This window comes from Opisthocomus hoazin, chromosome 7 (genome assembly GCF_030867145.1).
Source record: "Opisthocomus hoazin isolate bOpiHoa1 chromosome 7, bOpiHoa1.hap1, whole genome shotgun sequence".
In the NCBI taxonomy this organism is placed as follows: domain Eukaryota; kingdom Metazoa; phylum Chordata; class Aves; order Opisthocomiformes; family Opisthocomidae; genus Opisthocomus; species Opisthocomus hoazin.
The window spans coordinates 34,764,758-35,290,488 of record NC_134420.1 but is presented as its reverse complement, the minus strand read 5'-3'; the positions used below and the strand labels follow the sequence as shown (position 1 = coordinate 35,290,488).

General features: G+C 45.7%; 7 protein-coding genes across 24 annotated transcripts; 2 read left to right on the top strand and 5 right to left on the bottom strand.

Annotated features, from left to right (window-relative positions):
- Positions 1 to 13,814: 13,814 nt before the first annotated feature.
- Positions 13,815 to 18,462, top strand: SRSF5 (serine and arginine rich splicing factor 5). Of its 2 annotated transcripts, XM_075425529.1 has the most exons (8): positions 13,817 to 13,951; positions 14,452 to 14,597; positions 14,822 to 14,892; positions 15,092 to 15,187; positions 15,551 to 15,620; positions 16,897 to 16,970; positions 17,317 to 17,430; positions 17,576 to 18,462. In XM_075425529.1, the coding sequence occupies exons 2-8, from the start codon at positions 14,472 to 14,474 to the stop codon at positions 17,823 to 17,825; spliced, it is 801 nt and encodes a 266-aa protein (XP_075281644.1). In that variant the 5' UTR covers positions 13,817 to 13,951; positions 14,452 to 14,471; the 3' UTR covers positions 17,826 to 18,462. The 2 variants fall into 2 exon arrangements, with proteins under 2 accessions (XP_075281645.1, XP_075281644.1); XM_075425530.1 differs by lacking the exons at positions 16,897 to 16,970; positions 17,317 to 17,430; positions 17,576 to 18,462 and adding an exon at positions 15,889 to 16,163 and having other exon boundaries at positions 13,815 to 13,951.
- On the bottom strand, positions 18,451 to 28,213 carry SLC10A1 (solute carrier family 10 member 1). Of its 5 annotated transcripts, none has more exons than XM_075425526.1 (7): positions 27,932 to 28,213; positions 26,376 to 26,914; positions 25,440 to 25,650; positions 23,717 to 23,895; positions 22,553 to 22,749; positions 21,253 to 21,439; positions 18,451 to 20,679 (listed from the first exon to the last, which is right to left on the bottom strand). In XM_075425526.1, exons 2-7 carry the CDS (start codon positions 26,774 to 26,776, stop codon positions 20,670 to 20,672), a joined length of 1,185 nt encoding a protein of 394 aa, XP_075281641.1. In that variant the 5' UTR covers positions 26,777 to 26,914; positions 27,932 to 28,213; the 3' UTR covers positions 18,451 to 20,669. The 5 variants fall into 5 exon arrangements, with proteins under 5 accessions (XP_075281641.1, XP_075281640.1, XP_075281639.1 ...); XM_075425525.1 differs by having other exon boundaries at positions 26,376 to 26,859; XM_075425524.1 differs by having other exon boundaries at positions 26,376 to 26,815.
- Positions 28,214 to 66,001: 37,788 nt separating this feature from the next.
- Positions 66,002 to 202,159, top strand: SMOC1 (SPARC related modular calcium binding 1). Of its 5 annotated transcripts, none has more exons than XM_075426244.1 (13): positions 66,002 to 66,262; positions 109,710 to 109,881; positions 120,402 to 120,514; positions 131,288 to 131,387; positions 133,561 to 133,608; positions 153,249 to 153,305; positions 158,241 to 158,321; positions 175,912 to 176,104; positions 176,998 to 177,080; positions 180,711 to 180,816; positions 190,369 to 190,616; positions 196,715 to 196,765; positions 198,675 to 202,159. In XM_075426244.1, the coding sequence occupies exons 1-13, from the start codon at positions 66,158 to 66,160 to the stop codon at positions 198,689 to 198,691; spliced, it is 1,374 nt and encodes a 457-aa protein (XP_075282359.1). In that variant the 5' UTR covers positions 66,002 to 66,157; the 3' UTR covers positions 198,692 to 202,159. The 5 variants fall into 5 exon arrangements, with proteins under 5 accessions (XP_075282359.1, XP_075282358.1, XP_075282357.1 ...); XM_075426243.1 differs by having other exon boundaries at positions 153,216 to 153,305; positions 198,678 to 202,159; XM_075426242.1 differs by having other exon boundaries at positions 153,216 to 153,305.
- An 8,251-nt stretch (positions 202,160 to 210,410) lies between these two features.
- SLC8A3 (solute carrier family 8 member A3) lies at positions 210,411 to 333,222 on the bottom strand. 6 transcript variants are annotated; one of them, XM_075426120.1, is made up of 8 exons: positions 332,699 to 333,222; positions 310,850 to 312,661; positions 236,535 to 236,641; positions 225,594 to 225,611; positions 216,066 to 216,190; positions 215,441 to 215,540; positions 213,654 to 213,929; positions 210,411 to 213,324 (listed from the first exon to the last, which is right to left on the bottom strand). In XM_075426120.1, the coding sequence occupies exons 2-8, from the start codon at positions 312,613 to 312,615 to the stop codon at positions 212,948 to 212,950; spliced, it is 2,769 nt and encodes a 922-aa protein (XP_075282235.1). In that variant the 5' UTR covers positions 312,616 to 312,661; positions 332,699 to 333,222; the 3' UTR covers positions 210,411 to 212,947. The 6 variants fall into 6 exon arrangements, with proteins under 6 accessions (XP_075282235.1, XP_075282237.1, XP_075282236.1 ...); XM_075426122.1 differs by lacking the exon at positions 236,535 to 236,641 and adding an exon at positions 235,054 to 235,157; XM_075426121.1 differs by lacking the exon at positions 332,699 to 333,222 and adding an exon at positions 332,455 to 332,481.
- A 25,960-nt stretch (positions 333,223 to 359,182) lies between these two features.
- Positions 359,183 to 418,419, bottom strand: COX16 (cytochrome c oxidase assembly factor COX16). 2 transcript variants are annotated; one of them, XR_012764460.1, is made up of 5 exons: positions 418,303 to 418,419; positions 404,893 to 404,970; positions 383,325 to 383,387; positions 367,949 to 368,548; positions 359,191 to 361,137 (listed from the first exon to the last, which is right to left on the bottom strand). XR_012764460.1 is itself a non-coding variant. In XM_075425099.1 (4 exons), the coding sequence occupies exons 1-4, from the start codon at positions 418,360 to 418,362 to the stop codon at positions 368,432 to 368,434; spliced, it is 318 nt and encodes a 105-aa protein (XP_075281214.1). In that variant the 5' UTR covers positions 418,363 to 418,419; the 3' UTR covers positions 359,183 to 368,431. The 2 variants fall into 2 exon arrangements, 1 of the variants encoding a protein (XP_075281214.1); XM_075425099.1 differs by having other exon boundaries at positions 359,183 to 368,548.
- A 3,727-nt stretch (positions 418,420 to 422,146) lies between these two features.
- Positions 422,147 to 517,959, bottom strand: LOC104334254 (deubiquitinase DESI2). 3 transcript variants are annotated; one of them, XM_075425097.1, is made up of 6 exons: positions 517,728 to 517,959; positions 508,677 to 508,737; positions 445,902 to 445,974; positions 444,469 to 444,562; positions 443,274 to 443,415; positions 422,147 to 425,288 (listed from the first exon to the last, which is right to left on the bottom strand). In XM_075425097.1, exons 2-6 carry the CDS (start codon positions 508,686 to 508,688, stop codon positions 425,046 to 425,048), a joined length of 564 nt encoding a protein of 187 aa, XP_075281212.1. In that variant the 5' UTR covers positions 508,689 to 508,737; positions 517,728 to 517,959; the 3' UTR covers positions 422,147 to 425,045. The 3 variants fall into 3 exon arrangements, with proteins under 3 accessions (XP_075281212.1, XP_009938151.1, XP_075281211.1); XM_009939849.2 differs by lacking the exons at positions 508,677 to 508,737; positions 517,728 to 517,959 and adding an exon at positions 481,217 to 482,542; XM_075425096.1 differs by lacking the exons at positions 508,677 to 508,737; positions 517,728 to 517,959 and adding an exon at positions 466,150 to 466,317.
- An 88-nt stretch (positions 517,960 to 518,047) lies between these two features.
- On the bottom strand, positions 518,048 to 525,488 carry SYNJ2BP (synaptojanin 2 binding protein). Its single transcript, XM_075425095.1, has 4 exons — positions 525,196 to 525,488; positions 521,201 to 521,337; positions 519,587 to 519,682; positions 518,048 to 518,709 (listed from the first exon to the last, which is right to left on the bottom strand). Exons 1-4 carry the CDS (start codon positions 525,263 to 525,265, stop codon positions 518,569 to 518,571), a joined length of 444 nt encoding a protein of 147 aa, XP_075281210.1. The 5' UTR covers positions 525,266 to 525,488; the 3' UTR covers positions 518,048 to 518,568.
- Between the last annotated feature and the right edge of the window lie 243 nt (positions 525,489 to 525,731).

Below are 525,731 nucleotides of genomic sequence, written 5' to 3'. Positions count from 1 at the left end.
CGGATAAAACATGGTCTGTGTGGTCCGAGTTGGTTGGGAGCAAGCAGCAGTGATCCGCCCACGATGGAGAGGAAGGGTGTGAGCTGGGAGGAGGACGCGGCAGGTCCTCGGCCGTGCCACGGCAGCGGTAGGAACCGTGTGCCCACCGGGTCTGCGTGGGAGGAAGGGCGGTCGCCATGCAGCAGAGGGGCCAGAGGACGTGGGCTGGGTGGGAGCTTCGGGGAGGCCTCGAGGGAAGGAACGAGGTTGGGTCTGGGTTCGATGTGAGGAGAGAAGATGCATTTTGGGGAGTGTTTGGAGCCACGGCAGCGCAGTTTTCTTACAGTGCCCTGCTTGCTGGGCTTGGAACCTGCACTGATGGCTGCGGCACCAATGGCCGATCGCTGCTGCGGTGTCTCCATCGTTGGCAGGGAGGCTGGCCGGGACGTTAGCGATGGGGAGGGGGAGAAAGGATTAAAGAGGTGATGTGATGATGTATGCATGAGAGGACTTCAGAGAGGAAGAAGGGGTGAATATAGTAAATGGCTAATTGATCTTGGAGACTAGACAAAGAGAACAGTATATATAGGAAGAGGATGTTATTTGTAGAGGGAAGATGGCTCTGAGTGCAAAATACTAATCCAGAGAGCGTAGCCAGACAGCAGAGAAGACATCGGAAAGGTTCTTCAGGTACGTTGGTGTAGACAGTGCAGGTCCGAGTGCAGAGGTGAGGCTGGGTGCAGGCTCCACTCTTCCCTCTGCTGGGGAGTCGTGCTGCACCGGGAGGATGGCAGAGGCGGAAACTGCAGAGAAACGGACACCCGTTGTTCTGTTAGGGCTATATACAGTCCATTATTATTATTGCTATTGTAATTATCGTTATTGTTTGCTGTGTTCAGGGACCTCGTAGAGGAACAGGCAGGTTAAAGCAAGGGGGTGAGGTGACACTTGCCTTTGTCCCATTTCCGTTTATTCCTTAAATTATTCATACACAGCAAGATGATCTTACTGTAGTTTTGCCACTGTGAAACTGGAGCTTGGTGCCCCGTGCCTGCCCTCCTGTAGCAGATGGTTGGCACGTGGGAGTCAGTGGCCTCCAGGAACTGCTTTTAAATTATTACTGTTTTTCACTGGGCTGTGGCCTTCTGCCACGGCGATTCTGGCAGCCAGGAATGCGCCTTTCTTGTTCTGCAGCTCTTATCTATTAGACACACTGGAAATAATTTGTCACCTCTGGTTTGTGCCTGCAATGAGAAGTGACTGCGCGAGCGAAGCCGGAGGGAAGTCACCCTGAGGCGGGTGCTCTGGGAAATCCTCCCGAACAGTTGGCCCTGCGGCTGAAGGGCGGAAGGGCCGGGGCACGCAGGAACACCTCCGCTTCCAGAAAAGCAGCCTCGGCCACAGAGACGTCGACCCCGCCACAAAGGCGCTTTGAGAAACTCGCTGGGGAAAGGGGATGGACGGCTCCTGCCCTTGGCAGGCGCCCTGCCAGCCAGCACGCCATGCTGCCCGGCTCCCAGACAGGATGTTCTGTACACGCGGGTTTTCCAGGAACACAAAGCCACGGACACGCCAGCCCCATTACAGCCACGGGCTTTAGCTCTTCAACAGGACCGAGCACATCTGGAGCCTTTCCTGGCTGCCCCTGGCTGCTGCCTGCCGCAAGGCCACCGCTGGAAAGCTTCACGGTGGGGCTGTGCTTTCAAACCATCCCTTGATGTGCTGAAGCTTTGCCCCGGTGGAAACCTCCCCTGTGTCAGCAGCTCCCCAGCCTCTGGCCTGTTCTTAAGGGTGTCAGGAAATGCAGGGCTCCCCCTCCTGAAAGCAGAAGGGTGCCAACAAGGCCCACGCTTCGCAAAGCAAGTGTTTGCACGCTGCTCCTCACTCGCCAGGGCCGCAGAGAGGGACACTTACGAGTGCTGCCACTGGAGAGAGAGCGGGCTCTGGCTGGGACACACTGCCAGCCCCCAGCCCTCACTGGCTGCAGTCCTTAGCAGAACTGCAATGGTCCCCCTCGGCACAAAGCTGGCATCCCGGGGGGCAGGGGAAGCCATGGACAAACGCACACAACGGACTTTCCAGTTCTCTCTGTTCACTTTTGCAGGAGGATGATGTTTGCCAGCAAACTCCTCACTTCAGCCTTCTGTGAAACCCAGGCCAGGGCGCAGCAGAGTTAAAGAGCCCCGGGGGTGCCTCAGGGTACGGTGGTTGTCCTTTGGCAACTGTCTGTCACCTGGCCGGCACTGAGCTTGGGGTGGGTCTGTGGGATGCAGCTGAGGTTTTGATGTCACATCCATGGAAAAAAAAACAGATTTTGGGGGAAGAGAGCACAGACTGGTGCCAGCACACGGGCGTTCAGGGTACAGACACCCTGGTCTCCCTGCATGTGCCAAACCATGGTGCCCGGCAGCCCTGGGGCAGCTGGTAGCTCCTGGGTGCTGCTGGGCGCAGGGCTGAGACCTCGGCAGCAGGTTGGTGTGCCTCCCCTTGCCACCACTGCCTGACCAGCTGGGTGTCTGGTTAGGCTTGCTCCTGCTCCGCACCCCTGGGGCTGCCACCTCCCTGCGGTCCGGGGGCAGACGGGGGGGTAGGGGGACAGGCTGGGGAGCTGGCAGCGGTGGTGCATGTCCCTCCTCCCAGGTCAGTGGTGGCTGGGGATGCTGCTCGCGAGGCTGGGCTGGGCAGAGCTGCTGGCCACAGCTGGCATGCAGCTGGACTTGCTTCTGCGCTGGCTGTGCCCACCAGGCAGGCGTTCCCTTAAGACAGGCTAACGTGCTACCCACACTTGGCAAGTACGTCATGTTCGTCTTTAAACCCAAGTTTAAAGTCTCCTCGTGTTGAGGAGACCAGGGGTGTGAGTTTTGGGAGCAGCGGAGTTTTCCTGGGGAGGAAAACGCAGGCAGCGATGCCCCCTTTTCAAGCCCAGCAGCAGCCGGGCACCCAAGGGGCAGCAGCGCTGGGTTTCACCCCTCGTGGCCCCGTCCCTGGGTGCTGCAGGGCAGCGTGGGGCTCCCTGCGCGTGGGACAGGGCAGCAGTCTTGCAGGAAGGACTTCGCTCCATCTCCATGGGCCGCATGCGCAGGATGGCAGCGATGTCCCCGTAACGGCTGTTTCCAAGAGATTTGTGATCCTGGGTTCAGCGCTGCAGACAAAGCTGCGACCGTCCTGCAGTCTGTGTCTCCCCTCATAAATACAACCTGGCTCCAAGTAATTTCTTCCTCCAGGAAGCTTTCAAACAGTTGATTTGTTGCTGAAGCCATTTAGTGTTTCTCTCGTGCTTCTCTGGTGCATTTTCAACAGGCTTCCAAATTACAGTGAATTTATCTTCATGGCATCTCAGGGGGTGGGAAGGCCCACGCTGTCCCTGTTGATGGGGAGGGGGGAGAAAACAGGGCACAGAAAACTGGATTAGCCTTTTCCAGGTCGTGCCAGAGGATTGGTTGCAGACGGGGAAACACATGCTCTTAATGACGCCTTCTCCCAGACCTCTGCTTCGGCTGTGAGCTCCCGTTCCTCCTGCGTGTGGCGACCCAGCCGTCACCCCGAGGGATGGCCCTTTTGTTGCGGCACAGGCTGCACCCCAGGGGAATGACCTAAACGGTAACTTGGAGATATTGATGCTCCTCATCGTGGAAGCGTGATGCCAAGGGCAACACCTGCCACGTAATCACCTCTTTTCCTCTGCCTTGTGGCTAAGGAGCTGGAGACAAATCAGTCAGCACCGTGCCCAGGGGATCAAGCGGATGGGCCCTGCTGCTCCCAGCGCCCCACGGGTCAGCGGGGACTCCGGGAGAGTCCTGCAGGGAGGTGAGCTTTCTTCTTCGCTGCACTTTGGCAGCAACATTAGGAATTTCAGAAGTAGGTGGTAAAAATGCAACAGAATGGCAGGGGTCCCGATGCAGGGGCAGGTGGTGCTGGGGTACCTCCGAGGGGCTGCAGTCAGGTTTTCTTGCTTGCTGGCGCAACAGGGAGCAAAGTGCGTTGCTGTTTCGATTGGTTTATCAGCTGTTGGGCTGGTCCTGGTCCCTGTGAGCGGGAGACCGAGGATTAATGCCTTGTAGTTTCCCTTTGCAATTGGGAGAGGCAATTATGAGAGGTCTGGGGAAATTGAATATTCCTTCCTTTGTATCCTCCCTGCTCCACATTCATACAAAGCCATCCCAGTCACTTCATACCGGGGATTTTTTTTGGTCTGGTTCTGAGGACGGATCTTGCATCTCCACCTTTCCCGCAGGAGGAGGAACCCCCACGGGAACACCTCCTCGCTGCTGCCCCGGCCGCGGGGCCGAGGAAGGGGTGCAGCGGGGGGGACTCCCCCTCTCCCTCCGGCGCTGTCGGGGCTGACGCCCCCCAGCCTGGACGCGACCCTTCGGGGCGCGGGGGGCTGCTGTGCCGCCCGCCTCCCCTCAGCCTGGGGCCGCGGGCACCCCCCCCTTCCCAGCGCTGCGGGGCCCGGCCGGGACGGAGCGGCCCGGCCCGCCCGGCTCCCGGCCCGCCCGGCTCACGGACCCGGCCCCACACCCCCACCTAGCGCCCGCCGGCTCCGTGCGGCGGCCCGGGGGTCCCCGGGGCTGGCCCGGGGCTGCCCCCCGCCCGGCTCCAGGGGTCCCCGCCCGGGCGCGGAGCTGGCACCGGCGGGATGAACGGGGTTTTTCGGGAAGGGCTGCCCAGCCCCGCGCTCTCGCAGGCCTGGGGTGGGCGCTCTGGCGGGCGGGTGCTGAGCAGGAGCTAAACACGAAGATGTGCTCCTCTAAGCAAAGAAATTATTCTGAGAGGGGTTAAAGAAAAGGGTGTTTACATTTAAGAACAAAATAATGGAAGGGTTGGGGTTTTTTTTGGGGGGGGGCGGGATCACAACAAATCTGCTTTAGCAACCAGAGTGCTGGCACGGGGACCAAGGGGTCTCAACTAGCCACGATGGACATCAGGCAGAGGTTAGGATCAGTACCATGTGGTAGATACTAGGGAAGCCTTGGGGCAGGGGAGCCGGGACGCTGACGGGTTTTAAGATACAGTGTAATTGTTTTACAAAATGTCAAACACTCGCCCAAGAATGGGGCCTTGCAAGTGCTGCTTCTAAACTGGACTTTCTTATTGTTGAAACAAGCCTTCATTAGCACTCCAGGGTGGCTTTAATGGTGCCAGCAACAGTTGAAACGAATCATAGAATCATGGGTTGGAAAAGACCCCTAAGATCATCGAGTCCAACCACCCATCCAACACCACCATTCCTGCTAAACCATATCCTGAAGGGCCACGTCTGCACATTTTTTTAAACACCTCCAGGGATGGGGACTCCACCACCTCCCTGGGCAGCCTGTTCCTATGCCTGACCACTCCTGGTAAATGTGCCTACCAGGACACCTGAGCCAGTCCAGACTCTCATGATGACAAAATTCGAAATAGCAGTGGCTTTGGTCTCAAACAGCACGTGCGCTGCTGCGGTGGTGCTCAGCACGGCAGCAGGGCTGTAGCTGCCTGCGTACCCTGAGCAAGCCATCTCCGTGCCCTGGGCCGGGAGGCCGCTCCTCTCCGCAGGCTCCAACCCGGCACCTGCATCTGCAGAGGATCACAAGCCTGCCCTAAACACGCTCCCCTGGCTGGGGCCAGAAACCCCTTGGCAGAAGACTTGGTGGTGGAATTCATGAGGTTTTTTTGCTTTGTCAGGCTAAACCCTGCAGGTTTCTTCAGCGTGAGGGTGTCAAATTTTTTTGTGGGGCCTAATGGCCATGGGGAAAACAAAGCTCTGTAGCTGCTGGAGGTGATCCTCTGCTCCCTGCAGCCAGCAGAGCCAGCTGTTTTCCCTCTGCTCTTTGCCAGAGCAACGTAGAGTCGCCTTCTTACAAGAGAGGAAACAAATTCTCCAGACATGATGCCCTTCTGGGCAACTGTCGCAGCTTCCTCTACAATTTTAAAGAACACAGAATATAACTTTTTTTGTAAAATGTCCAAAGCCCAGAATATTTTTCTCCTTTTATTGGGTTCCATAAAAAAATGAAAAGTTATTTAAAATTTTTATGTGTCTCCTCTTCAGAGTGGTGAGGGAGAAGGGGGATATTAGTGCTTGAGGGGGATTCCCTCCCTCCCCTGCTTCTCAAAGAAAGCTTGCCTTGTTTTAAGTGTTTTCCTTCTGCCTGTCTCCACAGAAAATATTAGGGATATGGGGCCTGGTATTCATTATAAGCTCCCAAAAGAGTAAGATCAATGAAACTTTAAATAAAGCAGCTGTGAGCCAGTATGTCATTTAGCTGTTGGAGTTAAAAGCATGTATAACAAAAATGGGGCTTAACCACTTGGCGACGGCCTTTATTCCCTCTTTCAGAAGTCTGCATGATGTTGTCTTGTTGCTAATGCCTCATGGTCACACAAGGTGGATCTTGCCTGAATTTTCATCTGTGTACCTACCTATCTACCACACCTCAGCCCAGAGGATGAAGCACTCAGCTATTACACAGCTGTGGCTATGTTTACCTTTGCAGCTGGGGTGCCTGACAGTTTAACGACAAAGTCACCCTTTCTTCTTGAATGTAAAAAATAATTAGGTAAAACATAAAAGCTTATTGAAATTGTCTTTTTCTAAATACGGAGTGAAATGAACACCCCCCCTCCTTTTTTTTTTTTTTTTTTTCTTCTCCTCCTAGGCTTGGAAAAAACAAACCCCAAAGAGGACCAGATGAAACCCCAGCGCAGTTGTCAGGAACTCTCCCAGTTACCCTGCGTGCACCGTTTGGTCGTACCACATCACACACCAAGCGCAGAGCCGGGCAGGATTTCCCCTGGGTTGCTATTCTTCTCCACCACGAAGATACTTGACAGAGCCAGTGCCTTACGTCCATATTTCCACCCCGGTTGGACGTCTGAGCTAGGCACACGGGGAGCTTTTTTCCACCAGACAGGGAAGCCATTTTCCTTCCTCTCTTCTCAGCAGCGCAGCCCAGAGCAGCAGAGGTTGATCAAGGTGGCAGAGGTTGATCAGGTCAGCCTTGTGACATGAATTCATCCCTGCCCGATGAACAGCCCCCCGGGCTGCCAGGAGGTTCACTCTCACCAACAGATGGGAGGGAGGGGTGCGAGGCACCCGGGGGAACAGCCACATATTCAAGCAGCGTGGTATTTATCGTTTTAATCAGCAGTATTGCAGTTAAGGCTAAAATGCAGGAAAACAGAGGAAAGGTCACAAAGAGCAATGAAATGATCGGAGGCTGGAAGGACTTACAAGAAAAGATGAAAAGGGCTAAATACGTGTATCTCTGCTGAGCAGGGATGGCTGAGGGAGGCTGATATCACCATCCAAAGGGAACAGTCCTCAGGGAGGAAAAGTGAGTCTTTAGCCTAGTTCCACGGCTTGTGACTCAATGTGACAGGAGAAATGTTGAAAGACCAATACGGGTTAAACAGAAAAAAACGTTCCTTGTAATGTCATTTGTTAAACTGATTTCCTACAGGCAGCAGCAGAAGCCCGAGGTCTTGACTTGTCTGTACGCCGGGGAGGGGATGGGCTTCCCTGTGCTTTAGGAAAGGCAGGAGGTGGTGGTGAGGAGCTGGGGCAAGTGCTGAGCGACGGACTGGCCTGCCAGGCTCTTTGTCTCCGAGCTTTCTACCTGCCAGAAATAACAGCCTGTGCCTGCTGCTTATTCTACATGCCATTAGACACTCGAATTTGACAACAGTCATAAAAGAAAACTCTTCTTCCGGTGTATGTGCTGGGAATTAGCAGCTGGGGGTGTTGGAGGGCTGTGTAGCAGAATTAGACCCCTGGAAAATCTGGTGCAGCTTTGTTGAATGCACTGCGCAGCTCAGGTGGCTCCATGAGAGATGCCTTGGCTGTTTAAGCGCTGCAGAAACTACGCCAAATAGCAGAGAGATCTGCATAATCATGTCTTTTGTTGCTGGCAGCCACATGGTCAGGACATTGTGGTGGCTGAACGCTTAATTCTAGAGCAATAGGTGCAATATGTGCTTCTGAATGGTCTGGAGGGAAGAACAAATAGAAAATATGCCTATTCCTCAAAGCATTTAATCTTCCTGAAACAATTTAAAACGCAATTTAAACAGGAGGCTTTCAGGCCATTGTGCTTGTGAGCAAACCCAAAAAGTATCTGAATGAAGAATTTATTTTCACCAGAAGGGATGTCCTCAGTTCAATGCTGAAAAAGTAGCAGAGTCGCTGATGTGAGTGCAGAAATAAGGAAAGCAGCTGCACCGTCAACATTTCCTTATGGGAGGTGACACCAACTCTTGCGCCAAGCCAGCAGGCATTTTGGAGCAAGAACTGCAGAAAGGGCGAAGTTAATGCCAACAGATAATGACTCGCTGGCAGGAACCAGCACTCCTAGCCTTGTCCTCTGCAGATTCCCAACAACCCTGGGGTGCCTGACTGTGCATTTGTTTTCTAAGCTGGAGCAGGAAAGCCCTGCTCCTCTCTGGCTCTGCAAGGAGAAGGTGCACTCCGGCAGGCTCAGCACATGGTGCTAGCAGGCCCAGGCAGTGCAGTTGCTGCTGGTGAAAGGTCTGCGAGTCGAGCAACCTTCCCATCTGGAGTGGGCAAGTCAGGTCGAATAGCCTTGTGATGGTCCTTGAGCTCAATTTCTGAGCCAGAGGAACCCTCCATCTCTGAGGCTAAAAGTTTAATTAAATTCTGGCACAAGGTTAGCAGGATGGCAGGTAATTAACTGAAAGCAGCAGGCCCAGATAGATGGGGGTTTGGGAACCAGCTGAGATACCAATGCATTTAATGGGAACCTAGTGCATGGCTAGAATCTTGCTGTCAAATCTAACCACGTTAATAAACTGCTGAGGGAGGCTGAGCCTGACAGGTCTGTGTGCTGCCTGTGCTCCCCTGGCCCCAGCTAGGTGACAGCCAGGCCCTCAGAGGTCCACAACGGTGGGTGAGAATGGGATGCAATGCTGGAGGCTTCTGTGACCTTGGGTTACTGCTGCTTTGCAACTGGTGTGCACAGCAGCTCGCCGCGCACTGATGTCAGGGCTTTCAGGTTGGACTTGGTACGAGCTGACCCTCATACCCTGATATCAGCCTTTAAAGTCTACACAGAGTAGCACCATTAAGTCAAAGCCAGATGCTTAATGATCACAAGATGCTTCTGAAATCTCCTGAGCCTTCCAGCCTTTACACCCTGAGGGCTGTCCCACCTTGACCTCTACATTTGCTGGTGTAAATCACTTCTTAATGCCTGCAGATGAGAGTGCTTTGCAGCACCAAATGCCTGCGGTGCTGATGGAGTGCTTCTTGCAGAGAGAGCCCATGTCTGAGGATAATATGAGCCAAAATCTGCTGAATCTGATCTTTCATTTCGACAATCTTTCTAGCATTGATGGCTGAAAGTGAAATATTCAGAGAAAGAACTGTTGTCTTCTTGAGGGCTTGGGTGGCGACTGTTAACGGGCTAGGGGAAGGGTGAATTCCGGTGTCCTTCCTAATTATGCTAGCTCTGTGCTGTTACACCTGTCACATGGATCACAGGAAGGGCCTGATGCCACGTGGTGTCAAGGTGCCCAGCAGGGAAAGAGCACTTAGAAACCAATTCTTTAGTGTGGATAAGGTGAGATGTGGATCTAGTTACTGCTCCTCTGACAGCAGACCGCTGTCAAGGGGGAGGAGAGATTGATAGTTTGGATTAAAAAAAACAAAATAATTGGTACTGCAGTTGCCCTGAAAGTTGAGTTGGTAAGACTGAAGGAGAGAAAGCAGCAAGTGGGAGAAGCTGGGAGAAGAAACCTCCAGAACCAAGACTGCCATTGAACTGACTGTAGCATCAAATCATATATACAGAAAGACTGTGTATTCCTGTATCTTTAGGCAATATGAAGAGAAAGACCTTTGTATTGGTATGAGTACTTTCAAAGAGTTATAATGCTTAAATGTACCTTTTCAAAGTAACTATAAAGGCATAAAAATACTGTGCATACTAGGCGTAATTCCTAGATGGTTAAACAGTCGGTGAAATTGCAGTTTGTTTTCCAGCAAGATGAGAACGTTGGAGGAATCAGGCTGTCATACAGGGGCGGCTGAGGGAGCTGCGGCTGTTTAGTCTGGAGAAGAGGAGGCTGAGGGGAGAGCTTATGGCTCTCTATAACTACCTGAAAGGAGGCCGTAGTGAGGCAGATATTGGCCTCTTCTCCCAACTGACTAGCGACAGGAAGAGAGGCAATGGCCTCAAGTTGCATCAGGGGAGGTTTAGATTGGATATTAGGAAAAATGTCTTTACTGAAAGAGTGATCAGACACTGGAACAGGCTGCCCAGGGAGATGGTTGAGTCACCATCCCTGGAGGTGTTTAAAAAACGTGTAGATGTGGCACTTCAGGATATGGTTTAGTAGGCATGGTGGTATTGGGTGGATGATTGGACTTGATGATCTTAGAGGTCTTTTCCAACCTATGATTCTATAAGTGTACAGAAAAGGAGAAAGTATAGTAAGGTAGAGGAGATTAATGTGGAGAACCATAGTGACAGTAGTAACAAATATCTTCACCCGTAGCAGGAGAGGATGCTAGCTACAATTTCTGCTTCCATTCACACAACTTTTGCAGACCTGGGCAAGTGCTGAGTCTTTGGCTATGTGGCTTACACAAGCAGCTCCACCGTGGATCTGAGGGCCAGCAGTTTTTGTAAAGGGTCCTCAGCAATGGCTGGCAGAGTCTCGGACTTGTAGCCTTTCTTTTTTCCTCTCTCTCACTCCTCCTTTTTTTTTCCTGTTCCCTCCTCCTTGGTTTAAAGCTGTCTGTAGAGTGAAACCATATAAACTGCCTGTATCCAGAGCATCCTCCAGCAAGTTATGCCAGAGGTCTACTACCAGTTGGTGAAGGACCACCTCCTTTTGCATGTTTGGAACTTCATTTATTTCATTTGATGACTTCAAATTTTCCTATTTGGAAGAGACAGTGAAGAGTTAATCCCCATTGACTGTTTTCCACAAGCAGTACCAGATAGTAACCGTCGCTGGCTGGGACTTTTATTTCAGCTTTTGTTTAGTTTTCTGCTGTCTCATACCCTTTCCACTTCCAAATAGTGACTGTATTTACCTAGTTACCTTGATGAACTAACTAGTGGGATTTCAGCCTGCTTGTGTGGCTCTCAGCAGCCCAGAGCTGCAAGGAAAGTAGGGGTTCAGACGTTACTGGGCTAGCCAGCAGCAAGATTAATGAGTCCTAGGGGGTCTTCAGACAGGCTCAAGCCAAAGGGAGAAATACTCCTTTCTCTTAACATAAAACTCAGATAAACTGGGTAGGAAACAGATGTGCCTGCCTATGACCCTCATGTGGGAAGCCCATGAGAGTAAAAGGGCGCATGACTTCTATGTTGGTAGCACCTCTGGATAACACAGGAACATTCTAGAGTGATTGTTGTCTCCCGGACCCCCTCCTGCCTTTTGCTTCTCTTCTCCCAGCCGTCTGAAAATGAGATGCGGAGAGGGGATTACTGCCTTGCAGTAACAAGGACAGCGCTTTTTAGGCTGCAGTTTCGTGCTGCTGAAATGAACAGCTCTTTCTTAATGGGGTGGTCCTGCCCCTTCCCCTCCTCTCTGTCCAGCACTAACTCTTGTTTCTACACCACTGCAAACTGGTTTTCAGCAAACTGAAACAGCAGAAATCTGCTTGCTGCCTTTTCCAGAGCTAGTTTTTGCTGGTTTAGCTTTGTGAACCAGCTCGCTCTGCAGTCAGAAGAGTCCCAGCGTTGACAGCAACAGGACTGCCTGTTCCTACGGCACCTGTTAGAGCACTGTAATTCATTATGAAATTAGCAGTGTTAAATGTTAGGTGGCACATCTGAACGTATCTTCCTCAGCAGGTAAAGGTTATGATCCACAGGGATAATCACAAGTGCTGTCTTTCATTGCTTGAAGTCCTCCCATGTGTGCATCACCCTTGCTTTTCTCACAGACGCAGACACTGCGCAGAACGGAAGTAGGCCTCTTGGTAATGCAAGGGAAAAGGAGGCAATGCTGCCAGTTGCCCTTGCTAAGCCTTCAGCTACACTGTAGCCTTTCTCATTATTGCCTGCACACAGCAGAAATAACTCTGCAGGCTGTTCCAGCCTGAGGAGCGTGTGTGGGAGCAGTCATATAAAGCTATGAAGTCAGTGGCATCATGCGCGGTGTTGTTCCAGGGAAATTTATGTCAGTGACTAAGCATGAGACAAGCAACTTTGTCCCCAAAAGCTGATTAGTAACAGACACCGGCTGTAACAAAGACAGCATTTCACAGTCCACAAGGGGACTGAGGGGGTAGGACTCGAGGTACTGTGGGACTCCAAGTGACAAGTCAGGGCTGCACTGTCCTCGGGTCAAGCTGATGTAGCTGTAATTGCGGGCTAACTCTTTGCGTAGAGCCAACTGATCCAGCAGTGCGCAAATCTGGCAATGGCAGTCACAGAGCCCCAACCTTCATCTGTGTTAGAAAACTAGTGGGTGTTATCTTCCACTTCCAGATGTCTTCTGCATTTTGAATGCCCCTCGGGATAATCTGTTGCCTTTATTGCAATCCTCTAGAAGCCAAGCTGTGATAAATTCTGCAGAGTTACATAAAATAGAAACAAAGCTCTGCTCTCTACCTTGTCATCACACACTTGATTCCAGATGAGGATGTAAATAGACCAGGTGCTCCTTGTGTATTTTTCTGCTCTCATTCTTTGCTCATCAAGGCCAAGAAATGCCTGTTCTGCAAGACCTTGCCCACTCCTGTGTCAGCCTGGCACACAAGTGCAGCACACTTTTTAGTCTGTTCTGTACCATTTGAGTAGAAGACCCCAATGCTTGAGTTCAACCCATCACCTCAGCTTTAATGACAGCCCCATGCTATGCAACACCATGAAAATCCAAGGGTGTGCGTGCTTTCACTGCCTTCCTTTTACTTTATTCTGCCACTCTGCTCCGCTCTCGTGAGACCCCACCTGGAGTACTGCATCCAGCTCTGGTGCCCCCAACATAGCAAGGACATGGATGTGTTGGAGCGGGTCCAGAGGAGGGCCATGAAGATGATCAGAGGGCTGGAGTACCTCTGCTACGAGGACAGGCTGAGGGAGTTGGGGCTGTTCAGCCTGGAGAAGAGAAGGCTCCGGGATGACCTTATAGCAGCCTTCCAGTACCTGCAGGGGCCTACAGGAAGGATGGAGAGGGACTTTTCACAAGGGTGTGTAGTGATAGGACAAGGGGGAATGGCTGTAAACTAAAAGAGGGCAGATTTAGATTAGATACTAGGAAGAAATTCTTCACTATGAGGTGGTGAAACACTGGCACAGGCTGCCCAGAGAAGCTGTGGCTGCCCCCTTCCTGGCAGTGTTCAAGGCCAGGTTGGATGGAGCTCTGAGCAACCTGGTCTGGTGGAAGGTGTCCCTGCTCACGTCAGGGAGGCTGAAACTAGGTGATCTTCAGCCTCCCTTCCAACCCTTACCGCTCTATGATTCCCAAGATGGCTTCCAAACGGAGGAGCACCCTGTGCTTCCCACGCTCCAGCCCAGCATTAACGCCCCTGCCAGTTTCCCTCCCACCGCCACTGCAGCTCCAGCGCACCGCCACCGGTTACCGAAGCCAGGCAGGGCGGGCTGACAAGCCAAGGCGAGCGCGCCAGCGGCCAACCGCCCCCGCGGAGGGGCTCGGGAAGGCCCGGTTACAGAGGAGCGGGTAGCAAGGGGAGCGTGTGTCCCCCCGCGGGCCGGGCCGGGCCACGGGCGCTGCGAGCGAGACCACCCCCGGCGCGGTGCGGTGCTCCTGGGCCCCCGCGGTGCCCCTCGCCCTGACCCAGATTCTCTGGGGAAGGGGCGGGGCCGCCGCCGCCGCCAATCGCGGCGCAGCGCCGGCGTCACGCGGGGCGGCTGTGACGCACGAGGCCGCCTCCATTTTGCGCGCAGCGGCGGGGCGTCGCGGCAGTCCGGAGTCTGCCGTTGCTGAGGGAGGAGAGAGCTGCCCGCCAGCCGATCGCCCACTGCCCCGGCCCGCACCGAGACCCGCAGCCCAGGTTCGTGACGGGCCGGGGGCGCGGCGCGGCGGAGGGCCGCGGGCGGGCGGCGCAGGGATGGCGGCCGCGCAGCCTCCGACCGATGGCCGGTTTCCTCGTCGCTTTGTTCCACTCCAATGCCCTTCGCGCGCGGGGTGCTGCTGGGCGCGGCCTGGGCCGCCATTTTGTGGCCGAGCGATGGCGTTTGCTTTTCTTCGCTTGCTTGGCGGGGGCGGTGCGCATACGGTGGCTGGGAGGGGCGGGTCCGCGGCAGCCTATGGCATGTGGCGGGCGGGGCTGCAGGGGGAATGTCGGGTTCCCATTGGCGCAGGCTAAGGCGGACCCTACCTGGCTCATTCCTATTGGTCCAGAGCGGGGGTGAGGCCCGGCTGCGGACTGCGGCGGGGGGCCGGGGGCGAGCTGAGTCACCGGGCCGGGCCCGGGGACGGCTCTCAGGGGCCGGGGGCGGTTGTCCAGCCGGGGGCGCTGACAAGCTGAGCCGGGCGCCCTGTCTCCCGCAGCGAGCTCCGCGCCCACAGCCATGAGCGGCTGCCGCGTCTTCATCGGGAGGCTGAACCCGGCCGCCAGGGAGAAGGACGTGGAGAGGTTCTTCAAGGGCTACGGCCGCATCCGGGACATCGATCTGAAGAGGGGGTTTGGGTTCGTGGTGAGTTCGCCCCGCTGCAGGGCTCGGCGGCCCCTGTCCGGTGGTGGTCGCTCGGATCCCGCGCGTGTTCGATGTGTGTGACGCTGCTTTTAAAGATAATGCCGCTAACGTGCTCAGCTCAGTGTACTGTGTGGTAAATAGGCTTTTGGTAATTTCTTAGACGAGTGATTTTTCTTTTGTTTTTGTTTTTTTACTCTCACTTTTTTGCTGTGGTGGTTTTGCAGGAGTTTGAGGATCCGAGGGATGCAGATGACGCTGTCTATGAATTGGATGGAAAAGAACTTTGCAGCGAGAGGTGAGGTACCCTATTTCATGAAAGTATGAACACAAATACCTAAAATAAGAAGCGAGTCAATTTTAACTCGCATTGTGTTGTCAGTGCTGTTTATTTTGCAGGTTTTTTTTTTCCCTGTAACTATGAAGGTATATGTAAGAAGAAAAAGGTAAAATGTATGATTTTCCATTTCTTTTTTTTTTTTTTTTTCCCCCTCCAGGGTTACAATTGAGCATGCAAGAGCACGCTCTAGGGGTAGAGGCAGAGGGAGGTACTCTGACCGTTTTAGTAGCCGCCGTCCACGTAGTGACAGGAGGTATGTATAGCTTTGAACTGGTAGAGTTTAAAAAGAATACTGTGGACTCACCTGATGCAAGAACTTGAGCCAGAATCAGATTTTAAAAGATATTATTTGTAGTTTTAGTCAATCGTTTGATGTGGCAGTAGGATACCGAGGATGACAAAATATTTACAAAACAAGATATGTCTGTTGTTGCCTTTATGTCCCTGCTCCCCCAGTTCTTAATGCTTGTCCTAGATTACTCGGGGCATTCCACAGGTAAGCTGTAGTAGTAATGGTGATGTGCTGATGCTGGTTATTGGTATAGTCTTTATTAGTATTAGCATGTGGTTATATTTTAATTATTAATAATAGTCCTAATTGTTCATTTCCAAACAGAAGTGCCCCACCTTTAAGAACAGAAAATCGCCTCATAGTAGAAAATTTGTCTTCCCGAGTCAGCTGGCAGGTTTGTTGAAACACGATTAACTATTTTGACTTCATTTAATGGGTATGTAATGTAATTATTTTGTAAAATAATTAAAAGTAAATTATAATTTATTAAAAATGTTTATGTAATTAATGTAATTTTAAATAATGTAATTTAAATATTTTGAATGAAAACTAGTTAATTTTAATTAATAATAGCAATAAATGTTTATATTTGAGGATATATATTTATTTTTTTCATGTTTTTAAATCCATTTTAACCACATATTAAACCCTTTGTTTGCCAGCCTATCTGTGTCGTTGGCCTTATGACGAGGAGTGCCTGTGGGTTATCCTAATCGTTCTGTCTTGGTCACTCCTGGTTGGGCCTGGTTGACTTCCCAGTCAGCTCCTACAGTGTCACTTGGCCACGTCTAGATCTGTGTTTGCCGGTCTAGACGTAATCGATGCACTCCTTGAAGTGCCACAATGCAGCGATCCCAGAGCGTTAACGAGATCTGATTCCTAAGTTGAGAGCTGTTCTTCCTGTAACGCTTCCGAATAAAGAGGTCCTGGTCGAAAAGCGTTGAAAGATACGAAATTAGGTGGTCGTTGGAATCCTGATCGCAGTAAAGTGGTCCTTGGTAACATCAAGCATAGAGAATGTCTGGATCCGTCAGTAATCTCCTAATAAGGAGGGCGGTGCGATTAATGGCTTCCATCGACTGGGTAGTGTTCGTCAAGTGGGTGGTGAAGAGCCAGTCGGGCAAATGTCATGACGGTATCTCCGGTCGCTTAATGCAGCTTGCTGCTTGGCTAGCCTAGGGAAATGTTAAAAAAGGTAAAGTAAACTATATTTTTAATGACATATGGGGCACAAAATAATTGGTGTTATGTAAATGTAATTATGCAGATAAGACTCGTAATGTAAATGGAGACTGAAATAGTGCAAAAACAGATGGGCAGTATTTCACACTCAGTCCAGTATATATACAAATGTACTTTTTTGTTTCTCTCTCTCTCTCTCTCTCTTTCTCTCTTTCTTATTTAATCTATATAACCTTTGTAGACTAATGTTTTTCTTAATGTTAAGACACTTTATTAGCATTTTGCTTAAAGCAATATGCTTTTTTCATTTATTTCGTGCCCTGATAAAGATAATTCAATTTTGATAGAATACTAGTATGGCAGTTGCCATGTTTGGAATTTATCTAACATCTCTTTCAGTAGTTTTAAGTTTCTTTTGTTTTTAACTAGTTTATATAGAGTAAGTATTGATTTCACTTCTTTGCATAACATAACTGGTCTTGTGTTAGGATCTCAAAGACTTCATGAGACAAGCTGGGGAAGTAACCTTTGCAGATGCACACAGACCTAAGTTAAATGAAGGGTAAGCCTTTAAAACCATCTTTTGAAAGCTGTAGAGTAATATTTGTGTGTATAATATTTGGGAAGGGAGGTTGGCTACTTTCAGTGCTCAGCAGCTGTTCATGGTTTAATTTAGCTACCCTTTGAAAGCGCATTCTGTGGTATTTGGGGAGGGGAATTCTTCGATTCATGCTTGAGTTATGAGAAGGGGTGACTATACAGAGCAGTGCGAGGTTTTCTGAGTTGGTGTCATCCCCTGTCTGTGTGTTGTGTCCTGTCCCCGTCCTCTTCCCCGAGTATGTTTCGCTCTATGATCAAAAATACAACCTGTAATAGTGAGCTCTGCTCTGTTTTATTCTTTTCTGTAGGGTGGTTGAATTCGCCTCTTACAGTGATTTAAAGAATGCTATTGAAAAGCTTTCTGGTAAGGAAATTAATGGAAGGAAAATCAAACTAATTGAAGGCAGCAGCAAAAGGCACAGGTATGGATTTCTGTTCTCTCAAATAATGCTCAAATATCCACTAAGAAGTCAGTGACCAGGCAGCCGAACTGGAGACCAGTGGATTGCCTGGGTCTTGTGGCGCGTGACGCTTCACTGCTAACACCGATGCTCTTTGTTTCCTCAGTCGGTCCAGAAGCAGGTCCCGGTCTCGTAGCAGAAGCTCATCCGGGTCTCGTAGCCGTTCCGGTTCCCGCAGCCGCAGGTCTTACAGCAGGTCAAGGAGTAGGAGCCGTAGCAAGTCTCGATCAGTTAGTAGATCTCCAGTGCCAGAGAAGAGCCGTAAACGAGGTTCTTCCAGTAGATCTAAATCCCCATCATCTGTGGATCGGCAGAGGTCGAGATCGAGGTCCAGATCTGTTGACAGTGGCAACTGAACTATGAGTGACTTGCCCTGGGGGCCCTTTTTTAAACCATACTTGCTAAAATTTGTGGTAAGTATGTGACTTTCTGTGGGAGAAGGGTTTGGATGGGGAGGGGGGAGGGATGGGGGAGCTTTGTAGATGTGGACCATGGTGGGAAGGGTTATTGACTAATTGTATTAAATGTTTTTTGAAAACCCTTTTCTTGCTCACATTTTTTTGTGAATGTCTGAAGTGTGTAGTTTGTGTATATTGGCAGAGCTCTTTATAACTAAAGCAGACAAATTTTTTTGTACTCCAAAAAAAGTCACCTAACACTTAATTTCCCGGTATATTAAACTGTGAATAGCAACTCAGAACATTAGTTTAATATCTCAAATGAAACTAATAGCTTTAGGCATCGAAGAGCTCTACATGTGCTGTACATAAAGCTTTATTTCAGAGAGTATTTTTTTGTGCTTTTGAACCATTGTTTCAGTTACAGGTCAGCAGATTAAGTGCTGGTCAGTACTGGTAATAAAACCTTATTTTAAAAGCTTTTCATTTAATATGACTTGCACTACACTAAGAAAATGCCCATTTCACTGCCCTGTGGTAATATTCTATAAATCACCCTAAGAATTAAGTAGGTCAAATAAAGTGTGAAGAAACATATCTGCTTCTAGTGTGTTCTTACTGTTACTAAAGTGTCTGTGCCTCATGTTGTTGGGCAGTGTTAAAATGTTTCTTAAAGATGGGTCTACGGCAAAGCTACTGTTGCCCACTTTGGGTGCGGGGCAGAACTTCTTTCTAAGTGCATCACACTGCGTCCTTGGAATATCTTTATATTCTGAAATAAGAAGCTTGGTAGCAAGGGGAGTCATGCTGTCATAGCTGATAGCAAAAAGTGGAACGGACAAGTCATCCAAACAGTGATTCAAACCTAAATAATAAGCATGGAATATAAAATATGGATGTAGTCAGCATACTTGATTATGTGTGTGCACATGTGTGTGAGAGAACATTGAAGTGTGGATAAAGTGTTTTACAGGCATTAGTCCTAGAGGAAGAGGAGGGATGTTTAAATTGGCGGGTGGGAGTACTGCAGCCTGTGGGTTGGAGTTTGTGCCTTAGAAAGGCAGCAACCTGCTCCACTCCCTGTGTTTCTCAGACCCTCATCTGTGTTGCAAGAGAGCTTTAGAATTGAACTTAAAAAATGATGTGTTTTCTTAGAAAGTGCTATTTCAATAATACACTCAAGCCTTTAAAAAGATGGGTTGAGCTTAGGCTGGGCTGGGAAATGCAGGATGGTTCTGTTCAGAGCCTAGGGGGAGGTTGGTCACAGAATGGTAGGGGTTGGAAGGGACCTCTGGGGATCACCTAGTGCAACCCTCCTGCCAAAGCAGGGTCACCTACAGCAGGCTGCACAGGAGCTTGTCCAGGTGGGTCTTGAATATCTCCAGAGAAGGAGACTCCACAACCTCCCTGGGCAGCCTGTTCCAGTGCTCCGTCACCCTCAGAGGGAAGAAGTTCTTCCTCGTGTTCAGACGGAACTTCCTGTGCTTCAGTTTGTGCCCATTGCCCCTTGTCCTGTCACTGGGCAGCACTGAAAAGAGTCCGGCCTCATCTTCTTGACACCCGCCTTTAAGATACTTAGAAGCACTTGTAAGGTCCCCTCTCTTTTCCAGGCTAAACAAGTCCACCTTAGCCTCTCCTCGTAGGAGAGATGCTCCAGTCCCCTCACCATCCTCGTAGCCCTCTGCTGGACTCTCTCTAGTAGCTCCTCATCTTTCTTGAAGTGGGGAGCCCAGAACTGGACACAGTACTCCAGATGGGGTCTCACTAGGGCTGAGGGGGAGGAGAACCTCGATCTGCTGGCCACACTCTTCTTAATGCACCCCAGGATCCCACTGGCCTTTTTGGCAGCCAGGGCACACTGCTGGCTCATGGTCAACCTGTCGTCCACCAGGACACCCAGGTCCCTCTCTGCAGAGCTGCTCTCCAGCAGGTCCGCCCCTGGTGTGTCGTTCAGTGTCTGCAGGTCCTGCTGCCCTTGCTCTGTACTGTTGCACCGTTCTCGTGTTCCAAGCTGACGAACATGAACAAGCTTTTTGTGAATCTGCCAGTTTAGGTGGTGCTGCATGAAGAGCTCCAGGGAGCAGGCGGTGAGAGGTGGTTGGGTTGGTGTGCGGTTAATTGGATTACGAGTCAGCTTTGGGGAGTGGGAGGCTTCATTCTCAGAGGTTAGTAGTTTAGATGCTGGATCATCGCGAGAGGTGAGCTAGAAGAGGGCCTTAACCTCTAGGGGCAAAGCCAGCATTGACACTCTCCTGGGTGGAAGATGAGCTGCGTTATCTGAGGTCAGTTGATCCTTCCTGTTTACATGAATGATGACAGGCATCTGTGTTCAAGTGGGAGGTGGCTCCAGCAGGGCCCCAGGTGGCTGAAGGCACCTGAGGATTGGAAAGGGGTGGGCTTTGAGACACTTCCCTCCCTCATGCTCGGTGTGAAGTACTACCTGCCTTACAAGGAGTGGTTCCGAATGCTGCTCCTAAGCTGAGCCACTTGCCTTCCAGGCAGCGTGAGTAGGTTTCTGCATTTTACTTGGGGAGCTGGCTGTTGCGATGATGAACTTCCCGTTGAAGACAAACTCCCGGGCTTTGCGTTATGGAGGGTTACGTTGACTTACAGCCGGAAACGGTTCTGCACTTGTGAAGCGTGGGTCCTTGGTACGCTATGAGCCTGCTTATTCTTAGTTAAGATGGATTACTTCAGGTTACAATGCGTGCTTGGCACCTTGGAGGTGTTAGTGCCAATCTTCCCTTGTATTTGTAGCGTGCCGTTAGCTAGATGGTGTGGCGAAGACATGTTGTACTTTGCTCACTGACTCCTGCAAAACAAGGCATGTTCAAGGCTCGTGTATGTTCCTTGCTGGACCTACATGTGATAGACTGAGGCGGTTTGTGTAGCCACGTTTGCTTTTTTGCAGCCTCTTCTGTGTGGGGAGCAGTGGTACACCACACAGCACCCGGGTTTTGGGAAACAGGAGGGACCAGCAGTCCATGGGCTACTCTGCTGCACGCTGGGTCTCAATGGCTCCGGCTCCCAGAAACTTTCATGGCTCGTTTTGTGTCTCTGTTAGAGAAACTACACTAATCTTCAGCAACATCTTTGGGAGCTGCTTCCACCATGTGTCAGCAGGACGGTTACAGGTAAGGGAAATTAAAAAAGGGAATTTTCATAGGGGCAAAACTGGGGGCAGTCACTTGGGAACATGGCCCTAAGCTGTCCCAAAGGGTTGTCATGGTGACTTGGAAGTCACTGGAAGTCTCCCTCATGGGCAGGAGGGGAGAGGCTTAGTCTGGAACAAGGTCTTTGGGAAATAGCAGTGAGGGTAGGAGCAGGTAGCTCCATGGCCATACCTTTGCCTGGCATAAAATGAGCGTGTAGATAAAAGTCTTACACAGAACTGCTGGGGACCTGTAAACCGGCTGCAGAAGGTGGAGCTCGGGGGGGATGTGATAGCGGCTGCTGCAGAATCCATCCGTGTTGTTTTCCTGGTTTCCCACTGTTTCTGCAGGGTCTTGACACTGGTTTCATTTCTTGAGCAGGAGGAGTGTCCACAGCTGCACGGGTCATTTTTGCTGCATCTGATGAAAAAGAAAAATATAGTGAGAACAGGCACTTCTGAAGCCAGGTTATGGGAAGATTGTGATACAGCTACTGTTGGTGTTGCTGTGTGATTTAAAGCAAAAGGAAGGAACTTGGAAGTCTTGTCAAAATATTTAAGCTATTTTATTTCCAGTCATTTATGAATCAGAGCTTGGAAAGCCACCCTTTTTATAGTCGTCTTGCAAGCACCTGTAAGGCTGTTCCCAACGTCAACTGCTCTGCACTGAAGGCACACCTGAGGATCCAAACTGAGTGGGGTTTTTTGCCCCAATAACAGTCACCCTTCAGCTATAGCTATCGGATATGGTAAAGTGCTCCTGCAGCAGCTGCTCAGCTGCTTCTCTGTCCCAAGAGGCTGGAGAAAGCTGTTCTGGAAGCACCAGAGGGATGACCGGTGGAGGAGCTCATTCAGCAGTGCATTCTGAAGCCATCTTCGCAGACACTCAGCTGGGCTTTGGCGTTATGGACCTATTGAAGCTGGAGAAGAGTCTACCTCACGTCTATGCCAATACTGTACATAGATTTTAATTAAGCTTGAATCTATTTATGTACTTTCCTAGCAAAAGAGCCACGTTTCCTTCCTTCAGCTGCAGTACTTGACAGTTTTGTCCTTTTCCTCATCCCCCCACTCCAGAAGTGACATCCTTCAGCGAATGTCAACAGTTTACAGCGAAGCTGGAATTTGTTGCATTAAAGAATATCTGATGCAGCTTTGGGGGGGTGGGGTGTGGTGTGTATGTGACTTCTTTGCATGTGCTCAGTGCAAATCATGGCTTCTGCAGGATGCCCATCTTAGTTTAAGCACAGGACTCTGAAAACATCTGAGCACTGACACACATATTTATATATTATATTATATTATATAGCTATTCGAAACATTCTCCTGATGCAAGAAGTCATAATTTCTAATGTCTTCAGTTACCTTCTTAATTTTTGACTGTGATTTGTATTTATCGCGTTGGGTATTGTAACTGAGTTAACGGGCAACCTGGTTCTGCCCCTAGAAACCAGCAATTCATTGGTAATCATATGTAAGCACATGTGGTTTGGATTGGAAAGTGTAGGAAATATGGGAGCAGAGCTGTACTTGCCATTTTGTTTCTTTATTCTGTCATGGATCCTGAAGACCAGGATCAGCAGAAGTCCCTCTCCAAGCTGGAAGAGCAAGTAAAGCAGTGGGAAGAAGTACAGCGGGCCGATGATTTCTGGGGCAAAGGCGACCTTGAGGATAGTCGAGCAAAGCTGTACGTTCTGGCAGCCGGTTTCCATGCACACTGTCCGTCTGCATCTGAAGGAGGAAAAGTTAAACAAGTTGTAGATTTAATCCACTTTCAAGCAATGGAAGAGGAAGCCTGCCCACCTTGCCATTGCAATGCTTTGTGCATTTGCCTGTGCTAAAAGCTGCGTGATCAGGAGCAACACTGGCATCCCTAGAGGGTTCAACCTCGTGCTGCCTTTGCAATGTGAAGAGACAGATCACACTATAAATGTGGGCTTCGTGCTTCGTGGTGCTTGGAGGCCTTGTGTCCCGCTCTGGGCGCTGCCGCTTCCTGCAGGGAAGGAATCTGCTTGCGAGGTGCAAAGAGGAGTCCAAAGTGCAAAGGTGAGAAATAGGGCTAGTGGGCTTCCTACCTGAATGAGATAGGGGGAGAACAGGAAGGAGTCTGTTTCATATGCAAGGTTTCCATCCTGAATTCCTGGGGTTTCAGCTGACTGCACTGGCTGGTTTGGGATAATTACCAGCTGAGGAATAGTTATGTCACTTTGGGTTTGGTCTCTGTTGGTATTCCCTAGTTCTCTGTTGTTCTTTGGTGCTGTTCCTTCTCTTCTTCCCCCAACTTCGCTACCGAGAGCAGAGGCTGGTAATGTGTGCTTAGCAGGTCACTAGTGACCTCATGCCAAACCCATCCATCTGCTTGTTCAGTGAACCTGCACGATGCTTTTCCAGCCCTTCCGTGGTGATCAGGTACCTGTGTCAAAAACTGCTCCAGCTGCTCCTCCCCTCTCCACTGAGGTGAGCAGAGGTTCAACTCCTTTCTCTCCCCACTCCAGGTGTGTGAGTATTGACTTGGGACCAGCTTGCAGTGTGTCTGCTGTACTCCTAGGACCAACTTGGGGGGAACGCAGTCAGTGTTAATTTCACAAATGCACATCCATGTTGGAAACCCGTGTTTTCCCCATTGCTCCACACACCAGAGATGTCTTACCTCTCTGCTCCTCTGAGAGTGAGGGGAGGGAGGAGTGGAGGAACATACCGGTCATTAAGCTTGAAGACTGCAGAGAGAACATAGCCCAGCAGGAATCCAATAAAAGGCATCAAGGCAGAAGATCCCAGCAGGGGTGGTGAGAAGACGACCATGATATCGCTTCCCACACTGGCCACAGACAGGACGATTATTGCAGTGGATGACAGTAGAAGCACAACCATCCCTGTCTAAAATAAAAGTGGTCAAGACACGCACAAGAGAGAAATGCCCAGCAGAATTTGCCTCAGCTGTTGAAAGCAGTTGTGCCCTGTTCCCTGCCCATCACATATGTAAGTCTACAGTGAGAATGCACAAGCGCCTTTCACGGACGTGTTACAAGTAATCAACAAGAGACCATCCTGAGGTATTGCCTCGCGAGAACTTAAATAATCTATCAAGTAGCTTTTTGGTCTACATGCCAAATGACTGGCGCTTGCTCCACCAGCCACTCATTTCTCAGGCATTGCCGTGTGTGTCTCTGTCCAGGTCCCTTTGTGGCTCTTGTCCACCCAAAGCAGGTGGGGAGGAAACCACCTTACTCACAGGCAGAGCCTCCCCTACAGCCAGTGTGGAAGGTGGTGGCTGCATTTTCAGATCATCTCTTTGGTGTCTGGTGATTCAGCAGACGAAGCAGCTGGGGAATTTGGGGAGGCAGAATACACAGCGCTCCTGCCTGTCTCTCCACTTGGGAGTCCAGTTTGGATGGAGTTCCCCAGGTGTTTTTTAAGAGCAAGTCTCCACCCTGCTTCCTCTTTTGTAGAGAAGATGAATGTAAAGGTGGTGTTAGCAGAAAGGAACATGACCCAAGGGTCGGCTGGGCTGGTGTAGGTCCCCTGCCCACGCTAGGCTTTTAAAGCTTTTTTTGAAACTGTCCAGTCGTCACTGCCTTGTGCTGGATGGAGGAACCTTTGAAGAGCTCTGATCCTCCTGTGTCTGCTCTAGCCTGGCTCCTGAGTTCCCATGCTGCTCGGAGGTTAGTGATTCCTAAAGTCATTTTGTCAGGGTCTGTCACTGAGTCTCAGCACCCACTTCTGGCTATGTTTGGTCCCAGTTTCTCTGAGATGAAGCCTCAGTGAAAGGAAGTATGAAAAACAGATTTACAAAGTTGTTAGCAGCTCTCCGAGTACTGCACTGTTAGACAATGGTGTAGCTGGTTGTCCGGATTTCCCTTTTGCTGTTTAAATGCCTGATGTACAAAGGAGCCAGGGAGATGATTCCAGGCATAAGCAGGCGCTTGGTGATCTAGTGGCTTCTGCTGGATAGACATCTCATTGATGTAAGCAGCAACTTTGTGACATGACTTTTACCCTGTGCTAGACCTCTGAGAACAGTGGGGTGGGTTTTTTGTTTGTTTTTGTTTTGGGGTTGTGTTTGGTATTTTGTTTTTAAATCTGGGGTCTGCTTTGGTTACAGCAGTAGCTGGAGGCAGTACCTGTGAGGGTCCTTAGAGCTGCTTGTTGCAAAAGAAAATGATGTTAAAACTGAAGCCAAGAAACGCGAGCAAACTAGGAAGTTGCCTACAAAATGTTGTTTGTCTGGAAAAGGTGGAGGACTTCTCTTTGGGCAAATATTTTTATGATTAAAGTGACGAAGTGGATGTCTTGTGTTCTATCCTCAACCATTTCATTAATCTGTGGAATGCCTTAAAACCCATAATATTTCTGTGCCTCTGTTTTTGAAAACTTCCCTGAGGCCCTTGGTTGAAAGGCAGCTAGCGCAGGATACTTCTTACCTTGATGATAAAGCCAGTGTACTGTGGTTTCTTCTCATTCAAGATGATGCCGATGGCACAGGGGATCAGCATTAGGACGAGGGAGGTGATTATTCCTTTGTAAGGCACCTTGCCCTCCAAATCACCCTCGTATAGTCCTCCCGAGTAAAGGTACAGAAGCAGAGGCATTAGTCCAGTTGCCAGGACCGTTGAGCATGTGGTCATTACAATGCTGAGATGAAGAAAAGACCCTTCAGTACAAGAATGACACCTTTTTTTTTTATGGAATAGGCTCATTTTTCTTACTAACTTGGACACATGGTTTTAAGATCAGACTTTACCTTGCTCTTTCCCAACCTGTCATTGAGGTTTCCCCGTCACTGTCAGGTTTTATAAGGATGTGATATGAATAGAGATGGGGGAAGATTACTCAAGTTCTGTTTGAGCTCAGAAAGAACCCTCGCAATGGGTACAGTTCATGTTTCAAAAATTCACAAGCGACAGAGAAACTAATGCTTGATATTTTTCCTCTGGATCTTGTTTTATCACTAGGGTTTGTTGGATTGTGGGGTTCTGCTTGTTCAACATTTCTCACTCAGAAAGCAGCCACTCCAGACAGCGTGCTCAGTTTACACAGAACTATATGCCACTATATGGATAGCTATAGATATATATGCTATGTGTACTGCTATGGGGAGATGAAAAAGTGTTCCTGCACCCATCTCGTTAGGAGCAGCATGCCATATGCTTCAGAGAAAGGTATAAAATCTCATTTTATTGTAAAACTGGGACAAATTGACTCATTGAATAACATGGGTGCTTTAAAAATATTCTAGATTTGGTATTTCAGTCTTTCTCCAGCTTCTTGGGGGTTTCTAATGTTGATTAAGCTAGATTCTGAACCAGTCCTGTGACGAGGTTGGCCTGGGCAGTGAACACATACTCGGATTGCCTTACCTGAGGTTCATGTCCCCTCTCAGCGCCAGACTAAAGATGTTGGAGAGGTTTCCCCCTGGGCAGCAGCCGCAAATGAGGATGGCCAGGGATTCTGTAGGACCCAGCTGGAAGAGCTTGCCCAACACGAATGCTGTCAATGGCATGACACCATACTGAGCCATTACGGCAATTGCCACGCCTTTGGGTTTCCTGAGGTGTGTTGTGATCTTGGCTATCTCCATTGTACACCCCAGAGATACCATGATGACGAAGAGGACCACAATAAGGATCGCATTCAGGGCTTTGTCTGCAGCCTGCTGCCCGAATGCAAATGGCGGTGCCGCGCTGGTCAAGGAGGTGCTCTGTGTGCGAGCTGGGCTCCAAAGCTCTGGGCTCTCAGAGGCCTCCTTGGTCTTGTTCATCCTGCTGAAGAGTTTAGATGTCCCTTCTTCTGTAAGTGGCTGGGAAGTTAAGGAATGGATTGATTCAGAAATCCAAATAATGTCTGATTAAGGCAAGAAAAAACATGAGCTCTCTGTCAGGCACTTCTTGTTTAGAAGCTGTTGAAACAGAAATCCACGTTTTGAGCTATCAGCTGTGAACCCCGTTTCCTTCAGTGATGTGTTATATAATTTGAGAAGCTTCTCTTCCGGTCCCCCAACTCCTCCATTGCCACTCTCACCGTGAGAATGAGGGCACAGCTGGTGAGAGCAAAGGGGAGGCTTGTGCAAAACTGGTCAAGACAGACACTTTGTACAAGGGAAAATGAACCAGAAGAACTATTGTCCACAAGGTACTGCTGAGGCCAACACTTAAAAATGTGATGCATCCACAGTAATTAATTTTTAAGAAGGGTTATAAAATACTTCTGCTTCTGCCCATAAATGAGTCTCTTGACAGGAGATGTAGGAAGGAACTTCCTCCACGGACGAGTAATTTCTCTAGAAAACTCTTAGGGGCCTTCAAGCCTCTTTTCCTTCAAAATATTACTCCCTTCTTAGAGTTGAGAGGATGTTCTGCATGGCAGGAGCCTCAGCTGACCTCTGCAGTGCAAAGCCGTGCTTGCTGCAGCTCAGTAGTGTTGCTTTCAGGACCTGGGGTGCCCTGCACTGCGACCCAGCGAGTGGTGCAGGCATCACCCGAGCTCTCCAAGCAAAGGCCGATAGGTACCTCCTACCCACCCCAGACTGCGTACCTGCCTCGTGCTTTCAGTACAAGCACGCAGAGCTCCGGTGTGCAAGGAAACAAGAGCTAGGCGCTGATGCTTGGGCAGGAGGAGGGATCAGAGGGGAGGCTGATAAAGAGTGTTACTCTAGCTGCTGCAGAGGTGACCTCTGTCCATCCCCCTGCTGCTCCCTGTCCCCTGTCCGTACAAGGGACCCGCTCTCCTACATCTGCCGTGCTGGGGAACAGCGCATTGCCTGCCCCGTCCCCTGGTGCCATGCCCTGTGGCCCCTCTGCAGGTTTTGCCTTCATTTATGGAGCAAATTACCCTGAGCCAACCCTTAGGTCAGGCATGGGACTTCAGAAACATACAGAGCTGAACACATCAAACTAGAGCAAAGCGAAGCCGTTACCTTACATGCCTGTAGGAGACTTTGGGGAGATTACTTGCTGCTCCATCCCTTCCTTGCCAAGCTCGGTTGTTCAGTCCTTCTGCTTCATGAAAACCTTTCCCTCTTGGGAAAATCTTGTCGTCTGCTTGCAGAATATAAAGCCTGGATCTAAAAGAGCCTTGTAGAAAGGGAAGTTGTTATATGGTAGTTGTGTGACAGAACTTCAGTCGTCTTCTCTCTGGTGGGGGATTTTAACCAGGGAGGTTTGCTGCAGTATGGCCAAGCTCGAATCCCTTTGCTGAAGTGCATTGTAACACTGCAGTGATGTACCCATCGCTCCTATTCATCTGGGAGCTCAGCAGGCTCAGCCTCTCCCACCCCATTGCTCTGGAAACATCGCTAGCAGCAAGCAGGAATGTCAGAGCTGTTCTTCCCCACTTGCTCTCGCTTTGGTTGGGGGCTTTGTTTTCCAGGCTGGCAGCCAGGGTGGAAAAGCACCAGCTGCAGCTCTGGAGCCCAGCATGGGCATCTCCCACGGGGAGGGCAGGAGCGGTGCCTGCAGCAGTGCGGGACAGAGCCGTGCGCGGTGGCTCTGCCTGTACATGCCCGTGGCTTCTTCCGCACCCTTGTGAGCATGACACCACCATACCTGGGGACAAGGGCCCTTCCCCATAAATCGTAGGTGGTGCTTTGGGACCTCTCTGTTGCTGTGGTGGCCAAGATCACTGCCCAGCCTTGTTGCTTGGGCCCTGGCAAAGCAAGTGGGAGGAGGTGGCCTGCAGTACTGCCACGTTCTGTTTTTCCTCGGGTGTCTGCCAGATTTCCAGGCACAAGCAGGGGCTGCCCAAGTAGCACATGGGCAAGGCCCATAGGAATTAGGAGAAAATGCAGGAGCAAAGCCCACAGCAATTCCTTCTCTCTTTTTCCCTCCCTGCCTTCAGACTTTTCTCCTGGAGATCCCCGGTCATCCTAAGGAAATGCTTGTTTTCACTGTGTTTGCCTTTCAGCTGTGCGCTGAATTTTGTCAGAAGATGTAAGAAAGGTCAAGTCAAACAATTAAGTGGTTATGAAGCATCACTGCCTTGGCAGTGTCCAGACCCCTCTGGCAAGCTCAGAGCAGCTCAGGGTTTTGAAACAGCAATGTTGTAACGCTCTTACCCTTTGTCTTTGCAAGGGCTGTAGAAGAATGTTTCAACTACCCCAATAATTAAAAAAAATGCTTGCTAGTTGTTTGCTCTTCAAGCGTTCTTGCTGGTTCCCAGTAGTTAATGTGGGAGGCACCACAGGAAGCAAGGGAGGGACTGGTGGAGAGGAGCAAAATAGATTAGGATCATTATTTCTCCCTGGTTCGTGCTGGGGACGTCCACTTGTTTTATACGGGCACTGGAGCTGGGAGTTCACCTTCAGATGTGGCTGCGAGCTGCATCCCTGTTGTAAAGCTGCTCCTGGCTGCAGTGGTCCCTGGGTGGTGGGACCACTGGGGAGCTTGGTTGGAGGAAGGCAGCAGGGCCCGGTTGGTGCATGGCGTGCTGCTGGCAGCCCGCGATGGGTTGCTGCTGACCTGATGGCCGCGTTGTCTACCTCAGTTCAGAGGAGGCTTTGGTCTCGGAGGAGCTGCCTGCTCGGCAACAAGCCCCTAGTTTCATCCCCAGGCAAAGCGTGCCTTTGACCGCTTTCCAGGCTCACTCCTGAAAAGGTGAATTTCTAGATGTTCTTGAAATGGACTCCTTTATTTCCCCTCAGGGCCCAAGCATCCTCCAACAGCTTGCTCCCCGCGGAAGGGCCTTTGCCTGCGCCCTGGCTCCGCCTGAAGCCGAGGAGCACCCGGACAGGTCCCGCTCAGCTCACGCCACTTGAGGGCAGTGGTTGCATGCCCAGAGCCTGGCTGCTCTCCCGGGATAAAAGACCTGGGAGAACCGGGCTCACCGTACGTGTCAGATATGCCGAAATTCAGAGACATGGTCTGATACACCAGGCATCACAGGATGCTTAGCAAGCGTGCGGCATTAAAGGAGACATTTTTGAAAAAAAAAACCAACCCTGTACACAAGTTTGCAGACTTTCTGCTGGAGCTGGAAATGAGCTGTGTTGTGGACTTTTTTTTTTTTTTTAAAAGACGTCAAAGGAGTCAGTGCTTCCTGCTTTCATAATGCAGCTTCATAAATTCACTGTATAAAGATGAAATGGCTCATGTGCCCCTTTCACTGGTGGGGAGCTGAGGTCCAGTTTTCCAGTCTGCAACTGGGCTTCTCATTTCTTCTGTGTTTCTACAGAATTTAATGTGACTTGAGCTCAGCCCAGTGGTTACCCAAAGGCCATTACTTCAGCAGACGAGCCCACTAAGAACAGTGGTGGCTTAATTTGTGCCAGATTTCACACTGTTGGCCCGCAATCCGAGACATCACCTTGGCGTCTGGTGGCCGTATTTTGCTCAGGTAACGTTTTCTCTCTGTACGGTTACGTGCTTGGCTAAGCAATTTGCTCATTTCTCTGTGCTTTTGAGGTGATTTGCCCACCGCAGCCCTGCCCACACTGCCGGCGCTGTGCTGGAGTGGTTGTCAGGGGGTTGAAGAGGGAGGGCTTCTGCAGGGGCTGTCACGGCTTGTACCAGCCGTGGTTCCCCCACGCCGCAGTTCTGGTCCTGTCCATGTTTTTCCACTTCTGTCGTCATCTAAGGATGCAGCCCACTTAAATGGGATGCCCTCCAATTAAAATGCAGGTCCGGTCTGCCCTGTCATGGGAAAAGTTGTGTGTTTGGGGCGGTGGTTAGCTCTGCTTGTGTCTGAGCCCGCTGCGATAGGGTCAGACATGAGAACAAATGGAACGGGCTCGTCTTGAGATGCAAACCACTCATCACCCGGCGTGGAGTAGCCTGGGCACAAGCTGCTATGTACTATTGCCTAGGGCAGCTGTAGCCTGGTGCCATGGTGATGGCCACACTTCCCTCTCCTCACCCCAATGCCGGGTGCCATCTTGTTGCCATGCCAGCTCTGTGCTGGGGACAGCCACCCGGCGTGTCACGAGGAAGGGGCACATCTGCAGTGGGACATGGAGAGGGGGGCTGGAGAGGCTCCCCTGTCTTCCGCACAGTCCTGCTGGCTCCCTGCAGCCAGGCTGAAAGCCCTGCCATGATACCAGCACCATACCCTGGAGGCCTCCCCAGCCGCTGGAACATGCTGGAGGTGGTGGTCATGCGACTCACGGCTCACTGCCCAGCTCTGTCTGCTGCGGCATCCCGGCACGGTTGGAGCCCCATCCTGGCACTCCGTGGCAGGGTGGCTTGGACCGTGCACCCCTGCCGTCCCGGTGGCAGCCGTGCCCCGTCCCCCACCGCTGGGCATTCACTGGCTCCCTGCCCCAGCAGTGCTACTCTCTCAGCGGCCCCAAGAGCAGACAGCACCCAAAGTTGTTTATATTTATTCAAATCCCGTTTAGCATCCATCAGGCTTAAAAATCCCACGACTACTCTCTTATACAATTTTGCTTGATAGGAAAATAACTAATTTTGCAATTAAGCTGTGCCCAGAACAAATGATGTAAGAGCACTCCGTATGGGCTAAATTAGTGCCTGCTGAGACACAGCGCCAATGTCTGTCTGGTTTAGTGACGCTTATTTTTAAGGAGCCAGAGGAGGGGATAGTGCACCCTCCTGTGATTTTACTGACAGCTTTGTCTCAGCTGGAGACCCAGAGAGGGCTCGGCAGTGTCAGCTGGAGCACGCTTCGCTTGGTCGGCAGGGAATAACAAGCTTACTATGATGCCTCTTCTCCCTTTTAGGGAGGTTGTTTTAAACTTGAGCTTGCTGGCCAGGTGGGCATTGCTTATGTCTGGAGTGGTGTGGGAAGCTCTGGAGAAAGGAACGCTGCTCCCAAGAGCGTGAGTGAGGCACTTCAGCCATGGAGACCAACATTTCAGTAGGGGGCCTCTTCCTCCTAAACGCTAGAGCAAGGATTTCCACCAGCCCTGCGAAGTGCCAGAGGACTTTGGCAGGGAAGGGTCCTGCCCCATCCTTCCAGTGGTGTTACTGCCCTACGGGGTTTTAACTTACTCCAGACAGCGTGCTCGGCTTCTGGAGAAGGGTGATTTTTATGGTTAGCAAACACAAGTTACTGTGGATTTCTGACTGCTGTGACAGCTGCTTGGTTTTCTGTAAGGAGCCCGTAGCAGCCAGTGCAACGAGGTGATACATGGGAGAAGCTCTGTTTTCCCTCAGTGAGGAGCAGTCTGCAGGTCTGGGGTGGAAACCCCCCTGCTGATAGGAGGGGATCTGCATGGGTTGAGGGGAGCACCGGGGGTACCCCACGTTCCCAGCTGCAGAGGGTGGTTCTGGCTTTGCCACCCGTGCCCCCAGGAAGGCTGTCAGCACGGCACTGGAGCAGGTTCGCCTCGAGGGTGGGTGTTTTTTGGGGGGGAACTCCACAGAAGGAAGTGTGTTGATATCTGTGATGCTTATTTTTCCCTGTGGGAAAAGAGAGACTATGTATTGTCTATTGTAGTCACTTGTTAACTATGTAATTACTGGTTCTGGTTAATCTTGACTGTTGCATTTCCTCAGGGACCAGATGTCAAAGACAGCTTCATAAAAATCTGACAGCTAAAGTTTCCTTGAAACTTTGGTAAAATGCTGTCAGGAGGCCAGCAGGACCTTCCTTAAGCCTGTATCCGATCTGTATAGCCTTGGCTATTGCTCTTAGCTTTATGGGAGAAACAAGCCTTGTCTGCTGTTCTTCTGATCTTTGCAGGGTGACAAGTATACAGAAAATGCTATGTTTTCTCTGGGTCAGGCGAGAAGCCTCTGTGGCACGAGCTTGCGAGAGCTGATGTGGGCAGCAGAAAGTTCCCTAGTCCTTGCCTAGCTTCCAGCCATTGATGCTGCACACCTGTGAAGGGCAATTACACCTTGAGCTGAGGTGGGTGTGCTTCATTTGTATCAAAGTTTATGTTTTAAATAACTTCATTGGGTAGATGGTGCTCGAGTTCTACTGCTCCATCAGTGACATGGAGTAGCTCTTCTTCCTACACGATGAATACGAAGATTTAACAAAGGAGGTGGCTAGGAAGGTGGGAAGTAAGAAATAAGGTGACCAGCAATAGCCAAGGATTACTGAAAGAGTCCAAGACCCTTATGCAAACCCCAGGGGAGAACAAGGAGGTCTACGAAAAGGCAGACTCACCACCCAATCTTTCCTCTCCTGTTGCTCCCCGAGCTCCCACCTGAAGGGCAGCCAAATTGCCCTGGTAAGAGAGAGAAATTTCCATGTCAAAGAGAAGGCACGGAAACTGCTGCCAGGGTTTAATCTTAGGAATTAGCCCTCAGGTGGCTGTGTGGGAGACCTCTCTAGTGGGCGCAGAGCACCAGTGCCGCAGAGCCACTCAGCTCGGTGCCTGCATGCCACGGCTCAGTGCGAGAGCTGGGCTTTCCCTTGCAGCATGCACGCAGCACCAGAGGAGAGCATCCCATGCTCCTCAGTACCTTTGCAGGTGTTGGTGGGGCGCCAGCAAAGCCTAGGTCCGAACATGTCTCTGGAGACCATCCTTGAGGTGCTGAGAAAATGCTCCAGCCAGCAACAAAGCAGCCTCAGTCACCTGGAAATTTTAATCCTCACCTGCGAATCAATTTGGGTAAATTATCTGTTGACATGCTGACCTTCATATCCTCTTGTCCCTCAACTCTGCTGTGATGCCCTCAGCTGCCATCCTTTCCAGAATGAGGAGGAAAAAATCTATCTTTTGGAAAACAAAAAGAAAATATAGTTTAAGTAATACAGTCCAAAATGGAGCTATATTCAAGTGTGTACCTGACTTTGTAGGACCAAGCTGACACTTTGGAGTTACATGGCTAGTAAAGAGGAAAACAGTGCTGCCACTCCATGGTGGAGCCCATGGCTTTGCCTGGTTCTTGTCTGCTCTTTTGGCATCCTTGCATCACTGCCTGTGGTGCCTGGAAATGATGTTGTCTCTCTTCCTCTCGTGGTTACTCACAGACTTTGCAGGAAAGCTGTAGGCTGTGTGGAAGGTTAGACTTCTCTCTCCCATAGGTGTGTTAGGAGATTTGGGAAGAGGACATGTTAGCTTGCTTAGCGGTGAACATCTCCCTGAGGGGCAGAAACGTCTGCAGCAGCTGCACTGCACTTGTTCATGAGGCTCAGGACCAAGAAAGCCATTGAGCAGATGGCTGGGGTCTGTCTAGGTCTTGCTCCCTGCTTTATCGCTGTCTCCTGTGCGGGGAAAGCAGTGGGGAAAGCTCCTGAAGTGATCCAAGTTTAATAAGAGATGAGCGTGGTGCATTTTAGCTACAGAAGGCTTTTCTTTCAAGCCTGCTTTGATTCTCAGCAGCGGCAGAAAGGCCGGCGTGAAAACCCGGCTCCCGCAGCACACCGGGCGCCCCGAGTGTGCCGGCCCGCGGGAGCACCCCGGGCGGGCATGGGGGACAGCAGGGCTTCACCAGGCAGCATTGCAGCTGAGCTGGGGCACCTGAAAGCAGGTCCCAAGCGACGTTTCAAGCCTGGCTGTCCCTGGGTCAGTCCTGGACTACTGGCCCAGCTCTCGTATGACCCGCAACCGATCAGTGGAGTAATCCTAAAGAAGCATCTGGGTGTACAGCAGTAGCTGGGTACGGTGACCTGTTTGTTTACAGGGCAAGCTCTGCGAGCACTCGGTGACGTGGTTACGCCACTGCTTTTTAGCTTGGGTCTGGGGGGAGTTTTGCTCTTTTTCCCCCCACTTATTTTGTTGCCTTTTTCTTCACCTTGTACCTGTTGTGATGGGACCCTGATTCAGCCTGAGGAGACAGGACATGCAGAGGGTTATGGTGCTCGTTTGCAGGGGAGGAGAGGTGGACCTATTTCCTTGCTTACCGCTGCTGTAGGACACAGGTAAGCAGATTTCTGCCTCTCTTCCACCTCTGCAGGCAGGGACGTTTTCCTTCCTTGTGGTGTGGTCAGGATGAAGACCCTGGAGGATGGGAGATGTGGTACTGGGCTCCACCATGTCTTGATGCAATGCTGGAAAGGCTGGCAATTTGGTGTGATGGGCTCTAGGTGCACCCTTTGCTCTGAGGGGTCCCCAGCACCCTGGGAGACGGTGTGCACCATCCTGCAAAAGTCCTGTTGCTTCCTGCCTGCACTGAGCCATTGACCTTCCACGTGGTGCAGATGGGCCACGGAAAGTTCAAGAGGACTGTTGAAAAACCTTTGCTTATTCGTGTATTTCACCATCTGCCTTCACTTGTTGCAGCTCCTCAGGCCCACGTGTGCTGAGCTCTGCCTAGATCAGCACCTCCAGGTGCTGGATCCCAGTCTGGGTGCAAAATGTATTCATCATCCTCCTGGATGTTTTACTGAGTTTCTGGGCTGGTGAAAACCTCATGGCTTTGAGTTCCACCAATGCATTAGGCACCACGGTCTTTCGGTTACTGTTGTTACTGTGGTCAAGCCCTGTGCTTGGGCTTGCCCAAGCACCCAGGCAACAGCGAGCCAAACCCAGCAGTGCAATGCTTTTGTCTTGCTTTAATTGGAGTAGGACACAATTACTATCGACATGTTTTTATTTTCACTTATTCACTCTGACAGCAACCAAAGGAAGCCATTGTCTCTACAAGATGATGTTTCAGCAGGTAATAGGACCAGTGTGAAAGAGAGTATCACATTCTCTTACAGGTGGCAATCGATTATCAGGCTGTTACAAGCCAAGATCCTTTCAAGAGGCATGATAGCGAGTCCGTCCTCAGATCAGCCTTTATTCTTGGAAGATGACCGAGCTCTTTATAGGCTGATACATTTAGCACAGTCTAACTGCCCCATAACACAGGCATCCCTGTAAAGACATATGGCAGTTCTTTCAGTGCCTTTGGAGATGAAGAAAGTAAGTTGGATGGCACCCACCTACCCCTCTTAGGCAGTAAGCTTCTGTACAGATCAGGCTGAAGATGGAAGGTCAGGTCCAGGTTTGACCTTGGATAATGTTTCCCAACCTTGCTCGCTCCATGAACAGCAGCAACCCTGAGCACACAACATGCTCTTGGAAACTGTGTGCCCCTCTGGTCCCCTTAGCCTGGGACAGGAGCCTCAGTTTTCACTTTTCTGCAGCCCTTGGCTGCAAGCAACACTGTTCTAAGAGGCAAATTGTCACTGAAGACCTTCTCTTCAGGCTGGCAAATAAAGTACTTAAGAAATGTGATGTTTGTTAAAACAGCAAAATATCTTCTAAAAGTGTTCTTGTGCAACAGTGGAGAAAAATGATAAGAGACATGTATACTGCAGGGTATTCATTCTGGAGATCTCCAGCGTTTCCTATTCTCCTCATTTTAGTGTAAGTCTTTTGATCTTTGCTGTTTGCCCCAAAGCTTTGGGCATTAGGTGAGCTTCTCAACTTTATTTTATAATAAAAATGTAGAAGTTTCTAGCCCTCAGGGATTTGCAGAAAAGTTTGAAAATGTGATCATAAAGTTTAAGAAACCAGAGTGCAATTAGGAAAGGCTCAAACATTTATAAATTTCTTTAAAAACCAGAACAAAAACCCTTGTGATTTTTAAGCCATGATTCTCTGGAGCCTGATGCATAATTTTTGAGTATGTGGGGTTGGCAGTGCTGAAAAGGATGCTTTTCTCTGCCCAGATCATGTTTTTCTGATGGGAATTTTACTTACTGACTACTTTAACCACTTCTGCCCCTCTTTCCTGGCTGCGACTGAAGACCCGGCTCCGTCTCTGGGGGCCTGGAAGGGCAGTTGGAGGTAGTGGTGGCAGCCAGGATCACACCAGCAGCAGATGCCGGGCTGCCCTGCGTGGGTACGTCTGCCGCTGTGCTTCAGACCCACCAGGCAGCAAAATCTCTCCGAGGTCTTGAAGCCTGCTGTCGTGGCGGGGAAGGCTCTGGGGAGCTCACCAGGGGCAGCAGCATCCCTTGTCCCCCACTGAGCCACAGCCAGGGTGAGGGCCTTCTCCTCCGCTCACCGGCTGCTTTGCTTGGAGGATTGTCTCCAGCCTGCGAAACTTGCTGGAGGGATGGATGCAAACTCCCCCGAGAGCTCATGAAGGGAAGGGGATCTTTCCTTCAGAGGCTTGGTTTGCATGGCATGGTGGCTCCTGCGAGCGGGGCCTCCAGCGTGACCTTGCTTTCAGTGGGGCATGGAAAGGCATGGTGCCTACCCAAAAATCCCACAGGGATTTGGCGACAACGCTGGTCTCTTCCCTCTGCTTCTTCCACCCTGGGCAGCCCTCCCTTGGGTACTGCTCTTTTATATTTTTAGAAAGCGCAGTTCATGTTTTTCAGCGCGAGCTTTGCACGTCAGCAGCCCCAGCACAATGAACTCTCGGGGGCCTGTTTATTGTGCAAGCAAGGGTCGTACCCTGCGACAATGTTTTCTGCCACGTTGTCATGCGCACCCTGGGCTCTTGCTGCTTCAAAATGGCAGCCTATTGTTCGGTGTCCCGAGCCCTGCTTGAAACCAGGTCCCCCTGGCACCCATTTGAATGGCTCCTAGCTGTGCTCTGTTTACCCCCCAGTGCTTTCAGAGGGAGTGGGGAAGGGCTCGTTCCTTTTTTCAGGGACCTGTGCAGCAACATGCTGCAAGCAGCCCCTTTCTCTGCCTCCCTCCCAAATTTTTGGGGTAGTCCTAGTTTAATCCAGAGACAGTCCCTTGCAGAACTGGAGGGTTTCGGGGCTGGCCATGCTCTCTATGCCAGGCTTTGTGCTGCAGGGACACAGCCCAGCACAGCCTCTGCATAATGATGCCTGTGGTATGGAAATGATGTTTTGGCCTGCTCAATCAAAGATGTTTTGAATTATAAAAAATAAAATATCGGCCCTCTGGATAGAGGAGGGCAACGATGACCAGGGCTTTGCTGGGGACTCTGACAACGCTCTTTAGCAATGACTTTGCTCCGCCTCGCCCTGGCCCCACTGCGCACATGCATATTAATACCACGTACCCATCATTTCCCACAAAACCAGCTTATTACAAGAAGATTGTTTCTCCACCCTCCTTGTGTAAGTACCTGTGAGTTGTGTGGCCACTGTGGAACACCGTTGGCTAAACCGTGCCATCTCCAGCTACACTTTCAGGGCTTTCAGTGTTTTCACATTTTCCTAGCTGGGCTGAGCACCCTTCCAAACCGTCAGCCTGACGCCATCCATGCTGATTTATGTTCCCTGAGAAATGCAATTGTAACTATTTCCACTAAGAGAGTCCTCAAAACTATAAATGGCTCCAAAGTTGTGAAGAATCCCCGAGTCTTGAACTGCATTGCCCCGGGCTCCCTAAAAACTGCCACTACATTTTCCTGAATTTGGCTGTATCCGATGCTTCAGCTAGAACGGTATTTTTGCTTCCAGCACGTGCACGCATGCAGGGCCCACCATCTGCTTACCCTGGCGTGGTGCCCACGCTTTCAGACTCCACCAGGTCTCCTTTCTCCCGCTAAGGCTACTCCCCAGGTAAGTGCCTCTTCTGGCTGTCCTGCTCCTTCCTATGTTTGCTCACGGACTTTGAAAATAAGCTCTCCAGAGCCCAGGATACAATTGGTGTTTATTTTGGGCTTGTTCAGTGTTTTGCTAGCAAAGAGGGCACAATTCTTGCACGGTTCTTAGGACAATGCACTTTATTTCAGACACAGGCAAACCCTAGCTCGCACTTAGCCTGTGCAAGCTGCTGTGCAGCGCTGCATTCACCTACGGAGGTATATAAAGGGTAATGATAATGTTGCCCAGAAGGCTAACACATCAAAGGCCAAGGAGCAGTTAAAATGTATTATGAGCTGTTGGCAGTGATTGTGGGGGGTATTTGCGTATTGCTGGTTTGGGCGGCCCCAGTAAATGAAAACCCGCTGGATTAATTGGTACACCAAAGGCATTTGGAGGAAAATGGAGGCTGATGGAAAATGACAAACAAGGGAAAATACAGATAGCTGGGTGTGCTGACCAGTGGTGGGGCTCAGCTTATTAACTTGTGGGTTCCTCCTGTGCCCTGGGAAGCCGAGGAGACCTGGGGGTACCCCGCCAGCAGCTTGCCCAGTGCTTCAGTGGGAGCGGGCTGAGCCCCACAGGCAGCATCTGCTGCCCTGCTATTCCCGCACAGCCGAGCGGGTAGTTAGAGGTGAGACTTACCAGGTGTCTTCTGACACCTGGACACCACAGGACAAGAACTTAATTATTTTTAATGATGTGGGGGCTGGGGGAGGGAGAGGAGGCCGTATGGTGCCTGGTGTCACAGAGCAATTGAAGCTGGGAACTTCAAGATCAATTTGCACAGAGGCCACTGGCTAAATCAGATGACAACCAACGTAAGGAATATCGAATGATACAATCTCTTCTTTTACTAGGATAGCCATAGTCCAACTACCATTATGTGTTTTATTACCAATGCTTCGATTACACACAAATAGCATCAAACCTAAGCGTTACAGGGGCAGACACACAGATGCCAATCATACCGGCTCATTCACATGCTAACTGACCATCTGGAGTGGGACCACCACCTTTCAACATGGCATGGCCACACCGGGTAAGTCGTGCCCTTCCAGACCACCCAGTTGATGATTGGGGCAGGGTACCTGTGCTACAACAGTGGGAAACTGGTTCTGACCTGGACGTCTTTCACCCATCCTCATTGGGGCTGCAAGGGCAGGCAGAGGGTCCTTGTCTTCTCTCTGATCAGCAACTGGGCTCACCAATGGGTTTCCAAAAGAATTTCCCCGAAGCCAGCCTGCCATGACTTGTGCTTGTGTCAGTGATCTTTCATCTGCACATCACATGGGTCATCCTGTCAGGTACTTCCTCAGTCCTCTTGCCACGATCTTACCTGGTCGTCACTGGTGCTGGTAGATCGCACTTTTCTACTGTTAGTCTTCACTAGACACCTCGCAGTTTGGATGGTTTCCTATTCGGTTACACCAGTTCGCTTCATTCCTGCACCCAACGCCTTAACTCCACGCTTCACATATTTGTTTCTTGCAGACTTGAGAAATCCTTGCCATAGGAAGAAAAGCACAGAAGCTGGTGTGCTTCTGGTCACCTGGTGATTTACAAGTTCTCTTTCTCCTCGCGTTGTCCAGTCGGTGCATGGAAAAGGGGAGGGAAGAGGCTGCTCAAACTGGCAGGTTCTCCCAACCACGTGTCCTTCTCCTGGCAGCTGTGTGAGTGAGATGGGGATGGAAGGTCAAACAACACAGGGTGGGGGCAAAATCCAGAGGGTCCTTTCCCTGAATATACTGAGGAGAAAATAGTGTGAGTAAAAAGTCAGCAGAAATACAGAGAGAGAAAGCGTGATGCTGTATGCAGCGGTACCCATGCAGGTAGGATTGCTCATCACCCCAAAAGCTTGACTCCTGCTGACCCAAGTCTGACAGGCTCCCGTGTTGTCTCCCAGCTTGTTGTCACAGATGATTTAAAGCATGGCTCAGCTCTGCAGCCTACCTGTCCCACTGTCCTTCTGCTGGCAATCTCCTTGCTTGCATGGGCGTCATGGGAAAAGCCTTGTTTTCTGCTTGTGCCAGGGAGCATTGTAGCAGGGTGGGAGAAGCAGCAATCTTCTACACTTTTTTCATATAGTGAGGGCGTGAGAATGAGCATCACCTACGTATTTCTGACATGTTTTTGAAAAATTCCTTGCTACTCCCATAAATCTGAGACATATATAAGGAATCTGTTTTCAGTCTTTAAGCTAAAGACAAGGATCAATTATAAAATCTATTTTTAAAGTGAATTGCATTGTAATTTATAATCTTACACTGGAGTTTTTGAAGTGCTCTCATCCTTGAAGAAAAGAGACTATTTCATTTTTGGTGACTAATGATGAAGTGTTTTCTAAAGGTGACTGAACATAGCACAAAGAGTCCTAAATATATTTATTAGCTTATTAAACATAATTAATTAAATCTGGTTGCTAATATTAGCTATGCAAGTGAAAAGCACTTCTGGTTAGCTAGACAGTTTCTTATCAAAGAATAAAACCGCAACATTAAAATGTATGCAGCTTACTGAATAATCATGTTATTTGTCAGACAAGCAGAAGAATCATCACTGAAGTGCTCTCAAAGTGCCAAATTGGGTAATGTACATAATTAGGCCCCATTTGATTAGGTATGTGCCCATAGTAACAGCCACACTTATGATCTGCTTATTAGTACAGCCTTGAAGTGATCTTCAAGGGTGATGATGGCAACAGAGCACATCTGAAGCTTCACTGGGGAGACTTTTGGAACATAACCTACATGCTGATTTCCTCTGTTCCTGGGGTTATTCTTTATTTTATCATATTATGTTACATTTTATTTTATCTTATTATCATTTATTTTGAAAACAACAAATGCCTTGGTTCTCAAGGGTGATATACGGCTTCCACAAAATGTCACTACACTTTTATCCCTAAAAGGAAGATCTCTTAATTGCCTGCATCACATTTTAAAGCCTAAAACTTCCCTATATTTAGGGATGCATCTTGGCAATTGGCAAGGCTGATGCAAGCTGTTCCTAGGAGGTGGGAACAATCATCACCTGGAAGCCAGCCCATCTCAGATCCACTCTCCTCTCGCAGCCCAGGACAGCCCATTGATGGATAGGGCCTGCTGCATGTTCTTTTAGGTTTTTGCAGGAGCCTCGTGAAGAGACTGCAAGATCTCAGCAAGAAGACTGACTTTGCATCAGATCCAAGCCTCTGAGAGAGCCTGCAAGCGCTGAGCTACTGCCAACCCACAGGGAATGAGTCCGGAGGGTACTGTTTGGACAACGGTGGAACCCAAGAGAGTTTGTTTAGCTGTAGATGCAATATGAATTGTTCCTGCAGTTTATTTTTACGTGCTTAGAGGGTGAATGAGTTTGGAAGAGTCGGAGAGAATCAGAGAATTAGCAGAATGAATTATTATTAGGGGTTATTTATACAAAATGCTAGAAATACATCTCCTGGTGCAACAGTGTGCGTCCAGGGCTGAGAGCTGCTGCTTTTGCAGCAATGCCTACAGGGAAATGTTTAAAAGAACAATAGGGAAGAGACAAAGATACGGAAAAGCTCACCCAGATGAAGGCACCAGGGAAAGGCTAGTCCGTAGCAAGGAAACCTAGGCAATGGGTGGTGAGTCTGGCAGGAGAAGAAGGTGGAGCCCCGGTCCTGGCCAGTCTGGTCCGAAGGGCTAAGGTATATATGGCTAGTCTGGTCACACTGACTGTCCCACCAGTGCGAGACAGCCATAGCTTACACATGTGCAGACATCTCACCCTGTAGAAACAAGATAGGACCTGGCATCAAGGGACCCTGTTTGGAGATATAGGGTGGAGAGGAAATCAGCACTGAAAGACTGTGAAAAATAAATGCACAAAGATGATTTAGGATGTCTTTTAGCTTTTGTGAAGAAGAGGGCTATCACAAGCATATGGGAAACACAGAACAGCTAAAATGTTTTGGCAGGAGGAGCTCAGAGGAAGACTTTATGCCCTGGTTTGGCTGTTACCTGGCACAGAGGAGGGGAGCACTTTCTCCAAGCGGTCAGTGACACAGCCAGCCATGTTTGCAGCCTTCTGCTGGGGGGGCAAGAACACTGTAAGTCGTGTCCACAGAAAGTCATCAAACTGTTACTAGATGCAGTGTTAGGATTACACCTACTGAGGTGAAAACAGACCTGTGGATCCACCTTGGGCATGCAGCACATGATTAGGAGCCTGTCACCTTTCTCCATATTAGTGTGCCCTTAACTGTGCATGAGGGACAGGATCCATAATCCTCAGCAACATAAATAAAGATGACTGGTCAAATTATACTAAAGTTGTGAAATTCCCAGACCCTTCCCTCTTCTCTTTCAATAAGTGCTGTTTTTAGCATTGCCTCCCAAAGCAGGAGATTATTCAAACCAGCTCCTTGCTCTTCACATGGGCACCCAGCTATGAGGTCTGACATAGGTCAGACCAAACCCTGCATCTGCCCTGGCTGAGAGCGGGAGGCCTCTAAAGGGAACTGGGTTGTGTGTGAACCCTGTGGTGATGGTAGTCATGGCTGTGCCATGCCCACATGCGTCTATACGCAACATTGGTCCCTCTCGTGATAAATGGCTCTAAGTAGAACTATGTGAAATGTTGAATTTCTGCTTCTGTTTTCTAGAACAGAACAAACTGGGGCAAAAAAATAGGAAAAAAATGTTTCCTGGAATTGAAACAGTCATGTTCAGAAATGTCTCCATGTTCTGTTTTGACATTTTTTGGATCAAAGTGAAGCATTTTGACATTTCTGAGGTAGGAATGTTTTGTTTCAATTTGTTGAACTGACATGAAATGTTTTGTTTCAAGTCTGCTTAACATTAAAGTAGGCAGTGCCTTTCCTTGGGTTTGGGTCCCATTCTCTCCCTGGGAGCTCTGCCCAGCTCCCATAAAGCTTGGGCAAGGTCCACGCTGTTCTCAGTAAATGCGGCTCAGCCGCAAGCCCCACGCACAGGAAAGGAGAGAGGCCTTTTCGGGAAAGTTTGTTTCGACGCTGAACTCAACTAAAATGAAAAATTTGGGGGCAGTTGAAGCAAAGCGCTCCGTTCTGGTTCACCTTCAACAAAACATCATTTCTTGCCAGCAGCATCCCCCTCTTCCCACCAGCACTTTTTGTGTTGCAGAAGCTGTTTTCTGATCAAAAAAGAAGGAGATCTCCCAGTGAGTGCCTGTGTAGGTGTTGATGTGATCTACACCAATAAGCTCGCCAAGGGTTGCAGACTGGTGCTCCGGACTTAGCAGTGAAGCTGTCCCCTAGTGTCGGCTGGGCAGAGTCCCCTACAAGCTGAAGACCCCCCACTTGCCTGCTCAGCGGCTGGCTGAAGCCAGGGCAGTCTCTGGCTCGGCTGTCCCCAAGGAGGGGTGAAGGGGCTGCAATAGCAACAGGAGTTTCTCTTCGGCCATCAGCAGACCCTACTCTTTTTATAAAAGTGGCTGTAGGGTCTTCCTGGGATTTCTGAAGAATTTTACCTAAAAGTCAATCCAAAAGTTGCTTTGGTTTGTTCTCAACAGCTCCCAATAAGACCAGGCAGATCCTACTACTTGCTGTGGGGGATAATTGAACCCTTCTCCCTCCCTCCTTCCTGGGCAACAGCTTCAAAAGATCTCTGATTTTGCTCACCAATCAAGAAATCTCATTTGCAAAACAACTGCAAGGGCCTTTCCAAAGCAGAGGGCCCAGTCCTTTGTTAAATAGTCGCTTTTGGTGATACAAAGGAACCATAAAGGTGATGGAGCTGCAGCCTGGACAGCCCCATTTCCTGGACTGTGCAGGCTGGCCTCCCCCCGCCCCGCTGTAACTTCAGACCCCGAGCCTAAGGTTTATGCAGGGCTTGAGCCCAAGCAGAACAAGGTGCATTGCAACTATTCTTAGCTCCAAAAATTATTCCTGGCTTTGCTTTGAAATCTGAACCAGGGTTAATTTCTTTCCCCCTTCCCCCAGTCTGTTTCCTCTCCTCTTTCATGTACCTATTTGCATAGACTGTCATCGTAAGAATCTCCATTAAAATTGAAAGCCTCCTTCCTGCATGTCACCTCTCGCAGCCCCCTTCCGCTTGCCCTGCGTGACTTTTGGAGGGCTGGAGAGCAAAGGTCCCGCGCTAGCATCGCCTCCCCGAGCCCTGCATTCCCCCGGCCATCAGTCTTGCTCCTCCGTTGCTATAGGAACGCCTATCAGCTTGGGAGCGCCAGAGAAAAAGAACAGAGAATTATCTTAATTATTTAATGATTGATTAATATATGTTAATAGAGCACTTCAAAACTGTGCATCCTTCTGTAAATTATTTATTAACTGGGCAAGCAGTATAATTTGCTCCACTCTCATTGGTTTCAGTGGGAAGAAAGGGTGGCAGGCAGCTTGCAGGTTTTGTGATAATCATATTACTAAGAGTACTAGTAGTTCTGCTTCAGGAAAGTAATTTAAAAATGAGCCTTCGCTTTAAGTTTTTGTAGGCAGGGCTGCTCCCAACACCTGCCACTGAGGTTGCTCAAATGCTTCCATTATAAAGACCTATGCTCAGCTGTTCTTTGGCAGATTTTACTCACCTGGAAAGAAGGGTCAGGCTTGCTTCTCCTTGAGGTTAGATAAAGAGAGGAGGCCTTGGAGAGTGCTTGCAGCTGGTGCTGCAAGCATGACTGGCTGGTACAGGGAGGTTTCTGGCTCAGCTGCTCCTCTTCTGAGTGATAGCGTTTTTTTCAGGAGGCCATGGAGGCTGTTGGTAAACTCTGTGTGCTCTGTGCTTGTAGTACCGTGTTAGAATGACTGTATGAGCAGGCTGTGCTGGCTGGCTGAGGAAGCGTGGTAGCAGAAATATGGTGCTGGTGCTGTGCCTGATGTCTTGCTCCCACGTGCAGTTGAGGATGCCAGTGAGACCCACATCTGCTGCCCACACTGGCTGTGAATCCCAGTCTCTGCCCAGCCTGACCCAGGTGATCTGCTGAAGCTGGCCTGCCCCTGCTCTCTCTGGCCCCCAGGCCCTTCTCCAGACACTATAAAGTGTGAGTGCACAAAATCAGGCAGTGCTCGCTGTGCAGCAACCTTTCCCTGATGCCTGGCCACTCTCTGGCTTCCTCCCTCTCCTGATAACGAGCTGAAACTGTCCCTAAGTGGGATGCAAGGTAAGTGCAGACCGACTACCTGAAGAGCTCTGCTTCACCAAGCATAGGAGAGTCTGGGACACACAACAGGCTGCCCTGCATGCTTGAGAAATGAGACCTGCAGCCCGAGTAGCTTTGGCGTGAGCTGCCATGCGCCTTGCAGACCTGTACGGCTGGTATGACCTCGCTGCCAAGCCTCATGGTCCTTGCAGGTGGTGAGATGGGCTGATGCAGTAGGACACAGGCAGCTGCTCAAAGTTGGTGCTCTGTGTCTAACTCTGGCAGGCTCCTTCCCTGAGTAAGGACTGCAGAACCATGGCTGCTGCAATGGAGAATGATTGGGAGGGTAATAACTGTAGCTGGTGCTCTTGTAGGTCCTGCTTTCCCCAGGTACTGCTCTGTACGAAGCACTAAAGACCTGTGATGCAATGTAATAGGTGTTGATCGGGTGTGTGATGTGCACAGCTCCCTAGTTTTTAAGTGGAAGCACAGAATGAATAAGGAGACCTACAAAACAAAACAGATTTGCGCTGGATTCACATTGGTATTTTGGAGGTATTAAAACCTTACTCATTTACAGGACTCTCAGGCTTTGCAGTCCTTGTGAATCCATCTGCTGTAGAGCAGTCATCCTGTAAAGATGCTTTCACATGTGGTAGCCACCTTCCTGGTTCATTTATGGGGCTTAATCATGGAGTTCTACAGAAAAGTCTATGCTCCAGCTGAAGCAAGCAGTAGCAGGTTAGGTTGTTATTCTGTAGTAGTTCAGCACTAGAGGGGGATGTAGCATGTGCTTTCCAGCACATTTTGTATGTGCACGCAACAATATTTTACAGCAGTATTTACAAGGAGGCTGCTTTTTTAATTGCCAATGCGAAGATTTTTCTCTTGCAGGGGCAATTTTCTTGCATGGGAGAAAAATCAGAGAGGCTGCTACTTTGCAAGCTTTAAAAGACTGTGCTTGCAGCCAATGAATTTTGTGGTGTTTAATGTGCGTCTTGGATATTGGGGCCTCACAGAACTTAAGGCGATTCTCAGGTCTTTTTTTTTTTTGTCTGACATGAGCAAACAGAGGCTGCTCTTTAGCTTGGCGATAGCCCTAGTCCTGGCTGCTGGCTGGAAGGGGCTGCGCTCTGCCCTTCTTGCCGTGGGGATGCTGCACGTGCTGGGCGGGAGGGCTGCAGCCCGATGGCGGTAGCCAGTCCTGCGAGTGGCTGAAGGAAGGCGTAAAGACAAATCCACCCGGCTCCACTTGCTCGGAGAGCTGCAGGTTTCTGTTCTCGGCAAAAAAGGCTCTTTGACTTCGCAAACATCCCAGTAATAAAAAACAGTTGTCCACGCGCAAGCAAAACACTTTGCAAAAAATGCTGCTGCCTCGTGGAGGTTGTGCAAAAACTGGTCAAATTCCTGTTGTCTTCTCTTGTTTTCCTCCTAATCTCCAGTGAGCAGTTCTCATTCCATGTTTTACTCCCCAGCGCAGGAGCGTGTCAGTGTGGGCAGGTGACCTGCTAGCCTGTTCGCCCAGGGAGTTCCTCCCAGGGTGTTTGGCTATGGTACCTTGGGAGAAGGGCAGCCTGGCTGGTGTATGCCACGTACATGCACAAACACAGCTGCAGCAGAAGGTGGGAATGTCACTTGCTGAAGAAAACCTGTATTCAGGCCATCAGGTACAGACTCTTGCAGATCCAAATTTTGCCGGTTTGCTCTGCCTCTGCGCGACCTCCGTGCGCAGCCCCATGCCTTCCTCTCCTCTTCATACCCTGGACATCGCACAGGGCTGTGGTTCCCACCTCGCACTGAGGGCTACGTCGGCTAGCCAGAAAAGATGTCCCCATTCACACTTCCACATAGAAACTTTTCTTCCCCACTTTTAGTGCCCATAATTACCTCTTTACTCCAGTGCCAGCAATCTTCCGTCAGGCATCGTTATTAATGGAGAGAAAAGAGAAGAGGAGGGAGGGAGAGAGAGCACCACAAAACTTAATTTAATCGCAGCACCCCATGCTCAATTTAACAGACACAACAGCTCAGAATGGGGTCCCTGTGCAACGGGAGGGCAGGCAGTGGAGCGTCCCTGGAAAGAATTAATTGTGGATGACAATGTGTAAACAGTGCGGATGAATAGGGCATGCAGGTGTGAGGCACCGGGGCCATCCCGGGGACTTTTTCACACGAATTTCAGCTCCTTCACTGCTGACCTGCTCCCGAAAACGTGATTAGTGTCGGCGTTGGGAAACCATTCAGGGTGTCAGGATTTGGCACATATTAACTAGCCCTGGGGGAGAGGGGAGGGAGCGCATGGGGGCTATGAAAGGAGGAAGTCTGGCGGACAAGGGGATTGTTAAAAGGCCAGAAAATCCTCATTGCTCCGAGGTGCCCTCGCTGCTTGGAGGAAAATGGAAGGGAGCCGAACCAGAATAGAACTCCGAGGCATCCTAGCCCTAACCGAGCTATGTGGAAAACAAGGCATTGCATCGTGGAATATTTTTCTCTGGGTGTCCATCATGAATATTGATGATGTTTATACTACTGACTTCTTCTTGGCTGTGGCTTTCACAGTTCTAGACACTTCAGCTTGAGAGATAAACAGTCAAAACAAGCAGGAAAACTAATGACGCAGCAGCACTGAGAACAGGAAATATCTCCTGGGTAACATATGGATGTTATTCAGCATGCAAAAATCTCCCTTCATCAATATGTACTCTATATGTAAGGTGATACACACAGACAGGGAGTTTATAAAAGGCCCAATTTACCAGGTACGAGGCTAGACGCTCTTAAATTATGTTCCCTGTGCCAGCCTGGCCCTCTGCATCCAAACAGGGGATTTAAGTGCAGAGGACAGATGATGTTACTGATCTTTTTTCCTCACTCAGGGGAAAGACACGAGGAGAAGGACAGAACTTGATAAGGACTACCATGAACACCAGTGCCTCTGATGGATTCTGTTATGCTGTTTCTCCCTTGTTGGGAACCCTTTCCTTGCCTGTCTTGTGGCTTGGGCAGCATGGCAAGGGTGCTGTGCAGATGCCTGCTAAGATTCCCAGCTTTGCGCTCCCTAGATTGCTGCAGCCTAAAGGCTTGGGCCTTATGTGATATAACAGTAATAAAAGCTATTCTAACTGCAAACACACCTGTGGATGTGAAGGTGAGGCTGGATTCTTGCTGGCCTGGTGAAGAAAAATGGTATTGCCACCGGTACTGGTTTGGCAGCGCAGGCAGCTCTGCGAGAGGCAAGTCTAGCCTCTTGCTAGACTGCTGCGCTTGGAGAGATGAAGTAGGTGGTGAGGATGGGGCGTGACGTATCAGCACAGAAACCTTGAAGGCCAGTATATCCAGTAGAAATCTCACCTCGATTTCAGAGCTGAACTTATGTAATTGCTGTTGGAAAATTACCTACTTATTTTGCTCAGTAACCTACACATACATGACAGAGTAGTTCAGCATCCTTTTGAGAAAAGCCTGGCAGTGGCTGTAGCTGCCTTCAAGGGGTGTTGTGGGGCTGAGGGCACACGGGGAATTACTGTGCTTAGGCAGTACAAGTTTTGCCTTTGGTTCTGACTGTGGCAATTGCAGATAATTTCTCTGGTAAATCACAGCAATAGCTATGCGGGAAAGGTATTCCATAAGTACTAATGTGGCCTGGCAATGCTTGTATGCTCAGCTAAATTGTTGGCAGAGGAGCAAAATTCATTTGCTGTTAAGCCCAGTGATATCTAGATTCATAAGAAGCAAGAACTAATGACACAGGTTTTATCCAATGTACATCTGGGGGAGTCCAATCCTGCAGCTCTTGAGATGGGACGCTCCCTGCTAACAAGCTTCCCAAAAGCTGGATACCCAGTTGAAGCCATTCAACTTGATTCTCTCTGGGACTCCGGAAGGTGCAGCATCTCACTGATCTTACGTGCCCTCAGCAGGGATGCGTGGCAGTTGTTGCATTGCAACCTGCTTGGCTGACTGCTGTTTCCAAAAATTATGATTAGTGCTACTATTATTTCTCCCCCTGGTCTGCCCCCCATAAATTGTTCCTGCCTCTTCCCCCCCCTCCCCCCCACCCATGATATGTGCCCTCTCAAGAGTGCATCTACCCTTGGGAAAGCTGGTGCTGAAAGGACTTTCATCCTATGAACTGTGCATGGTAGTTCTTTCCAAAAAACATCAGAAATAAGTTAATTCTGTAAAGGTTGTTCTCGCCAAGGTGAATGTGATGTTTTTTAGAAGAGTAAGTTGGCCTTGTTGCCAGAGACAAATTCCAAGATACTGGCTTTCTGCAGTTTTCAAGAAAGGGTGTTGCATTTGCTGCAATATGGCTGTTTCTCAGCATCCTGAGTTCCATGCAGTACTGCCTGCGTTTGGACAACTGCTGCCATGCTTTTAAAGCCCCTTTTTAGTTTGTTTTTGTTTTTCCCATCATTTGCATTGAGTCGGTATTTTGAGAGGCATTTGCTCATCTTTTTTGCTTTTTTGCTTTTCACTGAGGAAGAGTAATGTGCTAGAAATCTCACCAGTTGGACACCTGGTAATTTACCTATTGGAAGGATGAGGGCTGCAGGAACCAAGGAGAAGATCAGCTCCCCAGACTTAGGGACTATTGCAGGCAATGAAGGCCTGTCTCCAGGCAGGCTCTGTGTATCCTGCAGTATGAGGTTTAGTTCAAGGGTGGAGGAGACGGGGCTAATGGAAGGTCAATGATTTGCTGGCAGTGAAAATGGGACAGCGGAAGAAAGTGAGGATGTGGCTCCCTAATCAGTTGTGTTAAACTTAAGACCATAGCTCTAGCTTGAATTTGTACAGAATCCTCACACTACTCTAAACTGATACTGTGTACGAAATATGTTCCTGCGGGGACAAATTGCCCTTTCTTGTAGGGTCTCCAGTAAATGCAGACGTTCTCAGGCTTGCAGAGAAATTAGTGCAAGGAGGGACTCTGGGAAGTTTAAAAGTCATACATGGATGTACCTCTTCTCCAGCCAGCTCCACCGCTGCCTGTGGTACCTGGCATGAGATAAGAGCCTGGCCAGGGTGGTGGTGAAGGGGCTGGGCTGCTGGGCACTGCGACCTTTGCAAAGGTGCTGATCAAGTTGTGGTGCAGGTGGGAAGATCTGTTGCCCTCCCAGGCTGCAGAAACCCTTGTATACAAGCTCATTGTGGCTGTGGATTGAGTGATGGATTTAGTTACAAAAAAATCTGAACAGAATTACATCAGAATTCCTCATGGTATTCCTAAATAACCATGCAGTTCATGTTGCTCTTCTCACTGCTTTTTCCTGACATCAGCTGTCTGTTTTCAAGCCTATCAGCTTGTTGACTACGCCTAGACCCACATGCCTCCTGAGCCATGTCTTCAGATCCGTCCCACTGGATAAACAGGGTAAAAGTTCTGCTCTGGAAGCAGACGTGACTGAAAATGAACTTGTCTGCCTAGCATTTCTCTTTTATGTGAGGAGGGAGTCTGAGATGACAAAAGGACAAACCTACCCTTCCCCCAAACCAAGGCAACAATATTGAAAAATCTCCATAACAGTGGGGAAAAAAACCCCTGGGGTGGCCAAAGGGGATGTTTCTTACAATTAAATACAATGGCAACTGGATAAGTAGTTCAAATTGTGGAGGATTCTTCATGGTGGTTCCCTCTGCCAGCTGTGCTAAAAGTCTCCAGCTTTCTCTCACAAACACTTCTGAAGTAGAGAGTGGTTATCGTATCTGATGAACTTGATGATGTACTGAGTCCGGCTTTGCACATGTTTCTGTTGTGCAAGAGAGCATTCAGAAAAATATTTGGCTTCTTTCAGCGCCCTGCTAGTGTCTTGCCAACACTTGAGTTTTTCAAAGTGCTCTTAGATACAGGTTCTGAGTAACTTCTTTTCCTTATAGCAAGGCTGGAGCAAAAGCTGCCTTCAGAAGAGGCTACGGCAGAGGGCAAGGAACCAGAAGGTCTGGAGCGAGAGTGAGCAATCTGCCCTAGGAAAGAAGAGCTGAAGCTCTGGGTGCTGAGGGCAACTGGCTTCTGTACACAAGATCCAAGCTAGAACAAAGTCTGGACCTGCCAGAGGAAAGAGACCTGGGAACATGGAGGAAAGGCCATGAGGAGAAATTTACTGCTCAATATTCAGGCCAGGGAGAGATGTCTCACAGCGTAGTCTCCAGGGGTCATTCATCACCACAGCTTAGCCAGCCTGCTCGCCAGTTGTGCTGGTCTGGCTGCAGCACAGAAATGTAGTGGTATGGCAAAAACCAGTACAGAGAAATTCTGAAAAACAAAGTCTCTGCTGGTTTATAGATGATCTGAGGGACGACGAATGAAATGTTGTGGAGCTCAAAGTCAAAATATATTTCTTTGAAGTTGGAGATGGGTTGACTAATTCTGGTAAAATAAGACTGTGTCAAACCTTCAGCCAAAACTCAGATTAAGTAAATTCTGAGTAACTCGCTTTTCCTGACACGTTTTTGAAGTCTGCATTTACAGCTTCTGCTGGGAGAACTTGCAGAACTGCTAAGTGTCGCTTCAGAGGCAGGTTCATTACGTGTTTCATGTTTCCTAATCAGTGCCTGCACTAAGGCACAAGAGAGGCAATACTGATTTCTCAGTGCAAATTGCTTTCCCAGAAGATGCTTTTCTTGGGTTTAAAACATGAGTTGAAGGCAGACAAGGCACCTTTTTCAGTCCCAATAGTTTATCTGTATTAACTGAACTGAAAAACAAAAAAACACAGAAAACCCCTAAATCCTATTCATTACACAGTGGTGGGCAGTTGTTAATAGCATTTGACCTTGAACAGGCACCAGCGCGGTGATGCTGGGATGCTCAGTCTGTCCGTCCAGGTGTTTACTTGTCACCAAGTGAAAGCACCTCCCCTGCACTGCCAACCCCTGTCCTCTGCCTGGGGTGGAAGCAGGTCTGACTGCTGGCACGGCCAAGAACAAAGGGTTTGGTTTATTGTCTGACTCCAGCTGCTGTGATCAAGCATAGGGCTGCTTGTCAAATACCCCCAGACACCCTCAGTCATACGAATCGTATCTCTTACTATCCATTTCTGTGTTTCTTATCCTAGAATCAGAGAACAGCCTGGGCTGGAAGGGACCCCCAAAGGTCATCTAGCCCAACACCCCTGCAATAAGCAGGGTCATCTTCAACTAGATCAATAGAGACCATTCCAGCTTGTTTTAAGGGAGTCACCTTGACCCCTCGTTTTGCCAGTCCTTCATCTCCCTTTTTTTTCCTCAATTGAGACAACCTGCACTTAACTACCTTTTCCTCATTAGTCCTAGTTTTGCCATATCTATATCTGAATTTGTTATTTCTGGTACTGCTAGCCAGGTTATCTCAGTCTTACATGCTGTTATGAGTATGGTTGCCAGGCACACTGGCCTGGCAAGGTTCTCTTTCTCAGAATGATCCCAGTGGTCCACTCCAGCTGTCTGTGTGTTTCGGCCATTTCTCGCACACATCCTCCTTAACCACCTGAGGGATCCAGCCAGCCCTCACAGCACCGTCTGTAGCTTTTGCCAGCTTCTCACAACATTCCCTCTCACATGCAGCTTTCCACGTCACATTCACTCTCACATCCATGAGCTTCAACATCCTTTCCAGCTAGCTCAACCTCAGGCCAGGGCCCAGCTGACAGCCTGGTGCCTGCAGTGCTATCCCCATCCCCATCCTGCAGCATTATTATTTGCTTGTAAAGGGTCTATATGAATACTATTCACATATTTATTTGACAATGCAAATCTAAGTCATTACTGAAAAGCCTTGCCTTTTTGAGGATATATGTTAAGAAAGTCAAGGCAGAGGTCACCTCTGAGCAGTTGTACGTTCAGCTTTCCAGCTAATGCCAAAACCCATGGCTGTTTAATAACAAAGCAGACTCAAAGAAGGTGGTCGTGAAATGTTTGTGGATGTCCTTGCATGTTCCTTGGCAAGTCTACGGTATCACCTCTAGTACCCTGAGGGTGGTGAAATGATTCAGCTTGGTTGTTTCTTTCACACCTTCAAGAATGTGTGAGGTGTCATTCTGGATCTGCTAAGCGATGCTGGATGCCTGCCCAAACCAAAACACTGGCCGTAAGAATAGCTGACGTCCTGATGAGAGAGACTTGGGGGAGACGAGGCGAAAGCAGCCGATGGCAAAAGGGGAAAGCACTGGTGAGATGCTCCAATCTGGTTCCTCCTGGCCAGCCGAGGGCAGGGGGATGTCTTGTCCACTCAGGGGTACCGGGTGAGATGAATCCGCCTGCAGCCGTGCTGCTTGTTCCCAAGAGGGCCATGCTGCTGGGGGGTGACAGAGCCCTGCCAGGGGCAAAGCCCTGCCCCGGGTGGCTGTGTGGTTCAGGATGGCAACCTCCTGCCATCCACCTGCTCAACGTCAGCCCAGCTCTGCCTGACTCCATGGGGCTTATTGCGTCCTGGAGGCTGGCACACCCAGGAAGAGGTCCCATATGAGACGGGCTCTCCTGGGTCTCAGGCATTAGCACTGCAAAAACTTGTAATAAGGTAAAGAACCTGTTGTGAAGCCACAGGTGTCACAAATGGGTGGGGAACCCACACCTGAGGGGAAGGGGTCTAGTTCAGGCTACTGTTTTCTAGCTTGAGAACCGAGTGAGATTATCCTAGCTGGGAGTGCCCATTGGATTTCTATCCATTCATATGCTACAAATCGATCGCGACAGAATCACTGGTTAATCTTCATGTTCCAGACTAAACTTCTGCTGGTTTAGGCCTACAGGATATAAGTTCTTTGGGCACAAATCATCTGCCCTTTGTCTTCATGGAAGGATCTTGGCCTATGATTATTTCCCCAATGTGTTGGACTACTGTGTATCTTAAGTAAGAATAATATAATTTACATTACTTAAAAAAAGCGATAGAAATGGGATTTTTTTTTTTGGAGAAGTAGAGTAAGTTTAGAGAGAGAGAGACGCTGAAATGTCTGAAAACACCTACTAACAGAAATACACAGAAATCTCTGTTTAACCACACCAGAGTGTTCCATTCTCCCTGTATTTAGGGCACCTTTGTCTGAAAGGTGAAGTATTTGGCTAGTTCCCAACTGAGATCGCACACCCAGGACCTCACCAGCTTCTCCGCTTCAGCTGGGCACACAGCTTTTCCTGCTTTGCCTACAAAGGCACTGGTGGGTTGTGCAGCCTTGGCTGCTGGTAATGCTTTGCCTCAAAAATTTGAGTGGTTAGCTGTTGGTGGCCACACTCTGGGATGGCTGCAGAAAGTTTGGCTGAAAATGTTGTCCGGAAAATGTATGAGGATCAGTCCTCTGAGAGTATATACATATGTGCTATTCTCTTCTGCTCCAGCAACTAGCTTATCTTACTGAAGAATCAGCTTTTTCTTTGATGCATGGTGCCTGATATTGTAGCTCCGTCTTTGGGTCATGTTCAGGAGACATTACTACTGCAGACAATTAAAGATGACATTTTACAGCTGGTCTGCTGGCTTACATAGGTACCCAGGAGCCAGATCAGTGTCAGCCTCTGACTCAGCTGTTAACTGCCAGACCTGAGACAGGCCCACAGGTACCCCTACCAGTGATGCCCTGTATGTATTTCGGAGGCCAGAAGGGACTTTTAGGCTGATTCAGCCATCAGAGGGTGACCCCACCTTTAGTAAAAACGGGTGTGTTGCACATGTAAGCAGGAAATGGCTGTCTCTTGCTGTTCACGGTGCCGGGCAGCAAGGAACTGCTATGCTGGAGTGTCGGCACATGAACAGGCTCCTTCTGTAGCTCAAAGGTGCAGAGGGGCCTGTGCTTCTAATATAATGCCTGACTAAAAGCTTATTTTAGGAAATGGAGAGCACTTGAAAAGCTTTGATCCAGGCCTGGAGCAAAAAAGCTCATGCTTTGGGGAGGACATGCGTGGCCCAGAGGCAATGGAGGCTCTTCACAGGAGTGCAGCAGGTCCTGTGCCACCAATCAGTCCCTGCACCCACATGGTTGGTGCCACCATCTCCTGCTTGCCCTTTCCCCAACAAGCAGCTAAGTGGAAGGAAGGCCTCTTTGACTTTGCTGGAGTGGCATGGGACTGTATTCCTCCTGCAAGCCAGGAGCATGTCGGCACACCTTCATGGCTGGCATGGGTCAGGAAGACGCTGTGTATGAGCACATTTCAGGAGACCTGCAAGCTCTGAGGAGACCAGAGATATGCCCCCAGGAGGACATATATGCCCCCAAGTTGCACAGGCTCTGAGGACTCTTGTTTTCTCAGCAGGGGTGGGAGCAGCCTTTGGCAGAGCTGTCATGGGGCTCTGGTATCCACCTGCAGTGCAGTGAAGTCAGGTCTGCGTATCTGGGAGGTGTTTCCACACACACAGAGGAGGGGTGCTTGTACACAAATATATGTATATCTGTCTTATGTGGCTGTGTTTCTTTGAGCTGATCCAGTATCCCACTGAAGTGAATGGGAGGTGGATAAAGCCTGCAAACCCATTCATGGGAGCACCAATTTGTGTGAGCATGCCCTTGTTTTTGAAGTAGACTACTGTTCTCAGCAGGCTGCTATCTTTTTCCTGTCTCCTTCTGTATTTTTCAGTATGAAGACACTGCATATGCTTTGCCTCCCTGAAGTCTTTGCTTGCGATGCAAGAAACGAATCTCTGTCAGTGCTCTACACAGCCTCAGCACCTGAGGAAGCAAATGGCAAGCAGTGGGGACTGATGGTGCTCAGCACTCTGCTGGGAAGTCTCCTGCATCAGCCCCATAAGCTGCGGTCTCTCTTCCTGCTCTCCGCTTCATCCCCAGTGTGTATTACACTTGCCCCAGCTTTGCAGAGATAATTTGCACTCTCCTAGTTCATTAGCTGCTACCCCCTCCTGTCCGTGGGCAAAAAAAAGCTCTTACTGTTCAAAAGAACACATGCAGCAATCATTAATGCTGACCCTAATTGTGCCAATTCAAACCACTCAATAGCTCTAATTAAAACCTCTCTTGTGCAGGGCACTGAACAGTAACAAAACTGTCACCCTGAACAATCAAATCATGGAGCTAAGAATTTTTTTCCCCTGTTGTGTTCAAATGTTGTTGCTGCTTTTGGAAGGGTCATCTGAAGGGATTAAGTACGGGGCTTTGTAGGCTGCAAAGCCAGGGCGGGGGGGGGGAATATCTAAACCCAACCAATATCTTTTGGTCACAGTTTGAAATCAGAAGACCCCAACTCTTTTCCAGGTCTCCTTTCATCCACTTTACCCACCCCCATGCAGCAAGCAACACCTGCAAAGTAGACAGGCTCTTGGTTATGAGACACATGGACACCACAAGTCAACTTAAACATCTGCAAAGGAGGGAATGAGGGGGAAACCCAGGCATTTCTATCCCTACAACCTTGTTTCTCAGGGATCCTGACTACGCTTTCCTGTGTGCCATAAATAACTCTGCAATTACATTAATTGGTTGCATATTTGTTGACATAGGGGTGGACAAGGGTAGGTTATGGTGGGAGGATTTTTGCTTTCAGTGCAATTTTATACTACTTTCTTCAGATGTCCCTTAATCCCCACTCTCCCCTCCCCCATTATTTAGGATTCGCATGTCTTCCAGAATAACTTTATAAGCCTGTGGGTGGGATGGGGGATAGGGGGGGAGAAAGAGCGTTAAAATTCATTTGATGGCACCCATGCACACACATCTGTTCTGCCGTGTTTTCCTAGCAAAGTCTATCAATCAAAAGAAAAAGGTTGATATGTATCACAGTGGGAGATTTCAATAATCTGGTTGCAGGCGACTGTGCTGGAAAGTTTCTTTATGCACTGAGCTTCTGACAAGGGTCAGAAGAAGAAAGCGGTATGCATGTACACCTATATCTTTTTGTACATTTACCATTTTATTAAGAAGGTAGCGAAATTAACAGAGCAATAGTATTAACTGCCGACATTCCAGTCTTGGTATCTTTTGCTCTGTTTATTGTGGAATGTGTTCTGAAGCCCAGATCTGGGATGAAATATAAGAACCTGAAAATGCTGCAAGCACTTCTGTATGTGTGTTCTAGTTTAGATCGTTACAGGCACGTATGTCCTACCATAGGCGGCTCTGGGTTCAAACCACCATCTCAGAGTATTTGGTATGAGGTACTTGATTGAGTCCTTCCTTCTAGTGTCTGCTTGTCTTGCTTTCTTTTGCTAGCAGTATCAGAATTGCAGTAAGAAAGTTCATGGCATGTCGTGTTTCATCTTTCCTCCTTTCATCTCTCCTGAGCTGCTGTCCCAGCTGAGGACTAGGGAGTAGGATGATACCCGTACAGCCCTGGCAGTCTGCCTCTTCAAACACGCTGAGAGCTTTCTGTTAGAAACCACCTTCGTTGTTGCTTGTTCCGACTGCTGGGTTGTGCCGTGTGCCGCTACAACATTGCCTTGTCTCAGCAGTGAAGCCCTTTCATTTAGCGATGGGTAAAATAGCCCACATTTAGTGTACAGCTTGACTCAGCCTTTAAGTATTCAGCCTTGGTTAGCGACTAAGCACAAAATCTTGATGTATAAACACATAAACACACAAACTTTATGTATAGAAGCAATGGGACAAAACTTAAGAATGTTTTTAAAATGCCTTGAGGTGAACAGACTCTTTTTGTGCAAAGTCACAGCAAACTCAGCCATCTGAGCAGGTATGTTCAGGACAAGGTCGATTTTCAGCAGTTTGCCTCGGGCCCTGTGAATCCTGGCCTCGGGGTCAGCAGAAGGGCCCCGCTCTTGCTCAAAGTGGGGGTGCTGCACCCTGATGTGTGACAGTGCTGACCTGCTCTGGTCTTTGCGTTGCCACGGAGTGGTATTGCAACAGCCTCTAGTTTTCGATGGCAACGAGCGCTCTTAAATGGGATGAAGAGGAATAGGTGATACTACTAGGTGGCATTCAGACGAGTGCTTTCCAGAGCAAGATCCCTTCAGCAGCAGCATTGGAGAGAAGAAACCAAGAGCTCTTTGACAGTTTTGCTGTCTGTCGGGGGCTGTGGGAGATAGCACTACGTTCACATGAGGCTCTTATACTCCTTGACACTTCCTCAAGACGGGGAAATAAGGCACAGAGACATTTTTTAACCAGCTCCAGGTCCTTTTAGCAAGCGAAGAGCCAAGCTGAGAACAAACCCTAAGAACCTGGTATCATCTCTAGGCTCTGGAAAGCACTACCTCCTTTGCTGAGCTGCTTCTTGCCTGTATTCACGTGGAAAGCTCTGCGTCTTTGTTGATCTGTGAGCTGAGGGTAGGGTATTTCTGTAAAATACGCTCCAGGGTAGATTCTCATCGCTCTCTGTACCAATCTCCCACGGTCTCCGTCTGCCCTTCCGTCTTCATTCCTTGCCCCCATTTTCTAGGCAGCAGTGCTGGAGCCTATCCTCTTGACTAAGCTGTTGCACTTTAATTTTCAACAGGCCCCTATTGCTCTTGCACCTTGTGTGTGGTCTTTGAACGTTATGTGGCTCCGCAGCTGGGAATAGTGAGTGGGTGGGCAATTTAAAACAGAAAAGACTCTGTATCAGCACAGGGCTGAGGTTTGAACTCTGCTCAGCTTTGGATACGTATAGCTGGTTCTCAGGGCTGTGATTTAAGTGCAGTTTTGCTGGTGTCAGTGTGAAGCCTAAAACAGTGCTAAGAAACTGGTAGGGAAGAAAAAACAAACTTTGACTGTCTGCTAACGAGTGTTACACCTGGCCCTGATGAAAAATTGCTGGATCAAGGCATCTTAGAATTTGTTTGTCATCATATTGCCTCCCCAACTCGGAAGACAAAGAGTGTCTAATGTGGTGCCAGGGCTTCTTTGCTGGAGTATGTTTCTGAGCTGCTTTCATGTCATTTAGGACACAATTCTGATTCTGAGTTTCCTGAGGATAAGGACTGCTGATGGAGGGAAGCAGATGAGGGGGTTGCCAGCATGTGACACAAAATGCATTATTCCAAGGTAAATGTGCCCAAGAGACAAAAAATAATCCCAATGTCACAACTTGTTCAGCTCACAAGGTCCTGATCCTCAGCTGCCTCCTCCTCTTTTTTGCTGTTGTCTGTGCTGGTGCAGGGTTGCATGGAGGGGAGGCCAGGCAATAGATCCTGCCTTCCATGTGCCTTGGCATGTTCCCTCCCCATGCACTTCTTTTGTGCTTTCGATGGTGAGCGCACCCTGCGCGTGCAGAGAGCGCTCGTGTACGGGAAATTCAGCAGCTGCTCTCCCTCACATTTGCAGTCCAGAGTACCCAGTCCTCAAAATTTCAGTGCAGAGGTATTTCTTTCCCCACCCACTTTCCATCTATCCCACCCAGGTAGACAGGGTGAGCAGAAAGAATCCTTGCCGTGATAAGATTGATAAATGAAGTTGGAACAGATCTGCTCTCTTCTGGAGTCCATATGGAGTCCAACCCAACTTCAGTCTCATAGTTGACTCAAAGAAAAAAAAAAATTGGCAAGTCCCGAAGTACTTTTAAAGATTCTAAAGGTTAAAGATATAGTCGATTGGCATTCTGTTTAAAGCCTGGAGTGATATTATATTTATTTCATAAAATTAAAAAAAGCACACAATGAACATTAGAGCTGCTGTTAGATAAATTATTAGAAGAGTCATTTAATTTTCCAGTGCCACACAAATACCCATCATTCACCACCACTGCACTGGGCCTCATATCAAGTCTCAACTTTATACCCTAGAATCTGCGAAACGTAAGTAAGACTAAAAAGGCAAAAAAGAAGATCCTTGTTTTCCAGGAGCTGGCAAATTACAGACTAACATCAGCCAGGTCATTGTAGAGGTTCCATCCTTAAAAACAGGTATGTGCTTCAGCACCGTGAAAAAACATACTGAAGCTCAAATAGGCTTTACTGCCTCTTTACTACATCTTGCACTTCACTGCATTCCTTTTTTTGGGGTTTTGTTTTGTTTTGTTTTCATAATAATGAATGGTCAACAGCCTCTTCCTGTGGTGGAATAATATAAGGGCATGAAGGTATGGCTGGGTAGCAGAATCAGATGGACTGGCATTAGTGAGAGGTGAGGGTTTGGCAGTGATGGGGAACTAACCAGAACTACTAGCAACTATTTGGGAAACCAAAGAAGTGCAGCCAGGACCCACACAATTTAATACACTTTCTAGAGAAAAGCTCTGTAGATAATTTCTGTATGAAGTATAATGAATGAAGTGGCAGACTCCAGACAGATTTCATGGAACAAGACTTGCCATCCTGTCATACTTTTAACAAAGCTTTTTGTTCAAGTGTAAGTGAGCATTCTGCAAAGAGCTTCCAAGATGAAAAGCCCAATAGGACACTTACTATTACTAACACGGTTTCTGTTTCATTCAGGCAAATACATAATTAGCTTTCGTAAGAAGCTGAGGCTCCTTTTTGTTTGTATAATACAGCAAGTACACCCCAAAACATGCTAATAGCAATGTGTCTCTACATCTTAACAAGTGTGAATACTTTGCCCACAGCAGCAACTGTGCTGACAGTGGCATGACACTGTAAAAATGCTGTATGCTGTGATGTGAATCCCTTCAAACCCAATGACTTTTGATTTCCAGACTCATCACGATGAGTCAAACTTGTTCCTCCTAACTACCCCCATACGTGTGTCTGGGAAGCTAGGGAAATTGTATTCTACCTCATTTTAGGGTGACTGCACAGACTCTGTCTTTCCTGTGGCTGCTATTCCAATCTGTATAGGGTCATGAGTGTGCTCAACTGTGGCTTTTCAGTCTTTATTCTGGGCTGTCCTGAACTTTGGATGGAGATTTGAGGGTGTCAGTGTAGTAGCAAAGGCTCTTCCACTGTTGCAGGCTCTCAGCAATTAAGGCCTGGCAGCAAAGAATAATTCTCTGATTGTAATTTTCCAGATGATTCAATAGGCACGATGTTCAAAAACATAGCTTTAAATTCTGCATTGTTACAACCTACAACAATCAATCTCACAGCAAATCCCCTATATTCTACTTTACTCCTTCTGTGACAAAAAGTGAACTAAATCTAGACCTGCTGCAGGAGTGATTGTAGCATCCACTGACTTAAAAAAGAATCACTAAAATTAATTTGGTCCCTAAAAGCAATTAGCTTGTATTTGGAGGGAGCAGATTATTCTTTATTGACAGCGTGAGTAATCATTTCTGCTAAACGTGTGCAAGAGGGGATACACTTCCTGAAGGAAGCTGTGGCAGAGAGATCCCATGACAGTTCTGTTGTGGGTGCCCACACTGTTCAGAAGAGGACAGCAATCTTCTGAAACTTGTCTGAGGACAAGACAAGTAGATGCAGAGGCAAGTAACCAAAGCAATCAAAGAGTTCTCCCTGAATAGCTGTCAAGACCACCAGTATATACGTCCTGTGCCATGGGTTTGCAGTGGTGTGCATGATATGCATGCACCATAGCAACAAGATATTAATCGTCAACACATACAGGCACATGTTGGGGTAAGCCTTCAGAGGTGCAAGTTGTAGGCTGTATCCGGTATACACAACAAGCCCCAACGGTACCAGTTTCAGCGCTACCTCCAGCATCATTGCATAGCTGAATTCATTATGGTTGGGCTTGCATCTTCCTCAGAAGGATCCAAATGTTGGGCCTGGCATACGAATGCCTGGACATGAAGAACAACTTCTAGTTTCGTGCCCCTCTCTCTTTGTAGTTTTCAGTTAAACACCCAGGGCAAGTTCTTTGCTGGTGAGACACCACTGACTGCGGTGGCCCTGTGCCAGCGCAGTGTTTGGCACTGTGTCCTCAGAGTGATGGTAGGGATTTTCACAAGAGCTCAAGTGAGAAGGTTAGGCACCCAGTTCCTGTTATGTTTGGACACTAGCATCCTCTCAGCTCATCAGCTTCTCTGCAATGCCACTGATGCCCAAGGCAGGCACTTCCCGCTTGCCAGAAACCTGGAGAGAATTAACAGACAATTTAGTGGCACAAAATTTTGTTTCAGCATTCTTTTGTTATTTATTTAGATTTTTCTTTGAAGATGATACACCAGTAAAGTGCATCTATACCAACCAGAGTAGCAGGCCTCGCATGCTGAAGAGTTACGCACGCATTTTCAAAGGTGATTCACCACTGGAACAAAGACGTATTCTTTTTCTTGCTGGTGTCTTCACACTGGGGCTGAACATCCTCCATCCATCTGGATGGTGCTTTGCTAAAGTTTTTGGGCTCAGAACAGCTCATTGAAATGTAATGACTGAGATACACAGATCAGGCTATGGAGTCTCTTCTGGCCTGGTTATCGTACTAATGCAGTTACTGTCTGCCAAGGAAATACACATCCCTACAGAGAAACACCTGGACGTGGGAATATTGGTCAAGGCTGGAAGTACACACTGCAAGGTTATGAACAGCTTTGACCATAAAGGGGTCAAAGGGTTCAGTTACCGGGAATTTCTGACCCTATCCGGAACTTTTACTTGGTGTTAAGATGCTGCTGATGTCAGGGTCTCATAGGCACCGGAGGGTGGGCTTCCAGTGTAGCTGGTATTCTCTGTTATGGAATAGGGAAACAATTGTTTCTTCATGGTGGTAATGAGCATTTATATAGCAGAGAGATTCTAGTATCCATAGGTGGAAAATACACCAAAGACATTTGTGTTTAAAGTTCAAGTGATAAAGAACACATGAAGGCATCACCTGAAATAGGTCAGATGCAAAAAAACTCCCTATGAAATTAAAGAGGGGAACGTAGGCAAGTGGGATATTGTTATCTGGACTGGAATTTAATCAAGGCTTAACTATGAGGTGCTGTGGTACTTCAGTGGTGGGATCACCGCTTCAACAAAACTGTACTAGATTCTGCCTGTCTTTTCACAGATGTCAGGTGTGTGCTGATATAACTTGTCTAACCTCAACAGAGCTGATCTTGATGTACACAAGGACACTCATATTCAGATTTCCCAGCTCTCCCTATCCTCTTGCCCTCAAGGTCTCTCTGCTTGTGTCATGTGGAATGGCAGAAGTTCAGGTGTGGATCAGAGAGACTTTGAAATGGAAAATCAGAGGATACCGCAGGCCATATTGAAGAAGAGCTGGCAAAGCTTAGGAGGAGGATAGCAGAGTGGTGAGGGTTAGGACTAAGGTATATCGCCAGGCTTGTATGGGGTGCAGGTTTGGAGCTCCAGAGAGATCTGCAAGCCAAGAATAATGAATACTGGCAGAACTCCGTGTGAGTAACAGACGGCTTATCCTGCCTAGGCTAATGACAAAATGTTACGTACTGGCTTTTTTTAAACAAATACTTTTTTTTTTTTTTTGAAGAAAAGAAAGATTAAAGCAACCGCTATAGCTAAATACCCTGCTTTGCTCTGATAAGATGCCAGAATTACATGACTTTTACTGTGTAACAAGGTTCCTCATGTGGGCGTAGCAGCCCCTCCCCATACCTAGCGGATACACTCTAGGGAATTTTTACAAGTGTGAGTATTGCCTCTGAGTAAGGTCACTGAGTAAAGAAAGTTAAATACGTTGCATGAAGAAATTGCATGTCTTGCGTATTTCCATGAAAAGGCCACAAAACAGTCCCATGAAAAGGTTATTATCACTATTACGTGAACAGCAATGACCTCCCATGCATGTTATTTTGCAAAATGTTTGGCCTCTGCCATGCCCTCCATCACACTCATATTTGTCATTTAAAAATGCAGGACGTGATGTAAATGCAAGTCAGTTCGGTTCACAAGACACCTCCGTCACTTGGTCAGCAGGTAGACAGAGGCTTGGCATTGCTTTCCGACTCCATTGATCAGGGTCCTCAGCTTACTGCCATTACACTGCCACGGTACTCCTCTCTCCTGAGCCCCTAATCAGACAGACATGCCTACAGGGACCTGCCGGTGGATCCATTTTTCTCCTGCTCCACAGCTGCACCCACATGCCAGTTGTATGATGCAACACTCGCTTTCTACCCAACCTTCCCATTACCAAGTGCCTGGTTACGCTTGGGACACACATGCAGCCTGGAAGGGCTCGTTGTCTCAAGGGATGTCAAACTTGATCTCGGGATGGTAGGGCTTGTTGTCTCGAGAGACATCAGGCTCGATCTTGGGATGGTTTTCCAGGCGCGAGGCATGTATTACCAAAGGCTCCAAGCACACCACCTCGATGAGAAGGTTGCTAGGCTTTGCTGGGCAATGCAGAGCTGTGGGCTGTGGGGCTACTTCTGCAGCTGGGAAAGCAGGGGGAGGTCTTCAGGGACGTGTAACCTGATGAAGTTCAACAAAGGCAAGTGCAGGGTCCTGAACCTGGGAAGGAACAATCCCATGCACCAGTACAGGCTCAGGGCGGACCTGCTGGAGAGCGGCTCTGCAGAGAGGGACCTGGGTGCCCTGGTGGACGATAGGTTGAGCATGAGCCAGCAGTGTGCCCTGGTTGCCAAAAAGGCCAATGGGATCCTGGGGTGCATTAGGAGTGTGGCCAGTAGGTTGAGGGAGGTTCTCCTTCCCCTCTACTCTGCCCTAGGGAGGCCCCATCTGGAGTATTTTGTCCAGTTCTGGGCTCCCCACTTCAAGAAAGATGAGGAGCTACTGGAGAGAGTCCAGCGGAGGGCTACGAGGATGGTGAGGGGACTGGAACATCTCTCCAATGAGGAAAGGCTGAGGGAGCTGGGCTTGTTTAGCCTGAAAAAGAGAAGGCTGAGAGGGGACCTTATAAATGCTTATAAATATCTCAAGGGTGGGTGTTAGGAGGACGGGGCCAGACCTTTTCAGTGGTGCCCAGCGACAGGACAAGGGGCAATGGGCACAAACTGAAGCACAGGAAGTTCCGTCTGAACATGAGGAAGAACTTCTTCCCTCTGAGGGTGACGGAGCACTGGAACAGGCTGCCCAGGGAGGTTGTGGAGTCTCCTTCTCTGGAGATGAATTCAAGACCCGCCCGGGCAAGGTCCTGAGCAGCCTGCTGTAGATGACCCTGCTTCGGCAGGGTGGTTGGACTGGATGACCCACAGAGGTCCCTTCCAACCCCGAACATTCTGTGACTGGGTAGTCTCTGTGACTGGGCACCAGCCACGCTCTCAGCCCTAGCACGGAGGTGGGAACAGGACCAACACTCTCTGAGACATGAACCCGTTCCTACCGTGGCCTTGGCCCAGAGCGCAGCACCAAAGGACTGCACATGAGGACCAGGAGGTGATTTCCTATGCCGAGTGTAGGTGCTCGTCGGCCCGACCCGACGGCGCGGTTCAGCTGTCACCGCCACCGGGGGGCCGGGGGTGCCCCGCAGGGCTCTGGGGCGGGCGGAGGGGCCGAGCGCCGGCCACCGTCTCCGTCGGCCCGGCCGGCGCTGCCCGGCACCCGCGCAGCCCTCCGCCGCCCCGGCACGGGGAAGCCGGCCGGCTCCCGCCCCTCTCCCCTCGCCGGCGGCTCCGCGCCGCCCGGGGCCAACCTGCGCCGCCCGCCTGACGCCCGGTAGCGGCGGCGGGGCGGGGCGGATGTCCCTGCCTCCCCGCCATTGGCTGCGGCCCGCGGCGGCCGCGCTGCGATAGGTGCGCGCCGCAGTCAGTGGCGCCCGGCCCCGCCCTGCGGCGGCTTTATAACGGGCATCCCCATGGCCGAGGCGCGTAACCTGCTGCGGCGGGAGGGGGCAGAGCCGGCGCGGGGCGCCGCAAGATCCGCTCGCCGACGGACGCTGCACTGCCGGGCTGAGGGGCGGCCGCCCGGGAGAGCCGCCTCCGGTGGCCGCAGAGCCCCGCCGTCCCGCCACCGCCGCCCCCCTCCCGGCCTCCCTGAGGGACGATGGTGCCGCGGGCCTGGCGCAGCGCGGGGGCTCGCCCGTTGCTGCTGGCGCTGCTGCTGGTGCATCTGCCTCAGGGTCGCGGCCACCGAGCCGCGGGGCCCCGGGTAAGTGAGCCGCCGCCCCGGCGGCGGGGCTGTCCGTTTCCCTCCCTCGCTCCCGCCCCGCCGCGGCAGGTTGCCCGGCCCGCCGCCCCCGCGCCCTGTCAGCGCCGCAGGTGAAGCCCCGGCGCTCGGCGCCGCCCGCAGCCCCTCTCGGGCCGGTCCCCGCGGGCGCGGACCCGCGCAGCGGCCTCCCCGCGCCTCCAGCCCCGGGCACCGGCTGCGCGGGCGAGGTGTGTCCGCCGGTGCGAACTCGTTGGCATTTACTACAGGAAAAAACGGGCGGGTGGGGGGCGGCAGGCTGTGGTTTCGTGCTGCTCGTCTTGCACTGAGTCGAGCCCCCGTTCCCAGCAAGCAGCTTTAGGGCTTTTCTTTTTTTACGTTCCGAAGTAGGGATTAAATGAATCCCTGCAGTAAAGCTAGATGCCTTCAGCCCAGGCTTCTCCCCGTAGGAGTCTAGCTCTGTCTCTTTAATCTGACAGCGTTTGACTCTTACTGGGGCTGCTAATTTCGCTTACCGAACTATTGCATTGCTCTGGGGGAGAACCCGACATCTTTTCTAAATATGGTCCTCCCAGGGAGCTAACGCTACTGCTGCAGCACCGCTATGGAGTAGCACGAGAGCTTTCAGTTATAAAGCTGCGGGACAGTAGCTGCCGTTCAGCCGATGCCGCAATAAAAGCGCAGCTCTGAGTGGAAAAACTCGATTGCTCTGCGGGCGGGTTGGATCCATTGGCTGTGTGCGTTCTTGACCCATCAGTCTGAAATGCTATGAAATGTGGTACCTAATTAACGTACACCACGGTTAGGCAAGAGCAGGAGTCTTTGGAATCCCTGCTTGGCCAAAGTATAACAATAAGGGACTTCAGTGCAATGTTCTAGTTTTTTAATAGAAGTGCTCTTTGACCACGGTGGCTATTAAATGCTTCTCAGAGCTGTGGAAGGCTTACTGGCTGCACTGGTGTCCTTGTGTTCAGCTGTGCTGTGTAGCCTCTTTTACGGCCAGATGTGCAACAGCAGCTGCTAGAATGTGGCAGATCAGAGCTAGTGTGTGCTATAAATTCTTGGAGACCTGTTTTGAAGGATGGGGAAACAGAGGGGTGCTTATGCATGTATCTGTATTGCCTGATATCAAGCATAAACATAAAAATTGGAGTGGTGTCAAATGGAGAGGAGCTTTGAGGTGATAAGTAAGAGTCTGGCTGGATGACTAGGGCCCTTCATCACCACTGGTATCTAAACGCTTTAATGAAGAGCAACTGAAACAAAACAAAATAAAAAAGCCTGATGGCAGTGCATAATTGCACAATAAGCCTGTCTATCAAACAGTTTCCATATATGCCAGTTTTATATACTGTACTTTACAAGACAGTTTAATTGCTCCCTGTGCTGTGTCATCTTTGGAATGGGAGCTACTTTAGGAGAGTGAAAACCAAACACAAAGGACTACCGATTTACTTTTTGCTTGAAGTAAGTGAACTGACTTTGTTATTTCTTCCCTCATGACTGGGGCAGAATATCAGCTGTGACCACCAATGTATACAGTTCTGTACAAAGATGTGCCTTAAATTTTTAACTTCCTGAAGTTTTAACTGACGAGCTCTTAAATAGAAGGCTGTGAACTTCAGGATGTTTAACTCATGAAGCCTGTCTTCTCACCCTTGTAAGTGTCATGCTTAAGTACACATGAAGCTGGGGAGTTCGGTTTACTCATTTGCAGCTGCGTTGATCGATATAATAAGCCCGTGGGCTTCATCTCTTCTAGTGATTAGACACTACCAGTAAAGTTGGCATTAGTATAAAGGTGCTATACTTTAGATTCAAATGTACACAAAAAAATTCTTTATTATTCATTTTTTAATGATGATTACCAAGTTACACAAGTGTGTCTTATGCTGACTTGTGATTAAGAGCGTATTCCTGTCGGGAACCCTCCCTGGATTGGAGGGGGGTGGTCAGTGTTGCAGTTCTAGGATCTGATTGTGTTCAATTGCTAGGTGCGATATTTACACTTTTACACTTTCTTTTATGTACAGTAGGCACTAGAATGACAATATTTGCAAGCTAAAATGCTTTTAAGGGTGAGCAGCAGTTTTTAATCCTACTCGATGAGTTTAAGTGAGCAGCAACAATGCTTGAAGCAAGTTCTTGATGTTTCTCCTTGCATTTACCTCTTACTACTGTAGTGTTGCTTCTACGCTAGGCAGCCAGCACTGTCACTGCATACATAGGCAGAGGAGTATGGCTTGCTGTTGTTCACAGGAAATGATTTAAAAAGTTAAGAATATTGGAGAGAAATAGGTAGATCTACATTTCTTGTGCCAATAAGGGATCAAACTTTCAGATGAAGTGAGTTAGTTCAAGATGTTTGCTTGAATACCAAGGTAGATTACAAGTGCAGCTGGTGTCTGCTGGCCTGCTGAGGTACTTCTGGCTCTCAAAAGATGTTGTGCAACCCTTGCTGTTTCCTGTTATACTGAAACTGTGGGTAGTGATATGAATCCCTTAGGCTTGGGAAGTGTCAATGACCTATAGGAAACATCTGGCTTTTGTACATATGCTGTGGCCCACTGGCAGTTAATAACTGCCCCAAGTCTAATATCTTGGATGTCCTAGAAATAACTTGGAAGGCCAAGGCTGGTGTGACTTGCTTCCTGACTTGGCAGACCCTAGAAAAGCTTCTGCTCTGTTACGCAATTGCTTGATCACGTCTACTCTTGAAGGTCCAAAGAGCACCATGGAAGCGATCGCCTGACTGTACTTGGAAAATGGCTGTCTGGAGGGTGTTGCCTTCTGGAAACAGATAATCAGGCTTTACTTTCTATTCATATTGTCCTCCTCTGTGCCTCTTTGTCCCTGCTGCCATGAGACCTGGAGTTGTGTGACAAGCCAGGTCTTGCTGTTTACCCTGCTTGATCCCAGAGTGATAGATGGGGAACTTGACTGGGCTGGCTCTTGTGTCTCCTGCTGCGTGGTTCAGGTGAGCAGTACTCTTTCACAGCAGATTAAGTAGCTTGTGCCACTAAGCTGTTTTGCCCCATCTGGACGATAAATGGTGACCTTTGTCTTTCTAGTTCAGAAATATATGTGGGCCCCCTGCTTTTTAAGCATAATGCCTGACCATTACAAACTTGCCCCATTTATGCTGAAGACCTGTTAGTGGTCATTACCACAAAAACTAGTGCAGGAAAGTGGTGGGTGCTTGCAGAAGGAGCAGAACATGACTGCAGCAGTCAAAAGCTGTCCTAGGAACGGGCTTGGATTTCTGGAAGACTGCGGATCTGGAGCCCCCAGTAACTGCAGAGGACTAAGAAATGGGAGGGGAGGGCAGGGCAGGGCAGGGCCGTCACTGTAACTTTCTTCCTAGTTTCATGCATGGAAACATGCCATAGCCCTCCTTGAAAGGCATGCTGGATGGAGGCATGGGCGGACCTTCTAGTTTGGTGCTGTTGTCAAGGGAAGGTAGTATACAATACAACTATGAAGATACTCCCAGGTTCCAATGTGTATACTGGAGTGCAACAGCGCAATGGGAATTCCCTGCTGCAGCTGGCTACTAGTTAGAACCCCAAACAAGAACTTTGATAAAAAGTACTGAAAAGGGTCCTGCAGTTCTGCCATTCCCTCTGGAAGAGCAAGCAGCATTGCAGCTTGTGCTGAGGAGCCTGTGATCTGATCTGCTGTGTGTTCTCACTGCAGCCCTACTGGGGGGTTCACAAAGCGGGTGTCCTTAGGCATGCTCTGCTAAAATTAGCGAGAGTGTTTTCTTCACAGTGGGAGGAAGTTAGAAAAGGACATAGGATGAAAAACATAAAGCAAAGGGTCTGTGTGAAGGAACCCTAGAACAGAAGAGTGAAACTTAGACTATGTTTTTAATGATTGAATTTTGTTTCTTGGTTTGAGCTTAATCATCACCCTGCATTGAGAAGGTCTGAACCGATAAGTAACAACTGAAGCACTTTAATGCTTTAGATTTCCTTAGTGTTGGAGGGACTCCCTTTTTAATGAAGGAATAAGTAATCAAAGGCAAGTCTTTAGAAAAGCATCCCTTAGCAGGATGGACTTGTTCTATGGCACATAGGTCTTGGTTACAGATTCTCTGTTTTGGTTGGGTGAGAGATGTTCTTGCCAAAGTGCAAGTTCTAACTGTATCTGGAGCTGTACTAACTATTTTCCCTCTCCTTGTTCTTACTTAGACCTTTAATGTTAAACAGCTGAGTTCCTTGCCATGTACCAAAGAAGCTGATCTAACTTGCTTTTTTATACATTATGCAACTGTGTTGAGGAACAGGATTAATTCTTGAGTGAAAAAGTATTAAAACATTGTGTTCCAGTACATTAGTATTGAAACAGTGGGTCCGGTTCTAAACAGGAAAGCACTGTAGGATCAGACTTGCTCTGTGTAGTCTTGGTGTTTTAACTGTCTAAGCTTCTGAGTTGGCTACGAGAATATTTCACTCATGTTAAAGCCCTCTGCTGCTAATGAAAGACTTCTGGCTACCAAAAGGCTTGACACAGGAAAAGAAACTGCTCGTGTATTTCTGCTGGTGGTGGCAGCAAGCTCTGTAGCTGGTAGAACACCTACAACGATAACCTCTTGGACTAGTTTTCACGTTTCTAGCACTAGTCATGTGCTAAGGCAATCTTCACTGCCATCAGTGCAGAGCAGATGCTGTCTTGGCTGCTTTCATTTCCAGATGGCCTGAAGCAATTGGTAAAATGACTGTAAACCTCATTTCAGTGGTATAGTAGCTCTGAAATATTAATACTGCTGTTTAAATATCTTAGATGTTCTTATCCTGCCATCTCAAACTAATTGCGACATTACTATGTCAAAACCCAAACAAACAAAAACCCATTTGTCTCTTACTTGGCTTCTGAATCCCCAGTTCTTCTGGGGCTGGCACATCTGACAGTGCAGTTAAGTGTTACACAACAAACTTTATGCTGATGCTAAAAGCTGAACACAGAGGCAATACAGGTGAAACTGAAGCTAATCCCTGCAGTCCGAAGGCTGCTGCACTGACTGTCGCACTTGGCCTCCTGTGCAATGGTGTGATGGCTTCCACTCAGAGGCCCCCAGCAGCAGCCATGAGGCCTCTGGTGTTGATGCAGAGTCTGGGGACCCGGTGGCATGGAGACCTTGAGCCCAGCTCGGTGGGTGGTGGTGGTATGTTACTGCTCTGTCCTCAAGTGAAGTTTGGGCAGAAAACGTAGTATTACAACTTGAACTATGACTTTCACTTTTTTGTGTTAGAAGCTTCACGACTGTTGTTGCTTTGGTAGGACTCTAAGCTTGCTCTAGGCTTGTTTGCAAGAAGCTCTTCCGTTTGAGGTGGTTGCCCCGACATTCAAGGCTGCCATTGCTGTGGGTGAGCTGCTTCCATGCTGGAGCTTTCTGGCTAAGGTGTGAGGTCAGTGCGAGAAGTTTTCTTACATGGAGAAACTACTGGGATGTGATGGATGTGGTTTGTAACTGTCTCCTTCTCACTGGTTCACAAAAGCAGCAGTTAAGGCCTTCATTCAGCAGCTTACCTGTGAGCCCTGTGAAGCTTTCTGTGTATGGTGGCTTTACTGCCTGTAAGTCTGAGGAGGAGGATTCTGGCACCAAAACCCTTCTGGTGATGACTGAGAATGCAGCTCTGCCCTGTTTTGGGGAGGCGTTGTAGCTACAGGAGAGTAACAGGACGAGAGCGTAGCTAGTCACACCAGAGCGTAAAGCTTGCACTTGGAGCAGTGAAAGCAACCACCCACCATACAAAGGAGCTCTTTGTATGTGACCTAATGGAGGCTATCGGCAGCTTGTCAGCCCTCAGGATGAGGCCTTACCTTGAAACTAGGCTCATGGCTTGTGTCCTGGAAGGTTTTTCTCCTTATCACAGTAGGCTCCTGATGCACCTTGGACTCCTGTGGGATGTTGCAGTAACACTGCAGGTAGTGATATTCACAAGCATTAGAGAAGAATTATCTAAGTGCTTGTTTGAGGAAAACATTGCCTTGTATAGCGGGCCTGCCCACTCACAGATGCTATTCCTTATGAAACTGAGGAGACAAATGATGGTTGTTATGTTCCCCTACAAGAACTGCTCTGAGGCAAGACTGTGCTGTCTGAGTAAAAGGCCTACATGCTGGCAGTGCTGTCCCTGCAGTGTGGGGAGGAGTGATGGAGCAAAAAGGGGCTTTGGCTTATGAAGGGATTCATTTTAGTCTGTGTGATCCTTCCAAGGTAGCCTTAAGACTGGCCTGGTCCTGACTGGATGATGCTAAGGTGCCAGCAGCAGCCTGGAGTAACAGCCTTGGTGGAAGGCTGTCCTGTCAGATATTTCTCATGCTGGCTTCTCTGGGGCAGTTGGGCTTCTGTCTTCAGAGCAGTGGCCTAGAAGCTCGCATAAGCCTCCCACTGCCTGCAGTGTCAAGCTCTTCCCTGATGTTCTCCCAGCTGTAACCTGCTTGGGAGGACATGCCTGCGTGTTGGGTTTGTGCGTTTTGCCTCCCACTGGCTTGTGTCTGAGCCAGCTGCTTTGGAGTGCCCACTGACAGGTGTGCTCGTTTGGAGTGGTGTGTGGCTGTGCAGTGGGGAACTGAGTGGTAGGTGTGAAACCAGAGCAAACTTCTGCCTGGAGGGGAAGCACCTGTGCCTAGAGATGGAAAGTAACACTAGTTACTGCAGGAACAGGGGCTGCATCATTAAAGGTTGGCTCAGGAGTGGCAGCAAAGCCTAGACAAGCAACCCACCACTGCTGCTGGCAGGCTCTTCCATGCAGGTGGAGGAAGCTGTACAGAAACTGGTGGGTGTAGGCAGATAACTTGCTCTGCCAGGGGAACCCAGACTCCTCTCCTGGGCTGGAGCTCTGGAGTTTCTATGGAGCAACTACTGCCTCTGGATGAGGAACATGAATGAATGTGAGCAGGACAGTAGTACATAGCTAAGTGCCACAGAGTGCCACACTGCTCAGTACTTGAGTACAGACCCAGACCATGTGCCATGGCTCTGTAAACTGGGCTGCCTTGCCCCAAACATCTTGGCTTGGAGTGGCTAAGAGGAAAAAAGCAGACTGTCTGCTTGCAGCGTTCTTCCTGTGCAGGGAACAAGCTGAATCTGTTGCCTGCTGAGCCAGTTTTAGCCCTTGTCAGTCTAAAAGTAAATTTGATCCACTGTTGGAAGAGTGTTGGCCTAACATGAGTTTTCCGTATTCTGAGTACTACGGCAAAGTGAAAGGATGTCACTTCACCCTTTTTGGAGTGGGAGAAGCCTGCTGTCCTGTGCCGCTTAAAGCTGGGGTTGAGAGGGTGGTAAAGGTGAAGGCTTTCTTGTGGGTCAACTTGTGATAGAAAGAATCCTAGGAAGTGCAAGGGAAGGTGCATAGGAATAAGGAAGATGGGAAGTAGGACAGATGAAATAGCTTGCTTTTCAGAGGTTTTTCTTGGCCACTGGTTCAGTTAATTGATAGTTGGAATCATATCCAGAGAGAAGTACTGATCCTCAAATAGGGAGGAGAGGTTCCAAACACTTAGTGGGCAGATTCTGTTTCAGAGTTTCTCTTGGCTACCAGTGGTCTGTTACCATTAGCTGGGTCACAGACTAGGAGGAATGTGGAAAATGTTGTCCATCCCTGTTCCATGACAGATCAATCACTTAAACTGCATGGAGAAGCCATACTCTGCCTTCTGATGAGAGAAGTCCATGAGCTTAGCTGCTATACTTAGGCTTGTTGCAATGCATGGAATAGTGCTTGTTCTGTACTCTTGTGGAGTTCCAGAATACTAGGTTAAGAACTTTTTCTTTGGTTACACAGAAAACCTGAAATATAAGATCATATTATCCTTCAGTTGTAATTCTAATGCTTTAGGATTTGACACTCCAGCAAGTTAAAATGATCCAATACCATCTTAATGTAAAGGTAACTCTCTTATATTGCAAACTGAGCAGGCTCATGGCTGCTCCTTTGGCTGCAGAAGCAGTGGTGTGGCTACCTCTGGTGTAGAGGGGGAGTGAACCAGCAATCAAATAGACAAGGAAGCATCCTCAGGTGAGAACACCTGGCAAAGGTAGTATCCTTTAATGTACAACAGGGACACAGGCCTAGGAAAGATGTCTAGGTGTACACTATCTCTAGATCTTGCTTCTGTGTGTACTAGATACACACTCGTCAGAAGCAGATAGGACTATAATCTTCTGTTGCAGTGTAGACTCCCTTGAGTAGCATGAAGATTAAAGAGCCTACTCTAGCTGGTACATCAAACCATTTCCTTTCCCATTTCTTTGAAGCAGATTTACATGCAGTCTACACTTCAGCTTAAACAAATACTTGATGGAATGAGGTGCAAGTTAAGAACTAAAAAGCCAGAAGCTCTTGGGTGTAATTTCTAAGTGGAGGATATTAAATGTTTTGGAGTTTGTGGATACTGGCCAGATAAAGGGGCTTCTGTCTGAGCCAAGTAGCTACTTCTGATTTGGTCTAGTTACCATACAGAATGGTGATAACTCTTGTTGGCTTCTGCCTCCAGTTTTGCATTTGGCTTATTCCTCTGCTCTTAAAAGTAAGCAGGCAAGTGTGGCAAAAGTAGACAAGCTGTATGTAAAAGTAGCTTTTAATAATGTGTATGTGTCTGGAACACTAGAGGAGAATCTGCTCCAAACTTCTAAGGAAAAGGTGAGTTTTAATGTGTACATTTCTCAGTCTTAGTGGATGTAAGATACTTCTAAGGCAGAAGTCCATTGAAGACTGGTATGTGTAAAACGGACAGGGTTGTTAATGCAATGAACGCTACTTTTTTACTACACAGTTCTACAGTTTGGCTTCACTTGATTTCCTTTCTGTATCTTAGTGTAAAAAATATGTAAGTCTAGCAGAACATTCTCCACCCTTTTAACTTCAACAATACCAATATGGTACCTCCAAGGCTCTGGAGTTCTGTCAGGTGAGGGATCTGGTGTTAAGCCAGTAATGCAGCACTGCTGCTGTATTTTCCTGCTGTCATAGTAAACTGTAGCCAGCTGGATTCTCAGTGCTCCTGCTATTGGTGTTATTTGCCCCAAGTTAGGTGCAATGCATTTGAAATGTTGCTGAGAATGATGCTAGATGCAGAAATCTGTCCTGTTGGAGCTTTAACTTAGCTTCTGAAATCAGTTGTCATGGGATAGGATGTCTTAAATGCACTGCACGTGTGTACAAGTCCACAGGTTTACTTCTTGACCGTAAGAGAATGGTGCTTCTGGCTGCTGTACCTAAAGGCCTTGGGTTATTCTAGAGATGCTGGCCTGCAGCTTTATAGGTAAGGTAAAATCTGAAGTGGTGATGAAGTCGGTACTGCCTAGATGAATAGGTAGTACCCAACAGTAGTAGAGGGTATCTCAGTGGTGGCTATTCTACCTAAGAAGTGGCTTCTGCTTTCCGTAATGGGGTCAACATTGAAGGAATTTGCTATGAATTTTTATCAGGGTTGCTACCAGCATTCGTCTTTGTCAGTGTCTATGGGCTGTCTTTCCTTCTTCACTATTACACAGGTACAGCCAATATTTTTAGGAGGAGGAATCATACCCTTAGGTGTAGGATTGAAAGTCACAGCTGTCCTCTGTAGGTTATGTGCTCTGTAAAGCCAGTGATGTTCTGCTGCATCGAGGCGGGATGTTCTCTCAGTGGCAGTAACTGGTCTTGCACTCACATTACTTTTCCTAGTTCAAGCTTGAACTGTAGAAGGAGTAGTAGCTGCATTTTCTCCAGACATTTACAAAGTGGACATAAATATAAGTTGCTGGTGATAGTGTATTAATGATGGCTAAACCTGTTGTCTGGAAGTATATCAGCTCAGACTTGTTTCTTTGGATGCTCATCTTCAGGAACTTTTGGGGAGCTGAGCATTCATTTCACAGTGAACTCTGGAAGTGCTTTATGCTCCAACTTTGTGGCACTTTTTTTAAGGACTCTTACATTGAAGCAGGCCAGTTGGCTCCAAAGAGACTGGGATGTTACTGGCTGTAGCTGTTGAAGACTTAAGTTTTCCAAGGCTGCCAGGTTTTGTCCCCTCCTCAGTTTCCCTGAAGTAACAAGTGTGGTGGCAGAAAAACTGTATTCTGCTGGACTTGAGCTGTCGTCTAAGCTACTACCCATTTTAAGCTTGCAGAGCTGCTAAAATTTAGTTGCAGGAACTCTCCTGAACTTCACAGCTCACCTATCAGTTGTGCACATCCTGAAAATCACGATTACGTTTAAGGTGGCTGATGGAGCTTTAAATAACTAGTCAAGTTAAACTTTTGCAATGTTGTCACTAGTATTAGGTGCCTATTGAGGTTGAATAGTACGGGAAATGAGAAGCAATCAGTGTGAAACTAGGGCTGCTGATGCATTTCTTGTCTTTGTCCTCAGTTGTCAATGAGACTATCTAAATTTCAGGATTTTTATTGTGAATGATAGATACTTAAAGGAGTTCCAAACTACCTGTATTGGGAGCAGAAAGAACTTGAACTTTTCTTTACCACAAAAGAAAAGCTGCTTTTTTACATGAAGCGCTTTGGCAGCAGTATTGGAACTGAAGCTAGCTGTTGCTTGTCAAAATACTGCAGTGTATGGTTTGCAGATTTCTACTCTGGATGTAAAACCATCCATAGGACAGAGCACCTTGACTCATCTGCTCTGTTTTGTAAAATCTGTTGGTGCATAAACAGGTATAGTGTGTTTCTTGCATGAAAGTAATTTTGGAAAAAAAAAAAAATCAGTCCCAACTTCCAAATTGAGTTTTGCCTGTAGAGTCAACTTCAGTGAAACTCAGAATGTTTTCTAGAACACTAGGGTTTTTTGGTGCTGAAATTGGAACTGAGTGGGAGGAAATGATCTGCCACACTTGAGTAAATTTGGGCGTTCTTAAAACCTGCCCTTCAACATCTTTGGAATTGACCCAGTTGTATGACAAGTGTATTTTGAGCTCAAAGATTTGAGACTCTGATCTAGCTTGAATAGCTGGTGAGTGTCAGAAATAAAATAAATTTTTAAGTTTCCTGTTGGAACTGTAAGAATTTACCTAAAAGTCTCCAAGATTTGCTTTTGGTTCTGCTGGCATGAAGACAAACTGAAACCAAAAAAGCTTCTGCAATTGGTTTGCGTAAACCAGGAACTTCAGCTCCGTGCCCCCCCACACCGAGTCCCAGAACAGATGGGAAGAGTTCAGTAGGAAAATCCTGTGCAATTTGCAAAGAGAAGGATTTGATTTTAGTTGAAACTTTAAAAACCACAAGTAACACTTGTTCTGTCAAGTGAATGACAGTCCCAAATAGAAAGTCTAACTTCAGCTGTTAGCAGGTGTTTCTCTGTAGCAAAGAATATTGAGTTCCAAAGGCAGATCTCTTTTTCCTTACGTAAAAAAAAAGTTAGGTATCTTATCGCAGTAACTGTTCTTACTGTTAAACTTGATACCTTCTCAGGTATCATGTCCCATGCAACTGTTAGCTTATTGCTTTTCTTAAGAAAACGTCCACATCTGACCTTAAGCAGGGAGACTCCACTGGAACTACTTCAAAGTTAACCTGCCCACTGATAGTGTCACCTTGAGAATAGCTACAGCTGAAAAGCTTTTGACTAGCTTTTTCCTTATGTTCAGACTCTTGTCAAACTCTGCTCCACACCCTCCAAGATCTGTACTCTGGGTGTGTGCCTCTGTGCAGGCAGGGCAAGGAGAGTGGAGAACAGTTCTGAACTTGGAGATTCTTGCTGAACCCTGCTTGAAGCCTTACTCCTGGCAAAGATGAGTCCAACTTCAGGAATTCGTGTGTGTTTTTGGAATTCACTGGGGCAAGTAAATCAAGTGAAACTGCACATACATTTTCCACCTGATGTGCTTTGCTTCAGTTTGTTCAGCTTGATAAACTCTCTTCAGGTGTAGAGATGTAACCAACATTTCAATGCAATGATTGAGTGTAGCATGACAGAAGAAGCTAAAGATGACTTTCGCTTCCCTTTCCTTGTCTTCACCTGGCATGAAACCATGGAGAATACAGGCATTTATATTCAGGAAGTGCCAGAAGGCTGATGATAGACATGAGGTCGCCTCAGATTAAGAGGACAAAATAGGTTGTTATCTTTGGCTTGACTCTGGTTAGTATTTGTTAGAAAGCAAGCCTAGGGATTACCACAAACAACCTAAGCCAAGCATGTCAACTCTTTACTGGATGGCAGGCTACTGTTCATGCATATCCATGTGTTTCCTAAGGCGACTAATTAGGATCAAGTGAGAAGAGATAATCTTGTTAAATCTCATGCCAGTGTTCAGATGGGTAGAACCATTCTTATCTAAAATTGCTTTAGTGGGATTTGCTAGTAGCTTTTGTTTCACTAGCAGATGCTTAAGTGAAAATACAAGACTCTTGGCATCCATTTTGCTGTGAAGTGATTGACACCAGTGCTAGGCATTGTTTACACAAAACGTCTGAATGAGGTCACTACTGTATTCAGCAAGATACTGAAGACAGCATTTATAAATGCTGACACTGATAAAGCTTGTGTAGTTAATGCCCTGTACTAAATTGCAATCAGGACACGATGGCTCTGAATAGACGAAACATCTTAAAATAGGCAAGGGACAGGGTTTGAGGAAGAATTTATTTCCCAAAGAGTAGGGAGTACTTTTTTCTTCCTTATTCCTCAGCTCTGTCCTTATTTTTGCTGGTAAAGCAGTTACTGGGTTGCAATATCAACTCTTTAACTGAAACTCTTGTCAAGCTGCTGTCTGGCTTGTTATTCATCTGGAGCAGTTAGCTTGGAGATCCAGATCCCCGAAGTGAAGGGAAAGTACTGGGAAGTTTCCCTTACTTAAGACAGAGGCATGTCTCTCCCTAAAGTATTTTCTGGGAGGAAGCTGGTGTTACCCAGTGTCATCTTGTTCTCAGTTGGTGGTCGTTAGAATGTACATCTGGCTCTTGGGAATCTTTCTAGATGTATTATAGGGCAATAACTGTGTTAAATCTAGTGCTGTATGCAGAGCCTGCTCAGCTTGAGTGGTTTTAGTTGGACCTACTTTCAGACAGTGAGCTTGTGGGAAGCTTCCCTTTAAGTGTGATTTCCCCTTTGGGAGAAGTCTTTGCGGAAATTGAGTAAGACGATAAAGTCATCCCACTTTAAAACTCAAATGGCAGTGATTCAACAAGCACTGCAAGCTACTAAAGATGCAGTTGTGGAGGGCTGAATAAATAACTGGCAAGTGTCTGTCTTAGTTGAAGCTTGGAATCCACTCTGGTAATTGCAATATAAGCTCTTAGGCCAGAAAAGAAAAACAAAAAGCAGATGTTTCTTTATCAGTCTGAAAGGTTAACAGTTCTCCTGGAAAGATGAGATCACTCAGAAGCTCTGACAGTGTCAGTGTGACAAGATTAAACTGAACTGTAATTAATCATTTGCATTCACTTCATTCCCTGTTCTTTCCCTTGGTTCATTTATTTGTTGGATTGTTCAGTTATGCCAGGGAAAGCTTCCTTTCTGGATTTCAAACTATTGCTCTATTTCTTAGCTCTCACTAATGCTACAGTCACCTCTAACAACAAGCAAGATGGCACTAAATTATCCACAGGACCAAATGGCATGGGTAATTCTTATCGGAAGTGTGAGGATGGTGCCTAGAATCTGCAAACTGGAAAGGTTTCTGCTCTTCTTTTTGCTTGTATGGTTAGTTGACCTTGCCCAGCTGTCAGATCCCTCCTTGCTTCTTCCCCTGCTCCAGCATGGGTATTTCCCATGGGCTTCGATCTTTCAGAAAAAATCTATTCCATCATGGGCCCTCTATGGGCTACAGCTTCCTTCAGTAAATGCCCAACTGCTCTAATGTGGCATCCTTTCCATGGGCTGCAGGGCAATACTTGCTCCACCATGGTCCCCTCTATGGGCTGCAGAGGAATCTCTGCTTTGGCATCTGAGCATCTCCTCCTCTGACCGTGTTTGTACTGCAGCTCTCTCACACTTCCCCCTCGACATATGATATTTTTCCTTTTATTGAGTATGTTTTCAGAGGCACCACCAACTTGGCTAATGGGCTCACCTTTGGTCTGCAGTGAGTATGTTCTGGACCCAGCTGTGTCCAGCCCCTGACTTCTCACGTTGGCCACCTCTGCACCATGCTGCTACCAAAACCTTACCATGTAAAACCAACACAGCTGGTTAGAGCAGGTTCTAAACCACTGTTAGTCTGCAGGCTGAAGAAGTGATGCTGCCTTGGACTGGAAAGCCTCTGGTAGAGTCGACAGTGGATGTGCCTGTGCTTCTGGAAGTGCCACCAACATGGAGTTCACATGTCAGTCAAACTGATTGTGCCCTGAAGTCAACTGCTTCAATCATTTTCAAGGCAGTGTGAATGTCTTATGGGGGTTGTGTATGGTTTTACTGTGATAGGTGCCAGTGCACCTAAAACTCAGAGAAGATGTAGTGTAACATATACTACTCTCAGTGGACTTTTAATAAATTTTTTTCAAGATGTAGCCTCAAATTTCCTGAGTACTTTCAGGTTCTGTTCCCACATGACTGTAGATTTCAGTATTGATTGTGCTGCTCTGTTTTTTTCATGAGTACTTCCAGAGTACCCCAGTTCTGTACTGATTGTGAGTAACTGCTTTGCAGGCATGTGTGCCTTTATGGCAAGTGAGTGACCTCCACAGTAAGGGAGGGGAAAGTCTGATCACCTTAGTTGAGAAGTTTTTTGGGATTCTAGCTTCTACACACTACTAATGTTTCAGATCATGGGGTACTGATGTGAGTTCTCTGGCAGTGAGTTGGGTGGGTGAGGGGTGCGAAATCCTGCAGGAATTCAAGCACCTATATGCTATTCATTTCTGTAAGTTCTGGCTCCTCAAGGAGCCTCTAAAAATCTTGGCATAGCACTGCAAGACTGTCACAGCCAAACCTAGGGACTGCCTTTTCTTCTGCTTTTGGAAGGGGAAGAGAGCACACAGTTAATAGTGGGAAGAAGTGGTATTACTGGTCCTGGTATAGAATAGTTCTGAAAGAGGAGTGGCAGATGTTGTAACTGCAGACAGACTGCAATGTGGGAAATGTATAAGAGCATCTATATAACATCTGGATCTGGTGCTCTGCATCTTTGGGTATGGACAAGCCCTCATGCTTTGATTCCTTGGTGAAAGTATGTTTGGCCCTTATCAGCAAAAAGCCTTGCTAGAGATATGTCAGTGCTATCCAGTGAGACACAGGATCATGATAAAGCCTTACACCAGTTTTAGTTTGTGAGTAGTTTTCCTCTCTCAAAGTTCAAGTTGCAGGTGCTGAAACTTGACATGCAACAGTGCTAGTGCTCTGCGCTTAATAGTGGAAAGGAATATGAAATACTTGAACAGAATGTAGCTTCAGAGAAAAGCTACTGCCCAAATACTTAGGTTGTCTACTTAAATATCCTGTATGTCAAAGACTAAAACTTCACTTCTCAAGTTTTTTTTACTGTTGCTTGTCTAAGATGGTTGTCTTTAAATTCTGTCTTTTGCTGGACAGCGAGAAGTTAGTAATTTTGGTCACAAACAGTCACCAAACAGGATAGAAATAAACCTTTTTAAGTTTCCAGAATCTGTCAACTTCTCTAGCATTCTAGTCTGAGGGTTTAGGCCTCTACCAAATTCTTTCAAAGGCTATGCCACTGCAGTAATTCACAAGCACTTACTGACCTTACATTTTACAGCAGTAATAAAACTGTGCTTCCTTTCTTGCATTGCTTGGTGCCTTTTGGCAGGATTTTATGGAAAGTACAAGCTTTAAGTAAAATAAAGCAATTTATGAAAAAAATAATGGCCTGTCCTAGCTGTGGAAGTACCAGTGTTTGAGCTGAGATTGTTGGCAACTAAGGGCAAATGACAACAAGCTTAGTTGAGTACTCCTGAGCTGTTAACAGCCTCCTGTTTCCAGTCTGTTTTTCAACCCATAAACAATCATTTAGGCTGCATCCATGCTGTTGGTTTGGGTCTCCAAACCCATATATGAGAGCATTTTCTGATTCCCTGCTATGTGTTGAACTTGTTTTGGCCTGGTGTGAGCTATAGCCAGACTCCAAGCAGAAAACTCACTCCTGTGGCAGGACTGATGCTTAAATTTTGCCTGCCAGTTGTATGGCTGGAGCTGGATTTGGTCACTTGGTGGTCAAGTCTGGATGAAGGACAGTTACTGAACGCATTCTAGACAGCTCTAGCCTCCTGATGTTACACTGACATATTTTGGAAGCTCAGCGGCTTTTAGATGACAGGAGATCTCATTGTTACGATGCTGCAGTTCCTGATAGCCAGCATGTGCTGGCTGTAGGGATGGACCATGCTGAAAATGGAGTCTTTCTGTTCCTGCTGACTTAGCACTTCTAGTTAGCAGGCAATTAAGACACTTGGAAATGCTTAATCTGTTTTTCATGCAACATACTAGTGAATTGAGTAAGGCTAACTTTTGAAATAGCTTCTAATAGCACAGCAATTTAAAAAAATCCATGGCTGCTTGTAATTGTTCTCTGTTCAAGACTGGGCACTCAGTTTACATCAACAGTAGGTGCATCTCTCCTGTTTCAGAAGCCCAGCTTCTTACCTGCTCTCAAAGACTGGTTAATTAACTTTTCCCATCACCCATAGATGGACTGATTGCACATCACTGGATTGGAGATATTGGTTCCCTAACAGTACCTGGTCTTTAGTCTTAAGCAAAAGGCAATAGTGTGACTTAAGAACACTGGTGTCATGGTTTTGGCTGGAATAGAGTTAATTTTCCTATCAGTAGCTGCTATATTTTGGATTTAATACACGAAGAACGTTGATAACACTGTTTTCAGTTGTTGCTATGTTATCAAGGACTTTTTTCCAGTTTCTTATATTCAGCTAATGAGCATGTGTGCCAGAGCTGGGAGGGAGCAGAGCCAGACAGCTAGCCAAGCTGGCCAATGGAAACATTCCATGCCATGGACATTGTGCTCGGTTTATGAATGGGGGTTGGCTGGGGGGCAGGAATCTTTACTCTTGTTTCTATGAGTTTGAATCCTCTCCTGTGCAGGAGTTCAAACTTTTTCAGGAATTTCATGAAATTTGTGAGTTCTGGGCTCTGCAATCGCTGCTTGGGGACTAAATACAAGTTGGTCATCAGGTGGTGAGAAAGCTATTGTACTTAGTTTGCTTTACATCTTCCTTATTATCATTATTACTATTGTTACTATTAGTATTTTTCCTTTGTCTTATTAAACTGTCTTTATCTCAACCCACGCCCACGAGTTTTATTCTTTGTCCACTTCTCTCCATCCAACTGGAGGGGAAGGTGAGTGAGTGGCTGTCTAGTACTGAGTTGCTGACTGCCAGGTTAAACTATGACAGCTGGGTAGGTACACAGTGTGCAGTAAATCCTAGAGTTGTACTTAAGAGCTCCAGACAAAGTCTGGAACTGCTAGTTATGAACTTTAATGCTGTCCCATTATATAACCCCTGTGAAAAAAGGAGTTATGGCTCTGAGTCTCTGCTACAAGTTAAACTCTGAAGATAAACACTGCTTTGCTTTCCTGTAGAATATACTTGGGAGCTGTGTAAACTTACAGTTGTGTTTCCTATCCTGTTCAGAGTAACAAGAGTCTTTTTTTGTTGTTGTTGTACTGTTTGTAATGCAAAGTTCTTCATGCTGTCTCCTTAGCAAAAGCAAAGCTTCTGTGTACTCGCCATGAGTTGTGATTGCTGAGCATAGGAGCAAATCTGAATGTCTACCAAAAAAAACCCAGACCTCTACTCCACCCAGATTTGTGCTAAGAGTTGCAATGTTCTGATATGATGTTACAGCCAAGCGTAAGAGCAGTCTACATTCGTGAGGAATAGCTTTACTTCCAAAGAAGTATAAGACAAACTCTTTCTTCAGCTTTTTGAAGATAGTCTGAGGCTCTGAATAGGGAGTGTTTGTGCCCCCCACCTTGAATAGAGTATATGTCTTAAAGCAATAGTAGATTATTTCTTTGCTAATGTGAAATAAGACCAACGTGAGAATGTTTAAGGGTGTCTGCACTAACTTCAGCTGAAGGCAAATCTCTCTGCTTTTAACACAGGAAAGCTTGGGTGTCCTGTGCTGGCAAAGCTCTCTACTGATGCCACACCTAGTGTAGGTATAACTGAACACCAGAATTGTCCAGGCTTGCTGTAAACATCTATATTGACTATCTACAAGAACTTATCTGCTGAAAGAAAACTATACATCTCTCCAGCAGAGTTCTAGGGTAACTTGTATGTCCCAACCTTGGCATTATAATTAGTTTTATCCCGTCACTTGTCTGAAAGCTTTCCCTGCATATCTGGTGTAGTGATGGTGGGTAGATCCAAACTGTTTACACGTACTTTTGAACTCTGCAAGGATGCCCACCTTTGCCAACAACTGTTGAAGACATGCCCATGATTTGATAAGAGCATTGCCTGGACTTCATGGAGCTGGGTGGACGACTTAAAGTATGAGTTTAGAGCATCTCTATCGTGTTGTACTCCCACTTATTCAACCGCATGAGGACAAGATGCAACCTTCGCAGTAGTGTTGTTGTATCACACTGGTTATGGCATTGTGTGATGCCCTGGGCAAGCTGGTTTCAAACTGGATGTGGAGCAGCATTTGAGGGGATAATGTGGCTCCTCAGAACGTGGAAGAGTTATCTGCAGTGCACTAGAAACTGAATTTTCAAGAGGTTTTGGTGGATGGGTTTGGCCCTCTGTATACCCTGAAAAGTCTTTGTCTGAATAGGGGAAGGAAACTCTGAGTGCTCAGGTATGGGTGTGATGAACTAGATTTAACCTAGTTAGGGCACTATTAATTTGGGCTTTCAACATCTACATTCTCTTTCTATTAAGTCCCATGGCCAACCTGCGCAAGTTTCTTGACAGCTGCTTTTTATTCTGCAGTGTCAAATATTTAAGTACTTGCTTGAAATAGAACAGAGAGATGATTCAGCTGAGCACAGGGCTTCTCTGCTCATCTGTTGCTTGTTAAATCTGAATGCAGGATTGTCAGTTGCCTTCAGTTCTCCTTGTTTAGGTTTGCAGCATGCAAAAGTGAAAATCTGTCATGGGTGTATGTAAACACAGTATGTTAAAGCATTCACTCTGCAACTGTGATCAAGGCACTTGATGGGAATGAGGAAAGCAGGTCTGGAACATGTAGCAGTGTTGAATTTAGCCTAGAAGGGAAGAAGGCAGTGTCTCTGTCTGCAGCTGGGACAGAGAATGCTCAGAAATCCTTTCTGCTGTCCAAATTACCAGAAAATTGAAACGAGATGGCAAAAAGCTTGACCAATGTGCACAGTGGTGTGCCAGGGTGGGAAGATGCAGGTTGACATAATTCGTGGCTTAACGAGGTGAATTTGCTGTTGTAAGCTAAAGGCTCAAATCTTGCATTAAGGTGGTTATGATAACTATGGGATGTCTTTCATGTGGTTCTAGGCGTGAGCGTCCAAGTGGTGATGTGATCCCTGTTGAGGGAGGGAGAAAGCATCAAAGTCTGACATCCCCAGGCAGCACAGGGCAAGGCGGGTCTCTCGCACGGAATCTTATTTTCAGAGCAAATTTCCATGCCCTCTAGTGGCTTCGGCTGCGCGGGGCATGGCTGGCTGCTACCTGCACCCCGGGCCCGGTGCCTGGCTCGGCGGGGAGAGGCACTCGGAGGTGTGCGTTCAGGGACACCGCTGGGCTGGAGCTGCCTGAGGAGCAGCAGTGGGAAACAGCCAGGAAATACTGCCCAGCTTCAATCATTGAAATGTTACGGGTTGCCAGGCGGTCCAGAAGTGAGGTCTGGGGCTACTTTTGCCTTCTGAGGCTGGGAACAAACCCTCTCTGAAGAGTTTGCTGCAGAAGAGTGTCAGCATTCCCTTCTGTAAGAGCCTGGGTTTTAAGAAAAGAATCAGATGCTCTGACACTAAAATGGGAAGGTAGCCAAGGCAGGCTTTTGGAATTGCACGGTGCAGAACTGCATCAGCAGTGTGAGGTAAAACCTGTTGTATCCACAGTGCAATAGCCATGGAAGACTGTACAGACACACGGGGAGCTCGGAGCAGTTGGAGGTCTCTATGGGCAAATTAGCTGCAGGTGTGAGCTCCTAACAGTTAGGTTATTCTCCTAAAGTAACTGCTTAGCTGTGAATGCTGTTGCCTGTGTGCTCTCTAACACTGTTTCTTTTTCTTTTGAGGAGAAAAACCTGGGATGCTCAGTGCTTCTGTGGCTATAGAAGGTACAAAAGTGGTGGCATAATTGACTGTCTGCACTTGCTTACTACCAAGAGGGAAAACTGGAATATGCCTTAAGGAATTTTCAAGATCAAAACTGCTGGCAAGACTGTTGCCTTTAAATCTAATCTTTAAATTTATGGTGGCTTCTAATAATGGTGTAGTAGTTCAACTTTCATTCAGTATGTTGTTGGTGAAAGTTAATTAGATGCTTTAATTCCACTTGAATAGTATGCCTGACCAAGGATATAATTAATTGGTCGTTTGTGCCATTTGGAGGTGTATGCATTGGTGTGCAGCACGCTGATAACTCGTGTCAAAGATGACTTTCTTGCATGCTTGTATAAAGTGCTTTGAACTGGAAATTGAGTAATTACCTCTAATAAAAGCAGTGGAAGCTGTAGTTAGTAGATGGTACTGAATGAAAAAAGATTGCATTATGCATCTGACTCTTGAAGACAGTCCATTCTGAGTGAGAGTGTGGACTGGAGAATCTCTGTTCTGGTAATGTGCTCAGGTTGTGTTTTAAGTTAGGGAACTCCTAAATAGCTTCAACATGGTGTAAAAAAAAAAAAAAAAGCTGAAGATGCAGTAAGACTTGTCTTTTCTCTTTAGATTGTGTTCTTTGAAGTGATGCTCCCCCAGTGTGTTAAGGCTTTGTCCCAAGGATTGAAGGATTTTGTTTCACTAGACTTAGGCTCTTGAGTAACTCTTCAGTGCAGTAAATCGTGTAACTTTGTTTTAAGGATACCATGCCCTATACTGATACAGTGGATGTATAGCTGCCAAAATACTTCCCTGGTCCTTTTTTTAAGTTCAGTGGTTTGTTTACTTCAGTAGGAAGAGAGTAAAGCTTCTGAACAAACTCAGTGTGGTGTCTCTTTTCCCCATCATGTCTCTTGCAACTTCCTGTTTCCTAGTTCTGAAGTATCTAATGTTACCTTGCCACGTAATACTTCTGCACAGACATGGCTGGATGTCTGTGGCATTAAGCAGATGCTGACTGCCGCTTCATTCTGTACAATGTGGACTTGTCTAAATAAGAAACAAGTAGATAGAAACTCGCCAGGTTTCTGATCAAGCCTGGAAACTGAATCATTATTTAGCAGGTGAGGAAATCCTTTAAGGCTCTCAGCCATTGTTTAGCAGATCTGTACTCCAGTGATGAAGCATTGAATTGGACTCTTCAGCGTCTAGTTTTATCATGGATACTACACTTCATTACAGTAGTGTTGCTGAGTTTATCCAGTCAGTCAATTCTGTTTGAAACTGAACTTGGGGGATGTTCCTGTGCTGGATAGGGGGGAGCAATACTGAGATGGCAAAACAGTTGCTAAAGCTGGCATGCAACTTCTGTAGCCTCTTCAAGCAGTTGGTTTGGGTGCATCTGCCAAAGCCTATACCTGTTGGTCTCCTGCAAGGGTACCTGGCTTAGATCTGATATTTTTAACTCTGAGCTTGTCAGAAGCTGAGTGGATTTCTGTGAAAGGGAATGATGTTAACAGCAGTCCTGCTTGATCTTCTCCCATATCGTGAGTATACTAAGCTGGATTGTCAGCAGTGTGTATATTCTGCCACAGATTTGCAGGGTGGAAGCAGTCCAAAGGAATCACCCTGAAAGTTTTCAGGAAGAATCTACACAAGCAGTGAATTGTCTTGAGAATTAAATGCCATGTCAGACTGGCTCCTTTCTTGTCTGCTTCTCATAAATTAGGAATTTGAAGGTGGTCTCTGCCTTTTCGGATGTGCTGCCTCATTGCTTGTTTTGGGGTACCTTATGCTTTTACCATTCCTACTTATGTGAACGAGTGATTGTTTTTCCTTCTACAAAGGAGCTGCCATATGTTTCTAGATGCGCAGTTGAAAGGAAGTGCCAGCACTGAAGTAGAAAACAAACTCATCCTTCACTGCCTCTCCCAATGCTTTCCATCCTGCAGGTCAGTTAGGTGATGGGAAGGGACAATGCCCGGACCTCCTGTGCTGTGCTAACCTCTGAGGGCACAGGGTACTCCTTTGAGATCCTAAATGGTACTTGGCTCTGCTGTAGTTGGGTTTGTGCCATGTTTACACTTAGCTTGCCCCAAAGGTGGGGAAAGGGAAGGGAGGAATGTCAAGTATCTTCAACTTGCCACGGGATGTGATTAGGTAACTTCAGAGGATTTTCAAGACTTTCAAACAATGAGTAAACATGTCAAATGTGATGGAAAGCTCCAGAGTCTTATATGGACAATCTAAGTCTTTCTGTCAAACTTGGGGCATCAGGTTAGTGTTGAATTTCTACTCTGTTTTGACCCCTTTCCTATGAGGGGGAATGCACCAGATGTTGTGGGAGGGGAGCAGGCCTTTGCAGGCTAAGAAAGGAATAACTTGCCCCTTTTCTACTGAGGGTTAGTATCTTATAGCTTTGGGTAAGCTACTAATGAAGTTATAGTCTAGTTTTATAAGATAAACTATGGCATTACTCTTACAATTGCATGGGTCTGGAGTCTACTTGATTTGTGGACTTAAACCAGTCACATATACGCTAATCTAAAAGCCCAGACACGTCAGTAGGTCCACAATAAGCACGCCATGTATTCACTTGACTGGACTGACTGTAGCTTTTGCACTACCTCTTGTGTATTTCTACCTAACCTTTACTTGACTGGTGAAAAATCTCAGACAATGAATGGTAGTGGTCTGTCTTGTTCCCAGTGCAATACTCATGCAGTGGTATAAAACAGCAGCAGTAGATTCTTGCCAAGCTCTTCCATGTTGAAGGGTGTTCACTGCACTGGTTAGGTTAAAGCTGTAGCACCACTTCATTCACTCCTGTCCAATGTTATTCATCCATCTCCTGTGTTAGGTAGCCAGGCTGCATCAGGAAGTGCTTCCTTGCAGTTCAAACACTTCATGTAAGTGAAGCCTGTGCTTTCTTCAGAGCTGTAATTGCTCAGAGGAAAGAGCTCTGAGGGATGAGGAGTTAACTACATGCTGCATCTCACCACAGTGATGCATTTTTGTATTCTTCTCTTGGACTTGCTTTTGGCAAGTAATTATGAACCTGACCCGAGGCTGGAGAAGAGCTTTCCAGGCATTTAATGCTTGGAGCATGGTGGCAGCTTGTGCTCTTTTATCTTTTCTACAGGCTTGTTTTGTGAACTTGACTGAGTTACCATCTCTAAAGCTTTTCACCTAGGGTGGGATAATGCCTGCCTTACAGGTATGTGGTGGAGCCTTTTTTGTAGTGAATGTGCTGTAGTCCACAGATTAAAGAAGTCTTAGAAGTGCAAAACCTCTGAAGCTATGCAGCATGCTTATAATATATCCCCATTAAACAGCTGTTTGGCAATGTCTAATGCAATTTCCAGTTAATGAGGGATGTTTTCAGGCCCTGCCAAGACAACAGGTGATGTTTTAAACTGATATTTTTAATAAGTCTTCTTTATTTCATAGGAGGTAGACAAGTATGCATCCTGTTGCATTTAATGGGACCCTGGCCATTCTTGTTCTTTAACAGGAACCCAAAATTATTCTTGTTCATGTGTTGCCCAGCACCTAAGAGAATCCCTGCCTTCAAGATCAAACAAGAGCAAAGAATGTTTGGCGTGCTTTTGTGTCTATATTGGCTTGGGAAGAGCAGACAAGAAACTCTTCCAGTATTATTCCTGCAATCTGGTAAAACTTGGAGTAAGATACACTAAAGAGTCTGGTATATTCTCACCTAAATTTAAGAGCAGGAATGTGCTCAATAGGAAAAACTGTTCCTCCAAACAGTTTTCCATGCCACTCATGTGGCAAGTGCTTATCTCATGCTATCTAATAAATCTGAAAAAGTGGGTGGTGGGGTGAGTAGGAGAGTGTCAGATCCATTTCATTTGGGATAAAAGGTGAGCTTGGTGTTTAAGGAACTTGAGAAAGATGCTGATGTCAGTAAGCATGGTCCTTTGCCTGTAATCAGGGAAAAAATAAAGATTTTGGACTAGACAGGCTGGAAACAAATGGCAGGTGGGTGAAGACCAGTGTCTGGGAGAACTGCGGGAGTAGTATATAGTGAAGTCACTGGCCTTTAGGAAATGCGGAAGGAAGGGCTTGAGGGTGGGGAGAATGAGGAGGGGAGCATATCTGGTGCGTAAGGCTTTGACTGCCTGCAGGCAGTCCCACCCTGGTGTCTTGAGGCTGGTTTGCAGCCTCTGAAATAGCAATGCCTTGGGATAGAAGTGTAGATGTGTCCCTCCGGTTTACTTCTGGGGTACTGGAGCTGTTACTGGAAATGCCATTTCTGTTGTATCAGTTTACAGCAATGCTCTTTCACTCAGAGGTGCTGATTACTCAAGGGACAGGCTAATATGGTAGAACTGACCCTTCCGCTCAACACTATGCTCCTGCACCCCAGAGCCCCAGCTCAGAGAGTAGGTCTGCTGAGGGGCAAGAGATTACCTGGCTGTTGTGGGGCCTGGAGGCTACCAGGTGAAGAGTCCTGACAAGTTATCTAAGAATGACTGAGATGGCAGTAGTGTCTCGCTGTTGTTAATAATCCCTAGTTATTTTGGGGTGCTTATTCATAGGCATTAAGTGTCAGAAACAGAATTCATACTAATTGCTGTATTGGTTTGCTGCGGAAGCACATGCTTGCCATGTAACAGTTCTTATGAAGGGGGAGAGAGGTAAGAGGTGGAAGAGTGATACTATCTATGAGCTGCCTTGGCACTAGATGTGCTGTCCTCACTGCTTATAAAACATCTCAGAAGGAAAAAGGCTTATTCTTGGCATTGTTTCCTCTTTATTGTAAAGTGCAAGGAGCTAAATCTTACAGAAGATTGTGGACAAGAGACTTGGACTGAAAGACACAAGCAGATAAAGATCATTTCTGATAAACCATATTTGGGCTGGCTTGAGATGAGAGTAATTAAAAAAATCCTTTGCGATGGGAATTGTTTTGAAAACATCATACAGTCTTAGGAAAGATCTTCACAGTTAAATATTCTGTGACTATTGTACTGGGCTTTCATTGACTCTTTCCTTTGCCATTCTGCCTGCTGTCCTTTAAAGCTCTGTCAGTATCTTTCCTGACTACTAGTGTGTGAAAGCTTTCTTTGCAGGTAGCATGCATTTTCCTTCAGTGCTGAGCTGAAGCTCCTTGCTGATGCTTAGCCTCTGAGGCTAGAATACCAAGCTGGTGCCACCTATTATCACCATGTAAAATGGTTCTTAAGACAGTCAAAAGCTACAGAATTTCTCTGGTGTTCCTGATGTGTTACTGGTATCACTTCTTTAAGGCTAAATACCTTTCAGGCAACATCGTTCTGCAATCCTAGACGTGGAGAACTTAAGCTTGGTGAGGTGAAGAGGTCAGTGGACTTTGGAATCCCAGTTCCCTGTGTTTAGGACACACATTCTTCCACCACTTGAACCCAGTGCAGACAGTTTAGGATGTGGGGAGGAAGTCTAGAGGTCAGTGAACGGTTCTGCTAATAATGACTGTAAGAGTAAGTCCTCCCACAAATAAGCTGTTGGAAGAACCTCGAACTGATTCCCTTGTTAAAGTCATGCAGCAACAAGAAAACTTATGGGAATTGCTTTCCATGCAACTACCTACTGTTTTCTGATGACTAGTTTGATACTTTCATTTTTTGTAGAGTCAGATATTAAAGAAACTTCTGTATTTGAATAAACATCCTTTGCATATATGGATCTTGTTTAAGGGTAAAACAAATACATGGCTCAGTAGTCAGAACATCTGTGAAGAAAGTTACTGTAGGAGCTTATGATCAGTTGCTTATTAGGTGTCTTGAAACAGATGTTTAGTGATACTTCTGCAGTGCAAGTGTGGTATATATTTGTGTTGGTACAGATAGCTTGTGGCAGCTGCATCCTGTGTTCCAGTTAGTGAAGCTAGACTGTGTGAATGGGAAAAGCACTGTTCAGGACTGTGTTACTGCTACTTTCATTGAGCTAGTCCTGATCAAAGGGGTGTGGGAATCTCTTATTCTTGGTGCTTATGGGGAGAAAGATGGTGAGTGTAAGCCCGAAAGTGGTAAACTTTATCAGAAAATACAGTTATGCTGGAGGAATGATTGTAAGTAGAAAATGGAGTGAGAAGCCCAGGGACAAGGTGACAAACAGAAGTTAACATGCTAGCTAGAGTGAACCTGGCAGGCAGGTCCCTAGCTGTGCATTGCCTGCATTAATCTATCCTGGTACAATTGCCTTTGGGTAGCTGTTGCTGTGGATGTTGACTCCCTTTTTTGGAGAGTCCTGGCCAGCAAGTACCGAGATGAAGATAAGCAGTTCCAGTGTCATCTAGTTGTGATTCTATTGTGTGCCACCAAAAGCAGGAGTAGAGCTACTGCAAACCAGTAATGGTCTCTTTCTGCATCAACTGCTTAGTACTACGTGGGAAGAATTTTAACTGAAAGTAATATTTGTCATGGGTTGCTTCTGCTGTTAAAGACTACTTCTGCTTAAGTAGAAAAAAATGAGGAAAAATAGAATTAGCTAGTAAGAGTGACTTGGTGATTTTTTTTTCTTCTGTGTACTTCCTATGTACCTAATGAATTTGACCAATGAGTTTGGGTTAATTGCTACCTGTAGAACAGTATGGTCTAGCCTGTAGAATGTTGCAAAGGCTAGCTAGTGATTTATGCATCCTCCCATGAAAGGATTCTCCTGGTCGAGCTAAAAAAGTCTTTTAGATCCTTTTCCCTGCAGGGTGCAGTTCTGGAGAAGGTACACTGTTTTATTACCTGAATAAAAATATTTCTTATATTACTGGAATAAAAATGTTTGGGGCAAGGGTAATTCATGCATGGCGACCTGTGATTTGGGGAGACTAGGTGCTTCAACTTTGTTTCCTGCTCTGAAGCAATTCATTCACTAATGGGTTTTTAAGGATTTATACTTACATTTTAGCACTTCTGCAGAAACTTCTTTTCTTACTCAAGGATATATGCAGGTCCTGCTTCAAGGCTTTCTCACCTAAGTTACAAAATATATTAGTCTATTTGTTGCTTGCAAACCTGGGGTTCATCTGATTTTGGGGACTAAGTGACACCATTTTAAGAACAGTGCTCAGCTGAAGATCTCTGCTCCAAGGCAGTCCTCGTACTCTATAACAGAATCCACTTCTAGGTATGAACATGGAGAATGACGAAATAAGCAAGGGATATAAATCTGCATATTGGAGCCAAATACTGCTGTCAACCTCTTTGCGTGCAAACTTTAGACCTTCCCTCCCTTAAACCTTGCTCACAGGTGTTCAAAATCTGGCTCTGGTTTTACCTACTGAAACTTTCCCTCCCTTTTACCTAGGGATTAACGATGACTAAATTACCCTGTAAACTTTTCTGAGAAGTTTGTGTTGGGCTTCACTTACAAATGAGGAAATTCCAGTGGTGGGGGGAGAGAGAAGAAGGAAGCTCCTTGGCAGAGACTTCACAGTGGGAATTGCAATGAGTCTTAGTCCTGTGTGAGCTCTAACATACCTATGCTCTTAGCAGACTCTGGGTACCCAGTGAGAAGGTAGCTGAATCCAGAGATGGATTCTCTTCAGGACAACTTAGTTTTGTCTTCAGATGGTTTGTATTTTCTTGAGGATAATTTGAGTTTTCATTTTTTTCTTGCTCTTTTCCACTCTGCTTTTGTTTCAGGTAACGCTAATGCTTTCTTGGCACTGTCTTGATACCCAAGTGTAACTGTAGTGTGGTGTTTCTAAAAGATCTTTGCAAGAAACTGAGCTTCACTGTCCCATGGCCAACAGCTACGTGATATCCAGAGGCTTGTTAGCAATAGGAAACGAGGCTATGCTTATCTTGCTCTGTTACTGAAAACTAATAGGAATAAAATCTGCTGTCAAGACTCAAAAATCTGTCATCTGGCTTGATGGATCAGAAATGGGGCTACATTGAACTGACTTATTTCTCTGTAGTCTGAAGTCAAACGTCCTGTGAAAACAAAGCAATATGCTGGTATCTGAGCTGTAACCAGTAACCGAGGGTTGGGGACTGAAATATTACCCAGTGATAGAGCTGAATTACTGACTATAGTTAGGGTTTTTGAGGGTCTGGTTAATAACTTCCTCTTTCTGCTTGAATTCTAAATGAGAAATTGGCTGATGAGGTTGTATGGGTTTGCAGCTGGTGCTGGGAAGAGAGAAAAGGTGTAGGAAGCTGGACAAGTTGAGAATGGGAGGAGAAGAGCTGGAACAGTGATGAGGGGTGGAAGTGAACCAGCAGTCTGGCATGTGAATCAGCCTGGGAGGAAGATGCCTGGTGTATGAGCTGGTAACAGTATTTGTGTATATAACATGTTAATATAATTGCTAAAGGAAAAAAGTATTTCAAAGTCAATTATAGGAGTGGTCTTTCTGTGTGCAAGAGCTGGCAAACTTCAGCTGGGAGGAGCAGAGATGACTTTTCTTGGCTTTAGTGTTTTCTCAAAGGTTTCAGTATTTTCCAAGTAGGTGCTGGAAGAGAGCTGATTAAATGTGTAGGGCGTCTCTGAATCTTAAAAGGATTAGAATTAAAAAGGAGCAAAGACTGAAGAGTGAGCTGAGCAAGTAAGTGAGAGACTGGAAGTGTCTGGTTACAAGAAGCTTGACTGGAGAAATGTGTGGAGCAGACAGTCATGGCAAGAGTCAGACAAAATCAGGGTTGACAAGGATAAGCAAGCTGATTCAGACAGAATTAGGCTGGAATCCTTACTGGTGGCCACATCTTTAACTTTCAAAGGCCCCTGAAATCTTACAGCTAGGCCAGGTGCACAGCTATTTCTCATGCACCTACGAAACCAGTTTTAATGTGACTGTCAGCCCAATTTCTTAAATCGAAACAGATATTTGCTCTTGAGTCACAGCTGACCTAAACTGACTGCGTATCTGCCTGCAGTCCTATCACAACATTAAATAGTTTTTTCTAACTCTTCCCTTCCTATTTGTAAGGTTGAATTTCCTTGGATTTCTTAAACTTGATTTCTGTCTCCCCCTCTTGCCTCCTGATATGGACCAAAAAGCTTGTAAGAAGCAGGATGCTACATGATTCAGCATGCTGAGATTTTTGTTTTAGGTGGAACTAGGACTTCTCAGTGTTTGCGAAGATAGCTAGTGCCTGGGATAACTTTTCAGCTTGAAAAGGTTGCTGACCTCAGGGGAGGAGAGAGGAGAAAGGGTCTCTTGCTTCAGCACAGGCTCCTCCTCAACCAGAAGCCCACTGCTAATATTTAGATAGCACTGAGCTGCTTTTTGGAGGGCAGATGCCAACCACCACAGTCTAGGCCTTCATTGTTGCTATCTACCTGTTTTTAAACAAACCTCAGCTGGGGTCTGCAGCACTTTATAGCTGTAATGCCTAGAGCTTTTCTGAGACTTACATTTGAGCAAGGTGAGGGAGTGTGATTTGCTGGTGTATTGTGGTTTGGATGAGGAGAAATATATGCTGTAATTCCTACATGGGTGGCTGCAGGTGATGGGGAGAAGTGATTACTGGTACTTTATCTCCCTTGTTCCTGGGCAATGCATTAGCTTGCCTGCTGTCCCCTCAAGCACTATAGTATCACATGAGCAGTAGGCAGCCTACCCTTCAGTTGTGCTGTGCAGTGATAAGCAAGTCTGGCTTCTGATCCTTCCTGCTGGTGCCACTTCTTCCTGTGTTGCCATAGTCCAGGCTACTAGAGAGGTGGGCGATATCCAACAATGAGAACAGGAACCTTGATCATGGTGGTTAGAGCAAATTCCTTCAGGTAAGGTCAGACCCAGCAGTCTCTTAGGCTATAGAACGTCTGGGGAAAAAAAACCCCAACCTGCTTAACCCTGTGCAGAAGCTCACTGTACGCTTCCAGATGTAGTGATGGTATGCATACTACTTACTCTTCATAGTCTGAAGCAGTTGCAAAAAACTGCGTGTGGAAGCTGGTATCGCAGCCTGCTTTAAGTCTGTCAACTAAAAATGTCAGTTTGGTCTTCGTCCACTGTGACAAGTCTGACCAATGAACATAAGTATGTTTGTACTAAGGCCAGGTCTTAGACCAAACGGAAAGAGATCCAGAAAATCTGAGGAATCCAGATAAAGCCACAGTTGTTTTGCCACAGCTTTCTCAATAACATGCCCTGAAAAGGAAGATGAGAGACTGCAATAATCTTGCCAATTATCTGTGTCAAAGATTTATTGTGCAAAGGTCTCTTATTTGCTTATATTAAGACTGATACCCTACTCCCTTCAGGGAGGCAGACACCAAAACCAGACCAATATGTATGTTAGATATTTTTTTAGCTTCCACTGGAGAGACACTTACAAATTGCAGCACAAAGTTAGCTGAGCATTTCCAGAACCCCAGTGAGTGCAATTGGAGGAAAGTTAACCTAGGGAGTGCTGCGTGAATTTGGACTAGAGCTGGCTACTTATATGGAAAGCTGTCAGTCCTGGACCAAATGGCTCATCTGTGAAGATACCCCACTGGCTTGGGTGGCTTTTAACTACAAGGGTCTTGATGACAATGAAAGTTAACATCACTAGGGTTTAAGGTGAAATATTGTAGAGCTAGAAATGCTCTAAAACTTATTTTCATGGAAAATAAGGAAAGCATGTGTGCCTCTAGCCGTGGGGAATCAGCGTGAGTGTTCTGCGGCTTCTCACTGAAAGTGTGAAAAATAGTTCAGTCACTAACATCTTTTTGCTTGGATGTGGAGATTAAGTGTATGTATAACATGGGGTGGGGAAGTGCTTTGATGGGAAAGGAATTTTATATCTTGCTGGGGAAACTCATACCAGCAGTCTGGGGCAGCATCAAGATACCTGTAAATGTTTCTTCTTTTGAAGACACCCCTGTTCTTGCTTCCCCTTCTAAGTATTAAAAACTGCAGACCTCATAGCAGTAACCTTGACAGCTTAGTGATGTTCCCTCTCACTACAAGAAAGACATCAAGGTGCTGGAGCGTGTTCGAAGAGGAATGAACTTGCTGAATGGTCTAGAGAACAAGTCCTGTGAAGAATGGCTGAGGGAACTGGGGTTGTTTGGCCTGGAGAAAAGGAGACTCAGGGGAGACCTTATAGCTTGCTACAACTACCTGAAAGGAGGTTGTAGCGAGGTGGGTGTTGGTCTCCCTCTTCCCCCCCCCCCCCCCCAAGTAACAAGTGACAGGATGAGAGGAAACTGCCTCAAGTTGCACCAGGGGAGATTTAGATTGGAAATTTCTTCACTGAAAGGGTTGTCAAGCATGGGAACAGGCTGCCCAGGGAAGTGGCTGAGTCACCATCCCTGGAGGTATTTAAAAGATGTGTAGACATGGCACTTAAGGACATGGTTTAGTGGTGGACTTGGCCGTGTTAAGTTAATGGTTGAACTCAATGACCTTAAGGGTCTTTTCCAAACTAAATGACTAAGATTCTGTTCTATGATTTCTTGTAGATCTCAGCAGGAGGGGTTTCTGCTGGGATCATCACACAAACCACATCTGTCACTTCAGAATGGAAAATACTCCTGACCTATGTAAACAGATGTTCACGCTAAAACAGATTTTCATGCTAGTGTAACAGTAATATTTCTGGGTAGTTCAGCAGTAGAGATAAAATGCAACATCTTATTTCCAAGCTACTGGAAGGCACATGAACTTAAATAGGCTAGAAAACCTTGCACAAGAACAACTTGCTAGTTTCAAGTGGTGTTGCTGAGTTTGACTCTGTAGTAAATGGCAGTGCTGTAGTGATGCTTGACCTGTTTTTTTCTTTCAAGTTCAGCAGTCAGCTAGGTTACTGCTGCTACTTTGAAGGAGGGCACAAGTAACTACTGTAAAGGAATCCTGTCTGCAGAGATCAGAAAATGTCTTTACTCTTCAGTGTACACAGTGTATGCTTTTCTGAATGTTGCCTGTCACTGACAGCAGATGATGGTATTAAAGCTAACTGTGGTGTAGGTAACAAGGGTTCTTCATTCTTGCCTCACACGAGCATTTTATCTTAGAACTGTTTTTCTGTAGGTTTTCTATCTCCTGAAGCAACCAGTACATGTATCTTGTCTTATATGGAAAGGTTCTTATATTTAGATAATCATATTCAATGACTTTTTAAGGTGGGAGCAAAGAACTGGTTTCAAACTAGAACAACGGAAGTTCATATCCTGAGTCTTCTGCACACAGCAGGTTTTTCCATTTGTGATCCAGAATTACTTTCAGTAGTGGGGAAAGCTTCTCTGGTACTGCCTGTGCTGTCCCAGAAAACTTTGACTGCCTGATAGTCTGAGGAAGCATTGTCCAGCACTGAATTCGTACAAAGGGCTAAACTCTGTGGGTGGTTACCCCTACAAAACTGAGGAAAGCATTTTGTTTAAATGTAAGTAGAAAGATGAGAACTATTGTAAACACTGTAAAATACAATGCAAACAGAACTGCAGAACAAAGTAATGAAACAATGACTCTTCCTCTTAGGGAGTTAAGGGGAAAAGTTTATTTTTCCTGACTTTTGACAAGAGTTTCAGTTCTGTTATATGTCCTTTCCTGATTCCTTCCCTCTTGCTGTAGATTCCTGGCTGGCATACTTCTTTTCTTGGTTAGCAGGACTTTTTTTTTTTTTTGATTCTGAAATGAAATCTTGCCTTAGACTTAATGTGTCTCTTTGGGTCACTGTAGAATCCACCAAGGTGGGTTTGGCGCTTGAGGCAGTGAGTGTTAAGAAGCCAAGCCTGGGACACTTATGATGACAAAAACGCCCCCCTGGAGGGCTATTCTGAAGAGTCTCTGCTGGCCTGCTAAAGCAAGATTTAAGATTTCTAAATAGTGTTTTTACAGAAGTCAAATGACAACATTTAAAGATGTCTCTGAAACTGCCTGTCTGCCAATCAGACATGTGCAATCTGAATGTCGAATACTTGCATGTATTGGTAGGTGGACATCACTACTGCAGTGTTTTGTAGGGGGAGCAAAGAGTACCTCATAGTTATTAACTGAACAGTTACACTCTCATTAGCAGAAGTATTACCTTTATTGTTGCCTCTTAATCCATAGGCTAACAGTCCGGGGATAATGCAATGTCTGTGATATTAGGAAAAAACCTTTCTTTTTTTAGGAATGCTGGAATAATGTTGGCTGTAAATGTGAGAAAGTTGCTGATTTCACAACACTGAAACATAGCAACATAAGCTACTGTGTATTTAATATGGCAACATGATATTATGTGTGAATAAGATGAAATTCCTGTCTTTTTTTCTTCACTTTCTGTCTCTGACACTTTAGTGGAGTAATAGAGTAAATAAAGAGCAACCTCCTTCATTGGTCTGTATAGCTGATGGGGCCAGAACCCAACTCTGAACATATCTCTGGAGATGGCAAGATAAGCCTATAGAAGGAGACGTGTCAAGGTAGTTATGTCCCCAGACAGAAGCCGTAATGGTGCTTTGGGAGCTTTGACACTGAAGTGTTGATGATAGTATATGTAAAGTCAAATGAAATGAGAAGCCGCTTATACAGCTATCTTCCCCTGAGAGTTATCTTTGGTTAATCGTTGTCTTTGGATCATGTAGGGGTAAGAATATAGTTAAGAAAAACAAACCTTTTAATGTTCACTACCTCCTTTTTTAATATTCCTCCTGTGCAATGTAATTCCAGTTTTGGCATTCAGTTAGTGTACCTCTGCTGATGGGCAGCCAGCCCTTGCTGGGTTTTGAGCTAATGAGCTCAGCTATTTCTAATATCTACTTCTCGGTTATGCTGTTGGCAGCAGTAACAACCAGCATAATGAAGGCTGGGTAATGAAGGCTGGGTGCCAGCTTCAATTTGAATGCCTCTTTCAGCATTTTAGAAGAATTGATTTAAGGACTGAAAGTTGTAGACCTATGGAGTTTTAATAGGTGGCATTTTCCATCCTGGAGATCTACAAGAACAGAACATTTGTAGTCTAAGGAGTGCCTTTGTACAGTTTTATTTCCATTGGTGCTCAGCTCTGAGGAAATGGCTGCCAAATTGTGTTTGTAAACTATGCTTAATCATCACATCTGCTCATGTGATGATCTCCTAGCAGAGCAGAGCAATTCCAGAGATGGTAGTCCTTTTCATACACCTACCTTATTTACAATAATAGTGTCTAATACAAATGGCTGTGACTGAAGTGAGACACTAGTGTAGACTAGATAGTGGGGAAAGAGTATCTGGCTTGATGTAAGCTCAGTTGTATCTGTTTTGCTGTGTGTGTTTAAATAATGTGCCTTGTGAGCAAGCTAGAGGACATTGATGGTGTGCACCTACAAGACAATGTTCAGTGGGTTTCAAAGCCATTTTTGGTAAGACTTGGTATCTACTTTTTGCAGTGGGTGGTCTCTGGCATATACAGAAGGTTTTGTCTTATCAGGGAGAATGGGTGATGGGAAGACAAAATGTGGTTTTTATCTTGCCAGTTTGGGATGTTTAGAAAACTTACCAACTGGCTTGGAGACTCCACTTTATAGTAGGTGCCTTGCTCTTCAGCAGTAGCACTGTGGAAGGAAAAGGCAAAGTACTTTGAGTTCTTGAAAGACAGCATGAGAAGGTGCTTAAGAAAAGGGGGGTCTGGATGAATTAATGTCAGGTGATGAAGTGAAATTAAGGGCTTTGGATTTAAAGGGAAGCCCTTTATAGCTATTGGGCTATTGATGGAAACTCAACAGGGAATTTGTACTTCATCAAATAGATTAATTTAAGAATGCTACAACCAAGTTTTGCTGAAATCAGAAATGCTTCTAGTTAACATGTAGCCACACATTACATAGCAAAGACTCATGTAAGAAGCTTATTTGATATCAAGACTCTTCTGCCCTTTGAAACATGGAAGAAGTGTTATGCTGTTCAGTACAGCATAGTGAAAGGTATTACTATAACGTTAGCAAACTCACATAAGTAGAAATTTTGAGACTAATCCAAGGGAACATCTTGCACCATTGTTCTTAAGCAGCAATAGGCCCCAGAAAGGTTCTAGTGGAATTATTAGGAAGGAACTAAATATAGATGGAGAGGAAGATTACTGTGGATTACACAGCTGAATCTAATTAGGTAAACTTCATCTTCTAACACTTAAAGAGCTCAGAACTGATGGCCCCACAGCTTACCCATTCTGTCTGCAGTACTCCAAGCTTTCCTAGGCTGACTGCATAGCCAGTCCTACTAGAGGTAGTACAAGGGGCAAAACAGACTTGAGAAAGTGTTCTTTCATAGCCACTTTCTGTATGTGGCTAAACTTCCCGTGTGAGTGCATAGAACTCTACAAATCCTGGAACTGACTTTTAGCGGTTTATACAGTGGAGGGTAAGAAAGCCTGTGCTTCAGTCTCCTCCATCTAGCAAGAGAATAAGAGCCAAGAGGGTTTGCTCCAGATCATGAAGAACGCATGCAATGGTTTAAAGCATTCAACATGACAGCATTTGTGTAAGGATAGGGATCACTCTTCCTGGAAATCTGGCTTGAGATACTGTCGTTTGTTAAAGTATACACCTGGCATTACTTCAACCCTTCTACTTTCCTGAGGGCTATTTTTTGGGGAAAACATATTCCATTACAATGGAATAGCTGACTTCTGACCTGCTAGTGACAGCACGAAGTTGTAATCCTGCTATATTTGCTAGGGGAGAACAACAGCCTCAACCGTCATTATTACTAACTGAAGTAGGGGATATGGTTGCTCAAAGGAGACTAACGGCGTAAGTTATACAGAAAGATGGTTTGGGTTTGTTTTCAAATTCTGCTGAATAAGCAGAGGATTCCCTAAACCAGGAAGACTGGATCAGGTTATTAAACAATACAGTTTACTAAAGACAAGGTTCCACGTTTTATGGCGATGGAAGTTTTTTCAATTGCTTTCTTTGGGACAAGAAGTTTGTAGCCTGACTATGGAAACATCTGGATTTTCTATGTGGTTCAACATGCATAGTAGCACAGCTAAAGAGAAGAAATAATCCAAGTTAAACATACCTTCTCTTGTCAATGTGTTTGACAAATTACATTTAATCTGAAGTTTATTCTAGGCTTGCGTGTTGTCTTGGCTGGGAGAATAATCTGAGTAGTAGAATGATCTTTGACAGAAGCTGAAGTAATGTTATTTCAAAGGAATTAAATCAGTCTCTACCTGAATATTGCTAAACTTACTAGAAAGCTTTAGAAGTTGTGTGTTAGAAATTGGAGACTTGAGCTGAAATTACTATTTTGTGTTTTAGTCTTGGTTTCCTCCTCTGCTCAATTGATCAGTATATCGATCTGTGGTACAACTTGAGATGCTTAAACAAACTTCATGTTTATAAAATTGAAGTAACTTTTATAAAGGTGATTATAGGCACGTGGATAAAAGTTCTGTGGAAAAAGGGATTAATTTAAAATATGAAATTAACTTCTTGTCCTTGGTGTCTGGCATTTTCCTTCCCACAAGTCAACTGTAGTTAAGCACTTGCATAAACTTGCACCTCAAAAGCAAAAAAGATACAATTTTAAAAGCTCATTCGCTGACTGCAATGGCTTTTCCTTGGATTTGGATTTAAAGGGAAGCCCTTTATAGCTATTGGGCTATTGATGGAAATTCAACAGGGAATTTGTACTTCATCAAATAGATTAACTTAAGAATGCTACAACCAAATTTTGCTGAAACTTGCACCTCAGTAGCAAAAAAGATACAATTTTAAAAGTTCATTCGCTGACTGCGATGGCTTTTCCTTTTTCTGTTAAAAACAAAACCACAACAACAAAACTAGTAGAGCCTCTCTGGGAAGAGGTCAAATTCTAAGGGTTTCTCCTGAGCCATTTGTCATAGGTGGGTTCTTCAAATGTGATATTAGGCAACTTCTTTGGATCTTCTAAAAGCAGAGCGCAGCTGCTGCCGCCTTATGTTTGGGGATCAGTGGGTGAAGAAAACCAAAGTATTATTTCCTAGCTAGATGTCACCTAGCAGATTAAGCACAATACTTAAGCGCTCTCCTTCATTGTAGTGGCTCACACAAAACAAAGATTGAGGGAGGATGGTGAGGCAAAGGGAGAATCACTGTAGAAAGATGAGGTTTCTAGCCTGTAAGGGCAGAAAACTGTCTTGAGTTCAAATCATACAAATACATCCAGAGTTTGCCTGCTTTGTGGTGTGATCCCATGTGTTTGCCTGGCCTTCACCATCCTCAAGCACAGGCTGTATGCTTTGAACCCGTTCTTGTTTGCACAGCTGGGGGCCTGGGGTCAAAACATAAGTGGTGCTTTAACGTAGACTAGACTCTTCACTTTGCAGGTGGGATGACTCAAGAAATGAAAGTATTACAGCATCTTCCTTGTAAGTCCCTCCTGTCTCGGGCAAGTGCTGTGCCCTTCTAAAATTTGTTGGGAAAGCCTTAAGTCTCAGTGTAAAACTTTCAGATGCCAGCAAATGCCCACACAAGGACTGGCACTTAAGATGCAGGACTTTGAGAAAGTTTGGCTTAAAAACATGTTCTTAAACCAAAATTGTCCAGATGCGAGTGAAATACAAACTTGTGAGCACTTCCAAAAAGGGAATATTAAATAAATCTCTTCCTTCCCCTGCCCCAAAACACATGACAGACATCCCAGGAAGCTTGCTTTGAAAGCCTTTTTTCATTAGATAGATTCTGAGGCTGCATGGGCACTTTCAGGATGGAGGCTGGGCACCCTGGTCAGCTGTTGGGAGCTCTGGTGATTCTCGCTAGTGGATGTCTTTCTGCACATGGAAGACTGTAAGCCCTGACAGTCCCATCTCTGCCAGAGCTTCTGAGGCTTTCAGATTTTCTCTTTGTATTTCTAGAAGACAAGCATTTTGGGTCTTTGGTTTAGGGCAGGGTCTTTGACACCTTTGAAGCCTGCTAGGCTTCTGGCTCCATGGCAGGAAACTTGGCTGAAGTCCCAAATCCATGGTTGAAGTTGAAGTCCTTGTGCCCTGTAGGCAACATGCCACGAGGCTGAGAGCCTAGCTATCATTCAAACTGGCACTTGGCTCCAGCTCTGCCTCCAGTATGGCTGGTTGCACCAGTTTGGAGCCTGAAACCAAGGCATAAATCTGTAAGGTTAAAACTAGGAAATGTGAAATGATGCTTTCCAACAGCCACAAAAATGTCCAGAAGTTTATAGTCTCCTCTAATGTATAAAATGGTATGGTTTTCCTGAGAAATTCTACCCAGGAAGGACTCGCTCATTTGTACCTAAGACAGGCCAGTCTGAGTGCGTAGACAAATGAGTGATCTGTGCCATATGAACATACCTAGATCGATCACCTTTTCCAAACATGTTTTCTAAGGGTCTTCGAAAGTGAAGTCTGCTTAAACAGGAGTAAGGCATTGCATGTGCTGTTTTCTCAATCTCTCGACTCCCCAGCTTTGTTAGGCAGCAGCCTGCAGTACTAATCAGAAGCAAAGCTGCAAAACAGCAGAGGCTCCTCTGTTTTGATCTGTAGTGGACTCTGTCTTGTAGATTTGTTTCTTAACAGACTGCCACTTTCTCACATTCATGCCACTTGTGGCCCTTGCTACCTCTTTCCCCGAAGCCTTGCTAAAGCGTGTTACTCTGGTACTCTAATGCCTTGGCCATTTCTCCTTACCCCCACCACAAAGGGCTGTGCTGTTCTGTTTGTGCTTATAACGTACCCAGATGGTGAATAGAATGAGTGACCACCAAGCTCATTTTCACTTGTGGGGTCAGACCTTTCTCTGCTAAATAACACAAGTGTTCCCAGCTGCTGTGCAGCTGCAGGGAGTCTGCTTTCCTTCACAGGCATTAAAAACCCTTTAATCAGTGTTTGTTGTTTGTCAGCAGTGGTGTTGAGGTGTGAAGAAAAAGAACAGATATGCTTTGTTGGCAAAGTTAACTTCATTCTGACCTCTTATCTTTCCTTTTTCTTTTCAAGTCTGAAGAAGCAGAAAGTAGTTTGGGAAGTGGTTTCTTCAAGCACCTGTGTAAATGTATTTGCCAAAGGAAGAGGTTTATGTCCTTATACAGATACAGCGTTTGACGTAAAAAGATGCTCTGAGAGCTGTGTTGAACTGGAAGCTCTTCAGAGCAGGGACTTTGGTGTAGGAGCTGTGCAAATGCTATGAAAACACAAACACTGTTGTCTAGTACTAGTGTTACTTACGCTTATTTTGGTATTGAGTCTACGTTCAAGGGATACTATTTGGAATCTGGTCAGTTTTAACATTTCACTGGAAAATAGATTATTCCTGCTATTTTTTGTGTGATTTTTTTTTTTTGTGGGGTTTGGTTTTTTTTTGGGTCCTGCTTTTGATAGTTCTTCTCTTGGGGAGGAAAAGGGGGGAGAGAAGGACTGATAAGCCAGTGACACCATCCCCAGTTGCTTTTATTTTGGATGCTGAAGCAAATGGGAACACAGGTATCAAAAAGAAGCTGTGAGAAATCTCAAAGCTAAAATCATTATTTCCCTCTTCTTTCTAGATGAACGTTGGAAACCTGCTGGTGCTGCACATGTTTTTGCAGGGTTACTTTTCCCCTGAGTCCAGATGTGTTCATGTTGTGTGTCTGTGTACAGCACCAAGCATTGCTCTGAATGTTGATGCTGTTGTTTACACAGCCTGTTTGTGAGGGCATCCTGAGGCTGTTAGGACCACAAACTTTGATTTGAGCTTTGAGAGTTGTGATAGGTCATTTGGTGTTAGAGGCAGAAGACTTTATCTTTCTATGCTTCCCCTGGTTTGAAGGGACCAGGGAACTGTGTTACTGCTTGGGCGGTATCTGGGGAGCATCGGTAGCTAGGCATTGGGGCACACTGTGCAGTCACCTGCAGTGACCAAGGTGCTCTTTTGGAGCAGGGCTGTGCTCCTTGGACAAGTAGCGCCTGCTTGCTCAAAGTGGGAATGAAGATCTGGGAATGAGTAACTTAGTCCTAGCTGCTAAAATGATAGATTCAGGTGCTCACCCCATGGACAGATGCATATTTCAGCATTCATCCAGTGTTTTTTCTTCAAGTGGCTGAGACTGCTTACAAAGGAGATCAGTTGTTGTGCTCTCAGACAGGGAAAATACTAGTAATGAACCCTGTGCTGGCCGGGAGGGGATGGACGCTCAAAACAATGAGTATGTTAAATGTCTCTGGATGGCCTGTGTTGATGATCACTTCTGTAGCATGAATGCTGTATAGCACAGAGAGCATCTGCTGCTTTCTTTATTGCCGCCCTGCTCTAAACAGTGACAGATTACCAACTAGAAATGGGACAAACCCAGCATTTTACTGTCTGAAAGCTGCTGGGGCTGCTGAGCAAAGGCAAGGGCTCTGAACTACAGTGGGGCAGGTGTCCTACTGTAAGAGGGAGTTTTTGAAGCCCGTTGGTAATATCTCCAGATCTGGCCTTTCTGGCAGTGCTGTCTGATCACGAGAAGAACCCTGATCAGACAGGCATGATCCTGGATCCTTCTGGAAATTAGCACAGACTTTTACAATTATAATCTAGCCAAACAAAACAAGCACCATCTTGTGCAACTATGTAAACCATAAACTTTTTTGGCAAGGCAGGTGTGGCATCTTCAGTGTCTGGAAAGCACCTAACATGCTGTGTGGGCTCCCTACTGTAATCCAAATTACAAATGATAGAAAGGCTTTGATTTTTTTTTTTTTAATATTGTAGTTCTTGGCTTAATTTGGGTAGGCAAGAACTTCACAGACTGCATTGGGGCACTCTGCATGTTTCCTCAGGCCCTTATAATTAATCAATGCTGAGCTGTTCCTCCCTATGCGAGGAGGCACCAGAGGAAAGCTGTGCCATAGCCTTAGGTTTCATGCTAGCCCTGAGAAGGTCTTTCTGTTCTTCAGAGATGTCCTTTCTGGAAGGAGAGGCCCGCAAGGGCCCTCTGTACTAAGTGTTTTTGTACAGGCTGCAGAAGTCTTAGGTGAGTTTTTGTGATACAAGCTGAGTTTTCGGTAAGTTTGTAATATGGTTTAATGTGGGGACTAGTGTTCTAGCTTGTTTGGTGCACCTTTGGGTAATTCTGATCTGTGGAACTCAGCTTCTGGCACAAGGAATTTACAGAAAGTTCCATGCCAGTAGCTCAAGCCCTCAGAGTTGTGATAAATGGTAGATGCATGCGTTCCTTCTAAACCAGAATGGCGTCTGTGTTTAACTGAATGTTTAATTGCTGTATGTGCACCATACTGTGCTATCAGGCAGCTCTGCTTTTAAAGTTTGTTTATACAGACAGCTGAAAAGCCTTGCGAGCCTTTCAGGGTCTCTGACATCACATGCCAGGAGGAAGCTTCAGCATCTTCAGTCTGCTGCTTTTTGCTATATGTTTGCAGTCACTGGTGATCTTTGCACCTCGGGGGCTACAAAAAGACATTATTGTAGCCAGAGCAATTCAGAGCTAACTTGTGATAGTTCAACCTCTGACAAGAACTGGGCAAAAATCTGATCCAGCTTTACAGTGTTTTTATAGTCTAGTCCAGGTCTCTATAAACCATTTAACATTGCCTTCAGGTTTAAATTTTCCAATTTCCCATTTGGAACAGGTGTTGCCAGGTTATAGAAAGTGTTGCAGAAAACGAACAAAAACATTTTAACAGCTCTGTGCTGTTACAAATTTTGGCAAGTCTGACAGATGAGATTTTTTTTAAAAGTTTGCCTCACCCAAATTAAAAAAAGTGCAGACCTTTCTTACTTTTCCCAGCTGTCATGTTTAAATAGGCTTTTTAGCAATGTGTGAGTCTTCAAAAGACCCAGCAGTACAGAGCTAATATATTTTTATAGGAAAATAAGCAACTTCTCAATTGTTTTTTATCTCAATTGGGGAGAAAGAGGGTGAAGAATTTTTTTTAAATGTCAAAAAACAAATTTCAGAGATGCATGTTCTTGGAATGGTTAAAAACCAACCCAAACTAGGCTTCAGGCAATGTTTTTTCAACAGCTTTAACCTCAAAGCATAAAGCAGACAGCTATGTAGGCAACTGTAACACCAAGGTGATTATGGCAATGACTCACACTTCCCTGTAAGGCATCCAGCTATCAACACTCTTGGAGAGCCATGGCTTTGTGCATACAGGCAGGGCGTCAGTCAGTGCCCGCTTGCCAGCCAGCTCTGAACTGCTGAGCTCATAACTGCTTTGACAGCAAGCTGGGATGTTGGTGTGTTAGAGAGCAACTCTGGTCCCCCCAGGCTTGAGAAGCTTAAGAGATGGGAGCTTGGGAAGGGGAAGTGCAAGGCAGGTTTAACTTCCCTTGTCTTTGCTAAATCCTTGTGGGACTTGTTTCAAGAGTCCTCTGAAATCTTCCTGTGGTCAAGTGGTTGGGTTTGGGTAATAGTTAAAGGTCTGACTAACCAAACACTAAGCGAGGTAGCAAGGGAAGTGAAAAGGGCTGCTACTATCACATCCTGGTGAAATGCTTCCAGTGGTTAAGGATCAAGGACTGGCAGTCGAGGTCCTCAGGAAGATAGTATGAATTTGGGAAAGAGACCTGGATATCCCTATAGACAGCTCAGAGTACAGCTGAGGGTACAACAGTAACACTACTGTCAGATGTTGGGATTTGCAGAGAACAAGCAGACAGAAAATGAGGACTCGTTCATGTATGTTGTAGGTTTACCCATCTCCAAAAGATAAGGCAGAAGCAAAGCTGCCTTCAGAGAAGGGAAACAGCGGTGATCATGGTACAGAGGAAGTCTTCTGGTTGAGGAATTGGGAGACTGGGGTTGTTTGCATTGAGAGACTGAAAGAAAGGAGTACTGTGTTTATTCAAAACAGGCTGCATCCAAAATGAATGCTCAGGAAGAAGAGGTAGTCAGAAAGATGACAAATTCAAACTTCTGGAAGGAAATAGCTTTTCACATAGCTTGCAATTAGATTGTGGGATGCATGGAATGCAATTGCCAGCTGTGCAGGATGTCATTGGAAAGAAACAAAATGTGGCTTTGGGAGCATGCAGATATGCTGTTGCAGGTGGTATCCACAGATGACATCAGTAATGATTTAAAAAACAAATAACTGGTGGTATAAAGCTCACCACATCCATGGTTCAACTACTAAGGCCAGTCTTGATTGGTTATTTTGGGTTCTTCCATCCTTGGTGATAAGTTTCTTGCACCTCTGACTAAAATTGTCTAGTACCAGATACTGTTTGCAGCAGTGCACTGGGCCAACTGGGCTGTTGTGACTCAGTGTTGCCCTTCCCTTGTGGTTGTGTTTGGCTTTACATGTCTTGTTTTCAGAGGTGAGGCAGAGTGAGTAATGTTTCCATTCTATTAAAGAAAATGGAATGGCAAAGACCCTTAGTTTTTTTAAAGATCTATGTGTTCTGTTTTGGGAAACCAAACAAAACCAATATCTTTCTCCCTCCTTTTTTTTACTTCCTTCAGTTTTTAATAAGCGACCGTGACAGAGACCCTCAATGTAACCTGCATTGCTCCAGGTCCCAGTCCAAACCCCTCTGTGCTTCTGATGGCAGAACATATGAGTCAATGTGCGACTACCAGAGAGCCAAATGCCGGGAGTCAAGTCTGAGCGTGACACATCGCGGCCGGTGCAAAGGTAGGTGGATTTCATATACCTTTGAGGGGCAGAATGCATCAGAAACTGGATTCTTAGACCCTTGAATTTAGTACCATACTCTGTGAGTAATCTGACTGAAATTGCGCATTCATGTGAGCATGGGTATCTGAGTCTGGGTTTAGGTGGCAGGAGGAAGATCCGATCAAAGAAGGCGAAGGAGCTAGATGTCCCTGAAAAAGGGCTGAAATATGTCTGCAGAGCAGGAGGAGCTGGCCCCATGGAAATGCAAGATCAAATTCTGAAAGAAGAGATCTTCCTTGCTGCCTGTGCCAATGAGGAACTGGGATACCTTTGAGTGATAGGAATGTGGAGTGGAGAAGAATGTTCTGTGCCCATTAGATGTCTAGTCCCTTCTAAGACATACACAGCCTTTCTGTGCTGAGCTAATAAAGAAGACAGAATGCATGCAAGGCTTCACATGGTCTCTTTTTCGCCTGTTTGCTGTTACACGTCTACTTAAAAGGAAGAATATAGTTTCTCTCTCAATTCAGCTCTTCAGCACAGTCTAAAGATGAAGTTGCAACTTTTTTAAGGAATATTGATGTCTTGTCACACAAATGGTTTGCTTCTGCAGCGAAGTGAAAAATAAAGTTGAGTGCATTTTTTGAGAGCACAATTGACTTAGAAGGCAGATGGCACAGATGCTTTTAGCAATTGGTTAGTGACAGGAGAAACTCATTAAAATCCTTGTGGAAGAATAAACAGGCATATGTTTAAGCCTGACTTTAGTTTATGAAGGCTTTTTTACTGTTATAAAAATGTGTATTTGTCAGAATTGTTTTAAAATGGAAATCCCTTTTCAATGTATTGACAGGCTTTATAGTTTAGGTGAATTATGAGCATGACCTCAAATATTGCTCTTTTAAACAGTTTCTCACTGGGAAAAAAAGCTTACTTGTATTTTTTTTTTTTCCATCGACACTGTTGTGTTGCTTTATGTCAGCTTGTCTCCTATATGATAGAAAAAGGCCTTTGAATAATGCTGCTTTGAGTACTAGAAACCCAGAAGCTTTCTTCCCAGGTTCCAAGAAGTGGTTGGACTGTTCTTGCAAATGATGTGTTTTCAAGTATCACAATAAGAAGTGGTAGGGTGGGAGTCCTGCTTTTGTTTTCATCCCTTGAGCAGAGGGGCTTAAGTAAGCAACTCCATGGCTGATACTGGCACATAAGCTGGCACTGTTCAGTCACTTAAAACATGGGATCTGAAATGTACATCCAGAAACAGATGCTTTTGCATATGGAAGTGGAGAAAATCTTGATTGCCACGCTACACAGCCTACTGTATATCATGATTGCAGAGAGTCCCAAAGAAGTAACTAAAGACTTTTTTGTCATAAGTACAGGTAAAGTATACTTTCTACTCTCTGACACAACTGAAATGTTTAGTTGAAACTGCTCATGCTCTTTTTTCCTTTTTTTCCCTTACTCTGTGGTACTATACAGTACCTAGTAACCTGGGAGTGTTTGACAACTGCAAGTCTTGCTTTTAACCCACTAACACTCCCATGAATCTCTGGGAAGTAGGAAAATTCTGTTAACTATCACATTCAAATTTAACTTTGGTAATTTCCATGTGTGCTGCAATTGAAAGGTATTCTGTTTTTCTACTTGCATTAGGAATATGACCGCTAGATAAAGACAGTGATAAAGATCACTGTTCTTGGCAAATACATGCAGTTGTGAGGCAGGTGTGCTTAACTACAGGCAGTTGGTCAGGTCTGTATCTTGTACTTGCACAAGCAAGGTATCACCAGCAGTGTTTGAACACCTACTGCTGTTGTAGGGCATCAGGTTTATCCTGAACAGCCTTCATCCCTTCCGCATGACAGAGATGCTCAGCAGTGGAACTTTCATAGAACTGGATGGGATTCCATGGGCCATTGGGCCCAGTCACACGCAGTTGTGATAGATACCATATCCAAGAACTAATTCTTATTTTATAAGCAATTTTAACTTGTGCTTCCTTCTCTGAGATGGCAAAAACCCCCAGGTAACTAAAATAAGGAAACCAGGAAGTATGTTGTGGCATAGTTCCACACACCGGATTACCATAGCTTTCCAATTTCATATGCTGATAACTTCAACTGTGCTGGTCCAAGGCTAGCAGAATAGCTCCATAGTGAGAACAGAACTTTTATGATTCAGCTTGGCGCTCTGCACGCTCTCAAGAACCTAGGGACATGTAAAGATGAAATCTTGCCAGCCCTTTGAGGACTATAACTCTGATTCAGGTCTTGTTCCTTGCTACTTTCCTCATGTGCTTTTCAATGAAATTCATTCAGTGCTGAATTATCTGAACTCGCTCCGAACCCTCACTCACACATCACAAAGGGTTCAAAGTCAGGAGTAGCTTAAAATGATCAAACTATGGCATCCATGAAAGATAGAGCCTTATTGATGAGATTCCAGAGAATACTTCCAGATGGTGTAGCTTGCTTAATATACATAGCCAAGCACTCCTACCTTGGTATTTTGTCAGCAGATGTCTTAAGATCTGATGTCAAATAAGTCCTGCCTCAAAACTTTGCAGGGATGAAGGAGAAATACTTGTTAAATGAGTCTCAGCAAACTGTCAAGATTATGCAGTGATTATTAGGTTATATTGGATATCTGTGGTTTAAAACGCCGTTAAGTTCTATGTTAACTGGTAGGTTTCTAGGGATTTGTTTGGCCTGATTAAGAAAAAAAGGGTTAGGAGTGTTCTAAAAACTTCTCTTTATATTTATAATGGTTTGTTTTGAAAGTGCTGGTATAGAGTTTGTTCTTAGATCCTAAGTGACTCTGTACAATGAATCCATCTGTAAGTTACTGATGGGAATTGTAACAGGGGTCTTCAGCCCATCTCCTGGGACACCTGGATGAACACAACTGTTGGCTAATGTGCTGGAAAGGAAGATCTCCTTCTGACTAGTGATGGGTTGTTTGAAGGTAATCTTTCTCTACCTACTGTTCTTGTTGGACAGGAGGTAATATTTTGAAATTGGTCTTTTTTTTTCAGTGCACTTCTAGACCCATGTGTTTTGTCTTTGAACTTTCTTATTCCTAGTCAAGGGAGAATAAAGTGGGTCCCTCCTTGGCAGCAGTTAGTCAATAAAATCTTAAATGACGCTTTCAATCCCTTTGCAAATTTAGGCATGATTTTAAGTATGCTCCAAGTTGGGGATCTCTGGAGTAGAAATGGTGTGGGTATCAAAGAAGGAGCAAAGTCTGTCAGCAGGAAAGGAAAGAAGTTGGAGATTCCAGGTGCAGGACTTGTCAGAAATGAAGTGAAACAACAATGGAGAGAGGGGAGAATGATTGACACCCTGTGGGACAGATGGGTATGTTTTTGTAGTTTGTTCAGGTTCCATTTTTGCCTCTTATGCAGACACAGATCATTGGCTGGAGTAAATGCGTGTGAATTTGCTGACTTCAGTGTAGCTGGACTGCTTCATGCCTGCTGGGGACCTGGCCTGCATGTGAGACAGTTACCTAATGGAACTAGAAATAGTTCAAAAGCTGTTTGGATCAGTTTTTGCCTTTTGAACTTTTGATAAAAACAAAGTAGAATTAAAATTAAATGGCTAAATTTTTGTGGTTGCATCATATAGAGTTGCTGCTAGTGTTGTGTGGATGACTGGAGATGTTTTACTTTGTATTATTAGGATAGCTTGGGTCTTTATACCATGATGCTGTGTGATGTCAAAACTGCCTCTGCCTGTTGAAGAGAGGATGTTGAAATTCTTGGGGCCTATTCAAGAGTGCACTGTGTATATTATGAGTGACATGGTGGTCTCATTTGAATAAACTGTTCATGGATAAGATCAACCATGGCAACTAGCCAACTTCATTGCAAAATCCAAAATTATGTGCACCTGCAGTCTGCAGATTAGGCCACAGATGTCAAAAACATCACTTGTTGTTCACAATCTCCTAGTTGCCAGCTATGAACTTGAGAAAGCAAGCTGTCTTTTAAAGAAATTTCAGAGCTGCAGTGAATCTGTCCGAAGTTTGGTGATATTTAAAGTAAAATTGTTAAACAGAATGACTTTTTTAAGTCATCCTGTTTTGGTTTTTCATCTTCTGTAAGGGAGGGGAGAAAGTCCTACTTAGTCTGTCTGGACCATGAAACTGGGATGCTTTAATGCCATTCTGTTTTATAAGCTTGCTGTTTGATACTCAAGAGAACATTAAGGGAGGGAAGTAAAAGTGCTACTACAACGCTCAGGTAGACAATCAAAATGCAGAATGGGGTATATGAATCTACATCATAACATCAGGCATTAGTAAAATTTGTAATGCATCTTATTTGGGGTGAGCTATTTGGCAGCTACTTTTTAACACTTGGCACTTACGTAATATTTTACATTTTCTAATTAACAAAGCAAAAATAGCAAGGTGAAGTCATCCCACTGAAATCACATGTTGATGAAAACATTATAAAAATACCAGCCTGTAGAGTGAGGAAGAGAAGGATTGACAGTCCTTTTAAAAACAAACTGGTAAATGTTGATATTAAAGGCACTGTTTTTACTGGAACTCAGCTGTGAAACAACAGGCAAAAAAGATAGCGGTATGCATACACCTCTCCAGCCAGCGTGGTATACAGGTCGTTGTTCCAAGTCAAGGCTGTAAAAGGACTGACATGACCTTTGGAAATCAGTGATGGAGGATGGGAGAAGCAATCAAGGCTGAGTGTTCCTGGACATGATGAAAATTGTCTGTCTCCTCTGCACTTCAGCAGTGATTTCTGAAGAGACATTGCTTGAGCCAAGGGTTGAATTTGCATAAGAGGATGCTGCAACAATGATGAGCTCTTAAACGCTGTGGTGTAGTGGTGGTGTGCTACACAGTGTGATCTGTGGGGTGTTTACCGGTGGAGAGTTCAACCTATAAAGGCCAGCTAAAATTGCCAGCAGGGACACAGTCACCTTAGCAGTAACATGTTTGTTATCTTCTCCTTATATTAAGAGCTTGAATGTGTCATGTTTGTCTGCTCATGAGACAAATTGGACAAAGATCTGTGTTAGTCTCCCTTCTGCCTGGGCTCCTAATGTATTTGTTCTACAGGGGATACCACAAAATACTTGTTCCTACCAGCTATGTGGTGAAGCGTTTCAGTAATGTAGCTGTGCTTGCGCCAGTGTGGAAATACTTTACCCTTCTGTTTTGTGTTCAGGAGAGGAAGCAGATATGCCTGTCTGCAGTCCTATATCTTCAGATGGAAAGACTAGAAAACAAACTTCCATTTATGAATCTGTACTTTGATTGTCACGTGAGAAATTCACAACTTTTTTTTTCCGTTATACATGCAGATCTGCATAATGTATGCTAATTGTTTTTGCTACTTAGTTGTCTCCTGTGAAGCAGAACTTGAAGGTGTTTTTAGTCGGACAGCTAGCTAAGAAAACAGAAGGAGCAGCCACAACATCTGGTTTTGTAATAATGTCCTGTGTCATGCCAAGCCAAGCCAGATTAGACTTTTAAGCTTGAACAGGAGATCTGCAGGTTGTAGTTAGGTGTTTGAGTTAACAGCATTGCAAGTGCTTCCTTTTCAGCTGAAAGAATGAGCAGATATTGGAAGGCTCCGTATTGCTGGCAGGACTGTCCTCCAGAGGAGGTGTGCAAACAAGATCTGATCATCTGGTCACGATGGCAAGCAGGGGGGAAAAAGGAAATTCCAGCTTAGAGGTTGTCACAGCTAATTAGAAAAAATACTGCTTTTTTAAATGCAGTGTATATTTTATTCAAGAAAATCTTTTCATTCTGAAAGTCTTGCTCTTTATACAAGCTCATAATAGGTCCACCTGAGATCAAAGCTCCATGTGCTAAGGGTATTGTGCAAACACCCCGCAAAAAAATTAATTGAAAGATGAGTGACATAGGATCAGAAGCGACACAAGGTCATAGGGAGGTGAGAGGTGAGGTTACTGACTTGTAGTCACTCAGTGGGTCAGTGGCAGAGTTGATTTAGGCACTCTTGCTTTGTAACCTGGTGACTAAGCTATAAACATCTGTGCTGAACACTATTGCTATGAATAATGACTTTTTCCAAAGAGAAGAGTTTAATTTCCATAATTTCAGATGACTTGCAAAATCTTTCTTGGAGTAAAGTGATACGTTTAAAATAAAGGGGGAGGGCCATAATATCAGGCTTGCCTATGACAAGCTCTGTGGGATGACATGCCAAGGTTAGAGGGACGGGGTGCTAGCAAGGGCCCTCAGCCTATTGCACTGAGATGTGCTGGCTGCACGGCAGCACACTTGAAGTCTGTCAGAGATGATCCGGGGGCTCCTGAGGTAGTAGGAGCCAACAAGGAAACACCAGTGGAATACTTCAAAGGAATTAAGGGGTATTCCTCTAAGAAGGTAACACAGCCAACAGCAAAGCTGAAGCGCCTCTGCACCAATTAACACAGCATGGGCAACAAACAGGAGGAGTTGGAAGCCACCATGCTGCTAGAAAGCTGTGACCTAGTTGCCATTACTGAAATTTGGTGGGATTAATCCCATGACTGGAGTGTAGCTATTGATGGCTACAGGTTGTTCAGAAGGGACAGGTGAGGAAGGAGGGGTGGAGGCATTGCACTCTATGTCAAGAAGTGGATAGAGTGTGAAGAGCTGTCTCTGAAGAATAGCCACGAGCAGGTTGAAAACTTATGGGTAAGAATCAGAGACCGAGGCAACAAAGGAAACCTTGTGGTTGGTGTCCCGATTGAGGGGAGCCTACTGACAAAGCCTTCTTCCTCCAGCTACAAGAGGCTTTGCTCTCGCAGGCTCTCATCTTACTGGGGGACTTCAACCACCCTGACATCTGCTGGCAAAGTAGTGTGGCGAGCTGTAGGCAGTCCAGGAAACTCCTGGAGCGTATTGAGTATAACTTCTTAAGCCAGGTAATAGACAGCCCTACCAGAGGGGATGTGATACTGGACCTGTTGGTCACCAGTGCAGGTGAGCTGACTGGTGACATCAAGACTGGAGGAAGCCTGGGCTGCAGTGATCATGCCCTGGTAGAGTTCACAGCCCTAAGGGATCAGAGTAAAGTTTGGACCCTGAATTTTAGGAAAGCAAAATTCCAGCTGTTGAAGGAGTTAGTTGGTAGGACCCCCTGGGAAACAGTCCTCAGGGACAGGGGAGCACAACAGAGTGGGCAGATCTGTAAGGATGCTTTCCTTAGAGTGCAAGAGCTCTCGATCCCCAGGTGTAAGAAATCAGGAAAGGAAGGCAGGAGACCAACATGGCTGAGTTAAGACCTGCTGGTCAAACTAAAGAGGGAGAAGGAAATGCACTGGCAGTGGAAGCAGGGACAGGTGTCCTGGGAAGAGTATAGGGATGCTGCCTGGTTGTGTAGGGATGGTGTCAGGAAGGCCAAGGCACAGCTGGAGCTGAACTTGGCAAGGGATGCAGAGAATAATGAGGAGGACTTCTACAGGTACATCAGCCAGGAGAGGAAGGTCAAAGAAAGCATATGCCCCTGATGAGCAAGACTGGAAAACTGGTAACAACAGATGAGGAGAAGGCTGAGTTACTCAACTCTTTTGCCTCAGTGTTCACAGGCAATCTCTCTTCCTACACTTCTCAAGCAGATGGACTACAAGACTGGGGTCCCCGTGGGATCCCTCCCACTATAAGAGAAGATCAGGTTTGTGATCACTTGAAGAACCTGATCATACATAGGCCTATGGGACCCAACAAGATGCATCCCAGAATCCTGATGGAATTGGATGATGTAGTTGCCAACCCACTCTCTATCACATTTGAAAAGTCAGGGCATTCAGATGAAGTCCCGGGTGACTGGAAAAAGGGAAACATTGTGCCCATTTTTGAAAAGGGCAGAAAGGAGGACCCCAGGAACTACTGACCTGTCAGCCTCACCTCTGTGCCTGGGAAGATCATGGAGCAAATTCTCCTAGAAGCTATGCTAAGGCATGTGGAAGACAGAGGTGAATCAAGACAACCAGCATGGCTTCACCCAGGGCAAGTCCTGCCTGACCAACCCAGTGCCCTTCTGTGATGGAGTGACTACATCAGTGGACAAGGGAAGAGCTATGGATGTCATCTGTCTGGACTTCTGTAAGGCCTTTGACACGGTCCCCCACAACATCCTTCTCTCTAAATTGAAGAGATACGGATTGGATGGGTGGACTGTTTGGTGGATGAGGAATTGGTTGGGTGGTCGCATCCAGAGGGTAGTGGTCAACAGCTCGATGTCCACATGGAGATCCGTGAAAAGTGGCAGCGCTCAGGGGTTGGTGTTGGCACCAGTGCTGTTTAATATCTTTCAGTGACATAGACAGCAGGATTTGAGTGCACCCTCAGCAAGTTTGCAGATGGTGCCGAGTGGAGCAGTTGGCATGCCTGGGGGACATGATGCCACCCAGAGGGACTTGAATGAGCTTGAGAAGTGGGCCCCTGTGAACCTTGTGAGGTTCAACAAGGCCAAGTGCAGGGTCCTGCACATGGGTTGGGGCAACCCCCGGTATCAATAGACTGGGGGATGAAGGGATTGAGAGTAGCCCTGCCGAGAAGGACTTGGGGGTGCTGGTGGATGAAAAGTTGGACATGAGCTGACAATGTGTGCTCACAGCTCAGTCAGATGTATCCTGGGCTGTGTCAAAAACTGCATGCCCAGCAGGTCAAGGGAGGTGATTCTGTTCTTCTGCCCCACTCTAGTGAGACCCCAGCTGGAGTCCTGCGTCCAGCTTTGGAGCCCTCAGCACAGGAGAGACATGGACCTTTTGGAGCACTTCCAGAGGAGGGCCATAAAAATGATCCAATGGATGGAACAGCTATGCTCTGAGGACAGACTGAGAGAATTAGGGTTGTTCAGCCTGGAGAAGAGAAGGCTCCAGGGAGACCTTATAGTAGCCTTTCAGTACTTAAACAGGACTTACAAGAAAGATGGACGCAAACTTTCTAGTAGGGACTGTTGTGCTAAGACAAGGGGTAATGGTTTTAAGCTAAGAGAGGGTAGATTTAGACTAGAGGGAAGGAATTTTTTATGATGAGGGTAGTGAAACACTGGAACAGGCTGCCCAGAGAGGTGGTGGGTGCCCCATCCCTGGAAACATTCAAGGTCAGGTTGGATGGGGTGGGGTATTGGGCTAGATGACCTTGAAATGTCCCTTCCAACCCAAACTATTAAACTGCACTGGCAAACTGGAAACTTAGTCTCTTGAGTCATCAGCTGTTGTCAATGAAGTACTCTGCTTGAAAGCTTTGGTCTATGTCTTTATCAAAACTGTTTAAAGCATTGTCATTGGTTTCTGCATATAAATGTGCTTAGTTGGAAATGGCTTCTATTGACATGTAACAGGAATTCAGTTGATTGGAGAACCAGACTGGCTTTCAAATTCAGTGCTAGTATTAATGATTCTGAAGTTCATGTGAACTGTGAAGCAGCATATGGGATCTTCAGGGATCCAGTGGAATTGTTTTGTTAACCAATGTGATTTCTGTGCCTGGTAGAATGGGGATTTAAACTTAAGCACTCTGTGGTGCTGCTGAAAGATTCTGGTCAGATTTGGCAGTTTCTGCACTGAAAATCTTTGTCAGTGCATTCATAGGAAAACGAAGAAGGTGCTAGTCCCTGTGTCAGTCCCATAGAAACAGATGTCTGCTGTTTTTCTTGTATTTCTAGACTGAACAGCAGTACTGTTAGACATCAAGTTTTTGAATGTGAACTCTGAGTCAATCTGTATCTCTTCAGGGCAGACCTCTCATCTTTGACCAGTCAGTCATCAGTGTTAGGCTTATCTGGGTCTATGCTCTGTAACAGTGAGCTGGACCTGGAAGGGATTAAGGTTGTACTACGTGCTGCCATCATCTGAAAGAAGTGCAGAGCTGAGATCTTGATCCCTTAGAACTCTGCTTGCAGAGCAATGCTATTTTTCTTGACAGCAAAGTGAGTAACTGATGTGAGAAAGTATAATGGACACCTGGCTGTAAGCACTGCGACTAGAGGTAGAAGCTGAGTTTCAGGAAAGCAATGGCCTATCTACCTTATCTGAACCACACAAAGGTGGACGTTCAGATGGGTGGCTGGTTATTTTAGCATCTTACTGGGAGAGCTGCTCAGAGAAGCTTTGCTGGGGCCATCCCTTCTTCCACATTGCTCATTCTGGGCCTGAATTACTTGGCTTATGCTCAGCTATCCAGTTTCAGGCTGTTAATATTAACACAAACACAACTGCCTCCAGGAAGGCCTTTCGCTGTGTGGACATTGTGCTCTAGCACTTGTTGGAAGAAGCTTCTAGAGCTCTTGGACCAGAAAATGATTGCCTAGGAAATTAGGCAGTTCTTCAGTAACTGGCTTGTAGTTTGATTGTCTAGGTTCATATTTTTCTTTGAGATCACAAGTGCTAACTCCATAGCTGCCTTGTTAATGTGTGGGTAATGGTCCTTGATGCCTTATATTTGTTTGGAGTTTTTCCCCCCTGCAGCTGTGTGACGCATTTAGTAGATTTTGAAGAGGCAAACAGTGCTTGCAGTCTAAGTGGGTTTTGCTTTTCCCTTTGTAGATGCTGGCCAAAGCAAGTGTCGATTAGAGAGAGCTCAAGCACTGGAACAGGCAAAGAAGCCCCAGGAAGCAGTCTTCATCCCAGAATGCAATGAGGATGGATCATTCACGCAGGTAATATTTTTGTTGGCATCCTTTAGCCAGGCTCCCAGTGGCTGCAGGAGATTCACTGTTAAGGTGTGAGGCAAGTGATGATAGCATCAGCTACTCAGGTGAAAGTGTTGAAAGCTGGGGACTTGTTTAACCAACTGGAAGCTTTGATTTGGTCACCATACCTTAAAAGACACATAAGTATGTAATGGCCTCCATCTCCAATGTAGCACAGAAACAAATGGCATCAATCTCCAGCATTGCACAGAAAGAAGAAAAAGTTGCAGGGGAGGTCAATTTTTCCATGAAGATGAGCTGCAGAGAGCTGTGGCTTACACAGAACAGGGTGGACCAGGCTTCTTTTGCTGTTACCTGTGCTTCATCTATCCCAGAAAGAGGTGTCTGAGCCTCTTACCTCTGCAGGGAGCTTGGTAGTGACAGACTCCTGTTTCCTGTTCTGTGCCCTGTTGTCGTTTGGGGGTCTGGCAGAGAGGTGATGAGACTGCTTTGCTTTGTTTGGGGTTTTGATTCTTCACTGTACGCTTGCTACTAAATGTGCTGGGATTGCATATTGTTTCATAACTGCTTCTCAACAGAAGCAGCATTTTTTCAGGCAGGGGTAGCGGAGGAGGCTTATGCTTGTTTGGCCTTTTAATATCTGAAAAATGAATAGTAAGTCCTGGACACTGAGCATCTTTCAGAAATAGTTGGGCTGGCAGAGGTCCTACAGAATTCCAGAGAAGTTGCAGTAGTTATGGCAAAAAGGAAAGCCCTCATGAAGAAAATTTTCAGAGGAAGAGTAGTTTGCCCAGGCAGGGTGGAAATAGTGATGCTTGGCTCTGTTACCACTAACATACTGTGCTAATTGAACTGGGTATTAAAAATGGCTCATGTGCAGTTCCCTAACAGGTAGGAGGGATATGCTATCTGCTCAGTTTGGCACGCATCGCAAAAGCCAAAATCATGCAATGCCGATGAACTCTACTTTGTGAACTTATGTAAATGACACAACTTTTTTTGCCTTAGCTTCCCTATATCTAGCACTGATCTAGAGATCTTGAATCCTAAAATTTTTTTGAGGCTCATGAGTTATTGTTTGCAATGTCTTCTGACAGTAAAAAAAAACAACCAAAAAACAACCAACCAACCAACGTGTGGTCAGTATTGGCTTCAAAAAGATGAGACGAAAAGTTTTGGGATTGGTTCAAACACTTTGTGATGCCTGGGGAAGAAGAGAGGAAAGATTCATTTTTTTGTGATAGCTCACCAAAAATTTTTGTTCCCCCTCTCAGCCTTACCCTCCCATTATCTGGTGTGTGGAAGTGTTTCTTTTTGTTTTTGTTTTTAATGGTGAAGTGGGAAAAGTTTTATCCATCCTGCCAACTTTGCGTTCTACTTTGGAGAAGCATCATATTTATGTACAGTGTGGACCATCTTGGGAAGGTGGCGGTACGAGAGAAGGTGGCTGCAGTTTCTTGCAATCTGACTGCACTCTGTTGTTGAAATTTGATTTTATGTAGAGCTGCTCAGGTTATGTTGGCACTGGAGGGGAATACTTAAAACCTAGCACAGTGGGCCAACGAAGTGTGTCATCTTAATAGTTCAAAAAAAAGGGGCAAGGAAAGCTGACTTTCTGATGTTTGTCAGCTGTCTGCTAACCTCTGGAGAGTAAACTGGAGAGTAAAGTAGGGGATGCAGGAGACATTTTTATCTTAATAAGCTGGACTTAGAGTGCACTTGATAAAGCTTTGTCTCAGGTTTATTTGGAAGGTTGGTACCAATGTCTGTATTGTGGAGCAGTTGCTGGGCCTGTGTTCTGCACGTTCCCTGGCCAGTGTGGGTTGCCAGTGGAGGGACAGCATGAAGCTGCTTACAAAAACTGTGTGTTTTCAGCTGACAGCCAAGTGATACTTCACATTCTTCCTCTGTTCAGTCCTATCTGTGAACACTAAAATGCTTTTGTTTTACCTGGCATGATGAAGGAAGCCTCTGATCCCTTTGTAGCTGGAATTAACTGAAATTCATATCATTCCTTGGACTGTAAAAGTAACCCCATGTTCCACATACCCCAGGAACCGGCTTCGTCATTTATATTGCAGCATTTAAGGTCGTTGTCCCTGCGTAAGATGTGGATGATAAACAATGTCTGAGGAAGCTAGCTGGTTTCAACCTGCATTTGAGACAAATACTTCCTTTATCATCTGGTCCAAATTAATTAAACTTTGATTGTAAAAGGGAGTGTAAAAATGTGAATTTTGGTGAACAGTCTAAACAGTTCTTGCTTCCAGCAACTCTTGAATAGATCTCATCTGGTGGAGGTGGTTTGGATACTGCATCTCTTGTGCAGAGAATTGGCACCCCAGGTTCTACTCTGCAGAGAAGCTGTGTGGGCCTCAGGGACTTCAAGAACTGGCCTTGCTGAAGTCAGCTCTGAACGGTTGCTAGTTTATTCTGGTTCAATACCCAAAGAGTTAGTTATTCCATCCAACAGTCCATAACAGAGCAGCATCTCTCAACGAAGTTTCTAGGAGAAATACCCACCATGGTCTTTAACCTTGAATCCCCATCCCAATGAGAATCTAAGCAGCTGCATATGCTTCAGGATGTACCCTGTATGTACAGTTGGCTAGGGAAATTTTTTCAACAACTTCACCCTTCTGTGTAACTGTTGTTGGAGGAGTATTTTGGGTAGAAGAAAAATTCTGATCAGAGGGGAAACAAAGATGCATGCATATACTTAGAATATCAAATGTCTTAATTGTTATAGCACTCACTCAAGATGTGGATGAATTGCTTTCAGGTCTTGAGCTGAGCCTCTTTTTTGCAGATGCATACACAGTAGGTGTTCAGGCCCACATTATTGTCCTTGCCATCAGACTTCAGAAGATCTGTGTTTTTGTCTGATTAATTGTTGGCAATTCTTGAAAGTTTTGCAGGAGTGAAAAACACGAACAGTGCAGGTTTGGGAGCTGCCTTTGGTAGTGATGACTGTATGTTCACTGAACTTGCTTGATTTTAACCAGATTGAACGGTTGCATTTGTGGCTTGTCATCCACCTCAATTAGAAACTAAATTGCAATCACTATGGACAAACACTGAAAGCAGCACTATGTGAGGCTGTTCATCTGAAAGCAGCCCAAGTCTGCCCTTTCCAGCTGCTGGCATTGCATGCAGTACAAAACCGTGTGAATTTGGGGCTGGATCCACCACAAATTGGATGGGGCTGTAGGGTGGTGAAGAGAACATAGCTGCTCTGCTGTTCTGTGACTGGCAGCATGTGCTGAATGGGGTAGCAGCTGCAGAGGGGAGACCATGCTCGTCTTATCTCCTTCTGCTTCCCTGCAGGACAACTCTCTCTGAGACCAAACAGATGTGGTAACGGGGGTGAGAGGGAGGAGGGCCTGAAGACAGACTCTGATTTGACTTGCATTTAAACCCTTTGTTAGAGAGACATCCTATGTGTCTTGAACACTTCCATAATCTGTCTTTTTTCATTGTCTGTAAAATCTAGATGGAAAAGAAATGTTGCCACTGATTCTATTGCTTGGATGGCCAGTTTTCCTAGGCATGGCTAGTGATAATGGGTTTTGCGTACTGCCTGAAGAGGAGCAGGTACCTGTCAGTTCACTGGGGGGATGTGTGTGTGTGTATGTGTTTCCATAACTGTTTCTGTGCACCACGTCTACTGCTTCCCTTTTTCTGGCAGTTGGTGTATTGCAAAGATCTTACCAAATCCCTTTTTAGCACTGCTTAAATATCTAAAAAAGTGGCATGGATTTGCAGCGTGGAAGAGGTGGTGGCATTGCAGGCGTGATAGGATGGCTGTAAATGGGAGCAGACCTGATGAATTGCTCTAGAATTTCTTTATTTCAGTCTGTGTGGGGAATATTACTTCCCGTAACAGAAGCTCTTCGCACTTAGCCCACACTAATATAAGCACACAGATAAAACTTGAGTTATTTACAACATAAAAATGTTTGTTTAATATAATTTGGTATAAAACTGAGGTCATGTACTGTTGTGCAAAATTGGACACAACTAAAACCAGTTTCTGTTCCCAAGACTTGCTCTCTCCTTTTTGCTGTTATGCTGTATTTTGCATAAATGCCATTCCCTTTCCATGCTGCACTTAACCTGCTGTGATCTGTTCTTCATAAACAACAGGCTCTAGTTGGTAATCTGCAGACTTTCTATTGCTGCCTAGTGCCATTGGGCTTGTTGCCATGGGCTGAGAGAGACTTGCATTCTTCACAGTTTTCTCCCAAGCAGTTTTTTTGAGAAAGGTTGCTGAGGTTTTAAACAAGATCCGTTTCAGACAGATTATTATGAACATGAATAATGTTAACCCTGCTTTTGGGCCGTAGTGTTGTGGGGCTTTTTGTGGTGTCTTGCTATTTGCTGCCACCTTCCACTGGCTGGCTGTGGCTTCTTTTCCTTGCAAGTCTGCGTACAAGTGGCTGAGACGAAGTCTCCTTGGAGAGTTGCTTTGACTTTAGAGTTCTCAACTGCAGCTGCTGGTGCAGTTATGGTGCAACACTGAGATTTCTCTTAAAGCAAGTGTATCAGTCAAACCTGTCATCTTATGATGGGATCAGTGACTGGGCTGACTTTATCAGAGCAGTTTTCCATTACCAGATAGCTTCCAGAGCACTCCCACATCTGATAATACAAGTCTGTTTGGAAAGAGTGATCTATATTATGGTTCATAGCAATAGCTTCATTCTGTGCTATGCTAATGCATGTACAAAGTACTGCTTTCTCCTAAGTCCTACAAACAGACCCCTTTCTAAAGAAGTGGGGAACCTTCTTTCATCCATCAGTGCGACCTCATGATCAAAGTCTGTTCCTCTGTACTGGCTAGCATAGCATGACACTGGGCAGAATTACAAACTCATTCCTTAATGCAGCATGGTGATGTGGGGCACTTTGTGAACATGTCCCACGTTCCTTGGGTGTTGTCTATTATTCAGTGCTCATACTCTAGCAATACTAAGCTCTCAAGGACTTAACCTCTTCTTTCAGAAGGCAAGAACACAGTCTGTCTTGCTAGATTAGAGAAACTCTTTCATAAAGAATCTGGGCTTTAATTAGTAGATGGTTCTGGCTTTTTTTATTCAAGACATCCCTTCGATAAAAGACTTTTGGCTGGACCTCTTCGTGAATACTGCCCTGCAGATTTGTCTGCTACTTACGTTCTTACTTTCTTCCTGCAGCTCTCATTGTGTTTCTCTTTTGTCTCTTGAGCTAAAGATAACCCATGGATGGGTAAGAAGGTAGCAGCTTTGGTTATATACAGCATTTCTTCAAGGAAGTACCAGTCAAGAGCAAAGGAATAGATTCTTAAAGCAGGAGCGGACGTTCTTCAGGAAAGCAACAATGTAAGATCATTCTAACTTTAAAGGGTCACATTCTATGTCAGAAGCAGAGAGCCTCTCTTGGGGACCCTTCTCTTGAGCTAAAAATGCTATTTGTGACAGAGTGTGTGTTGGGAATGCCCTTGACCATGGCTAAGATGCTTTTGCCACAAATCACTCTTTTCCCTGGTTAGATGAATAGTGGAATTCCTGTGGAGCAAGCATTTATTGAATGGTGCATAGACTTGAGAGAGGTGGCTGCTGCATAAAGCCCTGGTGGGAATATTTGTCTGCACAACATCATTTGGGAAGAATTACATGTGAGCAGGGAACAGAAAAAGTGACAAAAATTATTTAAGAGGTTTCTGTCCCAAAGAATCTCAAACTTAAGATGCAGACTGATTCATAGCTCCCTAAAATTGTCTGTAAAGGCAAGGCAGACTTCTGACAATAGTCAGCTGATTCTGAATCTAGCAGAAAGTATGACAAGATCCAGGGTCTAAGCAGTACAGTAAGACATTTAGAACAGAGGCGTCACCACTTAGGATAAATAGCCCTCAGGCCAGTGTGCCAATTGTTTGCCACTAACTTGGGTTCAGAGGACTTTCTAGATGAACCTCAATGGCTTGACCAAAGGAAAGGCTTGATTAAGGAATTGCTGTGTGACATTGTGGCTTCTGCTCTCTGTGTCAGACTAGATAACCTGGTTTGGAATAATTTATTTAGCTGGTTTTACAGTGTTTACAAGGAGCACCTGGGTGCAGCCAGGGTGTGGAGCTTTGCCTCGTGCTGAGTCAGGGCAGTAGCTCTTCTGCCTGTTCTCACCCTCAGTAGTCCCATTCAAAAATTCAATGTGTGTTGTGTTTTGTTTTTTTTTTTTTCCTCTCATAGAATTATTGATTTGAATCCAGAAGGAATGTTTTTCTTCCCTTATCCTCTGCCCTCCATTATGGAGAGAGCTGGGAAATGTTTGATCTGCCATGGGATAGGAATCAGTTACCAAACTCTTCAGGTGAACAGCAGTGAAAGGCTAGTCTGAGTGTTGCTGTTCTGTGCTCACTCAGTCCAGTGCTTGTCCAAGGTGCTCTCAAGCCTCTTACAGTGAACTACTTCTTACTGTAACTCTCTAGAGGCTGGTTTCAGCCATCACAGAATTACTGCTTTGCCCCTGTTCTCTCCCTCATACATGAGCATGCAATTTATCTCCCATTTCCACTTCGTCTTTTAGAAACACCACCATGATCCTCCTTTGTGAAACGGCTCTAAAGGGACGCTGCTGCTTGCTTGAGAAGCTTTGAACTGCCTGGGAATCTGATTCTGGCATTGGCAGCGAGATACTGAAGAAACTCAAACAGCAGCTTTTTTCCCCTCAGGAAATTAAGAGGGAGAGTCGTCTGCTATTGACTACGCTTTTCATATGTTCATACTGTAATGAACTTGATGAGAGCAGGTGTTTTTTCATGTGGCCAGTGGCTAGTATGTTAGCTGCTGTTTGATTTCACACATTGTAGTGGCAGGGGGGAACAGAGGATCTGCTTTTACACTCTTAATTTGGGCAATGGTGGCACACCAATTTTTTGGGGGGGGTTTGTCCCGCGTGCTTTTCATCGTACAGTTGAGATAACATATCTCTCACCCCTGAAAAATAGGAACAGTGGCCTCCTGTGCAGTCAGGGATTTGTGTGCTTGCAGGGCTTTAAGCTGCAGTTTGATTTTTTTTTTTTTTTTTTTTTTAAAATTGTAGATGTTAATGGGGAATCTGTTGGAAGGCTTCAAATGATTTACAGGTTTTATTTCTCTGGTTCCTTATTATCTAACTCAAAATGTTCAGCTGTTGGACAGGTGTATCATCATTTGAGATGTCCAGTTCTGTCATGTGTCTTTCCAGCAGTAATGACCAGTAATGTGGCTGCGGCTTGGTTAGCAGTCAAGGTTATTTTGTATATAAAATTGACAATATATTTTCTCTGATACAATGCTTAGCTTTAGAAGACTAAGATCCAAAAAAGTCAAACACTTTTTCTAGCATTCATTTTTATTAACGCAAATTAACTTAACAGCAGAATAGATCTGTGCAATAAACAGGTGTCACTTTTACATGGTTACTCTTCTGATTATAACAGTATTTAAAAATCTTGCGACTATGGGAGTAGGATTAGAACGAGGTTGAATTTCGGGTAGAGGATTTAAATGGGATTTAGAAACAAAAACTTAAACCGAAGATGTTTTGAAGCTAACTGGGAAAATTTAAAGTAAAACCCTGGATTTTCAAGATTCCTTACTATAACTGCTCTGAAATAGTTGACACTTTACGGAGTTTGTGCTTGTACACAGTGTTTAGAAATGATACTGGATCAGCTATTGTCTTTTTATTCAGTGTGTCAGATTTAACTGTAGCTGGCAACTAGGACCATGCAGCTGCTTGCTCAATTCTCCCCCCCAGAGGGATAGGGAGGAGAATGAAAAAAAAGTAGAACTCGTGGGTTGAAATAAAGACATTTTAATAGGAAAGTAAAGGAAGAAATTATAATATATACAAAACAAGTGATGCACAGTGCAGTTGCTCACTGCCTGATGACACCCAGCCCATCCCTGAGCAGCAATTGCTGCCCCTGGCAAACTCCCCCACGCTTGTATGCTGAGCATGGTGTCATATGGAATAGAATATCCCTCTAGCCAGGCTGGGTCAGCTGTCCTGGCTCTGTCCCCTCTCAGCTTCCTATGCGCCTGGCAGGCCAGCATGAGAAGCTGAAAACGCTTGATTACTTAGCAACAATAAAAAACATCAGTATGTTATCAATGTTCTTTTCATCACAAATCCAAAACAGTGCTACACCAACTACCAGGAAGAAACTTAACTCTGTCCCAGCTGAAACCCGGAAACATTGCCATACCAGTGCTATGCAACTGATGTACCATTTTTTTTTTCCCCAGTGTTTAAACTGCAAACTCGAGTCTGTAGGCCTCTGTTATGTTACCTAAATAAGCTGAGACCTGGTCAGGTATCATTGTGAAAGGTAGCATCTCTCAACATGAAGACATTCAAGAAAGTCAACTGCAGTGGTTTTTGAGGTTTCTGAAGTGTCCATTCTTCACAGGTAGTTGTCTGGCTGTTAGGCTAAGGGCTGAGATTTAATTGCTGCTATTACCCTTAGTAGTGGAGTCCTTTGGTGTTGCAGTAGAACATGTGGTTGTTGTGAAAATGCTGTCAATCTGAGATTTATGTCTTTTTTTTTTTAAAGGCAGCAGGGGGGAGAAAGGGTCATGGGATACCAGTCCAAGGAAGATAAGCATTCCTTAGCTTATTTACAAAACTACTTTGCTTTTATGGATGTAATCTGCTTGGTTTGTCTAAATGAGTGTATGTAACTGAGAGCTCTCCACTGAGGTGACATGACCATAACATGGTCTTAGTTCATGCATCTATCCTAAATTTATATCAGTATATTTTTGGGACAACTCTACCATGTACTTTGTTTTCTGAAGGCTTAACTGAAGGACTATCAAGTCACACTTAAATTTTTTAAATATTGGGTACACTGGACTTTTTTCTGTAATGTAACATGGAATAATCTTTCCCTACAAATTCAAGGCTCTATTTTGGAATTTGGCTTCATCTCTGGGTAAGATTTTTAGAATTAATGCTCTGATGTAAAGACAGCTTCTTGTGCTGTTGCAAATGCAATAATGTATCTGTGATCAGCAAAGATAAACACTAAACACAGAAATCTAAGCAGTTCTATCACACTCGTTTTGAATGTGCAATTGATTAGACTGAGCAATAAGAAATATTTTGCAACTTGATTATTGCAAATTATATTTGTAGTGCTCTTGAGTAATTTGTAATCAATTTTGTGATATATTGAGAGAATAAAAACGCAAGTGTGCAGATAACAGTGACAGTGACTTTAATAACATGGGTACATGAGATTATTGTTGATTTTGGCTGCTAAAAGTGAATTTGCTTGAGGCAAAATGATTGATTTGCACTTTAATAAAACCCAAGATAAACACGTGGTACTGTGTTATAATTGCTCTTAGATCATGTTTTATGTGATACTCAAAGCCTTTTAAAAAGACTGTCATTAAGTCTCTGAACAAACTCTGCTACCTTAGGGGATCGAAGCCAGCTGTCAGCAAGGGGGAATGGCTGGCTTAGCTCTGAAGGATCCCTAATGAAGGGGATGGCACAAGCATACCATCACTTTTCTGTATGGAGAGGGCTGGAACGAAAAACTGTATTCAATGAACTTTGGAAAAAGAGAATGGACAGAATTATATTTACAAGTGAAATAAAAAGGCAGTTTCTGAAGTGATCTCTTTTCATGGCTTTTCAGAAATCTATTGAAGGAGCCATCTTTAGCTTATAGTAACATAGGTGTTTGTATACCATTTCAAGATGCTGGAAGTATTGATGCGCACACTCAGCCACAACTGAAAGTGTTTGCTAGAAAGGATTTTGGAACCTGTGGCTACACAGATGCCTGTATGATGATTATTTACTTTTGTCTTAAGGGAAGTCAAAGGCATCCCGAATTTCATCCAAATGCTGACAACTCTGTGAAAGCTGAGGCAAAGGCTGTAATTAGGTTTATTAAGCTGGATGAAACTATAGTGCCACTGAACTAACATCTGCATAGATGTTACTAAGACCAGTCTGATAGATCGGGGTTTATCTACTCTTACTCTGGAGGTCCACATCTGAACTAGTTGTTCTAGTTTCTTTCTGTTGTAAAGGAAGGAACTGGGGAACTCTAGATGTTTAGTTCAGAAGTAAAGCTTTAAAGTTAAACAAGCTGAATCTTGTGCTGTGTACCATTTGGCTTATTAGAGCCTTCATCAAATGTTCTTAAGTCCTTGTCAATACATGAGGAGCAAGCATGTTGGGTCTTGCTCCTACTGTCTAGGTTGACATAGTAACAGGAGAGAGCTTGAATCTATCTGGGTAAGGTTTGTTAACAGAAGAAGTCAGTGTTGCATTTTTCCAGCCGTGTTTACTGGACAGAATGCTCTCAAAATGCGCACAGATGCTGTTCTCAAGCAGCGGCTGTGGAGTTGGGCCAGAGTGGTCTTTCCACATCTCAGCTGGAGTGCAATGGGACAACTGTTTAATGGTAGATAGTAAATGGGATTTAACAGAGGGTGGAATGAGCTGAGGCACAACTACAGCATCCCCAAACTGAAGTGTTCTTAGCTGACTACTTGTAACTTATTTTTCCTCCTGAATTGCAGCTAAAGTAGTTGGAGTAGGAGAATAACCTTTTCTTCGGGGAGGGAGGTGAAGGGAAGAAACAAAAGATAACAATACCAAAGTGACCTCCTCACTCTGAAGCATGTAATTGTGATGCGTCTGGGTTGGGAGTGTGACTAAGATGCTGGATTGTAATAAAAGTGGTGGGTGATAGAATGAGAAATGAAATGCCTGCTGTTTTTTATCAAACAGGTGCAGTGCCATACCTACACTGGATACTGCTGGTGTGTGACACCTGATGGCAAGCCTATTAGTGGCTCTTCTGTACAGAACAAAACTCCTGTATGTTCAGGTACTGTGGGAGTAGCTTCAACAAATACTAATTTGATAACTGAAGAGGGCTGGGGAGAATGCGTCCTGTTCGGAATGCTTAATCTTTTCAGGTGACTTGGCCAGTTTACCTGATTTAACACTGCAGTTGTGCTTGTATCCCCCTGTGTGCTTGCTGGCATTTGGAAGCTGCAAGGGAGCTTGGACTGTGGCATGTCCACCCTGCGATTAGGGTGCAGACACTCCTGAAGTGCTCTCTGAGGAAAAAAACACAAAAGTAACAGCCTGTGGTAGCCAAGGCAAGAGTCGCAGTGTTGCTGTGTACACCAAAACCAGAGATTCCCGCAACAGATAGGATAACTTTTTTCTCATAAGCTGTATTTTAAAGAAGTGGTTCTCAGCTGTAATGAGTGGGCCGTGGAGTTGTTTTGCCTGCAGAGTGACTTCAGTTAAGTTTGATAGGGTGGTTCTGTGAGAAACTGGTAGTTGTTGACTACTAGCCCCCAGATCTGGGATTGTGCTGTTATAATGAATTTGGGTCTTCTGATCATGTTGCTCAGTTCCAGGATCCCCGTGTTTGTGTCATGGGGTTGAACAGCACTGGGCTTGCACCACAGCTCACAAGAGGGAGGTTCAGAGCCAGGCTGTTACTCATGGGTTTGACTGACATGCGTCTGGGCTCTCGGCCTGACACTGCTCTGATACCCTATGGTTTACTGGGCACAAATCCATCATTTTCTGTACTTCAGAGTGGTGATGGTTTTTCTTCTCCCCACCATCCAATATGGCAGCACATGGCTCAAATGGGAGGAGGCTGGGCTCTAGATTTTCGTATGGCCCTGCAGTGTTTGCCCTTTAGATGCAAGCGTGACAGCAGTCAAACTTCGGGGTTTTTAACCTTTCTGACCTTATTTAGTGCTATCTTGACTGTAGGGTGTTTTGTGGTAATAAGCAAACACAGTGACTTGCATGAGGGTTTGAACTGAGTGGGAGAACTGTGTTGGAACCAGTGAGTCAGTGTAGCTTGACAGGATTTTTGGTGTTTCATAGGTACGTGGAAAGAAAATAAGATCAATGTCCTGTTTTTGTGTAAGGTGAAATGCTACAGTAATTTGGCTTAAATCTTAGAATATGACTTGCTTCTACCATTCCCAGTATATGGTTTTGGTAGGGTGTGTTACTAGGAAAGTAAAGTCATGGTGTATTGTAGGACACACAGATGTTAGTCCTATAATGACTAATGCTGGGTACGTGCTTCCTGCTTGTAATTCAGCAGAAGATCTGTGATGAACTGATCTGCAAGTGGAAGTGCCTGGGTGATAGTTTACCTTTAGAGTTTGTCTTGACCAGACTCATGTCAGAGCTGCCTCCTTTGGAGCTGACTTTTGATCCATGTTTCCTGAAGCACCAGTAATCACTGAAACTGTTTAGTAATGGTGCATGGAAGAATCAGTTTCCTGAGAGTAAAGCTATTGAAAAGAAAAAGGTTTGTCATAGACTTTTATACACTTTGGTAATGGATTAGTTCAAAAAGCTTTTACTATCAGTTCAAGTTTTAGTGGAAAACTGTGTGATGAAGCACTAAAGCAAAACTGCAGAAACAAGTGTAGAATCATATATATATTGTGTGAAGATCAAAGTTTTATATTAAAAAACCCAAGATGTGTTCTATTGAAGTACATGCTGGATCTTGTTCAGTGTCCCTTTTCAAACAGCTGGAGATATTCAGGGGTTGGTTGAAATCCATTTTCTGCAAGTTGTCCCACTTAATCCCTTTCCTTTAGAATACTGCTCTTTGCATTCCCTGCACAGTCTCCCCACCTGTTTTTGATTTGTTCTTCCTGACATTTGCAAATGAAAGAAGTGACTCTTATTGATCTTTCCTTCTTACTCTTGGATTTATTCCAGGTTTCTTACTAGCATACTGCTCTGAACTCTTTCAAATCACTGAATCCAGCTACTAAAGATTTCTTGTTTACCCTTAGCCCAATTTAACATCTTAATGCATATAACTTCCTTATGCTATCCCACTTGGTTGAAGCCACAGGCTCTGAGTCCTAAACTGAGCTGTTGGCAAGTAAAACAGCCACTTTGTGGGTTGAGATACTGACTGTATTAATATGACTTTACATGTTCTGTGTGATTGTGCAGCATCTAAATAGATGTCTTTTTTCTTTCTTTTTCCTCCCCTTTAGGTTCTGTAACTGATAAACCATCAAGCCAGGGTAATTCGGGAAGGAAAGGTGAGTGGAGTCCTGTGCTTCAGCTACTTGTTTTGTAATAGCAGCTGCCCAGCCAAGTCCCTTGAGAACTCAGAACCCAGGTTCCTAAGCAGCTCAGTGCGTGGGAGGTTTATGTGCCTTTAGGCCTCCCCCTTCAGTAGGAGGAATAAGATGACAGTTTGTTCATGTACCACCCTGTGGTGTAGAAAACAGTGCGCTCTGCTGTGTGCTCGTTGGCTGAGATGTAGTACATGAAAGCAGAGCTTCCCAAAGGGGCAGCTGGCACAGAATAACCTCTGCTTGTTCACCTTTAAGTTAACTACTGAGCATTTCTCAGTAAAATCCTTGGAGATTAGGAATGCTATCAATATTAGTACACTGGGAGCCAGGAGCGCCAATGTCACTGTTGTGGCTTTATATGCATTGAAAAGTGAGTGTTTTAACAGACCATAAAACCTTCTGGTCAGCTGGAGCAGTGCTGGATTAAACCCTAGCTGTGCTTGGAAACCTCACTCTTTTGTGCATAGGTATTGGTCCTCCTTTGCACTGCTTTCTTCAGTCCTTGCCTTTCCTGAGCAAGGCACTAGATGTGGTGGTGTTATCCTGCGTGTATTCGTAGCCCTTCTTTGTGTCCTTTAATTGGTATTCATTCAAGTAGTCTTGGGGGGGTGACCACTGAAGTATATGTTGATGAGCAGCCATGTTTGACTTTAGGCCTTCTCCACATGCGGATTTTTCAACCTTTCTCCCCTCTACCCCGCATTCAGAGTCAACTTTTGAGTTTGTCTCCTTACTACAGGAAAACAGCCCTGAATGCATCCTCACTCTTGCTAGTGAGGATGAAGGCGGTTTTCTGGGAGAAGTTCATGTTTTGATATCTTAAGCAGGACTTTTACTGCTAACTCTCCAAAGCAATGATTCCTGACACTTCAAAACATAGGCAAACGCCCGGCTTGATTCCAGTACTTTAATTTGAAGAACATCTGTACTGGGACTGTCAATCCAGTCATGAAAATACTTAACAGGAATTTTAGACCGCCATGTTCAAAGCAGTGCTGCCTTTTGAGCATATCTGCTCTCCAGTCTATAGGTTGTGTGTAGTAGCTTAGGAAAAGGTAGGGGGAAGAAAGGTGCAAAGAAAACTAGTTAGGTAAGACTGCTGAAGGCTGCTTCTTATTTTAGATATGTATGTCTCTAAGTGTGTAATTATGTGTTAATGTAAAATTGGCACCTGAATGCATTGTTATAATTCTGTTAATGCAATCATTGCTAGTCTAGCATGAAGTACAAACAAATCAAGTAGCTCTTGAAATCTGCATGATTTATGAGTGGGGGTTGTTTGTAGGCTTCCTACCTGAGTAGTGCTGGTCTGTTCTTCTAGAATTGGAAGCAGCTGACATTTGATTTCATAAGAAACAGGAGCAAGAAGAAAACATCTGAACTTGTTTTTACTACTTTACTCCCTTTATTAACTCAGAGGTTGGAATGTGCAGAAAAAGAACTGTAAATGGAGTGAATTAATCTAAAATTTGTAACATAAATTGATTCTCCTTGGTGCTGCCTGTGGCATTCTGTTTCAAGCATGGTACTCTTGGTCACCTGGCTGCAGAAACATCCTATGCAGTCAAGAGAAGGAAAATGTTTCCCTTTGGGCCCAGCATGCTTCAAGCAATCACGTGAACTTTCTGTCCCCTCCAGTTCTGAATCTGTTCATATCTGTTGGAAGCCCCTGCACAAGCCACTTGGCCTTTCTCAATCATGCTAGAAAAATACTTGTGAACAATTATTAAATAAGTCGTTTAAGATTAGAGGGCTTTTAGAAGCTGAATTATTTTGGTTTAAAATTTGATGGACTTGACATTACTTTTTCGGCCAGTGATGAACGCCAAATCTAAAAATGAATTTGGCTTTCTTATCAGTGTGTTTTCTTGACTGAAGTTACTTTGATTCAAAAGTATTGGGTCCTGTTGCAAGGAAGTTGGAACCAAGAACAGCCTAGCTTCCTTGAAGCAAGTTGAGCGCTGGAGGTCCAGATTCTCTGAAGACTGGTGGCTAGCCAGCGTGCATCTAACCATCCATTCTAGCTGAGTGTTCAGACACTTTCTGCAAAGATTCTTCTTTGCAAGAAGACAAAGGGCAGCATGAGCAGGAGTCCAGCAGGAATGGGGTCAGTGATGACCTTTCTGTTGTAGAGGCACATCTGGGAAACTTCTGACATCACTTTAGGCAACTGCCATCGACGTGGGAGCTTTTGGACTTTCCCACTGCACAGTAGATGCCTCTTTCCATGTCTGGACAAGGGTCTCTGAGTCCAAGAGCATCATCTGGCACAGAATAGGTGTTCTCAGGAGGAAAAGGAATAGTTAAGACTCTAAGTGATTTCTTTTGTCCCATTTGTACAGGAATGTAAAATATGGAGCTAATAAACTTTGTGATGCTGGGGCTTTTCAAGTCTTCAGGGCAAAATAGTTTTTTGGATGGAGCCTGCTCTGCCTTAGAAACAGTACAGATCGGTAGGCTTAAGCTGTTGGGTAATAAATTAAAAGGAACACTTTACTAGCATATTAGCTCTCCTTTAGAAGAGACAAATTAATGTTGGAAGGAGAAAAGGGCTGTTTATCAGTGATAACTCTTTCTGCAAATGTTTTGGCTGCTTTGCCATCCTGTTTAGCCCTAATTTCTGGGTGTCAGTAGGTATGATGGGGTCACCAGAAGATGTGAGGTAACATGTGATTCTAGTCACAGGCTCTCTCACTACTGGTGAAAAGAAAATGAAATGGCTTCATGGTCATGAGGCTTGGCATGTAGTTCCAGAAGTGGCTCTGTGAAGCTTTCTGCAGAGGACAAGCAAGAGTGCTGGCAAGAAATCCTTCTTATTTTTAAATCCCATGCTCTGGTTGCCCATGTTTACATTACTGCTATTGCTGTTGATGCAATGCCAGTTACTCATACAATTTGCCCTGTAAGGTAATATAAATCAAATTAAATTGGCACCAAACTTTAAACTTTAAAATAGAACGTATTGATTTGTTCTGTCTGAGAAGTGCTCTGTTGCTGGAAGGAAGAGCAGACCTGGACCCAGGGAGGAGGAGGCATGCTTGTGTGGGGTGGAATGGAAACCCAGGTTCTCCAGGGCACGCTTGGTGTGTGAACTCTGCAGCTCAGACATGTACCACTGTTCTTTCTATGCTGAACTTAGCCGGCAAGTGAAGAACAAGTTTCTAGGACCTTTGTCAGGGAATGCAGTTATTCTTGGGTGGGTTTAGGATACCCAGAACCTGCAGATTTCTGTTGCTGTCTGTTCCTAATTCCGCCTTGTTGCTTGTACAATCCTTTCTCATAAGGAGTTCTTGCACTAATTTACTCCAGTTGTTGCTTAGTTTGAAAGGCTGAGAGACTTGGAAGATGCACGCTGTCCCCTAGATGGCTGGATCTGCCCCCTTTCTCCCACTGGGAGGTGGTTAATGTTTTAAGAAGCAGTGAAAGGCATCCCTGGAGCCAACATAACTGGATTTCTTCCTGCCTAAAGAATGCAGAACATTCTTTTCCAGCCAAAGGGAAATTGTGCCACACGTTTGAAACAAAACAAGCAAACACGAAACAACCCAAAACTTTATTTTCTTTTTCTGAGAAATGCTGGGGCTTTAGAAACTCAAAGCTACAGATTTGGCATATGGCAGCCATGAATAGTGTATTTCACAGTCACCAAGCAGGTTTTAAAAAGGAGGGCGGTCAGGAGACAGAGGCATGTATAAAGCAGCCGTGTCATTGCTTATCTCCATAAAGTCACTTGGTCTTCCTTTTTAAAACTGGAAACTGAGCGAATTAGGAGTGGAGAGATTAGACATGAGTGAAGAAGAAAAAAACCTAAGTGGGGATACTGGTTCGTTAGTGGTTGTTAACTGTTCTGGACACTGTGTGAGAGGTGTTGAAACCATTTTTAAATGAACTGAATGAAGGAATGGAAAAGGAGGCTTGGTTCTATAATCTAGGGTTAAAAGATGATGCAAGTACAGGATAAAATACGGGTTGGATAAACTGTCAGTGTCAGTCATGAAGAGTGGTATGAACTCCCTTTTTCTTTCATAAAATCTCTTGCCGTGCATAAAGTTCCAGGCCTGTTTTGACTTGCTTTGTTTCAATGTTGCAAAAGCTGGCAATAGCACCTGCGGTTCCCTGAATCTGGGGCAGATAGTGATGTGGATGAAATGTAAGCTCTGATAGTCCCAAAGAAGGCAAAGCCTGGGCTGAGCTGACTTTACACTTACTGTCTTACATGTAGACATGACTCGTAGCGAGTTGCAAAAAGCTTTGCCCAATAAGTTTGCAGCCTACAAGAAAATACTGAAGCAATTTGAGGAGCCTAACATGAACAACTTAAAATTCCTGTCAATTAAACTTTTGAATTGGGTTCCTTTTTTGTGGGTTTAACCATGAGAAACGGTCTTAAAGGCAGACTTCGTTGCAGGGAAATCCTCCGCTGCAGTTGTGGGCAAGCTGGCCCATTCTGTGGTGCTCTTCCTGCTGGTTTCCAAGTCTTATGTCTAGAAAATGTTAATGGCCTAGCTGTGCAGCCAGTAGACTGAGCAATTTGAAGCAGTAATGAGCCATTAGTCTGAGTCAGTAATTAGACTGAGCAGTAAAGGGGAATGCTCTCCTCAGGCAAACCCAAGTGGAGGACTACTTGTGCTGATGTAAATAAATGGAACCGTTTGTACAGGGAGACCTGGAAGCTTTGTCTGCTGGTGGTACGAAGTCAGGTGCAGCTGGCACTAATTCACCTGCTGTCCCCTCCTAGGGAGGTGAGCACGCTGCTGCCACAGTGGTTAGTACGTCTCGGAAGACAGACAACATCTTGACAAAAATGTCAAGTTGAAATGTGACCAAAACCTGAGACTGGAACTTTGGTCTTTCCCTTTTCCAGTTCTTTCTGGATTCAACCAGGTACTGATCAAATCTGAAGCTGTGCTATTACACAAATCAAACTTGAAGGGCCTGGTTATTCCTGCCTCTCCAACCTCATAAATACTGAGGAAATGCTTTGTGCTGTCTTTAGCAGTTTGTGGCAGATACAGAGAAGATAGAGAAATACTGTACAGCCTTCATCAATAAGGTGAAAGAAATACAAGTTAACTGGGGCAGTATGAAGTCAAGTGATGGTTCTAGCTGGTGAACACCGTATGATGAATTTCTTGCAGAACAGTAGCAAGTACTAAGTCTGCAGAGCTACACAAACAATTCTGGGTCCCTTATGTTACATCTTTATTTTTAAGTAAATATTGTACTAGTTTATAAGTCTGGATGAAGGAGAATTTTCATGCAGAAATTGCTTTCTGAATTGTTTAACTGCAATGTTCTTAGACCAGGGCTGACATGTTTCTGTCACTTTTTTTCTGGGTAAAATATACATGTGTACACAAAGTGTGCGCATACAGTTTGATGCTTCTGGACAGAGCTGCGTGTGTAGTATAGCTGTGTGGAGAGTCAGACCGTGCTATGCATATATAATAAGTCCGCTTCCTGAAAGCAGCAGATTAGCTGTGCGTGTGCTACGTGAATGCTCCAGGTCTTCTGGATGTGCAAAAGCTTGATTTGTCCTACCATGCACTGATGGTGCCAGTTTCTTTGTCTACCCTGATAAAATTTAACAGGGGGCAGGAAGTCATCTCTGGGAGAAACATAAATGTGTGCTGCTTTTCATGAAACTGGGATTAAAAAGTTAGGTAACTGAGAAGTAACTGGGAGACATCAGTGCAACAAAACCACTGTCCTGCAAAGGCCTGAGTGGGCTGTGAATAAAAAAAATCTGTAGATGGAATTTGTAGCACACAAGACTTTGGTTAGCTTGTATTTATATTTCTGAGCAAACTTTAGCTGGGCAGTTGAAGTTTGTTTCTCTGTTACAAAAGTAGTTCTGTGAAAAAAATACCATTACTTTAGTCAGTAGACTTGCCAGTTTGTAGATATTCAGAATTCTGTCTGGTTCCTATCGCTATCCCTATACTGTATGTAATCTACAAAATTGTTTATTAAATTCTACTTACATGTAATTGTAGAAAGCAAGTGAATTTCATGGTTATGGCAGATTGTAGTTTGCTAATATTACATATTTTGTAAGATAGAGAACCCAGCTTTTAGCTGGGAGTTGTGATCAATTTTTGTGAGAACGGAGGAAAGTAATTTTACAATACTGTGTATACTGGGTCACTTTTCCAGAGTAGAGCAGTGTTTTAAGAAACACTTGGATCTCATAAATCAAACAGATTTTTGAATTACTAAAGTCTAGGAGAAAATTTCAACCTCAAATTTCCTAGATAAACAGTAGAATTAAAACCAATCCTGTTGGATCCCCACAGCACTGACTTGTCTGAAATTATTTGGTGTTCATCAAGACATTTTTTGTGGGCCTCAGAACATATGTATCAAATTTGAGGCTGAAGAAAGTTTCATTGGTGAGTTTAAGCAGAAGGCAAATTCTGTTTTAAAGTATATTGTGTTTGATATAATGTAAGAATTCTGCTTTCATCTATAAAGCAACAATTCTAATCGGTAGGTTAGTCTATATAATATGACTTAATAAAATTGTAGTTTACAAGTGTTGTTATAGCAATCCACAGACTACTCATGTCTGTAATGTCTTAAGGACAGCTGTAAAGGTTTTTAAATGCTGAAGTCTCAGTACTGAGTAGCCTGGTGAGTAGATCTAATAAGCAGACTAACAATTGATTAAGCAACATCTGCTAAGGCATTATTAACTGTTTATGTGCTATACACAGATTTCTGGTGTCTGACCAATTACAGCTTGCAGAGAAATGGAATAGTTTTGGGGTCTGTGGGTTGGTTTTGTTGTTTAAACACTTCATAGCTATGTGGCCTCAACACCTTTTCTTTCTTAAAGAGCTGTTAAAAAAAAGTTCTCCCCATGCTCTTTGAGTGTCTGGATCAGCATGCCAACATGTTGTACTATTATGCTATGTACTTCTCTAGATCCTTTAAAACAGCATCATTATAACTTTGAAATTAATAGTCTTAGACTTCCTGTCTTCTGTAGCTATTTCTTAAAAATAGTCCTGCGGATAAATTGGAGAAGATGCTGGGTTTGCAGATAAGTGAAGCTAGAAGCTGTTTTCTTGTACCAGCCTAGCATTACCCTGTTTTGTTCAATACCCCATTTTGTTTGAGTATTCGCATCCTGCAGAAGAATGTAGACATCTGAAGGTTAGTGTTTTCTTTCAAATCCATGTACTGCACAAGGAAATGTATTTTGTAGTGGGTGTAGAGGTTTGAGTACTGCAAGTACTTTCCTTTCAACTCCTTTGCCTCGTGAGCTCTGTCAATGTTTCTCTGAGAGATCAGTTATGAAATTGTGATGGGAAAGCTTGAATGCATGCAGAGCATGCATGCTTGTAAATAAGGTAAGGGGGAAGCTGGAGAGGCAACCACAGTGTTCAAGTTCCTGAGACAGCACCTAAGGGAATTAAAACTTCTTTAGAACAGATCTAGCTGGAATAATAGCTTCCCTCCATGTGCTCATCTGGGGTTTTTTTATGTTGACAGCAAGGGAGATACATGTATTGCAAAATGCTTTGACAAAAGCTTCCTGACAGACTAAATTTCTGTGGGCTATGTCCGTGTCTTTTATTACATGTCACTGTGCTCAGCTTGGTGCTCAGATTCTGACGGGACCTTTAGGTGCTGCAGCAAAGCAATTCTCAAGTGTAAAGACTTCACAGGTTTCAGCTTGACTGTTCAGCTGTTCACAAATATGCCTTTAAATAATGTTTCTTTAGATCAGTTGTCTTGGGCTCATTTTGAACAGTCAATCTGTAGATGTCTGGCAGTCTGTCAGTGAGGAATGACATTCCTTCTCTTAAAACAAAATTATTTTAATTTTGAGAATGTGGTGTCACTTGTACCCTGTGTACGTTTTTGAGATGTGCTTTGTTCTATATGTACAGATTTCCTTCCAAAGCATGTTAGATCCTTTGGAGGTCCTTCTAGCACTACTCAGTTACCCTGCCTATCTGCCTCCCTCCATTCTTCTCCATTCTTTCACTTGTACAAAAAAGCTATTCCTTCAGTTTCATAATCACATACAAAAACTCCTTTAGACTAAATTCAGATCCTGGGGAGAACTAGCTGGGGCAATATAGTTAGAGAGTAGAGTTGTGCTCACTCACTAAAGCTCTGAACCTCTACTCTTAATGATCCTTGGTGGGGGGGGACCGGCAGAAACAAATGGTGGAAAAAAAGTTAGGGTTTTTCCCCCTCTCCCTCATTTGCACACATGCAATACAGCCGTAGCAGCGAGGTATCCATTCTCTTTGCCTGTGAGGAAATGAAAAGGCATATTGTAAGCCCAAGACTAGTCTGGTTGTCAGCCAGGAATTAGTCCTCTAAAGGAGAAAGGGAGAGGGGCTGGCGAGAGAAGAGGCTGGGCAGGGGGAAGGGGGAGCTGGAAGGGGGAAAGTATACTTTGAGATGGGTTCAATGCACATGTCTAGAGATGGAAAGGGTCTTGTGCTTCCTCAGTATGCAGGTGTTGGGGGAAAGGAAAGGAGCTTGTGTTCTTATACACGGGTCTGTGTCTGGGGGAGCAGGGTCAAAAATTTAGACTATTTACTTAATCCCTTGGAACAGCTTTTTTTCTCTTCTGTTTTCTTTTTGTGTTTAACAGACTGCTTTACAGGGGACACGTGTGGTAATTAACACGTGCAGCTGTAGGGCTTCAGCCATATGTCTGAATTTCAAATTGCCATTGATCTGGGAAATTTGCTGCTGTCTCCACCCCCCACTTATAGGCCATATTCCTTGAAGATGTGGGGGAATTTATAGAGTCTTTACCTTGAAGAGACCAGAGCTGGAAAGAGGAGTGAAAGGGAATGTGTGTGATGTTGGGGAGAGAGAGAAGAGAGACTGTGAGATTCCAATCACACCCTGCATGCCCCTTGCCCCAGGCCATCATATATTTTGGATAGCTTCTAAAACATTCCCAAAGCTGGAGACCTGATCATTACTCATATGAAGCTTGCATAACAATCATTAATTTTTTTGCTTGTTCAACAAAACAGTCTGAGATCAGAATGACAATGTCCTTGTGGGCTTTTCAAATGTGCTTCCCTTTCCACAGCTGCAGGTATCTGGCCTCTTACACAGCCTGGAAGTGGCAAGATGGAGTTGATTGTAAGCAGCCTTTCAGGAGGGATAGTCAAGGAGGTAGTCAAGGAGGTTGTGTGTGTGGTGGTGGGGGAACAGAGAATACTTCACATCAAACCAGAGCCTCCTGAAAGAAGACATGATATATTGTAGGTGGAATCAAACCAGAGAGGCTAAAATAATCATATGGTAGTTGTTGCTTTTGCCAACTGATCAGGCAGCTGTTGACAGTGCTATAGAGCTTTCTGCAAACTTTTTGGGGCACTGTCAAGTACTAAAATCTTGGTATGAGGTATGGTGTCTTAAGTGAAATATTTGTGTGGAAACTTTTTTGCTCCTTGTTTTATTTCAAAAGTCACTGAAGGCAGTGAGCCAAATGGAAAATGGTTCAAAATTAAGATGCTGTGGTTTAAAATCCTGCAGTATCTGTCATACTTCTAGTGCTTACAGGATGAGATAAAAATGTATTCTTCTACCAAGTAGGAAGCTATAAAGGAAGTAAGCCTCTTTTCCTCTGCTTCCCCTCCTTCAATCTATTTTTAAACTTTCTCAGTGCTGGCTATTGCTGATTCCTTGCTCTTATCACTCAGTCCACAGTCTAACACCTGACACTTTGGAGATGTTTCTGCTCTGGAAGAAAAACCCCAACAAACATTCCTAATAGTGTGTACTCCAACCTTGATTTACTCAGCCCTTATAATATTGCTGCTCTGTTTTTCTGTATTCTGCCTGTCCTCTCTGCTTTCCCTGTGAGGCTTAGTGCCTAGCCAGAACTGTCTGGAGCAGCCATGTACTGTATTGCCTCTTCTGATTCACCTCCCTTTTCTCCTTCTATTACTATGGGCAGTGGACTTGCTTAGAACAAGATGGCCCAACATCCTTTCTAAGGGTTGGTACGACTTTTTCTGAATAATTTGGTTGTAGCCTATATTGATATGCACTTGAATACAACTTTTGTTATACAGAGGCAGGGCCTAATTCTTTATTCGCTGTTTATTATAGCTGGTTTATTTCCTTTCAGTTGTTTATCTCCCTGAAGAATAAGGTTATTCCTGTTCATCCTCTGCTCTTTATTACCTTGATCCTTTTCTCTAGAGGAAAAGGACAGTGATGGATTTACAGCCATATAATTACTGGGTTGCATTTACCACAGCAAGGCTTTTGTATGCCAGTTGACCCGTGAAGGTGTCTGCTGATCAAAATGAGCATTGGAGATTCAGTTTTGAAGCTGAATGCAATCCCCACAGCCAGCTGTCATTGTCCATTAGGAAATATGTAATGATTCTTCAGCAAGCATCAGGTAGTGATGATTTTTGGTAACAGGCAGTTTTTGATGGTATGTGTTATAACCAGTCCCAAAAGCCATCCAGTCCCTGTGGTTCTTATAGCTATCCATCCATTTCTCCTTGGGTATGTGTATCAGTAGGGGGATGACATTAGACTTGTGAAGGACAGTTAAGTGCGCAGCTGAAGGAAATATATTCTATACTTCCATAAGGAGCCTCTTTCTGCAGCCTATAAGAGTTCTTTAGTTTTGAAGGTATTCTGATAGCCTCCTCATGTATCATTGCAGCTGAGCTTTGTATGCCATTGAAATTGCTGCTGGTACATAAGGATAATAGCCATGCTTGGTGGTCACAGTTTCTCATCTTTAGCTGTGCGGAACATTACTAGAAGCTGTGAAACATCAGTCTGCTATGACAGGCAGGCTGTGATCCTGTCTGAAAACTTACCAGATGACTGAAGCAGAGCCTAGAAACTGAGCTGGGGCTCTGAGCTTTGCCACACTGCTCATTCCTCAACAAGTAGTTGCACTAGTTTGTTTTAACCATGCTTGCATGGCTGGTGAGGATGGGCTCGCAGCTTGTGTACTGCAAAATGCTATGTTCTGAAAATCTGCTGTGAAATAAACAGGTTTACATGTAAATTTATGGCATTTATGTGTAGCATTTCTAGGCAAGCTGTACAGTGGGGCCAATGGGCTCTAGGCCAAAAATGGATTTTAGGGTTGTCCCTGCTGCTGCCTAGCTGATTTCATGAGGTATATGAAAAATACAAAGGAGGATGAATTCTGACACCATGGGATTGGGAATATGCTCGTTTTTCAAGATAGAAGTATTGCATAGTTTATGCAGTCATTGAGAAATTACTTTTCTGATTATCATCTCAGCAGGGTGGCAAGAACAGCATGAGGATAGAAAACATGCAGCAATAAGCAGGAAATACTGCCTTCTTCCAAACAATTACAACATTTTGCCTATGAGGTAAGGGAGGGACTCGGCTCAAAGGGAGAAATGGTCAAATGTGATACAGTGGAAATGATAAAGCAACAAAAATATATTTGACTTGCGTCTTAGCAGCTCCCTGAAGAGCCTTTGAATGGATGATCAGCAGGTTCTTAAGTTTTTTTCATGGTTTTTTTCTTCTGACAATTTGAGCCACTCTGGTAGTGAATTGAAGGTTTTGACTTCAGACAGTTAAAACCATTGCCAAGCTAGTTGCCATTCTTTTTGGGGCAGGGACATAACTGAAGGAATTAAAGCTTGGTTCTGTAGGTCATGGCTGGTGACAACAGGGTGTATTTCCAAGTCATATGCTGCCATCTGATTTCTGTCTAGCTTCACAAATGAAACTGCTGTGGGGAGTTTTGGGCAACGGTGGGGACTAACAAGTCTCTGAAGATGGCAAGGGGCACAATGCCTTCACAGCTTGAGAGTGATTTCACCTTGATCAAAATTAAGTTTTTTGTGCAACTCTAAACTGGAGATGGTCTCAAACTACCCTGACCTTTATCACCTACTTTTCCTTTTTAGCAGGTAACGTTCAAATCTGGCCTTGGGCAGTTATTTTTGTGTTACTTCCAAATCTTTGAAGAGACCTGTTATCGCCTTTTGGGTCAGAATTTGGCTGTGGAGTCTGAAAATTGTAAAACTGCATAAGGTAAATCTATGTGCAATGGCAGGTCTTCTCCATTCAGGCTTCCTTGCGTTTCACCTTGGAAATGCTCTCTAATCAAACCAAAATCCGATCTTCTGCTTCCCTGCCCATCTCTTATTGTTTTGATAGAAAATCTCTGCATTGGACTTTGGCCCAAAATGAACTGAAAATTCTAGTTAAGTTCAAAACAGCAGGACTGCGTGCAGGTTCCTTGTTCTAAATTAGTTCTGTATTCAGCCTTCTTGACAGATACTGCTGCTCCTTCTCCAAGACTCCAAGCCTGCAAAATTGGTTAAGACTGCAGTTTACTGTTCACAATTTGGTGAGAAAATGGCTGAAAACCAAGAAATCTTATTTCACAGGTTTCAAGGTTTTGAACCCACACTTATTACTCGTCGAACAAAAGGGAGATCACAAACTTGTGGCTCCCTGCTGTCCTCCAGAATTAGACAGCACTATAGGTGTGATCTTAGCTTGAGAAAGGGGAGAGCAAAGGGTGGGTCTCAAGTTTGAATTAGGTGAGTGCTCTAAATGCTGGCTTTAATTATTTTGAGGTTATTGCTTTGTCTTCTGCTTGGAAGCATGCCTGTATACCCGAGGAAAATATTATTTGGAATGCTGCGTTTCTGAGTGGGTTAAAACAACAACTTTTCACAAGTACTGAAGCAAACTTACATCACTAGAAATTCCACAACCAGCTCAGCTTAATTCTCTGAGCCTTCATGGCTGCTGCTTGTTCTTAGAATAACATGTATGTCTGTCTCTGCATTGGCACCAATATCGTAAGAGTTTTGCCATTAAAGTATAATGGCTTAGTTTTCAGCTGCATTGTCCTCCATGCAGCAGTACTAGGAAGACTTTTTTCTTCCCAGAAAGGGTTGCATAACTTATAGAAGTGAGTCAGGTATTTAAGTGGTAATTACCATAGGGCTTGGTTCAACCTGCAAAGTTCAAATCTGAATCTGGATCTGAACTTTCCCAGAGGCAGGGGGTGTGTTTAGACATTGTGTTGGTTTGACCTATTATAGTGCAGGCTCTGAAATGCAGGTCCAGAGGTGGACTGGGATTCTGCATCTTCCCAAGTATGAGACATTCATGGCCATTTGTTTAAACTGACTCCTGTTAAATGATACATAATTGAAATAATATAAAACTGGATCTCATTTTGGGGAAGGTGCCTACAGCGTTGTGTCTGAAGGGTAAAATCTTGCTGTGCCTTTATTTTTTGAAAGGGATTGTTTGAAAGCTACAAAGAGTGAGAAGTTAGAGCACAGGTTTGTTTTGGCTACTTACTGTAGAAGTACCTTGAGAACTTAAGCAGTAAAGGAGGACTTTGGATTTGAGAGGGATCCTATCAGAATCTCAGGATTCAACAGTTTTAAAGCCACCGAATCCCAGAGACTAGAGCATTGCTATTAAGAGTGCTGCTCCAGACCCCTTTTGACACATTTGCTTTTGAAGGACCAGGCCCAGGAAGAGGGAGCGCTTTGTTTGGGGTCAGAATAAACTCATTGTACACCCAGACAATTAACTCTTCAATCGACTTGCCAGCCTCTGTAAAGCACTCCGGTCCCCTCTCTGTCTATCTCCAGTTCTATTCAGACGCTTAAGCACACCAATGTTTTTTGTTTATTATTCTGAAAAAATCCTTCACAAGAATAGTCAGAGCGGATCAACATTGTCCTCTCAGCAGCATTTATCTCCGCCTGGCAGTGAATGTGTCAATCAGGAATCAAAAAGCCAAACAGAGGAGGCTTTGAATTGTGTCATGGGGGTCAGAGTTACTTCCAGCTGTCTGTGCGTGGGATAGGCTTTCTCGCAGGGCGAAGAATTGTGCTGCCATACAAATACACTGACTACATTGGACCACAAAGTCCTTGGGGCTTGAGTGGCTTTTTTCATGTTGATGCACCTGCAAGGGAGATGTGAGGAGGAAGTGGGGGCAACTAATGCCTTCCAGAAGGCGCAGGGAAGGCTCCTTGTCTATCCCTATCTGGAGGATGCCTGGAATGCGACGTTGAAGTAGACACTGCCTACGTCTGTATGGCATACAGAATAGTTGATGTAGGAAGGGAAAAATCACTGCAGTGACAGTGCAAGTCAACCTTTGCAGTTAAGAGCTCCTTAAGCCATAGAGCCCTTTCATGTTCAGCACCTGGGCACATTTTCACCATTTTAAGCAAAACTTTTCTGTATTTTGGCCTGTGTCCAAGTGTTTGTGGGTTGTTATACCCAAAGGGAGCACATTGTTGCTGTTTGTTAAAATGAAGGCAATAAAGAATGAGAACTTGCTTTTGCTGATTTAGTTTCAAAAATTGGGTGTTTTCTTAACAGCTGTGGGACCTTCATGCATAGAAGTGGTTGCACTCAATGATCTTACAGGTCTTTTCCAACCTAAACGATTCTATGATTCTATGGAAAGGGGTGTGAAAAACTGGCAGGGAAGCCTATCTGCACTGGTGCATTTCCATTTCAGCTGCTTGGCAAGAAATTATCTTGATTTGGCAGATTTGTAAGAATTTCACATTTTTTGGCATGAGTGCTAACTTTCTGCATTTGTATTGGCAATATATGTCTCTGCATAAAAGTTGCATAGACTATTAAATTGATTATGACTTGCCAAAACAGTTTTACTTGATGTAGGGAAGGACTGGATTAAGGCAACAATTTGCTTCACCCCTACAGTACTAACAGGAACATGTATTTTTGTGTCAGATTCCATGTAGTGCAAACACAGGCTTTGTCTTTTTTTAATACTTGAAATAACACCCCTGGTGTATTTGCATATGTATATGTATTTGCCTGGGGCTAATACACAGAAATGGCAAAGTTATAAAATTGCATCTGCAAGATTCAGAAACTGCACAGATATATGGAGCTTCAGTTGACCTGGAAGGTCTTTCTTGCATCTGACCAGAGTTACTAAAGCCACAGAAGTGTATGATTTAAGTCCCTCAGGAGTGCTCCAGCCTAGGAAAGTTCTTCACCCTTCCTGTTGGTTTGACAGACTCACTAAAGGTGGGCTCTGCTGCATCAAACAGGACATGCTAAGAATTCACTCACTGTCCTCACTATTTGTGCTCTAAGCTGCCTGTTTACCTTCAGCTATGGTCTGTAATGGCTCACCCAAAACCAAATGATGGCAAGTGAAGGAACCATTCGACACTGGAAAAAGGCTGCCTCCTCCCAGGGCAGAGCTATGTACTTAAAATTGTTATCCTCTTATTCTGTCATGCTGACTCAAAGTCTGGGAATTGTTGATATTCAAGCTGTAAACTTACAAAAAAGAATAGATTTTGTGTGAGTTGTGATATGTGAGAATAATTCTATCACCTAACTTTTCCTCTTTCTCCATCTTCCATTAGGTGACTTGAGGCAAGAACAGTGATTCACACCAGCAGGCGGTTACTTTGCATTTTTCCGTAGTAATTATACTTTTTTGTGTCAGGGAGTTTCTTCTTCTCCTGATGTAACTCGAGACGTGGCCTCAGTGCCTGTCATTCAGAGTAAAAAGGTCACTTTAACAGGCGTCTTTTGCATGAACTGAATCTCCTTGTCCCTCAACTCCAGTGTACACTGCAGTCATTCCAGATGTGGATGCTTGCTAGATACTCTGCAAGGGTAAGGCTAAAGGAGGGGAGTCCTAGTGGGAGTATAAAGAGTTCTTGCCCACCACTAGCAGCAGATCTGGACACGCAAGTAATTGTCCCTCTTTTGAGTTGTCAGGCTAACGCAACGAAAACTATTCGTAAGCTTATGAGCCTCGGGCAGTGGAAGTTGCCTTGGGGGTTATAGCCGTGGTATCTTCATGTGAAAATGGCTTAGAAAGGGTTGTTTGGACCTGCCTGTTTCACTATTACTAGTGATAAGATAAAAATAACAATTTTAAGTTGACGCCAATTGAGCCAGAAAAATCAGTTCAACTTTTGCAAGTGTACCCTAGGAAGAGGAGGATTACTGGAAAGGAGTTTTATGGCTTTAAAACGATGTCCCACTGGGAGGTATTCTGTTGAGTGAGGCTGTCTGCATTCAGTAGTTGTCTTGGAAAAAGCAAGTGGGTATTCACGTTGGATTGTAAAACATGGAAGAGAAGTATGCCAATGAACTCTTCATCAAGGCTGAGAATATTGTGTAACCAAGGGAAATTATCTGTGATGGTTCTGCAGTATTTGAGTTTCTGATCTGGAAGCATTGCCATCTAGAGGGATTAGGAAGCATTTACTTGACCTCTTTGATCCCTCTGTGACATGCTTTGCATGAGGAACTGCTGCAGTTACATGCCTTTTTTTGAAAGTGTGGAATTTAATAGCTTTTTGAAGAAAGGAATAGGTTGTACCTGATCAACATACCTCATTACCTTTGGCTCCTGTACATCTTGTAACAATGTCCTGTACTGTATGATATTGTATAATACCACAGGAGACCCCAGCTCTCTGAAATAGCTTGGTTTTCCTGTTCTATGTTAAAATGCTTCATTAAGGAATACAAAATGTTTGTTCAAAATTTTCAAGTATATAAAACAGAACTTATTCCTTATTTACCAGGAGCAAACAAGCCAGTAGAACAAATGTCCATTGTGATGAACGGTGTATTGAGTGAGAAGTCAAAGGAGTGGACAAGTATTAGGGTGGTTGTTCTGCCCAAAGGGAACAGCAGTGAAACTTTTTGCCGTAACCGAATTTGAAACACTGAGACTTACTGAGAATTCTCCAGTTTCAGAAATAGATTTGGTACTTTCAGAGTAAGAAGCTGGTAGCTGGGAAATGAGCATGGTCTTTTTAATAAAGTGCAATTTGTCTTTTATGTGACTATTTCATGACCTTTAAAAAAATAATCAGAAATATCCCTAGCTTTTGATTTTTTTGAAATATCGTGAATGTAATTACAGGGTTCTTGTCTATTGCATTTTTTCTTGTATGTGTGATGAAAGAACTGTACTTGCTCAACAGGGGTGTAATTATACTTCTCTCTATTTGCAAAACCCTTAATACTGTACTGGGCACTTCTACAATGTGGACTTAGTGACAATTTGGCCTTGGTAATACAGTGAGGAAATGACTAGTTCACAGATTTTACTGAGATTATTTTAAACTTCTCAGTTCAAAGTTTAGTTTCATATTTTTGTCTATTTGCTGCGTTTATTCTGTCACTGTTTAATACTCTCCAGTAGCTTAATGGCTAACTCTGTACAAAAACTGCTACAAAATTCTCTTTAAGAAGAATGTATTTCCCAGATTGTAATTGCTACTGGCTTTGTTCTTCACACACACACAAGCCTAAAAGAAACCCCTGAACCTGAAGCATCCCAAGTTCTGCCAAAGTTCACATAATGATTTTTGATAAAGTGCTGTGGCTCAAATCTACTTCTCATTTTTCTCTATTGTTGGCTTCTGCGTTGCTGCTTTAAATCTGAAAAGCAATTCTGTAATTACTTGGTGCAGAAGCATCATGAGAACAATAGAAATAAACTTATTATCATACTGGTGATTTTTTTTTTTTTAAGCCAGGTCTCTTTCTGTCTTGTATAACTGAAGAATTATTCACCTTTCCAGATCTACAAGTATCTTTTGCAGTTTTGGGTTGGTTTCTCAATCTGTAAAGCCAGTCATGCTGATTACAAACTGCTCACTGCTTTGTTACAGTGTGAAGTGTCTTCCGAAGTAAGTAACAAGCCATGGCTGTGGTTCTGGGATCTTGCAGAAGCAGAGCAGCCTATTCTGAAACAAAAGTGAAGATCAACTACTTTTATCCAAAGATTTCTTTAAAGCACAAAATCTTCCTTCTTGTAAATGAAGCAAAATTTGGGGTTTTTTTCCAAGAAATCAGTTGCTCAAACTTTTAAAGAAAAATACTGCTTATCCATGTTAGTGGTAATACCCAGTAACACAAAAACTCAGAACAAGGGTTGACTGAGGAATGGTAAGTATTTTTTCTTCCAAATATTTTTTGCTATGCTGCAGTTAAGCATAAAACCAAATACAATGATGAAGAGGGAAAATGACAACAGGGTCTCGCTTGCTCGTTTCTGTCAACCTCCTTTACTTCAGTGGATCTCTGAGGTTGCAATGGAATTATGAGCAAGTTTTTGCTTTCTGTGAATTAGATTGCTTTCTGTGGAAATGCATAAAATTAATGATCTGTGGAAGAGGTGTTCAGGCTTTTGCTCACTTTATAAATCTGCAAATACAAATATGGGTGGAAAAATGGTCTACAAGTGTCTGTTTGCCATCTCTGTCGTTCCTGTCACCTTCCAAGGGTCTCTTACTTTTGTAATTGGAACTAATAGAAGGGAAGGCTGAGGGCAGTTATTGCTACCCTAGGAGGGGCTGTCCCATGCACCTTTCCTCCAAATGTTGTCTGCCCTGTGTGTCTGATAATCATGGAGACAGTGGCAAGCCTGGCTTTTCTGGCATGGAATCCTTGCTCCAACCGATTTTCGCTGTGTAACTTTATTTAGGTTACTGCCCACTTTGATGCCTAGTGTCATCTGTGCCCATAACATATGCAAAAAATAGTTGTTACAAGTTTTGTGTGTTAAAAGTCACTGTATTCACAAAAGGAAAAAAAGCAATTCTAGGCTAATCTCATCTTGGTTTACATCCCAACAATATGCTGTTTTTTAATCTTGCATTGTCACAAAAGACATTCCTCTACAGTTTGTTCCAGCTTAGCTTGCCCACAGTCAAAAGTTTTGCTTCACTTGATGCTATGCCACTCTTCTAGTGCTGTGTAAAGATGCTCGAAGTTGGGTCTTGAAGTTCAGATCCCTCTGAGCACTAAGGAAATTAGACTCAGCTTGCATCCAAGATGGGCCTGTAGATATGATGTATAGATGTACTAAGCCAAACAGTGTAAACTGAACACTTTTCCCTGTGGTCCATCTCAAAATATTGAGATTTATATTTCCTGTGGAATCTTTTTTGGTTGAAGCTTTTAATTATGAAAGACTTGTGGTCAGAAGACATGGAGCACTCTCGCACTTGAAAAACCTAATGTAAAAGAGAAGTTCTTTTTCCACAATTTTGCAATTAGAAGACATTGCCACAACTCTGCAATTAGAGAACACCTTGATGCAGATATTGTAAGAAATTGACCATCCCTTTAACAGCTCTGCAGTGAATGCTGGTGCCAGGTTCTGCACAGGTAAGTTTCGGGAGAGGAGTTTTTCTTTTGAACAAAAAAAAGAGGAAGACACAGTGGGACAGCAATCTCCAGAGCCCTGGTGTCTCAGGAAATGTCCTGGGTGGGATGCAGCCACCTGAAACTAAAAAGGCAATTGCCTGAGCAGTGCAACAAGGGGAGACTACCAGGTGATGCACACCAATGGTTTGTGGAGGGAGGGGAGGAAGGGGGAGAGCCTGAAGTCTAAGGATAGTGCTTGATGCATGCTTGCTATGTGAAATGTGGTTGCTGTTCATGTAAACTGTTTTCGTTCTGTCTGTCTTCTCTCTTTTCTGGACTTGGCCGGGCCATGTACAAATCCCAATCATTCAACAGTGCTGGAGAGTAGATAGTATTTACCTCAATAATGGTAGTTTCTTTTCGATTCTTTTTAACCCTCAATTCAGATGACGGTTCGAAGCCAACGCCTACCATGGAAACCCAGCCTGTTTTCGATGGAGAAGGTAAGAGCATCCCTTAAAATAACAACAACAAAAAAGCTGCTTCCTTCTCCCTTTTCCTTAAGATTTATGGCTCAAATGATTTCTTTATCCTGCAAAGCAGAAAAGCCAGTGAATCTCATAAGTTATCCAAATTTCACAGTGCCCTTGGGACCTCAAGCATTTTCCCTAATCCTTTTACATCCTCCCCTCTTCCCTGGAATCCAACAATAACACCAGTTGACCAGACTGCTGGGGTAACCTTGGAGCAGAAGGTGTCACAGCAAAAAGAAATGTACATCAGGTCAGAAATGGCAACTTCCTTTAGACTGTCCTTACCCCCTCACTCTCTCCACCCTGAGGATACCGATGCTTGGAGTTTCATAACCTCTGCAGCATGTTACAGCTTCACGAAAGGGAGGGTAGTGCTAAACCACAGCTTGTGAATGTTGACTTGGAAGAAAATTGCTGGGAGGTTTCTTTATTTAGTAATTACTTTCATTGATGCACACACTATTTAAACAAACGAAGTCAATGTCCTGGGCCCACTTAATTTCACAGCCCACCAAGGCAGTTTCCTTCTTAAATGGGCTAATCTTGCAATTGTATTATTTTGAAGAAGGAATATCAGACTCTAGTCCATTGGAAGCCTTGAAACAAGGATAAAATGGCTGTCATCACAGAGCATTCAAGCCTTTTACACATACAAACATAAATATCATTAGGGAGTAGTGGTCCTTGGGTAGTGAATGGGCCCATTAGCTGCTGCTTATATCTTGCATATTGCTTAGAAGTAGTGCATGTTTTTGACAGATTTAAACCCACAACCATTATAGTCAAGCTATGGACTGAAGTCCGAACCACTTTGTGACCCACCTAACTTCTGTCATCTTGTAAAAACAGGTGACAGGGTGGGGGTTTTCTTGTTGCTAAAATAAGTTTATTTAATGGCAAGATGCTGTAGTCCTGTCATTTCTATTTAGTAATTGTAAGTTTGTAAGAATCTTCTTGTGAGCTTTAAGAAACAAAACAAAGCCCTTGGAGCTAAAAGCATTCTCAAATAAACAAAGGAGACTGAAGCCCTGCTAGCTATCTCTTGTTTATATGAAAAGAAAGTTCCTTCTGGCAGCAAGATGATGATTTAATGCAAGCTGTTGTATTAAATTGCTGTTTGTAATCACAAGCCTTTAAGTTTTCCCCTTAGAGGCTGCCTATACATATTCAGAGGAAAGAATGCACTAGTAAAATGCAGGAGTGAGCTGATCTGGTTAAAGCAGCCTGTTCAGAATCTCCTTCTAGGAGAGACTCAACATTTTGCTCATTCAAATAGAACTGGACAAAGTTCTTGAGAAATGCTGTGGTGAACAGACCTTTTCTGGTCCTTTTGGTGACAGGCAGAGTCTGAAAAAGATCTTATCCTGTCTTCTATGAAAAACAGTTTCAATCAAAAACCTTCACATTGATATGTAGGTGAAATCAAGTCTGATAAATGGGCTTGGACTGTATGATGAAAGATTGCCTCTCAAATCTTGCAATGTATTATACAAGACCTTATCTCTTAGACTTCTAGAGAGAATGACTTCCTGTTGTGTTAGCAGTGTCCCGTATGACTTGGGAGAAGAGAATATGACAGGCAGGTTAATCAAGCTATGCATGGATGAATAACCTCTGCTAAATTTGCCACTCTGTATTTTTGTCATCCCTGTTAGTAAAATGGGACTAAGTAGATTTCAGTGGTAGTTATAGCAATAAACACAAGAAAATCCATTCTAGGTCTGACTGAAAGTTTGTGTAATCCACTACCTTTGAGCATGCTGTCTCCAACAGTGGCTTAAAGTGGGTATATCAGGAAGAATGCAAGAAGCATTTAGCCTGGAGAAGAGAAGAATTAAAGATGACCTAATAGCAGCCTTCCAATACTTACAGGAAGGTTTATCAAGAAGATGGAGCCAGGTTCTTCAGTGATACATGATGAGACACAACAGTCATGAATTGAAACAAAATGCATGGACTGGATATAAGAAAAAACTTGGTCACCATGAGGACAATGAGGCAGTGGAACAGATTGCTCAGAGGTGATATTCTGTCCTTCTTTTCCGAACCAGTTGGATAAAGCCCTGAGCAAACCTGGTCTGTTCTTACAGATGACCCTGTCTGGAGCAGAAGGTTGGACTAGACGCCTCAGGATGTCATCCTGAACAATCCCTTGATTCTATCTGAGCAAACATGTCATGATACTTCACTAGAATACTCTCTCAGTGTCTTGGGTGGGTCTTGCTGAGGAATGGCTCGTACTTGGTGTCTGACACAAATGTCAGATGACAGAAAAGGATGAAACGGTTATCCGTTCACCTGTCAGGTCTGGACTCCTCTTAGGTGTTCAAAGGAGTTAAAGTCCAAATCCCATGCAGTTTCAGTGGGTTTGAGATCTGCTGGGCTCCTGAAAACCTGGGTATTCAAAGTTGGGCAACCAAGATGGAGCTGATAGCAACATGAATGGACAATAAAAATGTGGAATTTCTTTTCATGCTTTGTTTTTGCTTGCCTACCTTAAGTCAACAAGGGGCTGACATTTTTTCAAAGGGCATTAAATACTCAGCTGCCCCTGAAATGTGTGATACCTCTTGGACCTCAACATCTGAGGTGAAGGTTCACCTTTCTTATGTTTTCACCTACATAAGAAGATAATGAAAATTCACACTTCAGGCATAATAAGTTCCCCTCCCACTCCCTACCATTTTCCCTGAGGCCATAACAGAACAATGCCAGAGATAATGTAGATCAGATAAATTAAACTCTTCTGTTCAAGGTTTGTATCATAAAGCAGCCCTCTTTAAAAACTATTTCACTTCATTACAATGAAGGCTCTGTTTTCTTTGTATCCACCCTCTATTTAGTTTCAATGTGCAAGTTGTATTCATTTCCTAAAGAATAACTTCTTTACACATGTTCTCTTTTTGGTAAACTTCACCTCTTAACTCCGTGGGATTCTAATCTTTCTACAGATCTGTTGTTCAGAGGAGTCTACGTTGCTTACCTGTATTCCAGAAAATGTCCAGGTTAACTGGATGGAAAATACATTTTTATGGTAGATCCCAGAGGATTCAATTCCTTTTCCTTTCTCCTCTTTTCCCACAATTCCTCTTTCTGCTCCTTTCAGCCTCAATTAGACATGCATCATTGTGTCTCTAAAGGCCCTGACCCTTTCTTTGGAATCTCTTGACTTTGGTTGTCCCTTGTTTTTCAGCTGTAGACATACCCAGTCCGTACAGTGCAGAGCCAGGGCTAAATTTCGTCACAGGTTTAGGAGTCTGGATCTAGCACTTTGGTGTACAGACTTTTTCTGCTTCTGTGCTTCTCTCCTTCGTACCTCTCGCTCAGTGTTCAATTTGATGTAGTTCTCTCAACAAACGGCCCAAAGTATATAGGTATATGTATTTAGAGTAGCTCATCATGACTGAGTGATGATAGTATAGTGAAACCAGCAGATAAGGCAATCTTTGTGAAGCAAACTTTTATGACTGCTGGAATATCAGTGTTCAACCTATATTTCCATATGAAAAAATGCCCTGAGTATAATTACAGTAACTCCTACAATCAGTGTAACTGAAAACACATAGGAAGGAAAAATTCCCTATCATTTTTCATTCGTGCTCTTATGTACAATCAATTTGTCTTGTAGTCAGCCAGCTTCTCCCTTGCTGAGCAGATCCATGTAAGTGTCAATAAGGGAGCGGGAAAACTCTTGTATAAACTTTTCAGAGGAACTTAAATACTAGCTCCTAGAGTTTGTCTTAAGGGATGCTCTTGTGGAAACTGAAAATTCTTCAGAAAATGTCAGTTCTGAAAATGGCACTTTAGGAGCTCTACACCATGGTTTCAAGTACTGCTTTGCTCAGTTCTAATCAAATGCTGATGTTGTGTAATTTCTGTGGCTTAGGGTAGGTTCTGCTGTATTTTGAAGTTGATTGTAACACCTCAGAGGAGGTGTTCTGAGCAATTTTTTCCACAAATTTGTTTGGATGTTTGTGGTGCATCAGATATGCTTTTCTAACCAGAACTTGTTTCTTTAACAGACTTCCTTTCAAGTCTTTCCAGAAATATCTTCGTTTCTCTGCCTATTTATTTCATAGAATCATAGATAGGAAAAGACCTCTAAGATCATCAAGTCCAACCATCCACCCAACACCACCATGCCTTCTAAATCATATCCCAAAGAGCCACATCTACATGATTTTTGAACACCTTCAGGGATGGTGACTCAACTGCTTCCCTGGGCTGCCTGTTCTAATGTCTGACCACTCTCTCAGTAAAGAAATTTTTCCTTATATCTAATCTAAACCTCCCCTGGTGCAACTTGAAGCCGTTGCTTCTCCTCCTATCACTAGTTAGCTGGGAGAAGAGACCAACACCTGCCTCACTCCAGCCTCCTTTCAGGTAGTTGCAGAGAGCAATAAGGTCCCCCCTCAGCCTCCTCCAGACTAAACAGCCCCAAATTTCGGATTTTGTTGTTGCTTGTTTTAGGGAACTGACTGTTGTCAGCTCTTGAGCTGTTAAAGCAATATTAAAAGCCTGGATTGACTTTTTTTAATCTGGATTTCATGTGTACTTTAGTGGAAATCCATATATACTATAGCACACAACACATGACCTTTGAGTCATTAGGAGAAAGGCTTTAGACTTGAAAACTTAGGAAGTGGAGGGTAGAGAGAGGAAAAAAAAGTTTTTGCCAGCAGAGAGGTACTCTCTGGAATGGGAAGATAATGAAATAACCTTGTAGAAGATTTACAAATAGTGGTTCATAAAAGGTGGAAGACCTCTCGGGATGAGCTAGTCTCTACCAAGATGATGGATCATTTAAGGCATGATTGTAGCAAACATCTTGTCCTCATGAGTAACAACCATGTGTATTCAATAGTTGCTGCAGTTTCTTTAAGGAGGTTATTTTTTCTCTTTCAGAAATCACAGCACCCACCCTTTGGATTAAGCACTTGGTCATCAAAGATTCCAAACTGAACAGCTCCAGTATAAGGAATTCAGGTAACATTCCATCTGGAATAAAAAAAGGCTTCTTTTAACTAGGCTGCAGTCCCTCACTATTTGTTCTTGTTTCACTCTTTCTTCGTTGTAGTTATCCTGCTGCTTTTCAGTGTTCCAGGACTTGAAATGCAAGCTATAAAATAATTTCAGATAGCATCCTTTTTTGTGTCCAGAAGGCCACAGTTGATGTGTGATGAGGGATGTTTCTACCTCCCCGAACCATAACTGGGGAACCTTGAATTTCTTCATCTTTGAATTCATCCCAGCTAGCTGTCATCTTTATTCTGTTTGCTGTTCAGCAGTCTTTCATGGCTGTACAAACTGATGCATTTGGCTCTGAGATCTGGGCTGAGGTTTTGGTCTAAGCAGTTGAGAAGAGAGAGGGGCTTCTTTTCTAGCAACTGCAAGATTCTTCTCTGCAGGAGATATTTTTTGATAGAGAAATTACTGGATCATTTCACAACTGAAAGTAGGTTACTATGTCTGAGCCTAAGTAAATGTTGAGAGTATTTTTGTGGGTAATAGAGCGGATGAGGGAAGCCCAAAGCATAAAAACCAGTAAAGATGAATGCGAGTGGGAAGAGGGGGAGCAGGAAGATGTGAAGTTAGGATGTTAAACTTAAGATTGGAGATGAGGGTGGAACTCTGGAGTCACTGAAATCACAAGAAACCGGAAGAATCTGAAGAGGAAAGTTAGGGATTCTTGGCAAGAATGATTTCTATCTGATATATTTTAACTGAAGTGGGAGAAAGGAAGACGATAAAAAGGGAATATTGAAAGAAGAAAATTGTCTGAAGAAGCCATGGGTTTACTCTAAGGTTTAAATGGGAGCTGCTACTATTGCATATATTTTATGAAACAATATATGCCTAGAACAGCTGTTGGGAATAACTCCAGTCCCCAGAACAAATAAATTGTGATAGCTTGAAATACCTTGTCCCCTGGTCTTTCTGGATTAGCCAAAGAGTGTTCATGGCACTCGGGAGTTCCCTTAACCTTTCACTGCCACTTCCCAAGTGCAGGGTGAAATCAGTGCCAGGTTAGGTGAGATTCTTTTGCTACAGAGTGGAGAAGACCTCTTGGCAGGAGGACATCCATCATTGTTGAGACTCCAGTTTTAGGAACAGTCTCCTGTGTCTTACCTCCTGACTGTTTTTGTAGCAAGGTGGTTTGTGTAGGAACTGCCAGGTGGGAATCATTCAGATGCTTCAGGTGGTGTAGGATTATCAACATTCTTCTTTGAGGATGTCGTTCATGGGAAAGCAAATGCAGCTTGTGTTTTGTGAGCTGCTGGGACAACGAGCACCTCACAGTGCAACTGAAGGTGACAGTTTAATATTTAAATCCTATGTAATGGGGTCCTAACTATCTTGGAAACCAACCTTCTCATGCAGCAAACCTGGTAGCTACAATGGAAATAAGAGTTCCTAGATCTGGGTTCTAGGAGGCTGCAAAGGGACTTGGGAATGGGAGGGTCTTTTGCTTGAGAGCCGCAAGTAGGCTGGCTTTCACATTGTAAAGGCAATCAATTTGTTCAAGTGTTTCCTCAGGAAGCTGCTTAATGTAAACTGGAGTTTGGTTCATAGAATGGTTCCTTTTGTGAGTTTACTTTTGTCCATTTTTTTTTTTCAGTTGGTTCTGATGTCATTTCTGGTATTCAAACAAGATTGTTGTGGGTGCATGCTACTCTGGAAAATTCAAGAGTTCTGTAAGAGGTGGTTTCTATAGCAAGCTAAAAGGAGATGTGTGGTTCATCTGACTCAGCCTTACTGATTGCCCTGACAGATGCTCATCTGCTGTAGGATCTCATTAAGAGACTGGGTTGCCAAATTTCAGCCCCAAATTTCCATATTGGGCCGTACAAGTACACAGCCATCTCCATTTCTTACACTGAGTTATTGATATCGACAAATTCTGCCTCGTAAAAATAGGGCTATGGTTTAGTTGATGCTAGGTCTGGGCTACTTTAGTCTGTTTCTTTAAAACACTGAAGCCTACTCCCCCTGTTTGGTACCTTTCATTCTTTTCATCCCTTGTCATACATGTTAGAAGGCAATGTAGGGTAGGTGGGATCAAACAACAAAGAGCTGGGGAGGATAATTATCATTAGAATCAGATTCTTCAAATGTCTTCCAAGTCTGTCTTGGCTGAAGATGATGAAACAGCTGTCACGAGATGGGCATGCAAAATTAGGGGATGTTTTTAATTGCTTTTGGCCTTTGTCAGCTTGACATACCAATGCTCAGCACATTTCTGATTTTTCATTTATTTTTAAAGGGTTAAGGTAGGTTTTACTAGTGCAAGATGGAATTTTTGGTATTTACTCAGCTATATTGACTCTCTGAGCTTGCAGGTACATCCTGGTATCCTCTTGCAGCAGTTTAATGGGATCACTGAAATTAGAGGTGAGAAAAGACATAGTAGGTCATCTAATCTACGACCTTAGGACTAGTGAATGTTTGTACTGTATCAAGAGCAACATTTTCTAGTGTAGCATAAATGCCTTATGCAGTAAAGATTTCACTCCTTCCCACAGGAAGCTGCTCTGCTGTCTGAATTCAGTCTCAGGGTTTTTCTTTTTGTAATACCCAGCCTAACTCTTATTTCTGTTCTTTTTCATTAGTCTTGAGTTCCTCAAAGCCTGCCCTATTCCTCAGAGTTTGTTTGGTGAAACACTTAACCCTGATCTGTCTCCTCCCTGTGGTGGTTATATAGTCCTGTCCTTTACAGTGAAGAGAAATCCAGTAGATATTAGTCAGAGGTCATGTGCTGCTCTCTAATCAGCACTGACTTTGGATATCTTGGAAAGCTAGCACCATCACTATTACCAACCATGAGGAGAATTTAAGAATTGCTTTATGGAGACAATTAGGCGCTGTAATTTGGTGTCACTCTCTGGTCAATGATAGGCTTCAGAGTGAACCAACCACCAGCTAGCTGAGCATTGAAGAGCTGGTGACACCCCGTGTTGCAAATGCAGCCTGTATCTCCTAAGAGCTGCGTTTGAAATCTGAGTGTTCCACTTTCCATTTAGTGTTGACAAACAGAAGAGGTTCTCTTGAAGCAGTTCTCTCTTTTGGAGCACTTATGTTTTACTTGGCATGTGTAAATACTAATTAAGCTAGGGATCAGGAAAAGCAGAATGACTCTAGCCTGGTGATTAGAGCACTTGAGTGAGAATCTGTATGTCTCCAGGTGTTTTACCAGTGAATTTTTCTGCACTAAGTAAAACAGCATTGCTAGAAGGGATCGCTAGTGTTGTTACCCCAGCACGAAATGATGACTAGATCTTTCTCAGTAGGGTGAGGTGCAGGTTCAAATCTTCTCGGCCAGAGACAGGAACCAAAATATGAACATGCTCTAACATCTGGATTGTTGAGTAGCAGAAAAGTTACTGATTTTCTACACTTACAAACTAAGTCTTCTGCCTTTATGAATCCTAAAAGCCCAAAAGTCAGTTTTTCTTTTCAGGGCAAGTGAAAGATCTAGATCAAAACAATGTTTTGTTTCCTGGGCAAGATGGCAAAAATTTTTTTTGATGTTTGTTTTGAATTGATTTTCACCTTCCCCAAACATGCACACCCACGTGTGCATAGAGATGCATACCCCAAACTTAGCCTGTTATTTAGCACTGCCCTCTGTGTCATGTATTTCTAACATTGCCAGAACAGAAGGCGATACAGATGGGACCTTGGCAATGGCCATTCTTGAATCAGCATGGATGGGAACTATCTCTTCATTCTACTTCTACTGTTTCAGCCTACTAGTTTCCTACCTCCTCCTCCCCCCACCCCCCCAACCTATTCCAGCCTGGAACAGTTCAAATAATTATTCTTTTACAGTTCTTAATCTAGGGAAACATTTGATAATATATCCTGCCTTCAAGACACTAAATCTAATGGCTGCCTGTTTTGGAGCACCCCATCTCCACTGACAAATCCATGGTTGTTCTTCATTTCCAGAGTGGGGTTATCTCCAGATCCGTTTGTGCTCCTTAGTGATTTGGTTTTAGTTAGCAAGAGATTCCAGCCTGTATCCAGCTTACTCTCACAACCTTTAAGAAAACCACAGAGTGATGTAATGAGCTCATGCATGGAAAAATAAGCAGCTCTAGAGAAATCAGCAGTAGCAGCCTCAAGTAAATATTCTGCAGTCACCGGGGTTTTGAACATGACGTTATTTGAAAGGAAGAATGAGTAATATATTAAGGTTAGCAGCTGAAGACAGGTTTGTGTGTGCCTCGTAAAAAGAAAAAAGAAAAAAAAAAAACACAAAACACAGAACACCCCCCCCAAAAAAAACAGACACCAAACCCATAGCTGTTTATTTCAAAATCTTGCTTGTTGAATAGGAGCCAACTCCATGTGGCCTGTTCTGTTCAGCTCAAGTGCAGAGCATCATGCCCAAGCATCATGCAGGCATCTCCTGTGACAGCTTTCCAGGGATAGAGCTTTCAGCTATCATGAGCTCTTAGTTAACAGAGTAGAACTGTGAATGAGCTTTGAAAACAAGAATGGTGGCATTCATGTTTCTTTTTGTTAATTGAATTCACTTGGAGCCCAAACTTTAGGGCTTCTCAAAGGGAGAAACAGCTTGAAAGCTGCATGTCTGTATACACTTTTGCAAGAAGCAGCACACCCTGCCATCCACCCCAAAGGGAGTCTGTGCACTCTTTGTTCCAGTTTATCTTCAGAGATCTGCACAGTGAGGTAGGATGTGATTATATAAAGTGTACTACCAGGACCTGGGTTCTCTGGTTTGTCTGTGTTCTTTAAGGTTTTTCCTACCTACAGAAAAAGGCGAAAAAACCACACATGGTACCCCAAAATAGCTCCCTCTTTCTAGTACTCACCTAGAAAGTGATAACATTTTGCTATATGCTCTTCTTAAGGATCAGGGATAGTAATTCCTTGTAGGGTGAATGTACTCATGGTATGTTGCCTTTGCCATAAGGAGTCTTTCTAGGATCCCCATACATTAACAAGGAATCTGCTTTTAAGCTGCCTATATTGAGAATCAGTGTAGTTTCTCCTGAGTCAGATTGTAAGGTGAGATCAACATGTAACAGGACAGGGCCTGCTGATTTGCCCTTAAAAAGGAATATGGCAGTTCTGATGGGATATACCAAAAATAGCCGAGGACTTTCCTTTTTAGCAGTGATGACTAACCCCAAGGAGCTTGAATGCCTGTATTACTTTCAAGAGTGGGGAGACAGTGCACTTATTTGCGTGGAATGTATAGTTATTTTGAGTTGGACCAAATTTCCTTGTGCCTTGGAAATGTGCAACACTGCAGTGACCAGGGAGCCACACGTAGATTCAGATGAGGCTCTTAAAAAGCAAAGCAGTGTTTAGAGTGGGGGCAGTTTCTCACCTGTCTTGATCCTGTCTTCTCAGCCTTGTTCCTTAGCTGTCTTGCCCTACTCTTGGGGTACAGCACGTCTCACCTCATTATTTAAAGACATGTGAGACCATGGGCTTCTGCTTCTCCTGCTACTTTTCTCCTACTTTTCTGCTACTACTAAACTAGTTGTGTTAGTTGCAAACCGGCTGTCTCCATGTCAGTTGTGTTAATGTTACTGTCCAAACATCTACTACAAGACTAGGATCTTCCCTAAAATCTGTAGCATGTTAGTGTTAGGACACCAAGTGGAGGAGATGGCTGGAAGCAAAAGTTGATCTCACTTTAGCAGGAAAGCAGGTTGAGAAGGGGAGGTAGCCATGCACAATTGTGCTTTAGTGACATCTGAATAACATATTACAGTGGCATTGCAAACGGGGAATTTTGGTGCCTGGGAATGACATCCCAGTGCTGACTGCAGTCCTCCTTGGTGAATGTTTTGGTGCTTCCATCTGCTGTGACCCTAACATCTGGGAGTAGTGGCTTTTGAACTTCTCCATAGCCGAAGAGGAAAAAAGAAGTGTCAGTCATAATGTCAAGAACAAGAGTTCATGGGATGGAACCAAGGAGTCAGAAAGCTTTTGCCTTTTCTGCTGTCTTCTATTAATGTGTCCTGCTTGGCTCTTGTCCTGCATCTGGAGTCAGTGCCTCCTAATACAATGCTGTCCTGACCTGTCAAAACTATTGGGCTAAAATCTGTCACTTTACTGTCCTACCCAGCAGAACAATTTATCTTCACACCTTTGTATTAGTCCTTCCACCCCTTCTTTTTGTGAGGGTTTGGTTTTGAATTCACTTTAATTTAGATTCTGGCTTAATACCAAATGAAGTAATCTCTGGAGAAGCTCCTGTTGAGCATGGTACGAAAACTTGCTAATTCCATTACTTTTTCACAGCAAATATCTGTGCTTTTTTCCTGCTGAGTTCCTGTTTCCTTGCAAGCCAAAATGTGATGTTTCTTCCGTATTTTCTATCTCTCCTTTCCCTCTGGTTCCACCTGTAGTTCAGCCACACATATATGTGATGCCCAAGTGAGATTGTCCCACGGTCTCAGTGTGACAGGTGTGGTGAGGAAGGGGGTATGTAGGGGAGAGCAGAAGCAGGGAGAATGGAAGAATCTAGGATCAGGACCCTTCCCAGACAGCCAGCAAACAAAGTCATAAATAACAGGCCACTGGGGACCAGTTAATCTGCTCTATGAAAAGGTGCAAAGTATACAAGTAGGGAAAAAAAACATTGTATAATAATCGGCATGCAACCATAGGTGTTAAACCATATGCAGCTAGGCAAATAAATGAAGCTCACCCTGAGTGCTGTGTGATAAATCATTCCCAAAGAATTCAGTCACTCCCCCCTCCTTATCCCCCAAAGAAAGAAAACAAATTACTCTAGACATGGAGTCATAACTGCTACTCTACAGCTGCCAGTTAAGGTGACTGGACAGGGAGCAGTAGAAGGAGGACAAAGGTGTAAGAAGCTGGGGTAAAAGAAGGAAAAACAAAAAACACCCCAAACCCCCTGAATTTAAAATCACTGAAGATTTGGAGGGGAAAATAAGGAAATAAGCTCCAGCACCAGACACTGCCTGGACATACAGGGATAAAAGAGTGGAGAGGTCAACTTTGTGGACTTTGTTTTGCTTTTTAGCAGAAGCTGGTTCATACTGATGGAGTTGCACTGACTTGCTGAAGTTACTAACTCTAGCAGCAAAATGTTCCTTGCTGTATATACTAGCAATATTCAGCACAGGCTTGTATGTGGATCTGCACTTCAGACGTTCATTTGGACATATGCTGATGCCTGCAGATAGACTACACATATTGACTCACCTTCCTGCCTCTCTGAAAATGTTCCTGTCAACTTCACAAGAAAAAATATAACATTCCTAAGGTGCCACAGGTAAGGAGGATCTGCTTAAAAGTAACGGCTTGATCTGCGCTCTTAGATTCCCTGTGGAAAATGCTTAGACCTCGATTTCTGAAACCAAAAGCCTGGTGGGGTTTGGAGATTGTAGAACTGAGGACCCAAGTGATTTGAAAGGAGACAACTGAAGGAAAAAAGGATTCAGTGATACACAGGTTGCTGTATACCTAAGAGCATATGTTTCCCACAGCACTGTCCGAGGAGGCCATGAATATCACCTAGTAGAGCACAAGGCTGTGAGGGAGCAGAGCTGCATTCCAGAACTACTGAAAAACCCTATGCTCCCATGAAAGCTTCCTTCTTCTGGTGCTGGGCTTAGGGTGAAGAAGAGGTTCTCCTCTTTAGTGGGCCTTGGAGGTGGAGTGAGCGGATAAAAAACTAAATGTGTGAGGTCCTGCAGGAATTATCAGTAGGGCTTGTGGAGTAGCAGCATGGGACATTACGAAAAATGTTCATTGTGGTCTCTTTACTTTTAAATAGTCTGATGTCAACAGACATGTGAGCTGTGTTGTAAGAGACCTGTGTATGTTTCTGTGTGAAGGGCATGATTAAAAGCTGCCATCCTCCCCTTCCCTTTCTCTTTGTGGTCCTCTCATTTTTGCATTTTGGCAGACCACCAAAATAAAGTGGTCAATGGGAACCAGTGAGTACATTTGCATTACAGTTCAGGGGTGGCTTAGCTGCATGCTTTTTTTTTCAGGCTGTGGAAATGGTATGTAAGTAGCTGGAAAGATCTCTTGGCAGAAGGTCCCGAGGGTTGTCTCTCGAGAGTCAGGCAAGAATGCTGGGGAGACAGCCCACCTTCAGAGCCCCACAAAGGCATGGCAGTGTGCTTAAAAAGCAAGGCAGCCTTCAGCCTGTCAGGACATGTGAGGGAGGACAATGTGTTAAACTGGCTACCCTCACTCTGGGTGAATGGAATGGCATTTCTCCAGTTTCATCAGTTATAATCCAGGGAGGTTTGTGATCCTGCTGGTGTCATAAGTCTCCCATCTCATCTTAGGCTCATTCAACAGGCTCCAACAGCACAAAATGGCAGCTTCTCTCTGGAGCTGGAACCCCCATAATGCATGAGCTCCCACAGCTGGAGGGACTGTTGTCTGTGTAAGGCCGTAATTCAGATAAATACCACTAACCTCAGCTATATTATCACTCTATAGTCCTTTCCTTGCCTTTCAACCCAATGTGGAAGAGGGCTAACTCCATCTCATGACACTGATGCAGTGGGTGCAGTTTCTCTGTGCTGTGGCTGATGTCTGAATCCCATATATTAGATCACTGAACTTTCAAAGCCTGAGTGTTTTGCCAAGAGTCAGCCTGGCTCAAGCGAAGTGTCCAAGGGTGAGTGGTAGCACTCCTGTCCGAGGCAATTCCCTCTGCTTCCTCGTAAAGTGCTAAATACTACAGGAAAAAGCTGAGCTGTCATTACATGAAAAGACTCGTCATGCTATAAAATTGTCTCTCTTCCCACCTTTTACTTACCAGCAGTAGCATAAAAAAAGGAATGTCACCGTTGTTATGTAGACCAGTCTGAAATATTTTTACCTGTTTGTGACAGTTTTGAAAAGCTTTCGATTTGGTGTCCTATAATTATACACTTACAATACTGTAAAAATAGCGTACTCTCGTATACTCCAGCCAGCAGAGGTAGGCAAGTTCTCCAACAATTGCTGTGGTAGTTGTTCCAAGGACTATTAAAAACAGGTGTGGAAGTGAAAATAGTTTACCAATAATGTTGAGGCTCCAGTGGAAACACCTATGGCTTCTCATTTTACTGAACAGCATTCCTCAGTGTGGAAAGAGTGTAGGGGAAAATGAATGAATGTGTTCAAAGGCAGGTGGCCTATCTCAAAGCTAGGTATGCCACAAGCTAACAGTGCTTAGAAACTATGTGAAATGTAAAAGAGGTGTTAGGGAAGAAAAAAATGCAGACTCTGGGTGGTTTCCCCTCAAAATCACAAGATCAGCGTCTAAGGTTGAAAGCTTTTCTACTGCTGGGGAACTGTCCTGATGTAAAGAACTTACTGTGCTCAGACTGCAAAAACTGTAGTTGTGAAGGTGCTGCACAGCTACAGCTGTCGTATGGAATATGGAAGCCAGGTGCATTAGGAAGATCAGACCCTAAAATCTGGAAACAGATCAGATTATCTTGAAGATTTTAGGCTGTGTTTACCTCAGTCATCTAGGATCTGCTGAAGCTTCTCGGTGTGAGGAGAGTGGAAAAGACCCGAAGAGGTTGCATTGTTTGTTTGTTTTTTTCCCCTTCCCATTTTAACTCAGGGTCATATCTACTCAACAGAAGCTCTGATGTGTGTAACCTGTTCCTAATGCAGCGATAGGGATCCCGCTGCCTCTTACAGTGAGTGAACAGTTATCACCAGGGCTTTGTTACATCAAACCTAAATCTCCTTTCTCCAAGTAAGCTGACTGCTACTTGAGCTACCCATGGGGAAAAAAAAAAATGATCTATGACCATCTTTTTTTATGTAACAGCTTTTACGTCTCAGAAGACCGAATGTCATCCCTAGACTAAACAAATAGAATTCTTTCAGCCTTTTCTCATAGATCAAGTGTCTTAGACCTCTGCCCGTTCCCTTGCTTCCTCCTGCGCTCTTGCCAAATGGTCCACCTCTCCCTCAGCAGTGCCCAGAGCTGGACACAGGGCTGATTTAAAGGCTCACCAGTCCCTAATGCCTGTTTCTTATGTGAGGCTCTTGTCACTACATCCCACTGCTAGGTTTACCTGTTTTGATTTTTTTGTCGTTGTTTGCAATGTCATTAAGTTGCCGACTTTTTTGTGGTCTGCCTAAGCTCCTGACCCTTTTTTCCCCAAGTCTTGCTGTCTCGCCAGTAGTTTCCTCTTCATGCACTGGATTTCTCCTTGCTGGTTGTTATGGTTTGTACTTGAGTTGTGATTGCACTGATTTAAAACCATTTATTAAGATGACTTTGAATTCTTTCCTGAATTTTGGTCTGTAAATCAAATGCTATGTTCCACTAGCCAAGATGGTCATTTAATTTGATACGAGACTAGTCTCGCGATCACTTTCAATACTGAAGAATTGTGTCACAGAGAACTTTTCAGACCTCCTCTTGGAGCATGTTTTTCTTAACCTGCAGTGTTAGGCAACTATCTCATATTATTTGTATGTAGTCTCCATTTTCCTCATTTGTGTATGAGAATGACACAACTTGTAATATAAGCTAATGAATCAAAATTTAATCAGAGCTCTGTCTAATGCATTGTGTATGAACATGCAAATGTTTGCGCTTTTTTTGCCAGGATGATGTACTGTAGCCATAAAGAAATTATGATTCTTTTTCTGCCATCCTTCAGCTCTATCCTTCTGCTCATCCTCCTCGCTCTAGGAGGGCTAGGACTGTGCAATGGCCTGGTGGAGAGATGTGGTGGGAGAAAGAGTCCAAGCCCTGCCTGAAAGACAGTGGAATTAGAATTGCAGGAACAAGTAGCTTTCAACTGGCAAGTTTCAAGCTGTGCAGGCGTGGAGCTTTATTCCTGTGTGGTTTGGAAACCCTGTGGAGCAGAATCCTTTCCTAGCTGGGCAGCACTCAATGCCCAGTTTCTGCAAAGTGAGCACAAGTTGTGCATCAAAATGTCCCTCATCAAGTTCACTCTAATCCTTGGGACAGTGCTTCTTTCAGCCATTCCTCCTTATTTCAAGCTAGAGAGTAGATATTGAATAGGCTTCTCATAATATAACACTGGCGGGAGTCCAGTGCAGCTTTGAGCAGAAAGAAAATGGCAGGGGAAGGATGTGTTCCTGGATATCTGAAGTTTAATGACCCACTTGGAACAATGCATTTTTTTTAAATTATAAGCCACCTGTTAAACCTGTGTATTGTACTTGTTCAGCACTGGAACACGTAGTAACCTCGGCTTCCTCTGTAGCCTATGCCTTGAGATACGAAATTGAGTGAGTACCAAGGTAAAGCAAGGACTGCTCAACTGGGTACAGTCTGGGAGCACCTGCAAGGTTCATTTTTTCTCTTTACTTTTACATTAGCCAGAATACCCTGGAAGGACCACGGTCCCAGACAGAACAGGGTGGAGTGGGTAGTAGTGCTGGTGACTAATAGAGGTGCAGAGAGATTTATGCTATCCCCATGAGCCGTATTTGCTCAGCTGTTATTGTGCTCCTAGTAAACACAGAAGGGGTTGTTTCTCTCTCTCCGCCCTCAGCCCTGCTCGGGGGACAGGCAGCTAGTGCCTATTCACCGCACTGCTTTGCTAGTCCTGCCAGCCCTTGTGCATGTGCATACCCAAGGCTTTTCGAGTTCTATTTCCCCTCTGAGGTCAAAGGGATGCAGATTTGGGTTGCTGATATAACCTGCATTGAACCTTCTCTGTGGAATGAGGCTGCGCTTTTGGCCCATGGCTTTTCTCAGTTCTGTCCTGGGATGAGGTACCTGTTCTCTTGGGGTGGACCTGCTGCTGTTCACTTAAAGCTCCCTTATGCAATGTAGAAGTACCTTTAAGCTGGTGTACATGCTATGATAAAATAACCAGTTCAAGGCTCCTCTTCTCTGCCAGAGCAGTGTAAAGGCAGGTTAAAAATGAAAAATCAACCCTGTTTGAATTAAGTTTCCCTGGGACACAGGCAAACACTTTCCCTCACTGAGAGGAAAGCCGAGGCACAAAGACACTCAGTTCTCACTTTCTGGTTGGCACAGGATGTCAGTAGGAACTTGGCACTAGATATCCGTACTGCTGTCTTTTGTTCTGTGCTGCACTCGTTCCTCATGGAGGTGAAAGCTGGGAGTTGAACAGAAAAAATTTGGGAGAGGCATGCCTTTGATTTTCTTTTTTTGTTTTAAATAGTAATTTGAAGTCAGGTCCCTGTTGCAGCACTAACAATGGGGATTGGTTAAGAATCCTTCACTGAAAGGCCTTTTCCTCCCCTTCTGATGAATGCTTGTTCATTAAAATTGAAGCTTTTTGTGGAAATTCCATGGGAGATGTTTCCCTGGTCCAGATGGAATTTCTGATCAAAAGCAAGGAGAGAGGGAAAGAGAAGGAAATCTGCCTGGCCTGGCATAGCATGTGGCTCTGGGGTTAGGCTATTCACGTAAGTTCTTTGGGGCTGGGCAGAAGCACAGAGGGAGGTTAAATCCTCTCTTTTGCCTGGTTTGGAAGAAGGACTCCTGTCTCTCAAGGGTGTAGGGATCTTTCCAAGGTGGTTGGTTTTGGTGTCATGGACTCCCTCCTCTTTTAATAAGAAAAAATCAAGTGCAGAAGAACAATATTAAAAAAATAATCTACTGTGATTGGATGATAGATCTTCCCTATGTCCCACTCTAATCATCTACAGCATTCTCGCAGCCCCAGTGATGGATGCTTTGTCCTTTGGCTCTAATAGCAATGAGAGTCGCTACATATCAGGAGAGCGTCTGGGGGGGGCTGCCTCATCCGCAGATGCATTGGCTGCGTCTAGCCCTGCAAGCTGAGCATGAGAACTGCTAAGCACAAGCCTTTGGTTAGATGCTGCTAGATACCCTCTCTTCTCAGCTTTGTAAGGTAAACAAACGCCCCATCTCTTTAATAACAATCTAGTTTATTAGACAGTCAGATGAGTCCCTTACTTCATCCATCATTTTTATTTTTCGATGTGCAGGCACTAGATGTATGTTTGAATTTGTGCACTTAAGGGACCAGGAATGAGAGACCTTTTTATGAATCTGACCATGTATTTCTCAGAAGGCCATTACTAGGGGAAAATCATTGCATAAATAATGTACAACTGTAGATGTCCAAGCCCTGTTTTCCTGCAATAGCTCATGGCTTCAGAGACACCATTTTTAAAAAATGTTTCAAGGAGTGTTAGAAGCAGTCAAGAGTAAGAAGGAACAAACAGCATTTCAGAGCTGAGCAGTTAAGGTAAAATGGATATTTCTGCTAGTGATTGTCTCCTTCATGTGTGCGTGCATTCCATATTTTTTTTTGCTGTCATTGGATTTGTTGTAATATAGATTTGCTGCCTCCTGAAGGTTTTGATCCCCAGCAACAGTGAGTTGGCAAGTGTTACTCAACTTCTTTGCTGATGGTTGTCTTAAAGCAGAGATGGCAGAAAACAGGGGAAAGTGACAGTGTCTTTAAAAAAAATAGGGGTGTGTGTAATATGATTGTTGGTCATGGGAAGGCTGTTTTTGTCCCACTGACTTGCTGTCTTGAATGTTCTTCTCTAAATGTTTAACATAGGGAGAGAAGGAAAACCTTTTTGCTCTATCTGTGCCTGCAACCCCCATTAACTCGAAAGGGGAATAGGCTTTTAAGTACCTTGCACATATAATAAATATATGCTTCTTTCTAAGATGACAGCTTAATTTCATAGCTGGCATTAAACCTTCTAGCTTGGCCATAGACTTTCACTATCCTCCATAAACCTGGCCTTGGTAACAACAGCAAATTTTCCAGTAAGCAGTCTGACTGGAACAGGCTGACTTCAGAGTCCTGGAGCTGGGATAGCACTTGATGATCCCTTCATTACCTGCGAGACTGTCTTTCAGGGTGACAGTGTATGCAGTTCATGCCAAGTTCCATACTAGGGAAGCTGATGGTATGGATTTCCCAGCTGATTTTGCTGGCTGTTGAAATACACCCCAACTGTTAATATTCATGTTTATTTTTTAAGGGAATTAAGTGCTGTTAGAGTGGTAGCTTGGAGGAAGGAGCCTCCCTGGGGGCTAGTGCTAGGTAATGCTTGCTGCTGCTTAGTAGACAGATGGCACTGAAGGAACTTTCCACAAGGCTGTTAGAGCCTCCATTTAGTGTCAGTGTGTTTGCTGTTCTGATCCCCCCTAGCTCGGGGAAGGTATGGTAGACCTGGAAAGGGTTCATGGAAGGAACAACTGGGTCAGCTGGGACTCTTTAGCATGCAAAAGAGGTGAAGTAGGACTCCGTAAAGCAGTGAGAGGCAGAGAGGGAATGACTGCAAGCTGTTCACTGTTTCATCCTCTAGAAGTAAGACCAGCAAACAAAACTAGTGGGAGCCGGGTTTAGGTCAAACCAAAGGATGTGCTGTGTTCCACACACACACCACAAGAACTGTCAAGCCACAGAACTAACTGCAGGATGTCATAGTCAATAAAAGTTTGAGGGGAGACATGGCAAACTGGTGGAAGGGGAAAAACTATTGCTACTCACTAAATGCAAACTCCATGTCTGTCTCTGCAAGTTTCAGATTCGCAGCTGGTTGAGACATGAAATACATGGGGAAAAGAAGTATGTGCTTGTCCTGTTCCTCTGTTCTCCTCTAAGCATCTGCTTTTCACCATGGCTGGAGGTGAAACAGAGACAGGTTAGGCCTTTGGTTTGCTCCAGTATGTCTGCTTTATGCTCTTCAGGATGTAGTGGAAAAGATGCTGCTTCTAGATGTGTGCTGGAAATGAGAGAAATCTTATCTCCTTGCTATTTCAGTTGTACTGCTATCATTGCTAATGACATGCCATTGAATACTGGTAACGATGGCATATTTTGCGTCATTACATCTAGCTGATGTCAGCTGAGCAAAACCTGTAAGATTTGTTTGAGCCTTTAGATACCCTTCAAACAGGAGTGACTACCAGTTAGTTCTGTATTCTGGTAGTAATTACCATGATTATTCAGTTTCCACAAATTTCTGTTAATACGTGCAGAGAATTTTTTTTTAATGGAATAGTACAAATCTGTGTGTAAGTTTGTACATTTTATTAGTCTAATTTGCATACCTAACTGCAAGTGTGTGTAAAATAAGATACTAACTCATTAAAAGACATTATTCTTTCTTTTTTCTTTCTTTCTTGATTTCAGTAGAAGTGGCTTTTTTTTTGTCCTGATACACAAAAACCGCACACTTTATTTTTATTTTTTTTTTCAGAGACATTTTTAGTGCTGGTTTTGCAAGACTCAAAGGACTTGAGAGATCTTAGTTTGACTTTGTGCACTCAGGAAGCTTTGGGGATTTAGACAGAAAAATTCCCGGAATGTAGTTCTCTTCAGCAGAAGCTTTTTTCCTTTTACTTGTTATATAAAGTGATGATAGGGACTTCTGTCCCTGTTTTTGCTTCCCCAAGCTGCATGAATGATCCTCCCCACCTGAGGGCCAAGGTGTGAATTGCTGTCGGCAGACCGCGGGCAAGCAGGGGCCCCTCGTGATGTAAGTGGTTTGTTAAGGAGCCTGCAGGCCTCTCGCTCAATGGCTTCTCTGTCCACGTACGGCTTGGGAACAGTCACAGGGCCTTTTTTTCAGATGTGAAATCTGTCAGCAAAGTGAAGTCAGCTTAAATATCAGCTGAGGCTTGAGCTCCCTTTCAGTTTTTGTTGACTTTATCCCCTCCTGCTCCTTCCCGATCAAGTTTCTCTCTGTTGGAGTCAGACTTGCTGATACTTAAAAGTTTTATTCTGTGTTTCGGTTGTGTGGATTTGTGTGTGGCAAAGTTCAGGTGCCCTTCACATTCCCAGGCTCGACAGTGGTCTGAAATACTGAGAAGGAGACTATTCTGGGTCTCTCAGGCTCTTCAGCTGCTACAGTTAAATTAGAAACCGGTGGGAGTGCTTCTGGTACCCAAAGCATGCCGTACTCGGGTGATGCTGTGCAGACCTACTGGAGTTTTTTTGTGTTGTACCTGCTGCTGCCAAGCTGAGGAATTCTACTTAAGAATCAGCACCCCTTCTGTTCCCCAAATACGCAACAAAAATTGCTCTCTGCCCCAGAATTTATCACCAAAATATAAGATGTAATATAATACGGAGTACAGACAAGCAGTCAAAATACATGGAAACAGTGAGTGCGTGTTGGCTGTGTGCTGAGCCTGTCCCGGGGGCAGGATGCTGAGGTCATGCCATGTCTGCTGGCTGACCATGCAAACGTCTGCAGTCTGGGACAAACCTGTGGCGTCATGGCCTGTCAGTGTTTTGAAGCATTTTATGTATTGAAAGCTTGAGGAGATTCTTAGCTGTGGCAAGGAATGTCAGATGTTGTGGCTTATTTATAAAGAGAAAATAAAAAAGCAGAGTAAACTGCGAGGGAGAGGAAAGCTAGGGAAGGAGAGAACAACTGTTCCTGCTTCTGGTTTTCATCACTTGCTTAAGGATAAAAGTTACGAGCTATATTGTTGTCTTTTTTTTTACCCTAGACTTAAACAGTTTTAAATCCTGTGATCAGCTGCCTTGACTGCTTTCTGTCCTACATGCACACTTTTTTTCTCTCTGTGATATCTTCAGTGGTTTCCATAGTTGAAAATTTTTCCTACTGCTCAAAAGGCCAGAATGTTTAAAGACTTGTAATTGAGAACTTCTGGCTGTTGAGACACAAGGGTCTTAATGTCCCGCAGGTACTCTGTGCATCTCTTCCCCCTCTAGTGCCTGGTCCCGACAAGAGGCAGCAGCCTGGCACCTCTCCATGCATCACTCCTCTGCAGGTGGTGGTTGAAGAGACAGCGTTAGGGCCAAAAGTGCCAGGCTGGCTGCAGAAGCCACTTCTGGGCTTCTTTCTGTTGTTTAGCGTGTGCTGTCTGTGTACTCTGTTCTCTGGTTGACAGTGTCTTTGGAAATAACCTTTCCTGTGTAATAAGCTGTTGAGGGACAAGGTCCTACTTACTTCAGGGTGGGTGGTTAAGGAAGCACTGTCGAATGTCCTCTTTTCCAGGTGGGAACAGCAGTGGAGTGTGCTGGAGAGGTGATGGCAGTGTGGTACAATGAGATATCCCATTCTGTTCCCTGACAAGGTGTGTGCAGGTCTTGTCTGCGCTGGATAAGGCGGTGTTAAAACATAACCTTCTCCTCTTGGGATCGTGTTGGAGAGGTGCTACTGAGAAGGAGGAAGAGGTGGTGGGGGCAGGGCAGTGTGTTTACCTCCTTTGTTTAACTGGAAAATACAAATCATGATTTAGGATCTCTCAGTATGTGAAAATATCATCTGGGAAATGCTTACCCTATAACTACAGTAATAGTGAATTATTGTTATCCAATAGCTCTGTTCCAAAACCCAGGTGAACAGTAACAGTTTTTTCGTGCTGTTCCTGGCTTGTTGGGCACCTGGCAATCAACATCTATAATCCATAATCTTGTTGTCACAGCTAAACATAAGAGGAAGCTGTTGAGACACAAGTCCCTGAGTCCCTAGGGATGTAGGCATGCTGGTGTTTGAGAAGGAAACAGACACAAAGGTCTTGTGATGTGAAGGATATCCGTGTTCTGCTGAGCTGAGGAAGGTGATCTTGATTTGCCTTTTCTTCTCCACCCCCTCCAACCTCCCTCCTGTCTTCCAGAGAAGGTTCACTCCTGCGACCAGGAGAGACAGAGTGCCCTGGAGGAGGCCAGGCAGAACCCCCGCGAGGGCATCGTCATCCCTGAGTGTGCTCCCGGAGGGCTCTACAAACCGGTGCAATGCCACCAGTCGACTGGGTACTGCTGGTGTGTCCTGGTGGACACGGGACGTCCCCTGCCTGGTACTTCCACTCGGTAAGAGCTGTAGGCCTGGCAAGATGCCTGCCTGGAGAAGATGAGATATTAAAAAATGCTGTTGCTATGTAAGATAAGTTCCTAATTCTAGAGCAGTCAGCTCTGTACTACCTTCCTTAGAGCTAGCGATGCTGTACGTGATGTTCCCTGTTGAATGTTACTATACAGCTCCCTCTCTGTAGGAGCTGGTGTGTAGTAACTACCACCCTTACTTTCCTCTGTTAAGTATTCATGCAAAGCAGCCTTTTTTTTTGCTAGCTTGCAGCTTTTGGGTGGTAGCAGGGACCGGGGCTTTGCTCAAGAGTAAAGGTCAGGGGCATGAGCAGTGAGAAGTGGCTTTGCATTATCCTCTGCTTTATACTTCCATGCTGCAGCCACTTGGATGTTGACCAGTACATATTTAGAAGACCGGTTGTGTGCTGATACTTTTTTTTTTTTTTTTTTTTTTTAAGCCAATGACAGAGTTTTCTTTAAGTTACTTTGCATCTTAAAACTGCCTGGGGAATCTTTTCTCACTTGGGGTTTGGAAACAAATTGTGGGTCTGGCAAGTTATAAAAACAGGCCTGTAGGAGTTGGGACTTAAGCTCTGCTAGATACAGGGATTTTGCAGAACGTGGAAAGTTTTGGAAGAAAGCTCAGCCTGTGCCCCCAAGAGTTGGAGGAGGGCCTTGTGCTGTTTGTGGGTTTGGGCTGGTACTGGACTTCAGAATATGTTCTCCCTCCTCTCTCAGCTTCTGCCACTGTTGCACACTGTCCATAAAACGACAGATGCTTGAGAACAGTATTTCTTCTGCAGGTTGTTGTGTGAGCAGATAAGATGACCCATTCAAAACCATCTGATGACACTAAAGCTATGTCACATAGTTTGGTATCTGCTGTTCTCCTTTTTCAGCTATGAGACTCCAGTGTGTGAAAGCGATGCCAGATCGAAGAGCACAGAGGTTGATGATCCGTTCAAGGACAGAGAACTTCCAGGTCAGAGAGGAACAAGATACTATCTCTGCCTTCTCACCACGGGACCCTTAAGAGGCAAAGAATATTATTCAGGAGATGGGAGATTTCTCTCACCGTGCATGTTTTACCATGGGTTTTATTCTGTGTTATTTTGGATCACTTCCAGCTTCAGCAGTGAACTGGAAAAGGCTGGGAGTGCTCTGGGGGCTGGTTTATTGCCTGTCTGCCCTTCCTTGAAAACATGTCTGGGATCAGAATTTTCAGGAAAGAAACCTGGATGCCTGGAGGTCCCCTGGGGGAAGAATGGGCTCAGTAGTGAAAGTTGTTCTTCAAAGCCTGGCCAGGACAGGATCCTTTGCATTTAGCAGGGCTTTTCAGCAGCTTGATGCCCTCTGAGCAACGAAAGACAAAAGAGGTCACAGCTGGCAATTGTCAGTGGACCAGCTGGCTCCCTGGCACTGCAGGGACCAGGCAGAGCAGCGTTCCTGGTACACTAAGGTCACTTAACTAATGCTGACTGCTCACTTAGCTGGACTTTATCCCTCATTTTCTGCCTGGGACCCCCTTTATCTCCTATTGCTGCTTGTTTTATATTCTGCTTTTCCCTCCTAATGGAGTGACAAACAATAATTTACTCTTTGCCTACCTTGTTTCTGCTAGGAAGATGTGCTGGGCATATTGTTTGTGTGGCTCTTAAAAATGCTATCCTACCTGCCTGTGCTCTGGTTTTCCCTTCCCGACGCCTAAGGAGTGGAGTGAGGGGCCCTCAGTGAGAGATCAGCCGTTGCTCTCCTGGGTGGGGGCTGACTGCTTGAAAACAAGCTACAGTGGGTCCCTCTCCACCATGAGGGAGCGGCAGAGACCAGGAACTCTGCAGAAAGAGCTGGTAGCTCTGGATCCCACTTTGTTTTCTCCTGGCCCTTTCGAGGGCTAGCATAAAGTGAGTTGTCCCTAAGCAGGTTAGCACAGGAAATGAGATTTGTTCCAGATTTGCCGTCTCTGTCTCTTAATTCTCCTCCTGCTGGCTCTTGACCTCGGGGCCCGTAGCTTTCTGCTTAGCAACTCTGCCCTCAGCAGGACTCTCTTCTGTGCAGCTCCTCATTTTCACAAGTTGTGTCGAAATTTCCTATCTGCCTCCCTCTCACAATCAAATGGAATTGGCGAATTGGTTCAACTGTTACTTTGGGGGGGTGGTGAAACCAGCTAAATGATTGCATTAAGGATCATATCCTTAGGAAATCATGCGAAAATAGAATAACCTTACTTCTTTTCTTCCCCATCCCCTTCTCCCCTGGCTTTATTGCCTCTCCCTGCACTTCCCCCCTGCCTCTCCAGAACTCCGCTGTGAAAATCCTTTGCTCTTGGGCTTTTTCTTTGAGACTCTTTCTAATCTCTCAGGAAGACAGAATGGTTTCGTTTCTCTTCTCCCACCCCTTCTGTGCTGCATCTGGACAAGGGGACAGGAACTGCTTGATGCAGAAGAGGACACATGATGGTCTGTGGCTTAGTGGCCTGGTCCCAGCATCAGACTTCAGGAGAGTTCCTCTCTCAGCTCAAGCTTTTCTGTACCTGAGTAAAATTTCAGCTCTGGGCTTGGCTGGATTGGCTGGCACGATGGTTCCTGACACTGAAAATACACTTGTATCAGACTAGGAGGTGGAGGATCTGATCCTGGTTTGTCTGCCTGAGAGGTGCTGTGCTCCATGATCTTTTGATTCAGACTTGAGGCTTGTTTGATTAGCTGCTCTTCTATGCAAAAATTCTCTGGTGAGCCAAAGCTGCAGGGGGTGAGAAGGGATGTTCCCTTCTACTTTTTCTGCTCTTCTTTCTTACCAGGACTAAATTTTAACAAAAAACACTGCTTCAATTTGAGACTGATCATTCCATTTCTACTCAGTTCTGTAAGGGGGACCCCATGCCTTATTCCTCCTCTGGAGGTTTGTCTGTACTTCAGTGGGCAACTGAAGCCACTACTACCCAGTGCTGCAGGCAGCATGTGCCTTGGCCTGTGTGAAGAGATCCTGCAGAGGCCAAGGTGAAGGAGATGTAAGTCCGAATCCTTGGACACCTACTCATACCCTCCTCACAAACTGTGTCCTGGCTGCGTCCACAAGTAAGCCAGAAGAAAGAAAGAAGGAAAGAAAGTGTTGCTTGCACATAGCAAATGGCAAGCTGCTAATTCCGGCAGACGGTGAGATGCTGAGGCCCCAGGGAGATGACTTCTAGCAAATGGTTTTTCAACCTTCTCATTACTGCAACAAAAAGCTCCTTTAAGTGAGTGGTCTACTCTGGCTGCCATAGCAGCTTACCCATTACAATGCTGACATTTTCTGGACCATGTGCCAAACGAGTGCTGAGGGGTGTGCGTGTGTGTAATGCACATAATATGGAGACAGCCAAGGGTCTGTTGGTTAGCTATTGCAGAGAACAGAGCCTGTAGTACTGCAAAGGAGGGAGTTTTGTCAGATCAGTTTGCAAGCTGCTTTCAGCTGTCAAGGGATCACAGTAAGTTTCTGGTGCTCTGATTGGGGTACACGTGCTTCTCCGCTTGTCCGGGAAAAGCAGGAAGGGTTGACCCTGTTATATGTTGCTAGGGGGAGGCTGTTTTCTGATGTCTGCTGCCATAATCACCTGACTAATTGGTAGTGCATGGTTCGGGGAAAGAGAAGAGGTGAGGGATGTGGTGATGGCTTCTTTGTCACATCAAGAGAAGATAATAGGATGAGAGGTGACGAGTTTTTGGACAATGGTTTTGGAGATGGCGGGTTGAAGTTAAGTATGCTCATTCCTTGGTGGCCTGGAGCAATTATTACAGTATTAACGTGGTAGTAAATGAATTATGCTTTTGCTCCTTTAAGAAGCAAGGAAATGGCATAGATTGCCTCATAAAGGTGAGGAGATGAAGAATTTCATCCCAGCTGTGTCAGAACAGGCTGGCACTGTTAAGGATAGGAGACTCTGTCAGTCTGTGGTTACGAAGGTGGGGAACTAGACGGCCTTGGGACAAGGTAATGGAAATGGTTACCAAGCTCATCTTCAGCCCGCTTTGTCCTATTTCAGCCAGCAGTGACTGGGGGTGACTACCACGTGTTGACTTAGACTGACATATTTCCCATGCAGTGTGAACATGTAAAGAACCGAATTATTGTGGTAGCTGCTGGCAGGCAACACTCTCTGTGCCTGAAGAGGAGAGCACAAGCAGCAGTCCTTGCTTTGGCCTGTGCTTTGGGAAGCTATAAACTGTCAGTTAGGAGCTCAGAAGAACCATATTTTCAGAGGAAGATGACCCAGGAGGTGATGAGTTGTTTTGTAAACTTCTCTGCAAGTGTCACCATGGGAACTCCCATCTGCCAGGCGCTTCCAGCACATCCGTGTGGTTATGCTGGTGGGGAACTGGGAGAGGCCATAAAGCTAACCACGCGGTCTTCCTGCCAGATATTGTTGATGACCCTGTGTGTGCCTGGACAAAAGCTGCAGGACAAATTGCCATGCAGAGAAACCCATTAAGGGATTCCTCTTGCCTCTCCTTAGGGACTGTGATGATGGCTGCCATGTTACAAACAAAGGAAGTTCTGGCTGATTCTTGCTGAGCTGGGGTAGGAGACCAATTTTGTGTGTTCTTGCATTAAACCTCCTCTTTTCTCTCTGCAGGCTGCCCAGAAGGGAAGAAAGTTGAATTTATTACCAGCTTACTTGATGCTCTGACTACGGACATGGTACAGGCTATTAACTCAGCAGCACCTACTGGAGGTGGGAGGTGAGTCCAGAAAGCGCTTGGGCTGAATGCCACCGAGGTGGCTGCAGAGCTCTGGCTGCCCCTGAGGTGAGGGTGTGGGGGAAAGGTGTTGCTCTGTGCTGATTTGGGTTCCTCTGGGTTGCTGGGAGAGGAGCTGCCGCTGCATCTTCAGATGCTGCTCTGTCGTGTCAGCCTAGCCCTGCCTGCCTCCTCCCACCCCTCCTCCCTGGCAGCTGCTCCACCATAAAGGTTAGTATAGCCCATTTGGAGTGTGAAATGAGAGCTCAGTGGGAGGAAGTGGCTTGTTCTTTTGTGCCCTGGTGCATGAAAAGACCTAATAAAATGCAAATGGATTGAAGGAGACCCTGTGGCCTGGTGGCTACCACGGGGAGTGAAGAATGGGAACCGAATTCTTGGCAGTACCAGTGCTGTGGTTTTGCTGTGGGGCTGGAGCCAGCCTGCGGATGAGGATAGGAGCTGTTTTTCGTGGCCCTCCCCTCTGACCAGCTGCCTGGTCATCCCTCTTGGAAGGAGCAGCAGGTCAAGCCTGTTGCAAGAGGTGGGCAGAAGTCTGCATTTCTGGGGAACTGGAGAAAAGCTGAGGTCTTGTCTCCCCCTTCTGCTCGACAACAGCAAATCCCCTTAGTGCAGCAGCCGCAATGCTGCGGCAGGACGGGCCATTGAGAATGGACTGTGATGGATTTAAGAGAGATGCTATATTGCCTTTGCTAGGGAAGACTTCTGTGGTTCTGGATTCCCCTGGCTATAAAAGGGGTCGGTACTAATTTAGCAAGCAGGGATGCTGCAATGAATAATGTGCTCGTGTTCACAGGGTCTAGAGATGGAGGTTCCTCTGCACATGTGTTACTTCTGTGGATATTGCTCCAATGTATAGAGAGTGATGTTGATCCCCTGCTTTCCCTTCTCAAAATGTAGAAGGAAGCAGTGCCATCTTTAACTACTCAAGACAAAAAACTTCCTGGGACGCATCTCTTGTGCCTCTTGGTTTCAGTGTGGATTTGTTGTGAACCCATATGGTTTTAACTGCACGTTTGGACCTTACAAATCAGACCAGTGGCTGAGTGCCTGCACACTGAATATTCTGTAACCCATTGAATTAGCAGTGTATGCCTAGCATGTCTGTATTCATATAAACAGGATGAAAAATGCCCCAAGGATGGGAAATACGTCGTTCTCTCCCAGCTGTAAGCATTCCAATGTCAATTCTGTCTAATTTGCATGGTTCAAATGTAGTGGGTAGGGGTGGTGGGAAGCCCTGGAGAGTATTTGATATTTATTTGGCATCTTTGGTACAGGGACTGAAAACCAGCCAATGTAATCATCACTCTTAAAATACAGCTTAATATAAACCAATATTGTAGAGACCAGAGATGTATGCCCCCACTGCACTTCTATAAACCAGCAGGCTTGCTTCCTAATGTTCCCCAAGTTTTGTGTATTTCTCAGCTTTCAATAGAGGCCTTTCTGGTAGATTTTTTCACTGCCCAGCTCTTCACACAGTCGTCATGTTGATTTATTTTCAGCCCCAGTGTCGGCAGCCCAGTTGCAAGGAGAAAAAGAAATCTTTTAGCAGGCTGTCCTTTGTAAGGCGAAAGACTGCTACCACCCAAATACTCTGCCTGCCCACAGCCATGGTTAGACTCGGGAAACTGCTCTGGCATAAACCTCCACGCGCATCAGCTAGGCTAAGCACATACCCCAAAGAACATGCATCAAACTTTTCCATCCCGCCATGCCATGATGGGGCCATTTATTTTGAGGGGAAAAAAAAAAAGCATTTCAAGGAATTTTGGGTACTTTAAATAAAGATTTAATCAGTACAGCTTTCATTTCACATGAGTTTGGAGAGTTCAAAAGCTGTCTCTGTGCAATGAGTCCTGCTTTCCAAGTTTCTCAAGGGGAGGAATATCCTGAGTCCTGTCTTCAGGAGTATCTCAAAATGTCTGGGTGACCTTACTTCACTTTGGCACTGGAAATGAAAGCCCTTTTCCAAGACGAAGGGGTGTTTTACCTATAGGGTTAATCATAGGGCTAATTCATTTCCAGCCTTAACAACTAACAAACTACTGGATTTATGACAGTGCTTATCCTGTATCTCCCTGGCCCAGGTTTGCTGAGAAGGTCACATTGAAAAGAAAACATAGAGGTCTGGCTATCTGATTTTTCTTAATGTCAGTCATGTCAGTTTTAATGTCTTAATGTCCATTTCCTTATTGTGAGGCAAGCTTCGCGTACCACAGGATCTTCTCTGTCTTTGCCATAATGATGGTAGAACAGGTTCTGTACTTAAACATGCACTGGTTTCCCCTGTAGCCTCTCTCCTTCTGTTCCTTTACAGTGTTCAGCATTTCATCCTCCTGGGCTTTTTTACAGTTTGAACAAATACATCCAATGATCCAAGGTAAATTTTTAACGTGTTGCCAGCAAAGCTTATGCCTGTTGCAGAGGGCAGACCAGGCAAACAGCAAGCTATACCCCCATGTCAACTAGCCCCATATGTTGTCCTATGTATTTTGATCAATCAGAGAAGCAGCAAGTAGGAGTTTTAGGGAAAGGAGGGAGTATTCTTGTCTCTTCATGGCAACAGAGATGATATTGTCATACAATATGCATCTTTAGTATCAACATTAAAATTGGGGACCAAATGCAGAGAAGAGCCTTTCCAAAGTGACAAGGGCTGAAAAAGCCTAACAGTGAGAGACTTCAGGAGCTCAACCTTCCTTAGGGAATTAAAAGAAAGAAAAAAAAGGTTGAAAGATGATTTCCTATAATCTGAGTATCTCCACAGGGACAAAAGCTCTGCAGGCTTTAATAAGAACATGATTAGCTGAATATAAACAAACTGGTGATCAAAATTTCTTTAAAGCGAGGGCAATTCTAAGGCAGAATGAAGTCATGAGGGAGGTGACAGGTTCCCTCTCTCTCAGGCTTTCATCTTAGGCCTGATGCCTTTCAGAAAGACTTGCTTTAGTCAAATCCAAGTTATGGTCCTAAGAGTAATTTGATTCACATTCTGTGAGTAGGATATACAGGAAATTGGATTATATGACCCTGCAGCCTTCAGTCTGAATCTGGATATGCAGAGTGAAAACTTCTTGCATTTGCTGAGTGTCTTCATCTTGAAGACTATTTATGCTGCAAAACTATCTGGCTTTGCAATTAACATCTATATTCACTTTGGGGGGGGTGGAGGAGCATGGGGAGAAACGATAGTGATCTGCATTTAAAATACTACATGGAGCTGTGCTAAACTGCACACTTTTTACTTTACTTGGCACACACAAAACCAATCTAGTAGCAGCGAAGTGAAGCTGTACAACTTGGATTGCTGCAGGCTATGTAAGTAAAACCTGATAAGAATTTTTTTTTATTGGGCATGCTTAAAACAACCTTGTAATCCCTTATAGGTCTTGTCTCATTTAAGCAAGTTCAAAGCTATTGACTTTAATTGAGTTACTCTTGCTTTACTATAATGTAAATGAGACGAGAACTTCCCTTCCTTGTGGCCCTGGTTTATATTACAGCAAAATAGCCAAGTAGACTTCATTTAGACTTTTGAAACAGAAAATATCTGGTAAAATTCATTCTTAATTTTAAGTTTATGTAATAACTCCAAGGCACATCTTGTTACTGTATGTTTTCAAAGTAATTAGGGAGCGCTTGTAGGAAATTGGTTTATTAAACAGTGTTTGGTATCCTTTTTGAAAAGATGCATAGTTGAAACTGTTCGCCTGTAAATCCTATGTAATAGAGGGAGCACTTCTTAAAATTTAGATTTTGCTTTAGTACATTTTAGTCTATTTTCTAATTCGGAGATATTCATATTACACAGGGCATAAACTAAAATAGACCAACGGGGATCTCAGCCTGGGTTTCCCTGATCTGAGAAACTCTCTTTGGTCCCTGCCAATTCAGAAGTGAATTGTAGTTGCCAAAATGTGTGCACAATGGCTTGCTACAGTACCAGCAAAAATATTAATGCCCTGTGGAACTTCGGGTTAAAAGGGCGGCTTGCAACAGCCACCCTTATAGTGTAACACAGCAGCTGTGTCCCTTCATTTTACGTTGCCAATTACTCCCCATGTAATAGCCCTAAAAAGTGCTTCAGAAAATTGCCCCCAAGGTTCCCTTTCATGCTCTGGTTGAGCAGTTTGAAGCAGGCAAGCACAGCTCAGCACATCTCCAGGGTGTTCTGAAGCTGAGCCATGTTTTAATAAAGATTGACACTTTCAAACAGTGCGGGGAAGTTAATGCCCAATTCCTATTGCATTTCAATTGAAGTTGGATACCAACTTCTCTTTATGCTCCTATGGAAATTCTAACCTAATTAATGATACAGGAGAGTTCATATAAGAGAAGGATCTTTGAACAGTCAATGAAGAGTGAAGGGAGGTGATTTTTAAACCTTTTGAATAATTTATCCCACAATCTTCAGGAAAGTTCTGTTCAGAATAATGTTTCATACACAGCTTAGCCAGAGGAGAGGAAGAAATTGGACCTGTAATAGGAAGATAAGTTTTAGCTGTAGAGGAATTATGCATTCCCTGTAATGAATTTGGACTGCATGGCACCCTTTTGTTTAGTCTGAGCACAGCTTAGTTTTTTGTTGGCTTCTTGATTTTTTTGGCTACAGGAAAGGGAGAATAATAAAACAAATACAGGATCCTTTTGCAATTCCATTAGAGCGATCCGCTTTGATTCAAGCCATGTTCCACCATTACAGCTTTCAACTTTAGAATAGACAACCACAAAGAACAACAGAAGGAGAGTAAGAAGTGGAAGCAGAGCAAGAATAATTCTGAATTTTACCTCAGTTTGTTAAACTTGTTACTTTCCACCGCTCCTCGCAGGCACCTTCATGGACATCATCAATGCTGTCATGGGCGTTGACTGGCAGGATCAGTCCTGTCATTTCTTTAGCTTCACTCTCATCCATTCTCCATTCAGCAACAGCACAAAGCAAGTATACATCCTTGCTAAATATTTTCAAGCTGTAGAAACATACAACTTTAACTCCTGTAGACATCCTGGCCACAAACATACTTTGTGTGCTAGGAGTGGATGCTGGACTAATTTTTTTTCTACTCTGTTGCTTCTGCTAGCAGCTTCCTGTCCATCAGTGTTCTTTCATCCTGAAATAGATCCCTCTGGTTTATAGTCTCTGTCTGCAGTCCAGTTAGGTGATGTTAGGCTGGTCCTACTCAGCTGCCTCAGCTGCTATTGTTCCTACATAATTTTTGTATTACAAAAGAATAGGTTTTCTGAAGGTCTTCAAACAGGTGATCATCTGCTGGGTACTTCAGAGATTGCAACCTTGCCTTCTGTCAAAGCAGTATTTTGTGTTAGGATTTTCTGTCATTGCAACAGTGCTGTGGGTCCGTGCAGCCTGTGCAGTGGGGCTGCAAGTCTTTAGGGAGCAAAGGACCACCTTTGGTAGGTATGGACTTCAGCTTACTTAGTAAAATTTAGTGGGACATTTTACACTTTGATAGCACAGTTCTGTGGAGGATAATGTGAGTGCGCACTGTACGCAGCTCTGAGTAATGTCTGACGTTTGCTGCTCTTCTATGCTTTATCCTATACACCTGCCCTTCTTCCCTGCTCCTTCCTGCTGACTTAACTCCTCCTTTCTTGCAAGGGGCCGCACGGGTTGGAAAGCATTACAGACTGCATGCAAAGTGCATATTCAAGCTGTCTATTTGATATTTTGATATATATTCTTCTCTCTCTGCTCCAGAATTCAGTGCAATTGCAAAAGTCTGTGTCCATGTTTTTCATAGCCTCTTTGCTTTCTGCTGGTACCGCAGTTATACCAGATGATATGAAGGTGTTCTTGACTGGAAAACAGTATTGTTAAAGCTAACAGTACCTTAACCCACAGATCTCCAAGCAGAAGCCACCTAAGAAATAACTATTGTCCTCCTGTGAGGGAGCTAATAGCACATTATACAGGAGGAGGAGAAAAAGCCTACTTAAAGAAGACTATCTATTTGATGCCAACAAACTTGCAAGAAAGCTGAGAGAGCAGGTTCCCTGTCCTAGGCTGTTGATGATACACCATGCTTCTCTTAATAGTTGGACTGTGGGTGGGCTTACGCTACATAATGGAGCTAAACTTCTTGCCTTGTGTACAGAAGTGGTCCAGCAATAGCAGGTTAGATTTGGAAAATCAGCTTGCACAAAGTTCTTTGCTTCACCAGCACTTATTCCTTAGGATTGATTGTTTTGCCATAGAGTGCTAAAGAGGAACAATTAGGAAAAAAGGTTAAGTACAGCTGTAATGCAGTCAACACGAGAAGACTGAGAAGGCTGTCTCCATTTTGGTAATGTCTGTCTTTGCTAGGTCTTAAAAAGCTTCTACAGCACTGGAGTGAGCCTGGAATTCAGTGCAGTTTTGTGTGACCGGTGTTAGAGCAAGAGATGTTGTTTCGCTGGGAGTTGAGAGTGTACAAAGCAGCTTTGTTCTCTGTTGGTTTTTCTGATTCCTTTATGGTCTGAATAAGTAGAGAGGCAGTCCAATAAATGAGTTTACATCTGAGGACTGATTTATTTCTCTTGCAACAGCAGTGGAGAGGTAATAGAGGGAAATTCCCCTGGAATACTCCTGCAAAGTCTGTGCTTGCAGGACAATTAGAGCCCCCAGATTTATTTCAGCTGACCCAGCAGGTATGGTTGCTATCATGGCACATCATCAAAACTAGGTGGCTTAGCAGTGCTGGGAAGTTGCATCAATTCACGTTTCATGGATTGTGCAGAAGTGTCTTGCATGGGCAGCCGTCCACGTCAAGATAGTTAGATACGGTGTTGTAACCTCAGCCTTCTTTAGTCTATCATGTAATTTCATGAGCCAGGGAGATACGGCTGCACTGAGATGATGCGGATCGTTCCTGTGCTGGGATGCTGGATGATCATCACAAAGGTTAGGCAACCAGCTCTGGAACTGCAGCCCTGCTAAGCCAGCCAACAGGAAGTGGTTAAAAAGTCAGAAATGGCTGTATCTTCCTTCCTCCTGCAACACAGCAGTTAAACTAACTCCCTTTAGCTCCATTAGCATGCTGCATTTTTCAGCATGAGCTCTCAGCATGTTTGTAATGGCAAAAATTGATGTATCATCACCTCATGAGTCAATGTATTTGTATTAGCCTGTGGATTTCCCTGATTTTCTTTATGGAAGTGCTGAAGAGAGGTATAGTGACTCTGTTGGTAACTCATAAGAGCTTCTCTTTGGTGTGCGTCTGAAAAAGAGGTCCTCCTTCTGAATGTGTCTTCAGCAGGTAGCAAAAAGCTTGTGTTCCTGTCTGTTGTCTTATTGCTGTTGGTTCTAAGAAGCTCTGCTATTTTGTCCATTTCCGCCTCTCCAGTTGTGGGTCTTCAGGAAACAAAGGGCAGGCCAAGGTGTGGACCAGGGGAATCTCGCATGCAAAAGCTCAGATTTTATTCCTCTGTCTCAGCAAAAGCAGAATATTATCCCTTGCAATATAGAAATTTCCCGTGACTGTTGGAAACATGCTAGTCTTCAAATGATAGCCAGCTCACTTTGGAAAGGGAGAGAGGCCAATGACTATGTTCATAAATGTCATAAAAACAAACCACAGGATGTGTTTTTATTCTCTCCTGTCATCCTGGTCTTCACATACAGTTTCAAGGCTCTGAAAAATCCGGGCACTCCCTCAGCTTCCTGGGGAGACTTTTGCAATTTCTGCTTGTCCATAGGTGGCTCCAGGCGGGTTGCCTTGTATTTAGGCTCCCAAAACTAAGCCAAACTTCTTCCTGCCCCACAGTGTTTATCCCACTGTACATTGACTAGATGCTGTGACTGAATGCCAGCCTGCTTCTCAACTAAGAATTACATGACGAAGGAGATAGTTTAAAACCTTGGGGAAAGTGTTGTGCAGTTTATTTGCCTTTCCCTACTGTGTGTGTTTGCTTGTTTTAAGGATCCAGATGTCTGTGGATGGGGACTACCTTCCTAAATTTTATGCTCATTTGTAAAAACTGTCAGAGAAGGTTAATGGGGATCTCTGTTCTCCACCTAAGCTCTCATGCTTGCTTTCTGCATGTTGCAGCTTCCCCTTCACTGGTGATTTAGATTACGGGGGGGGGGGGGCAGTGGTCTGTGTGCATATTTCAGGCCCTGTAGCTGCATTTTGGAGGCAAAACTGGTTATACCAGAAGGTCAAAAGAATTTTCTCCTTTCTAGTTCCCAACAAAGACATTGTCAGTGACCATTTAAATATATACGCTACCACTTTCTGATACAAGGTTGGTGGCAGTCTTAAAGTGAATTTTACAAGGTACCTGGATTCATATTTCCCCATCAGCTAGAATGCCCTAAACTCACACCAGAATCTAGCTGCAGCACATAACTGTCCCTCTCTCACTGGTGGAAAAAGAATTAGGCAGCAGCAGCTTGAGATGTCTCCTGGAATAAGTCAGGGGAACCAGTGCCAGCGTAGCGTGTCTGACTACACATCCACTAATTTCCATGCACTGAAATGCTTTATTCTTGGGAGGAAACAAGCTCAGTCTCAGCTTAATTTCCACATTATTTCAGCTTTCTCTGTTGGCACACTCATCGCATGGAGAAAAGACAAACTAGCTTAGTGCAATTTTTGAAGAATTCTTCTCTAGAAAGAGTTTCTTCCCTGGTTCTCTGTGTCACTGAGGAATAACCCCTTTCCCACTGCTGCTGCAGAGCACCAGACACTGCTTAAATGGTGTGACATAACAGTGCCTGTTCTGTGACGGCTTGATGTTGAATGGCAGCATTCTCTATTCAGCTGTTGCTTTTCCTCCTGCTCCTGTTCTCTCTGATATTGTTACTTATTGTCCACAGAAAGAAAATGTGAGCCAAATAACATCCAACTTGTAATATCACAATGAGTGAGAAGTGAAGCAAACTCAAGTTACCAGTTCTGTAGTATTGCTTGTAATGGATTTGTGGTGCTTGTCTGCTGTGGAATTCTTGTGTATAAATCAGCCACGTGAAAAGCATTAAATGTGCTGAAAATACAGTACAGGAGTTCAGATCGTATAAATAGATACAGCAAGAATCTTGCATCTTGCCAAGGACATTTCAAATAATGAATGTCTTGCATTCAATGAATTTGTTCCTTTTCTGAAGTCTAGATGTTGCTATCACAGAAACTGCCATGACAGCTGACACTTACAGCTCTCCTGCTGGTAACTTGAATGGGAGCTCAAGGGTCAAAAGGACCATGGAGATTGCCTCTTGCCCTCTAAAGAGGATCCTTCTTGGATTAGGCAGAGTTTCAGCAACTGGTGTGAGGAGAACCAGAGCTAATGAGGGTATCAGTCTCCAGGAATCTCTTGGCACCGCTTGTTAGTGGTAAATGACATTTTTAGAAAAAGTTAAATAAAAAGTTAATTGCTCTCAAAAGAGAACACTTAAAAGGAGGTTGTAAGACCTGTGTATTTTTCCTGCTTTCAATATAGCCTAGTGCGTGTCTGACAGCGCTGGCTCCTGAGCATGCACTTGACAGTGTTGGTGAGAGCACCCACTTGTGGGGGCCTGTGCTTCCTCTGTTCCAGGTTCTCTGAGCCAGACCCCAGCCACACGCTGGAGGAGCGAGTGGTACACTGGTACTTCAGCCAGCTGGACAACAACAGCAGCAGTGACATCAACAAACGGGAGCTGAAGCCTTTCAAGCGTTATGTGAAGAAGAAAGCCAAGCCCAAGAAATGTGCCCGACGTTTTACTGACTACTGTGACCTCAACAAGGACAAGTCGATCTCACTTCAGGAGCTGAAGGGGTGCTTGGGAGTCAGCAAGGAAGGAGGTGAGTGCCTTTCCTTCTCCACTGCATGAGAATAAAAGACTTAACATGGAGTTACAGCAAACTCTGGAATCAGTTTTCTCACACGTGATTCAAAAGTGCCAGTTTGTGTGAGAAAATGAGTGGGGTTAATACCCTGCCATGGCGATCTAGCTCGTTATTTGTGTAATGGCTCTGTCTTAGATCCCTTATCGTGGACCTTTGTGCTAAGGACTATACAAAAACAGGGCAAAAAGATGAGCCTTGCCTCATTGTGGTGCCTGCTTACCCTGCTTGCACTGTAGAAGACCTTGGAAACAGTAGTTCAGATCAGGTCCCTTCCGAGTAGTACGCTGCTTACAATATTCTGTTGTCTCAGCCGTGTAGGTTGGATGATGTATGAGCCAGCACAGACAAAGTCCTTCTCCAGAGACCCTGCTGACTAACAGAAATAATATTTATTTTCATTGCTAAATCCAGCATGCAGGAAAGTGGATGATGCAGAGAGAACAACTCAGAAGGAAAGTGCAGGGCTGTACTGTTGCCCTTTTTCAGAGTTAAATTGCACTTTAAGATTGGGGGAGAAATATGGCATATGAATAACACATTTTCCTTTCTGTTTAGCGCCTGAGCAATCAACCCACTCTCCTTCCTTTTCTTTCTCTTTCATCTTCACCTCATCTTCTGTTGGGATCGGGACCAAATTGATACTTTTAGAAATTTTATGGATTGAAACTGTTCAACCCAAATTCAACAATTATCAGTCATTCTTCACTGTGGGCAGAGTTGCTTGGCAGGAGAAGGCAAACGGAGATTCCAGGGGACTAATTTCTTGTGCAGGTGTTTTGGCTGTGCGGACAGCTCTTGTTATAACCATCATGCCAGCTGAGAAGGGTGGGAACTTGCTTTCTCCAGGCTTAACCTTTCCTTAGTTCTTTCCTCAGGTTTAGCACAGGTGGGAAGGGAGTCAGTGTGTTTGGGTGTTGGGAAGCTGCCTTTTCTAGGTGCTTTGCAAACATCTTAGTTATCATAATAAGTCTGTTGCATTACTCATCAGCTGTGAGAAGCATTCAGCTTCCCTAGCTCAGTGGAAGGTTTTTCTTAGTCATCGGTACCTTACTGAGGAATGACATGCCAAAATAGCAACACTGTTCCTTAATTTTATTACCTTCCCAATAAGATGAATATGCCAAATGAGTTTTATTGCTATTTGGCCTGGAATAAGACTCTTTGGAATCTGCTGCCTTGGCCAACCTACTGTTCAAAATTTAGTTTATGGAAGAGGGGAGAGAAAAAAGAGAGAAGGAAGAAAATGTTAATCTTTGAGTCTGTGAAGGGGAAAGAAAGCAGCGAGACATTGTTGTGATTGCCTGATTGTCCAACTATTTGCTAAGAACACAGCCTTGATCTTTCATGCTTTCTTCTGTTGTATGAGGACAGGATTGTGTGCAAAAAGGGGCTCTGACATTGTTTTATCATACAGCTCCACGTACCTACTAAAGGCGTGATAGGCCTTGCGGATCAAAGATCAATGGGTAAGCTATGTGGAAGGAGGACCGAGGCGGCAGCTAAGGATGGTGAGGGCTAAAAGCAGTAGAGGGGGAAGTGTAGGGAGCAGGTTCTGACATGTAGGAAAGAATGGAGGGACAGTATTCTAGAGGTGCAGTAAGCAGGTCTGTGACGGATCTTTTTTAAGAAGTCGTGAATTTGTGAGATGGTAGCTGACATGCTTGCTCTGCTTTCTGTTCACAAGAACTTCTAAATTAAGGAATAACTGGTAGCTTACCCCATCTCCAACTTTGCCTTATCCTGAGCATTGGTGCATGCAGTCGGTCAACTAGTTCATGCATTTGCTCTCTGTTTCTTTCTCCATACCGTGGCCTCCAAACATCTGCTGGGGCTGAAGTTACTGTATGTCCAAGCCAAGAGCTAGTTGGGAACCTTTTAATGACGTACTTTCAGTTGTAAACTGCCAATCAGATGAAACCACAGCTTTTCATGGAAATGTTTCTGTTTCAACAAAAGTTTTGCTAGAAGGGCTTTTCTGGTCTGGGTTGGATGAGGAAGGGGTTAGAGGGAGGCAAGGAAAGTCATAATTTCCCCTGGATATACTTCATTACAAATGAACTTGCCTCAGATGTTCCAAATCCTGGTTGAGTATCCAGCAGCATAAGGACTAAAATGAAGTGGGTCATCATTCCAGGTGAGTGTGCCTTGTGCTAGGCAACTGGAACATTTGTGATGATTTAGAAAATAAAACAAATTCTATAGAGTTTGGGATGCTGAGGAAAACAAATGTTAAGGCTTCTGCATCTTTGTCAGTGTGTTGCTTTTGTGTTTTTGTTTTTTTTTTTTGTGGCCAGTTCCATCCAAACATGGAAATAGTCTTGCTTGAAGAGGAAGCGCAGGGCGTAGATAAATCAGCATTTCTATAGTGCCTCTTGGGCACTAGATAGTCTAAATAAATAAGACTTATGTGGGATAATTCAGCTGGGATATTCATAAGGACGATCCTTAATCTGAGCTCTTTCCAGCTTAGGATCAGATGTGTCCAAGATGTGTAGTTCGATCTGTCTTCCCCTCCTCAGCAGCTTCTTGATGCCTGTGGTAACTTGATATGTGGATGCTGCCAGCTAGTGGTTCTTCAGTGAGGAAAATAGCTGTCCAGTCTGCCAGCAACTCTTCCTCTTCTCCATCCTTCTGACGACCCAGAAAGTTGCTGGGAAATCTGCTAGGTCTGGTGGCCGCTTTGCACAGCTGTTGCCCCTCAGCTTAAACCAGATGTGTTTCTATCAGGGGCAACTCAGATGGAAAAACACCATTCCTGGATCCCAGAATGGAGCAGTCACATAGAGCCAACCTTTGAGGGCTTGCAGAAGCCTGCAAATGGTTTTGTAAACTGGGACAGAATGGGCAGGGCGGGCTTGTAGCTTGTAGCACGCCAGAAACAGTCTTTGCCATCATTTGATCTAGGATTGTCTGTTTGAGAAGATCTGGAAGGAAAACAGACTGATTTACAGTCTGTTAAAAGTTAGCGGTTGTCAGTGCAGTCTGCACAGCCTGAGTTAAGGGAGGGAACCATCTGTGATCAAAGAACAAATTTAGTTCTGTGCATTAGTCAAAAGGCAGGGTCCTTGTGAGGAGATACACACACTGACTGTAAAGCTTTGCTGGAAAGTTACTGGACCCAAGATTAGTCGGAGTCCAGTGATGCTGGCGAGGAGGACTGTAGATCCGAGCAAGGCTTATACTAGTGGCTCTGGCTGCAAAATGCTGGAGTTGAGTTTTACTTCTATATTCTTCCAAATTCAGAAGACAGAGTCTGCATTTTGTGCCTGCCCAAAAAGGAGCTAAGGGATTAAGCAGTGAAGAAATGTCCCTCTGCCAGCTGACGGGAAGTTTCCTTCTGCCAGTTCAGATCCCGTGATTGCTTTGCCATCCAAGAGCTTGTCAGATGGTAGGTGTTGGGCGTGCTTCACAAGCCATGAGGACTTCTGAGGTGGAACCTCACCACTGTCTGTGCCAACAGTCAGCTATCAAGGGCACAGTCCAGAAACAGGATCAAAATGTCTTAATTAGAAAGGGTGTATGTGCATGTAATTAAACAGCATATCATTTTCTGTCGGTGCTGGGCAAATATAACAGGAAAGAAGGAAAAATAATGGACAATCTAAACAGCAGATTTAATTCAGTGATGTTTGGGACCCTGCTTATTGGTTTCCACAGAAGTAACTGATTTTCTGTGTGCTTGGGAGGCTTCTGGGAATGAGGGTGCTCTATAACACTGGTGTGCAAGCAGCTGTGCGGCAGCAGGTAGCAAGGAGCAGTCACCTGGGAAAGGCCTCTGGACTGATGATGGTGGAAGGCTGACAACAGTCTGAGAGGCTGAGAAACCTGTAGCCAGGTAATGACTGACTTAATAAAAAGGAAATTCAGAGTACATTGAATTACAGTTAGATTAGAATGTAAACAAGCTGCACTGCTTCAGGGCTTGGTTTTGTTTACCTTGTTCAGATACCTGGTTTGGAGCTCAGCAGGGATGCTGTAGTTTGTCGCCTTTAATCTTGAAGAAAGTTACTGATGATTAGTATGAATCAGGACATCAGTATTGTGTTGAGGACACAAGACAGGGCTCCTGGTAGCATGTTTGCCCCCCATCAAAGGTGAGAGCTTGGCTTGGTAAGTCTGATCAATCGTTTCTACCTGTGAAAAGCTGCAGGGTTTCCTTGGGGCTTTTCCTTGTGAAAGACACCTGGCCTAGTCCAGTGTGGCTAGAATTGTTACCCAAAATAGTGTACTTGTGAGGCTGAGCACATACTCTGCATTATGAAACTCCGAATGACGCGATGTTACCCTATAACACCCAAGGACTTCCCAGGTTTATGTTAGTAACCCACTGCTGCCGTCTGCCACATTTCTTCCTCTCTTTCCTGTCGACTTCATGCTCAGTGCAGTGTTCTGGCAGGGTTTCTCTGCTGTAAGTACCGGTGGCTGCCCTGTGCTTACACCGAAGGCAGCCGGCTGAAGGCGATACTCCCTGCCTTTGGAGTGACGGGTGGTGAGCTTCGGGGTAGGCTCCCAGCACAGATGCACGGTGCCGTTCCCTTGGAGAGCTCAGAGTGCGGCTGCGGGAGAAGCCCGGCCCGGATAGTCCCTCCCATTTCAGGGGTGCTCCCCACCTTTTGTATCAGCTTGCTTGGAGCTCCCAACCGCGTTCCAGAGATGTGCAAAAGGGGTCTTTGGGGGTGCCTTCTGCCTTACCCGGCCAGCAGCCCAGCCCCGGCTGGAGGGTGCGGCGGCTCGTAAAGGCCCTGGGGTTTTATCGCCAGCCCCCGGGAGAGTCCCAGCTGGCTGTGGAGGAATCGGCCCCTTGGCAGCAGAGCTCTGAGTGTTGCACACGGGTGCAGAAATCGGTGAACAGCAGCAGCTCCTCTGATCCCACCAGGGCAGACGGCTGATACAAGGATGGCGTTATTACTGTATCTTATTAACGGTCTCTAAGGCCAACAGGTTGTGCTTTCGGACCCACTGCAAACAGCCACTGCCACTTGCTTTCCTTCTCTCTTTTCCTTCCCAGCGGCTCTGCTTCTGTCCTGCTACCCAGCCTCACATCCCCCCGGGCTCCTCCAGTCCCACCCCTGCTCTCTGAGCTTCTGCGACCTCGCTCTTGCACCGAGCTAATTTTGCTTTAGCTGCGAGTGTGCAAAGTACTTAAACCCAGCAGCCAGGCTGTGCGCGCCGTGGGGCCGCATCCCGCAGCTGTGCGGAGCTCCCCGTGGAAACACCGGGTGCGTGGGTCTGTGTGTCAGGTCGGGGCATGCACAAATCGCACATCGAGGAGAAGGCTTCAGCTGGGCTGGAGTGGAGGGTGGCAACAGGCTTGCTGCTTCTGGCCGGGAGCAGGAGATCCCAGTTCCTGCTAATCCCTCACCTGAAATCAGACCAAGCAGCTGGCAGGAACTGTAACGAGCGCTCAGGAGCTCCTGTAATCCCTGAGCTGTCTGTACCCCGCGCGTGGTAGGAACAGGTCTGCTGTTGAGGGGAGAGCCCTTGTCACGACGTGAGCTCGGTGTGGTGCAGGGTGCGTGTGCCTGTACCTCGTGATGCAGCCACAGCTCTGCCAGCTGTCCCTGCTGTTCTGCCAGGCAGGAGTTCTGGTCTTTCATTTTAGGTACCTGTTTGATTGTTTGGTCCAAGCTAAAAATTTAGTAAACTTAGGCTATCTGTATTGCCTACAACTTCACTTTTCTGGCTGCTCCCTGTTTACATGACCTTGTTTTGCTTGCTCTTAGCAAAAACTGTTTCGGGAAACTTCATGGCACTACTTGCATCCTTCCTTTCTTCTTCCTCCTTCCACAGTTTAGTTTAACCTTGTAATTGTTGCTTCTTGCCCTCTGGATTTTGTGACGTTAAGATACTACGACACCAGGTATTTAACATCGCTCATCTCAAGCACATTAGTCTGACTCTTGCATGTGAATCTTAAGGAGTGCTGGCAGGACTTGCTGTGTGCACACTCAGAGGAGCTGCTTTGAACCTGTCCTCCGGCAGCAGGCAATGGGGAGGCTCCTTTGTCTTGCCGTGGCATTTATTGCCTTTAATATGGTTCTTGGATTTTACAGGTAGCCTGAGCAGTTTCCCCAATGGAAAAAGACAAGGCCTTAACCCTTTCAGTGAGTATCTTGTCAGAATATTTCCTTTTTTTCTGTGATAACTGTGTCCCAAAATTCATTCTCCCTTGCTCTCCTATGTTCACAAATACTAATATAGAAACAATTGGGAAACAAAGTTCATAAGAGATGTGAATATTATAACACACAGCTCAGCTGCCTCATCTCAAAGTCCAGCACTGCGTCTTCAGCTGAGGCGGACAGTACGTTGCTAAGGAATTAGAACAGGATACAGCATCTATGGGATGAACACTCTCCTACCCTATTCTCCCTGCTTCTAGCAAGCAATGGTTTAGGTGATTTGTTGTGTTTACATTACACTACTCAATGAACAAGTTCCCATGAAGACTCTTCTCTGTCCCAGTGAAGGTCTGCTCGCATCTGTATTTTGTGGCAGTGAATCGCACCCTTTCATCAGGCATGAAGAACAACTTTTATTTGTTTTGCTCTTAGGCCTCCTGCCTCGTGGTTTCATTGGGTGCTTCTCATTTTGGATTCTGAGAAACAGTGAGCAGTTCTCCCCTTCCTGTCTTCTCTCCTGCCACTTGTTCTATAGCCCTCCAACATATGTCTGGCTAGACTCCTTGCCATGTTGAAGAGACCTAGGCTGTGCATTTGCTTGATGACAGAAGTCTTCCTGTGCCTCTTGCTATCCTCCTTATCTTTCTGGGTACCTTATCTGGTCCTGATGAGATGGGCTGAACAGAGGACTGAAGATAAAGATCAGCTAAGCTTTGTACACTGATGTAGTGATGTTGCCTGGTGTATCCTCAGTTCTGAGCATGTATTTGATTTTTGTCTGCTGCTAAAAGCTGAGTGGAAGCATTAAAATTCTGTACTGTGGCTTCAACCTCTTTCTTAATCACTCAGTGTAGGACAGGTCATCCCCACTCCCCACTCACACACTGCATTGCATGTATAGACATTGAAATCAATCTGCTATTTTTACAAGCTGGTCATTGAGCACTGTGAGTGCCTTTTGCAGAGCTGTGCTATCAGTTTTGAATATGACTATCTGCAATAATTTTGTGTTTGAAAATATTCACCCTCCCATGGCAGGGCATGTCGATTAGCACCGATCCCAGTGAGGCCTGTCTGGTAACCTTTCTCCTTTTCAAAACACAAATCCATGCTTCTCCCTTCTCTTCGCTGTGTTTTCACTTGTAATCAATCCACAGAGCTCTTGCTCTGAATCCTGTAAGAGCTTTGGTTCTTTAAAAACCTTTGAGGGGCTTAACAAAGCTTTCTGAAGGAAGGAATGCGGGGGTGTGCGCATCCATCTGACTTGGTAAGCAGCACCCTTGCACCATCCACTGGGACACTAAGAGCTCAGCAGGATCCAGGGACCCCCAGCTCCAAATATGCTGTATCCCCACTGTGGATTCAGTAAGCTGGTAGGCTTCAGAGTGCATACCAGAGTGCCTGCAGTCGCTAAGAACTGTTGAGCAGGGAGACTGATGCATTTTTGCTGTTGCAGAGGTGGCTTGCTGTCACCCTGCATGCCTGCGGCTCATGGGGAAATGGTGGCAGGGCAGCCCAGCAGCAGGGAGAAGAGTGGAGGATGAGATGTCGGACCAGTTGTTTGCCCAGACTGCAAGCCCGTTTCTGAGGAGGCGGAGGGAGAGAAAAATGGTGGTTTATGTTTAAAAATGTGTCAGTCCCTAGGGCTCTGTGTGACTCATTCAATGCTTTTTTCAGCAAGGCTGTCTCATTAGCCCCTGGTTGTTTTCAGCCTCACAGCTTACTCTGGGATCTCAGCCTTCTGGGGCCACGGCTGCAGCAGAGGCTGTACTGTGTCTGTATCAGGCAGGTGCCCTTTTGGTTTTAATGTGCCTTTTTTCCTTACTTTCCCTGCTTCTGTTTTGTTTTGTGTTTGTTTTTTTTTTCTCCTTGCCTAACCCCACCCTTTCAGTAGGTCGACTGGTGTAGCAGCAGAAGACAGGAAGGGAAGGCAGAACGAAAAGGAAAGAAAGATCCAGCGACAGATGGACAGACACCTTGCTGCTTGTGAACAAGAATGCAGCATCAGCAACATCCAATGTAGCAGAAGTGGCACCCCAGAACGTTTGCACTTTTTAATAATTGGTTTGGGTTTGTTTTTAATTGCTTTTCAATGCCATTATCTAATACTTTGGAGAGTGGGGGGAAGCAGGATCATGACTTTTTAAAATTGGAACAGCTACTGATGATGTAAAATTGGATTCACTGGGACTCAGAGAAAGAGAATTTTATATACTGTATATAAATATATATGTAAATTGTACAGTTGTCTTGTACAGGGATTGGAGTCACTGTTCTGTTCCTCCCTTTGCTTTTGAAGGCTCTTAGGGTTAGAGGGACACTTTGCATTTAATGGGTTACAATAATGCATTGATTTCTGCCACTAAACCATCATTCAGTTGCAAACCTTAACACCCCTGTGCAAAAAGAGCAAGTGTATCAGAATGGTTTGTGCTTGTAGATATGCACACAGTCCCTCAGATACTAAATGCTTCTTGGGAGCAGCTGAACCCCTTCTTTTCTTACTGTAAAGTCCTGTGCCACTCACAGGCAACTGGGCTTTTGAGAGAGCACAAATTTCACCCAAGTACTGGTGCACTAAAAAGCTGCTTAAAGTAGGAATAGAAAAGGGTTGTATTAAGGACACACAAATGTAATTTCTGCACCGGTTGCGAGCTGGGCAGAAATGAATTGCAAATGCATTACTGTCCAGGCTCAGAAGGCATGCTTAGCAAAGATGTGCCATGCCTCGGAAATCGAACGCTATAGGAAGGACATGGGAGCCATAGGCCTGGTAGAGTCAGCAGAGTGAAGTCTTGTGTTTTCCTCTCTGGCAAAAGTGTTCATCTATATGTTGTACAACAATAAAAATATTGAGAAGCCTGTTAAAAGCAGCATCAGCCTGGCTGTTGCTTTGCTGAAGAGCAAGGAACCTATTTGTCAGTGCAGAAAGACACAGTCATGCTGCTGATCCCCAAGAGTATGTTTTAATATGTTTCAACACTACAGCCTAGGCCATGCTCACTGGTAAAGGTCGGCCTGCAGTGACTGTTCCTGTCTTTGCTGGTTAGGAATCTCAAGCTCCTCTCCTGCACAGTGGTGTGCCTGCCTAGCTTAGAGCGTCCACTTCACCCATTGCACTGTTATCAGTACCTCCTCTGTTACCACACTCTGGTGTCACAGTACAGTAAAAGTGAAGGCTTGGATTGAAGAGCCTGGTCTCTCAGAGGCCACAGGGGCTGTTTCAGCTACCAGCAGTTTTCCAGAGTTGTTTCTTACTTAATTTCAGATACAATTGTAAAGTCAGCAGTAGGGCAGGGACACCTGCATTGGCAATCCTAGGTTTGGGCAGAGTGTGGTGGGACATAGTATTTTGCTTTGTGCATTTCCAACCACTGACAGCACTTGCCTGTCTGTGGGAAATGTTCTGAGCAGCCTCCCACTTCAGACCCGGCAATCCTTGTGCCACTTGTCTCTGGACCAAGAACCTGTAGTCGGAGATGATGACGTGCCACGCTAATATGAGATCACACCAACCATTGCTTGTAACAGCATTGTGTTACTGTGGAGACTGGGCTTGTCCCTTGAGGCTTTGTTGCTTTGGTAAAAGATGTTGCAGCACAGCATCTTCACTCTGCGGCATGTCCTCATGACACATCACAGCAGGAGTGTCCTGATGCAGTAAGTTAATGCCTTGTTGACAAAATTGAAAGTTTAAAAAAAGAACAAACAAAAAATCTTTCTGTAAATAACTGTTTAAGAGTAGTAATAACTCTTCCTCCTGAAACTAGATTGGAGCTAATCACAGCATTTGGCATGGTTGAAAACACCCCTGGTAATCTCTGAAGTATACATCCCACTATCATAATATAAAGAAGTTGTCTCTTTAGCAAGAGCAGATCCTGCTGATGGATCTTCATGGCTTCTTGCATACAATGTGTGTGCTTTTCTGGTCTGCAAGCTCCCGTCTTCTTGATTGCATCTTCTTTTTTAAATGCCTGGGGCACATCTTTTGTGTGTTGAAATGATTTGGTTTAGTGTATAGTTAGAAATGTCCCTGTCACTCATTAATCCTATTGTAGAAGTAAAGAATAAATCCAACTGTATAAAAAAAAACCCCACACCTCCTTTTTTAATATGCTAGTTTTAGGAATTAAAAGCTCTGGCTGCTGGGTTGCTGTTTGGTTTGGGTTTTTTTAATGTATAGTTGCATCCAGCAAAAGCAGCCAATTGGATGCCTATAGGAGTTCTGTCAGCCAGCTGCTGGAGCCAGGCAGTGCCTCACAAGGTTGCGGTGAGAGTGCAGAGATGCTAAAAGTCACTGCATCTTTTCTTCTGGAAATGTCAGTAAACCAGCCAGCCAACATTCCGGCCTGTCACATAAATTCTTCTGCAGACCTCCTTTTTCTCATCCTTGTGTCCTTCCTCTGCAAAAGGCCTGCATTCACATGTAGTTTGCAATTAAAATTGGATCCGTTCTTCAAGGAAGCCAAACAAGGGGTGGCTGTTGATGTTAGCTTTGGGTATTGATGGGTATTCAAGTTGCTGTGCTAGAGCTAACTTTATGGATGGATTAGGGTCCAAGCATTACATTGCCTTCCTCTTTACTTTCACAAGGCAAGTCCACGTCCCTGCATCCTGACTTGCTGGGTTTGCACAGGCCTCTGAGCAGCTTCTGGCAACACTTCTATATTGGCGTGCAAGACCCAACCAGCAAGATTCTGTAGCATCTGGATGGGGCTTTGGTTAGTTGTTCTGGGTTTGTGTGTTGGAAGATCATGTGGACAGCACCAGTCCCAATTTGTGTACCCCATCCTATCAGTTGTCTGAACAGTCCGTACTCATCAGAAGAGAGCAGTGCCTCAGCTCCCCTCTTCCCTTACTGCTTTTGTGGCCAGATAACTGGCTGGTCCACTTGGCTGCCAGGCCAAACATGGCCTTATCTGGCAATGGTAAGCACATTATGCTCTGCGTTGCATCAGTAGCATCCTGCTGAAGCTGGGGCATGGGGAGTTGTCAGCGTTGTGCCTGGAAACAGGCCCTGGGCATGTCTCTCCTCATCCTTCATGTCCTCCCGGGCCCCTCCAGCTCTGCTTTGAATGGCTTCTGAAAACAGCTGGGACAGAGAAGAGAACCAGGGCCCTGCAGTGCAAGTCATCTGCTCTTCCTGCCAGAAGCAAAAATCTTTCCTTTTTTGCTGATCCTCCAAGGACGTAGTGTGTTGGAGAGAACTGCATTATGGTGGGATTAATCCGTGTGAAGGCACCGCCTTCCAGGGCCTGAGTTTATATTGAATTTACCCTGCCCCAGCTCATTTCTGCCTATGGCATTGTTTGTTAGACTGAAAGGCATCTGTTTGATTTTGGTTTTGTAATAAAATAGATAACTTTTGCTTCAGTGTCTTGTGGTGGTTTCTTGTTCAGTCTTGGTTTCCAGAACTTCTGTCTTTCACATAATGCTCTGTTACCTGTGCCGTGCCACAGGAGAGGGAAGGGGACTTTCCTGCTCCCAGAGTCACGTGTCAGTCTTTGGTAAGGATCTGAGGTCCTGGGATGTTTCCCTCCTGTGTGTAAGCCTCCAGGCTGAATTAAAATGTGCCCCTGAGTGCTGCCCTGTGGTTTGATGACAGCTGCCTGAATCTGCACAGGCTGCTTGGAAAGGCTGTGAAGCTTCAGCAGGTGAGTAGAGGTGACCCCTGAAGGTGGGACACCCAGCCCAGTGGGATCTCACAGCATGGTCTCCCTAAAGCAACATCAGAAGACAGGCACTGCACCTCCTGCCTCTTCATGCCCTTTCACCTGGAAGCCTTCATACTTCACTTTTGCAGGTCAGGCTTCACTATATGGGAGCCTGAAATACTTTCTCCTAGGTGTTGTCCAAAACCTTTTAATCCTCGGAGCTGACGAGTAACAAACTATGCTGGGAAGTTTCTGCTGTTCCAAAACATGCTTTTTCCTAGGCTACAGGGGTGTAGTGTTCATCAGAGGATGCAGGACCAGGTCCGTGATGGAGGAGGCCACGCATCACAGAATTGCAGCATGTTCGGGGTTGGAAGGGACCTCTGTGGGTCATCTAGTCCAACCCCCCTGCCAAAGCAGGGTCACCTACAGCAGGCTGCACAGGACCTTGCCTGGGCGGGTCTTGAATATCTCCAGAGAAGGAGACTCCACAACCTCCCTGGGCAGCCTGTTCCCATCAAGCAGATCTGACCAGTTTTCTCATGTCTATGTCCTTTCCCTTGGTCACATGTAATCTCTTGCAACTAATGAGGAGCCAAATCATTTACTGCGCATCAAAGGACAGGCAGCTGTAGTCCCAAAGGGAGGTTTTCTGCTTGTATAGTAGTCATAGGCTGTCTCGTTTGTAGGTCAGCGGGAGGGAGATGCTAAGACTCCGTCTTTAGCTACGAGTTAAATGATGAAAGTACTGCAAACTTTAAGGAGCAAATGCAGGGATGAGTGACAGCCAATGTGAATTTGACAAGAATCAACTAGAATAAACTGGCAAACTGAGCTAATCTACTTGTATTATCAAGGTAACGTGTTTTGGGGCTAAGGGGCAAGCAGTAGTTGTCATCTCTGGAGTTCTGCAAGTCTTAATTAAAAATAGGAAAAGAGTATTTCAAAAAAAGCAATTCTTTGGCCATGTTTCCTCTTGCTGGGGTCAACATAAGGTACTCAGAGGCCTTCACCGTTCCCTGGTGGTGCGGTCATTCTGCAAGTGAGTCGAAAAAACTACAAGCAGCTTGCTTCTGGCTCTGCTTCCAACAGTGATATTGCTAGAAGACTTATGATTCTCCCCTGCCTCATTACCCCTTATCTTTGACAGGACAAACAGAATCCCCACACAGAATGCTGACCGGACTCCTCAGAGCCAGCCCTTGCAAGCCATTTCAGGCAAAATGACTTGGCAGCCCTCCAAAAGCTGATACAAAATTGGACAGCAGGATCTGCAGAAGTGGTGCTCCTTAGTTTGGAGAACACCTTGAAAACAAAGTGGGTTAAAAAAACCACCCCCTTGGGAACTAGGAGTTTAGCAGCAAGTAATTTGAATGGAGTGTTTTCCAGAAAACCCGAGGCTGGCTCCTTTGGGAAGTAAAGATGCTTTCTGCCATTCTGTACCTGCTTAGTGATTCCAGTGGCTGGGTTTCTCTTTCAAAGGTGCCTTGCCTGTGCACACCAGGAGGTGTCTAGCTTTCAGTCAAAAGCCACCACCAGCTCTGTGCTACTTGTCCCCACCTCCCACCAAAGCACAAATAAATGTTTAGTCCACCTTATGTGCACATTGAGACTGACCTGAGGGTCTTCTGGCTCTCAGCCCAGGCAGAGGAGACGGTGGCCTCACTGCATACTGAGCCAGTTGGTATTGCCTCAAGGACAAGGCACTGATGGTGGGTGGCTTTCTGCTCCCTGCCTGAGCTAGACCTGCACTGTGCTGCAGGCAGAGGGGTCCATGTTGGGTGATGAGGGAGGCACAAGTTGGTGGCTCACAGAGGCTGAGGTTTCCACACCTTGCTTCCTCTCTGGTGCCAGCAGGAATAGCAGACCAGCTCTCCTGCATGCAATTCACAACTAGGTGGCCCTAGTTTGGAGCTCAGAGTGGCTCCTCGGTGCAAGATCTGGGAGTTTGGAGTGCAGATTAATTCATAGAATCATAGAATAGTTTGGGTTATAAGGGACCTTTAAAGGTCATCTAGTCCACCCCACCCTTGCAATGAGCAGGGACATCTTCAACTAGATCAGCTTGCTCAGAGCCCCATCCAACCTGACCTTGAGTCTTTACAGGGATGGGGCATCTACCACGTGTCTGGGCAACATGCTCCAGTGCCTCACCACCCCTATTGTAAAAAATGTCTTCCTTATATCTAGTCTGAATCTACCCTCTTTTAGTTTAAAACCATTACCCCTTGGCCTATCGCAATGGGCCCTGCTTGGAAGTTTGTGCCCATCTTTCTTATAAGCCCCCTTTAAGTACTGGAAGGCTGCTATAAGGTCTCCCTGGAGCCTTCTCTTCTCCAGGCTCAACAGCCCCAACTCTCTCCACCTTTCCTCAGAGAAGAGGTGCTCCAGCCCTCTGATCATTTTTGTGGCCTCCTCTGGACCCGCTCCAACAGGCCCATGTCTTTTCTGTGCTGGGGGCTCCAGAGCTGGACGCAGGACTCCAGATGGGGTCTCACCAGTGGAGTAGAGGGGCAGAATCCCCTCCCTCGACCTGCTGGCCACACTTCTCTTGATGCAGCCCAGGATACGGTTGGCCTTCTGGGCTGCGAGTGCACATTGGTGGCTCATGTCCAGCTTTTCCTCCACCAGCACCCCCAAGTCCTTCTCCTCAGGGCTGCTCTCAATTCCCTCATCCCCCAGCCTGTACGGATACCAGGGGTTGCCCCGAGCCAGATGCAGGACCTTGCACTTGGCCTTGTTGAACTTCATGATGTTCACACAAGGCCCACTTCTTGAGCTTGTCCAGGTCCCTCTGAACGGCATCTCGTCCCCTAGACGTGTCAACTGCTCCACTCAGCTTGGCGTCCTCTGGAAACTTGCTGAGGGTGCACTCAATCCCTCTGTTCATGTCACTGATGAAGATACTAAGCAGTACTGGTCCCAATACGGACCCCTGAGAGACACCACTTGCCACAGCTCTCCAGCTGGACATTGAGCCATTGACCACTACGCTTTGGCCATGAGCTCACCTGAGCTCACTCAATAAAACCTGCCAAATTTGAACGTCCATCATACAGGACAGCTCTGGCTTTGCATAGCACAAAGTACCATTGCTATCTCCCTCAGTCCTGATTTTGGCTGGGACCACTCAAGTAATCCCCACTGACTTCACCATGACAGAAAAGAGTTGGCACAGCATTTGGCTGAAGAGATTGAGCTATTTCTGAAGTGACTTGGATGTTCTCTCGCTATGCGCTGGCAGGCTGTAACAGGCAGAGCTATATGAAGGTGGCTGAAGTTGGATCTGTTCATCTGCAGCCCAACGGGAACGTGAATTTTTGCATCTCTTGAGCTGTTATGATTGTTTAAAGTGCTCAGATGTTTGCTGCAAGCGTTGTCTCCTCAAAATGCAGTTGAATACCAGACCTTTATAAAATGAGTTAATCTAAAATATTTAGACTCCAAAAAGTAAAATATCAAATGTCAAAGAATTCAGAAAACTGGTAGGCGGGCTCTGTGAAGAGATGTTCTAAAGCATAAAACAGATCTGAGAACTGATAAAAGAGCTGGGGGTCAAAGTCCCAACAACAACTATCCTGCTGCAAGGGGAATGAGTAGAGACCAATAAAGGGGCTCAGGAGCTCTTCAATGTCCTGAAGCATGAAAAGGAAAAATGGGATTGGTGTTGGAGCATTGTAGACTACGTATGAGATTCCAGAGGACTGAAGGGTGGCACGGAAAAATCACTTAACTACACATGAAGAAAAACCTTGGGAATTACAGACCTGATGTCCTGAAATCTCTGTGTGAAAAATTCTAAGAGTGACCTACTGACCAGTTGTTCTCTAATCCCCTAGATAGATTTATAAATTTGTAAAAAATATGGCTGGAATGGATTTGTTGATGTCTTGCTGAGGACAAATTGTATCAAACTAATCTGATTCCATTCTTTGACAGAATAACTGGCCTCATGGCTGCGGGGGGGCAGCACAAGATGTGATATGTCTTGACTTTGGTAAGGCTTCTGGCACTGGCCCAGAAGGCATTCTCGTAAGCAGGCTAAGGATATGCAAGCTATTTAGACTCATAATACATTGAGCTCACTGTCAAAGTCAAGAGAGCTTTCTGGGGAAATCTTTCCAGTGGCTGTCTAGGGTCCAGGTCTGTTGAGGATGTTCATCAGCAGCTTTAGGAAATTGCTTGACTATAAAATTTCCTGGTGACATCCAACTGGGAGGGGCTGTGAGTACCTATGAAGGGTAGGACCAGAATGCTTGATAAACTGCAGAAATAATCCAAGTCAACAGAATGGTTTCAGCAGAAGCACATGATGACCTGCTGTGATGCAGCCAGCGCGAGTGCGCAAGCACAAAGCGAGACCCAGCAGGCAGCAATACAGCAGAAACAACTGCTCAGAAGCTGGAAGAGGAGAAAGTAGAGAACCTGAAGGGCTTTACCATGTGAAAAATGCTCTTAGAACAAGGATAGTAATCAGCTGGTTTCTATGACTTTGTGAATAATGAAAGAAGGAAAAAATATAGCAGGGCCACAAAAACCCTATGTTTCAGTTTGCTGTTATTTTTCTACCCAAGATGTTACTGAAGGAAGCAATTGAGTCTTTTTTGATAGCTTTTTAAAGAGTTTATTGGACAACCATGGTGTTGATAGGGGTGTGGAGGTGCTCGGCACAGTATGCCTTAGTGCCAAGGAGGTACCCAGGGGACCTTCTGAGAGCACTGTTAAAGCTTTTGTGTTGAATTTTTTTTTTTTTCCCCCTATGTCTTTTCCATGCACCCAAGTTGTATGCAAATAATTCTCACAAAATGGGGCCAGTGTTTCTGTAATGCAAGCCTATTTTCTGAGACAACAGCGACATCTTCCTGGGAAGGTATTTATAACTTCACATCTTACACACCCCAGGAAAAGAAAAACCTTGCTTGGATGGTTTATTTCTTTAATTCACCTAGATTTCATACCAGTTTCAAAGTACTTCATGGACCTGTGTTATTTTTTATTGCATTCTTCAAACTGGACCCATTTCTGAGTGCATGGCCAGCAATGAATGGTAGGTAGGTCACGATTTTTCCTTTAGCCACAGCTCCCACTCAGCTTGCCACATGCGTGGCCGGGACATCGGTGAGTGCTCACATTTAGTTGCATTAGGAACATCTGACGAGCTCATCAACCTCATATCATGCCTGCAGGCTCCATGGCTCAGCTCAAACTACCACCTGAGGTGAAGTGTGGGGACGGGACGGGTTTCCCAGATTGATGTGGAGAGGGGCCAAGGGTTGCTGCTGCTGGCAGTGGGGGCAGGCGTGAATGGCCCCCCCCGGATGCCTGCTGGGGTGCCTGGTGGGCCTGGGGTGCTGGTCTCTCTGCACCACCACATGCTTCTGGGCAAAGCACAGACCCCCTGGGTGAAGGGAAGGCAGATGTATATGTGTCTGGGGCATGTAAATCTACTCATAGTGTTAATTATCTAAGTATTTTAAATGCTCATTTAAATACTGGGAGGTCCTTAATTCCTTCCCCCTGTGGAGGCAAGTTGGGAGCCCTCTCTTCTCTGCTGGGCGCTAAGTGGCACTGGCACACACAGCTCCCTTATCAACAAGCTGGCTGCTGCCAGCACACGCACACAGATGACAACGGTCGTTAAAAACATTTTTTTTTCCCATATAATACCCTAAAGGTTATCCTTGGTGACAAGTGCTTTTCAGCTTGTGGCCAGGGCTGGCCACAGCTCAGCAAATGATGCTCCCGTTTGTGCAGGCCTGCTCCCACACCAAGGTCAGGGCTGTGACCATTCCCTGCCAGAATTAACCCAAAGAAGCTTTTGCCTGTTTTTTTTCCCCAGAAAAAAAGCACCATTCCAGGTGAAAAGTAGGATGAACAACCTGCCACCAGCTAACACCAAAGTGTGACTGAGGATAGGTTGAAATTTGGCATGTTCAAGCATAACCAGATCTCCTGGATACCCTTTTGTTACTAACTTTATCTATCCTGTTGTGTTATCAAGAACTGGGTGATGATCATTCCTCAAGGTCTTGTTACCAACCCTTTACCTCAAAACTGTCCAGGTAAAACAGTACCAGTAGCCTCCAAACTGCTTTCCCACAGCAAAGTGCTGTGCTGGTGGAGACATGCAGGCAGGCATCATCCCACAGCAGCAGTGGGACAGGGTGGTTGAAGCCTGAAGTGGCACAAAGTAGCTGATGGGGCTTCTCCTTGCAGATGGTGCTGTGAGGTGACATTGTGGTGCTGCTTTGGGATGGAGTGTGGTGGTGGGGTCCTCCCACACCAGGGACAAGTGGCTTACAAACCAGTCCAGCAGCCCCAGCCCTGAAATCAGAGAAAATGTGCATCACAGAATATTTTTCTGTTTAATTTGTGCTTGTCCAGAAGAGCCTTGATCGCACCAACACCACAGTAATTGCCAAGAAGGTGACAAAGCCCATTCTGAGAGCTGCAGTTGCCTCCTCCCTGGCTTAAAGCCTTTGCTCGCTGGCTCTGACAAACACGTCATTCTCACCGCACCGTACTGCAGCCCACTCCTGATGCCTGCATGCTCCTGTCACTCAGCCCAGCTCGCTCCGGGACGGCACCCTTTGGTCCTGGACCCAAGCCTCAGCACTTGTGGGGACCGGGATGCTTCTGCGCAGCGGTGGCAGCAACCCAGCACCCCCCCCCCCACCCCCCCCCCCCCCCCACCCCCCCCCAAAGCCAAAGGCAATGGGTCCTTTCCCGGAGCCGGAGCTTTGTGCTTCCCCCTGGGTCGGGAGGGGGCATGCTCGCCGTGGGCGCTGCTGGTCCATGAAGGGGACAAGCTGGCTGCAGCGCGAGGGCTGGGGAGTGACCCCCACGCAGGGAGACGGGAGCGTGCAGGACCCGGCGGGGCAGTGGCCTTTTTTGTAGCCAGGCTTTGCTGAGCTCTGGCTGCCCTGAGGGAGCGATGTGCAGCATGGCCTCCCCACAGCCGCTCCACCACCGCCGTCTGCCCTGCAGCGCAGGCACCCAGCTCGGCATGCTCCCACCCCGCTCCCACCAGGGTCGTGGCCTGCACCAGCCGCCCATCTGCTGCAGAAAGGCATGTGGGGACGGTTCTGGCACGAGGCCCACTGTGAAGGGGGTTTCTGAGGTCAGGTGCCCAAATACAAGCGGAAAAAGGCAGCCGGTGGCAATGCTGGGTTGGAGGAGGCATGGTACCGGCCGAACCCGGCGCATGAGTCCCGGCCAGCTTGAGGGGGACGGGCGAGTGATGACTCTTTGCGAAACTGATTTTTACCCAAAGGCTGATTTTTGACTGGCCTCCATGCAGTGCAGCATCATTTGGATGGCAAAACCCAGGGGGGCTGGGGGTGCTCCCCGTGGCAGCGGAGCGGGCCAGCAGCCAGAGCTATCACAGGTTAGACTGGGTCCCCCTGCCACCGCAGTCCCCAGGGACAAAGCAGCTCCTTTGATCACCTCTGCTTTTCCCTCCTGATGTCAGGGCACATCATTCATCCTCAGCCGCAGCAGGACGGGGCCTTGGCGAGACGTGGGCAGGGAGGGGAGCGGGAGGCCGAAGGGTCAGCGCGTGCCGCCCAGGGCATGAGGGCTGCCGAGAGAGGCCGGCGGCTGCCACTGCAGGCTGCCACAGGGAAGCTGCCGGGAGAAGCAAAGGGGAAGCAACAGCGACAGCAGAAACACCAGCGAAATCTCCTCTCTGCCAGCCAGGGGTGAGGGCTGCGGGGTCCTCCCAGCAGCACCCAACCGGAGGAATGGGGTGCAGCGGGGAGCAAACCAGCCAGAGCCAGTGCGACCAAGTCCAGGCACCTGCCCAAAGGAAAAGAGGAGCAAGCAGATAGCTAGACCCAAAATAAAACATAAAAGCCTCTGCAAAAAAAAATTCCAAAAGGCACCAAACTAGCTTCCTTTTTTTTTTTTTTTTAAACTTGCATATTTTTTAATGAAGTAAAAAACAAAAATAAAAGAAAGAAACACTCGGTGGATGTTGTCGGCCTGGCGCAGATCGCCCTCGTGCACAGAGGGCACGGAGGTTCCCGTGCAGCTGGCACTGATGGCAGCCAGTCCTCCCCCCGCGCCCCTTCCCCGGGGCCAGCTGGCGAAGGGAGCGGATGGAAAGCGCACGGTGGGCACAGCACAAGCAACAGAAGAACAACATGGCAGCTCCCCAGGCCGGGCTTTACCCAGGGACGGGTGAGCTGGCACAGGTGAAACAAGAGCTCAGCAGACTTTGTATGTCCAAATTAAAAACAACGATGGTAACAGCCCACCACCCCCTTGAAAGCGGCACTTCAAACCCCCACGGGGAGCGTCTGGGGGCTTCTGTAATTTTTCTCTTGCTGTTAGGCGCGTGTGCTCTCGGGTCCCTGGCTGGTGGGCAGCGGTGGCAGCTGCTCTCGGTGGCTGTTGGCACGGCCGGAGGTCAGAAGGACCGGCGAGCTCGGCGGGAGCCTGACCTCAGGGTTTCTTGCCTGTCTTTTTCGGGCCCTTCCCCACAGCCATGGTGAAGAGGGGGGTAGGGAGGCAGGAGGTCGGATGCCTGTTGGCTCCCAACCCAATGGCTTTCACCCATGTGGAGCTCCCACCAGCAAAGCTCCTCTGAGAAGGATCCTTCTTCTCTGCCTTACGTGTATACACTTTTATATAGAGATATAGATATCTGATAAACATTTTGTATGAAAATAAATACTTCATCTGTGTGTTAAGGACCATCATTGCTCTCCTCTTGTCACCTGCTATAATGTTACACCTCTTTTTTGTCTGTGACAACCTTGTTCCCATTGCTTTTTTCCTCACCTGCAGACACCTCCTCCCTGCCTCCCGGGGTGGCAGAAAGCACTGCAGCAGGCAGGGACGCACCTTTGGCAGCCCCTCTCTTGCTCGCTGCCTCCCAAGGTTTGACTTATTATAGGGAACTTTATGAAGAAAATGCTTCCCTTTACAGCATCATTTCTTGATAGAATCAATTCTCTTCATCTTGAAAACACTTTACAAGGAGTAAGGTTTTAACATCCTCTTCCAGGGCTCTCAATTAAGAAATATGTTTCTAGATAGCGCTGTTTATATAGATATAGGTATAGCTTTTATTTATTTTTATTACCAACCCAACATTTCAATTTGCAGTCATTGATGTAACTCATGACATACTCTCACGGTGTCTTTTTTCTCCCCTTAAAAAGAAATGTACCTCAAATGAAAAGGATGCCTTTTTGTCTGTCTGGTATTCCTAAAAGATACTCAGGATGATACAGGAGTCCTGATGTAGGTGGCAGTTTTTAACCCGCACCTTTCACTGGCCTGAAGACCACCAGCGAGACGTGGGCACTGCGTGAACTGGGGTAGCAAGCGACAGAAAGGGCAGCCACGCCACAGCTCGGGGTGGAATGGCGCTGGGAACAAGCGAGCACGCTATCCAGGGTTTCCTGACTTCCTTTCCACCTCTGAACAGGAGGACCGCGCCGCAAATCCACCACCACCAGCCTTCCAAGGAGCCCACGCTGCTTTCCCTCGCCCCCTCGCTCCCCCAGGGCAGGCTATTCTTGGGTAGCCATTTATTTCTTTATCGGTTGTAAATTCATATAATTTTCTCTCCCTGCAGTACCACAAGGTCGAAGTTAATTATACAAAGAGAAATGCCATAGTCAAAATATACATGATACGTATTATATTAGAGGGTTGAGGTTTGGGGGGGGGGGGGGTGTTCCCTCCTTTTTTTCTTAGCCCAGGCAGGTGATTGAGATGCTACATGCTCCAGCCTTTGTCACTGAATGCGTGTGTGTGTGTCTGTCTGTCTGTGTTTGTATTAAAAATATATCAGTCTTGCGATGTTCTTAAAAAAGAAAGAAATGGCAGGCAGTGAGGGAGGAAACTGGTAATAGTGAAAAAGTTCTTTGACTGTGTCACAGTCTTTTGTGGCTTCAAAAAATACACATGTTCAATTCCAGCACTGACGGCAGCTTGAAGCTTTAGAGTAGATTTTTAACATATTTCTGTTTTAGTAGTAAAAAAGAAAAAATAACCAAGCAGCTTATCCCCCCAACCAAAAAGCAAGAAGCAAGCAAAAGAAAAAAAGGAAAAAAAATAATCAAATTTGTGATCAGACTTCTGCAATTCCCAACCAGTAAAAATAAGAAAACATCTCCTTACAGTGGCGGGGTGCTCAGGAGGAAAAGGGACAAGCCCCTGCGGGAGAGGTGGCCTTTGAGGATGGCTGAAACTTCTTGATCTCATTGAGTGGGGTCAGTGGCTGGGTTTATTGTGTGTTTTTTTTTTATTTCAACACTTGCCATTGTTGCTTTCATTTCTTTCGTATCATTTTGGGTGGGTTTTGTTTGTTTGTTTTCCCTCTGTGATGTTTTGCCTTTCTCAGTGCCCAGCCGTCCAACTGCCCGGGCAGCGGGGGCCGCCGACGGACAGCCGTCAGCCGTCCCCTCCGGTGAAACCGCGCTTCCAGGGCCGGTGTCCGGTGAGGTAATGGAGGAGGGGGTCCCTCCCCCCGGCGGCACCGTCCCTCCACCGCCTAAAACCCCTTGATGTAGCAATAGGCCTCCAGGGTGGCGAAGAGGATGTACAGCAGCCAGAGGCTGACGAAGAGAAACGTCGTGGCCAGTTTGCAGCCGTGGGGGCCGCCCAGCTCCCCCCCGAGGTGGGGCCGCCGGCGGTAGAGGAGGACGCTGATGCAGATGAAGGCGAAGATGGTGAAGAGGGTGACGGAGAAGGCCAGGGTGCCCGCCGACACCTGGAACTCCTGCCCCTGTGATGCCCAGTAGATCGCCGCCACTGACCACGCCAGCCCGATGCCCAGGAAGACATTGACGGCATTGCTGCCTGTGACGTTGCTGATGGAGGCGTCGGCGTACACGTCCTGGATGGCTGCGGCTTTGCTGGCGAACGTGTCTGGAGGTGGGGGAGGAAGGAATGAGAAATCACCGGGGGTCCGACAGAAGAAATGGGCAGCCCTTCATGTCTGGGGGACAAGGGAGGCTCAGGTGTGGTACTGGCCAGTTTGGGACACGGATCTCTCCTGGTGCACACCCTCCCTCCACAGGTCCCAGGGACCCTGTGCTGCCACCAAGTGGGGTGCAGACCTTGCCCAGGGACAGGGCACTGGGGACCCTCTTCCCAGCCTGATCCCCATCCCCATGACGGAGCTGCTACCCAGGGGAAGAAAAGCCACTGGAGGAGGACTTTCCGCCCACCCCATCTTCTCCCCACAGCCACCCCACCTGGTACAGAAGTGCCAAAGGCGACAAAGATGACGGCGGTCACCGAGTCCTTGAGGCCAATGGTGCAGCCAAAGTGGGAGGCAAGATCACCAATGACGGCTGTGAGCATGCCAATGATGAGGATGGAGACGACGAAGCAGGCCCAGCCGTTGCAGTACTCAGTGGGGGGCACGCAGGCAAACAGCACCTTCCAGAAGACGGTCAGGAAGTGCATCACGTAGTCAAAGCAGGATGGCAGCCGCTCTTCACCGGATTCGTCCTCATCTTCATCCCCCGCTGCAAACAATGTGGAAGGAGAGGTCCAGCGCTCATGAAGGGGCAGGTGAACATTACGGAGGTGCTCTGCAGCCCGTGGTGCTTGGCCCCCCCACCCCAGGGCTCCAAGGATGCTGCTCTCCTGGGACAAGGTGGTGTGGTGCCAGCCACGACAGTGGGCTCAGGGCACACCAGGTCCCTCAGTGATGGGTAAGGCTTGGCAAGAGGGGTGCCTCCTAGGACACCTAGAGCCTGCAGGGCTGGGGCAGTCCCATCCTCGTCCCTGTTCTCATCCACAGGCAGTCATACAGTGTGCAGTCAGACTGTGGAGATGACTGTTGAGGGGCACCATGAAGTCACACAGGCAAGTCATGTTTTGGGGGCTAAGATAGCATAAAGTGGTAGAATCGGGAAAAGTGGAGTGACCTCTTGGTCCTCCTGCATCAGAGCACAGGCTGGTCACCAGCAGTGCCCCAGCAAGAAACTTCTCACCTGCTTGAGGGTATCATCACCATCACCAGTGCTGCAGCCCCTCGGAGGGGCTCCCTCCTTAGCGTGGTGGGCCAGGCCAGCCTCAAGGCTGGAAGCACTGCTGGTCTTTGTGCAGATACAGGATGACGGAAATAAACTGGTGAAAGGGAAAGCAGGTAGGGAGCACAAAGAAGATGGCACAGGAAGGAGAGAGATGGAGGGAGAGAGAAGCAGGCCTGCTTGCTGCAATAATGGAAGTATTGTTTCCACAGAAGCAGTTTGTCTTAATTACTAGAAAGAAGGAAACTGAATACCCCGCACTTCTTCTTTCACAGCAGAAGACCTTGTGGCAACCGGTGGCAGCTCCCACTCAGCTGCCTGCCTGCCTGCTGCCTGCACTAAGGCTGGGTGGGAAACAGCCCTTTGGGAAAGATGCCAAACCATCAAGAAAAGGTTCAGAAAGGTGCCTGAGTGTTGTTAATGTCATGGACATGCCTAAAATGTCTGCTCCATGGCTCTGAAAGCAGTGAGTGCTCTCAGGCTCCCTGGGCAACAGCTGGCAGGTCTCTGGGGCTTTCCCTCCACCAGCTGCTGCCTCTGGGGCAACATCGCCCACCCATACATGGTAACCCTCTCTACTCCCAGAAACTCTACTGGCCATGGCATCTTTCAGCAGCAGGAGCTCCCTGTACAGGACAGCACTTGGCACAGCATAAGCCAGCAGCCCAGCCAGGGTGGGATTTTGCTGCCTGTACGCTGCTCATGAGACCACTGAAGCAGCAGGAGCACCGCCAGCAGAAGCCAAGTCTTTGAAAACTGGCATCCTGGATGGCTCCACACCAAAAGATGGATCTCCCGGGCTCCCAGCTAATGCACCTGCAAAAGCCCAGTGTATTTGGAGCAGAGGAACTCTTTGGACTGGCTTTGCTGATGATCACCACACATGCAACAGCTGAGCATCACTGACCAGGCAGATGCAGTCACCTGAGCCCAGAGAGATCTCATCCCAGGCTGCATGAACCCTGGGGATGCTGCTGTGGGTTTTCTGATGTCACCCTCACCTGCGCTGACGGTAATGGCCTCCATGAACTGGTCCCTCCAGGAATGTGTCCCTACAACCAAAGCCAGGTTTGTCTTCTTAATCAGCTTGTCCACGGTGCTCTGTTGTGGGAATAAAGATGCACAGCAATTAAACTGGCTGCTAGCAGGGAAGACTGATCTTGCAGTGCACTGTGGTCTCACTGACCCTTCCCAAACTGTTGAGGAGCCACAAGCACTCTCTTACCAGTCAGATGAGGCCATAACTGGAGCTGGACAGGCTGATCCAAACCTCAACAGAGCCTGCTTCTTTGCCACCCCTTACTCCAGAGGAGGCTCCTTCTTCTGTTGCCCCTGCCTCACCAGAGATGGCTTTGCTCCTGCCCTCTTTTGCACATTGGCTTTTCTGCTTCCAGAAGGGCTCCCTCGTCTTCCTCCCTTCACCTCCGCCTACCAGCAGCTACATCCCCTGGCACTTCTTGTAGGCTGCACCCATACTCTACTGCACTGCATACTCCTTTTCACCTTCCAGCAGCCCTTTACCTGCACGTGTGGCCACCCCTAGCCTCCTCAGTTCTACTTTCCATGGCTGCTCTTCAGTGCCATGCAGCTTTCCCCTCCTGGAGGACAGCTGGGACAACTACTGACCTTGAATTCATAGGACTCCTCAATGATGACTTCTAGTTTGGGATGCTCGCCAAGTATTGGTTTGCCCATCTCTGCAATCCTCTTGGCTTCTTCCTCTTCAACTGTCAGCTTCCTCTCAGCCACCTCTGTGAAAGCAAGGTCAACACCAAGCTGTAGACAGCGGCCCTGGAGCACTGGGGCACCATGGGGGCTTGTCTGCAGGGCCTGAGCACAGCCTTCTGCAGCCCCTTCTCAGCTTTCTAAGCTCACGCAGTGATCTGGGGGGGCAGTGGTGGGGTGTTGGACCACAGAAACAAAGAACCAAGATTTCTGAATACCAGTTAGTCACCAAGAACATATACAACAAGGTTTTAATTTATTTTAAAAAAACCCAAATATTTCTTCAGCTTGCATTGGTGCTCTTGGATGAGATGCACCCTCCCATCATCCCTGCAGCAGCTGGTGAGACTGAGGTACCGCTTCATTCTGCCACTTGGCACAGGTGTCCTTTAAGACAGCTTCAATGCCCTGGCGTGTTTCCTGGTTTGAATGAACAAGACGCAGGATCACTTTATTCCCCTTTGATTACAAAACACCTGTTGGCACTCTGCATCACTCAGTGCTTGATCTCACTCGCAGACGGACACATACAGCCACAACCACACACACACAACAGAGGTGTTCCTAGAATTTGCAAAAATGAACGAAAAGCAGTAAGTCAGGAGCCAAGTGGGGTTTTGCTTTCCTGGATGTTTAGTTTCTTCTGGAGGAAACTAAAGCAGGATCCCAGGTCAGCAGATGTCACCATGGGGCACAAGGTCTGCCCTGTGGGACTGCCTGGGAGGTGCAGCATGCCGAGATGACTTTGCATCAGGCTCACCTTGCTGAAGCCCCAGCAAACCCAGTGAGGCACCTGGGGAGGTTCTGGTTGCCTGGACGGGAAGGAGCACCCCAACCAGCATGAAAGATGCCCTAGCACTGTCCCCGGCCCTGACCCAGGTCTCCTCTCCTACCCACACACCCAAGTGCAAGTGGGTTCTCTGAAAAGCCTTGACAGCTCAAGAAAAAAGCTGGGGTTCCTGCGACTTTCCTGTGCCCGACCAGTCAGGGCATACAAGCTCCAACATGGGGCCCAGCTGAGCCTGCGAGAAGAAGCTGGAGCTCTGCAGAACCTGGGAGAGGGGTATCACAAACATAGAGCATTTTGTTCTGGCTGAACAGTGGGCCTGATCTCACCCAAGGTTTCTTGTAGAGTTTACTAACACCCCAGGTAATGCCTCAGATGTGATTAAACCCATGCAAGTTCCAGCAGATCTCATACTACGCACCAAAAATCACACAGAAATTATAAAGTCCCAGTGAAATCTAGATATAAACTCTGCCTTCTCTTCATCAAGCCAGACAGATTGAGTGCAAAGACTGTAAGCCTCACAAGTCCTGCAGAGTTCATAAAATATATAATAACTCCTGTGGCAGGTGACATTATTATAACCCATCACAGAAGCAGAAACAGCTACATCCATCATTGGAAATAAATGACATACATCAAAACCACCACTGCCTAGCTCAAAGCCAGTGTACTCTGGATCTCGGAATCCCTGAAAGGTTACAGATACTGAGACAGGGGAGCACAGCACCTGGAGAAGGTGGTGGACAACACAGCCGGGCAATGCAGGATGCCAGAAGTTTAAGAGGGCAACTGCAAGCAAAGGCCAAGCAAGCACAGAGCCGGAGGAGGCAGCTGAGCTGCAGAAGTGCAGAAACAGGGGTGAACGTGGACAAAACGTTCTGTCTTATGCTGCACTCAGAGACATGAACTGATGATCATCAAGAACAAGATTGACGTTACTTATGTTCACTTGAGAGGGGAGTTAGATGAAATCTACATCTCTTTTTCCAAGACGGAGATGGAGAAAGTCCAGTCTCTGCCTCTGCCTGGAAGTGTATGAAGATGACAAGCTGTACCCATCGTTAAAAATGCAGGTGCTTACACATCAGCTTCTCTCTGAGCTCTTCCATAACCTGAAGCTCAAAGAAGGAGGCACCCTCAGCTCTGCAAGGGCCATCTTGGCAGATGAGCTGAGCGTGTGCTGACGTGTGCTGACAGTACTGAGCTGAGCAAAAAGCACAGCAGCCACCACAGCAGGGCTGCAAAACCCGGGCTCGGGGACAGTCTGGCTCACTACAACCTTCGCTTCGCTGGGAAGTAACTGCACCAGAAAAGCTGCGGTCGCAGCTGGCGGCACGGTCTCTTGGGCTCTCACCCACTGGCTGCTGTTGCACAGCAGAGAAAGCAAATGTCTGGAATCAGAAGAGCTGCCCTGAAAATGGGGAATATCCGGCAGAATTTCCTCAGATTAACAACTCCAGGAGAAACGCAGCCTAGGTCCCCACTTTAATTGATTCAACAAAAGCCTTTGGCAGGGTAAAACAACATGGAGTGTCACACAGATATTAGCCATCTAGGCAAGGCTGAGCCACAGGCAGGTCTGTAAGCACACGCAGTGCTGAACGCCGCCTCCTCCCCGCAGGGAGCGGTACCCAACATGGCTTTATCTCAGAATCTGGCACCTTGCTCATGCTAGTTTATGTACCTGTGCCAGGCAGGACAGCATGAGACCTGATGCCCTCCTCTGAGGAGGGACACCTGCTCCGTCTCTTCCGACTGCGCACCAGGTCCAAGGCTGTAAAGCAGACTGCATGGGAATCCCCATGTCCATGGCCAGAGGCAGGACCTCTGACTGCTTGCAGGTGGCTTCACTATCTCTGCAAGCCACTTGCAGATCACCTACTGACTTGATGAACATGCCAATCACTCGCCAGGCAGCTCTTGGAGTAAATCAAGCAACACGTCCATGTCCACGAGTGCACAGATGACTCTAAACCTGGGGGCTGGATGCAGTGTGAGTGTGGGACCAGGCACTCCGCCAAAGCAAAGGCACTGGTGTTTACCACAGCACTGAAGAACTGTGGGACTTGCACTATTTCAGAGGGCACCTTGTCAGTGGAAGAAGTGCCCCCAGAGGCACCTTCAAGGCTGTACTGGGTTTCATGGCAAGGTTTTGAGGTTTTAATAGTGGGGTGGCTACAGGGGTGGCTTTTGTGAGAAGCTGCTCGAAGCTTCCCCTATGACAGAGCCAGTGCCAGCCAGCTCCAAGTCAGACCTGCTGCTGGCCAAGGCCGAACCCATCAGTGGCGGTGGTAGCACCTCAGGGATAACACATTTAACAAGGGTGGAAAAAAAATCTGGGCAATTTGCAGCGGGAGAGAGGATATGTGAGAATACATGAGAGAAACAGCCCTGCAGACACCAAGGTCAGCGCAGAAGGAGGGGGAGGAGGTGCTCCAGGCACCGGAGCAGAGATTTCCCTGCAGCCCATGGAGAAGACCGTAGGTGAGGCAGGCTGTCCCCTGCAGCCCATGGCGGTCCACGGTGCAGCAGAGATCCACCTGCAGCCTGGGGAGGACCCCACACGGGAGCAGGGGCATGCCCAAATGCAGCTGTGCCCCCATGGGGAGCCCGTGCTGGAGCAGGCTCCTGGCAGGACCTGTGGATCCGTGGGGAACTCACGCTGTAGCAATTCCTGAAGGACTGCAGTCCATGGGTGGGACTCCACGCTGGAGCAGGAGGAAGGAGCGGCAGAGACGATGTGTGATGAACTGACCTCAACCCCCATTCCCTGTCCTCCTTTGCCGCTGGAAGGGAGGAGATAGAGAATTCTGCAGTAAAATTGAGCCCAGGAAGAAGGGAGGAGTGGGGGGAAGGTGTTTTTAAGATTTGGTTTTATTTCTCATTATCCTGCTCTGATTTGATTGGTGACAAATTAAACTGATTTCCCCAACTCGAGTCTGTTTTGCCCATGACGGTAATTGGTGAGCAAAATAATTGGTGAGGGAAATAAATCCCTGCCCTTATCTCGCCCCACGAGCCTTTCATCGTACTTTTTCTCCCCTGTCCCATTGAGGAGGGGGAGCGATCAAGCAGCTTTGGTGGGCACCTGGCATCAGGCAGGCTAAACCATGACAAAACCCTAGGCAGGCCACTCGCAGTGAAGGAACAAGCTGGCCAGCGATGGAGACCCACAGCCTGCTGACAGCATGTCCACCGAGACATGAATAATGAAGGCCCTGCTGTCACCAGGCAGCTCCTTTGCAGTGAATATGGTGAACTGGGGCGCAGAGAGAAGAAACACGGTTGCCCAAGAAGGCACGTCAAGAATGTCCTATGGGGGCAGCTGATTGAACACCACTCCCAGGCTGTCTTTCAATGTCAGCTGCGAGCAAACCGCAGGAGAACAGGTACAGGCAGCATCTCCAAATGGGTACCTCGCAGAAATGTTAATAGAGGAAGCTTGCAGACAATGAAAAAAAGGAGGTAATTCCTTCACGCCTCATTAAGAAGCAGTCACATTTGTGAATGTGCAACAGGAAAGCAAAGCACAGAAACCTAACCAAATTCAAAGATGCATCTGAAAACACTGAACCTGCCATTGTATTTTCACCGAGCCTTTATGCTAATGCAGGAGACAGTTTGCACCACATGTCAATACTGTGCTGGATCTTGCTCAATGCACTCGTGCAAGCGATCCATAGGTGCCACATACCAGGCTGCCGATTGTCCTCTAAAGTTAGAGCAGTGCCATCTGTGGTAGGAAGGACAAGCTTAAGAGCCCAGTCGACATGTCTCTTGCCCCAGTCTATACTCACTGTACAATTAAGGGGAGAGTTAAGCACCTCCGAAGAGCAATACAAAGCACCTACACGAATCCACCACTGCTCCCCACCTGAACACTTTAGAACACTTCAGCACTCTGTAGCACAAATCAGTGCCAACCTCTGCAAAACACCAGACCCCAACCTGAGCCTGAACCAGGCCTGCTCTGTCTCTCTGTTCCCATGGGATGCTGTTGAGCCCCGTGTGTACAGGTCCAACAGCTGAGAGGGAATAAACTCGTGCAGCATCCTAATGGCAGAGCACATCCCGATGCTCCTGCCTTTCAGACAAGCACTTCAGCCAGCAGCAGGGTGCACCAGCCTGCCTCCAGAGCCGCAGAAGGCCACTGTCTCTGCAGCAAGCTGGGGCATGCTCCCACGTGGGCTATGGTAGCCACAGGCCCCCACCTCCTGAGGGACTGGGTGTAGGGATGGGGGTCTTGGAGGGCTCCTTCGGGAAGCAGGGACAGGGCATCAGTGAGGTGTGACACACATGGCCCCGGTGCGTTAGCCTGCAAAGACTATCAAGGGCTGTGCTAAATAAAACACAAGGGGCAGGGGGGAGAGACAGACTTTCAGTTTGGAAGGTCAGGTCTGTCAAGGTGAACGCTGCCAAGCTCCAGCTTAATTATTAACTAGCCCAGTTTCTGTTTGTATCAGCAGCAGTACCTACCTCTCAATGTGGACTGCACCCTAGACTCCCTGCTGTCAACCCCAATTAAGCCTGATAAGGTCTGGCTCTGCCCAGCAAGAACAGGAGCTTGCCAGGACCTCCTGGGCTGCCTCCACCTCCTCCATGGGAAGGGGAAGGTGGGGAGAGAAGGGTTCCCTAAACCCTGCCTGCTCTGGCATATAGGTGTGTGCTACTGTCGAGCGCTAGCAACCTCTGGGCTACAGGAGCGTGCACAGGCTGCTAAGGCTAGGCAACCGAGGTACTCTGCTCCGAGTGCCAGGGAGCCCACGGGTTAGAGAGGAGATGCCACAAGCAGGGGAGACGAACAGATCTGGTAAGCTCAAAGGCTGGGTGAGAGGGAGGAGAATGAAGTCTGCTTTTGCCCAGGCTGTAGCAATGGCCACAGCTGACACCAACGCCTGCCTGTAGGAAGCAAGGAGAGGCTTTTGGCTAAACTACCCCACGTTCTCACTTACTCTGCCTCATTCGCCGTCAGTTCAGATCCTTAAAGGCAGGACAGAGGGGGTGGGGGGGCAGCAGCTCCCAGTTGTGGTCCTGCCACTGCTGTGCTCTGCAGCCCTGCTGGGAATGCCCCCGTCACGCCGTCCTGGGACCTGAGCTGCAGCTGCTTGCAAAGCACTTTCTGACCTGCACATGATAGGCAGTTTCTTGGGCTCAAAAATACTGTAAGCAGATCCCCTCCTCCTCTTATTTTTTCCAGGGGAATGAGGAGCACCAAGCAGCGTTCCCACATCATGCATCGCTCCTGGAAGGTAGGTACTCCACAAACGCTTGCCAGCTCACCCTCCTTCAGACTGGGGGGAGGGGGGGCAAATGGGACCACTGCCTGTGGCCCTTTGGACACATCATAAATCAAAGTTATATAAAGTCCATTTCCATGGGATAATCTGGCCACTACACCTTCTGAGCTGAAACAGGCAATGGGAAGGCCCTGTAACACCATTAGAGAGGTAGCTACCCATCACCTAGGCAATGCTGCAAGACTACCAAACAGCCACGGACCAGTGTGTATTCCCTGTCACTTGCTGAATAAATTGGTTTGAAACCACCAATGTATTCATGAAAGATTGCTATGAAGGCCATTTCACACCCCTCAAGCAATCTCGTCTCCATCCATTTCTAGAGCGGGCACGTATTTGCATGAAGGTCACCCCTTCTGGGGACTGTGCTGCTAGGAAGAAATTAAAACGACAATTAAAATGGGATGTTTTTTTGTTGCGGCTCAATAAAATATAATCCTGGCTAAACAAAGTAAACACTGAACATGAATGAGTCCCTCTCTCCAGAGTGCTGTCAAGCCGTCAGTCACAACTGGGGAAGACTGCTGGCTAAAAGACACGCGGGCTTTTGAGGTCAGCATATGGATATGCCCTGTACTGAAACGCATGCACACACACAAGCACGGGCAGCCTGGGCTGCTTTCTAAAAAGAGAGAAATCTGCTTACTTAGCCCTGAAAGCTATTTCTGAGGCGTGATACATCCCATATACATGCCCCAGCATCTTTAACATTAACTGGGAAATGCTGCACATTCCTGAGAGGCAGGCTAAGGCACAGGGCTGGGAACTGCGCATTATTCCACCACTGGCTCTGCCTTCAGATTGCTGTTGACACGACTGTCCCCGACAGGCCAGTCAGCTGGCGTCTCTGCTCCCCAGTCTTTCCCACTGCAAAGTGGACCCAGGAGTTTTAATGCATAAAGAAATATATTTGAAATATTTTCTTTGATCTGGGTGAATATGTGGAAATGAGGGTAGAGAAGTATCTACCATTTAGGTAATTCCTCATCCCTGTAAAGATCTGCATCTCCTGAATCCCAAGAACTTGCAAGCAAAGGCCCTGCTCAGGCTTCCAGTGACTTTTGCAAAGGCTGGAAAGACCACCAGAGTAGCTCGTCCACTGCTGGCAACAGCAGGGACAAGTGGAGTAGCTATGCACTTTAGTATCGAGTATTTCCCAGTATAAAGTGTACAAGGAGAGATCATGGCCCATACCAAAACAAAAAGTTATGCACCAGAGCAGTTAAAAAAAAAACTGGTTTGACTCTCAGGTGACTCCCCAGCCACCCCATACTACTGTGGTCCTCTGCAGCCCCAACAGCTGGCACCGAACACTTGGCCAAGCAAAGCTTTCAGAAGCTTTGCACAGCCTTGCAAGTCTGGCTCGGAAAGCCTGTTTGGAGGAAACAAATGCTGAGCTGAACCTGAGCCAGAGGCTCTCCCCTGCCTGGTTACTTTGCCTTGTGTAAAATTCACAGCCCTGTTTTCCCAGGGAGGACTCTGCAAGGCAGGGGGGGTGGCAGCAGAGCCAGGGTCTCCCATTTACCCCCAGGAAAGGGCTGCTGGGACAAGAGAGGTGTGTTTCACTTGGACTCATCCATCGGGACATCCCAGGGCTTCTGTGGTCCCAGGGAGGCTGCGGAGGAGAGCCGGGGTGCCCAGCGGTCCCAGGGGCGCAGCCCCGGGGAAAGAGGTGCTGCCTGGGAAAAGCCGTGCGAGCTGCTCCGGGAGGGAGGAGGCAAGGAGCGGGACCGACAGATCCCACTGAAACGTTCAGTAATGCATTTTTTTCACAAAGATTCAGGTGCGTCCGTGTAATCTAAATCTAACATGACACGGACTAAACGAGGACGTCACTTCTCTCCCCGCTGATCAGCCGTGATTGCCGCTGAGTGACACGCCAGCACATGCCTCTGCGCCGAGCGGGGCTCTGCTCGTCGGCCAGCTGCTGGCTTGAAGCACGCGACCCTGAACCGCAGGACACGCATGCACCATACATGGAGGGCATCCCGGGGACCCCTCCCTCCCAGACAGGGAGGAGGCTTTTCTTTATTAACTGGAAAGCAACTTTCCGTAGCTGGTGACCAAGTTCTCCAATAACAGCTGCCAAGAGCAATCAGGCTGGATCACAACAGAGGGAGGAAAGTTATTTATTTTAATAGAAATTATTTGGTTCCCAGGGTTCTGATCAAATTAGCAAGCTACTGAATTAAAGCAATGAAATTACTGGGAAGAAGGCTGTGCTCAACTTATTTCCAGTCCTCGCGGACCTGAAGAAGTAACAAAGGAAAACATCCAAACCGCTCCAAGGAGTTTTCCATAAACACCCTAAGCTGGTATTTGGGGACCTGGGGACTTCTGCCTGCCACTAACAATTTCCTAATTAGCCCAATATCCGATGGGCTCAGGCCATCCCCTGCACAGCAGATCTGGCATCCTCCGAAAACGAGCGAAGACTGAGGCTTGCACGGCAGATGCTGCTCCTTTGATTTGCAGCCCAGCTCAAGCGTGATGAACACTTTGGTTTTCAGCTGTGCTTGCAAACCTGTCAGATTTGAGCTCCTCTCTGTACCCTGTGTGCCCCCCCTTATCTTTTGACAAATGTTTCTTTAGTGCAAATTTAACGGTAATCATATCTGGAATTGAAGGAATAAGAAGAATACAGGAGGCGTACATCGCACTGCAGTGGGATCAAAACAGACTGCCGTAACGGGGATTTCGGGCAAGGAAGGGGGGCTCAGTATTCAGGGGAGAGGAGATGAAGAGTGCAGAGACAGAGCCGAGGGTGAGGTGGGAAATGGTGCTGATGCTTACTGTGCCCTGGCAGCACTGACCCGGTGCTGGGTGCACCCCTGGGACCCCTGCCCAAGGGCGGGAGATGGAGAGCACCCGGGTGCACGCACCGAGGGGCGATGCATGGCCTGATGCTGCATGGGAAGGGGACGCCTGCGCAGCCCTGCACCCTCGCCCACCCCAGGCAACACCGCCCCGCACCCCAGGAGTGTCATCCTCCCGCAGAAAAGCCCCATGCTCCCAGGTGCATCAGCACAACCCAAGCCCCAGGGCTGCCCAAGGAGAGGGTTGAGTCACGGCCCTGGACCAGCCAGAGCTGCATGTTCTGCTGTGCAACCCTGGCTGTGTCATTTCCCAAAGCACCGGGGAAAGATCTGGAATGTAGGGAAGGCTCTTAGGCATCCATCAATCACTGTCATGTTCTTAATGCACTGCTCTTAACTAGTTCCTGCTGGATGTGAACACCATGAGCTGGGGTTGTTGACAACACAGCAAACACAAACACGAGGGGCTGACTGAAGAGGACGAAAAGAGCCAGAGCAGGCAGAGGAAAGGAGAAAAAGCACTTACCTTGGGTGAGCAGCAGGGCTGTGGGGAGAGAACATGAGAAAGACACGGAGAGAGAAGAAAAGAGGGAAAAAGTTAATATCCCAGGGAAAAGCTGCTTTACAGATGACGGCTGTCAGTGAGCAATGGACATGGAGCAAGGCAGTGTGCGAGCTCGCTGGGGCTGCATGCCGGGCGCAGGCTGGGGCGCAGAGCCTGTGGCAGCGAGATGGGGAGGAGGCTGGTGAGCACTGGCGGTCTGGGTCCCCAAAGTCACCCCCCCAGAAGAAAGCAGAGGGATGGGATGCAGGCAGGGAGTAGCGAGGAGGAAAAGGGAAAAGTCAGAGGGGGACGGTTACGCTTGCCATCGGGGCCTGATGTGACCCAAACTGACCCGAAGGTGGGGTGGGGGTGGGGGGGGGAGGTGCCCCCGCTTCATCTGGAAGTGTGTGGTTGTGGTGGGGCTTGGCACAACCAGGAGGGCCCTGGTAAACCCGTGGGTGGCTGAGAAGAAAGGGTGGCCAAAGGTGATGGGCAGCTCACTGAGAGGAGCATTGTCAGGGGAAGGTGTTGATAAAATGGGTGCTGGCCTCCAGTGGGAAACAGGGCAGTGGGTAACGTGGCCATGCATCATTCCCCGGGACACCCTGGCTCGCCTACGCCTATCCTGCACCCCACAGGTACCGCTCCAGAGGGTCAGGGTGCTGAGAGGAGCACAGGCACACATAAAGCATCACTGCTCTGAGTCCCCCTGGCTCTCTCTGCTCCCAATTTCAGGTTTGCCTGACAGTGCTGCATGGGCACATACCGTGCTCTGCCATTGCATTGGGAGGCAGCTGCCTCCCGGGAAATGTGACAGCGTGGTCCTGCGAGATTAGAGGTGGAAGGAATGGATGAGAAGGGGGCAAAGGTCCTTGCAAGGGATGACCTTACCCTGAATTTCCATACGGGCACAGCCCAGCCCTCTTGCTGCCTTAGGCAGTGACGTCCTGGCCCTCCCCTGCCTTGATTTATCCACTCCCCGGTGCTGTCAGAAAGAAACATCTGGCTGGATCCCTCCTAGGTGTTATGCCTAGAACACCACGGTCTGAATCCAAGTTTCAAACTAACTACAGGAGAGTCTGCATAGCAAAAAATACCGAACCCTTTTTGAGAGGGGCCGAGCACCAGCTCTGTGCCTTAGCTTTGACTTCAATCTGTCCTTCAAACAGCGAACTGGTCCCCATAGACTTGGTTGCATGTGATGACAGTCTTGTAATTACTAACACTTCTTATCATGCACTTTTAGTCTCAGAAGCTTAAAACTCTGTACAAAGACTGAGTCAGTATTAACAGCCCCATTTGACAGATGGTGAAGCAAGCAAAGAGAGGCTAAAGGGAGCATTCTGCAAACTCAGAAGCGGGCTGGAGTCCAACAGTGCTAATTTACCCAGGCTTGCTGGTTCAGGCCTCTGAAAAGCAGGCACTTTTATACAGAGGCACCTAATTGTATCTGCGCTGGTTTGAAAGTGATTTCCTAAGCGATTTGTCAAAGGTCGCGCAGCGCAGAGCCGGGGGCAGAGCTGGGGAAAGTAATCCCGAGTGCTGGCTCCCAGTCACGTCTCTGCTCTGTCGGGCAGCACCCACGGGCACAGCTTTCCCAACAGCCTGCAGAGAGGCATCGGCCCAGCCGAGACCTTCATTCACCTGTCCACCTCCCCAGCTGGAAACACCCTGGGCACTCAGGGAAGATCTCTCTTGTCCGTGCGGGCAGGTAGAGGTGCAGTGAAAGGGGAAGGGGAAATGAAGAGGCTCCTTGCTGATCATCCCTCGTGTTTCAGGGTCAATTCCTTCCGGGAGTCAAAAAACTTATGGGGAACCACTTGTGAATACGTTCTGCTGCACGTACAATGCCACAGGGCCATGAGAAGCACACAACCTGCTCTGCCCACACAACCTCCTGTCCTCCACGCAGCTCTGCCTAGAATTCTCCAGCAGGCCTGTCACTGCTCCTTGTAGCACCAATCTTAAGTCTCCTTGTAGCTCCATCCTGCTGCAGCTCCATGCTAACCTGTGGCCTCCTTACTATTCCATGGTCTTCCAGTTTCCCAGACAATGTGGGGAAATAAAATTTGCCTTTTGCAATTACAAGCATTAGTACAGTGGGTCGATTCGGTGTTCAAATTTAATATAATGAAATATTACTGGGGCCCTAAGCTACTCTGGTTATTAAAATAAAAATCATTGGTTCCTCAGGTTTTTAAATTTGTTATTCTAGTGCTCTGGGATTTGAGTTTACTTTTTTTCCCCCATTTGCTTTTAAGCCTGCAAAAGAACTACTTTTCTCCCTTTCATGTATGATATGATACAGAATATTTGAAGAACCCTATAAAGCTATGAATGAAACATCAAGAATACAGCATGCAGAAAGCCAAGGGATTATTTTATCTTTATGTTTCTGAGTGAACGGTATGCATGCAAGCAAGAAAACGATTTCATGGACTAAAGCTTCCTTCCTGCACATGCATCTGCTAATGTGCCCTTAGCCCTGACCTGTAATGTCTCCTGACAGTCCATCTGGGGATGCTGCCCCTGTACCAGCCCTGCTGATGGCCCCCGTGCTGCTCCCATCCAACAAGCCTCCCTCCGCTGCCCCCAGCCCGGGCTGCATCCCTCCCTCCCTCCCCAAGGCACCTCTGCTCCTGCTCCACGTGTCACCCTCCTCCTGGGGCCAGCCCAGGCCACCTCATTGCTGCTGGCATCTCAGGTAGTCTCAGAGGCTTGACATGTGTATTCTTACACGGAGCTGCTAAAATTAGCTCACCAGTCAAATCCAAAATAGCAGTCCCAGGTTCCCCTCATCTAACCCTTGCACAGCATGAGCGCAGACACACACCCATGCCCGCAGACAGGGTAGGTGATGCTCTCTCAGAAGACCCAAAGCCTTCAGCTCTGGATCTCAGCCCCTCCTTTGCTGGGATTTCTCTGCCCTGCAGGCCTGGTTTTTACTACACAAAGTCAAAATTGTGTGCATGAACTCTGCTTCCCCTGCCACCCCTGAAACTGGACAACGGAATCACAGAATGTTCGGGGTTGGAAGGGACCTCTGTGGGTCATCTAGTCCAACCCCCCTGCCGAAGCAGGGTCACCATCGTAGACCTGAATTTAGCTGCTAAGAAAGCTAATTACTAATAAACTATTCAATTTGCATGTTTTCAAAGTACATTGGGGTGGAATGCTGCTGTGACATCATTGTTGGTGTGGGGTACAGATCAGGAACTGAATTCCTTCCTGCTCTAACTCTACTGAGGCCAAAGAGGATTAAACTAAGAGGAACCGGGCTTGGGATGGGGGCAGACCAGAAATTGGGCAGTCCTGTAAACCCTGTGCTAAATGTGTGCCCCAGCCTTTTTCTGAACAGTGAAACACATGTTACTGCTGTTTACCTCAGAGAGAGATTTGACCACGCTGCATGCTTTATTCTGGACTCATTCTTCATTAACATAAATCTTTTCTAATCAATAAACCTAAAGACTCGAGGAAGCCACTGCGTAGATAAGAGGATCCTTGTTAAAGGCCTGGGATTTGCAGAGCAGGCTGAAGTGAGGGAGAGGAGGCTGTGCATCTAGAGGGGACCCTCAGTCACACAACTGGGCAGTCACAGGAAGCCAAAGGCGCGGAGAAGACATCGCCTGCACCCTGTGTGCACCCAAAGAAGCTCAGTGACCATGCAAACCACGGGCTCAGTTCCCCAAAGAGGTAAGGATTGCCCATCTTCCAGATGCAACTGTCCACAGGCTCTGCCTCCAGATTCGCTCACCGAGGTGAGCAAACCGTTTCCCTAATGGACTGTGAAGAGCTATAACATGGGGGTTTTTATAGGCTAAACAAGGCAGAGATTTTGCAGCATTAACCTGAATGCTGTTATTATTGAAGTCAATAGCTAAGCTCTTGCAGACTCCAAGAGTCTCCTCTCCATCAGGAGAATCAGCAGCACTCAGCTTAATCACAGAGCTGCAAGGAAATTATTAAACCTTTGGGGAAGGAGGTAACAGCAATCTAACATTTCTTTGCTGTTTCCATCAGCAGCTGATGGAAGGAGTTTCTCAGCATCTGCTTACGCCTCAGAAAACTGCAGCACATGTGCTCACGTATCGATGCAGCTGATCTTATCCAGACAGGGACCTTTGTACCAAGTTACATCATTTCATCAATATTTTGATACAGATAACTTGCTGGATCAATCCAAGCTAGGAATCCTTCTTCCTTTGCTGTTCAGTCCTCACTCTGTGACTCCCAGCCACATCCTCCCTCTGGGGCACGCAGCTTTCCTGTCAGGGGTGCTGAGACTTGATTAAAAGGAGATGTGTTATGAGATTTGTCCTCACCAGTTGACTCTGCGCTGGGAGGGCTGAGAAGACTTCAGACAAAATCTTCCCAAGCCAGGTCATGCCAGCAAGCGGTTTAATAGCGCTTGCCAGCCATCCGTGCTCCCGTTTCCAGCGAAGCCATATCTTGTGGGAGACATGCCTTCTGAAGCAAAATTTTGCATGAAGGACATCGGTCCCTTTCACAAAGCGTAACCCTCAGGACTCAGCCTTCATGCACCAGCCCTGAGGTTGATTCTTCCACTGCTGCGCCACGAGCTGAATTCTCACAAGCAGACTCCCAATTACCCTCATGAAACATAATTTTCCAAATGCTATTTTCACCACTATCTGCTATCAAGTGAAAGCTCCAAAAGTAGCCTCCCTTGCCATTTGGGCTCCATCAACACTAAGGTTAACCACAATTTAAGCAGCAGACTGAGTTTATCCAGGGAAAGCAAAGCAAGATTTTCTCCTGTAATCCGGTACTGCAGACAAAGTGTAAAAGCTGATGTATGAAGAGAGTGTTTCTCCAAAATCCTGTTGGGCTGACAGTAGCAAAATGCTCGGTCCGAGTTGGGAGATGACACAATACCAGAGCAGCCATGAGAGCAAGAGTCAAAGCAACAGACAGCATCTTGTCATAAAGGAAAAGACTCGTTTCACTGCAGGAACACTTTAAAAAGATGCTGGAAAAAGGATGCTCAGACAGGCGGCTCAGGGTGCTGGGAGGTTTCAAAGCTCTGCAGTGCTCAGTTGACAGGGATTCAGTTCATGTGACTGCACATACGGAGGAAAGGTGAGATATGAGGGATTCAGAGATTAATTTCTTAGAAATGGAGAAGACAAAAAAGTCAGGAAACCTGGGAAATGTCCAGCAGGACAGAGAAAAGCGACATCTACCACCTTTGCCAAGCAAAGAATGGGAGACTCTGATTTCTTTTCACTCACTCACTTCGACACAACCAGCTTGCGGCAAGGGCCATCTTTGCTAGTGCTCTTTACATCTGATGTGCCACTACTGAGTCAGTATCGGTCTTCATCACAGACCGGGCTGGCAAGATACCCGTCTCAGATCTATTCTCGTCTCTTTGAATTATTGGAGCACATCAACAAAAAGAGCTGCTAAAGTAAAACTACTTGATGTGATTTGTTTGGATCATCAGAAAGGCCTTCAGAAACTCCAGCTGCAGAAAGCAATTGGTGAAAAAGAATAAATGGGCTGCAAGACAAAGTTTGGTATTGCAGATGTAACATTTCTATAGAGGGAAAGTAAAGAACAGGAGTAAGAAGTCAGCTCTCCTTACGGCAAGGGTTAACAACTGAGTGCCCCAAGGCTCAAAGCAGCACGGGCACTGATATAATTGGGGGTGAACAGTGAGGAGCAGTATCTGCAGATGATGCAAAATGTTTTAGTCAAAAGGCTGTTTCAGTGTCTCTTAGGTGTTGTGCAAGCCCTGAGCAACCTGAAGACAGGAATTCATGTTTGGACTACCACAGGTACCTTCCTGAGTGGAGATATTTTTTTGCCTGGTAAGGTGCTTGCAGGTGCAAACAGCAAGAGCAATAAGATGGACTCTCCTGGAGATACACAGCCTCACCTAACTGTGCAGCTCGAGACAAGGTCACTCCCCTCCACCCCACAGCTCTGGTCAGGGGAAGCAGGCGTACCTTTGCCACCTATGGGACGGCACAGCCAGTAATGCAAATCACCCAGATGGTGGCAAACCCTGCTCCCACCTGCTAGCCTCTATCGGAAACGGCTGCCACAGCAGCCAGCAGCAGGGTGGGCACCCTCAGGGACAGCACACAGGACTTTGATAGTATGGGGCTGCAGATCAAGTTCTGCATCCAAAATAAACCATCCAAACTCTGCCCCAGGCTTGCTTGAGAAGCACACATCTATCCCCCTGATCGCTGGCGCTGCTGTCAGCTCTGCCTGCTCTTCAGGGCACCACATTTCACCACCTATTTCATCGCTGCTACCTAGCTTGTGTCCTTCAGGTGAGGTCCTGAGGCAAGTGCAGGCCCTTGGCACGAAGCTGTGATAGTGCAGGCATGACTGTGATAGACTGGCTGTCTCTGCACAACCCGGATCACAGATTACTTCCAAACATGACTTCCAGTCAGCTGAGGCGCCCAACGCTACCCTGGTCCCAACGGGGCCAGAAGAGATGTTTCGAAGAGACTGTGAAGAGCTGTTTGAGAACATCCAATACTCCTACAGCACCCTAGGCACTGGCTCAGTGTGACAGCCCTGAGCGGGGAGTAACAACAGAAGGAGGACGCACTGTTAAGAAAACCATGTCTTTTGCAGTGCTGGAAACAAATGTGTGGGTAGACAAAACCCAGAGAGACTCTTTGTCAAAGGCAACCCAGCCTGAACGTCCCAGGAGAGGCAGGAGCTGTGCCTAGCTCTTGCCGTGCGAGTCGCGGGGGGGGCCCATTCATCACCACCACAAAACCACGTGAAGTCTCAGCAAAGCGGCTGCAGTTTGGGATTTCCGCCCCCGTCTGTGGTGCGTGTACTACTCAGTAAAGAAACCATCCGACCTCCACCTCTGTAACGGCGGGACGGCGGTGGGAACACGTGTGCAGGGGTCAGCGTGTGTCCCACCCCAAGCGTGGGCGAGCCCATGTGTGTCCTGGCTGCCTCCTCTCCGCCGGGAGCCGGCTGCTCACGCCTGCGCCCTGTGGAGCTGCTGGCGACGGCATCTGCTGCCCATCAGTCCCGATGCTCTGCCTGGGAGAGCCTCGCGTAGCTCCTGGTTCTTCATCCCAGGCACAACGCACGCGCATCGGAGACGCCGCAGCGTGCAGCACTGTGGAGCTGGGGATCTTTCCAGATGCCCTGGAATTAGTGTAGCGACTGTGCCACCTTGTGCCAGCAACGTTTACAGATGGATTTTAATCTCCCGCCGCTTCGATTTTAAAACCGCAGTGCTCTCACTCTGACTTTTCTCTGAGGAGGCCAGCCAGGGCGCTGCACCTCCTTCTCCTCGGCATGGTCCTTCACTCCCTCTGGGTGAAGAGGCTGCGTCCTGACCCGCGGCAAGGCGAGCGGCTGGCCTGCGGGCTCTGTGCTGCAGATCGTTCAGTCCGGCTCTCACCTCCTCTCTGCCTGCTGCAAACCAGACAGGCCCACGGACTCCAGCTCATGCTGGTGTAAATGAGACACCTACAATATGGCAAACTAGCATCGTGGTTCTAATAATAACGAGGACGTTTGACAACTGAACCACCTTAAGGGCTATTTGGACATTTTTAAAATGTGCATTTTCATCCAGCCAGATGTAAAGCGGCCTATATAGGAAAAAGAAATGCAGGACTTCACAAAAAAAGGCCCGATCCTGACTCTGTATCCTGAAGCTCACTTGTTTAGAAAAGAATGCAGATCTCAGAGAAAGCAAAAAGCTGAGCAGAAATGTCAGCGTGATGCTCCAGGCTGCTGAGTGCATAAGCAGGAGCGAGCCAGAGGCAGGTGATTTTCCTCCTGTACCTGGTGAGATGGAGGTGGGAGCCCCTTGGGCTTGGAGGGGCAAGTCTGGAGAGGAGAGCCCAGGGTGATTCTAGGGCTGAAGACTTCGATCTAGGGCTGAATGCTTTGCTGACACGGATTCAAGGGGCTTAATCTGGTTAAATTTCCAAGAAGAAATCTGAGTGTAATATGGCTATAGAGGGCAGGTACCTACACAGAAGGTACAGCACGCTTTATAGTTCCTTCATCTGTTGGAGAAAAGTAGGAAAATCACTAGTGACTACAAGCTGAGGCCAGACAACTTCTACTTAGAAGCTGTGCCCACATCTTTACCCTGGAGGGCAATTAACGGCTGGGACAGACCCCATGGGATTTGGCAGGTTGGTCACTGCTTCCGCTCAAGGGCAGTCAGACTTTGGTGAAACCTGAGGGCCTGTGCTTGACACATGGTGAAACCTAACATCCCTCACTGCCTGCAGGCTGCAGGAGATGGTCTAACAGCATTAAACCATAAATCCTCTTTTGGTTTACATTTTAAAAATCTACGGATGCTATATGACACTGTCATGCTAATGCAAGCTGTGTCTGTCCCAAACGTTCTGCAGAGCTGTGCATGGGAGCTGGGACTGCCCAGAGGGCAGCTGCTGTGCTGGCCAGATAAGAGACAGCAAGGGAAAGCTGTGCAATGCACAGGCAACTGCCAGGTGTTCCCATCACCTGCGGCAGCACATGGAGCAGAAATAAACCGTGGGCACACACGTCTGTCCCTACTCCGTTATCAGACACACAGAAGGTGATTTGAATTCCCTTTTGTAAAGTGCTTGTGTTTAAAGCTTGGCCCTCCCAGGCCACCCCAAAGCTGGTGAAGTCAATGGCAAGACTCACTCAGTGAGAAAGGAGTCAAACACACATAGGACAAGGACAAAGATACATGTAGGCAAGGCACAACCGTAACTCAGGGTTTATTCTCGCTATAATCCTGCTCTGCTGGGAGATCCTGGGTCTCACTGCCAATGAAGTAGGGCCTCAGCAGAGCTGCACACCCTCTATACAACAGGCTGTGATTGTTTCTAACACATTAAGGGCATTTTCAGTTGAAATACATGGAAAACCATTTTTTAAAATTAAAGCAAAATGAGATAGCTCACACCTTCCCTCTTCTCCCATGGGCTTTTCGCCGTGTTTCACAGGTACCCAAGAGCACCATGGCAATGCCACTGGCAGGCAACAACAGAGGGAAGGACAGGGGGCATTCGGGAGGAGCCGAAAGGGCAGCCATGCATTACACCCTTCTCTTGCCTTTTGCATTCCCCAAGGTCCTGGCAAAGGAGCAGGAGAGGGGAGAACAGCAAACTGTGCTCAGAACAAAAACAGATCGAGACAAGGAAACTCAGTCAAAATAATACAACTTCCGAGGCTCAAGCATTGCACAAAAGAAGGATCAGAAGTAAGCTGGGCTCTACAGGGCAGAGATGACACCGAAACAGGGTGAGAGCGAGAATACAGGAGGGCAGAGAATAAAAGTCGATCCATCCACAGGAGGAGAAAAAAAGGAGGGATGTGAAGGAGGAGAAAGAGGGTTATATTTTCTGGATTTAGGGTTTGGAGGTTTTATTCTGATTTTTTTCTTTTTTCATTTTTTTCATAAAGGATCTCACACCTGATATTCCTCGTTCCATCCATTTCGGTTCACCAAGGGCAATGAAGAAATTCTCCTGCCTTTCGTATTCCTCCTCATCTACTATCTTAACCCTTACGGTCTTCCTGTAGGGACAACAAGAGAGACAACCATGTACAGTGGGTCAGCCGGGTGGAGGCGAGGCGGCAGCAGCGGCGGCGGCGATGGCAGCGGCGCGGGCTCCTGGCACGCAGCCCCTTCCCCAGCGGGGCGGATGGACATGGGGCGTCCGTCGTCCTTGGGGAGCGGGAGGGTGTTAGGGGGACAGGGGGCTAGCGAGGGGGTAAGGAGGCAGGGAGAGAGGGAGGAGGACCTTGCTGATGGTTAGCGGGAGGCGACTCCTGCAGCGCATTTTTTCAGTGTCACATGGTAATGGAAAGGGTATTGGCTGCCTGGAAATCACCAGGGACCACCCTGGGGTACCCACCGCGTTTTAGCTGGAAGATCAATTGCTTCTGCTACCCTCACAATTAGTAATAAATCTGCAGGGACTCTGGGCTGGGCGCCTGAGGAGAAGGCAGAGAGATGGGCACTCAGACACGTTCCCCAGCAGGGGTGAGGTGGGACGCTGCCAGCGGGCTACAGCTCTGTCAGCTGCACAGAGGCTGATGTTTCTAATTTCCGTTTTTAAAAGCACATCTTACTGCTTTTTCTCCTGAATAGCATCTGCCTCTTCCCCCTGACCTGTTCCCCGAGCGAGGAGGCAGCTCTCCCTGGGAGCAGACAGCTTTGCTGGGACCTCTCCGGGGATACAATGGGACTAAAACACCTCTGAGGCTCGAATGGAAATGCCCCAGGAGCTGGAGTGGGGCTTGCCCCCTTTCCCTGCGGCCAGCTCACCCAGCTCACCCCTGCACCCCCGCAACGCACACAGCTGCTGTGAGCCCGCAGGCGAGCCAAAGTGGGCTTCACAGCCCCTCCCTGTCCTCACCTCCTGCTCCCAGAGCCGCTCCACAGCAACCGGACCAGGGGCTGCGCAGCCTTCGCCGAGTCCTTCTCAGAAATTACAGGAGCTGCTTCTCTGCCAGGCCTCGATTCCTGTCTTTTTCTGACATAGGTCTGACCGGTAGACTCTGTAGGACCAGGGCTGGATGATGATCTCCTGAGATACTGGATGTGTTTCTACTTGGCATCTTCCCGCTGATGCTACAAAATTTGCTGGGACCCTCCAGCAGGGATGGCTGAAGGTCCCTCTCTGAGCTGCCAGGGAAACGCGGACAAGCGGGACTGCTCTCCACCCTTGTCCCTCTTCCCGCCTCGCCACTTTGCCTGTCCCCAGCCCCAGCCTCGCTCCCTGCCATGGGTACCATGGGACACGGTGTGTGCGCATAGCAGCGTTCAGGGCAGAGCGGTTGGAGACAGACAGACAGACATCAGAGGAAGAGGAGGACAAGCGGAGGAAGTAGACGGAGGAGAAGAGGAGAGAAGAACGTTAATGTTAGTCTGGAGGGCCAGTACTACACCTTTCTGTAAACTCATATCCACCATGCGGGGGATCATCAGCTCAATGAAGAAATTCTTGTTTTTTTCATACTCCTCATCATCAATTACCTTGATGTGAACTGTTTTGCTGTGGATGGAAAAATAGTAAGTGTCATAAAGGGGAGCAGGGAACAGAGAAGCAACAGTGGAGGAAAGTCAAGAGTTGAATGGGGACATTAGAGAGTCAAAGTTTTCTCACCCATTGAACAAGCTCAACATGGCCCTTCGGAAAGGCTAAAGCCCCACTACTGCAAGTGACACTGGCCGATCTGCTGTGTAACCCAAAGGCACGATGGCAGGCCACATTGCAAAATGAAGTTAGACAAAAATAGCTCTGATCCCCCGGCAAACTGGTGAGGGGCTCCGAGGCCGCCAGCACAGCATCTCACAGCTCAGCGTGCGGGCAGCGAGGGCTGATGGCTCTCAGAGAAGCAGGCGTCCCTCACCCTGCTACCCACCATGCCCACACACACACACACACACACACACACACACACACACACACACGTGCAAAAGCAGACGCACGAGCACACACACCCTGCAGGCACCGTGCTGCTGCCTCCCTGCCCGCAACATCGCCTGCCAGGCAGGCGACTGCCGGCTGTGTGGGCATGGGGGAACCCTGCAACCCGCAGCTCTGACATCTGCGCGTCAGAGGGAACCCCCCTTCCCACAGCCCCGTACCCACACGCGGCCCAGCAGCTACCACCTCCCCTCGCTCCCTGACCGTTCTCAACGTTCAGATCAGTCCCTGGTGCATTTTGTGTGCAACCGGTCTTGGCTGGGGATGGAAAGGAGGAGAAAAGCAGGACTGCCAATCACAGAGCCTGGAAAAACAGTCTCAGGCTTCAAATCCCTATGTGGCTCAGCCGGTAGCCCTTGGCATTAAACACACCCAGTGTCTTTGATTCCACAGCGCTTCAGAGAACAAGCAGTCCAGCCCTGCACCCTGGGGATGCTGTGATCCCCATCCTGGGGACGCTGCCACTGCCAGCAGCCCCCTTCAAACCACCATTGCACAACAGAGAACAGCAGGGTTGATTAATTGCCATCGCTGCAGCTTGCACTCCTACTGATATCATCGATGACCACAAAATTATCCAGTCCTCCTACAACTTAACTCTCAAGTCATAACTGCTTCTGCACTCTGACTGCAGAAATCCCATTCCCTGTGCTGGCCCTTGTCTTTGGCTTGGTCCCAAACCCCATCTTTCAAATGAGGGCATACGGGATAGAGGAAAGAGTTTGGACAACCTCTGCTATATCCATCAGTGCAGGAATATGCAAGAAAAATCACCTCTAATTCTCCTTCCTAAGCTAAATCTGCTTTATTTTTGCCAGTTCTTGTTCTACCCACAACCTGCGCTAATGCCGGCAAGCCTCCTTTCCTTTCTCTAGACCCCTTCAATCTCCACTAATCCAGCCTGAAGGATGTAGGATTTTAAATGATATGTCTCTCGTGTAAATGTTGGTGCTCACCTATGACTTCATAACGATGATTTTGTTGCATTTTCTTTGGAGAGGTTGACTGAATTTGGCTTTTGAACCAGATGTTGTCTGGGTCCCTGATACTTTGCAAAGCTTGTTCAATTTGCTGAGTTAAACCTACAGCTGATTCACAGCTCGGATCTCTTTCTTCCTCATCTACTACAAAACAGAAGGTGGGATTTTCAAAAGCAGACAGGGCTTCCTGAATGTGGGTTGCTTTTCAAAATCCTATTCATAATTATCATGCTTATGGTTTTTTTTTCCATTCTAGGAGACCCAAATTACTCAGTGTTGCTTGTCTACAAAGATTTGGAAAAAAGACACAGACCCTGTTTCCCAGGGCCAGCTTAGGTATCGTGACAAAGCTATTCTACGGCTTCATGCAAGGACTGTTATGCATGCACACCATCTGAGTTTGCTTTCATACAGCAACTTTCTTTTCCTATCTTCCTTTCTTCCTTTTTTTTTTAATGAGGTGGCTCTCCTGTCTCCATGAGTGGTGTGCATGCATTCCAGAGCAGAGGAGAAATGCTCATTTAATGAGGACGCGTGCACAGCAGATGATCTCCCTGGCTGTGTGCTGTGTGCGTGGAAAGCCTGATTTCACGCAAGCCCCTCATCTGTGTGATGAATACTCGGAGCTGTGGACTCACGGAATCATGACTCACTGTGTGCACATCTTGTTAAGCAGAGAGAGCTCTATGCAGCCTAGTAAGTAGCCCACAGCTGTCAGATTTCCTTATAGTGGCCTTTTTCAAATGTTTTTTTAAAAAAAAAAGTCAAGAACAAGAAAGAAAACTCAGTGGGGATCCATAGAGGGCCGCATGATAAAATGCTGGCTTTGCAAAGCAACTCCGCTTGGGTCACGGTACCGAGAGAGCAAACCCTCCAGACTCCTAGACCAGCTCAGCCCTGCAGCAAAGTGGACAGTTACCACACACTTGAGCCTCAGGTGGCTTTTCTGAATGAGGTGAGCAGCCCAGTAAATTGCTGGTTTCCTTCTTCGCCATGAGCCGTAGGGAGAAACGGACATTTATCTGGCCCTGAAACAGCAGGTGAGGAGCAGAACTTCCACAGACCAAAGCCACAGGTGCCCTGCACAGACACAGGCAGGACCTTGCACCCCCTTGCACACCCAACCTGACTGAATCCCAGAAGAGGAGGAGGTGTCTGACCTCCCCAGCTTTGCTGGGCAACAGTGCTCAGCAGGTCCACCACACCATGAAGGCTTTGGGGACCAAGGGCAGGAGCTCAGAGGCGCAGGCTGTGTGGTGTGGGGACCCTGGCACCAGCTATGGTCAGGTGGGGTGGGATGGAGGGCTCCGGCCAAACTGCAGCCACTGCCTGCTCTCGCTCCAGAGCCAGTACGTTACCAGGCCTCCCCATGCAAGGAGAAAAGGAGCACGGCAGAAGGCTGCAGGGACTGTGTAGTGACACCGGGAGGTGGGTGAGGGCTCACAGACCCCTCGCTGGGATTTTGCGGCAGAAGGAAGAGCAGCTTCCCCGCTTCTGGGTCGCCCCGCAGCCTGCAAGGATGGGGCGCAGGGCTGGGCTCGCTCCCTTGTGGGGAGCCACCTTCTCTCAGGTGGCTGGCTGCTCTGGTGACTGTCACCATGGAAAGGTCAGCGCTGACGGAGGACAGCTGGGGCAGCCTGTCAGGCCACCCCTCCCAGCCCACCACGGCTGGTGGGGGCTGCCCTTCCCCGGGCTCCGCAGCTTCCCTAGCCACTGTGAGCCGCTCGCTCCTCTCTAGGGCTATGGAAGCAAGTGTAACTACAGCTGCATCCTGAGCTGTCATAAATCGTCTGGAGGGCAAAGCACAGATTGCTCCCCCACAATCTCATCTCTCACCTGCAGCCACACTGAGAGCTACCTCCTTGGAAGGCATGGAGAGCAGAGGAGATGGATGGGGAGAAGGGCTGGAGCGTAACATCGCCCCGGGAAGACATCATGTTAATGCGAGGGATGTGACAGGAGGACACCGAGAGGCAGAGAGCGCGCGGGAGCAGGAGGCTCGGGAACATTTTGCTGCAAGAACATCCTGACAGCTTCTTGAAATTAATGGAGGCAGAGGCGGGCAGGCGAGGGGCTGGGGGTGCAGCAGCCCTGACAGGCACGTTCACCACAACAGCAAGCGAGGGACCTGAAGCCCACCTTGCTCAGCTGAGTAGCTTTCATTCCCCAGCCTCTGGTTGCTCCGCCTGGGGAAAGAAAGACACTTTCCAGCCTTCTCCTCCCTCTCTGACAGCTTCCTCATGGCCAAGACATACCTCAGACAGCTTGAAATCAGAGAACAGCAGAGGCCATCCAAAAGCCTCTCCTAGCAATCAACCACCTTTGTTAAATGCCACTGGCAGCAAGGAGCCACTCTGCAAACCCTGAAGCCCCACCACCAGCACCAAGCCATGGTATAGTCCAATCTCAGTCCCTGCATGAGTACATTGGTGGGAAGAGCTCTTGAATTCAGGCCTCAGTGGTGTTTTCAGCAGACTGAGCAATGCTTTCGGTTTGGGCTGTGACGCAGCAGGGCATGTCGAGAGCCGGCATTCCCAGGGATCACCTGGCCACACAGACGTCAGGATAGCTGCTCGCTCTCTCCATTTTCTCTATGGTCATTGCAAGCTGCCACCAACAGCCCTCAGATGATAGTGGTCTGGGTTCTCCTCTCAACACACACTTGGTAATAAGCACTGGTTTTAAATGTTAAGGATGGGAAAGCTCCTCCAGGGAGCAACATTAAGTATGGGATTTCTCTGAGTAAGCAACAGAAGATGAAATGAATAGACATCGATCTTCTCCTAAAATACTTTGTGCACATGATGTTGCTAAATTCCCTGTCTGGAAAGTACAGAGAATAATCTATAAAATCATTTTATATGACAACATGCCCACTTCCAACACATAAGGCAACCACTGGATGGTTATTTGATTAATGTGCTAGAAAATACTGAGTATCTCTCTAGTATGGAGACTCTCATTTTCAGGAATTATTGCCGAGGAGGTTAAGAGGATGTGTCTGCGTGACTTTGGAATGTGAAATAAGGCTCAGCTCTAAAAACAGCGTAAGTCAGGAGATGTCACATAGTGTATACCACTGAAACATGCAGGGCTGTGCAAGGGCAGGATTTACAGTCCCCGGCGGGAGGCTGTTAGCCTGGATGGAAAGCAGCCAGGACAGCAAGGTAAACATCCCTGGGACAGTGAGAAGCACCATGAGATCTTTAGTAACTCATTAATGTGAATCATTAGTGCATACACCTTGGGTGAAGCCACCGCATTCTTGGCACATCTTGATCTATCTGAATCCTCATCCGATTTGCTGTGGGTGCAAGTCCCTGCAGCATTACTTTCAAAGCGTGTGGTGCCAGTCTGACTCTTCCCCAAAGCTCTGCACTGTGCTGGGGATTCAACATGAAACTACAGATAGGACCTATTTGCTCTGCCAGAAGATCTCGTTGAGAAGTCCTACTGCAGAAATGCTGACTAGGTAACATGTCGGCATGTGAAGCAAACCAGAGGGGATTAAATAAGGCTATGCATAGGGATTAAGTAAGGCTATGCATATGCATCTCCTACTGCAGAAATGCTGGCTAGGTAAGATGTCAGCATGTGAGGAGAACCAGAGGGGATTAAATAAGGCTATGCACAGTGGGGAGCTGTCTTTGCCCGACTCACTGGGAGGCGTATATTTAACAGAGCAACATGACAGCGCTGGCAGACAGGTGGAGAAGACAGCAAGAGAAGTCCTGATATGATGCACACGGTCACATGAAGTTGCGCATCAAGTAACCAAGGATGGGACAAGCTGAGCCATTTTGAAGCAAAGGATTAGGCTGTCACGTAGCAAGACAAAGACAGGAGGTGTTTGAGGACAAGAATCATTCGATCCCAAAGCAGATTCACTAACCTCACCAAGGAGATGATGAGTGATCTTAATTTCAACAGGAAATCATGGTAATTTAGGAACCTATCCAGAGTATGATCAAGAAAGACAGATTGCACATTGGGCTTAAGCTCATGCTCATAAAAGAAGATTTTTGGTTCCCACAGCTATTATGGAGGGAGGAATTGGTTTTGAAGCGTCCAGCTGCAGCCACCAGTGATGGTGAGAGTTTGTTCTAGCAGCCAGGTCAGAACTGAAGGTGCCTCTAAGGTCAGAGCAGATGTTGGTACCAATTACCTAAGCAAATATCAACAGGACAGATGAACTGTCAGGATAGAGTTTCAAGCAGATCATTGATTTGCAAGTTGCTGATGTATGAGTTACAGAAGAATGGGTGCTAGTACAGGAGTTGGAGGCAAGCCATTGCGGGCCAGTTTCCAGGAGCTGGCTGTGTCATTCATGAAGACCTTGGAAGAGCAGCTGTGCAAGAGCCATCCCACTCTGTGCAGCAAGCACATGAGGAACAGCCCGGACCACCTCACTACCAGACCTGCGGGCTGTAAAGCATCACAGACAGAAGCACCCCCAGAAATGGGATTTTTTTTTCTCTTTTGTCTCCAAGTTGGCCTATGGGATAACCAGATCACAACTAGTTATCATCTTGTCATTAAAATAAGGTTCTCTGCAGTGCTAATCACTATGTACTATTCTACACATAGAATACCTACATATTTCTCCAGCCAGGCCTGAAGCCATCCAAGCAAGTCCCTTGATACCTCTGTGCTTCAGTTTCTATATCCATGCAGTGGCTGTGATCCTTATTTCTCACAGGGCTTTGATAGGGGACAGTCCCTACTTGCTTTGAACTCCTAATGTGGAAGATGTTACAGTGATGCAGCCATAAGGAGGACAAGGGAAGAGAGCAGAGAGAGCTTGAAATTGTGGTGGAAGCACCACTTATTCACCTGAGCATCAACTCATTCTGCTTCATCTGATTTGGTTCTCATATGAAGGGAGCTTTGCATTTCTCTAGGGCACCTGCTCTTCCTTGCTGAAGTTCCTTTACACCATTAGGGAACCAAAAGACCTCAGAAAACAGGGCTGGAAGCAACTGCTAGCACTCAGCTATCACCCTGTCCCTGGGCAGAACCAGTTCCACCAAGCCGTTCCTGGCAGGTAGCTGGTTGCCCAACTGGTTTTTGAAAGCTTCATGGTAGAGGTGATTTTCTGGACAGTGTTTCCCTGTATTTCAACTCTTTACCCCAGGAAGTCCTTCGTAACCTCCACCCAGACTGACAAGGTATAACTTGCTTGAGAGGGGAGGGGGAAGAAGCCTTTGGCACTGCCTCCTGGCACACCTAGCAAGGAGGGCTCCCTATGCCCCTGCTGTCCCTTCCCCACACAGGCAGGGGCTGGGACCTGCCCCAGTGACCTGGAGTCCTTCTGCCTGCCCTATCCCTGCCATGCGTGCAGCACACGGGCACCTCTGCTCCGTTCCTGCGAGTGCCAGAGCCAGAAACATCCACCTCCGCTGCAGCAGGTCACAGGGCAAAAGCTCCACTGAGGAAGACACTGTGCAAGAAAGGGGCTGGACCCTGAGGTGTGGACTGGGAGCCCAGTCTGAAAACCTGCGTGCCCCTCTGTGTCCATCTCCCTGGGACTGTGTGGGGCTCTACTCGGGATCGCCAGGAGCTCAGGGGCTCTGCCTGGCTGGCAGCTTGGTCACATCACACCAGGTCTTCGTAAGGGATAAAGGAGGAAATATTGACACAGAAAGGCAATTTCCCTTTGTGTATTCCCCATGTAATCTTGACTAATTAGTAAATTGGCTCATGTTTCAATTAGAACTATTGAAAATGGTTTAGTAGCTGACACATGATAATTAAAGGGACATAGCCAAGACTAAAGCCATATTTTTTAAAGTCTTTACTTGTATTAGAAAATTTCAAAGTGTTATCAGTAAAAGATTTATAGGGCTGGCTGGTAAAAAAAATAGATTTAAAAAAAAAAAATTGCCTAACTGTTATCCTTCCTCCATCCTGGATGGCAAAACTAAAGGGGTCACTTCGTGCTTGTGGTCATCTCCACTTTTCAATTTGCACTTGTTTCCTGCACAGCAGCACAGCCCTCACTTCCCACTGCCACCTGACCCTGCAAAGAGACATGAAAAGCTGCCAACTTCACACGACAGTGTTTCACATTTGCTTTGTACCAGTGCAAATATCCAGACCAGCAATGAGAAATCAGAGCTGCTAAGTGGCAGGCAGGTGAGCCCATTAAGCACTGTCATGCCTTGCAAAAATATCCGTAAGTACCTGGTGTGTTATTCAGGGCCACTCAAGAGATGCGGTGTTTCCACACACATAAGCCATGGGAATCGGCACCTGAGCTAGTAAATGGCAAATGTCTCACACTCAACTCAGAAGCCCTGAAGAGCTGGAAAAGACACGGTAGGGAAGCACAAAAAAATGCTCCAGGATCTTCCTTAATGCAGTCAGTCCTGCCAGACAAGCACACTTCCAAAGAACTCTGTATTTCACTCTGTTCAAACAGGATAAAATGCTCTAATACAGAGAGATCTTCAAGGAAAGACACCACAATTTGTTTTTAAGAACATCTGCAAAGAGGGGAAGAACACAGCTTGTTAAACCCCCTTTCCCTCAGCTGATTCCACCCTGCTGATCAGCTCAGTTGAGATATTTAAGTTGGGTTGTATGAGGATAATAGCCCACCTCCATGGGTCTTTTCTTTATTCAGCTTAATAAAGCTATTTTTTTTTTATTAAACATGTTCAGGTTTGGCTATAATCTTTGTTTAAGTTCCTCTTTAAAAAATAAATAATCTAGGCTGATTTGTGTACCACCTTCCAGACTGTTGGCTCCGAATGCTGAAGCTGTGTGTACAGACACAAGCGGCCCTTGCCTGGCCTGCTGCAGGTCAGCTTTTTCTAGCTGACCCTACGAGACTCAATGCTTCAGGGCCAGGGGAGAGCAGACCAAGTCTCGACAGCCTGTGGAGCTATTTGTTGCGGTCTGTACAATAAGCACTTGTCTTGTACAAGTAGTAATTCAACTTGGCAGCCCATGAAACCAGCCAGTTCTGGTAGGTATCAGCCTGGTGTAGGTGCAAAGCAGTGCCAGGGCCCTGGGCATGGACACTTCTCTCCTCCCTACCTTGGGCAGGTTCCCAGGGGAATAGCTTCACTGAGAAGATGCTGAGCCCTTTCTTCTGTCAGAAAGGAATTTCAAAGGAGCAAAACCTCAGCCACAACCCCACTGTGGTCACACAGCACAAAATACAAGAAAAAGTAGAGGTGGAGAAAGAAGGGAGGGAATTTATTCCTTACTAAAGGTCTTTGAATTTCTCTGCTTCCAGTCTTGTCTAAGGCACTACAACAAAAGCCTATAATGTCAAAACCCATCATGGATGTTGATGGCCAAATGAATACTGGAGATGCTTTTGTTTGGTCTAGAGAACGGCTCCAAAACCTGACAGGGTGCAGGAGTGGGAGTGCCCTAGACAGGAGAGGGTAGGCTGGACTGCCTCAAGCCCCTTGAGATGTCCTGAGCAAACATGAAACTGGCATTCAGCTGGAAGTGACCCCCTGTCCCACCACAGCGTGCCAAACCCTACCTTCAAGACACTCGGCACTGGCTGGCATTAGCAGCCCAATGCTTCAAGCTGTCACCCCTGGTTTTAGACTTTTTGCTGAAGGCATGGAGATTTGGAAGCTATATTTAGATGTCTTCTCTATTCTTCAGCAACAAGGTTGCCATGGAGATGCTGGCGAGGACAAGAAGGTGGGGACGGAGGGGGAGAGGAAGTTGAGGAATGAGAAGTGCCACATTCAAAACAACCCTCACCAGCCGGGAAAGACTTTAAAATCCTCATAGGGCAAAAACTGCTGAAGGTTGTCAGCTGAAATGAGCCCCCGGCACTGCCCGATGGCATGGCCCTGCCACGCATCGCTCAGTGCTTTGTCACAACAGGTTTGAAGGATTGCAAGCAGATGGCCTTTGGGCGCTGCTCCTTTGGGAGAAGGTGCCCCCATCGACCTGAGCTTGCTGCCCTGGGGCGTGCGCTGATCCCTGCCTCAGCTCATTACTCCTGTGAGTGGTGATCACCATCACCACCCACACCCTCAGGTCATCCACCCCTGGACATCCTGAAGACAACTACCCATGTCCTCCTCTCTGGGCACAGCTCACGTGCCACTCGCTGCTGGCTGTAGCTCAGCTCAGCTCTACACAACTTCTTTGATCTCTCTTCAAAATTGAGTTCTCTGAACTCCCAAGGGATTTGCAAAAATCTTCTGATGTGGGCTGCCCAAAACCAAACCTGCAGTGCTGCACGGCATCCCAGCAGAGACACGCCAGCCCCTGCTGCCCAAGTACTAAAAGCATCCCTCTGGGAGCTCCACTCAAGTCGTGCTGCTTCACAAGCTCTTATTGACTCTGTACTCGGCCGGCTCCTGGAATAGCTGGGGTGGCTTTGTCTCAGACAGGGAGCTGCAGCTGGGGACAGAGCTGTCCAAGGCTCCAGCAGCGTGGGCAGGACACACTGGCACACTGAAGACAAGCCACCCAGCACAGGAGGGGAGGCTGATGGCCACAGAGACCTCAGCTTGCCGATCCCACTGACACAGGAGCCAGGCTGTGGTGGGAGTGAAGGTGGCTGCTGCCGGCAGGGATCAGACACCCTCAGTCTCCCCCACGCCACATCCACATTCCCCAGGCTGGTGCTGGCCACAGGCACAGCCCAGATGTGCAGCTGCGAGCAGAGATTGGCACCTACTGCCCACCACACTGCTCTTTCCAGCACAGACAATGCAGGTGGAGACCAAAAGCTCCTCTTACCGTGGCTGTTCCCAAGACTTGCTGTCCTACACTTACTGCACTTGCAAAGAAATTTGGCTTTCCGAGAAGGGTCAGAATAGTCCCCCCAATTCCCAGCATGGGAGCTGGCATATCTCAACCCCACCATGCCTGCCCAGATCTCCTTCCCAGCTCCTGCACGTGACAGCACCCTCAGATTTCCATGCTCAAAGCACATCAAACACAGTGGGAAGCAAAGCAAACTCTGCCATCACAGAGCTCTCCAGCCATCAGCCTCCCGAGTCCGTCTTTCCCTTCCCTCACCCTGCTCTTCCCACTCGCAGACGGAGCATTCGGCTCAGCGGGGCCGTGTTCAGCCCAGCCATTGGAGCTGCGCTACATTCAACGGAGCAGCAAGGCAGCAATCCATAGGAAATTAATGAGCTGCAAACAACGCTGCGCAGCTGCCAGTCTGAAACAAGCCCGCTCTGCAGGCTGCAGATACAATTATCCTACATGAACAAAAGGAGCTGGAGCCAGCGCGTGGTGCTTTGGCTCCGGTCACAGCCTTCTTCTGACCAAGATAAGGGACAGCATGCCGAATTGCCACAGCAACATCAAAGTTGCTTATCCAACCATTTACACACAGCCAAGATATCGCATCTTTATTCAAGGCTCTGTGCGTTTGACCCCAGCTCACTTGTTTTCTTCTCTTCTGTAGCACCGAAAATAGGGTAGAGGATACTCAGTTACACCATTTCATTTCTTTGTGACTGTTTTCGTTCTATTTCTTACCTAATAAAACACACTGGAAAAAACAAAACAGGACCACAGGTTAGCTTCCAGTAGCTGATGCCTTGGGAGGAGCTGCAGGTTCCCAAGAGGAGGCCAGCCCTGCTGGGCTTGTGCTTCCAGAATCCAGAGCTTTGGACCATAAAAAGGCCACCTCCTTATTCCTAAATTGAACAAAAATAATGTCATCCGTCAACTTCGCAGCGAAGAAGAGTGTTTCAGAAGGGTTAAATCTAGAAGGGCAACCTTCGAGCCTTGCTTAATTTTGCAGACGACACCGCTTCAACCCGCGAAGAGCCGGTCTGCCAGCCACCCCCCTGCCTTGCCGCAGCCGGTCTCCTCGAAGATAGCCCGGCTCAGCCAGAGAAGGGGACAAGTGCTGCATGCTGGCATGACCACGTCAAACAGACCAAACATGCCATGGCCTGTGCAGCCCTCACCCGCCCAAGTGGGTCTCCTTTGATCAACATAGTTCTCTATCATTTTACTGCTATAATTTCCACCCTGACACTTAGTGCCATCTCAGCCTTCATATGTGGATCCAGCTTTGTGGGAAGTGACTTTGGCAAAGCCTGCTGAGCAATCCACATCAGAGATGGCTTGAACTCCTCCTGCGGTCCCTGGCTGACAGACAGGAGTCTCCTCCTGCCCTCTCTGCCTCATGGCAAGAGTTAGTGCCAAAGCCCTTCACCCATCCTAAGAGCCAGCCCTACCCTCATCCCAACATGCTCCTCCACTCTTGTTCATCTTCCTGCTATCTAAATCCTCCTGCTGCAACTCCCTCAACACCTTGAATGATCTGTCTCCTCCTTTTCAATTTTTGATGGCACTGCTGAACAACTGTTTGACTTGACCAGTCCTGATAAGCCCAGCTATGCGCCTGATGCACTTTCATGTAAATACTTTCAAACTGCCAGGCTGGGTTTGGAGGCTGGTCTCACATGCTTCTCACCATCTGCAGGTTCTAACCGTAACCTGGTAACAAAAAATAACAATTCTCCCAGCACTGGCCTTCCACCCAGCTTGGTGGTGGGTGCAGCACTCTCCACTTCAGCATTAGCAAACACATCCTCGGGGGTTTAGTAACATGGCACAACTGCTCTGGATGCTAAAACCTCATGCAGACCTTTACAATGGATCCCTTGTGGTTTCAGACAAGGAGGGGCTGTTGTCTAATGAGCCCACTCTTTGCCCTGCTAAGCCCTCTCACCTTAAAAATGTAAGTCCCTGACTCCATCAAGAGTCTCTCCCATTATGGGACCTTTTTAGGACTTGAAATCCCAAGACAAAGAGCTTCTAAAGATAAAGGAAAAGGTATGCTTGATTTTTTTTGAGCCCATTTTGATTTTTCGTGAAAGAAGGTCCCACCCCAGCTCCCTGCCCAGCCAAAACATAATTGGGTTGTGATGCCATTGGTGCCTGAGCATTGCTCCCTCCCTGCTCCAGCCTCTGCTTTCTTACAGCTCGCTTCACATGTGCCCTGCAGTGAGTGTCAGCGCTCTTACCAGGAAACTGCTATACGCCAGGGAGACTGTCAGGAGCAGGAGCCTTCTGCTCTGTCTGTCTGTTTACCAAGGTGTCTGTCTGTGTTTATCAGTGGCTTATTCTATATTTTCAGATGCTGTCCGTAGCTTTGTTCCCTGCCATCACACCCCCCCCACTTGCTTAGCCACCCTAGAAAGGCATTGGAGTAAAATGTACGCTGAGAAATAAACTCTCTCTAAATGCTAAAAGCACCCCCAAAATTGATGCTGATCACCCACAAACTGGATCCGAACACATGCCTCGTTGGTCTGAGGTTCTCTTTTGGCTTCGCACCTGTGGGTAGGCTGCACTTTTCTTTGCTCTCCAGAAGCAGAGCCGAAGCAGAGAGGATATCAAAGACTTGCTTGGCTTCGTAGCCAGAAATCAGCTGATGCAGCCAGGAATGAAACACCCGAGCGAGAGCCCCTTTGGTTGCTTCCCCAGCACCTGCCTGGCTTCCCCGCTGCCAGGGAACACCCCCCTCGCACCCGCTGCTGCTGCCGGAATGGCACGGCGTCGGCGCTGAGTCGCAGCACAGCAGCCTATTTCTGTTCCATGACCCACAGAGGCTGCAAGAGCACAGGAAGAGTCCTGGGCCTGCCAGGTCCCTGCCCCACGCGTGCCCTCCTGGGTGGGTGGGACCTCACCAGCTTGGGTCTTTAAATCCAGAGTCCAGGCCTGAGCAAGAGCCAGACGAAGACATTTAGGGCTTTCTGCAGTGGTCTAGCAGCCCACTTCAACTCAAGCTGTGCAAGACTCAAAATGATGACACTGGACTAGGAGAAATGAGGCTGCCTGGGCAAAATACCACCTGCCCTACTCTTATAGAAAGACTGAAAGCGAGTTGCACATCCTACAATGGTAGAGGAGAGCCTGTGAACCCCTGCAAACCACAGGCACCAACTTTTTCATGGTCCTAATGTTGAGAAGGGTCTGCAGAGTCAGCCTTGAAGCTGGAAACAACTCCTCATGGAGGACTTGGAGGCGGTCTACAGCACAGATAGCCTGCAGGTGCAAAAGCTGGCTTTGTCAGGCACACTCACCTACAGAGAACCAGGTCACATCCCATTTCCAGCAAAATAGAAATAATCCTGGGTTGTTGGGTTTTTTGTTTTATTTTTTTAAATGTTTATTTACCAGTTGGTGCCTCCTGCAGAGACAGACATTTGGAGAACTGTGACTGTGGAAAAAGGAGAAAAAAAGGCTTCTAATGATATTGCCATCTCTTTAAAAAGCAATGATAGTAACAGTCCCTGCTAGCCCTTAGAGCTTCACATATGACTCTGCTCTGATGGAGTGTGACTGTGCAGGATGGCAGTGCTGGGGTCTATTTTAATTTTAGCCCAACTGTTCCAGATCAAATTTTCACAGCCTCCAAAGAAAGAGATGGCTTTTATTAGAGACAAGAGTTATTAGTTTACAGGCAAGCTGGACTCTTTCCTTCTCATGCCTCAGCACAAATAATAACAGTTTTGCAGGCTAAACAAGGCTCTCCTGGCCATCTGTGAGACCCGCTGAAGACTGAAAGATTGCCCAGGTGTAATTCAGGATAAAATCTGGTTTTTGGAGCATTTAGCACTGCTGGGATTCAGTGCTGAGAGACAGAGAGAGGGGCCAGCCCCATGTTTTGAGCCAAGAAATCCTAATAGTGCTGAGACACTAAAACCTCCTCCTTTTTCGTCTTCCACTGCCAGCAAATCTGATTTGAATTGACCAGGAGTGAACATGTAGGGTATTTTGGGGCTTTTTGTTTGTTTTTTATAGAAAATGCAGATTTCACATCTTTCAGTGCATTGTGTTCCTCGAGCAGTGTGATGGGCTCAAATGCAGTCTTCCAAAAATGGAATTTTTGCAACCTTGCACCCAAGATTGGCTCTACCCTGAACATCTATGACACCATCTAGCTCCATTTCCTTCTTTCTGGGGACTATGTGGTGATATAAGGCAATGCTTTCCCCAGAAATATTCATGACTAGGAGTGCAGTGCTGCCCTTCAGCTGAGCTCAGATGGATTTCTTCCTACCCCTCGAGATGTTATGGTTTTGCTCAAGTCAAGAGAGATTTGTTATCTTTAGTCTAATCTAAAGAGACCCCCATTCTTTGGAGCCCCTGGTGCTCTGCAGAACTATGCCACCACCCAAAATGCTTGGCCATTAAGACCAACTCCATTTGCTGCATCTCCCCCCGTGCCCACCTCTAGCAACAATGGGGGGCTGCCAAGAGCTGCCTGGCCCAAAACAGCTTTCTCAAGCAGGACACATCTTTTGGCCGGTGGTGGTTCCTGGCAGGCCTCCATCAAGGCGAGATGTAAGGCACATCCCCGTCCCATCCCGCCTCCCTTACGCAACCACCGCCGGCTAAAAATACAGCCGCAGCCCCTGCAGCCCTGGCCCGGCGAGATGCAGATTTAATGAGGCTTCCATGGCAACGGGCTTCACTTCGGCAGGGACCGGGATGCAAGGGACAGGGACGCTTGAGGGGAGAGGTGCTCCTCAGCCAGGGGAGAGCTGCACAGTTAAAAGCTTGCAGCAGTGGGGTTTGAGGTTTTTTGCTCGTTGTTCTAATAAAATTGCCGAGCATTCAGTTCAGTTAGCTGCAGCCAAAGAGGCAAGCTGTGTAGTATTTTTAACAGACAAACCTGGACCTATTTCTGCCATGAGGATAAATATTTACTAGTCAGCCTTAATTAAACTCAATCACCCACAGGCAGAAATGTTTAAATAGAGATAAATCAAGGAGTCTGTTTCAGTCTACCGATACTATAAACATCCTTTTCAGTAAAAACAGGCTCCTGCCAGAGCTCACAAAATACAGTGGCAGAACTGGCCCAATATGAAGCCAGGAGAACTGAGGACAGCTAAGGTTATGGAGGAAGTGGCCTTCGTTGATGCTTCATGGATGATGTCCTCTGTGCCAGTGCAAGGGGGAAAGAAAAACCCCAAACAGAAAAAAACCCCACAGCTGATGAAAAATCTGGGATAAAAAAATGTTGTAAGCCTGGCTTTCAGAGAAGAATAAAACGGAGACTATTGCCTCCCATTCTCCACACTGATCCACCTACACTCTGTGCGAGAGTAAGGACACACGCTGGCCAGAATCCCACTTTGGTGTGCATAGCTCTAAGTATTAGATCAGCAGGGGCTGTCCTGTGGCTGATGGGTGTTTAGGGATCCATGGATTATTTCTGTGAAATGCGGATAAAGTACCTCAGAAAAACTAGCATCTCACTAGTTTGAATTTGCTATTCAAAGGGGGACAGCTATGCTGGAAAATGCTCATGAGGTCACAGATCAAAGCCACTGTTGCCATTATAAATGTACAGTATTTTTCCAAAATGCATATTTTTTTCAGTAATTTCTTCTTGTTTCATTTACATCACCTTGTACTGGGACACTACTTCCTATCAAAGGGCCGAAAAGAATAGAAGCACCCAAAAAAACCAAAGGTAAATATTAATGTTTTCATTTCACTGATGAGAAACTGAGGTATGGAAAAATTTCATGGGAAAAGGGAACTCCCAGCTTTCCTCCAAATCCAAGTATTTGGCACTGGGAACATAAAAGTCAAGGCTCTCAGAATTGCAGCTTGTTATTGAAAGTTCTAGCCAAAATCACGTACCTCTACAATAAAGCACCCCTAAAATCAAGTGCTCCAGCTAGATGCCCTAACCTGGTTTGAAACCCATATATCTGAATGCTAAAAACAAAGTCACTGCTTACTACTTTTTTTGACTCAGCTCCTCGTATTCAGGCATCCTTCAGTTCAGAGCAATCTGCTCAGTACCCTTCTCCAGAACGAGCCATTCCTGTTGATGTAAAAAGTCATCACTTCAAGGCACCTCACCCTTATATAAGGCGATTTTGTATACATTAGCTCCCATCAGTGATGCCTCTCCTGATAAACCAGGTTTGTTCCTGTTATAAGCCTGCTGAAACACATGAAGCATTTCACAAACTGTAACAGAAAATCATCTCTCCACCCTACAGAAAGTGCCTGCTGCTGGGATGAAATGTGGCGTGTGTTAAACTACACAAAGCACCAAAACCGATGCCCCAGTGTAAGATGCCAAAGCCACCAGGGAAATTTAGGGACATAAAATGTCATTACCCATGCAGAAAACTGACCAACGTCGCTTGCTAATGCAGAGATGTCTCCAGCACTGCAGCAGCCCTGGTCCTGACCACCTGTGGTTATCTAGCTGGAAAGAAAATGCTGCCTGTTCAGCCACCCCGCTTCCTTCCCTCCTTCCTTTGCACTCTTCGTGTCACAGGGCTGCTTGGCTGTAGCCTCACCATCAGTTTCCCCCTGAGCTGCACACAGAGGGGCTGACGGGACCTCCCAGCCTCTGTGGCACTAGGTTCATGCTAGTTCAGTAAACCCGGTCTCTGGCGCTTGCTCTGGTCTCCTCTTTGGAAAGGTGATGGACGGACAGGTTGGCTCATACAGACCTGCTTTCCCAGGAAACTGTGGTCTGAACCGCAGTGGTCACAATTCCTCAAGATTCTTCTCCTTTCCCTTTGTGAGCTCTGTTAACAGTAACTTTTGACATGAAATAGACCTGGGCACTCATTTCGCATTGCACAGTGATGCAATTCAAAACCCAAACTCATTACCCCACTGAGTTGTGAAATAAAAGAGCAGACATCAATGCTCTGTATGTCCTTCTCGGGGATGTCAGATGACGGTGCGAGGGAGGAGCTGGCGCTGCATCTCCTTGGTCAAAGGAGGTGCCTGGGCTGCTGGACTGCAGCACTGGTGGGGAATGGGGAAGCTCACCATGTCCACACCCTTCACTCAGACAAAGGCCAAGTTCGGTTTACAATTACAGCGCAATCCAATATCATTCCCCATAACGTGGAGTCAAATTATGAACAGCACATACTGAGAGCATAGGCCTCTTCCATTTCAAGCTCCTTAGCTTAATGTGTGTTTCCTAATCAGAGGAATCACAGCACTGGAGATGCCACCATGCAGTCCTTGCTCTGCCTCTGCCAGTGTCCTCCTTTGTGACTCCAGGAAAGTCACTTCTTTCCCCACTTGTAAAATGGGAACAAGCGCTCCTTCACCCCTGAAGCACGTCATAAGCATGAATGCATTAATATTTCAAGACACTTCAATATTATGGGGAAGAGAACACTTGAAATGCATAAATAAATAGAAGCAAGGTTTTTAAGGTGCGGTAATACGCTTTACTAGCTCAACTAATATTGCTGTATGAGCTTCTGAGCGTAAGGGATTTGTGCCCAAAATGTACTCAGTTTCAAATCTGGGATTTCTGTTTACGCCTGTAAAAAGGTTTGCATTGCCTCAAACTGCCTTTTCCTGGGAACTCACACCAATCAGCCAGGCTCGTACTTCCTCTCCCTAGAGACTTTGCCACTCTCATATCCTTAGGCCATCACAGTTTGCAACAACATAAATAGCTAATTAACTTTTTACTTAAAAGTAAGAAAGCAATCAAGCCTGCATCCTCATCAGCTTCTGTAAACACTTCAGCTCTCCGCCACGGCTCTGGCTCCAGACAACCTAAGATGCAACCTAAAATATTTCCTGTGACAATGTATTCCACCATTGTTGCACCATATTTGTAGCTCAAGTCACAGGAGAGGCAGCACACAAGAGAGATAATTTGCCCTGTGATCACCTGCCTTGCTGCACAAGATCATACATTCCGGTGAAACCAACACTACCCTACAGGGAACAGCAAGACATGGAACTTAACAATCAAAGGCCAAACCCTTAAGAAGGTTCCTGATCATCTGTTCAATCCTCACCAGGACTGAGGCAAGCCCACCTGAGAAAAGCTTCTGTGAAAACCAACCTCAGACTCACAGCAAGGGTATGTGTTCGCTTTTAGGAGATACAAAGGCGCTCCCAGTCTCTTTAAAAGAGCAAGAGCCCAGGCGAATCTACCAAGGACATAAGAAAAGCACAGTATGTTTGGAGATGACCGGTCATGCTGCAGGAACCAGAACCACGTAAGCCATCAGAGAGACTCCCATGCAGGGCCCTGCCCTGGAGAACAGGAGCAGACAAGATACCCCACACGGGGCATCCCAAAGCACCACCTCTCCTGCCTGCCCTCCTCCAGCCACGTTGCTGAGCACTGTCATTCCCAGACACACTGGAAATCTTGCTTTACTACATATGCAAAATAAGATAACACCTTTTTTGGCCCCAAAGCAACTCTCACAGGCTTGGCACGTGGGTTGTTTTCACACCTCACAGTAAGGCAGAGAACTGGCAGGCTTCCCCCTCACCAGGCGGCTCAGCCACCTGGCCTCAGACATCCTCCATGCTTTTTTATGTTCTATCCCTTCTCAGGGTTTTTGCTTAGCGATGCTCTTAGAAGGGCAGTCTTCCTGGTCCTGTTTTTCTTCTCTTCCCACCCTTCCCAGCTCAACTCCCAGCAGCTGCCACGCAAAGCTCTCTGGATCCCCAGAAGGACCAATATGGGACGAGCCAACAGCACAGAGGCAGGCAGGGAGCTGCCTGTAAGAGGAACAAAGCTGTGAAGAGGGCACAAGCTCGCCTGCCACAGACCTTCTCTCTCTGCTGGCAGGAGGGCATCCCGCAGCGTGACACCAAGGCAGGGACACGGGGCACACAACCTGAACGCAGGCTGGGGTCGGCTCGGCTCCTCAGTCCACTCAGGAGCCCTGCTGTGTACCCAGCTCTCACAAACCAAAACGTCGGCAGGTCTGTCAGGAACGATAAAGCCTAGCCACGCACCCTTAGACCTCTGCTTGTTCTCAATTATGAGGCTCGCTGGCAGAGCTTACAGGCTTGCTGTGAATAGGCAGGCCACAGCCATTTCAAGCAATCTGGTCTCTTACAGGACCCGTAACGTCCTAACGTCTCTCACGCTTTCATGCATTTACCCTTGCAGCATGCCAGTGAGACGGGAACCAAAGGAGGAGTCAAGGCAGAAGCTGTGGCTCCCACCCACGGTGCCCAGCAGGCACCGCAGAGCTCCTACGGCTGCCATGCGGGAAGAAGACCCTCCCCTCGATGAAGGTTCCTGTAGATGGCAGCCAGGGATGGAAAACGATGCCTGAACACTGCCAGGGTCTGATGCCTCCAACCAGATTGTCCAGAGAGATTCCAGTGGCTGAAACTCCACCCCATAAAGCAGAAGCATGCGTAGCTTCCCACGGCTGCACCAGCCCATCAGGAACAAACCCCCCTGAGCGGGGCCACGTTAGCTCCTGGGCAGAAGCTTGGTGTAGCCATGACCACCAGAGTCACAGCTGAGCTTCTGGAACAGGTATGTCTTTAAACCTACCAGCTAAAAACCAGACAGCCTGCTTCTTGTCTGAAGCCCAGAGAGAATGCTCAAAGCTGGGCCCGAGGCTTGGAGAACATGCTATGGTTTTGAACCACTTGCAAATGCATCTCTACTACTTTACTGCTCTTCAAACACCACTAATGTGTGGGCAAGGAGGAGTCAAGCTTTGCCTTATATTTGTCTTGATTTTCAAGAGCTCATAAGACAAGGCTACACTCAAAGATAGAGAAGTATTTTTTTTTGTTATTTTGTCTTATGAATAGGCACGCAATCTGGTGTGCTGGCTGCAGAGGGAAGTCTGTAGTCGATTACAGCGTCCTTGCAGGCTGTTGTTATATTTGGGTCAGGCAACACAGAAGAAAGAGGGATAATAAAATCACCACACTTTTTTTTTTTTTTTTTAAATACTCTAGATTTTAGAGAACAAGCTAGAAATGAAACTTCTGTTAGAGCATGCTTAACAAGTGACTCCAGTCTGCATCTCACACTTAAGCGATTCTCTCATATGAGTCCTGATCATCTCTGGAGGACAGCCTGCCAGAAGTACCACAGGTGACAGATTTGTAGTGTGTGTCTTGGATAAAAGCCTATCTTATGCATAAGTTAGCTAAGAGATAATGCCTAAACCGAGCCTCATCTTATTACTCGAAGACATTTATAGGCAGAAGAGCCCTGTTAGCTATTGTTTTGTGAAAGGAAAGGAAAAATAACCTCTGTGATGGAAGAGGAGGAAATATCAGACAAAAATTAGAACAGCAACAGCAGAAAATCTACAGGCTGAATGAGAAACAGGATTCAGTTTATGCAAATATCTGGTTCTCACCATGCCAGCTTGTCCCAGCCAGCTCAACCCTGGGGCTGGAGACCGAGGGGAAGCTTTGTTTTTGTCCTTCTGGGTTTTGCTTTTCAATCTAACTGCTCAGGTTAAAAGGGGCACCATATATCTTAACTGTCAAAAGGAAATTAATTAGCTTGAAGCCCTAAAGAATACTGAGGGCCTGTATCAGCTCCCACATTACTGCTAGTGTGCCATGCTCACTTCCCACCCTGTGTTAGAAGCCCACCCTCTGCTTTAATGTCATTTTATGAAGAAGCTGAGCAAGAACTCGTGAAAGACACTCTGTCTGTTAAGCTCAACAGGCAGAAAAAAAAACTGTGAAAAATAAACATAGTGAAGTTGTGTCCGCCCCTACATACACCCAAGGAGCCTGCCATGCTCCCTACAAGTAACTTCGGTTTGTCGCAAGGTGGATCTGCAGTCTCTTTTCTCCTAAGCCCTGACACAACAGGCTGCAAGGCTGAGTTTATTGCTCTGTCTGGTATCTTCTCATTTGGCTCTAATCCCCTCCAATATATATGCAATATTTCAAATGCTCTTGCAGAGATGGGTCTCCTCTGAAGACCTGACATTTTTATAGTCCTGGCAAGCCATCCATTTCTATTTAATTTAGTTCTTGACACAAATAAATATATGCACTAAGATTTACATATGGATAGAATGGCCAGTATTTTCAGGCTTGCATGCCGAGGGCTGCATCCATACTGCAATCACTGCTATAACTATAGGTGGTGTCAAGCTACTCATGTTGACTACCACCAGCCAGGTCAGGGGCTGCTAGCAACATAGCCACAGCAGTGCAGAGCTTCTCACAGGCTAAATGCTACCTGCAAATCTGAGTAAAAATGAATCAATTGTATTGCTCCCCAAGCTACTGCAACTGTTTTAAAACTCCCAGGTCTCCTTCTACAAGCTACAGTCACAGCACAGACATGCCCAGAATTAAAGACCTAAAACTGAGGTTTTATCCTTTCTGCACCCCAACCACCTGCCAAGATGCTGTGTAGACACAGCTCCCACTTCCCATTTATAGTCTGGTTACCTCTGCTTGAGGGTTTTGGCTGTAGCTCCTCCAGACTGCTCACTAGGGTACACATACCCCCTGCCAGCCTTAGATGGAGGGTCTCCCTGATGTCAGGACCTAGCTGGTGCCTACGCCACCACAGCTGTCTGTTATCACTGCAGCAGGGGAAGGGAGGGCTGAAGCCAGCAGAGCTTGATCTCTCCCAGCTGGCACCAGTTAGGGCAGCCCCCGCACGCTCTCACCTGGGCTAAGGGCTGAAAATCAGCCATCAGGGAAGTGGTGGGAAGGTTTGCTCAACCTTTCCTCACCCCACGGGGCTGTACTTGAACTCTTAGTGAGTGCACTCTGGGTTGGTATTTTCATTTCCTAGCTGGATATAAAGCTGTCATGGTCCCAGACACAGAGCTCCCTGGCTACAGGCTGGGGATGACTTTCCTTGCTAGCAGCACTGCAATAGAAAGGGACAAAAGCAAAGGGAGAGAGAAGATTCAGGAGGCTCGTGGCTACATGGAAGATGGGTACATAAGTTATTTCCTGGGAAAAGTGCCAGACAGGATTTGAGAAAAACAAGGAAATAAAGCTCAAAGCTGTGACAGCAGAGGCCTGATCAACACACTGCCTTCTTCACCTGTCTTGTGCCCCCATCAGCCAAGCCTAGGACTTCAGACATAATCCTGAAACCCTGCTGGTGTGATTCAGAGCTGCCCTGCTCCCGTGGCTCCTGGGGAGCACCCTCCAGGCAGCAGCCTCGTGTGGGATGCTGGGCACTGGCGTGCCTGGGTACCAGCAACCACTTCTCTTTGCTTTGTGACAACTGCGTAGTGGGGGGTGATCAACTGACAAATACTTATTTCTTAGTCACACACTGAATGTTATTACCCATATGTCAGCCCCTGATGTGGGTGAATGTACTGACTGAGACTGAAACTGCACTTGAGCAGGAACAACCACAGGCACCAGTATATTCTGGGGGCTGCCTGTCTGAAAAGCAGCTTGGCAGAAGAAGACCTAGGGGTCCTGGTGGCCACAAAGTTGACTGTGAGCCAGCAATGTGCCCTTGTGGCAAAGAATGGTGTCCTGGGCTGCGTTAGGAGGAGTATTGCCAGCAGCTTGAGGGAGGTGATCCTTCTGCTTTATTCAATGCTGATGAAGCCATACCTGGACTGCTGTGTCCAGCTCTGGGCCAAAACCCCATTACAAGAGAGACATGGACATACTGGACAGAATCCAACAAGGGTCCACGAAGATGATTATGGGACTGGAGCATCTCTCCTAAGAGAAGAGGCTGAGAGAGCTGGGACTGTTCAGCCTGGAGAAGAGAAGGCTTAGGGGGGTCTTGTCAATATAAATAAACACCTGAAGGGAGAGTGCAAACAGGCTTTTTTCAGTGGTGCCCAGTGGCAGGACCAGATGCAACAGGCACACACTGAAACACAGGAGGTTCTCTCTGAACATCAGGAAACACTTTACTCTGAGGGTGATCAAGCACTGGCACAGGTTACCCAGAGAGGTTGTAGAGTCTCCATCCTTGGAGACAGTCAAAAGCCATCTGGACAAGTTCCTGGGCAACTGGCTCTAGGTAGCCCTACTTGAGCAGGGGGATTGGACCAGATGACCTCCAGAGGTCCCTTCCAGCCTCAGTCACTCTGTCATTCTAGGAAATCTGTGAATAAGTAGGATGCTAAAACGTCAAGTGCTCTAGAAACGAGCAGTGTGAAATTCCTCCCTTCAAAGGCATAACCACTCCCCAAAGAACACAGCAAACCAGAAACAGCCCAGCAATGGTGGCATATGCTAGAAATACTGTGAGAAAACTAATATAAGCAGAGTCTGCGCAAGCTGATGCCGTGTCTGGGACTTGGGCAACAGCCTGGAAGACTCGAGCTGATGACAGCAACAACAACTCTGGCTGCGAGCTCAGTTGCACCGACCTGCGTGTGTTGAACGTACCTACCTCCTTCGGTCCTAAAAGTGCTTGCTATCCCACTGGATAAACACAGGGAACGGTCTCCCCCCCCCCCCCGCTCACCTGATTCAATGACATGTGTACAGGGGAAAGAGGATTGGTGACCCACGTTCTGAGACCGGTTAAACCACTGGCTGAACTTCCATGAGCCAATTAAGGGAAATGACTGCCTATCCCTCTGTTCTGAAAGAAAAATAGAACTGGCTCATTATGAAGGCTGAAAATTGTTGAGCGAAGAGTCAAACCTTGCACTCCTGGGATCTTGAACTAGAATGGCCAATGCACAGTGGCATAAGGATGCTAAATATTTCAGTGATTGAAAGAACACGAAGGCTAAGTTATTAAAAATCCATATGGCAGACAGTGGCTCTTAGACTGTAGTCTGTGGGGCACCAGTGGCCTGCAAAGCGTCCCTACATGGTCACCTGACTGGCTGCAGTCGCAATGGCAAGGCATCTGACACTTTTTAAACAGTGACCTGCCCTGCACTTTCTACTGCTGTCCAAGATTCACAGAGCTTCCCGAGACTATCTTCGACCAGCTGGCCTAAAAGACAGCCCAAGCCTGTCTATCTGCAGCAGGCTCTCCTGCAGCTCCTTTTGATGGCTGATTTAAAACGTGTAAAGGGAGCCACAAAAAATGCCAGGCAGAGGACTACAAGCCATGCAAGGAGCACTGCAACTAATCCATCAAAGGGTCCGTACAGAAAGTAAGCCAATAGCATAAGTGTCATGTTGAGCAGGGTGCTCTAACCAGGCAGCTGTGCCCACTGCTCTGAGAAGATTTTCACCTCATACTCTTCCTGTGATGTTCGCCAATATTTCCTTTTTGGATAATTAGCCCTGGCATTGTATTTACCTCAGGGAAGGAATGGGGTCAAGAACTGAGAGGCTGGAAGAGGAGAGGAAGATGATGGGCAAGCTAAAAACGCCAAGAGGATCTGGTCAAGGAAATCCCCAGCTGCCATCCTGATGGATGATTTTCAAACACAAAAGAAGAGGAATTCCCAAACCCCCTTCATTTTCAGCTCACTTTGAAGAGCTCCCTTACACGGTTATCTTGAATAGATGCATCTCTGGTAGAAAAACCTGACCTGAAATCTTGTAAGAACAAGGTCTCTCATGTTTCTTTAACTTCAGGGCCAGAAAATCCACATGAGCAGCCTTCATCTATTCAGGGTCTGCGAGTGCCTTCTAGCCCTTCATTAAGCAATGTGACTAACGCTTGTCACGTGTGCTTTGTTATCACTCCCATCCTCCCCATGGGCTCTGGCTGCAGTACAGACTTTTGTCTTGGTAGGGTTTAATGGTTTTCATTTTCCAAGGTAATTCCTGCTGTGTGGCTCCGTCAGCTGCAGTGAGCTGCAGAAAGGTACTCTACATTTAGAGAGGGAGGTGGCAATGTCTGGGGAGGTCCCTTGCTCCTCTGGGAAGTCACTCTGCTGCCTAGCACAGCCTGTGCCTGGCAGAGTAAATGTCACAGCACCTTGGTGTTTACAGTTCAAGCCTGGGGAGAATTCACCACGAGCACTGCAGTAACGCATTATTGATGGGATCAGAGTGGGAGATGCCTCTTGCTGGAAGAGAGGACACCTATGCCTAACAAACCAGAGGATGTTCCAGTACGCTGTGCTAAATGCCTCATGTGCCTAAGCACAACTGGCAGCGGGCTAATCTCACCTGGAACATCAAAACAGGCCAGCTCAACACTAATTGATTCTTGAATCTCCTTCCTGATACATGTAGTTTTAAGTCAGGCATCTGAATGAAGTCAGGGTTGATAATAAGGGGATCCACCCGTGGGTAGCATGTAAAGGGTTTTGCTTCTCCTTTCTCTGTGTGGGAAAACGACATCATGAAAATCCCAGCTACTTTGATTTGGTGACCGGAGGCACTAGGTGACCTTATCTCTCAACCAATCTTCGCAGTGGCTCCGTCTGTCTCCCTCCCCCTCCATGCTAGGGATGGCGAGCAGTGCCACTGGCATGCACAGTGAGTCAGCAGCCCTGCAACTCCCCTATCATGGAGATGCTCCCGCTCCCACGGCCCCACTGCTCGCAGCTTTGCAATGAAGACGGGGCACCCCAGCTTCGAAAGAAAGGCGCCTTACAAGGAGGCAGGTCCTCTAATGCGGCCAGCACGCCAGTCAAAATTGCTCTGTCTGGGCCAGGGGATGTGTAGGGAGCTGGTCCTGACTGCAGGCAGCCTGTAGGCTCCCCTCTCCAGTCACCAGAGAGATGAGCCACCTTTCCTCCTCCTCGCAGGGCCTGCAGGGCTCTCCAGGCTATGGTGCAATGGGCACGCAATATTTCTGAGAAACTGAAATCAGTCAGTGACTGAATGGTGTTTTGAGTTTCTCAGCCAATGCTCCCAGAAGTGAAGTGTTATTATAGCAAGAAAAAAAAATGCTCTCTGAACTTTTGTTGCTAGCATCTGAACTGAACCCCACTCCTGAGATTTCAAAGGAGTTTCTTTAGCTTTTTAACTTTTCACTGCTCTTTGCATTTCCACACCTGGACAGTGAAAAGGCTAAGCAGACTAACACTGTTTTCACAGTGTGGGGATTGTGTTCAGCATCATCCCGGCAATGCCAGGCCTCTTCAAGTGAAATTCCAGCCTCAGCCTCTCTGAAGAGGTCTGAACTCATTTAAACACTCCAATTCTGCTATGCTTTTAATCAAATCCTTTGAGATCACCTTTAGGGCTCGCTGCCTTTGTTCTGCAGCCAGGAGCACGTCCCACACCTTTATGCTGCTCTGACTCCAGCCATAGTCAGTGGCTCTTTTCAGACTGAGCAGCACTACCCAGTAAGGACCAAACCCAACGCCTCTGTATTTCCTTTGTGTGGTACCAGCTAGTCCTGCAATAACGAGGCCTTCACTGCATTTCCATCACAGCTCAGCCACTGTGCATCACTGGTCCTCTAATGAGGCTCTTTCTGAGACAAGGTAGGCTGAACTCTGCCCCATCACCGACGGTGGTGGTGTGGCTTTTTGCCTGCCTCCCTTGACATCACCTGCAAGGCCTAGCTGCCGCTAAAAGGAGTTAAACCCCCTGATGGACTTCAGTGGTGTCACCTCCTCTCCAGGCTGGCAAGTGTCCTACACTGGCCACTCACCTTCTCACCAACGGAGATGTCACCAGCAAAGCACATTCCTTCCTTGTGTAGGAGGTGTTGAGTGTCTCGTAACATTGATTCAAGGAAATACACACAAAATTACACCTACTATTGCCAAGTACTTTGTACTCGTTCTCATTGACTTTGTCCACACAAGAAATTGTAGTGGTGAAACTACACAGGGGTTAAAAACTGATAGGCTTAAACTGTTGCAAACCACAGTAGAGACACTAAGTAGATCCTTGGCTTACATACGTGTTTAAAGAAACAACATACTTCATTAAAATTTTGTTCCTCGATGCACAAACAAGCTACAAGGCTCATCTGCTATTAACATCCAGATATGCAAAAAGCAATAACCTGTTTAAGGGCTATCTGTGCTAGATCTGACTGTTGATCGCCCTTCTAAATTTAACCAACAGTACGTTATGTTCACTGTTAGTGGAAATGCCTGTATAAAACATAAAAACACAAATATATTCCCAGCAGTCTTTAAAGATCCGGCTTATACTTTTGAAATTCATAGTGGCCTCAGAACTAGACTCTACATATCTATCCCCTGCTGTAAATTCACTCCTGAAATCAAATCTGTCAGTGGCATGGAGTTTAATTTGATCTTGTGAGTCTCTCTGGTATTTGCTACTATGCTAACACACTACATTCTGGACAACATATTAAGCTGTGATATAATATCGGGGTCACACAGAGATGAGTAAGAAGCAATATGAGAGTCCGTGAGTACCCTGATCTTTCACTGCTGCCTGTGCTTTGAGTTATTCATATTCTGCAAGGGCAGAAAGATGATACGGATTTCTGCTTAGAAGCCTGAACTGTGGTGCGATAATCAGATGCCAAAGGTTAGTTCTAGTCCAGCACAGAGGTGACTGCTGAGAAATCACCTAGAAAACTCCGACCCAGAGGGCTGGGGTGGAAAAGAGAGAGAGAGAGAGATGCACCTGGTGTTCAAGTACAACCACCCCGGGCAGGCTGCACATACGAACCTTTGGCAGCTCATAAAAAGCAGTCATCTACACATACGCCTACTCATCCCTGTGGTGCAGACTTCCAGATAAGAGGTAGTGCTGCTCTACAGTACAAATGATAGGTGTGGAGATAAACGCGGCAATGCATGCTAACAGAGTGTACCAACACTGATACCTACATGCTTAAACATCATCCTCACCAGGTGACATGGGATCTCCTGCCCACCCACACTGCTTCCTCCAGGAGAGGATGTGCTGGTGTGCCAGCCCGCGGTGCCTTCAACAGCACATCACCCACTGATTGGGGAAGGATGGGGCTAGGCTGGGGGTGAACATTAGGCAGAATACCTTCTTTCCTCCTTGTTCCTGCCCAGAAGGCCAGGATGAAGAGGAAAGGAAGGGAGGAGGAGGCTGGATCCATCAAACCAGGTGGCCTCCACAGGCCTGGCCTTGGACAGGGTGGTGGGAAACTTGCATATTCAGAAAACTATCCATTTGGCCTAAGGTCGGAGGATTGAAACCAACAGCAGGAGAGGAAAATGAAGGAATCTGTGAGGTCTTTATGGTATAGACCCATCCATGCTGCAGTTACACTGAGATGGAACAGCTGAGAGACAGCAGCTTGGTACCACTGTACAGATGGGGCTCCACTCCTTCTCGGTGCGAAGGAGAGGGACAGGCCTGAGCCACAGGGAAGGAACAATGCCTCACAAGGGGAATAGCATTCCATTCCCACAAACAAACAAAAAACAAGGAAAGAGAAGAGGGAGCCTTGTCTCCAGCATCTGCATCAGACAAGAGTTTGGGCAAAGCTGGGTTATTAATAACTGCAAGAAAGGGTCCTCAGAGGGCTCTTTCCATGAACTTTCATCTGGGATACCTGCCCAGGAACGGACAGCACTCACACGGCTTCCTCCTCCCTCCTATCGTCATTTATTTAGGACTCCTCTTTGAACAACCTATCCTCAGTCACCCAGAGAGCAGAGCACTCCCAGAGATAACCATGGTGGATTTTCCACATGCAGAGCCCAACCTAACGGAAAATCAAAGAAACCGCAGATCTCCTGTGTTGACTCCTTATTTCAGAACAAGGATGCTCGGATCTGGATCTACAGTGGCCAGAAATGTAAGGCTGTTGTCTCTGGGTTGCTCATGTTGGACCTGCATGTGACAATGCTGGGTCACTGCAGAGCGAAGCAACCCTGGCACTGGACAAAGCAACTGCTGGAGGTATGGGCCAGAACTGAGAGCACTCTCTGGAGCGTTTGGCACCTAGAAGACTAAGAAAAAAAAAAATCACTTAATGAGCTTCTTGCTAGCTTCTCCCGCCCAGAAATCGTTGGCTCTTACGAATGTGACATAAGCCTTTCCTATAAAGATGCAGATGACACGGCTGGCAAAACCCTTCCTTGAACATGGTCAGGGAAAACTAAAGAAAGGGAAAGAAAAGCCATTTCTGGGAGCTGCTTTGGTCATCTTTGCATTGCCCACTGTGCAGGGCCCAGAGTGACCTGCCCCACCTCCCTGTACTCCGGCCTGGCTGGCTGATGAGACCTGCTGTGAAGGACCAAGCTAGAAGCAGCCTCAGCAGAGCCTCCCAAAACCAGATCTCCTCCAGAGCCTCAGCAGGGACCTTCATCCTCTCCTTCATCAGGGAGCTGCTTTTGAGCTGAGGCTCTTGTCCCTGGTCCCTGCCTGAGCTATGCTGCAGGAGTGTGTGCATCGCAGCTGTGCCTGGCTGCATGAACCCTGCCAACTCAGCCCAAACCCTCACCCACTCCCCATCCCTGTCTCATCACCATGGACCTCTCCTCCTGCAAATCACAGCTTTCCCACTGCTGGGCAATGCTCAACCTGAGCAGCTGGTGTTCACCAAGCCCTCCAGGTCTGGGCACACATAGGCAGCTTGTTCTGCCTTCTGGGCATCAGAAAGCAGGATGCTAAAATGCGTATGGACACACGTGCTTTTTGCTGCATTCTCCCACATGCCCTGCCAGATGACCAGCTGCAGCAGTAAGGCAGCCCTCGCAACTTAGGCTTGATATTACTCATCCCTGGTTTCCAAAGATACTGTCCAGTCTGGGAGCAGGTGAGTCTAACAGGTCAGTAAGGCATCCCAAGGTGCCTTCAGGAGAACAGGACATTCATAAAACATAACTGTGTGGAATATCAGCCGTATTGCACATCATCGCACTAGCTGCTTCTTGCTTACACCCAGGTAAACAAAGAAGCCAAGAGTGCGCAGCCATTTCATTTTATTAATTAAAGTGACTGGCATTTATACAGCACCAAAGCACTTTGCAAATCTTAATTAAGCTTCACGGCAGCCCTGTGAGGTGAAACGTGTTCCCATTTACAAACAGCAAAAAATGAGACACAGTGAAGTGAGCGACCTGCCAGTGCACTCAGCAGCTCAGTGGAAAAAAATGGGAAAGAATCTAAGATCCTACCACCTTCCCACCCCATGCTGCCTCGTGGCTTTAACCCTGACTGGACACCACAGGGACCTCTAGCCCAAGCAGCCACACGTGGGCAGGAATAACACCAGCACAAAAAGCTGAAATGTTCTCCCATGCTTAAGAGATGCCTCAGGGATCTATAAAAATTTTATTATTTTTCATATATTGAAACAGGCGAGGAATCTACAGCCAAGGCTTCAGTACACCTCCAAAGTTCATTTCACACTGCCCAGGGCCACTGATCTTTATTGCATTCATGCTGTAGAAGACTAATGCTGGGTGTCTGGGCACAGAGTTATCCCTGCTGAGGAACATTCCCTGAGCTGGGGTCTGCCTGCAGTGGTCCTGCCCAGGCACCACAGACACCTCCAGCCATCGGCTTCCAGCAGCACTGACAGACCGCAAGGCGGTGGCTGAGGGGCAGAGGGGGAAGCCCACCACTTGAAACAGCATCAGAGGCAGACTCTCGCGGGTTCGGGAGGAGGAGGAGGAGTGGAGAACGGGCAGCTTGACACTCTACATCCACGCAGCGATCTGTTCCCATCTCTCCTTGGACAGGACCTCACGCTGTGAGAACGGCACTCTGGAAGTGAACACGAGCCTGAGGGAAACAAGCCTGACAGATATTTTGCACAAATAATTGAATTATTTTTAGATGCTCAACACATCCACTCAGAAGACAGCTAGCCATACAGAGACAAACAGATCTCGCAGCCCCTTACTAATCCACTGAAACAGCTAATCTCCTTAACCCTTCTAGCTCATGAATTATGGCAGATATGATTTCCTTTGAAAAGGCATCACACCTTGTTACTTCTACCCCAGACGCTGTGCCTGGAGGAAGCAGCCCTGCCCCAGGTCGCTTTTTTTTTTTGGTCTGTTTATTATTTTATTGAAGGGAAAGGTGGGTCCAGATAGGATGCCAGCAGAAAGGAACAAGGACCGACCAAGTGGGGAAGTGCTGCTACTGCAGACAGACCTTTCCTTCCTTCCCCTCTTTGCTCTTTCTTGCAGCTTGACATATGAACAGGTGTGATTCACCCTGCCAAAGTGAAACAGGGTCATCAGCAGCCATCCCAAAAGCATGATAACTGAGTTGAGGGAGGAGAGGTTATTGTCCAAGTGTCTCTAAGAGCCCCAAACTTAAAAGCCAAAGGCTTGGTTTGGCCGAGCGAGGAAAAGAAACCCCTGCAGTCACCTTCTGTTTTTCTTTGACTCTTCATTACTTTCGCTAGAACAATCTGAAGCATCTTATCTTGAAAGACAGCTCTGTCTCAGTGCTCTGCTGTTTATACTCAGTTCTGCCCTCACCCTTCACAACAGCGAGCGTAGCATCCTTCACGAGAGCAAGTGCAGGGTCTGATTCCCAAAGGCTCTATCATCACCTTTTTGTTTATAATGCATGCTTTAAGCAGCAGGTCTTTAAAATCTTATCAGTTGGAGTAAACCTGTGAGATAAACAGCATATGGAAAAAAGATCCCTAAAAACATGCATACACACAACTCACACAAAGCTCAGGGGAGACGGGGGCTGTATCCTGGGCTTTCTCTTCTCCACATAGCCAGGACACAAAGATAATATACTGATATTTCAGTGCTGCTGAGGAAATATCCCAATAAATACGAGGTTGGTTGTATTTCAACCAGCTCTATCAGCAAATCTGCCAAATTCCTGGAATTGGGACAAAAAAGATCATACAATGTATTCATTGTGGCAAACAGATGTTGCTGTGTCGAGAAGAGATGCAGGAATTGCCCAGCCACAGATGCTGGTATGGCTGTACCAGTTCTGCTGCTAAATGCTTTGGAAAAACCTCTCAACCACTGCAAAGCAGAGTTGTGCTTTTCTAAAGGCCTTGTTGCATAATGCTTTCATATAATTGCATACCTGCGTGAATTTCTAGCACAGTTAGTGTGTAGCGGTATGGCGGGGGGGGGGGGGGGGGGGAATATTTCTACATGTCATGAAATTTGCATAATGGATCCACAAAGGGCTATGATTTATTTTAACAGCATGCCCCGACCTGTGCACAGCCCTGCTCTGCTGCTGGGAGAACCTATGCTGAGTCCAGCCAACCCAGCCCTGCAGTGGCCCAGCAATGAGCCCAGTACGGAGCCCTGCCAGTGCACACCAGTGCAGAAGAGAAGGCCTGGCCCTTCCCAATATCTGGCCGCAGCACCACGATCCTGCTTTATCAACCAACATCCACCAAAAAGTCTCAAAGTTACCTGAGTCCAAGCTCAGGCCAAGGTGCAGGAAAGTGAATGGCAAAGTTAGCCCTGACTTCTGCAGAGACAGCACAAGTCCCACAGCTGGCAGTGGGTCTGCAGCAACAAATCTAATTCATAGATTACTTTTCCAAATTCAGCAGTATTTTCAACATAATTACAGCAGTACAAGGCTCAGTGTCTGGGTCTTTGAAGACCTTTAGGCATCCTACTATGTGCGTATGGCTACTGTTACCCCTTGCTGCTGTAGCAAGCGCTCTTTATGGAGAGCCTGTTTGCCAACAAGTGGTTTTATCTACTCTGGAAACCTGGACCTGAAGAAAACCCTCTGAGATACTGTACCAACAAACTAAACTGTTCCCTCTGGAACGACTACAGCTTTCTTTCCCAGTCTGGAAAAAAAAATGCCACTACTACAAGACTGTGTCCGTTTTGTTTTTTTTTTTTATCAAAAGCCTTTCCATACTATTCAAATAATCACCAAAATGGGCAAACAGTCAAGCAAACCACAGATTTTCCACCAGAAAGAGCAGAAGACCACAGCAAAGCATCTCAGTTTCAATCTTAGTTTTGTAAGACTAAGGAGTTTAAGAAGAATTCAGCTCGTTAGGAGTGTCACAGTAGTACCTCCCACCAGCAGCAAAGTCAAAATTAATGTTAAATTAGCATTAATATTTAAAATAAGTTATTCTATTCCATGCTTCTCTGTTTGTGAGGGGATCAGGGTAATCTCTCTGAGGATTTCCAGTCAGCTTCCCTGCCAGGGCATCTGCTAGACGAGAACTGATATTCTCCAGCGCTTGACCTTGTTCAATATTACAGCATCTGGAACATGGTTGAGATGCATGGTTTCTTCAAAGAAGTCCTTGCCTGGGACTTCCGAGCAGGGAACATAAATTGGATTACAGTCAAAAATTACAGATTTTGGAGCAAGGGAAGGTCTTTATTCCTGCTCACCCTTTCCAGCAGCCTGCCCTGTCTGGGGGCATCTTGATGGGAGTCCTTCTCCCCATTGCCCCTCCTGCACACCCTGGCTCCCCACTCCTCTCCCTCCCACTCTGCCCAAGCTAGCATGACAAGAGCAAATCCTCCTTCCTGCTGCCCTGCTCCCTGCATGGGACTCCTTGACAGGAGCCTGGGCCTCTTCCCATGCCTTCCACCGACCGCGGCACCCCGACATCTTCTGACCTTGCCTGTAGCCAAAGGAAACTGAAATGTAGAAGCTGTAGATTCGGTGACTCATGAGTGGGGAGAGCAAAATGCAACGCTGCCTGCAGCTCACTGCTTCTCCAGCCTTGACGCATGGCTGGGATCACCAACGAGCTAGACATTTCCCTGTCAGACCCTGCCTCTCTTACGACCAGGTGTCTCCCGGGTGAGACTGCAACGTTTCCCCATTGGAAACACTCTGCCCCCGCAGCGAGGGGGAATAGTGCCGGAGCACACCAGCCACTCCAGACAACACTCAGGGTGGTCAGGCAAAGGGACAAACAGTCCTAGGCAAAATCCATGCTTGGTTGAAGACATGCAAAAACCCCTTTAGTATAACTGCTCAGCATCAGCCCTAAAAGCAAACCTCCCCTGCATGCTGGGTCCCCTCAGAGTATGCCCCAAAAACAACCTCACACCTCTCCCCTCCCGACCCTGGTAGCTCCCTACGGAGGCAGGCAATGCTTGGCCTCTTCCCAGGAAGGACCCCCAGCCAGTGCTGACTGAAGACTCCCTGCCCGGTGCAGCTGGACCCCCACATCCCCAGGGACCACAACGCGGGGAGAGCCCCAGTCTGTGCCCAGCCCAGCAGCCCGCTCGGGGATCCGGCACGCAGTGACTGCTCTGCAGTAATTAGGTTGTGGTCAGAAACGAAATGATGGCCTTTGGCTGGAGGCGTCAGGGCCAGCTGGTCAAGCTGTGCTAATGCACTACCGCACACTGACCCTCTTCCCTGCCCTGGCAGCCGTGTGGTCCGAGCGCCTGGTTCCACCTAGGTGAGACTCGCAGGGATGCCAGCCCAGGAGGGGAAGCAGATAGGCTTCCATTGGGGATGCAGCAGAGCAACACAGGGAACTGCACAGCCACAAGCAGCGGCAGAATGTCCCCTCCCGCTGGTCCAGACACCAGCATCTGATGGCCACTGCACAGGAGGCAGCCGAGGAGGAGCCATGCAGTTGCCAACAGACACCACGCCACACTGCAGCAACCACCATCCTGAATGGTGGGGAGAAACAGCCCTCCAGAGAGACCTCCTCCCACTCACACCCTTTCTCCCACACCCATGTACAAGCTCAGGTATCCAGAGAGGAAGGTGCAAGGCCCAGGGTGTCACCAAGCATTGCAGTGGTATTAATCAAACTCTTCTCACACAAAGCCTCCTTCCCTGGCACACAGCTCCGCCGGTGAGGTGCCTGCTGTCTTCCCATACCAGGTGTTCCCCTGGGAGAATCCTAACATGTCAAGTCATTGGGGTTAAACGGCACCAGGCCACCAAACGGTTAAAGCCAGAGATGGTATTACAAAGGAGACAGATACGAGATGAGACAGAGCTCAGCTTTAACAGATTGGAAGGTAAAAACCTCAGGGAGGCTTTCGCTGAAAAATCAGCCTACAGGACCCACTTTCACTTGGAGGTCACTGCCCATGTATCAACTAGCAAAGGAGCCAGGTGCCTCCCCTGCACCAGGCTGGCTACAAGGAGATATCCCCCCACAGCCCTGGGGAGCCCACAGCTTCACCTCTCCTGGACCTGCTATTCCTCAGCAGGACTCAGGTAGCTGCTCCCAGGCTCCCGGCTTTCCCAGCTCCGCAGGCTGGCTGGAGGCCCAGATCTCACCTTAACACTGCCCAGCGTACCAGCCAGCCTTTGTATGGAGCACAGGTGACATTTTATTCATTGCAATGGCTGCTAAACAAGACCCAACAAAGAAGCTCCACTTGCACTTCTTTGGCTCCCTCATATCTAGTGTTATTTTATTCCATGGAAACAAGCCCTCAGAATCACACAGCATCACAGAATGGTAGGGGTTGGAAGGGTCCTCTGTGGGTCATCTAGTCCAACCCTCCTGCCAAAGCAGGGTCACCTACAGCAGGCTGCACAGGACCGCATCTAGGCAGGTCTTGAATATCTCCAGAGAGGGAGAATCCACAACCTCCCTGGGCAGCCTGTTCCAGGGCTCCATCACCCTCAGAGGGAAGAAGTTCTTCCTCATGTTCAGCTGGAACTTCCGATGCTTCAGTTTGTGCCCATTGCCCCTTGTCCTGTTGCTGGGCACCACTGAAAAGAGTTTGGCCCCATCCTCCTGACACCCACCTTTCAGATATTTATAAGCATTTATAAGGTCCCCTCTCAGTCTTCTCTTCCACAGGCTGAACAATCCCAGCTCCCTCAGCCTCCCCTCATAGGAGAGATGCTCCAGTCCCCTCACCATGCTCGTAGCCCTCCACTGGACTCTCTCCAGTAGCTCCTCATGTTTCTTGAAGTGGGGAGCCCAGAACTGAACAGACTACTCCAGATGAGGCCTCACTAGGGCAGAGTAGAGGGGAAGGAGAACCTCCCTCGGCCTATTGGCCACACTCTTCTTGATGCATCCTAGGACACCATTGGCCTTCTTGGCAACTAGGGCACACTGCTGTCTCATGGTCAACTTGTCGTCCACCAGCACTCCCAGGTCGCTCTCTGCAGAGCTGCTCTCCAGCAGGTCAACCCCAAGCCTGTACTGGTACATGGGGTTGTTCCTCCCCAGATGCAGGGCCCTGCACTTGCCCTTGTTGAGCTTCATCAAGTTCCTCTCTGCCCAGCTTTCCAGCCTGTCCAGGTCTCGCTGAATGGCAGCACAGCCTCCTGGTGTATGCACCACTCCTCCCAGTTTTGTGTCATCAGCAAACTTGCTGAGAATACACTCTAACTCTTCATCAAGATCACTGATGGAGAAGTTGAACAAGACTGGGCCAAGTACGGACCCCTGGGGGACACCACTAGTTACCGGCTTCCAAGTAGACTCAGTGCAGGGATCATTTCATCTGTGCTGCTCGGCACTACCAACTCCAGTAATGTGATTCCTCATTTGCACCACCAAGGGATGTAAATCTGTCCCAAAGAGCCGATGATCCACCTACAAAACTCTCCCTTGACCCAGACAGAAGAGGAGCAGAGGGAAGAAGATAATGACTGGGATAATCTAGAATAACAGAAAAATATCCAGGAGGAGAAGAACCATGAAGAAAGGGAGCATGAATAATCCGCAATACTACGTTACTGATTCTTCAAGTAAAGTTCGACAATGTCATATTTCAAAAATCCCCACTGACCTGGGCACACCTCTAGCCACCGTGTTTTGCTCCCGGACCTCTGCTGCATTCACAATGAAACATGAACAAAACCATGGACAACTGTGGAGCTGGGATGCTGGAGTGTCACAGGCTCGTCACAGGGAGGAGAAAAAAAAATCCCAGAGCTCTGACAGCTCAGCTCTGCATGTCACATCAGTGTCCACTGAGGAAAGCGGGCACAGGAGATGTCTCGGTACAAAATACACTCTATGCAAAAAAAAAAAAAAAAGCAACGTCTGTGGGAGGGGGAGGGAGCTCAAAGGGGCAGTGAAGATATTTCAGAGAGGAATGAAAGGTTCAATTTCAAGCTACCTAGAAGATTAGAGGTAAAAAGACCCCATCTAGCTCTACAGCTTCCTACCAATGGCTGAAATTCCTTTTCCATCGCATTTTCCACAATGTTGGTGGCCAAAGTATCGTGTGTGATATTTGTATTGTGGTTAACAGCCTTCCAGGAGGTGGGGAGGAACTCAGGTTTGGAGCAGTAGGCCCAGGGCAATGTGTACATCTGAACAGTGGCACCAAATTTCTGTGGCCCAAGCCTGACCTACCGAGGGAGAAAAGGGCCGGCCGTGGGCTCAGGCTCACACTGGGCTTGCTCCTGGTTAGGAGCCACTGATACGGTGAGTGGCATCAGCATCCCTCTTTTGCACAAGACAGCTGAAAGCTGAATGCACCCAAAACCCAGCAACACACGGTCCATGCAGGACCTGACAAGGGAACGAAGGGAGAAAAGCTGGGACTATTCCTCATGGCTCGCAATTTGGGGACCAAATAATTACCGATCCGTTCCAGCACCTCTCCTCCTGCCTGCAGCTCTTGGTCGGACTCACAACTGCTGTACACCTTTGTCTCCTTTGAGTTTCAGGCATTCACTATATAAGAGCTCACTACAGGAACTGGGACAAGATGAACGCTTCCAGAACGGTTTCCAGGGCCTGGGTAATTCAGAGGGTTGTCAGCAGATCTGGGGACTTCCATCCTGAAGTTGCTGGCTCCTACACAGCCTCACTAGGATGGCAGACTAATAGCTGATGGCCAACTTTGGGTCCACCTCACACATGATAAACGACTGTGACATCCCATAAAAAAAAGCACGCTTCAAAGAGGCAAGAGACATGCTGAGTGTACCAAAGATAGGCAGTTAAAAATAACTAATGCTAGAAATGCTGTGTAAAGCAAACATTACACCAATCTCCAAGAATGATGTTTTAGAAGATACTCATGGAAGCAGTCCTGTATATAGCTACAGTGAAGTTTTGCACCCCTATGTCTCAGAGAAACAATTTCAAAATCTCTGCCTGAGATTTGCTGTCGAGGTAATGTCTCCTGGAAGTGCCTCCTCAGATCTTCAAGAAGTCAGAGAGAGAAGGCATTCCAGGCATTCACTCTACCTCTTCATCTGCAGTTGTCACCACCAGCAGTGCCTGTTTTTCCGAGAGGAAAAGTTAGCTGCAATTCCTTACTTCCAAGAATGTGTTTCCAAGTTAGCTGCAATTCCTTCCTTCCAAGAACAGATGTCTGCCACATCGAGCAGGTGACCCGTTTGATCCACCTTGACACCCTGGCAGTGCCCAACTCCAGCTGGTTTGGGCGCGGTGCCTGCAGCACACCCACCTGTGTTAGAGGTCTCCAAAACAGTCTTTGCTTTCTCCTGGCCCTGGCTGGCATTCAGCTCCTATCTTGAAGCTTGAGGACTTCCTTGATGCTAATCTGTAGAATTGCTGATGCTATTCTTACACAGAGAAATGTCTAATTCATAGAAACGTTGTTCACAAATGGGAGCAAAAGGCCTTGTGCACTGGAGGAGAAGCTCCTACCCAATACAGGAGTCGCGGCAGAGCTCACCCTCCCTTGCCACTGCAGCCCCATCTGTCACAGCTTTGTTGCCCTGATGCCATTATCTGCCAGACCATATCCACCTACTCCCTTCCTTCTCATCATTTTTCAACAGAATGTTTCCTCAGGCTGCCTCCAGGCCCCAGGCAGATGCACAGACCAATCTAACCCATTTGGTTTGAGAAAGAAAATCTCTTCTCCCTGACTTGTCTCCCAAAAGCCCCAATGCACTGTCCAGTCTCTTCCCAGCTGCCTCAGTGTCTCTTCAGCTGTCCGATTATTCATGGTGCACAATACTGAAGAAAGATTTGGCACCTAAAGGCTCCTGCAGGAAATACCCAGCCCCATCACCTCACTCAGGTGACACAGGAGAAAACAAGAAATTCTTGCTCCTTTCCTTGTAGCATCTCTGTGGAGTTGTTCACACATCCCTTGCTCACCCCAGCAGCAACTCTCAGCAGCTCAGAGGATATTAGGAACAGATTAGTCATACTCGGTGCCTCAGGTACTCTTCCTGCATGCAGCTTTCTGGGGATGGAGGACATGGTTAAAGGACTGCATCCCCACATGAGTTCTCAGAAGACTTACACAGCTAAGTCCGGGCTGTGTCTGCAGCACAGCTAAGCCAGAGGTGGCAACTGAGCCACCTCCTCCAAGCTACTTCCAAAACCTTCATGGACACAGATGAGCAAGATTGAGACTGAGAGTGGGAAGAAAAGTGGGAGGAGAGAATAAGGCGGAGTGATACCCAAGAGAATTTAGGGACTTGCCTCGTGCTGTTCCCTGAAGGCAGCATCATGCTTGTCCAGGGTTACGTTACACTGAGAGGCAAGACACGGAAAAAGAGAAGATAGGTGATGCTGGCCTGGCCTCGCAGGCACCCACCGCTATGGAGCACTGCTAGCATGGGGACAGACTCCTTTGATTCCATGAGCTGTTGACTCAGGCATGAGCCCACCGAGTACGGGCAGAGTAGACCCCACAGCTATGATGTACCAGCACCACACCTGCATGCGGACTCACCAACAGCTCTACCAACACACAGGGCACCACAGTGCCTCCCGTCATCCCTGCCATTTGCTGCTGGGGAGAAGCGTATTGTCAATGTGAAAATACCAGCCCTCAGGTCTCCCAGGGTCTGTACCGGGAATAGTGCCAACACAGGACATATGACAGCGGTGGAGGGCATGTGCTGTTTGATATTCTCCCTTTGTCGTTCATCCAGGGACGAGCATACCTCTGAACTTACTCCAAGCGAAGGCTCAGTAGGAATACAATGTCCCCTCAGACACAACAGGAGGTTTCCTAATTAGCCAAATGATCTTCCAAAAATAGGATTAAGATGTCTACCTCAGACCAGTAGTATATTTCAAAATATTATCTAGGCATGAAACAGGATATTTTTAGCATGTTACAGATTTCACAGTTCTTCAGTAATTTCAGAGAGCTTGACAGGCAACAGGGAAGTCCTTCCTCCCGCAGCCAGAGGGGTGACAAAGAAACTAGGATTAACAGGAGGAGGAGGGCTTAGGGGTCATTTGCAGCAGCCAGTTAAGGCTGAATTCAGGTATAACAGGACAGCTAGATCTCCAACAGCTTTGTAATAGAGTGTGTATTGTAAAGTACAATAAACAGTCACCTTCTCACAAGCAGGATGTGAAGTGAACAGTCCTTGGGCCTGAGGGTTTGTGCTCAGCACCCAGCACACCCTAGCAGATGCAGGAAAGCAGATGTCCTGAAGAGCGTCAAGAGAAGCTAGAAGAGAGGACAGAGGAGGACTCACAGCAGCACAAAGCTGAGAGGGAGGAGAGCAGGAAAAGCAGCCACAGCAGGTATACCTTCAGCCTCATCAAACAGGGAAAATTTTGCAGACAACAGTGCTAATTACAGAGACGGATGAGACCTACTTTTAGCTGGCTAGGACAGGAGGCAGAAATAAAGGCTGGAAAGAATGATCTACCAGCATGGACTGGCAGGAAGGTGGCAGAGACAGTCACGGACCAACAGTCCTGGCACCAGATCCATCTCTCCACACTACCTAGAACTGGAAAGGCGTCATCTGGAGTACAGGGTCCAGTTCAGGGTGCTGCACCTCAAGAGAAACACAGACCAAATAGAAGAAGTCCACAGAACAGCAAAGAGAACAACTGGAGGGTAAGCAGGGCTGGTTTATTTGAAGAAAGATTAAAAGGAACTGGGATTACCCTACAGAAGAGGGGAACACAGGAGGGGGAGCGCAACTTTCAGGCACAACATTCAAGGACGTAAAAAGCTTATTTAGGAAAAACAAGGGAAGAAAGGATCTGGGAAAAATGTATTTTCTATGTCCCTAATGGTCAGAATAAACAATACGAGGCTAGAGTTGGAGCAAGGTCAACTTAGCTTCAAAATTAGAAACATCTTTCTAATGGGTTAGGATAGTAAAGACCCACAAGAGATTTCCTAGGGTTACCGTAGATGCCTCTGCACTAGAGATATTCAAGAACAAGCTGGACAAACATGTCAGAAATTACATAGGTGCAAGTGGATCTGCCTTAGGCTGAGAAGACATTGCATGGTGCATCTTTTAGATGGCCATGTTATGTCCATGTTTCTCAGCTGAGTAAGCAACAGTAACTGTGCTTAGCCTGGGACAGTGAAAGAGGGATATTCGTCTCTTCATATGGATCATCTGTGGATAGTTAGGGCCTGGCGGTCGGAAGATGTCGTGCTGTACGGAAAGGTAGGCCCCCCCCTCCTCTCCTGATAACCAGTAGTGTTTAGCCCATAGGTGTAAGCAGACGGAAGTGACGCTGTAAACCTAAGCTATATAATACTGTGCTACCCGTCAATAAACGCCATTTGCCGTCCACCACATTGGTGTCTGCGAGCTGATGGCCCGAGCGGCCTGGGGTTGGTCGCCGTGCCGTTCCTGAACCAGGTCGCCACGCCAACAAAGGCAACAAGTGGTGCCGAAACCCGGGAAAGACTCGCCTGGAGTCGGGTGAACGGCGGCCGGAGCGGCGGGACCAGCCCGGCGGGGAGGACGCTCCCGGACCAACAAGGAGGATGGAAGCCCTTGTGAAGGTCGTATCGCAATTACATAAGCAGTGGGGAATTGATTGTAAGCCCAAAGATTTTACGCTCGCAGTTGCGAGGCTTTTGCAAATTGGGGTCATTGACCAGCCGGTGGATATTCTCCACCCTGAGGTGTGGGATAAGTGCACTAAAGCGTTAGCCGAGGAAACGATGTCCTCGGGTTGTGGGAAAAAGCTTAAGTCATGGGGGAAAGTCGTGCAGGCCCTGCAGAAAGCTATACAAGAGCAGGAGACCTGGAAGGCGGCAAAGAACTGATTGTTAGCTACCCCAAAATTGGGAATCGGGGCAGCTACACAGACTTCGCACCCCCCAGACGATAACGGTTCTGCTGAGCCTAAAAATCAGCAAGAGGGCGACACGTCCCCTCAACTCCCGGACCCCGATCCGCTTACGGAGGGAGAGAAACAAGCTAAATCCTTCTGGGGCGGGTTAGCTGAGGAGGCTAGGGGCGCCGCGAAAGAAACAGAGTCTGATAAAGTCTGGGCCACACCACCGCCCTATGCGCCCCAAGATGGCACTGAGCACAAAGGGGAAAGGCGGGATGAAAATTCCTTTGGTGATAACAGGGAGGAAGCGCTAAAGTTATCAAGCGCACACAAAGGGGAGGCGGAGGAGAACAGGGGGGAGAGAAGCGGTAGGAGCGACCTAGAAGGGGAAAGGGGGGCCAGCGGGGGGCAGAGAGCCAACCGGCGCGTGCATTTCAAAAGATGCGCCTGTGAGGTGGGCACCCCGCCGAGCGGAGGGCGGGGTGGGCCCGGGCGGGGGGAGGAGCGGCCCGCCCATAGGGGAGGGGGCCAGAGCTCGGCAAAAATGTACTGGAGACCGGAAGTAACCAGTCAGTCGAGTTCCGACTCCGAGTCAAACACTAGCGGGGATGAGTGGCTCGTAACTAATTTAAGTTTAGAAGAGAAGAAAACAAAGATAAATAAAGTCAAGAGCCAAAATATCCCCATCCAAATTAAAGAGAAACCGCGAGGGGGAGAAATCCCTCTCACGGACTGGAGGAAAATAAAGATTACGTGCGCCGACTGGACCCCATCGGCCGCACTAGCGTTCCCGGTCCGGGTGACGGACGGGGGACAGAGGGTCCACACACCGATAAACCCTAAGGATATACAAGCGATTGTTAAGGCAATCGCAGATAAAGGCCTTAATTCTGCCATTGTCTCCGCCCTCATAGATGGTGTCTTCGGGGGAGACGATATGCTCCCGTTCGATATAAAACAAACTTGTAGATTGATCTTTGACGGGGCAGGGATGATCATTTTTAAACAAGAATGGGAGGACAACTGTGCGAGGCAACTGGCCCAAGTAACTGGGGCAGACCATCCACTGCATGGCTCCAGCCTGCAGCGGTTAATGGGCACAGATCCCACAATGATTACTCCCCAGGCACAAGCCCAGGGCCTACGGGCCCATGAAGTCATTACAACTACTCGTGCGGCCAGAGAAGCTATTCACATAGCCTCTAAAGTCATTGCCAAACCATCGCCATGGTCCACAATTAAGCAAAGTGAGAGTGAGAGTTTCACAACATTTGTGGATCGTCTCCAAGCAGCGGTCGATTCATCAGCCTTGCCTGTGGAGGCAAAAGGCCCAGTCGTAGCAGAATGTTTACGTCAGCAGTGTAATTCGACAACCAAAGAAATCCTGCGATCATTATCAGCGGGGTCGAGTATCGCAGACATGATTAAGCATGTCGCGAAGGAAGAGCATCTAACCCCGATCCAGGTGGCTGTTCGCACCATACTAGCCAGAGTAAAACTAATGAAAACTGTGAGTTTTTGTTCACAGGACCGGATCATCGGACACCCCCGTAACCCGTATACCCCGGTGACCAAAGAAGATGACAAGTCAGCAAACGTTCTGTCCAAGCCTGGAAGTTCCTCACTATCAGAAGTTGTGTTACAAAATAGGAGGGGAATGGATATTCTTTTCTTGCGACAGGGAGGCCTCTGCGCTGCATTAGGGGAAGAGTGCTGTTTTTATGCTGATCACACCGGAGTAGTCAGAGATACCATGGCCAAACTTAGAGAAGGTCTAGAAAAAAGAAAAAGAGACAAAGAAGCCCAACAAGGATGGTTTGAGTCGTGGTTTAACCATTCGCCATGGTTAACCACCCTGATATCCACCTTGATAGGGCCGATTGCGATGATCGTAATGACACTAATTTTTGGACCCTGTATACTGAACAAGATCGTGTCATTCGTCAAGAGTCGGCTAGAGAAAGTTAACATCATGTTCGTAGAACACCAACAACTGCTTTAAAAATGTACCTACCCAGTGTTACCCTCAATCGTCCCTAAAAGTTAACTTCTACCTGTTTACTGTGCCTTATGTTTTCTATTCAAGTTTATAGCATATACTTTTTAACACTACTGTACAATATAGAATAAGAATAACAATAGAATTTTTAAGATTATATTTTAGCTAATTTACAAATGCATTTGTCTAAGGTACCTTATCTTTGTAATCGTAAGATTTTAATATTTACATTTTTTAAATTGTAGTTAAGGTTAAGTAAGGTTAAGTCTGGCCAGATATTAAGTTTAAGTCTTAAGGTTAAGTATTAACACTTTTATATTTTATATTAACCTATTTAGTTAAGCATAAGGAGGGGGGAAATGTGGATAGTTAGGGCCTGGCGGTCGGAAGATGTCGTGCTGTACAGAAAGGTAGGCCCCCCCCCTCCTCTCCTGATAACCAGTAGCGTTTAGCCCATAGGTGTAAGCAGACGGAAGTGACGCTGTAAACCTAAGCTATATAATACTGTGCTACCCGTCAATAAACGCCATTTGCCGTCCACCACATTGGTGTCTGCGAGCTGATGGCCCGAGCGGCCTGGGGTTGGTCGCCGTGCCGTTCCTGAACCAGGTCGCCACGCCAACAAAGGCAACAATCATCTCTTGAACTTTGTAGACCGCCAGCCTCCACAAATTGAGCTTTTTCTCTATGGGTAATTCACCAAGAGCCGTCTCCTTGCCTGCCTGCCCTCCCTGCCCTGTGAGGGCACTACATTGACTGCAGTTGTTGGGAGGCAGGCTGGCCCCAGAGAAGTGAGAAATGTCTTCCAAGTTAAAGTAGGTATTAATGGTGGCTTTTGATGGTAAACTACAACAGTAGAGTAGCAGCATTCTCCTCTATAAATACCAGAGCCAACAGAGGATGAGCAATGAGGCTAATGTGAGAGCTGGCTAGTTGGGAGAAGAAAAAGCCGTTTGCTTACCCTGCTTGACCTCAAAAAGCCAGAGCACTACACTGCATGCACTGTGGCAGAGATGCTGTCAATCACCTTCCCTGCCAATACGTTTGGCCCCACTGTTCAGGTAAGACAGACTACGAATTAAGAATGTGAGAATTGGTTTCACAAAGCTGAGATCCACATCCATTTTTGTAGCATCACCAGTTTTAGAACATCATTAAGAATCTGACATTTTTTACATTTCCCCCCTATTTCTTTTCTTTTTCTCTTGCCAACAAACTGCCAGATCCTGGCCAGGAATGCAGTCAGTGTGCTGAAATCTAATTTGAAAAGATATTCTTGCTTCTAGCTGAATTACTATAAGAAGTATCCAAATTTCACAAGAGAGACAGTAATGTCCCTTCTAGGTGTGGAGCCTGCATGCAGGCTTCACAGTCCAGCATTTACCTGTGGGGAAGAAGAAATGAGAGGAGGATAGGGAGCGGACACAGACCTCTCTGTGGGTCTCTCCTGGCCAAGGATGGGAGCGGTCAGACTGCAAGGATGCTCTGTTATGGGTACAAAGCCACGTTCTGAAGGGTTCCTTAAGGTGGTAATTAAGGGACATTAAAGCCAGAAGGATGAGATACAAGCCATCTCAATCCCTTTTGTGCCTCAAATTCTAAAAGCTGGGCTTTCGAGCTTACGTACTGGAGAGTCCCTTTGCTAGAGTAACATTTTGCCTCTACTGCTCATTTGAATGACACCAGAGGAAGAAGTGACTGTCATTGCTACAATTGCATAAGTGCAACCACTTCTATCATCACATGGAGCTGGGATTCATGCTCCCTTTAAAAGTAGAGATGGAAATGCTCATCTAACCTGCTGGACTTACGGGGGTGGGGTGGGTGGGAAATGACATTCATTGAGAAATCCAAGGAAAGCATCTCTTACAGGCAGACCTATTATTTGTCTGACCTGGATGGCAGACTAGAGGTTTTATGACTTGGCAGCAACTGAGGACAGAGCACTCTAGCCTTACCCTAACAGTAGAATGTTGCTAGCTGTAGGGATTGCTGGACTTCATCTGTTTGACACAGTTCTGATAGGCCATGGCAAAAACAAAAGAGATGAGACATTGTCATTCTTCCCAGCCTAGAGGAATCCAGGTGACATACATCCCCCATCATGTTCTTACCAAGGAGTCTGAGAAAGCATCTCTGAAAGAGAATCAAAAGGAGGATGTAGTTACGCAGGCATGTGCTGAAGTTGAGAAGTGCAAGTGTTACACTGCAGCCTCACATTTAAATGTGAGCAAGTGGGAAGATCTGCCCAGAGAACCCCAGCAGATTTACTCCCTAATAGCTTTTTTTTTGAAAAAAGCCATTCATAAGTATTTCAAATGCTATTCACAATGTTTTGGTGAGTATTAAATACTTATTTACTACAGAATCATACAGCATGCTCTCTCCGAAGCCTGCTGGGAAGGACATTTGACACTTACGCTCGGAGCTGGCATCCATGCAATGACCCTGAGGTTTGACTGCATTAATGCTTTCTAAAAAGCCATCCAGGGCCTGTGCTCCAGCCATGGTGCAGGGGAAGAGGCATGGCGCAGCGCTACACGTAACTCGGTGTCTCCTCTCTGCTTGCCTTCCAGCTGCCCAGGCTGGACCCCACAGCGCTCTCGAAGCTATAGCCCACGGCCTTCCAGAATGCACGACCACTGCTGCCGTTGCCTTTGCTCCAGCCATGACAGCCCCGTCTCAGTGCTGCAGGAACCACCGGTGTCAAAGGGCAGGAACTGCACAGAAGAAATTCGGGAGATCCCCTCGCCAGCACTGCTGGCCACCTCCTTCAGGTAACACAAATCTTACCTGTGCCAGTCCTTGAAATGCAGCCATCTAATATGTATATATATATATATACTTTTTTTTTTTTTAATCCTGCAACGACATAGACAGCACAAGCTGCACACGCTGTCTGCTCTGGAGTTCAAACATCCCAATGGAAGCAGGGGAAGAACAGGGATTTCATCGCTGCCACAGCACTGCTATCACCTCTAATCAGATGCTGCCGTGGCCGGCCCTGCTAGTCTGCAGGGAAATGCACCACGCACCAGCCCCGCTGGTTACATACACTGCTCTTGAGAAACAGAGAAGAATTTTTTAACAGTAAAAAATTAGTAAGCCTAAAAAGAAAGATAGTTTGGGCTCTAGGGCTGTACGTTTTAAAAAAAATATTGACTAAAATGAAGCAGCTAGCTGGTAACCCCCCAGAAGCCATATGGCCGAGTATCGCATCTGTCACAGCCAGGAAATTTCAGGGTAGGTTTTTCTTTTGTCAGACACTCCCAGATTGCTGAAGATCCACAAAGGCACACTGACCCAAGCCCTGGAGAAGCAGATGACCTGTCTCGCTCGGCTGTACCAAAGCTGTAAGCCCAGTCCCATCTCCAAGCTGAGCTCTGCCTGCTGATGGGTCTGCGGAACAGCAGTGATCCAGCTGAGATGGGGCTGGACCCCCACTGAGGGCTCGGTGCTCTGCTCACCAATGCCAGCCCACCTCCTGCTTACAGATTTACTGCTACTTCTGGCAGTCAATAAAAGCTTGCAATGCACTAGGCAGGAAATCTCCCCTCCCACCCTTCCAGCTAGAGAGATCCGGAAAGATTTATTACAGCAATAAAAACAAAAGAGACGGAAAGATCCAGGGGAGTCTCCAAGGCAGGCAGTGCTTCAATAAAGCCCAAGCAGACTCTTGGGGGGATGCTCATCTCTGGAAGAGACCACACCAAACAGCAGCAAGCAATTCATCCACTGGAAGGGGAAATGTCAGCCCATGCTCATGCAGTATCCCAGCAGGAGGGCAGAAGAGATAATTCAAACAGGAGGGAGTATTGGGCTCTGGGTTTTTAAAGCCCTTGAGTGGAAGAGCAACTAGACAGGAAGGAGATGCTCAAGCAGGGGAGCCAAGAGGCAGCCATGCAAGAGCACTTTCACCCTTCTGCTCTCGTCGCTACATCTCAGGCCCAAGCCACAGTGATAACCATTGCTCTGGCCCCAAAACTTCACCCACTCCTGCCAAGGCACGGCATCTGTGGCACAGCACTGCCCACTCTCCAGGGTGGCTTTGAGGGGCTGAACAGTCCCCACATCACCATGTGCCTTGCACTGCTGCAGGCAGAGATCATAGCGAAACTACTCTGTGGGAGCCTTTTACTCACTTCTGCTCCTACTTGGCAGGAGGGACAGTCAATAAAAACGAACTCCAGTCCCTCCTTCCTGGCCCCTGAGGTGCCTTATACTGAGGTAGATGGGACATGAGATCAGGTCTTCCTGGCTCAGGGCAGGCACCATGCAGGACTTGCAGCTTCTCTTGACTGTGTGAGGGATCGCTTAAGCGATCTAAATGCCCACAAATCCATGGGCCCTGATGGAATGCACCCATGAGTGCTGAGGGAGCTGGCGGATGTCATTGCTGAGCCACTCTCCATCGTCTTTGAGAGGTCCTGGAGGACAGGAGAGGTGCCCGAGGACTAGAGAAAGGCCAATGTCACTCCAGTCTTCAAAAAGGGCAAGAAGGAAGACCCAGGGAACTACAGGCCGGTCAGCCTCACCTCTGTCCAGGAAAGGTGATGGAGCAGCTTATCCTGGAGGTCATCATCAAGCAAGTGGAGGAAAAGAAGGCTATCAAGAGTAGTCAGCATGGATTCACCAAGGGGAAATCATGCCTGACCAATCTGATAGCTTTCTACGATGGCATGACTGGCTGGGTAAATGAGGGGAGAGCCGTGGATGTTGTCTACCTAGACTTCAGCAAGGCTTTCGACACGGTCTCCCATAACATCCTCCTAGGGAAGCTCAGGAAGTGTGGGCTGGATGAGTGGTCGGTGAGGTGGATAGAGAACTGGCTGAATGGCAGAACTCAGAGGGTTGTCATCAGCGGCGCTGAGTCTAGTTGGAGGCTGGTAACTAGTGGTGTCCCCCAGGGGTCTGTACTCAGCCCAGTCTTGTTCAACTTCTCCATCAACGACCTGGATGAAGAGTTAGAATGTACCCTCCGCAAGTTTGCTGATGACACCAAACTGGGAGGAGTGGTAGATACACCAGAAGGTTGTGCTGCCATTCAGCGTGACCTGGACAGGTTGGAGAGTTGCGCAGAGAGGAACTTGATGAGGTTCAACAAGGGCAAGTGCAAGGTCCTGCACCTGGGGAGGAACAACCCCATGCATCAGTACAGGCTTGGGGCTGACCTGCTGGAGAGCAGCTCTGCGGAGAGGGACCTGGGTGTCCTGGTGGATGACAGGTTAACCATGAGCCAGCAGTGTGCCCTGGCTGCCAAGAAAGCTAATCAGATCCTGGATGCATTAAGAGGAGTGTGGCCAGTAGGTCGAGGGAGGTTCTCCTTCCCCTCTACACTGCCCTGGTGAGGCCTCATCTGGAGTACTCTGTCCAGTTCTGGCCTCCCCAGTTCAAGAAAGATGAGGAGCTACTGGAGAGAGTCCAGTGGAGGGCTACAAGGATGATGAGGGGACGGGAGCATCTCTCCTACAAGGAGAGGCTGAGGGAGCTGGGCTTGTTCAGCCTGTGGAAGAGAAGGCTGCGAGGGGACCTAATATATACTTACAAATATCTGAAGGGTGGGTGTCAGGAGGATGGGGCCAAACTCTTTTCAGTGGTGCTCAGCAACAGGACAAGGGGCAATGGGCACAAACTAAAGCACAGGAAGTTCCGTCTGACCATGAGGAAGAACTTCTTCCCTCTGAGGGTGACGGAGCCCTGGAACAGGCTGCCCAGGGAGGTTGTGGAGTCTCCTTCTCTGGAGATATTCAAGACCCACCTGGACAAGGTCCTGTGCAGCCTGCTGTAGGTGACCCTGCTTTGGCAGGAGGGTTGGACTAGATGACCCACAGAGGTCCCTTCCAACCCCTACCATTCTGCGATTCTGTTATTCTCGCCTCCCTCACAAAGCCCCTGCATGTCCACACACTCCTGCACTGGGACCTACCCACAGGCAGCCCAAAATTCCCTGGGAAACGTATTCCCCACGCAGATCTCCATCACCCTCAGCACCCAGATTGACTCCTCATGGCCAAGCTGACATCCACCAACCTTCTCCCTGGACAGATACCACGTGTGGTGTAATGCCACGGCAAGGGCCGTGCTTTTATATCTAAGGAGAAGGCAGAGAATCTTTAAGCCTGACAATGGAAGGAGGACAGAGAAAACTTGTTCCTTCACCAGGAAGAAAGTGGGAGGGTTTGTAGCAACGAAAAGCCCCAAGAGCCTAGAGGCTTCAGTCCCATTCTCTCCCCCGCAAAGCGTCACGGTTTAACCTCACAAAACAGCCTGTTTGCCTTAGTTACATCTGCAAAACGGGGTGTTAGATCTGTAAGGGATGCTAGAAGGTGCTAATGAAGAGCAAAGTTGCTGCTCTTATGCATGCTGTAAGACAGGCTCCCTCCCTGCCTGCAGTAGGGTCCCTGCCCTGCTGCCTCCTGACCCAGACTGGGAAGCTCCACAGTGGAACATCGCACTGGGGCTGGGATACTTTCAGAGTTCTTCTACTGCTCAGGATTGAGGTTAGCCACCAGCTAGCCTGAAATTACTTTTAACTCAAGCCTGGATTTCCACACAGTAAGGCAACACACAAGTCTCAGTTAAAAGCTATTCTGTACCCCAAATCTTGCCCCTTCTGACAACACAGAAACACTTAACCAACTTGTACCTCCTGAATGACTCCAGATGAAGTGGGTCTACACTGGGGTTGTGTTGACCAGCCCCCCCCGTCCCATCTCAAAGATCTCAAAGTGCAACAGCAGCTTCGCTCCAGGACTGCTGCATTTCACGAGAACAGGAGGGAACAGGCAGTACCTTGGAAAGCACAGCACTAAAATACAGTAACCCTTTCCAACACTGATTTACTCGGTACTGTTGACTCGACAAAAGCAACTACCAAAAATCAGACAGAGAATAAAGGAGGAAGTGATTTTCAGTCCTCATTTTCAGTGAGTCTATCTGCACTCAAAGCTTACTGTGCTCTTTAATAACTGGTTAATTCCTTCCCCCATGCAAAGCTCTTCAGTTCACCTTTAAAAGAAAGAGATGGATGATTTAGAGCCCAGCATCCCAAAAGCAAATCTCCGCTCCCCACGCAAGAGGCAATAATTCAGCACAGCTATGCTGCCATCAGTCATGCTTCTCATCTCCCCGGTGCACCTTTCCTGTCACTCCCTGGCAGAGGGAAATGGATGGCAGATGCTCTCTGCTATGCCAGTTTTGGGGGTGGGAAACATAGGAAAGGGGTGACCTTCCAAACACTGCCAGCAAGTCGTATATGTCTAGCTCAGAGAAGGCTGGTGGTCTCCTTCATGACTCCCTGGCTTTGCTAATTAGACTCTATGAATGTTAAGTGGAAACATATTTAGCTCCCCAGGGTGTGGCTAGTGTTAGAGGGACTCTGTAATTTGTTTTTTGCTGTTGTTCCTGGGGTTTTGGTTTGGGGTTTTTTTTTTCTCCCAATGGTTCCCATATGAAATAGGCTCAGTCTTCAAGTCAAAGAAGTATTGTATGTATTTATTTATTTATTTATTTAACTGTCACTTCTGCAAGCCCAGCCCAGGATCAAAGAGTCACACAAGGCCTCATCTGCTTTCGGCAGCAATAAAAGCCTTGTAATTACACAGGAAACCCTGGTGCTGAGAGACAAGCCAGAAGGCATCCCAGTATTTTTCATATTTTCCATAGCTATCCTGTTTGTGCAAGACTGAGAATAGCTTACCCATACTGGCTACACGAACAGACGTGATTCACACAGAGAGACCAGACCTTGGACAGCATTAAAGCGGTAGAGACAGGACAACTTGTTTTGATTTGTTTTTTTTAAATACTGTATCCATCACGTCCCCCGTAGCTCTGTGTGCAACTAGGGAAGTGCACCATACTATCTAGTCAGCATCGTGCTGACAGCTCTCCCACAGTCACCGACCAACCTCTAGTGGGAAAAGCCCATCACCACAGTGGAAAGCCAGCCACCGAGCCTGAGGAGCCAGGGCTCCACTCTCCTCCGCTCTTCCAGCACCAAGGCACCATTCCCCAGCGCTCTTCCAGCATCAGCACCTGACAGTGAAGGGGCAGACCTTAGGGGCTCTGCCCTCTCTAGCAGGCTGGAGCAGGACCCCTCTCTGCCAGGGGAGAATTCATACCAAATTCTACAGGACTTTCACAAGGCTTCCAGTTGCCACATTAGTCTCTGCTTACTCTGTCCAGTTGTCTATTTTAAACCAGGCACAAATGCAGTCCTTCAGCAAAGAAATGCTTCTATTGATCAAGCCTCCATTTGAAGAAAATACTGTTCTTCTCCCCTTACCTCTCTAAACAAGCCCATTAACTTTTCTCCAGTTATCAAGAGACACCTCACGCCTGTGGACATGTCCAAGCTAGGCAGCATCTGTACCAGGAGAGTGGCGAAAGTACAGGTCCTCACAGTAGCACATGACCTCATGCAAACGATCAGAAGTAACTCAGATTTCAAGAATTACCTGTTTTAATTACAGACAATAAGATTTATAACACAGGTAGGAACATTTAGATAGCTGTTCAAAAGCTTCTTTAAGAAATACAGTATTGAAATCGCTAAGCTGGCAATATCCTGAAAGCAAAATTTAAAATATCTTTCCTTCCATCTGAAAAAAAATGTTCTTCTGTGCTTAATATATAAATACATACGTTAGACCCAGGGGTGTAATGCAGCAGGTGATTTCACTCCTTTCAGTCCAATGCCAAGGGATAGTTTTACACATTACTACTGAAAGATGCTAAACTGTGAGTTAATGTGTAGTTCTATCAATGTACTTGAAAAACCTATTTGGTTCCTAGAAGGAAAAGATGCTCAGTCCTGTGTGGACCATGACTCTGAAGATGCCCTGCCTTACTTGAGTTTTGGACTCTGCATTCTTAGCCCATGCTGCTGGATATGCGCAAGGACTTCATCCTACATGGAGCTCTGCTGAAGCCAGTGCCCTGCCTTATTGGCACCAGATGCAGGACAGATGCCTTCAGCTTCATCCCTGCCTGCAGACGGGCAGGCTGCTGAGGCAGCGGGCTCTTCTGACTCTGTTCCAGTCTTCTTCAAAATCACTCTGACTCTTCCTAGATGCCCCTTATCAGGGCAGAGATGCTCATTTCTGGGCCTCCCTGGAACAGAGCACTGCAACAAGCAGTGATCAGTGACAAGACCCAGGGCAAGAGACTTTCCATGATAAGGCAGCATTGGAAGAGGTAAATGGCTGCTATGTTACCCCCATTTTGCATGTGGGGAAGCTGAGGCACAGAGCAGCGATGTGGCTTCCCCACAGCAAACCCAAGACCGGGCCAGGAGAAGCAGCCAGCTTCCTCCACCTTCTGCGCTACAAAGCAATGGTTGAAAAAGCAAACAAGCCAGGCAGGTCTGCAGTAGCCACAGGCAACGTTAGCAACAGATTTAAACAGATTTTCCTGCTTGCAGCTGCCTCACCTGTCCTGTGAGGACTTCCAGCTCACCAAGTCTGGTCAGTCAAAGCACCACTGCACAGCCTTTATACCTTGGTCCTGGGTTGGACTAGGTGCCCCCTCACATACCCTTTCACCACTGTCTTGCCACAAGGACTGCTAGTAACTGAGCAAACCCACTTCCTAAACTACTCTCCTTAGAACTTCAAGAGTTCATCATATAATGCCATATAGCGTGGCCAAAATGGCAAAAAGATGCAGTAGATAGCCTCTGGCAAATGGAGACATAATAAAGCTCTGATTTCCTTCTTTTACCAGCAAGGGTGGATTTTTTCCCCAGGAAATGCTGGAAGCACAATACAACTGACCCATGTCATGCTGAAGTCCAAGTTGTGCCTGTACTGGGTTCTCAGTGGCTAGCTCTGCCATGGAGCTCCCCCATTGCCTGAGCTCGGGGGTTGTGCTGGGTGCCCTGGTACGATGGTGCAGTCCTGAATGGTCGTTCCAAGGGCCTTTGCCGGTTTCTTTGAGGACTGTAGACTTACTGGACTGTCTGTTCCCCCCATCTTTTAGGTTTAGCAGGAGGAAGGACACATGCTACAGACATCATGTAAGAAAACTGCAATCCAGCTACACAGGCAAGGGCTCATCTGCCTTGGGACACTCCAGAAAATTAAGCCAAATGAATTAGAAGTGGGAAGTTAAGGCAAGAGAAAGGCCTGTGTGGATGCTCATGCTCTGAAGTAACGTGACCTCAGTTCAGTTTAGCTTAATCTTCCTGCAAAGGCAATTAGGCTAGAGTAAGGCCCCAGGAATGAGATCATCCACCCAAGGACTTAACAGACTTTAACTAACGTCTGCAGACAATCCCTCAGTCAATAAAAATACAATTGGCCCAGCCTGGTTTTGCAAAACTCAAGTCTGACTGTGCTTAGTGCATGGTCACCAACCTAGACACCAGTGGCACCATGCTCCAGTTTTTTCCTTTTTTCAAGCTTCCCCCAGTTTCTGTGCATATCTTCATTTCTATCCTAAGAACCAAATACTGTAACAACTACCAGAAACTTCACGTCCATTGTCACAGCAGGGGCCAAAGCCACCACGAGTTCCCTGGAGAGCAGCATGGCCATAGCCTGTACTCAACCATTCCAAACGCACAGCTGCTACCGACACAGCTACAGGGTGTTTAAATAGCTCTTAACATGACACTGCGGCCATGCTCTGCCCCACCAGCTCTGGTCAGCAGAGAACATTTCTACATGCCAGCCTATCAGTATCATTTGGGTGTCATTTTATTATTTTGTTGTGCTAAGATAAGTGCTTGCTTCTTGATTGTAGTAGTAAATCAAGAGAAAGATGTTTGCACTCAGCCATCTGAAAAAAAGAGATCCCCACTAAAATACATGATCTGATTTTGCTACGGAAAGTGATGCTTGAGCCTGCAGTCTTAGCTCAGCAGCATTCTGGCACATGTACTACATCAAACAAATTGAGGGGCAGTATCAAAGAGAACACTATGACGGCAGAATTAATTTTGTCCCATGGCATGACAGAGATGCTTACCCAAACGTAATTCTTTCTCTTTACACATAGTGCAGACATCAACAACATAACCACATCTCATTATTTAAATACGACAAAGCCATTATATTGGTAAGCGCAATACCTCTCAGTACAGCAAATCTCTTTACGTATTACAGACAGAACTTCTCAGAGTCATTCATGAGAAAAGAGTTTAGTACACTGCTCTTACACAACATACTAGAAATTAAATGTAAGAGCACATAAGAGAGAACCGCTGCAGGCACATTTAGGCCGCCTAAGTTTGCAGCTAAAATAGCTGCGAAGTTAACTGTTTCACCCTCCAAAGCAGAGTGCTAATGGACAGTGAATGGCATAACACACAGCCATTGACTTGGAAGGGAATTTTTGCCTAAAAGGCTTAGAGGAGCAGCTTTCAGCCTGCCATTTTGATGGTAGAGTGCAGACTGCTCCTGGGGGATTCACAAAAGGTTACTGCAAAAAATGCCATCGCTATACACTATAAAACAAAGTCAGATGTTTCTAAAGAGGCTCATATATCCCCCCTAGAATATTTTGAAGGTGCCACAAATTGAGAAGTGCTGAAGACCTGTGTATGATGGACAAACTATTTTATTCTGCCTGCTTTGCACCAGCATAACTCTCTCTATGAGAAGGGAGCATCTTCTGATGTATACCATTTTTGTAGAAATTCAGAGAGAATTAAGCAAAGGTCAATTCAGCAGCACGTGGCAGCATCAGGATAATCAGATTTGTGAGAGTACAGTAGACTGCAAAAATCCTACAAGATGTTTCACATGTGAAGCTCTGCGTGTAGAAGACATTAGGAGTACATTTGATTATCAAATAAACAGTTTTTAATTGTGTAATTAAATATCATTTTATAACTACACACACCAGGGGCAGAATTAATGTTCTGCTTGGCATTATTGACTTCTAGGACTTAATCATGCAAACGGAACCTTCTCTTCACGAGATTTTTTTTAAAATAGCCTCTCTTGGGTTTAAATGGAGAATGCAAGGGAAGAAAGGTGGCGCTCTGTCCCAGGGAAGGATTTTACACAAGCCCACCCTCCGCTGGATGCGCCACACGCTCACCCCAGGCAGCTGCGCTCAGGAGACCACAGGACAGAGGTGTACCCATGCAGATCTCCTCAGCGAGCACCCTAGACCAGCTCCTGCTCCAGGCAGCCTGCACAGGCACACGGCATAGCCACGTTCAGCTCCATGCCTTTTACTACAGAGTCAACATAATCCTAACAGTGGAAAGGAAGGCTAAGGAGAAGCAAAGCAGGAAGGGCTGTAACACATGGTATTCATGAATATCTATATTGGAAAATTAGCCGTGTCCAACAGTCTCCATTTCGTGCAGTTCCTGTGGCTGAACACAGTTCAGCAACCACTAGTGCAGAACAAAGATATGCTCCCTGCCTGGTGCCAAAAGTGCCATCAAATGTCTGTCCTGCTTACACGTACCAAGCACTAAACACCATTTAGCTTGGCCCAGCGATGTCCCAATTTTCCACTCCTGGTCCTGCATCAGGGTGCAGCACTCTTTGCTCTGCACGGCTAACTAGCTATGGCAGGAGGTAGCTTGGCCCTCCCAGCATCTAGTCCAATTCAGGAAACAGCAGAAGGGAACGTGATGGTCTCCCCTCTGTATTACAGCTTTCAGTCTCCAGGAACTTAGGGGCCATCTGCACCCTAGTCTGTATCCACCATGGCATGCTGAGTACAAGGCACTGTAGGAGAGTCTGCCCTTTCTAATCTCCTAAAACTCACTTACTGGAGGTGACACCAACATTATATATGATGTTCCTCAGCTTTTCTTATATTTGCATTACTTGCCAGTCCTGGCTCCTTTCTCCAAGGACTTTTAAAGCACATGAAGCAGAGGTGCGCTTGGAGGCAAAAACACAAAATTGAGAAATGAAGGAGGACTAGAGAAAAAGGAGATAAAAGATGTATATACGAGTATATGGAGAGGAAAAGAAAGAGAAAAGAATATGAAATTCCATCTGGCTTCTTTCAAGAAAAAAATGGAGGCTCGGTCCTATTCCCAGCTGCGCAAGTCTCTATTGTTTAATGAAGAATCAGTATTCAAAAAGTGAGGGCAGACAGCCCCACTGTACAATACCCAGTTGTTCTCCATCCTCCCAGGGCATGTTTGATGAATTCAGTCACTGCTGCTAACCTTAGGCTGAAGAGTGGATTGCTCTGTCACAGGATGGCACAGCTTACACAGGGCCAGTGCCAAAAGCACTAATTTCAAGACTGATGTCTTCTAGCATTGGTCCGATAGCGCAACAAACTGCCATGCCAATACCCAGCACCCAGAGCATCCCCTCTGGGATCTGCAGGCTGCAATTAGCAGGTGAATGTGCCACCTTCCCTGGGGCTAATGAAGGCAGCTCAGTCCCTACTGATTGCCAATCAATAGCCACTTCCCGTCTCTCCCTCTCAGTTTCTGCAGTAGCGAGTGTTCGTAATCAGAGTGGCAGGCTGATAAGATACTGTTATCAGTGCACGAGCAAAATGGGATTCTACATCTAATCTCTGATGTCACATTTCCAACACTTATCACTGAGATTTAACCTCTCCAATGACTGAATTACGCAGCCACAGCTGCAAGACTTGCAAGAAAACCAATGGAAGAGCCAAATTCCTGCTCCCACTGAAGTCCAGGGAGAACAGGAACAACCGCAGGAAATGCCCCTGATGGCAGAAATTACCAGTTACTGCATCTTCTCATTGCTTCCTATGGTTCTTCCAACTTACTGCAAGAAACAAGAATGCAAGTGCAGCTGAAGGGGTCTAAACTGACATTTTATTCCATTTTTCACAAAGAATCACCCCCAAAAAATTGAGGTTCCCAAAGAATCTCTCTCACATTCATCTTCTGGGCCTGTGAAGTCTCCACACCCTCTCAGCTAGGAAAGGAAAGTCCTTCCACTCCATAGGGGACTTAAATATTTCAGTGCCTACTTGCCCTTCAGTCCTGGCAGACCTTGGTTACAATCTCATGTAAATAGCCCAATTTCACGGCTATTTACTCACACGTCCTCATGGCACATGGCCATCTAGAGACACCTGGACTGCCTGAGAAGGGAAGCTTTAAATAAGCTGCCATGACTGTATGGTTTCTGCTCTTCCAACCAATCGAGTCCAAACGATGTGGAAGTAACTTTGCCAACAAAACAGCAAATATCAGCAAAGAGATGGTTAACACAACTCCTTCCAGCCACTCTAACTGCAGGAGTGTTTCTATCATATGTAAGACGCTTGAGCTAAGGCCCTCAAAGGACTACTCTATTTAAAACTGAATGTTAACAGAAAAAAGAAGAAATTCAACCAGACACTAGGGTTGAAAGACAGTCAGGTTGGCTGTCGTGTTACTCCGCATGAAATACATGATATCCAAGATCAAGAAGATGGATCTTTTCCCCTCCTTATCATTATCACTTTTTTTGACTATTATTTCTGGAATGTTTGTCCCACGTTTTCTCCCTTTCTGCCAAATCTGCTACAACACCAGTATCTGGAAGAGAAACCTGCTCTGGGTTCACCACTGCTGGGCCTCAGCCAGGTTCACACAACAGCATAGCCCAGGAGCACTTGCTTCTGTGCCCACAACCTCAGTGTTGGACGGCCTCTTACAATTTAGAAATACCACCCGAAGGGCAAAGCAACAGATGACCAGTGGAGTATGCTGCTGCATGTCCTCAGCCATTTCCATTAGCCAACACCATCTGTATACAGCTGTGTAGATGGAAAATCAACAACAAGTGACACATATCACCCATAGCCACCATGCAAAGGGACATCCTCTAACGCTGCCCAGGGGGTTCAGCAAGGAGGACACTTGCTGGACTGGGATATAAGCTGCTACCATAGGGCTGTGCTCTCCCCAGAAGCTCTGCTATGTGTCTAGTAACCAAACGCTCAACTGGTCAGCATCTAACAGCACTTGCCTGTTTCAGATAGAAAAAATGCACAAAATGGACATTGAGTAGGAAATTCTAGCTCACCAGCTTTGCCTGGACATTCCCCAGAGCAGGGAAGAAGGTGGGCAGCCCAGAGACATCTTCCCTTGACATTCCAGTGCGGTCCAGAGCTGCTTCCATCTGTTACAGGGAATAAACCTCTGCTGCTGCCTGCAAGATCCAAAGTCAGTAGCAGTGACTTATCGGGCTAATATTTAAATGTGTTGTGCTGCTGACTCACATCCACAGGGACCATCAGGTCCATGGGGTCTCACAGGGCCCACCCTGGGCAGCAACAACCATTGAGACGGGAACACCATGGGGGCACATAACTTCTGGGGGTCAGTTACAGAAGTGCGCTTAGAAATTCGTAGTTGAACATCAGCATTGTGTAGGTGTCCAACACTGTGGTTTTTCCATTGTGTTGCTGATATTGAGCCTCCGTATACAGTTCACTGATTGCTGGCTAATTATACGTCACTGATAAATCAACGCACCGCTTCAATCCGGATTCGGTTTAAACTGCACAAACCAAGCAGTTTTTCCCCTGCAGCACAGCTCCTTCCTCGCAGAGCCCCTCCCAGCCAGCTGGCCCCCAGCCCGCATTGGGGCAATAGCTGACCCCATCCCAGGCACTGGACCTGCATTTCTCTTGCCCAGCTTCCCAAGGTCCCTGCTGGCCCATTTCTGCTGCATGCCGAGGACCCTCTGGCCAGCAACCCACACTCCAGCGCTCCAACCTCCCCCTCGGACCACGGCCCCCATGGGCCCACTAGGGCAGGGCTGCACGTCATCCCAACATCCCTGGCATGGAATAAGATGCTGAACTGCTCAGGCCTTATGTTGATTCCTCAAGGCTGTGACTAGAAACTGGCTACCTGTTAAACCTCAAAGCACTGACTGCTATATTTTCACTCTGACAGACCAGGCAGCTTTTTAATCCATCTTGTAGTCACCTATCAAGGTGGTATCTCCCCAGTCTGGCTATAGTGATGCTACAGGAGAACAGGTCAAAAACCAAGGTAAACAACACCCACTGCTCTCTCCATGGCCACCAACTCAGTCATCTCATCACAGGGAGCAATCGGGTCAGTCAGACATGATCTGCTACTGTATCTGCACCTAGAAATAGCACAATCTAACATATATCCACTCCAAGTTGGATGTCCTTTACTGTAAAACAGCTTTTCCTTGTAGGTTCTCAGGCTGGTCAAGGCTAAAAGCAATTTAAAGTTGCTAAGAGACACTAATGGTCTCTGGAGCAAGGCTTAGGCAAGTAATGTCTTATCGCACAAGTTGAGATGGGCACATACCCACGTCACAAGCCCTGCCATGAGCAGGCTGTGAACGAGACACTGCCACCTGTATGGATGGGTCTCCAGGCTCCACAATTCACAGAAGGACTCACCAGGGTCTGGGGGAAGGTCCTTACTGGGGACAGTACAGGCAGCATGAGCGGAGGACACAGTGGCACCACCTCCTGCCCACAACATATGTGGTGTGCACATGACAGAGAGAGGGGCAGTGTGCCCAGGTGTTGCAAAGAGGTAAAAACAGATTGATGCTTCCGCAGCTGCTCAGGGGTTAGCAAGAGGTTGATGCTTTAAATGGCAGGGCTCTGGTGAGACACCACATCCCTGCAGGAGCCTCGCAGCAATAGCTGACATTCAGATCCAAGCGGGCTCCTCAGAGAGGGCTGTGAGAATAGCAGTGTCACAGTATGACATAAAGCCCACCCACCTATATCTGCTCCCAAAGAGGGCTGACGTGCCCGACCCGGGCACAGCAACAGAAGCATCTCAGAGGTGGCCCTGGACAGGCCACCCGAGGGAGGCTTTGTCCCCAGCGCCTGGAGCTACTCAGTGGCCATGCAGGAAGGCAGGCTATGACTTTCACAGTAGTGGTGCTCTTGCTGAAGGAAAGTGTGCATTTTGGGTCCCTGCATCCCAGCTGTGCCAACCGCGCTGCTCTCCAGAGTCTGTGTTTTCAGCCGAGCACCACAAACGCTCCCTGATCACCCTCCCATCACTGAAGGATGCTCAGTGCCCAGGCACTCACACCTCAGTCACTGCAGGCTCCCCTCCTCCTGGGACAGGGACGCTGCTGCCAACAGTGCCAGCCCCAAACCTGCCTGACCCGGGCACCCCGCTGCCCCAATCACCCCCTGCCCTGTGGTACCACTGCTGCTGGCTGCCGAACACAGTGTGCCTACAGGCACTGGCTTTTGCTTGGTAGACAAAATGATCCTCCTGCCCAATTTGTTGAGCAATTTGGGACCCCCACTCCATATGAAAGGAGAAATATAAACACAAAACGCCTTTAACTGGTACAAGAAACTGCCCGATGTAACCGAATAATATTACCCTAACATTCCTCAGGCACTCTCCATGCTCTGTCTACTGGAGATCAGATAACCTTGGGCATGCTACTGTCCCACCACCTTCTTACAGAAAAAGCACGTAACTGTTTCTAAGACGGAGTGAAACACAAGTCAGCTGGTAAAAGAAGTTTCCCCAGGAACAGAAAACCAAGGTGTTACTCCACAGCAATTTCCTTGTGCAAATGCAGGTAAGAAGTGAGTCACTCCAGCGCTGTGGTGCGAACACAATCCTAATGCAGCCAGGGAAGAGCCTGCCACAACTGTTTGCCCAAGTCTCTCTCCTTTTCTAGACAAAGATTTGGTGCTTGAGAGGCACCAGGATTTACATGATGGTTCAACATTTTCTTTCCTGTCAAATCTCTTGCTTTGCCGCAATTTTTGGAGTTGGGGATCCTCATTACAGATACCTAGATGCCAAGAGCAGAGAAGACGTGCATGGGGGAAGAATATTGCTTCTCTCTTCACTCCAAGTCATACTCAGAGCTGCCTGAAAAAGATCAGATGGCTTCCCAGTGTGACCTGAAGCATTCACTGGAAATGGGTAGTGGGAGGAGGTAGACTCCAAAATTCGATGGTTTGGGGTTTTTGTTGGGGGGAGGGCAGGGGCAAAATAGATACAGCAGCGAAAGAGCAGGAAGCAGAAAATAGCTCCTCCTTCCCTTGGCTTGCCTCAGCAATGCTGAAAGTTTGTTCTCCTACTAGTTAGTGGAGAATGAACTAGGAGATACATTTCAATCCACCTTCAAGATACCCCCACTGACTGAAGTCCTGGTAGAAGTACTGGCCTTGCAACAAGAAACCAAGCCCCAGCCCCACATTAGGGGAGAAGACCAAGGCCCTGTGGTTCTCAGCAAGTAACTCTCATCCATTTCTTTTTCTCATTACAACCACCTTGTTCTCTATCTGCCTTTCTCCAGAGTCCTTAGCAATTCACAGCTAAGCTCCTTCAAGTCCTGGACATACCCACACCAGGGCTCTGCTGGCCAGCGATTCCCTGTGTAACTGTCCCCAAGGAAAGAACAATGCCATCTAAACACACCTCTGTTGCTCCTTTGGTGATTCAACCCCAAAATGCCAGTCAAGGACGTGCACCGGGATTCAGATCCATTGCCTTCAAGGTCAGCACAGTGTTCTCCTGCCGCCTAACGAGAGCAAACCTCACTCGCCTACTGCCTCCATTACCTCTCAAAGCTCCCTTCCCTGCCCTCTTCCCTGCTTCCATCTTGTATTCCAGAGGTGTCCAGCTCACCCGGAGCTCCGGGTGAGACACCTTGGCACTGACAGCCAGCAACACAACAGTACTCACAGCAAATACAATCTTGTGACAGATAGATAGGTTTAACTATTCATTTGGGGGGACAAACCTTCTGGGATAATTGTCTGAAGCTGCTGAACTACAGGAGGGTTGGGGGCACGGCATCGCCAGACCTGTATGGACTACGGGTATCCTTTGACCATGAGGCAGCCAACACCATTTCCCAGTGGACTTCTAGTGTGGGGAAAGAAATTCCTCCACGTGATTTCTTTAGGTCCTCAAAGCCACTTCAAGGCCCCACCCTGCCCTCCCTCTCTGGTTTTCTGCAGACTGATTTAAGCAGATACCTCTGGTGAGAGTTAATTGGAATTTCAGTATCCCGTGGAAGTCCCTTACATGGTGGTCACGTTCAGTTTTCCTCACTTCTAGCCTCAAAATGTTTCAGATGCTGTGATGCTGCGTTTCACGCCAGAGGTGGCTGCATTTCAACAGACCCTACGATTATTTCTCTCTCCAGAGCATATCAACTTGTATCAAAATTTTACAGGATACCAGCAGGAAGGTAGGACGCTGCCTATTGCAGAGCTCAATTCCTTCAGCACGCTCTGTACCACAGGCTATTACTACCTAACAAGGGGCAAAAAGACAATTTTAAAGGATTAAGGAAAACTTCCCATCCTTCAAAATTCCTAAGAAGCTTCAGAGACCAAACCAGTCAAAGAGAATGGTGAGGGTGGAAGTGAGCAGACTCGGGCAGAGTGGTCTAAGGGTTGGGAAGAGGGATGCGGGGGGGCAACGCTCACGTGCTGCTAACAGGTTTATTCCGCTGGCAGGGATTCCCTTCAGAAGCATTTGGGTAAGTGCTGTACACCGCCGAGTTCAATCTGCGCTAAGCAGATTAGTTCCTTACCGGTGAAAGGTTCTGGGCAGCAGCAGAGAGTTGCTCACCATGTGATACGAGGGGGCTGTCATTACGTTTCATAGACATGATATAATTATATGCTCCCTGGAGGGTACTTCTAATTGAATTATAGGGTGTCTCACAAGTATTCTGGGCAGTGGTTTGAGGAAGCTCTTGCAGCCCAGAACAAGATAGATATACCCTCTAATTCCATTAGATGTACCCTCCAGGGAGCGGGCTGTTACTCTATGCAGCAGTTCGCTTGAAAAAAAAATCATCTGCCCCCAAAACTGGAAGGGAGGTGCCCTTAGCAGAAGTTTGTTGTTGCCGCATACATGTCCCTTGGGCCTCTCCTCCACAGCTCGCAGCCCTGTGAAACTCCCTCGCCTGCCACCCGGGACAGACCTGCAGCGCAAGGGAGAAACCCCTCTGCAGGGGCTGTCACCGTCCCCTGCCCGGTGGGTGCTGCGCTCCCTCCCCAGCGCAGAGTCAGGAGATACGGCACCGCAAGAGGTGACACTTGCTAGGCTACATGTACAAGGGAGGTCTCAGCCTCCTTAGCAAAGGCCCTGAGAAGCGGTCCCTAAAGGCAAGGCATTAATAATCTCAGGCCAGGCCAAGCAGGGGCTCCAGCTGCTACAGCGCACGCTGGCAAGGTTCACCCCTCAGCCTGCCTACCCGTTCGTCCTGCCTTCAAACGCACCCAGGCTGCGAACAGCTACCCTGGTCCCCCAGAGACAGCCAGAGCGACCTCGGGACAAGGCAGCTCGCTCCCCCGAGGCTGGCCATGCTTCCACCACTCAGGCATCCAAAACAATGTTCCCAGGGGCCTATTTCAACCCTTCGATTTTGTTCTCTGTTCTAGTCCAGACTCAAACAGTTTTTCCTTGTGAACTAGATCTTCCCAGGGCAGCTGCATCACCAGGCTTGCAAAACCAGCTGCCCTGCTGTCAGTATACTGGGGACTGGTACCCTTAAATCTCTGGTAGCCACCTCTGTACCGTGGCACCTCATACCCTCGGGATCCTGGCCAGCCAGAAGCACTGCACAGGGACACATGTGGGACCTACTGCTCACCACAGAGCTCAAGGAGGAAAAATCCCCCACCTGTCCACATACTGATGCTCTCCCAGCACCAAAAGCAACGGCTCCTTTGCTCTTTACCCTCTCCTCAGGGGACTGTGTGCCAGGGAAACCACACAGCACCTCTCCTCTCCTGCTCCAACACTGCTGTCTATAACTTACTGTCAAACCAGGCGAGATGTCACATCTGTTATGCCTTTTTTTGCTGCTCTGTACCACACAAAGAATCGGATAATCAGGCACCAGAGCCTGTTTTTTTTCAGTCACCTCAAGGGAAAGCCAGCACCAGCTGCCCACCACAGAGTCTAATGACCTACTGAAGCTGTCATCAGCTCTGACTCCCACGTCTAGCACTGCTCCATTTGCCAGGCTGCAAAAAGAGCAAGACAGACAGTTATGCCAAAAACTTGCTAATTACAGAAAACTAAGACCTTCCTATAGGACAGGCACCACGGTCGCCACTGAGATAAAGCACACACAGCTCCTCACGCTTCCACGGTGCTATAGCCTCGCACACCAGCAGTAGCCAGGCATCTGCTATGCCCCACCCTGCTACAGCTTTCAGGTATTGCTCTGCAGGATACAGCTGATCAAACCCTGGGAGCCCGGCTGCTAGGCAGGCAGTTATTGCTCATAGATAGTCTGTTCCCTGTTGTTTTGCATTATTCACAGTTCTGCCCACCTCTGGTGGTGTCAGCTAATGGGACACATCTGGGGAAAAACGGCCAATTCACACATTCTCCCTCCCCAAGTCCACTACAGCTCACAGTAGTTTTCTCTTTCTATCTAAGCTAACCACAATCCACCCCAAAACAAAGAAGCATTTCTGATGTCTTAGAAAACAGAGTGCTCAGTGCTTCTTTAGCACTTACAATACGCTGGTCCTGGCACATCTTTGCTAAACAGCATCATGGTCCAGTTCTCTTTACTGAGGGAGGTGGTGACAACAGTATTAAGCCAAAACTCTCAAGTAGATGAGGTAAAGGAGAGACCAACCCAGGAGGGAAGACAGGTAAAGCAGAGGTAAGCAGAGCAGAATCTCTACATTAAATATTGGTAGATTTATCATGCTTTTTTCTCTAAAGGATACAAGCAGAGCAGCACGTCCGTCAGGTGGGGATTTTTATCAGGGGAGGACCCATTTGGCTTGCTTATGTAATTCTTACCCCACTTCACTTTAACAACATACTTTTACACAGAGTACCAAAGGGCCACATCAGCAGATAAATCATCTACGACACGCTCAGCACAACAGCCACAGCACAGGCAGAAGCAACTACTCCTGGAAACTCTGTTTGGAGAGGCAAACAGGGGAAGAGAGAAAAAGCCTCTTTCCTCCCCAGCACCTACAAACACTGAAGGAGGTCTTCCACTATCTAACAGATGGACCAGGAGATCAGAGCCACGGCTTTTCCTCACAGAGAGTAGAGCATTAAGCCCTTCATACCCAGCAGGACTCCACACCAGCACCTGCAAGGACAGCTGGAGGATGTAGTGGAGGCTGTCAGGGATCTGATACCCAGAAGAGGGTTTCCAGATACTGCAGTCCAGCTTGGGGTTGCACCACACTCCACGTGAGGCTGCTCAGGCTTCAAGGCAGCTCAGCAGACGTCTCCACTGGCCTCCTCAGGACAGGTCCTGCAAACCCTGGCAGAAAGAACTGGTCCTATCTGATGTTCAGACTTTCACCCCGCTGCCCTTCCAGCACAACCCACCCAAAGGGCCCGACACGCCGAGCAGCCAGGGCCTGCTCAACGCCAGGAGTGGCTTCAGCTGAAATGCCCGCAGCAGTACGTGCTGGCACCCAGGCAGAGACTTCAGGGCCCTCATCTGTCAACAGCCCATATGCTAAGAGAGCTGTAAATATGTACCAGTCTACACTCCTCCCAGCTTTAAATCTGCTGCTTTCATTGAAGCTAAACAGAGGATGAACTTGCTCCCTGGTGCTGCTATCAGCTAGCATAGCAAATTCTCTTATCACCTTTTATCTTGACACAAGGTAAACAAGAACCAAGCCACACTGCTAGCAACAGGTAAGTCATCTCTTATTTGAAACAATTGCCACCCTCCACCACCATCAGCTGCTTCTATTTAGCCATGACAAAAACATGCTGGAGAACCTCTGGCTGGGGAGATTTTAGACTCTGCTGTTCTCCTCATCTCATCTAGGAAAGGATAAACCCATATTTAACTGGGAAACTTTGCTGGCAGTGTGACCTGTTAGAAGCCACAGACACATTACAATGATGCTGTAAGTCATGTTCCCACTGTGGGTTAAAAAAAAACCCAGCATGTACTTGGAGTGATATAAGGTCTATCAATCCTTGCCACCAACATCTCTCATACCCTGAAGCTGCATCATTCAAACTGTGCCTTCTCCCCCTGCTTATAGGTGGGAAACAAATATGATCTGTGCCTCTGCAAACCTGTGTGTAAAGGGCATGATGTCTAAGCCACTCATCTGCAAAGGTGCTCCACGCAGTAATGCACGAGTCTGTACAAGTAAAGGAGGCAAAGTTCATCCAAGCCACAGTAAACTCATTTTATCTTGGTCAGTTCCGGTCTGTTGTTTGTTTTTAAACTCAAAATTTGGTTGTGCCATTTGGAAGGATGAACTTCCCTGTGTTTGCTCTAAACTAGCAATATCACTGCCCTCTCTGATACCTCCCAGAATGTTCCTTCCTAGGGCCTCCTGCTTCAGGAACCTGTGAGCTTCCCAGAGGCTTCTCTGCTAGATCAGAGCACACACCATCTCTGAAGAGTCTCTCTCTACCACACGCCTCTCTTTTGAGCTGGGGTCCCAGGCCTCCCCTGTTTAATGCTGTCACAGAAACTCATACAAATTCCTCCTTTGATGGGCAAGAAGTCACAGTATCCAAGACAGGATGTCATTTGTCCTTTTTTGTGGACACATGGCAAGTATGTCCCCCAACACCTGCCAACAGGACTATCTGGGAAGGTAAAGGTCAGCTCAGGGCTTCTCTTCTTCCCAGGATGGTGCCATGGTCTCACATTTCTGCAGACCGATTTTAAGGAACAGCCACCTGACACCTCACACTAATTCCCCACAGGTCACAGCACCTAGACCTCACTATGGCACTACAGCAGAAACCCAGAGCATGCCTGTGTGCATGTAAAGGACTTCAGTAAATTAGAAACCAGTATTGTTAAGAACACTGACATGAGGGTTTCACAGCAAGAAGCAAATACAACAGCCTTTCACCAGTGGCAACATAGTGGGGAAAAGTTTTTTTCAACTGGAGGACAGCTGCTTCTGTTTTCCCTTAACCTGAATTAAAACAGGAATCAAGAACTTCAAATTTACGTGAAGGTGCAGGAAGAGAAAGCCAGAAAGAGCTTACCCACTAACAGAAACAAACTGGAGAAGAGTATGGAGGATTAAATTTCAAGTTCAATCTCAAGAGGGCTCTAATGGGAAGGAAGCATGTCCTAAGAAACGGAAACCATCAGCCCCACACAACAAATTCTCATTACCTGGAGTCCCACTGATTAGTCTGAATTTTTTCAGGGCCCAGAGCCTTAGGATAAGTGCATGGTGTATGAAAGCTGTTCAACCAGAGTTCAGACTAGATTACCGAAATAATTGTGTTATGACCTCGGTCATTAATTGGAGTCATCACAGCTGATATAAATAAACCAAGGTCTGCAGATGCAGCACACCTCCATGTCATGTTGTTGTGGTTTGGCATCCGCTGGCAACAAAGAACCATGCAGTTGCTCTCTCACTCCTTCCCCCTCCCCAGTGGGATGGGGAGGAGAATCAGAAGGAAAAGGCAAAACTCGTGGGTTGGGATGAGAACAGTTTAACAGAATGCCAAAGGGAGAAGAAAATAACCATCAAAAATACTGATTAAAAAAATAGGCAGCATGCAATGTTCTTACCAGCCGATCCTCAGCTTGCTCCTGCACATCCCCCTCCTTCAGCCAGCTCCCCACTTAAATACTGAGCATGGCATCACATGGTCTGACTGGCTGTTTGGGTCAGCCTAACCAGCTGCTTGTGAAAATTAACCCTGTCCCAGCTGAACCCAGGGCACGTGTGACCAAAATTTAATTTAGGAAAATGAGCATCTGAAACCACAGTTACTGTTGACAGCTTGGGGGAATAGTGGGATATTGCAGCTACTGCCTGTACCTGTACCAGCCTGACTCATGGCGGCTGGAGAGAGGTCAGTGAGTGTGCATAAATTCGTTGTGGTCCTGATTAACAGGAAATTACAAGCCTGATATACACAGACCTTCTTCTGGACAGAGCACAGGCCAGCAGTTCAGGGAGATCAGTTTTATTCCTGTCTTTGCCTCTGATCTGCTGGGTAATCCAGCGGGAAGAGAACTCACTTTCTCTGTATTTTTTTTCCCCATCTGCAAAATGGGAATAAAGTCTCTCAATCTCCTTTGCAAAGCACGGAGATTGACTGATGAAACACCATGCAAAAGAGCTAAGTATCATTAATAGCACTCCCCTCAGAATGCCACAACCAAGACTGCGTAGGTGATCAAATTAAAAAGTTAAGCTGACAGTTTCCTCAAGCGCTGAATGGCAAAAAGAAATGACAATTAATTACACCATCCCTCAGCATGACATCCTTCAAACAGACAACCGCCATGCACTTTTCTCCACTATCACCTTCACCAGATCCGCTGGGGGAAGCCAACACAGCCACCACAGCAGCACCACGAGCAAGGGATTAGGGCCCAGGCACCTTTGTGTCCAAGCACGTGTGGACAGGCGAAGAGAAGGAGGACAAAGGGATCCTGACCTTCCCACCAAACCAGGGTGGCACAACACGCAGGAGAGAGTATGGTGGCTGCCTGGGACAGTTGTTAACCACCCGCCTTGGGGCACAGCACTGGCCTGGGCTTGACCTAGATAGGATCACCTCTGGCACAGCTCTGCCCTTCACATGCATACACAAGCGCACACACCATGGGCCTTCAGGCATTCTTCTGGCAGAGGGGCTCAACAGGAAGATATGCACGTGGCTTTCCAGTGCTCGGTGTCATGGCAGCATTTTGGAAGACCAGACCCACCAAGCTAAGCACACACTCAGGGACAGCCTGAGCCTCCCGGTGACTGGGTGGAGCAGCCACAGCCATGCACGCAGTGGCCTGGGGGCTTCTCCGGGGAGAAGCAGACAAGCAGAGGCAATGTGCAACTTGCACACAACATCCTGCCCAAATCCTAAGAGGAGGAAGAAAAAAAAAAATCTCACTTCCTACTGAAGCAGGCTTAGTATGTTTGTGTCCAACAGTCTCCATACAAATGGAGAAGACAGCCCTTCTATTACCGAGAACTCTGCCTAACACACCCAGACATAAGTGACTGTAGGCTTCCACGTTACCAAAGTTCAGCCCTGATGAATTTGCAAAGAAGCTTTGCAGGCCATTTAATACCAGTTTAATACCACAGCACCTCTCAAAACCCGGTTCCTTCCTGAGCCACAGGCAGCACTCTGAGAACTACGGACTCAGGGCAGACAGCAGGCAGCCTTCACCCTGCAAGTAATTGAGCAACAAAGGCAAGCAACAAAGTAGATCTCTTAGCCTAAACCTTAACTCCATATATAGCTGCTGCAAGTGACATGACCACAGCCAAACTTTTCACTTTATTTTCTAGCTGGCATATCAATTAGCTACTGGTAACTGGTGCATCTTCCTAAACTTACTAAAGGAAGACCTAGACAAATTTCCATATGAATTTTAACAGTTTTAAACAGAGGAAACAATTTAAACATAGAAAATGTAAATTAAATTTAATGATTTGCTGGGAGTTTCCTTTATTATGCAAAAAGAAAATACTTTAAAACCCAATTCACTTCTTGCTGCTGGCTCTTAATGGTTTCTTTATTGCTTAGACATGATAAAGCAGCTGGATCAATCATTCTACATTTTCATACCTCTAAGAACCTAACATTTCTATTAATTGATTTTGTATGGAAATAAAAGTGTTTGGTCACCTTGCGAAAAGAAAACAAAAAAAAAACTAAGTTTTGATTTTTTGAGATTTTCCTTTTAGTCAACGAGAGAGCTCGGATTCTGCTTCAGCTGCTTAGGTCATATCTGACCCTCATTGTAGCAGGAGTTCAGAAATAACAAATACATTGAAAGAGGCAGCATAATCAAATATTTGAGACCTGATCAATTCCCTTCTCAACCAATGACAGCATTCAAGATTACATGACTTGATTTATAGTTATCCAACACCCATACACATCCATACACACACACACGCCCCGCATGGGACCATACTGCAGTAATAACGGCATTGTTTCAAGCCTCCTCATCTCAGCCTGCTTTCTCTGGTGCTCCCATCCAAACATGAGTAAGGAAACTTTGACCGTGTTAGTCTAGAAAGAATGACAGAGGCAATAAACAAGACACGGTGGCAGGATCCATTTCCCTCTCATTCTGTAACGTTTGCATCAACTCAGGTTTTTTTAGTCCCACATATATTAGGGAAAGCCTCTTAAAAACAACCCTGAGATAAATTTAACAAGATAAAATACACTAAGTGAAGACCCTTGGCCCTGGGGATTTGGTTGATGGCAGTGCCTCTCCTACGGTTTAATCTCAAGGATGCTGTGTAACCCAGCGCCCCTCAGATTAATCTAGCCATTGCTACACTTAAGGAGGCTGACCTACAAACTATTTACAGATCACCTGCCGCTGCGGAATGCAAGCTGAAGTTTTTTAATTTTTAAACTGAAGCTTTTACTCCAATTTACACTGATCAGCGCTTCTTTGTGGCTGCAGTTCTGCGGATCCTTAGCATACATTCATAGCCACAGCAAAGCTTAGCACTGTCTGACACATTTGCAAGATGCTGTTAATTCACCTCCTTCCTCCACAAGACAAAAATCTTTTCACAGTGGCTCCATGAGGAGAATGACAAGGTTAAAGCAGTGAGGTAGGAAGGACTCCATCCATGAGCAGCTCCTACACCAGCATGGAAACTAGAGTCCAGCTTTCACCTTTCCTAAGTGAGGACCTAATCAGCAGGCTGAGGTGGGGAGCATGTAACTTCTCACTGCTTTCTGACCCCCTGTCCTTAGCATTATCTACCGACCATCTTAGCCTTCCTGCTTTTCTCTCTGTTCTGTACCAGGCTTTGTGGATTCTCAGTCCCTGCTTCACTGTGTGGAGGACGTCAATACCTTGTGGTGGATCCCCTTCGGTGGCAAGGCATTCGAGAGGCAGCGCCTCAAATATTCAGCCAGGCAACCCTCTGGCTATTTGGTGACCCAGTATCTTCATGCAGCCTTGTACCAAGTGATACCATGACCAGTCAGTCATATGCTGTCCTCTGGGTCAGCAAACCTGCCCCAAACACCCTATCCACCCATCTTCCTAAACTGGGCTCACCAAAACTAGATAGCATTTGTTGGAATAGTAGCATTATGGGTCTGAACTCCAAATTCAGACCTGAGTTGCCACAAATTTGTTTGCAGCCTAAATATTCACTCAAAATTATTTTTCTGCATTCAGATTTAAAAAGCAAAAAAGGAAGGAGATTAAACTCACCCATTACTACTTCCAGGTTTCTACAGCTGCTTCTATCTGCACCTCAGAGAAGAACTAGCAAAGTACAGCAACTGACTTGTGTTCACTGCATTTAAAGGCCAAGGGCTGATTACTGAAAACTACCTTCACATGTTTCCAGCCCAAAAATCCATTCCCAGAAGACCTGGAGATTTAATATGAAACCCTGTAGTGAATACAGGCAGCCTGCTGGCTGACATGATCTCCCTCCTTGTTAGGCTTATTAGTTTGACTAAGTTTTATGTTGAGCCAGCTACACTAATTCTAGCTTCAAAAGAAATTAATCTCTGCTAGCCACATGGTCTCCATGGCCACTGTGGCTAGCAGGCGTTGTTCCCAGCAGTCTTGTGATGCAGAAGTGAAAGTCTCTTTAATGCATTACGTGTGGGCATAGCTTTAAGTACACCACAAATGTCTCATCTGTGCTCTAGGGCATCTTCTCTGGGTCACAAACCACAGCACTAAGCAACCTATGCATATTTGTTTTCTGGACTGCCTTCATTTTCATTAGAGACTGTCCCACAAGGACACATATGGTCCATGCTCAACGTGATTTGTTTTAACCCAAGCGAAGCAACTATTTGGGTATGCTCTGACCTTCTGTCACACTTTTCAGAGGCAAAAAGAAGTCTTCCATCAGCCGGAAGATGAAAGCAAGGGAGTACAGTCTGGACTAAGATGACTCATGGGCTTATTCTCTGGTACCCTAAACCTGCTGGCCTTTCACCAGTGGGTCTTTTACTAGCAAGAAAAGTGTCTTTCCTTCAAGACCTGGCTAAAGCAAGGTAGTACCCATCAGATTGTAGGTAGTCTACTCACAAGAGACTGTAACTACACAACTGACATTCTTCTTCACTTTCTCTAGCAAAATCAGCTTGCAGCTCAATTAAGGAGACTAACTTGCACGGCCCATCTCCCTGAGAAGGCCCAGTGAGGACAGCTGATCCTCTTCCATCTCTGATAGTGGCTAAACCCAGCCAACCAGGAGCTGCTCTTCCTTTAACAGGAAGAACACGTACTTATAATCAAGCATCAGGACTGTGGATATTAGCTGGATTAAATGGTTTAGTGGGCTAAGGCAGAAGGTGCTATTGAATTAGGGCATCCCTACTCCATAGCATTTAATTTATTAACATCCTTTCGGGTACTGTATTGGGAGGCTTGGTACAAAGACTTCCCTTCTCTGATGCCAGTTACAAGTCTGCACAACTCTTCCTTTGATGGCTCAAGTGATTAGGTGTTAACAAGAGGAACCTAGGCACTTAACACTAGGGAGTTTTAGCACCAGGTTCACAACCCCCTCCCTCTTCCTACTCAGCTAAGGGATTTTTCTCATTCCCCACTAACGTTAACAGCAGGTACTTAAAGCAATTAGACATTATCGCCTCTCTGGTCTTTATTACTTCCTAGCTTCATATCAGCTACTTTGTACGCAATAAAAGAGCTGAATTAACAGGACTGGTGCAGACTATTCTGCTTCCCTTCTTTATTCTGTATGAAAACACTGGGTCATGGAGCCACATGGACAGGCTGTGAGCTGCAGTGCTTTAGACCGTTATTGCCAATTGCCATGGTATTTTACAAGGGGAAAAACCACAGGTAGTAAAAGAACAGACACAGGGAGATCATAGAGAAGGTGATGTGGGGAATATGGGTAGACCATAGGGACATACAGGCTGGAAAGATTTCACAAGTCCAGCAAAACAGCTTGCAGCTGTGCCTATGCTGTGAATTAGCTGCCACAGGGACCTGCAAGTTGCACGGGCGGCCTAGGGATGCAGGTATCATGCACTGCTCCTGTGAAATTAGAGCCCCATGTATACTGAGCAGCTCTTGCTTGCCTGGGAACAACTGTTGTAAATTTTTCATCTAGGGATTGCAGTAAACTCCTGTGCGCTCTACGTTTGGTGTTCAGAAAGAGGCTTTGCCGTGTTTGCCCAGCCAATTCAAAGCTTGCCCTTTTTCTTCTCCCTCTACCTTAACTCTCCATTAACTCTTAGGTTTAGTACAGAACCTCAGAGAATTATATATTTTCCTCCTATCCCCCCTCAAGTATTTCTAAGCCTCATTTTGTCATTCCCAAAAGGGAAGGGACAAGAGCTTTGAGCTCTTAAATCCTGCTGTCGGTTCTTGCCTGAAAGAGGTAAATAGAGAAACTGAAGGAAAGCTGAAGAAAGGAGCCTGTCCCTTGTCAGCAGTCACCTGTAATGGATGCAAAATATGGAGTTAAACACTGAAACTAGACTCGGGAACAAAAACTAATGGGGTACTTACACAGTTTCATCATTCTTGAACTCCAGCTCCCCGTAAGTGTCTTCAAAGTCTTCTCCACCTCCTTTTGCTGTCCCTTCCACTGTCCTAAATGGCACTATGACTGTACCCCGAGCACCTGATGTCCTTAGGACTTTGACTTCCATCACACCAATGCTCTCACTGACATGTATAACATCACACTCAAATGTGAAGATGCCAGCATGGTCATCATCCAGTATAGTCACTGTGGCCACACAAGGAGAAGCCAATATGGCCTTTGGGTACGGGGAGTTACTGAGCTCCGAAGGTTCCTCACTCTCCACCACACGGAGGTTACTGAGCCGCACAAAGAAATGCTCATCTTCCTCAAAAATGTCATCATCAATAATTCCCACTGAGAACTCCTTCTGCGTCTCCCCCGATTTCAAGACAACAGTCCCCTCTGTGAACTCATAGTCAGCACCAGCATTGGCAGAGCCATCCTCTGTTTTATAGTCCACATAGATGGTCTTGGACACGTCCCCTCCTTTCCGCACCACTGTCAGGAGAACAGCACCGCAGTTCTCAAGACACTGGTAGGAGCACGGGTCAAAATAAATCTTGGAGATGAATTCCTCAGGTTCATCTGGCCGCACCTCATGCAAGCTGGTGCTCTTCTTGGCTTGCTCAGCTGCATGCTTCTTCAGAATATTGCCAGCTCCCGTCATCATTCTGGTAGCTTGAATGCGATAAAAGGCTCTGCTCTTTTGCTGATGAGACAAGGCATAGTAGTTAGCCATCTCTACCAACTGGTCCAAGTCCTTTTCTGGGTGCTTTTGCTTCAGGTCCTTCAAGATCCGGATCATCTCTTTGCGAGATTCATCCACCTCCTTGCCCTCCACAGTCACTAAGTTTCCATCTAGAAAGTGAGAGTTCATCATCTTGCCATCCATCTCAATTCCCTTAGGGTGATCACCTTCTGATTCTATGATAATGCCCCTGTGCTTGTCCGTACGGTACTTTTTGTGCATATACTTATAGAAAAGCAGACGTCTATCTGCTATCCAAGCCAGAAGGACGCAAAGTGGAAAGAAGAAAAGTGTGAGCAGACCTTCCCAGACCTGAACCACACCTGGAGAGAAGACAGCAAGGATCATGTACAACCAGATGTAAGCAAAGATGCTCCATGCAGCTGTGACAAAGAAAACCCTCAGGTGTTTTATCTTTCTGGTCTCCCCATCAGGGATCACATAGACACAGATGGCAATGATGATAAACATATTGAAAGCAGCGCTGCCAACAATTGTAGATGGCCCCAGGTCTCCAGCTATGAATCCATGCCCACACACTTCTATCAGAGACAGAAGGATCTCAGGAGCAGAGGAGCCCAGAGCCATGAGGGTCAAGTTGGAAACAGTTTCATTCCAAATCCGAATGGTGGTCGTCGTGGTCTCTCCATTGGGTTTCTTAATTGTGATTTCTTTCTCTTGTGATGTAATGACCTCTATAGATGCCATGAAACGATCTGCAATGATGGAGACTCCAAGGAACATGTAGATCAGTGCTACAAAGTATACAATAACACGGGCAATTTTGTCCCCAAGGGATGGGTTTTCTGGGTACCATATTGGCAGGATAACACCTTCCTTGCAGTCAAAAGATCCTGAACACGAGCTGTTTTGTACTGAACTGGTTGAGTCTCCCGTCAGGCCAGCATCCACCTGCAAACCATGCAAAAACAGCACAAAAGTAACCAGCCCAAAATGGAGGAAGGCCGAGGTGACAGGCTGCAAGCTTAACCACGCCATACACAAGATGCAACTTCCACTGTGTAGATCCAAAAAGGCCGAGAACCTGAAACAAACAAAACAGAGAGGGGGGAGGGAAGCATGAGACAAAAGGAAGATGCAACATTTACCCAAATGCACTTCAGTATCTCACCACTGAAGAGTACTGGTAGAGATGCAGGGGTTGTCTCTCTGTCACTTTGAAGAAGATATTTAGCAGGGACTCTAACAAACTGCAGCATTTACATGCCCAGCAGATGAAGATCAATTGCTAGAAAAGTAACTCAGAGGAAAAGTGTGTACATACACAGTAGCCCCACGCTTGACCTACAACATGTGCAACAGGAGTACTGAGTGCTCAGCTGCCACTCACCTAATGGTGCTATGCTGTTCCCCAGCACATAGCACTTCAAGCACAAGAAACCAAATCTAAAGGCTTCCCTGTCTCACCACCCAGGGGATAAGACAAGCCAAGGAATCACTAGCAACACAAGAAGCACCATTAAAGGCCAGTGAGCAATGTCGAAATGATGTCAATTTGTTGGACATAATTTGGTTACGAATTGCGTAGTACCTCGGTGGCCAAACCATCCCCACATCCAGCCCCTAACAATAACTCTGCAGCCCCTTCCTAATAGGCTGCAGAGTCTGCAGAAGGGTCCTAGGGTTCCCCTGAGCTTCTGAGGTACAGGGCCTCCATGGCAGGAGGTAAAGATATCAGCCCAGAAATAGGGCAGAGGATTCATGTGCTCGGCAAATCGCCAAAGGCCATTTTTCACTAGCCTTTCCATTGTGATCTGGACAACCACATTTTACATCTATAATCCTGCTTTTAAAAGGTCACAGAAACCTAGAAAACCTCCACAGTCAGAAAAAGCTACGCTCATGAACCCAGAAGATAGACCAAAATGCACGTACCCACCAAAATGCATGTACCCACCAACATTCCCTCTGTATCCCTAAGAAATTGATATATTTTCCAATACTCTCTAAAATGAACGTAATCTCTTGCCTAAAATACCGCGCAAAAACAAAGGAGCTGATCGATGTATCACGTAGATTTGGAATATCACTGCCCAATAATGCCTTCTGTTACTTCTGGACTACATCACTCTAGGGCTTGCACCACTTAAAATCGTATTCTGAATCCTTCACATCGTCACAGATCACACTACTCTTCTTCCTTTCTAACAAGCTACTAGAAAAATTTGGTCTCAGGCTTAGCTGACAAATCACATTTGTGAGTCCAAACATAGCCAAGTACCTCATAGGAAACATCAAACTTAATAGCAGCATTATCTACAGCACTTGGATGGTTCAAGAGCCTTAACTCCCACTAACTTTCACTGAGGTTTGTACTGCCAAATCAGTAGGGCTGGGATTCATTTCCCCTACGGTAACTATCTAAATCTGGGGCAGTAAGTTAAATGAAGTCACTTAGGCTCCCCCTGTGTAGTCAGAGGAAAGAGACAGTCGCTTCCAGGGGACGATGCTTCCTGTCCCACCCTGTTCTCACCCAAAAGATGTATTTGACACACACATCCCCAGAAGGGAATTTGTCCCTTCCCACCTCTCTCCGTGGTCTATAGAGGGTGCTCAGTCCGCCAGTCTAGAGCAGGTGCCTAACCTTCAGATAGCGGCAGTCTGAAGTGATGAACTGGCCCCTGAACACTTGAGGAGGTCCCTCCCCTCTACCTTGCACTGTAAATATTCCAGGCAACATTTTAATGTTATCAGCACTAACAAATGCATCTCAAATGGCTATTTTATCATCATGTTGTGTCGCCTGCTTCTTTCCAAAAGCGTGTGCCATCTTCCCAACATGAACAAAAATGTTTTCAACTTTCAGATAAAAATCTATAAAGACAAGCGAAACAGGCAGGAAAGTGTGAACAAGGACTGCAGATGAACCAAACCGCTCCTGACAAAGCACGGCAGAGGGGGGAGAAATGATTATGCAGTATCAGAATCACAAATCCATATCGGACACCCTTGATACGAAAAAACAATACACTTCTTCACGCTACCCGGACTAATTCAGAAGAGACAGATTCTCCCACATTAGCCTACTTTTCTCTCTCCACTGCCTACTTATCTGCCTGCCTGCCCTAGCCCTGGTGCCTGACCGAGCCCCCGGCGACCAGAGGGACCTCAGCCCCAGGGAGAGCTGTGAGCCAGCCCCAGCCTTTGAAGTCTTGCTGCCTGCTTAGCTCAGGGTCACCAGGAAGACTGAGCTACCCAGCACGTACAACTTGGGTTTGGTTTGACACTGCGTCTTCCCTCCTGCTCCACATGGTATTTTACCAGATCTCTGACCACAGGAGAAACCCCTGTTGTTGGGAAACCCCTGACAAAGGGCCAGTGAACATGTGCAGAGGGACTATGAGCAGCAAGCCCAAGATCTCTGGGCTGCAAGGTAGATGTGTGCACATGCACAGTAAGGATGACGCGTTCCAGGCGCCTCTGACCCAAGGTGCACACAGAGACCAACTGCACAAGCACAGCAGCTCCAAAAACACCCTGGGCACATCAGATCATCCTTTTCTGTACTGCAATTGCTGGCAGGTATCCACCAACCTCTTAACACTTCCAGCTCCCAGCTCCTACTTAACTGTACAGCAGCCAGTAGGTGCTGTGTCTTCCAAGATCAGCCATGTAGAAACGGCTGACAGAAAGACAGGAGCAATTTCAAAAACATCTACGTGACTGAAGAATCTATATTTGGTTTCAAAAATTATTTAATAGTCTAAGTATCACTTCAATTCAGAGCCTTGTCTAGGAATAGTACAATGACTAAACTGCCCCCTGAAATAAATCACTGCTACCACCAACCTCCCTCTCTGTGGGACAACCACCTTCTGTAATTAACAGTATCTGCCTACCTTCTGTAATGCCGTGATGGTTTCTACTGCTAGCCATTCCTCAACACGCTCCAGGACCTTGCCAATCCTTCTTAAATTTTTAATTGGATTTTAAGCAGAGCGTAATTTTAATATTATTCCTCAAACTAATCGTATATTATTTTAAAAAAAACCTCTGCCAGGGTAGCCTCTGTTTATGTGTTCGGACCTCCAGACTCAGGCTATGGGTTGTAGACTAAAATCTCAGAATTCTGGGAATGCTTATCTTCACTGGTTTTCACTTGCTTTGACAAACATTTTAACGTTAAGTGGAGGTCACAATCATTTTCTAAAATGATACAACGACCTGATCCTGCAATTCTTTGACACAGACAAAATTCCCCAGTGGGATCAACAGCAACTTTGCCCACAGACACACTGTCTAATAAGATCTTAACATGTGTTCATTAACATGAAAGGCATTAACCTAACCAATCTGAAAAACACAGTGAAGCATTCTTGCTGTCACCCTCTCCTTGGGAACTGGTGCAAAAGTGCTTCACCATATAGAATAAAACTATTAAATTTCAAATCTGCTATTAATAAAGTATTGAGGTAACCGCATTAACATTCAGATGTCAGAGAGCAGAAAAGTTAAAAAGCACTCGGTAGCTCTAGGTCAGCAAGGTTGCTTATACAAGGCGCAAGTCTGCCCTCAGATATATCTACTAAACTCAGTCCAGAAGTCACTGCAGGGGATCTACGCAGCTCTGGCCTGCCCAGTGTGAAGCAGACATGTCCCCCATCCTTCCTCTGAGTAGCAGCACCGACCTCAGCAGGGCTAACTGTGACCAGAGCCACCCTTCAGCGCGAGTCCTGCTCTGAGGACTGAGCCCCCAGGCAGGCTGGCAGCGCAGTCCTGAGTCACCGCTAGTCACCCAGGAGGTGTCACGGTGTCACTCCTCTGACGCCAGTGTGACATAACGCTTCCACATCTGGCGCAGAGAGGTGTCATTCCAGCAACGTCACTGCCCTGGCCCTGCGGGATGCGAACAACAGGAGGCTGCCGCAACAGTGGGAAGTCAGTTGGTACTGGATGATCTTCAGCTTTATAGTATTAAGATCATGATTTCCACTACCTCTTTGCTATCAGACATCATTTTCTCCCACAGGTCTCTGCCACACTATTGCTATCACATTGAATACATGCAGACAAGGGCAGCGGCACTGTGTGAAGCGTCCCCTGTCAGGTAGGATAAGTTCAAAGCATATAATCAATGCAAAAGAGAGACAAAAAGCATAAAGCATCCATGCAACAGAATGAGCTAGCATGCAACTAGCAAGGCTCTGGGAAGATGCATAACAGTTCTTTTAGCAGGGGAACTCCTTCTTCTACAAGAGTTGACAACGGCCACATGATCCATAAATCCATAAATAGAACCCATAAATAAAAAGATCAGTTCTTGAAATACTGCTGGAGACAGTCCAGAAAGCAGCATGGACCACGCTTGTCACAATTAAGCTTGCAACAGAAAATGACTTTTAGACAACTATGAAGCTCCTTACATCTTTTATAATAGCTGAGTTTCAGAAGACTGATGGTTTGTCTGGTGAGGTAGAAAGCTGGGAAGGCCACACTTACCCCTTAAAATTTAGCTTTTTGTATACAGCTGCTCACATGACTCTAAATGCAAGGTTATTTTCAAAAGGAAGCATTCACAACAAGAAATCAAATCAAGAAGCAACATAACATGGCGATGGCTGCCAACACCTAACCTCCACATACTAAGTTCCCAAGAACACTGCTCATTAAATAGAAAATCAAAGGCAAACCTGTAAGTCCCTATTAATTTCTTATTTAGGCAAAATTCCCCTTAAACCATCATAAAAACCTTTGGATTCGACCTGCAAATAAGATTAGGTTGTCTGGCACCTCCTTCTCCTTCCCTTCTCCCACCCATCCCACAAATAAATCAGACACACAAAGTATATCCGTGGCCACATATCCTCTCTCCCCCGACTGTAGACTGGCCAGGAAAGGCTGCTGATTAGATCTGAGCACTGGGTGAGCCCCGTTCAGGCGTGGGTGCTGCATGAGGGCCAGACAGAGACATCTCAAGATCAAGGGTTTTGTCTACTTGACAAGCATCCGTCCCAGAACAGAGCGGATACAGCACTGCTATTAGTGTCACCTTACAGCCCCGCTCCAAAGCTGGAGAAGGCAGAAATAAGGTTCAGCATAATAACAGGGCCTCACATTCCTCAGCTCCAAAACACATAAAAGCTTTTCAACTGAGCATATTTTTTTCTTTTTTGATAAGCATCAGCAAAATTTGAAATTATAGCCTTTCTGCAAAAGAACACAAATAACTGAGTTTTAACATAGGTATTATACCTAATCCATGCTCCTCCCTCCACCAAAATAAAAGTCTGACAAAATATTTAATACAAAACAAAGTATATTTTTCAATCATCTCCATTCAAATGCTGTCAAGCCCTTTGCTCATCGCCACAAGAGTACCCAGAGCGTAAGTCAAGGTTTACCTGCAAGCCAAAAGCCAGAGCAGTCTAACTGGATCCCTTTTGTCTGACAAATGCAAATTTCCAAGCACGGACCTGGCCTTATACCATCACACTGACGGCACACACCTGCCTGATACAACCACAGCCAAGGACCCCAAGCTGACTTTACATAGGTTATCGCACAGCAATAGGTAGTTTAGCTCCCTACTAACACACCAGTTAGGTTTTAGGAGGAAAAGAGCACTATAACTCATGCTTAGGCCATGACAGATCCCCGCGGTTTGGCTCTGCGGAAAAGTTACGGCAGGGAGCCATAGGTGCTTGCTGCTTTGCGCTTCGCAGTAAACACGCTGAAACCCAGAACTAGCTGCCTACAGAATAACCCCCTCAGTATGTGTTAAAGGCAGCCTTTTTTTGTCTTCAGATCATGCAAAAGCTACCATAAAAAAACCCAGCTCTTGTAGCAAGTCTTGTAATATTTCCAAGCTGAAGTCTCTACTAATTTGAGCAGTCCTACCATTCTAGCATGGTAAATAGGTGCTAATTGACATAACAACTCAAGTCTGCTAATGCCTTATAGAAATTCTGCAGCGATGGGACGCAGTTACATTCAGTGATCCCAGGGGCTGACCCAAACAGAGCACAAGTCTCTGTGTGTATGGCTAGGAGCAACCTCCCAGCACTCAACCTGCCCTAGGGAACTGGTACACGATGGGTTTTTTTCCTGTATTTTAGTATCCATGATGCTCCTGGAGAAGCAGTGCCATAAATAGCTAACCCATGAACATGCCTGTGCTTAATTGTCCCCTTCCAACACTGCACTGGCTACACTTGACTGGCCAGGCATTTTATTTCCTCGCTCTCAGCCCAGCTGAAAAATACCTGTACAGGATAGATGGATAACTATGGATACAGGAGCTGCTGTTTACACTCTGTGCACAGGCTCGTAAAGAAGGAGGAGGCAGACACTGAAGGCAACCCTTCGGCAGGTAGCCACAGCCACACTCCTGAGAGCCGTCCTTACTGATGGTGTGGGCTAGTGCAGCCTCCTTGGGAGCTGTGGCACGCTTGCTCTTCCATTCACAGTGCATGTCCTTTTGTCTGAGATTCCTCAAGCTGAAGGACAGCAAGCATTACCCTTTTCATTTTTTTCCCCCAGAACTGTAGCCTTTTTACATTCAGAAAACAAAACCTGGCATTTAGGCTGACATATAGATTAGTAGTGGCCATCCTCCTGCTTAAAAAGCAGTATCATCGGCTCTGATGGTTTTTTTTTCCTTTTTGTGAGTATTACACAATCTCGCTGTTGTTTTCCAAGCGCTTTTGAGTGGCCGGTTCACACAGGAGATAGCAGGGGCCTCTGGAGGTCATCTAGTCCAACCCTGCTGCTCAAGCAGGGCCACCTAGAGCCAGCTGCCCACGTCCAGTTGGCTTTTGAATATCCAGAAGATATTCAAGGATGAAGGATGGAGTCTCCACAACCTCTCTGGGCAACCTGTGCCACTGCTCTGTCACTCTCACAGCAAAAATGTGAAAAAGTGCAGGTACGGAGTCCAAGCCTGCTTTTGCCAACATCCAGTGTTAGCACGTGGGAAGCCACAACAAACTCACCCTGTTTACAAACACCCTGGGAGCTCACCGCAGCACATCAGTGGCAACCATATGCGCATTCGGCAAAAAGTCACTGTCGTGACCTTTTGGAAGTCGCTGGGAAGCCTCCAGTGCACACTTAAGAGTCAGATCTTCAAACATCAGTCTCTTTATTGCATTTAGAGGTATTCCTAAACACAATTAAAGCCTTTAGGTGCTTGAAAACCAGTGCACATCTGAAAACACAATTCTTCGCAGTCTGAACGGCCCCAAATTGAGAGGGCAGGTACTTTCATGTGTGTTCTTCAAGCCCTTGATTTTGTGCCTATGATGTGACAGGCCTGGTGAAGAGGCTGAAAGTCCTTGCTTTGAGGGAAATAAAGCAGTGGAGTTACTGGGTCACCCGCTCAGTGGCCCCCCTGCCTCTTCCACAGACTGCAGCTGATGGAGACAACCTGGAGCAGCCACCCAACAGCACGTGGGGTTGCAACAGGCACTGACTCCTCTGCTGCAGCCTTGCAGGCACTAGTTTTCATTGCTCTCTGTCTTGCTGGTTTATAAAGAGCAGCAAAGACCATTTGGGGAGGTCTTTAGCGAAGGGGGGAAGGGAAAAAATTATTCAAGTGGTGTGAGAAAAACTTCTTGCCAGTAAAGGATATTTTACGTACTGCCCGTGGCAGCACACAGGGTGTGTTATTTACCGCTCCCGCTCCACAGACATACTATACTGCAGGTTCAGGTGCCACCATCAGAGTGCAACTTATCACCTAGTGACTCACAGCATCCTAGCGGAACGATGACAGCAGCAATTCGTGACATTTCTTTAGCACTCTGGTGACAGATCTGCAACAGCTACAATTAAAGACCCTAGGATTGGTTGTCAACAGTGCATCTGTGCTACAGAGCCAGTAGTGATTTGTACACAGAGGCAGGCTAAGTGGTAAATAACAGGGGAAAAGGTGCCGTAGTCATATTTCACCCTCTTTAGATCCAGAACTAGTTAAGAAAAATACAAGTTTTCTGACAGAAAACACTCATTTGAGGCAAACAAAACAAACCATGTGATGTGCTGGATCTGATGCAACAAGCAGCCGGGCAGGGAGCCTTCCCCAGCCGGCTCGTGGGCTCCTGGGGCAGCCACCAGCCAGCTACACTGGGTGCTAAGCAGCTGGGGTACGCACTGCTCCAACCCTCCGGAAACATTCCTGTTTCTGTCTTAACATCTCCTCCATGGAAAAGAATTGGTTTTGGTCTGAATACAGGAAAAAAAAAAAAAAATGTTTTTACCAAAAATGCCACATCACGCACAACAGAACTTATGAGCCCTCCACAAGTCTATTCAGAAGGGCTCCTCCCTGGCCCAGTGAGAAAGAAAACATTTGAAAAGTGAATGGAGGCAGAAGCACCACAAACGAGGCAGTGGGAGAATGAGCAGAAAACAGGCAGAGGAGGAGGAGAAGGCTACACTTCAGAAATCGTCTTCACCACTGCAGCAAACACCAAGCGGCTTGCTATTTGTCATGTTAGACTGAAGACTTCTATGCTCCTCTATGCAACGGGCACAGAAACGGGGTAAATAGCAAAGGCCCTCGCTCAGTCCAATTAGCACAGGTTTCACTACTTCAGAATTAGTTAGACCAGAGCCAGAAGAGCTGTCTTGTCCATACCTCAGGGGCTCCCTTTGCATTGTTCCCCGTGTGAACATTATTTCCTAACACTTTATCTAGCCCAGTTTTAAATTACCCAAGTGATGGCATTTCCACAACTTCCCATAGAGACTCTGCCATAATGTAATTCATCTCAGAGGTTTTAGCCATCTTCCTTATATTTAGGATGAAATTAAGAAAATTTATGCTGCTAGTTCTCATTATCCTGTCCTTGGAGCACTCTCAACCACTCTCCTCCCTTCCTGAGATTTACATGCTTCAGATACTTGTAAATAGCTGTTCTCCTCCACAGTTATTCTTTGGCCAAAGCACAGAAATTTATTTTAATCTTTGTAAATTAGCCAGGCTGCCCTTTAATCGTTTATCTCCTCTCGGTTCTCCATCTTTGAGGCGGTCAAAAGCACACAGGTATCTGGGAGCATCACACCTCAGTGCTTGTTCCCATCAAAACCAGCAGCAGATCTGCTCTTGTTGGAGCAGACAAGCCAAGCCTGGGCAGCGAAGTCTCGCCCCTTGGCTCTGCCGTACAGCAGGTTTTCATGAGGTACTGGACTGCTGCGAAGATTAATCTAGATTGCTATACACAAGCTCACTGTGTTGCTCATTTTCAAAGGTCTCTCCAGCTGTTTGCCGTGTCCCCAGCGTGGTGGGGCTGGCGTGAGGAGCACCGTCCTGACTGGCATGCGTGGAATGAAAACAGAGATTTCCAGAGTTTCGACCAAAAAGTCAGGGTCTCCAGCTGAGAGGAGGGAAATACACTGTAACGCGCTGACTGCTTCTGCAGATCTGAGCACAGCAGGAGGCATGAAAAATGCACTGAGCTACCCGTTATCCTCAAAACACCTCCCACTTCACTTGGAAGGTGCCAAAACCTGTAAATTCATCTGAATACAGTTATCAAGTAAGTTTTCAGACAGCACCCTCACCCTTTAGTGACACATAGCCCTACGTATCTCTTACCGACAATTTAGATATCATAATCCTTTGGTATTTTTTCAGCTGTTAATGCTGCAACTGCTTTTAAAAAAAATAAACTCTTGCATCTACCATGATTAATTCATTCTTCGTAAGTCCAGACTGTTTATTGCTCTTTGTTCATTTGTGCACTAGCTGTTTACAGATTCTCTCTTAATATTAGCTCCGTTATTTGCTTGAGACTCAAGTCATATTTACCATATGGTAATTGCAGAGATGACATGGACAAACAGTGGAAGCTGAGCTGCTATGGCAATTACAGTAAGTGGCAGCAGTCTCCAGGCTGTCTGCTGCCCCACCTTCATTTCTTCTCCCACCACCCTCTGATGGCTTTCCTTGTAGGCTATATAAAGCCATACACCACTCTGACCTCTATAGCAAAGACCAGCAGAGACTTGTTCTTCACTATGGCATTACCAGGCAGGATTATCCACTTTTCCCTTTCAGCCAGTGTTTCAGCTGCAGGTCTGCCCTCCCTGGCTGGCTGCCCTACTCTGTCCTGTCGAGGGTAGGTAGCCTGGGAGACCGTCTGCAGCTAGTCACCCTCAATACCCACATGTTCTCTCTTACTGTTACAACGGCACTAACTTCCTCCTTTGCCCTATCCATGGTCTCGATGTGTCTCAGATATTTGACCAAGGAAGTCGCAAAGGACCAGATTTTACAGGGTAGTTAGAAGCTTAATGGAGCAGCTCTTTAACCCACTTGGACACCTTGACCCCACTGAAATAATGGATTTTCCACTGGACACGTAAACATGACTTAAAATTCCTGCAGAAAACCAGATGACTACGAGGGGCCATTGCTGCCTTCTCCAAAGAAAGACATGAATTTCTTGGTTCCTGCCAAGAGCACTGGGCAGGTCCCACACCCACAAGGCACAGGGCTAAGCCAGGTAAATGCATCACTTGATCCTTCAAGAAGATTCAAAAAGTCAAGATTACCTGTACGTGTATGCCAACCTGGGACCAATGCATACAACAAAGTACCTTGTCTGAAAAGGACAAGGCTCCTCCCTTGCCATTTCTAACATGCCTGCAATGATACTCTCCTAATTCCCAGCAGTCAGCAAGTCTTAACTTAGATACTAGTGAGGAACATTTGAAAACTGGATGCATGGCATCGTGTATCAGAAAAATTTCCTAGCAAAGTACATAATAATCATGCTGGTGTCTATCTCCAAAGTGGAAGAAATAGCATTTTCGTTGCATTCAGAGCACTACTTACACCAGCTTCCCTCCCTTGACCCTCCCCTCCAAAAGCCTCTTTTTACACAAAGTCATCTTAAAAATGAGAACTGTCTTTCCAGCCCAGTCAACCTGCATACCATCAGCTGAAGGCTGGCAAGAGAGCAGAGAGAGAGGGTCCTTAAGACCAAATTTTCTTTGGCGTAAATCAGCATACGTCCAATAAGCCCAAGTCAGCAGAACCAGCTTATTCTACTGGAAGAGCTGCCTGAGAAGCTTTGGCAACATTTCATATAACATAAACCTCCAAAAGGAAAGCTCCATCTATTTCCTCTTTGCAACTCACGTCACACACATCAGCTGGGAGGCATCTTTCTGCTTCCTCCGTACATACTTCTGTCCATCCCACCCCAGTTCCTCCCTCCTCCTGACACTCCATGCTGGCCCTGGGTCTGCTACCAGTAGTCCTGCCAACAGGAGCAGCTGAGTCATGGGAGATGACCACATCAGCCAAACGCACTGAAATGAGACAAGGGAAGGAGAAAATCCTCCTTCCTCCCACAACACCAGACCCCAGCAGACAAGGCCTGGAGTCTCTCTTCTCCAGCATGTGCCCAGTGTCACCTTGGATCTGCACCCTGAAGTGCATGATCCTGGAGATGCAACGATAGGAGTCAGTATCTTAACGCAGGTGCTTGGATCACATGTTAATCCCATGGAGCCACCCGCTGCACAGTCTATTTAAGTCACTGAGGCAAAGAGAGAGGACAGCCTTTACCCTGCCACTGAGGGGCACAACCTCTGTTATTGATGCCCGTAGTCACACATCTCCACCAGTTTTACTGAGGAGCTCGAGTCCCCTTCAGGCACTGCAGAAATTATCTTTCCATCTGTTTCTGCAAAGAGAAGATTAAAAGTGAGATGTGCTCTACTTGCTTTGAAGTCCCAAAGTCTCCTAAGACAAGGATGAGGCAAGAAAATGGCAGGTCCCCTCTCTTACTGGGAGTTTCAGTGGAGGACTGACTTGAGCAACAGCTAAAGGCAGGAATGAACAGCCTGTTTTCACAGCCTTACTCCACACTCTGCACCTGTCCCCTGCTCCCTCAGCCCAGAAAGCCTCTCCTGGCCAGCCGTACTTCTGTGGCAGTGCCCCAAACCCAGCTCTTCCTGCCATCGCTGATGAGAGTAGCTCCTGCTGTCTGGGAAACCTGTCACAAGTGACAGAGAAACCTGCTTCGCCCAGGAAAGGAGCAACGGTCACCAAACACCAGCTGGTGAGGAGCAGTGGGACAGGGAGACCGTTCCCCCAGGCAGAGCCTCCATTGCTATTTAGTTCGGGTCAGTGACACCAACGGGTAAAAGACCAAGCACAAAAGGTCTTTCACAAAAGGACAGTCACTTTTAAAGACAAGCAAAGCCTTGGAATTAATCCATTTTGCTGTGGGAGCTCAAAGAGCAGACAAATGAATAAAAATGGGTTTCCAATGAATTTGAGCCCTGTAGCCCAACCCTCCCCTCTGCAGTAATGCTTCCTCTGCTCTCCCCACAGACACTCACACAAACACTTCCATGCCCCTTCCCCTCACCCTTCCTCCAGCAACCCCTTCCCCATACCCAGCTACCAGCCACGCAAGCGGGAGCACGTACTGCAGCCCTTCTTAAGCCCCCTGTGCTGGCCAGCCGGTCAGCAAGCCACCAGCACCACTGGTGCACCTTTCGTGAAGTGCATAAGAATGTGACACCTGAGGGACCAACACCCTTTCGTCAGAGGTGATTACATCCAGCCTGCCGTGCCTGATAGCTGTTACGTCCCATACAGATACTTGCAAATTATGACCAGCCCACTTCTTCCTGCTCCCTTTGCAACCATACATAGATGAGGTTTCTGGAATGCTGCATGACCAAGCACAACTCCCCCATACCCTCCATCAGCCTTCTCCCGGCAATCAGCTTTGGTCGGAAGGACAGAGCAGGTCAACCTGGCCAAAAGAAGCTCAAGGCTAACACCAACAGAAAGCTCCCAGACTCAGGGTTATTTTATCTAGTGAGCATTGGAAACTTTTTAAATTCCATACTGTGTATTTGTGCAATCTGTGGGACTCCATGCCATAAGAAATAAATTAAGATAAGGACTGGAAGGCTCAAAGATAAACTAGATGTACACAGAAATACACAAAATGTCCATAGGTTCACCAGCCAGGATGCATCCGTCTTGCTCCAGAGCATATTCCAACCACTTGGTTGCCAGTTTTTGTGCAACTCACTGATGTGCCTGTATGGTGAAAGCTGGAAAGGCCCTTCTTAACTGAGTATCTGCTTCCTGACTGGGCCAACCTCTTGCTTTGTCCCAGCAACCGAGCCCACATGGACCTGAGAGACAGGCAGAAAGCCACACAGAGAGGCTACACAGGGGTTTAACATACAAGGGATGCTGATAGAAGACTGAGAAGCTAGAAGGCATGGAGTTGTTGTGGGAAGTGGGGAGTTGGGGCAGTTACTGGAGAATCATGAAGAAATCTATTTAAGAAGGAAAAGCAGAGGAGGGAAAAGGCCAGAGCTGGTGGAAGGAGGGGTGGTTGTGACTCACTGGGATGCATGAAGCAGCAAGGAGATGGATCTAGGCAGGCAACAGGCAAGCCAGCAGTTTTTTGAGAGTGACGTAGGTGCACCAAGTGCATTTTTGTCACCTTCAGTCTCCCGGTGTGATTCCCCAGAGGGGAGGCAGCTCCGTCGTGCTCTGGAGGTTAAGCTGTGCCTTCTGCCTGGCACAAGAGCACAGTGTAGCCAATGGGTAAAACTGCCTACCTACTTAAAAGCAAACCTCAACGCTGCCAGGAGGGTCAGGCTTTATTTTTAGCTGGGACACCAGCAGGGTCAGTGCTGGTGCTGCATTTCCCCGTGGAAGCCAGGGTTTCATGAAGTGTGCTGTGCGCGCAGGGTCACTGCGGGGGAAACATCTGTCAGGTCAGCTTTGGGGAGATGGATTATTTAAGTTAGAGAAAAGGAAACATTTACTAGAAGAAGTGAACCTGAAACTACTCTGGAAGGTTAAAATGGAAGGAAAAAATGATGCTTAAAGAGTCAGAGCAGGTGGTAATTCGTGTGAGGGCAACGTCTAGTGCGCCCATCCCCAAGCTGCTCAGACAGGAGAACACCCCATCGCGTTTAACTCCAGTAGCATCCCCTCTGCTTGCCTCCTATAACCCAAGCTTTGAAAGACTCATTCCTGCCTGGGGGCTGCCAAAACAAAAGCAGCAGCATATCATTATCCCTCACTGTGTTGCTCCACAAAGGAAAAGCACACACAGAGGCACCCACCTTGCCTTGCACCTGGAAGACAACACCACCGAGACCTCCACCTCACTCTGCTCCTCGGGTCCTCACGCAGGGGCCCCCAGTTAGCCCCGAGGCAGGCAGCTTCCCCGGGACCCACATACTGGCTAAGCGCAGCACCCTCCGCGAGCGCGGGGCAGCAGCACAAACTTAGCCCACTGCAGCCTCGTGAGGACAACAAGTCAGGTCCCTCCCTGCCAGTGGGTTTCGTGGGGCAAACCTAATGAAACAGTTGGCACCGCTCCCACTTGCACTGCCAGGGAATGCAGTCTGGAGGCTTCAATATGGAGAGATTGTTGTTGATGAAGTGCTGAGTGTGAAGCTTTCAAGGGACTTGAAAGAATTGAGAGCAGAGGGGAAGTTCTCATTTTGTTCCCTTCTTGAAGAACCTGAGTCCATTTGGCATGTTGCATCTGAGAAATAGCTTGGCCTAGACTCTGATTTTTTTTTTTCATTGGGGCCAACCCCTGTGCATATTCTTGGGAAGATTTTGTATTAAAAATTATTTTGCCTTTTTTTCCTCTGACTCTTGTGCCTCTTAATAGCTTAAGAAGTGCTTTGCAGACCCCATCACTCTTAGGTTCTTTGCAACTAATTTGCATTCAGGACTATCCGTCTCATCAAGAGCAGACTTCAAGGCTGAATCAAGTCCAAGCCTGAACTGCTGCAGGCAATTCAGGCAGCAGCTTCACAGGTGGAAGCAGGGCTTCATAAGCCAACCTGAACATTTTCTGCCTCTGGCTGGTTGTTCCCACTCTGCACTAGCTCTCCCTTTTTTGTTGGTGTAACCGTTTGCATGGCTATGTCATGACTAAGAACCAGGAACCGATCTGGCTAAACAGCAAGCTGAACCCACCACCTGGCCACAGATGCCACTGTGCCAGTACCCTGCAGGAGGTGGGACAGGGGCAGGAACAAGCAGCCAGGGTGGGAAGGCTGTAGAAACCAAGGTACAGATGACAAGCATGGCAGGGGCAGTAGCTGCACGGGCAGGGGCAGGTTTGCCTCTTGCAGCGGTGAATCCTGCAACGCCTCCCAGACCATCTAACAGCCTCGCTCCGCTACGCAAAGGCAGAGACACATCTCCCCCTCCATCTTTCCCAGCCAACACACGTGTTCAAGGGTCACTGCGTAATCCCACCAAAACCATGGAAGACAATAAAGATGCTTATTAAAGTGAACTTTAAGCTCAACATCAAGATGGGTTTCGCAGGCTGCATGGACCATGGTGACAGACTCTCTCCTACTACCACTCACATTGAGAGGAGCCAGAACACATCCAGAGCAAGCTCCAGCCCGACCGCAGAGCAAGGCACAGACATGCTCTGGCTCTCCCTGCTTTTGCCCCCGCTTTGGCCCAGGGAAGCAAAGTAGCGTTCACCAGCACGCAGCACACGAGCACGCTGGCAGGGTGCCTTGCGTTGTCGGCACCGGAGACCCTGTTCCCTCCTGGACACATCACCTTCAACACAACCTCAGCAGTCAGATCTAAGTGCCCTCTCACAGGCACCTCCCTGCACCGCTACATTTCTTTGGATTAAAACCGCATTCTGCGTTGCTGCTGGAGAGTGCTGCTGTTCGCCTTGAGACGGCCTCCAAGTACCAGCCTAGGAGAGGGTGATGATGAAAGCAGTGCTATGCAGTCTCATATGTCTACAGTTTCTAAAACTCTTTGACACCTCCCCGGTTGCAAAACATGCCCAGCAGCATAGGATATTTAGTATTTCTGATTGCTCTTGACCTGGCTGTCTCTGCTGCTGCCCTGAGTTAGGAGGCTTAGGTAAAAAGACAGCAGAGTAGAGAAAGGCAGCAAACAGAGCAAGTCCAGTTTTGCAGCCTTGAAATAACGTGCTAGTGAATGGAAACGAATGGAAACAGAAGCTTCTCCCAAAATCTGAGTGCTCTGGAAAAGCTCCCTGTTTTATTATGATGGAAAATCGTCACTGGAGTGTTTCGTTAGAAAACAAGCTATCACAAAAGAAACGTTAAGAGCCCTAAGCTCCCCTCTCTCCCATGATGTCAACTGTCAGAGACATCAACGACAGCTCAGCTGTGTGATCAAAGGCTCCAGCAAGCGGATTTAAAGACAGAATTACCAGAAAATTGAAAGTTGAAGAGCATGGGGGCATGGTCAGCACCTGTTTATAAATGCTTCTTCTAGGGTGAACTAATTACTGAACAATGCTGTACCTCAGGAACAATGGCACCTGGGTCTTCTCATTGTGACACCGGCAAGATGGGGTTGTGGTGGTACCTTCAGAATGGCATGACACATTCCTGCCGCCTGATGCCTTGCTATTCCTGCAAAACACTGTGACAGAAACGCCTGGAGGGGAGACTGGGAGGCCATCGTGCTGAACTTCGTGCACACACGTCCATGATGGCCCTCAACCAGAGCTGGCAGTCTGAAGCATTAAGGCAGAAAGAGCAGAGGGGAAGGAGGGAAACTATCTACGGTCCACACCATGTTAGTCCCTAAGCGGCCCAGCAGCCCACGCAAGCTGCAGGAGACTCCAGGTGGTTCCTGGATTTCATTTTGGAGGTGAGCAGGGACAGCAAGCTTGCCTTCAGCCCCAAACCCCACAGCCCCACCGTCACTGAAATCAGCAAACGCAGGACCACGAGCTCAGCAGCACAGAAGGTGTTTTAAAGGTGCCCCAAGAACAGCTTGATCTCATGTATCTCTCAATGCATGAAACTCTTCAGGACAAAGACTATAATTTACCAGACATTTGTACGGCACTTAGAAACATGAGCCCCCAACCATGCCGGTGCCTTTAGGAATTACCCTTATCTAAACAGTGAATCAGCAATAGTAATAATCTATGCCATAATACCTAAACACAACAGGTGATGGTAGACAGAGCATCACAACTATCAATTTCCTGACTTCAGAGATTTTTTTTTTTGCCTGATAAGAAGAGGTTTTTGTTTGTACAATTTAATTCCCTTCACTTTTTTTTTTTAAATATAAAATTAGATATTACTGCCTGATTTAAAAAAAAAAAAAAAAAGAAATCTGGCCGGCAATCAAAGCCATCTTTTTAACTGTTCAAGCACATGAAAGGCATCTGAAACACGACAGCAACAAAGAACAAGGAACTATTTGTCAACGCCACTTGGTCATTGGGGAAGCTTAGGGGAGGAGACTGATGCTGTTTGTTTAAAACAAGCAAACAAAAACCTGACTGACAGACCATTTATCTGTGTAGTGCTTCACTTGAAAATACTGGCAGAGGGAATACATCTTAACTTGGTTTCTAATAAAAAGTGCTGACACACTCCGTTATGCCACTTCCCTGCCTTGGGGATGAAGGATGCCTACCGCAGGGAAGACACTCTGAAACGGAGGGATCCATGTGGGATCAGGCACAACACAGCGGCAGCTCAGCCCAGGCCCTTAGCAGCCTCTCTACCTGTCCAACCAGCAATGCCACAGCACCTGCCACGTTCATACCAGCCTCATCCGACTTCAGCCCCACCAGCTCCAGAGGAAGGTAGAGGTAGCAGCAAGGCTGGGTTTGTCCCTGGCTACCTCTTTCCTTCCAGCCGAGCCCTGCGACCGCCATGAACAACAACCGCCTGAGACTCCCAGCCGCGAAGTCCGCTCCGGTCGGACGGGGCAGCTCCTGCCCTTGCGCTGGCCCAGAGAGAACCTGCGGAGCGCAGCGTGGTGCGTGCTCCAGCCGTGCTCCCCACCCCGCTCCACGTGCGCTCACCGACTCCGGGTGCCCACATTCAAGGCAGCGCAGAGCGTGCTTCCTGCACTGCCCAGGGCGATGGAAAGGACTATTCCACCCGGCGACAGCAGCTGCCATCCCAGGTGCCACCCTGCCAGGAAGCAGCTTTGCAGAGGAAAGGAACGATCTCTCCGCAAGGGACAAGCGCTACGCAGCGTGGCGTTAGGATGGCTACGTGGCCGCCTTCCCTCTTGCACCCCGCCACCCACCAGCTACTGCAACCACGTCCTCACCCAGTGCCCACACAGGCAGAAACACATCGTTAACGATACAAATGAGACCCAGGGAGATGAAACGATGCGCCCAGCAGCACACTGGAGGTGTGCCAGAGACTGGCAGCCTACCTGCATTTCCACTGCCCGCACACAGGACCTCAGCAGCGGGATTACCACAATCTGTCGAACCTTGGGCATTTGGGAGACGCTTGAACCACCCACTTACTAGAACAGGACTCATATTTGGCTTGAGGAAAAAAAAAAACAAAACAGACCGCTGTATTAAACGTTTTACCTAGGGCTCTTGATCTGTTCCCATTCAGTCCTCTCCTTCCCCACCCTGGTTGGTCTTACACCCTTTTATTTACAACAGGGGGTAACCAATTTTACCAGCATCCCGTTGCATGCTCGTGACAGAACTGAGGGCTCCTCAGGGCTGCTCTCGCTCCTCCCCAGCCAGACCTCGGCAGTAGCTGGATGTGCTCTTTTCTAACACCGCTATTTCTGCTCAGGAAACAAGTCTTGTTCCAGTTGACCACAGAAGCCTGAACATGAGCACCAAACATGAACTTACTTTCTTACCTAAACCACGATCAGGGTAAAAAAAAAACGCCTGCAACAGCAGTGGATGGAGCAGGATTGGGGACTCCCTAGCAAGACTTGTGCGGCGGGAGAGTGATGCCTCTCCCTGCTGCACCAAACCTACAGAGCACCTTCAAGGCCTCCATGTCTCAGCAGTCCCCCGAAGCCAGCTCTGCTCTCCCGGGCCTCCTGCCAGGCTCCCAGAGGGCACGGGATGAGCACTTTGAATGGGAAGATGCTGCTGACTGTTACCTAAGTCTTCCAGCCCTGTCCTCTCCAGCTCAACAAAATCACCCTTCTGCTCTATGAAGAGATGTGAAGAATTACAGCCGTATCTACTCAAGCATGAGGAAGGGATGCGCACAGGGCACCCCTTCTCACCCCCCGCTCCTCCTCCAGCACCTCGCCTTAGGTCTGAAACAGATTTTTAGGGTGGAATCCCCAGAACAAGCCCAGGAACCCAACCGTTACACTACAGCTCCACATGGAGGGGGAGGGAATGGCCATGGCCTCACGTTTTAGAATAACAGTGAAAAAAAACCCAAAACACTTGCATGGGTTTCCTCTCCCACCCAGGGTGACAGATACTTCCCACATAGGTGAAAAAAATAAAGCTGGGAGAGAGGAAGAGCATGAAACCACCCAACATTTAGGTCAGCCCGTGTGCGTGCGTGCGTCCCCCTCCTCTCCCCCTGCCGCCGGGCCGGGGGGCCCCGCCAGCGGCCCCGTGCCCTATTTCGGGCAGCGCCTGGCGCAGCAGCTATATTTGACACCGGGGGTAAACAAGCCGGGCCCGGCGGACGGAGCGCGACAGCTGCCCGGGACGGCGGCCCCGGAGCCCCCGCCCGCCGCTGGGGCTGGCCCGGCCTCCCCCGGCCCGGGGTGAGGGGGGGAGGGAATTAAAAGAAAAATTATAAAAGGAATTTTTAAATTTTTTTTAAGGAAAGGAAATTTATAGCACTGCATGAGAGGCGCTCCCGTCCCCCCCCGGGCTCCCCGGCATCGCTGCGGGCCGCGCCGAGCCGGGCACCCCCGCCAGCCGGGGGGGGGGAGAGGGGGGGGGATCCCGGGGTCCCCGCCCGCCGCAGCCCGGCGGCCCCACCACTCCCCGCTCCCTCCCTTGGGCAGGCCCCGGCCCGCAGCGCCCGGCCCGGCCCGGCGCGCCCCCGCCCCGCAGCGCCCTCCCCCCGCAGCGCTCGCACACGCACCCGCACGCCCCGAGCCGCCGGGAAAGCGGCGCGAACGGAGCCGGCTCCCAGCAGCGCCCGGGCACCGCGACGGCCCCCTCCCCGGCCGCCGAGCCTGCAGAGAGCCCCCCCCCTCCCCGCACCCCGGCCATTCCCACGCCCGGCGCGGAGCCCCGCTTGGCGACAGCGGGAAACTTCCCCGCCAGCCTTGCGGCTCCTACCGGGGGGGGGGGGGGGGGGGGGGGGGTAGCACCCCCTTACTTACCCCTTCTGGCTGCTTTCCTGACTTGTTTGGGGGGGTCGGGCGGGCGGGGGTCCGCTGTCTCCCCTACAGAAATCCTTCCGTCTCCTAACGGGAGCTCATCGCATCTCTCGGCGGCTGACGGACGGTGCGTGCGGGTGCGGGGGGGGCTCGCCTTTGCATGTCAGTCCGAGCCGCCTCGCTGGCCGCGAACCCCGTGCTCCGTGCCGCGGCTGTCAGGGGGAGCGGGGAGGTGCATCTGGAAAAGGCGGTGGGGGTGGAGGGAAAAATGTTGATAAATCCACCAGCCTCGGTCTTCGGCTGCGTGCGGCGGAGTTTGGGGAGGGAAGGGAAGGGAGAGCTGGCGAAGGGGGAGGAGGACGGAGATGAGCGGGGGGTCGAGGGAGGGGAGAGGAGAACGCGGCTGGTGCCCCGGATTGGCACTGAATCTGCCGGGCTTCCCTCCGCTCCCGCAGCGTCGGGGCTCGGTGCGGGCTCCCCAGCCTTACGGCGAAGAGCTGAGCCCGGCTCCTGGGGGCCGCCGAGGTTTGCACAACTGCAGCAAGAAGCCAAACCAAAAAGCCAATCTGCGAGGCTCCAAACTCCACGTCACCCCATCAGCTGGGAGCGAGAGCTGCAACAGAATTACAAGCCGTGCATATTTATTCTCCTGAATCGGGGGGGGGGGGATTTTCAGATCGTTTAAAGCCAGGCACGGCGAAGCCAGAGCAAACCCTTTCCGAAATAAACGAACGCATGTAAGGTGCGCACACACACACACACACACACACACACCCCCACGAGACCTCCACGGGTGTATACAGATATACACATACACACTCACTGAGCTGCCACCGCTCTGGTACCCTCCGAGGATACAGACTTGACTTTGTGTCTTTCCAGCAAGGGAGGGGAAGAACGCAGTAGCTGAGCCTCAGAGCAGAAGATGCTGATTGCATATCTGAAATTTAAAGTGTCTGCCAAACGCTTCTGAGAGATTAAATATAGGCAATGTAATTACACAGGCAGGGTTGGTCCTGGTGTCCATTTGAAGCTGCATGCTTTGGTTTGTGCTTGCAGAAACCACCCAGTCATTTTTTTTAACCGAAGTCAAATAACAAGTTGTGAGACAGCAAGTCATTTTAAGGTAAAAAATACACGTTGCCTCCAAAGTTGCTATTTGACTTGGGCAGAAGATGGCTGGGGGCTGGGTTCCAGGGCGGTGGAACAGGATGGTAGCTTTACTCGTTGCACAAGACACATCGTGGTATCTGCACACAGGTTTGTCCCTGCTTGTGATCCCCCCTGTCTTCATCACAGCAGTTACGGGCGGACATGTGCCTCCAGGAGATTTACCTTCTGGCATGGTTTCTTGCTTACATAAAGAATCACCAAGCCCACGTACTGTAAGGCAGCAATCCCTGACGCAGGGACATTCTGTCAAAGCATGGGCTGTTCCATCATCCAGAGAGAACCTGTCCCCACTCCGTTGTCTCCAGTGACTCCCCTTACCCTGTGACGTGATGAAAGAGCAGGAGCTTTCTGGTGAGACTCGAGCACACGTGAAAGCGCAAACCATCCCTGTCAAAAGCTGCTGTGTAAGATGCTAGGAGAAACCCAAGCACAACTCCTACACTGGACAAGAGCTTTTACCTCAGCCCGGCATAGGCAGGAGATGTACAAAGAGGGAAGGGGAAAGGGCAGCTGTTCGTGGGAGAGGGACACGTGAAATAGTTGCATCTACTTCATGCTGCCAAAAACAGGTAAAGAAACCTGCAAATGGGCTGTGGTCCCCTGCAGGAAAGCACAGACCACCAAGTCTGTGAAAGGCAGCTGGTACGTCCTGGTTACAGCTCTGCAGGGGCAGCCCCTGGCCCCACACCTCAGCCCAGAAGGGATCTGGAGACCTAGAAGAGCAGTTACCCATTCTGGTCTGGCTACTTACAGTTGTTAGAGCAGAGACACAGTTGCTGCCAGATGGGGTAAAGGGGAAGACTGAAGAACATCCCATGGGTCCTGGACTCAGCCCCGTATCTCCCCAAATTCCACCTGCCACTCCTGCTGTCCCCAAATAGCCCAAGCGAGGCAGCATACCTGGTGGGAACATGGCATGGGATGCATGCAGGCCAGAGGATGAGACAAGCCCTAACATGTGCCAAGGTGCCTGAGCTTGGGGTACCAGCCAGCCCCGCACAGGGCTGCACTCCTCGACAATGCTTCTGTGTGACTACAAGGAGGGGAAGGGCTTCCCAATGCCTGGGGGCACACAGGCAGACGTGCACGTGTGGGCCAAGGCGCTAAAATGCCCAGCCATCTCCTCAGAGCTGTGAAAGAGCCCTTATTAACATCAACACATACAATCAACAGCACAACATCAATGGCTGAAACCCAGGACTGGTGGACGCAGGGACCCTGGTGCTGACCAGTGTCACCCAGTCTCCAAGCTTCATACCCCTGCCAGCAAGGACAGACCCCAAGGGTGACAGCTCTCCAGTCGCCTCCCAACACAGGGGGAAGGACACCGCCCCAGCTAACACAGGGGAATTCTCCCAGCCCACCGCTCATCATCAGGCGGTTGTCTGGTGTTTAAGGCTCAGTGAGAGCAGGTCTGGAGTCGAGGAATGGTGGAACAAACTGCTCGTCGGCGGGAACAAGCCCTGGGGGCGACACACAAATTTACAGTTGACAATAACTTAAGACAGACAGAGCTTTTTATTGTACACAGATGTTTCATTTCACCTCATCTCCTCAACTCAGTACATAAAATCATGCCTAATGCGTTTAAGAAATGCTCCCAGACATTTCCCTCTTTCCCCCCCCCCTTCCATATGGGCCTGGTCTTACGTTGCTCAGTTCAGGCAGAAATTGTTCATCACAAGAGGGAGTATACGAAATTTTTTATCTCTGTAGTCTTAAAGGTGTGCTTGCAAGGTACTAACCTGGGATGAAAGCATCCAAACCCTTTATACAACAATACTGTAAAAAGTAAAAAAAAATAAACACTCTTGTTTATCTTAGCTTTAGCAAATAAAATACAGGGATTTCAAACTCCTGGGCTGCTTAGCACAATCTCACTAAACAAAACTGGATGTCAGTTTCAAATGAATACCAAGATCACTTGATGTTTCAAGTGTTGCCACACCTAAACCAAAACCTCTGGAAGACTAGAGAAAAATAATATATTGAAGGAACGCCCACTGTTTCTTTCATAAAAGCTTTTCTCACTCTGTGAATGACAAGCATAATTAATAATTCCATTGTGCATCAACAAAAAAAAAATATAAAACTGGTAAAGCAAAATCCATTCCCCTCCAGACTCCCCCATGATCACCTGAAACAGAAACCACAGGTAGGCAACGTCTCTCATGAACCAGAAAGGCATCTGTTGGGTGCTTTTCCCATGAGCAATCCAGACCTTACTACTACTCTCAAACCTGTCTCCCAGCTCTTGAGATTTGGGGTGGAATGAGAAATGTAGGCTTTGCTTTTCCTTTCCTTGTCCACCTAAGACTAGAGAAGATTTTTCTAACGTAATCCATGGTTTCAACATCTCATGGCTTCAGTCTTCTGCTGGCAACCGTGCTGATAATAAAGATGCTGACAGCAGAACGCAGCCGATGGCAGTGCTGTCGATAAAGACAACGTGCATAACAGGCATCAATTTACTCTGCCAGGCCAACATCATCTATTGACATAAAATACCTGCCAGTGTCCTACAAGTTTCAGAAGAAGTTCTGGCAGTGTGTTAGCTGAGTCAGGAAGGACCTATTCCTTCCCCTTCATCCACCAACTGTGCGCTTAGCACGTACGGGCAAAAATTTCACACAGTTGCCATCCAAAATTTCCGATGGATAGGGCTGTATTACTGCTGTATTACGGGAGGCATCAGAAGCTGCAGGCTTCTCTCCCCCTTGGAAAAGTTCTAGCTGAGCAAGGCCATAGGAATTGCTTCCACCACCTTGCTGTCCTCCTCTGATCTTTCAGCCCTTGGGCCAATGACCCAAGAATGGCCACAAACACTATCTACAGCTGCCCTTGTTGCTTGAATACAAGCAGCCCGACTGCTCCTGCCCCAAAAGTTTGTATCTAAGGGCCTGGCACAGCCCCATTTTCTCATTCAAGATTTGGTCTCAGTGAACCTGGGTTATGTGTCAGGTTATTTTTTCATAGCTTTGCTTTTCCTCCCTCATCAGCTTTCATCAGGTGCCTTCTCATGTTTGTGTCAGAAGAGATGGGATAACGTGACATTTATTAGTATGATGCATCTGCAGAGCCTTGAAATGAAGTTCCAAATCTGAGAAAAAAATCACTTTCCAGGGTAAAGAGGAAAGGAGCCACCATGTAGAAGGCAGCTTCAAGGCTATCTGTGATTACAGAGCAAGTGAACCCAGTTTAAATGTAAAATTCTGTGCTTTATTTTTTCCCCTCATGAAAGCCGGCTTTGCAAAAATGACTGAGGCTCTGAGAGTCAAGCTACGCTTTACACACACGTCTTCAACAGTGCACAAGATCCTACCAGACAAGCCATGGGACAAGCTGGGACAGTCCATGCTCTCTTCACGTCACTTCCTTTGACCAGTGGGGCAATTCCTCAGGTCCTGGCAAATGGGTTTCTGCCACAGGTGCACAAGGGAGGATGAGGCATTGCTCGGGGTGGAGTGAAACACGGGTTTAGCCTCTCTGGTCCACAGATGTGGTTATGACAGGCATAGGTTGTGATGAGATCCTCTAGTCCCATTGCAGAACTTTCCAGAAGGTTTAGTCTGGGGTCAGAGCCCATGTTCTTCAGGTCTGGCCCAGAACGAAGGGCAGCTTTTTGTGCAATCATCTTCACCATCACAACTAAGTGCAAAGCAATGTAGCAACAAGCCCACATGTAGGTGACTGATACCACAAACATGTCCTGATTTGGGCTTGCCAAAGATATTCTGTGGAAGTGAACAAGGACCTAAAGGAACTTAACATAGAACTTGGACACCACGCACAACCCACCTCCCCCAAAAAAACCCCACCAAACTTAACTAAAGATAGCAGCTAGTCATGGGGAGTCCAGAGCAACTCACACCCTTGAAAACTTTTGATGAGAATTGACATCATCCAAAGAATCCACCTGACAACGCAGAGCAAGGGCACACCTCACAACCAGATTTTGATCATGGTAGAATCTAGAACACATGTTAATTCCAAAGTTTTCCATTTTAGCATAGGCTTTGGAAACTGTGTTGATCCATAGGTTGACTACTGCAAGGTGAAGAGAAAGTGGACATCTGTGGTGAAGCACAGCCACTCAGGACAAACACCCTGGGGTAAGGCCTGGCAAGCCAGTGCATGCTGGGGCAGGAAGCAGGCACTCATTCAAAGGGGATTTTTCCAGCATTTTAAATGGCAGCCACGTGTGGTGTTCAGGGGGATCTTCTGAAGTTGTGGATCTCTGAGAATTTCCTTCTTTGTTGATATGGTAGAGCAACAGCTCAATAGCAACTGTTACAAACAGGGGTATAGGAAGGACCAGTGGGACTCTGCTGCTTACATCATCAGGGTATGTGCCAGGACAGAGGTCACAAGCAGATCCAGAAGGTCCTTTTCAACTGCAGGGACTAGTAATCAGCAACCAGCACCAACACTGCTGGAAATACACCCATTTTCTCAGCTGCAGAACAAGGACAGGAGGCTCAGATTACAGCCGTCGACTGGATCTGCTCCTCTCCCCGCTCTCACTGGGGACCAAGAAGCCTGGCCTCGGAGGAGGAGGTCTGGTATGACAGACAACAGCAACATATATTAGCATGTCGAGAAGCCTGCAAGCACACCAGCACGTTCTGATGGGTTCTCACATGTATCTTACAAAGCCGTAAAAGAGGATTTGACTCCCAAAGTTGTCAATTTATTTAACAGCTTCCCAAAATAATTTTGAATTGCAAAAATCAATGGGAAAACCTCATATTTCATTGATTTTGAAACCAAACAAAGACAAAAATCGATTGTACCTTGACTACTCTGGTTTGCCTCTTAAACACTAGCACCAAGAATTTTTTTTTCTCCTTCCTGCACCACATGCTGGCTAATAACATGAAGAAAATCCACGTTTCTAAAACTAAGCCATCTCTTCATGGAGAGGAGAATTCTCAGCAATTCTAGAGCAGCAGCTGGCGCTTCGGCCAAGCGCCATGCGCAGGCTGGCTTTCTCATGGCTCTCAAACTCTTCCCCCTCCATCTTGTGCCTGTACCTGCAAATTCTGGGTAAGCTACTTCATGGCTAGCAGGCTTGCTAACAGGCAAAATTGTGCTGTTATTAGCAATGAGAAATGGTTAGGGTTATGTTGTATAGCAGATAGTGTATAGCTATCAGGAGCATGTTGTCCCCTGTATTGGCTTCCAGTTCCTAAGTGTCTTCCAGACCATCAGCAATTCACACTTTCCCACCCATTTTGCAGCCTGGGTGGCCAGTGGACCCAGACAATGCTTCACACTACGATTTGTCTCCACTTTGAGAACGCAGCATGCCAGAGCTGAAGACCCCTGACCTCAGGGGATGTTATCAGACAGCACAGCTACAGACCTTGACAGCACAGTCTGATGGGGATAACAATAAATGCTGGATAAAGATAGAATAAGATTTTACTACTCCCCTAAGGTCAATATAATAATTTTCTTAGCAAAACAGCTGAGACCTACTAAAAAAATAGTGTCTCTCCCTTTAAAAATCTGGGACGAAGTAGAAGAGTGCCAGATTGTTTCTTCCCCCTGAGCAGTTAGAAGAAAGCTGTGCTCCCCTCCGGGAGACTCTGATCCTGGTTTATAAAAATCAGGGGAAAAAAGGAGCTATAAAGTAAATTAACATCAGCTGTTAATGAAAGTTAACAGTTTAATTAAAGGAGTGAGCGGCTTGTGCATGGAGAGATTGGAGAGATGCATCTGTCTCTCGGATACACATGGCCTCTGTCCAGGTCTGGCAGGACCCAGGAAACCCAAATGGGGCGGGCGCTCCTGGTGCAGGACCTGAGCCCAGACAGCTCTGATGGTGGTAGGGCAGAGACAGTCTCCCCGGTAAAAGGCCTGCCACCACCACTCCATGCACTCCATGCCACCACCCTCAGCACTGAAGCCTTGACTTTAAATCTCTAGTTACGTCACTGAACTGTCCTTCTGATACGTGTCATGTTTTTGGATTAAGTGGGTGATAAAACATCGGTTATCCCCTAAAGTGTTAATTCATTCAGGTTCTCCTAAAAATGAGTTTACGAGAGTATTATCCCTTGTTTCAATGTTTAAAAAAAATGCACAACCACAAAAGGACATAGGCACTTGCAACATATACCTATATATGCTTATATCCTGCTGAACGCGACCTGCTTGTCCTAGGCACACCGTTACAGCCCAAAGCGGCCCCACAGTATTGCTCTGACAACTGGATCCCACCCTCAGAGTAGTGAAAAGGATTCAGATGGAAGGAATTTAATTTGTGGAGGAGAAGGGCACACTGAGACGCATGAAAGACAGGGTGGTCTTTCATAGCCCAGCTTTTCTTTCTCAAGAGAGTTCTTTTCCACACATGTATTTTGTCCTGTACTTTGTACATAGTCTTACCTTCAGCCTCTGCTGCTTTCTGTACACCATCTCCCATCCGCTCGTGCCTCTTGCCACACATGCTCTCTAAACCACCCTTTATTGTCATTGCTGTGAGGACGTGGGTTTAAGCTGTTGCTCTTTGTCAACACATCACAAAAACTGTGAGCTTGGAGTAGCTCTGTCTTTCATAGAATCATAGCGTGGTTTGGGTTGGAAGAGACATTAAAGATCATCTAGTTCCAACCGCCCTGCCATGAGCAGGGACACCTTGCACCACACCAGGTTGCTCAAAGCCCCATCCAACCTGGCCTTGAACGCTGCCAGGGAGGGGGCAGCCACAGCTTCTCTGGGCAACCTGTACCAGTGCCTGACACCACCCTCATAGTAAAGAATTTCTTTCTTTAATCTAATCTAAATCTGCCCTCTTTCAGTTTAAAGCCGTTACCCCTTGTCCTATCACTCCATGCCCTTGTAAAAAGCCCCTCTCCAGCTCTCTTGCAGGCCCACTTCAGATACTGGAAGGCTGCTGTAACGTCTCCCCAGAGCCTTCTCTTCTCCAGGCTGAACAACCCCAACTCTCTCAACCTTTCCTCACAGGCTCCTCCCCGTCCTGCCACGAGCCCCCCTTCTCCTGGGGACAGGGAGTATCTGTGAACCCATATGAGCTCCTCTGTGTGCTATTCCCTGCCCCAGCCTGCACTCAGCTCACATCTGCTGCATCCAAGGTCCTCAGAAAGCTCTGGATTTACTCCTAAACTGGAAGTCAAAGGTACTGACAACGCCAGAAGCAATTCTCAGGTACAAGCAATTCGCAGGTACATCTCCCAGTCATCACCCATGCAGCAGAACAGGCTCCCGAGTACCAGCAGCATGCAGATCAAGTCACTTGACCTGGAGCCAGGAGCCCTACTGCTCCCAGCCCTGCCCTAGCTTACTCCAGGAGCTTCAGCAGCACCATGCAGCTCCTCGAATGCAGTGGGGCACTGCTCACTCCCAGGGCTGCTGCAAGGGCTGATTGCTTGACACTTGGTTGCGATGCCCTCCAGAGGATGAAGGTGTGGTTCAGCACACTCCTTATGCAGCTCATTACAGAAATTAGTATTTACTAGGCAAGGGAAATGGCATCCCAGGAGCGGGAACATCACGAAGCAGCCTCCTTCCTAGAATCATGTATTTTTGTTCTCACTGCAAGAGCAGCAGGGCCTGCGGTGCTTGGGTTCCCTTTCAGCTGGTTCTGCTATGAACCGCTGCGCTCCCCCTTCAGCAACTGTCCCTGCTGCCATTGTCACATCGGCTTCAGCTGCATCTAGAAATGGAATGAGCCCTTACTTAGCATGGTTATATTCCTATGGTATTCCACTTAACATCTTTCTAGTGCTTCTTCAAGTACCTTCTTGTTACTGAGGAGAGCGGAGGGATGGCTCTGTGTCCTACAGGGCACAGGCAGAGTGCTGTGACTGCTGCTGGGGCACTAGGGACAGCCAAGCCCTCGACTGCCACAGCTACCACTGGGGAAAAGACCCCTCTTCTCCACTGGCTGGTGGAGCATCATCCCCTCTGCATCTCCCCTCTGCCCAACGCTGTCCTGCGGATCAGCATGCCTTCAGGCTCCCAGGCTGCTGCCTGTCAGCTACTGCACGCAGAAGCCTAGCGGCAAGTCCCTGGCTCCCCAGGGCTGGGTCGCTGCCAGAACCACCGTGGGCTCCCAGGAAAGGCAAAGGGCATAGCTCCCCCTCCACATGCTGTAAGGGTTTTAATCCTGTGCGTGGAAGGGTGCGCAGGGACCAGAGCATGCAATAGAGCCCTGAGGCGAGGCCCATTTTGTCATGCCTTCAGAAAGACAGAAGCCAGGAAACACCCTTTACCTAGCCTCTGCAGAGACACATTTTCATCCTTATTTCTTTATTGGTGGTTTCATGGTTTGCTCTCTTCATGAGACGGAGAGCTGCTGCCATGTGGTCAGGCTGTAAGAGCAGTTCCCTTGTGGGACTTGTTTCGTGGGTATATTGAGATTTTAAGTCCTTTGCCAGCTTCGGCAAACAATGAATGTATGTTTAATGAAAGGGAAAAAAAAAAGAGAAAAAATGTATTATTAGAAGGAGCAAAGACTCAATGAGTCCCATCACTTCCCCCAGGTGCTGCTATGTCTAATCATTTTCATAGCATATCAGGAAGTGTGAAATCAGAGATTAATTTTATGACTGATTTTCATCACAGAAGGTAGGGACATGAAACTTTTCTCTCCTGAAGGCAATTGCAGCTGCGGGTTCATTCTCAGCTACTGAGTCTCCCCCCTTACCCCAGGTACCACTGGGGAGAGTGATGAGACAAAACACTCCAAACCAGGTCACTGCTTTTCTTTGACGGAAGCACGCAGACGAGTGCCAGTCCTTGCTGCAGAAACCTCCCAGGATGTTGAGGTGCCGAGCAGAGGAATTTCCCTTCTCAGATTTCTCACCAGCACAGAATAAATAAGATACGTGCACACTTCCTCCAGGGCTCTGCTGCCTGGAGAAGGCTCTTGCACCTCTCAGCAGCAGCAAGGTGTGAGCCCAGGCACCCTGGCTGTGAAGCATCAAGCACCCAGACTCAGCCTTCAGGCACTGTTTTAACCATCTGAGCACTGCACTGCTCTCAGCTGGGTCAAGGGTAAACTCATGAGCTTTGGACGGCCTTCTGGGCTGTTGCAGAACCTGAGGACAATCCATCCTCACCTCCATCCACAGCCGCCAATGCTGGACCTCTCCCTCACCCAATACGTTTAGAGACAAGTGCAGCGAGGTCCCGACCAGCCCAATGCTACTGCCGTGCACAGGGGGAGATGCAAAGAGCCACCAGTCACTTTAGCAGCGTGCAGGTTATGACGCCATCAAGCCAAATCCCGACCCTATAGAAATTCGCTGGAACTTTGTCACTGAGCAGCATAGTCAGCACCACACTACAGGAGCTGCTGAAGAGCCTGGAGAAGCCACGCAGAGCAGTAGAGGGCAGGAAGCGAAGCGTGCTGTGCCCAACACCTTCCAAGCGGAATTTGCAGAAGCAGAATTAAATTTGGCCTCTGTCCAAAACCTCACAGCCACCAGCCCCCTTGCAGAGTCTCACTGATCTTTAATGACAACTGCTGATTTGATGTCTGCTAGTAAAAGGCGAGATCACAGACAAACAGATCATTGGTTTGCTCCTGACCTTGAACTGGACTTGCAGCTATTGCAGTCCCACTGGCACTATCTGAGCCTCTCAAAGAGAAGAGTGCAACATGCACGGAGACCTCCTGACACAGCCTGCCGTCCTCCTGCACACTGCAGGACCTCCTCCTTCACACACCAGCCCAGCACAAGGTCACTGGCCACCTTGGCATTACACTCTGACTGCTTACTGTTTCACAAAGCAGGTGGGGAAGGGTGTTAACCTGGGGCAACCACAATTCCCCTGCTTTACTGGCATGGGACAGTGTTAGCCAGCATGAGTGAAGTGACAGCCCCACCAGGCACCTGCCTTGACCCTGTCCAGAAGGGAAGGCGAGTGTGGGCCAGGTTAGCACATGTGGATGCTTGTACTGCTTGGCTTCCACCAGTGTCCAGACTGGACTGAGCAGATCAAAGCACTGGGACAAAGAAACACTTGAGCCAGGACAGAAAATGAAATCAAAGTTTTATGGGCTAGATGAAAGGGGAAGTACTTCAAAGACTGCAAAGCATTCATTTTCCTTTTTGCTGTGGTTTTTCCTTCCCCCTTGTTTTAATATGATGGATCACCTGATAATGACAGGCAGTCACTCTGACTGACACGTACACCCAGGATAAAGGAGAGCAGGAAATTGGATCTGAGGCTCTATATCGTATTTCAGCGCTTTCTGGAGCCTCCAGAAAGAGACACTTGGTCAGATTGCTAATGCCACCGCATTCCCCGCAACCACAGCCATGCGGTCCCGTGTTCAATTTCCTGCCATCACTTGCTGTGTCTAGTGTGCAGCCAAAGAACAGAGTATGAAGTATATCTGATTTAGATATGTACATGAACAAGGCACAAGCTCTGGCTACAGCAGGAAATTGAACTATGGATGAATATGGTTTTCACCAGGGAGCCTCCTTCTCCTCTCCCAGCCTCCCCCATTCTGCATTGTCCAGGGCTTAAGGTCACAACTATTGCCTCTTTCACCAAGATATCGATGAATTGTTTTAGTACTTCCTTTTCTAGTCCCACTTCTTTGGTTCACTGTGAGGAAATCTCTCTCAAAGTGCATGGAGTCCCTTCCCCTCTCCCAGCTACTCTGTGCCATGGCAGAGGTAGTACACTGAGCACACCACCTCAGTTACTTTCACTCTGCCGCCTTCTGCATCCTACAGGAAAAGAAGGTTTGCCTGCTAAAGGGGATGAAGAAGGGAGGGGACTACAACAAAGCAGGGGTAGATTTTCTAATACAGTGTGAAATCTCCTTTGGGTTCAGAACTGGCCTTGCAGGAGCTGTCAGGACACTGGGAACCTGTTCCTGTTGTGGGCTTTGCTGGGTCCTCAAAGCCAAATCCCAACACACGCTTCCTCAGCAGTCAGGCAGGAGGGCACTCCGTCAAAAGGACCACAAGCATTGCGGGTGCAAAGCCAGCCCTGATGTGGCACTGGGGCACTAAGTCCTGGATCTTCCCCTCCTGATATTTTGAAGGAGATGAAGCCTGTGAATCCCAACCTGGAGAAAAGCATTGCTGCTGGTGCCTCTCTCTGAACTGGACTCGAACAGCATCAGATCCTCGAGGTTTTGGAGTCCAGACTCTGGTTCACAGCCCTCCCTTATCTCTTGCTACAGACAGCTATTCGCGCTTCTAGATTGCAGCCTGGATCAAAGACAGATGCAGTGAAATACTCAGGCAAGGTTTTTGCTCAAGTATAGGCAGCCAGTCCTAAGCAAAATACCCTTGATATTTTATCAAAACAGTGTATTTTTAATTATAGGTCTGTGCGCTGGACAAGCATCTGAACATGCATGAGTTTAAATTGCTTCCAAGCTTCAGGGGATCTGTACTATACCCCCCTGGAAAGATATTTTAATTGCCACACCGCCTGGAAAACCACCATAATATTTCTTGCCTTGCTGGCTCATCAGGCTGGACTGTAACAGACAAGATATCGATGCAGCAACCTGATATAATCAAGAGCTATAAAAGGCAAAGCAGTAAATTATTTGGATGCAAGAGTCTGTCTATGCACTTAGCTATTCTTTGTGTTTTCTAAAACACAGTAAACAAAATTGCATTTAACTGTTAACAGCCACACAGAAATTTTCCTTGCAAAACTTGTGCTCTTGCAGACCACGGGTGGTGGTGGGGAAGGAACATGACTGGGAAGTAGGTCAAGAAGTGTCCAGAAAGAAGAATTATTTTTCTGTTTTTTCTTTCCTGCAGGTGGGTCATCTGAAACTTCTGACTGTTGAGCACAGCTGTTGGGAAGGTAGCTCTCACTACTCCTAGGGTTAAAGAGTCAACCATATTCTTTACTAAGCTGAGCTTTCCCTCAGTGCTCTTAGGGCTGACCAGCAAGTACACTTATAAGACCTAAAATGAGAGCTGCAGCTCTGAGGGAAGCTTGTGCAACACTAACTGGAAATAAAGAGTTAGGTCTGTCTCTTATGCTCAGTTAGGACCATCAAGACCTGCCCTGGAGGGCAGGAGCTGCCTGGGCAGAGGCAGAAATGCTGGCTGCAGCTTTCCTCCTTAGCAGAAACTGCATTCCCCAGAGCTGGGAGTTCAGGTAAGCTGGAGAAATGCACACATGGGAGGTAGCAAGAGAGGTTCTCACTAGAGGACCAGGAAGTCAGAGTCCTCCCCACAGCACAGAATTGGGTCACGGTCCCTCTCCCTGCCAGGGACTCGGTATTTCAGCACAACCCATGGACACACAAAACCACCTTCTAGATTTCAGGTACACTAAACCACATTTTTGTTCCAGCCCATGAGACAAGCTTTGCTTTTCCTCTGCTTCTCAAGACTCTGGTTTCCAAATAAAGAATCAGTCAAGATATACAGAGGGTAAATGAGATCAATAACTCCTATCAGCTTTTAAAGTGACTAAAGAGACAGCTGAGGAGCTGGAAAGAACCATAGATTCGGCAGAAATTGAGGCATTTTCTCAGCTGCTGCTTTACCAGAATTCCTGAGAAGCAAGGGAAGACGGAGCCTCTTTCTTTACTTACCTGGCCTCAGCAATAAGACAAACCCTGAGGCCTCAGGAGAGAGAATACAGTACTAGCGGTTCAGGCTTTGCTTAAAAACTGCGGTCCATCTCACCAGCCTCACCCCAGCAAATTCATTGCAGGTCAGTGCTAGCAAACCAGCCAGGTCTGGATGTGGGTGGTTGGTGGCCAAGTGTCCCTGACAGCTGTGGAGCTACTTTAACTTACCCTAGCTGAAGATTTTCCCCACTGGCTGACATTTAACTGCCCTGTTTTTTCCAGGATTTATCAAGAAGTCAGGCACTCAAGGTGACTCATCACCAGCTACACGGGAGCCAGCCAGAGCTGTCACACTGTGTGGCAACGGGGCTGCCCAGGGGGCTGTCAATAACACGGAGTGACCGGATCCTCCCTCGCCTTATTAACTTGGGCATCAGCGGCATGTTGCGGGGTGTCAGTCAGGTTGGGTAAACCCCTCCTGTGCACTAGAGACCTGGATGATGAGGAGCCTCTCCCTCTGTATTGCAATGGGGCAACGTTTCATACTAACACCACTGCGTCACGCAGTTACACCAGGGCACGTACACAGCAGTGCAACTTGTGTGCAGCTATGCCAGGATAAATAGGAAGAAAATCCCTCATTGTAATCACCTATCAAATAACTTGCATCTTCCCCCACTCTCCTCCACTGCCTTTATAGCCTGTCTGTCTCCCTGTCAGCCTGCTCTTGATTTTCAATGGGTTTGCGGTATATTTAGACTACGGATAAAGCTTATATGTGAGCAGGTGAACTGGAGGCAACAGACCAGTATGCCACCAGTATGCCTGGAGGAGGAGGTGGAATGTGCTCCCAAAGCAGCTGGGTGCTCTAGTCAGCAGCAAGTTCTCCATCGCCGGACTCCGATAACGCATCCATGTCTGCATACAACAGATGTTTTGCTCCATGGGCCCCCTTCCTTCTCCTTCTGGTCACAAATGCCAGGCCTGGACCATGGCATTCCTCACTAGAGGGCAGCAGGATGCATTCAGAGGTGGACACAGCAGAGCCAGAAGTCACCCAGTGCCCTGCATCCCCAAGAACAATAAACAGGACAATGCACAGCCATGGTCCAGCTGGTGCCACTGCCATGGCTTGCACACGGGGCCAGGAAGGAACTGGCCCAGCAAAGCTCTGGCCACATGGGAGGGTTTTGCGTTCAGATTTATGCCAAGGGGTCCAGGGCAGTGCTGCCTTACATTAATAAGCTTGGCACGGCATTAAAAAGAGGAGCAAACGGGATAGCAGGCCAAAGCAGCCACCTTGATGTAGGACATTTGCTATCAGAAGATCAGAGACAAGGAGGTGCCTCTGGAAAAAAACCACACACCCAAACCCCCAAAAAAACCACCACAAACCAAAAACGAGTGGCTACAGTAGTGGGTTTAGCTGGCAAACAACCACATGTTGGGTAGGGATTTGGAAAGAGCTGTTTCTCTACAGCACACACACAAACCTGCCTTCCCTGGCTTGTTCCAGAGAGGGGAGTTATGCAGAAAGGAGTTGTGGGATGAAGCTATGTTCAAAGGAGCTGTGTAAAACTGAATTGAATGCACAGGATGAATTGAACAGTAACACTGAAGTGACACAGTTTGTCATTGAGATCTCTGGAGTGAAAAAAAGAAGTGGAATTACTGTGTGTGGGCAGGCGACCCTCTGTTTGAATAGTGGAAACAGCATTTTTAGGCCTACTCTGAGAGCCAGATTAGCCCAAAGGCACTGAACATAGCACTCATTTTGTGGGCCAGGGATCTTGTGTTCCAGTGCAGGCTGGAGCAAGCACCTGTTCCAAAGGTGTCTTTTCAGATAAGTGGTTTGGTTCTCCTTAAGACTAGATATTCTGTAGGTAACACCATTAAATGCTTGTCCAAACTGGTTCATGCTTTACTACAGAGAAAATAAACTGGAAACAGACCAAGCCCTGCTCCACGCCACAGAAAGCAAGGGTATGCACCAGCCACAGCACAGTTCATCTTCTCCCAAGGATGAAAGAAAATTGTTGCAAAATTACACAAACCAGAGTCACCCCATCCACCACTGAAATGAAACGGTCAGAAGGAGCATAACAAAGACTTCATCAGCCATAACCATGCCACCTTCTTTAGGATGGGAACAGAAAAAGACAACGTCCAAATAGCACTGGGGGGATATGTTTCTGCAGACAAAGGGAAGTCACCATTGCTGCACTTGGCTAAGAGAAGGCTCTTAGGGCACTGGGGGATTTTAGACCTGGATGTACCTGCACAGACAAGCGAAGCTTGGAAGGAACCAAGAACTGGACAGAGTCAGGCCCCAAACATTGAGTTGCGGGAGCAACCAGCCACTAGTACAATGTATTCTGGAACATGGCTAGCTTTCAGCAACTTCAGATTTTACAATTAATATATAATATTTTTAACTGATTTGCTCTACCTCAAGCAGAAGTTTTGGGCCTGAAACAGGGATTACTTGATGAGTTTAGCTGGCATAGCTTATGCAAGAACAGAGCCTGGAGAAGGTCTAGCTTTTCTCCAAGATTTTATGACTATGCCCATATCAGAAGAGAGGACTCCTGCATGACTCCTGCGGTTTGTTTGCACCAGATGCCATCTCATACAGCTCTGCTTGAGCAGTTGCACATCCTTTTGTCCCTGCAACATGGGCAGAGGAAGAACTACTTACTGAAGTGGGTTCATGCAGCGGCTCTGGCCTACCGCCACATTCCACCTGCAATAGCACCTCACTGAGCCCAAAGCAGGAGATGGTGGTACAGGAGGCACCACAAAGGGTCAGGTCCCCTCAGGGACAGGGAGAAAGAAACATAGAGCAAATATACCCATGAAAAAAGTGCAGGCACATGAAAAACTGCCAAAGCTCAGAGAAGACAATTTCAAAGTGGCCCCAAAAAGGCAGCATGAATCATTAGAAAAGGATAAACTGCCCCCAAACTTGCTGCTTGTATTTAAAAAAAACACCCAAACCACCCACACAAACACCAAATGGATTTCAGCTCCTTAACCTGCATTCCCCATCTTTACAAATACAGGTCATGCAGACACAATGAGAAGGATGAGAGGGGTGACAAGAAAGGACAGCAGCAGGCATCCCCAGCGTGCTAGTTACACGGCACTCCTTTCCTTAGGAGGCAATACATCTTTCCTCTGGCTGCTCGCATGTCATAGCCAAAGCTTGCCAAAAACCATGTGTGGACAATGTGATCTCTCCCTCTGTAAAGTGCTGCTTGGGAGACACCAGCATCTAGGTGCTGCTGATGGACACAGGGCATCACCTGCTGCCATTACCAGTGCTCAGGAGCTCCCTGCCTGCCGCAGTCTGGATATCTGAGCAACATAATCTTCCTGGCCTCATTCTGCAGATGGCTGTCTCCAGTGGAAGGCTGTGGTCACAGTGGCCAGTCAGCCCTCTTTGCTCGTAGCCTTCAATACTGGTGTAACCATAAGGGAGGGGCAGCTTGCCTTGCCCCAGTGCTGTCCCCCTGGGACACCAATAGCAATTTGGAGAAACCACTGGCAGTGGAGGTACGCAGGGGCTTTGGTCTGCAAAGCCGAGTTTGCTAAACATCCAGTAGTCCTTGGCTAGGTGGTGATTCTGAGACCCAGTCCAGCTGTCAAAGAGAGCCATAGCTAGGTCCTTCCCAACCCACACATGGAGGGAAAGATCCCTTGAAGAAAGGCTTGGAGTTAGGTTGCCCTGTGCAACATTTAAGTCAGCTTCTCCAGCTATACTTCTGAAATGCTCCCATGTTTTGGGATGGCTTCCCAGAGCAATGAGATGTTCTTACAGGTTTGTAGGCTCTGTCTCTCCTCCTGTCACTGTTCTCCTCTGATCCAAGCGGCTGGAAACACTACCCCAGCAGAACAAGACAAAAGCACAAGTAATTTTCCTGTGTTGTTAGGGAAATGGAAGCAGGACAGCAAGCCCCAGCCCTACAAATGGTTATCTTTCAGTAGATAATTCTTAATTACATACTTCAGCAAAGCCTAGAGTAATTTAGCAACTTAAGCATGTAATTCCACTTTAAGTGATGGGTAAGTCCCTAAAGCAAAAGCTCATGTGTACACAGCGCTGTTCCCTAACTCGGCCAAGACTTACTGGGGAGCTGGAGAGGCCTCGCTCAGGCAGCACTGGGGAGGTTTCAGCAAGGTGCCATACCAGTGTGCACACAAGTGGACGACAAAGCCGTGCCCCAAATTTTGTATGACAATCCCAAGTCACCGAGAGTGCAACTCTGGATAAGGATAACCCTCTTCCACTAGAGAAGAGGTAGGTGGGGGACAGATGCAGGCTGAGGAGGGCTCCCAGCCCCATGCACGCACTGCAGTGGGCAGCCCTAAAGCCTCCCCAGCAACTCTGCACCTCTCCGTCTGCCAGCCCGGCTCCAGCAACCAGCCGGCTCACCTCTTCTCACCCTGGCACAGCACAGCTGTGCTGCAAGGAGTTTGTTGCACAAACCTGTCTCCTTCTTAGTTTCACAGTCTATAAAATTAGGTTAAAAATAGACATCCACCTTTAGAAAAATATCTGGAGATACTTAGGTGAGCACTGTGCAAACAGAAATTGTCGTCATTAACAACTAGGTAAGATGAAGAAAGCAGCAATGGGGGAGATCTGCACTGAGCCTTTTGATGGGTCTGTTGCCTGGGGAAAAGAAAAAAAACATCTAATAAAAAAACAACCACCAAAAAACAGCAGCAAGTGATGCTGGGCAGGCAGCCAGCCTGTGGCTGCCTCTGACCCTGCCCCTCTTGGCAGCTGCCAAAGGAGGAGTGTCACCTAGCCCTGGATGACAGGGGCAGAGGACACGTCTTGTCTCAGGAGCTCCAGGGCAGCACAGTGGCTGTGGGACCAGGCTGCCATCCAGCCCAGGTCAGCTTCCTCCACTGATGTTTGCTTGCTGCCCCATACTCTTATCATGAAGTTTTCCATTTCTGCCTTCAGTCAAGTCATGAAGCTGTGCATCAAGTGAAGATACACAAGACAGAGGAGAAAGCCAGCACTGTGGCTCAATTAATCTTACTGGTGGCTGTCATGCAACAGAAGGTAGCATAAACATGAGACCAAAGTCTTGGCACGCTGAAGAAACATCACACTTCTGCTAATGCCAGTACAATGGAGAACAGACTTCATACAATGCTCAAGGGAAGAAGTGGAAGGAGGAAGGGGAAAGAGCCGAGGGCTGTCCCCCACTCACAGGCACATAAAGGAGGCTCCTGGGCAACAGGACCTGTTTAAAAGGTTACAGCACTAGTTGCAGATCTGCCTTGTTCAGTAAGGAAAGACACCTGAGCCACAGGTGGCACCTTCACCAAGGCACAGAGAGCTGCCGTCAACTGCCTGATACGTGACAGTCAACCCTCCTCAAGCAATTGTATTCCTCCTGCTGCTTCACCTTGCAGGGGTGAAAACATCCCACTTGGCACAGATTAACATGCTGAAAAAACAGTGCAAACTACTTCTCCAATTCTCACAACTGGTGCCTCCGACAGGGCCGGCAAGCCCCTGTCGGAGCTGAGCCAGTGGGCACAGGGTGGACAGCTGTAAGTGACCTCTAATGGTTTGAGGTGCATGCTAACAGCACCAAGAAATGTACCCAGTGCAGAGGATCACGATTTTGGGCATTGTGCAAGTCCAAGGAAACCAGTTTTTTCCCCTCTTACCAGCCTGGGAAGCCTAAGCAAAAAGTGGGACTAACGGGGAATTGTTCCATTTTCCTGGATGTAGCAAAGCAATGACATGATCTATCCCTGATTAGAGAGGGAGACCTTTTCTACCTCCTTACAAAGTAAGGGACAATTTTATTTTAAGAGCAGCATCAGTAATTTCTCCAAGGCCAATAGTCAGTTCAAACTAGACAGCACAAATGCTCATTGGCATTTCAGAGGTGAACAGCAAATAAACATTCATTGCTGAACAGATGCCCTCCTCTCTTCCTTGGGTTAGATCTGCTTTCTTCTTAGGCAAAAGGAAAAAGGCATTGCTAAGTATCTTCATTAAGACATGCGATGTCACCTTGCCAGGGCTGCCTACCCTCTGGGCAGGACTCCAGGTGAACGTCCCAGAGCATGTTACACATGCTGGGTTTTGTTCTGGCTGGATATAGTTTGGAGAGTAGAATCACCTCGGAATAAATGTGTGAGGAGACAGCCAGCAGAGATGCATGAAGGAGGAAGCCAAATGAAACTGAGGAGCTGGGAGGGGGAGGAAGTGTGCAGCAGGGAAGAGATGGGTCTGCCCCAGCCAGCGCCAATATCCCTCAGTCAACGTGTGACTCAGTCAATCCACTCTGAGCATGACATTTCTCTCAGTAGAGCACGTCTTCTCCCCAGTTCCTCCGCTCTAATGCACTGATGCCTTCATTTCAAAAGGTGACATGATTACAAGGGATGCTAAAAATATACATGGGCTTTCATTCCACTCCCCCATCTCTGGTGGAACGGTTTCCAGCTTTCCTGTTAGCCAACAAACAGTGATTTAATCTGAAAGGTGTTTGGGGGAACAAGACTCTTTCTTTTCATTATCGCCTTCCTTTGCACAACACTAACAACCAAGGCTCAAACTTTCAGGCCAGTCTAGTTGCTTGAATGGCCATCAGTTAGCCGCCCACCAAGCTCAGCCAAAGGGAAGAGGGCCTTTCTCCTGCCCATCCTTCAGTCTGCCAGCCCTTCAGCATGGCTAAAGGTCTGGCCCAGTAGTGCCTGAATTTCCCGTGTTGTTGGCCATCTTAACTACTCTGCAAGGTTCTTACAGCCCCTTCCTTGCCGTAGGACTCAGTATATAGCAGACACACAGAGCTGGGGATCATCACACGTGCAGCAGCCAGATGGTCTCCCAAAACACAAGCCTCCCGGTAGATAGGCACCATGAAAGCCTGCCACGCCTGGGAGGGCCCTGGGGACCAGTGCACAGGCTGAGCAAGTTGTCCTTCCAGTGGATACAGCTCATGGAGGCATAGATCGGGTTCCCCAATACTCACTCTAGACCAGAGACGAGTGCACCATCAGTCGCTATTTCACTAAGCCAGCTTAGCATTTAAATACAGGAGGTTTTAGATAACATTTTACAATTAATTTTGTTAAGCTTTCCTTGCTCCAAATGCTCAATGTACTTGCTATTCTGCTAAAAAACAACCTAAACAAAAAATACAAACCAGCCTATGGATGGTATCAGACAGATTTTGCGCAGGACAGCTCTTCAAACTGATGGGAAAGTATTTAATAAAATTACAGTTTATTTATATAACATTAGGTCACTATAAACTTTCTCTAGCTTTAAATGCTCTTACCTCACCTCTGAAACATTTTTTTTCTGCTATGGTTTGAAAATCATATCCAAACACAAAATTATGGTAATTCTTGCTTATGTGTTAGGTATTCAAAATAGAAGCCATAATTGCAAGTTGCAAATGCTATAAATGGCAGGCAATAAATCTCAACAACAGAGGATCAAAAGGGAAGAAAAACCAGCAACATGGTTATTTCTATCTAAAACCAGGACACGTTAGTCTGGTACAAGACCTCAGTTGTTAGAGGGAGAATTTTACCTCAAGCGACAGATTCTATGAAATGCTTCTGTATTAGGAAGATGGAGAAAAGACAAACATTCTACTCAGGATAATTGTCAGTGTCCCAAAATTAAGGGACTGACATTGACTTTTCATAGTTCTTTCAGAAGAAAAAGCCCTTATGCCTCTGATTTGTACACACAAAAGTGTGAGACTATTGAAAGACACTTCTTTAAATAAGCACTCCAAAATTTTCATTTCAGAATTTCACAGAAGCAAGCAATGACTGAAAGCATTTTACCCACATCTTTTGTGGTCCCCAAATTTTTGGTTTGCTTAAAATCAGATGTTTACTCTTCCACATCAAAAAACCTTTTGAGGTAGATGTTTTGTAGCAGCATGCAAGACCCACGTAACAACTTCATAGCGAGGTTAGATGAAAAGGACATCTTTATGTACAGAAACATCACACTCGTTTTATGTTCTAGTTACTGATCAGAGATTGTTTAAGTATAAAATTTGTATTAAGGGCCAATGAATTACTCCTTTGGGAACATGGAAGTGAGTTCCTTCGTAAACTCAGAAACATGAGTTACCTCTCCAGAAAAACTAAGAGGGAAGATGACCTTCTGTTTCAATTACAGGATATAAGAATTCATTAGTTTAAGAGATGCCTTTAACTTAAAGACACTTTCACTTGTGCTTGGACCAACTGAAAGTGTTTTTCAGCTCCTATGAAACAAAGTCAAAAGTGACCTGAATACATATGTGTGTGGATATATATAAATGCTAAGAGAGATTAAACGAGCTCCAAAGACACTCTGCGGAGCTGGTGCCACAAGGCCAGAGAGGCAGAGGCTGCTCCCTCTCCGACCCTGAACAGACTGCCTGTTCGTGGTGAAGGAGTCTCACCAGGACCAAGGCACTGGGCTGCGGCACCCAGGGCAGACCGACAGCAATGCTGCCAGGCCCTCACTGGACAGTATATTCTATTTCTACAAAAGCCTGAAGAAAACATATTTTCCTTCCACAGTGTAACCAGTGGTGCTCTGCCCTCCCAGCATGGAGGCTCACCGCTCCATGCAGCGTGCCTACTCTCACCGCCGTGGCTTGCCCCAGCCCTTCCACAGCTCTGCAACAAGCCAGCAGCCCAAAGCAGCAGCTTCCCAGGCCAGCACTATTTCCTGACACCAAGACATGCCCGGACTGCGACATCAGGAGGAGCAAGAGGCTGGCAAACTGAGCCAGCAGCTAGCGTGACACTTCTCTACTTCAGCTTCTGATGGGATAATGAAGTGCGATTTCAGGTAGTAACATCTTCTGTTAGATATCGCAGGCCTGAGGCCATGTACTCACAGGGAGAAAGCAGCTATCCTCAGTAAACAGATTTCACTTGGACTGAAAAATTTCAGTGTTTATTCACCGATTTGTTTCGGGAAAGCTGTTTCAGTGGCTTCCCTGCTATTATTGATTCAAATACTTTTGCTAATTATTTGGAACACAGTAGAGATTTTCCCAGCTGTTGTAGTTATCTGGGATTTACCAAACAAGAGTCACCAACTGGTAAATGTGGTTCTTCTGTCAGGGAACTCATCAGATCGCTTACACTGGAGCAAGGCTCACTGCCACGTATGGAAATGAGGGCTTTGCTGTCCCCTAAGGATAGCCCAAATGCTCCTAGGTCTGTCCAAAGCTCTTCGAAGAGAGAGACAGAGATTGCCTTCAAAGTAACTGTGGTTTATTATTTATTTCTATCTTTGCCTTTTTTAGTAACAAAACAGTCATAATTATTAATCATGATTGTTTTGAGTGAATCTAATTGCAGCATTCCCTGAAGCATAGCAACACTCCCTCCACACCCAGCCAACTGAAATAGAAAAATCACATCTCAAAAATAGCAACAAGAGACAGTGAACAAAACCTGGCCTCCCACAGCTTGTGTCATTAGACCAGACAGATCTTTGAGATAAAATCAGCTGGGAGACTAAGACTCTGGAAGACATTGCTACCTTCTCACAGAAACCAGACACAGGTTTCCTGCAGCAGAAGTCTCCTACATCCCTCCCTACACCAAGGGATGTAGAGCTGGCTTGTGCTGCCCCAAAAGTGGTTTTGGAGGGTACTTGGCCAGCCCTCCCTAGATGGAGGGCAAATTCACAATATCCTCCATGTACCTCCTCTACAAAGGGTAGCTGCAGAGACAATGGTTCAGTTTTCAAACCAGCTCCCCCAGCACAAAGACTGGAAGATACCCTGTAGTTACAGAGCTTGCTGTAGGAATGCTGGAGTGAAATTCCTTTATTTACACATGAGGTTCCATTTTACGGTCTCTTCTAGAGACAATATATATTATTTCCTGTTCCACAAGTGATTTAGGCAAAAAAACCCCAACCCCATGCTTCCTGTAACTACACAGATGTAACTGTTCCATCTAATCCCTGAGGAAGGTCCACTACAGAAAGCAAACTATGGACTGCTCTGAAAAGAATTTGCCAGAAAACATGCACAGATCTCTGGCCAGAATCTGCTACTGGAGAGCTCCTCACTTGGAGGTTAGGCTGCTGCAGTTGCATCAGGATGAAAAACCAACTGTGAAGCAAGAGGCATGCCACCTGAATTATACCACACAGGCACTAGCAGGAGCACCCATCTCCTGTCACAGTAGTTAGAATGGGTCATAGCTCAGGAAAGTAAGGAACAGCATGAAAAAACCCAGTGTCCCAACAAAATTCCAGATAAAAACCTTTGGATGCTATTTGATCTAGAACATCAGCATTTGCCCCTATTGTAACTGCCCAGCAAACTCTTTTTCATCACAAATGAATAGATCTGTGTATAAAAGTCAGGATTAGGTAAGGTCTTCACACACTAAATCTAGCTGGCAATTAGTACCCCTTGCAGATACTTAGCTTTAGTTTCAGGAAGTTTACAGCTCTCAAAACAAAAAAATACAGACATATTATCACTATACTATCATCACAGCATTTTAAGGTCTTCCACATAAGAGACGGTTTTTGCCTGGTCCCAGAACCTGACTGATGCAGAGGTACAAAGCTCTCACAAGACTTACCAGTGTTGTCTTCTTCCAGAAAATTTTGGTTTGGTATTTCCTCTAAATTAACTAAAAAAAAAAAATTCTCCTGTTATAGATAAATGTGGGGTGGTTTTTTTTGTTTTGTTTTGTTTTCTGGCATTCTGTATAACAGAACCAAGCCCACTAACCACACTGCAAACACTCCCATTTCAAAAAGTGAGGGCCCACCTGCCTTTTGAAACAGAAGCAATTCAGGCCAACGCATCTCAGCTGTAACAAGGCAAGTTAAAGGGGACCTGGCTCCTCAAAGCTGCCAGCTCTCTTCAAGAGCAGGAATGATAGTAGTTACAGATGGAAAAGAGCTAGGAGGTCGCTGAGCCCAGCCTGCTGCCAGGGCAGGATAGAGTCCCCAAAGAGAGGACGCGTCAAGACTTCAGCTAATACTACACTTGATCTTTGCCAGAAGGCCACAAAGCGATAATGGGAAGGGAACTGAGGATAAAAGTGACTGGCAGCTGCCTCTATGTGCTCCGCAGAGGAGATTCAGGGAAACCTCTTTGGAATAATACTTAGAATTTATCATGTTAGGCAGATGGTATTTGACTTGCTGCTCTCAATACTTAATTCTGAAAGGTTTGTGCCAGTTCTCTACTGTAATAATAATGCTGTTTTGCATGTTACAAGAAACCTGAAGCAGCATCAATAAACTAGTCTCACAGGGCCAATTTGCTGACACACTGTTCATGCTCTTTCTGTACACAAGGTTATCTTTAATGGCAGAAAATATCTTCTTATTGCTCTCTGTTGACTTGGAGGAGACTATGGATCCTCTGACCTCATTGCCCATACCACACGAGCTTTGGCTGAAGGATGGTCTAAGCAAAACTTTGCCTTTGCAGTAGGAAAGATGCATTCCCTTAGCTTATTTCATCTAGCAGGTAGGACTGCATTCAGTGCTGCCCAAGGAAGCCTATAGTATGACTTCTGCTTGTCCGTGCCATGATTCCCCTCCTCAGAAAGGTAGCTTAGATACATTACTTCTGTAGTAGGCAATGCTGGGATTATGTGAAAGAGTAAGATATTTGCTCATCTTTGTAGTAATAATTTACTGAGACAATCTTTATTTAAGCTGTCAAGAAGCTCAGCAGCTTTTCAAGAGAAAGAAGAAATAATAAAAAATTATAGCAAAATCAGAGCTGTCCTAATTTTTAAACTCATTCAGAGGGAGACCTATGTGTGCTATGATACATGCAGAGGATACTATCAAGTTAGTGAGGTTAATCTAAGGTAGTAATGTGCAAATCTCGCTTTGCCAGGAAATTATATCTACGCTTTTAAGATCATGTGCAGTACATGTTAGAAAAATGGACTCGTCAGATAACACTGCACATCCCTGTGTAGCTTCAAGGGACAAAGACCGCTCAATTTTTAATTTCTGTTGTGACTAATTCATTAAAGGGGAAAGAAATCTTCTTGAACAGATGAAAGACAAGATATAAAGGTCTTCTCCTATTCATATTCACTGAATTCACAATCACTGACCAGCCAACTGGACGTGTTCTACGCTGGTCATGGAAGACACACTAAAACAGATGTTCAAACAAGTATTTAAGACATTTAAATTTCTGATTATTTAAAATACAGGGTTTTTTAAGCTAAACTGAAACACACTGTGAATATTCCCAGCTGTTCCTCTGTAATGACTTTCCTAAGTCAAGATGCAAAACACTGTCTGTCATAATTCAGCTTTAAGCTTTCAATAAGAACCCCATAACAGGGCCAGGGTGAACTTTAAAAAATTTGATCAAACAGCTTTCATCTTGATTTAAAAGATAACAAAAATAAACCATACAATTCTGCTTTTATTCCAGCACAACCAATAAGGATGTTCGCACTTCACGAGGAGCACGTAGCCCAAAAGGCCTGTTATAAGAAATGTGCAATCTCAGACTTTTTCACTGAAAATATATATTTAACTTTAATCTCATCCACAGCCCAGTTGGGATATTTGCAAGACAAAAACGCATCTGCAGTGGGGTGGATAGCCAAGTAATGGTAAGCCATGACTCCAAAATTGGATGGACTTGTCACACCCCAATAATGACAGTGATTAAATGCCCCACTCCATTAACGAGAGTGACTCAGATTCATGGATCCCCTCGGCTGGATTAAGGTGAAACAACACCAGAGATCCTGTATCACTTTACAAGATTTATTCACGATTATGATAAATCAACTTTATGTGGCACAATTATGACAAGCAAACTACTGAGGCACGATTATGACAAGCAAATTATGGTGGTACAATTATGACAACCAAACTACGGTAGTACGATTACAACAAGAAAACTACAGTATGATTATGATAGACAAGCTACTGTGGTACGATTATCACAAGCCTCGTTTTTATAGTTTCAAAGGCAAAGGAAAATAACATAAGGGGGACAGAAAAGAGAGGAAAAGAGGAAGACGAAACTGGGTCCAGTGTTGATCCAGCCAATAGAGGTGCGGGGGGTCCAGGTCCTGGGGGGCACCGCCTTTACAGTGATTTTTCTCAGTTTTTATAGGTAGCTAGCCCCCTTCCCTTAGCTGAGTTTCTCGCTTCTCATGCTAATTTAGTTGGTGATAACCACCTTTTCTGTTTCAGGCTAAGTTAGCCTCGCTTCCCATGTAAATTAGCATGCATGCTCCTTACAGGTGTGGGGGGGCAAGTCTTCAGTCTTGAATTGAGTTGGTGGTCACGATCTCTCCCTGCCACAGTTCCCTCTGCTTGACCTCATCCCGGTGCAGGACTATTGGCTTGTTAGGCGTAGAAAGGGAGTTGGCTAGGGAGGCAACACAAAGTGGTCTGCTGAGCTTCACCAGAGTCGCATCGGGCTGTGAGTGTCTCTGCCTCGGCCCAGGCGTTGCCCGGTTGATTGAGCACCAGATGGCCAGGCGCCAGGATGAGCAGGCCCTTCGCTTATCGGCCTTCACGTGAGCACCTTGGATGAGCGCTTGAGACATTTAACCTCATATTGTCCGGACCCTTACAGGACTATATTCACTTCAAATCTATATGAAGGTGAGTAGGACTGGAGTCTTTCCATCTTTGATTGCCAGTTTGTTGCTGGACAGGTAACTTCAAATGATGGAAACCCTTGACCTGGCACTTCAACAGGGCAATAACTTTTTCTAGATTGGGAAAAATGTTGCGTTTCTTCTTATTATATTATGACATACAACCATGCTGTTTGAACATCTAATAAAAAATGACATTATTTAAGACGAACTAAAAAGAAATAAATTCAGGTTGTAGTATCAGCAAAAGCAGGGAGAAAAGGGAACTAGCTTTTGGAGGCAACTTCATCAGTTTATGTAAAAGCTACAACATCATTACCTGGAACAGCAGAATACTGGATGCAAGTAAGGGGTAGAGGTCTTTTCTCAAGAGATACTGAGTAGCAAAATCCTCTGTTAAATTGCAAGCGTGCAATTTTCCAACTGCAGGTGTGAACATCTGGTGGGGAGAATGCAGGTGTATGCAGCCACAGAGGCATGCAGTCACACGCTCATCAGTGAGCAGGATCAGCATTCACCAGTTAACGAAGGAACTGACTGGTACAGCTGATAAAAGATCTTTTACAATATTTTTGTTTTTAATCTGTGTGCTGGGTTTGCATGGCAAGGTTTTCATAGCGGGGGGGCTACAGGGGTGGCCTCTGTGAGAAGCTGCTGGAAGCTTTCCCTGTGTCCAACAGAGCCAGTGCCAGCCAGCTCCAAGTTGGACCTGCTGCTGGCCAAGGCCGAACCCATCAGCGACAGTGGTAGCACATCAGGGGTAACACATTTAAGAAGGAAAAAAGAAAAAAAAAAGACCTGTGTAACAGCAATTGAAGCTGGAGAGGAGTAAGACAATGTCAGAGAAACAGCTCTGCAGACACCAAGGTCAGCACAGAAGGAGGGGGAGGAGGTGCTCCAGGCACCAGACCAGAGATTTCTCTGCAGCCCATGGAGAAGACCATGGTGAGGCAGGCTGTGCCCCACAGCCCATGGAGGTCCACAGTGGAGCAGATACCCACCTGCAGCCCAGCGAAGCCCCCACGCCAGAGCAGGGGGATGCCCCAAGGAGGCTGTGACCCCGTAGGGAGCTCATGCTGGAACAGGCTCCTGGCAGGACCTGTGGAGAGAAGAATCCACGCTGGAGCAGGTTTGTGACCCTGTGGTCACTGCTGGAGCAGTTTCTGAAGGGCTACAGCCCATGGGAAGGACTGACTCTGGAGCAGTTCATGGGAGGACCGTCTCCCATGGGTGGGACCCCACACTGGAGCAGGAGGAAGGAGCGGCAGAAACAACACGTGATGAATGGACCGCAACCCCCATTCCTCATCCCCCTGTGCCGCTTGGGGGGAGGAGGTAGAGAAAATTGGGAGTGAAGTCAAGCCCAGGAAGAAGGGAGGGGTGAGGGAAGGTGGTTTAAGATTCGATTTTGTTTCTCATTACCCTACTCTGAGTTGATTGCTGATAAATTAATTTTCCCCAAGTCAAGTCTGTTTTGCCCATGACAGTAATTGGTGAGTGATGTCTCCCTGCCCTTATCTTGAGCCACGAGCCTTTCATCATATTTTCTCTCCCCTGTCCAGCTGAGGAGAGGAGCGACAGAGCAGCTTCTGTGAGTACCTGGTGTCCAGCCAGGGTCAACCCACCACAATCTGGTTGATGTTTTGCAACCTGCTCATTAAGAGGGATCTATTTTGATAGACCTTTACTCTTCTTGAGAACACTTTTTGTGAAAAGTTTTGGAAACTGTCGAAACATTTTTGTGCTGACAGTCTTGTAAGTGAAAAATGCACTTTTAAGATCAGTGGTGGTTTTTCATTTCCGGAGTTACGCTACCTGAGGAAAAATAATCAAGAATGGAAAAACATGAAAAGCAAAATACAACATCACAGTTCACCCAAATAAAAGTATTTCTAAAATGACTAGCTTGCAAAATATTATACTTGAGTTTTCATTCTGACTGGAGACGAGTATTTTTCGAGCTGAAAAGTTTTTCCTGAGACAGAAGCAATTTTCCTTCCTGCTCTATCCAGAGAGACCAGTCAGAAAGAACACTCTGTTTTCTATTACTATTTTTGTCCCTAAGCTTTTTTCTTTCCACGTTTCTTTTTTTCTCTTATTTCCTTTTTTTTCACTTTCATTTTCCTTCCTTTTCTTTCTTAAAATGCCCTGTCTATTGCAAAACAGAAGAAACTTCAGCCTGAAACCCAAGATTCTTTGCTTTTGCTCTCCTCTTTTCCTCTGTTTATTCATAAGGAGTATGAAAAGAGCGATATTAAGCTGAAATTTTATTCTGCTCTCCTCTGTTCAACAAAAGATAGTCCACTAAAGCCACTAAATCACAGATAACACTTCTCTGGGCAACATTATTAGGAACTGACAGCTGGTGATGGATGAAGATCTCATCTTTTAAAGAAAAAAGTACATTTAATTTCCTTTGTACATAAAATAGAGAGCACAGCATTGTGTATCTAAAGATAAAAAGAGACCCATTGTACGCTGGATGCAATACTTCCAGGGAGAGAATACTGGTTTTGTGATTCTGAGCTTACATTTTACAGGACATCTTCACATTAATTTAGAAACCACTATTCTTCAATTCTTGGTAGAAAATGAACTTTAAAAACAAAAGAGGGTGACATTTTACAGCCAGGTCCATTAGAAAAGAGCAGCTCAGTGACTGAGCTGTTACTTTTTAGGAAGAACACTGGAAGACAGGACAGAAAGAGCAGAATGGATTCTTTGGGCAGAGAGATGGGTTTACCCCCGATCCCGCCTGGGATTAAGCCATACTCCTGGGAGCCCCTGGGCTTCCTTGAGGCTGATACCGTAATGGATTAGGTACTGAACACGCAGAGTGGTGTTGGTATTGCACACCATGGACCTCATCAACTACTTTGAAAAATACATGCCAAGTAAGTATGGTCATTTTTCCATGAACTGAGGCACATCAAGCCAGACTCCAAGCATGGTGTATAAATTTCTTCTACAGAGGCACTGGCAATATACAGTACTCCTTTATTACCGGCTTTTGTGGGGTTTTTTTTCTTTCACAAATGATCTATGACTATGACACATACTCTACTTTTCACATTTGCAATGTATAACCACATTTGACATGCCCTTTCTGCAGCACTACCAGCTGCTGCTTTGGTTGAATTCAATTTTAATGCACTTCTGAAGCAGCATGGAGATGGTGAGAGTGAAACTTCAGTTGCCTGTCTGTGTCAAGCAAGACAGCTAAACATGCACTTAAAGCACATGTTCAACAAGAAAATATGGTCAGTTTGATTCCAGTGGTATGAAAGACTGCTTTAGTCTCCCAGGCTGAGGAAAAGTTCAAGAAAAACCTCTGCATGGAGTTTTTGTTTCTAAGTCTAGAGACTATTTGTGCCTTGTCTGAGTCTGGCTGCAAGTCCTCATAGGAAAAGAAGGCCTAGCCATGAGCAATTACCTTCCTTTGATTAAAACCTTCTAGTTAGCTAGTCTAAAATAGAGTGGAAATTTTTTTGTGAGCCTTAGTCCACTGAAGGGCGGAAAAGAGGCTGTCCACTGAAAACGCAGAATAAAAAGCAGCCTTTTTAAATGTGAAAGTTTATGGAAAATTCTGTGACCATCTTCATGTAAAAATAGCTATTCTGCTTTCCCTAAGACTTTAGATCATTCCCTTCTTTTCTCTGCTTCTTTATTCTTCTTTTTTTTTTTTCCAGTGGACATAAAGTAGTTAGTAGCAAAGGACTGTATTTGGTTTTCCCATTAGTTTCAGAAAGAAAAGCCTCTGGAAAATAGAAGATACAAAAATGAAACTTGCCCTGGACTTCAGCTAGAAATTCAAACAGACCAACTCAGAGCAAATGAAGATCATCAAGAAGTACAAGGGTCTATGTAGTTATTTCAGAAGGTGAAGCCTACGGTTTTAAGTTTCACCCATACGCATGCACATACACTTAAACAAAAAGCATCCGTGTAAAACATCCAACAAACAACCGACCTTTAAATCACTCCAAGTTGCTGCTTCTCTGTGAAGAAATGGATTCCTCCCTCTGCTTTTTGGAACCGGTCCCCAGCTCATGATGGGGTATGTAAAAGTTGTTTTTCGAAGTTCCTGCATTGTATATTCTGGTCTAAAACTCCCATCACTCATCTCTTTTTATGCCATAACCTACATTTTGGGTAGCTGGAGCCATTTTCAAGACCTTGGAGGATCACTATTGGCAAGATTATTCTCTACATCTTGATTCTAAAAGTTTTCAACACCCAGTTGCTCATCCAGATGTATTTAGGAGCTTTGAAATTCAACTGCTATGCTACTGAGCAGGTTTTGAAACCCTTTTTGGATCACAGTAGCTACAGCTTTTGCTAAGCCTCTCCTTCATCTGTGTTACAGCTGAATGAAGATATTGAGTATTTTCTCTTTTGCGTCATCCATGAGTCTGCAAATTGGAAGTGCTATAGGGGAAATACACTCTATAAGCAGGATCCACAGGGCTGATCTCATACAAAGATCTGGTTAGCTGTTGGGGTCGATGTAGCCTGAGAATTAGCACGACTAGGCCGTTTAAGTAAAACAGCATAACTGAACAGGCCGCTGGGAAGGACAGCTAAGAATAGCCATTGAGAAAGTTCTGAGAGTGTACATGATGTGGGTTAGGAAAAACAAGATGTGTTCAAGGACGTGGAGGCGGTCTGTTGCTATTAGCATTAGTGCATAGTTACCAATCATAAGGGAATATGGGGTGCGTGAACAGCGTGTGATTTATGTCTGTAGCCTATCCGAATAAGCGTGATCGCGTGTGCAGATATGAAAAATGTATATAACCATGCAAGCAGAGCAAAAAATCAAATCAACTGTGCATTGCATCAATGTGTGAGAGTCATTCCTGTCCCTGCATGGATGCTGAAACTCGGCAGTTAGCATTCTAGGCTGCAGATAGATGCCGTTGGGAACCATCCAGCTGGAAGCCCACCGGTGTTACACTGAGCTCTCCCTATGCCTGGAGACAGGTGGCCCAGATTCCCTCCACTTCTATATCTTACTGCTTTTCTTGTTATGGAAGATCCCAGAGACCAACCTTGCCACGGTTTCTTTGAGAGACAAACACTTCCTCCTTCATTGTTAAACAGTGATTTTGAAACCCACATACACACACACGACACCTAGCCAGACTTCCTTCTTTCTACTTTCAGCAACACTGACTAGAAGATCTGGCTTCTTCAGTCCTCTTTTTTACCCCTTTAATACTTCACACCTCTCACTAAAGCCTTGTTTTCATTCCTCTTACACTGATATATGCCAGTTACCAAAGAGGATGCAAAAATGTCAATCGGTGTCTCAGACTGACAATTGCACTTAATTACCTCTGGCCAACACCCCCCCCCCAGATGTTTAGAATAACAATTCAGGAATTCAACAAAGTTGTCCCCAGGTGCCTTAGAGATAACAAGAAGTGCTGTGACATGGATAGTTCAGAATAAGGATAGTTCAAATAAGCAGCCAAACCAAGCATGAGTCCTGAATCAGTTGAAGTTTGCCTCGCTTGATAGTGTTGTGAACTATACTTCTCCACATTTCTGCAGTGCCTCCTACTTTAGGCTGCATGACAACTTAAGAGACTTTAATTGACTCTCAACATGCCTTTCATAAGTATTATTTCCAATCCACTGGCTAAGAAAAGCACAGCATAAAACATGTAGCCATTGTCCAAGTGCACAGCAATAAAGAGAAATCACCAAAACAGCTCTCCCATTTTATGAAAAGTACAGCTTCTGCACCTGCCAAAAGTTCTTGTCAGGTTGGGTTTTTTTTAACTCATAAGTGAGTCAACAGCATTAAAAAAGAGGTGGGAATTTTTTTTAGTGCACTATCAATACGGGCTGTCTCTTAAAAGGGAAGTCAAAGAGAAGAGCAAGTTGAAAAGTCTTCCAACTGCATGTCAGTATTTCTCAGAAATGCTACGATAACTCCACCACTTTTCAGAGATGGCACTTCAAAGGTAGTTACAAATACGCCCTCAGAAAGTACAGGAAATTTAGTGCCTATAAAAAAGGGAGGGGTGGGGGGACCACACAACCAGCAAGCAACCAAATAAAACTGGGTTCTAAGTCATTGCATAAAAAGTGCTCTCCATGGAAGTAATTATTTACAACCACATTCCAGACCTGCTGAAATAAGATGACCGATCCTGAAATAGTCTTTGCGGGTATCAAATTACTAAAAATACACAGGATGTTTCAGTGAGTGTTTTGTTCATCAAGAAAACTGATAAGCCTAAGGGCTTCATGAAAGAGAAATATCTTTAGCTCTTCCCCTGGGAGAAGGGGTAGCTTTTCCTACACATGTTGTTCCTAGAAAGCCATGTGTTTCTTTCAGAGGTAGTGCTGGTCCACATTGTGAGCCAGTGTTTCAAGACTGGGAGCTGATCAAGCCTCTCCACATGCAAAGCAATGGCAACTTCCCCTCTCTTTCAATCAAGGCTGGGAAAAGGAAGATGTGTATCCTCTGGAAAAAACATGGTGAGTTTGCAGAGTCCACACAAGACAGGTCTATGCCAGGCAACATAAAGAAACATTTCCAGTAGTCCAGCTAGTACAATAACAGCAGCAGTGATGCTGCAGGAGCCCTGACTCAGAGAATACTCTGTTAGCGTAGTCAATGCATTGATGTCCTTTGAACAATTAATCTTGCTGCTGTCAGTGGAACTGCACCAGAATTTGAATTTAAGAGTTGAAAAAATACTTAACAAGGTAGGCAGTTTTAATTATTCCTTATCTGTCCTATTTCATATCTTATTTGCCTAATGTTGTTCTATCTTTAGGTGCAAACAATGACAAAACAATTAAACCAATTTCCTTCTTGTCTAGGTCTAGTGCAGCTTATTCTAGTTTTTCAGTTGTTTCCCTTTAGCATTTATGATTACCTCACTCTTGTATTGCTCCTCTTGTTCCTCTCTTGGTTGGTTTGATTTGTTAGTACATTTACTTAGAACCAAAGACATATAGACACATATGGTATCGAACAGGGAAACCCACAAACACATGACTCCAACCTTGTTCCAGATAACACGCAACACTTTCTGATGGTCTTCACAACTCTATCAGCAGAAAACACGCACAAAACATGACCATAATGTTTTATGAATTGCTTTACAACTCTTAAAAATCAGTGTTGATTTTTCGTCCTGAGAGAAAGACTGGACCTCATCACTGAGAGACTGAAGAAACTTCAGTGCTGATGGAAGATTTACATGTGGACAAGGAAGCTACTCTAACTAACATGTCCAAAAGGTGGTTAGATTGCATTTGACACCTCTTGCAAAGACAGTTCCAAAAATGATTTACAGATAGATGTCGCTGAATGCTATGAAACTACAATTTACTGTTAATCTGTGCTCTACTACTCCATTCCCCTGAAGAGGAGTTTTACAAGGCTGTTGTAACACCTTATCAAAAGCTTCATTTAATCCGAAAAACTGACTAGATGCTACTTCATTGAACTATCTCAGCAGAAGGGTCCTGAATGTTGGCGTGTTTTTCCTCTAACAGCAACAATCTAGCACACCAAGATAAATACAAAAATGCCAGCATTTCAGAAGGATTCATCAAAAGATAAAAATTTCTGTGCACGTGCACAAATTTACATGCGATAACACAAGACGAGCTTTGCCACTATATAGTGGTTCAAGAAGATTCTTCTTCAATACTTGCTCACAGAGAAAGAGCACAGCTCTGAAGCGAGGAAGAATTCTTCCAACTTCAATTGAGAAGTTCCAGTGCAAAGGTCCTGCCTGCATGATAGTATCAATAAACTAATCACATAAATCTAACCACAGCTAAACAAATGTTATTTGACCAATTACCAGCTGACAATCTGTACATGCCTCTGTTCCTGGAAATGAAACATAAGAATATTATTTAGCCAAAAATGGACTCACTGTTCCAAACAGCACATATGCCTGTGGAGTCCCTTCCAAGCTGCAGTCATGCAGGGGCTCCCTGAAGCAGCATTTGTCTGGTCACACACATCTAGATGACAGCACTGTTGTTGTTAGGACAACAACTTCTGGTACTGACAAGTGACTCCTGAAATGTCATTCCTTGCTGAAGCATCTCAGTGTTGAACGATAGGGACTGAAAAACAATGGGATATTCTGAGTAGAATAATCAGCTATTTTTTTTAATTGATAATTCATATATACAGCCTGTGGAACTCTGTCCAAATGGATGCAAACAAAGATCTTCATATAATACAGTGCCTTTGGACCGATCTCACAGTTACTCATATGTACACCAGCATGAATTACTCCGTGCAATCCCCCCCCTCCCATGTCTTCTCCTGACACTGGATTAAAAAATAAGACAGTCCAGCCTGAGACTTTTTTTTTTTTTTGCAGAGGCACCAAAGTAGGCTTGCTCAGTCACTCTGTCTTGAGACGGAGAGCCTCTCGCCGTTGCTTCTGAACAGCCCTGGAATCTTCCCACAGACGAGGTCCTCTGATGTTTTCCCAGTTATCCAAGTCAGACATCTCCAGCTTCTGCAGATAAACAGCAAAAATAAGTGTCACCTTGACAGCCTCATGATTTAAAGTACGTATTATTCTAAGCTGTTTTCTTTCTGCCCAAGAAACTCAGTTTCACTATTGGCCTGATTAACTTTCATCCACTCTGCAAGAGAAGTTCAACAACAACGGAAAAAAATTCAAGAGTCATCCATATAGCTACATCAATGACTAGGGTGGGCATTGCCACATCTGCTTATCAAAAAACAAATAAAATGTAGGACAAGAAGCGCTATAGCATCTGAACATGACTGAAGATATTTTGTATTCACTTTTTGTTTCTTCTCTCACCTTGTTTTCCAGATCTGTTCTTCAACTGCACGTCTGCCAAGTACTGAAGTAGGACGAGTGATAAGCATTTGTATAGCTCAAACAGAAGATTAGTGATTAGTGACCTGAAGTATCCTGTCAGCACAGATACAAAGCACACTGGAAAAGATGAATTATCTAGCACAAAGAGAGAAACAGTGCAATCCCCTTCAACACGTATGGTTTTAACTTGAGAGAGGTATGCGATGCCTTCTGCTGCCTAGTTTCTCATGGCACCCAACCATCACAGATAGGTCTCTCACCAAGTCATACACAAGATGTGCTAACTGGCCAAACCGTCAGATACTTAAAAACTATCTAGATTTTAATCACCTCCTTGCCTATTCCTATCATCCCCACTTAGAAGTACGAACGACTGCAGAATTTATCTAGCCTTAGAGGCGCACAAAAATGAAGAGCAGGCACCCTCTCGACCTCACCTACCAAGTGCGGAAGAAGACAAACACACACTGCATCTTCACAGTCCTACTGGCAGAGGCACAGAAGTCCCTTCCCAGCAGACACAGACCTCAAGTCTCACATCCCAGCCCGCAGTCTGGAACGGGGCATCAGACACAACAGGGCTCTGCTGACAGGAGACTGAGGAGCGGGGCTGCACCACTGCCAGAAACAGGGCTATTCCACATGCTACTGGAGAGTGCCATACTGCACACCATTAATGATACGTACTGCAGTGGGATTTAAACCTCTGATTTGTGATCAGGGCCTCATCTCAGCAAATGCTGTAACACTACACCAGAAAACACTTAACCCTGCCCTGAGCCTGTGGTCTAATTTGCCTGCCATCAATCATCCAAATAAATGGCAAATACCGCGGGACTTGAATAATACTTGCAGAATAAATCAACAGATAGAACAGACCTGCTGCTATTAGTTCATGTTATGTAAAAGTTTTCTGCCACTTCTACAATTGAGAAAATTGCAATGAGGTTAGTCAGATATCAAAAGACATTAGGCAACACTCAACAGAAAATATATGAGAACGCATGCACAAACACAGCAGACTTTCACAAGGCAGGAGCAACTGAATTTTTTATATAGTGGAGTTGGCATAGGTCCTCCTGAAGAATTGTCTTCTCTACTTTACACGTCTTTTGATTAGCTGGTACTTCATTTCAACTGGAAGCAATCTGAGCTGACATGGAAGGAGGGAGAAGGAAGGAAGGTACCCATCATCCCACGCAGAAGCGACTATCCACTCTGTTTGCAAATTCAGACTTTAACATCTGATTCTAATGGAACTTTCAAGGAAACTACACTCTAAATAATTGTGCGCTTTAACAGAAGGTAAGCACACTGATTTTATTAAACACAAAGGTACCACACAGCTCTGAGGATCTGAACTATTCCCAAGGGTGCTCAGCCCAGAAAGTCTGAACAAGAATCAGTATTTAAAATATATACAACAGAACTTGTAGTATCTACAGATAGGCTACACGAAGAAGTCTATCAACAGAGACTTGCATACTGGAGATCTGATGCCTTGCTGCAATTCAAGAAGAAATTACCTTCCTTACGTGACAGTATCACTAGTTTAGGGGACAGGTATCTGCCTCAGAAGGCAGCATGATTAGGCAATCCAATTTTCTAAACTGATTCTATCAAGTTTTAGAAGAATAGAGGACTCCTGTTGCATTGGGATATGCATAAGAATCACTGGTGAAAGGGGACCCAAAAATTTGTTCTGCAATGCTTCCCTACCGAATAGCTATTTTTACATCTATCTACCTGTGCTGGTTCTGACTGGGATAGAGTTAATTTTCTTCATAGTAGCTGGCATGGGGCTAAGTTTTGGATTTGTGCTGAAATCAGCGTTGATAACACTGGGATGTTTTCGTTACTGCTGAGCAGTGCCTGGACAGAGTCAAGGCCTTCTCTGCTCCTCACCCACCTCAGCAGCGAGGAGGCCGGGGGGCACACGCAGCGGGGAGGGGACACAGCCGGGACAGCTGACCCCAGCTGACCCAAGGGATATCCCGTACCGCGTGACGTCATGCTCAGCACATAAAGCGGGGGAAGAAGGGGGAAGGGGGGGACATTCAGAGTGATGGCGCTTGTCTTCCCAAGTGACCGTTACGTGTGATGGAGCCCTGCTCTCCTGGGGGTGGCCGCACACCTGCCTGCCCGCAGGAAGTGGTGAATGGATTCCTTGTTTTGCTTTGCTTGCATGTGCGGCTTTTGCTTTACCTATTAAACTGTCTTTATCTCAACCCACCAGTCTTCTCACTTTTACCCTTCTGATTCTTTTTCGCACCACATCATGGGGGGAGTGAGTGAGCAGCTGTGTGGTGCTTCGCTGCTAGCTGGGGTTAAACCACAACATACTTCACATACGACTAAATAAAAACTAAACTTTTTGCTTGGTCACTGCCATGAAAATTCTTACAACAGTATCACCCCAGAATAAATGGCTACATTAGATGTAGGCCAAAGACACGTACAGAGATACATTTTAAATCAATCTTAGTGCTCAGAATAAGACCAAAATGACAGTCCTTCCATTGCTCAGGCACAGAACAACCTGCACAGTCACACAGCTCCTTCAGCTTGCCTGAGCTGTACAGTGAGAATTCAGGCAGGCAACTAGTTCTGCTCCCAGACGAAGTGAACCTCTCTCATTCAAACTGGATGGGCCTTTTTATTTTTTTATTTTGTTTCCTTTTTTTTTTTTTAGCCACCTGCACTCTGCCCACCCAACTTCACAGAGGCATCACATATAGATGGTAAACTACTTCCAGCTTTTACTAAATTGAAATCCATATGTACTGGCAGTCTAAAAACCAAAAAGCTTTTTCTCCCAATTCAAATGTACTAAATAATCATTGGAGACTACAACGAAATGTAATCAGATCAGACCAGCACCACTCTTCCTATATGTCTCAAATAGCCCAAAGGGTATTGAAAATTAGCTGTTTAAAGTAAGATCAGTGTAGTCCATTAAATCTACTGATTCACTTTCTAAATCAGCTAAACTGCCTCTTAAAAGTATGGGACTGACAGAAGCTGTAAATTCAGGAAAAAAACGCAGCGATGCTGACAGGCACAGTGAACAAAAAAATGTTAAACTGTTTGCCACACATTTGACTTTTAAGACTTTTTTTAAACAGCTTGCCTGGTACAAAGGTACCAATAAGGATATAAAGAGACCTTCACTTCTTAACTGCTGGTTCAAGTGCCTGGCTTGATATTAAGTAAAAGCCATAATCCTCTGTCAGTCTTAAAGTAAAATTTTAAAAACAGCTTGAATTCTACTCTTACAGGATAGTCTTCATACAACAATAAACAAACTGAAATTTGCAGAAATTCATTTAACACTATTGGTGCTCAGGCTCAGTTAATTCAGGGTGGTGACTTGCATAAAATGTTTGGCTTTGGTCTGTTTCCCAGATGTGAAAGGAGGGATAAGAAAATCCTGTTTACTTCACAGTTTCATGCAATAGATTCCGTGATAAGTGCCACAGAAAAAAAAATACTCTACTTCAGAGAGGCAATTATTTCGTATCATTATAGTAAGCAAACCCATTTGCAGATAGAGGATGAGCCAGGGAAGAATATCCTCATGGCTGAAAGATGCAGCGAAGGAAATGCATTAATCCAGTCTGGTTTTGGAAGGGTGTCAAAACAGCTTGAAGACCATAAAAGATATATTGAGGAACTCTGTGATGACACATAGATGCAGAGGTACAGAATTAAGGCTAACACTGAATCTGCTGTCTTGTGTGTGACTGAAAATTTTAATTTTACCATCACACTGATACAGCCTTACTGGGTTTTTTTACAACTCTTTCCCAAAGCCACCTTTCTGACATCTCACTTTCTTAGTATAAACCTGGTGTTACTTTGTTTAGGAGGTGGCATAATTTAATATCTGCAATTAGTGATTTAATAACCTGTGATTTAATAGCCCATGATTAGTGATTTAATTCTCAGACTAAAAAGAAGTATTTTTCCAACTAGAGAATGTTTAGTTTTTATGTTATTAGTACACAAGCAAGTCAGCAAGAATATGGCCAGAATAAGGGGGGGGGGGGGGGGGTGTTCATTAAAGGAAATTCTTTTTTTTTTTTGCACATAAGCAACCAGAGAGCTGCTGCTCTTTTTGGCTTTGCTGAAGACTAATAAAAACCACAACGCTGAAACTAACAGAGATTTCGTTGCTCACTTCAGTGGGATCCAGTAACATTCATCTATGGCACAATTAATTAACCTATGGTGAACTGGTTTAAGAGACTCTTTCCCCATAGGTTACTTTCCCCTTAATTATGTCAATTCAGTTCTATGTGGGGCTGTGCCCCAATCAGAAAAAGGAAAAACATCAAAAAAACAAATACATACTGTTTATGAATAAATCCTGCTTAAGTATAAGACTACACAAACACTTGAACTGCCGCAGATGAGGGAATCATTGGGCAGAGAGAGAACAGAAACATCTTTAGGTGGCTATGTTGTAAAAGATGTGTATCAAGGAACTGCGTCATCACTTTGTTTGTGCATTATTTTTCCAATTTGAAGAATGAGAACAGGACTTGCCTCCACCTCAGAGGTGTCACACAGTTTAATTAATGTCTGCAGAGTGCTCTCACTGTTTTGTGTGAAGATGCTATAGTGATACAAATTACTCAGTAAATCAAACAGTTACAGCACTTGGTTAAAACTACATGATTACACAGCCTAGAATTTTTATAATAACAGAAAATAACATTAGGCAGATAGACTTCCATCTAGGAGTTAAGGTTTGCCATGATTTCCTCCCAACTGGCAAGCAGTTTCCTTTCTTAAAATGAAGTCTGTCTTAAAAAGCACATTAAATCTCAGAGGATAACCGAGTGCCATTTATGCATTACACCTGCAGATCACCCAAGGTGGACTTCTCGGTCCAAAGGATTCACCAGCTCCATGGGTAAAGTCAAGAGAACTCATGAATGGGTCATTTACTTCAGCTTATCTTCTTTTCTTCAGCAAAAATGAAACTCTGAAAGATCCAACATAGGCCAGCATGAGCGCAATAGTACACCTTCAAGACCAAACATCCAAAATTCAGCAAATTCCACTTGTAATTAAGCAATGAAGTACATTTAGGACAGTCTTCCTTTCCCTTGCATATGGAAGTTTTATCAAGCTACGGTTAACATGCCCCAGAAAGAGAAGTGCTGTTTATCAGTTTATCTCTGAATTTACAGCTTGGGAAATCTACCCAAGTTAATAGGACCAAGGAATTTCCCGACTTTGCTTGATCTTGCCAACTTTGTATCATACTAAACTTTGTAAAGGTGTGTCCTAGTTACTGCAGCAGAACCCTCTAAAAGAGGAGCAGCCAGGGACAGACTTTTGGGATGTCTGCAGGCTGTTTTTCAGCTACATCAAGGTGAGCTTGACCGAAGAGGATATGTGATCTTCTACAGTGCAGGAGTGCAGTAAGAGCAAAAAATGATAGTCCTGCGGCTGGTGGGAAGAACATATGGATTTCCACAGCAGGCCCCTGTCTGGAGCACATAAAAGCCTCCAGACACCACCGACAAGGTCTATTTCAAACGTCTTGCTAGGATTATTAAAGCTTGGAAGTGTGGACAATATGCCTCTATCCTGGCCTGTTAGTTCAGGTAACATTCACACAGAGTTAGAATAGTTTTGGACTTTTGTTTCCTATCTACACTCTCCTGCTGAATTTCCACTCCTCTCTCTTCCGGAACTTGCTTGTCAATTTATACACGGAAACAGAATGGTTTTCTCTGTGTAGAAACTATGGTTTTGGCTAAACGTTAACAGAGCAACTTTAATCCTTTCAGCCATAGATTTTCAGTGACATCAATGGCTAGTGTTTGATTTGTGTTGTTGGGCAAATTTCTCATAGGAAAAAAAATCCTCCTATTTCTTCTCTGTGGCTAACATCCCCTGTCTATTTGATGAGGATAGTAATACAAGTGCTATATATATTTGATGAGGATAGTAATACAAGTGTCCCCTGCTATATAGCCAGTGACAGAAAAGCTACTTCTCAGCAATACTGCTGAATGCATAGTACAAAAATCACTTGTAGATAAATCTACCTTTCATTCTATCAGAACCAATAAGTCTTCAATGTCAAATCAGACAGACTTCTATCTGAGAAGGATCAAGGCACCTATCTAAATTTTCAGAAGAACATAGAGGAAGTTTCAGAAGGAAAGGTCTGGGGTCTTTCTATGGTTGGAAGGTATTTGGGTTTTGAACTGTATTGTGCTTGAAGACTCTTTATTTTCTTGTTAGAGCTGTAAGTTGGCACAGCGGGACGCTGGCTCTCCAATGACTTTCTGGGAAGATGCAATGAACAAGATGGGAGTATTACATACTGAGTTGCGAACAGCATTTCCCTCAGCCTCTCAACTTATCAGTGATGTCTCCCAGCTGTACTTGAGCAAAACTCAAGTCTTATCAGATGTATGATGAAGTCAGGGGTGGAAATAGGGAACTTTTCCATTCAATTTTTTAAAGTTTTACTATTTAGTTAAAAAGTATGCACACTCTATGGTCAGTTTCTGCCATCGCCTCTCACCTCATTTTTCCATTTGACCGGTAAGCCTCTTAGGACAGACACTGACCCACTCTCTGACAGTAACTTTCTACTGCAGAGTACATTTGTACAGTATAGTTTGAGCATTAAATAAAGATGGGCCACAATAATTTGAGAGGCAAAGAACATGTGAGAACTGTGTAACAGCCTTTTAAAATATTTCAAATCTAGCCTGAGTGTCCATGTGGGCATCGTCTGGAAGTACACTGGCAGTCACAGAATATTCCAGATAGCGCTTATGAAATTGGCCCCCCCCCAAAAAAAAAAAAAGTTAAGCAAACCAATCAGGAGGATATTCTTGCAAAAAGCCTCTTTGCCTGGTTGCTGAGACAAAATCTTCCTTCAAAACTATCTGTTTTGCTGTATCCTCTTCAGAAGCAGTCAATGGAGGAATGTATACAGCCTCGGCTGGGTAAATAAATTCCAGTACACCATACTGAAGTTACTTCAGAGACATTTCATACCAAAGATCTAGCAATTCCCCACTGGGGGTCCATTAGTACGACAGAAGTGCTTAACATTTCCATCTAGTCAGCTGCATAAGAAAATGCTCCCAATACTGCCTGGTAGAAGCTAGCAGCATCCCTTAGGACAATAAATGAAAGAATTCAGCCATGCTGTGTGGATGCCACTTTCCCTGCTCAAACTTTTTTTTTTGTGACTGAGACAACACACAATGTTGCCCCTAACATAAGAGTTGGTCATTCCTCTGGAACTGAAAAAAAAATGTACAGGATGCACAAGCAAGTACAAAGGACTCTGTTGGAGAGAACAGAAAGGGTGAGGAGAAGAGATTATTTATAACAGGTGTTTGTTCATCCTGACCATGTTTGCTGTCCAACTGCACTGTTAACTGCCTCACTTCATTCTCCATCTATGAGAAATCGGTGTCTCTCTCTGGGATAAGAAAAGTGCAAGTGTAACACACATGAAAGCAACAGCTCACAGTTAAGGAAAATACTGTGCAAAGAGATATGTTATAAACACGATCAGGAAAGAATTTACAGGACTATTTAACAGAGATTAATTCCAGAAATAAGACTAGTAAAAAGCAATACCCTGTGAACCTTCCTCTGGCTGCTAAATATCTGTCTTCCTGCAAGAAGACTTTTTCACCAAAACTCTTCCTGGTCCTTACTCATCCCCAAATTCCACCTTCTTCTGTTTATTTAATCACATTTTGAACTATGGCACACAAGACTTTTGAGATGTCAACAAGAAAAGGAGCAAACCATAACTTGGCTATGGACTGTACATCCACTCAGAATAAAATGCATAGCACAAACTGTTTTGACTGAAATCCTTTCCCTGTCTTACCCACGACAGTCTCCATTAATGATAAACTAACACCACTTTGTCCTTCTCTACAAAACACTAAGTGATGAAGACTCACAGTGAAATAAAAACTCTCAAGACCATTTTACATGTGAATAAACTGAAATGTAAGAAACTCGACTTGTCCCAGACACAACCTTGAGAACAGTCAGAATTTAATGGCTAGGCTGGACAATGCACCGATAAAGAAGAGGGCATGGAAGGGACAGCGATTAAAGAAGGAAAGAAGACTGCCTCAACCTTACTTAATGTCACAACAGTCATGAAGGAGGGTTTTTTTTCCCCTCAACACCTTTGTCACATCTCAAACAGCTCAAGGTATTTAGCCACTAGTATCTTCATAGACTCTGAAGTAAATCAATTGAATATGCTAATATGTTAATTCTTAAACAACTAAATCAGTAATCAACTGGTACTGACAATGGCAGCAACAAGATACTTGCTTGACCAACCTGATCTCCTTCTATGACCAGGTGACCCACTTAGTGGATGAGGGAAAGGCTGTGGATATCGTCTACCTGGACTTTAGTAAGGCCTTTGACACTGTTCCCCACAGCATCCTCCTGGAGAAACTGGCTGCACATGGTTTGGATGGGTGTACTCTTCGCTGGATAAAGAACTGACTGAACGGTCAAGCGCAGAGAGTGGTGGTGAATGGAGTTAAATCCAGCTGGTGGCCAGTCACAAGTGGTGTTCCCCAGAGCTCAGTTTTGGATCCAGTCTTGTTTAACATCTTTATCAATCATTTGGACGAGTAGATTGAGTGCTCCCTCAGTGTCGATCTGCTTGAGGGTAGGAAGGCTCTGCAGAGGGATCTGGATAGACTGGATCAATGGGCCAAGGCCAACTGTATGAGTTTCAACAAGGCCAAATGCCAGGTCCTGCACTTCGGTTACAACAGCCCCATGCAACGCTACAGGCTTGGGGAAGAGTGGCTGGAAAGCTGCCCAGTGGAAAAGGACCTGGGGGTGCTGACAGACAGCCGGCTGAACACGAGCCAGCAGTGTGCCCATGTGGCCAAGAAGGCCAACAGCACCATGTCTTGCATCAGGAACAGCGCGGCCAGCAGGAGTAGGGAAGTGATCGTGCCCCTGTACTTGGCACTGGTGAGGCTGCACCTCAAATAGTGTGTTCAGTTTTGGGCCCCTCACTACAAGAAGGACACCGAGTTGCCGGAGCGTGTCCAGAGAAGGGCAACATGGCTGGTAAAGGGTCTAGCGAACAAGTCTTACAAGGGGTGGCTGAAGGAGCTGGGGCTGTTCAGTCTGGAGAAGAGGAGGCTGATGGGCGACCTTATTGCTCTCTACAGCTACCTGAAAGGAGGCTGTAGTGAGGCAGATGTTGGTCTCTTCTCCCAGAGGCGATAGGATGAGAGGCAATGGCCTCAAGTTGCATCAGGGGAGACTGCGATTGGATATTAGGAAAACTTTCTTTACTGAAAGAGTAGTCAGGCATTGGAACAGGCTGCCCAGGGAAGTGGTGAAGTCACCATCCCTGGAGGTGTTCAAAAAATGTGTAGATGTGACAGTTCAGGATATGGTTTAATAGGCATAGGGGTGTTGGATTGACAGTTGGACTTCATGATCTCAGAGGTCTTTTCCAATCTATGATTTCAACTATACTGGCATTCAGAAATTACCTTCCTTCTAGAGTAGTCCTCTTGTCCACACATTTCAACACATTAATTTACTACTATAAATTACTACATCACTACACTGCCCCTTCCTGAAGAAAATGTTTCATTGATTCTGCTGGTTACTACAGTCCCCAAAATTAAGTCAAATGAGCATTACGTGCCTTGAATCTTTTTCAGAAGAGCTTATTCAAATTCTTCTTTTACTCTTAAGAAAATAAATATACAGATTATATTCCCAAGCCACCTCTCCTGCTTTTAGTTTTTGAACTGTTTTGAATAAACATTTTAATACTGTAATTACAAAACTTTTGCTGTAATTCTCAGGGCAAAGAGTTACACAACTTTTGTCCAGAGCTAATTTTGCCCCCTTTCATGATTTATCAAACTACGAGGAACAAAAACTGCTCAATATTCATATACTTTAAGCCAAGAAAGCAGCATTCTCTAGACTGACTATTCACAGGCCAGCATATTCCCTCACTTGTCCCGTGCTGAGTCCAATAGCTTGCAACCAGTTGAAGGAAAACTTTTTAAAAAAAGTTTTACAGTCTTGATATTCTGAAAGACAGAAAATCTCTTTTTTTTTGCTGTTGTGTTTAAATGATGTTCCCATCTATTAATCACAGATAATAAGGGACCTTACTTCTAATTTTAGTATCTTTGCCACAATAAAAAAAAAATCTTCAATAGCTAGCACTTCCTTCTTATGAAAGTATTTATGTATAACTAACATTCTTTTCGGTAGCTTGAAAAAGATTTAAATCTTTAAGTTTCTTTAAGGCATTTTCTTGAGCCCTAAGTTAATATATTCAGCCTGTTCTGCAACCTATCCCGTTTTTAAAGCCCTTTTCAAAATGTGGACACCAGAAGTAGATCCAGTATTTCATTACCAGCCTCATCAATGCCACACTCAGTGAGTAAAATCATCTCTTCCTACCATCTACCATTCCTGTTTATATTCATAAAGACTGAATTAGTTCTTTGTGCCACAGCATCACAGTAGAAGATCAATCGGAATTACTTCTTCACTGACCCCTAGACCTTTTTCCAGAGTTGTTTCTTTCCATAATGCAGTCCACTCTGGCCTGCATTTCCAGTTTTTTTAAATAAGTAACTTCGGCTACTTTAAAAGGTTTCTTATTTAATGTGCCCACCTTACCAAGGAATACGAACAGCTCTCCGTCCTTGTCTTGACATACTTCTACTATTTCAGCATTTTCGTGTCACTTGCACATCAGTAATGATTTTACAATTTCTTCCATATCACTGAAAAAATTGTTCAGTATTGCCCAGATATGTCCCAAATCTCACAGAACACTTACAAATATCACCTTCCTGCCCAGTGATGGTTCCCAGATTGAGATTTTCAGCAGCCACTGCAGTATTCCAAGCATTTTCTTGGAACTCAACTATAAACCACCAAAGCCTAATAGATATTAATAACATATTGTTTGGTTATTAAGAGGTTTGGAAGTACATTCCTTGTCTCTTCTGACTTGAATACAAAGGACTTCTTTCTCTAAAAGAAATACAAATATATTTTTTGAATGTTGCTACTTTGCCAACAGGTTTACTCATCATTTTATTCTTTGTTTCCTGCAACACCATACTCTTACCCATACCCTTGTCAGCTTAAGTACTGGACAACTCTGATGTCCTTAGCATGTTTTATCAATCTTCTCTGCTTTATGACTTCTCATTTACTGTTTCCATAGCAATCCTTCACATTTTTTATTTACTGTGGTATTTTTTCCTCTGCCTTCAACTGCCATTGGTTTCCATTGGATATTACATATTTGATTCAATGTAAAATGTTAATAAAATCTTCTTATAGATATATTTATTTGCTTGAAAAACCCTGAACAACAATTCCTTATTTGGGGGTCTGATGTAACTGACTGAAGTCAGATTTTTTAGTGTGTACAAGACCACTAATTTCATAGAAGTACAGAAAGCAAGTGTTAGAATAAGGATTGTTATTTGGGGATTGTAGTTAAACTCATGAAAAAGAATGTACCGTGACTGTCAAACATCCACAAGAATGTTTTTCACTTATCACATTAGTCAGCTTATCCCCCCCTTCCAAACAGTATTTTTGTGCTTCCAAATAAAATACTCTAGGCTTTTGTCACAGGTCAAACACTTTACATTTTTTACAGTGTTCTGCAAGGCCCAGCTCAGCAGCAGAACTACATTCACATTACTACCAGTGTCACTAGCGGACAGAGCCATGATTTATTAGGCAAAGGGGAGTAGCAAGGACTAATTGGCCATATGAGGACACATAAGTGTGTGAAAGGAATGCATAAATGGGGAACACATACAAAGGTAGCTTGTTCCTCTGGCATGTCCCAAGGCACAAGATAAATGGCATTATTAACAGATCTGAGATATAAGAACCACAGGACAAATTACAGAAATTCTTTCTTCCTCAAAATAGTATCCTGGCCAGAAATACTCCTACATGAAGTTAAGTAAATTTTGTATAGTTTGAGAAGAAATAATTTAGTAAATTAGAAGGTGAGAAAATATCTTTATGTTAATTTTCTCACAGTAAATTGATTACAACTTTTTTCATTACCACCACTACACTGGAGACAAAATGCAGACTTCAAAATGTTTGAAATATCGGGAATGTCTTTATCTTTTGCAATATGCCCACAAAGGTGTATGCTTACAGCAGAAATTATGACATTCTATAAGACTTCAGTATGTATTCAACATGCTCATTTTTGTAAGGACAATAAGATACTTCTAAAAGTCTTAAGGAGGGCCCATAGACATTTGCATGCATCAGGCAACCATGCTTCAAAAGAGCTGGCTTGGTATCCTCAGTAACAGCTACAGATACAATGCTAATAATATTGTAAAAGAAGGCTTTACATATCAAAACAGCAACTTTTTTTTTAACTGCCCTTGATCTCTTATCATACCATATTTAGTAACAGCCACCAGTGTAATCCTCCAGTGTGACCTATATATGGAATTAGATGTTCTTAAGAGCTGTATTTTGGACAAGCAAAAAAATAAAGTAGAAAAAAACCACCAAAAAACCCCTAGCCTGGAACACATAGGGTCCACAGAAAACTATTCTCCTAAATGTCAGCTGTAACTCAGTGACTGATTAGATTTTGCCCACCAGAATATAGAGGTAACACTGACTAAAATTGTCACACACTCAGGGCAGAGCCTGCAAAGTATGCGCATGACTGTTGGTAGTTCCACAAGTTTCACTGAAGCAAGAAATAAATATGCCTAGTGCTTGTAAGATGGTGCCCATAGTGAAGTATACATGAGGTCAGAGTTCAAAATGATATCTGAATCCACTTCCATTCTGTGGAAATGCAAATCCACTTGTTTTGTTGAACTAGCCTGCCCTCTCTAACACCCATACACTACTTTGGAAGAATTTCAGCCTGAGAACTTTCTGTAGTTTAGATTAAGAGAAAAATAAGATTACTTCTGTCATTTCTGTCCATCAGGAAGGAGCCTCATTACCCAAGCAGGCTTGTAATATGTTGTTATGACAGTTGTATTTTATTTCCATTGATTTATCCATAAAGCTAAAGCAATTATAGCCATTTAAATATTATCCTTCAACTATTTACTTATCTTCTGGAAAGAAAGCAAGGCGTATCTGAATACAGATCAGTTGACTCTGAGGTTAGGTAGAGAGTTAAACGGAGAGATGTGGTGATTCTTTTACTGCTTGTGGTTCTTCCACAGACATAAATCAGAGCAGCCTTACAGTATGTTCTATGGAAAGCGAGAGACACAGTAATCCCAGAGACCATCAGAATTGAATGGACCTGTATGTTTTGAGTTTCCATTTGAGCTTTGCATATGTACTGATGGATCAAATCCTTTCAATCCCTACACCATAAAACACAGTTCTTTGTAGAAGGGGATGGCCCAAAACTGTTTGCAATAACGGTAAAACTCTATCACAAACCCGGCAGGTATGCAGACGTTCTGTGAAACTAGGCATGTAAAAATACAAAAGGGAAGTTTTATTTTTATTTCAGACAAATCACAAAACAGTAATATGATAGAAAGGTTTTATTAGCAACACCATGTTCTGCCATTTGCACACCTAATTATTAGAGCTATGGGAGCAATCAAGCTCTCCAAAGGTTTTTGACAAGAATGTGGTACGGGAAGAAAAACAAAACCTGTGTTCAGCATAAAGACCATAAAGACAGATAAAGTCTTAGCTGGACATTTGCTCCAGCTAATTTTAAAACATTAAAAATTATCTTAAATAGTTTTATTCTTTGTTTCTGGATACAGGGATGTTTTTTCCAGTTTTCCTAATATGGCTTTTTGCGGGCCTGAAGATTTATAAAACTCTGGATATTAAACTGGCCAAAACTGCTATTTTGGAGCTCCGTAATGTCTCAAGAACATGCATTGTTGTGGAAAGACTGAAATATTTGTCTTAAAATTTCCTGAAATAATGAAAAAGGAATGACAGTTGTTTGAAAGATACACATAAGTTTCAGAAGCAAGAAATAAGAGAGCGCACGTCAAGCACATTGGACCAAATTATAGAACAAAGATTATCAAAACTCATGCAGTAGAAGCCTTGACATATACATATACACATTCCTTCTAAGGACAGTATCAGCTCTACATTTATAGACTAGTTTAACCACAGAAATAGTGGCATTTATTTGCACCACAGTACCTGGCACCTGGACATCTAAGTAAAGCTGTGTTCAGAAAGAAGCACTGCATGTTCAAAAACCTTTCTTTACATAAAACCTGTTTTCTATTGTACATCAGAGAGTCAAAGGCAGATGGCTGATCTAATTTTAGTTAGGGACAGATACAACCCACTAGCGGCCAGGGTAATCAAGGGTAGCCAAGGTTATGAGCCCCAAGCAACAAATTTATTTTACCTCATATTCAGATTCCAGTGTCACAGTGTTCTGTTTTAATTTTTCTTTCAAAGCTGGATCAACCTGCAAGACAAATAAGAATGCAGCAAAAATGTTTGCTTTTAAGAATTTTGTTTTTTAAGAAATGTTAGCTTCAAATAAACTAAGTATCGGTACATGCAAACCCTTCTCTCCTCTGAATGAGTTGATGTGCTGTTTGTTCCGATACCAGGATGATGAGCACAGTACAAGAACTGGGCTGAAAAGAGACAGGTCAACAGCCTAACTTTTCAAATCAAGCAGGAAGCACATTTGTAACTAGCCTTGCACTTGCATTACCTTAGATACTTAAATCTGTAACAGTTTAGTTTGAAAATGTCAAACTACACAAAGCCTTAAACAAATGAAACAAGAAACATGAAGAAAGAGAAAACTGTGATCACTTTATACATGTAACTCCTGAATGTTACGTTCAGTGAGCAGGTATGCAATATATTCTGGTTTTCAAAATCTGAGTCAAATTTCCAATTTTCTGGTGAACACACAGCTCTTCCCTAGATTTGATTCTGTACTGACAATGCTGCTGACTCCTGTCACCTTTCAGAGAAGTTTGTTCAAAAACAATCTAAAAAGAGAAATGTCAGTGAAGCAGAGCAGATGTCTTCCACGTTTCTACTTCTTCTGAGCCCAGAAGAAGTTATGTTCATTCCTCCCTTTGCTAAGTAACATCTCTCTCCCACAGGCCTAACAGTGGAAGCAAAGGAGAAAAAGGTAATTAGCATGCTTCATGCTTAGAGAAAGTGTTTTATGTTCTCCTCAAACAGACATTAGCCACATATGCAGTATTCAGACACTGTCTCTAGCCTAATCAATTAAAATATCAAATAAATCTACCATGAGAAAACATCCTTATTTTTAGACCTTAAATACAACCACTGTCAAACAAACCATATGTGTAAGGAGACTGCTAATGTGTTTAGTTCTACATCCATGGTACAGTAGGAAGAAAACTTATTATTCTTAATTTGCTGCTTCTTGATCTGAATGAAAAGAGCTCAGTTACCCTCATCACAACTAACCTCAAATGTCTATCAGCAGTCTAGAGAAGAAAAAGGACAGAACACAAGTCATAGAATTTGCCTGGTTGATAAGAAGATCCACCTTCAGATTTTACCCCAATACAGGCTCCTGATCCTCAGAGGTACTTAAAATACATACCCACTATCTACATTGGTTGCAACTGCTCTGAGGAATTTCCCTAGACCATAATGTTCCCCTTGATTACAGACACTGCCTGCTGGTTGGTATGCAGCCTGTGAGACCTCAGTTCCTAAAGATGCACCGACAGGCAAGTCTAACACTATGTATGCATGGCCAGAGGTTTGATTTCCCTATCTGATCAGAGATCTGGCCATAGAAATACACGCATTTTCAACTTCCAGACTCATTGCACTTGGGAACTAAACCAAAACATCTAAAATGGTTAAAGTTTGCACACGATACAACTCCTACCGTGTTTGAATTAAAAAAACACACAAAAAAACCACAACTTGTAAAACAAGGTACTGTCTCTGCACTGTCCCTCTACATCAAATAAACAATGAAATGCTACATCTCCACCCTGGCATTCAAGGCCTCCACAGAACAGCCCCTCATGAAAGATGAAAGATGGATCGCCTCTCTCCTTCCATGACCACGACCTCCAACAACAGCCATGCTTCATTAGAACAACGAACTTATCCATCACACATTCAGAAATGCAAACTCTTTGGGCAGCCAGCCAAGCTTTGGAGCTTGCTTTCATGGAGGTAAGAGTGACTGTGGACCTCACTGTATTCAGAACTAAATGCAAACACCATTTGTTATGCTTGGTGCTCTCGCAATACACATATGGATAAGGGGAAATAAATGCTCCAGCAAGTAAAGAACCAAGAGAGTTTTATTTCCTCCAATGTTTCCCCTTCATTTAATAATAAGGCACCCAGCATAACATGGTTGGACCAGCATTTTTACTTAATTAAATTTAACTTACAAAGACAGCTCAATATCCCCATTATCAAGTTTTTAAGTTAGTAATTTTTCGTGTGTGTGTTTAAGGTGTGGTGTTTTGCACGGCCACACTTGTGTAAGGTAAAGGGAAACAAGCAGTGAAGTTACTGCTGCTTCTCCTCCCTTCCAGGCCCTTCTGTCCTCAGACTTCCTCGTGCATTCATTCTCCTCTGCCTGCACAAAGGGAGAAGATGAGCTAAAACTGAGACACAGCATCCCAATACTCATAACTGTTTGATGCTGTAGCTTTAATATTGACAACAATGCAGAAATTAAGGAGGCTAACTGAAATTTCTCAGGAAAAAGTTATGCTGTAAATGAGTAATGAAGAGAAACTGCTTCTTCTTTACAAGCAGGAATTTTATGCAGCAAATTAACTTCTCAAAAAAGAGTTAAACCCTGTTTTGAAGGTAAACTATACACACATCTTGGCAAATTCTTAATATTTAACATACAGGCACATGAAAGACTAAAGTCCACTCTGCAGATCATGTTATTTTCCTCAAAGTTCCACAAAAAAAAGGGGGGGGGAAGTATGTATTTCCTCTTATACTTCTCTTGTATTTACCTTTTTTGTTCCCTAATACTTACCTACATAGAATAGTTTAAACATGCTTGACTCCGCACAGAAATTAAGTCATCTGCACATTCCAAAGCTTTGGTTGCAACCCCCCGATTTTCAGTTGCCAAATGGAGACAGACAGGTTACAAATTGTTTTCAGAACAAATATGGCAGCTGAGAAAAAGTACATCATAAAGTTCTGTTTCCACAGCATTTGTACCATGCTGCGCTATCCTTGCAACATCTCAAGAACAAAAAAAGGAAGACAGACAGTGCTATTTTCATTCTGAAAAGGCAGATTAACATCAGTATGAGCCACAATCACAGATTATAACCAGGGAACACTTAAAACATAGGCAGAGCTAGGGAAGTGCCCATGCCAAAGTGGTAGCTCCTTTATATTACACATCTGCCACAAGACCCAAACACAAACACGTACATTTTGCTTCCACGACGACTGCTATGCCAACACACATACTGCCAAACGAGCTAGAAGTACACAGCTATGTACTGGCAAATGAATCATCAGCTAAATTGTGAATACAAATCTCTTTTAGTAAATATGCTGGGGGCAACAAAGCCCAAATGCCAGAACAGCCTGGCAGTGTCCTCTACACCAGTACTTAGGAAGGAAGAGAACACAATCCCCTTACACCAGAGGACTCCTTGTCAGACAAAATCTCAGACACTCCTTTAACATCCATTTAAATTCAAGCTTTGTCTCTAAATATGGAATTCATAGATGTGTGGGCTTATAATCACACCATAACTTCACATTAAATTCTTACTGAAAAACAACTGAAAAACTTGATGCAAGTATTCAGACAGCTTTCATGAGATGCTGTCTGCAAGGCTTCGCAACCAATACTGTGAATAGAACTTTTTAAGGCTTTACTATGTTTTTTACTCAGGTGTGGGGTGTTTTGGTTTTTTTTTTGTCTTATGTAGCACTTGTGGCATAAATGAATGAAACATTCTCAGATTATTTTGCACTATAAAGGCTTATTTCTTATTACACCAATTGGAAGTGCAAGGGGAGGTATATAGACAAATCTCAAAAAAGGTTTAAGAACAAAGTTTTCAAATCAGAATTTCGCCCCATTTCACACTCCACTGTTCCTTCAGATTTACCCTTACTTAACTTCAAAAGGTGCCCAAAGATACAGACTTAAAAAAAAAAAATCTTACGTGGCTGAAAGTAACAGAGATTAAGCTCAAAAATATTCTTAGAAATCTTAGTAGGCAGCTATTTAAGGCCGTAAGTACCTAAAAATCTTTTAAACTGTGGCTGCCATGTCTCGTTTTAAGGCTGACATTTGAGTTTTTCAATTAGAACCTGGACAGAATTTCTAGGTGGAAAAAAAGGTGCACCTCGGGGTACAGATAAGAGGCATCACTTCAGAGCAAAGCAGGAATACCTAGTGCTTGCAGCCTCTACCAGACCAGGGACTCCTGCAGTGCATTGCGATAAACTGCTGGCCTCTCTACACTCATTGCAGCAAAGGGAAATTTTTGTTTGTGACACAAATAGTTTTGGTACAGTTATAAACCTAAATGTGCTGCTACTAAAATATTCTCTAGCTAACAATTTTGCACTGATCCTCAGTGACCACAGTTCATTTCAGTTCAGAAGCAAATAATCCAGACAGAGAGCGACTGTGAAATTTATGAATGTCACTAACTTTACCTCTAGGATATGGAAAGGACAGCTCTTCCACAAAGGAACCCGCAGAACACCATCACTATCCCCTTTTGATGCTCAGAGGGATGGAACACCTCTCCTCTGAGGACAGGCAGAGAGAGTTGGGGCTGTTCAGCCTGCAGAAGAGAAGGCTCCAGGGAGACCTGATTGCAGCCTTTCAGTTTTTAAAGGAGGTTATAAGAAAGATGGGGACAGACTTTTTAGCAGGGCGTGTTGAGGTAAGACAAGGGGTAATGGTTTTAGACTAAAAGAGGATAGATTTACACCAGATATAAGGAAGAAATTTTTCACAGTGAGGGCGGTGAAACACTGGAGCAGATTGCCCAGAGAGGTGCTAGATGCCCCATCCCTGGAAACATTCAAGGTCAGGTTGGACAGCGCTCTGAGCAACCCAGTCTAGTTGAAGATGTCCCTGCTCACCGCAGAGGGGTTGGACTAGATGACCTTTAAAGGTCCCTTCCAACCCAAACTATTCTATGATTCTATGAAACTCAGAAATATAAAGCAGATTAGCACTGTCACTCCTGTTCAGCATTCAGAGAGGAGGAGCAATTGATTCACGTTCTAATTTTCAGGGTAGCATCCCAGTCATCCACAATACATGTATGCCTGGATCTGTAATTTAAATAGCCCATTTTCACAAGCAGTCTCTCTCTCTCAGCTACAACCATTATTATTTATTTGTCCATTTACTATTTGTGGCCACGGGTTTTAGCACAAACCAAGTCTCGAATTTATTACATCTTCTAAAAGTAAGGGTTCAATTACTATACAAGGCAACTGTCAGGAGACAGCCATGTCATGAGAAAAGGACTGTGCTTTTAACAGTCTCCTCTCACATAAGTCAGTGCAGTAAGTTGCATACTTGAGTCCAGAGACTGGCATGTACTGATCAAATCTTGGTATGCCAAAGTCTTACAAAACTTTCCCTCTAGCAAGCATTTCCAGGAGGCAGATGTTCCTACCCTAAAACTAGTTAGTTATTTTTACTAAAATACGGGTATCCTTTCCTACCCTAGCCTCCACAAAATAATATCCCACTGAGAAAGATTTCAGCTTTTACTTTGGAAAAGGGAAAGGACAATGGCTTGAACGTAATGAACAGGATTTTTTTTTTTTTTAATTCATTTGCTCACAGCAGCATAAATAGATGGGACGCAATTTTCCTGTAGTGTCCAGAACACAGAGTCCGAAAAATGACTGTTTATATGACATTCTTCATTTTGTTCTCCCCATCCATTTTTTAAACTTAGAGTAAACCAGAACCACCAGTTCTGGCTCTCCCAATAGAGTATCTTTGAAAACATTTATCACACACCTAACTCCTCAAAGTGGAAAATCAGCAATCTTGCATTGATCAGTCAACTTCAATATTCCTTGAGAGGAAAAGACTCCCATAAATTGTTACAAAAGTCTGTGTCATAAATATTCCAAATTGTGGTTTACGAAGGAGTGAGAAGCTGTAGACAAGAGGATAAATCCCAGGACTCAGGAAGTGCAGGGTAAGCTACAGCCAAGCTGAGCACCGCTCTACTTAAGGAATTAAAGGAATAAAGGTTGTAAAGTACAACAAAGGTTGTAATTATGAAACTCTTTGGCAACAGGGAAGGGCAAGGCAACTTCATTCACTATGTCCTTTATCTACATTATTTACAATATTTAATACATGAAAACACTTGGGTAAGACTACTGCATACGCTTGGATAGGAATACTTCTGAACACTGGGGAGACAGCCGAGACTAGATGCAAAACCTAGTTTTGTGTCCGTTGACCCTTTCCCAAGATCTGCACAGAATACAGGCAGTTAAACAAAAAAATGTATCATCCAGCCTCTGACAGAAATCAATGCAGACATTTCCAAAGGAGCAATATAAAATCTTATTACAGCAGCAGTTCCCAGAGTTTCCACACATGGTGCACCAGTGATCTCTTAAAACCCAGATCTTCTACTTGCTTCCAGATGGATCAAAAAAAGATCTACAACCCCAGACTCCAGACCATACATTTTCACATGCTAATGCCATTGGAAGTGCAATTAAGTTAAAGGCTAATACGATGACCAAACCATCCCATACTTCAGCAAGCACTTTAGCACATCTAGATTTCTCATATATAAGGTCATCAAAACTAATAAGGGTTCTATAGCTTTCAGTTCCAAGAAGACAGTACTCAAGCATTTAATCAATGATTTGTATACTTTTGCATCCAGCTTGATTTGCAGCTGCATTTATTTATTTGATTTATAAAACATAAATTAGTGCCTTAAACCTTGGCTCCAATTATGCTAGTATAAATATTATTTCACAGTAAAATTCAGTGCAAAAACTGTTCCTTCCAGTATAAAATAAAATATTCCAATAGAGTAAAATACCCAACAAGTCCGGAACTAACAGCAAGACCCTTGGTGTTTTTGAAAGGTCCCTGCAAAGAAAAGCAAATTTTGCTGCATGCATAAAGATGAACCAGTTCTAAGCACAGACCCAACCACACCTCTCACCTTAAAGTCAGAATTGCAGAACTCTCTAACACAGTATCTCAAAGCCAGCATTCCTGGGCTTTGCTACATCTCTGCAACCCAATCGTGCAAAGGGAGGAACTTGCTAAGTATTCTGTGCAGTTTTTCCCAGATTTCCTTTTTATTTTCTTTGAAACAAGGAACAAAAGTGTAAGACCTCCCAGGTGAAATGCATAGAACGTGCTGAAGATCCATGGTGCAAACTATGCAAGAAAGGCAAGAGTAGTTCAGCCTGATTTACTGTCAGAGGATTTAATGCATTTATTTATCATCACAGAAAGGGGTGAGAAGTAAGGCAATAGCACATTCTGTCCTGCAAGCCAAAATGTGGACCACTGGTCACAAAAATAGATTCTTAGCCTAGAACAAGAGTTGCAGAAATTGCTGAGTCAGCCATCACAAAACATGGACAGAGAAAACAGTAAGAGGAGTAAGTCACCTAACTTTAAAAATACTAAAAGACAATTTCTCAGGGTGCCTTTGTAAAGTCTCTTTAGTATGCTACACCTGTCCTGCTACAGCCACTTAAGCATAGTAAAATACAGGACACAAACTAAACATCCTTAAGTTCTCAGTTCAGAAAAAGGAAATGTTACATAAAGCAGTACTTAAAAAATTCCTTTTCTTCTCCTCATTCTGTGGGTATAATTTATGAAAAATTAATGGAATTTACTGAAAGATTTTAAGTTCTTAAATATCAGTTTCATGATACCTTAGCTCACATGTTAGCTCTTTGCAATGTTTTAACAAACCTCTCAAAATTCCTTATAATGCATCTGTTGTTAATATATATACATATTTGAAATTTACATTTTCAAATGCATTTTCTGCATATTTTAGTTAACCCATCACCATGTTGTTCAGTTATTCTTAGTACAGCATTAACCGATGTACGCAAAAGGAAAGTCCAGTTCTAATATGAAAAATGTTGAACTCCTGCATTCAGAATCACGTGATCTTTATTGGTAAAATGAAAAGCTTTTACTTTGAATAAAAGTTGCATAAATACAAAAGAAACTTTAATAAGAGTTCTTGAATATGTACGAAAGACTGATTTGCTGAATTTAAATTACCGGGTTCCATCTGCATCAACTTTGAGAGTAATGGACATGCTACTGAAAGCACACCTAAGGTATATCTGTAAGAACTCACAGAGTGTGCATTTGTGCTGCCAGTATTTAGGTGAAAAAAACCTTTTTGCCTCTAAATGGAAGATACTTAATAGCTAGAAATAATAAAGACAAAATACAGCTTTTGGATGCAACCCCTGCAGAGCCAACGTTTTTTAGCATATTTTTCAAAGGTCACTTTTTAATGGCTAGGTACCTACCATGCAAGTTAAAGCTGGAAAAACAGTGCAAATATAGTTATAACTTATCCTTATCACTTTCCTTATCACTACCTAAGTCATACTCCAACTCTGGACAGAATCAGCCTGTTTGTGGTAACTCCGAAAAACAGAAAGGTCACTTAAGTTTCTGATAAAAGCAAGTAACTTCAAGAGAGAAACTGTGAACTGGCAGTTTGAGCAAGCATGCAAGCAGTCTGTGGTCCTCTCATCTTAATCTTTTCATTGCTGTGCTAGCACACAGAATAGGATTGGAGAGCGTGTCCTCTTTAGTTCTGTACTTCAGCAGAAATACCTCTGTTCAGGTGTTTGTTGACTGTTCAGTTAGGCTCATCCTGGAAAACTAGTCCTAGTAGCAGCTTAGGGCACCACACAATACCTAAACCAGCACCTTTTGCTTGGTGTATCAGCTCAGAAACACACAGGAATTAGTTTAAAGGGAAAAGTCTACCTATCTCATAGGAGACCAAACCCTTTAAAGCTTCAGTAAAAGCACTGAAGCTTCAATACAACAACAACAAACGCCCAGAAAGCCCCAAACCCAAAAAACTCCAACCAACCAACTCTCATGTAGGAAAGAGATAATCTGATTCTTCAAATGTCACATAAGCACATAATAAAGTTAAAAGAATGCACAATCACACTTACAGATTACAAATGCCTTCCTTAATCAAACATGTATAAATATATACGCTTTTTTTCTTTTCTAAATGTGTAAGGTAATGCCTAAGGCCCATCTTGAGCCATGTGAAAATATAGTTGCCATCCTCATATAAACAAGTCCAGTTTTCACAAACCAACAGCAAGAAAATACACATTAAAATTTTTGTGGACTCAAAATAATCAACAATGTAAAACAAAACCAAAAAGTCTGCTATTTTTCAACCCTAGAAATTGGTTTTAATTATGTTTTAAAATATCATTTTGATTTATAATACAAATCTCAAAACTTTCTGTTAAGTTCTGAAACAAATTTGGACTTTTTTATGTCTATTTGAACAGAAAAAAATTCAAAATTCGGTGTGAACTTATCAAAATTGCTTTTGTTGTTCTGAAACTAAATTACATTGCTACAAATAAATTACATATTGAGGAAATCCTCCAACTACTAAATTCTAATAACTGCCATCTTAAATCTGCATGTGTTAAAGGAATTAACACTTCCCATTCTACAGTTCACATAGCATCTAAGTAAAAATACTTTCCACACTGACATCTAGTGAAGTTTTACAGTAAGAAGAAAAAGCCTATTTAATACTTTGCACTTACAGAAAGCTTCTCATCTTCCAAAATTAACAGTATTTTAGATTACTAGAATTTGCAACATGTTTGTACATCATGCACTATTTTCTTTTGAAAGATACTTTGGCACTATTTTTAATAAATAACTTGTTTACCTGCCAAAAGCTCAGACATTCTGATGTGTACATTAGAGAAAGTTATAATGGTAAGATCTGGTGTAATTAAATTTAAAACACGAGTAGCAAATTTACTGTTTTCCTGTTATGCCGGATGCACTTAAAATGGCTAAGCATTCAACATTAACAAAACAATTCTATTAAATTCAGTGGGAATTATGAATGCAAAAGACTAATTCATACATTTTAGATATTAATAAGACAAGTCACCTCTCTTCTCTATGCAGTATCCAGAAAGCTTGTATTCCTACTTTCTCTCTGTAATCAACAAACAAAGAGTTGTTCCTCTGGGAATACCCAGACTAGTCTTCTGCTGCGACTCGCTCAGTAGGCTTTACGAACAGCACGTGTAGTCTTTGAGGGTGCAGAAGTGGAAGGACTGTCAGGGAGAGCTTGTGAGTTTCTTGACCCCATAGCTGCCCATCTAACATACAATCTCAGATGCCTTCTACCCTCCTTGAGCTGCACTCCAGGGAGGCAAGACACAATGTTGTACCAGCTACAACATTAATTTCAGCACTCATTAAGGTTCTAAAGGCAAAGTCTCATTTCTATGCCTCACCAAAAAAACAGCAGTTAAACACCGCCTGACACCACACACAGGAGGTTCAGTGCTGACTCTGGGGAAAACGTTTCACCTATTGAATCACCAGCAAACCTATAAATGCTTTCTGTAGTGACAGATACTCGAAGAGAGACAGATTACGCATTTTCCCCTCTCATTTAGTGGTTGTACTCCAGATCCGAGTTTGGGCCCTGCTTTTTCAGACTGCCGCACAGCTGTAGTTTGCAACTGAACCAATTGACTTTGACTCTTTCCAGCCTCAAAAACAAAGGAGAAGAAATGGAAGGTCCACTTAGACAGAGATCACACTTAAAATGGAAATATTCCTGAGCAAAGGGTTTTCAGCACTTTCTTGGTAAAAACTGTAGTGATCTACAAGTCCAGAAGTGCAGAAAATCCTGATGTAGGGACTGGCACCCCAGTACTTCTGTTTGAGCTTCCATCTGCTGACACCATGGCTACTGGCTGCACAAGATGAGTCTGAAAAGCTAGATGTTTTCTGGTGTTTGAGGGAGGTGAGGGGGAAAAACACCTGGATATTAAATTACTTTTTGGCCAAAAGCTGCCTGAAGCTAAATTACACACTTGCAATCACTTCAATTGCAAGGCAAAAATACTAGTAATTAATTGTGGCAATGTGACAGGATTTCAAGCAACCAAGCAGAATTCTTGGTAGTATATAAAATGTAAAAATCTGAAAACTATCAACATTTTATGTACTGAAATTAGTTCCACTTGCAAAGGCATCAGAACGAGTTTCTCCAGTTAATAACCTTTTCATCTGAATCTAATCTTGACAACAGAAACACCATCAAGAATTATGAAACGGAAAAATGGTTTCTGTTTGAAACAAGGAACTCTTAATACTTCCACTCCATTTTTTATTTCATCACAGAGAAGCTCAATAATCTGAGGCAAAGCTGCCAGATGTCCAGGTTTCTCCAGCCGCAGCCCTTTTTATCCACACAGAAATTCTGTCCTGGCAAAAAAAAAGATAAATTTGGTCATCTGCCCAGAATTCCAGATGCTGGGCACCATAGTCAGGTGGTAGCTCTAATGTGGCTGCTCGATGTTTGGAGACCCTGGACAATGTATATCCACTAGGACTTTTGAGCATCCAAACAAAGAGTTACCTTGTGTGCAGAACATACCTAGCGCACTCCGTTTACTCAGTACAATCAATTAAGACATACCAGATAGGATGTAAATTCTGTCCTGAATTTCATGGACATAAATATGAGAGCGCTCACACAAAGCGCCCACTCTAAGGCAATCCTCTAAGAGCATCCACAACTTGCATATGCATATGAGAAGGCTGGAACAATGTGCATGGTCACCAAGGTATTTACTAGTTCAAAATATGTAAATAGCAATGGGCATATACATGTTAGTACACACATCTGAAGATTCAGAACTAGATTTACAGGGCCCTAGCTGTTTTGAAGAAGAACAAATCCCTCATTTCAGAGAAAGAATAATGCTCTGACATGCTGGGTCCAGCTTCAAGATGTTTAATATCGAATACTCGTTTGATAAAAACACAGAAATCCTAAATGGCACAGGAATTATAAACGAAGTTTCCCCTACTTCACATATAATCTCACCACTAGGTCACTATCACATTTTCTCCCTCTTTCTCCCGATTTCTTAACTATTGCATAGAGAGATGAGTCTTAAAAAGGAAAGCTGATAATGCTTGCAGTTGCAGGCAGTCTACAAATTCACTGTTACTGGATGTTTCCCAGAGAAAGGAGATGTGCCTTGAAATTCCCACCCACACCCTTCGTACCTGTCCTCTGGCTGAACCAGCAGCTCACCAGAAGCAGCATTCCTACTTCTACAGCCTTTTCGTGTGAAGCCTCACAAGCTGTACTCAACAGCTCACTTAGTGATATTTGCATCTCAGCTAACACAGACCGAGGATCATCTATTTAATAGACCCTAAAAGACTCTATACACGTTTAACAGACTCCAAGCTATGCCGCACCATGAAAACTACAATACTAGAGAGCTTGCCCAAAAGCAGAATTTTAGGCATGTAAAGGATCTTCAGTGCAAAAGTGATACACATCCAGGTAGTCGCATTTAAGAATCAAAACTTTAGATCTAGACAGATATTAAGCCCCTGAAACTTTAAGTCAATTTTTCCAATCTTTATAAAAGGCACAAGACCTCTCAGAGACATACCATTTTTGATTCAATTATGTTTATTAATGTATCCTTACACACAGGACAAAGCACAACACCCCAGCATGGATGGCAAAAAAACCCTGCAATTACTATAGTAACAGTAACCACCGCATACCTGGAAACTGATGGGTAAAGGCTTTTCTTCATTAAAAGAAAAAAAAAAATTAAAAAGCTTGATATGGATTCAGTGGAACCCTTTACCATTGAAACCCTGAATATTATTATTTAGGATATCTGGCCAAACTCAGTATCATTGACAATTCATTTTCATATTCATTGCCAAAAAAATATCCTCACACCACATTACAACATTGAAACTTAAAATTAATTTAAAACCCAGATATTTCAAAGTTAAAAAAATACCACAGCTTTAATTCTTCATCAGTGAACACACCTATTACCAAAATAATCCCTAGATTACTATTATTAACATCATCACATCCATTTTTAATGAGACTGTCCCAACTTTTAGCAGCCTTATTGTGATTTTGAGAGCCCATATCCGTTTCAGGTTGTTAATAGAAGTCTTCTGGTATTGACTGGTCTCCTGGTTTCATCAGAACCGGCTATATGGCCTTGATCTCATTTTTTTCAACTTCATACAAGATGGTATGAAAGGGCAGGTACGGGCAATACCTTACCTCCAGGTTGTGCTACAGTGCTTTAAGCTGCTTGTGGTGACAATAAGCAGCGAGTCTAGGTGGATCCAATCACTGGAAACCATTCAAGAGCATACACACAGTGTCAGCCTTAGAACGGGGCAACAAAAATCTGACTGAATCCCGGACTGACTCCGTATTTGCCTTTTACAGAAAAATGGTGGCTTATATGCTAAACTGAAAGGATGTCTGAAAAATGAAAACATACACCTCTGTCTGGTATCACAGCAAACTCGGTAAGCACCTGTTTAGGGACGAAGTGGGAAAGTCATCTGAGCTCAAGCAAAACAGATTAGTTTTTGCTGAAATCAATGCAAAAACATGAGCTCAACACTAGCAGTTGAACTTCAAAATCTTAAAGAATAGCATGGATAAAGAGTTCATTTCCACACAATTCCTCTGGACTGAACAGAAACATGAGAGAAAACGGACATCTGAACATCTGGTACCACCACAACAGAGAGTATGGAAAGCTCTGCTCACCTTTCATTTCTGTGCCATACTACAGGACTGAAATTACTACCTTGGATGATTCTGAACCAGTGTCAAAAGATGTAACAAGTTTCAAATTCCCCTGCCAACAGAAACAAAGACACTATAAGGGCACCTGCTTAGCCATCAATCAGAACCCAGGCTGCCACATGTAACATCCAATTCTAAAACTCTCCACTAAGCACACCATGCTTGAAAGCAAGCTCCGCTTTCATTTAGTAAAACGTGTCATTACATAAAAATAAATGACTGATACAGATTTTCTTTCCCCTCCTACAAGCAATGATAAATATATGTCCCTCATGTTTTCTAAAGCACCAAACAACATTTCAGTGTATTATTGTCTTAATTTCTGGAGGACCAAGGGCCAAACTCATTAATTAATTTAGTCTTTGAAAATCAACTAAATCTACTTACACAAGGAAATTAGCCAAAGTTTGTCTTCATTAGACTTGAGACTCAGGCCAACCTGACCAGCGTAATGAAAAAAAAAGAATAAAACAATAATCACCAGCATCAATCCCTTGCCACACTGTGCTTGTGTAATTAGCTTACTGAAACCAATTAAACACATGAAGATGCATTGATAAATAAATGCTAAAATGCTAGATGAGAAGACTTAATTATTCTTCCAAGTTCATCGAGAGACACTAAAATGATTTCACATTCCCTTGCTGACAAGTTTAGAAAGGATACCTTTCCCATCCAAAAAATTCCACCAGACACCAATTAAAGATACTCTGATTTTGTTCTCAGTGAAATCTAACAGGATGTGTTTAATACAACCTCCTATGAAATCATGGAGGAAACTCTCCAGAATAACAGAATACCTCAGACACAAACAACGCATTAAATAAGAGCTCCTCTATCTTCAAGCCATCTGCTAGTTTGCCAATGAAGCTCCTGGGAAAGGATATTTAGGGCGGGCTTCATCTCACCTAATTTTATCTACCTAAACTTTTTATTTGAAGCATAAAGTCTCTATTTAGGCTCCTCCTACAGTCAGCTGAATAGAGATGGGCATTTCTAGAGAAAATAAATCCCACTTTAAGGTATGTGTCTGAAACCTAACTCATCTGCACCTGAAGTTAGGCAGTTCTCTCACGTACCATTCACTGGTCAAGTTACATATAAATATATTCATACACCAAGGATGGTACTCATGTCACTGAAATATGGTAATAATAAAGTGTTGAGCTCAATCTTTCTAGTTTTCTATATTTCTCAAGCATCTATTTTAAAATTGTATGAAGCATATTATGGGGGCATTTCTCTCTCAAACCACCTACATGGGCTGTCTGGATAGCTATCTCAAACCAGGCATTTCATTTAAGACAATGGAAATGCGAGCAAGATGAATCCCTGACGTAGTGCACAGCACCACAAACATACATTTAGATTTAGCTGAGCAGATACTGAGTTTAAATTTCACTTCCTTAACTCTAGTAATACAAATAACTGTTTTAGAGTATTTTGAGTACTAACAGTGTTAATTTAAATTGACCTTAGCATTGGTAGGGGTTGTTGGCACAACAGGAAGTCTAGACGATGAGTCTAAATCCATCTGGAACAAAATCAAGCAGAAAGCCTGCAGAACACAGAAAATAACCGAGTGCATGGAATGACCTCGACTCACAGCAATAGCATTAAGCCCATTAACAAACTAGAACAAAATATACCACCACGGGCTTTGCCAGTCCAGTCCCATCACAATGACTTGGCCTATCCAGGTGACTCCTTGAAATGGTGAAGTCAGTCAAGTTTTAGACAGACTTCTGATCTTTGGGAACACCAAGATGTAACATGATTTCAAGCGTGGATGCTTACCCATTAAGAACTGCAACAAAAACTCCTCACAGTTTTCAGTCAGTTGAGCAATTTGGGGGAAGAAAGTGAAAAACACAACTCTACAACCAGCCAAAATACTGTTTGCTATCTCAGTTAAACTCTTGGCATCTTTGACAGCTTTGCAAATAGAGAAAATACTGTTTTCTATCACAGATGAAAGTCCTCAAACAAGATAAACAAGACAGCCTGCAGTAAAGCAGCTCTATCTAGCACTAGTAGCTCACAATGTGTTTAATGATGGGGACAATTTGCTGACATTCCACAACTATAAGTAAAAAATAGCATTTGTGTAATTTTAAATGCTACAGACATATTCGGAGGTTTAGGTGATTTTGTTTTAAAATCTTCACCTCATATGAAATACATTATTTAAAGGTAGAAAATGATGTGACATATAGAAACACAACAGATCGTTCAGAACCATGCTAACTTTACACTAACCTTTCAAAATACATTTGATTCTGCAATGCTTCTTCTTCAGAAAAAAAACCAGAAACAATAAAAAAGCCACAACAAACCAAAAAAACCAAACCAAACTTCTGCTGGGGCACGGAAATACTATCCAGGTAGACTTCATAGGCAGGCAAAACAGAAGCAATAACCAACAGACAATTTTAGTTGTAATACTTCAGGGCATGCCTATGTGTGCAACTCCTGTCGACATAGCTGAGCTAGTTCACTTATTGACAGCAACATGAACGTGCCAGCCAGCAACACAGTATAGTCTTGTCCAGCCACTCACAAACTTATTCCCCTTTTTGGGTGTATGTTGCAACTTCATTCAAACACTGTGCTGCTGCAGCTGTCACCGACTGCTCAACAGTCTGAAACAAACTGCAGTCTGTCTGCAAACCAGAGCAATGTTTCAACTGCAACACAAAAGCATTCTAATAGGCAGGTACCACTTACTTCTCAACTACCCACTTAGAGCAATGAGAAAATGCTGGACTGATTTCCTGGACCTTCCTGGGGCAAATATCAGTTGTGTTCTCCCCTGATACAAAGGCCTTAAGGCAACTGGTCAGTTTTCTGCTCCTGTTTCCTCCTAAACTATTTCACCCTGAGCCAAAACACTTGAATTAATGGATATCACCTGAGAAAGTATTTTTTTAAATACTCATTTGAATTTAAATAATTCCTTCTATTTGAATTAATTAACTTTCCTGATCCCTATGTAAAGTAGAGCAGTATTAATTATCTCCCTTTTACAGACTGAGAAAGTGAGACTCACTAAAATCCAGTGAATTACTCACAGAGAGTAGCTCTGTGGTAAAGGAGGGAACTGAAGCAAGAACCTGAACAAGATGGAAATAAAAATAAAAATTTCCAAAGAGATCAGTGGAACTTGTTCAAACTGCATGCTGCTGTTGGTCCCCTGACACCCATCCATGAGCTCCATGTTGAAGGACAACACCAAGGACCCACCAACAATACTCTCAAACCATAATACCGAGTATAACCAACCAGACAGTCAACACACTTAAATCACTATCAAGCCCAATTATGAGAACAGCTGTAAACCAGTAAAATATCAGTGTCATAAGTGACTGTATTAGCCTTCTTTTCTCTTCCACTCCTCATTCTTTTCTTTTTCAAAGGACACTCAGGCTTCCAGGATAATCCTCTATGCACCATATATGCTATTCTTCCCAACTTGTGGTCCAGGAATATAAAATAAAAACTGAGATCCTCACAGTTACATCATTTCATGAGTTAGGACCTCAAGGCACCAAGTAAATGCAATAAATGAGAACTGACAATAGCAACACTAACACCTTGCAGGTGTCTATAAGCAATGTCTCACGGGTAATTACGTGTCCGTCAAAAAGATTAGCTAAGGAGCTCAAAACACTGCCATTCCCTCTACAGAAATTTTAAAGGCCATCTACTCAGTCTGCATAAAGGAAGCTTTACGCTCCTAGCACTCTTACTAATGAGTATGCTTCACACCATCACCATCACTCCTTTTACACTCTTTCTGGGTTTACAGTTTTATTGCTCACAGAGAATGGTGTTCTGAAAGAACAGGTCAGGTACTTCCACTTGCACCTGGATTTTAACTCCTGGGGTGCCATGCAATGGTCATACATGTTTTAATGCACAACAGCTGATTCAAGGGTGAAACTCACACAGGAGAAAAGATTGAACTTCTGTCATTTTGATTTTTCACTGCTTCTACTTTCTGCGTCAGTAAGACAGAAAACATTATTCTTCTCATTTCTTAGCATTCAACTTCTGGGGCGCACTTTACATAGACAAAGGAAAGGTGAACAGGATCTGCACAGTTTGTAAACACTAAAAAGGTTAGTGTAGCAACATTGTCATAGGGGTCAGCATAGTAACACTGTCATACATAATCCACAGCAGGAACTATGTGCAGACTTCAAAGGCTAATTGATGTTTTGTTTCCTGAGATTCTAGCTTTCCTAGGAGTGCTTCTGCTGCAAGTTACCCTTGAGGAACTTGCTCGGTCCTATCCAATTCCACTCTGAGAACCTGCCTTGCAATAATACTTGTTCACCAAAGAAGTTCTGGAACTTCCAACTCTATTTCATTAGTCTACATGGTTTGCTGATGGGCTGAAAGCCTAGTTTTTCCCAGGTAGTTAATATGTTGCTTCTGTTCAATCCTCTACAGCAACTACCAGCCAGTAGTACAGACCATTCCACATGTCCAAGATTCTTACATCCAAAATTAGATGTCTCTACCATGCCTTGGCAACAATGGGCACACAGTAAATAAAAATAAATTCTTATCATATAGTTGAAAGAACACATTTTCTGTACATTTAATAGAAGTCACATTTTCTGTAAAAAACTCCTTAAATAAGAATCTCAATTCAATCACATACACAACAAGAAGCAAGGCAAAGAAAGGGCCTAGTTTTCCATTTGAGAACAAAGGCGTTTGGAACGATGCCTATACAAACTTACTCATTTCTTCTCCATTAAATCCACATGATTTTCCCATAAGTACACCTGGTTTTCTATAACCAATTTTGATATGCATAAATTCTTCCCAGAAAACAAACAATTACCTAACCTAATGATTTCTCCATTAATGGACATTTTGGCAACAACAGATAATCGAGAAATCCTTTATTAGCTTCAGGAGAAATCTGACCAGCATAAACAGGCATTTACAAGAATAAGAGTCTCAGCATCAGTTCGCTTTAAATGCAGAACATTCAGCGTGCTGAGGGAATACGACTGATCTAGGTATCCTGAGTAAATTAAGGTGTACCCAAAATGGTTCTTTGCTTTTGCAAGAGATGGGCATATACAAAGCCCTAATATCCAAAGATGCCATACTAAAATGTATAAATTACCTGTTCTTGAGACACTAATGGCCCCTCCTCAACTGCAGCTCTAGGCTCTGGGTCTCTATCCTACACATTGGTTTAGCCTCAGCTCAAGATCCCAAGCCATGGCCTAAGTGAACAAGAGGACAGAATTCCTTTTGCAGCCCCTTCCCAACCCCACTCTAGCTACAGCTCCAGGTCCTGTCTCTCTTCTAACCCTAATACTAGACCCAGCCCAATGCCTCACCACCAAACCACACTCCCTCAAAAGTCCAAACCATCATCTCTCGAATTTTAATTCTTTTATATACGAACATTCTTCAAAAGCCAGTTTGACATTAGTAACATAGGCATTATCACTAATGCAGCTTTTGCTCGTTAAGCCACAAGAATACAAAAAGAAAGTAGCAGTTAAGCCCTCAGTCACTGAAACACAAACACTAGTTGTACTATGATGCTTCCTTCAAAATACCACCGTCAACTGAGAACTTGCCTACTATATGTGGTTGCCCTCTCATCACAATGAGAATGGTTAGACTGAAAAAGGAAAGAGCAAATACTTTTGAAAGGAAGGGATCATAGTTTAGCATTTGAAAAGTAGTAGAGATATACCACAAATACACTAAATTCTGTCTATCTAGCAGTTGAATTAGCAAGAAAACAAGTGTAGGAGTCATGCTTACAAACGAGGGCATACTATAGTTCGTGCATCCTTAAAACATGATCAAAAATGGCAGGCACTCGGGTATTACAAATCCTAGCCTACTTCTGGATGGGTTGTTTAGCTTTTTGCAACCTCATTTTTTCAGCAGTAAAATGGAAATAACAATCCTGCCTTTTCTGACAATAAGGCTATGAAGCTTAATTAATTTAAATTCTGTGAAAGTCATTTGAGTTACTTGTAAAAAAAGTATTATTTAAACATTATTATTATTATTCCAAAGGAGTAACTGTAAGAAAAAAATCCTATTTATTTTATTGCCCATTGTAATTTGCATATAACTGCCCAAACCTCCAAAAGGAGCGCTTGTCCCTGTTCTGAAGTGTGTTACATGAGAAAAGCATATTATACTCCAATGCAAAAACATTTTAACCAGTCACAAATTAAACAGATGTTATGACCATGAGGATTTTTAATAGTGTTTTTATATTACTCGGACTAATGTTCTTATGCTGAGTTTCATGTACATTTTAGACTAGGTTTGTTTCTCTTTATCAGTTGAAATACATTCTAGTCTATTTGCTGTCTTATTTAATGAATTAGAATGGTTCTTAACTCTATTTTCATGGACACAGAAATAGAAATAGATGGAACATTGCTTTGATTTATCTGTTCACAAACGAGCCCAAAGTCGGTGTTGCTAGCTCTCTGCCAATACTGCATTGTTCTTTATTTAAATTTCATCTATTTCTAAATAAAGTTGTAATGAATAGAAAACGTAAAAGAGGTACTGCAGCCTTAAGTAATACCAGTTAGAGCAGAATCCAGACATCCTCTTTTGGCTTTCCAGAGCTTAAGAAGTCCAGAGTGTAGCAGCTTCCCCTCAGAGCTTTCATGTACTACTGTCTAATTCAGTGATGCTTCCCTTGATTATAAACACTGGGACAAGGAGTCTCATAGATCTGAATGAGCACAACTATTACTAGGTTTTTTCCCTGGGCTGCAGTCACAGTGCAGATCATGGAGGTCAAATGTAATTCACTGAGTATGAATCTGACCAAAAAACTGACAGAAGCACAACAGGTAAATTCTTGCCCTTATTGTGATCCCCAACTGGTTGGAGAAAAACTTAAAAGACTTTAACTGGTCCTAAAAGCACAGGAGTGATAGAAAATAACTACCTAGAAGACAGCACTGGAGAAAAGATTTGTAAGATTACTCTCTCCTGTCTATGAGCTATGTCAAAGATGGGACTGAGCAGGAGTGGGCCACATGGTGCTTCAAAGGCTGCAGCTAGGTATGCAACACAAGGAGCAATGAGGAATGATTAAAGTAATTTAGATGGCCCACAACAACAGTTCAAGACAAAACAAAGGGGTCTCCAAACTCTCAACAGCTCAGGATTTCAAAGATTTGACCACAGTAGAAAGCCACAGTGTCCACAGTCTTACACAAAAATTTTTTATATAAAGTGCCGTCTTGTCTTTAAAAAAGCTTCATGCCGCCTGCAAGTCAGCAGCACTGAGACCAGAAAGTCTCTTCTGCATTGCAATGGCAAACTTGCATATTACAAAGTTAGGGAAAGCAAGCCAATATTACTTTCTGCTGAACTGACATGTTCCTTTCAGACCATTTCATACACAATTTGGAACTAGTGTTACACTTGGAGGTGTAAGTAGCACTAGTAAGCAAGCTATTTTGCTCATTCAGGTTTCCAGTTCACTTAAATAAAGGCTTCTTCGACACAGTACATTCTGACATACCAAGTAAAGACTAGGTCCTATTTCTTTCACAGAGCTTAAACAACAGGTTATACCACAATGTTGAAGGTATCTTCTTATCTCAGGCAATGCAAAGCCAAGCCCCGAAAACCATCTAACATTATATACTCAATGCCAAGTATTGTTTGAAAACAGAACCTTTTAAAATACCAATTTTCTAAGCCTAAATCAGATACAATCTCTTTGTAATAAGCTCCTTCTAGACGTGCTGCACTTCTTTCTCAGGATCCAGAATTGCCACGTATAATAAACCAAAGGAACAAAATTATTCAATTATTTATGTTGATCCATTTCACAGACTGTAAAGGGATTCATCATCTTGTCAGCCCCTTTACTGTTACCTACACTACTCACCGCCTAAGAGCCTCAGCTGTAGCCCAGTGCCCAGTGACAGAAGGCAAATCTGCAATACCAATAGCTTCTCTGTCCTAGCAATCGTTTAGAAGACAGTATATACACAAAATAAAATGAAAAGTAGAGAAAACCATTTCAGCTACCTTGCCATGCAGCTTGTGGACATCGTATCTTATTTGAGCAAATTCACGTAGCCCAAAAGATCCTCCAACAAGATACAGCTGAAAAACAACAAAATTAAAAAAGACATATTAGGACTATTATGAAAAAGAACACTTTGCATACGTACAAAGAATACTTTGCAGACCGACCCAATTCATTTACCAAGGGACCCCAATATTCTTCCAATGGAAACAACAGGAACTGAAGAAAATAATCAACTGGAAGACACGTACAGGAGAAGGGGGAGCATAGGTAAAGTCAGAGCCTTCTGCTCTGGGCCTGGATTTCACAAATTTCCTCCTTCATACAAAGACAGCTGCTTCATGACTCAAATTTTCTAGGGAATTCCTCTCCTTTTACTCATTCTTTCCCCTTCCCATATGGCTTGCTGACATAACTGCAGCAAAGGAACCTTTACTTCACCACCACAGGATTTATTCTCATCATTTTCAAACTCTACAGGGAAGTAACAATGCCACATTGACTTACTTTGATGTCTGTGGGTAAGAGATTTAATTAAGCTTCTGAACAGACCAGCTGATTGGAGCTGTGGTTCAATGATACAGTATCACGTAGGCTAAGAAATCATATCCAGCACACCTGCACTTTTATTATTGCCTCCTTAATTGTCTTGCAATTCCCTCCACACCTGTGAAGCTTATGAAGAAGAATAATAAAGGTAGAAATTAGGGGAAAAAAAACACCTTCATATCCACATAAAAGAAATCGTTGAATTATTCTTTCTTATGACAGAGGAGTATCACAAAACTGTTCTGTGTATTTCTACCATTAAAAATGGACAGGCTAACCAAAAGATCAAGTATTGTTAACAAACACTATTAAGGACTTTAAAATTAGCATAGAAACCTAGCTACTTTGTGGAAGAATCAGGCCTCTTGCTCCTGCTCTGAAAGACTGTCTGCTGTTCTTTCTTCAGGTAGATGCACAGGAGGCCAAAAGGCTTCACATCTAGAGATGCACATCTAAGGAAGGTGGAAGTATGAGGAAGCTCTAAGGACCCAAGTGAAAAAAAAAAACAAAAAAAAACCAAACCCCAACACAATCCTATTTTATCACACCCCATTGCTGTTACAGTCCTTCACTACAGGGTCTTGCTGCACTGGTAACCATTTTCTACACAATGCTGGCTGATTTCTTGCTACATACTACATTTGCAGCAATGGCCCATCTCCAAGAATTCTTATAATCATGCTGCACAGGTAGTCAAAATGTAAGTTCTTTCCCAAAAGTATGCTATCCGAAGTTCAGGTCACTAAGGCCACAAAGCCATATTCATTCAATTTAAATAAAAGAAAAAAAAAATATTTTTAATGATATTAATAATAATAAAGTGACAGAATGGTACCCAAGAACTCATGTGCTCTGTTCACAGAACAGTGAACCCTTAACCAATAGCCACGAGTTACAGGCTCCACAGTCTCTTTCTGGCCTGGCCTTTTCAATAAGCATAAGAATCTAGCTGATCATTAGAAACAAACAGACCGACATTCTGTCATACAAACATCCAGCTGCTAGGCCAGAGCACTCCGATTTCAGAAAGCCAATCAGAAAATCATCATGTCGTAGCAAGTTAACTTCCAGTGACTAAAACCCAGACCTACCAAAAACTAGATGGCACCATACTTGTACTCTTCAAGCAATTAATGATGCTCTTGCAAATACTGAATCATCAAAATACACAGCAGTAAAAAAGATATTCGTATAAAGGGGGAAAAAAAAGTCTTCCTCCTGTCAGTATTTTGGTAAGAGAGAATAACCGGAAACAGAAAACAAAGCATTCAAAATTATTAAAAAGAACATGAACATTATTCAAGATTTATTTAATCAAAGCAGATTTGCCAGCTGAAGATACGGTAACACATAATGCTGAAAGTCTCAAAGATCAGACTATAATTGAATTTTAATATGGCTGATACCTCAGCATAAATTTTCATTAGCTGATCTTCTTTAACTCCTAACAAGTATTATGTTAATTAACAGACAATGAGTTAACTTAACAAACCTCAAGTCCTAATAAATCGAAATCAGAAGTGCTGTAGACAAGTTTATGGCTGTTACAAACCACACCTTATTGCCTTTGTGTATATTAGTATATTGTCAAGGAGTGGTTCTGGCAGAGCAGAAGTAACTGCACTAGAAACGGTTCAGCACACAGTTGTTAAACCAGGCAGAAAGTAGCAATTACTTGTGACATCAATTAAAAATTAGTTTGCCCAAAACAAACTTGCATGAAGTATATACCATTATGAGATGCAGTATGAACAAGTGGAACACTTAACTGGCCTGTTCCTCATAACCCAACTATTCTTTAACATAAAGAAATGGTACACTGTGGCTTACAAAGCCATGCTCCAGGCTAAAAAAGAAATATTACATTCTTTAGCTTTGATGATTTAAAAGCATGTAATGTACACTGTAACTAAGGGAAATCAAGGAGAAGGTTGTTGCATGAAACAAGTCATGTGCTACTCATTTTGTCTCATCACATCCTATAACTTGTTTTACAGCAAATCAAGAGCATTTTACATTTGCAGCTATACACAAGATAAAGAAGCTGATACACCACATTCTCCTCCCCCCCCCAGTTCCTTTAGACAGGTTTTGGCTTGAGACTGTAGTTTTACTCACATCACCTCTATACTACTAAAGGGAAAAAAACCACTTGGTTTCTGATGTACTGTTGTTCTTCATAGAGCGTAAGTGGCATAACTAACCTGGCAAGTTGGCATATTTCACTTATCAGGCACTAACAGCATAGTTGCCTTTACACTTCCAATACTACAACAGTTGATCTATCTTACAATGAAACATCAGTTAGGCTGTGTCAGAGATGCTGAAATAAATTGCAAATGCCGCTGAAATATTACAGTGTTACACTGCAAGATTAGGAATAAGATTAAATAATTTTCAAAAGCACAGAATACCCACAAAAATACAAATGTTTACAAGCTTACTTCACCCATGTTCTAAAAAAACAGACATGACACCTAAGACTCCACTGCAAAACCAGACCAGAATCAGTCGTATTCCACACTTACTTAATCAACCAACAGCACGTCAATAGCTGACAGCCCTAAGCAAGCATTGCCTTGATCTACACAAGTCAAAGCAGCAACAGACAGCTATTCAGCCAATCAGATTTTTGAAAATTGTGTTCAAAAGCCAATGAAAGAAGGTATAAATGAATTTATGCCACCGTAATAGCATTAAAGACAGTAAAGGTCTCAGTGAGTGATAATGCACAGAGTGAAAATATTAGTCTTGGTTTAAGGGTTTACTTTCTCTTTTTTGCATTAATAGGGAAGATGTCCTCGCTACCTTTAAGTTAACTGTATTTAAAGGGGAGAATGCATACATAGAACCAACAATGAAGCATCAAGAGTCACCAGTCAAAATAATTAGAAGGGGGATAAGACCCAAGTTAAAAATTCCAGCAATACCATCAGCTTATTGGCTTTGCGTATTCTGTGTGTCTCGCATACATTTCTAGTATCCCATTTTGTAAAACAGAGATAATATCTACATTCCTTGCAAAACATTCTTCAGCTAAAAAAGCACTAGAATGGACAAATTTGCTCAATGCGAGCCAAGCGCAACAGCAAAGTCCAGTATGTTCCATCCACTAGTCCAGACATAAAAGAGACAGTAGAAGCTATTCAGGATGCCATATAAATAAAACAGTTAGGTTGGCAACATTCTAATGAAGTCAGGCTAAAGTTCACCCTCCAGTTAACTGGAAGGGGGAAAGTAAGGCCACATATAAAGAAAATTAAGATATATTTTTTCTTCATGCCAATTTTAGAATCACACAGACACTTAACTTGTATCACAAAAAGTTAAGGTGTTGGCATCTGAACAGTACTCAAGCTGGAAACTTCAAACATACCTGCATTTTTTGATTGTGAGGGAACTACTTATTTTCTGTGCTTCAGAATGTGGACCAAAAAAATGTTATTATGTAGTGACCATCATCTGTCTAGTTACCTAAATGCATTCAGGTCACCATATCCTGGGCTGCATCAAAAGCAGCATGGCCAGCAGGTCGAGGGAGGGGATTCCGCCCCTCCACTCTGCTCTGGGGTGACCCCATCTGGAGTCCTGGGTCCAGCTCTGGAGCCCTCAGCACAGAAAAGACATGGACCTGTTGGAGAGGGTCCAGAGGAGGCCACAAAACTGATCAGCGGGGTGGAACACCTCTCCTATGAGGAAAGGCTGAGAGAGTTGGGGCTGTCCAGCCTGGAGAAGAGAAGGCTCTGGGGAGACCTTACAGTATCTGAAGTGGGCCTGCAAGAGAGCTGGAGAGGGGCTTTTTACAAGGGCTTGGAGTGATAGGACAAGGGGTAATAGCTTTAAACTGAAAGAGGGCAGATTTAGATTAGATTTAAGAAAGAAATTCTTTACTATGAGGATGGTGTGAGGCACTGGCACAGGTTGCCCAGAGAAGCTGTGGCTGCCCCCTCCCTGGCAGTGTTCAAGGCCAGGTTGGATGGGGCTTTGAGCACCCTGGTCTGGTGGAAGGTGTCCCTGCTCATGGCAGGGGGGTTGGTACTAGATGATCTTTAAGGTCCCTTCCAACCCAAACCATTCTATGATTCTGTGATTCAGCAGATCTATGAAATGATTCTTCCTTTTTCCTTTACACCTGAAGTTTACCTTAAGAAGCCAAAAATCATAAAACACGCTAGTTGGCCAGCATTAACACCAAAGTGAACAGCTTAACAGCACTGCTAGCACAACCCCCAATTAGAGATCTCACATTGGATTATTCCTTTATGTTTCAGTGAGTACACAAAAAAACCCTACAATGTTGTAATGCAATTATGCATGCATGGAAGACTTGCATGTTCCAAAACAAAATGAAAGATAGGATGTGACATAAGAACACCATCTGTCACATACACTCAGCAACCTCAATGAATCTTTTATGTAAAAAAAATGACATAAAATTCTTTTTAATAACATTCTTTTAAAAATTCTATTTGTTCACTTCTCCATTGGGAAGTATGTTACACAATCATTTATGCATGGCATCAGACTGATCCCTCGAGCCGCATCTTAGGATGGGAAATACTTGCATTTGTCACCAAGTACAGCGAGAGGGTCAGTGAGGACTCACAACAGCAGAACTTGGGACTTACTGCAGATCCCTACTTTTTGAGTTTCCTGCATAATCTAAAGCAGCCACCCTCACTTCCTTCGGCTAACAAGATAAGAAGAAACTATTTCTCTGGCAGCACCATAAATTTGCCATATTGCAGGCATCCCTGTTGTTAGAGAAAGCCATTCTTGCTATAGTACCAATTGTGAAAGCCAGATTACAAAATTTCTTTTGTCATAAATCCCTAAATAAACCAAATCACAATATTTAGTGCTGGCAACACAGATTATGCAGTGGTGGAAAATGTTATGATACCACTGGAGAAGAAACGCAATAATTTTCTAACCTCTTCTTCAAGAATGCTGCTACAAAAGTCTCCAGCTATTCATTAGGAGCTTCAAAACTAGAAGAGTCATGTGAATGACTTTATTTTAGTTCACAGTGATTACGGTAAAAAAGGTTTTGGGGGTTCCTTTTTAAAGAACTGTCGTATGTGCTGTGCAAGACTGGTGAAAGATGGCAATGTGACAGCCCAGAAGACTGAAGTCTCTTTTTTGTTCCCTAAATAAAGCAGCAGGGCAAACCGCCAGTCCCAGCAAAGACTCCGGCAAGTCATCTTAACCTGAAGCGCCCCCCTCTGCCAGCTAGAACTCTCGAGTTTATTTCCCACAGCTGTTCCAGCACTTGGCTCTAACGCTGAAACTACCGAGAAGAGAGAAAAACAGTGCAAAGTCTTCTCAGAAACTTACTAAACCCTCTCCCCGCCCTGGATTGGAGCAACAATTCTTCTTGTCTGCAACAAACGGAAAGCATTTTTAGTTCAGATCAGAGGCTTCCTTTGGCGGAAAACAAAACGCAAAACTATATATCCCTTAGTAGTTATTTCATTCAAAAGCATGACAAAGTAAGAGAATGCACTGACTTAACGCATATACTAGATTTCACAGATTGCAGAAAAACTGAACTGCATTGCATTAAAAAATGGACAAAATATGCCAGTAGATGACCACATGGATACCAACTATGCTGGCAACCCAGGACAGCAGCTGGTATAAACTTCAGCCAACCGTAACTGACTGATCAAGCAGAAGAGCGTAGTTTTCACAGCATGTAGAACTCTGGACAGAATATTAAACTTGACCCAAGGTATCAGGTTATTTGGCTCAGTATAGAGTATGTTCAAAGTAATTTTAAAGATTGCAAATATGAATAGCTACAGGCCAAAGTACAACAAAAACTGTCCATATCCTTTCAATGCTACTATTCTACATCTTAGGAAGAAATCAAAACCTTTATTAAAACATCCATTCCACAACAGGTTGGAAAGCACAGAAAATGCATTTAATAGAAAACAATCTAAGAACAATGCAGAAGAGACAGAAACCCATATGTTCTTCAGCATGTGCATTTTCAGCCACACCACTGTCATTCTGCAATGCCCGCTGCTTGGGCTTGTCAGATGAAAAGCAAATTTCGCTCAACAGTTGTACCTGTTTGAAAACCAAGTCTGCTGTGGTTGTCAAGCTGCAGTTTCTGAACACTTTCTCTTTGTTCATAAGCTTCTAAATGCCAAAATTTCCATTCCTTATTAAAAAGGTCATTCCCATTACTCACAAGTTCAAATCTAGCCAAGGTACACTGCCGGGTCTCAACATCCGCGAAGGGACGGGAACGATCCTCACACGCATTGGTAAGATGCACAGTCAGACACTTTATTCTCCTGCTTGCGCGGTTATATACATTTACCATATCTGTACATACGATTACGCTTACATCGGATAGGCTACAGACATAAATCACACACTGTTCACATGCCCCACATTCCCTTATAATTGGTAACTATGCACTAACGCCAATAGCAACAGACCGTCTCCACGTCCTTGAACAGATCTTGTTTTTGCTAACCCACACCATGTGCGCTATCAGAACTTTCTCAATGGCTATTCTTAGCTGTCTTTTACCAGCAGCCTGTTGAATCATGCTGTTTTGCTTAAGCGGCCTAGTCATGCTAATTCTCAAGATACATTGACCCCAACAGTACACTAAAACGTGAAACTGTTTACATCTCATGGTAACCGCGTGTTCTTGTGGTGCGTTAGGCCCGGCTCCTAACAGCAACAAGCCGAAACCTGCAGTCAAGAACTTAGTAAGAAACCACAACTAGTAAAGTAATCCTTCCCTATTGACAATGCTGGACAGGGCATGAAGATGAAATGTACTACAGAGTAAATATTAATCTTACATCTTTACCTTCATCAAGCCTCGAATGAGGAGGCTTAAAACAGGACTAAACACACAAAGTGAAAACAGGCAAGTCTGCACTTATGTTCCTGTCCTGAGGCTCAACACAGAACCTCAGGTCTCCTGAGTGCCAGATTAGTCCATTCCAACAGCACCAAACAGTGCAAATACATTCTTTATGCTTTCAACTGGAACAGAGGGGAAATCTGGAGTACTAAAGACTGCCTACTAGTTTGTCTAATACTTATCTGCAAAATAGTACTCAAAGATTAAGAATCAAACAAAAAGATTAAGGCGTTCATTCAAAAGATGAGCCCAGAAATTTTAAGGCCTGACAGTCAACTGAAAGATGGAAGTCAGCTAATTCAGACTGCACAAACCGGAGTCCATAGAAGGCCATTCTGCTTGAATATGCCGGCCTCCACTCCAGCACAAACAGTTCCAGCAGGTGGTTTTGTCTGGAACAGCTCCACACTCTGCTGTGGATTCAAACACATGCAGATGAACAGGAGGTGCAAAGCAGAAGCACAGCAGAAGTCAAAGACATACCTCATCATAAGCTTAGAGACCCAGTATTTATAACACAAGTCACTGAAGCATAAAAGCAACACACTGGGATTTGCTGATTGGGAGCAATCATTTTAAAATTCTACAAACAGTCTTGTATTTATTGCTTTTCTAGGCTACAAATGTAATACTTGTGGACTTTTACAGGCAATCACAATTTATCTACAAATATTAGAAGTCAGAATTGTCTTCTCATGGGTAAATGTTAATTTCCGTTCACCTCTCAAAAGCATACTAACATTTAAATCAACTTTCGCATATGTCAAATTTTATTGTAAAGTTACATGAAGTAATAGACATTAATAAAAGTCCTACAATTCAATATTATGAATTGTTCAAGGGGATAATGTGAATGATGTTATCAATAAAATTGCAATATCTCAAAGTGAAAAATGTTGATTGTAGTAATCCTTTTTCATATTATATCAGAAGATAATGTAATAACAGTTTCCTACACATAGACATTGATGGCAACAATAGATCTCAGAGACATGATTACTCCTGAGAAGTATTTTCCATATTTCTCAGCATTCATATCACCTTTTATGGCCAGATCCTCCAGAATCTGTGGCAAAAAGTGTACCCTGTATTCAGCGCACCCCAGGACTCAGCATTCAGCAGCTTTTTATGAAATCAAATAGGAATGCGGTATTTAAAGAAATCTTTGGAAACTCAGTTATTCAAATACATTTAAGTGATAAAAACATAGTTTCCCTAACCATCAACCCTGTAATACTTTCAGTGACTCACAGCACAACAAAATACCATTTCACAGTATCTGCAAAACACTTCTGTCCATCAGTCACGGCTTCCAGATGACCCTGACTTCACCAGTGAACAATACTAATACACAGACATACAACTGTATGTCCTGATGTCTGCGAAAGGTGTTTTGTTTTGTTTGTCAAAAATGTTGAGAGACAACTGGTTCATTAACAAGGGCCTGAAATGCCACTGACATTCTCTAGTGATGCCTGAAAGCACCGACTACGTTGCTGCAGCATTGTTAAGGACTCTCTCTGATGTGACCTTTTTCCTTGTCCTGCACATGACATGCATCTTTTGGCATCTCTTAACAAAGCGTTTATAAAAGTAAACTTGCACTGTTCAAGGCAGCAGTGTAGATGGCATTGTAGTACGGTCTGTGTGCATAAACACTGATGAAAATAGATTTTAGAGACATGTTTATTCACAGAAAAATCTTTCACTGTTCCAAGCTACACCCATCTTATCTTTTGGCAACACTTGGCACAGCACATAAAACACCAAAAACAAGATCCAGAAGGAGGAGGAGATGCACAAGCAAAGTACTTGTTAAAGCACGGTCATTACAGGATGAAGAAAAAAAACCCAGAAAAACAAAGTAAAAATCTACAGCTATGGAGAATGTTGTAACAGACTGCAAATTTGAAACTTGCAGCACTACATATGACTTCCAGCAACCTTCAAACATTGTAACTGCATTAGAGAAGCAACCCTACACATTCAGTGTCTCCTAAGAAAGGTATGACAGTGGATCCACTAGCTGTAATACCAAAGGGCCTTGTACTCTCAAGATCTTAGAGGCATCACAGCAGCAATAGGACATTGATAGACACATCCCTTTTGGTCAGGTTGAGCTGGCTGTGGAATACAAAGCAGCAGTGACTGAAGATCTTCTGCAACAGAACCAAGTATCCTGAAGACTTGTAAGTTAAGCTTCACAAGGTAAGAGTTCCCATTATCATGACAGGAAACAAGAGATGTCAATACAGTTGACAAAGATGTTACATTACCACAGAGGTGGCACAGCCCTCCATCACAATAGCAAATTTTACAGATGTATCTGTAAGCTCACTGGAGTTCATCCCAACATCTACACAGATGCTACCATCTTTACCAGTGCTTTAGGACTACTCACCCTGTAGCACTCAAGCTGTTAAGATATTCCACGCCAGGTTACATCGCTCCCTCCTGCATGCTTACTGTTTTATGCCATGCAGAGATATCTTATCTGTGAAGTTTACACAGTTAAAGAAAACATTCACAAATCAAGGTTTCCCGCAGGTTTAATTCCTACCCCCTGCAGTCTTGTTGGTGCTCACAAAGAAACACTCAAACCCTCTGAGAAAGTACGACTGAAAACTGTGATTTACACCTCTTACTCTGAATGCTGTTGTCAGTTTGAGGTTTAAAGATCAATCAAGAAAATTCCTTCTGCAGTGAAATATTGTAACAGTCCCAAGCTCAAAAAAAAGAAAAAAAAGAAAAAAGGATCAAGATAATTTACACTAAAAAGTAACAAATATTTTTCATATATATTTGTGCATATGCGTGCATATAATGAGATACTCCTATGTCTTTTGAGTTATGATTTCTTTAACCTTGGAGCCTTTAGCAAAAGTGGCACACGGATTTTCTATTCAAATATGCAGTGTAAGAAGGAAAGATATGAAAGCCATTTGATTTGCCCCCACCCCCTGTAAAAGAACCAAATACAGTACTGACGAAAAGTCCAGCAGCACTGAAGATTAAACTCCTGTACCTGTGAAAAGAATAATGTACAAGATGCAAGAATCTAACAGAAACCTTTGGTTTCAGCATTGTCAACAAATTCAGCAGAACTTAAAAGAGTTACAAAGGCATGCTCCTTCTGATTCCGTGCATAGATTCAGCCTCTTTTTTGCTGTAATTGATCTTTTAGCACAATTCTGTTCAACTTCAGAGATGCTTTCAGAGTTCAATAGACAGCTGGTGAACTGACAAGAATTGCATGAATCTTCCTTTTTCTTGCTCCTTGGGAAGCCTTTGGGCAGCAACACAGAAACATTCTGAAGTATTCACAGGGGAGAATAATTATAAGGCAGGGAGACATGAAACCCCGGAAAGAAATATAATAGAATATTTCTCTATATAATATTGTCTCTGGAGGAGAGCTCTGCAGTAACAGAAATGGAATGAAATCAGACAGTACAAAGTCAAAGAAACCAGTCTCAAAAATTTCTTCTATGATCTATGGCAAATCACGCAAAAACACTACGAGGGCCAAAAGGACAAACACAGGCCTCCTTTGGCCCAGGAAGCTGAAGTCCTACCTCCAGCACTGAAGCAGAACTGAGAAAATCTACACCACTGCTGCCAGGTGGTTGTTTAACTGCTCCTTGAAAACCCTAAGTATGTAGCATGAGTGCTTCATCCTAACAAAGAGTAATTATTTTCCTAACATCTGATCTGCAGCTCATTTATTTTGGTGCTTCTTTCCCAATCTATGTAAAGCAATCACCACTCTTGATATATGATGTACAGAACTTCTCAGACTTTTCTAAAATAAACTAAGCCAATTGTTTTGAGCGTTCCTTAAAGGTGGAATGTCTGCTCTATCTTCTATGTTGGTGTCCTCTAGACTTCGCAGTTTGTCTTCATCACCTCTATAATGGCACCACAAAGCTGGAAAACTACTGCAGCTGAGGACTTTGAGTAGACTGAAGAGTCTTGTTCCATGTTTTACTTTACTTGTGACAAGTTTCTGTGCTTATAACTACATTTCTGTTTGTTCACAATATTACAGCCCCCATTATTTCTGCAGGACCCACCCCACCTAAGATACCTTTCAATTGGAAGGCACCTGATAACTAAATTTTGTAATATTTTTTCAGTCCTTTAAGAACACAGAAGATAAGCGTATCTTTGCCATACTTCCTCTGAAGTGCAGTTTTCACAGGGAAGGTAATGTAGAAAGCTTTACCAAAATCAAGATCTTGTTTATCAGTTGCATCTCCTCATCTACTATACCTGTTAACTTATCAAATCTGATATATTTATTATTGAAAAGCAATGGTGACTTTATTCTCCACCAGGTCACCTCCTCTAAGTATCTACAAGTTAATCACGTAATATATTCCCCAAACCTTTTTTGGAGTTGAAATTGAACTGGAGAGTACTAAACTGCCTGTGTTCCCCTCATTTTGAAAGGAAAGTAGCAAACCTCAAAACAGGACTGTGACCTAAAGCTATATCCAAGCTAAGAAAGGTGTTATTTAATTACAGAATAATGTCAGAGCACCCAAAAAGCTACACGGAAAATTAGAAAGCAAAATAAATTCAGTCTCAGCATGAAAGCAGCAAAGTTCCGGACAGCCTTTCAGGGACAGATGCACGCAGCAGGACATCTAAACAGCTGTAACAATATGCTTGATCACTTTATGAAAGGTGTTATATGAAGAGGTCATCTGCAATATCAGGGAGTGGAGTTGCTGATGCAAGGATTCATACATACAGTTGTGGTATTATCATACTACTTTGTTGCTTTGTTTGTTGTTTTTCAATCTGTTTTCATTTCTTACAAATGTCTCCATCAGTATTTTGCAAAAAGGTACTTCAGTGTATTCAATTGCATGAATACTTCCATTTAAAGTCCTTACTCTAGAACCTCTGTAATATCACTTTAAAATAAATGGCCTTAAACCTTTGTAACTCTAACAAGTGTCAGTGTCCTTCTTTGGACCACTCCATTTTTCTGAGGCATGCTGCTAAAGATTTGAGGAGGACGACACCAACTTCCCCAGTAGTATAATAAAAATGTTGGTATTATCCTTTGCCAGACTCTATCCACCTTGAAATTCACTTACTTTTTCTAAACCAATTGTATAGACGGAAAACGAGGCACAAACTGCATAAACAGAAACCACACTGTCCTGGCTGCTGCTTTTGTCTTCCTTCCTGAGATTTTATCCGTAGGTGCACCTCAGTTGTTTCATTTTTTCCTCTAATACACACAGGTAATTAGGACAGGCAAGTGCAACCTATTACACTGTATGTCCTATAATTTTGTCTTATTCCTTTGACTTTATTAATCTTTTCTAATCTCGACTATTCTAAATAGTTACGCCTCATCTATTATTTTGAGCAGAATGGTAACTGTAACCTATCAACTCATTTAACTCAAACTCCTTCCACTTCTCTAGACGTACAAACAACACTGCCGCCGCGCTTTAAAACCCGCTGAAAACCTAAGGAAGCCAGGCAAACGCCTAAGCAGTGTTTTAAAGCAAAAACGCAGAGGCGCGCTCTCCTCACCTCTCCGCGAGCAGCACCTTCAGGAGCACGCTTCCCACTCCCCTCCTCCCGACCCTCGCAGGCCCGCACCGACCCGGGGGGCAGCGCAAGGCAAACCTCCTCCTCCTCCTCCTCCTCCCCTCCCCCGCCCCCCACCGCTCCTGGCAAGGACGGGAGACGGGGGGCGCCGGCCCCCAGCTAGGCCGAACCCCCTCCCTGCTCCCCGCCCGCGGAGCCCGCCCGCCTCGGCCGCAGGGCTCCGCAGGCGCAGGGCGGCCCGGGCCGTGCCCTCGCGGCCCAGGCACCCCCCGCCCCGTAAATCAGGCGGCGGCGGCGGGACCCCAGCGGCTGCCGCCGGGGCGGGGCCTGGCGTCGTAGCGTCGCGCCGCTTCCTCCTCCCCCGTACCGGTGTCCCCTCCCCGGTGCTCACCAACAGGGGGACCCCGAAGGTCATGGTGCGTCCCCTCCACACCTTCCGCAGCCTCTCCATCCCCCAGCCTCCCCGTAGGCCCCGGGAGGAGCCCTCCCGCCTCCGGCCCAGCCTCAGCGCTTCCGGCGGGCCGCGGGTCCGCCCGCCACAACGGCCCCCCCACCCCGCCGCGGCAACGCGCCCGGAGAAACTGAGTTCCGCTGCAGCGTGCCTGCGTTCCGCGCTCCCCCTGCGCTGCCGCGGGGAAGATGTCCCTGCTCCCTGCAGGGGGTTGGGCTAGGTGGCCCCTCAAGGTCCCTTCCAGCCCAGAGCATTCGATGATTCACAGAATGGTCGGGGTTGGAAGGGACCTCTGTGGGTCATCTAGTCCAACCCTCCTGCCGAAGCAGGGTTGCCTACAGCAGGCTGCACAGGACCTTGTCCAGAGGGGTCTTGAATATCTCCAGAGAAGGAGGCTCCCCAACCCCTCTGGGCAGCCTGTTCCAGTGCTCCGTCACCCTCAGAGGGAAGAAGTTCTTCCTCATGTTCAGACGGAACTTCCTGTGCTTCAGTTTGTGCCCATTGCCCCTTGTCCTGTCACTGGGCACCACTGAAAAGAGTTTGGCCCCATCCTCTTGGCACCCACCCTTCAGATATTTATAGGCATTTATAAGGATTCTATGGTTATTCCTCCTGGAAACTTTTCTGTGCAAAAGTGCTTTTTTTGTTAGGTGGTTGCACAGCCCCTGGCACAGCGGCATTCTCATTTTTGGATTGGGGCTGCTACACCTTGTGCTGTTACTTTGCAGTGTTGATTACTTTTGGTGTCTGTGAATGCTCATTAACTAAACCACAAAACATTGTAGGAGCAGACTGTGCCGTTACTGTCCTGTTACCGCTAAGGTAATTACAGCCACGAGTGGCAGTTCAGTCTGTCTGTATGCCAGGACTGAAAAACTCAGTTAGTCACTACAGTGTAGTCCCCGATGGCGAGATGAAAGCACCGTCCACAAAACTGCAGTAACCCAGGCCTGACTCTGAATTATCCTACTAAAAAAAATTCCTTTTGCATGCATATGGACAAGAGGAGTTCACCTTCCATAAGGTCACCTCTGAAGTCACAGGAATGAGGAAACACCAAAAGACTACAGAGAAGACAACTCTCAAGACAATCCTGAGGCTGATGAGGAGCTCAGCGCTACCATGTGGCCGGGTGGTTTGCCAGAGGTAGCCCCTCCGGAGAAACTTCCTTCAAGAACCTCAAAGGCAAAAGAACAAACATGTTTCCCCAGACAAGTCCATTCCAGCAGGCAGAGGAAAAGCTTGCAGCAAATAATTTGGGAAGAAATGAAAGCTCGTGCTGTGCATAATGAAGAAAAATCCATGCAAGCATCGATAACTGCCACAGTGTTCCCAGCAGTGAAGAGAGTGGTATTCCACCTGTCAGCAAGGCAAGGATTGCCTTTTCTTGCTTGAGGAGCTCTAGGTACTGCAGTCTGGAGCCTAGAGAAGATTTAGAACTGCATAAACCTACTTTTTAAGGACTTCCAGTGACAGAGATGTAGCTCACATACGTAGGGTTACTAGCCTCACTAAGCATACCTATCTGTTTTGTGTTGAACATGCAAAAAGACTTTCAAGTGAGTGGACTTGGCTGAGATTCGTGACATTTTTCTGTATTCCAAACTTTCTTTTGTGCTTCTGTGGAATAATTGGTAAAAGTTCTTGGCTTGGGTAAAGTGGACCTCAAAGACAAAAATCTACCACCTTGCAAAATCCTGATCATATGACGACTTCTTCGCTGAATCTCAACAGGCCTAGGGATTTCACCTCCCCACACACATCAGAAAGCCCAGCCTGCAGAACTAGGGGACATTTCAGGAAAGCAAGTTGCATGGAGAAACTAAGAGTTTCTGCAGCTTACCGCTGGGATACCTTGGCAGGATCGGAGAGAGAGCAGGGCTAGAACAGCCGGAAACATTGGTGTTCAGGGTTGGTAAGCATGGAGGGCACTGCATGAGAGAAACATACGCAGTTTCTGCCATCTCCAGTGAGAGCTGGAGGCTGCGTTAGTATTCACCCAGTGGATAACCAGAACTTAGCCAGACGAATCTTTACTTGTAACAAGAGACAAGCCAGCTCAACACTGTTAAGCCACACATGCAGTCCCCACTGGTGTTTGTAGGTGAACACAAATCTTTACCAAGGGCTGCTTTCTGTAATTTTGAACTTTCCGTCAACGCTCACTAATAAAAGCAGTTGTGAAGGCCGAGCCACTAGCCATGTCTTTCATTCAGTAGCCTGGTTTTCTAAGGAAAGAAGATTGCCGTGATCATACTGTCTGTTTTCCTGACTTGGTATCCCTTATCCCAACCGCATGGGGCCCCCAGAAACTTTTATAGCCTTTTCATAACATGGGTGGCTACAACAGCGCTGATGAACAGTCTTACTCTGAGATTTAGAGCCATTAGTAATTTGTTGCTAGTAGTAATTAAACATGCCCTGCCATCCACTCAAACACCTCTCAGCTACAGCCACATGCACAACAGCAGAGTGCTGACGTGTTGGAGATATCCCAGGCACAGGCTGTGATGTTCTCACCTGTTACTGCAGCCAGAGGCTCTGCCATGTTCTGGCAGCTTGTGGCAATGGTAGAGTGGAGCTAGCAGAATGAAAGTTCCTCTTTTAAATACTTCCTGAGTCACTACACAGTGACTTTCCACAACCCATGTTGTTGCCTGATGGCGAGCACAGCAGGGACAAAGTGAAAGAGGGCACCTGCTGCCTCAAATGAAAGAGTAATTTTAAAACATTTTGGAAAATGAAACACTGATGATTACTTCCTTTGGTCTTCTCCATTAATCGTATCAAGGAACTGGTGGAGGTACTTAAGTTTTCTGAGCATGTCAATAAGCCACCATATATGTACAAACTAAAATGAGAAGAAAGTCAAGCACGTATAATAACGAGATAAGCAAACATTACTGCAATTCAGCGGCCACTAACCTGTTCTGGGAGCCTCTCCAGCCTAGAGACAAATAAACAGAACTGAAGAATAAAAAAATAACATAACAGGAGATGACTGCTTCTTGAGTACCTCAGTAACACAAAGCCAACATGGATCTGAATTCCAAAAATACAAACTCTTAGCTGGGAGCCATGAGAGCAAGGTAACAGTACTGTGTTCGTCCCTGCACTGTGCTGAGACTGGGATGAACTCATCACAGAGCACAGGCTCAGTGGTGGTGGACCAATTCACCTAGGGCCTCTGAAAGCACAACTGTTCCCTGTTAAACTTTGTAAACATTTTAGGGATATAAACCTCAAACCACATACTCAGACTCACAACTGACAAAAAAAAAAAATACGAAGCACATTCTCCTGAAATATTCTCCTGAAATTAAGAGGTTAATTAACAGTTTACAGTTACAAAAATACTGAGAAGAGAGGTTGCTACTTACCTCTTTCCTCTCACTCTACCTTTCTCTAAAAACAGTTTGTCTTGTAACTAATATTCCAGCATCAGGTGAACCTCATATTCAGTCTGTCTGTCTCACCTGAGGACTGTTAGCTCTTTGTTAGAGAAATAACCCACAGCTGCTGATGCCCATGTGCAGAGTCGGTGCCCTCTCATTCCACCTTTTAAAAGGGAACAAAAAGTCCTGGCAATAAAATGAAAGGTTAAGAGGTTGTGCTAGTGGGTGCTCATAAGCTGCTCTTTTGTTTTTGTGGATAAAAGTTGGTAGCTAAAATTATCCCATGGTGCTATGATCTAAAACAGCAAGAGAAAGCAAATGTAAAACTAAATACAAGGAATATATGACAATAGCAATAATTTAGTATTTGAATAAGAAAAGCACCTAAACCAAACATGCTATGCCCGAGATGAACAGTAAATTAGACTTTCTAAATGTCTTCATGTTTAATAATCTAAAATGCTGTTCAATTACAGAGATAAAGCTATCATCAATATATATTTATTTCCACAGTGTCCCTTTGTTGTTGTCCTTGTTGGTTGGTCACCTTGAACAGAGAGGGGTGGGGAGAAATGCTTTTGAAGTTTGGAATATATTCTGGGTGTGATTTACAACAGAGGTTTCAAGCCTCCTTGATGTGACCCCTACTGCCATAAACAGATGGACAAATATAAAAGTAGATAAACAAACATCCATTTTTTTTTATGACACTGACAGCTCACCCCAAGTGTTGTTCCCAGTACTTATAGCACATATTCATGTCCCCAAGGAGGCTGAATGTAGCTTTCTTGTCCAGGTTACTATACAGCCAGTTAAGCATTTTACTTGGCAAAATACTGTGAGAGGGTTTTCCATGTGAAACGTGCCCTCTGGAGCCCTGGTTCTCTCCTAGATGTATACTTGGTGCTTCATCTGGAGCTCAGGTGCAGAGCGGAAGCACGAGGGTGGTGGCTGGCTGGCTTTTGTCACATCAGGAGCTAGGTGTTTCTGACTGCAGTTTCCCTGGCCTAGACAAAAGCTCTGGGAAAGCCTCTTCTCAGTTTCCTCCAGAGAAGGACCTGAAAACAGATTTTAAAATTCACTGCACATAACGTGCTGCTGGCTATTGGCAGGCACCCTGGGAACTCCAGACAAATGGAGCTTGCACTGCTGGTTTAGGCTGCAATGACCATGACTGCAGGGGAATAGAGAGTGCAACAGTACATTGTGTAACATTGTTTCTGGGCAGCAGGATGGAGAACAGGATGGAAATCTTATTAAACATCCCTGGGCAAGCCAGGGTAATCAAGATCGGTGCTGGATTGGATACCAGGAGCTGCAGAATTGCTCAAAATGCAGTATTGGCTGTGAGTAGCCAAGGCTAATAAGGAACATGACTTTCATTCAGCACAGAACTTGCAGCAATCTGCTCAGAGGATGAAAACGAGAGGCGTGTTGTAAAGGTTTTGTTGCCCAAACATGCATCGCTTCAGGAGGCAGTGGAGTGAGGCCATCCTGCGAGTTATATTTCCATCCAACACACCTCTCCAAAGCCTCCTGCCTCACTAACAGTGTGCACATGTAACAAACCATTAAGCGCTGTCTGTGCAGGCATGATGTACATAATAGCCAAGACCTTCAGCCCTGAAAGCCCACACTTCTGTATACCTGAGCTAAAGAAACAGCTGGTTGGACTTAGCATGCTATTGCAACCAATGAAAGGAAACAACCACCCATCTTAAGGGCTTACAGTTCTTCCTGGGTGGAGGGTGGAAGTCATGCCTTGGTAGTAGCTGTTGAGAACAGCATTTATAAAATGGCAAACTCCTTTCAACACTGTGCCTCATCCATTTTCATCCTCGTTTGTGTAGCCAAGATGAGTTGCAAGGGAGAGAGGGGGCCTGGATTTCCCCTTTAATTCTCTCTTACATGTTCTGCCTGGAAATCCTAGTGAGGTAATTGAGTGGAAGAGTTGGTGTACCTGTCCTTTTCTCCTCCTCTGCTTTCTTGTTAGCTGTCAGAATGAGCATAAATACATCCAAGGACCAGATTCTTGTCAAGAGCCAGCCTGGAGAGGCCAGTGAGCCATCTGTGCCCATTTTTAATGCCACTGAAATAGTGCACACAAAGGAAGGCACCATGGTGGCCCATGTGTGGGAAGGGTCATCCATGCTTTCCTGATGTGGCCCTAGGTTTCCCCCTCCACCTCCAAAAAGGGAGGAGAAGGAAACATGTTGACATTCTTTGGGTTCACCACTTATTTTTTACCTTCTTGGCTTGGCTCAAAAATAGGCTGAGGAAGGGTAGCTTAGGAGCCATGTTTTAGGTCTGTGAGTGCAGGAGGAAAAGCTGAAGGAAATCCTGATCTTCCCAACAGATTCTCTCTCCTCCTCATGCTCAGGAGGGCCATTCCGCCAAAGACAGCCAGAAAATGTCAGCTAGGAGAGAGATTCCCCAGGGAATCTGGGGAAAAAAGGGAAACCAGGAACACTGCCTAGAAGTAGGGGAACTGGGAGGGGTCTGTGCCAAAAAGCACCAATATGGTCAACAGTCATCTCTGCATCTACTCAGTAGCTGCCTCTAAGCACTAGCCCCATCCTCTTTTTGACCCCAAAGAAAAGCCATGGTAACACATTCCTTTTCTAGGTTCTTTGTTATTATTTTCAAGAGCAGGACAGTCATTCAAGCTCTGAAATTTGAGTACTGAAAACTGGTGGTTGTAGAACGGCAGCACCTTTCATTTGTCCTTCACACGAGTTAGAAACCTGATAATTACAAAAGGGATGGGGCTAAGTGGAACTTGTTGCTGGTCTAAGAGATGAGAAGGTTGAGTTCTGGCTCTGCTTCCTTCACTGGGTGTGGGCACGAGATTTGTCATAGGGGAACGGCAAACCCAGCCAAAATAGAGAGGAGGCTGCTGGGCTCACATGGGTGGGGGAAGAGATAAAAAGATAAAACAGTTCCAGAGAAGGAAAATCACAGTATGGTGCCCCCCTGCCCGTACGCATGCTTTCATGCCCGAGAGAGCCAGCAGTTCTCTGTGGATGAAGGAGCATGGGGGACCTGGGAGGAGAATCCAGTTTAGTCGCCACATTCCTCAGTTCAGCGTTGGGGTTCACAGTCATCTTGCCGAGCAACTGTAGCAGCAGCCCTCGGAAAAGGGACTGAAGCTTCACCCCCTCAGCTGAAAGGGTCTTCTCTCCCCTGTGTTGTCCGTTGAAGAAGAGAAGATAGAAATCAAGGTGTGTGAAAAGGTGTGAGAACAAACGAGAGAAGGGGGCTGTTATTCGAGGGTGTCCTGGGCAGAGTTTAGACCCGGGTATGTCTACAGGTTCGAGATGTGCCTGAGGCTGAGGGGGCTGCAGAGGTGGAGGGGGACTCATCATCCGTTGTGTCCCCCTGCTCCTCCTTGTGGAGGCCGAGGCTGATGTGGCTCTGCAGGGCTGCTGGGGTCAGCCACTCCTTAGGGAGGCAGCTCTGGAGGAAGGGGATGCACGAGCTGAAGTAGGCCAGGCGGTTCACCCAGCGGGGGATCTCTTTCCCACATAGGATCTGTGAAGCAAACCAAAAAGCAGCGTGGTTAATAGCATCAAGACACGTGTGTGGCGGCACCACCACCTCAGCAGGGTGAATTCCCTAATGTTCAGAAGAAAGATGTTTGAAATGTAGGGAGCATCTTCTGCAGTCAGAAACAGCTATAAATGAGACTGCACGACTGCTCAACGCGCACAGAGAGCCCTGCCAGCCATAGGCCTTGTTGTCATCATAGCAGAGACCGGGGAAAACAGTCTGTGGCCCTCAATGGCTTTGGCCACTGTTTTCCAGGCAATCCACGGATCAAAGGATAGGCCTGCTGGTGCTTCTCAACCAGGCAACGACACACTCATTTTCCAAGTAGCTCAAAAATTTTTTTAAAAGGCTGACCCTGACTAGGTGGATGGAGATGCCTGAGAAGCTGTTCTTGCTGCTCACTTTTCTTCCTTGGACTCACACATCGGGTCAGTCAGGTTACAGTGTCTGGGGGTCCTTTTCCTATCCCAGCACATCACCCATTAATTTCTCCTCATATGGTATTTCCTAAATGTGGGAAAGAAAGCAACAAACAGAAAAATGCTAGCTTCTCACTAAGCCTATCTGTCATCATAGATGCTTCTGGCACTGATTTGGGTTATGCTCTGCTAGCACAGAGACTGTTTTCCAAGGTCATCTAATATTCAGCACAATGAAACAGCTTGCTGCATATGGCAGACCCTTTCTTCTGTAGCATTTGACCACGTGCCAGATTTGGGTAGCTGTATCTGGCTTCAGCCATGTAAGGAAAATTTCCCTTTACATTTTACCATTTCCCCGACCAGACACAAGAGTCTTGTGCAACTGATCAGCCAGGGTGCCTCGAGAGCCTGTCTTTAGTAAGTATGATGCTTGTGTGCACCCACACCAGTATATTAGAGCCTGAAGTCTGTAGCAGTTGCAGTAGTCCTAATACCTGAATTTCCCTTCCCTGCCGGTGTTGTCTCCCATGGAACAAGACAGGCAGGGAGGAAACTGCACCCTGGAGACCTTGTCCCACAGTTTTAGCGGATTAGTGGCTCCAGGGTTGTCCATACCACACCTTCAGCCAATACTAAATTCCTTTGCTTTTCCTCCCACCCTCTTCCCATCTAAAACTACACTTAATTTAATGCTAATTACTGCAAAAACTAAGAGGGTGTTTGTCTGTAATCCACTAAGGAGATTATCTGGTGAGATGTCTGTTATTGACAATGGAAATGCAGCGCTTAGAGGCTTCAAGAGATTTTCAGGGAGCACAACTGGAACAGTTGCTAGAAGATGGGCTGTGCCACATTATAATTGTTAGGGTTGACAACCAGCTGGTTATTCAAGTGTATGGCCTGGGCAGAACAATCTAAGCCCCACTCCAACAGTCACCTTGAGGATAAGGGAATTAACTTGCTCCAACAGCAAGTTTCCAATGAGGTGTGGAGAAGGCGGCAAACCTGCTAATTTGACTACAGAACTCATTTTATCTTGCCATGCATTGTTTAAAAATCAATGTGTGAAACTGAAGACATTATCATTAGGTATCAGAGAATGAGCACACCCATTTAGTCACTAAAATTTCTTGTAAGCATAGACTGTTCTTTACTTAATACACCCCAAGGACTTTTATTTCAGTTCTTACCAGTGTGATGTTCTACTTAACCTCAGATACAGCTATATGAATTGGTACTTTTGAAATTTTTAATCTGGGGACAATTATTTTATTAGCAATTCTTTATATCCATCCAAATCCCTGGTTTCCATTTCTAGAGTTATTGCCTGAGCCGATAAGCAGATGACCTCTCCATCTGCATTTAGGACTCATTCTTAGAAAATTTGGTGATCCATTTGATTTTCTCATCAGGCATATCTGATCATTGTCACAAGAATACTGCTGAATTTTTAAAATTGTATTCAATATGTTGTACTCGGACATTGAACCGGAGTTGAAGCCAAAAAATGCAGCACAATTGCCTCTAGATTTTGTAGCATTTCCCTCTCTTCCTCTCCAGGAACTCAGGCAGTGTAGAAAGTGACTCAGTTTAGGCTTCTTGTGATCTATGTATGCATGTGAGTTTAGTTTTCAAGCAGTCATAAGTCTTAATAAAGAATTCTCCCCAGATATTAATAGGAAAACAAAACCAGGATCTGATTCTTTGGAAAATTAGCAGAAACAACAGAACAGCACAAGGTAAGACTGCCTGGAATGGATCTAATCAGATCCCCTAGAAACTGAAATATCACTTCCTGATGTGGAAGCAATGCTGAGATGTTTGCCTTTTGTTTAAGGGATCCTCTTCACCCAGAATGAATCACTGAGGCAAGGAAGAGCCAGAAAAAGAACAGACATGTGTAGGCATCAGGCCGTTTATCAGCAAAGGGCAGTTTGTGGAGCTTAAGGATAGTGATGAAGTCAAAGTGGTTTCCCTTTCCTCAGTCATGCTTGTCGTCGTCTCTTGTCAGTGAAGCCTCATTACTATTCCACAGCAAAACGTAATGCTCAACAAGAGCAAAATGGCAATCTCAGGGAATGCCACTTACACTACAGCATGCTCCAGTGTGTTTTTTCCACTCCTTGCCATAAAGCATATTGTGCTGGAGCATCCAGCAGTACTTAGCTAATGGAGAAACATCGAATAAACCTGACTGCAATGGGGACTAGGCCAACTGAGTTTAAATAGAACAACATAAGCAAGATGAAGCGTGTGTTTTCCAGCTGCATATGCAGACAAAGAAACATCTACCTACTGCAGCTCTTCAGGGCAATTCTCAACTGAAAACCACACGCTGGAACAATAAACTCACAGAAGCCTGTTACCATCCATTGTTTCCACAAGCAGAACTCTTTTTAAGAAGCTTTTAGAGTTTAGGATTTTAGGGATTCTTTTCTTGTTTGCCAGACAAGTGGGGTTTTCTTTTTTGAAGGGGGTAAACTTCTCTGTGATGGGTTCTGTACTTGTCCCGTCAGACTCAGCCGATAAACTATTGTGGGTCAGAAATTGCTGGTCCTGACCATCATATCAAGTTGTCCTGCTACCATCCCTTTAGGAAACTTAACATACCTGTATTGGAACCTGAGCTTGACATTTCACAAGAAAGCAGCTGAGCCTCTTCAAGTGACTGGAGAAGGAACTTTAAAGAAATTAACAGAGTTACAGGAGGGCTAAGCCCATGTGAGATGAAAGTCAGAGAGGTAGCTCAGGGTTTAGTTACAGCTTCTCTGAGGCACAAAATTGTTTGGGATGGGAAACCCTGCGGAGTACGTGAGAGGCTGGACTACTAGCAGCAAAGCCTGGAACACCTCAGCCCCATGCAGGACTTCCCTAATCTTTGCAAACCTCCTGTGAGCAGTGTCAGCTGTCATTGCTGAGCATAGCTCTTCCTCATCTTTCCATCACTGTCTGGTCCCTGAAGGTGTGAGGTACTCTCAGAGGCAGCCGGTCCCTGCCACAGACTGAAATCCAGCATTTTGGTTAGCGAGCACAGCTTGTGATTACCCACCAAGAGACCTGTCCCCATTGCAGGCAGAAACTTTGGTGGGGGCTGCATATACTTGCAGCTTCCACTGAGAGGCACCTCGTGATAGAGAGCCAAGTCTCCCACAGCTGCAGCTTCTTCTGGGGACTCTGCCTAAGACCTGTGAATGACCCAGCTGGCATCTGCAGAGTCAAGTGGAAACAGCAGTTCAGACATCCATGGCTGAAGCCAAACGTGAGGGAGAAATGAGACATGACAGTTTGGGTGCTATTTCTGGGCAGCTGTCAAATCCACACCAGGATTTCAACTCATCAAGAAACAACTAATTTGGGATACAAAAAGATCCTCTGAGCATCTGAAGCTATGTTGTTTTGCACTAAATGGTCACTGGTTAAAATGTGGAAACTGCCCTGGGATAAGGACTCCACTCCATCATGCTTCCCTCCCCTAAAAGTGCCCCAAGATCTAGGTTTCGTTGCTCAGCAAGGCCTAAACCTTCCCTGTAAAGTTTTACCGTGGACAGGGGAGCAGCCGGGAAACATGGGTTTAAAGGGAAGGCCACAGCAGAAGCAGCTGAGCCTTCTGCCTTCTAGAGGACAATGCTATCAATGTGCTGCTATTTTGTGAGTGCTTTGGGTCCATGGGCATATGCTAGACATTGTCTGAGATATTTTGAAAGGCACTCAGCCTGTTAGACTGAGGTGAAAGGCTGATTAGTTGTAGATCCTAAGAGAAACCTCTTGAATGCAATGGGTACAACACTGTGCTGGATGATGCAATCGGGGCAATTCAGCCATGCACAGATGTAAAACTTGAGGCACTTAGGAATTTTTTTGAAGTGAGCCTTCCCAAAGGCACCAGGTAGTGCTCCAATCCATGAAAATCAAGATAAGCAGAGGCAACATTACATTCCACAAACAATACATGCTAATTACTTCAATTCTTGTCTTCAAACTGAGTCTCAGAGAGTTCAGCACTGAACATCTGCTGAACTACCACTTAGCAGCCTTGCTAAAAATGAGGTGGTGTCCACACGGGGCACGTACCCATCTGAGAAGTATTCCCCTTGGTGCGTCTTAGAGAATGCAAAGGGCTTTTATTGGTGCCTGAGGAGCTGAACACCCCAGAGCACTTTAAGAGCAAAGCCTTTAGAGTCCAACGGGAGTCCTTCCCGTGTTTGCATGAGTTGGCTCCTACAAGGCCTAGACAATATAGTGTAGGTGATGCTTATCAGAACTTCAGAATGAGGCCATTAGACACAAACCACCACATCTGCCCAGGCAAAGCTTGCTGGCTTTGCTAGGGCAGCTGGAAAATATACATAGAAAGAGAAGCATAGCAACATGATGATATTAGTATTTGGAGACTTCTGGAATAAACCGTTAACCCAATGCACAGGGACATCTTTTTTACCACCTCGAAAAAACTAAACTGGTAGTGTAACTGCCCAGCGCTGGCAGAGATAAAGGAGTCTGAGTACATCAGTGAGGAACATACCTCTAGCTCTACACTCCTGATCGGCTGATGCACATGGTGTATATGCTGAAAATAACATTCCTGAAAGAGAAGTGACATACAGGCTTCACAACACACCTGAAAGCACAGTCTCACCATGGTGGAGTTGGTATGCCAGGATCAATTGCTTGAAGCAGATTTATTTTACAGTTACTGTGCAAAATCTACTCTAGGGAATATAACGAGCCTGTGGGGATCAACAGAATCAATAAGGTGGCTCCGGGCCGTGAAGCTGCATGCAGCACACATTGAGCAAAGCCAGGAATGGCCTGTGTCTTGCAGGGGAAAGGGGATAGCTGAGAAACTGTAGATGAGGATTAATGAGCTCAGTAATGAGACTGCACTCTAGGAGGTAGCATCCCAAGTCAAAGGCAGGAAGGAAAAAACCTTTCTAATGAATTTAAGCAACTGTCTAAAATGCCCCCATTCTCCTATGCAATCCCTGTTTGTTGCACAGCAGGACTGCCACTCCTATGGGTCCTCTCTGGGACAGCAAGCGTTTCTCCCATGTAAAGCAGAAGCAGCATCTGCACTGTCTCCTTCAGACTAGCCACGAGTGAGGAAAAAGGAAAGCATTGAAAGGAGGGACAGATACACACATTCTTGCTCCCCTTGTGGTGCTAGTGGGAATGACCACCTCTGTGGTCCTGTGGCGGAAGGACAGAGCTGCCTCTATGCAGGAGTCTATGTGCACAGAGATGCCAAGAGCAGAGACAATGGAGCAGATAGCTCTGGGTCAAACGAGACAGCTGGCTTATAGCACCTCAGCACTCACAGCACTGTTTCAGCTTCATTGGCCAGGCCACCAGTGGAGAGGCATGGTGGCTGCAAATGTGACATCTGGATGAACCACATTCAGAGTTGAATTCTGAGTGGCATCACTGATTAGTTATGTAGCAACACTGGAGCATGGCAATACCCTCTTTGAGCATGAAGTTCCTTGTAACCAGCACTTATACATACAGCCAGCAGCTGCAGCATTATAAGGTAGGCAGCAAGTGGCCTCATAACAGCCTCCCGCCTGGACAACCTCCTGTGCAGCCTGCTCCAGGTGACCCTGCTTCGGCAGGGGGGTTGGACTAGATGACCCACAGAGGTCCCTTCCAACCCCTAACATTCTGTGATTCTGTGATAACAGATGACCATTTTGGGAATACTAAGTATAATTAAGTCTGGGCTTGTTAGTGACATTTAAAATAATGACTCTCCCACCAAATGAATGAACAACTGCAATTCATTCATATTATCATGACAGCATGAAGAGGAACTGCCTTCTCCTAGCAGATGTTGTTTTGAGACCAGTGGCTGAGAACAGCTGTTGCCCGATAGGGTTGTCCTTTTAAGTGTTATGGACGTGCTGAACGTGACCAGGCTAACGCATACACATACAGGGACGGACATCAAAAGCATCTAATTTTGCCTGAACAGCTAACCAAGAAAATCCCGTGTTTCAGTCTCAAGCCTTGTTTCCTAACACCAGTGAGCAGCAGGTTACTGCGGATGGAGACACAATGAGAAGAGAGACTACAGGAACTCATAGGAACAAGGAGAGACCTTCTGTCTGGCAGTGTTGGCAGGACTCCTGAGCAAATGGTTCCAGTTTCGAAAGCCTATCAACACACTTAGACAGTTCATTTACAATTCTGACACTTTTCATTTATCAACACGCAGCTGGTGAAAAGGACGGGGATTTTCCTTACCATCTACATTCGTGGAAAGGAGGCATCTGTTCACAGGCATTTGCACACAAAGGCTCAAAAGGTCCACAATGGTGCGACTACAAATGAATTCCCCAGATAGTACAAACTAAGTTAGCTCCAAGGTACCAAGGTATTATGCTTATTTATAACACATAAGGGCATGGGGCTTTTGGTTTGGGAAGACAGATGCAATGGGTTTTTTCTTTCAAATTCACTCTTAAAATGTCTTCACATTTCATCTTTTTGGCTATATGGATTACTTTAAAGGGAAAACCTAAGTAACTGCAGAGGCACATGTGGCAAAATGAGAACATTTTTTAAAAAATGAAATTACGTGCTAAAAGCTTGCCAAGAGTGGGGGGTGTGGGGGGTGTGATTTCTATTTCAAATTACTTGCCACCTCGTACTATTCCCCTGCACATGTAGATAGATAGGTAAAATCATAGGTTTCTTCATCAACGACCTGGATGAAGAATTAGAATGTACCCTCAGCAAGTTTGCTGACGACACCAAACTGGGAGGTGTGGTAGATACACCAGAAGGCTGTGCTGCCATTCAGCGTGACCTGGATAGGCTGGAAAGCTGGGCAGAGAGGAACCTGATGAGGTTCAACAAGGGCAAGTGCAGGGTCCTGCACCTGGGGAGGAACAACCTCATGCACCAGTACAGGCTTGGGGTGGACCTGCTGGAGAGCAGCTCTGCGGAGAGGGACCTGGGTGTCCTGGTGGACGACAGGTTAACCATGAGCCAGCAGTGTGCCCTGGCTGCCAAGAAAGCCAATGGGATCCTGGGGTGCATCAAGAAGAGTGTGGCCAGCAGGACGAGGGAGGTTCTCCTTCCCCTCTACACTGCCCTGGTGAGGCCTCATCTGGAGTACTCTGTCCAGTTCTGGGCTCCCCACTTCAAGAAGGATGAGGAGCTACTGGAGAGAGTCCAGCGGAGGGCTACGAGGATGGTGAGGGGACTGGAGCACCTCCCCTACGAGGAGAGGTTGAGGGAACTGGGCTTGTTCAGCCTGAAGAAGAGAAGGCTGCGAGGGGACCTAATAAATGCCTACAAATATCTGAAGGGTGGGTGTCAGGAGGATGGGGCCAAGCTCTTTTCAGTGGTGCCCAGTGACAGGACAAGGGGCAATGGGCACAAACTGAGGCACAGGAAGTTCCGTCTGAACATGAGGAAGAACTTCTTCCCTCTGAGGGTGACGGAGCACTGGAACAGGCTGCCCAGGGAGGTTGTGGAGTCTCCTTCTCTGGAGATATTCAAGACCCGCCTGGACAAGGTCCTGTGTAGCCTGCTGTAGGTGACCCTGCTTCGGCAGGAGGGTTGGACTAGATGACCCACAGAGGTCCCTTCCAACCCCTACTATTCTGTGATTCTGTGATTCTGTGAAAATAAGATGGACTGAGAGAGCTGAAAGCTCAATTTAAGACTTATACCACTAATCGTTTTTGTTTGGCTATAAGACTCATTCAGGACAGCAAGACTAGAAAGGTTAATGATGGAAAAAGACATTTATATTTTTATAGCAGCCTGTATTCCAAGGACTTCCCACATAATTGATAAATTTTAACTAATACACAAACTACACCTAGAAATCTCATTTTGCCACAGCAGAGAGGCCACATCTGGAATGCAATATGGCAGTTTATTAACTGCATGCAGTCAACATTGTGCATACTTACAGGCAGAAACAAGAGAAAAAATGACATCCACCTGAAACCATGAGGATAATTTATGGGTGCAGGATGTCTTTATTAATAAGCCGTGTCTAAATGTTAAACGTTTAACGTGGCAGTTAAAAAACAGAAAACAAATACAGCCTGCTCCCCGTAGAGCTAACAACATTCCAAGGTTGTTGCAACGAAGGAAGTCTTTCTATCAGCTTCAGTGAGGACTGGCTCAGGCGCCAGGAAATAAAACTTTCCTAATGTTCTTCCATGCCCTGTGGTGGTTTTTCTGTTTGTTCATTTGCTTCTCTTCTTTCTGTCTGTTGGGAGCATTGTGTCCCTTGCCATTAACAGAATCCCACGTAGGCTTTTATGCAACAAAACACCTGTCTCCTCCTCTACAACAGAGGCAACTGAAAAAGCAATTGTTGACTAAGGAAAACACAAGTATTTCTTGTCTACTTAGGATGTGCTGAAGATTGGTTTATAAAAGCTTTTGCTGCTTTTGACTGCGACTCAAATGTCACCTGAAGCTCCCTTCTCTGGTGCTTAATCCTTTCTCTCTGATAGCTTTCAGGCTAAGGAGAGCTTACTAGTTTTTAATAACATTATGATAAGAACTCACGTGTGCCTGAGGTGGACCTGAAATGCTTTAGGGTTGAATTATTCACTGATAATTAAAAAACTGCCCTTGTTTGGGCCTTGATTCAGCAAACCTGCCTTTTTCAGAGAATTTACTGAAAGTCAGGGTCCTCTAAGGAAAACAGGATTACAATGTAAGTTTGTTATATGCTGTCAGCTTTGCCTTGGCTGAAAAAAGGACAGGCGAATAGCCAGAGAGAAAAGAATATGCACTGGCTACTATCTCCTGTCACTTCAGCACAGCTCCACACCCTCTACCACTAAAGTAAGATCAGGTTGCCCAGAGAGGTTGTGGATTCTCCTTCTCTGGAGATATTCAAGACCCGCCTGGACAAGGTCCTGTGCAGCCTGCTGTAGGTGACCCTGCTTCGGCAGGGGTGTTGGACTAGATGACCCACAGAGGTCCCTTCCAACCCCTAACATTCTATGATTCTGTGATCATCACCTGCTTCCCAAGGAAATTCAGATAGTGTGGCTTCACCAAGCATTTCCATCCAACCTGGCATGCAGGTTTAATAACATCACTGTGGTGTCAGCATCAACAGTGGGTATGCCAGATGCCTATTTCAGTCCTCTGTAATCATCAGGTTGCAGGATTCACTGTGCAAACTCCATCTGTTAATCTTCAAGTTATTTCCTATTGGAGAACATCCTTTTAGGCTGATTTGAGAGAATCCTACTGACTTCGGGACATGGGGAGCTATTTACCTCTCAGGTTGAGCATTGCAGTGCTACAGCTCCAAGACTCTGGCTGCAAAGCATTTGATTGTGACAGGGTCCATAATCCCTGCCTTGTAGGAGCCAGCCTCATCTAGGATGCTAAATAATTTTCCAAGGCTGACCTAAGCCACCTGAGATGCTTAGGAGACTCTCTTCCCCTCTTGTGTCAACAACAAATGGGCCAAGCTCACTTCATTAACCTCCAAGTCTATTTTCGAAGGCCCCTTCAGCCCAAGAACAAGACCCCCAGTTCCCCAAAATACTTTGTCTCTCTCTGGAAACTTCCGCAAGTTCTACAATTTCAAAATGAGCCTCTAAAACCACAAGCAGACAAATTCTGATTTAGGCCTCTCTCTTCTCCTGCTGAAATATGTTATCTCTCTTTTTATGTAAATAATTAAAGTAGGACAGTTCCCACAGGAGAGGCTGAGGGACTCCCTGCTCCAGAACATTTTGTGGCTGATATTCAGGAGAATTTTTGCTGAAATATAGGAGAAAAGGTAAATAAATCGTTTGTCCAACTTGCTCTCCCACACCTCAGCAAGTTTCTCTCTATCCAGGAAGCTCTCAGTTACTTGCAGAGGAGTATGTCTCACCAGCTAGAAGTTTTGTTTGAACTCACAGAAGGTCCTAGCAGAAGTTTTATTAAACTGACAGATGCCTCCAAAAGGTTCTGCTTTTAATGACTTGGTTTATTCTGAAAATCCTAGTTCAGCTTTAATAATTAGTTCATATTTTAGCCATTTACTCAGATGGCATCTCCAAGCACTGTCCCCTGGATCCAATCCTTTGGATGAAGAAATGCTAAGCAATAAGGAAACAGATCCTTTAATATTTAAAGGAAGCTGGATAATGAGATACCAATCTGTTTTTCTCAAGGGTTTTTAATCCCTCAAATCCAAATGACCTTAAAGAGCCTTCTGAAGAATGATCACATGTGGATTGATGTGAACCGTGCGCACTAACTTCAGAGTTGGTTCTAGCCTTTTTTAATAACTTTCTTGGGGTGTAAGAGAAAGTTGTAATAATTTAGGAAGCAAATAAGGAGGTTTAACTGTGCTTCATCGTCCCTCAGTCATGCAGCCACATTCTGCTTTCAGTGACTCTAGGGAAGTCACTGAAAATCACTCAGATGTTTCTGAGACAAGCTTGTCCAGGGGGCTACTGCAAATTCTCCGATGATACTTTAAAACACACAAATGGGTCCTACTAACACAGACTCAGCTTTCTCCTGTCTGCCTTCTCCTTAAAAAAAACAAAAGAAAAAAAAAGAAAAAAGGGAGGGTAGTTTTAGAGCAGCTGCAAGACAGATAAATAACTCCAAGCTGGGAAACTGCTACAAAATACAGAAAGTTTTGGCCTTTTCTGATACTTCAGACAAATTATGCATACAAATCAGAAAGAAATCATTCCGTTTTCAGAAAGAGGGAGAAAAGACATGATAAAATAATAAAACCTTCCATCACCGCTGTCCTCAGGTAAAGTTCCAACATCAACAATTTTTAAGGTGAATCAAATCAATGCCTCTCAATTCATTTCAGGGGGGTTAGAACAAGGTGATCTATAAGGTCCCTTCCACCCCAAACCATTCTATGATTCCATGATTTCCTAATTATGATGACCATCAACTTCATATCTTATCAAGAGGGCCCATAAGATCCATTGACTTTATTGCTATTCCACCACTATTAAAGCTATCGGAGAATAAAAGGGGCTATCTTCCCTGGTGCTCAGAAGCCACACTTATGTGTCATGTGTCCTATAGCAAGGTGCTGAAGAGTTACCTTAAATAGGGATCATTCCAGTTGCTTGGCAGTAATCACACGGATGAAGGCAGAAGGACTGGTTTCCTTGAGTCATTCCACTTACCTTCCAGTTCTGGTGCTGATTCAGAGGTGTTTTTCTCCCTTCCCATGGTGGTTTGCCCTTTTCTGAGACATGCTGTAGCAACTGTAATCACTCTGGTAAGAACACAGCTCCACAGCTTATCTTAGACAGGAAACTTCAGAAGCATGGAAAATTGCTGGTGGGAACTCAAATGAGTCATCTTCTGTTTGTGAATGGGCTAAGTAGCAAAAGCTTTTTCAGAGTCTTTAAGCTGCAGTGACGTGGTGTGATCCTTACATTCAATACCCAGGAATACCGCCAGACTGGAGAAGAACCTGGAAGCAGAGAACCTTCATCCTCCCTCTGATCCTCCAGTTACTGGTATCTTCTCTAAAGAAGTCGTCCTCAGGCACTGTACACTCACCATACACCTACACATCAGCAGGTCTTATATTCTTATATGCCCATGTTTGAACCCTGGCAGTCAACCTTTCACCATTACACACGTTTTGGGGTACAAGCTGGGCCAAGTATGCTTTTGCCTTGCCTAGCATCTGCCTTCCACGAGTCTGAATTGTGTTGTAGACTTGCAGGACAATCTTCAGCCATGCTCTTGCACTGAGAAGAGCCCTCTGATAGCAATTTCACAATTCCTTGTATCTGCACGCAACTACCCTTATCTATGCCCAAAGAACAGTCTTGGTGACAAATTGTGTAACTGCATGTCTGTCTTGGCACCTCATGGCATTCATCCTTGAGGCCCACTGCTGCAGTGACAAGTGCTTCTGCAAAGCAGTGGCATGGTCAGGACCTCAAACCTCCTAGTCCTTGCAGGGGAACTTACAGTCTAGGAATTACTTAGTTTGGCTTTTTCCTGAAAGCACAAACGTATTCCTCTTCCTTTATGTCTGCTTTATAGCAATTTCTAACTTCTGTCCTTTGGTATCTCACATCTCCCTGTTCTGAAAAATCAAGAAATCCAGCAAACCCCATTATGGAAAGAACAAATTATTTTAGGCTTTCTTTTTGTTTTAAAAGGTTTTTCTAATGTTCAAAAGCCAATATTTTTTCCATCTGGCAGAGTTTATATAGCCTCTTTCATCAGCCAGGACAACTCCTAAAGACCATAAATATTTTGTGATTCCTTGAAAGGCCATGTGAACACATTGCTGTAAGTATATATGGGGGATTGTTAGGAACATAGTGACTTAACAACTGATAATCAAACAGAAGGACTTCACGCAACATAGATGTGGTCCTAACTGAATTCCCCACCCATGCATATCCTTATCAGAATGCTCAAATCCCTGCTGTGTGCCAGCAGTTTTACCCGCCTGGAGTACCGACACGCAGAAAGGCACAGAAGCTCAGAACAGGGTGGGAAGTTTAGGCTGTGCTGCTGATGGTGTGACTGATTTTTCTTTGCAGAAATTGCAGGTGTAAGTCCTTCAAAAGGATTGCCCATCCTCCTTGACACTTTCTTCAGAGAGCATGGTACTGATACTACTCGATTTTGGGGACAGTCAGCATAAGCAACATGAAAGGAATAAGCTTCTTGTAGGCAAATTGCTAATCCCAGTTTGATGAACCTCTTCATTTTAACCCACAATTTGCTTAAGTGGTTTATAAATATAGGTACCATGGGACCATGTTGCAGTAGTCAGAGTGGCTGAGGCAACCCTAACTAGATTTTCACTGCTAGATCAAGCTCCCTTCACCTTCCCACACTGATATAGATTGTGAGGGTGAGGGGAGACCGCAAAGACGTATTGAGTGGTGCGTGTACCAGCTACCTTAAATTGAAGCTGGGCACGTGCACAGGGAGTGCACCTGATTTCTCTGTCATGACTATCTAGGAAATTCTGCCCTGATTGACACTGAATGTCCTTCAACGCTGTAATGAATATAGTGTGCAGCACTTACTAGGCAGAGACTTGTGGTCTCTGGTAGTTCTTCACTTCTTAAATAGCCCATAGTTCCCTGAGGAAGAAGAATTTCTCAGGAAATCCACAGGAAGAGAATCCTGATCATGCAGCAAGTTCACAAAATTGGTCACTGAGAAAGCTGACCTGAAAAGGCATTGGAGAAGATGAAGACTGAACTGCTGCTGAAGCCGGGGCATTCTCTGTTTTCTTTTCACAGGAGCTGCTTTGTCAGCCATGCCTCTTTGATCCAGTAGCTGCTCATTAGCAGTCCATAGGGAACTGGCAAAGCAGGGAGAGATCTAAGTCCTGAGCAAGTATGAATATGCTTGGCCGCAGGGAGTAAGGAAAATTCTGAGCTAAGTGCTAGTGAGGGAGTAACAAAGCCCCTTGAGCTTACAAGTGAGTGTGGGCAGGAAGATCAGAAAACTCAGGAGAGATGAGTGGCATTGTGGGGAGAGGCTCATTGCCACAGCAGCACACAATTAGGCTGCAACGGCACTGCAAAGTCAGTTTTTTCAGAGGTAGATAGCAGGTCAGAGGCATGCCCGGTGGCTGAACAGAGCTTATCTGTCTGTGCTGCAGCACAGGGATTTTTCAAGATGCATGGCCAAATGGCACAGTCATGAACATAGGTCTGGACATGCCTCTAACCATTAGCAGTCAGTCTGCATCACCTACATAGACCACAAATTTTATAACTGTTAAATATAACAGCTACGAGTTATCATGGTGGGACCTGAGGCATCATTGTATTAAACATGAATTCGACAGAAAAATCATTCATAAACAGATGTAGGTGGAATATTTCTGGATGGATGTTCTATTTGCTGAGAAAACACAGGTGAAGGACAAGAAAACAAAAACTTTGAAAGAAAAGGCCAACTCATGTGGCTTCAGCAGTTGTTCTGAGGATAGGGAACCTGGCTTACAGGTCCTGGCAACTGGACACGCGGACACTCTCACGGTGTGATCCTGAGAAAGCTGATCTGGGAGGGACAGCCAGCCTAATACCTCCTTCCCATTCCCTCTGCAGAATCGTGACCTCAGCCAGCAGGACGTGTAGCTGCCTCTGCCCTCAGTCTGTGTGACCAGATGGTATTCTCCCAATCCATGGCTCAGCCACCGGGGCAACATCAGTATGGGTACTAATTAGCAAGCCCACAGCCAGAAGAGGAAATCAAGGTGGCCAAACACAGCTACCTAGCACATGGCCGTCCAGCCAAATTTCAAGGCCTGCCAGACAGATTTGTGTGAGCACACATTAACTCATACATCGCCACACAGCTATAAAACTCTAGCTCTGGTTCTGTGTGCTGATACAGAACAATACAAGCCATAAATCAGCTAATTAACCTTGGCAGATATGAGAGCTGTCACCAAAAGATTTCAGAGCCCTTTTCGAAGGAAAGAAATAACCCAGCATACAAGGGGGGATGCTTAGGCACAGACCAGGGATGTGACTTGCCTGGCATTACCCAGGAGGCTCAGAACAACCATCTCCTGAACTCACCACAGCTACTTATGCCCATGAGCAGAAAGGCCTAAAGGGCCGTAGGGAGCAGAGCTGGTCACTCCCTCTTTCACGCTAAAAATTGGCCTCCACCCCGAACCATCTCTGTGGTGAAAGGGCTTTGCAGTACTGATAGCGTCACCTTTCAGCTGGGCTACAGCAACAGAGAGACCAAGAATTTATATGCTTTTCACATCCTTGGCTGCTTTTTGTGCGGCTGGAATTAAATCCCAGTTTCAGTTAGTAATTTTATTCTGTTGAACAAAATTTCTACATCTTTTCTTTTAATTCTTTGACTACTTTTTCCAGTTCCCTGTCTTTAACTGCCACATAACACAGCTATGCATAAATAGATGCTAATTATTATTATTATTGCTGCTTCACAGATGAAGAGTCTGAAGGAAAGGACAATACAAACACTAAACAGACTCATATCACAATTGGCTTTAGGACACAAATATCGGTTCTGTTTTCTGCCCTCCATGGTGACACATATCTACACAGTCTTGAGAGCCACTCATCATGTAGTCAGCACATTTTGCACACTGTAAGGCTGCACCTTATAGCTCTACATGGTAGGGCCTGGAACTTCCTAATGCGGTGGTTTTTGTTTTGTTTAGTTTTAATGGGAACTACAGCAAGCAAGAAAAAAAAGCACTAAGACTGTAAAGTTAAGCAAGCATTCAGATGTTGGGAAATGAGAACAGAAACTTTCATTGCTTTCAGTTCAAGCAGGTTCTGTCTCAACAGACTTAAAGCAGTATTTCTTCCAGGAGGTCAGAAGTATCCCAAGATAAGCTGTGCTACTTGCCATCCAGCTCTGAAACACAGTGATTGCCAAATTACTGTGTTTACCAGAAAGGATGGAGACATCTGTCATAAGGCGGCCACATGTATTTGTCATGTTGCTGACTGAGGCATGTTGAGAGGCCGGGACTTTTTCCTAGTGTCCTAACACCAGCTATTTATTTAAGAATTTCAGCTCCTATTTTGTGAATCTTGATGCTAGAGACCATTCAGGGCCTTCTGCTCCTGGGTCTGTAGTGGATCTCCTCTGGTTTTGCCTTTGTAATACTTTAGAGAGGGGTGATAAACACAGACATATGTGAAGAGCAATGGCAACAAGAAATCCTGCTTGCCTATGAAGGGTTTATTTAAACTGACCTAAATCCTGAGTAAATTCTGCTCCTGGGAGCAGAAGTGTCAGGACTAGCCATTTAGGCTTTTGTTTTATTATCTGGACAGGTTGTGGGGCAGTGAATGAGCACACAGAATCCACCAAGAAAGCTCTTGCAGGAAAACTTAACCCTAAATACCAGTCCTGTAAAGATGTTCACTGAAGGTGTATTGAAAGCAAAATTTAAAACAAACTAGTAGGTTTTTATTGAGATATATCTTATCTGTGTTTGGAAGGTTGGACAAGGAAGGCGCAGTGAGGGGTTAAAAGATGTGTAGCAGCAGAATCAAGGAAGAGTGGCTTTGAGTTTGTGGCTTGGACATGAGACAGAAATTTTACATATCAAAGCATGTAATAAGCAATGACCTTATTTCACTGCTGCAAGTAAAGGGTTTTTTTTTGAGCTTTTGCTAATAATCACACAGCTTTATACTAGGTTTCCTTTGTAATTTTTACAGTTCCCATTTTCTGCTGTAGTAATTTGATTATTTGACTCCGAAACAGTAGTGCGGCTAACACTGAGTTGATCACTGTACTGCATGAAACTTCATTCTCTGTTTGTACCAATACAATTCCTTACTGTTTATTTTCATTTGATAACATTTACAGAAAGTACTCAGTCATTTTCTCTTTCTACAGTTAGCAACGATGAAACCAATAGAGAACTGGTTATCCTAAGAGCCTAAGCAGGTCCTTTGTAAATTAATTGCTGATTCATAGATTCACGAGAGATTTTCTTTCAAAATCATACAGTATTTTTTCTACAGAATCTCACCTTACTCAAAATCCCTGATAGGCCTGTTTGGGGAATGAATGGACTTGTGGCAAAAAAGGTTCTTGGCATAGGACTCTTGCCCCATATGATGAAGAAAGGTGAGAGATGTGTAATGAATGAGGATGGGGACACCAGAAAGACAAAGGAAAGTTTCAGTGTTAGAGTAGTTGAACTCTACTGTGAAGAATAAGATTCTCTCCTCACATTGACCATAAGACACCTATGGAAAACACAGAAACAGTTTTTATGAAAGGTCACTGCCATTTGGTGCTTTTCATGTTGTTTTCTGGCACTGAGTCAAGATCCTGAATTCAGATTTACAGAAGCGCTGAATACTCAGACCTTAATTGAAACACACTTTAAACATCTCATCTAGGGGGTGAGGAGGAAGGCTGCTTCCCCCCAACACATTCAAATCTTCTGGAACTGAAAATCAAATATCCCAAATTAGCAGATGCTCAAGATAAACTTGTGCTTCTCTGTGCTTCAGTTCTCTCTGAAGAGAAATAACAGCTCTGTTACAATTCACAGTGTTTTTACGAACATGAAAATGAGAAAGCAAAGAAAGATGTCTATGAGAAAATCAATACTTTTTTTAAATGGGTTTTGGATGATGCACATTAAATAAGGAAAAGGGACGCTCACTTCCTGAATACTGCAAATTTTGGTTTGCAGAACACTGATAAGCCATTTTTATTCCTTTGCAGACCATGTAAGGTTATCTGTGCTTGCTATTAAAATTATGCACATTTGCATGCTAGCCAGGTCTGTCCTTCCAATTCCTGCTCAGTGTCTATTCAGTGAACCAAAATACAGGCACTCCTAATTTCCCACACAGTTTAGACCAAATATGATAAACCTGCTGCATCTTCACCTCCTGATCCCATCTGTTTCAACAGCAAAGGGCTTCTACAAAGGATTAAGGGCAGAAACAGGAGATTTGGCTATGCGCTCTGGCCTGGCAGGCTGTGCTGACCTCAGTTCCCTTTCTGCAAGCACTGCTACAGATCTGAATAAGCACAAAAAAAAAAAAAAAAAAAAAAAAGAGATAGCTGTGCCCACCTCAGCCAGAGCAGCAGAGAAGTGATTACAGTTCTTGTGCATCAGGTGGTACGCGTTGCCTTTGTACTCCTTGCCCAGCTCTTCCATAATCTTATCCACATCCTCTTCTGTGAAGTCTGTAGTGCCCAAGGCAATGGATTCTCTAGTTAAAAACAAAACACACAACAGGAAACATGGAAAGATATAGTGAAAAAGAGTGAAAGAGTGATACATACCCAGGGAAAAGGAAATGATCAGGCACTTGCAAGGAGGAGAAGTTTAAAACATGGACATGCATGTCCAGGGCTATCAGAGACTCTCACTAAAAAAATGGCACAGTAATATCCCCAGCTTATCCACAAAGCAGGTTACAGCACAGGCGACAGCCCCCAGAGCTTCCTGCTCACTACTAGGGAAGTCTCAGCTCTGAGGGTCTGCTCCCACTCTGCCCCTTGCCCCTCAATAGAAACTTCCAGTAGGACAGAGGAGATGATTTTCTCATGATGGAGAGGGTTTCCAGGGGGTGGACCAGGAAGGAGCAAACTGAGAACTTTATTCAGAAACCTATTGCTTGCCCCCAATATTCACTTAATAGCACTCATGCTTCTGAAAATCTCCAACAACCTTCAACATAAACTGGCAGTCTGGGAAGGCAAAGCCCCACTTGCCATGGGCCCTTGGTTCCTTGACCCACAGCCCCAGTGTCTGAGCACCCTAAACACCTTAATGTAGCATCCTCTCACACTCCTCTAGCAACTGGCCTGTCCCTCGTGACAGGGTAGCAATAAACACAGGAGATGACTTCCGGTACTCTGTGCATATCTGTAAATAGGTGATACTCATAAAAAGACTAGGTTTTGGTTTTTTCCCCTGTGCACTGGCTCTGTGTAACACACAGTTACTCCCATTCTTGCTGACAGGTGAAACTGGGAGCACAAGAAACAAAGAAAATGGGAAGAGGGAACTGCATTCATTTGTAGGTATGCTTAAACCCTGCCAAACACAGTTCAGCACTGTTTCCTGTTTGCTGTACACGCTCTTTCGTCCACCTCCAAAATCCCTGCAGGGCTGCCTTTGAGCCAGCATCATGTAAAGGATGCAGTGAGGGCATTTATGAGGAGCGGGAAAGGGGGACTCAGAGGAGAGGAATTCCCTGCTCCCTCTATACTGATGGCTACCAGGGGGAAGAGGGGAAGAGGTAGAAAAGGGCCCTTACTTGAATTTAAAGGTCTCCCCAAGTTCTACCGCACTTCCAGGTGTGATCTCGAAAATCCCACTGAAAGGGTAGGGATGCCCTCCATAGGCAAACTCTGACAAGGAAAGAAACAGACTGTGAGTAATTGAATGAACACAATGTCAGGAAAAAGTCTATGGCAGCTGTCTGCATGGCTCAGCATCAGCACCAGGGGCTGGGCTATTGCCAACTTCAGACGGACTCTGACAGCCATTTTCTCTGTCCAGTTACCTATTAGCCTGAGGGTACCCTCACAGCCTCCCTCCATGCTAACACTGCTGCCTTCCCACAGCACTGGGAAAACTCTCTGTCTCCGTGCCCATCCAAGTGGCTTCCTCTCAGCGGAAAGTTCTGCGGTGGAGACATCTAGAAACACTACAAGAGACTGTCAGTGGTGGTACCCAGCTGGAAGAAGTCTTTTCTAGAGTAGGGAGAAATCAAGTCATCTTATTCCAGAAGGATTTACAAGCAGTGACTGGGAATTCTTTGCAGAAAGCCAAGCAGATTGTGTTCTGCTGCCTCAGCATGCAGGTCAAGCCAGGAGGTCCCACCATGTCATACAGATCATCTTGCATGGCCTGTGAAACACAACCTGTGGTCCCACCATGTCATGCACGCTGTCTCGCACGGCCTGTGAAACCATCTGTGCTCGAGATGGGATGTGGCACCCCAGGGGGTTTATCTACTGCATGGCACTGGCTAAAAATACCATGAGTGAGATAGCCCGAGTCATTCTCATTTAATGATGAAGAAGGAAACGGAAAGTCTGTGATGCTAGTCTGTCCTTCACTGCACTACAGCTGTTTTCCCAGATCCCTTGACTGCTCCTTTTGCAATGGGTGCTCTAATCAGCTTCAATCTCATCCAGACCATTTCAAAAGTCTTGCAAGATATTTTCTTTTCCTTGTAACTCTGCTGTTTCAAAAGAACAGTTTCCAAGATCTGGAAATCCAGATGCTATCATTTCTAGGCCATAGACAAGTGTAAAGCATTACTACAAAACTGATTTACCCTGATACGGAATTAGCACAAACCTTTTTACATGCAGGTCTCAAGACAACTTCCGATTCATCTCTCTCCTCCCCCTCTCCTGTTTCTCCCTCTCTCTCTCTCTTCCCTTCACTGGCTTTTCATCATTACTTGGTCCCTCCTATCTGCCATCCTGCTACATACCTGCACAAGCTATAGAGGCTGCAGTTACATGCTGAAAATAAGAATGGCTACAGGGTCCGTGACAGAACTGCAGGAGTTCCCACTGGACTCCACAATGAACTCTAAAAAGAGAACTGGCTGAGTTTTTCACTCCTCAAAACATTCTTTGCCAAAATCTATAAGTTTGGGGTGGTTTTCCATATCAGACTAGCCATACAGTTGTCCCCATGATCTGCAGGTAGTGAAAAGGAAATACTTCATACCTCTGCCGTAGATCTCGATGCCAGAGTGGAAGACGCCAATCCCCAAAGTGGAGGTGTATTCATTTATCCAGTACTACAGTAAAAGAAAAGCCACATTTGGAAGCATTAGTGGAAAAGAAACACACTATCTTGGTCTAGGATATATCCCCCATCTCCCGTCCTCAGGGCAACTTCTCTTAAGGACAAGAGCGATTTTGAAATTGTCTTGAGACAAACAAATTGAGACTCCTTACAGACCAACAGAAGTGGGCACTGTGTTTATACAGCTGACTGGGATTAGGTCTCAAAAAAATGCTCATCTAGTCTTTTCCATGTAATGCCTTTCCCTGTATTCTCTGATATAACTGGACCTGAACCTGCATAAATCCAGCTGCTACCGCATATGTGATTATTTATCTATCTTCTCACTTAAATAGCTGACACTGAGCCAGTTTTAGCAATTGACTTATCTTGAGTTAAAGAATCCTCAGATATTTTCTGTACACCATTTTACATCACCTCCCAACATCTACTTTTTATTAAGTTGTTTTTAGGCAATGAGATCTTTGAGACAGAGTTCCATTCCTTCCTTAGGTCAGAGAAGCACCATTTGGTAGTTATCTGTATGGCAACTGGTATCTATACAGTATACCGGCAACTGCTTTATAACAAAAAAAAAAAGCAGCTGCGAGCATATTAGTCAACATTTTGCTTGGAGGCACCACATACTATCAGCTATTGTTTCCAGAAGGGCCAAGGGCTTGCTGATCCAAGATTAAGAGCTCCAAGGTGACCACAACTTCACCCAAGTCAAAGAAAAGTTTTCAACAGGAGCTGTAAAGTTACTTCATTGCTCTGGATCCCAGCACTTCCCCGGTACATTTAGAGCAGAGGAATACTGCAGTCAGGTGCATGCAAGCGACAGCCCTCCATCAAGCACTGCTCACTGTTTCCACCGTACCATGAAGGACAGTGCAGACACCCAAACAAGTCCAGGCTAAGCTCATTCTGGAGCGGGAAGCTGCACAGCCACGCCAGGGCAGTGCTGCATTGGAGATAATTAGCCCTGCTCAGCACCAGTATTTATTAGGTTAGCTGCAGAGCTGTGCTGCTACAGAAAAGATGTTTTCAGGCAATGAATGGAAACTGCCCATGCCTGGTATATTTACAGTTCACTCACTGCTACTGTGCAGTGAAGATGCATCTCTAGTAACTCAGAGCAACTGAATTCTTATTTTAATCAAGTGCTGCAAGAAAAGTGACTGTTGTTCACTTGTCCCTGTACAATGGCATGACAGGTTTATTCAGCTAGAATTCTCTTTTGGGTCTGGTAGCTGCTTCTGGTGGAGCCAAAATAAGCTGCACCTTCCCTGGTGTCTGGTGTCACTGAGCTGCCACAGTATGAGTGAGAACCCCTCTGTAACCAGAGGTCTGGCATACTCCATCTACTTTCCTTACACTGCTTGCTTGTGTATTTTTGATGACTGCAGTAGCTCTGTAAATCACCTAGAAATGCTTTCTGTGAGACTAATGCTACTGTAGAAAAACACAGTAGCTTTGATATGAAAAGTGCAGTCCCAAGTCTGACTTAATGTATGGCCAATCTTGGTACCTTAAACCATGTCCCCCAAAAGGCTTGCCTCTGGCAGTACAGCAGTTCCCTTTTGCTCCAGAATATGCTGTAATGCTTCTTGTTCTTTGTGAGTTTTGGTATCACAAATTATATATTACTGCAGGAAGGCAGCAAACCACCTGACCCTAGCTGGACCCCTGCCCACTGCTCTCTTCAGACCTTGCATAATCTCCACTTACTTGAATTATGCAAACTCTTGTTTTTAGGATACATCAGAGCATTGGACTGGAGTTAGGTCAGGTAGCTCTCAACCTCTGGCAGCACATGAGCAGTGAATCCAGGGTTGAACACCATGCCTCGTATTTAGGGACATCATGTGCGCTTGCCTTCTGTTGCCCTTCTCCACAGATCTCAGTTGTCCTGTCCTCTGCAGCAGGAATATCCCTGCTCTGACTGGGGAAGAAGATACAGAGGCAGAGGCTGCATATGGAAGCCCATATGACACCAGCCACATCTGCTGAGGAGACCAAAGCCTGTCTCCTATGGACACATAGACCTCAGTTCAGTTCTTTAATCTCTCAGATCTCACGGGTTAACTCCTCCGACTCTGAGATAGTCTCAGTAAGCTTCAGAGAAACACTGGTTTCAACATAGCCCCACTGTAACTACTCCCAGAGGATACGGTGGTAAGTAGGTTGTCCTCTTCCCTCAGGCTAAGCTATTGTCTCACAGCAACAATACAAGCACAACATGCCCAGGTCATGCCAGCTGCTTTGCTTAGAGGAGTAACTAATAGGAAGAGAGGGAGGCTTTTTAAACTAGAAATGCTCTTGCCAGTTATCAAAGTCAGGGCTATCTGCAGAGACTGGTCTGCATCAGGCTTTGTACCGCAAACAAGAGAGTTAAACTGAAAGCCACTTTCAGTTATAGCTTTTTCTTCTTCCATGTTAAAGTTGATGTTGGATCCAAACAATAAATAAGCAAATAAGCAGCAAAACCCCAAAAACCTCTCCTTGATTAACAAGTTAGAATAATGCATTGAGACCTGATCACCTCATACATACAGCATACTGTCAGATTACAAGCCTGCCCTGTCCCCCAACCACTCTTGTTCCCAGCACAGTGCCACAGCCCCCAAAACCCACCCTGCCCAACTCTGAGACCCACGAGCGAGGCTGCAGGACAGCTCTGGAAACACAAGTGATGAGAAGGCTCCACCAGAGAGAAAGGAGAGAGGAGCATAAGTGTTTCTCTGGCTGATGCCAGGTGTTGCAGGATTACGAACATCACATGGACACTTCTGTATTTAAATGCTGTATTTTTCAGTAAGAATTCCTTCCTTGAACTACAGTGGACTGAACTGCAACAACCTCAGCCGTACCTGAATTTGAACTGAACAGAAGCTGTACTGGTTTAGTACTTTCTTTCAAATAGCTTCAATAATACTAAAGTGTTATTGAAATAGGATCTGATCTGCATCTTAGTTCACTGCAAATAAAAATTTCAGTATTATCTGTTAGCAAGACCAAAATGCAAAGCAGCTCTGAATCATGGCTGCTACTGTCCTCATCTCACCCCTGTCTCCAGGGTGCTGCAGAATCTGCCTCCAGCGTGCGACTGAACGCGCAGTGAACTCCTCACGGCACTTTGGCATAGCCCACGGCTTGTCTCGGGAGGAAGATATGCTAAAGCGAACATGTCAGTCATTTGCTGAGCTGGAAGAGAGAATCCAAGACAGATTTGAAACCAGGTTTGTACACACATGCACAAGCTGGCCTCGTTTTCCAAGGGGTTTTCAATTCTGAGCATAAGAACAGTAGCAACAGTCAGCAAATACTCATCTATGGAGTAAATTGGCTATTGCTTAGATTAAAAACAAAAATCTGCAGCCTGTTCTGAGTCAGATGAAAGAGCCAGGGAATCGAATACAGCAGGATCTTAAAGGGAGCTGTGATTCATGCCTGCATCGCATACTGTCTGCAAAATCGTGCCATAAACCCTACACAAAGGGACTTGGAGCATTCTATCTGATTTTCATCTTCAACACAGACAGAGAACAGCTCAGAAGCAAAGAGAGGCAGGGAGGAAAGCTAACCAGACTGCAACTGCTTCACAGAAGCAGCAGATAGCCCAGGACTCAAAATTCTAACTCAGAGGAACCTCTGTGCATTTACAGTTTGTAGTGTATCAGTTAAGAGCTGTTAATGCAGGTCCGTGACAAAGTAGAATTTAAAATTTTCCAGTTTTTAGTCAAGCCTTCCCTGATTTCCTGACTGGTTTGGTTCAGAGATCAAAGTGTCTGGTGAGGTAGTTCAGTTTCTGGGAGATCCTCCGAGTCAGTTGTGGTATTATTCACTTCATTTATCCATCTTTCACACAGAGGTAGAAGTGAAAGTCCCACCGGGTTTCCAGAAAGGAAAGAAGATAAAATGCTTCATTATACTGACAGGCTTCTGGTAGGTCTAGGATGGAGAAGCAGATGGCACGATACTAGCAGATTATGTCATCCTAGGACTTTTTAGAGCAGGAGTTCCTGTGAACTCCTACCAGAAACATGGGTTTCCGGACCGGAGAGGCCCATCCATGAAACCACCAACTTCTACCATCTATTAATATCCTACTACAACATTGAAGTTTCTACCCCTAACTTTCTCTTTATGTCCCTACTTCAGACCATTGTTTTCCATGGTGTATTGCCAAAATCTTTCCTGCATAGCTGTAACTAACCAGCTCCTTAGAGGCTGGAGACAAGACCACCTCTGTGGCTATCGCAAGTATTACTTTCTCTGAGGAGCAAACACACCAAGCAATATTCTATTTATCACCTTAGTACAAACAGGGTATTCCACTCCACCACATCCATCCACTGCTGAACAGACACTAACCCATCGTTCTTTATGATCTGTATGAACACACAGAAAAGAAAACCACTGGGCGTTGCTAAACAAATCTGGTTTCAGCAAATAGTTGCAAACTCTTGAGTATTCCCAGTAAGTGTTGTAGATCCTTGCAATGCTCTTCTGCTCTTCACTAGGTATCACACACAATCACAGTGTGAGCCAGAATACCAGGCTAGATGGGGTTTTGTTCTGACCTAGCCTGATTGCTCTGTGTCTGTGCATGACCACACACATTACTTTGAAAAACACATCTTTACCAAGGATGGGTGCAGATGATGAACCAGTAACTAACTTAACCATACCTCTTCTCAAAGCACCATCTGCACAGAATTCAGCAGGATTACTTCCTTTTCTCTGGTAAAGCGTTGTTTCTAGGAGCAAGAGAAAAACAGTAATCGGAGACAAGAGCTACAGATGATATTCTGACCTTGCTAGTGAGCAAGGACCATGTTAAGGGACTGAAGAAAATGGCCAAATCACCTCACCCTCTGCTAGTCTTCAGATCATGGAGCACTCCTGTCAACACAGGTCCAATATCAGACTGTCTGCCCTACCACCTGGACTTGATTTTAATCCTTTCCTCTTTGAGAACCAAGTCACAAACCGTAACACTAAGCTCTCCTTTGTAGAGATGATATCGCCAGTCTCTAGGACGGGGGAGCTTGCCCACTGCAGAAGAGACCCTTGGCTCAACAAGTCCAAGTGGAGGACAACCAGGCCTCCAGCTGCTAACTAGTGTGCTCCATGAAAGGAGTCAGACTGGCAAGCAACATCTCTTCACACCTCTGCCTTTATTCGGTACACTGTGGGAAGGCTTTGTCCTCGGCTTAATGCTGCTAGGCCCCTGTGGTCAATTTTCCTAGGCAGCCTCATGAAAACATGCAGAGGAGTGTGTGTACTAATAAATGCACTGATCTATCATATCTCAAACACTGGGAAAATCCTCGGCTATGTTAAAGCTCAACACAAAAGCCAATATTAAAGGCAGCATCAGACTGATGCGGGAGACCAGCCAGGGAGCATCAAAGTAAGATCTCAGCATTATTTACTGAGATGTGTTGATCCAAATGGGAAACATGAGAGCACAAAAGATGAAACTAGAGAACATCACTTCAGGAAACCAGTCAGTGAAATCCTAGCCCTACATAGTCAAGTGCAAAACACTCAGCAACTTCAGAAGAGTTTCAGTTTCTCCTGATACGTTTTTCTAAACCAGGATCCAGAATCTCAGGCCCACAGAGAAGAGTGCCCAAAACACAACACAGACTTTAATCCTTGAGTAATGCTTGCAGCGTGAAGGAAGTGTTACCTCAGCTACACACATGCAGGACAGGGGGCTTCTCACAGACCTTTGCCAAGGTGCTGCAGTCGTATTGCAGCAGTGCTCACTTATGTCCTACAGCCCTAGGCATGCACACAGTTCTGCCAGTATGTCTCAGTCCATCTGCTGTTCACCCCTTCTGGCCTGGAGCTCCAGTAATAAAAACTCACTATCATGTGGAATGACATCAAATTATACAGCATGGCTGCTATTTGTAAGTTTTCTTTAGCCATTGGAATGAGACCCAAGCTCATTTCAGTGTGACCTGTGTCTCTCTTACACTCAGTTTTCCAGAGATCCAAGGCTTGTATCTTAACCAAGCCTAAAATGCTGTTTTCCTAATATACTGTGAATACAGATTAAGCAGGAAAGGATTTAAATGCATGTGGGCAGAACAGCAATAAAAAAAGAAGCTTAACAGGATATTGAGGAGTGATGACACAGACCTGTCTTTGGTACTTCATATCTGGGAAAAGCCATCTGGGTGGGTCCTCACTCTGGCACACGCAGAACACTACTCTTCCTGGCTGAAGGATCTCCTCCCTTGCCAGGTCCTCTTTGCTGTTGGCAAAAGCTGTCAATCTGCAAGTCATGGGCCAGGGTGTGACAGCCTGTCAGGTCACTTCAAATCCAATTAGCCAAAAGTGCCTGCTTTAGTCAGCTATGCTACTTTCACTTCAGATGCCAGATAGTGTTAAAGAAACAAAATACTGCAGTAAGCAGGTCTCTGTTTATAAACAGGCTCAGCCTCCCATTGCAATAGGCAATAGATTGCAAGTCTCAAGAAAAAGAGTTCTCAGAGCGTGGTCGCTGGCATATTTGCAAACAACCCAACTGGCAGAACTGGTAAAAACTTGAACTACAGGGTTTCTTCCAGGGAGCATCCAAGTGCTGAGAAATCTGCAGCTGCAATGCAGCCAGAGAACTTGAGGTAGCTCTGATGAAGCAGGGATACATAGTTATACAAGGACCCCACTTCAGACTTGGACACTTCAGACTTGGACCAGAACAGGAGAAATGGCTGGAGAACAGACATCTGAGGAGCACAGCCACATTACAGAAAGAAGAAAAAGACAAGGCATCTCTCAGCATGCAACTGACTCCACTCTGCTGCATTTTAAGTGAAAGGAGCTTCTGCCAAGGACAGTTCTCCAACCTTCATGTTAATATGCTGTAATAGACTAGGAATTTCTTGGGAAATGACAGCCCAAAATTTACAGCTTATACTGCTAAACATATTCCCTCATGCAAACCCACAAGAGCTAAGAGGAGAGACACAAGGCAAGACGCTCAACTGCACCCTTGAGAGGAACAACAGGCGAAGACTCTGTAGGACTGCGACAGCCAACTCCATCTCAGGAGCTCTTCTGTTTCAGCCAGGTTCTGCTCTGCAAAGGATCTTTTCCTCCCAGGTTGGGCTAAATACATTCCTTAGCTGTCTCTTCAGGAGGAATTTCTCGGGAGGTTGTTGTGGCTTTTCAGACTTTATAATATGCTTCTGCATGGCCTGATGCATGAGCCAATGCTAAAATCTTTGCAATAATAAAGCATAAAGAGCTCATTCCAGTGGCTTTTAAAATGCTTTTTGTGGATTAAAAACTGATGCTGCTGCTGAGGGAGAGTTGGAAATCTACTTATGCTTCAATGTTGTAACACAATGCGATTTTACTGGAAGAACAGCAGGACAGAAGAAAATATTAATCATGCTGCAGAAAGGAAACAGTATGCATTTTAGCAGTTAACTTTTGAGTATATTCTCAATATTTATTTAAAAATCATTATACAAGATTTAGCTGTGAGAAGGGGATATGTTCAGTGTTTCCACTTTTACCCTTATCCTACAAAAGGGCAGGCATAGTTCTGGCTCAATATACTGGTATTACTTGAAGTCTCCTATAATTTTCTGCCTTCTCCATCACTGTTCCACTTTCTACCCTGTTGCACTGATAGCAGGTGTAGTCCTGAGCAAAGCTTCCTTCCTGCAGCCACATCTGAGAGGAATTTTACCACTGTGTATTCTTGCCCCAAGCCATGCACATTTGTAGCCTGCTGTTCAGAAGGTAGCTGATCCAGCACGCTCTGCATTAAATGCAGTTGACTCTTGTTGGGGACGGTGAACATCTGTCCAACCCACGTTTCAGAGCTTGAGTGGGAACCTGCCTTACCAATGGACAAAGAGGGCAACTAGCTGGCTAAATTAAGCAACTATTTCCTGTCCCTGCAGAAAGAGCATCCCTGTCTCTTCTGTTTGCAAATTCACACAGAAGCCAGCAGAATTTAATCCACCAGCCCAAGGGTTTGTCACACCAGTCATGACACTAGTGGCCCAGCTTGGGTGTCTGTGTACACAACATGGTATTTGTAGTAGATTGTTTGTGCCATATGAGAAGCAATATGCCATTTTTCCACCCTCCAACTGCTTCCCTTAACCTCAGTCCTGGCTGTGCCTGAAGGAGTCAGCTGAAGGGCGGACTGGGGCCATCAAACAGAAATCACTGAGGGGGAGTTGCTGGAGATGGGTGCAGCATGTGCCAGTGCCGAGAGCCTGTCCCAGACAGTGGTCTCATAAGCAGCCCTGCAGAAGAACTATCCATGCTATTGCACACCACTTCACATGCTGTGCCTCCTTAGTTTTGACAGCTTTCATGTACAATCTTAATCTCAAGTATGTGAAGCCAGGAATAAAAGTGTCCATTTGCAGGATTACGCTGAAGTGTATTTACGCATGGAACATATCTGAGAAACTTGGATGTGTTATAAACTTAGAAAAGTGATAAGGCCGTTGCCTTAGATGCATTCACAATGACAAATTGAGAGGTTTTCAAAAAGAACAGCAGCAAAATGATCAGGGAAGTGGCGAGACTGACTTATAAGAGAATTAATTCAGAAGAGTTAATAGCTTGGCAAAGCAATGACTATAGATGACAAATTTGCAAATATTTGATAGGCTGACATGAATTATGGGAGAAGACTTCTTAAGAACGATACAAAAGAATTCAAGTAGGAGTACCATACTCAGCTTAAAAAGAAGAGAGACTTTGGCTAAGTGTTTAGAAGTTTCCTGACAGTAAGAAAGCACAAGCAGATATTTGTATGACTGAAAGCCAGATATCAAGAAAGCCTTAGTGTGCCTGTGCAGGACAGAGTATCAAATGGTCCATAATGTTTTCCTCTGTTCATGTCTAGGAGGCTGTCAACATCCTCAGGTGAGCATATTTCAGACCCTGCACACCTACATACATTGTGAGCCCTCAGCCCACTATTCAGAGTGTATCAGCAAGTAGGCTCCCTGCCAAAGACAATTCGGGTGACTTGGAAAAAAAAAACTTAGGGAGACAAATACCCTACACCCCGGTTCACCAGGAGATATCTGAAGCACAGTGCAGATGCTTTGACTCTGGAACTACCTTGGCCCTGACATGCCTGGTAGGGTCAGCAATATGGCCTCAGGGCTCTCTGTCCTTCATCTTGCAGGAAAGACATAACTCAGAACCGTAACAATAAATAGGGCTGTTGAATGATTTCTCAGACGTGGAGTAATGCTGTGGCTAGGCCCTGCTCAGACCAAGAAACATTAACAACTCCTTCTCCTTGTTGGTAAGGATCCTTGCTGTCTTCTGTGGACCTCTACTGGTCCTGTCCCGATTGATTGCTGGAATGTCAGACATTTAGTGCATCCTTTGAAAATGCACTCCAGTCTACATACCAGTCTTGCCTAGGCCAAAGCATCTGCCTTTGTTCAGAGAATCGTGTTGCAGGTAACGTGCACTCCAAGCCCTCCACGGCACAGCTGATTGCCTAACAGCTGTAGTGTGCCCCTGAAGCATTGAAAAGCATAGTTCATCTCTCTACTGTGGCAGATTGGTAGCAGGGATTTGAACTTCAGCCTTTCATATCCAAGATGAACACCCTAATCACCAGCTATAACTTCTCCATTAAAGTGATGCATGCACATGTAAACAGCACCAGCAAAAGAGATTGAAGAGATCCATGCCACCAAATAAACTGACAGTTAAGCCTTTTCTACCAAGGGCTCATCTAGATCCCTGCTCAGGTTCCTATATTTCTCTCCCATAGTAGCAAAATGCTAATATGACACTGATTCTTCCATGTTGGCTTGCTCTCTCTTGGAGAGTTCCTGCCTGGCAAAACACAAATACCTACTTTATGGCTAGCTCAGGCACACTAACAGTCCATGCCTGACCACCCAAGGCAGACTTCTTGAGATCTCTTCTCAGATTTCTAATGAGAACATCCAAAACACTAATGTCTTTTAAGCTACAGCATAGTTTGAAACACAGTAGTTTGAAACACCCTCCACTATGCTGCCTCCATTCGTAAGTAATTCAGGAACAAAGTATTGCTCATCAGGATTCAATTCATAGGTACAGCCATCAGAGCCTTTGGGGGAGAAAATTCATACCTATGACAGAAAAAAATCTGTCCGCTCATCCTGTTAACAAGGGGCAGAGCTCCATGGCTCGGTGGACTGGAGCGTCTGCTCTTCTTCCTGAATGGTGTTTCTTTCTGTTATCGTCTGACAGTTAGTCAGACCTGCCAGGTGATCCAAACAAACATACTCCATCCTCATTTCATATCCTAAGGCTTGTTCACATGCCAAGATCAGCCTGCCTTTTCTCCAAACTGTATCTAGTCAGTCGTAGGGGAAGGGAGAATCATTTGCAAAGTGCCAGGCTGTGACAATTATGAAGGGATGGGATGCAACAGACTAACAATAAAGCCTCTATTGTCAGAGATATGGCCTTGAAAATTTTGATCGGCTGCATGCAGGCCACTTTCAACTTTATTTTGGTAGGAACATTCTCTTAAGTGCTGCCATCTGAAGGCATACTGTGCCGAGGTACAACTGGAGCGGGGAGAAAAACTCTCAGCAATGAGTACCAAGTGGAAGGAATTAGGAATCAAGCTTGACTTAGAGCTACAAATTTCTGTAAAAATAAAAGGATTAAAAAACAAAAAGAAGAGAGAGAGACAGAGAGAGAGACAGAGAGAGAGACAGAGAGAGAGACAGAGAGAGAGACAGAGAGAGGCGCGCTATGACCATGAAGACACAGCAAATAGGGAGCAGAGATGAGCTCAACATCCTGGCTCAAAGGTTAACAATAATCCATTAACACTTCCATAACGCCCACCAAAAAGAACTGATCTACAGGACTGTCATGAGGTTTGTTGAAGTGGAAAGGAGTGAGGCTGATCAATCACAGCTCCTCTTCTGAAAAGGGGTATCACAGTGGCTTCCTTTGCCAAAGACACTATAACCTACTGAAAAACTAGCATCCTATTTGACAACACAATTAGAGAAGGAGAATATGGAGGAGGCTTTTTAAAGTTTCAGCTGTGATTTTTCAGCTTGCACTGTCTCCTGAGGAGTTCTAGCCCTAAAAGTCATACCTCTTATTGACAACACTGTATCCATATTTGCATTGCAACCCAATTCATCAATGCGTTCAACAAGGACCACAGCCTCCTAGAGGCTGGGACAAAGCAGGGAACGTCTACACTCTTTATACCTAGAAAGTATAAGCAACTAGTTAAAACAACTTCTGACTTCTGCCAAGTTCCTACATGGATAACTACTTGCAGAAGACTCAGCTAACAACAAAGTCATTGTAATTACAGCCATCACAAAGGGATAAGAAGTCCCTTTATGATGTCACAGAAGGACGGAGAACACCACAGGCAATGGAATAAATAGTTCCTTTTGTTCCATCCCATTAATGCAGAGCACAGTAACATAATTGTTTTCAACCTGTTGTGGAGAGACCCAAGAGAGACAGCAGACTACTTCAAAGGAATTCGCAGGCTGGCAGGCTTACATTTGTTAGACAAAAGCTGACATCTTCAATAGAAAAAAAAAATTTAAAAATGAGAGGCACACAGACGTTAAAGAAAAGAAAAATATTGCTCAAAAGAAAGCAGAGAAAAAATTTTGCGTTCAAACAGGACGTGGAGGCATGTTCAGACATCCATAGACACACTGATGAAGGATAGTCCCATAGCTAGGATGTCAAACAAGGACTTGAAAGGTTCGTATTCGCTGATCTGCTACAGACGTATGCACTACAGATTCACTTCATAGTGGGTCAAAACTAAAACTTCATCATCATGATACTACATTCAAATTCAAAACTATGATCCTCCAAATTCTTCTTCAAACTCCCATTTACCCTGAAGTGTTTAACACCATCAGTACCAGCAACCTGACTGGAAGACCTTCCCACTCTACTACAGCTAAAACAAGTGGGCTCCATACTCAGAAAATGAGAATCCCCAACAGAGATGGAGATCCCAGCTCTCCTAACACTGATCATTTGCTGCTGGAAATCCACAGGTATAGGCCTCACCCTGGAGTTCTCAACGGCAGCAACAGGACCTCATAGCCAGGCGTTAAACCTGCCCACAAGTGAATCTGGATCCCTACAGAAAATAAAAAAGGAAGTAGCACTGCTCTCCATGTAAGCGCTATGTAAAGGACAAAATCCCGTCCAGCAGTTACATGTCATGCAGGCACATAACTTCTCACTCCCTGTCTCATTCCCACTCACTTGCCAAAAACAGTTGTGCCTGTCCTATGAGCCAACAGCAGCAGTGTCAAAGAGTGGGGTGGGGGCTGTTTGCAGCTAAGGAATCTATGCTCTATGTTGGCTTTGGTGGCATGTGTTCAAAATACCTCATAGTGCCCATGACAGAAATTGACTGCATGCCATTAGCATTAGTTTGCTATTGCAAAAAAATCAATATTTATCTCTAAGTTCCTGAGAAGGGAACCTCTGCTCTAGCACGGATGGGGGAATCCCTTTCACAATGTGAGCTGAGATTTTTTTCCTGGAGAGGTTCCAGGGGCCATGCCTGGCTGGCAGTGAGCCTAACCAGCTTCGCTTAGAAAAATACTGGGAAATACAGATTCCTGCAGCTAGTGACGTGTCCTTTTTCCCTACAGTGCTTTGTCCTGTCTTGGATAAAATTCTTCAAATACCGTGCCAATTTCATACAGTGTCTCATCACTCAGCATTAGCTTTTCCTACAAGAAAAAGGATACGGGTGCATTTTTGCTATAATCATGTACTCTGTCTGTGCTGTTCCAGCACAATTATTGAAGAATCGCATTGCAGTGTTGTCTCCAGATTAGAATTTAAGGGATAAACCAGAAAGCAAGGAACCTGAATATAGCAATAATAAAATGCTGTTGTGCCATGGAGATTCAAATACACTTTCCCCCAAAAACACAGTTTCTGCTGGTCTGAAGAAAAAAAAAAAAAAAAAGGTAGAACAAGGAATATAAGGAACATTTCCATGAGAAGGGAACTGTCTCAAGAAGGGGTAGCCATACAACGTAACCCAGTACCAGACTGGGTTTTTGGAATAATTATTTTCTACAAAGGACAAAACTGATGTAAAAACACCAATCAGGGACATTCAAATAGAAACTCCTATATAACCCATGACCCAAGGGCTTCTATGCCGAGCGATATTAGCACTGTTTAAAATGACCAAAGATACTAACCACTAATAGTTTTGGAAATGAGCAATCATTTCTGATTGTTGGCGTTTAGGCATTGGATGCTGACAAACTGCTTTAAGGATACTTCCCCCCCCCCCAATATGAAGATGCAACAGAATGATTAATATGTGCAGCATGCCATGACGGCTGGGAAAAAAAATAAAAAGCTGTGGGAGTATCTTAACGACTGTGACGTAATGCACTCTGCTCTGGTCTGTCTTGGGGCTACAGGGGTTTTTTTGGTGGTTTTTTTTTTTTTTTCCCCAAGGATTCCCACTGTCTCTATTTAATGAGCAGCACTGGACATGCAGCTCTGCAATACCATGTAATAGCTGCCCCGTGCTGAAAGACAGAGATGACAGTTAGCAGGAGTGCCTGGCAACAAATCATCAGCATTTAGTACTATGAATATACTGTCTTGGGTGAAAAACATTTCAGATTAAAATGTGGGTGTTTGTCCCTTCAAAGGGACAACCTCTGTGCTTGCTTCTCGCAAGAGTCACATACATCCTTGTGCAGGGAGAGGCACAAACGTGCCAGTGCAGCTTCTTTGGAAAACACTGTTACTCTTTGTTTCTTTTCCTTGCCCCCATGCGTTAAACAGCACAGCACAGGTAAGACCAGTGTTGGACTAGCATTCAGGCCGCCCTACATATTTCCCTTCTGCTGGGCACAGGAATATTTCTACATTTGTGCTAAAACAAAACTTCTGTGCTAATCCACTGTGTGCTGCGTACCTCTAGAACCAGACCCGAAATGACCCTAGTGATTCAGCCAACTAGGTTTCTTCATGGACATGCATCTTACAGTGTCTCTACATCTGAAATGTACCCAGGGAGATCAGGGATTGAAGGGGAAGGGAAATATAAGGAAATACTTCAGTAAAATCAAGGAGGAGAATTTGCCTTATATAGCAGATTTCACAGGAATATTCCTTCCCCTTCCTCCTCCCCATCTCTATTTATTTCTATAAAAATCCATTAGATACTGCAACTTCATTTTTGGTCCTATTTATTTTAGTGCAAAGAGAAACAGTTTTGTATTTGCACCATGGCATGCAAATGGTATTGTCTGCCAGATCCCTCAGAGACCTGCCAAAAAACTCTCCTCCATGCAGAGCAGACATCTAATCTGATCTGTGGCCAAACTAATGTAGGAGAAAGAGATAAGCACTGTAAATGCCTCATCTAGCTCACAACATCCTCTAATATCAAACATACCTGCTGTCAGATTAAACTGTCTCCCTGGTTTGGCCCTTTTAAGAACCTTCTAGATGCCCAGGTGTCTATTGTAGGAAAACAAGGACTTATTCATTCCTAGCTGACAATGGCCCACCACCTTTCTAAAAAGCAGGTTGTAACTCATTTGTAGAAGTGAAGAAGCACACTCCAAGTACACCCCCATCTTGATCAATACCAAAATAAGAGCCCGTGCTCTTAATAATAGGACATTACACACATAAGTCATATTCCATACTCACCCAAAAATGCTTCCTACAGAACCAGAGACCTAAAAAACCACCACACTCTTTTCAAAGTGATCCATAGCACAGGAGAACAAGAGCAGAACTCCATATAATCGGGCCCAACTTAGATATGGACATGACTCCCACAAGAGATGAAGGGTATTGTACAACAGATGTGGATCTCAGCTCTCCCAAGTTGCTTTTCTTTAAGCTCACTCTTGCAAGCTAGGGAATACAAATGGTCATAAACTTACAAATTAAGCTAATTATCCTGCAGACCAAGAGAAAGGAATGATTTCTATTCCTGTATAACAGGGAAGTATCTCAACACTCCAGCAATGAAAGTCATGCAAGTGATGCACCCTGCAAGTGATGAATGGATAGGTCTGAGACCATTCAGTTCCCACTCCATATATCTGCCTTCTCCTGAGTTAGATGGATGGACGCAAGAGGTAAACAGATTCATCAAACAAATACAATCAGCAGCCCAGCCTGATATATTTCATCTTATGTGAAACTTTCATTTGCTCTATGAAATACAAGTTTGGTAGCATTTATATAACTCATTTTCTTGTGCTTCCCTTTAGCACCTCAAAAATCTTTCTCTGCCTCTCTTACTAGAAGAGACCAAAAAGGGATTAAAAAAAATTAGTAAGTATAAAACTTCATAGAGGGACCAAAGTTGTATTTTACTGGACATTACGACCAAAGGAATGTTTGCATCAGTGGGAGATCTCATCTTGGATGGGGTTAGGGTCACCAGACGGAGTTAAAAAACCAATTGCTGTTTGCTTCCACCATATCAGATCTAGACAAAAAGTAGCTCATAATCTCTTTGGATCCAGAAGTCCCCCTCTTGCTCCCATTTATAAAGTGTCTTCATGAAATATGGTGGAATCCCAGTTCATGGCTGGGGCTCATAGCTGGTATCACAAATAATTAATTAACAGCAGGACAAGGCAGACACCAGTATGCTGTAAGCAGGAGACCTTTACCTCATTCCACAGGAGAACATAGATAAAACTTGCACACGCAAATAGGATAACTTTGCTCATGCATCACATGTAAAAACATAAATACAGTCTGTATGTGTACAATGATGTCTTAGAGAACAGCAGCATTTTAGTCCTCTGGTTTACATGAGGTGTCCTGCTGCAACAAGGAAACATGTCCAAGAGTGTGTACAAAGCCAACCACGGACAGACTGACAATCAGCTTTCTTTCACATCCACCATTTTAGTAATCAGCCTAGAAACAGGCCCAGTATTGCACCAAAGGTGCAGCACCACAGATTTTTCCTTGGGAAGTCTCCTTATGGGAACAACTTTCTCCTAACCATCCTCCTCCAGAATGTGGTCACTTGCACAGGAGTGCTGTTGAATCCCTAGAAATGCCTATGTTTTCTGCAGCAGTAGTTAGCCTGCTCAGAGGACAGCCTCCTTCAGCAAATAAATCACAAAACCAGGAAAATTTCTTAACACTCTCCCAGCTTACTTCATCCTCCAAGGTGTATTTGTACATTGTGAACCATGAGAGTAAATACACAGCTTGATTTGCTACCCTTCAGTTGCAGCAAATTCCAGGTAACCAAGCTGAAAACAATGCTGGAAAGATAAACACTAGCCACCAATGCATCTTTTTCCTTTCTTTGTAAAAACACATTTCATGTTGTGACATGAGCTTCATTTCTGTTTTGTGTAATCTTGTAGCCATGGTTGCTGCCTCACTTGAACGCTAATATCATTGAGGTGTGTGCACCCATGCTTGCAAATACCTTCTTTTTTTCCCTTCCAACTCAGTCCTAGTAAGGCACGGGCTCTTCTTTATCTGTTTGATCAGCTGGTAATACACAACGGTTGTGAGTAAGACCAGCCTGATAATAAATTGCTGTGTTGGTGCCAGTTCTAAAGAAAAGAACTGCCTCCGAGAGAAAAAAATACCAGCTAGGTTCAGCAGAGGGATGGGATGAAGAATAGCATGCTTCACATCACAAGCGAGCCCTTGGAAGATGGTTCAAGTAAATAGGAATCAGTCTTGAGTTTTAAAGCCTTAAGAATACCCAAGCTTATGGAAGCACCCAGATGCTCCATTTCTTTGGAGTGTGGAACTGTTTGGTATTGTAGCACTCAAGCCTTAGTTAAGTGCAGTCACACAAAAGATTTAGACAACATGAACTCCCAAATTAGGGGTGGGAAAACCCCAAGGTATACAGAGTTCACTGCGGACAGAGAGGTCTCTTACTGATCATTCCTCACCCAAATTGTCTCAGGACCTTGAGTTTTCAAAAGCAGATGACAACACTGTCACATTTAGCTTCTAGACAGGCCTGGAAAAGAGAAGGACAGCTGCTCCAGTAACACCTAGTTATGTCTTCAGTCCTCCCTCCAACATGTCAGAAAAGAAAAGTCTGCAGGGCCAAGTGTTAGGAAACCTGTAAAAGGAGAACTCAGACCTGACACAGCTGTTGCAGAGAAAATCTATTAAATCTTTGCATCAGAGCCTTCTTGTTTCCACCAACAGAAAACTGGTGAGATTCCCATGCCTGAACCTCCCACTTTTATTTTTGTAGAAGGAGTAGGAAGAGTGAGGAAATCAGAAGAGGCTTTATTTAAAGTTGACATGGATGAATATGACACAGACAGACGGAACTGGCCCTGGAGGATCCCAGGGGCAGAACAACACTTACCCAAGATTTCCAGAGGAACTTCAGGGACAGAATAGCTGAATTACTAATGATCGTGGGCAGCCTCTCATGTAAAATGTCTTTGGGAGCTGAGCACCAGAAGGCAGCAACTGTAATGCTAATCTTCAAACAGAGGTCCACATGAGACCCAGGGAATTACAAGTCTGTGAGCCTGGTGTCTAGACTGGATTAATTAGTAGAAGCAATAACAAAAGATAGCATTAACAGACAATAAATATGATCTTTTGGGTAACAGTCAACATGCCTTTTGTGAGGGGAAGTCCTGTGACACCCGCCTCTTGGTATTCTTTGGAGAAATCAGTGATCTCATTGACATAGTTAACTTATTTCCAAAACATTTTTTGATTACATTCTTCAGAAAATGTCTTAAGGATGTAACCTGTCATGAGACAAAGAGATGTGGTAGGGTTCTGCAGGTGGCACAAAAAAAAAAGACTTGGCTTTTCACCACTAGGTAGTAGATGTGCAGACTCCCTCACAAGGGATGTTGACACAAAAGGTTACGTTTGTTCCAGAGAACTGAATGGAAGAAAGAGCCATTGAGGATTAGTAAAGAGACAGAAGTCAAGCTCAAAGAAGCCCCAGAGCTCTAAGTGTTTGGAAGCTGTGAAAGCGTTAGAAGGAAATGTCATATATGCTCATGCTGCTCCATCTCCTGTAGCGGCAACAAGCAGGCACCGAGGGAAGAATAATAATGTTGGACTAGAAGGACCCTTGGTCTGAACCAGTTCAGCCATTCTTATGTTTGTGTGTTCTTCTGTGTGAAGAAGAATGAAAACATCAAAAGGAAGCCTTGGAAATTAGTTCTCCCATCATAGCACAGTCATTTAAAACAAAAAAAAAAAAAAAAAAGGTAACAGAGAGGTTTTATTTCCCAGAAGAGAGGGAAAGATAAAGAGTGGACCTATATCAAACACCCATCTGAAAGACTCTGTCTTCCAGTGGTTCATAAGGCTTGCCCAATCTGCTTCACACTATGATAGTCAGGATACAGTTTAAGCAAAGGTTTTGAGGTTGCATTGTAATTGCCCAATTAGCTTTTGCGTGCAAAAGGGATTCTCTTGCATTTATCCACATCCAGCAGGGCAGAAATCCAAAGCTTTCTGCCCGCTGTGGATTTGCTCTTCCAATTTATTAGGATTAATTTCTTCACCACCCACACAATTGTCTGAATCTCTTCCTCCCCTCCCTGCCCCATTGCCACCTGTCAAAGTTATAAAGATGATTGCTGCTTCTTAAAAGCAGCACAGAGTATCTTTATCCATCTATTTACTGACAGATGCTTCCCCCCCGCCCTCCCCTTTGCTAGACTGGCTCTTTCCAAAAGCCTGCAGTCTGTCAAGCTGTCCCCAGAACACATATGTGCATGCAGTGTTTAACCACATCACCTCCTGTAACCCTAGCGTGTAATGTAACTGTGTTCCTATCCCCCCAGAATCCTAGGTAGCATTTTATTTTGACAAGTCCCAAGTAAAACACAAGAAAATCTACTGCCACCAAATTAAGTTATAACCTGTGTAAACCAGCCAGCATAAAGACTCCAGGCTAGCCCAGAGCAATCATTTTTGTTTCTAAAGCAAAGGATAAATTGTGGTAGATTAACATGCATGCAATCCTGTTGTCGAGTCGTTGGGCAGAACTCGGACTGACTGTTTCTTCCTACCTCTTCCTACTTCACATGGCTTGTACAGAGCCATGGGAAACAAGGGGTGTGTGTGTGTGTGTGTGTGTGTGCATTAATCCTTCATGCTTAGGCTCATCTACCCATGTTTGCTAAGCGGGATCTTTTTACAGACTCTTCAATTATGTTACCAGAGCTGTAAATTAATTGGTTTGGGAAGAACTATCCCTGATCCAGTTGGTGTCACAGTACAACATGAAATCCTAAGAGTGTTCTTCCATATTGGAAATCATGATAGCAACAGAAAGCCTGCACTTTGATTTCAAGAAGACTGAGCGCTGAAAGAGTGCTTCTAACCCACAGTTCCCTCCAGTGCTGGAAGCTATCTGAACTCCATCAAAGGGGAGCACAGGTAAACTGTGAAGCCTCAATAAAACGATCTACTTTGAAACACCTGACACAGTCCTTAGAAATCAGAGCATTTTCAGCAGACAAAGCTACAGAAAGGAAGAACAGTCTCACAAACATAACTCCACATCAAAACCCAAGAGATGGCACAGCAACGAGGCACCTTATCATAGAATGCCCTAAGTTGGAAGGGACCCATAAGGATCATTGAGTCCAACTCCCTGCTCCTTGCAGGACTAACCTAAAACTAAACCCTAGGTCTTAAAGCATCGTCCAGACACTCCTTGAACTCTGACAGGCTTGGTGCTATGACCACTTCCCTGGGGACCCTGTTCCAGTGACCAACTGCCCTCTCAGCAAAGAACTTTTTCCTAAAGTCCAACCTGAACTTCCCCTGATGCAGCTTCATTCCATTTCCCCGTGTCCTAGAATCAGACAAGTCAGCCTCTTTTCATGCCAGCGCCTCAGAGCGGGGTGGGAATAACAGCCTTTTCATTCTCCGGAGAAACACTGGGAAGTACACCAGAGAAGACTGAGAAAGGATCATGCACTGGGATGGGGAAGGCCAAGCAGATCTCCTGGGTACCCTGCTGTTCCAGTGCCTGCAATGGCAGCACAATACGGAGATACTCAAATTTGCTTAAAACTGGCAAGTACCATCAGCAGGCTCCAGAGCACAGAGCTGCTCAGTGGGAGCTAATGTATCCTGGCAAGAAGCACAGCACACAGCCCCTACATCTGCGTTGTTTTCTTACCCGCTGTTTCTGCATCCTCAGTCCCTTGAACAATATCCACCGTGCTGCAACACGCGTGTCTGCAATTTGCACACCGTCATCTTGAGTTACTTGGGCTTTCCTGACAGGATTAAATGAATAGCAAATTCAGTGCTGTCTTTCCCTCCCCCATACTTCACTCTCCCCTTGCTTTCGTACATGCTGAAGTAAAAAGCTTCCTCTGAATCAGATTTCAGCTGTCACAAAGCCAGCAGTTTTCTCCTAGGAAGTCTGGGTGCTAATGCCAGAAATAGCAGCTGCCTCTAAATACCTCATCTGCTATACACGGTCAAAGGGCAATGAAAGCCAAGGTTGGGAGCAGGTGTGGGCGCTGACTGCTTGCAGAACCTCCCCACCCTCCCCAGGCAGGCTCTGGTGGGGAAGGGAGCGGGCCCACCGCCTCCTGATTGACAGGAGGGCCAGGGACAGCCTCGGAGGCAGCAGGAGCCAAGCTGCAACAGGGCATGGGATCACTTCACAGAATCACAGAATCACAGAATGTTCAGGGTTGGAAGGGACCTCTGTGGGTCATCTAGTCCAACCCTCCTGCCGAAGCAGGGTCACCTACAGTACACTTGGCACAGGTCAGGCGGGTGCTGCCAGCGGGATGCAGGCTGCTGGCCCTCGGCCCACCGCCCAGGAACCCTGCAGCTGCTTCCTGTTCTTGGGGGAGTCACAGCAACCCCGGCCGTTGCATCTCAGGTACCAGAGAGTGGTTAGGGCTTTAGGGTTTTAACCTCCCAAGCATCTCCTCACACCCCAACAAGAGCACTTCCCTTCTTACACATGAGACAACCCAAGGCAAAGAGATTGAAGTGACTTGCTAGAAGCGTGATTGAGGTGGGATCTAGGACTAAAGTTCTGGTGTTTCTCAACATCCAGTGCTTTACTTGAAATGAAGGTTTGGCTGTTCTCGGCTAGGGTCCAAGGACATGTTTTGTTGGCAGCATGACACAATCTATTTAGAGCTTTTTGATTCCCACATGTTCAAAGCACTTGTACTTTTCACAAAACATTGTGGTGTCATTGAACACGATGTTATGTTTGAACTGAAAGGAGGAAAAAAACCATCTCCATCTATTATTACATGTAAATAAGAGTTGATCTCCTACAATCATGTTATCTTGGTAGAGAATGAAATATGAGTGAGCTTGACCCTAGATGTGCTAATTAGTGATGATCTAACATTAATTCACCGAGACAAAAAAGCATCCTGTCAGATCCACCACCATTTCTTTCACCCTGCATGAAGGCATCCTAGAATAGAAGGAAGGGTGGAGGAGAACACAGAGGTACCTGAGGACCTAATCATGTCACAGGGACACTAAAGAGCACAGTTTAACTCATATGTATGGTCCTGTTTTAATGGGCTGACTTACCTGCATCACTCAAGATTTCCCACAGTAGGATTTTAAATGGTGCCAGGAAAGTATACTATTGCCTCCACTTGTCAGCTTCAGCAACTTAGCAGAAACATGCTCTTACTGGAGAGAGCCTTTGGAGTACCCCAGGAAACTGCAAAGGGCACGGAGGCTGGCAGCATCTAGTGAGAGCTACCACTGTGACAACCGCCAGCTGCAGGCTTCGTGAGATAGTTTAGTAAAGGTATCTTGTGCCACACTGCTAAGAGAGACTTCAGGACCTTTCTTTTTAGTTGGGTGATGCTGAGAGTATGACATTATTTAAAATGCTTCTTCTGCAGACAGGCAGAAGGAAACAAATTTATTCCTTGTAAAAACTGCCCTACACATGAGTGGAAAATAGCTAGCATTTTGGTCTGCTGCTTCAATGTATGTTATCAAAACTAAACCAGAAATAAAAGCGCTGGTACCATTCCATTTCCACTAGAATAGCCCCAGCTAGCAGGAGCTGGGGGTCAGGTTCTCACGTCTCAATACTCCCAACAGTAAGGTGCGTCTTGTATCTTGATACAAGCTGAGTGATTTTCTTCTTTCATGCCTAAGCTCTTGTCTGTTTCTGCTCAATCTCTCTCTTTTAGACTAGCCTACAGCCTGCATAGAGAGAACAGGCAAGTCCTAGAGGCCCAAACAAGTTCACGTGTCTCACTGTTTCCAGAGCAATGGTAAGCAGCAGCATTCCAAGGAGAGGCACAACAGCCAGCCAGCCAACAGTCACAGGAAATCAGTTGTGCCCCCCAGGACTTAAGAGCCCCCCAGCTGCCTTTCAAGGGAGCTAAATACTTGGGTGTTTTTCCTAGTAGGCGCTTGTAATGGACAACACACCTGTACTGCAGTAGTATTATTTTTCTAAACATATCCAATGGTACAGCACCAATACTGTTGCAGGATCCATGATACAAGCTTAACTTTCTCTTCTGGTTTCCCAATTCATACGTTTGTTGCCCCTGCTAGCACCAGGTCACCAGGTGTGGGGCTCAGATAGGATAACTCTCTCTTCTGGGTGCTTAAGTTCTTTGACAGAACGACTTTACAAATAATGAGTGGCAGGGCACTAAAAGCTTTGTGACTCAACTGATAAAACAGGTCTCCATGCTTCGTGGGCAGTTCAGATGCTTGACATAAGGGATATTGTAACAATTAATAACTAACTGGCTGGACACATGGAGAGCCCAAGGACAGACGTCTCCCATCTGGAAGCTCTGGGAGCTGAGGCTGCACTTTGCAGGATGGAGGAACAGGAGATGGTAGGGTGAGAAGGTGACAAAGTGGGTGTGCCCCTGGAAGACAGCAACCTTTTTGAGACGCTTTGCCTTTTGTCTCTCAACACAGAAGAAGGTATTATTCTGCACTTCTCCAGGTGGCTTTCACCACCCTAGCTACCAAAGGATCAGAGCAGCAATGATCCCTGCAAATTCCTGGTGACAACTCAGCTAAATGAGATGCATCACTAGAAGCTACATTCATGTATTTAATAGGCTTTAACATCAGCTTTAATGAGACACCTCTGAGACCTCGGAGAGGTAGCAGACAGCGGGAAACATGCTTCAAAGTCCTGTGGGTATGAAAAGTAGAATTAAAGTTCAGAGGTATCGAGTACAGGATTTCTAAGCACCTGATGTGTTAGAGACTATTAAATTGTTCTTTAGGCTAACTTTAAAATCTCCATCTGAATAAATTTGTTTGATCCAGCAACAGCTTTATCAAGATTATCCAAAACAGCAGCTGCAATAGCCGCTGGACTGCATATCTCAGAGTAATTACACATTACAAAGGAAATCCTTGAAGCATTTCAATAACGTGCCATATTACAAACAGCACTTAAAAAGCCACAGATGGACGTGTGAGCCTCCTAGCATAACTTGACTGCAGAGATGGATTTGGAAGATAGGATGTCACTTTTACTCCAGCTTGCTTCCTGCTCCCTTCCCTGTCTCTCACAAGTAGAGGGTGTTTTAAAAAGCATTGAAAAAAATCAGGTTCTGGTTGATCCTGTGGGGTTGAAGACTGTGAAAGAGGAAAGTGTAAGGAAATCTCTCCCTTCCCATCCCCCCTTTTCTCTCACCTCCCAATTCAGCTCTTGGATGAAGTGTTCCCTCCTACTTGCTCTGCCTGAATACAAGGGGCAGAAGAGTCCACTCAGCAGTCAGAGGGACATGTGACCAATCCAATTAACAGGGTGCTGGGATGAAGCCTTTCTGTCCTCTCTTGCCCCCCAAGGGGTGTCCTGCCTGCTTGTCTGGTTTTGCCTAGGCCTCTGGCTACCATGATGCAGAGCATCTCCTGCCAGCAGCACTCTGCGTGAGGGAGGAGACAGAATTTGACCCAGACAATAAAAATAACTGAAATGTTCATGGAACCATGTGGTTTACATTTGTTTATCCTTCAAGATGCTTTTGCTAAGAGAACTCACAGCTTTTTTGCTTATGTTATGAGACTCATAGAGAAAAGAAGGATTTGCAGTATTTCTTTACTTCTGGTCCCAAGAACACCCGAGCTTGAAATGGACCCATTTAATTTGCTCCTCTCTCTCTGCATTCTGTTTCTTCTTGGCTTACACCGGGATTAATCTGTTCAGATTTATTTCAGTACAGCCCATTCCTCAATGCACTGGCCCCCAATATTCTCACAGTAGCAAGCACAAGAGGCACAGTGCTGCAGGAGCAGAAAATAGAAGAGGTCTATTCCACATCCCAAAGAACTGCCAAAGAAGATAGCCAGCTGCCTTGGATAACGAGCAGCCATAACAATTATAGTGAACAAGGGCACAGCAAATGGCACTGCAATCAAGAACAATGAATGTTAGAACTGGAGACAGATGGTGGGTGGATTTCAGCTTGGGACATGCATTTTTAGCTCTGGCCTCCGCAGATTTGGAAAACTCCAGCACTGCCTTCCCACCTCTCCACAATGCCTCCATCACAGGGGTACTCTAAAGATGCAGTACCCTGTGTATTCTTAGTGCTGGGACAGACTCAGAAAAAAGGCTTCTCAAGTAATTGTCTCTCCAGATTAGGTAGCCAGTTAAGGAGAAAAAGGCAGAAGAGATCCTGTCAGGGCAACAAAGACTGACATCTGTCTAAAAATGCCCTGATTGGAAACAGAACAATAGGAGGAGGGAAGAGCAAGGTTGTCCTCTACTTACCACGAGGAGCAAGTGCTTTCTGCTTCTACCTGATAACCAGGAGTCCAGACACTTGTCCAGGAGGGTGCAGACCAACTTCCTAATCACCTCAGCCTGCCAGAGGGGGTTTGGCTCTCCACCTGCCTCAGAGGGAAGCAGCCTGATCACCTTCTCATAATGGATGTACAGTCAGGCCTTCTCAGTCCTTCATGGTGAAGCAGTTTTCTTTCATATAAAGTGAAGAAAAGATTCCTTCTGTATAAAATACATGTTCAGTGGGCCAGAGAACAAGTGTGAGTAATATTATAGCCTGACTCCAGCCTGGACACCCTCCTGGCACAGCCAGGATCCACTGGAAACATCCACTCTTCTGCTAAGGGAATATTTCAAACAAAACCTAAATGTTTTGAGACAAGAGACCCAGAATAACCAAATCCAGAGTTTCCTGCTGTCTGCTTCTATGGCAGACCTGCGTGAAGGGGCAGTTGTGTTCGAGTCCCTCAGGGATTTTAACCAGGTCTCTGTCACTCCAGATGCATCACCACACTGGATACTAGAAGTCAAATGCAGAACTACTACTGATCCTTCCCTGGCACATAAGCAGCACTCATGTCAGAACCTCTGGGCATGTCATGCCAACACAAATGCCTCAAAATATTCAAGACATCTCTACAAAGTTGATAGCTATGAAAAAGAATCCATGAGGGAAGAGACCTGGATCTTTCCTGAGAGGAACCCAGAGGTCAGATGGATATCCTAAAACGGCCCTTGATGTCTGTGTTTAGGCAGCTGAATGGAGCCTTTCATTTTCTAGAAAAGTGATTTTCTAAAAAAGCACCTCAGCCCTGCCTGGAAATACCTACAGCCTAGGCCTCTTCTTATGCAACTAGAAGAAGCCTGCTAAGGCTTTTGCCCCAAGTACTGCCCAAGAGTGCAGGTTAATGACAGAGGTAATGACTTATCAGATTAGTCCCATGCTTAACCTCTTGGTCCTCTCTCTCTGTCACTTCTCACATTCACCAGGCTAATCCAGAGCTGGGACAAATGACAAATACAGGGCAATTATAAAATCATCTGCTCCAAGTTATCCCAAACAGAGCAAGACACACAGATGAGCCAAGAGCAGATATCTAGAAGAACATCACGTACCTAGGGAAAGCAAACATATGCAAAGCATATAATTCACTCTCAGAAGGCAACATTTTGCTTCTCATGCACTCCAAACCCTGAGGCAGCAATCAGCATCTAGGAAGCTTTTTTTCTTGCATCAGTATCCAGTATAAATCAATCACTAGCAGAAGATATTGAAGCGAATAGCAAAGGGTTTGATAGTTCCTTGTCAGTTTAAGTACCAGATCCATGGTTGAAGGTTCAGCAAACCCTGTTATCAACAGAGCTTAGACTGTGCCAGGTCCTCCATTTCTGAGATGTGGATCTATCAGTTGTCACATGGCATTTGACCCATGTGTTGACCCACATGATGAAGGCACTTGCTAAACAGGCTGAAATACATTCAGCATTTCTAGCATCCGACACTTGCTTCTGTAGATAAGCATTCATACCCATCAGAGATCATTTGTAACCCACAGCATTCCTTCTTTCCATACCATTGCTTTTCCAGACACGTTACAATTCATTGCTAAAAAAATAAGTCACTGATTAATACAATTTTCCTCTTTTAGGACACAGCCTCATATTTTACTCTGAGATGAGAAGTCTCACAGATTTACGTGCTGATTAGATAAAGCTCTGAAGTAAGGAGTTACCTACTTTCACTCCTCTAGATCTTTCATACTCAAGAACATTCGGTGTTTACCTAGAAAGGTATCAAACATTTTTTTCTTTCCTAACAGTTTGGGTCCATTTGCTAGAGAAAGAATCATCAGACTTGTGAATTTAGCTTCTTTTCTTCCCCAGCAGAAATATAGATTTTAAGTATTGATTGATCTCTGCCTCCCTCCCCAGCTTCAGCTACGTCATCTTGGTTGGCATAATGACAGGAACAAGAGAGACTGAAACAACCAGAGAATTAGAATAAGGGCAACCCAGGTCACTAACATAGCTTTTGGCCCTAGGACACCCATTTAAATTCAGTTCTTTGCACTAATGCATAACTATATACCTGCCCATCACCACACTTAGAAATAGATCTGACAGCTGTTCCAACTTAGTAGCTCTGGTTTTATCACTAATGCTCAGCTTTCCCCAGCAGATGCTCCCACCATGTGTGTAACTGGTCCCTGTGGACTCCCTCAGTAAGAAGCTGGATGACCAGCTGAGCCAGGACACCACAGCAGCTCAACCTATAAACCAGGAATGAGGCAGAGAAGGCAAAAGGGTCTCCTTTGCTACTGTCAGTGTAAATTTGTTTGGCAGGAGGTCTCCAGTCCTGTCAACACATTCATTCAGCTTTCATCAATACTGAGGGTTTTGTTTGTTTGGTGGTTTTGTTTGTTCATTTTAAAGAATAGCCAAGTGACATTAGGAACCTTGACAGCCTAATGAGCCAGAGGCTAAATCTTTCTGATGGCAGTGTCATGTTCTAAAAGGAGTCTGCCTTGCTGTTTGGGGAAACCTCGAAAAACACCAGAGAAAATTCCATATGGTTTCAAGAGGAAACAATCATTTCTCTCAGAGTTGCTCAGAGACAGGCCAGGGGATTGTGACTTTGCCTGTAGATGGGATTAAAGGATATCTTCCAGTAGCAGCAAAAGTTATCTGTATCTCTAAGTTAGAGCTGACCTAACCTTGAGCCCTTGGGCTTACACCTGAAATCCTGCCCATAAGACTCCTGACTCCACAAGAGTTCAGGCTGCATTGAAATAAGCACTTTAGAGACACTAAGTCAGATTGTCATGTGCAGGAACTAACTCAAGGACACTGATGTGGGAATTGGGCTAGTGACAGGACCTGCAAAGCTTTGCTCCAGCAGCAGAGTTCACACTTTTTTTATGCCGTGTTATCTTTCCTAGGTTCTCCTCATTCATAAGGGTTTCTTATATTTGCTCATGTAAAGGACAGCATGTTGTGGAGCAGTTTTCTTGCCGCGTGCAGGACTAGCAGAAGTGAGAACTCCCACATTGCCCTGGATGAGTCAGTTCAAGTCAGTCCACTGGGCAACAGAGCACTGGTTCAATGAGCTTGCTGATGGGATGAATGCTGTAGCTGGAGATAGCAATGCTCTGTGTACTGTCAAGAGACAGCTCTTAAAATATCTCATGCATAAGCATAGAGTAGCTCAAGAAATGCAGTGCTGGAGAAGATCAGCAGTAACATGGACAGGTAGCCAGCTTGTCACCCCAACAACATCAAAACAGACTGTTCCCCTGATGGATAACACATCTCCAGGCTGTTGCTAAGACAACAAAAATCCATTTATTATGCATAAATGGGCACACTTCATCGCTGGACTTACTAAGCCAGGCCATGCCACTTACTCTTTAGTTTCTTAATTGGTTTAGATCAGACGCCATGTTTGGGCTCCTTCTTCTTGAAGGAATAGACTCAGCTGTATCTCAGTGTATTGGATTTTTATCTTTTCTTTCTCCAATTGATTTCGTCTCTCCGAAGATACAGGAGAGAAGGGACATCTAGTTGCATTTCATCATTTTCTCACAGGCTTCAACCAGGCACTGACTACAACACAGCGCTCTGCATCACCAAACTGCTTTCCTTTTCCCTCTGCTCCTGACTTCAAGCAGGGCAAGGCAGTAATCCCACTCTATGACTGGCCTGGCTGAGGTCACCCTGTTGTCACTCAAATTAAATTGATGCAGTCTAGGAGGAAAAGACAAGCAGAAACAAAGCCTAGTTTCCCTCACCCGAACACACCGTGAGGTTGCTCAACCTGATTTATTCACAAACTCTAATGTACTGCCATTAGATTTGCCATAACACTGTTTTTCTTTTTTTTCAAAGTCAAGAGCATTTGCACTGGGAAATTTTGCATGCAAGAAAAGTGAAGCAGTCTGGACAGCCCTCTCATACCTTGGGCTTGGGACTCTTGCTGACATCCAATGAGAGCAGCTTTCTCTGCCTCCTGTCTCATTCACAGCAGTGGCCTACCTGGCCCGTTTGGCCTCTAACCAAGAGTCTTTCCAGAGAGTTTTTGGTCCCATAATAACAAGTATCACAGTATGACATTACTGTTACAGATTTTGCAGTGGGACCATTACTTTACCAGAGTGATTATGAAGCCCAGACCTATTACACAGCATCAGAAAAGGTTAACAGTCTAAACTCAGTCTCACTGAAAAAAAAAAAAGCCCAGGGCAGAAGGCCAACCAAAAGCTCTAGGAAGGCACAGAAAAACAAACAGCTGAGATCTACCTGATCCTCACACTACCACCTGTGACAAGCACTACGTTCAACTACACTTAGAAACAGACAACACTTATGCAGGACATGTTATAGCACCATGGGGAACCAATTCCTACATACGGGCACCTGGTATCTCACCATTCTGTTTTGTTATCCAGTACGCTGTACTTGATGTAGTTTGAAGACAGCAGAATGAATAAGGCTCTGGATAAATGAAGAGTCAGTGATAATGTAAAATTCCAAGGCCAAAATCTTCCCTTTTTCCTTCAGGAATTTAAGGATTTACCTTGGACCTTACTCCCACAACCAGCCTGTGAAGAAGATAAAACACCCCCGATCTTCCTTAGTCAAGGCTGATTCATGCAAGAGAGAATTCTTATGAGCTTTGAGAGCAGCCAAAGAATAAATAAGAATATGATACAACTACCAAGCCCTTCCAAGAACATGGCAAACTTTTGAGTTAACAGTGTGTTTTGGAGAACTGAAATGATTCAGATCTGGCAAACAGTTTTGGCCAGAGATGATTGGCAAATATTTTAAGGAAGAGTCAAAACATTTCATTTAATGTGTTTTAAAAAGTGGTGATTTTGTTTCAGAACAACTTTATATATGTATATATTAGGAGCTGCCAGAATTTAATTAGGATCTCCCAAAGGCAATATTTCACATTTTGCTCTCCATTTGTTAAATACATTCAGTTTGGCCAACATATGAAGGAAGAAAAAGAAAGAAGAGATGCTAGTGACTCTGTATCACTTAATCTTTCAAGACCACAAGTTGCTCTGTTAACTTAGAGCATCTCTTTAGCTCATCGCAGTAAGAAACTCCACAGCTATCAACCTACTTGATGAAAAAGTCCCCTTGCTTTCCATGTGGCTTCCTGGAACACCAAATAGAGTCAGGTGATACTGCACTACTCCACATACAGCAGTTCACAAACAACTAAAAAGTAGTGCAGAGATGGAACCACCACCTGCAATAGAATTTCTCACTCTTCTAAAGTGAGCTGAGAGCATCTGAGACCTCTAGTAACCATAATCACAAACATGTTGACACTTTTCTGAGTAAGTAGACTTATTCTTTCCTCCAGAGAGATAAAACGTTCCATGATCTAGTCAGTGCTTAAAACAACAACTTCACAGAATGAAGTGATTGCAAACCTGTTGCTGCTTCTAAAAGAGACTCAAAGGCTCCTTATGTACTGAAGCTAGAGGTATAAAGCACCTCTATTCCTTTAGTCCCAAAGCATTTAATTATAGTGGCCAAGAGTCTGTCTTTCTCTTTTCCACTTGCACTGAAGCCAAAAAGGGATGCTAGGATGGTAAGTCTATGCTGGTTTTCAATGGTACACACAGGTCACCATCTCCAAATCACAACCAACCAATGGATGTTAAAGAAAAATGCTGAAAATGACAGAGTTGAAAAGTGCAAAAGGAAAAGTAACTCCCACCTCCATAAAACTATTTTGTATCAGAGAAGTTGGCTTAAAGCACTGAAGTTTTATGGACTTATTCTGTGGCCATATAAAACCTCTAGCTTTATGCCTTTCCTTACAGATAGCTGGTGTGTCCTCTTCATGCAGGGACTCTCTGACAATCCTTTCCTCAGAGCACATAAACAAAACCCAACTTTCACCCTGTCCCAGCATCTGCTGCAGAGTCCCACATACAGGTTCCCACAGCACAACTGCTTGTCCAAAAATACTACCTACCTCTCTCCTGGGATTGACAGAGTAGCCAGACTGCTTCTTGTAACTTCCCCTTCTTGACCCAGCACCCTCCTGCCAGCCCCCAGTCCCTAAGTCCAGCTCTATGTAGAAGCAACTGTAAGATGACAGACATTTGCACACCCAGGTGGAAACAACCTCATCAGAGCTCTTTTCCCCACCTAAGCCACTCACAGGTTGTGATCATCTTCTGATCAGCCTCTGCTGGGAGACCACACACTGATTGGCTACACAGACCAGGGTCAATGTTTCTCGGTGGTACAACTGAAACTGCTTCTCCTCTCTCATATAAACTCAGAGAGGAAGGTAAACTCATTACAAACCCTCAGGGTTTGTAACACCATCTTTCTCCTTCTCTCCCTCCCTAGAAATACTGCCTTCTGTGCAGATGCAGCTTCCCAGGATGCTCTGTTCCACCACACCAATAAAAATCAGGAGATTCATGTTCCCGGAACTCCTAGAAATAACATACATGAATATAAGCTTTTACATCCTTAGACCAAAATGCCACCCCTACTTCAACACAGGCTGCTCGCCGTAATATCACAAATACGAAACAGAGGCCTTTATCACTGCCATGGAGACAAGAATGCTATTGCGTTTGTTCTTCTGTCAGGGCCACTTGGATGATCCACTCAGTGGTGTGACAAAGAAATCAAGTCCATGACACCATCATCCACTGATCAGTAAAGCAAGAGAGACACCAGTCAGTCACCTGCAGGACCACCCTTTGCCACCAGCTGATGGTCTTCAGCCATTTAGCTGGCAAATGACATAAATTACATAAAGAACTGAAAGAATATGGGAGGACTATTATAAATAATTACATTTTGGGTATCTCTCTGAAGTTGGAAGTCACAAGGAAAAATCTTAGAACTAGTGTCTCTACAGTGACCCGAATCTTATTTCCCTCTCATTCACTCCAGAGAGGATGACAAGTAATGTCAATGTAATCAATGGAATAACAGAGGGACAAGGCTGAGAAAGAGACGCACCCCTCTCATCCAAACAGACCTTACATCATTGCTCCCTGGATCCCTGCAGACCAGGGCTCTCATTCTCCTCTGCAGCACATCTCAGGGGCTCATTTTCCCCAGCATAAAGAGTAATACAAAATACAGGTAGATCAAAATGACACTTTTGTATATTATCTGCTGCAAAGACAGTGGAAATTCGGGACAACCATATCTGTAATAAAAGAGGGACAGCAGTGATATGAATATCTTTGCTTTTAATTTGATAGCATGAATGTGCTATGCAATAAGCTGAAAATATTACGAGAGCCCCCAACTTGAATCTCTGCCACAAGAACTATTTTTAGTGGAATGTGTTTAGCTTGCTTGTTAAAGATGTAAACCTAGGCAATAATCTTCTGTCTGATTTAAGTAGGCAACATTTATTAATGTACAGTGATTAAGTCAACTATTCCAAAGCAAGCCACAAAGACTTAAAGCAATGAGGAAACAGGATGATATCCTGGCTGAAGAAAGTCAGCCCTGTGATCTAAGTAAGATCTGATCCACGATAAACAGCTTATTAAGGCAGAGTGGAGGGAAGAGAGCTGCAAGTTATGAAGGGGAATTTGATTTATCCCTCTGAAGGCAAAGTGATAAGTGGCTGATCAGAGCAAACTCTGTCATAGATTTTACAGACCCAGCTATTTCATGTAGGTCTCTGAACACCTGTTGACTTCGAGAAAGTCCATGAGAGAGCTGGATTCAGATTGGGAAAGAGATTCATCCATGACCAAACCCCTGATCCATGTTGTTATTCTGTGTTCACACTTACAGCTTAAATCAGAGTTCAGTATCTTGCATATTCACTCTTTAAAATGTCCTTGTGGGGCAGCAAAGTTCTCCTGCCCTGTCTATTTTGCAAGTGTACAGGTGTGTACAAGCTCTTTAGCAGCAGATAAGACAGGATATAAGTACCCTGTGTGCTGGGGGTGAGGGAAGTTGCTTTTGACAATGATATTTTGAACACTTGGAGTACCCGTTGATTTTTGCTCAATTTCATGCTGAAGAAAGTCTACAAATAGATCTACCTGCTTCAGCTATTTGTGCAAAATGCCTCATTAAATAGAAACACTTTTTTCCGAAAGAATCCTGGTACATAACCTATGGATAAAAGGATAAATGGCTATAATCTTTGAATACACAAGACTACACAAAGTGGGTATTTCATAGCTGCACAAAACCCATAATTGAACTTTTGCCCTAGGGGTAAGTTTTCCTGCAGTGTAAGTGCCTCCAGATGCCATACAGGAATAATGTTCCTTGTCAGGAAAGCAGAGCTTTACATTCAGTTAATTGTGATCCCCAGCTGTCTTTTTTTCTCCTTGAGATTAGTTTTCCAACAGTCATTCAAGCAAATGTGCTCATTTCCCAGTTCCCCCGCAATTCCCCACCACAGTGTAACAAAGTGCAGATTTTGCATGGCTACATTCCAATCTCCGTGGTGTTAAAATCATAGCAGCAATGGAAAAGCATGTAGCCTCAATAATCATAATGTAGGACTTGAACTAAAGGTGACTCAGTGGTAGTCAAACAGATGCTATATGAAAATAGAACGGTTTCTATGTACAGAGCATTAACTTGTGGTTAAGCCGTGGAGTTAGTACTCACACATGAAGGTTTTCATGGCTTGCTAAGCAGCAAAAATTGCTCGGTCTGAATTAAACTGATGACCTCAGTTCAGTTCACTGTGGCTGGGTGTCCATCTCAAAACACAATGACCATGAACAGCAAGTCCAAATCTTTGGTGTCAATCACACAAAAAAGGCAAATACCATATCCATCCAGTATTCAGATCTCTTTAGTTCAGTAGCAAAATGTTCACCGATTTGGGACAGCTCAACAGTGGCTCAGAGAGGAAAGTTAAGACCATAGCCTACTACAGAACAAACTAAAAAAATTGCAAGGAAGACAGTGGATATAATAAAAGGGCAACACAATCCCTTTGTATTCCTCAAAGTATTAATGAGAAAGTCTTCTGTGTGCATTTGCAATGCCAGTCCCTTGTTACCATGGTCTAGCTACCACCTGCTTGGGTTACCAGACCTGTCAAAGACCTGTTGTTGGGTGAAGACCAACATGGGGGAGTTCACAGTTCAGATTGCCAAGCAACTGACCATTAAACACTCAAGACCAAAGTCTAGGGAAGGATTTTACACCAACTTACTCAATTTTACCAATAATAGCCCTGGAAGAGGGCTTCAAGCCACTGTAGTTGTGCTTTTCAGACTGTCCTTCAATATGGATGCAGTACTACCTAAATAGCCCTTATGACTCCCTCTTCCTTCAGAAAACAACCCAGCTTTTTTAGTCAACTACAGATCACTTAATCTTTGTAATAAGAAGAGTTTGACGTTTACTTTGGTGTCTATTCTCTGGATTCCCCCAACAGGTAAACTCACACTGTTCTGTGGGCTTCCTGTTGAAAGTTGTCACTGTCTGGTGGCAAAAAGCAAATGTATGCCATAACCTTAAAGGTCTGGAGCTAGATATTCAGAGCTCTGTCAGCACCTGGGCCTCATAAGGTTGTATTTTTCCCAGCAAAGTTTACTAAATTTTGGGGAGATCTGAAAACTACTCTTTTTTTTTTAAATCACTAGTTCATAAGCAAAAAATTGAGAGGAAGTACATCATCATCAAAATGTTCCTCATCTGAAAATGCCTCTCCTAAGCTTCTGTTGGACCAGAAAGCAAACAGGTTGTGCCAAGGCTTCTTCTCTCTAGGGGCTTGTGCCAAGGCTAGGATTTGGATCTTCTGATTTGTTAGCACAGATAATTCCCACTCACATTCCTTCTTGGAAGAGGAGGGCAAGGAAACCCACTTGCTACACTGTGAACTTTCAGGAAACATTGCTGAGCAGCATGTCCCTGTGCTGAAACTTCACCAGTTCAGACAATTTCTTACTCCCGTTGTTGCAATTAACCTTCAGAGAAAATTATTAACTACAGTCTTATGCACATGAGGGACTGATCCAGATTATTAGCCTAGAAACCATGTCTTTACTGCAATTCTACTGTTGTTTCTTCTCCCTGGATGAAATCCTGACCCCTTCCCCACAGCATGGCACTGCTTGCTCACCCAAAATTAAAAGACAATTAGCTCCAACAAAGATGTGATCACATCTCCTTCCTTAACTGGGACACTGGAAATTTAAAAGTCCTCCCCTCACCCAGTGCTGCTCCTGAACAATCCCCCAGAAAATTAGGCACAGTTTTACCTCTAATCTGGCCCAATAAGATAAAGATTTCAAAGAAAAAAGCTGGGGTCATCATCACCTCTGACAGCCAGAACACGACATGCTTGGATGAGGAGTCTGGGGTGGTGGGGATCAGCCTCTCTGAGGATCTATGCTTGGCCACTCTTCATACAATGCCTGCCTCCAAGCACAAACTCCCACCCGGCCCCGCTGCCTCCTCTCCCCCCCAATCAGTACTGTTTCATACTCACCATGTCATAAACATTCAGAATCACCGGTTCATTTGCCATTGTTGATTGCAGTAGAGGCTGGATTAAAACCTTTCAGTCCCTGCCAGATGTGTGCTGCTGCCCCCAGGGTATGCTTTTACCCTGAGCCAAATAGAAGGAAATGCCTCATCCTATAGTCTCTGAAGGAAGGAGCATGGAGGGAGGAAGAAAGGAGGGAATTCTCTTGGTTGGGGGGGGGTAAAGTTGGTTGCAAGGAGGTAGGAAGACTTGGGCTAGGTTTACCAGTTGTATAGGATTTCTTTTACCCCTCCACAGCGCGACAGATCCGAGGTTTCTTTCTAACTCCGTAGTGCACCTTGGGGTCTGTAGACTCGTACACCACTGTAAACAGGCACTGTCCAAGCTTGTGAATCCCGATCCACAGAAAACAAACAGACTCCGAGCCCAGAGATAAGCCCTCTTCTGGTTCCGTGAGAGAGACGGGTGGTTGTGCGTGGGGATCTCTCGGCGTCCTTCTCGGCAGAGCGGCGTACTCCTACAGCAGAGGGCTGCCAGCAGTACGCAATAAACCGGGACACCGAGTCACGGAGCAGGTCCGGAGCCGGGCACCGATGTCCCTCCCGCGGGCAGAGCCCAGCGGCACCCCGCACCCTGGCCTTGGCCCGCCGAGAGCCGGGAGCTGTCCGCGGTGCCGGGGCTCGGCCCGCCGGGAGCCGGGAGCTGTCCGCGGTGCTGGGGCTCGGCCCGCCGGGAGCTGTCCGCGGTGCTGGGGCTCGGCCGGCGCTCAGGCGCTCCGGGGCTGTCTCTCCGCCCCTGACAGGACATCACGAAGAGGCTGTGCCAGAGGGGCTCCAGCGCGGGGGTCGGCGGAGGGAGGAGGAAGAGGAAGGGGCTGGCTGACCCCAGGGCAGAGGGGGGATGCTGCAACCCCCATCCTGCCCGCAGCCGTGCGGGCAGAGCCGGCGTCGGCGCCGAAGTTAGTGGGCAATTCTCCGCGGGAGATAGCGCGGGATTGCCCGGCACCGGGGTTAGAGGAAGGAAGATGCCGAGCGGACAATGCTTCCAGGCACGGTGCGGTGCCCGGACTGGGCACCCCCAGCTACGCGTGCTCTGCTCTCCGCCAGGATCAGTCCTTATTTCGGGATCAGCTCGTCCCGAGCCGGGCAGCCCCTACTGACTGACAGCCTGGGGGACCTACCCCGTCCTCTACTGGCTGGATGCATCTTTGCACGGCACACGGTGGGAGGGCGGGGAAGGGACGGAGCGACTGGGCAGGGCGTGGAGTTTCACTTCTGGCAGCGGCAGCAGCTGGAGTTTCTTCGGTCCTGGAGCTACTTTACACTCGTGTTAGGCCCGGGCAGCTTCCGCAATGTCTTGCCAGCAAACACTCCCCTCTGACCTGGATGCGAGAGTCAATTATAAAATCCACTGCGGTAAATTCATCTTCCTTTAGCTCCTCCTCCCTCTTTAAAGGGAGAGCAGGGTCTGTGATGATGCTCGGAAACGGTGCAGCCGGCGGGGGGGAGGGGGCGGGGCGGAGAGGGAGACAGGTGTAGAAGGGGGTTCCTGCACCCAGCGATTTGCTGTGGGTGGGAATGAGCACGCTGACCTTACACGTCCAGACATCACAGGCTCTTTCTGAAGCAGCCCACAAAAAAAAAAAAAAGCAGGGATGACCTCATCTGAGTTGGAGGCGTATCTGAGGCGCTCTGCCAGCTCACAGCCAACCAGATCTGCATGACAATTGCAGGAAGCCCGTTACATCAGCAAAGCCCAGCATGCCCCAGCCCTCCCGATACTGTCTTCAGCCGCATGGGAACCATCCCGTCTGGGAGAAGTGCTCACCTCCCTTTCTCAGGAGCAGAAGGACAAGACTGTAGATCTGCAGCCTTGTAAATGACTTGCTACATGACATGCAGGAGGATTTGTGGTAGAGGCAGGCAGCACAAAAGCAAAGTGAGTCTATGTCCTGCATAGCTAAGTGCCAGCCTGACAGAATGAGCCATAAAACTTTTGCCCCAGCCAGTGCCAAAGGAGACCCAGAACTACTTTGCCCTAATGGTATGCACTTTCATTTCAAACGGGCAAAGCTACACCTTGGGCCTGGGCGTGCAGCGTGGCAGGGACTCCGGCACAGCAATTTCATCCGACCTAGTCATTCCATGGGTTGGCTAGGCAATTCCACGTACATGGCATGGGTGAGGCCAGCATCCCAACCACCCACCCTGGGCCCTCCAACCCACCAACTCCAACTCCCCCATTAGATGCCTTTAACCATCTGACTCAGCAGCCTGGGCCTGCAGGAGCAGTTTGTTCAGGCTGGAAAAGATGTCTCCTCCTCCACTCTACCATATCAGAGTCCAGATACTGCTCAGAGGACAGACTAAGCCCCCATCATCATCTTAAAGACTCTGAAGCAATGAAAAGCTTCCTCTGTAAGGGACTAAGCACCATCATTCATGCCCTAACTTGTAAACAAATCTCCTACTGAATCCTCTAGGGCTCCTGCTAAACCATCAAAGATACCCTGAGATTGTCACTTTTGGATATGTGTCCAACTCTGGTGATGGTGATGTTTTCAGGAGACTTGAAAGTAGAGGGAGTAGCTGATATTAGACGAACTGATGTCATTGGAAGAGTAAAGCAGCACACAAGCTCTTCCCACACTTGTCCACATGCTTACTTGCTAAATTAACTCCAATGTCTGCTGTGCTCAGAGTTCACTAAAATAAATTAAGAGACTGAAACCAGATCCACATTCCAGGGACAAACATCTATAAATACTTAGGATTTGGGAAAGGTGACAGGCAGTCACAAGCTTAGATGCTTTGTCCTATGAACATTTCTAAAACAATCAGCAGGGGGGCGGGGGGAACCCAACCTATAAATTAAGACCAGAATTCTACTTTCAGATTTCAGAGACAGAAGAAGAAGAAAAAAATTAAAGCCAAAAGCTTGTCTTTAAACTCATCTTCTCGCTTTAAGAGATCCAAGCCAGTCTAAATGTGCATTTGTTATTTAAAGGACTTTTGCTGTTGGGGAGACAGTAAATGTCACTTGCACATTAAGACCTGGATTCACTCCCTCTAACTCAAAACGTAACTGAGAGTGCCACATTATGAATGTCATTGCTCTAGGGTCCCTTTTCTTCCCTTCATGGAAAGAAGTTGTTCCACAGGGTGACTTAGCCTCATCAGCGTTTCAGTGATCCTTTGAAAGTTCCATTTTTTACCCCATTTTATTATAGGCAACTTATTGTAACTCTAGATAGAAGAGATCAGTCCAAATATAAATGTCCTAACATTAATATAAGCTGTTTAAGAGTCACATAAATTCTTTACAAGGTTTGGTTTGCTTTGGGCTGTGCTGAAGTGTTTCATCAACAGCTCAGGCTGATACCAGTCAAGAAACTTAACTGCTCTATTTCAGGTGTATAAGTACAACCCTGCAGATAGCCCTGCTGCCAACAGCCACCATAGCCCCAGTCTTGCCCTGTAAAAGAATTAAAATTTAAATGAATTGCAAATACAGAGGAAAAGGGAGATTCTTCTTAATACTGATTAGAGCAGGTGGAACTAGAGCTTTGGGATCTATTTTGAAATCTTCTTTCAACCACTTATGCTACTTTCAGGACATAGCAGAAACACACACCTTTCCCACACATATGCCTAAAGCTAGACAACACCTTCAGTCACGTTTAAACAGCCTGCTGCAAGGTCTGATTTTCTGAGATTCTTCACATCCCTAGCACTCCCTTCAAAGGGATTCATGTATTCAAGTTTAATTGTGGTCATCCTCACTTACTACTCATGACAGAAATAAGCGTGCATCTTCAAGGATCACTGTCTAAAGCAGACAATGTGGTCTTACATGTGTTCTTAGATTAAGAAAGAGATGAAGTGGAAAGGGTTGACAGGAAAATCATGCCACCATCCGACATGGATTACAAAACCAAGAATCGGTACAACCTTCGGTAATTTCCTGGTACCTTGACCAATGCAGTGGTTGAGAGCTTCAGTCACCTCCACAAGGTCCCAGTCACAAAAGTGGCAGCACTGGGCACTGTAAACAGTGCTGTGACATTCCACTGGGGACAAGAACAAAAGAACAGCAGTGCAAGAGAGAACTAATGGATGTATTAGAGAGGATAGTCATATCTGAGGGTCTGTCTACTTGTGTTGTTATTCAGGAATTCTAGTTTAAATTAACACTTTTCCTTAATTTACCCTCATCCACTTTGAAAGGCTCCTTAGCAACCAGTAGGCAATGAGGCTTTCAAGCACATTTCACAGCAGGGCTGCCCAGTTTAAACTTCAAGACACGTAATGGTCTTGTCTCCACATCAGGTACACCACCCCTGGCTGTCCATTATACTTTTCAACAATTTGTCATTTTGAATTGTATGTAGTGCTTTTGCCCATGTCAAGTTGTCATTATTATCCCATTCTGAGTACATTAGCCAAGACTATCCTTTTTAAAGGAACTATAAAATGGTCTTTTAAAAACTAGAGACAGTATTTTTTCAGGTCCCTGAGAATGGTGGAGAATATTCGAGAATGTAAAGAGATTTGCATTGCCCTCCTTTCATCTATGACAATAAATCATCTCCTGAGTAGGTGCTGGAGCTTCGTAGCCTTGTTCCAGGAATGTTCCAGGAGGCATTCTGACTGAAAGAGTTTTATTTCACTTCTACCCGAGACACTTGCATATACCAAGGAGCTGACTGATTCTGAACTGACTTGAGTGTGGGACTACAGGAAAAAATGGGGAGAGAAAATCAGCACAGGATGCCAGCAATGGCAGAGGGCTTGTGCTTTGCCCTGTGTAAGGTAATATGTGAAATACTTCAGATTGCACCACAAAGGAAAGAACAACAGTCAAATTGGATTATTTCAACCATTTAAAAGGTTTTATCCAAGACTCTGGGTATCTGTAGCTGAAAGCTAGGTGCATGCTAGTAGCTGGGGGAAGCAAAGTTAACATTTGCACTGAATTCCTCATTGAGTCACACTTGATTTTGCATCTTGTCTCTCTTCTCATTGCAGCTATACTTCCCATCTTCTGAATATTAGGTTGTTTGTCAGTGAGCAATGAAGGCTGGCAGCTCCTGAAGGGATTTGGACCTGAGTGCAGTAACATGGCTAGCACAGCAGGGACTTCCTTACCCAGGGCCCCTTCTCACAGCCCATGAGCAAGGTGCACAGGGCAGGCCTGGAGATGACCACCACATTGAGCCAAGAGTCAAGACCATCAGGCAAGTTCATAGAGACAAGTCAAGCCGTGATGTCTGTCCATGAGTCAGGCTCAGCAGGGCAGGGCTGGAGACCAGTGTCCTACCACATCACTAGGGCAGGCATCACTGGGGCAAGGGCTTATGGCCCTGAACTGCGCTGAGATGGTGCTCCTGGGACGTGGGCAGGCCCCAGGGGAGAGAACAGGACTCTATCACTTCTGTTTACATAAAGCAACACTGTCAACTGATAGCCAAGCAATGTACATAGAGAGTTTCAACTAGAAACTGTGATGAAAATGCTGAACAGTCACGTTCATTCTGATCCTAAGGATTAGGCAAGTAGCTATTGTTATTATTATTGTTACAAATTCACAGCACAAACAACAATGGTTCAAGAGCAGCCAAGGCATGCAATTAAAAGGGATAGTACACACTAACAGTAATTTGTGTTCTGTATCTGAGGAGCTAAGCAGGTTTAGTTTCAGAGGGTTTTTCCATCAGCGATATCTTCAGATTATTTCTTTGCATTATGTTATAATGATGTTTAGAAGCTGGAGGGGGGTGCAGAGACCCATGTTATTGGACACTGTATGAACACACAGGAGGCAACTGTGCGTACTCAGTGAAAGATGGTAATTTAAAGAGATGGCACAGGTGAATGGCAAGAGAAAAGATACATCATCAACCCTGTGTCACAGAGGTATGGGGAAGCAAAGTGACCAGACTTCAGCCAAACAGCAAATCCGCTGTACAGTCAAGATCAAAGACAACTGAAGTGAGGTGCAATGCCACACTTGTAAAGAGGGAGACAGGAGCTGACATCATAACCTGTGATCTAAAAAGCCAGATGCTGCTTCACCCTGAATGTATCTAAGCTGCCTCCCTCTTGGACCAGGACAATCTTTGTCCCCCTGCTGAGCATCCCCAAAACTACCCTGACCAAGGCACTGTCGTTCTTCACTCCTGTTGCAGTCCGACAGAGACCTGGAAAATCAGCGTGGTGACACATAATACCCCCACATAACTTGGTTTGCCTAATGTGCTCTGATCCCTTCTACCACATGTTGGCAGCTGAACACAGAATCCAGAAGAAATGGCCATGCTCCTTCAAAAACACACTGCTGAGGCCACTGACTGCTTTTTGTATAGTCACCTGTTTGTTAGATTACAGGGAACTGGAAACCTGGGCTTTCTTACTCCTGCAGATTTAAAGCTCACCCCATCAAGGAGAGCACCCAAACCTTCAGATTACAGAGCTGGTGTAGGCACCTTACATCTTTCTTGCTCACCACACAGCAAAGGATGCAAGACCCCTGGGCTCCATTCCCAAATGCATTTAACATTGGGTGACCACAGAAAAGGAGATGGGAGTTCTGGCACTTGTTCCTAGACATGTTCCCTAGCTACTAAGTCACGCTGTTCCAGCATCCTCAGGCTGCCTGTTGATTAGTGTCCAGGCATTAGCTGCTCAGGCATTACGTCTTCTTTTCAGTCAGGCTGAGTATCAGATTCTGCAGCTGCATCATAGCTGCCCAGGCATTATGTCTTCTTTTCTGTCAGGCTGAGTATCAGATTCTGCAGCTGCATCACAGATAGCTCCAGTCCAGTCATTCTAGGAAAGTCATCAAAGCTATTGGTGCAGGATATTGATTAAAGAGATGCATAAAATCATCATAAGCTATTCACAGAATTTAGGTATTTCTTATTCAATATGTAAGCCTCTCTGTGCAGTCTGTTCATAGAACCTGAACATAAAGAAATTTAAGAAATCACAAAAATATCAAAAGGTGTCTCAAAACTAGTCCTCATTTTTAACTTCTCCATTGAGTTTTTTTTTTTTATTGTATGTGCAAAGTATGGTAAAATACAACTTGCAAGCCAGTCTTACACCTTGGTAACAGTGGTTAGTAGCTACAAGTGCTCCACTGTCTTTACCATGATAGTATTAATTTCTTTACAAATCACTGTGGTTCGTTGTTTGGGGTTTCCTTCAGAATACGAAAACTTAGTTCTCTTTTCTTATTTCACTTGCCATAGCCTCCTGTTGGATGATTAGCCAGCTGATCCAATAGTATGCTGCAATTCTTGGGAGCTACTATAGCATCCAGACAACACACACGACCTTTTAACTTCTAGAATAACACACCAAAAACCTGCTGAGAGGTTCAAAACTACTATGCTGCACTGACCAGCACCACCTATAGATACCTCCATGCCAGCTTCAGTTGGTTCATTGTTTGACTAGTATTAACCGCTGCCACTTGAAAACCTCTGTTAATTTTAAAGAGTGAGATATCAGTCTGTGCCTAAGCAAAGATGGTAGTTCTCTAATCCCCCTGGAGCACCTCATCCTTTGTTTGGTTAGATCTAGAGAGCGAGCAGTTCATTCCCTCAAAACAACAGGAGGGTAAGGCTTCAGGGTTAGACCTGTACATTGATTCATTGGATCTCTGAATGTGGATAGCATTTTACAGCTTTACAAGGCTAGTGATGGGTTTTGTTCAACCCGATATACTCTGTACTCCATACCCGGATGACTCTAACTGGCCCCTGCACATAATCTGTATGAGCAAACAGGCTGCAGCTAACCATGAGACGTGTGTGTACTACTCAGACGATTCTTTATTTAGTCAAGCCAAAACCCACTGCAGTACCTTCTCAAACAAAATTGTTCATATATAAAAAGATCATCAAACACTGAAGGAACGTCTGTTGATAAACAGAAAAGTCTAGCACAATTTGGAGACGAAACTCAATAGATTTTTCTTGCCCTCACTCCTACCACCCCCAAATTTGCATAAACCTGCTGTGGTACATATAATCTGGCTACCAATATTTTGGAATACCGCTATAATGTAAGCCAAAATCCATACTAAACAAAACCAGTAACAGTGTCTCATCCCACCCATATTTGTTGAGCTCAGTTTCAGGTCTTACTTGGCAATGACAAATGAATTGAAAGAGCCCACTGCACAAAGGCAACCCATGGCAGTGTACATTCTCAATTTTCTGCCTATTTTTTTTCACATCATGAGAGTGGCCCCAGATTTAGTCACCATTTGCAGCCTTTCACAAAGGACTGATGTGCGAAACTCTTTCAAGTCTAAATGCAGGGAGATTCTTGTTAATGGTGCCAAAACAAAAAGCTGTGTGTTTGTTTCTACAGAGCTACAGAAAACCAAAGCTTCAGATTAAATACATTTGTTATTTAGGAAGGCAGAAGCTATCACAGATGTCTTGGAAGTGTATTGGTCAGAAATGGATTATTTGAATTTATTTTCCCCATCACTTATTAACAGTCCTGTAACGCAGAAGTCAAATCTATGTCTGAACAGCAAGCAAAAAATTTAAACCTAGCCAGCCAAAGGGTGAGGAAAAAACCAACTCTGCCTTGCAACAGTGACGTAGAAGGTTCAATTGACAGGTAGGGCAGAGAGGCTGGGAGAGGCACAGAGGCCTCTTGCAAAGTTGGTGGAGTTCATGGATGTAAGGACATGGCTTTTACCCTTCACTAACCTCCTGCATCCTTGCTAATGTCTCGTTCTCTTCTTCCAATTCCGGGAGCATGGCTCCCCTTGAAAAACAGCCAAACGGCTATCCTGCAGTAGCTGCTCTCCAAATCCAAGTACACTGACTTCCTCTCACCCAATGAAGAAACAGGGAAGGAGGAGGAAAGGGACAGCAGCACGCTCAGCTCCCCAAGGCATGCATGGGCAGGGTAGGCAGCAGAGCCTTGGTTCCCCTTCCCCAGGGTCAGTTTTCCCCTCAGCAGCCCGCCCTGGGACCTGCCCATGGACAGAAGCCAATTCTGCATGACTTCTTCAGGTAGCAGAGAAGCTAATATCAGTGTCCCAGCAGAACTCCATTTGCAGCCTTCATTTCCCCACATACTCTTAACTCATGAATGCTAGGAAATGCCACAAAGCACTACCGGTATGTCACTAACCACTCCAACTCCACCACAGTGATGGCAACTCCTGACAGGACTACTATCAATAGTCTCTGAATCACTTTGAGATGAATCAGACTGTTAAAATATTTAATAGTCATGCACCAGCTTGACTGCTTCCTTACCAAGCTCAGACCTTACAAGTTATGAGTAATATTTGCATTGAACAAGGAACTAACATTTTGAAGAAAAATAATCTCTTTTTCTCCTATTTTTTCACCCCACTGCCTAATACCAGAGAAACAATTTTCAGCACACTGATGAAAATCTTCTGATGAGATTGAATTATTGTGTCTTTAAACAAAGCAGAAAAAAGACCATTACATGAATGTTTTCCAAGTTGTTTTTATCTTTTTAAATATTCACACCATACTTCTTGCTCTCCAAATGATGAGGAGGCTAGGTGGCACTGCAGGCTAATGGACTAACTTATTATTATAGGAATTCATTAAGTGAATTTGGTGATCTTACCAACAAGTTCCATGGCCAATATAGATTTCTTCAACCCTCAATCACTGGAAAATTGAAGGCAACAGGCCTAAGTATATAATTTTGCAAGGTCAGTCCTGGAATGAATAGTCAATAGGAGCCCACTTTTCCTGAAGTACTGCTCATCCTCATAACTTTGCTTGAAGTAATGGAGTAAGTATAGAAAAACGTCAGTATTGCTCCAGACATATATCAGAGTTTGCCTACTCTGCCAGCTCCTCACTGTAGGTGCAATGAACACTAAAGCACACATGTTCCCATCTACAGCCATTATCTAGCCCAACAGAGACGGGGGTATCTGCTCTTTTCTGGTTAAAGCCCTGAAATAAAATTTAAAATAATAAAATAAAGTTAAATAAAATTAAAAATAAAATAACATCTTTCTTCTTCCTGTGTTGCCTACTCTGCCTAAGCAGTTTGTTAGCATCGCAGGTCTATCTATGTTTCTAAATATGGTATCAGTAAAGGTGTCATGCAGTTACAGTCTTGCTGGCTCACAAAAATATACACATGGTTCTATTTTCACCAACAAAGCAAAAATCCGTAACAGGCTTGCTCCTCCCAGTGAAATCTGTGACTTTCTCCATCAGCATCATTTCTGACACCTTCTCTCTCAGTCATCCCTCCACGCATGCATGCGTGTGCATCTTTGGTTCTCTGCATTTCCAAACACTCCCAGACCAGATGCTTTAGCCTTGCTCAGGCCCCATGTTAGAGTGTACTGCCTGTTGATCGCTCCAACAGTCTTCAGTTATTTTATTCCACAAGAAGATTTCATTTCTCTTTCTGTGTGTTTTGAAAAAATACATAGTGTCTGCTTTGCCCTTACCTGCATCTTTGCACAGCAGTAATCACAGCCACCTTTTATAACAGCAATGACTCTCATCTATAAAATATCTACAAGGAAGGATCTCCAGCTTTGAATTAGGATAAAGTTTGAATTTTTAGTCTGAAGGACAGGCGTTTCTAGAATAAAAGCTCCTGCATGATTATTACTTAGAAAATGAGTCCTGATCAAAAAGCAAAATACACCCTTTGCAGTATTCTAACAGAGGCAGGGTTAAGCACAAGACACAGCATTTGGGAGGACAATAGACTAAGACAGCAAAATCTTCCAGCTTCTCAAATTTGACACTCCTACTTGTATGTGTAATTTTTATTCCATGCTTTATGACTTACATTGTGATTGTCATGTGTTAAATTTAAGATTATGACATGCCTTACAATGACATGAGGACTGTACCTTTCAGTCTCCAACAGATCTTGTCTAAAGAACCTGGGGACTTAAGTTATGCCATCTGCTCTTTTATCTGCTCCAACAGGATAGCTCTGTGATCCTTAAAGCATGTCACGCCTGCTACCTTGATTTCACATGCACCTTTGTTACACTGACACCAGCACTCCAGAATATATAGCAAAACCTTAGTATCATTGCACTTAACTCAAGAGACAAAATAGTTGTCCGTATACTAAGGCTCCGAAGATACCAGCTATACCCAGACTGCACTCCTGCACTTCAGCTGGCTGTGAACTTACTGGAGCAGAAGGGTCTTAACCCCCACACACAATCCTCTCCCTCTCTCCTACCAGGGGGCTGTGAATTCCGAGACCAGCAATTCTCTTCCTTTCTAACTCCTCATCTCACCCATCAGCTGTGGGGAATGGCAGAAAAAAAGTGTCAGTGCTGTGGCAGGAGAAAAGCACATGAGCAAAACCTTCTTCCCAGGCAGAATGGGATGAGAGGGAGACAGACTGATGTGTCTCCCACCGGGTCTGTAACAGAGTCCTGGGATAAGAAATATGCAGGAATAAATAGCCTCTCACTTATCACCCCCATCCCCAAACCAGCACCGATGTCCTTTCTCACCAACAGGACAAGACAAATATCCTTCAGCTCTTCTGTTTTCTCGTCTTAGCCATTTTCCTCCCCAGTTCCTCTTGCCATAGAAGTCATCTCTAAGTCCAAGAGGAAATCCTGACCAGAGTGCTCACACTGACATGGGTCAGATCTCAGCAGCTCCTCTGCTTCTGTAATCCTGGAACAGCCAGAAGGAGGAGACGATTTACAGAGAAGCTGATGGGAAAAGGGGAAGGGGAGGGAAGAAAGGGGGAGGCAGCACCTGAAAACTGACCTTTTTTGATCCCATCCTGTCAGACTCTTGGCACACTTGTGTCTCAGATTTTCACTGAGGAGACACCAGGCTTAGCTTCTGGTCTGTTCCCAACCTTTCTCTTGATTTCCACTAAGAACTCCAATTAGTTCTTGTTATCTATTATTTGACAAAGGGCAGGAAACTGATCTGGCTGCTGACAGAACTTCTTTTTATTGTCAGATGTGATAAAAGCAAATGGTGGGAAAATAAATCAGTTGGGTTGCACATCAATTGAGTTGAATGGACAGTCCTTGCTGATCTAGAAACCAAAACACACCAAAGCAGCCGTGGAAATGGCAACTGCTTCTGGTATACTTCAACAGCTAAAAAGCTCAGTGGTGGCACTGTAGCAACACCACCTGTATTCTTTGTGAAAACAAAGCCTTACGAGATACATAGAGTCAAATGGTGTGTCCTGTATCATCTCTCTCTCACTGCTAGATAAGCCAGATGAAAATGGCTGGCAGGCAGTAACAGACCAGCGCAAACCCTTTGCTGGCTAGGAAGCGCCGCAGTAGCAGATGGGAACTACACCGCATTAGCACTGCCAGCAGAGAGCCTGGACTTGCAGACACACCAACCTGCTAGTGCTGGGACACATCTCTCCAAGTGGGAAACAACAAAGACTGCAATAAACATATTTATACCAAGGGGAAATGTTGCCATCTGGGTGAGAAAGCAAGGAAAGTTGATCCCAGGGCCAAACCAGCAGAGCTAAGCCATGCAAGGCTCTGCTGTAACATAAGGGCATGCTCCTGGCATTGAAAGCACTATGGAGTGACTAAACCAAGGGTACAGCCTAAACAGGCAGAAAAAAAAAAAAAGAAAATAAATATAATTTTAAAAGATACAATGAGAAGATCTAATGTGTTGAACTGGGTGGGTGGAGGGTAATGAAGGAGAAGTGCATTACTTGAATTTATCAGGCCTCCCCATCCTGCCTCGGAATGACCATCTGCAATGCTCTGGAGGCCACTCTGGATGCCAGAGACTGTACCAATTTTAGCACACAAGGATGCAGAGGCTACAGGCCGAACACGTCACCAGAAAATGACGAAGAGGGGGGCTAGACAATGAATAGGTTTGATCCGACATAAAGACTGAAGGGTAAAGTCACAGGTGCAGATGTTGACCATCCCCCACATAACCTAAATTATTAGAACTGAAAAGGAAAGTCTGATGAAACTGAAAATACTGGCATGGACATTTTTCCACAAAGATGTTCAGGGTTTCATTAAACATATATGCACGTGGATGTACATTCATATCTACACACAGATTCATACACATATAAAAAACTCAACTTTTGATAAGAGTTCATTATTCTCACTTTGCTAAATCCCTTTACCCACTCACCAGAGCCTCTCCATGGACAACGGAGAAGAAGGGAATTTGCATCTTTTGGTAAATCCCACTGAGACGAGTGGGAAATCAATGTTTCCTGAAAAAAACAACTAGCTTTTTGGATGAAAAATCCAGTTTTTACTAAAAACATGTTGCAGTGGAACAAATCCTGTCATTATAAAGAAAAGAACTGCTTGCAAAATGGAACCCAAGCAGGTGCTCAACCTTTCTTCTTCTTCTCCATCTTAAATGCATCCCAGCCTCATCAAGCATCAAGAACTTAACAAATTCATCCTCAGAAATCCAAGCAGCACAACTCCACATTTAGCCACCAAGTCACACACATAGACATCCTCTCTCTCCTACTCGGAGAGCTGTCGTGCTAATAAATGCAAGGGGGTTAGCTGTATTGTGTATTCCGGGCATACTCCAAAGGGGCTCTTGAGATCTCACTATGCTGATGGAATTCAGCTTGGCCTCATTTGCAGCTGTTACTGAGATCCCAAATGGAATCAGATACAGGTCAGGTGTTTTCCATTATATTGAACTGCATTGCTTTTGAAATCTCTCTGCTAATCACATCTTTTATAAGTGGTATGAGAAAAGAGATTCAGATGCTAGATTCTGAAAAATGTTGGTTTAAATGAAATTTCTTAAAATCTGCTTAGTAGCATCCCTGTCCCTGCCACTGTTAAACTCATCCAACCTGGAATTCTATCCTGACCCCAGCACCTGAAGGATAGTCAACAATATCCTTTGCACCAGTTCAGCTGTGTTTCTGCCAAGATACACCTGTAACAACTCAGAACAATTCATAACACCTAAATTTTCCATCTATGAAACTCATTGCTAGCAGTAAGGTGACTTGCCCATATAAGGCCTTTTTAGATATGTTTAGGATGTGTAACAGCACAGGAATAATCCTACCTTCCCCTCCAACAAGGTTTTCATCAGTGCTACATCCCCATCTCCCTTGTATCCACCCCATTACTCATCACTGGCCGAAGATGAGCTTACATCCCCTGGGACTACGATGAAGAGGGGATCAATCACTCCTATAGGAACTAAAGAATCCACAACAGAATATAATCTGAAGAGTTCCCTACAAACTGCCCTGTTCTGCCTCATCACAGCTGTAGAAATCTGTGAGGGAGGCAGCATCCAGAAAGAAGAAAGTAGCGTATGTCAGACACACCATCCAGGAGACTGCCCAAGGTTACAGAGATTGGCTCAGGATCCCACCTTCTTTGTGGTACACAGCAGCAGAGCAGTGCCAATCAATGTCTTCAAGTAGAGCAGATAGGCAAGAGGCAAGGACCTAGGAGAAAGAGACAGAATACGGAGCTACAGGAATGAAGGTACAGTCACCAGAGGCATGTTTCACATGGGCACAACGGCACCTCTGTCCAGTCAGGACTACTAGGGACACATCTTTGCACAGATGTTTGCCACATCTTGAAGGTCCACTTTTCCTTGGTATGTGTTCTACGGAACAGTTACAGAGTCAAAATCTCATCTTCAGATATACTCAAGAAGGGTCAGATCCCATCCAGTGACTTGCTGAGGCCAAGCTATAAGGAAACTAATACCTTCACTCTCGTTCATACCAATCCCATCCTTCCATCGTGCCTGGCCCAAAGCATACATAATTCTTTCATACAGAGTCAGTAAAATACCAGCAATACACAGGTCTTAAGAGTTATGATGGTCCATGTACCTGGAGTCTGACAATCTCATTGATCTACACTAGTTTCTCGGTGAAGGGAGAAAATGCATAGGTTTGATAGGTTCAGCAGCATATTCTCTCAAGGGTGCTCCACTAGCAGTGCTGCAAGCACGATGCCATTTTCCTTCATCTTCCCATTTCCCCTTTGATCGGCCTGCGTTCACACAGACATTGCCCAATAAGAACAGCACTCACTTTTGAGCAAAGTTTGCAGACTGCAACTGTCACTGCCCAAAAGGAGGAGGGTGGCACTTCTCTGCTCCTCTCTCAAAAGTCAGTACCAGGGCTGAGGGATTTATCCCCAGAATAAGCTCTGTGTTCATAGCAGTGAGAAGCTAAAAGAGAGCAGCAGATGTGAAAACTCTCCAGGGAACCATTTCAGAGCCAGGTCCTCTGCAAGAGCTTTTGCCTCTTTCAGAGAAGCCCTGGAAGGTCAGGAGATAAAAGCTTTGCATCGGATGCCCTTTGCTCAGCCCGAATGTCTGAAGCCTCTTCTGTTTGCTGGAAAAAGGCCAGGCCAGAGCTGTGAGCACTGACAGAAGAAACCCGCTCCCACTCAGGTAGGAGTCAAAGTCAGCGAGAGCAGAGGACACGGTCACAGACGTTTTGCCTTCTGGCAACTCAGTTCTAACTCAGCTCACGTTGTGCCTCCAAACCACACAGGTGACAGATGCGTTCTGCTTACTAGAAGGGTGCCAAAGAGAAAGGATTCACTGACCATACCCTCTCCCTTCTCCACTACCAAAGAAAATGCTATTTACCTAAATGAGGAGGAGGTATTCAACCACACAAGTCAGCTACAGCATGGGTGCTCCAGGAACTGATCCACTCAATTGAGCAATGTAGAGTGTGTATGTATAAAACAGAAGCCTACTTCCTGAATAAGTCATACCTGCCAAGAAAAATATCTTGTTCTAACACATGGTGTCTTTGACATTTACCTTCAGTCGTGAGGAGACTTAAAATTCACAAATGTCATAACCATGTATCAGCTGTCTCCACAGGACCAAAAAATAAATCAGATTGAAACTATCATATATTTTATAGATGCTTATTAACACGTTATTTAGCATGCCAAGTTTGTTTTGCTTTGTGTAGTTGAAGGATTATTTTAGGATTTTTGTTTATTTTCTGTACAGCTCGAAAGCACTTTACCATAAAATGAATTACACCTGAAAAGTGCTTTCCTGCTCAGAATTCATGTTGTTTGCTTTGCTTTTTAAAAACAATGTCCCTCCCCTAACATATTGAAACTATGGACAGAAGCCCCACTGGATTCAGAAGCAAAAGCAGATCCAAAAGACACAGGGAGCCGAACAGATTTTAGTGCAAAGAAACAGCAGCAATTTCACGGGCTGGGAATCATGGCATGGAGGGAAGAGGAAGTGTCCTACCACACTCAGAGAGCAACGCAAGGGGTAGGGAAAGAAGGAACAGCCCATGTGCCAGTCTAACGTGGGTGACGAGGTGCAGTCCAATTCTGCAAGGTGCTGAGGGCCTCTTGGACAGCAACAAGAACATCTTGTGGTGCCATCTCTCTGGTCACTGAAGCCTAAATGCCCCTGTAATATAATGTTCTTAAAAAAGAATTGCAAATGATTCCCCCCAGAAAAGAAGAAAGAATGCCCCTATTCTCCCTGCTACTGGGCTTTCTCGCGGTTTTCAGCACGTGCCCACTGGCTGATGCCCACTTAGCTTCACTGAACTCACCATGCTGTTTACAGCCAGTAGCAGAGGCTGGATGTGGCCGTGACTGCAGGGGACAGGACAGAACAGGCCCTGGGCAGCAGCCCCTCTGTCGCGCAACACCAGCTGCAGCAGCGTGCACAGAGGTGACCCCCGTCACTGCCTCTGCTGACCCCCAAAGCGCAAACATGCTTCCCGTGAGGCTTTGACTCGCAGGCTGCAAGTGAGCAGCACTACTACACTCTTTCAATGAGCTCGTAAAGATTGTAATTCCTTTTCACATCCTGAAAACCTGGAGCACAGCGACAGCTTGCTCTGAGCACTGCAGAAAGCCCATTCAGTAAAATTTCACCGGCACGTGGGTCCGGACAGCTCCAGCCTCCGCTTCCTCTGCCCTTCCAACCCCAGGGTGCTGTAAAGGCTCCAACTCCTTCTGCCCTGCTTCTGGAAGGGGGGGTACCAAAACCCTGGGGTATGAGGTGTCATCTGCAGGATTGGTATTGCATGGCCACTCCATCACAGCGGAGGAATAAGAGATCCCAGGAGCAGAAGCTAACAGGGGTCAAAGTAAAGCCCTCAGCATCCCAATGCGGGCAGCAGCAGCTGCAGTATTCTGGGACGCCCCAGCACTAAAAATAATTGAGACTATAGAAGAGCTATTGTGCTGACACATGTCACCACATAACTTGACACATGCTCAGCTGGCCTTACCCACTACTGCTTACAACAGTCATGTTTATAGCTGTAACCTGGGAGGTATTTTAGGATTAAATCCAAAGTCTGTCACCAAAGGCAGACACGGACACACACTCTCGTATCTTGCACATTTAAACATTGACTTTTGAATAGCTGTCAGACAAATGGATTTTGTAGGTAGTCCATATATAGTACAGGCACACATAAGTCTGTATATTTAAGCTGTACCTTTGCAGGGCATGCTTATAAACATAAAGCTGAGTGCATGAAAACGGAGATGAAGTAGTTGTCAGCCAGAAGTGACAGCCTTCAAATGCTATCACTCCCAGTTTAACTTTCATTAAAAATGACAGGATAAAATGGCTCTCACACAAATGTGGTGCTATGAGAAGGCACCAGTTCCAGTGCAGGTATCTCCTAACAGACAGCAATATTCTGAAGAGGAACTCAGATTATCAAATTTATGTAGCTCTATTCCACTTAATTAAAACATTACTAGTAATTAAGGAACCCCACTGGCTTCCCTCCTCCCTCCCTCCCTCCTGATCCTCCCCATCCTTGAAATTAAAATTTGAATTGAAGCATGGAGCATGTTTCAAGTCTGGACTCATTTCAAACCAGTAGGCAGGTAAAGCCAAGCAATGGAGTTTGGATTGAAACTCCAATAAAAACTTCTTTAAAGTTCAGGACAGTAGGATTTAGATGTGAAATTTGGAGTATTCAATTCCCATCACAGCTAACTAAGGACATGTTCAACCTTTCAATGTCTATCAGTCACATCAAGAATGAATCTGTGCCATTAGACCTGGTAAATCTGCACAATTTAAATCTGGGGCCAAATAAAGGTAACAGTTACCAAACATTTACAATCGATATGCCAATGACATGAAAAATAGCTCTTTTTATCCTATAACTGGGAACAGTCTGAGCTGAGGAAACTCTCAGGAGACAAAAAAAGAATGTATTGAAGATACAGATATGTCAGAAAACAGTCTGCAGAGTGAGGGTCCAACAAAAGACATCAACAGCAGGAGGAATTAGATACAAGTGTATTGGAAATCAAACCCTGTAACACTAGTATTGAACTCTACAGTTGTCAAACCCAGGTTTTTCCCCCTTCTCTCTCTCATTTGTGGAAAACTTGCTAGACTAAAAGACAGGCATTGCATTAAAGACAGATAAGAGAGGCAATGGTGACATCCCTCTTTTTTTCCTTCTTGAAGTAATTCAGAATCAGCAACTAAGCAGCTCCTTCAGTTCTAGTTTTGCAAGCCAGACCATCTTTTACCATTTTGTTCTAGAAAATAAATACATACATACTTAAGGAAGGCCATTTTAAAACCTTAAGCCATGTTTTCTGCATTTGTATGCATCACGTTGCTCAGCTCTGGTAGAAGGTTTAGCATGAGCAATATCTCACCTCATTAAATCCAGCTACCCTGCAAGCTCCAAATGCACTCTGTGCCACTGTTGGGAATGCTACTGCGGCTCTACCACTGTGCTGTTGAATTCAGGGGAGACTCCAGGCTGTGTTTCTGTCCATTAGGAAGACTGCCATCTGGTTATTTGCCTCCAACCTTCCTGTTGCCATAACTTGATGTTTGAAAGAGGGAAAGATAACGACAAGGAAAGGAGAGGGCATTTTGTGGATAAAAGAACCTTATTTGTCAATACTCTTAAGTGATCTCCAATTCTGAACAAGACACTAGAGTGGAACAACCTGGAAATGAAAAGGAGCTGTTAGAACACCACTAATTACTTGGTTTTCCACAATAATAGGATAACTACGTCTAAGGGATGCAAGTCTTACTCCTCCAACACCACAGGGTCACTATAGCTTTATTAAATTGTCCCAAAAGACTAAGCACTACCTGTTGGGAGCTCTTCCACTTGCTTCACTGCAATATTATCAGATCACTCTTTCCTGAATCTTTCCAGGTGCTGCCATCTGTAAAGGGTTGTCTTTGACTGCTATACAATTTCAGAGCTTGTGGGAGCCACAAAAACCCAGTCAGTGCCTTTTTGATGAGCTGAGCACTGACAGCTGCCCAGAAGAGTCCCTTAAAAAGAAATACAGTGCCTTCCAGAGGGAGTCTTTTGGGCTGGCACTCTCCTGACCTCCAAAACATCAGCAAAACCACTAGAGAGCTAGTGCAGCTTTCATTTGGCATCTCAACCAAAAATCATACTATCTCTTAAGATCAGCTTCTGTTCTGGAGGAGCGTAGAAAACACTGTATGATGTTCCAAAAAAGGCACAGGGAGGAATCTGGAGAACTGTAAGCAGAAAGAGTCTTACTTTTCCTCCTGGTAAATCTGAGCGGTGAGAGAAGAGGAAAAAGTGAAGTTCATGGAGGAGTGAAGCAACCCAGAGCTCACCTGCAAGGAGCAGGGACTTGGAGCTCTCTCTTTGGAACAACCTTTTCATTCAACGACACATTGCCAGCCACATCAGCACCCTGAAGCGTATCTCCATGTGTGGAAGTTCAGCTGACTTGAAGCTTGACAATAAAGATAAGAACATATCATAATCAACATAATACATACTGAAACTGGTAGAAAAACCAGGACTTCTTATCGAAGATGCCATCTGAAAGAGTTTAGCAGTCTCCACTCCACTCCATACATCACTGCCCAAAATAAAAGCATTTCTGGGGCTGCCCAGGGACTCTAGAAAAGGGGTTAAAGTATACATTGGTTTTGGCAGAGGGCTGCACATACACAGTTGTAGGACAGTAGGAGAGGAGTCAGGAGAAACACCACAGGAATCAGCACAGAGTAGGAGAAGAAAGCAAAAAACCTGACAGAACAAGCAGAATATGGCTTAAAGAACAATTCAGCAAGGGATTTTTGGGCTGAGGTCTGGGTATCTCCTTCAACAAGACAAGGGGAGAGCACAGACACTACCTGCTGTAGTAGATGAGAACAGGACCTTGACTATTTTTGTTAATTGGAAGGTAACATCAAAGATTCCTAATTCTACCATCAACTTCTTTAGTACAAACAACCCAAAGGAATTTGAACTGTGAGCAGCAAAGGATGAGGCCTAGATGTTGAACTTTCAAGTGACTAGATATACAGTAAAAACATGCAGCCTTATTAAGACCAGCATCTCTTCCAGAGAACTGGAAACCAAGTTTGTTTTGCCCAATTTTAAAAGGCTCAGATAGTAATCTGGGCAAGTTAGACCTTGCTCACCTTCTTAATATATCAGCTGAATAGCTCCTAGAAAGCAGAATCCTAAAGACATCCCTGCAGGATTATGGTGCAAAGAAAACGCAACCACTATTTTAAATCTTTAATTGTATCAATAAAACAGTTAGCAGAAGAGAACTAGTGACCAACTTCTATTTTTGGAATGCATCTAGCAAAGTTCTTCATGGTGCAGTAATGAATAATTATTGTTTGAGCTGCAAGAATTATAATTTGACCATTCTGATCTGTGATTTGGGGCAGAAAAAATGGGAATAAGCGAACAGTTTTCCTCAATGACAGGTCAACAGCACCTTTCAAACACTTGGATGTATTTTGTTTAAAATATGTGCTAGTGAACTGGAAGAGAAGACAAGCAATATGATAACAGTATTTCAAGTGATACCAATACATAGAAAAGCAAATTTTGTACAGGCAGGTGATACCTTCTATTTGACTAAAGGATACAGCTGGTAGAAAACAGCCATCATCTAGGCATGCTAACTCTCCTCCGACCTTCTACCTGCTTCTATCCCTATTACTGCTGAAACCAGGGCAATAATACACACTCTACTCAGATCATCACTGACTCTTCTTCTAACATAGGCTTTTTTAATATCTCCTTATAAAAAGATTATTTTACCCACATGCCTCCACTACTACATTTCTTTTTCCAGTAACAGAAGTAGTACTCAGGTTTCAATACAGGCATTCACCCCTTAGTAAAAAAAAACCACACATTATGTGCTGACATACCTCACCTGTAAGATAAATTCCCAGAGCTCAGAAATTCAGTTCCTTTATTTATTAAGCAACTAGTTAACTTTAAGTTCAGCACAGGCAAAAGCACAGCAAGAAGTGAAGCTTAAAATATAAAAATCACTTTAGCAGGTGTTCTAGTTAATGGCTTAATTGTCCCTTCTGCTAAGCCTCTACTCTAGTAGAAAGTATCACTTAGCTAGTTCAGCCACTAGCTTTCCCTGTTGAGAAGTTGTTGTTCAAATATCCAAGAGGTTTGATCAAGCTTTCTGATTAACTTCCAGAAAGCACAAAGTAGCTTTGTCTTGTTAATAGCAAGGGTTGTTACCAAGCGCCATTCCGGAAGCCAAGTATACTTCCTCCCTGGTAGGAAAGCGAGTAGCTGAATTTTGCTTCCATTCCAGACAAAAATTTACTCCTCTATGGCCAGAAAAGCAGAGTTCCATGAAAGGGGTACTAAGATACAGTTTGTCTTGTCTTCTAAGCAAGAATTTCGCTTCAAAAGACATCTAAAGATCTAGATCTTAATGGTATGTTTTTACAGCTTGTGCTACTAATGGGCAAAAGAGCACCTAAATATACTTCATACTGATGACTCTTCCATGTATTCTAGGGGTACTACCGTCACAGGATTTGTGGCCAGACACATATGCTATGGGACATAGCCAAATCAGTTCGCACTTGAGAGCAGATCTTCACTGCTCCAGGGTAGTTGTGCCTTCCCCTGAGCTACTATAAGCATCAGAGGTACTTTTGCAACAGCTGATGAGAGCCAAAGTTATTTGTGTGAAGGTCCTTTCCACTCAGAGATGGGGCAGGGCTTCAGCAGAAGCTCTGCAAATGAAAAAAACAGCAGGGACTCGGATAAAGACCAGAGTCCTAGAATATAGTCAGTGTCTATGAACTATCGCTTAGAGAGCTGTGGCACTGTCCACTTAGGGAAGCTTTTCAAAGTCTCCACTCTGAATAAACACTTGGTCCAGCTAAGTCTATTTGAATTTGTGTGACGTTTAGACTGAGTTCCCTAGTTTGGAGTTGTCCTTCCAGTGGAAAAGTTCACTACTATCATCCAGAAAGAAGCACAATCAATGCAGCCTCTTCTAAAAGGGGGGAACTGCAGTTTAGACAGTGAAAGAAATTAAAGGCAACAACATCCCCTCTCCTCGACACAGATAACGCCACTGACAGGCAGATTTTCCCTGTGGTGCATATAACTACACACTTATGTGCTACTTATTCTGTTTTGCAAAGCTGAATATGTGCTGGGTAAAATATTACAGCTCTCATTTCTTCTGCACTCTTCCTGCTCTTTCAAGGTTATTTCAATAATCGACACGTATTCTCTTAGCCAAGGGAAAATAATACAACCAGTCACTGATTTGGCATGGATCATCTTGCTGGAGACCCTCTCCATGCAGCTATGTGTGCAAGCACCTGTGAACAAGTGGCTATAAGCGTCAGCTCTTGAACAGGCTGTGTTGTTAAAGCCTGGGCATAAACACACAGGCCCCCAAATGATAAGCTTAAACCATACTAACAACTGTTTGAGAAAGAGGTCCTTCATCAATAAAAGCTACTAGCACATCCGAGTCTGACTCATCTCTTTCACCATCTGCGACAACATGTCATTTGCATTAATCCCTCATTTTCCTTGCTCCACATTCTTCTCAGCATTCATGCTTCCCAACTTGCAGGAACATTTGTCTGACCTTTCCCCATAAAACAACCACCATCGACATGTCTATTTAGATGAGCCCACTGATCATAGCCAAGAACACTGCACTGATCTGCTATTACCATCCTGGGAACCAATGAATTGAGAATTGCTAATGAATCACTAATGCTCAGTGATTATATCTTCAACAGACAGGGGTTGTATAGATGGGTCATTTCTGTGTGTACACAGTATTACTTCTTTTTTTTTTTCATCCCTACTCTACTACACACTTAAAAATACATTCAGATAGAGAAAGTACTTCAAGTGCTCTCATGAAAAGTATGGGGGCTGAACCACACAAATACCTTGCACCAGAAAGGCTCTACCAGAGCAATTGATAAGTGCCACAAATATGCCATCACCAGTGGTTTCACAAAACAGGCATCCTACTTTCAACACCTTAGATTTAATCCATACGGGAGATGTACAGAATACCTTTAAAAGGCAAAGTCAGGCAATTCAAATTCATCTCTGAATCAGAATCTCAAGAGGACAGCTTTGGGGCACACTAGGATTTCCCTCCTGCTCACCAATGCCTATTCCACAGGTGATAATTACCTCTCTGCCTTTCAGTAAGGGCAAACAGAGATCTCCTCTCCACAGGGGAAAAAAACACTTTTATCTCTGAAGTTGTCTATCTGATTAACATGATAATGTTAAATTCAGACAAAATGCACCAGCCCGTATTTAGCCTCAAGTTTGTGGCTTCCATTTCAGGCTTGAAAAAGTTCTCATGTCCCTCCAGTGCATGGGGAAGCTGGTGAAAGGCAGTAAACTTTCAGAATTAGGTGGAGAAAGGTCACATACATTTTGCTGATGGCCCAGGAAAAAAGCAATATATTTCAGGCATTGAAAAAATCATTAGAAGGCCACAGCAAAGCAAAGTTTTAGAGAACAGATTCCAGTTTGGTGCTCTTAAGATAGATCAGCATTTGACAAACAAAAGAGACAACTCTATGCCATCCTCTTTCTCCTCCTATCTGCCCCCACTGCCAGGAGCAGTGTGGCAGGAACCCCCCCCCCCCCCTCCCCTCCCCTCCCCTCCCCCCCAAAGTGCAAGACGTTCACCCTCTAGATACCCTGTTGTTAAGCTCTGAATCAGAAATGGTTGCCCCTATTAAGGACAGCCTACAATCTCACCTCTAAATTGTTAAATACCACGACTGTCAGAACCTATTTCAGTCAGTTGAAGCCATTGAGAGCAAATCCCTTTAACCACTTTAAGCTCAAGGGCATGTTGGCTTTATGCAAAAGATAAGCCTGCACTTTGGGAAAGTAGAGCCTGCTTCTCAAAGAATCAGCACAGACACTCACAAGACACTGATGGAGGCACACGCAAACAGTGCCACAAGGTGGCCCAAACCTCCTCCTTTAGCAACAACTGTTGAGTCCTCGAGGTTATGCAAACCCTTCTCCCTCTCCAGCCAGTCTTCTGGAATCAGTGCCTTTCACATCCAGCCCAAGTCTCCATACCGTGGTGTTCACCTTGAACACCACCACACATGTTCTGATGCCAGCATTTAAAACAGCACTTAGAGACCACAGTAGCAGAGTACAGTGGTTTGCCTGAAGCAGCATTTTGACTACACTTTTTTTTTAAAACCACAGCCACGGAAGTCCATGTGATGGATTGTGCTTGGATTTAAGCTTCAGAACTGTGTGTTCTCATTCAGCTAATCAGTGCTCTTACATCCTCTGGCTTTGTATTTATATACTTATATATATATATATATATATATGATTTTTAAAACTATTTATACACTACAAGCAAATTCAGTAGGCAAAATGGGACATACCAGCACTTCAAGGAGAGATTAATTAAAGCTTGCCAAGCAGGACGAACCAGAATACGGAATGGGAAGGCTTTTTCCTCCTCATCCCAGCGTGTCTAGATGTTCACACAAGAACATCTGAAGTCCTGTTTCAACCTCTGAGCGAAATGCAGTGGAGCCCATAAACCATTGTGCTGTGTAATTTTGATACAGATTCAAACACTTCCTTTTAATTACCATTAGAAGAAAGTTAAGTTTGATCAGATTCCTTGACAATGCCTATGCAACACTTCCTCAGTGCCTTACAGTTAACTGGCAAAGCTGGTACCACTACTAGGGAAAAAATTCAAGCAATTTAAGAAAAGTGACTGAAGACTGAAATTTCTCTGCAGAATTGCGATCTTCAAGCACCGGGCTGGCAGACAAACTGGCTCTTTGCGGCACTCTCGCTGCTGTTCAGCCGCGTGGCATGTGACAGCTCAGCTGGGACTCAGAAGTCCTTATGCTGCTGCAAGGACTTGGACAAAGGGGCCGAGGAGCTCAGGTTCTTTTAAAATTAAAATTCTAAACTATATTCCCAAACTTGTACTATACTTGCTATATTTAGAAAGAAGGAAGTGAAAAAAGCCCTAAATATTACAATTCTTTTATCCCCTTTCCTTCCATGTTTTATTGTTTCAGTGATTTAGAAGTTTACTAAAACATGCTGAGGGGCAATGAATGCAAAATTTGGGGTAACTGTGAACCCACTATTTCGTGTGTTGCATTTGGACTCCCATGCAGCCTATGTACTTCAGTGAGACAGCAAATATTTCACCAGTTAAGCAAGTAATTTCTTTCATATTGTCTCCAGTTCCACCTGGGAATCCTCATGCTAACAAATTTTAACACCAGATTGCTAGTATCTCAATCATTCTAGATTTAAAAAATACCTTTAAGAACCCAAGCATTTTCCTGCACTAATGAATGTTAAATAACTACAGAGCCATCTAACTTAGACCACTTCCCATTTAACAGCTTGATGTCCTTCAATTAATGTCAACAATCTACCCTGAAAACTACCTATGAACTCTAGACTTCAAGTGATTCAGGGAAACAGAACTTCTAGTCTATTTGCACGAATGTTATTAACATCCAGAGTAGCTCTAATGGTTCATCAAGTGCTTATTACTAGTTAGACTAAAGTAGCTGAAGCAGGTGGCTGTGTCAAAGATGAAGAAACAGCACGGCTTACACCTTACACTGCTACTTCTCCATTCACAGAAAACACTGTGTTTAAATCAGCCAGTCCCAGTTGGGTTCCCTGCCCACACCCTGCCCCCGAACCCAAGCAGTCCTACTGAACCAGGTTCAGCCACCATTTCTTTTAAATCTCATTTCCTTTTCTTTAGGAGCACACTTTCCTCACTATAAATAAGAACAAACAGGTTTTCTTCAGCCCTTCTTTTCTCATCCACTCTAAGTCTTCCCCAAAAACTTTTCCCAGAGATATTGTTAGCCACAACATGGTCATGGCATTATCTCGTTATAGGCAACCCTGCTCTTCAGCACAAGTACAGCTGTCTTTCCAAAACTCTGCTTGCCTTTGCTAAACTTTCTCTCTCTCTCTCTTCTTTCTCTGGAAATACTCTGTCCCAGCAAAAGAATGACATGCTTAGCCTAAACTGCACTTCTGCTGCACTTTCCCAAGTAGTGGATAGATCGTCATCTGTCTGGTGAGCCCTAAGCTCTGCCTATCCTGCCCATCCAACCCACAGCAGGAAATGGGCTACAGGGCTAATGCGGACTACCACGCCCTAACAACTGGAAACGTCTTTTCTCCCAGCACCACCGCGATTAGGAACTTGGAAAGGCGAGACAGACACATCGTAAGGGCAAAAAGGGCAGGCCTGGAGCTGGGAGTTGTCATAACATCAACACAGCTTGTCAGAGGCATTCCCAAAACCGCAATCCAGCCCTTCCTGCTGTAGAGACTGGATCATCCTGCTTAAAATATTCATACTCAGCAAGAGCTTCTAGTGTCCACATAATCACAGAGTGAAGCTCTTGGCGCTTCTCCAGGCTCAGTTCAGAGCTGATCAGAGCCTCTTAACACTTCAACTGTATGGTTTCTACTACCTCTTGAGGAGAACACGCTCGTGCTTGGTGTTCAGCTGATCTGTCCTTCCACACCTGACAAACCAGCCAGAACGAGGGCAGTCACAGAACTAAGCACCAACATTCATTTCCAAAGGGAAGAGAAAAGAAAAGGAATAAATAACACTAAGTCCAATGGCTAGTTCAGAGCAACTAAGGGGGCAGAGTTGAATTTAAAAACATCAGTATCTGCTGACACAGACCAAAAGGAGCAATTTTTCTATGACAATGGCTTTTGTGTCATGGCAAAAAATGCAAGCTGGGCACAAATGCTGCTGAGAGGTGGTGAAGAGGGATGAGAGGGAAGAGAACTTTACCAAAGGGAAATATGTCTGGACGACTTGGACACATACACGAGCATGGAAGCTTGGTGAATGATCTCCAGTCATTCACATGCCACTTTGAATAACTAACCTGGACACTTAACACAGTTACTCTTCTTTATTAAGAGTGCCAGCACAGGAAAGTTGCTTTTGGCAGCTGGGTAAGAGTTATACGGCTGGCTCTACAGTGAAGTCTGCTTGCAATCAGTTACAGCTGCAGCAGCAAAGAAAAAAGCTTTCAAATTTGACAAGGAAAGTCATTTTGAGTCTGCACAACATTGCTCTTCATTTAAACCAGTGTACATACTTGTACGTGCATCCTTCTTCAAAGGAAGCTTTGAAAGGCCTGGAGTCCCCCTCAGCTGCACCTGGGGAGAGACAGAGCAGAACTCCAGAGAGGACACACACCAAGCACAGCAGCATGGATGCAGCACGAGTCTGCCTAAAGCTAGTTATGAGGAAAATCCTGAGGACAAGCGTATAGTTAAGGCTCTCCTTCCGACTTCTCCACGTAACCATTCCCTTGTGGCCCCAGCCTGTGGGACACTGTCCCATTAGTAAATTACCTCTTCCCTTCAACCTGAGTAGAGAAAAACTACTTCCAGAGGTAAAACCTACATCAATAAATTAGGAAAGAGGAGGGGAGGGAGACTGGCTCATAAATCTCACCTGACCTGAGTATTACTCTTGTATCAGCTTCTGCCAGCAAGAAAATAGGTGAAGTTTACTGACCATTGAGATGTAATCTACTTAATACCATGCAACATGCCAATACATATATTTTTAGAAAATCAATGCCATACACTATCAAAATGTATCCATTAAACAGACAAAGAATCTAATAATCAGGAGATACCAACAGTTACTGAAAAATCATAACCCAGTCCAGAGAGATACGGGAAAGACGAGGAGTACAGTCAGGACCCTAAACTTTAGGAAGGCAGACTTCCAGCTCTTCAAGGAGTTCGTCAGTAGGACCCCCTGGGAAACGGTCCTCAGGGACAGGGGGGCATAACAGAGCTGGCAGGTCTGTAAGGATGCTTTCCACAGAGTGCAGGAGCTCCCAGTCCCCAGCTGTAAGAAGTCAAGCAAGGAAGGGAAGAGACCAGCATGGCTGAGCTGAGACCTGCTGGTCAAACTAAAGGGCGAGAGGGAACTGCACAGACAGTGGAAGCAGGGACAGGTATCTTGGGAAGAGTACAGGGATGCTGCCCAGTTGTGTGAGGATGAGATCAGGAGGGCCAAGGCACAGCTGGAGCTGGACTTTGCAAGGGATACCAAGAATAACAAGAAGGGCTTCTAAAGGTATGTCAGCCAGAAATGGAAGGCTAAAGAAAGCGTAGCCCCCCCGATGAGCAAGAATGGCAACCTCATATCAACAGACGAGGAGAAGGCTGAGGTACTCAACAACTTTTTTGCCTCAGTCTTCACTGGCAACCTCTCTCCTCACCCCTTCCCCGTTGATGGACTGCAAGATGGGGTCCAGAGGGGCAAAGCCCTTCCCATTGTAACAGAAGACCAGGTTCAAGACCGCCTGAGGAACCTGAACATACATAAGTCTATTGGGACCTGATGAGATGCATCCCAGAGTCCTGAGGAAATTGACTGATGTCATTGCCAAGCCACTCTCCATGATATCTGAAAGGTCATGGCAGTCAGGGGAAGTCCCTGGTGACTGGAAGAAGGGAAACATTGTGCCCATTTTCAAAAAGGGTAGGAAGGAGGACCCTGGGAACTACCGACCTGTCAGCCTCACCTCTGTGCCTGGGAAGATCATGGAGCAAATCCTCCTAGAAGCCATGCTAAGGCATGTGGAGGACAGGGAGGTGATTCAAGACAGCCAGTATGGCTTCACCAAGGGCAAGTCCTGCCTGACCAACCTAGTGGCTTTCTATAATGGCGTGACTATATGAGTGGACAAGGGAAGAGCTATGGATGTGATCTATCTGGACTTCCGTAAAGCCTTCGACACAGTCCCTCACAACTTCTGTGTCCTTCTCTCTAAATTGGAGAAATACAGATTTGATTGGTGGACTGTTTGGTGGATGAGGAACTGGTTGGAAGGTCACAGCCAGAGGGTAGTGGTCAACGGCTCGATGTCCAAGTGGATGCTGGTGATGAATGGTGTTCCTCAGGGGTCAATACTGCGACCGGTGCTGTTTAATGTGGGGGGATGGCAAGGCTCGACCGAATTGCTTGTTGTAGAAAATCCATTTTAAGCTTAGCATGTCCTTGACAGAACAAGGAATTTAACAAATCAACTTTGCGGTTAGCAAGAATGTGAAAAACAGAATGCAGCTGGGGGAAGAATGAGGGAGTATGGGCGGAGTTGACATTTAGCTGGCTAGCCAATAATGAGCTCTAACTTTGCAATATGTAGTAGCTAATTAATCACTCTATAAATTGTGTAACCAAACTGTAATAAACGAAGCTTGCTTATCACTCACATTGAGTTGGCTGCATTCTTCCGCCGTCTCTCCAGGACAGCAACCCTCGGGGTAGAACTTCGCCCCGGCATTTGGCGCCCGAACAGGGACCTGGAGCAGCGGCAAGGAGCGGGGCACTGGGAGCAGCGACCAGGGGGCAGAAGCGACCGAACACTGCGCTGTGGTGTGTCGACTTAGGAGCCTGACTACGTGATTTTGCGTACGCTCGCCACCGCAAGGGCTACAGGTTAAGGGCTGCAAGGATATCGCTTCGGCAGGTATATGTTTTTAATTGTTGTTAAAGGATAAAGGCTTATTGTTAAAGGTATGGATAAGGAAGTAGCCCTAGAGTTATTACAGCGCTTTTTAGAAAAGCGGGGAGTAGAGCTTGGTTGTATTAAACAGCTAGCGGGACTAGTGGCAACCGGTAAGCTCAAGGGGTTTTTTAAGACTCCAGATTCGTTATTTGAGGAGAAGGAGTGGAGGGATTTTGGAGACGTGTTATGGGATATGGTGATTGATGATGACAAGATAGGTAAAAAGTTAATGAAGCCGTGGCGGGAGGTTATCAATTGCATTAAGAGGTATAAAGTTGAGAAAAACCTTGCGGCCGTTGTTACTCAGAAGTTGGAAAAGGTAGAGCCGTCAGCCCCCCCGCCGGAGGCGGGATGTTCCTTGTTTTCTAGTGGAACCACGGCACCCCCTGGAGACAATGCCTTGTTATTTAGCACGAGTAAGGTCCCGGAGCCTCCGTGTTGGGAAAAAGTGAAGGTGACGATGGAAGGGTCTGGTAATAATCAAGAGGCTGAGGGAGAAAAAGAGTTAGGGATAGGGCGGAAGGTGGAGCAACGAAAGGCGGAGCAAGAAAAGGGGGAGCAGGGAAATAAAGAAATGGGAAAGGATAGTGGGACCTGTAGGAGGCCGATGGGTATCAATTGGAGGAAGGTGGCAGACGAAGCGTCTGAGGCAGGGGAATTTCTCCCCTTGGCCTTTCCGGTAGCGTTTGAAGAAGATGCGCATGGGGATTATCATGGTAATCATATTCCGTTGGGCTGGAAATTGTTGTCACAGTTACGGAACACGGTGAATGAATCAGGTTTGCACGGCGAGCCATCTAAGCAGATGTTGAATTATATATGGGGGGGTGCTGTGCTTTGTCCTGAGGATATTAAGGTTATTATGCGAATGATTATGACTCAGTCGCAGTTATTGTTGTGGCAGGCCCATTGGCAGCGATATTGTGAAGCGTCCGCTCAAACGCCGCGGGAGCAGGGCGATCCGCTGCGAGGCGTAACAGTGGAACAACTGATGGGGGCAGGTCCTTTTGTCACTATCAGGGCACAACTGCAGATGGGGCCCCAGCGATGCTTGGAGGTTATGCGTACGGCTAGAGCTGCTCTTGAACACGTTAAAACCGCACAGCCCTCGCCGTCCTATATGGGCATTAAGCAAGGAAGGGAGGAAACTTTTGCTCGCTTTATTGATCGCCTCACTAGTGCCATAGAACAGTCAGATGTACCGGAATGGATGAGGGCAGCTTTGTTGAGGCAGTGTGTTATTCAGAATTCGAATACTCAGACTAGAAACATCATAAGTTCTTTACCCGCTGATGCCACAGTAGAACTAATGTTGGATAGAATGAGTAGGGTACCGGTAGGACCACAAGCTATGTTGGTCGAGGCTATGAAACAGTTAGGAAGCGATATCCTTCAAGCCCAACAACAGGCCTTCACAGCCCAACAGCAAATCCAACAGCAAGTGTTCGCCGCTCTGCAACCCCTTCGAGTTAATGCTGCGGAGGCACGACCGAAGCCGCCACGAAACTTTAAGTGTTACCGATGTGGGCGAGAAGGACATATGAGACGTAATTGTCAAGCCACCAGGGTGTGGTGTGAGAACTGCCGTACGAACAATCACAATACTGAGATATGTCTCAAGTCGGGAAACGGACGGATGAGCGCGTCGAGCCGTCGCGCCCCGACACAAGTAGCAGCTCCAGCAGTGCAGCAAGTGACTGCCAACTTACAAACGCCCACAGCGACATCAGCAGCCAGTTACAACCAGCTACAACCGGCAGCCTCGGAATGGATGTGGCAACGGCAGTAGCTGTCACCCTATTGGATCAAAGACCCCAACGAGTACCAAGCAATGTAAAGGGACCAGTGATTATTAATAAACAAGCATGTGAAACGTTATTACTCGGCCGCTCGTCAACAAGCCTAAAAGGTTTGACGGTCATCCCAAGACTCATTGACGCCGATTTTACCGGGACTATTAGCATCATTGTCCAGACATCGTTTCCGCCAATACATATTCCAACAGGCAGCAAAATTGCCCAATTGATACCGCTGCCGCACCTGACTGCGGGTATTTCCCCGAGAATCACCACCCCCCGGGAGGACCGAGGATTTGGCTCAACGGGAGCAGGAGTATTTCTGACCATGTCTATGAACCATCGACCGACTACGATGGCTACGCTAGAGGCCCGGGGTCAACAGATCCACCTCTCGCTGCTGTTGGATACAGGTGCTGACTTAACTATTGTAGAAGAAGGGGTCTGGCCTAAAACATGGCCTACGAAACCAATGGAGCGAGGAGTTGAAGGAGTGGGAAGATACACTCCGGTACAACGGAGCGTGGACCGTATTTTGATAATCATAGACAACAGACATGCGACCGTGCCAGTCACTGTCATGCCCCTCCCGACTGGAGTGAATGGTCTAATTGGAAGAGATGTTCTTGACCAATTGGGGGTGGTGCTAACCACCGAGAAGGTTTTTCAGTAACGGTCACTGCAACCTGGGCTTTCCCGATCCCATTGCAGTGGATAACGAACGAACCAGTGTGGGTCGAGCAGTGGCCGTTAAAGCAGGAAAGCCTCGCCGCCGCTCATCAAATAGTGCAAGAACAACTAGACCAAAAGCATCTGCGTTTATCGACAAGCCCTTGGAATACCCCAATTTTTGTGATCAAGAAAAAATCTGGAAAATTTAGGCTAGTACATGACTTAAGGGCAGTTAACACTCAAATGCAATCGATGGGAGCGCTGCAGCCAGGACTACCTAACCCCGCTATGTTACCAGAGCATTGGAGACTGTTGATAGTGGACTTAAAAGATTGCTTTTTTACTATTGCATTACACGAGCAAGATATGCAACGCTTCGCATTTACTTTGCCCTCTGTTAACAAAGAGGCGCCAGCACAGCGTTTTGAATGGACAGTATTACCACAAGGAATGAAAAATAGTCCCACGCTGTGCCAGTTGTATGTGGACAATGCACTACAACCCTTAAGGAAATTATGGCCACACACGTTAGTTTACCATTATATGGATGACATCCTACTTGCGCAAGAATCGGAGTTCAGTCCAGAACAAGTTCGGATATTACATACAAAGCTGAGAGAGAATGGTTTAGTAATAGCCGTGGAAAAAATTCAAACGAAAGCGCCATGGCTATATCTAGGCTGGAAGATTTCTGACTCTCAGATCCACCCACAAAAACTGCAACTCAACACGTCAATCAAAACACTGCATGACGCCCAAAGGCTGATGGGAGACATCCAATGGATCCGTCCTGTCGTCGGAATATCCAACGCACAGCTGGACAGCCTTCGACCGTTACTACGTGGGACAGACCCAACCACACCGGTGCAACTTACGTTGGAACAGCAGCGTATCCTCTCTCAAATTGCTGACCAGATTGCCTCACGTTTTGTCCACCGCCGTGACCCCGACCTCCCTATTGACCTTTGTGTATTTTTAACAAATTCTCATCTATTAGGAGCCCTATCGCAAAAAAAAGAAAAAGGGGGAAGTGTGGGGGGATGGCAAGGCTCGACCGAATTGCTTGTTGTAGAAAATCCATTTTAAGCTTAGCATGTCCTTGACAGAACAAGGAATTTAACAAATCAACTTTGCGGTTAGCAAGAATGTGAAAAACAGAATGCAGCTGGGGGAAGAATGAGGGAGTATGGGCGGAGTTGACATTTAGCTGGCTAGCCAATAATGAGCTCTAACTTTGCAATATGTAGTAGCTAATTAATCACTCTATAAATTGTGTAACCAAACTGTAATAAACGAAGCTTGCTTATCACTCACATTGAGTTGGCTGCATTCTTCCGCCGTCTCTCCAGGACAGCAACCCTCGGGGTAGAACTTCGCCCCGACAGTTTAACATTTTCATCAATGACTTAGCGAGATCAAGTGCACCCTAAGCAAGTTTGCAGAAAACACCAAGCTGAGTGGTGCAGTTGACACACCAGAAGGATGGGATGCCATCCAGAGGGACCTGGACAAGCTCAAGAAATGGCCCTGTGTGAACCTCATGAGGTTCAACGAGACCAAGTGCAAGGTCCTGCATCTGGGTCAGGACAACCCCCGCTATCACTACAGGCTGGGGGATGAAAGAATTGAGAGCAGCCCTGCTGAGAAGGACTTGGGGGTACTGGTGGAGGAAAAGCTGGACATGAGCCACCAATGTGCGCTTGTAACCCAGAAGGCCAACTGTATCCTGGGTTGCATCGAGAGAAGCGTGGCCAGCAGGTCGAGGGAGGGGATTCTGCCCCTCTACTCTGCTCTGGTGAGACCCCACCTGGAGTACTGCGTCCAGCTCTGGAGCCCTCAGCACAAGAAGGACATGGAACTGTTGGAGCGGGTCCAGAGAGGGCCACAAAGATGATCCAAGGGCTGGAGCACCTCTCCTGTGAGGAAAGGCTGAGAGAGTTGGGCTTGTTCAGCCTGGAGAAGAGAAGGCTTCAGGGAGACATTAGAGGAGCCTTTCGGTACCTGAAGGGAGCCTATAGGAAAGATGGGGAAAATATTTTCAGCAGGGCTTGTTGCGGTAGGACGAGGAGCAATGGCTTTAAACTAAGAGAGGGCAGATTTAGACTGGATATAAGGAAGAAATTTTTTTATGATAAGGGTGGTGAAACACTGGAAAAGATTGCCTAGAGAGGTAGTGGAAGCCCCATCCCTGGAAACATTCAAGCCCAGGCTGGATGGTGCTCTGAGCAACCTGGTCTAGTTGAAGTCCCTGCTCACTGCAGGTGGGTCGGGCTACATGACCTCTTATAGATCCCTTACAACCCAAAGCATTCTATAATTCTACGGGGGGAAGTTGCCTCTGTATGAAACTCCATTCAATATTTTCACCAACGATCTGGTAGAAGACAAGACCAGTACTGCTGAAGATAGTGGACTGGTAAATAATAGAGCAGACAAGGCAGAGAGAGAGCAATCTGGGCCTGTCAGTGAGCATGCGCAGCCAATTCAAATTGGAGATGCAGTCATTCAACAAAACGCAAATTCAGACACCTTCACCCACATCAGGTCACATCGGGTGTGGACAAGGATTTAGAAGTCAAAATATACAGGCACTTAACGCTCATTTCTAGTGTCACACTATGACCAAAAGTGATTGCTCTTTTGATCTACAAACTGGACTTAAGAGGATTTCCCTCTCCTGTGGCGGTAGTGTTTATTCTGTGGTTTACAGATTCTTTTGGGGACTTGAGAAAGCAAATGAAGAAGGGTAAAGCTGTACACTACTTCAAAGAGATTTCTAAAAGTCATTTAAGAAAAGCCAGCTCTTAGGAGTTGGCTTAAATTTGCTTTGCACATGTCTGCACCTTCACAAAAAAATTTTTAAGGCTTTGCAGATAAAGATGGTATGGAAAATTCCTAGTATATGGCATTGGCCTGCTCAATAGTGAGACTCCACACATGGGCTGGGGTATCTGGATTTTACAAAGCAATACAGAAAGGATGCAGAAAGCCACAGAAACTACTCCAAGAGACAAAGTATCTCACACCAAGAATCTTAAAGGGCTCAGTTGGCTTCATTTCTTAAAAATAATGTGAGAGGCAAGGCAATTACAACACACAAATCCCCTCACAGGGAGGGACTACCAGTTGTTAGAGGCCTCTTTAATCTAGCACAGAACAACCTAACAAACCAGTTGTTGGAACCTAAAGGCAAATGGAAAGCAAGGCACCTTTCCCTCCCACACGCTCCTTCCTAGTTTGTTTTAATTAAAAAGTGCAGAAGTAGTGCATCTTCCTATCTTCAGATCAAGTCTGGCTGCTCTTTCTCACTGTTAAGCCTAAGTCAAATACGTATTATTAAAACATACAATCCAGGACACTCTGTGAGAAACTAATGCCTAGAACATACAGGAAGTCAAAGTGGATGTATTTGTCTTTAAACTACAGATATGAAAATCCGAGCTTCAGCAGGTCAGTAAGTTCACAATATGGTTGAGGGAACAGATGAGAATGCGACAGAAACATGCAGATTTAAGAGTTTCAGCTGCCCTCAGTATTAATGGCAAATGAGTTCTTAAAAAACCAAACTTATAAATTACAGTTAGGATGCTTTTTCTGCTTGTCTTCAAGATTTCAACTTCTTTTTTTCAAAATCCAGAGATTTCAGTTGTAACAAAAGCTGAAACTGTCTCTGACTACTTGCATTTACAAGCTGTCCTCATTACAGATTTTTTTAATTCATTTCTTACGCAATCACAGAAAATGTACATACAGTGTTCAGTGTAAAGATGAAACTGAAGGCCACAGAAACCACACGATGGAAAAGACTCTGGAAAACACACAAAGTTTAGCTGAGCAGTCCAGCTGCTGAGAGAAACTAATAGGAGCTACAGCTCACAGGAGAGTTTGGGGTTGAGATGTATATTCCACAAGGATTTTGTCAATAAATGGGACAAGAGGTGGCTGAACACCACATCAGTCTTCACAAACAAGCAACCACCAGGATGATCCCAGCCTGCTCTCGGCTTCTCCCTTTCAATCATCATAAGGTTTTCTGATTGCAGAGAGCAAGGTAGCTGCTACAGAAAACTTTATCTGAAGTATTCCCCACGCAAAAAATAACCCTTAAAACAGACCTTTAACCGGAGAGATGCAGACTTTAACCCACCTGACAGATGGAGGGACTATTGTTCCATTACTAACTTAAAGACTCTTCTGCAGCTTCAGCACGGCCAAATCTCTTTCCACTGCTTATCGTTGATTCAGTTGTCTGCCTGTCTCTCTCTGGTATGCAAGCATTCTGTGGAAAGCTTTCTCCTACAACTCTGATCCAAGAACGAGTAGTCATTCTGACAATCAAAAGTCTTTTTCTAGCAGCAGGCTATCTTCTGTCTTTCCAGAACAGGTAGAATACTTCACCAATACTGCATATTACTGTTAAATCAGCAGCTACACTGATGATTTTACCTGTGAAACCACAGATTAGACTTTATACATTTTTCTTAAGGCATTTATTTAGCAACCACCAACAAAAATTCAATGGAAAAAATAATATACCCTCCGCATTGCTTCTCTTTATTCATGGTTCAGACAGGGATCATTAGTTTCAAGAAAAATTCAGTGGAAATAAGGTAAAGCCTCCAGTAAATGTTTTTGATTTAAAAACACCCCAACCCCCACTCCCTTTAACCAGAAGTCACATCTTAAAACATGATGAGTGTGTTTGAAAGTTCACGGTGCAAAATAGAGGGGGATGGCAACACCTCCTCAAATTGGTCAAAAAAACAGCTATCCTACTCTATACATGAACACTGTCATCTCCCTTCCCCTCTTCCTCTCCCCTTCCATCCACCCTGCAACAAAATCAATATATAAAGAACATCAGCAGCAGCTTTATGATAGGCAATGATCCTTTTTGACATCGGTCTGTGATAAGATCGTTGATTCTCTATCTTTAAATTACATCATAGCTGTGTAAAATACGCAGTGATATCCAAAACGTGAACTCTTCACATCCGCTGTCGATACCTCAGCAAGATCCAGACCGCTGCCGCAGCAAGCGCCAGGCCTGGCACAAGAATGACTGCTAGAGGAAGCCCACCTGCTTCTTCATCGCCTTGATGACCCACAGGGCCATTTTGTGGTTGCACCTACAAGGAAAAGAAAGTATTTGTGTCAGAGCCCATCACAAAAGAGCTCCCAGCTCTGCGTCAAGACCAGGCAGTTCTGTAAGGACGTGCAAGCTGGTTTCCCCAGGTACCTGTACACTCCACCACACATGGGAGGGTTAGAATGGCTTTGGACAGACTGAGCTTTCCTGCAGGCGACCCAGTCTTTTTTCCTGCAGGCTACCCTTTTTTTCTTACCTGCCCTGTACACTGGTCCAGAAGATTTACTCCTTTTATTAAGGCAGTGAAAAAGGGGCCTCAACCCACCTCTCCCCATCAGCATGCTTCAGGCTGATCAGTATTTACTTCGACATCTTCAATGCTAGCCAGGGATGTTCAAATTACAACACTGGATTAAAGATTCCTCTCTTCCTATATCCAAAACAGTGCCAGTATATTTAAAACATAGCAGCCCACGTTTGTTCCTTTGAGGTGGGCTGCACACACATCTCAACACTAACATGACCGATGACCTCAAACAACAGGGGAGTTTTGTCTCCTGTAAGATTTTGGCTTCTGAAACAAAAATGGAGAACTTGAGATTCTGTCTTCACAGACAAACCTCTGCCTCCAAGAAAGAAGATCAGCAAGAAGACACACCATACTCCAGCAAAACAATAACCTGGGGGCTTCTCCCAACTCACCTCTTCACTGACACTGTTACAAACAAGTAATGCACGAATTATTTCAGCTGTGGTCAACTAGACAAGGCCACAGTTCAAACAAAATCTTTATATGCATAATTCACACTGAGCACCCGGACATAGTATTTTTCTGCTTCATGAAACAGAGAGTTATCAATCATAGAAACTAGTCCACAATGACCCAGAAATAACCCTAAGAAACAGGTAAAACATACCCTGCGCTGAATTTTCAGAGACACATCATAGCCTGCATTCCTGAACAGCTCCACAGCATCCTTGTGCCGCAAATCCTTCAAGTCTTTGCCATTGACCTAGCAGAAAAGGAGAACCAGTTGCTTAAGGGCAAAAAGCAAATTCTTAATGACGCAGGCTAACATAGGAAGGACAGGAGATAAAAACATCTTCCTCTTTCACAAAATCCTGCAGTTGGGGCATGATAATATAATCAGCAAGATCCATATTCATCCATTTGTATTATAAATGTATTTTTGTATGTTGAGAGACAACATGAGAAACTCCAAGCCAAAACACAGAGGTACTGAAAAAAAACTACCTAGAAGCAAAATCAGTATGTAAGAACACAGTAGTGTCAACAGCAGCTTCTTATGCTGTTGCTTTACTGGAAACAAATCAAAGGTGTAGTTCTGACAGCTAATGAAAATAAAAGAGCAGCTATAGAAAAATTTTTATGATGAGCCTCTTTCCCACATTTACCTTTGGTTCCCCTTTGAAAGCTTTCTGTTTGAAAGAGTGTTGCAAACATATATTTAACAGCATATTGATGTAACAAAACAAAATAAGACTTACATACCTACTGGCATCCACTTAAAAGCATTAGGATTTTTCTTGATTTAAAATAATATCTCATGGCAGAAGGTTTTATAACCTACTTGATTTAATTTACTAACTGAAGATATTCATCCTAATTTTTCTTTTTCATCCCCATTACTCCTAATTGTATCCCCTGAGATCACAACCAGTGCCTCCCTTCTCTTGATATTCCGACTCCCCAAACGCAAGTACATAAATATCAAACTGTCAAGAAAAGATAAGATAATATTCTCCGTTTAACTTAATATCATTTTCTGGATCAATAATAGGCTCCAGCTAGTGCAAGGCACTCCATAGAGGCTAAAAAGATTACATGTGGAACATAATAAGCAAGTGTAAAATAAAATTAAGGAGTATTAAAAGATCACATATCACACTAGGAGAGGCTACTTCTTCACTCCTCACTTTGTAAAGCATATTGTCTCGTATGATTGCCAACCACCTAAAGAACCAGAGGGACTGCACCTCAGTCACTTTAAAACATTTTTCTAGAAGAGGAAGCAGCCTGTATTACTCATGATGAGCTGCAATGAATAGTTTTATGGCCTATAAGTTTTATAGCCTAAAAATCCCCTTGAGCACGAGGATCAGTAATCACTGACTGCCAGTCAAAAAAATTGAAACTTTCGAGGTTGGAGACCGATTCTTTTATTTACACATGTGTAAATGACGATCCATTGTGGGCAAGAGAAGGTCTGACAGATTCTAAAACCTTAGGGAGCAAGTCACAGAGGAAATACAGTTGAAGGAGTGCTTCTGAGACAAGTCAAGAAGGCAGAAAAGATGGGCCTATATGCAGAGGCACACATCTCCCTGGTGCTCAAAGGTGTCTGCAGACCCCCAAGATAGCTCCTTCCATGGAGTTTCCTCAGCATCATCTAATTAGATTCATCACATCCTTCCTTCCCTGTGCCCTGCAATGGCAAGCCTGCATCTCATATCACATCACTGATCACAGCACTTCAGGGACACATGGGGCGACAGAAGAAAGGGCTTACCGCTAAAATTTTATCTCCTTCTTGTAATCGGCCATCAAGGTAAGCTGCCCCATCCTTTTTGATCCGGCTGACATAGATGCTGCTGTCATTGGAAATGTACTGCTGATCTGTCCCACCAACAATGTTGAAGCCCAGCCCTAAGGTAAGCCAAAGAGAAAGCTGATGAGTAAAGGCTCAAAGCTTCGGACCTCACTGCTGTTGTTGGGGAATGTACCCTCCCACGTTGTCCTGTTTTCTCCACAACACTGAAACTCAGAGCGCACACATCTGCATTGTCCTTTCCAACCACCACTGCCTGGAAAAGTGATTCTCATAAAACTCGTCTTGACAGCAGAGGAGATACCCTGAACGCCTGAGGGCCCAGATGCTTTTTTCCATAAAGCATCCATGAGCCATTTTCAGGTGGGTGTTGGGGAATACTGAGGGACATGCCATCGTTTCTGAGATGCTGATTCAGCCCTCAGCAGGAATATGCCTCTTCAGCATAGCATGAAAGGAAAGAGTTCTGCATTTCACAGGAGGTTATAGTAAATCATTACCCTTGAGCAACAAGAAATAATGCCTGACAAGTGTTTCATGAGCTGGAAAACAGAGTTCGGAAAGGCAAGGAGCATTACACCCTGTCTACAGATGAGGAAACAGGCAAGAGGAGCTATGCTACCAGCTCAAGGGCACCTAGAGCTCGGAATGCTCCTTTTCCACATCTCAGGAGCTGGAACTGGCATCCGTTGCCTCCAAGAATAAGATTAGCTTAGATGCAGCTCCTTCAAATTGTATGTAATCACTTTGTTCTGTTTCAGGAATTCATAACATGACAGGAAATAAAGACTCAGATTTAAATCTCAGATTTAAAGCAAAACAAAAAGGAATACAAATACATTAAATGGAACTGATGTTCACATTTTTGTTATGTTTCATATTGTTCTCTAAAGTAAGCCTCGATTACAGATCTCTAGCTGGAACCAGCTGCTGGATTAAAGCATAGTTAAAGATTAAGACTTCTTGTTTCATTGAAATCCAGAAGAACAAATTTAATTCAAAATCTGGAAAACCACAGGTTACGAGAGCACACTTCCCATCGCACACGCAGCTAAGTTTCTCTATGAATAATAATATGTGGCAAGGGATGGGAAAGATTCCCCAAGAAAAGGCTTGCAATGAAAAAAAGAAAGAAAAGTCAAGGAAAAGAAAAAAAAAACCCCAAATATACAATCCAAGTAAATGAAGGGGGGTGGAGGAGGGGACAACAGACCACAACCCTTTTTTTTCCTGACATAAACCAGTCATCCAAAACCTATTGTCAAGAACAGCTGAAAGCAAATTCTCCTCATGTTCAGCCAGGCTGATTTATTTATTTTCTCTTCCTTTCTTACTTTCTCTCAAAGTTGAGACTAGAAACTTTGAGAAGAAGAGTCACAAATGAAAGTAAAACTACCCTGTACCCGCTGGGAAGCAGCATTTTAGATCAGTCCTAGAAGATCAAAGGATGTACAAGATGAGTCATGCTATTTTAAGTGTGCATCTGCAGCTGGGAAGTAAAGAAATATTAACAGCAATGTTGCCACACCTTTTTTCTTTCCTCCCCTTCCTGGCAGCTTCAGACAAATGAGGAAGAAAATGGAAGCAGCAGCAGACTGAAGAAACTCTGACATTTCAGCTAGACTAATATCTATTCCAAGAAGGGACAGTTGTGCACAATAACAAACCCTTCAGTGGTAATGAAAAAAAAAAAAATCCACAAACCTAAAAATTATTTGCTGTGAAGCCAATAACCTGGGAGCCGAGGGAATCAATGCTACAGAAAGTATAAGGTTTAATCAACATTTATTAAAAAGCCAGAAAGAAGGAATCAGAGTTTCAGAGTACATAGATTCTCTCTCATATCTATAAAAAACCCCAAATATGTATGCAAAAAAGTATACATTTTGCCAGTGTTCACCCACAATTGGAAAAATAATCAAGAGTCATAGCTTTCAGCGGCAGAGGCAACATGAGACAGGAGCAGATCTTCATGACAAAAAGAGGCAGCAGTTAATGCTAGACCAAGTTAAGTATTCACAGGGCTTTTTCACTGTGTCTTTGCTTTCCAGCACTTCAGCTTCCACTCTGGCTAAAAATATCTTCCCTATCATTCCTTGAGCTCTCTGCTGTTCTCCCCCTTCCAGCTCATGTAGCCATAAAAAGGGACACAGCACAGCCAGGAGAAAAGGAGCAAGGGGAAGAAGCAAGCACATGGCACCAAATCCCTCGCCTGCAAGGGACCAGCAGTGGAATGGCAGAGCTTTAAAAGCAGGCCCTGGGCTAAACTTCTGGCCCTCCCTGAGGCTGCAGACATCCCTATGCCTCATTCACACACGCCCCCCCGGAAACATAGAAAGCCCCTCAAAAAGACATTAAAAAAAAATCATGATTGGCAGGATTATGAAAAGAGAGATTGAATACTGTTACAAATTGAACCGATTAAGTTACTCAGTTTTCCATAAAACCAGATTTTTCTGCCTAATTTCAGCCTAGTACTTCAGAAGGAAATTTGAAAAATGAGAGACACGCACACACTGTTTTGCCACTGTAAATACGTTCACCTCAGCAAACTTTTGACAGAGATGTTTAGCATCAGACCTGTTTTAAAAAGTTGTGGTCAAAACTCCGATTAGAGAGATTACGGGATTACACTGTACTTTACAGATAACAGCGTTTTGTTCCTTCCACAGAAATTAATATTAATTCACATGGTAAATGCATCAAGGTCATAAGGGGCTGTAGGACCTCCAAATCATGTGGCATCGTTAGAAACCCAGCTCTAAAAACGCACAGCCCACCTTAATGACAGAATGAATGCTGCTCGTGGTAATCAGATTTACATTGCCCTGGCCGCGCTCAAGACCTCTCAACTCTGCCCTTCAATTATCCCCTTTCCACCTCCCTCAAAATTTTAGGTTCCCAAATGTACGGATGCAGCTCTCCCATCAGAACCAGCTCCATTTAGCAAACTAGTTTTCACCGACAAGCGTGGCTTCGTTAGCTTGGGCTCGCGGCAGGGCGACGCAGCTCTCCGACCAGTGGCCTCTCCAGCGAGCCGGGGAGGCGGGGGCTGCCCGCCGGGCTCACCCGCCGGGCTGCGATGGCTGGCACGGGGGCCAGCACCGACCCCAGCCCCGCACGGGAACTGCTGTCACCCCGGGGAAAGGAAAACGGCACGCAGGCCAACGACGCGGGTGGTGCGCGGAGCCAAGGCACCCGACACTTGTGCAGACAGAAGGGCTGCCACGTTTTCTCTCGTGCCCGTTTTAACTGAAGAGAAGGGCTTGCGCACCAAAGCACAGCTCTCGCTCCGAAACCTCCCCGGAGCCTGCCTGCGGTTCTCTGGAGCCGGGATTTCGCTCCGGAGCCGTGCGTGTGGTGCTCACTTGCCGCACTTCCGAAAGCATGATTTGAATGGCATCGTAAACCCTGTAAAAATACGAGGAAGGGCAGGCGCCTGCAGGTCTCCATGAGAGCGCGCATCGCTGCGACCAGAAAAGCAAAGCCACCATCTTCCCCACAGCCTGCCCCGGTCCCCCTCCTTCGCCACCCCGGAGCCCTCTCCAAGGCCACCCCGCACACCTCCGGCCGAGCTGGCGGCCTGGCGTACGGTCAGGCCGGCTCACGGCTTCCAGACACCCCCCGATTCCGGGTACCGAGGCCGAGCACCCGCCACCTCCCTCGGAAGCAGCAGGAGCTGCGTCGGCAGCTCCCGGGGAAGCCAGGCGGGAGCGGTCCCACCCGGGGCACCGGCCGCTCCCCCAGCGGTCAAAGCCCGACCCCGCCAGCTCTCCCCCACGCAGGCCACGGGCGATCTCCACGGGCACGCCGCGGCAGGAGGCCGCTGGGGCCGGCAGCATCCCGCCACCCGCTCCGGCCTCCCCGCCCCGCCGGGGGCCGCGCAGGCCTCGGCGCGGCCGCCCCGGCCCGGGAGGCGCCGAGGGCCCGGCGAGGGGCGGCCGCCCCGGCCTCACCTGAGGGCCTGCGGGTGAGGCTGATGACCTCCTCGGAGAAGCCGCCGCCGCCCGCCGCGCTGCCGTTCATGCTGCGGCCTGAAGGTGAAGCGGCTCCCCGGGCGGCCGCTTTCGTTTCCTCGGCCGCCCCGGAGGGCCGCGCCGCGGAGCACTGGGAGTTGTAGTCCGCGACCGAGGGACGGGGCCCCGCCGCCGGCCCGCCGCGGGCCCCCGGGCCTGGGGGCGGGCTGCGGGCCGGGCTTCTCCCTCCCGTCCCCCGCGATGGGGACGGGGCCGGGCCCCGGGAAAGCCGCCCGGCCTGCCCGGGCTGCATAACGCGGCCTCCGCCTGCCCGTCGGCACCGGCCCCCGCCCCGCTGCCCGGAGCGGAGGCGGGTTTCTGCTAAAGGTGTGATGGTGTGCTGGGGCGGCCGTAGCAATAGGTTATTGGGAAAAAAAGAACAAGGCAAAACTTATCCCTACTTATTTCCTTATTAAACTTTGTCCTTATCTATTGCAGCACGCGCCACAAGTGTGGCAATGCAGACAACGACAACA

What these genes read in the sequence shown, in the direction of transcription:
- SRSF5 (XM_075425529.1), top strand. Translation starts at nt 14,472, where the DNA reads ATGAGCGGCTGCCGCGTCTTCATCGGGAGGCTGAACCCGGCCGCCAGG. An exon ending in AGACCTAAGTTAAATGAAGG is followed by an intron (nt 16,971 to 17,316) that starts GTAAGCCTTTAA and finishes TCTTTTCTGTAG; the next exon opens with GGTGGTTGAATTCGCCTCTT. An exon ending in GGCAGCAGCAAAAGGCACAG is followed by an intron (nt 17,431 to 17,575) that starts GTATGGATTTCT and finishes TTGTTTCCTCAG; the next exon opens with TCGGTCCAGAAGCAGGTCCC.
- SLC10A1 (XM_075425526.1), bottom strand. Translation starts at nt 26,776, where the DNA reads ATGAACAAGACCAAGGAGGCCTCTGAGAGCCCAGAGCTTTGGAGCCCA. An exon ending in AGAGGGGACATGAACCTCAG is followed by an intron (nt 25,651 to 26,375) that starts GTAAGGCAATCC and finishes TCTTCATCTCAG; the next exon opens with CATTGTAATGACCACATGCT. An exon ending in GTCTTCAAGCTTAATGACCG is followed by an intron (nt 22,750 to 23,716) that starts GTATGTTCCTCC and finishes TTCCTCCTTCAG; the next exon opens with ATGCAGACGGACAGTGTGCA.
- SMOC1 (XM_075426242.1), top strand. Translation starts at nt 66,158, where the DNA reads ATGGTGCCGCGGGCCTGGCGCAGCGCGGGGGCTCGCCCGTTGCTGCTG. An exon ending in CAAAACTCCTGTATGTTCAG is followed by an intron (nt 131,388 to 133,560) that starts GTACTGTGGGAG and finishes CCTCCCCTTTAG; the next exon opens with GTTCTGTAACTGATAAACCA. An exon ending in CTGCCTGGTACTTCCACTCG is followed by an intron (nt 176,105 to 176,997) that starts GTAAGAGCTGTA and finishes CTCCTTTTTCAG; the next exon opens with CTATGAGACTCCAGTGTGTG.
- SLC8A3 (XM_075426120.1), bottom strand. Translation starts at nt 312,615, where the DNA reads ATGGCGTGGTTAAGCTTGCAGCCTGTCACCTCGGCCTTCCTCCATTTT. An exon ending in AGGAGTCCTATGAATTCAAG is followed by an intron (nt 215,541 to 216,065) that starts GTCAGTAGTTGT and finishes TTCCCACAACAG; the next exon opens with AGCACCGTGGACAAGCTGAT. An exon ending in GGCCATTACCGTCAGCGCAG is followed by an intron (nt 213,930 to 215,440) that starts GTGAGGGTGACA and finishes CATTGTTTGCAG; the next exon opens with CGGGGGATGAAGATGAGGAC.
- COX16 (XM_075425099.1), bottom strand. Translation starts at nt 418,362, where the DNA reads ATGGAGAGGCTGCGGAAGGTGTGGAGGGGACGCACCATGACCTTCGGG. An exon ending in TCCACAAGCTGCATGGCAAG is followed by an intron (nt 383,388 to 404,892) that starts GTAGCTGAAATG and finishes TTTGTCTTGCAG; the next exon opens with GTTGATCCAGCTTTGAAAGA. An exon ending in CACTGGAATCTGAATATGAG is followed by an intron (nt 368,549 to 383,324) that starts GTAAAATAAATT and finishes GTTTATCTGCAG; the next exon opens with AAGCTGGAGATGTCTGACTT.
- LOC104334254 (XM_009939849.2), bottom strand. Translation starts at nt 481,255, where the DNA reads ATGGCAAATGAACCGGTGATTCTGAATGTTTATGACATG. An exon ending in TTCTGAATGTTTATGACATG is followed by an intron (nt 445,975 to 481,216) that starts GTGAGTATGAAA and finishes CTTTTACTGTAG; the next exon opens with TACTGGATAAATGAATACAC. An exon ending in TCTCTGCTGCTCTGGCTGAG is followed by an intron (nt 425,289 to 443,273) that starts GTGGGCACAGCT and finishes TTTGCTTCACAG; the next exon opens with ATCCTATGTGGGAAAGAGAT.
- SYNJ2BP (XM_075425095.1), bottom strand. Translation starts at nt 525,265, where the DNA reads ATGAACGGCAGCGCGGCGGGCGGCGGCGGCTTCTCCGAGGAGGTCATC. An exon ending in AAGGAGATAAAATTTTAGCG is followed by an intron (nt 519,683 to 521,200) that starts GTAAGCCCTTTC and finishes CTTTTCTGCTAG; the next exon opens with GTCAATGGCAAAGACTTGAA. An exon ending in CTCTGAAAATTCAGCGCAGG is followed by an intron (nt 518,710 to 519,586) that starts GTATGTTTTACC and finishes TTTTCCTTGTAG; the next exon opens with GTGCAACCACAAAATGGCCC.